The 517,609-nt window shown below is 45.8% G+C and overlaps 9 protein-coding genes, 1 long non-coding RNA gene and 1 pseudogene across 16 annotated transcripts; 5 read left to right on the top strand and 6 right to left on the bottom strand.

Annotated features, from left to right (window-relative positions):
• Positions 1 to 806: 806 nt before the first annotated feature.
• PSMB7 (proteasome 20S subunit beta 7) lies at positions 807 to 65,306 on the bottom strand. Its single transcript, XM_059143013.1, has 8 exons — positions 65,148 to 65,306; positions 64,618 to 64,711; positions 63,706 to 63,803; positions 61,967 to 62,107; positions 53,384 to 53,499; positions 30,288 to 30,346; positions 3,958 to 4,109; positions 807 to 1,091 (listed from the first exon to the last, which is right to left on the bottom strand). The coding sequence occupies exons 1-8, from the start codon at positions 65,207 to 65,209 to the stop codon at positions 980 to 982; spliced, it is 834 nt and encodes a 277-aa protein (XP_058998996.1). The 5' UTR covers positions 65,210 to 65,306; the 3' UTR covers positions 807 to 979.
• Positions 65,307 to 93,532: 28,226 nt separating this feature from the next.
• ADGRD2 (adhesion G protein-coupled receptor D2) lies at positions 93,533 to 114,520 on the top strand. The gene is made up of 25 exons (XM_059142278.1): positions 93,533 to 93,612; positions 95,030 to 95,124; positions 95,503 to 95,566; positions 95,876 to 96,088; positions 96,411 to 97,052; positions 97,466 to 97,564; positions 97,929 to 98,014; positions 98,289 to 98,570; positions 99,917 to 100,028; positions 100,625 to 100,759; positions 101,494 to 101,617; positions 102,034 to 102,139; positions 104,078 to 104,278; positions 105,561 to 105,664; positions 105,858 to 105,960; positions 106,230 to 106,383; positions 106,705 to 106,838; positions 106,929 to 107,044; positions 107,866 to 107,986; positions 111,471 to 111,512; positions 111,636 to 111,689; positions 111,763 to 111,877; positions 112,423 to 112,481; positions 112,754 to 112,784; positions 114,377 to 114,520. The coding sequence occupies exons 2-25, from the start codon at positions 95,089 to 95,091 to the stop codon at positions 114,484 to 114,486; spliced, it is 3,243 nt and encodes a 1,080-aa protein (XP_058998261.1). The 5' UTR covers positions 93,533 to 93,612; positions 95,030 to 95,088; the 3' UTR covers positions 114,487 to 114,520.
• A 2,123-nt stretch (positions 114,521 to 116,643) lies between these two features.
• NR5A1 (nuclear receptor subfamily 5 group A member 1) lies at positions 116,644 to 141,852 on the bottom strand. Its single transcript, XM_059143159.1, has 7 exons — positions 141,677 to 141,852; positions 137,771 to 137,887; positions 137,492 to 137,633; positions 134,789 to 135,414; positions 128,132 to 128,251; positions 126,309 to 126,456; positions 116,644 to 118,392 (listed from the first exon to the last, which is right to left on the bottom strand). Exons 2-7 carry the CDS (start codon positions 137,870 to 137,872, stop codon positions 118,145 to 118,147), a joined length of 1,386 nt encoding a protein of 461 aa, XP_058999142.1. The 5' UTR covers positions 137,873 to 137,887; positions 141,677 to 141,852; the 3' UTR covers positions 116,644 to 118,144.
• Positions 141,853 to 151,887: 10,035 nt separating this feature from the next.
• Positions 151,888 to 378,589, bottom strand: NR6A1 (nuclear receptor subfamily 6 group A member 1). Of its 3 annotated transcripts, none has more exons than XM_059141058.1 (10): positions 378,288 to 378,589; positions 344,166 to 344,207; positions 191,561 to 191,803; positions 181,435 to 181,490; positions 172,887 to 173,041; positions 171,311 to 171,538; positions 169,732 to 169,986; positions 162,386 to 162,507; positions 159,959 to 160,111; positions 151,888 to 157,140 (listed from the first exon to the last, which is right to left on the bottom strand). In XM_059141058.1, exons 1-10 carry the CDS (start codon positions 378,385 to 378,387, stop codon positions 157,052 to 157,054), a joined length of 1,443 nt encoding a protein of 480 aa, XP_058997041.1. In that variant the 5' UTR covers positions 378,388 to 378,589; the 3' UTR covers positions 151,888 to 157,051. The 3 variants fall into 3 exon arrangements, with proteins under 3 accessions (XP_058997041.1, XP_058997042.1, XP_058997043.1); XM_059141059.1 differs by having other exon boundaries at positions 171,311 to 171,535; XM_059141060.1 differs by lacking the exons at positions 344,166 to 344,207; positions 378,288 to 378,589 and adding an exon at positions 221,616 to 221,826.
• Positions 272,772 to 350,937, top strand: LOC131812051 (uncharacterized). 2 transcript variants are annotated; one of them, XR_009346254.1, is made up of 4 exons: positions 272,772 to 273,132; positions 299,222 to 299,345; positions 306,968 to 307,068; positions 350,247 to 350,937. It is a non-coding gene; the product is annotated as an uncharacterized LOC131812051 (long non-coding RNA). The 2 variants fall into 2 exon arrangements; XR_009346253.1 differs by lacking the exon at positions 350,247 to 350,937 and adding an exon at positions 315,618 to 316,392.
• A 5,881-nt stretch (positions 378,590 to 384,470) lies between the features above and the next one.
• Positions 384,471 to 407,614, top strand: OLFML2A (olfactomedin like 2A). Its single transcript, XM_059142047.1, has 8 exons — positions 384,471 to 384,723; positions 392,161 to 392,424; positions 398,021 to 398,128; positions 399,653 to 399,862; positions 401,667 to 401,916; positions 404,096 to 404,326; positions 406,364 to 406,549; positions 406,996 to 407,614. Exons 1-8 carry the CDS (start codon positions 384,601 to 384,603, stop codon positions 407,598 to 407,600), a joined length of 1,977 nt encoding a protein of 658 aa, XP_058998030.1. The 5' UTR covers positions 384,471 to 384,600; the 3' UTR covers positions 407,601 to 407,614.
• Positions 407,615 to 419,708: 12,094 nt separating this feature from the next.
• Positions 419,709 to 419,808, bottom strand: LOC131813382 (U6 spliceosomal RNA; annotated as a pseudogene).
• Positions 419,809 to 442,834: 23,026 nt separating this feature from the next.
• WDR38 (WD repeat domain 38) lies at positions 442,835 to 447,670 on the top strand. 2 transcript variants are annotated; one of them, XM_059143286.1, is made up of 9 exons: positions 442,839 to 443,155; positions 443,686 to 443,806; positions 445,108 to 445,224; positions 445,328 to 445,425; positions 445,735 to 445,815; positions 446,037 to 446,168; positions 446,248 to 446,397; positions 447,148 to 447,195; positions 447,299 to 447,670. In XM_059143286.1, the coding sequence occupies exons 1-9, from the start codon at positions 443,087 to 443,089 to the stop codon at positions 447,371 to 447,373; spliced, it is 891 nt and encodes a 296-aa protein (XP_058999269.1). In that variant the 5' UTR covers positions 442,839 to 443,086; the 3' UTR covers positions 447,374 to 447,670. The 2 variants fall into 2 exon arrangements, with proteins under 2 accessions (XP_058999270.1, XP_058999269.1); XM_059143287.1 differs by lacking the exon at positions 445,735 to 445,815 and having other exon boundaries at positions 442,835 to 443,155.
• Position 447,671: 1 nt separating this feature from the next.
• On the bottom strand, positions 447,672 to 452,066 carry RPL35 (ribosomal protein L35). Its single transcript, XM_059143289.1, has 4 exons — positions 451,911 to 452,066; positions 451,354 to 451,490; positions 449,827 to 449,908; positions 447,672 to 447,851 (listed from the first exon to the last, which is right to left on the bottom strand). The coding sequence occupies exons 1-4, from the start codon at positions 451,911 to 451,913 to the stop codon at positions 447,702 to 447,704; spliced, it is 372 nt and encodes a 123-aa protein (XP_058999272.1). The 5' UTR covers positions 451,914 to 452,066; the 3' UTR covers positions 447,672 to 447,701.
• A 4,948-nt stretch (positions 452,067 to 457,014) lies between these two features.
• On the top strand, positions 457,015 to 464,049 carry ARPC5L (actin related protein 2/3 complex subunit 5 like). The gene is made up of 4 exons (XM_059143288.1): positions 457,015 to 457,314; positions 461,395 to 461,466; positions 462,364 to 462,540; positions 463,503 to 464,049. The coding sequence occupies exons 1-4, from the start codon at positions 457,165 to 457,167 to the stop codon at positions 463,563 to 463,565; spliced, it is 462 nt and encodes a 153-aa protein (XP_058999271.1). The 5' UTR covers positions 457,015 to 457,164; the 3' UTR covers positions 463,566 to 464,049.
• A 1,012-nt stretch (positions 464,050 to 465,061) lies between these two features.
• Positions 465,062 to 513,398, bottom strand: GOLGA1 (golgin A1). 3 transcript variants are annotated; one of them, XM_059143283.1, is made up of 23 exons: positions 513,245 to 513,398; positions 512,385 to 512,434; positions 511,233 to 511,535; positions 505,693 to 505,783; positions 503,672 to 503,746; positions 502,656 to 502,753; positions 501,271 to 501,303; positions 498,530 to 498,658; positions 498,041 to 498,210; positions 497,479 to 497,590; positions 487,773 to 487,898; positions 485,422 to 485,517; positions 482,441 to 482,536; positions 480,827 to 480,976; positions 480,007 to 480,102; positions 474,282 to 474,371; positions 473,184 to 473,286; positions 472,900 to 473,057; positions 472,270 to 472,413; positions 468,964 to 469,023; positions 468,242 to 468,412; positions 467,687 to 467,773; positions 465,062 to 467,205 (listed from the first exon to the last, which is right to left on the bottom strand). In XM_059143283.1, the coding sequence occupies exons 3-23, from the start codon at positions 511,365 to 511,367 to the stop codon at positions 467,125 to 467,127; spliced, it is 2,301 nt and encodes a 766-aa protein (XP_058999266.1). In that variant the 5' UTR covers positions 511,368 to 511,535; positions 512,385 to 512,434; positions 513,245 to 513,398; the 3' UTR covers positions 465,062 to 467,124. The 3 variants fall into 3 exon arrangements, with proteins under 3 accessions (XP_058999266.1, XP_058999267.1, XP_058999268.1); XM_059143284.1 differs by lacking the exon at positions 513,245 to 513,398 and adding an exon at positions 512,770 to 513,203; XM_059143285.1 differs by lacking the exon at positions 480,827 to 480,976.
• Between the last annotated feature and the right edge of the window lie 4,211 nt (positions 513,399 to 517,609).

Below are 517,609 nucleotides of genomic sequence, written 5' to 3'. Positions count from 1 at the left end.
GAGGCTGCCCCACAAATGGGCTCGCTCTGGAAGACCATGGTGCTGGGACTCTCCCATGTACCCCAGCCACGCTCTCTCTGGGGGAGAGTCAAGGCCCGATCTCCTGCCTAGCACTTGCCACTAGAAGTTTTTGATTCCACATAGAGTTTTTTGCACATATTCTGCTTATGGCTCTCAGAGCCTCTACTGTGTCACCCGTGGCAGAATCAGATGCGGATGACTTGCTTTCTGTACACCATGCTCCATTCAACACCATGAGAGCAACTTTGCCCACCAGGACCCTCTGGAGGCATGGAATTTCAACCATTCACCAGGCCCGAGGGCCTGTGAGATGATGGTACCCTAATTATTACAAACAGCAAGCCGCAGAGCATTCCGCTGACTTCTGTGAAAGTGGCTGACGAGCAGTGGACCCAGTTTTATGCAGCTAATGGCAAAGCCAACTGTCCACCTACCTGCTTTTTCTTGGTACTTAGAACTGATGTCTCTACTTTTTTCCTACTTGGCTGCTAATTTAAAAGGCTGTGCTGCCCTCACTCTAAATAAAGCAAAACAAAACAAGAAAACCTGGGACCACCCCGAACAAAGAGAAGTTTGCACAAGGATGGGCAGAAAGGTTCCTGTGACTTCCACGACAGAGGAGGCCTCACCTGCTTTTGGGAGGAGGGTCCTGTTGCTCTTAGACCTGTGTGAACGCAGACGGGCACTGGGGGAGGCAAGCCTATCCTGAAAGTGGGGGGGGGGGGGGGGGGGGGGCAGGTTGATGAGCTTTAGTGACTAAAAAACCACGCAACCTCCAGACCTCAGCCATTCCATCCGGTTTTCATTTTTATTGGGTCTCGTTCAGCAGACACTGCGCCAAATGAAGGTCTTACGGGGGAGCCTCCACTGCCCCTCCCTCTCCCCCCCATAGAGCACAGATCAGCCCATCAGGGTGATTCCTGTGCTGCTCAAAGCCCAGGTTCTCCCTGGACACCATTCAGGAAGTGTCCATTGTTTGAACTGTCTCTTCCAGCACCTCGATTTCCAGGCTGGTGACTTTTTCAGTGAGGACCGCGGTCGTCCCTTTCTCACACCTGTACCGGCCGAACCTGGTGGGAGAGAATCAAAAGCAGAGTCAGGATCCCCTCAAGGAGCCCAACAGAGGCCTGGAGAGAGGGACAAGTACTCAGGCACAGCAGCAGCAGGACTGGACTCAGAGCCTGGCCTCCTGCTTCCCAGCTCTGGAACCCCAGGCGGAGGGGTCCTCCACTGCCCCAAGGCTCACTCTCCCCGGTGCTCAAGGGCTACAAAATAGGGATGCCAGTAGATGTGTGCCCCAAAAGCGCTCAGAGAGAGCACCCGGCACTTAGTGGGCCCTCACATTTCCCTCTCCACCTCACCGTCCTCAAAAGATGCTGGAAAGCACCTGGCCATTTGCCTTTGAGCTTCAACTCCCCCAAAGCACCCTTCAGTATCAGCAGGAAGCGGGCCCTTTTGTTAGGCTGTCATCACCCTTCTCTTGTGTAGAAACAAGGATGACCTAATTGTTACCTTAAACACTAAAAACATGTGGAAGCGAGAACAGTATAAAAATGACCCGCAGGCAGACGCAGACTCTGGACTTGTCCCTCTAGACCACACTCCTGAGCCTCGAGAAGGGTTAGCTGTTCCCTGTGGCAGCGCGGTGGGTCACCACCACATCACGCCCCACGCCTTCTCTCGGGGTGACTCGACAGCGGTTTCTCCGAGCACAGTCAGTCTGTAAGAGCCACATCTGAGCTGCTAATTCTCACATTGGGGCCAGGAATTACAGTATCGTCAAACAGCAGTACAAATCCAACTGTTCCTCTGGTCTTTCCCCAGCTGGGACATTATTTCTGTCAATCTGGCGCGGACTAACAGAAGGCTGCTGGCTATGCCGTGACCACGTGCTCCTTGAAAACCATCCCCTCAGATGGGCACTGGTGCTCAAACTGGGAGCAGGAAGCAGGAAGAAGCGGACGTCAGAGCTCTGCAGAAACCCAGGAGCTCGTGCAGCAGGCGGCTGGCCTCATTTCTGCCTGGACCTCAGGCTCCACCACACTCTCTTCCAAGGATCAGACGGCAGCACCTTTTCGGAGATGTGCCTCGCCCCTCCCCTGCTGGCGTAAAGATGCAGCTCCCCCGAATGGACCCCCGGCAGCCTGTGGTCTTGGAGCAAGAGCCCCTTGTGGCTCCTGTGTGCCTGACTCCTCTGAACCACCATGTCCATGGGAGGCTCCGACACACGAGAGCCTCCTCACCACCCCGGGGCATGGGTGCCTGGCATCGGCAGGCAGGCAGGGCCTCCCCAAGCAGGGCTGCAGCGGGCTGGCAGCAAAGCAGCCAAGAGGAAGTTACAGGGCTGGGTCCACAACTGCCCGGCCGAATCTCTGCCCTAACCCCTGACTGCCCACTCTGCGAAAGGAACTCCGCTATCCCAGGCGGCGCCCACCAGTCAGCCACTGGTAGGAAAGAGGGCGGCGGGATTCCAGAGTGCGGCGCTGCCGTGGGGCCCAGGCCCTGAGCAGCAAGTGGCTCTGTCCAGAGGGCAGGGGGCGCACAGCTGCCACGGGGTGAGCCCCTCCGTACCAGCTCAATGAATCTTTACAACTCACCAAGGGGGTCATTTTGTGTCTGTTCTTGTCGGTTTACTCACACGTTGTGAGTGCCAATGTCCTGAAGAATTAAGATGCGCCACTGCTGAGCACAGGTTCCTTGTCCTACACAAATACTCCTTTCAGAGGCTCAAACATGGCTTCCAGATTCCTCACCCAGGACGCTGTTCTGTCTGGATGGAGCGGAACCATGTCGCCCTGCCTGAACTCTCAGTTCCTGCAGCATCTTGCATATAATGGGGGACCCAAGCCGTCAGGGAGCTTGGCAGAGCCTGCTCCCCCAGCACAGCCCCAGGCCTGGAAGGTGGTTTCCTTTCCAGCTCAAAGGCCAGGTCCTCCACGGGCCATTCACCTAGCTAGCTCCGTCATTTCCAAGACTAGGAGACTGACGGGCCCCAAGTCACCATGCCGGGCAATGACCTCTTCTCAGCCCGAGCCAGAACGCAATTTGCTACTGAGCTACCACAGCCTACTGCGAGCACACGGAGTTCCCACAATGCTGAGCGCGGTGCTGGTTCTCAATGTTCTGCTCTTTCCTTGGAACTACTCCCGACTTGGAATTCGTGTATACACAGTGAGAGTTAAGGCAACGTGCCTGCTACGCTCTGGCCTTGCTACGGGGCTGCCAGGAAGTGGTCAAATCTGTGAAGCCCACAGTGCTCAGGAACCCCATCTTGAGCTGTCAGGACCGCGGAAGAGGTCAGGAACCAGAGGATGGCCAAACAGCTGGACAACAATGCGAGACTGCAGATGAGACCAGTCACGAGGGCTAGAAACCTTCCAGTTCTAGTCAGCAAACCGGCTGGAACCCTGTCCCCCACTCTGAGCCTGGGCCGAGCCGCTGAGATACAGGCCTGCTGTTCTGTCCCCGGGGGGACCGGCTTGGCTCCCTGGGGAGCAGGAGGCACTGAGGAGCTCCCCAGGCTAACTTGCAAGACTCCTAACCCATGGTTTATAACTGTTTACGACTCCTCCGCCACTCTGAGAAAAGCTGTGGGCTGGTTTCCCTGAAAAGTGCTTCTCGTGGAATTTCATACAGGAACTCAGGGGATCCCTTTAAGAACTAGAGAAAGAACAGCAGGTGACTCGAACCTCTCCAGGCAAACCCCCAGGCTAGGACTCTCTACTGGGCCCTGCTCTACCTCTCCCACCAACATTTTACAAGTTAAACCACCCTTCTATACCTGCCAGCTACCCAAATCATAAAGCAAATCTTAAGGACTCAAAGGTCTGTGTGGCAGGCTGGCTCGGGGACACTGGAGTTACTAATCAAGAAAACTCTAAGTGCCATGGAGAGACCACAAGTAGTCGCAGGAGTCGGGGGACACGGGCCACTTACCTGGTCCCCTTCTTGTTGGGCACTGAGTACGGGCGCAGGAAGTCCAGCTTGCTCTTGCTGATAACGCAGAGATCAATGTTACTTCCAGACCCCAAGTCGTTGAAGATGCCCGCTGCAATGGCCTCGCTCACCAGCTTCTTGGCGTCCTCCTCCTGAGCAAGAGAATGGCACCGATCATGGATGGCCACAGTCGCTGTAAGAGCTGCTCCGACATCCACAAAGTGCCCTCAAGAGCAGTGTGCAGAATCCCTGGTGAGGTGGACATTTTCAGTGCCCGTTTTATAGATGAAGGAAAGGTCTCCGAGTACCAGAATGACCTGCCGAAGGTTCCTTGGCTAGTAAGTACAGAAATCAGGTCTTTTGAACCCTTTACACATGCACCTCTTCAAAATGCCACTTCACATCAGATAATCACTGCATGACTGAGGACTCTGGGCTGACAGAGCCATTTATCATCTAAAACAGGGACCAGTAAACTTTTCTTGTAAAGGGCCAGGTACTAAATATTTTGGGTTTTGTAGATATACTGTCTCTGTCATTACTACTCAACTCAGCCACAGTAGCACAAGACAGCCGTAAGACAATGTATAAACAAACGTGTGTGGTTGTGTGCCAAAAAAGCCTCGGAGAGCCAGAGCTGGCCCATGGGTTGCAGTCTGCTAACCCCTGATCAAAAATGTTCCATAACAGTTGGAACCAGCTTTCAGGTAACCTAATGAAGAAGTCACTATCAAGGGGGAAAACTAAAACCAAAACATTATAGTTCTAGCAAAATGGTGGCAAAGCCAAGGGTGGGGCCTCTTGTCCAAGAGAATTTATTGCTTTCTTTCACTTAAAGTGATTCCTTTCTTTGAATCATTCTCTCTTCTACTTCTTTTAGGAGCAAGTCTAAGTCACCAACAGTTACTTGTAAAAAGGCGGATTAACTCATTTCAGATTCAAGAAGGCCTTTCAGATCTCGGGTCCTAGGCTAGGAGGCAGAGCTGCAGAGACGGATGAGGCCGCAAGGTCCCTGCCCTGTGGGGGTTTAGCGTGCAGGGGGCAGGTATCAGCCACAAGTAGCTACAGTGCTGTGTGCTAAGGGCTAATGGATAACTGAGACGGAGCTGTGGAAACACCAGCTGCCTCAGCAAGGCTCCAGGGAGGGCTCTGCAAGACAAGCCATGCACCAGGAATGCACAAAGCAGGCCAGTAACACCGAAGGCTAGTAGTGGAAGCCGCGAGGTGGGGACCTGGGGATCACGCAGTACAAGCTCTGTAGGCAAAAAGGAAAAAGATGAACCATTCTCCCAAGGAAGAGACTCTAACTTGTGCTGCCCCTTCCCCATTCGCCAGCCCTGTAAAGCCCACAAGCATGCAACCTGAACCAAAGAGTTCATCGAAGTGCCGCTCTTTGAGAAACAGGCCTGCCTGCCTCAAAGTCCAGCCTGCATCATCAAAGGGCAGATTTGCTGACTTCCTGTTGTGAGATCTGAGCCTCTCAGGGTTCCTACTCCTCAGCCTGCCCTAAGCCAGGAAGTGGGATTCCAGTGACATGAGCGCCCTCTACAGACTCGGAGAAGGATTGAGAAGGCTCTGCTGGAAGTGGGATCCTCAGCAACCCAGCAGTAGGAGCTCGGGGTTATTCTGATCTTTATCCTACCAGGTTTTTTCACTTCCTGAGGGGCCCCTAATATTGGGCCAGCGGAGCCCATTATTCTCTTGTGCATATACAGCCCCGTGAGAATTCATTCAAACAGGATCCTCCAATCAGGGATTCTCTCCTAGGGCTCCCAAGAGGCCAAAAGCCCATGAAGGGGATACCAAAGAAACCATCTTAGAGATGGCGGCTACCATACAGACAGCAAAACCCAACCGTAATTCAACGAACACGGCCTCGTTCCAAACTGTTTCTCTTAAAAGATTCTGGATTTGCACATGTGTAGGGACACCTTCCTTATTCCCGCGCTCCTCACCTACCCTCTCTCCTCTTCCCTTCTCTTCTCTGTTCCATGATTTTCTCTGCTTTGATATCACTGCTTTTCTCATCTCTGCCATTAGTGCTTTGAGCCAGCCGACTGTACCCAGTGGATGTCACCAACCCTGCCGGCTGCACTCGGGACTGCAGATTTAAATTTCCCAAGTCATTCTATGTTTGGGGATGGGGGAAGACTCCGAGGACACAGAGATAGACACGTGATATCAGGCATGCGCATCTAATGTCTGTCAGTGAAGCTGGGCACACAGATACCAGAATGCGAACAGTGCACAGATCACAGGCGACTCGTCCTCTATTTTGCAAATATTCCACAATGTGAATAGAAGAACTTATAAAAATTAAAAATGTGCAAAAAGCATTATGTATAGCTTGATTTATTCATAAAATTATTATGTGCTGTTATTTAAGTATAAAAGGCTTTTAAAAATTGGGAAAATACACATTTAAATTCCTTTCCTCTCCACCGATTCCTTAAGGAAAAAAAATCTCACAAGTCTCTGGTCTTTTTTCCAGTCCTACCCTCATCTAATATGCACAGGACTAAATATTATGAAATGGAATAAACCTTAATGACCACCTACCATAATATGCCAAGTACCGAGTTAGACATATGAATGATCATAATTTTTACCTCTGTCCTCAACCATCTTCTTAAGATAATACTGTCAGAAAACTACAGCTGAGAGAGTGTATGACTTGCCCAAGGTCACCAAGCTAGTGAACAGTTAAAACAGGTCCATGGGGCTCCATAGCCAGAATGCCACAGCACCCTACCAGCTCACAAGCAACCTGTCTCAGCTGGGGGCTCCTTAGTGAGTTGGGGACAGTGGACAGCAGTTGCCTGATTGAGGGTATGTCACTCCTCAATCACACAGGATCTTCAGAACCCCGGCAAAGTGGATGGTGGTTGTCAAGTAGTCTTTGGGCCAACAGGCAGTTGCTCCAACTGTCATTTCCGTAACAGAGGTGGGGAGCACTACGTTTTCCCAAACTGCCCACAAACACCACTTAAACATTTCTACAATGCAGTACAGCAGAGATCAATATTAGAAACCCATGTCTTGGGGCACTAGGGTGGTTCAGTCTGTTAAGCATCCAACTCGATTTCTGCTCAGGTCATGATATTAAGCCCTGCCTCAGGTCTCGCACTCAGCAGGGAGTCTACCTAAGATGCTCTCTCCCTTTCCCTCTGCTCCACCCCCACTAGCGCATGCGCACTCTCTCAAATAAACAAACCTTTAAAAAAAAACAAAAAAAACCTGTGTCTTATTTCACATGTACCCCACCCCTAGCAAAAATCCTCAAAAGGCAAACAGGGTGAAAATTTACCAAGGCTCTATTGTCTACCCATTACTTACACAGTTAATGTCTTTAACAAATATTTAGAGATACCCACTATGTTCCAGGAAACACTTTGTATGTCACTGTCTTTTACCACCGTATTTCCAGACGCAGAATTCTAGACACATATGCAAATATGCTACTGGGCATATTCATACTGTTTTCTTTATAGTGGAGTTTCACAATTAAACAACTCTTGTCTTTAATATGTTCTACCAAATATTTGAGAAAACCATCAAGAACGAACCACCAACTGAAAGCAAGAGGTGGGGAAAACACCACATTTTTATCTGTCTCTGGCCCACAATAAATGCAGGAAGCACTGTTCCTTCCTTTAGGATTCCTTCTTCCCAGGGAAATCGCACTTCCTTTTCTGGAAGCTGCAGGGTAACCGGAGTTCTGAGCAGCATCTGCCCAGGGACAGCTGCTACCAAGGGGCTCTGACGAGGGCCCTGCAGAGCCTGTGGCCCCAGCTGAGCAGACCCCGGTGCCATGCTGTTGCCCACTGCCAGGCCGGCCGCATCCCCCTACCCCCCTCACCAGCTGTTCACGGATTTACGCTGTGAGTCACAAGGGAACTTGGATTCGGTGTGCACACAGACCAGCAGGACTCATCTTGGCTACCAGAAAAAATGGCCCTCTGGCCCAATGGCTGCTTCCTCTTACTTTGAGACACTCAGCCAAAATATCACTACCTGGTGATTAAAAGTTAATCCGGCAGATGCGGAGGCAGACTGGGTCTGAATCCCATTTGCTACTTACTGCTGTGCAACCTTGGGCAAGTCACTTCACCTCTCCGAATTCACTGTCCTCCCTTATAGTAAGTATAGGGACAATACATTCGGATTTACCAAAGGACTAATGCAAAAATTAGAAATAAGGTATAGAAAGCACCTATTATAGTGTCTGACACATAGCTGTTGCATAATAAAACATAACTTACTTAAGCAAGCAAGCCAGAGGGCTCCTGGAAGCACGGAGACCAAATTTACCTCGAGCAGTGACTGCCCGAACCAAACGCCAGGCCAGGAGAGGAAGGTCCAAACAAACCTGCTGACAGATCTGCACACAGTTCTGTGAAGAAGTTCCTCTAACAATTAATCCAAGCAGAAGGCGCACTCCCTCAAAGTTCAGAGAAAATAAAAGGAGCACTTCCTGCTTTACGGCTACAACGACCAAACTAACTGGGAATATCAGTCCCCCGGGCCGCCCCTGCTTCTTAAATGAGATTACAATAAGAGTGATGTAGTGTAGTACAAGTCAGCTGTGACAAGCAGCACTTTATAGAGCTATCTGTTTGTCTCCATCACCGCATCGCGCAATGTGTCCCCGGACTCCAATGTGCAGCTCCATTTACCGCCACATGACAAATGGGCAGCACTTGTAAAAGGCACAAAGAGGTCCACGTCGGCCATGTAATGGTCACCACAGCTGTACCCGAGTGCTTGAGGGGACAAAACAGACCCCCAAGTTCATTAAACTGACCAGTAATGGATCTTTCAAAAAGTGCCTTAGGAATCGTACAGAAAAGGCTAAAATAAATAACTCAGCATGGAAGGCTAATCTGAAACGGTGTTTGATAAATTATTTATAACACAGGCGATTGTCTGCATTTAATATTGGAGCTACTAGTAGCATCTTTAAAAGATGATTTATGTGTTGTAATGCTATTAAACTTTATATTGGCCCACTGCTAGCTATAAAGTCTGCTGAGATTTAGAGAATGAGTTTTAAACTGTCACTGCAACATCATAGGAGATGGAGACTGTATTAAATCTTTACTTTAAACCTGTTATCTAGAGAGTTGCATTTTGTAGACACTCACAAACTGATAGATTACCTCGGCAGCCACTATGGTGCAGGTCCAAAATAGTACTGCAAAGAAACTTTTCCACATTATTCTTGTCTACAGCTACAATCGAATTTCTCTTCTCACTTAAGTGATTTTTAGATGCGGAATGCCACCAGAGTAAAATGTTGGTGCCCCAGCCAATGGGCACTCTGGACAGTTCAGCATCGAATTAATGCTCTTTAAATAAAGCCTTACGTTCCACCACATTCACTTATGCATTCGGAACAGCATTTTACTTATAGTAGGAGCCGGCGAAACATCAAATATGTGCTGGAAAACCTAACACTATTTTAGAAACAGCTTTGGAATGTGAAAGTAAGTGTGTATGGTGAGTCGTTTAAAACAACTGACTTGTACCTAAAATTTTTTAAAGAAATTAAAAATAATAATAAAATGGGTTATTTGCTGGAAAATATAGCCCATTTCGGTAGCTGAGGGGCTGACATTAAAGGAGCTGAAAACAGAAGAAACAGCCTTTGTCATGAAGGACAGAGCTTCCCTGGCTCTGCTGTCCTCTGGGGCCCTGCAGACGCGGCCCTGTGCCGTGTGTCCCACCATCATGCCGGGAGTCGGGGCCACTGGCTCTCCTCCGTCCGCTCCAGGGAATGAGACATGGGGCAGCATCGCAGCTGGACCCTCTCACAGCTCCCATCAGTTTTTTTAGTCGCTACAAAATCTGCAAGGACCATTTATTTCACAACAGTTTGCTCCTTTACTAAAAACTAAAAATTTTAGGGGCACCTGGGTGGCTCAGTGGGTTAAAGCCTCTGCCTTCGGCTCAGGTCATGATCTCAGGGTCCTGAGATCGAGCCCCGCATCGGGCTCTCTGCTCAGCAGGGAGCCTGCTTCCCCCTCCCTCTCTCTGCCTGCCTCTCTGCCTACTTGTGATCTCTGTCAAATAAATAAAGTTAAAAAAAAAAAAAAAAAACTAAACTAAAAATTTTAGCCAATGAGAACAGCAGCAGTCCAAATTCATCTTGGAAAACCTGCATTGTCTTTAGTTACTTTGATGTAAAATAGTAAAAAAACGGTATTGCTCCGATGAGCTGCAGCAGAGCAGACTAGAAGTCTGGGTGTGACGAAGAGTCTGGGCTCTAACACGAGGACCCAAACTATCGCATCTCCGTTCTGTACCCCAGGCAGCAAGCACAGGGCCTGGCGTGGATGTCAACAAATGAAAACATGAACCACCATCTTCGAATGTATTCCCAGTTCTGCCCAACCGGAAGGTGAAATGAGTTACAAGACGGTAGCATACCGAAGGGGGAGTTCCGAAAGTGCGCCAGCTCCAGCTGGGGACCAGAGACCAAGAGCGCTCCAAGACCGGTAAACACCGCGAGGAAGAGGTTTAAACACAGTGTCCCGTAGTGGCCTGTGGACACGCTGAGGTTCTGCCTATGCTACCGATGCGGCCTGAAGGACTCATTCGTGGCTGATGGTTGAATAAAATTTAAAGAGCTCAAAAAAGTGTTTAAAACAGTCCCCCCACAAGCAGACTGCTTCCTGCACTCTGTAACAGACATGATGTATCCCATGTGTGGCGACATATTTTACAGTGGAAAAGGTTAATTTAGTATTTTTTCAGACAGGGCTGTGTGACAAAAGCAAAGGTGTCTGACTTTTGGTTTTGGCCTGAGCTGTGTGGGCAAACACAGCTGCTCGCGAGAACGCCCCGAACTGTTCGGTGTAACCGAGGCACAGCTGGTGCTGCGTGTGCCCAGAGTGGCGAGTGAGGCAGGGACTGTGTCTTTAAGGTCCAGAGGGCACTGCCACTTCCACACACTGCCCCCCCGACAGCTTCTGGCACCTCGGATGTGGGTGATGGGAGTAAGGAGGGGCAAACGTGCTGTGCGCGCAGGAGCAAGCCGAGGGCTTTTCAGCAGGGATGGGAGAGGGCGTTCACATTCAAGGAACTGCCAGCCACACCACTGCCAAGCCGGCCCGTGCCAGATCACAGATCACAGAAGGATACGAAAGCCTGATCACAACCCAGGGCAGGACAGCAGACCTCTGAAGCTACGGAGCTGCAATGAGCCAGAAACAGCCGCCACAGAAAAAGAAAAGAGCAGCCCAGCTGGGCCACTGACGGACACGGCGCTGAGCTCCAGGAGTCCCAGGCTGCCCGCTGAAGAAGGGGGACCACGCCTCTGTCCAGGGGCTGTTAGGAGGAGTAAGGGGACAGGAATGTCCCTGACACATGGACTTTACAAACAGAATTATGAGCAAATTCTATGGCAGAAGGCAAGAGGCCAGGGTGTGAAGAACAGGGGACACCCAACCAGCTCCGCTGGGTCTGTGCCGACTTAATCCTCCTCACCGCCTGTGAGCCGAGGAAACTGAGGCTCTGGAACGGCTGGCTGCTGCACAGAGGGCGCAGGGCTGGGTCTGAGTGGGACTGGGGGATCAGTGCCGGGGTAGGGCCTTGCCTCACTGAAGCCCACCTTCGTACCCGGCCCCAGGAAAAACTGGTGGTGGGCAAGCGGTCCTGCTGGATGCACCGAATGGAAGGAAAAACACCTAAGCTTCCAGAGGGAAGAGGACCAAGAGAGACAGGAACATATTGCTTTCTGCAAGAAGAAGAAATCAGCGTTCGTAGCGTATGTGTACACGAATATATATTTCCAAGGCTGCAGTGAATCAAATATAATCAGAGAAAAAAACAAGACTAGGTTTAAAGGAAGAGTAAGAAATATGCTCAACTATCCTCCAAATGGAAACCAAGCCGCCCCGGGTGGTAATAAGATCTTCATAATCTCGCTCTCTCCCCAGCGGTCAGTGATAACTCTGCCAATAAATTCCTGGTGATGAAAACAGAGGGGAAATGAAGTGAATGTGTTCCCTGGGTCACTCAGAGACAAACAAGAGCCACACTCACATCTGGAGGACGGACAGCAGCGCAGGGGACAGGGCACATGTGGGAAGGTTACTGTGGGGACTGGGTTACACTGCACAATCCTGCTTCTACAGCCTCACAAGGATTAGAAAGACCTAGAAGGAGATCCATGAAAGTACAGAGCACCTTTGTTTGACGAAGTTTAAAGACCCCCTATGAAGCAAGTTTCACATGATATAAAACCCCTGAAAAAAATGTACAGTTCAGCTGAGTTCAGCAAACCTGTCCTAATGCTCTGCTCCTAACGTGCTCCGCAGACACCACTGAACACTGCGCATAAGGTCCGAACAGACAAAGACCTTGCCCCGAAGAGTGTGGAGTCCAGAAGAGAAACAGGAAGAAAAGCTCACTACAGTGTGGTAAGAGGTCTTAAGAATCAGGCCTGAGGCGCCTGGGTGGCTCAGTGGGTTAAAGCCTCTGCCTTCGGCTCAGGTCATGACCTCAGGGTCCTGGGATTGAGCCGCACATCGGGCTCTCTGCTTAGCAAGGAACCTGCTTCCTCCTCTCTCTCTGCCTGCCTTTCCACCTACTTGTGATCCCTGTCTATCAAATAAATAAATAAATCTTAAAAAAAAAAAAAAAAAAGGGAACCAGGCCTGATGCCGGAACTATAGAGGGGTACAGAGGTCTCACAGGGCGCAGGTGACAAAGACGAGGCTGAATCCTGACATACAAATAAATGGTTGCCAAGCCAAGGGGCAGATGTGATGGAAGAAGGAAAACCGTGGGAAGGAGTAAGGCGTGGCTGAATATCAGAGAACCTCGTGGGCCATACAAGGAACCGGCCCTGCAAGCAAAGCGGTGGTAGGAAGTGGAGAATTTCAAGCTGGCGAATGACGTAGTTAGATTTGTGTTTTATGAACCTGTAACCTGGAGGCAGGAGAGGAAGAAAGGCCAAAGGCAGACAAGAGGAGAGCAAGGGATAGGAATGCTCCCAGTGAGGCGGTGGTGGGCCGGCAGGGGCAGGCAGGAGGACCATCAAGAGGGCTGGGAGACCAGTGAAAGTGAGGGTCAGGCGGGAAAGCAGAAGGGGGCGGCGGGTGCCGCCTGGACGTCCAGCATCGGTCCTGGGCACTGACCCAATTCTCAACAAACTCAGCCATCACAGAAAGGCCTTTTATAACTTCCTGGTGGCTGTTCTTCTGGCAGGTTGATAGGAGACAATGATTAACCTAATTATATATTCTAGACACTGGTAAGCTTCTGTGGTAGGCACTCTAATGGGTGTCACCAAAAAGAGACAAGATAAAGGAAGAGCCAGTGGAAGCTGCTGTTTGGTGGGGTTGGGGGTGGGGGTGGGAACACATCTGCCAACTTGTAAATGCCATTTCACTGGTGGCAAGGGCTCGCAGCCTATGCCTGGCTGGCCTCTGGAATACAGTAGAAAGAGTGTAAGGGGCTGATTAACTATGGGGCAGGAGCCAAAAGAACGTAAGGAAGTTCTGTGGGGAAATTGTGGTCATGAGGGTTTGGCCATTGCAAAGTAAAGTTACGAGAAAGTAGAAATGAACAAACCTAAGTAAAACAGACAAGCAGAGAGCAGATGGGGGGGAGGGGGCGGGGGAGTAAAGATCCTGAGGTGCTACCGAGTCAGACTCTTCTCCATGAGGCCCCTGGCTCATCACCTCATCCTGGGATCCCAGGCACACACACAGCCATCAGATGCCCCCTCAGTTATCGAAGGTTCTTGGGAAGAATGGGGATGCCTCCCAAAGGGGCATAAAGAAACTTCTGGAGCTGATGGATATATTCACAATATGACTGCAGTGGTGGGGCTGGGGGAGGAGGGAGGCAGCAGAGGCAAAGAATGGAAGAGAATGAAGACGCAGGAGAGCCAAGTCCTGTTACTTAGGAATTATGTGACCTCGGTGGGAAAGTCAACATTTTTAAGTCCCAATGTCCTCACCTGCAGAGGAGGCCTGAACCACGTAGCACCGGGGTGGGCTGTGAGGATAAAACGGAGCACTCTCTGCACCGCAGACACCGCCAGCACCGCGCCGGCATGCAGGAAATCCATGCTGGGTGCTAACCTGATCCGATCCTCCCCTTTCTCTCACGTTCACAAACACCGTTACCAAAAGGCTAGCTCCTGCAGAACTACCAACACAAGGGGCAACTGATCATAACTCAGTACTGTTTTATCAAACCCCAATTCAAAGCAAATCAATGATGAGAATAGCCCCTGTACTAAAACTGAAATTCACAATGATGCCATAAAACACATGAACACGCTCCATACGGAATTTACTGCTACGCCAATAAGAACCGTACTAAGTGGCACATTTTCACTTATTATGTTTCATTAGAAATTATATCCTACAATAAGGCAGAAAAAAAATAAGGCAGAAAAAGAACTTACATTACCGCATGCAGGCCCTGTGCCTAGTACATTCTTCCACTTCGTCCACTCACTATTCCAAATAACCCTTTAAGGTAGGGATGACACGTATGTCCATTTTACAAATCCAGGAAACAGAGGCTCAGAGAGGGAAAATGACTAACCCAGGCAACCGTAAAGTCTGAAATTCTGCAGAGTTCTGTCTGACTCACAAGCCCCTGGGTTTTTTGTTTGTTTGTTTGTTTTTCTTTGTTGTTGTTTTTTCACTCAAGACGACAGAACCTCCATACAACTAGTTCCAAAATCACTAACGATGCTTGTAAACTCCTTAGGTGTAACTGACAAACCCAAGCTTGAGTTTGCCTATTTAAAGTAGCTGACCTAGAAAATTCTTCAAAGTTGCAAATACACTGCTTAATAATGCTACTCAATCATTCCATCAATTCGTCATGCTTGTTAACATTAGGTAAAACTAAGAGCGTCCTGATGAATCTCCCTAATACAGAATGTACACTCATCAAACCCCAAACCAACAGCCTATTAATTCACTGCATCAGCCCTACATTTTAAATGTTTCCATTTCCCTACAATCCACGGATAAAACCTCTCAGCAAACAGAATGAGTCAAGTTGTTTCTTGACTACCCTGTATTATCAATAAAAAAAGATTATCATTTAACTGAATTTTCCCATCAGGCCATCTGTTGATTGTAAATCTTAACCAGAACAGACCAAGAACGGCAAGAGCATTTTCATTTTCTTCTGACATTCTGGGGCAAGAAGTAGTCAGAGAATAAGAGAAGAAACTTCTGTTGAGCCTGAGTGCAATTTACTAACAATCCCCTCAAGTACTGACTTAAGCCCACGTCGCGAATGAGGTTTAGGTTTTATAAACCGGGGTTTCAGGGGTTACATCAGAGACAAAAATCAATCTTCGTACCCAGACCTCTTCAAAGCCCCCACATGCACTTTCCTTCATGCCCTGTTTTCGCTGTCACCCCAATTCAATTTATCAGAGTTAAAAGAAACCAATGTATTTGTCAAGGAATCAAAGTTAATGTTCCCTTGGATCTTTTCAATCTCCTGTTATCATCACAGCTCCAAGTTCAGAAAAACTAGACTCCGACATGACGACTGGGTGACAACGATTCCAGGTGTGACTGCGCTCTGGGCACTGGCTGCTGAAGACAGTTTCCAAAATCTGTACGACTGGGTGGAATTTTAAAATATCAACTTAGCACAACTTCATATCATTTTCTTATTTTTGTTCCTGTACCGTTTCAGGGTTAGGGAAGAGTAGTATAAATTACCTCACAGAAACCCACAAGTAACATTATCTGTTAAGGTTAAAACTTTAACTCCCTTCCCGAGGTATGCTGCTGGGGTCTCATTACAGCAGGTAAGCTCACATCCCGCCATGCACACCACACTAAGTACCAGCATCTCCCAATTACACTGCAACGGAAATCTCAAAGGACATTTGAAAAGTCTACACAGCTCCTGCACCCACTGCCGAAACACAACCACCTCTAATGGAACGTGGCAGCTTTCTACACTAAATATTCACACACAGGGACAGGGATGCTAGGCTCGGCCTCATCTCACACTGAAGAGCGGATGCTAATTAAAAGGCCACACCGACTCAGGAAATGACCACCCAGACAACTCTGGACACCCTCCGGAGTTTCGTTTTCCTATTTCCAAATATGTTCAGCTGTCCAAACTTCCAGGGTTCCACAACTGAAAAAACTGGCGCTTCCTCCAGAGCAGGCGCTTCCTCCCCAACGCCCCGCCCCAGCCCTGCCCCTCTGCGCATGATGGGATGCCCCACGGTCTCTCTTTTTCTGCAGCCTCCCTGTCCCACCCCTCCTCAAACGCCAAGACAAAAAATTCAAGCAAGGAGTCACATGCACTTCGAGCCATCCCAAAGTCCCCAGACTCCACCAGTCCCCCTCTGTGTTACCTCTGCGCCCCCCACAGATGCACCCTTCTTGTGCTTTTCACACCGCACTTTCAAGTAGGTGCCCGTAGGCCGGTCCAGCCCACTAAGTTGTAAATGGAGAGACCATGGCTCATAACCTCGCAGAGACCTCGGCACCCAGCCAGAGATCAGTACAACTTGGATGAATGGAGCACAAGGCCGCCCTTCACACCTCTGAATGACCCCCGCCTCACAACAGTTTACAAAAGGCTTTCTCAATGGGGATATAAAAGATGTTCTTCTGGTGATGTAGGTACCAAGAAACTTCTGGTTTCTTCGCCCACGGCCCTTCTGCCTTTGCCAATTTCGATGTTTTTGAGAAAGCACCATTCTTTAAAGCCTTTATAACGGCAGAAGGTATCCAGGCTATGTTCATTCTGACCATATTCATTTGGCGATTTTTGGAACAGTTTTTACTTCAGCTAGCAAAATCTAGACTAGGCTGTGATGCAAAGAGGGAAAAAGAAAAAAAAAACTTGTAATTGTAGTAATGGCTTTGAAATATCTCATCTAAGCCAACTTCACTCTCACGCCTCTTAAAAATTGCTAATCCCTTCAAATATTGGCAGTTCCATTTATTCAGCTCTTCTGATACATCGTATTTGCCGACTTTTCCCCCCTTGAGTTGATACAGATCTATGAAAACTGTGAAACAAAACTTCTCTGCCTATGCAAATTACAGGGGCATTATTAAATTACCATATGTTCTAGATCAGAAGGTAAAAATAGTACAGCAGCCCAGGAAAACTTCCCCAAGCCATGCAAGCTGACAGTTACTGAAATACAGATCAAGTGCTCAAGTCCCCCTTTCTCTTGCAGCAGTGGTCCCATTTAACATTTAAATATGTAATGTAAGTTTAGCATTTTTATTTTATGTTCATTTACAGGTATAACATAAACGTACACAGGCACCACATTTAAGTATTGATCTCCAAGTGTTATTTTACACTTAATTTTTCCAGAGCTATTTCACTTTAAAAAAAGAAGAAACTTTCCTACGATTCTTAATCACGCTTGAGTGTGTATTAGCGAATGTGTAACGTGCGGCTGCTTTGCACACCCACATGCCCACCGCCTCCCCCTTTTCTGATATCACACACCACACAAGTATAATAAACCATGTTAATATTTCATACCACTGTGAAATATGCTGGAGTATCAATTCAACATCTGCTGTCTTTAGGGTCCGGGAGTCCCGCAGAGACACTTCCAATTTGTAATTGAGTTCTATGCTGAATTAATCAGCAGTTTATCTTTTTTACTAAAATAACGTCTTCACCACTAACCCAGATTTACATTAACAATTTATGCCAAATTACCTGCCAAGGCAAAACTTATAAGATTCTAAGCTACCATCCAATAACACTCAGTCCTATATTTCATTTCTTGTATTTCTCTAACCGACACACAAGAAAAGTGGAAATCCATTGTTTAAGAGCTGCCAGCCTCTAACCACAGACGACCTCTTGGATTCCTGACACAGAGACTTACTTCTGACAGTGAAATTCAGGGGAGTTTCCCCTCTTCTCCTGAAAGCCACTGTTCAGTAAGGGGTTAGGAGGCAAAATTTTCATAAAATAATAGTTCCAGGATGGAATGAAATCAGTGAATAATAAAAGAGTGCCTTTTCTTTCTTTTCCCAAGGAGCTGAGGCAGTCCAATCTTGGCCTGGCTTGCTTGAGTAACAGAAAAGGACAACGCACATAAAGGTGACATTTTTAGTGTCTTAAATTATGTCCCTGAGACCCTTAGCCCTTTGACCAATGTGGTAAGAGATGAATAAAGAAGTTCATTTTCTCTGTGATATCATGATGTAGAATAATATATTAACAAAACTTCCTTTTAATTCTACTCATATAGTTGAAAGTCACGAAACACTTATTTCTAGTCAACACCGGAATCTAGCTCTTGCCTCTCTCTAATTAAAGACTTGCAGGTCACAAAGAAGCTACATTTTGCCTGCTGGATCTTTGCCACAGGTGCAGCAAGCAATATACTTTGTGAAATATTTCTCCTATACGGAGTATCTCCCCCTGCCTTTCTCAGTTATAGGAAATATGTAAAGTGAAAACATTTCAAATGGGAACACCTGCTCCAAAGAAATGCATCACAAATAATTACCTATCTACCACAGAGTAAAATAATGCCTCCTTTTCAATGTACTCGGTCCACAGCTGTAGAAGGAATTTCCACCGTCATACAGAACGGCCTCCTGCAATACCACCTCCAGACCACAGCACCAAGCATAGTGTAACGCCTCGCATTCAGCGGGCACCCATAAGTACCTGCTGACTGATTACATACTGACTTTACAAGAAAAGGAAATTCCGTGTGTACACAGCACAGTGTGAAAAAAATTTTGCACAGGAAGATTTCTGGCAGAAAAATCAACAAAGACTTCTCGAAGTCAGTAACCACAGAGCAGCACCTGTAGTACCTTCAGCAGCAGGCCTCAGAGATCTGGCGGTAGAGGACTTCAAACTTCACATAGGGTCACTTCTCTCAGATCTGCTGACTCATGAATTCTAGATGCCTGGCATCCAGAGGAATCCATTCCTAGCTCACTGGAGATTTCGGTAAACTACACCTTTTTTGCTGGGCCTCCTCCTATCTAATCCTCTTTGATTTCTTGAAGCTAAATGGGAAGAATTAAGACTCTTTCTAGAATCTCCTTGGGGCGCCTGGGTGGCTCAGTGGGTTGGGCCGCTGCCTTCGGCTCAGGTCATGATCTCAGAGTGCTGGGATCGAGTCCCGCATCGGGCTCTCTGCTCAGCAGGGAGCCTGCTTCCCTCTCTCTCTCTCCGCCTGCCTCTCTGTCTACTTGTGATTTCTCTCTGTCAAATAAATAAATAAAATCTTTAAAAAAAAAAAAAAAAAAAAAAAAAAAAAAAAAAAAAAAAAAAAAAAAAAAAGAATCTCCTTTGCCCCTTCCCCAAAACACTCCCCACTTTGAACTTCAACTTGTATCAGAGGCAGAATAAAAGGGCAAGGATGGAAACAATAGCCACCCAACACCTATTAACTGAGGATCTGAAGACAGAGAGATACGGAAGACACACAGACTCAGCCAGACGAACAGACATTGAAGTGGCCATTCCTAAGTCAGGCAGATGAAGCAATCCTACAGAATCAGAGGGAGAGAAGCAATTACTTGTGAAATTCTAAACTCTGTATAAAGGGAGCAAAGTCCTGCTCCTGAATTATCAGGAGAAAGACCAAAGAAAACATCCACCTGCCTTATACAACACCACAAAAGGAAAAGATCCAAGGGAATAACCTTAACTCAAGAAGTCCTTTCCTATCTCTCCAAAGTTGGCTCAGTAGAGCTCAAACCCAGGAGAACAAACTTACTTTGTAAACGGGTGACAACTCAAAATATTGAGTCTGGTGAGAAGCTCTAACCATCAACAGTGTCTCCTCACCATCATCTATTCTAGAAGCTGAAAGTGTTTCTCCGAATCACCCATGGAATCATTACACCAATTTCAATATCTGATCATTTCTAAAATTAACTGTTTAACTCCACTGGAAATCACTACTTAAGAATAATCCTACACTGGGCCCCTGGGATTATATTTTTGGGTTCTGACATCTCTTTAAAAAAAAAAAAAAAACTAATGCTGGGGCATATGGGTGGCTCAGTCAGTTAAGTGTCCGACTCTTGATTTCAGCTCAGGTCATGACCTCAGGGTCATGGGTTCAAGCTGGGCACAGAGTCTGTCTGTCCCTCTCCTTCTGCTCCTCCCCTAGCTCATGCTCGCTAGCTCTCTCTCAAATAAAAATATAAATAAAATCTTAATTTAAAAAAAAACTACTGTTTTACATTAAATACAACCAGAGAGAAAATTATTGAAGAAAAGTAATACATTATCTTGATTGAACAATAAAGACGCAACTTACTACATCTAATACACATCAAGCGACCTGGCCACTTTGGAAACCAGACTGAAGGTTCCTTAAAAGGTTAAACACAGAGTTATCATATGACCCAGCAACCCCACTCCAAGGGACTGACAAGAGAAATGACAATGTATGTCCACACAAAAACTCGTACACAAATGTTCACAGCATCATTATGCATAACAACCAGAATGAAAACAATCCAAATGTCCATCAGCTAACAAGCAGGTAGATAGAATGTGGTATGTCCACACAACGGAATATTATTAAACCATAGAAAGGAATGAAGTAACAACACATGCTGTAACATGGATTAAATATTACGAAAATATTTTTATTAAAGGAGCTTTTTGTTAAAAGAGCTAGTCACAAAAAACCCTGTATTGTTATGATTCCTATTACATGAGATGTCCAGAAAAGGCAAGTCTCTGGAGACAAAGGGAGACTAGTTGTTGCCCAGGGCTGGGAAGGCTGAGGGCACGTGGGGATGACTTGCGTGGTTACGGGGTTTCTTTTGAGGGTGATGAAAATGTTCTAAATTTGACTGTGGTGATAGTTGCGCAACTCTGAGAATATACTAAAAACCACTGAACTGTACACTTAGAGTAGCTAAGTTGTACAGATGTAAATTGTATCTCGATGAAGCTACTATATAAAGAAAAGGCATCCAGCATTTTTAGACTAGAGGAATCAAAACATCCTGTGACATGTCACAAGTCAAAAAACTCACATTCTAACAGTATGTTTTCAAAGCCAGAGATCACAATAAGCAAAAACGTCAGCACAGATCCTCAAAACCATTTAATAAGAAAGAATTTTGGCTCTCTATATTTTTTCCCAGACATACGTAAGATCCCTACAGATGTAGCAACCAGACAAACATAACCTTAAGATCTAAAAATTGGGAAAAGTGTGTCAAGTTAAGCTCATTAAGCTGATATCCATTAAAGTGCAACAAGAAAAAGTCTTAAACACCATCAATATCAATACAGACAGAAAAACCATTGTTTATGAGAGCTATCGAAGGTCAGCTTTTTTTTTTTAATTTTGCATTTACTTAAAACTCCGTTTGATGCCAACAGGGTTCAAGTCGCACAGGAAGGTGCTCCGGCTCAACACTGATAGTCCTCCTTGATCTCCACTGTCTGCTGTGTGGGTCCCGCCAGCAACCCTCCCAGCGAGTGGCCACCTTCCTATGGAGTCATTAAACCTCTGAATGTCAGCTGGTGGGATTAGCCAGCAGCTTCCACACCTGAGCCCTCGTGGCAGGGACAGAGGCATTTGGATCAAGATCACTAATGAATACAGAATTCATATGCCGCTTGTCAGGGCTCCTGAGCTCAGAGTCGCACAGATGCAACCTAAATAAGACGGAGGACAGAACAATTGTTGACAAAGATTAAAAAGTTTTGGCAGTTGAGGAAAAAAAGAGCACCTCATTATTCAAATGTGATAGTCTTGCTTATTTTTTTTTATTTTTGTTCAAGTTATTCATGATTTGTCTCAAATGGACAAATGCCATTCACCAATATTTAAGGACTTCTTGGTCTCATTACTAAATCTGAAGAGGTCTATGCCATCTGAACATAAGCTATATAGAGAAAACAGCTCTCTTGTGAATATCTGAAAACTTTGGGGGGGACCAATCAAAAGGTATTTGGGGTGAAGGAGGGTTAAAAGGATGAATTCAGCAGATTCATCTGATGAATTCAAAGAGAAGAAAAAAATATTTTTCACAGCGAAGTGACTTTTTCATATCTCCCAGTATCTCTGTATTTCCTTGTGTCTTTCTATTCCAGGGTCCCTTCCGATCGCTGGGCTCACTGAAGAGGCTTGCGTACCTCCACTGATATTCGTTTGGCTCCCTCGTCAGAGAGAAGAACAGCCCAAGCAGCCCAGACCTCAGCTCATCTGGAGTAAGATGCCTTCCCCACTCTCCGGGCAGACACTCGGAGGCCTAGCAGAGAGGCAGGATGGTAGAGTGATGGATCACACCAGAGGGCTCTAAAGCCAGACCGACCAGGATTCAGTGACTCCATCACTCATAGCTCTGGGTCCTGGGGCAAGGTATCTGACCTCCCTGCAGCCTCCTGTTCTTCTCCACCAAATGGGGCTAACAAAGTTGAGACCCCACACAGTTACTGAAGGGTAAAGGAGAGAATGCCGAGGAAGCTGCTAGAACAGAGTCCACTGCAGTGTACCAGCACGCCACAAGCACTAGCTACCGTGATGACTGTATCTTCAATACCTTCTTCCTCATCCTTGCAAAAAGCCAAATACTTCCATAGCCTCTGGTATGTGTTACACAGGCTTCCTCTACTGTCACTATGACCTCTACATAAGTCTGTCTCAGATTTTAAGCTTTCGGATGGAAAAGAAGGTTCCCATCTGTCCATATTACGCTATCATCTCCAAGCCTGATGCAAGTACGGCTGACTGTACTAGTCGTTGCTATGGGATGTTTGTATCCTGCTACTGAATGATGGAAAAACAGGCGCAGCTACTGTATTTTACAGCCAATTTCGTGCGAGCCACCATCTTAAGGTGTTTCACAGACCACATCGAATCCTGACAGCAACCTTCAAGCATGTCTCGGGATCCCCATCTTCTAGACGAACAGTCTTGGGTCGTGGCTTGCCCAGAGTCATGCTACAAGGACAGTGGAAACAGACTCACAGCCCAATCCTCTAGCTCCTAAACTCCCATTCCCCTTTCCACGTGACTACACCGAACCCACGCTCTATATTTTCCTTTGGGACCAGTCTCTGTGCCAAGCTGAACAAATTCTCCTTTTTAATCAAAATAATGCAGCTCTCTTAACACTACTGTCCATCTCGCAAAGCAGAGATGAATCTACAACTTCGGTGTCTTGCTATTACCAGGCTTAAAACAAAAACAAAAACCCACCACAGTTACTTCGAAGATGTGCTGTCACGACACCACATAGGTATGAACTCTTTCATTATTTAAAGTGGATCTATTGCTGCCCGGAATGACAAATTAATTCTGTTTCTTCGATAGCTAGGTGTTTGGCATCACGTCTGCGAGGTAACCACAAGCCTTTAGGGTGAGAGCTGCTCACATCTTTAGCAATCTATAAGGGCTTCTCTAGAGGCCAGCACTTGCTGCGCGATGAAATATGACTCCATAAATCAGACGGCTGAAGTGGCACTTGTACACGTCACCATCTATCTTCGTGGCTCCTCTCTGAAGGGTAGAGGCTAAGAGCTCATCCCTCAGTATTGTGACCAGAGAAAGGACCATCACAGTTGGCACTGACTAAGCATGTGCTACTTAAAACTGAAGACACACTAAGACTAGGGGGGGAAAAAAAAAGATCCTGCTGGTGTTAGCACGCCTCAGGCAGTGGTAGAAGCTTCAGCAACTCATCTTCAAAAGGCAGAGAGCCAGAGCTCTAGAAACCTGCAAAAATTGGCTAAGCCTGCAGTCTTCATTTCTTTAAGTTGAGCATCTTCAAAGTCTAGAATTCTAACTGTAGGGCACAGCAGCTGCCACTGCAGATCTGATCCTCTCCGCTTTTGGCAGCTCTCAACTTGAGATTCTAGCAAAAGAATTTTTCAAGTTGCTATTATTGCCTGTCATGGATTTATAAATATTGTGCACTATCTGCTGTGGCATGGCTCTCATGGGACGCCAGAGCACGCCAAATGCATAACAGAATGAAAAACAGTTTCTATTCTTCAAATAAATGCTAATTTTTTTTAACTGTGCTCACACGATGTGTTTGGTGACCAACTTCAATAGTACAGAATATGTATCAGAGAGGGGGAAAAAAGCTGATTGTCTTTTCCAGCAGCATTCAGCTGCTACTTTCATTAAGCTTGTTTAATTAGATTCCAGATGCTAATTTGCAAGTCGATACCAGAGGGTGCAGGACAGTTTGCCTTTGAATCGTCTCCCTGTGATGTCAGGGTCCTGCCGCACACCACTACCCTTCAGCGGCCCTCGCGTGCTATTCTGACAATTAGTGCAAAGAGGGGACAGTATTGATCTTGACAGACTAAATATTAATCTTCTACCCGTTTTAATGAATTATAATCGTCAAGAGTTTAAATTTCTCACTGGACCAAACGAAAACATTCCTCCTTACAAAGAAACAGGATGGAAGGCAGACTAACGGAAGTTACCAGCGCGCTCCCTTAATTCCCTTCCTGCCTTAAATTCAAATCTGCTTTTACGTGAGTGATTTTAGCAATTTTCGAGATACCTTCACAAAGCTAACACCATATTCCTGGGTATTTTGGTCAAATTCCTTAAACTTAACTGGAAAATGGACTCAAAAGGCCACAGTGTGGTTATCACTAGTTTCCTGCCTAGCCAGCCTATCGGTAACAACGAGGCAAGTCACTGGCTTAATTCTTATACCAGCTCTAACAATGGGGGCGGGGGGAATCTAGGGGAATGGCTCCATGCAATCCAGCATCACCAAAAACAAACCTCTCATATAATTGACCCCTTGTCATTAGGTCAACTTACACATTTCCAAATCCACTCTTCTGCTAATACATAGCAAACAACCCCCTTTGCTGATAAAAATAAGGCGGGAGATTTAGCAGAAGTAATACAACGTCTTCTACCTTCATTGCTATGACAGCTCAGTATTATCAACAGTGAAGGCGAAGTTATCAAACTGTATCAAAGGAGGGTTAAGCTGGGAACGACTAAGTGAAGCTGCTTCTGACACCTTTTTATCCACTTGCTTAACAAACACCGGTTGAATGCCTCCCGCACAGCAGTCAGCACGCCAGGTGCAAGGAAAGAGAAGGAAGAAGCAGCACAGCTCCTACCCTCGGAGGCCTTCCAGGCTAACCCTTAAGGACAGAAGGACAAAATGAAAGCTCCAAGACCACTGAGGGCAGGGGCAGGGTCACAGCCGGGTGAAGATCTGTGGAGACTGTCAGGACTCCTAAACTCACAGGGTTAGCCGGCAGTTTCTCGGCAACCTTCAGCCAGGGCTTTCACCTGAGGCAAGTCACTGGCTCCGATAACCTGAAACAGCAGAGGCCTGTCTTAACCATTCATGAAGCCCCGCTGGGTTTCCCTGTTCTGCTTTTTGGCCCATGATTTCCCAATGCGCATGCGCCCTTTGCCCATCTTCGGTACTGCCTGTGTACTTAAGCGGGTGTTGGCTCTGCTGACTGCGCCCCAGTGCTGTGGATCACTTAAGAAGTGTAGAGTTATCTTCCTCGGTTATCTCAGAAAAACGCGCAGCACTTTCCAGATCGGAAGAAGAGAAAGTCCCCTCCATTTCCCAGGTGGTTTTTGATGACTCAGAGTTTGCTTTAGGGCAGGGTTATTGTGTCTCAGCTCAGCACATACGGAACATGAGCTAAAGAGCAGAAACGGTGTCATGGCCTCTGCCCTCGAGGCTCTCCCCCATCAAGGGCAAGTGAGGCAGATGTCCCCCAAACAGCCATAAAACAATGAGACACGTGTGTACAATGGACAACAAGAACACAAACAAATGAAGAAGCCACGTTTGCACCGCGGGCTGACGCCAGCAGGGAGGACTCAATGCCGAGCAAGCACACCCAGCGCAGAACAACAGCAAGCTGGCAAGAGGGGCTGTGGGGGACGGAGCGAGACGGAGCCCTAGGTTTCTCCAAGTTTAATACTCATACCCCTGAGCCTGCACACAATGGCTGACACATGAATATATTTTTTATTTATATTAATAGTGTGTACTCACATTCATGTGTCTCAGGGAAAAAAATAACCAGTGCATCAAACCCAGGACTTCACAGATATATACTATATTTAGAAACAAAATTTAACTTAAAGAGGTGAACTAAAGTGGTTGTAGGGAAGAGAAAGTGAACTGACAAAAGAAATGAATTACAAATGCCAAGATCTACTATACAGCTAAGATCCATGCATTTTATTACATATAAATGATATCTCAATTTATTAAAAATAGTGAATTAATTTATTTAAAAATTTCTCAAGAAAAATAATAGTACAGGTGTCACCTGGATAAGGCAGAAAACTTAAATGTGATGTCAAATGACAAGCTCAATGCTATCCTAATCCTGTCAATAGAAATTTGTGAACCACATACATAGTGTTAAATTTTCTAGTAGCTACATTTGAAAAAGTAAGAATAGGGGTGCCTGGGTGGCTCAGTCAGTTAAGCATCTGATTCTTGGTTTCAGCTCAGGTTGTGAAATCAAGCCCCACGTCAGGCTCTGTGCCCAGTGCAGACTCTGCAAGGGATTCTCTCTCTCTCCTCCCCCTCCACTCCTCCTCCAAATCGTGTTCACACATGCTCTCTCTCAGGTGAGTAAGTAGAATCTTAAATAAATAGAAGTGAAATTAAATTTTAATAATTTGTTATTTAAGGGCACCTGGGTGGCTCAGTGGGTTAAGCCTCTGCCTTCAGCTCAGGTCATGATCTCAGGGTCCTGGGATCAAGTCCCGCATCAGACTCTCTGCTTAGCGGGGAGCCTGCTTCCTCCTCTCTCTCTGCCTGCCTCTCTGCCTACTTGCAATCTCTCTGTGTGTGTCAAATAAATAAATAAAATTTTTTAAAAATAATAATAGTAATTTATCTGGTATTTAACCCAATACACCTAAAGTAGTACTGCTTCAATATGCAATGAAAACACACATTAATCAAATATATACATACTTTCTAAAGATCTATTTTAGAAAGAAAGAGCATGCATGTGTGCCCATGATGGGGAGGGGCAGAGGGAAAGGGAGAGGGAATCCCAAGCAGACTCCCCGCTGAGCACAGAGCCCAATGCAGGGCTTGATCTCACAACCCTGAGATCATGACCTGGGCTGAAACCAAGAGTCGGACACTTGACTGACTATGCCATCCAGGTGCCCCAAAGAAATATATTTTTTAAATTTTTTGTACTAAGTCTTTAAAATCCAGTGTGCATTTTCTACTTAAAGCACTCTCAAGTCAGACTAGAAAAAACATTTCAAATGCTCAATAGCTACATGTGGTTGCTGGCTACCATAATGGACTATGAAGCTGAAGAAAATGAAAACACAATAAAGGTTTTTAAGGAGATAGGGACTTTCATCCCACAAATACTGCCGTCTAGGACTAGCACTTCCAAAGCACAGGGCTGTGGGAGGAAGGGACAGAGGGAGGGCAGGAGGAAAGAAAGAAAGAAAGAAAAGCGGGGGGTGGACTCTGAGCTACCTCTAATTGATTTGTTCTAACAATAAAGCCAAGAGTTTGTTTAAGAAGTCTGGACTAAAAATTACTGTTTGGCAAAGAATATGTAATTATGATAGCCTGAAACTGTCCCTTTCTTATGCAATTCTCCGTGAATTGTGCAGCAGCTCCTGTCCTGGCAATCCATGTAAGATCTGAGAGGCAGCAACGCTCTCCTAGTTTGTACGTGAGACACGTCCAGAATCCTTTCTCATACTGGAAGGAAATAAGCAGATTTAGCCATCCAACCCTACAGTCTCAAAAGAGGTGAGAAAGAAAAGTCATAGAGGACCTCTTGTCACAGAAAGACAGAAAGCCTTCCTGGAAAGAAGGAAAATAAAGATGGGAAATCTGAAACCAAGATGTCTCCACAAGTTCTACGCAAATGCGGAGCCAGAAATGACACCCTGACGAATTCTCTTTCACAACAAAGAAGTCATTAAAACATCCTCTCAACTTCCCCAGCCAGACTCAGCCTCCCACGGAAAGCACATCATTTAATCTTCCCCCCAAAAAGCAAGGTGGCCAGTAGTTAGCGGTGTGGTCTTCACAATAAATTCTTTTCGTATCTATCAACGGCCCTGTACATTTTTTAAGTATTATCTCCTGACAGTTGTTACATTATTACGTACCGAAGCAGGTACTACCTTCTTTACAATAAAGCGATTGTGTTCACTGTCAGCCCGCGTCAAGTTTCAACAACTTCCGTGACCAAAACCAGTCACGTGAAATTGTAAAATTAACTAATCAATCTGAAATGGGAATTTGGCCAGGCGATTTCAAGGTCTCACAGCTGATACAGAACATCAAGTGGTTTGAGCGGCATATAAAATTGATCTAAGGACCACATTCTCCAGACTGACGATACCACAAATCTTATTGAAGGGAAGATCACATGTCCCTTTACTTCCTCGAATCACAGCAATATTAAATTCATGGCCTTTGAATCACTTCAAATCCAAACTCTGAATAATGTAAAATTACTTTAGCAGAGCGTTAAGTCACTTTTAATATACCTCATGCTTTCAACTTTTTCTGCAATTCTCATTTGTCTCTAACATATAGAGGTTCCAATCAATTGGAAATAGATAAAGCTCTCAAGAAAATTTGAAAAGATTAATGTGGTTTAAAGGAGGGCTTGACATTACTGAGGTGGTTTTCTTTTTCTTTCTTTCTTTTTTTTTTTTTTCCTGAGGTGATTTTCTAAACAAAAATCATCAGAGTCTTTCTCCCCATACCTTCGTTAGTTCTAATGGATACGTGAAGACTCACGAACTTCTCTCCTTTAGACTGGAGACTGGGAGACTTTTTTTTTTTCTTTTGATTTTTCTTTTTTAGGTGACCTAGTACATCTTATTTTTCCTCTGTACTTAAGAACCCCAAACAGAAAATAATGCTGAGATAAGAATAAATTTTCACACAGAGAAATGAGAACAGAATCCTAATCTCATTTACAGTTGATACTTGGACCTGTTTACTATTCTTAATTGGAGCAAGACACTATTATTTTTACTACAAAACACCCAGCTAAATCCTACCTTTGGTCATAGGTTTTAATTCTGGTAGATGTCCAAGAAAGGAGAGCAATCCAGCCATCAGTGACCAAGTCACTTACGTGTGCTAACCTCACGCACCAAAGGCAGAGAAGCTTCTGGCAGGAAACCCCCGTCCTGGATGGGCAGCATCCACAACCCTACATCCTCTGGCTCTCAGGGCACTTGGCCCAAACCTAAAGGGCAGAGAGACCTTCAGAGTTCCAATGACAGCTGGTGCTCTAAAGACAACGAGCTGGTGGAACAAAATATTTAAATATGCAATCTCCTCCAAAGATGATTAGGCATAAAGCACTGTCAGAAAGTAATTCCCAGAGACATCCTCTGGTATCTGAACAAAACAATACTGCAAAGGCAGAAACAGCAGATGCCTACATATTAAAGAATAGGGTAAACCACTCATAAACAGCCTACTAATTGTTGAAAACAAGTTGCTATGCACCATCACAAAATTAACAGCGATCAAAAAACCAAGAGCAGACAATGAAGGCTGACTTCACAGGACCTCTGTGCCCACGAGCTGGCTGAGCAGCAGAGATAAGCACGGCGGAGGAATAACGTGGTACCATCAAGTACCCAAGCACACTGAACACCCCTTCAAAAGTGACAACGGAAGACTGGTGGGTTTGTTCCTGGAGATCTAGGGGGTGGGGAGGCTGCCCAATGGGGAGGGGACACCCATCACTAAAGCAGACAGGTGGGATGCCATTCAGAAGGTACCACCTCCCCCACCACCAAAGAAGACAGAACAAAGGATCTCTTACAAACAGACTCGCGCCACTAGATCCGTCACCCTCTGAGAACACTCCACTACACATACGAGTCCTGTCCCCCTCTTCTTCCAGATGCAGAACAATCTATAGGAGCTTTTTAAGCTGCTTCCATTTTCAGACCAGGTCTGTGTGTCACGCAAAGACCTAGTTTCTCTATTCTCAGTGAGAAAACAAAAAAAAACCCTCATCATTTCAAGATACCGAGACACAGAGAGCCAAGTGCACAACACAACGTCCACGCTGCAGCAGCATGTGCAGCCAAGAAGATCCCAGACAGCCCAGAGGCCAAAGCGAGAGGCTGACCAGTGCTGGCTCCCCAAGCCTAAGGGAGGGCACAGCAGGGCCACTCTGAAACGAAGCTCTCCCAACCAACCAGTCTTCTCGGCAAACAAGGTGACCTGTGCCAAAGAGCATTCCAGCTAACAACAGTGCTGTACAAGCTCTGGAGAAACCGGCCGTCAACTTGCCAATGTCCGACACACAGCTGGAAAAACCTGTGACAGAGAAGAAAACTGCAGGGACTTACGTACCTCCATATCTGGCCTAAACTTATCTTCAAACACAGCCATTGCTGCCAAGGAGCCAGAACCTGAAAGAAAAAGATGGACCTTTAGTGTTATCCACCCACTCCGGCTTCTCCCTCCAAGTTTACTTCGGGGCAGCAAAAATGGTGCACCAAACCCAGTGTCCCGCCTGAGCACAGTGTCAGTATTGATCCTCTAGGGCCACATCCACCAGGTAAACAACGCTCCTCCAAAACCTGAGGTCATACTTACCACCGTCTCGGGCAAACCTGCAACTGGCCCTACTCTCACCACTGACAGGAGTAATTGTAAATTAGTCACAATAAAATGCTAAAGCAGGAAAATGTGCTTATGGAGAATTGGTATTTTTTTAAAAAGTGGATGCCACATTAACTTCATACATGCTATGCTGTGAGTCTTGTGCTTCACAACTGTGCCTTGGCAGGCTGCTGGGTATAGTGCTAAGTACCAAGCCCGTTAGAAAGAATAGATTGTTTTAATGAGCTGGCCCTGGTAGAGTCACCTTGACACTCGGGGAAGACACTACGGCACCAGCAATGGTAATAAGGACGGCGAGCCGCAGCCACCAGGTTATTCCAGCTTCCACTGTAAAACACTTTATTATGTGGCATTTATTTGGAGCTATTATTTTTAGTTCGTAGTTTGAAGAGTAACAGCTGAGTAGACAAAATGACAGACAAAGAAACAAAAATTTATTATCACAATAGCAAATGGCTGAAAGGTTATGCTGCATAGATATTAACAGAAGGCAGATATCCCCTACAAAAGTAGGATATAAAGGCGTTACAAATAAGTGTGGGCTCCCTTTGAATGGATGTAAAAGGCAGCTCAGCACTATTTGAAAATTTAAACTTGCTTTGTTCAGAAACCAGAGAATCTTTAGAAAACCATCATCTTGTCTTTACAAGGTCCTGCAATATTTCAGGATACTCTACTTTTGGAGAGAGGATAGAGTTGCCCACAATTTTTTACTCCAATTAGAAGATTTTTTTGGCATTTATTACTTTTTAACTTGTTTTGCATAACACTATCTATTTAGCTGGGTCACAGAGAAAACCATATTTTCTATTTAAAATGATTTGTGTACACCGCTTGACCACCTCAATGGTTTTAGCAAAGGAAAAAGGCAGCGATTAAACAGTTTCAAATGAGGTGTCCTGCTGATTTTATCAAGTCTGCTGAATGTATAATGAAAAAGGAGAAGCTGACAGCCACGCTGCATTGAGAAAATACAGACTACCTTCTCTGAACCATTTAAGGAGGTCCAATTATAGATCAAATTTAAAGGGTAGAAACAGCAGATTTACAGACACAAATCAATGAACATGGTAATCCCGACGAATATGACAGATACTCCTGTTATGGAATATTGCTGTGGTTGAGGATCATTACCTTCACAGCACTGGATACATCACATCTAAAGCAGTAGGAAGCGTCAAGTGTAGACCGGTATTACAAGCAATGACTATTCATTTAGGCTTGGGAGCAAAAGGCAGCCCCATTTTCCCCTCTTACCATTTTTTCTCCTTTAAAGAAAAAGGGGGGGAATCTGAAGAGATATTAAAAGCCCTTCAGAAAGAAGCTAGAAATTAAGCAGCTATAAAACCAGGGTGCACCCAAATAAAACCAGCACATAAGCAAGAGCAAATTCACCAAAGCCAAACCTTTGAATTTCGTTAATAAATGTGTCCTTGAAAATCTGAAAACAGAGTCAAAGTCCACCAATATTTTGTGAGTCACACATTTACTCTGAGATTCGGGGATCAAGAGGAAAAAGTAACCCCAGTGGCTGTTCTAAGACACAGGTGAGAACTCATCTTGGACTTAGTAAAAAAACAAGCTGGTTCTGTGAGGAAAACAAAGGACAGCTGTCATGAAGAAACAAGAAAACTGCAAATAAGGAAAGCTCAGGAAAAAACACTTCTAGATACAAATGCTCCCGCAGAGTGCCCAACAGCAGGCTTGCCTTATCCAGTCTCGGTCCCAGAATCTCCCTCTGAAAAGCCAAAGGTAAAAGTACCAGAAGCCTGAAATAAACATTTAAAAAAAGACAGGGGAGGGTGGGTAACCTAAGAGCAAACAACTTTATGGAAAACTGTAATCAATTATTTTAAAAGAAAAAACCAAGCTTAGCATAAAAGACATTCTTCCTTAGAAATTCGGAGCCCTGTTCTTTTCTCTGGGGCCATTCTTTCTTTGGCAGTTCACCATAAATAAGTTAATTTTACTCTTATTTTTCCTGGGCACATATATTTCCTTCTGCTTAGCTTCATCCAGTATTTTAAGGAATGAAAAATACTTTCTTCCCAATATAATAATTCTTCCTTTATCAAAAAAAAAAAACAACCTTTATTTTTCCCTGCTTAGAACAATGCTACAGACAAAATTTCTTTAAGTGGAAATTATATACTAAATCTAAACTCTTGGAACAAAAAGTGTCTGTCCAGTGTGGGGATGCTTCTCACACTGAGACAGATTCTTTTTTTTTTTTAAGAGCTGGAAGGTGCCATCCAGGTAAATGAAGAGAGGACACAGGGGTCTTTATTACATTGTACTTCTGCTTCCCCTTTCCCACCACCCCTCAATACACACACTCCAACCTATCCAGCACGTGCACGATGTTGAGAAGCTTTCTGGAAAGCGGAAGCTTGCTAAACTGCCTGATTCTGCTGTTCCTGAGATCAAAGATAAGCATCCTCCAAATAAACTTGAAAAGAAAGGGAAATTCAACATTAAAAACAATTTCTAAGTCACTTGCAAATTAGCTCCTGCTCCCAGCTTGTTAGGAAAGGAGGACTCTGGCGCCCCCTTCTCAGAAAAATGTGGAAGTGCTAGGAGATGGAGTAGCCTGACTTGTCAACAGGTTTCCAGGAAACCCTGAACGTGTGTCTATTAGAACACTGAAGTCAGAATTTCAAATAGGACTGCAACTGCCCGAAGAGGTAAAAGAACAAGACGCAAATCCTCACATAATTTCAAGGCAAGGCAACTGCGGGAAGGGACGAGGAACTGGCCACTAAAAAGAAAAAAGGAAGGTGAACTCGACGAGACCAGTATTCTTCAGTCATTTCACTCAGGCTTCCTAGGTGTTTTTAAAACCGTCTGCAGTAAACCACCCGGCTAATGCCACACTAGTACAGCAGCCATGACACCTGCAAAATGTTTAGATATTCTATCCCCCTTTTTTCTAAAGATTGTATTTATTTGAGAGAGAAAGAGCATAAGAGAAGGTAGGATCAGAGGGAGAAGCAGACTCCCTGCTGAGCGGGAGGCCCATGATTCTGGGACTCCAGGATCATGACCCGAGCCAAAGGGAGTCGCTTACCGACGGAGCGCCCCCCCACGCCACGCACCCTTATAGCCCACTTTTAAGCCACAGTAATGCCCTGAGACATTCCATGACTTTGGCATTGACTTAAACCAACCTGGCACTTTCGAACCCAAAACCAAGGCAAAAATCATGAAGGAACATTTACCCTGATTCTCTATTCCAAAAATAAAGTCACCTCAGACAGTTGGTCAGAACTCTCTGGTTTTCCATTAAGGAAGAAATGAACAGAAAAGCAGGAGACAGCGTACACTGGCCTCTGCTCCAGACGGCATATGCTTTCCACAAACGCAGGATGGGCTCTGGGAATAAGGGGTGTGAGGCCTGCCCTCAAAAAGCCCAGCTAATGGTAGGGAGGAGAAGGCAGCCAAGGAGGAAGAAAGCAGAGCACTTCGTGGAGCACCCACTCCCTGCCACACATCACATCAGGCCATTTAACCGTCCCACTGCATGATAAAGCTTCTCGTCTAGCGTTACAGGATTCAGAAGCGCAGGGCAAGGAGGCCTGTCTCAGGTGTGACTGAAGACACTCACTCTCTCATGCCACGACACTTCAGGGGAGACATGCATGACCTCCCAGGACCCGGGCTCTGTCTCCCTTGACCCCCCTCCTCACACTTGAAACCCCACCAACGTAAACTTGAGAATAATTTCCTAAATTATACCATTTCAAGCCAACCCCCCCCCTTGGCCCAGGCTATGCCCTCTGCCCCCCCGACAGTCCACAGAACTCCTAGGCGCCCTGCAAACCCCGGCAGAGAGAGTACGTCTTCCCACGAGCCTTCCCTGACCAAGCCCCCGGAGAGGTTAGCTCTCTCCTCTCTGCAACACGCCCACCCTTTCGTATCTGGGTCTCAGGCACACAGTGAGCACTAAACAGAAGCTGCTGAATTAAGCTGGGCTGATTTCAGGACAACTGTCCAAATGAAGGAGCTGGGGAAAACTCTGAGCTGGCCCTGAAGGCGTGATGATAGCAGTAAATGCCTTGATAAAGTGGGCAAGAACATTTATTGCCTAATTTGCCATACTGGGATGAATATAAGACAAACTCAAGCGGGCAGCAAGTTCAATGTTCAAAAGGGGGGGAAAAAAGGCTTTATACCCACAAAACCATGTCATATTGTATGTCCTAGTCTGGTCCAAACCTCTGTGATCCCACAGGAGTAAAATGCCCTCCGAGGGCTCCTGCATTTTACTACCACAACCTCGTCGCATCAGTAGTTTTCATGTAGCTGCTCCTTAGCAACCTCCACCAAGTCTGCCCTTTTTCAGCCCACCCACAGTTGCTGAGTAGCCAGTGTTGCTTCCAGAACAAAGCTCTTTAAAACAGAAAAACGAGGAGCAATCAGTGACCAGCATTTAGAACGAAGACGGTACAGGACACAGTGGCGGCTACCCAGCTATCCACCGGCTCACCTCCCGCACCCGCGGTCCTTCCCTAGCTCACCGCCTACCCACAGCCGCTCCAGACCCCCGAGCCCCGCACCAGCCGGACTGTGCACAGAGACCGAGATGAGGGAAGGACATGCAACTCAGCCCTCTTCCACCCGAGGGCCAGGAACCACCCCGCACGCCCCAACCCACTGCAGCCATCAGCCAGGCACCACCTCAGCCTGGCTGCTCCTGTTCGGGGGCCATTCAAAGAATTCCTCCCACAGCAGATGCCCTGCAGGGTCCCAGAAAGGTCTGCACCCCATCTTTGTCAGGGACTGAGTCACTTCAAGATGACAGTGTGGGTCACCCATGCTGCTGACCTCCAGGAGAAGGGGGTCCGAGGCAAAATTGCCACAAGGGGCCACAGCTCCAACCACTCTTGTAAAATGAAGTATCTGTTCTTATTAGTAGCAGGCCATGGGCTTAGGGTGGGGTAGGGAGAGACCAACTCCTGTAAACCATGTAAAATCTATGCCCCGAAACTCAGAAAGAGATGGACAGCATGCAGGACATTAGTAACTAAAAAGAGTCACAGATATGCCAATCTGGCAACAGAAAAAAGGATACAGCAGTTGACAAAAAGGAAAAAAGGCACCGGCCTGTACACACTTAAAAATGCTGTTCAAGGGCACTAGTAATCAGAGAAATATGAATTTAAATTAAATACCTTTGTTTTTTCTTTTTACGTTAACAAAGATTAAGGAGAATCCTACCCAGGGCTGTAGTGCAGTGAAAAGGAACATCTAACACACTTGTAGAAGCAAAAATGAAGAGAACTTTCCAAACGGGCAGTTTAGAAACATCCATCAGAAAGCATAAAGGTATATATCCCCCCCAGCAATTCCACTGCTAGAGAGTCATTTTAAAGAAATAAATGGGTGAATATGCAAATTATGTATATAAAAAGATCACTGTTTAGATTAACAAAAAAAGAAGAAAAAAGCTAGAGGTAAATGCAAAGATCCAACAATCAGATGACAGGGCAAAAAATTATTATATATACGGTCATTAAACATGACAATACTTTTTTGGCAATGAGAAGATGTCCATGTTAAAATATTCAATAGGGCAAAAACATGTTCAAAAGCAGTATTAACACCTAAGCTTAGAGGATACAGATTCCACAAATCTGGAAAAACCGTAAGTCAAAACAGTACACTTCCATCTGGGTGGTACTATTTGGTTTACTCATACTTTATTTTTCTTCAAAAGACCATGCATTACCTGCAGTATTTTAAAGAATAAATTTGCAGAAAATAAGAATTTGCCACGGTACAGGGATGAAAAATTAAAAAGAAAAAGAAAAAGACTCAAGACCTCACCAGCCGTCACGGTCGTACTGCTAACGACCGCAGCACGCAGCTCGCTCCTGAAATTCATATACAGGGGCCTGAAGGTCAACCCAGGCACGAGTCAACAGTTCCAAGGAACGACCGCAATCACTCATCACAAACAAATATACACACCATGTCTTTCTACCACTGTCCTTAGGAGGGCTTCCTTCGGATGGTCTGAAACATAAAAAGCCTCTTAATAATGAAGTCCTGTGAGCAGATCAGCCCCAAGCCAGATCCCACTTCTCCAGAAGTCTATGCTGTGGCACACGAACTATTAAAGAGACCACAATGAACACAGCACACAGAGCATTTAAGAAATGTCAAAGCCGAGTTCCATGGGCTCTGACTGCTCTTCAGACAGGGCAGGTCCGAGAAGTCCCACCTTACAAAATGGGAGACAGTCTCCGAGGTAAGGAACTTGCCCCATCACATAACCAATGATTAGCAAATCTGAGACTGTGAACCCATATCATCTTGCATTTAAAAAGCATCTGATGGGGCACCTGGATGGCTCAGTGGGTTAAAAGCCTCTGCCTTCAGCTCAGGTCATGATCCCAGGGTCCTGGGATCAAACCCCACATCGGGCTCTCTGCTCAGCAGGGAGCTTTGCTTTCCTCTCTCTCTCTGCCTGCCTCTCTGCCTACTTGAGATCTCTGTCTGTCAAATAAATAAATAAAATCTTTAAAAAAAAAAAATAAAAATAAAAAGCATCTGATGCTCCTTCCATTCCACTGTGTTGCCTCCTAAGTAGCAAAGTCAAATGCTTAAAATCAAGATTACCAAGTGAACATGGAAACAGCTTTATTTTCTTAGCTCCCTACCACAAAAAAAAAGCATGCTTTCTAAATTGCTTTTTCTTCAGATTTCAAGAGAATGATTAGCACGCATCTGGGTATGGTTAATTTGTGTTGTTTTGCTCAGAAATTCAAATGAGATTGGGATTTTAGCTAAATGTTCTAAATGATTTAACAGATGTCATTCACTGCTTAGCAATACCACTCAACTGTCTGTTCTGAGTATTTATCTTAAAATAGTCCCATTCAGAAAATATTTTTAAATAAAAAAGAACACTGAAATTAGTCTCCATTTTCTAAAACCCCTGAAGGTACTTCTGATCTTAGCTTATCGGCACTGGTAGTTCAGTTTGAACTTAACTTTTTCGGAGAGAACAACCCAATTCAGGACAAAATCTGAAATGTATCAAGAAAATTTTACCATCTAAGATACCACTTTGATCTGTTCCATATCCTCAAGAACACCTGCATTAATGTGGCTTGAGGACAGAAGGGTTAAAAAAAAAGAAAGAGAGAGAAAACATGAGTCACGTATTTTTATAGTGTTCACTCAAGTACTAAATCAAAACTTAGCAATTCTAGAATCTATGTTTTTAGACATATACTGAAGAAACGATAAAAGACTAAAATAATTTTCTAAAGCCCACTGCTCTAAGTCAAATTTCTAGAAGGAACTGAAAGCCAGCAGGTAGAAATTTGCTTTTTCTAATAAGGTCCATGCTTACAAACTCCCAAACTGGAAAAGGGGAAAGCATTTATCGGGAGCCTTTCAGGTCCCAGGCCCTAAACTCAAGTGAGGTAGAAATTTCCTCCTTCTACAGACCAGGTAAGGCAGGCTCAGCTGGTGAAGGCCGTACAGTCAGTAGGGAGGGAAGCCAAGATCCAAACCTAGGTCTCGTGGCTCCAGGCTTTAGAAGGGCAACTTCCCACTCATTCCTTCCAACCAACCATCCCAGGAGTCCAGCAGGGAGCAGGCTCCGGGCACGCACTGCTGTGCAGGAGGCAGCACAGTCCGGGGTCACTCTCCAGCCCAGCACTGAGGTGCTCGGATCCCTGCAAGCTGCTCCAGGAGGCACCGCCACCTCAAGAAGAGGGAGACGGCCTCCCAGAAGCCTCGCTCCAGCAACCCGCCCCACCAGCCCTAGCTTCTCCCCCCATGAGAGGGGGAGAGGACAGAACGTGCCTTCCTCACTGGGGGGGCTGGGCAACCTGCAGGACGTGACGCACGGAAAGCAGAATGTCGGGCACAGAGTAAAAGCTCAATAAAGGCTAGCTACTGTAATTACACTAAGACAAAGTCCCCGTCCTCCAGGAGCTGTTTTATATCATCATTCTCAACAAGTTCCAGGCCTGGCGGTTTTAATGGACACAGAGGTCTTCAAAATTTCTTTTCTCAAAGTCACGAAGTTCTGACGGGCAGCAGGAAATGGATTTCTATTGCTTTTCCCTAAATCAATTTAACCAGATCTTTTCAGGAAAAAAGCTGCTCCTTCTGCTAAGGAGCGGGCCGTCAGAGGTACCCGAGGACCTGTTTGCCACTGTGGCCTGCCAAGGTGTAGGATGTAGGCAGCGGTAGGAGAGTACCACGCAGAACACTCTAATCCATCAGTGTCAGCTCTCTCTGACAGAGTGCTTACTCACACTTGCTCATTGTTAGTCAAGTGGCCACCCGACCCGGGTAAAATTTGGTGCTTTCTAGAGACCCATGGATCGGGATCATTTTTCACTCTGTTCCTGTCTAAGAGGACGAATCTCCTGGTATTGGTGCCTGCTCTGGAGACCAACACTGCCAATGTGTGAAGAGCTGATTTATGGGTATAAAGCAAAGCTGCTGCCAGGGGACCACATTCAGCCACTAGAGAGCAGTGGAGCACCTCTCCTCACTCCGGGAAGACTCAGACACCGACTTGAAATGGTTTAATTGTATGCACACATTTTATTATAAGTCCTGGCCAAAAGCTTCAAGGAGAGGCAGGCCAAGCAATCAGACAATCTTGCATGGGTTGCTGAAATCCAGATTTGTCCTTTGTCAGCATAAACAGTTTAATTTGATGTTTTCACTCCTGAGTAAGCACTGAGTATTACATTTAAACCCCTCGTGAGGGGGAAGAATGCTTCCTTTTCATCAGCAAATGTACCTCAATGTCAAAGAGTCTACATTTTATTCCCAATGAATAAAAATAAATTATTCCATTTAATATGCTTAGAAATACATTTTGAAAGCACCCAATAACATTTTTCACTCAAAAACTAATTTTAAAAAATGCAGTTCCTTTTCTAAATTAAGTCAAAAGGAGTTAAATTTTACTCAAATCAAATAATCTAAGAGCACCTGAAGGAAACAGGGATTTTTTTTTTAAGGTTTTATTTATTTATTTGAGAGACAGAGAGAGCACAAGAGGAGGGAGGGGCACCCAGAGAAGGAGAAGCAGACTCCCCACAGGCTCAATCCCACAGCCCTGAGGATCATGATCTGAGCCGAAGTCAGACACCTAACCTCAAATGCCTACTCCACTGAGCCACCCAGGCACCCCAGAGTTTTTCTTATAATTGCAACTGCAATGTCTCATCAACATGACAGGTTATAAAACACTTATTCTTAAGCAAAGACTAACAAAACAGGGAATCCAGGCCTAAAAAGTGGAAGTTTTGTTTTATTAACATATTTTTAAGAAACTCTACAAGGTATGAGGACAGACAACTGTTCTCCTTCCAACAAAGGAGTTACCCAACCCAATGCTTAGGGGATAAGACAGAGGATGAGGATTACCTTAAAATAGGCCTCTCCTGGGGCGCCTGGGTGGCTCAGTGGGTTAAGGCCTCTGCCTTCGGCTCAGGTCATGATCTCAGAGTCCTGGGATGTGGTCCTGCATCGGGCTGTCTGCTCAGCGGGGAGCCTGCTTCCTCCTCTCTCTGTCTCTCTCTGCCTGCCTCTCTGCCTACTTGTGATCTCTATCTTTCAAATAAATAAATAAAAATCTTAAAAAAAAAAAAAAAGGCCTCTCCTTCCTCAGTCTCCCATATCACTAGGCTCTCACACTCAGCACTGTGAGCACAGGGCACACAGTGCTCCCTCCTGCTGCAGGAGCTCAAGGCAGTTGGAAATGACAGGTCTTTCAAAGGCATCCTTTGCTCTGGTTCACATTTCAAAGTAACTTCCCAAACTGCAGTTTATTCCACTTTGCGGACCTTTCTCAGGTTTTCATGCCCCCTCAGAACTCTCAAGGACAAAGAACCACAGAGTTTAATAATTTATAAAACATACCCAGATAAGATAAGATAAATCAGTAAAGATTTATCTTGTCCGTAGACCCGTGTGCAAACGATAAGAAATCCTACGTACTGAACAAAACGTGCAAAGCACAGGTACATCGATGTTCTCATTGAATCCATCTATGGACCAGCTGGTATTATCTTCATTTTACAGGCTGAAAAAAAACTAAGTTCAGACAAGAGAAGGAACCTACCCAGAGTCACAAAGCTAGTCATGGCCGTTATGGCTGACAGCAAATCCCCCACTCTATGAACTCCACAGTGAGAAGTCTTCTGATGCATAAAATGACTTTCCACGTAGTCTGTCTTATAAGCAAGTCAAAATTGAGCACTAGGTTCTTAGAGTACAAAGGCACCTTTCTGTAGCACGGCCAATTCTGGCCCAATTCTAGAACAAGAGCAAGTAAAGATGAATTAGTTAGCCTCCCTCTCCCTGCAGCGGGGTCTAAAGCAAAGAACTTAGAACCGCAAGGAGTGCATTTAACTGTTCTAAAAGGTATGTCTGGCAAGGGCTTTTACCTGGTTGTAGGCTAAGGACTGAACTCAAGTCAGAAAAGATATCATGGTAAATCTCAGAGCAGAAAAAAACAGGAATCTACACTAATTCAATTTTACCCACAAGAGGCATTAAATGTTTTTTTTTACATGGAATCAAAAACAAAGTCACTCTAATCAAAACAGATTAAGAACTGGTGAGGGGTGGCTAAATTACATACCCTGCAACACCATGAGGAATTTTAGAAGTAAATATTTTCTCATTTTCTAACATAATGGCACCATCTATTGGCTTATACCACCTTCACAGCAGCCAGGAAGCAAGACGCATAATCCAACTTTTGTGGATTTTTGGTTTCCAGTTGTTTCATTTCCTGGCATTCCACAGCAGAGTAAATGTTAAAACATAATACCCATGTAAAGCCTCTGCCTTCTGCGCAGGTCATGATCTCAGGGTCCTGGGATCGAGCCCCGCATCCAGCTCTTGCTCAACAGGGAGCCTGCTTCCCTCTCTCTCTCAGCCTACCTCTCTGCCTACTTGTGATCTCTCTTGTCAAATAAATAAATAAATAAAATCTTTAAAAAAAAAAAAAAACAACACAACATAATACCCATGTGTTGCACATTTTAAATCTTCTGAAATGTATCATACTTAATCAAAGCAGGAAAAACTCCAACAGAAGTCTTAGTGTACAAAACTGCACACAGGGCATGTATTAGCACTAAATGATCAAAATATCATGCACTAAACATCTTTACTGTGCTACAAAACAAAGAATTTTTTAATGTATGGTTTCCCATGGGAGAGCTCCTCTAGGCCCCATTCTACAGATGAAATCAGTGCTCAAGGTCAAAAGCTAATAAATGTGGGACTTAGATCTGAACCCAGTTGGACTCCAAAGACCAGCTCTTTTTACTAAACCACACTACCTGGAAAAATAATGTCAAGATCAACTAACACACAGAACAGTACATGTACTTTTTACAGTATGTTTACATACAACATGACACTCCAGTACCCCCAATAACCCTGGGACCTTCCCAAGTTAAAAAAAAAAAAAAAGAAAGAAAGAAAAAAAAATCAGTTTCTTTTTCAAAATGTGGGATTTGAGGTTCAGAAGGGTTAGGTGACCAGCCCTGGTCAAGGAGAACCAAGACTGAGCCAAGGCTCCCATCTTCTTCCAGCATTCTAGGTTATGCCTCTGGACTCCAGGTTACAGAAACCCCACTCTGCATAGTCACTAGCTGTCTGGACAAAGGCCCCACCGGAATAGCGTACCCTCCATTGCACAGCCCCTGTCCCCCAGAAAACAGGCTCTGAGCATCACTGTCATACTGATGGAGACCCCCAGGCTCGTGGAACTCCCGCACACAGTCACGTGGCCCACATTATAAGGAAAAAGGATTTCCAGCAATGCTAGAGCCATGAAGTCCACATGCCCTCTGAGGCGGCTTTTACGTAGGCCTATGAACCACATACAGTGATGAGTTCATAGCTGATTTCAGAGTTGAAAATAAACGTGAAAGAAACATTTGCCATCTTGTAGTGCACTAATTCAATCCAGGGCAGGAAAATTCTCAAAATCAAGTCATGTGGAAATATCAAAATGTCTGCACAAAGGTTGCACTTTAGTGTAAAAATATGGAGAAAATGGCAGGTCTGAATTCCCTACCGATGTTCCAACTTAATTCCAAGATTCTTTTTTTACCCACAAGGTGAGACATCCAGTATATTTACTACTCTGTCCCAAATCTTTTTAATTGCTAGGAGGCTCTATAAACTAGGGCTTAAGAGGTATATTCCAGTAATTAGGAAAATGTACAACCAGTTTATTTGGAGATCAAATTTTACCTGGATGGCCTTGGCAGTGACCCCAAGTCTTCCCTAATGATGCATAACAATGTTTATTCCTTAAGTTGGTATTCCTAAATTGTCCAAGGGCCTCATTTCCAGGAATGTCATGCTTGAAATTTTATTCATATTAATTCTTATGTGAATAAGTGGGCAAAAATAAAAATTTTATATACCTTGCCAATGCTGCTACAAGGAACACTGCCAAACTAATAGCAAAAGATGGTCCCCAAGCTTCTCCTGACACTACTTTAGTTTGCCTAATAAAGAAAAGCTGGCAAGTTAAAAGAATAAGCTAATTAATCTGAGAATTAAAAGAGCCCACATTTTGTCTATAAAACATACAACCAAAGCCCTTTTCCCTTTCTTAATAAAGAAAAATCAAAGAATCCTGCCTGGCTTTCAACAATCACACTGATCAATCACCTGCAGTCTCTTGCAAATTAATCTCTTAAAAAAGAAATGATTAAATAAAATCTAAGGGGCTCTTTCTTCTTTTTTAAGAATGGACCAAATCATATTTGGTCTGGACCACATGCCACACACCAGCAATCACACCAGTAACACAGCGAGGAAAGGAAGTCACAGAAGCCGCAGCTCCCACACTGGCTCACGCGTACCCTGGCTATAGGACCTCCACACACTTCTCTGAGCCTCAATTTCCACATCTGTGAGACAGGGATGCTAGTGCCCACCTCGCAATGTTGCAAAGATTAAATCAGTAAAGCATCTCACGAGAGCTGCTGGCACTGCAGCTAGAAAGCTGCTGGATGAACGCTGCCGTCATTATGGTCAACGCCATGTCCACAAAAAAGGATTTAGGACAGAAGTGTCCAAGGGCCACCCCACAAGGAATCTGATACATTCTTCTCCCAAGTAAATCCTGAGGCAGGCAAGCCCTCAGAGAGGAGGCTCCTGGACCCTGTGTTCAGCGAGCTGTGCCAGCGTGTTAAAGATGCACAAGACAAGACAGGTGTCTTCTATCCAATGTAAATGAAGGGTAGCCTTCAGGCACCTGGCTGGTTGCCAATACAGGCCCATGGGTAGACAAAATTTAGACACCCTTGTCTTACGGGTAATTTGTAGCTTCCAGCTCTTACTGTCAAATCACTCAGAAAAAAAAAAGAGATTAATTACAAAGTTTAGTTATTTCTTGTAATAAAAAACTCATAATTTAACTAAAACATGAGAATTTACATGAAATATTCATTTTCTCACTTAAGATACACTTATGGAAAGCCTCAATCCCACAGTAAATTCTAATACTCCATGGGAACGTTTCATTTAAGAAGGCTTTCTATTCTATCTGTAGCTTTACGTTTGGCTAATCCACTTACCAGAATAACAACAGGTTTGAATTGCACAGGTACACTTATATGTGCATTTTTTTTATAGTGCTATAAATGTATTTTCTCTTCTTTTTTTTTTTTTTTTAAGAATTTTATTTATTTATTTGACAGAGAGAGATCACAAGTAGGCAGAGAGGCAGGCAGAGAGCGAGGAGGAAGCAGGTTCCCTGCAGAGCAGAGAGCCCAATGTGGGACTCGATCCCAGGACCTTGAGATCATGACCTGAGCTGAAGGCAGTGGCTTAACCCACTGAGCCACCAGGCGCCCCGTATTTTCTCTTCTTTATGATTTTCTTAATCATGTTTTCTTCAGTTTACTTTACTGTAAGAACACAGTATATGATACACAGGACACATAAAATATGCATCAACAGAATGTTTATGTTATCAGTAAGGCCTACGGTCACCAGTAGGCTATTAGTACTTGTTTCTGGAGAGTCAAAAGTTCCACGTGAATTTTTCAACTGTGCAGGGGGACAGTACGCCTAACCCACCCCTTGCCCCTGCTATTCAAGGGTCAACTATAATACGAATTAAAACAAAATCCAGGGGCGCCTGGGTGGCTCAGTGGGTTGATCCTCTGCCTTCGGCTCGGGTCATGATCTCAGGGTCCTGGGATCGAGCCCCACATCGGGCGCTCTGCTCGGCAGGGGGCCTGCTTCCTCCTCTCTGCTTCCTCTCTGCCTGTGTCTCTGCCTACTTGTGATCTCTGTCTGTCAAATAAATAAATAAAATCTTTAAAAAAAAAAAAAAAATCCAGGGGCACCTGGGTTGCTCAGTGGGTTAAAGCCTCTGCCTTCAGCTCGGGTCATGATCCCAGGGTCCTGGGATCGAGCCCCGCAACAGGCTCTCTGCTTGGCGAAGAGCCTGCTTCCTCCTCTCTCCCTCTGCCTGCCTCTCTGCCTACTTGTGATCTCTGCCTGTCAAATAAATAAATAAAATCTTTAAAAAAAAAAAAAAAATCCACCAAATAGCAATTGTGGAGTTCTCCCTAAAAAAAAAAAGAAAAGAAAAGAAAAGAAAGGGAAGTGAGGAAAGGAGGAGGAAGGAGGGAAGGCAGGAGGGAAAGAAGGAAGCAGCAACCGGAAGCAGAAGAATGGCCTGGTTAGGAAGAAAGGCAGCCCAGCACAGCCACTGTTCTAGGGAAAGACACATGCAAGCCCTGCTCAGTGGCCCACCAACAGATGAATGGATAAAGCAGCTATGAGATACACACACACACACACACACACACACACACACACGGAATACTATGCAGCCTTCAGAAAACCGAAATCCTGCCATTTGCAATGACATGAATGGAACTAGAGGGTATTAGACTAAGCAAAATAAGTCAATCAGAGAAAGACAATTAATTATATGATCTCTCTGACATGAGGAATTTGAGAGGCAAGGCAGGGATCATGGGGGGGAAGGGAGGGGAAAAAAGGAAACAAAATGGGACTGGGAAGGGAGACAAACCATAAGAGACTCAATTTCAGGGGCGCCTGGGTGGCTCAGTGGGTTGGGCCACTGCCTTCGGCTCAGGTCATGATCCCAGGGTCCTGGGATCGAGTCCCACATCGGGCTCAACAGGGAGCCTGCTTCCCTCTCTCTCTCTCTGCCTGCCTCTCCATCTACTTGTGATTTCTCTCTGTCAAATAAATAAATAAATAAAACCTTCAAAATTAACTAAAATAAAATAAAATAAAAATAAAAAGATTTAAAAGAGACTCAATCTCAGGAAACAAACTGAGGGTTGCTGGGGAATAAGGGGGAGGGACAGGGTGCCTGGGTGATGGACGTTAGGGAGGGTATGTGCTATGGTGGGTGCTATGAATTGTGTAAGACTGATGATTCACAGACCTGTACCCCTGAAGGGTATATAATAGATTATAATAAATAACAGAATAAATAAATAATAGATTATATGTTAATTTTTTTTAGAAGTCAACAGTGGCTAAAAGAAACTTAAAAAATGACAAAGACAGAGCCAGGACAGTATAAAACCTGTATTTTATTTTACATTCTCTGGTAAACCTCTTCACAATGGACTTGGACTGGAAAAAAATCAAAAGATAAAAATCGTGTTGTCTTGGATGGTAAAACTATGTATAATTTTTAAATTTTTCCTTTGAAACTACAAAGCTGTTTCGGTAAATACTGTTTTTAATATGCAGGATAGAAAATCCGCACATAGGCAGTCAAAAATAAGCAAAACAAATAAAGGCCCTTCGGGAATTTGTATAGATATTTTCAGTATTCAGAAGCAAGGCTTAATAGCTTAATGAAGTAACATCTGTAAGATGAGAAAATCAAAGCAGCTGTGTTGCACAGGGGCTCGCTGGAGCAGGAAGAGTTCAGATCCCAGCTTTGCCATTTACAGGCAGAGCAAAAACGAGCAAGTTACCATAAATTTCTCTAAATTCAGGTTTCTCATCAATAAAACAGCAACCACAGCATCCCTTACATAGAATTTTAACTGAAAATAATGTGACAGTACTAGCGGACTCTGGCACAGAGAGGTTCCATAATATGCTTGAAATCTGAAATAATATTTAGCTTTTAAGAAAAAAAAAAAAAAACCCTACCACATACACAATGCTCTGTGCTATTCTCTCACAGCTAACCTGGGGCGCCCCAAATGGAACACGACCTAAAGCAACGCTCTTCCAAAGGTACTGTAAAGGGTTAAATCACCAGAAATAACCAGTAGCTAAGGTTTCTAACACTAAGTTTCAGATACTCTTTGACACAAGCAAGTTAGCAAACCAGAAAATTATTTCACCATCAAATATTCACCAAGTCACACAGGAGTCTGAGAGACTGGAGGTAAAACAGATTCTGTTCTCCGAGATCTCAAATGTTCACATGCGCAGGAGGGACAAGAGCCGGGGCAAGTGGTGTGCAGACAAGGCAGGAATCCCGGAATCATGTTTCACACCTATGCCCCCGAGGGGACCTGCTAACTCAGCCTGGGGCAGTCACGAGGGAATGGCTTCTGGGCTAGACCCCAGCTGTGGGGTGTAGGAGCCTGCCCAGGAGAGGGCGAGAGGTACAAGTGCCTCTGCTGCCACAAAGGCCTAGGGGAGGAACAGGAAACAAAACAGGAAGAGGCCTAGAGCCCAGATGGAAGGGGAGAGGCCCCAGGTGACGGAGTTAACTTGCCCCTGTAGTCGAGGCCCAGGAATGGACTGACACTAAGAAGTCAGGAGGGGATGGACGACAGACACCTGGGATCTGGCCGAACGGCTGGCTCATTTCTGAGTGCTCGCTCTAATGACAGGGGCCATCCTTACTGTCACCGGACCCGGCCAGACGCAATCTCCCTGTCTGCCTCCAGACTCCGCCATGCCAATCCTCCTCCCTCCAGCTAGAAGCTATAAGACCACCCTTTCTTAAAAAGAAAATTTTTTTAAGATTTTATTTATTTGACAGAGAGATGAGACGCAGGCAGAGAGAGAGAGAGAGGAAGCAGGCTCCCTGCCAAGGACAGAGCCCGATGCGGCGCTCGATCCCAGGACCCTGAGACCACAACCTGAGCTGTAGGTAGAGGCTTTTACCCACTGAGCCAGCCGGGCGCCCGAGACCGCCCTTTCTAACAAGCAGACCGCATCCCACCCTTCCCTGGCATGAAAACTTTAGACAAGAACCTCAAGGACAAAATCCAAACTACTGGCGCTATATCACAGGACCTTCTCCAGCCTCGCTTTCGAGTCACACCTCCGCTCCCCGCTCCAGAACGCTTTTGCTTCAGCTGCACCCCTGCCCTGAACACTCCCCCGACCCACTGCACCTGCCTCACCCACCCAGCAAACTCTGGCCCTTCAGTTCCTCAACTACACCAGACCCTGGTGTATACAGGGCCTGATATCCTTTCTTGAGGACAGAATTCCTGGCTAATTCCTAGCTGCCATTCCCGTCTCAGCTTCCGTGTTCCCTCTTCCCATCTTCCCCATCAGACAGCACAAATGCGCAGTGCTGGGAAGGTTGTTAGGAGAAAGGCATTCTCATATTCTCTTGGGAGAAATAAAAGCTAGTACAATCTCTTTGGAGGGTAATCGAGCAACAGGTCTCAAAAAGCAGAATGCAGGGACGCCTTCAGCTCAGGTCATGATCCCAGCATCCTGGTATCGAGTCCCACATCGGGCTCCTTGCTCAGCAGGAAGCCTGCTTCTCCCTCTGCCTCTGCCTGCCACTCTGTCTGCCTGTGCTCACTCTCTCTGACCAAAAAATAAATAAATAAATAAATAAATAAATAAGTAAAAAGCAAAATGCACTATATGGCCCCCTCTTACTTTCTTGGGCTGACCAGTGACAGTGTGTATGGTATGACTTCCTTCCTAGGTCTGGAGAATCTCAACACTCTAGAAGTGAATGACTGAGCTCCACCAATCAGAAGCACTCACCTTCCCCTGTGCGTAAGGAACGCACTGGCAGTGGTGAAAGGGATGACAGGAAGACTGGGTTCCTGAAACTGTCGGGGAGGCTGAGCGTGCAGTGAGCCAGGTCCCAGCACCAGGCCCCAGAAGCCCAGCAGCGAGGCAGCCCCTGCCGTGACCTACTCTGCAGCAGGATTTCTGACACTGCTCTGGGCCCCAAAGCCAGCGCCTGCCCTCCCAGCTATTCTGTTGAGCCACCTACTGTCCTTTACAACACAGCCCTCTTTTCTTAAATCATTCAGGAATTCTACCGCTTTGCAACAGAGAAATCTGAGCAATACATACACATACCCTAATCCTGAAATTCCACTAGGAATTTATCCGAAGTTTGTACTCACCTCCACAAACCAAGACACACTTGTTGCAAAAATTTGATGCCCAAAATATCCACCAATACAATGGGTCAGTAAATCATGATACAGCCATATAATGCATTTCTATGTAACTGTTATTTCAATACAGATCTACATGTGTTGATAAAGAACTTCTTCAGAACAAGTTAACAATAAAGGAAAGGTGTGTACAGAATGACTTCATTTATGTATTTTAAGATTATTTATTTATTTATTTGACAGAGAGATCGCAAGTAGGCAGAGAGGCAGGCAGAGAGGGGGACGCAGGCTCCCCACTGAGCAGAGAGCCTGATGCGGGGCTTGATCCCAGGACCCTGGGATCACCTGAGCCGAAGGCAGAGGCTTAACCCACTGAGCCACCCAGGTGCCCCATTTGTGTATTTTTTTTTAAGACTTTATTTATTTATTCGACAGACAAAGATCACAAGCAGGCAGAGAGACAGGCAAATAGAGAGGGGGAAGCAGGCTCCCCACTGAGCAGAGAGCCCGACGCGGGGCCCATTTGTGTATTTTTTTTTAATATTTTATTTATTTATTTGACAGACAGAGATCACAGAGAAGCAGGCAGAGAGAGAGAGGAGGAAGCAGGCTCCCCGCTGAGCAGAGAGCCCGATGCAGGGCTCGATCCCAGAGGCTTCAACCCACTGAGCCACCCAGGCGCCCCCAACCATTTGTGTATTTTTAATAGGCACAGACTGACAGAACTCTATGAAAGTGTCTCATAAAACATTTTCTAGAAAAAACAAACTCTTACAAGTGGTTACTTTGGAGGAGGGATACGAAACACACCTATTTTTCAAGTAATATTCCCACTTGAATGTTTTGTCATGTTCATAAATTACCTTCACTAGGAAATGTTTTCATGTCGCTCGCTCAGTAAGGACGTCTCCAACGGTCATTACCCTTCCTGCTCCTCTCTCTTACTACTGCTCTTTTCCTCCAGGGCACTTAGCCCTGGAGAGCATTCTTTTAGTGAATGTGCACTTACTTTAATTCGTGTCTCCCACAGGAGGCTGCAAGTTCTGAGGGCAGGTGCTGTGCTGACCCCTGTACTCCCAGCACCCGGCACCGCGCCTAGCCCGTAGTAATGTTAAATAAGGACCTGAGAAATGAACAAAAGTAACTTGTGCTTCTTTTAAGACTCAGTTCATGTGAAGTGAAGCTTTTCCTGAAATCCTTCCATTTCGATGTGCTCCTTTCTCCCCTGGGCCTCCACGGACCTTCGTGCCTACTGCCCTTGTCAGTTTGTCCATCTGGCTCCCTCAGTACAGTGCGAGGGTCCTGGGGATAAGGATCCATGCGTTCCCCTCTCTGTGGAGCCTGCCACAGTGCCTAGGCGCAGAGGCAAGAAAGAGCTGATAAACAAATGAAGAGGTGAACAAACTAAAGCTCACAGTAATTATTTCCCGTGGATTACAGTCTCATGTTATGGGATTATCACCGTGGATTACAGTCTCATGTTATGGGATTATCACCGTGGATTACAGTCTCATGTTATGGGATTATCACCCATGGATTACAGTCTCATGTTATGGGATTATCACCGTGGATTACAGTCTCATGTTATGGGATTATCACCCATGGATTACAGTCTCATGTTATGGGATTATCACCGTGGATTAGTCTCATGTTATGGGATTATCACCCATGGATTATGGGTTTCTCCTCCTTAATCCGGTCTTTTACGATGATAACGAAACCAGACTGCGTGGGGCAATGATTTCTAAACACAAGCATGCTATGAACGCAAGGCTGTGGAACCATCACCCTGGGCTCCCACTACACTGGGATCAGCAAGATCACTGTTGGCCAAGAGAGAGCACAACATGGGGTTGCTTGACGGCTCGCTGTCAATAACTTTTCATAAATTCAGGATTGTGCTCAGAAGGCAAATTACTACAGTTCCAAACCAAAAGAAACCAAATCAATTTTCCCATCTTAAAAATGAACCTGTTTTGAAATAACATTAAATTTCATAAATGTGACTTTATGAAGGTAAAATAAGAGGACATCATGAAGGATTTAGAGGTAGAAGGTAATGATGTCTGCTCTTTACTGCTTACAACTTACTCTCAAATGATTCCACACAAAAAATTAAAATAAGGTATGAGCAAGGGAGAGCAAGAGTGGTAAAATGTTCACTGACAAATACGAGTGAAGAGCATGTATGACTGTTCACTGCACATTTCAGTTACTTTTAAAATGCAAGTGTAAAATTTTTTTGTTTAAAAAATAAAGAAATTGGGATGCCTGGGTGGCTCAGTTGGTTAAGCAGCTGCCTTCGGCTCAGGTCATAATCCCAGCGTCCTGGGATCAAGTCCCACATGGGGCTCCTTGATCAGCAGGGAGCCTGCTTCTCCCACTGCCTCTGCCTGCCATTCTGTCTGCCTGTGCTCATGCTCGCTCTCTCTCTGACAAATAAATAAAATCTTTAAAAATAATAATAATAAAGAAAGAAATTAAGGGCACCTGGGTGACTCAGCGGGTTAAAGGCCCTGCCTTCGGCTCAGGTCATGATCCCAGGTTCCTGGGATCGAGCCCCGCATCGGGCTCTCTGCTCAGCGGGGAGCCTACTTCCTCCTCTCTCTCTCTCTCTGCCTGCCTCTCTGCCTACTTGTGATCTCTGTCTGTCAAATAAATAAATAAAATCTTTTAAAAGAAAAGAAATGAAACCACTGGGCGCCTGGGTGGCTCAGTGGGTTAAGCCGCTGCCTTCGGCTCAGGTCATGATCTCAGGGTCCTGGGATCGAGTCCCACATCGGGCTCTCTGCTCAGCAGGGGGCCTGCTTCCCTTCCTCTCTCTCTGTAATCTCTTCCCTTCCTCTCTCCTACTGTGATCTCTCTCTGTCAAATAAATAAATAAAATCTTAAAAAAAAAAAAAAAAAAGAAATGAAACCACTGAATATATAAAGCTATTTCATCTTTCCCACCATTTAAAGGCATCAATCAGACAGGGAGAAATAAAAACAGTACTCTGATGAAGATAACAAATATATTTGTATAAAGCAGTTTGGAACAATTCTAAAATTACTGTAAGTATCTTCATTTTAAAATAATTACAAAGACTCATCCATATGGTATCTGGGGGTAAATCATTCTCCCCAACAAACAGGGAACATCTGTTGTATAAAAACCTTCAAAGAGGCTAGATGACACAATGGAACAGCAAGGTCTCAAACTGGCAATTTCCAAACTATTCAAGGAAGCAGTTTCCTAGCTCTTCGGAGGGAAGATACCAACACAAAAAATGTAACAGGTAAACAACAGCTGGAAAAATACCAGCATACATGACCTGTTCAAATTTCTGTACCTACACAATTTGACTCAAATTTAACATAAAAGTCAGAATTTGAAAATCTCCATTTTCTCACTTCTTTTTTTGGTGGTCATTAAAAAAAAAAAAAAAAAATCCTTGTGGTCCCTGAGTGGCTCAGACCATTAAGCGTCTGCCTTCGGCTCAGATCAGGATCCCCGGGTCCTGGGACCTGAGTTGCTTGTTGGGCCCCCAGCACAGTGGGGAGCCTGCTTCTCCCCCACCCACTTGCGCATGCTCTAATAAACAAAATCTTGAAAAATAAAATACTCTGTCTAGCACTTAGAGCTAAAGTACCTATGTTTAAAAGCTGATCTGAAAAGAGTAGCTACTATTAGAGGCCAGGCACAGGGCCAGATTCTTTATAAACATTATTTCTAATCATTACAACCTGGCATATGTAGGAAATACTATTGATACCACTTCACAGGTGAGGAAATCAAGCTCAGAGATGAATTAAACGCTTTTGATCATTTGATAGCAAGAGGGGCCCCAGTCACTCTAGCTTTCAAAAAAAAAATACAGTGCGCATCTTAGACATGTTCAAGGCCTCCACTCTAGTTTCCCTCTACTAAAACCTCACCTTGGAGGTTTCTCACACTGAAACCTTGAGACCTACCTTGACCATCCTATTTAACACTATAATCTGCCTTCTACCCCAATGCTCCAAAGTGCCCGTACCCTGCATTAATTTTTCTAACTTTTTGTTTTGAGATAATGGCAAATTCACATACAGATATAAGAAATAAAACATTGAGTGTCTGTATACCCATGACCCAGTTTTCCCCAAAAGTAGTATCTTGCATAAATGTAGCACAGTACCTGCATTACTTTTCTCTCCTAATATTTATTACTTTCTAACATTAACATATTTATATAATAGTTGTTGTTACTGTCTATCTGCACTAAAATACAAACTCCTTGCAGGCAAGAATCTTTAAACTGTGCTCACTGCTCTGTCTCACACACCTACAACAGGGCCTAATCCATAGGAGGAAATCAATAAATATGTGTGGAATGAATCAAAGCGCAATATTACCCTGGCTCCTCTAACAGAAAACAGACCAGCTCTTTCAGAGACTACCGTGGTAAGTAAGAGGATTCTGAAACATCAGGGAAATTTTACACTCACCCATGGTGACATAAGGCAACTTATCAGTTGATCCATGAGGGTAGATGCTGTAGAGGTGAGGTCCAGTAACATCTACTCCCCCCAAAACTAGGGCTGCACCAATGTAACCTTGATACCTGGTGATCAGAGTATGTATAAGAAAAAAAAAATAAGTCTACATTGCATCACTGTAACTTAACCAAAAGCTGTATGAGAAGTCAGACAACAAAAGGCTTTTCTTACACTGCTACAGTTTCATGAAGTGGTTACTCTTTCGATGGGAACAAGATGGGAACCAGAAGGAATATTACGTTGGGACACTGACTATCAGCCCATAAAGACAATCCTTGAGGCCCTCCAACATGCCTATTTCCTCAGTCGAACAGCTCCCTTTAAAAGAGGATTGTCTGGGGGCGCCTGGGTGGCTCAGTGGGTTAAGCCGCTGCCTTCAGCTCAGGTCATGATCTCAGGGTCCTGGGATCGAGCCCCGCATCGGACTCTCTGCTCAGCAGGGAGCCTGCTTCCTCTTCTCTCTCTCTCTCTGCTTGCCTCTCTGCCTGCTTGTGATCTCTCTCTGTCAAATAAATAAATAAAATCTTAAAAAAAAAAAAAAAAGAGGATTGTCTGACACGCCTGGGTGGCTCAGTCGGTTAAACCTCTGCCTTCAGCTCAGGTCATGATTTCAGGGTCCTGGGATTGAGTCCCGCATCGGGCTCTCTGCTCAGCAAGGACCCTGCTTCCCCCTCTCGCTCTCTGCTTGCCTCTCTGCCTACTTGCGATCTCTCTCTCTCTCTCTCTCTCTGTGTCAAATAAATAAATAAATCTTAAAAAGAGGATTGTTCTTGGGGGCCTGGGTGGTACAGTTGGTTAAGTCCAACTCTTGGATTTGGCTCAGGTCATGGTCTCAGTCTCATGAGATCGAACCCCACATCAGGCTCCATGCAGAATCTACCAGAGTCTGCTTCAGAGTCTTTCTCTCACTCAAATAAATAAATAAATTTTTTTTAAAAAGGACCATCCTACGTTAGGTAAGAGAAAACCAACCCAAAGCATTAAATGCCAGCCCCATATCTCAGAGCCGAGCTTGGCTTACTCCAAAATTTATCAGCACCCTTCCCATCACACTGCTCAGTGATCAGCAAATCAGCTACTTTCAAAGTTAACACCAAGGAGATGCTAGACTCAAGCTGTCCAAATCTGCAACCTTACCTCACCACAGCCTCATAGGAAAACGGCTCATATCAAAACACCTCTTTTGAATAAACTGGCACAATTATAATCATAGATCTGAGTTCTTATTGATTAAAAGAAAAAGATTTCATCATGCAGGGAAGTGAATGATGAAATCCCTCCACAACAGCCTGTGAAACCCACCGCTACTGCCTACAGGATGACGCTACGGCTTTTCAGGACCATAAATGGGAACATACTTTCCACCCCACCCTACCTCCACTTAGTTGTGCATGTACTTGTTTTTTGGATCCTTCACTGAGTTCATTTTCTACTTCTACAGACTGCTCTCCCTGTATCCGGTTCTATTTTTTACCATTTGAATTGCTATGCTAAATAAATATGTTGGATTTAAAGTCTTCCACCATGAGCCTTTAGCTCTTTGGGAAGAAAAATTAAACCAACTTGCCTAATGATATAGTAATTAAAACTGATACAAATAAACATAAGAGCCAATCAAAGTCCTAACTGTAGACTGTCTGAGACATAACTACCCATCAGGAAGCACTCTTGGTAACCAGAACAGTCAAGTCCAATTATTTCCTCCATCTCTGACTACCAAACTGCTCTTTCACAAAAAATATTCCAAGGGTGCCTCGCTCGCTCAGTCAGCGGGCATGTAACTCCTGATCTCAGGGTTGTGGTTTTGAGCCCCACACTGGGTACAGAAATTACTTTAAAAAAATAAAATCTTAAAAAAAGAAAGAAACAGGGGCGCCTGGGTGGCTCAGTTGGTTAAAGCCTCTGCCTTCGGCTCAGGTCATGATCCCAGGGTCCTGAGATCAAGCCCCACATTGGCTCTCTGCTCAGCGGGGAGCCTGCTTCCTCCTCTCTCTCTGCCTGCCTCTCTGCCTACTTGGTTTTATTTTTGTTGTTTTTTTGTTTTTTTTTAAAGATTTTATTTATTTATTTGACAGAGAGAGATCACAAGCAGGCAGAGAGAGAGAGAGAAGGATGCAGGCTCCCTGCTGAGTGGAGAGCCTGATGCGGGGCTCGATCCCAGGACCCTGGGATCATGACCCGAGCCGAAGGCAGAGGCTTAACCCACTGAGCCACCCAGGCGCCCCTCTCTGCCTACTTGTGATCTGTCAAATCAATAAATAAAATCTTAAAAAAAAAAAAAGAAACAAAGAACCTTAAGTGAAAAATTAAAAAGCAGGAAAGGATTTTAGAAACAGTCTCAAAAGAAAACAGAGGCCCAGAAGGCAGAAAAGAAACTGGTCCTACGCCATATGCGTTAGTAGCAGGGTCAAGACTAGCTAAGAGGGTTCTGGGATGACGAGTAGGAATCACCAGACCCACCACTCCCACCCCAGTCCAATGCCTGACCCAATATACCAACTGCCTACCAGACAGGCTGCTTAAATAAAGTCAGTAATGATCAGCTAGCTTCCTTTCAAGCTAAAACATAACCTCTGTCTGATGCCTTTAAAAGAATCTAAGATATTTTGGTAAGTTATCATATTCCTTAAAAACCGATCCAGGGGGCACCTGGGTGGCTCAGTGGGTTAAGCCTCTGCCTTCGGCTCGGGTCATGATCTCAGGGTCCTGAGATCGAGTCCCATATTGGGCTCTCTGCTCAGCGGGGAGCCTGCTTCCCCCTCTCTCTCTGCCTGCCTCTCTGCCTACCTATGATCTCTCTCTGTCAAATAAGTAAATAAAAAATCTTAAGAAAAAAAAAAAAAACTGATCCGGAAACTGTACTTCGAGGAATCAAATTCTGAGGATATAATCAAACAAATATACAGAAATGAATGCACAAAGATGTTCACTGCAATACTGTTTATGATGCCAATAAAGCAGAAAAAGAGAACGAGCTAAATAAACTGACATAGCTCTGCTCCGGATCACCCAAAGAGTACGGTATCTTCTCATACACCACTGATGTAGCACAACTCAGTACAACCTTTCTCAAGGATGGGTTTGGCAATATGTATCAAAATGTGCATACCTTCGACTTAGTAATTCCACTTCTAGGAATTTATTTTAGAATACATTTTAGAATTTATTTAGAATATGACTAAGGAATTAGTCATACGAGTTAGTACCTAAAGGTTCTATGTTCCAAGATGGAATACCTTATGATACCTTAACACAAGCAATACTGTTAAAGTTCCAAACTGGTTAAATTATGTACATCTAGAGAATGGAATACTATGATACCACCAGAAATTGATATTGATCAGTGGTTCTTTCAACTTTTCTGGGTCACAGACTCCTTTGAAAAACTGATGAACACTGTGGAACCCTCAGGACTCATAGTAAGTGTACATACAGTTCTACTATGTCAGGAGGGTCACAGGTTTCCAGAACTCCTCTAAAGCTCAAGGCAGAAACTCTGGATGCTGAGCTCTTCTACTAATGGGAACAACATGCACTTACCATTATGTGAACATAGACCATTATGCGAACAGGGTCAGTTACAAAATAACAAACAGGATTCCACTGTTGTAAATACATAAATGCACAAATGTCATAGTATAAAAAGTCTGGAAAAATAGTTCTCAAAGATTTACAACGTATGGTCTAAGTAACAAAACAGGTGACATTTACTTCCTTCTTTTCACATTCCCAAAGTGTTGGAAATTTTCATAATGATCACACATTACCTTCACAATAATTTTTTAAAAGGTGACTTTCATTTTGAAATGCTTCAAATGGAAACTATTCAACACATACTGGTAGATGAAAAGATCAGACTGTACTTTAGGATAGAATGTGCAACTGTGATCCCATTTTTACAGAATAAATTATGTATCAGTAAATGGAAAAAAGCCTGAAAAGCATACAGTACTAGCACCAACTGCTTACGGGTTGTAGGAACTCAGATAATTTTTCTATTTTTTTAGTTTATCCCTATCTTCTAGCTTAGGTTTTACTGAGAACATGTACTAGTAATAAGGAAGGAAGCAAAGAAAGATCCAATGAACGAGTGAACACAAATTAAAAAGACTGGAAGTATACACACCCGACCAAAACATGATTTTCCCTGAACTGTAAAATTTCTATTTTTAATTTGGGCTTTTCAGTATTTTCCAAATTTTTTACAATACATATTACTTTCACAGAACAAAAAACACAATTAATATAATAAATGAAAGAGGCTCTATATACTCAAAGAGTTTCTGGAATACAGAATAAAAGACCACAAGGTTTCTACTAAACTCGACTAGGAGGCTCATGCAGAAGGATCAAAGAGCAGGTACATCTTCTACATCCAGCCATCATACGAATAAAATAAAAATACTGCTTACATAAAGGAAAAGATGTCCACTCTTGTTTATCAAACCCCCTTTTCTTACTGATTCACAGACATGGAAATGGATTATTCGGGGGAAAATGGAACAGTAATAGCAAGAAGAATATACCTTGTTGTCTTTCTCAGCCTCGGAGTTTCATGGGGCTCTAACTGTGCATTAGGCCCTGTACTAAGCATTGCTGTAAGCCTTGCTTCTTTACTCATTTCCTTCTCCAAAGTCAGAGAGTCAGAAACTATTATCCTCATCTTATTGAGGAAGAAACCCAGACAAAGAAAGGTAAGCTGAACTGCCCACGGTCACACAACTCTAAGCACTGTAGATGAGAGCTGAACCAAACTCCTAAAGTGAAATCCTGGGTGCCCGGGTGACTCAGTTGGTTAAGCATCTGCCTTCTGCTCAGGTCATGATCCCAGGGTCCTGGGATCAAGCCCCACACTGGGCTCCCTGCTCAGCGGAAAGTCTGCTTCTTCCACAGCCCCTCACCGTGCTTCTGCTCACTTTCCACTCTCTCTCCCTCTCTCTCAAATAAACATATAAAATCTTCAAAAAAGTGAGAGAAGGAAAAAATAATAAAGTGAAATCCTACACTTTTTTCCCTTACACCACTTGCACATTTTATGTAACTTAACAAAAATGTCAGAAGACACGTAACGAACCACAATCATCCTGGTTAAATTTTTTTTTTAATAAAGATTTTATTTATTGATTTGACGGACAGAGACCACAGGGAGGCAGAGAGGCAGGCAGAGAGAGGAGGAAGCAGGCTCCCCACTGAGGAGAGAGCCGGATATGGGGCTTGATCCCAGGACTCTGGGATCATGACCTGAGCTGAAGGCAGAGGCTTTAACCCACTGAGCCACCCAGGTGCCCCATCCTGGTTAAATTTTTTAAATGTTCCTCTCGAGGAGCCTGGGTGGCTCAGTGGGTTAAGCCTCTGCCTTCACCTCAGGTCATGGCCTCAGAGTCCTGGGATTGAGTCCCACATTGGGCTCTCTGCTCGGCGGGGAGCCTGCTTCGCCCTCCCCCTCAGCCTGCCTCTCTGCCTACTTGTGATTTCTCTCTCTCCCTCTCTCTGTCAAATAAATAAATAAGTCATTTTTTTTAAAAGATTTTATTTATTTATTTGGCAGACAGAGATCAGAAGTAGGCAGAGAGGCAGGCAGAGAGAGAGGAGGAAGCAGGCTCCCTGCTAAGCCAGAGAGCCCAATGTGGGGCTTCGATCCCAGGACCCTGGAATCATGACCTGAGCTGAAGGCAGAGGCTTTAATCCACTGAGCCACCCAGGTGCCCCAAATAAATCATTTTTAAAAAAAATAAAAAAGTGTTCCTCTGAAAACTGTGATAAAATTTAATTTTTATAATGTTAAACTAAAAATAAACACTGAAAAAAGTGAATTTAGAATTCCCAAAACATTCTAAAGAGATTAACAGAAACAGCTGCTAGGTTTAGCTAGATGTTTTAAATGACATTGGAAGAAATCTTGAAAATTTGCTATTTACTTGCAATTTCACAAGTTTAAAAATTGTTTTAAATGTAATGCACCAAACCAACCACCAGAGGGAGCCTTAAATTTAACATCAACCTCACGGATGTCCAGAAATCTTTACAACAGGTGTGCTTTAACAAGTTCTCACTTGCATTGGGAGAATTGGTTTGGTAGGCAATGACTCTCCAGGATCAGGATAACGACCATGCACATAAATAAATGGAAATCATCCGCATAAGGGCTCAGTACAGCCTGAGCACACATTAGGTAGACAGGACTAGCCTTCCTGCCCACAGACTCTTTAAGTCCTGGTCTTCTCAGCTGTAAAACGGGAACTATGCTACGGGCCCTGCTGCACAGCTACACTGTGCCTCAAATCACTTGCTGAGAGCCCAGAGCCATGCTAGACTCATGAATGAAGACCGGCAAGTTCACAGAAAGCCCAGAGCCAGGCAGGAAGGGAAGTCAAAGCAGACAGGGACTGAGAGAGTGGAGCACATGCTGCCCCTTCTAAAGGCAACACCTGCCACCAGCTCCAGAAGACTGCGGCCATCTACTGTCCCACCCTCTTCAAATGAAGCCAGGAAACAATTAATTTTTAAAAATTTTAAAGTCAGATATCCAGATTATTTTTTACTCCAATCTCCCAATTTATATTATTGGACACTATTAAAAAAAACAACAACAAAACAAAACCAAAAAAAAAAAACCCACTATGTAGCCCAAATACAGTTTCTCTACAAGCTGAATATGGCCTGAGTGATGCCAATTTACAATATTGGCTTTCTATTCCTGCTTCCCTCTACACAGGCCAAGATGCAGCTGCTGCTGCTTGGGGCAGAGACAAAGAAAATGATCTGGGGGGCGCCTGGGTGGCTCAGCCGGTTAAGTGGATGCTTGCCGCTCAGGTCATGATCTCAGGGTCCTGGGACCCAGTCCCGCATGGGGCTCCCTGCTCAGCAGGGAGTCTTGCTTGTCCCTCTTCTCCTCGCCCCACTTGTTCTCGCTCTCTCTCTCAAATAAATAAATAAAAATCTTTTTAAAAAAAGACATTGTTTTCGGTAGGTTGCTTAATGAATGATGAGGACCAGAATAAAGGTCTCTGATCAACTACAAAGAAAGACAGGAAAAAAGGCACCGTAATTCTACATTCTACAAATCTACAAAGAAGGAAAAAGAGAGAATCTGTTAAAGGTACTGCAAGTCCCAAAAGGAGAAACTAATATTCTAACCCACAACTGAATGTCCAAGCTATTCCTAGCTCTGGTCTAATACACTGTCCCTCTTCTCTCTCTGAAAAGCAAATGAGAAAACAGACTTAGAATCTGAGAAAGAGAAGACCTACACGAATGTAAAGTGATGATGTGATTAAGGAAGAAAAGGAGACAAAACTAAAAGCACTAGGGCAGTAAGCAGGCGTGAAGACCAGATCAGGTAGACAACCACACCTCTGTAAGGCTCAGCTTCGCTGAAATACTGGAGATGTTAACAACTCCTATCTCAGTGGGGCCTCTCTTATCAAAGGATGAGATGAGATCATCCATAAAGTATTAAGCACAGGGTCTGGCACGAAGAGAAAAAGAAACGTGCATTAATATTACTGCTATTATACCCACTTACAGTGAACTACAAATACAATTTTTCTTTTCACTGTTACTTTGCCCCTAAAAGAGAGAGGAAAAAAACAATTGTTTTTGTCTAAGTGTGTTCATAAGGTTCTGTCTAGTTCTAACTTTCTTACCATAAATAAAAGGGATTTTTTTTAAATCCGGTAATGCCCTATGCTTCCAGAAACGACTGTTAGTCACATGTGATTTATTCATCGGTGATTTATTCATCGGGAGGGGGGGATAGACCCCATAAATTCAAATATATCATCAAAAGCCTTGATATTAAAATGGTAACAACTGATTTCTAGAATAAAATTTCTAGAATAAAACAAAATTTATGAATGCTTTTTCTCTAGCCTCCAGGATCCCCTCAGCTGAAAATCTAAAATATGAGAAAAATATGCTACAGAAATCCCCATCCTGGAACAAACATAGTGATCGAAAGAGATATATGCACCCCAATGTTTAAAGCAGCAACGTCCACAATCGCCAAACTATAGAAAGAGCCCAGATGTCCAATGAAAGATGAATGGATAAAAAAAGGTGTAGTATATATACACAATGAGATATTATTACTCAGTCATCAAAAAAAAAAAAAAAAACCCTTACCATTTGCAACAATGTGGATGGAAATAGAGGGTATTATGGTAAGGGACATAAGTCAATCAAAAAAGACAATTATGATTTCACTCATATGTAGAATTTAAGAAACAATACAGGATCATAGGGGAAGGGAAGGAAAAATAGAATAAGACAAAATCAAAGAGGGAGACAAACCAAGAGACTCTTAACTCTAGGAAACAAAATGCAGACTGCTGGAATCGGGGTGGGAAGGGGCCGGGCCGACTGGGTGATGGGCAGTAAGGGGGCACGTGATGTAATGAGCGCTGCATGTTATATGCAACTGATGAATCACTGTACTCTACCTCTGGAACTAGTAACACACTCTATGATGATTGAATTTAAATAAAATTAAATTAAATTTTAAAAAAAGAAATCCCCATCCTAAAACCTTACCTGAAAAGCATCTGCTTCAGCATCCGATTGGCCGTCACAACCCTGGGAAGGCGGCCAGTGGAGAGGGAGTGGAGCTCCAAATTGGAAGAGATGAGCTGGGTTGTCATGTCTGTGTCTGCAGCTGTCCCAGCACCACAGCAACTAAAAAGTACAATCAGAAACTTAGCTGCAAAGTCAATCAGAGAAAGACAACTATCATATGATCTCCCTGATATGAGGAAGTGGAGACGCAATGTGGGGGGTTTGGGGGTGGGAAAAGAAAAAATGAAAGAAGATGGGATTGGGAGGGAGACAAACCATAAAAGACTCAATCTCAAAAAACAGACTGAGGGTTGCTGGGGGGAGGGGGGATGGGAGAGGGTGGTGGGGATATGGACATTGGGGAGGGTATGTGCTACGATGGGTGCTGTGAAATGTGTAAACCTGGTAATTCACAGACCTGTACCCCTGGTGATAAAAATACATTATATGTTTATCAAAAAATTTAAAAATTAAATAAAAAAAAATTAGGGGAAAAAAAAGAGAAAAAAAAGAAACTTAGCTGCAATTCAATTACCAAAGGGATCAATTAGAAGTAGGGCTTCTTGGATAACTTCCACTAAGTTCAAGTACAAAGAGAGATGTTTTTAAGTATAATCTGCACTGTAACAACCCTGTCTAACCAATCTTAAATAAACATGAAACAGAGAATATGCATCTCGTCCTTTGTAAACATATTTTTCTGTGGCCCAAAAGAACATTTCAAATCATTAGCTTCTGTGCTTCTAACAGAGTCTGCATTTTACTAATCCTAAAAATATATTCAAGTTGTACCAAAGGGCAAGGCATGTTAAAGGCCTTGCAATTTAACATTTACCAAGTATTTACTACCAGGTACCAGTCACGACAAATGCTGAGAATAAAGAAAGTATGACATCATCTTAGCACTTGATTTCAAAAGTTGAGTGGAGGAGACAAAAATAGGCAAAAATTCTAATACCTCATATAATCCGATATAGTAGCATAGGTACAAAACGCTATGAGAAACGGGAGAAGACAGCGATTAATTCTGCTCTTTGGGAAGAGGTCTCACATGAGCTGGATTTGAAAGAAATAAACAAAACCGCATGAACAAAGAGGAAAGGGTAATTCTAAGCAGAGGGACTGGCAAAAACAAAGGTGAAAAATCTAGGAGATGAGGGGAACAGGGACAGTCTGGGTGTAACCGGAACACAGGGTAATGGCAGCTATATAAGCTGAAAAGGTAAATTTCTGTGGCACTACACAAGATCTTAAATATCACGCTACAGAGTTTCCATTTTATTCTGAAAGCAGGGTGGAAATGTGAAAGGTCTCTTGAAATATTTTTAAAGAGGGAAGGGACATATTCAGATCTGTGTTTTACAAAATCCAATATGGCAAAAGGGTAGATAATAAAGAGACCAAAGGCAGAAAGATCATTTAAATGACGACTGCAAGAGGACAGATGAGAATTAAGAATGTGAACTAAGGCTTTAGCGGAGGGAATGGTTTTAAAAGGCAGAAAGCGGGAACCAGAGACCAAGAGAATTAAAGACTAAATCAAAGACAGAACTTGCGGATGACCAGCTTAGGTAACAGACAGATGAAAATACCACTTAAGGGAGATAGAAAACAAAATACAAGTTAAACAACAGGTTGTAGTGAAGAACAAAGTAAATTCAATTTTAACCTTGACATGTTTGAAAATATAAGAGCTATTCAAACTAACTGATACTCACTAAATGTTAGGAGATATGAAGTGTATTTTTGAACAATTCTTGTCCGCAACAACCATCCCTTCAGTTGCCCTTGTATCTGCTCCAAGAACTATGCCATCCTGTTTTTAAAAAAACACACATTTTAAAATAATTCGACATATATAAACCACAACTTTCTAGTTTAGGAAAAACAATGTTGGCCATCCCAGTTTTCCCCAAACCTCCACCCCCTCCCCCGCACTGAAAAGTCCCACCAAAAATATTGTGCTATACTTTCAGAATACAAGAGCTTTGTTAATTAACGTTATCAGCGGAATCCCCAGTAGGTGGTAGGAATGATCATTCCCGTTTTCAAATGAGGCTCACACTGTTTGGTGAATTCCTTACAAACCACAGACCTAATGTGAGAAAACTCTGGATTCAGAAATCCTTTCATTAGAACACCACTTCGTCGATTTCTTTTTAAAAGACATCACTCTTTCTCTTTAACAACAATAACCATGAACTCTTTTCAACCCTTTCAACAATTTAAGGCAAGAGTCATTCTGCCCATTTGATGGTCTGTGAAGTGTGGCTGGGAGAAGGAAACTGACTTGCCCAAAGTTGGAAGCAGCATCAAAGTTTAACTGTTAGACAGACCTGTCTGATCCGAAATCCTATCTTTTCCCAGGATATAACCCTGCCTCCCGAAGTAGTATCTTAAGACAAAAAAAAGTACCAGTTTCCTGTCAAAAACTCTAAAAAGTGAGGAAAGAATATAAACTGTTGATAAGTACACAAAGCCTCCCGACAGATCCTGAAGGATCTTTTCCTGACGTTCTCTGAAACATGAGCCCTTCCTGACACAGCGCGGAGAAGTAAAGGGAACCAAGGGGCCTGCCTGGCTCCTGTAATCAGTTCAGTCACTGCTGCTCCTGGCCTGGGCCGGCTTACCTTATAGACCACCCCCGCGATGGTCGTGCCCGTTTTCCGGGCCGTTGGAAGCTTGTACCCTTTCTTCGCAAAATCGGCTTCCAAGACGGCATTTCTGAAACAAAAGGAGAGAATAAAGCACGGAAGGGCAGGACCACATCGCGCCGCGCTGGCACCAAGAGTGTCTACTAGGGAACTCAGGGAAAGAAAAGCTACTACTCGCTTTCAAGCCCATCCGTTCACTGAATCCCCCCAACATCGGGACGACTGTCGCGTTCTTCGGCGCGCAGATCGTCGGAGAGGGGCTGCATCTCGCCTAAAGAGACAGAGTCTGGCCTGGTGCGCCGGGCAAGGGGAAGGACGGTCTCGGCCCCAAGAGAAACCCACTCTCAGGCCCTCATTCCCCTGAGTCACACGGGCCGCGGGGCACAGGCCGCGGGCCCCGCCGTTCACCCTTCGTTTGGACTTCCCAGATCAGACCTCGGCCGAGCTCCGACTCTGGCACCGCACTCCCACTCCCGCCCGGAACCTGGCCCCGGGCATGGCCGCACCTGCGACAGTTATCAAAAGAGAAACCTCCAACCGGCCGCTCATACACTGACACAGCCGCCATCTTCCCCACAAAGTATTTCCGCCGGAGCGCCGGCAGAAGCAAGCGAAGAGAGAGGAGCACTTCCGGCGCCTGCGGCGACCTGGGCTGGAGGGGCGGGGCAAACTCCGCGCCGGGGCGATTGATCGTAGAGTTGTGGGTTCCTAGAGGAGCCCGCACGTCCTTGGAGTATTTCACCCCAAGTGGCGCGGAGGAGTAACTAACGCCCGGAGCCGGGAAAGGACTGGTCCAAGTTGGTCCTGTGGAAGACAAGACTCCTGAGGACCAGACCAGAACCGTTTCTACTTTTAGACTCCGTGGGGTCTAGGAGACAGACACGCTCAAGTCCAGGCACAGCCCCACCGCCTCCTTGCATTGAGCAAGTTCTCTTAACTCTCAATCTCTTTCCTCTGCTGCCCAACGCAGATAAGAGCTACCTCAAAAGGCAGCTAAGGAGAAGCACGTGAGAAGATGCCCAGCATCATAAGTCATTAGGGAAATGCAGATCAAACCCGCGACGCGATACCAGTGCTCGCCCACTAGGATGGCTATAGTCAAAAAAGAAAATAACAAGAGTTGGTGGTGATGGGGGAACCCGGAACCCTCATACACGCCCGGTGGGAAACCATTTGGCAGTTCACCAGAAAGTTAAACATAGACCCATCAATTTGACTCTAAAGTATATACCCAAGAGAATGAAAAGCATATTTTCACAAAGGCTTGTACATAGATATTCATAGCACCATTATTCAGCATAACCAAATAATGGAAACAACCTAAATGTCCATACTGATGAATGGATAAGCAAAATGTGGTACGTCCACACAACAGAATATTATTTAGCCATAAAAAGAAAGGAAGCATCGATACATGCTGCAACAGTGGTGAACCTTGACAACATTGTGCTAAGTGAAAGAAACTAGGCACAAAAAAACAGAACAAAATAAAACAAAACAAAACCTGAGTTTCTCTGAAATCATACTAGGCAATTCCATAGAGTCAGAAATTAGATTAGTGCTTGCTTGGAAATGGAGGGAGGAAAAAATGGGGAGTGAGCGATGGGCACAAAGTCTCTTTTTGGGGTAATGAATATATTCTGAAATTAGACTGTGGTAATGGTTACATGACATTGTGAATAAACTACTACCCACTGAACTGTACATTTTATTTTTTTTGAACTGTACATTTTTAAATGATGAACATTATGTTAAGTCAATTTTATTTCCATTTGTAAAAGGCTGCTGTGAGAATTGAAAATTGTCCATGGAAACCATGTATCCCAGGCGTATAGCAGCTTTTCAATAAAGAGCTATTAATGTGAATACATTCATTTCATAGCAAGTAAGTGACAGCCTCAGGAATGGTGGAATGAAGTTACATTGGTAACTTGGTGGAAAGAAGAATCTGTCACAACTGTGTGTTCAATAAATATTTGTCAAAAATTAAATATTCTTTCATTATTTTTCTGGGTCTTTTGTGGGGAATTAGGAAACTAAGGCCTCACCTACCTGTTTCTGTTATGCCCCCCAAAAATGGGTCCGTGATTAAAGGAGTGAGACTGATATAAAGCGAAGGTCAAGCAAAGCTTTATTTTGCGCCAAGCATCAAGAATCAAACTGACCAGCCAGGGCCGTGCCTCTTACAGAGAGGGCGACCCTTCTCTGTTTCACAGACTGGCTTTCAAGAGCAAAGGCCATGTGGTCGGGCCTGGCCACGCACAGGTGGCCAATGAGATAGTTACACACAGAGAAAGCTGCACAGTGATGCTAGGTGATAAGTGAATTACAATTTACCCTATAGTAGACATTTGACCTAGCCTATCACACCTTGGTTAGAATTGGCACCCAAAAGGCTCCCAAAGGGTGGGGGCCCATACTCCTTGGTAGCTAGGGAGACAGTATGCAACCCCCCACTGATCTGATCGGATGTCTCCACCTGGCCTGATCCACCCTTGTATCTGGGTTTTGATACCTGGAGCTGGTTTCTGGGACTTGTTTTTAAGTAAATCCCCTGGGGGAAGGGGAGCAGGGACATTTTAAGGGTTAAACAAGAAGGTTATTGTTTAACCTTAATGAAAGCCTCTTGCTAAATAGGTCCTTACAGTTTCCACAGGAATCTGAGCATCTCCTTTGATGAAAGTCAAAAGTAAGAATATCTAAGCTCTGCTCTAGAGATGTCCATTTCCTGATGACAGAGACTCATCTCCATAAGACCTAGACAGGATGGGTCATAGTTTGACATGCCCCAGACACCGGGTCGGTGGGGGGCGGGGGGGTCAGCAAATAATCCGAGGATGAAGGACTTCTAGAACATTCATCAGATTCTCTCACTCTTGCACTGGGCTCAGCCCCAAGGGAATGAAAACAAGGTAGATCAGATCTATTTCCTCTCCTCGTGTTAGGGGCTGAATTGTGCCACCCTAAAATTCTTAGGTTGAAGTCACAACCCCCCTCCATACCTCAGAATGTGACCTTATTTGGAGAAAGGGCCTGTACAGAGATTATTGAGTTAAAATGAGGTTAGAAAGAGGTCATTACTATAGCTCCTAATCCTGTATGGCTGTTGTCCTTTTAAAAAGGGGAAATTTGCCGACAGACAGTCACACAGTGAGAGCTATGTGGATATGAAGGAAGAGATGGGGTGATGCTTCTCCACGCCAAGGAACACCAACAGTTGGCAGCAAACCACCGGACCCACCAGGCGAGAGACCTGGAACAGCCCTTAGAAGGAACAAATCCTGCCAACACCGTGATTTCAGACTTTAGCCTCCAAAGCCGTGCAACGATATATTTCTGTTGTTTGAGCCACTCAGTTTGTGGTACTTCGCACTGAGGGGAGAAGAGAAGCCCCCAGGAAGATTCCCAACCCAGCTAGGGGCTGGGTGGGGGGTGGGACCTCCAGAAGCCTGGAGGCTCAGGATAGAGCCCACGCTCGCTCGTGGAATCCGAAGGCAGAAGGGACAGACATATGAGCGAGGGCTTGACTTTTGGAACAAACAAAACCAAACAAAAAACCCTGGGCCCTCATTGTTTTCTGGAAACAGTGATGTATCTGATCAAGTAGCAGGCAGTGAAGGAAGGGGAGCAGCCTGCAGCCCTGGAGGGTGAGGCCAGGACTCCTGTGTCTTCCCATAGTGTCGAGTGGGAGCGGGAGGAGCCAGGAAAGGAAGTGGAAATGATCTGAGATCCTAGTTCATCCCGGGGCGCTCCTTGTCTTAACTGGATCTCTTGGGCATGGTTTTCATGCCCAGACAATTGAGGAGGTGGCATTGCCTGTCTTAGAGCCTCCGGAGGTGGCCCAGCAGAGGGCGACAGATAGCCTCCAGGCAGCCTGGGCCTGGACCTTGAGAAGCCCAGCCCAAAGCCAGGCAAACTTCGCTCAGCTAGGACTGGGCCTCAGTACCTCCCGCTGTTTGGAGGGCAGCTCCAGGTCCCCAGTACCCAGAGACCCCCTGCTTCAGCCGCCCTGTCCAACATGACTGCTACCCCCAGAACTGCAGCCCAGTCCAGAAAGCCCTCCCTAGGGCCCGGACACAGTCCCACTTTTTCCCTAGCAACGGTTTGCCTCAGGCAAACCCGACAGACCAGTAGAGCCACCACCTCTGCTCTGGATTTGGCTGTGTGATCTCAGGGGAACCACCATGCTCTGTGCCTCAGTTCCCTAATAATGGAATAACAAGCAACCTTCCCTGGGAGCATCCAATCTACTTTATATACCGGAGCTTATGATCATTCTCGGCATCTAGGACTGTGCCAACACAGGGAAAATAGATATCAAAAGACAGACACGCTGCCTGCCCTCCAGGAGCCACCAGTCCCCAAGGAGCAGGCATCATTGCCCCCACTTTACAGATGCAGCAACTGAGGCCCAGAGAGGGAAAGTCAAAAATTCAAGGTCACACAGCTGATAAGTGGCAGTCAAAATTCAAGCCACATGTCTCTCAGTCCCAGACCAGCCACAGTACCACTCTGCCCTTCCCCAGCCCCCATCAATTATGGCCCAGCTGGACCCCAAGTTCCCGTGTTCTCTAGGGCTTTGCCAGAGCAAAAGCAATGTTTCCTCCTCAAGGACTCTCATCCATCCAGCCCAGCTATTTCCCAGCTGATCATGGGCTGGTCTCTTCATCTGTCTGAATCTCAGTTTCCTGAGCTGTAAAATGGGAGAACATTACAGTATGTCCCTTACCTTGTGTGTATTGAGTAAGAACATGGCACTATAAATGTAAGCACTTCATTCATTCATTCATTCATTCATTCATTATTTATTTATTTATTTATTAAGCCCCTCCTCAGTGCCAGGCTCTGGGCCAGATCACAGCCTTAAGGGGTGCTGGTCTGGGAAACACACTGTCAGTTCCCTGCCCTAAGTGCCCTAAGGGACATGTACCAGAGCACAGCCAGGAAAGGGCTCCCAATAGCTTCTCCCTGAGGCAGCAGGATGGGCACCCGGAGGACAGGAGTCAGCACCGAGACCAAGAGACCAGACTGTGCCTTTCCACAGAGAGTTCAGCTGTGCACAGCCCTCTGCATCAGGGAGGGGTTTCCAAGGGCCTGGCAGGCTCCCTCCCCCAACCTGTAGGCCGCTAGGAATCCAGCGACGGAAGGTCTTAAAAGGTTCACCCCTGTCCTCTGTCAGGATACACACACATCTGGGGGTGCCCCCCACAAGAAGACTTGGCCAATTTCCCACTGCAGAGAAAGAAGGCCATGATGCTCCTGGTTGCTAAGGCAACTGAGCCCTTGTTTTTCGTTCTTCATAAATAAGCTATAAATAGACAGGGCAAACCTGGGCACCTTCCTTTGCATGAATTAGAGCAGCTGCTTCAGGCTCCCGGGCTCCTGGCACAGCACCTAGGTGCCGAGCCTCGCCGCCCAGCCACTGAAACACAGCTTTGGTGGGGGAAACAGTGGGGCACATGGCCGTGTCTCAGTGTGGATTCCTACCACCTGTCCCAGACTTCCCTGGGACACTTAGCAGGTTTGGGGACAACGAGATGCACAGAGTCCCAGTTGCTGTAAGCGGGGCCTGGGATGGGTGTTCAACTGCCTGTCCCCAGAAAATGAGATGGGCCCTGAGTTTAGGGCCCCCAGCTGATGGTGAGCAGGAGTGGGGCTTTTTCCTATCTAGGGTTTGTGCAGATCTCTGGGAAATCATGAGAATATCTCCCACTTCCCTAGCATGCTAGAATTTACAAATCCTTTCTCTACCTGGTTTAATCATCACGGTCGACACCCGCTGAGAGCTGTCCACATGCCGGGTGCTGTTAAGCGCCGTACATTCCAGAACCCCATGAATACTCCTAACCACCCCAGTGGTGCTACTAGAATTCTACCTCTCCGGTGTGGAACTGTCAGCTGGGAGACAGCACGTGCCTGGCCCAAGGTCACGCCGCTGGTTAGCAAGAGAAACAGCATTTGAACCCAAGCCTGTCCTGTCCATTTGTTCTTAACCTTGGCCTCTCTTTTCAACGTTTCTGGTCCTTATAATAACCCACGAGGGCAGGAATCACAGATGGGATGCCCCAAGTGGGGAGGAACCAAAAGAGAAACTAAGACTCAGAAGGGCTAGGGACACACAGGGAGGAAGAGTCAAGGCTGAGACTTGGGTCTCTGGAGAGTGGGCTGCAAAAGTGTGATTGTTTTCATTACAGAAGATTCAGGTGGACAGGAGTACCTGGTCAGTGAGGGCGGGTCTCCTAGAGGAGGTGAAGCTGACACCAGATCTTTTAGGAAGGCAACAGAGAGATGAGCTTTCCAGATAAAACGACAGCCTACACAAAGATGTGGAGGACCCGTAGGGCATGCCAGGTCTGTGGAAGAGCAGGTAGGTGGGTATGGCTACAGGGCAGGGTTGGAGAGGAGAGGGTAGTGAGCTGGCTGGGCTCCAATTATGAGGGACTTGTAGGCTGGCTCAGGAGCCTGGGCCTGTCCCGAGGGCACTGGAGAGCCGCAGAAAGCTTGCAAGCAGAGAAGCAGCATGTCCTCTCTTGGGAGAACAGGCTGTCCACTTGACAAAGAGAGTTTGAGCAGAGAGTGTTGCCCAAACAAGGCATCCTGAAGGCTGCCAGACCAGAGCTGATGGATGCTTTCTCCAGCTAAGCCTTGCAGGGTCCACCCCTGAATGTGGACACTGTGTGTCTCCTAGGCACATCCTGTTCTGTGTCTTCTCCATAGTTCTAGACCTTTCTGCAGCTACCCCACTCATTCATTCATACATTTCTTAAACTCCTGTTCTGTGTCTGGCACTGTGCTGGGCACAGGAACGCAAAGACTCTACCCTCAAGGAAAATGAATATAGAAATAAATAAGACAGTTAAAAGACCAGAAGTTTCTGATAGGGGCAGGCAGGACCCGGGAGCCCATTCTGGAGCATTAATCAGAAGGATGATGTGATCACATCATCAACCTGGCAGCTGGTCAGAGGATGGATGGATAGGAAAAAACCAGAAGTAGGAAAGCAGACAGGGAACTACAGCCATAGAGCAGGAAGGAGAGGAAGGTGGCGCAGGAAGGAGAGGAAGGTGGCCCGAACTTGGGTGATGGCAGTGGCCACACCAAGGGAATAGTTTCAGGAGATATTACAGAAGGTTGGATAGACAGGATGTGGTCCGAGGTTGGAAGAGCGGTGGGGCGGGGGGGGGGGTGAAAGGAGGTGTCAATGTTCTCCAGGGCTCTGACTTAGGGGTCAGGATGGATGGTGGCAGAAGGGCCCCTGTGGGTTCCATTGGAACACTCTGCATTGGAAGTCAGAGCTGGGGAGAGGCGCAAGTGTTATTGAGAAGCTCATATAAGTCCCAAGTGTAGATAAGATGCCATAGGAGGGTGGGCAGAAGGAGAGAGGAGCCAAGGACAGAGGACACGGTCAGTAATTCATCAGGCAAGTCAAGACAAGGCAGGTGCAAAGCGGGGTGAGAAAGGTGCAGGCAGGGAGGCAGGTGGGGAACGGGAGAATAAAGTCAGAGCTGCCGAGAGTAAAGTCTGGGGTTGGAGGGGGAGTCCCGAGGACAGTCAAGCAAGAGAAGGACTGAAACAAGTCCATGGGATGGTTCTCACCCACTTTGCTGTTGTTACTACCAAACTGAGCAAAGACATTTTTCCTAATAAGAATACACACTGTTAGGGGCGCCTGGGTGACTCAGTGGGTTAAAGCCTCTGCCTTCAGCATCATGATCCCAGGGTCCTGGGATCGAGCCCCACATCGGGCTCTCTGCTCAGCGGGGAGCCTGCTTCCCCCTCTCTCTCTGCCTGCCTCTCTCTACCTACTTGTGATCTCTGTCTGTCAAATAAATAAATAAAATCTTAAAAAAAAATAAAAGAATACACACTGTTAGTAATGATGTGCTTACATGAGCACTTTCGTAGTTTGCCAGCAAGGGTATAGAGTGGTACAAGCTTTCTGAAAAGCCACTTGCCAAAATGGTTCAGAATCCTGGACTACTTAGTGCCTAGAGTTCACAACGCAGTACTGTGAGCTTCCAAATGGTAACTCCCATGTGTTCCTGGCATACACACACACCTATAAGAAAAAAGGCACAGAAGGAAGCTGTTGGAGGTGACGGATACGTTCATTACCTTGATTGTGGTGATAACATCTTGGTATAGGCATCCTTATGTCCAAACTCCTACAATAGTGTATATTAAATCTACACAATCTTTTTCTGGTGTATCAATCCTATCTCAGTAAAGCTATTGTTTTTTTTTTTTAACATTTATCCCCCAAGTTCCCCTCCTCAGACTCATATCCTCAAACAAAGATTGGTGTGTAAAGATGTCTGGGGTGGCACATTTGATTATACTGAATTTTATAATGTATTATGTGTCGGACATATATTGGATTACACAGATAGATATCATAATGGATTCTGCATATTATAATCTCTAACAATATGATAATGTGAATCTGGAAACTGCTTTAATGTCAACAGAAGAGTGGATGAATATTTTATGACAGAATGTAAGAGGCATTAAGAGTGTGCTTTTCAATGCATGTTTAATGACAGAAGAACGAGAAGCAAGCAGAATGTATGTGGTTCCAACTTTATAATATATATATATATTACATATGTATATGATATATATGTATATATTATATATTTTAAAAGAATCATATTACCAATAGTGATAGTTCCTCCCTAGAATATCAGATCATTCTCATTTTCCTCTTGGTGCCTCCTACAGTATTTTTCAAATTCTCTACATAGACATTATTTTTTCCCAACTTTTTATTTCGAAGTTTTTCAAAACTTTCAGAAGTTGCAAGAGTAACACAACGAACCATTCCCCTTCCCACCCTCCCTCTCTCTGTCTTGCTGTCTCTGTCTCTCTCCGTTCAATCAACTGAAAGTTACACGACTTTACACAAGGTTACATCCCTAAATACTAGAGCATGGATCTCCTCAAAACACGGACATTCTCCTACATTTCACACCACTATTGTAAGGATTTAGTATTGTTATCAAATATTTAGTCCACTTCTGGGGCACCTGGGTGGCTCAGTGGATTAAGCCACTGCCTTCAGCTCGGGTTATGATCTCAGGGCCCTGGGATCGAGCCCCACATCTGCCTCAGCATCCCTGCTGAGCAGAGCCTGCTTCCCCGCTCTCTCTGCCTGACTCTCTGCCTACTTGTGATCTCTCTCTCTGTCAAATAAATAAATAAAATCTTAAAAAAATATATTTAGTCCACTTCTCAAGTGTCCCCATTATAGGGAAAACCATTCTGAGGGCTCTTTAGAACATGGGATTCTTGATCTTGGGGTCATGAGTTCAAGGCCCATGCTGGGCATAGAGATTCCTTTAAAAAAAAATTTTTTTTTTAATTAAAAAGAAACCACTTGTGATCTGTCGGTCAAATAAATAAATAAAGTATTTTTTAAAAAACTTAAAAAAAAAAAGAAGAAGAAGAAACCCATCCATTACGATTTTTGTGATCCAGGAGCCAGTCAAGTTATCACACACTGAATTCAATTGTCCCTCAAATATTTCAGCAGGATTCTCCTAAAAACAAGGGCATTCTCCTACAAAACCACAATACCTAGAAACACCATATGATCCAGTAATTCCATTACTGGGTATTTGCCCAAAGAAAATGAAAACACTAATTCAAAAAGATACATGCATCTCTACATTTACTGCAGCATTATTTACAGTAGCCATGATATGGAAGCAGCCCAAATGTCCAAGAACAGATGAATGGATAAAGAAGATATAATATTATATATATATATATATATATATATATATATATATATATATATTTATTTATTTATCTGTCTCCAATGGCATATTACTCACCCATAAAAAAGAATGAAAGCATGGGGCGCCTGGGTGACTCAGTGGGTTAAGCCTCTGCCTTCAGCTCAGGTCATGATCTCAGGGTCCTGGGATCGAGCCCCACATCAGGCTCTCTGCTCAGCGGAGAGCCTGCTCCCCCCTCCACCCACTGTCTGTCTCTCTGCCTACTTGTGACTTCTCTCTCTGTTAAATAAATAAATAAAATCTTTTTAAAAAAAAATACAGAGAACAAAATGGTGGTTGCCAGAGGGGAGGGGTGTGGGGGGATAGGTTACACAGGTAATGGGGATTAAGAAATACAAATTTACAGATATAAAATAAGTAAGTCTCAGCAATGAAAAGTCCAGCACAGAGAACGGCATCAATAGTATTGTAACAATATCGTATGGTGACAGACGGTGCTACAGTTACCTTGGTGGGCACTGAGTAGTCAATAGGTATTACACCTGAAACTAATATTTGAAACTAAGGACATTGTATGCCAACCACAAAAAAAAAGATAAATGAGTTCCGAGGATGTAATATACAGCCTGGTGATTACAGTTAGCAGTACTGTATTCTATATTTGAAAGCTGCTTAGAGAGTAAATCTTAAAAAGTCTCATCACAAGATAAAAAAGATTTGTAACCACATAAGGAGATGGACGTTAATGAACTGTTAATAATCATTTCTCAATATATGCATATATCAAAGCATTATGTTCTATACCTTAAACTTGGACAATGTTATATGTCAATTACATCTTGATAAAACTGGAAGGAAAAAAACACATTCTTGAGAATATTAGACGTGTTGTTATCGCTCAAGTTAGATTTTGATTTTATGCAATTCCTCCCCAAGTGGAAGTCACGTTGTAGATAAAGGAGCAAGAAATTAAGAAGTTTAGAGACCAGTGGATTAGTCTCAACCCCCACAACAGAGCAGATGGCTTTGGAGAGCTCGGGACGCCAGTCTCATCGGGGACTGGGGATCGGCTGAGAGCCTGCAAATCTAGCTGTGATCTCGCTACGAAGTCAGGGCTCCTTTGAGACTGAGAGCAGGTCCTCTTTTCCTTCTATTTCAGCGTCCAGAACAGCACTAGGCACCCTGTCCAGGGGTAGTAAATAGTTGATGAGTTGAAAGTGAAGCATTCTAATTATTCTCTGGGGAAATGTACATATGCAGATATTTTTGGTATACTTGAAAGTTGCAGAGAATGTGAGCAGCATTCTGACCAGGGGCACATGTTAACTATGAGAGATGACGGGTCTGTTAATTTTCTTGATGTACGTAATCATTCTGTCGTGCATATAATGAAACTGAATGCTGTAGAGGTACCCAATTATACTTGTCAATTATTCCCCAATAAGGTTGGGGAGGAAGAAAAAACAAAACCATAATATCACTGTCACATTCAGAAGATTTAATAAGGTTGCAATACAATTTTCTAATATTTAGTCCACACACTCGAATTTCCCCAATATCACCTTTATGGTTTTTGTGACTTGGATCTGATCCCCACTGAATTGGTCCTTATGACTCTTTAGCCTCCTTTAGTCTGGAACAGTCTCTCATGAAGAGGCTAGGTCAGTCATTCTGAAGGATACTCTTCAGGGTAGACTTGTCTGATGATTCTGGAAGCTTTTCTGGCAAGAGTTCCTCATAAGCAATGTATCCTTTCTCAGGGCCCCAGAGATACAATCTTGTCCTGAGGTTAGTGGTCTTAAGTTCAACCATTTGGGTAAAGGGGTGTCTGTCAGATTTCTCCATTTGTGAAATGATTATTTTCCCTACATAATTAAAATGTCACTTTGGGGGCGCCTGGGTGGCTCAGGGGGTTGGGCTTCTGCCTTCAACTCAGGGCATGATCTCAGCATCCTGGGATAGAGCCCCACATCGGGCTCTCTGCTCAGTGGAGGGCCTGCTTCCCCCCCTCTCTCTGCCTTCCTCTCTGCCTACTTGTGATCTCTGTCTCTCTGTCAAATACATAAATAAAATATTTAAATAAAATAAAATGTCACTTTGGGGCGCCTGGGTGGCTCAGTGGGTTGAGCCACTGCCTTCGGCTCAGGTCATGATCTCGGGGTCCTGGGATCAAGTCCCGCATGGGGCTCTCTGCTCAGCAGGGGGCCTGCTTCCCTTTCTCTCTGCCTGCCTCTCTGCCTGCTTGTGATCTCTCTCTGTCAAATAAATAAATAAAATCTTTAAAAAAAAAAATGTCACTTTGTGGTCATTCTTCCAGCCTGAGGGCATGGCCTATTCCCAGCGATGTTGACACCTGCTGAGACTTTTTGCCCCAATCCCTTATTACAGTGTCCACTGTGAGATGCCACTTTCTGTTTCCATCACTTCCTAACTGACCCTCTTCTTTGTTTTTTCTTAGGATTTATTTATGCATTTTAAAGAAAAAGAGAGAGAGCATGGGGAGGGGCAGAGAGAGAGAGCATCTGAAGCAGACTCCCCACTGAGTACAGAGCCCAACTTGGGGCTCCATCTCAGGGCCCTGAGATCATGAAACTGAGCCGAAACCAAGAGTCGGCTGCTCGACCGACTAAGCCACCCAGGTGACCCCTAGCTGATGCGCTTCTATTAGGAATCTTTCTTCCTTATCTTGGATCGTCTGAGTTTTTTTTAATTCTTTTTTGCTTTCCAACTTCAAGGACATTTTAAATTCTCTGGGTCATGATCCATTCATGTTATTCATCATTTTGATCTTCCACTGCCCCCAATCTGGCCATTGGAGCCCCTTCCAACCAGCTCCCCACAAGTTCGAGTCCCTCTCTGTTTTCCAGCACAGCGGGTTATGTCCGCAGAGTTCTCCCTATGTACATTTAGTCTTGTGGGCCTAGAAACAGCCACTCGCGTCTGGACCCTCGCGGGCCTTGAAGGAGCACAGCGGACAGCAAGTGCAGCAACGGGGGGCAGGTGAGCCCCTGAAGTTCCCTCCCCAGAAGGACCACGAGCCGGTACTTTATTCATGGTCCTACCCCAGGGGGACAGGGCCAGTTGCCTTGAGCTGGCTCCTTAGGAACAGGGTGCCAGCCTGCTTGGGCACCTCATTTCACATTCGGTCTATTTACTGCTGGCACATGGAAGGACATCCATTAGAATACAAAGATGAGGGCGCCTGGGTGGCTCAGTGGGTTAAGCTGCTGCCTTCAGCTCGGGTCATGATCTCAGGGTCCTGGGGTCGAGTCCCGCATCAGGCTCTCTGCTCAGCAGGGAGCCTTCTTCCCTTCCTCTCTCTCTGCCTGCCTCTCTGCTTACTTGTGATCTCTCTCTGTCAAATGAATAAATAAAATCTTTTTAAAAAAAAAAAAAAAGAATACAAAGATGAAGGAACACCTGTGTTCTTGCTCAACCTCACAGAGGAAAAGGCGGGAAGAATGCTCTGATTTTAGGGAGGACAAACATATGTGTGCCTGCAGGAGGTGTGTGTGTGGGCATCCACGTGTGCGCATGCACACTCGTGTGTGCACACATCCCCAGGTTCTCCCCAGCCCTCCACATCCCCCTCTTCTTTATCTTACTTTTTCTCATGTTGAGGTGCAGTGTGCATCCAGTAAAAGAAACAGCTTTCAAGGATATAGCTGGGTGGGTTTTGATAAATGTGGGTACCAGCACCCCAACCAGGCTATGAACATTTCCACCACCCCCAGCAAGCTCCCTCGTGCCACTTCCAGTCAGTGCCTTGGAGAGGCCACCCCTTTCTGAAACCCAAACATTCTAGAACTTCCATAAACGGGATCGTGCAGCGAGTGCAACTCCTTTCTTTCACATGCCAAATAACATGGTGGCAGAAAGTCTGGCAGTCCCACCTTTGCACCCCCAAATATTTCTGAGGCTTTCCTGGGGAGAGAGAAAGAAGCAGGACCCTGCTTTTTCCAAATCCCCACTCCCAGGCTGGTGGCCAGGGAAGGGGTCCCAGGCCAGGCTCATTTCACCACCCAGAAAAAGACATCTTCGGTGGCCCAGAAAAAACGGCCTAGAAATCCCGTCTTCCCAGCCTTGAGGCTTGGACACTCGGATGGCCCCCCAAGGGGCTGACTGGGGGAGATGCCCCGGGGGACTGCGGTCCTGTCCATCTACCAGTAGGAGCAGTGAGCGGCACCAGTGGCCGGCCGGCTTCCCGCATCTCTCCTGTCAATCTGCCCGATGCCCTGGGTTGTTTACTGGAAGCTGGCCTCCCTGCGAGGGTTCAAAGCGCTGGCCCTGGGCACGTCTGCGGCAGGAAGCAGGCCGGGCGGTAATTGGCGGTGCGGCTGCGCTGAGTGGCCAGCCCTGACCCACTATCCTCCTCCAGCGGTCGCTTTTGAGGGGCTCCATGCTGACCTTCCAGGCCTGCAGGGACTTCCTGCTGAATGCCAAGCCGGCACCAGCAACAAATTACTCATTCCCTGAGAAATCTATTAAAAGGTGACAGAAGTTTGGGGGCCAGGTGGCAGGGGGGCCCCCCAGCTCCAGAAACCTAATGTCTTCTGTTCCCAAGGGCCACCAGCCAACTCTTGCTGAACTAACTGAGCTAGAACTCTAAATTTGGGGGCCCAGGGAAAATGAGTCAGGGCCGATGAGAGGCTAGCATCCTGGAGACCCATCTATGGCTTCCTGAAGATGGGGGGAGGAAGCTTCTGAGTCCTCCAGACCTCATTTCCAATCCGCTACTTCCACTGTGTGACCTCCGGCCAGTCACTTGGCTTCTCTGGGTCTCCCACGCCCACAAAGGACATAAGAAGCCCAGCCTGCAGATCGGCAAAAGCGAGTGACTGCCAAGTGCATAACAGATGCTCTGTGAGTGCTGCTGGATCAGAGGCAGACTATGTTCATTGCAGTCTCCAGCCGAGAGAGGCACAAGCACGGTGACCCGCGTGTGTATGCTCACGTCCCGAGGAGGACAGTGGCCAAGCCTCGAGATCGAGGGGAGCAGAGCTGCTGCTGGAGGGCCTGGGGTTGGGGTAGGGCCCTGCAGCCTCCGATTTTCCCTGGGGAGGAGCTCTTACCCTCGCCAGCGCGGCTCTGGCTGGGCACTGAGCCCTGGGTGGACAGGTGAAACTGACGAAGGAATGTGGTAGGCTTAGCAACAGCCCCCAAAGTTGCCACCTGTGAAGGGGTCACTTTGCATGGTACAAGGAACTTTGCTGATGTGATAAAGTTGAGGATCTTGAAACGAGAGGATTATCCTGTATTTTCCAGGTGGGAGCAGGGTAATCACGGGGCCCTTCTAAGAGGGAGGCAGGAGACTGGGAGTTGAGGCCTAATGGGGAAGGAAAGGGAGAGGTATTTACAGTAGACCTGGTGCCATCCAGACCCGGGCCTCAGAGTCCTAGAACTCGGTCCTCTAGTCCTGGCTGGGCAAACACCAATGTACTATCTTCATATGTGTTGAGGCGTTGCTGTACCCACCTGACCTTGTGACTTGGGGGATCGCAAATACCAGCTCATGGCGCGTAGCTCAATCCCATAGTTACTGGATGTCCCACGGTCAGGTGCTCGGGCTCTGCTTGGGTCCAGCAGGTCACAGGAGCAAATTCTCTGCTACAGAATGTCATGGACTTGCTTGTAAGCCTTAGTTAAAATAAATACTTTTTTTTTAAGATTGTTTTTCATTTACCCAAGTGAGAGAGCACATGCATACGAGTTGGGGAGGGGCGGGGTAGAGGGAGAGGGAGAAGGAGGCCTTCCACTGAGCAGGGAGCCCAACTCGGACCCAGACCTAGGACCCCGGGATCATATCTGAGCTGAAGGCAGACACTTAACCAGCTGAGCCACTCGGGCATCCCAAAAGATGCCCAACAGATACATTTGATTCATTTGGCAAACTGCCCATTTCTTTAGTGATGGAATCATCTGTTAATTGGTTTGTGGGAACCTGGATTTGGAGAACTGGGTTTTAGCAAAACTTATTAGTGTGGACTTCAGAGACAACTGGATTCAGCAGACAAAGACAGCCTCAAGAGCTCTTTCCTGGGCACCTGAGTGGCTCAGTCATTAGGTCTGCCTTCGGCTCAGGTCATGATCCCAGGGTGCTGAGATCGGCCCGCATCAGGCTCCCTGCTCAGCTGAAGGTGTGCTTCTCTCTCTCTCTCTTTTTTTTTTTTTTTTTAAGATTTTATTTATTTGACAGAGAGAGAGAGGCAGCGAGAGAGGGAGCACAAGCAGGGGGAGTGGGAGAGGCAGATGCAGTCTTCCCGCCAACAGGGAGCCAGATGCAGCGTTCGATCCTGGGATCACGACCTGAGCTGAAGACAGACACTTAACAACTGAGCCCACTCAGGCATCCTGGAGGCCTGCTTCTGCCCTCTCCTGCTTCCCCGCTTGTGTTCTCTCTCTCGCTGTGTCTCTCTTTGTCAAATAAATAAGTAAAATCTTAAAGAAAAAAAAAAAAAAGAAAAAAGAACTCTTTCCTGCTCCTGGTTTTGCTCTCTTCTTGCTTGGCTTTGCTTTCACTTGACTTTTCCCTAAAGTGTGGAATAGAGATGAAGCTCGGTTCTCCGGGGCTGGCTGCCCCAATCAGAAGAGCATGACTCTCCCAGGAGTCTTCATAGAAGATTCGGGGACCCACCTGGGTCACGTGTCCATTCTACAGTGAATCTCCTTGGCCAGGGACGTGCAATAACACCCTAACTAGATGGACCCCGTTATTTGTCCCCCTACGGGTGGCAGAATTCTAAAGATTCCCCTCTCACCTGATTTCCAGTTAGTTATTCAACTAAGCACTAGCCTAGGTACTACTTGCTACATAATAGTAATTTTATGTGTCAACTTTCTCCCAGGTGTTGGGTAAAACATTATTTGGGGGGGGTTATAAAGGTGTTGTGGGATGAGAATCACATCTAAAGCAGTGGACCGGAGCCTGGGTGGCTCAGGGGGTTAAGCCTCTGCCTTCGGCTCAGGTCATGATCTCAGAGTCCTGGGATCAAGCCCCACATCGGGCTCTCTGCTCAGTGGGGAGCCTGCTTCCCCTTCTCTCTCTGCCTGCCTCTCTGCTTACTTGTGATCTCTCTCTCTCTGTCAAATAAAGAAACAAAATCTTTAAAAAAAAAAATAAAAAAATAAAGCAGTGGACCTTGGGGGCTCACTCATTAAGCATCTGCCTTCAGTTCAGGTCATAATCCCAGGGTCCTGGGATCGAGCCCTACATGCAGCTCCCTGCACAGCAGAGAGCCTGCATGCATCTCCCTCTCCCTCTGCCCTTCCCCTTGCTTGTGTTCCCTCTCTCCATGACTCTCTGCCAAATAAATAAATAAATAAATCTTAAAAAAATAAATAAAGCAGTGGACTTTTTTTTTTTTTTAATTTGTTTGACAGAGAGAGATTACAAGCAGGCAGAGAGGCAGGCAGAAAGAGAGAGGAAGGGAAGCAAGCTCCCTGCTGAGCAGAGAGCCCGATGCGGGAATCAATCCCAGGACCCTGAGATCATGACCTGAGCCAAAGACAGCGGCTTAACCCACTGAGCCACCCAGGCACCCAAGCAGTGGACTTTGAATAAAGCAGATTTCCCTCCACAATGTGGGTGGGCCTCATCAAATCGGGTGAAGGGCTTAATGGAACCCAAGACTGACCTCCTCAAAGCAAGAAGGAATTCTGCCTGCAGACTTCCTTTGGACTTGAATTAAGACATTCCTGGGTCTCCAGCCTGCCAGCCTGCTCTGCAGATCTTGGGACTTACCAAGCCTCTAAAATCCTCTACAAGCCAATTCTTTAAAAAAAAAAAAAAAAGTCCTTTTGTTTCTGTCTTTCCCTCTATATTATACATATACATAACTCTAGTTGGTTCTGTTACCCTGATATGTAAACTCTGCAGATGTAATTAAGGTGATTAATCAGCTGATCTTAAAATAAGGTCCCACTGGATTTTCCAGATGGCCCAGTGTAACCACAGGAGCGCTGAAAGGCGGCAGGGGAAAGCAGAAACAACAGAAAGGAGATGGGACCAAAGAGGAAGGTGCAAGAGGAGGACAAAGAAAGGGAAATTGACAAGACATGGAGCAAAGCCCTGCTTTGCCAAAGGGGCCACATGAGAAGCATAAGGACTATGGCCAGCCACTAGGACAAAGCCCAGCTGCTGTTGACAGCCACCAAGGAAATGGGGTCCTCAGTCCCACAACCAAAGGAACAGAATTTGACCAACATCCTGAATGGGCTTGCAAGGGATTGACCCACAGAACATCCAGAAAAACATGCAGCCTAGCCAACACCTTGATTTTGGCCTTGGGAGACCCAGAGCAGAGGAGGCCTTTGAGCCAACCTTGACCCTTGACCCCCAGAACTGTGAGATCACGGATCCACCCTGTAAGCGGTCATGTTGGTGTAATTCGCTTGGCAGCAATAGAAAACAAATACCGCACAGGGAGAACGGAGCGGGTCAGCCCCTCCCAACACCACGGGGGCTAACCATGGAAGGGGGCTCCCCCAAATCAGGTGCTGTTTCCAGAAGAAGTGGGAAAGGGGCTTGGACCAGGTCAACCGCAGTGCTGAACCTAAAAAAACATTCACTACGGGCTGGCCCCTTGGAACAGCCGGCATCAGGGTCTGACCCGCGCTCAGACAACCGGGTGGCAGGGGCCGGGTCTGCTCCTGGCACTTCTCCAGCTCTGCCCCACCCTTCTCTCCAGTTTCCAGCTTCTTCAATGTTCCCCCCACTACTCAGGTGTCCAGAAAACTCACCGGAGCCTGGCCAGCTCCCTGCGTCAGACAGGAGGCGGTTTCCAGTAAACCCTCAGTGATGGGGGCGGGGCAGTGGCGGGGAATCACTGGAGGGGGACAGGAGCAAGTCCCAGGAGGAACAGCAGGTCCCTGGACGCCTGGCAGAGTGTCACCGTTCGTCTTTGTCACAGCGCCACCTGCTGGGTAATAGAATCCCCATTTCTCAGAAGGAAAAAATAAAGGATCCAGAAAGGTAAATCCTTCCCCAAGGTGAGCACACTCTTCCTGTTACAAGACACAGAAACTCCTCGGTTCAGCCCGACTTGAGAAAAAAAGGAGAGCAGGTGCTGATGCAGGCAGCTGGGAAGGCTGAGGGTGGGGCTGGCGTCTCTGCCTCTCTGCCTCTCAGGATCTTTCTCTCCGGCTTCTGCTCTCTGTTCCTTTCCGTCTCCTGAGTGCCCTCCTCTTAGCTGGGTTTTATTTCCTCCCACTGCAGACAGAAAGGACAGGAAATGTAACCTGTGGCAAAGATGAAAGCCTGGTTTTATCTGGAGGGTAAAATGCTCAGGTGACAAAAACCATTTCTCCCTTGGGACCAGTGATATGTAAATAGAAGTATTCTATGGTCCTTTTGGGAAGGTTGCCTAAGGGAAGGCAAACTGAGTCAGCTGGAAGGAGCACCTCTCTTGCCCTTCCCCACTTTCCTCTCCTTATTGCCTAAAACATGGGTGTAATGGCTGGAGCAATGGTAACCATTTTGGGCCATGACATGAGGCTGGACGTCCATGCCAGCAATATGAGCTCTGGACTGACCACCACCAGACTTCTTTCCCATGATAAACAAACCCTTGCAGGTTTAAACTGCTTTTATTTAGAAATTTTGTTAGATGCAGCTAAACTTAACTCCATGATACCTGGCCACAAGCAAGTTCTGATTTCACACTGTTCCTACTCAGAAACCCCAGTGTCAGGACCCTTGCTCTCTTCACTCCACAGGACATCTAGGGCAGAGCTCTGAATGGCACAGCTGGTGTCACATACACACATGACCAGAGAAATGGCCAAGCCATGGCCCAAAACCGCTGTCGGTATGTTTTGTGTGGTTTGTTGCTTGCTTCTGAGGAGAGGCAACCAGAGTGGGACCACATGAACGGTGGGGGAGGGGGATTCCCCCAAAGTCGTGGAAAGTGATGGGCGCCCACTACAGCTAAACATGCAGGGAGTCCCAGTTTACATGACCCCGGGCTACTCCGTAGTAGTTCAGTCATTAAGACAACTTCCCCATCCGGTTGAGATCATGAAGGAACCCACTGGGGTGAGTGGACCTCTTGCAGTGTGGTCCATCTGGAGTCTACTGTGAGTGGGGTCAGGAGGACAAAGGTGTGGAGAACTCCAAGGTCAACCCCAGGGATCATGTCTCAAGCTAGCCCTGCCAGTTACTCATGGAAGGTGAATGTGAACACTGGAGTCAGACAGAGTTGAGGTCAAAGCTCCCTCCAGCTGTGTGGCCTTGGGTGAGTTGCTTTACCTCTCTGAACCACCATATCAATTCCCTCAGATCTACCTGGCGGCTTATCGTCACTCCCTCCCTGCCAACCCCCCCCACACCAAGGATCCCATCTTCTGCCTCTCACCCCATCTACCCATCCTCCAAAAGGCCTACCTCAGCAGTACCCACACGCCCCACCCCATTATCTGCACATACCCCACCCACCCACTGAGCCCCCAGCCAAGACTGAGCTGACATACTCTCCTGGATGCTAGCACATTCCAATGAGGCCTAAGAAACAGTGAACATTTTCAGATATTCCGAATTACCAAACATGCAAGAACAGACCACCTCTATCCCATCCAGAGCCCCGTCCCTGCACAAGTGACTCCCTCCAGCCATGGCCATGGGGGCCACAGATCAACAGGCCCTGGGATCCTACCCCAGAGCAGGGAGGCAGCAGGACAAAGGCTCCTCGTCCTGGTGGAACCCAGGGACACTCTGCTCCTAACCTAACCACACAGGCTGAACAAAAATGTCTTTCTGGGGGGACGCCTGGCTGGCTCAGTTGGTTGGACGACTGCCTTCGGCTCAGGTCGTGATCCCGGAGTCCCGGGATCGAGTCCCGCATTGGGCTCCCAGCTCCATGGGGAGTCTGCTTCTCCCTCTGACCTTCTCCTCGCTTATGCTCTCTCTCACTGTCTCTCTCTCTCAAATAAATCAATAAAATCTTAAAAAAAAAAAAAGTCTTTCTGGGGAAGCAGGCCTTAGAGACCTAAGCCAGGAAAAAGTAAACCTTAATTTTAAAATTATTTCTATTATTAGCCTCATTTTAATTTTTTTAGTTAATTTACTGTTTATCTAATATGCATTACCATTTAAAAATTTAGAGAAATGAATACACTAAAAATGTAAGTCTCCACTAATTGTAGTGGAAGTCAGCAACGCCTCTTGTGCTCATCCCTTGACAAAAAAAGAAAAAAAAAAAAAGGAGGATAAAAAGAGACAAAAACATGATTCTTCACTTTGTCACCGGGAAGCAGCTGTTTCTGAGTGGCTGTGTTGCTGGCCTGTCCCCACAGCCCACGAGCCACCTCTCATCACGCTGACAACCGTCCACACGGACGCCACTTGAGGGCAGGGATTTGCATCTGCCCCAAGCAGCCGGCACAGGGTCTGGTGGAGAGGAGACGCTCAGTGTGATTGTTGGAAACAAGGGAAGAAGAGCGGGATAGAAGAGGAAGGATGGCAGGCGGGGAGACACCCCAGTTCCTTGTTTAAAACAGGAGGACGAACCAAAAAATCCTGCGGGGCCCCACAGAGAACAAGTCAAGTCTGCCTGGGGGTTTGGCGAAGCAGCCAATGATACTGAGCTGAGTCTTAGGGAATGCCTAGGAACTCTCTAGAACTTGTGGACATCTACCGGGCAAAGAAATAGGAAAGGCAGTTCAGGTGGAAGGCGTGGTGTGCAAAGGCACGAAGCTGGGAGAGAACACAAGTCTGGGCCTTCATGAAGAGCCTGGCACAGCCCCAGAGCGGGCGCTGGAGGAGAGAGAGGGAACAGGAGAGGAGATGATGACATCAGAGAGGAACTTCTGAGCAGGGCCGCGTTGTTACCTCCCCCACCGGATTTCAGGGGAACACCAACTAGATGCTCACCGAGCTTTGGCTGAATTAACCACATGAGCAATTTTTGAACCAGATTAGGAGGAGGGAACCCCCAGTCCAACCACAGGCGGGACAGAAGCCGCGGACCCCATTCCCGGCCTGAGCCCCCAAGCAGCTGCTCCTTCCTTCCATTTACTCTAGTCTGGATGTTTTTCTCGGTGCTTGATGAAGTTAAAATAAGCCCTCTCTGGGGGGAATCGCAGGCGTTCAAATTGGATTGGCACGCAGACGTCGAGCAGTTGGTGGCAGAAGCCTGGGGACCTCGAGAGCAGGTTTTCGCTGGAGGGGACATGAGCTTTATTTCCCTCTTGGTTGCTGACAAGGAAGCAGCTGTCCTTCCCTGATTATTTTTACCTCGAGTCACAGCCGCTGACGCTGAGCCTCCCCAGTGCCCGCCCGCCTGCCAGGACCAGGTGAAGAGCCCAGCGCCCTGGCCCAGCTCTGCCATGAGCCTCGAGCTCCACCTACCGCCACCTTCACACAGGACCAGAAGACAGCCCTCGGTCTCAGGTCCAGACCCTTCCCCTCCAAGGTGGGGGTCCCTGCCCAGAGGAGAGAGAGCCAGAGCAGTCTTGAAGAATATCTGGAACATAAATTAATTATTTAATTAATGAATGAAAAAGAAAAATATTCATAACCAATTCTCCTTCCTAACACAACAGCTCCTTCATTGTTCTTGCATTAGTTTAGACTTTTAGTTTGATAAGACTAAACCCAAATATCACTTTGCTGTTCACTAAGTGCTTCCACATCTGCCATGTCATTCTAACCTTGAAAAGCCCAACAGGTGGGTGTCATTAGCTCCATTTTATTGCTGAGGAAATGGAGGCTCAGAGGTCAAGAGGCTTGACCTGAAATCACAGCTACACAGAGTGGGAGAAATGGGATTCGAAACCCTGTTTGTCTACCTTCAAATCCCGTACGCCATCCAGTGTATTTTCATATCTTTGTCCATGTGCCAGTTGAGAATGGTCCCAGCTGCAACTAACAACAGTGCTTTAAATAAATGGGGTTACTTTCCTTATATAACAAAAGACTGGCAGTAGGTGGTCTCTAAGTTGGAAGGCTGCACAATGATGTTATGGACCCATGGTATGTCAGTCTTGCTGTTCCTATCATTCTTAATAGATTGCCTTTTGACATAACATGTTGTAGCCTCATGGTCACAATATGGCTGCCACAGCTCCAGGCACCTCACCTACGTTCAAGACAGAAGAGATTTTTTTTTCTGAAGATTTTATTTATTTATTTGACAGACAGGGATCACAAGTAGGCAGAGAAGCAGGCAGAAAGAGAGAGGAAGGGAAGCAGGCTCCCCGCTGAGCAGAGAACCCCATGTGGGGCTTGATCTCAGGACCCTGAGATCATGACCTGAGCCGAAGGCAGATGCTTTAACCCACTGAGCCACCCAGGCACCCCAAGACAGAAGAGATTTTTTTTAAAAGAAGAGATTAGGAGGAGAGGGTGGTGAAAACAGTAACAATCCCTGTTATCAGAAAAGCAAAATATATCTGAGTTCTGCCAGAAGACTTTGGTTTACATCTTAGTGGTAACATGACAATCCACAGCTGCAAGGGAAGCTGAGAAAGAGCATTTTGAAAACAGAGGAGAAGGATGCAAATGCTATGTCAGTCACCAACAATATCTGCCGGTCTACACAGAGTTGTACTTAGTTGTAATTATATGATTGCTTTCTTGTTTGTTTGTTTCCTACTTTTCTTACTTCCTACTTTTTTCTTTCTTTTTTTAAAAATTGCGGTATAATTAAGATACAACATACTAGTTTCAGGTGTACAGATAGTGATTAAATATTTGTCTAGATTGCAAAATGATCATCACCATAAGTCTAGTTAACATTCATCACACCATACATACAAGAATTTCTTTTCTTATACTGAGAACTTTTCAGATCTATTCTCTCAGCAACTTTCAAATACACTCTCAATATTATTAGAGCCTCCATGCTGTACTTTACATCCCCATGACCTACTTACTTATTTATTGATGTATGTATTTTTAAGATTTTTTTAAATTTAGTGATAGGGAGAAGGAGCACAAGCAGGGGGAGTGGCAAGCAGAGGGAGAGGAAGAAGCTGAGCAGAGAGCCCGATGTGGGGCTTGATCCCAGGACCCTGAGATCATGACCTGAGCTGAAGGCAGATGCTTAACCAACTCAGCCACCCAAGCACTGGAGAGAAAATCTTAAGCAGACTCTCCACTGAGCACAGAGTCTAACAGCGGGCTTGATTCCAAAACCCTGAGATCACGACCTGAGCCAAAACCAAGAGATAGACACTTAACTAACTGTGCCACGTAGGCACCCCTTTGATGCTCTTAAGATAGTACTCTGTTGCTTTCCAAGAGGATTGTGCCATTCTGCCTGGTGTAACAGTACTTCGATATATCGATTTCATCACAACTGTGTCAGCACAGAGTTTTTCCATTTTAAAATGATACCTTAAAGTTGTTTTTTTGTTTTCACTCCTTTGATTAAAATTGAGGAGGAGTGCTTTTTTCCCCATGTATTTTTCTCTTTGTTTTTCTTCTTTGGTAACGTATTTGTTCATTTCTTTATCCAGTAATCTTTGAGAGTGAGAGAATCATTTTTATAGAAATGGCCAGTATCAATATTATTGATACTGGTATCAACTCTGGGAATATTACAACTCAACTTCTTCATTTGGTCTTACAAATTCCTATAAGTGGGGAATACGATCCAAGTGACAGAGCAGGAGACCTGGGCTCAAGAAACCCATGCAGCTACACATCTTCTGTCCAGCACTTTTTCTTGCACACTGTAGTTATTATTTTTTTTTTTTTAGATTTTTTATTTATTTATTTGACAGACAGAGATCACAAGTAGGCAGAGAGGCAGGCAGAGAGAGAGAGAGGAGGAAGCAGGCTTCCTGCTGAGCAGAGAGCCTGATGTGGGACTCGATCCCAGGACCCTGAGATCATGACCTGAGCCGAAGGCAGCGGCTTAACCCACTGAGCCACCCAGGCGCCCCTGTAGTTATTTTTTAAAATAAAAGCTTACTGAGATGTAATTCACATTCCATGCAACTCACTCATTTAAAGTATACAACTTGGGCACCTGGGTGGCTCTGTCTTCAGCTCAGGTGATGATCCTGGGGTCCTGGGATCAAGCCCTGCATGGGGCTCTCTGCTCAGCAGGGAGCCTGCTTCCCCCGCTCTCTCTGCCTACTTGTGATATCTGTCAAATAAATAAGTAAAATCTTAAAAAAAAAAGTTTAAAAAAATGTTAAAAAAAAATAAAGTATACAACTTAATGGTTTTTAGGACATTCACACAATGGGGCAACCATGACCACAATCAACTTTAGAACACTTCATTGCCCACCCCAAAAGAAACTCTGAATCCCCTAGCATTCACTGTCATGTCAGATCGAGGTAAAAGTTATTTTAAGCTTAGAGAGAAGTGATGGGGAGAGGTTGCTTGAGGAAAGTGAAGGCTTAGGCTGTGCATGGATTTACTATGTGACCACAGGTCACTTTCCCTCTCTAGTTCTTGGTTTCCCCTACAAATAGACATTTACTGAGTTTCCCCTACAAATAGACATTTATTGAGCACCTGCTGTGTGCCAGGTTCCACGCCAGGCATGTCACAGATATGCACTACCATTCTCTCTAAACTGGGGTAAGAAGCTCCGAAGAGAGGAACCAAGACCAAGAGTGGAGATGTAGTCATTTGGGTCCCGATGCTTGTTGGTCACAGAAAGGGGCCCAGAATGAAGCGTGGGGCTGGCCTTGACTCCCAGCTCAAGGCCTCTGCATCAGCTGCCTCTGGCTTCTGGAGCTGCCCTAGTGACAGGTAAGGACATGTGGGGACATGTGAGGACAGGTGGGGACAGGACTAGGAAGAGCTGAGAATGGCTGGAAACAGCTTGGCAAGAAGTAGTGCTTCAGTATCCTGGGGCCATAATCACTGTGGGTGAATATGGCCTGTGGGTGGCAGGTGTGGGGGTCCACTAAGCAGATTCCTCTTCCTCTCAGCCCCCATACCAACCCCCCAGGCACATGCACCCCAATCTTAGAGTCACAAGGTATCTGTCTGGGTATGCCTAGATCTGTTAGATCATTCCTTCAGTCCTTCAACAAACACAAGTACTCACTCTGTCAGGCCCTATCCCTGGCACTGGAGGGGCGGCGGCGCGGGTGGGGGCAGGAGAGACAGGCAGACAATTTCCTAGCATTTACAGGGATCCGGGGTTCCTGAAACAGTTTAATATTGGGGGCAGGGAAGGTATCCTAGAAGGTCTAAGCTGAGACTGAAGGATAGGTAAATATGAGCCACAAAGGACTTGGAGGAGGAGGAGGACTGGTTATTCCTGGACAAAGGAACAGCCTGTGTAAAGGCCCGGGGGTGTGAACTGACAGAGGTTCCCTGGCTACAGGCTGGGCTATGGAGTGTGATGGGGAAGAGTCCCCGTGGGGGAGGATGGCGGGGGTGGGGGTGGGGTGGTGGAGAGACAGATCATGTGAGCCACATGCTGACCCTGGATTTCCTCCTGGAGCACCAGGGAGCCACAGAGAGGTTTTGAGCAGGGGAAGGGCAGGAGCAGATGGAAATTTTACGGCGCTCACTCTGCCTGCTCAGTGGAGGAAGGGCAAGAAGGCAGGCTGGTTCTGGGCACGTCGGTTTCTCAGGAACCAAGGTATGCAGGGGTGGGGTGAGGGGAAGGGGCTCTTCTTTTACCTACAGAGCAGGAGGCCAGTGCCACCAGAGAAAAGTGACCATGGGGTCAGGTTATGGGGCTCCCCCAACCCTGACACTCACACGTCTCGCCTCACAGCCACCCTTTATGTCCCTGAGAAGAGGGGGTGATTCTCTACATTCTCGGTGAGAAGACACAGGGCACAGAGACTGGCCCAGGTCACAAAAAACTTGGCTGATGGCCAAGTTCCAATCTGTTGGGCCTGTGGCAACCCCAAGGTGAAAGTGTCCCAGCTGCCAGCTCCTCTTTCCAAATTCCTACACTTGGACTGTGGACAACTTAGCTGAGGAGACAGGGCAGGGCCATGCCCCGGGATGAGCACACCGCTGGCTGCTCCCATGGCCCCCCGCCCCATCGACAAAGACAATGAGCCCAGGGACCCCAGTGGCTATCACTCACTCACAGCCTCCAGGCCTTATGTAAGGAGACAAGAGGCCTGTCAGAACCATTGCCACAGGCACGATGAATGGCCCTGGGCTGCCGGTCAGACAATACCCAGGCTCTGGGGTAAAAAGATTAGGCTAAAACAGCACCCAAACAGCGTGGGTCCATGGAGGCCCCCACCCCTACTTCCTGCCCCCTGGTACTTAGCCATCTCCAGGAGTGACTCCCAGGAAATGTGACCCCACTGAAGGAAGAGGGTTGGCCCAGAGCCCCTAGGCAGGGACATTACTGAAGCTGGGAATGTCGTAACTCAGGCGACAGGGCAGAGAGATTGGGGCTGGGAATGGGGAAGGCCTGGAGACTTAGAAGGTGTACAAACGAAGCTGGGAGAATTAGAATTACCCAGCCCACCCCACCCACAGAAAGAAAGTGGCAGACCTGGGCTTCGTCTTTTCCTTGCCGCCCCGAGCCCTGTGTTCTCTCTGGGCTCAGTTAGCACGTATGTAAAAATGGCCCCCCCAACACACACCAAGAGTCCCTGTCTTGAATGACAAATGCGGGAGGGCCCAACCGGACCAGGCAGCAAGGGCTCCATTCTGGGTAGGATGCTAGTTGGCCACAAAGACAAGGGACAGCCAAGTCCTGCAGACATTCTGTAGGCCCAGGAACCAGGGAAATGCTCAGGACTCAGCCCCAACGGGGACCTCCCATCCCCCGATTTTATTCTGCAAATTCTCAAACCTGGATAAAGCTAGAAGAGCCCGCTGCACACCAATATATCATCCAGTTTGATTCCCTGCCCTTTTCTTTTAAAAATAAACCATCATATGGGGCCCCTGGGTGGCTAGGTTGGTTCAGTGTCTGCCTGCTTTAGGCTCAGGTCGAGATCCCAGAGTCCCAGGATCAAGTTCAGCAGGGAGCCTCCTTCTCCCTCTGCCTCTGCCCCCGGCCCTTGCTCTCTCATGCTCTTTCTCTCAAATAAACCTTTAAAAAACTAAATAAAAACCATCATAACATGGTAAATTCTGTTCTACATATTTTACTACAACAGAAGAAGTTGTGGGAGAAAAACCCATAAAGCACTGTTTGGCCAGCAGGCTATTACAGTTACAGGTAACTGTAAGCAAAGTTTTGACAAGAATGATAAATGTACTAAATTTCTGGTAGGAGCCACAGGCTTTGTCAAGGTCACTTAAATCACACAGCAGCCCCTCGACGTGTGTACTATTATCCACATGTCACAGATGGGGAAACCGAGGCTCAGAGAAATTGGGTAACGTGCCTGAGTCAATCAAGATGAACTTGGATCGGTCTAACCTCCCTCCCAAGCTGGAAGTCTCCCTACTGAGGCCAGGGGGTGCCTCTGGTCCCAGCTGGGGGCCACTCAGAGCACCACCTCTGCGTCACCCCTCCCTCCCCTTAACCTACCTCAGCTCCTTCCCCCACCACCCACCTAGCCCAGGCTCTGCCCTCAGAGGCCAAAACCCTTTCATTTTAATTCCCCACCACCTCACACACGTGGATTCTCTCCGGCCCACCTCGCTCTCAGCTTCTTTTTTTTTTTTTTTTTGCCCCCCCCCTTTTTTTTCCCCCCGCTCTCACCTTTTGAATGGTTTGGATGAAGACCCAAAGAGCCAGGTTCAAGGCCGAGCTCTGCCACCCACCAGCTGTCTAACTTGGAGAGAGCCCTCAGTCTTTATCTGGAAAATGGGTATGACAGTCCCTCCTCAAAGTGGGGTTAAAGGTAAAAGAGAGGAGGTCCGCAGGGGGCCAGCTCAGGGCCCCGAACGTTCCCTCCTTTCCCACCGTCCAGCCGGAGATGCGGTTGGGAAAGTCCAAGGATCCTTCCACTTCCACAAGTTTATTTGGGATCCAAGCCTCACAGAGCGACCCCTTCTAACCGAGTGCCTTTTCCTGCGTGTTGTGGGGAGAAGCACAGCAGATCCCGTTCAGGAACCGAGGAACTCCCTGGCACACCCCTTCTCCCCGCCGAGGCTCTCGGGCCAGCGGGAGACTGGACAGTCCCGCACGCAGAGGAGGGCGGGGAGTCCCTGACTCCAAGGGGCTGGGGCCGAGGGGCGGGGTCTCCTAGGACCGCCCCCCGCACCGCCCCGCGCCCGGCGGGCTCCCCTGCCCGGTGGAGAGCTAGCACAGAGGTGCAGCCACCAGACCTCGTCTGTCCCCAGAACACTTCGCAGCGACTGAGCCCGGCGTAGGCGCCTGGCCAGACGGAGCAGGTGAGGAGCTCGGCTCTGAATAGGGGAGGGGTCAACGCGGGTGAAGGAGGGGGAGCCCTTGTCCTGGCTCATCAGCCTAGAAGCATTCCCCACTGGGCCCTCACGGAGGAGGGAAGGACATGCAGTGTCGCAGTGTCCGCCGGACTTCGCATCTCCCTCTTGGGTGCCAAAGAGTGTACGGTGAGCGAGGAGGGTGGGGCAAGGAGTTTGGGGTCGGGGGCGCAAATACAGGCAAACGCGAACACGGGAATGAGGCGGTCCCCATTTATTGAGCCCATACTATGTGCCCAGCACATGCTAGGGACCAAGTCTTGGACTCCTACCATCGCCCACCCACTGAAGGCGGGGGTGGAGGCTGGGCACAGGTGCTGTTTAAAAAGGGGGAAAGTGGGGCGCCTCGTCGGCTCCTTTGGTACAGCATGGGTTTAAGCTCCATCTTGGGTGTGGAGCCCACTTAATTTTAATTAATTAACGAATTAATTAATTAATTTTGTAAAAGGAGGAAAGTGACAATAAATTGGTGCTTTTCAGAATCCAGGTGTGAACCCCCGTGTATTCCTGTGCAGGAATGGGTCTGGTTTCCACACTTAGGCACTTTATCTGGAAAGGGGTAAAGGGTATGAATTGTCACTGGGCATGGCTCCGGACATCCAGCTGGCATGAAGCCGACTGGTGGGACACAGTGGACCATTCTTTGTTCTCCAGTATTTTCTGGGACCCACTGGTGCTCGGCCACTGCTGGAGTAGAGACCCAGGAGGATTAAAGCCCCCCAGACTGCTAAGAGTGACCCCCAAGCCACCCACAATTAGGGTATCCTCAGCTCACAGCAGTGTGTGGCCATCAGTGCAGGTGGAGGCCATGACGGCAGGCTGATCTGTAGAAGGTGCCCCTGAGGGAGTGGAAGGCCAGTCCAGGCAAGAGGGACTGCGCACCCCAAAATCTGGAGAAGAGATGCTGCCTGGAAAAATGGGGGCAGCTTGGGGGACAGGGGAAAGGTGACTGCAGGGGAGCTAGGAGGCAGGTGGATAGGGAGACTGGTGAGGCCAGCGAGCTCAGCAGAGGCCTCATGAAGCAGGGCCTTGAATGCCAAGCTGTGAGCCCAAAAGAACACAAGGAAGTCTAACAGGGATCCTGTGCTCGGTTTCCACCTCTCTCTGGCCAGTCAGCTGCTGCTGCCTTCCCTCCCCACACCCAGCCGTTCCCAGCTCACCAGGGCTACAGCGTTCCCAGCTGTGGTCCTAGAAAGGGCTCCTGGAGACCATCCTTTTGTGCAAGCAAATGTCAAGTAGATTCCCATCCTGGGCTCTCCGCCCAGTAAATTCTGGAAGCCAAACCTGGGGGAAGATGACCCTGCAGGAGACAGAGCGGGTAGCAAATCAGGACGCTGAATGTTCATTTGCTTTTTTCCTTCTTCAGTCCACAGTGGCCACATCTGTGACCCTTGCTGTCCCTCCCCTGTCCCTGCTGGATTCCAAATGGCCTTCTGGTGCTACTGCCTAGTCTACCTCCTGGTACGTGAACGTGGGGGCTGGGGGTGAGGCGGCCAAGGGGACTCAAAGCTGCTGACTTCCAAGTGGGCACCTCTGAGGTCACTGTGAAGGTCACACGAGATAAGCCTTTGGCAATAATAAGAGTAAAAGCATCCACTGCTGCTGCACCTTTTACATTCAATCAACAGCTTGTTAATTCCTGGGGGGGGGGGGGGAAGCGAAGCGGGGGCTGGAGGACAAACTCAAAGCAGTGAAACTCCCTGCCCAAGATCCCCTCTGGGTGGGACTGGAACCCAGGTCTGACTCAGAGCTTGGAGCTTCCAACGCATCCTGCAGGAGCATAAAGTAAATAATCAGTAACTGACTGACCCAGCCCCAAACTGTCCACTTCTTTCTCAGATAAGGAGTCTCTCTGGGACCCTCTCCAACTCACCAGCTGAATCAAGGGGCTCCTGGGTCACAGGTTGGTATGAGGGTCCCAGAGGGGTTCCTCCGTCCTCCAGCTCAGCCAGCCTGTGGTCCACCTGGTGCATTGGCGTCTAAGGCAAAGGAAGGGAGGAGATGCCGTTTAGTTCAGCCCCATCATCCCCGGACCCTGGACTGAAAGTTTCAACCATGTCCATCTTATTCTTGGCTCTAAAGAGATGACAGAACAGGCTCAGCAAAGGGACTAGACCCGACAGGTCACAGAGCATTGAGCTGCGAATGACTCCCAGCTCAGTGCACATGGCCCACACCCTGCTCTCCCACACTCTCTCCTCTGACCCTGCAGCTCCAGTGGGTCCCGGGGAGGTTGTGGAGACTGCAGATGGGGTGTGCAAGTTTCCGGGGCAGCACCTGACCTGGTGGCAGGCTCAAGAGGCTTGTGAGCAGAGGTTTGGCCACCTGGCACTCGCGCCCCCTGCTGGGGCCCTGGCTCTACGGCTGCCCAACCCTATCTGGGTGGGCCAAAAAGAGGGCTCTCTTCGGAGAGCCCCGAAAAGGCGTGAGTGTGGGCCCAGGACCTGGGAGGAGGAGGCGGGGGTGCGGGGGTGCAGAGGCTTTGGAGACCTCCAAAGATGGGGCCCACAGTGATAGTCCTCTTGGGTTGAGCTCAGAAGAAGTCCCCGTTGCATCTCCATTTCCCTTGTCCTGGAGTAAAATAGAGGGTTGGCCGCATGGGTATGAGCACAGGAGCCCTCATTTCTTCCTTCCCGAGAGAGGGAGATGCCCCAAAGCCCACAGGGGGCCCTGCAGCTGCGCCAGTGGGTTGCCAGAGGCTGTGCGCCGCTGGGGACACTGAGGGGCCGGCCCGCGTGTCCCCGCAGGCGCGCTCACGTCGGCCGCGCTGGTGTTCGGGGAGCGGACCGCGGACAGGGCGGCGCGGCTGCTGCGGCCCCTGCCCGCGCTGGGGGCGCTGACTGCGTGCGCGCACGTGCAGTGGGACGCCGCCTCGCCCGACCCCGCGGCGCTCTTCTCCCTCGCCGCGCCCGCGCTGCCCAACGCGCTGCAGCTGCGCGCCTTCGCCGAGCCCGGCGGCGCGGTGCACGCGGCGCTCGTGGTGCGCGGCCACCACGCGCCCTTCCTCGCCGCCTTCCGCGCCGACGGCCGCTGGCACCACGTGTGCGCCACGTGGGAGCAGCGCGGCGGGCGCTGGGCGCTGTTTGCCGACGGGCGGCGGCGCGCCGGGGCGCGGGGACTGGGCGCGGGCCACCCGGTGCCAGCGGGCGGCATCCTTGTGCTGGGCCAGGATCAGGATTCCCTGGGCGGCGGCTTCTCGGCGCGCGATGCCTTCAGCGGCAACCTCACCGACTTCCACCTGTGGGCTCGGGCGCTGAGTCCCGCGGAGCTGCGGCGGGCGCGAGCCTGCGCGCCGCCAGTCGGCGGCCTGCTCTTCCGCTGGGACTTGGGCGCTCTGGACGTCTTGCCCTCGCTGCTGCCGCCCCTGCCGGTGCGCCTTCTCTGTCCCGGTACGGCCCGCCCCGCCTTTGGGCGGCTAGGCCCCGCCCACCACCTGCTGGGTCCCGCCCCCTGGTTGCTGGGCCCCGCCCCTGGCTTCCGCAGGCTCCCTTCTAAGCTCGCGACCCAGCCCACGTCTCTCGAACCTGGCCACGCCCAGCTCTGGTCACGCCCTCCCCAAGCCGGTCAGGCAAATACCCAATCCGAGTAGCTTGACTAGGCTCACCCCTTAGCTGCCTTGCCCCACCTTGTGCTGGCTGCAGCACCCTTCACCCAGGTTCCCATATTGCCCCCCTAAGTCAGGGACTGGGCGTTTTGGCCCCCAAAGGTGTACAAGTGTCTTCAAAGCCCGAACAGGCCGGTGAGTCACAGGGGCTCCTGGGGAGCCACGATACGGTCCTGACCCCTGTCCCATCCCTGCCAGTGCCTTCAGAGGAGTGCCCTACATGGAACCCAGGATCCCGTACTGAGGGCTCTTCGCTCTGCCTTCAACCACGGCCCTTCCTCTGCTGCTACCGGACAGGTGATTCCTGGCAGTCCCCAGGGCTCTGCGGAAGGGGAGGCTGGGTATGGACAAGTGTAGGCCGAGGGGGAGTAAGCAGTTAGCACGAACTGGGAATTCAGAATCTTCTCGAAGCTTCAGGGCCTCGTTGGAGTCCAAACTACAGGACGAGGTCGGGGCCAGAAAGACCTGGAGGTGAATCCCAGCTGTGTGTCCCTGGGCAAGTGATTTTGCTATTGTATGACTCAGTTTCCCCATCTAGAACACTGTAAGGCTCCAGACACGTAGCAGTGAACATGCTCTTCCTCCTAGAGCAGCAAATGGTGGATGGGGCACCTCTGGGCTGTGTCGCTCGGGACCCAGCCTGGCCTCCCCTCCTTTGCAGAGACTTACCAGCGGCTGCAGGAAGTCCCGTCATGGCCTGGCCAGGATGTTATCAGCCGAGTCAATGCCTTGGCCAACACCACTGTGGTGAGCCCCCCATCCAGGAAGCTGAAGAATTGGGCACACTCTGGGTCACCTTCCTGCATCTCAGCTTCCTCACCTACAAAGGGGACACCCACCTAACATGTCTTCAGCAATCAAGATTGTTCATATTCCCTATTTTGGAGCCTTTGAGAGCTGGGGGCTTGTGATATGTTTGACATGGGCCACCAAGAAGACCCTAGTGGGGCTCAAGTGTGGCTTGTCCTAGGAGATCCCTCTTAACAGCCAGACCTGCCGCAAGGAGCTCCTCTGCCCACAGCTCCTCCCGGACCCTCTCTCTGAAGTCCATGGACACCTGTCGCCGGCTGAGGCCTGCATCTTCCTGGGTATCCTGGAGAGAGTCCTGGCAAAGGAGGCGGCCCCTCTAGGGCCTGCGGCACTGCTGGCCATCATCCACTTCCTGAAGAGGGTGACAGCCCTCGGGGTTGAGGAGCCAGACCCCTTGACAGGACCCTGGGAGCAGCTTGGCCAGGGCATCGTGTCTGTGGCCAGCTTGGTCCTGGAGGAGCAGCTGGCTGGCACGTGGCTCTCAGTCAGTGAGGTGAGGCAGGCAGGGCTTGGGGTGGGGGCGGTGGGGGAGGCCTGGGCTCCCATTCCGTCCTTGCCTCCAGCTTCTTTTGTAGCCATGGGCCAGTCAGCACCCGTTGCTGAGCTTTATCTCTCCGTCTATCAAAAGAAGTTCCTCTTTATTTTTTTTTTTTAAGATTTTATTTATTTATTTGACAGAGAGAGATCACAAGTAGGCAGAGAGGCAGGCAGAGAGGAGGAAGCAGGCTCCCTGCTGAGCAGAGAGCCCGATGTGGGACTCGATCCCAGGACTCCAAGATCATGACCTGAGCCGAAGGCAGCGGCTTAACCCACTGAGCCACCCAGGCGCCCCAGAAGCTCCTCTTTAAAAAAAAAAAAAAAAATGAGAGAGAGAGAGATTTTTTTTTTTTTTTGAGAGAGAGAGCGAGCCAGAGAGAGAGAAAGCACAAGCAGGGGGAGCAGCAGAGGGAGAGGGAGAAGCAGACTCCCCGCTGAGCAGAGATCCTGATGTAGGGCTCGATCCCAGGACCCTGGGATTGTGACCTGAGCTGAAGGCAGACGCTTAACCCACTTAGCCACCCAGGCACCCCAGAAGTTCCTCTTTTATCTGTTATGAAAGTTGGACTCCCACACACAACCACGCTTGAAGAATAGTTTCTACAGTCGAAAATAAGAGCCACTAATCCATAAGGACCTCCCCCATATCCAAGAGTCTGGCAGCCCCCGCTAAGAGGGAGGACGTCTCTGCTGAGTGTTCAGCCATCTTGTCTTCCAAAGCAGCCCAGACGCTCAGGAGAACAGGACAGCTGCTATCCAGATGGCAAGGGTGTCGGAAACATCCTCGGGCAGACGTGGCTGTAGGCTTGGGAGCAGTCGGCCCAGAGAAGGGAAAGACGAGGGGTCATAGACATCACCGGAAAGTCTCGAGGGCAGGAAGAGCACATGTGGTGCCTCTTGGCCTGAGAGGACAGAACCCGGCCCGAGGCTTGGGGACGGGCTGGAGATGACACAACAGGCGGCCCTAGTTCCAGGGAATGTCTCCCCTGGGGAAGTGAGCTTCGGAGGGTGCCCAGATGGTAAGCGAGCGGCCGGCAGGCACGGAGCCCTGGGAGGCCTTTGCCTGGGCCAGCGCCGATGACCGCTCAGGAGAGGCTCGGAGAGGCCAGAGGAGGCCCATGGGGCCGGGCCTCAGACACCAGCCTGAGGACCCAGGACTCGATCCTGGAGGCCCTGAGCAGCCACCAAGGGTCTGGAGCAGGGCGGCCACTTCACAGATCCCAGGGAACACGTTCACGACCGGTCAAGGCGGGTGGCAGCAGGATGCCGAGCGGGAGGGAGCTGAGGTGTAGCTCCTTCCAGGTGGTCGGCGGCCCCATGGCCTTGGTGGCAAGTGTCCAGCGCCTGGCACCCGTGCTGAGCACCGTGCTGACCTCCGAGCGGCCGGGACTGCGTATCCAGCGCCATGGAGCCGGTGAGCCTGCGAGCCACCCAGCTGGGCCCTCGGAGCTCAGACATCTCTTCTCAGCCTCCGTCACTTCTACTCCGTCTCCTGCATTTGCCCGTGCCGTGCTCTCCCTCAGATGCCCTCTCTCCCTTGACCTCCTAGCAGACTCCTATCTATCCTTCAGAACCTTGCTGGAGCCTCAGCTCCTCCAGGAAGCCTCGTGTGGTGTTAGCTCTCCTGACAGTCATTTCCTCCTTCTGCTGACACCCCATACGCAAACACATCTTTTTGCCTTTGTGGTCGTCACCACAGACCTCCTTCCTCCTGAGGCCCCCTGAGTACCAGGACCGTCTCTGACTCATTTCAGCCTCTCAGGCCAGACCCCAGTACACTCTCAGTGTTTGTGGATTCACAGTTGGAATTTTGGCAAAAACCTGTGTCCTTTGGGAACCCTTTGGTTTCTGGGGTGCATTGATATTCGGATCCTGGTCCCCAGGGACGCCTCTCAGTGATTCCCCTCTTCTGGACTTGAAGGAGAGGGGAAGCTGACCCTGCCGTGGGGGCTGGTTGGGCAGAAAGACCTCCCTCCGGAGGTCCAGCCACCGAGCCCCGTTTGATCCCAGGTCTGGAGGTGCGGAGCCTACACCTGGGGGAAGCCAGCAGAGAGGGCTGTGTGTTCACGATGCCCCGTGGACATCCAGAGGGGCCCGGCCACATCCGTATCCCCGCGGGAGAAGTGGAGCAGCTCCTCAGGAAAGGTGGGTACGGAGGGTGGGGTGGAGAGGGGGTTCCTCTTGGGGTGTGGGTCAGCTCGTGTTGCTAACTTGGCTACTTTGGATAAGTCACCTCACAGTTCAGAGCCCGTTTCCTTGCCTGGAAGACTGTCCTCTTTGTACTTGCCTTGCGGGTGATTATGAGGTTAAAAGCACTTGTGGGGGCGCCTGGGTGGCTCAGTGGGTTAAGCCGCTGCCTTCGGCTCAGGTCATGATCCCAGGGTCCTGGGATCGAGTCCCGCATCGGGCTCTCTGCTCGGCAGGGAGCCTGCTTCCCTCTCTCTCTCTCTGCCTGCCTCTCTGTCTACTTGTAATCTCTGTCTGTCAAATAAACAAATAAAATCTTAAAAAAAAAAAAAAAAAAAGCACTTGTGGCATCATAGATGTTCGCTGAGTCTCCTCCACTGAACCACACGTTGCCTCTTGGAAGCGGGTGGTGGAGGAGGCCCTCAGCTTGCTGCTGCTGCCCGGGGCGGGAGGATCAGGACATGCAGCATAGGGCCTTAGAGCTGCCAGGTTAAGCGCATGAGCCGTGGCTGGTTGGAATTCCGGTTCCACTACTTATTAGCTGTGTGATCTTTGGGAAGGCAGTTAATCTCTATGAGCCCCGGTTTCCCTGTCTGTAAGGTGAGCAGAGCATCTCCCTCGGGGCCAACCCGTGGCACTTGCTCACACAAGTGACACAGGGTGGGGTCTTGCGCCCCCTCCCACTCAGCCAGGCCTCTCCAGAGTCACCGTGATCCACAGCTGGTTCAGCTCCAGTATCTTCCAGCACACCCTAGGGGAGCCCGGCCTAGAGCCCCAGACCCCTGACAGCTCAGAAGAGGCGAGCAAGGCGCAGAGGTGAGTGGGGCCCAGCCAGTAGGCTGCTGAGGGTCTGGATCCCCTCCCCAGGGAGGGCCAGGCCTCCATCCCATGCCAGAGCCCTGATTCTGAGAGGCAAATCTGCCTTTAGCACCCAGAACCAAATTCTCCCCCATCCCCCACACACACAACGCTGGGCGTGCCGCTGGAACCTGGCTCGACCGCTGTCTGGGGTCCAGGCTTCAGTGTCGAGACTCAGGGAGAAGACAGGACTTAATGAATTTCCTAGCAAGTCCCCAAGGCAAAACTGGAACTCGTATGCCCTAATTCCGAGCACAGGACATTTCCTGATGTTTCTTTGGACACAGAGGGTGTCATCTCTGCATCTCCAGGCCACCCACAACCTCTCCTGTGCAGCCAGCTGGTGTCCTTAAAAGCTCCCTTTCTCCCCACAGGTTTCTAAGCACCCGGCTGGGCTCGGCCGTCATCTCCTCTGAGGTATGGGATGAGACCGGGGAGGTCAGCACAGCCGTGACGTTTCACCTGCAGCACCAGGCCCAGGTACTGGGGAGGGGGGGTACTTCTGGGAACTGCTACCCCACTGCACTTATCCTGGTTTGGTGTCCCCCTTCCCCAACATGCATTCATTTGAACCAAGGTCTAAAAATTTACAAGAAAAATACTCATTCCCAAGGCACCCCATTGCCTTCCAGGGACCTGAAGGGAATTGGTTTATTACACACTCACTTTGGGCTGGGGGACTTAAATGAGCAACATCCATGTAATCCTCCAACTGCCCATTCGACATAGCAAAGAGTGAGCTTGGCGGAGGGGCTGTGATGGGCCCCAGCCTGTAAGCGGCAGAGCTGGGATTTCATTATCGGTGTGCATGACTTGAAACATTGGTGGTTCCTGTTGGAGCATCCAGGGACATGTGCAGAGACCTGCATGGCCATGTGCTCCTGAGACCTGGAAAGCCCAAGCGTCCACCAAGGGGTCTGGGCAAAAAGCCATACGCAGCTGCACCCTGGAATCGTCTATCCGCTAGGGTTATACAAGGAACAGGTCTCTTTCTATAAACTGATCTGGAAAGATCACCAAAAAACCTTGCTTCATTTCATCACGTGAAATACACACATTCCTTCCTGCTTTTGCAACGTTAGTTTCAGAGAAATCTAAAGTTGACTTTTACCCACGACCACTAATCCTAGACACGAACACACACATACACACCCCCCACAGTTTATCGTCTTCGGTATGTCATCCCAAGACTGTAAAAATCAATCTCCAGGGCGCCTGGGTGGCTCAGTGGGTTAAGCCGCTGCCTTCGGCTCAGGTCATGATCTCAGGGTCCTGGGATCGAGGCCCGAATCGGGCTCTCTGCTCAGTGGGGAGCCTGCTTCCCTCTCTCTCTCTCTCTGCCTGCCTCTGTCTGCTTGTGATCTCTCTCTGTCAAATAAATAAATAAAATCTCAAAAAAAAAAAATCAATCTCCATACACTGCAGTGTCCATTTTAACTATACAACATGGTGGGTTTTGACCCGCATATACACTCAGGGACCACTGCCCCAAGCAAGGTAAAGACCCTTTCCACATTCCCAACAGGCTTCTTTGTGTCCCCCCGCCAGGCAGGTTTCCCTCCCTTTCACCCCAAGGAATCACCTGATCTGCTTCTTGTGACTGTAGATTCTGTCTTTTCCAGCGTTTCCCATAAATGGAACCAGAGTATATGCTGTGTCCCATCCCCCTGCACCCTCCTGGTCTCCGCTCTCCATATACATCCACACCCCTGCCCCAGGCCCCCCAAATACACTCACACGCCTGCTCTGTCCCTGCTTCCTGCCCTCAGGCCTTCCCGCTGAGACTGGTGCAGCCTGTCTGTGCTTTCTGGAACTTCAGTATCAGGTGAGTTTCAACTTTCCAGCTCTTTAATTAAGGAAATTTGGTGTTAGTTTTTTTTGGTTTTTTTGTTTGTTTGTTTTTGTTTTTTTAAAGCCATCCATTCTGCTTGAGGATGAGGTGTGTTTGGGGTCACCAGTCACCACCTGTCTTGCCTTGGGCCCCTCCCCAACTCCAGAACAAGCTGGAGCAAGAGAAGCTGTGACCCAGAAGACAGTGAGCTCCCCATCATGGGAGATACACGAGCTCACTCTGTGGGGTGCCTAGGGAGAGACCCATCCGTCAAATAGGTGTTAGACTTGATGATATGTCCCAGGCCAGGGCGCTTCAATGTTTGAAGGAGCGGAAGACGGTTCAGAGATGAGTCCCAGCTCCCAGCCCTGGATCCTTGGCTGAACGTCGGTCACTGTCACTTAGTAATTAATGCCATTAATCAGTTGTAATCACTGGTCTTGGCCCCATGGCCCCCTATCATCCCTAAGAGTGTTAAGTCCATTTTACAGATGGGAAACTGAGGCCCCAGGAAGGGCAGAGGCTTGCCCAAAGTCGCAAAGTTGGTTAGAGGCAGAGTGGCGATGGGTCCCAAGCTTTGGAGAGAGGCTGTCCCCTGCTTGCCACCTACCCCCACGTCCCTCCCATTTCAAGAGCCCTTCTGTTCCCTGCCCTTCCCCAGCCCGGACACAGGAGGCTCATGGGCCACCGCTGGCTGCTCTGTGGCCGCCCTGTACGAGGCCTCCACCGCCTGCTTCTGCAACCACAGCACCAACTTTGCGGTCCTGCTGCAGGTGTATGACGTTCAGGTGAGTCCCAGGGAGGTAGGGTTGGGACGGGGGGCGTCGGGGGAGGCGATGTCGGAACCAAGTCTTAAAGGGTGACCAAGAACTGAACAGAAAGGCATCCCCAGCAGAGGGCCAGTCTGAGCAAAGGCAAGGAGACTAGAAATGGCAGGCCGACTCCGACACATTTGAGAACTTCGACGTCTCTGGAGCTGCCTGTGCCGGGCCCAGGAGTGGACAAGATGGAGGGACGAGTGGCAGAAGTCAGAGCCCAGAATGCTCAGGCGCTCAGATGGCGATCCTATGGGTCCTATCTGTCGTGAATGTGTTCAGCAGGTGTTGGCTTTGCCCCAAGGGCGCCCTCTGGTGCCAGGAGTGAGCTGGAGGGGCAGAGAGCCTCAAGGGGTCTGCGGGCAGGGGGCAGGCCCTGCATGGGGGGACAGCGGGCCAATGGAGGACACGGGACTAAAGGAGGAGGAGGTGGTCTGGGACAAAGGCCTGGGCAGCCGGAGGGGTGAGGGAGTCATCTCAGAGGTGGGTGGGGCAGGCCATGGGGCTGAGGGCTTTGGGGTGGGAGAGGTCTCAGCTGGCGACGAAGGGCCCACAGGTGAAGCCGTGGCTGACATGAGGTCAGAAGTAACTGAGACCAAAGCAAGGGACGCCCCCTGGAAAGACCCAGCATTTCCACCCAATCCCGAGAGCAGAGCCGGACCGGTGTGCTCACTAGAGCTGACAAGGGACTCGGAGGGGTCACTTGCTAAGAGACTGAGTGACACAGGGCTCAGGAATGCCAGGGTTCCTCGGCGTGTTGGGGAGCACACTAGAGAAACATGCTACAGACACATTTGTCCTGTAAAAGCAGAGAGTGGCCATGTTTGCGTGTGAGCTCCATGCCTCCTCCCCCCAGTGGGGGGGTTGTGACATGCCATCCTCTCCCTGTGGCTGCCTCAGTCACCTCCCAGCCAGGGCTCTCAGGACCTTTGACATCAGCAAAAGCAGGACGGGTCAGGGCCAGGTTAGGGAGAGCCAGCAGGAGAGGACAGGTGAATGCTCTTGTATTAAGTGCCTCCTGTATGTAAGCCTGAATGCTCTTGTATTAAGTGCCTCCTGTGTGTCAGCCTGGATGCTCTTGTATTAAGTGCCGCCTGTATGTCAGCCTGGCCTTGCCGGGGGCTGCCATTGTCACCCCATCGCAGACAAGGAGGTCTGGGGAGCCTTGCTGGGCTGGGACGGGGCGAGACTCAGTGTGCTCAGGTCGGGGCCGTGATGGGGTTACTGTCCTCCGGGGTCTTCGGCTGGCCCGCAGAGGAGTGCCGAGGAGGAGTCACTGCTGAGGACACTCTCGTTTGTGGGCTGCAGCGTGTCCTTCTGTGCCCTGGCCACCACGTTCTTGCTCTTCCTGGCAGCCGGGTGAGACGAGCTCCCGTTGTGTCCCTCCTTGTCCAAGAAGCCCCTGGTCGGGGGTCTCCCTTAGGGCTGTGGGCCCCCATGAAGCCACCCTCTCTGTCTTCATTAGCTCACCCACAGGGACCCAAGCAGGCAGGGCGGATAGTGGGTGGGGGCTGCTAGTGGTGACCTTGTTGACGGACCCCTGCCTGTCCAGGGTCCCCAAGTCAGAGCGAGCCACGGTCCACAAGAACCTTACCTTCTCCCTGGCCTCCGCCGAGGGCTTCCTCATGGCCAGCGAGTGGGCGAAGACCAATAAGGTGGGCGCCCAGCAGGTGTGCTTGTGAGCTCAGGGGGGACCAGCCGTTTCTGGGTTGCCCCCCACTTCACTAGGCTCCATTTCCTGGGGGGAGCATGGCCCCAAGATGAACAAAACCCCGAATGCTGGAGGTGGGCGGGGGGCGCTGTCCAGAGACCTTCCCCACGGATACATCCTTGTGTTGGTGGTGCCAGACGCGGGCGTGGGATCCAGAGCTGGGCTGCGCCCACAGCTGGCCTTGGTGGGGCTCTGCCACCCTCCCACCCACAGGTGGCCTGTGTGGCCGTCACAGCTGTAATGCACCTCCTCTTTTTGGTGGCATTCTCCTGGATGTTGGTGGAGGGCCTCCTGCTCTGGAGCAAGGTGGTGGTCGTGAGCATGCGCCCGGGCCCCCGGATGGCGCTCTACTACACCACAGGCTGGGGTGATGCCCCCCTGCTCCCCGCTCCTGCTCTGTTCTCAAGTCTGCTTCATGTGTCCTCTCGCTGTCCGACACCCTCCGGTCACCGTCTCCACCTGGGATCCAAAACCCCAACCAGAGCTCCCCGTGCCCACAGTGCACCTGCAGCCACGGACAGCCCTGGGTGGCCGGTCCGGGGCGGGGCGGGGCGGGGCGGGGCGGGGTGGGGAGGTCCTGGGGGCGGGGCCAGATCCTGGGGGCCGGGCCAGGTCCTGGGGGCGGGGCCGGGTCTGGGAGAGTACAGGCTGCGAGGCATGGTCCGAGGGACGCTCATTCTTCTCCTAGGTGTGCCTGTGGCCATTGTGGCCGTCACCCTGGCCCTGTCTTCCCATGACTATGTGGCGGCCGGGCACTGCTGGCTCAACGTGCACACAGACATCATCTGGGCCTTTGTGGGGCCTGTGCTCTTCGTGCTGACTGTGAGCGGGGTGACCTGGGGGCCTAGAGGGGTGGGCAGGTCACGCTGGGGAAGGGGGAGGCCCTCTCACCCGCTGACGCCCGGTCTCCAGGCCAACACGTGCATCCTGGTCCGCGTAGTGATGGTCACTGTGGCCAGCGCCCGCCGCCGTGCCCGCATGCTGAGCCCACGGCCCTGCCTGCAGGAGCAGGTCAGGATCCAGACATGGTGAGGCCCAGAAGTGGGGGAGCACGCAGGAGGCTTACTGGATGGAGGCCTGTGCGAGTCTGTGGTGGCAGGATGTGGTCCTAAGGCCATGTGTGCTCGCGGGGCCAAGACGGGACCTGAGCAGGTGTTGCATGCTCATGTGTGTGAACGAGGGTGAGCCCGTGACCTCGCAAGTCACCTGGGGGGGCAGTAATCAGTCCTAAGTGCTGAGGGGTGGGAGGTGTTTGTAGACACAAGCCGCTGTCCTGGGGGCTCACTGTCTACTGATAGCACAGATGGCCTGGTAGGGACAAGGTAGGGGAGACCCCTCGATCAGGCAGTCCCCAGAAGTTTAGGTTCAGAGTGAGGATTTAGGTCCCTACCCTTGCAAGAACTCTCCTCACTCTCCAGGGCCATGTCCTGCCGAAAGGAGGCTGCCCCTGGCCTTCCTCTCCCCGCCCCGTCCTCTGCCAAGGACAGGACAGCCCCAGCCAATGGGTCCCTGAAAAGCCAGAGGGCCCCAGGGGTCCCTGAGAAGGGAAGATTTTGGACTCCATGCCACCTGGTTCCCCACCCCAGTCCTTAGCCCTCCCTCTGGGCAGCTGCACCCTTCCTCTGAGCCAGGTTTGGGACTGGGACTCCCCAGTGCCAACCACTTCTGGGTCTGAGAAGGGACAGCCAAGTCCCGCTGAAGATCCCAGCTGCACCTAAGTCCTGAGCAGCGGTCCCCGGTCTGCACGGCCGACCCCTCTCCAGGCACCTCCCATGTGCCGCCCTACCAGCAGCCTGCAGGGATTCCCAGGCCAGCCTGGCCTCCCTCAGCCCGGCCTGCTCTCCTGCAGGGCCATGGTGAAGCCAGTGCTGGTCCTGCTGCCCGTCCTGGGCCTGACCTGGCTGGTCGGCGTGCTGGTGCACCTCAGCCCGGCTTGGGCCTACGCCGCCGTGGGCCTCAATTCCTTCCAGGTACTTCTAGGTCCTGGACCTCCTGGGACCAGGGCTCTGACGCATAGTGGAGCTCAGAGGGAGGGCCTGGGTTGTCAGCAGATGGGAAAAGGAGTGTCCTGTCGGTCATGGGAGGCACCAACAGCGACTAGGGGACATTGTCAAGAGGCAAGAAGTTGAGGGCGAGAGTGGGAACCAACCCTCGAATCAAAGAGGCAGCACGTCAGAGAGGATTTTGTGCCCATTTTACAGTTGAGGGAGCTGAGGTCCAGACCCTCAGGGGTGTGGCAGCGGTTCCAGGCCCCAGGCGGGCACTAGAGCCACTTCAGGCCTCAGCAGGAAGCCAATGATGGGGCGCAGGACCCCTGGGATCTCTGCCCTCAGGCTCGGGGTGGGGGGCGCCCGCTGTGGGGCACTGGTGAGGACAGCAGTGAGGAGAGGCTGTGTCAGGAGGACAACACTCAGCTCCCATGGGCCTGTGTCCAGAGTCTCTGAGAGGAGTCAGACTTGGTCCTTGTCCTCAGGGGGGTGGCGGTCCTATGGGGGGACCTAGATATAGACACAGACAGGCCCACCGCAGGGGCCTGAGTGCTGGGAGGGAGGTGGGTCCAGGCTGGGCCTCTCCACCCCTGCCCTTCCCCCCAGCCTCCCTTGCACCCCCGGCCCCTCTTCCTGCTGTCCGCCCTTACGCCGCCCAGGTCCTGTCAGGGCTGAGAAAAGGAGTGGCTCGGGTATGGACAAAGAAAGCTCAGGAAATAAGGTACAAATTCTGTCCAAACCCCATGTGTCCCAGAGGTCCTCCTGGGGACCTTTCTGCCCCTCCTGGGATGAAGGGGCCTGAGGGTATTAACAGCCACTTAGATGCCCAGGTGCTCTGAGGCCCGGGACAGAGCCTCTGTCCTGTATTTGTGTCTGCGAACAGGGCTTACACATGAGAAGACAGACCCCGTGAAGTCATGGCCCAGGCCTCACGGGAGGAAGGAGCAGGGGAGGAAGGAGTGGGGTGGGAGGGGCGGCAGCCAGTGGGGCGGAGCTGGCATCAGGAAGGGTCCGATCCAGTCGTTCATCTATCCTCCTGATATGTGTCAAACGACTAGGAGGTGTCGGCTGTGGACACTGTTCCAGGCAGTAGGGACAGAGAAGGAACAGAGGCTACAAAATGCCGTGTTCTTGCGGAGCCGGCCACGGCCAAGGCCAGGCGTCAAGTGTTGGGTGGAGGCAGGGAGCGAGGAAGGGTGCCGTGAGTAATGACTACCAGCTCCTGGTCCACGTCGCCTTCTCGGCCTGGGCCGTGGGGACGCTCAGCCAGGCATGGGAGTGGAGAGAGGAAAGAAGGGGCCGCTGCTGGGGGAGCATGGAGGCGCCATGCCCAGAGACGGGCCCAGAAAATGAAGAAAAACGAGGCTTCCAGATATTCCCAAAGAAGCGCCGCTCCCAGACACCTGTGTGGGCCTGAGCAGTGGGGGACAGAGGGCAGCGCTACACCCCTTCCTGGACACAGACAAGCCCTTCCTCAAGCCCCACGCCTCCAGAGCATCCTGGCTTCAAACGTGGGCCCTGCCGGGTTAGCCTGTGACCCTGCCTGGGGTGCCCGCACCCCCTTCCGGGGGTGGCCAGGTAGCAGCAGCCCATTGCCAAGGCCACCACGGCAGTGGCCACCTCCCCGCCTTCCTCCTGCCAGTCAGCCACAGACCTTCCTTGCCAAGGTCTCCTGCTGAAAGAGGGAAAAGGCTGCCTTACGGGGTCAGCGGACGCATGACCCGGGCCCACCCTGCCATTCCCGCATAGTCTCCAGGAAGGTTCCCCAGTCAGGCTGAGTCCTCTGGGTCCCTCCCCACGCCTGGCCTTTCCTCTCCTCCTGCCGTCCTCCCTGTCTTCCTCACCCCGCCCACCTCCGGGTGTCCCTCTCACACTGTGGCCGGGCCATCAGCTGGGCAGGACCTGCCCTCAGGACTGCCCTCCTACCCTACAGCAGGCCCAGGGCAGAGGGACTGGGCTCAGCGGGGCCTCATTCCCTCGGTAGGGCTGATGTGTCTTCTTGTGGCTCCCGGGCCAGGTTTCCGGGCACCCTTCAGGAGCACCATGGGCGGGAGAACCTTTGTGGGCTCTGTGCTGGAGAGAGCTTGCTAGTGCCCAGGATCCAAGCACCGGGCCACACGCCCACGGCAGGGCATGGCGGAGGCTGAGAGGCTGAGGGGACATGGGGGCAGGCTGGGGACAGAGGAGCCACTCGTGGGGACACAGAAAGGGTGCTTCCTGGAGGGAGCGATTCTCGGCTGAGACTCAGTGAGACAGAAGAATGTTTTAGGTCAGGGCAATATGGGGGGAGCCAGCAGAGACATGAAGGGGGGGGACACGTGAGCTGGTGAGAAATGGGACAGGAGGGCACATGGGGGCCAGACCGTGCAGGGTCCCCAGAGCTATTGTAAGGAGCTCGGATGTCATCCCAGGGGTGCCAGGGAGCCTCGGAGAATGCTAGGCAGGGAGGTGCTGGCGAGGTTGGGTGGAGTTTGGAAAGCTGCCTTTCTTTGAAAGGCTGCAGAGGGAAGACAGGCTAGCTGGGGGTGCGGAGGGGCGGGAATCTGGGGGGCACCAGGGTCTGTCTTAGGGTGGAGGGTGGTATGAACCCAGTTAGGGGCTAAGAACCAGGGGGAGCAGCCAGGCTCTGAGGCTGAAGCTAGAAGCTGCAAAGAGGGCCCCTGGACCCCAACCTGTGTCCTCCAGTCTGAGCCTCAGGGCAGGGGCTATGGCCTGTCCTGGTAGAATCTGAAGAAGGCCTAGGCTCCAAATTCCACCTGCTGGGTCACACTTTGGCCTAGGACTCATTGTTCTGTCCCCTGTCCCAGGCCCTAGGGTCCTGCTCCATCCAACAGGAAGGATTAACCCACCCCCCACCCTCTCAGCATGGAGCGGTTATGAGGGCAGTCACCCTGTGTGTGACGGTACTTCGTGAGTGGCCAGGCCCTCTTGGGCCTCATGCGTGTGAGCAGGAAGAGCCAGCTACAGCCCAGACACTGCGCTGAGTCCTTCACACACAGCAGAAGCTGAGTCCTGGCTTCTGCTTCCCAGAAGAAGAGACAGAGGGTCAGAGACACACGCAGCTAGAGGCATGAATCAGCATGCATTCACACATCTGCTGTCCCAGGATTGGAGTTAGCCTTGATTTCAGGAACTCCTGCAGCCATGATGAGGCTGTGAGGAAGGGGCAGGTGGGAGTCGGGGAACAAAGAGGGACTGAGGGCAGAGAGGCTATCTGTGGCCAGAGGCTGAAGGTATGGGGTCAGGTAGGGGAGGGCCCCTTCTGGTTCTCTCTGCCATAGAATGTCACAGATGTCCCCTCCCAAGTGCAGGAGGGGGACAGAGTAGGATTTGTGTTCATCCGCCTGTGTCTCTCGGTGTCTCTGGGTATCTCTCAGTGTGTCTCTGTTATGGCCCCGGGGCCAAGCGGTGGAGGGGGCTGGCTCCAAGGCAGTGACACCCATCCACATGCTGGGTCTGTCCGCAGGGGCCGTACATCTTCCTGGTCTATGCCGCCTACAACGGGGAGGTGAGTTGGGGATATGGGTGGTTGGGGGGGGGGGGGTGGAATGGGCAGGGCTAACTTGTAGGACACCTGTGCCTGGGGGTCAGGGCGAGAGGCCTAGGCCTGACCCTGATGCCCAACCCCCAGGTCCGGAGCGCCCTGCAGAGGATGACGGAGAAAAAGGCAACAGAGGCATTCACGGTGGGTGCTGGCAGGTGGGGATCCTGGGGCGGGAGGTCCCACTCCCTGTCAATGCCACACCTCTACCTTTCAGGCCTGCTCCAGCCGCATGGGCCCAGCGTCCCCCCCGAGGTCCCTGGGTCCCTGGGAGATGGCTCAGGACAGCCCTGCAGCCTTGGCTCCAGCCCGAAGTCACTTGGCTCTTAGAGGTAAGGCCACACCAGCACCCAGAGCCTTGGTTTCCCTGGTGCGCAGGTAAAGCTGGGAAGGCGCTGGCGATCCTATTAGCCCATCTGAAAGGCAAAGAGACTGAGGCCCAGGGAATTCAAGCATGGGGCCTGGGGGATGGCTTAGAAGTGGCTTATTTTTTTCCACCACCACCAGGGAACAGGGGCCCCAGCTGCCCTGCCCAGAGGCAGGGCTTGACCAGGGTCACGTTCCTTGGGTCTCTGTCCAAAGGGTGTTTGGGGGGTTCCAAAGCCAGGTGGGTAGATGAGGTTTGGGGCCCTGAGATAGAGCATGGGCTGAATGACTTCAAGGCTAGGCCGGGAGTTTCAGCCCCATCTCCTAGTTTACATGCTGTGTGCCCTTGTGTATGTTACCTTCCCTCTCTGGGTCTTAGTTTCTTCATTAATCTGTGGAGTAAACCTTTGAGTGGATCCTTAGGGTCTTTGATAATGAGGTCCTGTCCAGGGCAGGAGAGCAGAGAGTGAGCTTCCTGTCTCAGTCTCTGAAAAGGGTTTTTCTCCTGTAGGGACCCACAGCCCCAGAATCCCCACAACCTTCTCCTCCATTGCAGAACCTGAGAGGCCGGTGAGGCTGGGACAAGGGTGGCAGGGTGCTAGCGAGTATGTCCCACAGGGTAGAGGAAACCACAGGGACTAGGGGAAGGGGGGCTTCCTCCGGAAATCAGAGGAGCCTCATTCCTCAGTTGCCAGGTGGCAGGGCCCTGGGAGCCACCAGGCAGAACCTGAATGCCAAGGCCACTGGGGGTGGGGGAGTCATTACAAGGTTTCCCAGGGCCCCCAGGGCAAGGGGGAGCAGGAGTGGGGGGCCCCTCCCCTGATGATCTCCTCTGTCCTCAGGCTGTGGAGCTGACAGCATTCAAGGTGTCAGGTACAACTCTCCCCCCCCAAGAGGCTCCCCTTTTCCCCCTCCCCTGCAGCCCCACTGCACCAGGATGGAAGCGATTGGAGAAGCAGCGTACCCGGCTTCCCACGGCTTGCGGGGCCCTTCCTCTTGCTCTGCTCCTTGCTGGTGCCCAAAGTCCCCCATTAGCACACTGGGGGCCTGTCAGGAAAGGGCAGTGCTCTTTGGGAGAGGTGCACTCAGGGGATAGGTTTGGGACCCCTTCCCAGAGCGGGTGCTGCAGGAGGGGCAGGGAGCCGGGAGCCTGCCTTCCTCTGCGCACCTGCTCTGTCTGCCCACCCCCCAGGCCCAGCGCTCTCAGAGCCCCTACCCTGATGCCTCCTGGGCGGAAAGGACTTTCCAAACCTGGTGAGAAGCGAGCACTTCCCTCTCAGGCTCCATTCCCCAACCACAGGGCTGATGGGGGCCTGCAGGCAGTGGGGTGAGGCTGGGGCCCCCTAAGGGAACCCAGAGCCCTCTGGCCACTGTCAGCCTCTCTCAGACTGAGTCCCCCAGTCTTAGAGCACAGCTGGCTGTAGGAGGGCCTGCCAGGCACCGCCGCGCCTCAGGCCGAGGGGTCCTTCCCAGCATGGGCAAGAGGCCTGTTTGTCCGACTCTAACTGGGGCTGGGCTCAGGACTAAAGCGCCGCGTTGGCTGACTCCTTTAAACCTGGGGACCTGGGGGAACTATCCTCCCATTGTGCAGATGGGGAAAGTGAGGCACCGGGGCAGTCACACCGGTGTAAGTGGAGGCACATTCGAAACCCTAGTCAGTGGGACCCCAGGCTCCCGACGGCTTCCTCCCCTGCCTGGTGTCCCCAGTTCCCTGGAGCCTCGACTCCCCTTTCCGCAACGTGGGCAGGAGGCGCCCCCTGCAGGCCGGCGCGCCGTGGGCCTTCCGCGGAGCCGACAGCGCCCCCGCTCCCGCGAGCCCCGGCGCCCCGCCCCCCACCCCGCCCCTCCCCCCACCCCCGCAGGCGAGGCGCGGGTGGGAACGAGAGCGGTAGCGGCGCCTCTGCGCTCAAGTGACAGCGCCTTTGTCTCTGCTGAATGGGTGCGTTGCTAAGGCCGCTCGTAGCAACGAGCCGCTTCCACCTCGGCCCGCGACGGCCCCACCCTCCGGACCCCCAACCTGCGTCGCCCTCCCTCCGGACGCCCTAGCCCCCCTCCCCCTCCGCACCCCGCGACCTTCTCAGGTGGCCCGAGACGAGGAGCGGGGGAGCGAAGGCTGCCAGCCCCGGTCCCTCACTTGGCAGCCACCGCCCTTCCTGAAAGCCTCTGGGCATCAGGTGTTCTTTGAGAGAATCTGAGGGTCCGAGAGAGGGAATGGGGGACACTGCCCAGGGTCCCCCGGGGCCAGAATCCCCCCGAGGGCTTCCCCCCAGCCTCCGTTTCCAGACCCCTCCAGACACCCCCACCATGATCCTCTGCCAGCTCAGCCCCGCCCCCTTCCTCCCAGGTTTCTAGAGAAGAGAGTGTGCAGACTTTACCCCCAGGCTCCTGGGGGGGACCTCTGAAAGGGCCCACTGGGAGCCCCTGCGGGACAGACAGCGGTCTCAGCCTCCCCCTGCTTCCAATAGGACCCCTGCCTAGTGCCGTGCCAACGCAGCTGCACCCCACAGCTCAGGCCCCCCCAACTTTGACCAAGATCGTCCCCGGCACACCCTTCCTGCCTGCCTTGAAGTTCTGACAGCCCCATGGAAGGTGTCGTAATAAACGATACTCCTGTGACCCTTGCCTCCCTGGGGGGTCACCCTGGCCTGGGGAGGGGGACAGGATGCTGACGGGAGGGTGGGACAAGGGAAGGGGCCGCTTTGTCTTCAGGACTCAAGACAGCCCCGGTTTCATCAACAGGGTAGGCGCCGCCAACACTTACACTTACCAGCACCGACTGTGGGCCCGGCTGGTACTGAGCCCCCTCCTGCCTTAGAGCTCTGGGTCCTCCCTCAGCCCCGTGACCACCGTCACTCCTTGGTGTACAGAGGAAGAAACAGAGGCTCAGAGAGGGTCTCCCCAGGAGGTAGCATGGGGGCCAGGGGTGGCAGTCGCCGTGAGAGGGAGTCCCCCAGGCAAGATTGTTCAGAGAAGGCACCGGGGTAGGGGGGAAGGCTCCAGGTGTGACGGGCCATGCTTCGGGGAGACCGCAGCTCATACTCTGGCTACAGGTCCAGGTCCTGCCGCCACTAATTCCGTGGCCAGCGGCAAGATTCTGATTCTTCTGTGAGTCCGGGTCGCTTCTTAGGTAGAGCTGGTTTCCGGCCCAAGGTGAGCAGTGTTAGGGCCTGGCACCAGGTGGTCCCTGAGGTGGAAACCAGGCGAAGGAGGGGCCCAGGGACTGCGTACCCTGTCCTGCTGACCTCCGGCTGGCCCAGATGCTGCCGGAGGATGTGGAGGATGTGGCACAGCCGGGGGCATCAGAGCAGCCTCCCGGATGGAGGTGCACGTGCGTGGAGGCGGGGCAGGGCTACACAAGAAGCCCCGGGACCCAGCCAGGCCCAAGTAGCTCCCCACAGCCTTTTGTGTCGTTTCTACTCTGGGCACCACCTGGGCTGTCTACAGGGACAAAATCTACCCTGGTGGGGGGGGTGGTGCCCATCATGCAGAGACAGGGGTCTGGGTATTTCATTCCAGGGATGGAGGCTGTCGAGACTTCTGAAGCTTAGCTTAGGTCCCCAGACACCTGCCCATGCTGCCCCCAACTTTTGTCTTAGCTGGCAAACCCCTGAACATCCCTCAAAACCCAGTTTGGATGATACCTCCCCCGAGAAGACTTCCTGGCGCCCCAGAGGAAGAATTCCTCCCCTTTGCTGGCTCTTAGTGGTGGGTCACACAGGATCACAAAATGACAGAAAGTGGCCTCGCGTGGGACTGGATGCTCCCCAGAGGCGGGAACCAGAGCATCTGCTTCCCTTCTGAAGATGCCAGGCGGAAAAGGGACACACTTTCTTTGCATGAAAGCCACTGCCAAGCTGTGTGCCTAGGGATACTTCTCCCTAGAGGGGGTGTCTTTTTTCTAATCGGCACAGAGGCCTGAAGTAGACCGTGAGTGGCCCCGGGGTGAACTTGTCAGGTCGGGATGATGAAGGTGGCCGTGATGGCTCTGCCCCTTCTTGGTGTGTGATCTTGGACAGGCCACTTCACCCGCCCCCCACCCCCGGACCTCGGTTTCCTCATCTGTAATCCGGAGCTGCCACCTACCGAAGTGGCTTTGAAGAGCATATGGGACAACAAAATGAGACAAAGCGTGTGAAGTCCTGAAGGCCATCTCAGAAGAGGCAGCTGGTCTCAGAAATCAGCCATGCTCACTGCTGCCTCCTAGCAGTGGGCGAGGCAAGAGAGCCAGGAAGAAGTCCCAGGCCCAGGGCCACCAGAGGGACTGAGAGGAAATGTCCGGTGCTCTGAAGTCAGAGGGACCCAGGTTTGAATCTGTCCCTGCAGATTCCTGACTGAGGGGCACCTGCCTAGTCCCTCTCCTGGATCATAGCCCCTGCCTGACTGGGCCACCGCAGGGACAGAGAGATGAGGGGACGGCACACAGTAGGTGCTCATGAAATGACCGTTCCCTTCTTCCCAAGATGTCGGTTGAGATGCATGGCCGGGCTAGAACTCTGGCCGAGGCCCAGGAAGACCCAAGCCTCTCCCAGGCCTCCTGGGTATGGCAAGATCCCAGGAATGACATGGGGCCCACAGGCTCCCCAACGGTGCCTGGTGTTTTGAACCAAAGCTTATCTGACCGTCACGCCCATGCCAGTCAGAGCACTGCCCTGCCCCAGACCACCGAAACCCACCTTGGAGGCTCTGCTTTGGCCCCAGAATAGAAACGGGCAAAGGGAGCTGGAAACTAATTGCAAAATTTATTCCAGGGCTGCAAGGGCTGGGGAGATTCTTAAGGGCACTTCTCATTCTGGGGCTGTGGGTCTCTGGCCTTGGCAGGGGCACATGTTTCAGTGGGCAGGGGCGGGGACAGAGACAGGGCGGTGGGAGGCAAGGGGGTCATGGATGCCCAGTTACCTCTAACTGGGCAGGCTCAGCACAAGCTGCAATGGCGACGTGGAAGCAGGAAAGACGGCGGACACCCAGCCCGGGGACCAAGGAGAGCCAAGGCCTCCCCTAGCGCCTGGCCCTGGAGAGTGTCCTTCAGGACACAGGGCAGGAGGCGGCCAGGGAGCAGAGACCCAGCTTCAAAGGTTTGCAGCAAGGGATCCAATGGGACGGGGCCAATGCGGAAGGGGCTTATCAGCAGTGTCCCCCGTCTGGAGACCCATACACCCTCCTCAAGTTCACCCGTATTCCCATACACACAGACTCTGAGACCCGACAGGCCATCCTACTGTTCATCGAAGGAGGGGCAAGCAACAGCTCCTCTCCCGACCAAAACAATGGTCCAGCACTACCCATGGGGTCCTTGGCACACAGTGTTTGGAGAGAAACCATAGGCTGTACTTGGGGGGTAATCCTCAAGTCCCCGCCTCGGTCCTCAAATCCGTTCCCTGCCCCGCCCCCCACTACATACCCACCTTTCCAAGAGTATCTAGATTACTACATTAAAAAACGAAACCCCCAAACCCACAAACCTCTTGACTACAGCCTTTGCAGACACATACCAGCCTGGGCTGGCCAACTATGGGTGGGGCTAGAATGTTCTAGCTCCCTGGCGAGAGAGGAATAGAAACTTCTCCTTCGGTGGGAGAGGGACAGAGAGAGCGGACTGCGGAGAAATTCTTTTCAGATAGCATGTCACAGTTCCCCCCTGCACGAGTCAGACGGGGTGGAAGGGCTGGGGAGGCTTGGTCCTAACCCGCCCCCTAGTGTCCTCTAGGCCCCACAGTGCCTGACCAACTTCACCAACTCAGTGACCCCTGACAGAACAGAGGGCTGCCCTCCTGGTCTCTGGGAGGGAGTTCTGGAGACCCTCTCTTCTCCTCCATTTGGTGCCCCCTCAACGTCCCTCTGCTTCTGTTTCCCGGAGAGGAGAAAGGGACAACTTGGGACCCAAGGGACATGGAGGCCCACCAGGGAGTCCCGAGCCTCCTCCCCGGATCTCTGCGTCCAGACTCCAGGACAGACAGGGGAGCAAGGGGAGGGTGAGAGGGTGGTTAGCAGCCGCCTTCTCCGGGGGCGCCCTCCGAGCGGGGGCCACCCTACCTCCACCAGACCCTGTCCCCCCTCACCCACCTTCCCAAACACGGGGCTGCCGAGAGCGCAGGGGCAGGGGCGTGCAGGGTGGGGCTCTTGGGCAGGCAGAAAAAACTCAGTCCCCAGGAGGGCCTTGGGCGGGGGCGGCTGCGGCTGCGGCCCCGCCCACCTGCCCGGCCCCGCCCACCTGCCCGGCCCCGCCCAGCCCAGGCTCAGGTCTGCTTGGCCTGCAGCATCTCGATGAGCAGGTTGTTACGCGGCATCTCGTTGCCCAGGTGCTTGTGGTACAGGTACTCCTTGGCCTGCATGCTCAGCGCCCGCACCTCCACCAGGCACAGCAGCAGCTGCTGGAACTTGTCCCCGCAGTGCGGGTAGTGGCACAGGGTGTAATCGAGCAAGGCGGCGTTGGCCTTCTCCTGAGCGTCCTTCACCAGGCTGTGGTTATTCAGGAACTTCACATCTGCAAAGGGAGGGGCTCCGTCACCATCAGCAGCCCATCGCATCAGCCGCCGTCACTGGCAACGCCAACACCCCCTAGAAGCACCAAAGACATGGGCGCCACTACTGTCAGAGACGCGACCAGGCCTCCCGTGGCCACCACACCGCCACCGCAGCCGTGGAGGAGCACAGCCCCCAGCACCCATCGCCAGTATTGACAGCCCCGCATCCCTCCCAAATGTGACCACCGCCGCCACCATCCCCCCAACCACCACAGCCGTTCCTGTCACCACCACAGCAGCTGTCACCAACACTGCCCTCTCTGCAGTTATCCCAAACATGGCCACTGCCACCGTCACTCCCCCAACCACGATCACCTGCCACCATCATGACGGCCACCATCACCCTCCCACTGGTCAGGATGAACACCTCCATCGTCTCCAAAACCATCTCCACCTCACCAGCTGTCTCCCTGTGCATGTGACAGGTGACAACAGTACCTACTTCACAGGACTGTCGGGAGAATTCAGGGACATGCTCGGTGGGAAGTGCTTGGAGAACAGTGTTGGACACGTAAGAACACGTAGGTGGTGACATACTTGAACACAAGTTATGTCGCCACTGTAACCCCTACTCTCACCCCACCATGATCAACACCAACCCCAGCCCGACAGTCAGAACCATCATGGGGCGCCTGGATGGGGCAGTTGGTTAAGCGTCTCGTCCGACTCTTGATCTCGGCTCAGGTCTTGATCTCAGGGTCATGAGTTCAAGCCCCACATAAGGCTCCACACCACGCATGGAAACTACTTCAAACAAACAGAACAAAAAACCATCCTGTTGCATCATCCACCACCACCACCCACCGTCGCCATCAGTGGACAGGCCCAATTCTAGACAGCGACAAGCACTCCTCTTGTCTACCGATCAAGAGCCTCCAGTACCACAAGGAGATTCTCTCATGGGGCCGTGGGGGGATGTGGATTCTCACGGCAACTGCATTTATGGGGGGGGGGGCACCCCGGGGAGTCCCGCATGGGAGACACAAGCAACAGAGCAGACATAGCACAGAGCATACGGGCAGATCTTTAAAAACATAGAGCTATGTGGGGAAAAAAAACAGAAAAGGAAGGTCCAGAGTTCAATCTACATGGCAAAGCCATCTACATAAATTAAAAATGCTTGCACAGAAGCCTGCACATTATGTAAGAACAGGGACAGACAAGGAATCCAAGTTAAACATGAAGGCGTGGCTGCCTGTGGGAGAGGCAAGGGCTGGCCGCTCTCCGTGGAAGGGTGATCGCTTGTGCCAGGGACAGAGGAGTGTGACCAGTGCCTCCTGCACGCCCAGGAGGGGTGCAGTGAAGACACGAAAAATAAATGTCTTTGGAGAGAGGCGATTGGGGTTCAAGACCCAGTCCCACCAGTTAGGAGCCGTGGCATTGTGCCCTGTCCCCTCCTGGCCTGCAAGGCCTCCTTCCTCTGGGAACGGGGCACGCCCACCTTGCGCAGGTACCTGGGCCCCGGGGGGCACCCAGAGAGGGTCAGTTTGTCACTCAAGTCCTCATCACGGCTTGGTGGGTGTCTCTCAGCTCCTGGGCCGCACCCCCAGCTGGTGCCTCGCCTGGAGACTGAGGTTCAGCAGGAATCTACGGGATCCGTTCCCCAGCCCCAAATCGGGCCCGGCCTGGCCTGTGAGTCGGCCTCCAGGGGTTCAGGCAGTGGTCATCCGTCCATTTCCCTTCTGCCCCCATCCCCATCAGCTCCGTGGCTGCGGGGGAGTCTGGAGCCCAGCATGTGCAGCCCTTGGCCCTTCTAATCCCGCTTAACACCCACTGCGCCAGGAGGGCTCGATGCTCCTGGCAACCCTGATCCCCAGCCGCCCCCGGTACGCCTGCCGAGGCTTGTGTTGTCCAAAGTTGGATTTAGGGAAACCTGAGCTGGGCCTAAGGCGTATGGCAGGATCTGCCCACCGCTGCCCCCCCCAACCCCGCCGTCCTCCACCCCCACCCCTGGCTGCCTCACCTCCCTGCAGTGAGCCAGGGTCACTTTCTCCCTTGCCTCCCCATGATCACCATGAGCCCATAAGGCACCTTGCTGCCAATTAGAAAGAAGTTTCCCCTTGTCCACAGGGACAGTATGGCAAGGGGCTCACAAGCAGGATATCAGCCCCTATTCATCCCCTGTCTAGGGGCCCTTGTGCAGTGAACAACGTGTTCAACTGTGCATTGTAGCCCTGCTCCTTAGCCTGGACTACTCCAGACACACTCAAACGTCATGGGAAGCCCCCACCCTCTCTGAAGCCGGCCTCCTACGCACAAGAGGTGGCTACTGGCCCGTCCCTGTCCCAACCTGTTTTCATCCCACAGAGTCCTGTCTACCTTCACCTCCCACCCCCACCTCTCCTCACGGCTCCCTCCCCCCCCCACCCCTGACCCCTAGCCCAGGCTGGCCAATTCTCCTGATACCGCCTTCTGACCATACGCAATAGGAGGCTGAGGGTCCAGAGAAGGGTAGGGACCAGCTCAAGGCCACACAGCAGTAAGGGGGCCCAGAGGAAACAGCTGGGGGTGGAGGAGGATGGGCTGGGGTGCTGCAGTAGAGGCAGGAGTGGGAGGGGGCTGGGAGGACCAGAGCCTCGGCTTTACCAGGATTTACTGTTCCCCACAGCCCCGCAGCACCGCACCAGCGAGGGACAATGGGGTGGAGCGCAGGGTATGGTGCAGACAGGGACAGCCCCCACTCTTAACAGTTCTCTGGACCTCTCAGCTCTCTGCAGCCTGGAGACCCCCACCGCACCCATGCAGTGGGCTACCAGGCTGGGGAAAGGAAGCCATCACCAGTTAAGCCCCAGTGACCACCCTGCAGTGTAGGCGCACCCAGGTTCCCGGGCACCCGCAGGGTGTCGTGCTCTAGCTCAGTTAATCCCCAAAGACACCCAGGCAGGCAGAAAAGGGCTTCCCCCAGGCGTGGGGTGCGCCTGGGACACCGAGTAGATGCCAGAGTCTGGACGCAAAGCCAGGTCTCCTGGCTCCAAAGGCTGGTAGGTAAGCACAGGCAGTGTCAGGCTTGGACATCAGTTCCTGAGCGATGGGACACGAAAACTTTACATTTTGTCCCATCTAGGAGTCCTGTCCAAGGGCCCGCACCCCTGGGATCCTAGGTTTCCCAGGCTACTGTGGACTCCAGACTCCTCTTCCTCCTCACCCTGGAGGAGACCACTGTCAAGTCGTGTCCCCTCTCCCACCTCCCGGCACCCCCCTCTAAGGGACTGTCGTGAAGATTCTATGGAATAATGGGTGTGACAGCCAACATCCCACTGAACGCCACGCCCTTCTTCCAGTAGACAGGGGGGAGCAGGAGTCGCACAGACCTGGAGGTGCCCCCTTAGTATGTCAGGGGTTCAAATCCCAGCTCTATCACCAACTGGGTGACCTTGGGCAAGGCCCTTCCCCTGAGCTGTTTGTCACCAGCAAAATGGGAACCAGGCCTGATCTGTGTGCCCACCTCTGGGCCCCGGGACACCGCAGGTTGGAGATGGGCCCAGGGGAGAAAAGCCTGCCATGTCCCCCCCACCCCCAGCCTGCTTAGCCCCAGCAGTCCTGGAGATGGGAGGCGGGAGGGGGCTGGGAGATGGCACCACCCCCTCGGAGAGCAGCCTGCTAGCGCTGCGGAGCTGGGGGCCCCCAGGTTCTCAGAAAAGCCCCCTTTTCACGGTTTAATTGAATATTTGAATAATCCTTTCATTCCAGCGAGGCATAAAGAATGTTGTCCCAATAGCGGTGACTCAGGCAGGCGCCCCCGCGCACAATGGCCCCTCGAGTGGGGCTGCTATTCAGGCCGCCTTTTGTTGGCGCGGAGCAGTGGGTAAATTGCAAACGCTTAAGGGAATGCTGTGGCGGCCGCCTCAATGGGAGTCAGGAAATCGAATGTTAGGTCAATCCATTAAGCTTCGATTAAGTCCTCTGCGGAACAATGCCAGCCGGGCCCATCTTCATAAACACCGCGATTGCCAGGAGAGAGGCACTAATTTTAATTAAACCTCCTTACCTGCCTCCACGCCTGCAGGGGGAAGGCTATTTAGACGCCAAATGGCACCCTTCTGCGGAGACAGGCAGGAAGGAGGCGCGAGGGGGCTGCAGGCGATGGGGAGGGGGGGTTGGGGGACAGTCGTCACAAGGGACAGGGCTGCCCAGCCCAGGGAGGCACTGCTCCAAGGGTGAGGTCCAGCACGCCAGGTGGCGGTCTAAGAGCAAGTGGCCATCCCTCTCTGGGCTCCAGGTCTCTTAGGGACTTAACTCCTGGGGCCTGGGATCATGGGAGAGCCACCCCCACCTCCACCTTCCAAACTCTGGGCAGATCTTCCCTCTCGTCTTCCCCAAACTTGTCCACTTCACTCCAGCCCCAGGTCTAGCCTCTTGCAGGGCTCTGGGCTGCCAACTGCCAACTTTCTTCCCTGCAGCAGCTGGAAGGACCTTGCTAAAATGCAAATGTGATCATGTTACTCCAGCTGAAAAGCCTTCCCAAGGGAAGGGTCAAGGTCCTTGGCCTGACATTCAAAGCCTTGCACAGCTCAGTCCCTGCCCGCCTCCCCAGCCTCCTCTGCACCCGTTCCCTGCCCCGCACCACAGCAGACCTCCTGGATTCCCTATCTCTTTGCACACGCCTTTGCGGCTGCTTGCTTTGCTTCACCTAGAACACTCCTACTCATACTGCAAGGCCCAGCTCAGAGGTCCCTCCTCCAAGAAGTCTTCCTTGATATCTTAAGTGTGGGGTGGTTTCTTCTTTTTGGCCCAACCCTGATCACACTGGCCTGCTCAGGCTCCTCCTGGAACCTGGAACTTATCCGCCGATAGCCTCGTAGCTCAGCTGGCCTCCTCTCTTACTGTTCTCCCAGGAGCTCAGGCAGGTGCAGGCACCTGGGCCTCCTCCTCCTCCTCCCCTCCCAGATTCAGCCTCATTACGGATTCTGACCTGCTGGGCTGGGCGTTCCCCTACCCACCTCAGCCAGACCTGCATCCCTGTGATAGGGCACTGTGCCAGACAGCATGCAATGAAGATGGAGACTGACTTGATCATTCATTCACTTCATTCATTCGTTTCTTCCTTTGCTCACTGGTGGTAATGATGGTTAGGAGGAAAATCACCACCAACGCACTTTCCAAGCGCCCAAGCGATGCGGAGCACCTCGGGGGAATTCCCTCATGAAATCCTCCTAGCAGTTAAGGATTATCAGGATGGTCCTCTTACAGATGGGGAAATAGAGGCTCAGAGAGGAGAGTGGCTTGCTCAAGGGCACACAGCCAGAGAGAGAGTTCAGATTTAGAGTCCAGGCGGTCCGTCCCTGGTTCCTATTCCTAAGCACTGTTCCACTGTGCCTCACGTGTGTGAACACACACACACACTCTCTCTCTCTCTCTCTCTCTCTCTTGCTCGCTCGCTCCTGTATCCAGCCCCTCCAGCCTATGCCAGCCAAGCCCTGGAGAGTGTCCCTGTCTCTTAGGCCCCACTCTGGCAAGCAAGAGGAAGACTAGCGAGAAGGAGGGGCCAGCACTCTGGCTTCGGAGTTCGACCACTCACCTGGACCCTGGGAAGAGGGCTGGGCTGGGCTCTGCTAGCCTTATCCCCACCGCCCCCCACCTCCCATACAAGGAGAAGTCCTGGATTTATCACGTGGCTGAGGCCAGAGCTGCACTGGGCCTGGTAGTCCCAGCCCCCGAGGCTTTATTGGGAGAGGGGCAGGGGCTACAGGGGTGTGCCTTGGGCTCTAGGGGTCTAGAAAGCCAAAGTGGGGCAGCAACTCACAGGGAGGCCTGGCCAAGAAGGCTAGTGGCTGGCAGCCCCCCTTCCACCCACCCTACCTCTGGACCTCCCTGGAGGCCTCCTGATTAGTGTCAGGTCAAGAAAGCAGCCCGATGGCACCTGGGTGGCTCAGTGGGTTAAAGCCTCTGCCTTCAGCTCAGGTCATGATCTCGGGTTCCCGGGATCAAGTCCCACATCGGGCTCTCTGCTCAGAGGGGAGCCTGCTTCCCTTCCTCTCTGCCTACTTGGGATCTCTGTCAGATAAATAAATAAAATCTTTAAAAAAAAAAAAAAAAGAAAAAGCAAGTAAGCAAGCAAGCAGCCCGACCGCCACAGACCCCGCACTTCAATTCTATGTGCACTCCACATCCTTCCTGTCTCCAAATCTCCCGTCACTCCCCAATTACATACAGATTCTTTCTACGAAGGGACATGGAAAAAGTCACCAGCCCACGAAAGGGCATAGTTCGCTCATATGTGAAAACAGTGATACAACTGCAAAGGCACAAACACGCACATGCCTCCCAGAGTCTCCACACCCCCAACCACACGCCACCATGCCCGGCAGCTCACAGAGACACGGCTCGGAGACGGGTCTCGCTGGAGGGAAGAGAGGGCTTCCCCCAGCTGAAGACAGCATGGCCCGGGCCCCAGAGGCCCTTCCACGGGCTCCAGGCCACAGCTCCTAATTGGCTGCCCACGATTCTGTCCCCAGCCAGCACCATGGTTGTCCCCTACCAAGCCCTGTCGCCTTGCACGGAAACCCTCCAACTAGAGCAGTAGTTCATCAGTAGGGAGAAGAGAACGGCCCAGGAACCATCATCAACACTCCCTTAATACCCGCCCAACACGCCCGGCTCTCCCCAGTCTCGGGCAGACGCTCCCTTGCCTGACCCGGGCTAGGATGTCAATTACCACAAAGATGACATCTGAATCCTGACGCCGAGGCAGTCATGCCCCTCCATTCTGACCTTCCATCCCACCTACACCTCTGCTAAAAGACTGACCCCTCCGGCAAACTCCTACTCATCTTCTAAGGCCCTGCTCAGATGTCCCTCTTCCAGGAAGCCTTCTCGGCAGAGCCCTTGTTCCCCACTCCGAGTTCCCCATCTCTGTCCCCACCCGGGCAGCACGAGCCGGAGGCCTCTACTGGACTGGGAGCCACCTGAGAGCAAGGACACGCCCGTGTTCACAGCCCTGCTGAACCCGGGGAAGGCACGGATGGCTTGCTAGGGGAAGGAGGCCAGGAGGCCAGACTGAAGAGAGCCCCGAGCAGGGTGGAGGCTGGAGCGGCACTGGCTGGGCAGGTCAGGAGGTGATGAGATGGAGACACCCCCCCACCCCCACACTCCCCCCACCCCCGCCTGACTCAGGGGACCCCCGCCTGATTCAGGGCTGGGGGCTGCTGGGCTGGGCTCACCCTCTGCCACTTCCCTGCTTTACTTTCCTCCTCAGCCCTATCACGGTCCTCCGGGCTGTACATCTCACTGATCATTTCACTCCTGTCCGTAGCTTACTAACTGGATTATGATTATGGTCTCTCCACCGATAGGGCTGGCTTGGTGACAATAGGGACAGGGAGACACCCTGTGTCCCCGGTGCCTTGCAGAGTGCCCATGCTCAGCACATTTATAGAACGAATACAGGAGCGAATGAATGAGTGGGGAGCCCAGAGCCGGAATCTGCCTCCCCCACCCCCCCCCCCTGCCCAGAGCAGGGAACCTGGAGAACAGGGACCCCAGGATGGGAGCCAGGGAACAGAGCCTCCCCAGCTCACACAGGCCTTTTTCTGGAGGCGACCTGGGCACTTCTCTGGTGCTTCCAGCCAGGAATTTACCGAATTCTTCGGAGTCCTTCCCCACAGAGGGCCAATCTTAGACCGGGTCTTGGTCGGCCCTACTTCCAAACAGAGAAACTGAGGCCCAGGGAGGAATCAACCTCCATTTGAAGAGCCGGGCCCGGGGCCAGGTCCCTCAGGCCCTGACTCACCACGGGAGGGGTCCCCGCGCGCCGCGGAAGCCCCCTCGGGGGCGGAGCCTCACGGAGCTGGGCAGGGGGGGCGGGGCCTCCAACCTCGCCCCCTCCCCACCTCAGGCCGCCCTCCCGCCGCCGCCGCAGGTGGGCAGGCGCACTCACCGAGGCTGAAGAGGATGAGGAATTTGAGGCAGACGAACTCCTGGCGGTCGAGCTGCAGCGCGTGCAGCTGCAGGACCAGCTCCTGCGCCCGCAGGACCAGGCTGTGCAGCAGGGACCCCGCCTGGGCGGCCACCGTGCTCAGCTCCACCTGCGCGGGCGGAGGGCAGGGTCAGGGTCGGGGGACCCGGGGCGGCGGGCAAGGGACGCGGCTGGCACGGGAGGGGAGGCCCGGAAGGAGGCTGGGGAGGGTGGCCCCGTCCCTGGAGCTGAGGGGGTGGGGGCCGCTCCCCGCGCCCCAGAGACCCTCCAGCCCCACCGCGCGGCCCCGCCTCCCCAGGGCTCCTCACTGCGGGGCGAGCTGAGGGCCCCACGGCCGCAGAGCCAACCCTGGGGTCCCTCACGCTCGGAGAGCTGCCGCCGACCCCGTGTTTCGTGTGCTGTCCGCGGCAGACACGCGCTGGGTGCGGGGACAGGGTGGGGTCTGGTCCCCCCGGATCCCCGTTGGCCGCGGGACTGCCCGGGCCCCGACGCCTACCCGCGGCCGCTCAGACTCGGGACGTGGTCACAACTCAGCTCTCGTTCACACACACTCCTGGGCACACTTGCAGGGCGGCCTGGCCATTTCAGGAAGTGAACGCACACACATACACACAGGCGGTTGTAGGGTCACCTCACAAGGTAAGGGGACGGACACGCACCGGTGTATGAGTTCCCACACGTGGTGACAGGCAGATCTCAACAACCACAGGCTTAGGTGTGTGGAGATACGGCCTCAAAGACCGCGGCCTGTGAGTTGACACCGGCCAACAAACATGCTCACACCTCAGACTCTCCTGTCCCGCACTCCTGGGGACCTCCAAGCCACACCCTCGCGACCAGCATGCCCTGGCCCTGGAGGCCCAGGGTGAGAATAGAGCACGAGGACGAACACAGGATGGGGAGCGGGGCCTCAGCCTCCAAACCCCACCCCGGAATGCCTGTCAACTGCTCTTCCTCAGGTCTCCCCCTTGGGAGCAATGCTCCCCCCACCAGCCTAGACCCCGGCATCAGCCTCTCTTCTTTCTCTCCCTCCTTCCCTCCATCTCTCCCATACCTCCTCCTGCCCAGGAGGGGCCTTCCTCCTTGAACTCCCCCCGCCCGGGTCCCCAGCATTACTCAAGGGCCTCGACTTCCCTACCCCCCATCTCTCCCCCTCAAATACAACCTAGATGAGCCCTTCCTCACTTATAACTCTGCTGTTGCTCCCTGCTTGATCTCAGGAGGTCCCAGCTCCTATGCTAGGGCCAGTAATTCCCTGCTCAGGGCAGGGTGGGGGTCCCTAACTCCTTCACCCATTCCTCATCCACCCAGGATTTAGGGCCTGCCCCCAGCCCTACCGCTCGCCTCACAGGGCTCCTGGTCCCCCAAACCCACCTACTAGCACCCACATACGGGCAGCCTCTGGTAACTCAGAGGTTCTAACCATCCCCCTGTGTGCCTTTGTCCATGCTGTCCCCTCTGCTGTGACGGGAGTAGGACTGGCCCCCACCACCCTTTACAACCTGACCAACCCCTATGTGTTCTTTCAAGACCCAGGGCCACTTTCACCTCCACCAAGAGCCTCCCTGACCCTCCCCACATCCCTGAGCTGCTTCCTCGGGGCTGGAACCTATCGAGGTCAGGGCCAGGGCTGGTCAGAGGGAGGTGGGGGCATGAACTTGGGGAAAGGGCTGACATTGGGGGTGCCCAGAGCCAGCCCTGGAGAGGCCTAGGACCTCTTCTGGGCTCAGAATTCTGGAAGCATCCTTCAGGGCATGGCACAGGACACAGTAGGGTCTGGTCACCTCCTGCCCGGTGACCAGCAGGATGCTGCCCTCCTTGCCGTGTTGGATCTGGCGGTAGATGTGGTCGAATACCAGCAGCTCGCTCCAGCAGTTCTGCAGCAGCGTCATCTGGTCGGCCACCTGCAGGGAAGAAGCACGTGTGGGGCTAGGGTCCAGCCGGGTTCAGCCGGGGACCTTCCTCCCACCCCTGCCTCTCCCAGCCCACGATGCAGAGGCTCACCTGGACATGTGACCTGGGCGAGCTGCTTCCCCTCTCTGTGCCCGTTTTGCTTATCTGCCTGCTTCATCAAAGGGTAGCAGGGATCAAGCAAAAAAAAAAAAAAAAAAAAAAGCCACTGGAGGTGCTCAGAACTCCGACGGGCCTGGCTGCAGGCCTCAGCTCTGCTCCTACAAGGAGTATGACCTTAAGCAAGTTCTATAGCCTTCTGAGCCTCGAGTCTCTCACCCGTGAAGTGGGCAAAGTACGGCACCCGGTGGGGGGTGTCCTTCCGCCCCAGAGGGTCAAGACATTCTAGCACCGCAAGAGTGGACACTCATGACCATGGTGAGCGGGAATCAGGACTGTGGGATGCCAGAGCCTGAAGGGCCCTCAGGCATCCTCTGGCCAAAACTTCTATTGTTCAGATGACAATCTGCTGCCCAGAGAAGGCGAGGGACTATCCTGGGATCACAAAGAGGTAGAGCAAGACCAGAGCCATGGCTGGCCTTCTCAGTCCACAACCCTCTACAGTGACAGACACCGCGCTCTCCTGGGTGCTCCGAAGTGCCTGGGGCACAGGGGCCCGCAGGTCACCCTGGGGAGACACGCTACAGATGCCAGTCCCTCCCAGCCCCCGCGGCTCGCTCGCCCGCCACCATCTGCCCAGCTGGTACTTCCTGGGCACCTTCCTGGGCCCTGCCCTGTGACGAGAGCCAACTCTAACAGCTACTAGTCTCCGTGCTACGGATCCATGCCCCTAGGAGGCTGGGACAGTCCCTAACCCCAGTCTAAGGAGAGAAGACACTCCAAGGAGTCAAGTAACTTGCCCAAGGTCACACTGCCCCGTCTGGTTCCAGATCCGCGCTCCGAACTGCCTGGGATGGAAGAGGACCCAGGCTGGCCACCCAGGAGTTTGCGGCTCACTCGTTCCCTCCCCCATGAAGCTCCCCTCAATCCCTTCTCCTCCCGCGGTGCCCTCACCGTCCTCTGGCTGTGGCACCTGCCACATCGGAGGACTCCAGTTCACGCCTCAGCCTCCCCCAACACCTGCGGGGTCTGGGAAGGTCTGGGAAGGCAGGGCTGGTGTCCAGCTCATCGCTGGGCTCCCAGAGGAGGGGCCGGTGAGCAGCTGATGAACACGTATGTGCTCCTGAGATAGGCACAGGGAGCAGAGAGGGGCTGCCCCCAACCCTGGGGGGCCAGAGGGATCCAGGCAGCCTCTGGCCTGAGGGGAACTAGCAACACCCAGTGACCAGCTCTCTCTTCTTGGGGATTGAAGCCCCCTCCTCCCCTCGGTGCCCCCCTCCCCCCGGGGGGCAGCCTGGGGCCCATCCTCAGGCCGATGGAGGCAGAGAACAAGTGCACAGCGAACGAACGAGTGAGCAGCTGCTCAGGCTTCCTTCGGGCCTCGCCCGCCCACCTTTCCACGGCCCGCCGTGGCTGAGCACAAGAGGGAGGGCCTGTCTCTGTCCTGCTCTGAGTCACCAGCCCCCTATCTTCCCTTGCTCACCTCGTCTCTGTGTCAAGAACCTGCACACCTCTCCCCTCCCCTCCTAGCAGAAAGTGCTTCCTAGAGCCCAGCTATGGTCAGAGCAAGAAGCGCGGCTGGGGCCCTAGGCTCAGCCGCAAGGAGCCCTGGATTGCAGGCGCCAGGAGAGAGGAAGACCCGGGCAAGGGTGAATCACAGAGACATGTCTCCTATCTCTCCTCAGGAAGTGGCCAATCCCCAGAGACCCACAGGCAGGAGGCCTCCCCACCGGTTTCTGAGGAGGAAGGCAAGGCTCGGGGAGCGCCTGTGGCCGGGCCCACTCTCAGCACGCCGGCCCGGCCTCCTCACCCCTCCTGTCAACATTCTGCCCATGTTACAGATGAGGAAACAGAGGCTTGCCTAAGGTAACCGGAGGCCCCTAATTGGGCCGGGCTGCTGGAGGGCCCCGGGAAGTCCCGAGGTCCGCATGGAAGGAATCAGTGGCCTACCCGGGGCCACCCAGATGGAGGCAGAGAGAGAGAGAGGACGTGCGGGGCTGGGCTCGGCTCACCCCTCACTGCGGCCCTTGGGCCTGGCTTAAAGGACCAGGGGGGTGGTGGGGGTGGAAGAGAGAGAGATAAAGGGGAGAATTAGGAGATAAGCAGGCTGAGCTTCGGGCAGAAAGCAAGAGGGGTCACAGTGACCCGGCTGGCCAAGCCCTGGGAGCAGACTCTGTACCCAGACCTCAGACCCCAGGAGTGGGGACAGCCCTGCCCACGGGGCTGATAGGGGTGGCAGGGCGGCCAGATGCCATATTGGCTGAGCCGCGGCGTCCTGTCCCTCTCTTCGAGTCCCCACTCAGCGCCATATCCTCCTCTGCCCTGATTTTCTGTTCTGAGGAACTGGAAAAACAAATGCTTCCTCTTTTGGTTAGAGAAGACGTGTGAGCCCAGGGGCCTTTGTTGCGAAGGGCTCTGTGGCCCCGTGGCAGGCTCTCCTGCAGATCCTGCCCCCGCTGACGTGCCCATCTACCCCTGGCCAACGGACTCGTCACTTGCTTCTCCTCTAGGTGGACAGATGGACACATACCAAACTCTCAGACACCGCCCACACACAGATGAGCACGCAGACGTGTACACACACGCGCGGGCGCGCGCGCACACACACACCTCTTTTTATTTCAAAGAAAACCAGAAGGCCCTCGCTGCGGGCCCCTCTCCATAGGAAAGCAGGTGGCTAAGAGCCTCACTTAACCAAAGAGGCTGGTTTTCACCTTGCTTCGCTTTCTCCCTAAGCAAAGGTTCCTCCTCTGCCCTCGGACCTCCCTGGCACCCAGGGAACAAGGACATTTGCCGGCGGCCTGACCCTGGGGTCCCTCGCCGGCCTGGCCTGTCTGCTCAGCCTCCCAGCCGCCCACCCCTCCCGCCGGTCTGCCATAAATCCTCCTGGAGCCTTGACGCTTCGCAGCCTGCCCTGGAGAAGGGGTATTTATGGGTGCCGAGCTGACCTCCCTCCCAGCAGGGTTCCCCTCCCCGGAGCCCCCCGGGGTCTGATCTGTCTGGCAGCCGAAGGCCAACGGGCTCCGTAACTCTCCGGTGACTGACATGCCGCAGGCCGGCCGGGGCGCGGTCCCCGCGGAGCGGTCGCCCGGCCCTCGGCCCTCGTTTGTCAGGCCGGGAGTGACAGAGTTACTGCTGTTTAAATGAAACCATCAATCTGAGCCATTCTCTTGCTGATCGGGGGCCTCGCAGTTGGATGTTGAGGGTGAAGTGATGTCAAAATGGGTCATTAGGCCCTCTTGGGGCTCACCTCCCCCTCCCTGACTCCTATGGGCCGTCCTGCCCTTCCTGGGAACCGTCCCCAGAAGCTAACGGCTTGGGCGGACACATGGCCCTCCACGGAGCAGAGCAGCAGGGACGGGTGTTTCTGCCACCTTGCTGCCACACAGTGGCTTTCTAAGCCCAGGGCAAGGTGGCCTGGCCCGAGACTGCTCCCGGGACGTAGTGCCCAGGGGAGCGTGGGTAAAGCCTATGCTTTCGCATTCCTCCCGGCCAGGCCTGAGCACCTCCTGCAAGTGCAGGTTACGGGGGCGGCAGCAGAGGGGACCGGAAGGACGGTAGCCACCACTGCAACCTACCAAACTCTCCTGCGCGCTGGGCCCTGTGCGGGCCCTGTGCGGGACCGCGGACCTGTCCTGGCCACTAAATCCTTGCAACAGCCCTACGAAGCAGAAGTTTTTCAACTTCCCTTATTGTATAGCTGAGGAAACCGCGGGCCGAGGAGTAGTGCCTCGCCCACTGTCACGCCCGGGGTTAGGCAGCAGAGCAGATGGAGCTGGGACTTGAACACGGGCTGCTCTGATCCTGGTCTTTGTTATGAACTCCTCTGCCACGGTCAGCGACCACACACCTCGACTGCGTGCGATGAAGAACTGAGGCAGGGGGACGTCTAAGCTGGGGGAGGGGATGGAGGAGGAGAACCCCGAGGGGGCGTCCAGGCTCCCGGCATCCCTGGCAGCTCAGCAAGGACCCCAGACCCTCCCCTAGGCAGCGAGATGTCATCAGCATCACAGGGGACTGGGTGGCCTCTGGGGAGAACTCAGCCTCCATGATAGGGCCCGTCCCTGTCCCAGGATGTGGGGCCTCTGCCAGCCCTGGCTCCTGGTCCAAGCTCTGCTTCTGACCCTGCCAACCTCTCCGGACACAGAGGACCACCTGAAACTCCCTGACATAGGACACCTTTTCACATTTCTAGGTCTTTCCCTATGCTGTTCTCCCTTCCTGGGATGTCCTTAACCTTCTCAGACTGCTTTCTGGAACGGCAGAGATCAAAGAAAACCCTGATTTCCTTAGATAGAGCCTTTTGCCCTGCTGCTGGGCCCCACTACCCCCCTTCCATCGCTCCCAGAGCCCTGGATGGTGTCTGCATGCCTGTCCGTCTCCTGCAAAAGCCTGGCTGCCTCCTGGGTCCAGTTCATTTCAAGGTGCCCACTGCCCAGCCCCAGTGCCCCACTCTCAGAGCTCGAGAGCTCCCCACTCTGTCTCCTAAGATGTATTCTGCTGGAGGTGGTGGTGGGGGGGGGGTGAATGGTCACCCAAGAGGGAGAACAGGGTCATTCAGCCCCACTCCCCACCTCTGGCTTTGCAAACAGACACCAGCCAGCCTCGCTGGACCAGTAGGAAAGAAGTTCCACGTGGCTGACTATGGGCTGGGCTGGTACTTATCTGCAAGGTTCCTTTACAGAAGATGGTGACCATGGTTCATATTCCTGGGCTCCATTCAGAGATTCTGGGAAGGGGAAGCAGGAAGGTTTGGACCACAGAGAAGCCAGAAGCAGGAAAAAACACTCAGCCAAGCTGGGACAAAAGCCCTTCCCATCCTGCGTGAAAAACCCCAAGAGACTAGGAAGGCGGCCAGAGGAAGTGCCCTGCCCCTGGATCCAGGGTTCTGGAAAGCCAGGAATGCTCTGCTCCTCCTCCCCTCTGCACAGGGGGCTCCTGGGAAGTCTGGAGTGGAAGCTGGCAACCAACCCAAGGGTCCTGAGATCCTCATCCCCAACCAGGGCCTCCAGCCAGGAGGGAAAGGCAGATAGGATTGCTCAAGGTCCCGCCTCTTGTCCCATCCATGAGGTTGGCCTAGAGTGGGGACAAGGGTGAGAAGTCCCACCCTGCGGCAGAGGGAGGGCACATCCCCAGCTCCTCCACTGTGGAAGCAGGAATCGTCACCACCAATTCCAGGCCCCCAGCCCCATGATGCCTCAAGGGCTTACAGGCCCAACCTCCTATTTTATCCCGCCCGTGGCCAGCCCAGGCAGGCAGTGTGCCCCCCGGCCCATCCGGCCACATGCCCCTGGAGGAAGCCCAGGCGTCAGCATTGACAAAGCTGCTCAAGGCTGCGGTGGCCCCAGCAGGGAGGGCAGCGGGCCTTGCTGTTCACACCCAGCCCGGGAACAGCCAGGGAGGCCGGCGGGGGAAAACCGCACACCAAGCAGCCCGGACTAAAGATGGTCTGTGCGCCGGCCAGCGAGAAGGGCCTTGCCTGGGCTTGAGCGGCCTCAGAGGTTGGCGGAGCACCCTGTTTGCAGGGAGCCAGGTCCCCAGAGGGGCAGCTCCCAGGCCTTGGGTCCTTTAAACCACCAGGCAGAGGGACTGGGAACCTCTTCCCTATCTGGCCTCAGTTTTTCCCGCTGCTTTCTTGCTTACTTTCGCCGCAGGTACTTTAATCCACGGGAAGGGAAGACTTGGGCAAGAGGTAGACGGGCTCCTTTGGGAAGATCGGTGACAGGACTCACAAGCCCCACCTAGCCCCCACTGCACACACAGACCCTCGAGACCAGCCATCATGAACAAGAGACGCAGGGACAGCAGGAACTTTCACCTTAGCTGGGAAGGAGCACGTCCACAAGCATTCCACACTCTGAGATACGAAGACCCCCACCTATCATATTTGAGGCTGGCAGGGATTGGCGGCCTCTCCAAACGGGAGGACCGGATCCCTTGTGTCCTCTTCTCGACACTGGGCTGGGGCAGCCAGAGACAGCTTCCAAAGGACGCAGGTAGTCCTTTGGGGGAGCTCGGGGTCTCAGAGGAAGAGAGATGAATGCCTACAGAGACCCTGACCAGAAGAGAATGGAACAGAGACCTAGAGGCCCAGAGAAACAGAGATGCAGAGAGACAGCACATCAGGGAGAGAGGGATAAGAGAAAGAGACAGAGGCAGAGATAAAGCAGCAGAGTCTGTGACAAATAGAGATTCAAGACACAGAGAAAGAAAGAGAGCAGGAGGGGTGAGGGAGAGGGGCTGAAGAGCAGGGAAGGCTGCGATGGGCCAGAGACACTCCTCAGTGTCCCCAGAGAAACCTCCCTGTGCCCAGATGTTGCCTGAAGCCAGTGGGCAGGACAGCTCCATCCAGAGGTTAACTGGGACAGAGGCTCGGGCGCCAGGAGGACACCCCAGACCCAGTGGCCAGCCAGGCGGGAGGAGGGACTCACCTCCAGCTCCTTGAAGACCATGCACCTGCGTGCCCAGTCCACGATGGAGATGAACGTCTGGTCAGCCATCCTGCACAGAAGGCTGAAGGGTGCGGGCTGGTCAGGGCGGCCTTTGGCCGGTTCCTGCAGGCAGCCCACAATGCGGGCCCGCACCTGGTCCTCTTCTGGCTCCAGCTGCAGCAGCTGTAGGATGAGCTCGGGCACACCAGGCCCTCCGGAGAAGGGCTCTGGGTAGCCATAGGGTGGCCCCGGTTGCGGGGGACTGGCATAGGGCTCTGGGTACTCAGACTTGATGGCACGGCCAGGGAAGGTGGGATAGAGGTAGCCGGCCAGTGGCCCGTGGGCACCGGGCATGGCCATGGGCAGTGCTGGAGCCCCAAAGTCGCCCAGTGGCCCAGCAGGTGGACCAGAGGCCAGGCCCTTGGGCTCAGGCGCGTGCAGGCTAGGGGGCAGCATGTAGTCCGGCGGCGGAGGGGGTGGGGGAGGCACCCCCATCGGGGGGCCTGTTTCCAGCTTGAAGCCATTGGCTCGAATCTGTGCCTTCTTCTGCTGCTTCAGGGCACGGTCTCGTTTGTACATGGGCCCAAACTTGTTCCGGCCACCCCGCATTCGGTCAGCACGCACAGCTGCGGGCAGAAGGAGAGCGTTGGTCTCAGCCCCTCCGAGCCACCTACCATAAGGCCACAGTCACAGATCTTTCCCAAACTGCGTCACTTCCCCCGCTCAGTACCTTCCGTGGCTCCCACTGCCCACAGAGGAAGTCCATCTCCTTAGCCTGGCATTCGAGGCCCTGTTTGCCCTCCCGGGTCACCCTTTCCAAGACCCCATGTTCTTTCCCCACCGCGTTCTCTCTCGGCTCCTCTGGCTTGGCACGTGTCCTTCTTCCTCCTCCGCTCCACCCCCCCCATATTCTTTCTGCCTCCAACCCTTGCCTTCTCTCATTCTGCCAAACATCTAGCCCTAGGGTCACCACCTCCAGAAGTGTTCCTGGATTCATCTAGGCACACTCCACTGTCCTTGCCTCAGATGTCCCGCCTCTCGTGCGCTGTCATCCTGCTGAGGGGTATCACGCCATGTGACCCTGGCTGAGAGTTTCTGGGGACTCAGCAATGGGTTCAGGTGCCTAGTACAAGGCCGAGCAGGGAGATGGCGGCAGGAAGCAGGCCCCGGTCAGCCTTCCTCACAGCCTCCCTCCAGTGCCCAGGGTCCAGCTGCTTGCTTCTTGACCGACTGCCCGACTCTGTCGCACCCCTACTGCAAAATGACTCGGGCTTCCCCCAGTGCCTTCAGATATGACGCTGAATTTAGGGCTGGCCAGGGTTCCAGAAGGGACCTCCCTGGCTCACCAGATGTCCCACCGCCTGGCCAAGAATGTGTCACCAGCCGGACCCAACAGGTGCATCTCTGCAGCTGGAGTGTGGCCCCAGGCCTTGCTCAGACAGGACCCCACCCTGAGTTCTTGGAAAAGGGACAGAGTAGGAGGGAGAGGGTGGTGCGCAGGAGGGAAGTGTCTTGGAGGTCCATTCAGCCTATCTTCCTGCCCCAGGGGTGAAGAGCCCGGGCTCTGCTCCCTCTGCTGCATCTGGGCTCTTCTCCCTCTGCTGCATCCGGAGTGTTGCTGCTCCTTGCACACAGCTAGCTCCCCTGGCCCGGAGGACCCAGAGCTGGCGATATTGGGACATTCCCCTCTCATCTGGGAGTCCTTCCTCTAGGTGGCAGGACTTGTGGTCAGTGGCTCCCAGAGCCACTAGGGACCTTCTACATTGTTTGAAAACTTGAGCCAACAGCTGCCTGCTCGGCACACAGCCCGACTGGGGCCAGCAGGGCGGACGCCTAGGACTGTCCACCCTCAGAAAGTTTGAGGTTTTCCTGCTGAAACGTTTTCCCTCCCCTGTGGATGGAGGGGGTGGGAGGGATGGGCCTGGGTCCTCTGGGACCCGTGGTTCCCCTTCCCTCATCCTCTCAGGGTCCTCCCAAGAACACGGTAGAAGGACTTTCACCCACTAAGTGATCGACCTGAGCGAACTTTTGGACGGACAAACATTTGGGTGGGCTGGATGAATGAAGGCTGTAATGATGGACAGATAATAATATAAATAATGATAATAATAATAATAATAATAATAGCAGTTGCTCTATACTAGCCTTTCAATTCCCTCACCCTAACAATTCCCTCACACTGACTCAAGAAGGACCTAACTACTGTTAGGTCCACTTTTCAGATGGGGAATCTGCAGCTCAGAGAGGTTAAGCAAGTTGCCCAGGATCAACCATCCTGTGCGTGGTGGCCCTGGGACTTGAACTCTATCTGGTTAAGGTATTAAACACCCTGGCTCCTGTGGCTGTTGGGTGTCAGTGGGGGTGTCCTAGGTCTCCTTGCAGAGGGAGGAGGTCGGCCGGGCTCTGCCCGGAGCTGCACACCCTCTCAGAGGCTGGAGAGACGGTCCTCTCCCTGGGGTTCCCTTGCGGATGCCTCTGCACCCAAGCCCGCGGAGCCTGCACGCATCCCCTCGCCAGACAGAGCCACTCCTTACGCCTCCGTGCGGAGAGCCGGCCTCACCCCACGTGCAGGGCCCACGGCTGGCCCCAGAAACTTTAAGAAGGTCACGGGTGCCCTCCTCGCACCCCTTCCACCACCCGCACCCCCACCCCCAGCCGGGCTGTCAGAGGTCAGCGGTCCCAGCCGCCGCGCCGCGCGCCCACCTTCCAGGCGCATCCCCACCGTCAGGCACTTCTGGAAGCGGCAGAAGGGACAGCGCTTGCGCTGCGTCTTGTCGATCTTGCAGCTCTGGCTCTCGGTGCACGTGTAGTGCTTGTTGTTCTGCACCGTGCGCTTGAAGAAGCCCTAGGGGAGAGCGGAGTCCGCGCGGGAGGCGAGCAGGGCCCGTGTCCCCCTCCCCGGGCGGGTCCCCGCGTTCCGGCCGCCCGCCCGCGGGGCCCCCGAGCGCCCAGCCCGCCGCCCGCCGCCCGCCGCCCGCTCACCTTGCAGCTCTCGCATGTGAGCAGCCCGTAGTGGTAGCCGGACACCTTGTCCCCGCACACGGGGCACAGCTCATCCAGGTCCTCGTCGTACGAATAGTCCATGCCCGCGGCGTCCGCCTGCAGAGGGAGGAGAGGGTCACCGCGGGCGGGACGCGAGTGGCGGCGCGGCAGACCCGGGGCCGGCGGGGTCGGCGCCCCCACGCCGCTGTCCCCCGTCACCGCGCCCGGGGCGAGGCCGCCCATTCGAGCGCCCCGCGAGCAGCCCGTCCTGGGATGCGGCCGCTGCGGCCCGCGCCTCGGCCCTCACCGGCCCTGTCCCCCTGCTCCTGCTCCTGCTCCTGCTCCCGCTCGGCGCGCCCCCCGCCCCCGCCCGCGGGCTCCCCCGGCGGGGTTTGCGGCGCGCCCGTTCCGGGACCCTCGGTTCGGTGCGCTCGGGTCTGGATTCGTTCGTCTGAGAACAAAACCCCGATTCTGAGAAAACGAGATGGGCTCGGCCGCTGGGGAGACACCGGCGAGCCCGGCCGAAGTGGGGCCTCGAGTGTTCTGCGGATCGGACAGGGACGAAGGAGACAGAGACAGAGTCCGGGGGAGACAGAGAGACGGCCAGAGCGAGAGCGAGAGCCACCGACCGACGCCGCCTAACGGAGCGAGCGCCCTGGGGCGACAGAGACAACGAAAATCCGAGGCTGACAGAGACACACGGATGCCGGGCAGAGAAAACCCGGGGGGAGACGAGACAGAGAGACAAGGAGGAGGAGAACGAGAGAGAGAGAGAGAGAGAGAGAGAGAGAGAGAGAGAGAGAGATATCAGAGACGCCGAGAGGCAGAGGCCCAGGAGAAAACCTGAGAAGGAGACGCGGAGCCAGAGACACAGCGGTAGACGAGAGACAGCCCGAGACACGGAGAGGCGAGAGAAACCCGGGAGGGAGGAAGGCGGAGAGGGGGACAGAGACACCGGGGGAAAACCTGCAGAGACGGAGGCGCCCAGCGAGGGGGCCGGGGCCGGGGAGACGCGCGGGAAGCGACCGGACCCGTGCGCCCGAGCTCCGAGGCGCGGCCCCGCAGGGCCGGACCCCGCCGGGGACTCGCGCCGAGGGAGGCGGAGAACGACGGCGCCCGGGACCGGGAGCCCGAAAGCGCCGAGCCGCCGGGGCGCCCCCCCGGGCAGTGGGAGACAAAGCCCGCGGCAGCGACGGCAACGGGAGGCGCAGCCTGTGCCGCCGAGACCGAGACGTCGGGCGGAGCGCGGGCGCAGCGGAGGCGCCGGCTGTGGAGCCGCAGGCCCGGCGCGAGGCGCGGAAACCTCGGGCGGAGACCCCCGGGGCCCCGGGGAGCCGAGCCCGAGGCGGGGAAGCGACCTCGGGCGGAGAGCCGAAGTCCCAAGGAGGGAAGCGCGCAGAGCCGGGGCCCAGGAAGAGAGAAGGGGCGCGACGGAGGCCGCGGCCCGCCCGGCGCCCACCTGGCGGCTCCTGCGAGCAGCAGCGCCCCGCGTCCCGCCCGCGCGGAGCCCCGCACCTCCTGGCCGCGCCGCCGCCGGCGATGAGCCGCACCCGGGCGCAGCGCCGCCTGCCCGCGATGACGGCCGATCGGGCCGGGGGCGGGGAGGCGGGGGCGCGGGGCCTCGGAGTCCCCCCACCCCCCAGCCTCTCCACCCCCCGCCGCCTCCAGGGCCGCACCAAGGCGCACCTGGGACCCGGGCCCCTCCGCCTCCAATGCGCGCTGCGCTAACCCGCCTCGCCCGGGCCAGGGGCCGGCCCCTCTATATCAGCGCGTGCGGTATCCGGGGGCGGAGGCCCGGCCCGCGCCCTCCCCCGCCACCCAGCCTGGCTAGCGCCTTTACCCTACCCTCTCCGTCCCCCATCCCCAGCCCGGGAGCCTCGGAATCCGGGCAGGTGCTGGGCGCCTGGAAGCCTCCAGCCACCCAGGAGGCGAGCCCCTGTTTGCTAATCCAGCTTAGTCGTGGCAAGGGCCACGCTGGGGGCGCTGGTCGTTTTGCAGCGTGGAAGTGGGTAAGGGCGAACGTGGGGGTACATGGCCAAGGCACGGGTTCAAGGCTAGAAACCGGGTTCGAGCCCTGGCCCTGCCGTATTTCCTCACTGGAGACAAGCAAATTTACACACACACACACACACACACAGAGAGAGAGAGAGAGAGAGACAGTTTGTTTATCTGCGAAGTGGTAATGATGACTGGACTTCCTTAAGAGTGGGCGTGCGGATGAACCGAAGAGGTGCTGACAAAACGCATGCCTTAACACTGTGAAGCGGTCAGTAGTACCCAGCTGGGAGACCTGGGGCCAACCCTTTCTCCAACGGAGACCTCACTTTGCTGGGCCGGAAATGGGAATCCTCCGAGGACTGGCGAGGACCCGAAGCCACCAAGGGCGCGGGAGCTAGGGGAACAGAGGGACCTCTGCCCCCTTTCCGTTCTGAGCCTTTCTCCAGCCTGAGGGAGGAGGAAGGGAGCATCCCCGGGACAAAGGGGTCCCCCGGCTGGGCTACACTGAGCAATTGCTCTGGGTAGGGAAATGCTACCTGATCACTCTCATTTTTCAGAAGAAAAAATTGAGACCAGAGGAAGGGGCCTGCTCTCATCTTGCCCCCCGCCCGCTCCGCGGAGAAGTGTATTGAGATCAGCAAGGCCAAAAAGCCGCGATCTTCAAGCGGCCGGAGGGGGGTGGGGTGACCACAGTTAGGCACCCGCAGCAACGCGCGGATCTGAAGACTCTGGCCCTTGGCCCTGGCCAACTTCGCCTGGGCCCCCGACCGGAGCCTCCCCCGCCCCAGGAGCCTCCCCCGCCACCGGGCCAGGGCTGGAGCTGGCACCTTGGTCCTGCCGGCTGTGGCTGGAGAACCGGGGCTGACCATTCCTCCTATCTTTCACCGGCAGAAGAAAGGACGGAATAGGCAGCCGACTTGCTGTGCAAGCTCTGCCGGGTCACTTTGCTTCTCTGAGCCTCAGTTTCTCCACATGTAAAATGGAAAAGTCCGGCTCTACAGAAGGGGTCCTGCAGTCTCTGTGACATGCCATAGATGAGACTTGGTGAGAACAGAGAGAGCTGAGTCTGAGTTTAGCTGCAGTCGCCCCCCCATGAGACACCGCCCCCCCCCCCCCAAAGAGGAGCATCTGCAGGAGCAGGAGGTGGGGAACTAGTGCCTCTGAACAGCTCTCCTTCCGGGAGGGGCCTCAGAAGAGGGAAATCAGGACGGGCACCACCTCTGTAGGGGAGTGACGGGCATTGAGGGTGAGGGCTGGGGTCTTCTGGACATTGCTGAGGAACTTGGGTAATGTAAGCACAAGTCTGGGCTGGGGACCCAGGCGGTCTGTGGAGCTGGGCCCCTCTCCCTCCACCTCTCTCTACCCTGTTTCTCTCCAGAGGCTACACTGTCCTAGGTTGGGAGCCCTGGGCTTGACCCGGGCTCCACTGCACCCTCGTCCACCTACCCAGGAAAGGAAACCTTGATCTGCACCAGCCACAGAGAAAGACTGACAGAAGGACGTTGGAGACAGACACACAAATCCATACAAATGCACGGAGACAACACAGATATGCAGGCAGGGAGACCCAGAGACCCAAAGACAGGCCCAGAGACCACGGGCGCATTCCCGGACTGCTAGGCTTGGCCAGCACAGCCCTGTGGGCACTCGGCCGCTAGTAGACAGCGGGACACCGCAGAGCCCCATGGGGCCTGTCCCCATAGGCCTAGCTCCTCCCATCAGCTGCCCAGGGAAGAAGAGGGGGAAGCATGATGGGAGGGCAGGTTGGGAGTAATCTCTGGCCCCTTCCCTGCGCAGAGCCGCGGGCACCGGTCACCCAGCCGAGCAGGCAGTGGCTGGCCCAGGCCGCAGGGAGGCACTGGGGAGGGAGGCTGGCCATTAGAGGCCTGGGCCCAGGCCCTCACTTACGGAGCGGAAGGACAGCTCTCACGCCGGATGAGGGTGGACAGTGGGCACCAGGGGTCCGAGGGAAGGCTCCGGCAGCCCAGGTGGGGCAGTGGTGACCGTGGGCACACGGGAACTCCTTCACGCCACGGCGGGCGGCGGGCGGACAGTAGGCTGGCCCTGTCCGTCCGTCAGCCTCCTCCCCGCCCTGGCGGGGAGGGGGGGCACCGGAGGCCCAATTGGTCTCTGCCCCCACGTGACTCTGCAGGCCTCTCTCCTTCTTTGTTGGTGTTTCTCTTCATTTAGGTCGATTTTTTTTCTTCTCCTAAAAGAAAAAAAAAATACCCCTATCTATCTGGGGGCCGCGGTGGGGGTGGAGGCCAAGGCACTCTGGAGGCCTTGGCCAGCTGGCTGTTCCAGGCCGCTGTGGGAGCCCAGAGGCAGGGACCCCATGTAGGCGGTTAGGCAGCCCCGCTTGTTAGTGACTGGGTGGGAGTGGGGCCTGATTTATGGGCGGCTCCCCCACCGGGCCTGCAGCCTGGCCTCTCTCCCCTTGGATGGCTACCTCCCTGGGGCCTGGCCCGCCGGGGTCCGCCGGCCTGGTCCAGACGAGGGAGTGGAGTCAGGTCGGGCTGGAGTGGAGACAGGGGCATGGATGACTTGACCAGGTGGCTCTCCTGCTGTGGCTTGATCTTTTTACTCTTGAAGAAGGGGGTGGAGGGCAAACAGGTGAGCCGGCCGCACACCGCCCGTGCGCCTTCCCTGCTGGCTGCTCTGAATGTCCCATCTGCTGGGGGCTGCTGATACTCCCAGCGGACAGCTGGGGAAGTTGAGGCAGGGCTGAGACTGCCCCAAGGCCAGGTGGTTGCCTAGCATGGTCGCAGGTTGGGCCAAGTGGGTAGCTAGGCCAGGATAGGGCAGGGCAGAGGGCATGGAGTTTTATCTAGAAGGCTGGGCTTTCGCACGCAGCCAGGGACGTCCCACCTCCACGCCCAAATGGGTCCTGAACTGTCCTGGTTGATCGGGGCCCCAGTTGCTCTGTTTTGCACCCCTCTGCCGCGTGATACCCTCGTCTCACATTTCCTGAGTGCACCCTAGATGCCAGCCATGGGTCCAGACACTGGGGAAAAGGGAAGAAAAAGGAAGAACTTTCTGTACCTGGACCATTTACCTCCTAGACATAGGTCCTGGGGGTTGGGGAAGGACACAGAGAGGCCCTGGGGCAATCACTGTTGAGAACCACCACCAGACGCTTTCATTTCAGGAAACGGGCCCATCACACAACATGTCACTTATCTGGCTGGGGAGGGAGGGGTTTTCTGGATAACTGAAGTCAACTGAAGTCACTTAATGCCTTTTTTTCCCTCTCTTTTTTAGATTTTATTCATTTATCTGACACAGAGAGAGAGAGAGAGAGAGATCACAAGCAGGCAGAGAGGCAGGCAGAGAGAGAGGGGGAAGCAGGTTCCCCGCCGAGCAGGGAGCCCGATGTGGGGCTCGATCCCAGGATCCTGAGATCATGACCTGAGCCGAAGGCAGAGGCCCAACCCACTGACCCACCCAGATGCCCCACTTAATGCATTTAAAAAAAAAAAAAGATTTTAGAGAGAGTTTAGCGAGAAAGAGAGAGAGACAGAGAGAGAGAGAGTGAGTGCTGGGGGAGGGGCAGAGGGAGAGAAAGAGAAGCAGGCTCCCTGTTGAGCCTGGAACCCCTTGCCAGGCTCCATCTCAGGACCCTGAGATCATGGTCTGAGCTGAAACCAAGAGCTGGTCACTCAAGTGACTGAGCCACCCAGGTGCCCCCAGCACTTTTTATTATCATGAAAATACCTGCAAGACAAAAATTTTGTTGACAGTCGTAACTAATCAGTTCTACAGATTAAAAGCACAGTAGTCCCCGCTTACCTGTGGTTTTGTTTTCCACTCTTTCTTGTAAAGGTTTTATTTATTTATTTGACAGACAGAGATCACAAGTAGGCAGAGAGGCAGGCGGGGAGGGGGGCAAAGAGAGCCCAATGCGGGGCTTGATCCCAGGACCCTGGGATAATGACCTGAACAGAAGGCAGAGGCTTTAACCCACTGAGCCCCTGTTTTCCACTGTTTCAGTTACCTGGGGTCAACAGGGGTCAAGAAGTCGAGGACCCTCTTCGCGACCTGTTGGTAGAAGGTCAGCCCCTAGTAGCCTCTCGCCACGTCACGGTGCTCCCACCATTCAGCTCACCTCTCTCACGGAGGCCTCGGATCATCTCACAAGAAGAAGGGAGAGCATAGTTCACGGTATTTTGAGAAAAACCACAGGCACATAACTTTTATTACCAGTATATTGTTATAATTGTTCCGCTTTATTATTAGTTATTGTTACTGTGCCTAATTTAGAAATTAAACTTTATCATAGGGATATAGGTATGGGAAAAACCAGAGTGTATATCCGGTTCAGTACTATCCATGGTTTTCGGCTTCTGGTGGGGATCTTGGAATGCATCCTCTGCCAATAAGGGGGACTACATATTCTAATTCTAATTTCTACCTATGACATCACATATAACTTATTTCCCAACATGCATGACCTCACAATTACGTCTTTTTCACCCATTGAAGTTCTTACGAGGTATATTTCTCTTGCCTATGACTGACCCTAACTCATCCTCCCATTTTTTTTTTTTTAAGATTTTATTTATTTATTTGACAGAGATCACAAGTAGGCAGAGAGACAGGCAGAGAGAGAGGAGGAAGCAGGCTCCCTGACGAGCAGAGAGCCCGATGCAGGGCTCGATCCCAGGACCCTGGGACCATGACCTGAGCCAAGGCAGAGGCTTTAACCCACTGAGCCACCCAGGCGCCCCTGATCTTCCCATTTTAATACAATGATTTTGTTTCTGGATTAACACCATTCATTGTCTGGATTTAAGAAACACCCCAGCAAGCACCTTGACATCACTGACATGTCACATCTGCGTAACAACAACGAACAATCCCGGTCTTTCGTGCTTCCTTTGCTGGGAGACTGTGAAATGGGGTTCACTTTAACTGCCTTCGTGAACAGGGCAAACAGGGCCTTTCAACACGGTTGTGCCGTGGGAAGAACTAGATTGGTCTTGTCAGTCTCCTGCTGAGGCTCTGAGCCCTAAGGAGAAACCTGAGGGCTTAGTGGTGGAGACTCGGGTTTAAATCCCAGTTCTGCCGTTTCCTACCTGTGTGACCTGGGACCAGTCATATCTCTCTCTGGACCTCCCATCCTCTCCAAAAAATGGGGACAAAATGAGACAATGCCTGCACCACACTCAGTGGCTGCCTGAGCGTGTTATGTATGCTCAATAAATGTTTTGCAAAACACAAACAACAAGCCCCAGGACCGGCATGTCTGGCCTCAGGGGCCCTTTTGGTGTGGAGTCTGGATTGCACCATCATCCTGAGCTCTGTTTGCCCTTCTGGGGGAGCGTGACTCACCCCAGCCTGGGGAACCCTCAAGGCTCAGGGCTCAGGGCTGATTTATCTCTGGGTCCACAGCAGCCAGCAGAGCCAGCGTCAATGGGCATTTGTTCAATGCCTACTTGTCTCTGCACCAAAGGCCCCACATGCTGCCTGCAGAGGTGGAGTTCTGCTGCCTGTCCCTCCTGTCCTGTTGCCTTCTCTGTAGGCGGTCCGTGCACACTTTCCACTGCCCAGGCTGGGCACTGCTCACCTCTGATCGCCCTCGACACCTCTATGGGCATCCCCTTCCTCTGCGCTGCCCCTCCTCGGCCCTCACCCTTGCTGGGTGAGGCCGGCAGGGAATGTATTGGGGACATAATAATACAGAGGTCCCCAAGCACCGCGTCCCCTACCATTCCGCCCCTGTGGTCCGCCTCCACCATCCTGGAAGGTAGGCAGTATTTTCCCCTCACCTTCCATGAGCAGCATTGGAGAGATGAACAAACTCGGGGTCAGGGAGAACCCAAGTCTTTCCAAAGTCACAGAGCAAGGGTGTGATGGAACTAGGATTTGAATCCAGGCAGTGGGCTTGGAGAGTCCGCGTCCTCCCTCCTCTGCCAAAGCCCCTGGGTGGCCCATTTGTCTTTTCCTTCAAGCTCCAGCCCAGGTGGTCCCAGGCCCTGAGACCCACCCAGAGGGGAAGGAGAAGGGGGTGATCCAGGCTCCCCGCTCCCACCCTCCCCAAGTAAACAAAGCACAGGGTCTCTCTTCTAAGTGGGGACTTTCCCAAAGTGCCAGGCCTATTTCCTGGAGGTGGAACAAGGAACAAACAAACTAGAGACCTAGGAACTGACATGGAGCGGCGAAAGGGGATCAGGCTGGGGTTGGAGCACCGTGGGGAAAGACAAAAAAAAAAAGAACCCACCGAGAAATGAGGCAGAGAATGAGAGAAGAGAGACCCACTGCCAGCGTAACAGACCCAGAAATGGTCAGAGAAAGAGAAAGGGAAAGAGGGAGGAAGGGAGAGAGGGGAGGGGGAGGGGGAGAGAGAGAGAGAGAGAGAGAGAGAGAGAGAGAGCGCGCGGGCGCGGGACAGAGCTAGGAGGGAGAGGGAGAGGCGGAAGGACCGAGAGCAATTTCGAAAGAGGGAAAGTAGAAATGGGGGAGAGGGAGACTGAGGCAGAGAATGAGAAAAGAGAGAGGGGCAGGGTCCGGAGCCGGAGGCAGAGAGGATGTGGACGTGGAGACCCCTCGCAGGGCAGTGGAGGGGGGCGGGGCTCCTGGCAGCCGCAGACGCTGTTTCCGCTGCACCCCTTATCAGCCTGCTGCCAGATGTTCAGATCCGATGCCAATGTCAGAGAAGTCCATAGTGCCAGGTCAAGGCCGTGGCCGGCGGGAGCCTCAGCTGCAGTGTGGGGAGGGGAGCTGAGGGCCGGCAATTGACCTGCTTGCTCTTCTCCCTGTGCCTCCTGCTTCTCGGGACTGGACCACCTGGTGGGGGGTGGGAGACACCAGGCGCCTCCGGGGGCCTCTTCTCCAGGCTGAGAGCAGGGACTTGCAGCGGCAGAGCGGGGCTCCCGGTAGCACGTGGACACATCCATGTGTGCAAGTCCCCACGTGCGTGGAAGCACATGGACACAGGCGCACAGACCCACACGGGTGCACAGGAGTGCACAAAGCTACCAGGGGGCCACGCAGAGGCCAGGGCACAACTGCCCCCACCATGGCACTCCTCTGCTGGAGCCCCTGCTCTGCCTGGTCCCCCTCACCTGAGCCAGGACTGTAGCTGGGGCTGGAGAAGGAAGGCTTGTGGCTGGCAGGGTTCCCAGGGCCCGCCCTGCTCTTCCACAAACGGGACCCTTAAGGGCCAGAGGGACGGACCTGGCACCTTCTAGAATCTGAGGCCTGGTGAAGATCCTCGGGAGGAGAGGCGGGAGCTGGGTGTCTGGCAGGGCTGGGGCTTCAGCCTTGGGCCTGGGCCCCTCCGCCATGCTCCTGGAGCGTGCAGCCGCAGCTGGGGCCCCCTTCCTGGGATAGTTTATCTCCCAGTGCACACGCTTGGCCCTCAAGAGGTGACCCAGCCTTGCTCCCCACATTCCTCTTCAGCCACGCAGCCGGTGGGCCCCCCACAGCCCTGAGACAGGGCCTGTACTTGGGGGGTGGTCGGGAGCAACAGCTCAGAGCCGTCTCACTGACCTCTTGGCCTCCTTTGCAGCTGTCTCTTTGTTTTTCTCTGCTTTTGTCTCTGAGTATCTCTCTAAGGCTGTCTCTGCTGTGATTAATCTGCGTCTATCACTACTTTTGCCTCCGTCTTTCTCTGGCCAGGTCCCAGTTTGCTTCTCTCTGTTTCAGTCTCTTAGTCCGTCTCTCTCTAGGGTCCTTGAGTGGGGCCCGGTCTGAGGATCCCCCCGCTCTGCTCTCTGCCCTAAGGGCCAACTGCAACGTACGAGACGCCAGCTGCGGGCAAGCGGGCAAAGGGCCTGGGCAAGTGGAGGCCCTAGACCTGTAATGGGTGAACTGGGGTGGCCCAAGCGAAGTCCAGACCCCCTGCCACCCACCTGCTGCAAGCCAGCCCAGATAAGGGACATTGATCAGGGCGTGCAGCTGCTGAGCTCCCCCATGTAGAGAAGACTGGGGGGGCGGGGGGTGTAGGAGGAGGAAGCTGAGGCTGGAGGTCTCCTGGCCTAAGGGCCTCCTTCCTGTTTGTTGGGAAGTGAGTGCCTCAGAAAGCTGCTCAGGGGAGAGGAGGGAGGCCATGGTGACTTCCGGGAAGCTGGCCAAGGGCCCGAGGCCACCCTCCCTGTGCCCACATGGGGCCTGTTGGCCCTGGCTTAAAATAGTGCAGTTCCTCTGCTGCTGCAGGGCCCAGCCCAGGCCTCAAAGGGCTGCTGGCTGCTGCTTGTGCGACAGCCAGGGCCTAGGGTGGAGGGGAGTCACCCAACCGTCCAAGCCTCCCTGGGGTGCAGCGGCCGTGCCTTGACACTGTGGGTGGGGAGTTGCAGACAAAGCAAGGGTTCCTGAGTCAGAAACCCTGGATTCAAGTGTCAGCTCCAACAGTGACCAGCTGTGAGACTTCGGGCTGGTCCACTGTGTCTCCATGAGCCTCGGTTTCCACTGTGTAAAATAGGGTAAGTGCTGGGCTTTTGATCTAAACGAGACCACAATCCGTAGATGCCTCAGAACCTTGCCAGGCTCAGAGAGGACACAAAATTGGAATTTCCTTTTGCCTCTCTTGTCGGTTGTGCCCCAAACTCCTCACTCCGAGGAAGGGCCTCCTTGGAGCTCTCTTCCATTCCTACAGTTCTCCTAGGACTAGGTATTGAACAGGGAAGGTCTGTGGAGAGGGAGATTGCAAGGGAGGGCAAGGATGGGGCTGTGGTCTCCATGGTGAGACTTGTTGCCAAGGGAACAAGACTCCAAGAGCCCTGGGTCTGACAGTTGGGCACTTTTGCCACAGGATCTCAGACAGACTGATTACCACCGTGGACCTAAACCCTGGTGGGCAGGCAGAGCCAGAGTGGTAGCTTCTGGCTCTGCTAGGTTTCTGTTATTGGGGTGTGAGGGGCCACGGCTCCTCTCATACAGCTTTCTCTTAGGGATTGACTTAATTAAGCCCTACTTTGAACCAGCCACAGTGAGTCCTCCTTAACTCCTAAGACAAAGGCACGTCATCTCCATTTATCTGACCAGGAAAGTGAGAGGGATCTATCTGGGTCAAGGCCATGCACAGCTGGTAAGGGAGAAGAGCTAGAATTAGACCTCAGATGGTGAGACCCTGTGATGTGCCTCTGTCACACAAGCTGCCTGAGAATGGTCCCTGAGAGCGTCTATGTGGCCACATCCAACCTGATCCCAGCATCCTCCCTAAGCCGTCATATCTGGGGGTTTCTGGCTTCAGACTCTGACCTGGGCCAGAGCTCCGTTTCCTCTTCAGTTATATGGAGATGATCTTATTTACCTCAGAGTGTCGTGTAAGGATGAAGATCTCAGCACAGATCCTAACAGGAGGCACTCAGGAGTGCTTGTTTATGTTCATTCCTGAGGTTACGTACGAGTTATGTAACCTTGGGCAAATTACTTACCCTTTCTGGGCCTCGGTTTTCTTATCTGTAAAATGGGATCTTTTACAGCATCGACTTCATAGGGTGGCGTGGAGGACTCAGTAACGTAATGCATATAGAGCGCTCAGTGCCATGCTTTGCCGACCTCCATATATACTCACTATTCTTCCAGATTATTGCCTGGCACTCAAGGGAATCAAAAGCTCAGCATTAGTTCAGTAGCAATTAATAAATTTAGAGCAGTGTTCTAAATTTTATGCCACAGAACAGTGTCCCAATGGAATTTTAACAGGAAGAAAAAATGTTCCATGCTGGGACACTTTTTTGGTAGGCCCTGGGTGAGACAGAATTAATTTTTTTCAGGCAAGACTTCTCAAAGCCTTTAATATGCCAACAAAGGTTGGGAAGCAGTAAGAGGAAGACAGAGTGAGTGCAGTTATTTCCCAGATTTTTGGTAATGGAACACCTACTTCTTTTTCCATGAAGCCATCTTGTTGGGTTGTCTATGTTGAGAAACCACAGATTTGGTGTCTATAGCATTCTACATATTTTGGGGACAACACTGCTTTTCAGATCAATTTGGTTGGGTCTGTTCACTCACCTCTTACAGAAATTAACCCTTTATTAGTTTAATTGTTTGTTTTGTTAATAGCAAGAAGTTCAACCAAAGGCCATTACAGAGTTTTGTTACAAACTCTAGACATTCGTATTCAGCTCTAGAAAACCAGTCAGGAAGAACAGGGAGGAAGCCTGCTATAACTTTGGTATCAGACAGACCTGGATTCAAAAGAGAATTCTGGGGGCACCTGGGTGGCTCAGTGGGTTAAGGCCTCTGCCTTCGGCTCAGGTCATGATCTCAGGGTCCTGTGATCGAGCCCCCCATCGGGCTCTCTGCTCAGCGGGGAGCCTGCTTCCTCCTTTCTCTCTGCCTGCCTCTCTGCCTACTTGTGATCTCTGTCAAATAAATAAATAAAATCTTAAAAAAAAAAAAAGTGAATTCTGCCACTTACTCATGTGTCACCTCAGGCAAACAGCTTAATTTCTTTGGGCCTCAATTTGCTGATGTGTAAAACGGGGCTGAGACATGAGCCTCATGAAACTGTTACGAGGGTGACAGGAGACAATGCGTGCAAAGCCCCAATCATAGTGCCTGGCATTCACTGGGCGCTCAGCAAATGTATTTCTTCTCCTCCTCACACCTCCGTGTCCTAGCTGTCCCCTCTTGCGAGGCAAGGGAGTCTATTAATTAGTTCTGCAGTGTTTCCTTTGTTCTAAAGCCATCTCTTTCTAACCTCAAGGGCTCTCTGGTCCCTTGTGCCGGAGGAGGCTGAGGTGTGGGACGGCAGCTGGGCTTCCCCTCATTTCACACATGGGGATTTAATAGACTTTGATCAGATTCTCCTCGGCCTTTACGACTGCAAACTGAGAAGTCTCCACCTTTCCTGCCTTCATATAACCCTCAACCCAAACTCTGCTGCTTCTCTGACCTTATGCAGCAGGATTACAGGATGAGTGGGCTTTGAAGTTGGGCAGATCTGGGTTCAAGTCCTAACTCCGACACTTCCTGTGTGACTTTGGACACATCCCTCCATCTCTCGGAGCTTCCATTTTCTCAACTCTGGAAGACCTCATCTATTTCCTGGGTATTTCCTAGGTATTAACTGGCTGGACCATGGTGACAGAATAGGCAGGCCACCACCAGCACACTGCTGTCATGGAGATGTAGCTCTCTTTCCTGTGACTTAGCAGATGGCTTTCCTTCCTAAACTCCTGAACGTGGCGGGGCGCCTGGGTGGCTCAGTGGGTTAAATAAGCCTCTGCCTTTGGCTCAGGTCGTGATCTCAGGGTCCTGGGAGGGAGCCCCACATCAGGCTCTCTGCTCAGCAGGGAGCCTGCTTTTTCTCCCCACCCCGCGTACTTGTGATCTCTGTCAAATAAATAAATAAAATCTTAAAAACAAACAGACTCCTGAACGTGGCATTCCCTTGTTGTGCCTGAGTATTCCATGTCTCTGATTCACGGCCAGGCGATCTCTCTCCCCTCCACCTGGGCTAGCCTCCTCTGCCTAGTGCCTTTCTTCAAAACCCACCTTCAGTGCTCATCTGTGAAGCATTTCCCGAGAACAAGCCACTCCCTCCTCTAGCTCCTTACCACCTCATTTATACCCTTAATTAGAACTACTGCAAAGGTCCGTGTTTGCCTCCCCCACCAGACTAAGTTCCTCTATTTGTGCCACTTTCTTTTTTTTTTTTTTTTTTTTTTTTTTAAAGATTTATTTATTTATTTGACAGAGAGAGATTACAAGTAGGCAGAGAGGCAGGCAGAGAGAGAGAGGAGGAAGCAGGCTCCCTGCTGAGCAGAGAGCCCGATGCGGGACTCGATCCCAGGACCCTGAGATCATGACCTGAGCCGAAGGCAGCGGCTCAACCCACTGAGCCACCCAGGCGCCCCTATTTGTGCCACTTTCTAATTGGGAGTCTTTTCACCTCACTTCAACAAAATAGAGGTAATAATCCTTTAAGTTCAAGGAGGTTCAGGCTTGTGACAAGTCCCCAAACAGTGCCTGGCACACAGGGTAGACAACTTATTATGGGACTGGTTCATCGATTCAAGCAGCTCTGACAGAGAGCCCTCCGCCAGACCCTCAGCAATAGAAACTGAGTGGGTGTCAGCTACAAGTAGGGCCAAGCAGACATCAGCCAGCTCCGTAGGGCAACCCCATGGTCCCTCCATAGAACCCCAGACAAGCTTCACAGACAGATGCCATGTGCAGAAGAATTCACATTTATTGGTTCAAATACAGTACCTAACATTTGCTAAACATGCATTTCACACTAATTGGTCACATTTCCACAGGTAGTCAATTCACAGCAAAGGGCCCATCCCTCGCCAGCTGGCAGGGTGGGAGGTAGCAGAGGGCCTGGGTACCCTGCAGAGCCCACCAACGATCATTTGGTCATGCAGGGTTGATGGAGCCAGGCTGGTGGGCAGCCCTTGGCCGGCCCTTTGGGGACAAGGGCTCAGAGACATCCCATTTACACGATTCCTACATTGGACTGTGGGTAGAAGTGGGCCTAGGATAGGTAGCCCAAGGATATGTTCACTGATGCTTGTGCCACCACAGCCCCTGGAGATGGGGTGGTGAGAGGTGGCGCTCCCTGTGCCCTGGATCACAGGAAAGAAATGATGGCCTCTTCAAAGGGGTGGCTAGTCCGTGGCTGGGCAGGTGGCTGGGCCTCTCCAGACAGGGCCCAGACATCACAATGCAGCCACAAGCCGCTATCGCAAGCCTGGGATGGCGGCACAGACCAAAACACCAACACCCCGGGGCAGGCAGAGTCTCTTTCCCGACAGAAACATGTAAACAGAGCAGGAGCTACGCTATTCTTTTCCCACAGGATTCCTCAGAGAGGAATCGATCAGGAATGTCACTCAAGAGGTAGTTTTATTTTGTTTTCTTTTTCATGGAAATTTGAGTCAACAACATTATTACCTATCATAAGACATTTCAGAGAAAGAAAAAAAAAAAGTCACCAAAGGGCAAAAATGATCCTTTGGCTGGCAGGGCTGGCTCCAGGATTTGGAAGACTAGCCTCCACCAGTAACACAACTTTCTTCTTGGGCTTGGAGCAAGCTCTGGCCTAACTGGGTTTCCCTTTGAGCCTGCAACTGATTCGTGAGCGGGCTGTGCTTCACGGAGGGCTGCAGGCCCAGAAGAGGGAGGCCGAATGGGCACTGGACTGGGCAGGGGGACTGGGCATTTTATGGGCTGGTGGAGGCAGGGCCGTAGTGGCTCCTGTTGCAGGACAGCCAGAATTCTTCAAGTTTCAAGGTGGCCCAGGTCTAGCCAAGAAGGAAGCCCCAGTGTGCGCCTCGACTCCGCATGTTCTCTGGGGCTCCTGCCTCGGAGGAAATGGTCCAGGTCCGGTTCTCAAGCCCAAAAAAGAAGCTGCTGCTTGTGGCAGCCAAGAGAGGGGTTTCTGGGGACCCTGTAATTAAATACACATCCCTGAGCTATGGCCCTAGAAACCCTTGCCTCGAGGCTAATCAGTTTCCAGCACCTGGTGGAATGATTGCCGTTTCTCATCCTGAGACACAGATAAAACATCATTTCACAGACACTGGACATAGATGCTTCGAGCTGAGGAAAAAGGGAGGAATGATCAACTACAAAGGCAGAGGGGAGTGTAGGGAATTCTCATGGATCAAACTGGGGAAAGTGAGAGCAGTGGTATTTTTGTTTTTTGTTTTGTTTTGTTTTGTTTTGTTTAAAAAAAATCAATAAAGAAAAACTTAAAGTTTAATGAAAGAGCTGATCTGAAAGACTGGATTTCTTAAAATAATTGCAAAATTTTTAAACAGCAACAAGAAAAAAGACATAGACCAGGGGCCCAGAGCTAAAGACTTGGAACCACTGCCCAACTTCCTGCCCTGCTGGGAGGCCAGGGTCCCCTTACTCTGGCCAACCGAGGGCATGGCTTCGATGCTGCCCATGCTGGGTTTGTCCATCCGTCTCCATCTGCCCCATTCTCCAGAAAATCAAGAACAAACAAAAGTAGGAAATGGGAAGCAGAAGTAGAGCAAGGCAGCTCACAGAGCTCAGGTTTTTAAGGACCTGGTGACATACTGGCCACAGCAGGTACTCACATCCCTGGAAAGGGGTGGCACGTGAGAGGCAGGTCAGTGTGGGGCGGGTGACTGTCAGCAACGCTATGGAGACCCTTAGATTCCCTCTATCCACCCTCTGGTTCTGGGAAACAAGATAAGGAGGTCTCTGCATGCTGCCTTCTATTCCATGAGGATCGCCCACCTCAGTTACGGGTTAAGCATGGGGCTGGGTGTCCTCTGAGCCAGGTGGAGTGCTTAGAGAAAGGTTCTGGGGAGTTTCTCCAGACTAAGGGCAAGACCACCAAACCTTGTGAAAGACTCCAAAATTGTACAAAGGAGCCAGAGAGCGTAAGTTGTAGGTGAAGTTCCAAAATTCCAAACTTTTGTCTTGGGTCAAGAAAACATTTAAAGGGAAAGGAAAGGAAAAGCCTGTGTGTTTCAATGCAGTGCACGGAGGCAGGACTCTCCATTACCACACAGCTTTCAGGGTTACATTTTTATGGCTGAAAAACTCTCACTCAAAGTGAGTGCTGTTGGTAGCAGGGGATTGAGAAAGGACAGAAGAGAGGGGAATTAGAGACAACATGCACAACTTTTTTCTTCTTCCACTAGCAAAAAGGCTACCTGCTAACCAAATGTTATGGGAAGAAAGGCAAAAAACAAACACACCAAACCTCCCCCTCCAACCTTTCTCTGTGTCCTTCAAACCAAATTCACAAATACATCTAGTGGCTGACCTAATGTCTCCACACTGCTAGCTACACTCCTACCTTCTCCTCATAATACCTGAGTTTGCAATGCAACACATTCACTTTACCCTGTTTAAAAAAAGCCCACGTCATAAAAGGACTGGGTGCAGAAGACATTAAAAGCTGTCCACAGGTCAGGCTCCGGCTTGGAACACACGGCCACTTGGCTCAGAGATTCTGCAGGGCTCTTGGCAATGAATGGGCTCTTTGTTCTGTGGAATCTGCTGCAAACATTTGTAAAAATGGATTTGTACAATGGCAACTTGCAGAACCTTTCCCCCACTCCACAAATTAACAACTTGCTCTATTTAATGCTGCATTATTGGAGACATGTTCTTGTCTTGTCAGAGAGCAATTTCCTCTGATACCCAACACAACCAGTAAAATGCTTAATTTAAGAAAAAAGCAATTTCAAAAAATAATAATTTGACAGATGGAGGTCTAAGCAAAGAAAGATATGGCACACAGGAGCAGTGCTGGAAAAGGGACTCTGATAGGTGTCTCCTCCCCTACCTTAAGAAAAGCAGCTCGGAGTCTGACCTGTAGCCAAAGAATGTGATCTACTTGGTTAAATAAAAAAAATCAGGGAAACAAAAATATCGTGACTTTAGAAATAAACAGATACACAAACATAAATCTTCCCATCAACATGTGAAGAACGTTCTGGTTGGAGGTTTTCCTGAGGAACATGTCTCTTTTTTCTTTCTCAGAGCAGCTGGGGAAACGGCAGTAAGGAGTAATGCTCTGAGTTCTAGATCCGTCAAGGGACAAAGTCATCGCTCTGCTGGTACCCGTAACATGTCACTGGAAAAAAAATATATTATAATCCGACACAGACTACCTGGTGTGCACACGATATGGTGGCCCACTCGGTCAAGTTGCTGGCTGGGTTGGGAAGAGAGCAAACGGCAAAACAAAATGCTACAGGCCCCTCCAGCCCACTCAGGGAGGTCCCCAGTTAAAGCGGGCTGTGCACTGCACTGGCTGTGGGAGATGCCTGGGCACGGGCAGGGACGGTTACAACAGTAAGGCAGAGAATGGAAAAGCACCTGAAAGATTTCTCAGACAGACACGGTGTGGCCACTGGCTAAAGCCAAGAGGGTGAAGAACGAACGTTTCCCAGGACTAGGCAGGGTAGGTAGTGAAGGAATAGGAGGTCCAGGCCGTATCTGCAGAGGGGGGCAGCCAGGCCCTTAGGAACATGAGGTAGTTTCAAGCCCCCTCCTTCCCTTCCAGGTGCTTTGGCTCCAGCCCTCCAGGCCTTGGTCAGCCAGGCCACCAAGAATCTAAGGGGCAGGTGGGCCAACTCTGGTACTTGGGCTTTCTGTTCTAAGGAAACCTGGTCTCATTTTTGGAGAGGTTAGGAGAACTTGGGAGGAGAATGAAGGGGCAAAGCTTCTGTTTAGCTGATGGGTGAATGGTCCCTCCCACTGTATGAAAGACGGCAGGGTTTGGATTCAGTCCTGAGGATGAGACAGGATGGGGTGAGGGGAACAGGGAAAGGAAGATTGTTTATTCTTTTGGCAGTCTGGCCTTTGTCCCACTACCCTTTGAAAAAGAGCAAGGTGAAAGCAGAATAAATCAGTAGTGGGCACCAGGATTCGGAGCATGACATTTTGTTCAGCTGTTTTTTCAAAGGGCCAAGAGGAAGTCAAATGTGCAAGACAGAGTGGCAAGGAGTCTGAGGAAGGTAGACCTTGGTAGACTCAGGTAAAGACACTAGGTAGCTGTGAGCTCCAAGGGAGTAAATTCCCAAGAATTTACTGCCAGGACCACGTGTGGACAAAAAGTTGACAGTAGCAGAAACCAGTAGTGGTGGTTCGGACGGTGGGGCAGGGGCAGCCCACAGCATGGTATGGGAACAGAAACCCTTCTCCCTGAAGAGTTGTTCGGAGGGAGGACATCTTAGATTCGGTCACTGCACTCTACTCCCTCAACTACCATGCTTTCCAAAGAAAAGAGAATGCTAAATCCTCATATCCTGTTTCCAATATTTCACCCATTTTGCTTAATAAATCTCCCAACACCACTTTGCCCCTTTATGGTGTGCTCTTTTACTTTTACCCGGTAATTCTGTGACTAGAAAAAGGCAGTCTGCTCTCGGACAGACTAATGTAGGAGTCTGCTGAGAACATGTGGAAAAAGTAGGGATGGTTACACCCCTCCCTTTCCACTGAGGTAGTCGTCTTTGTCAACATTATGGAAATATTCATCTCAGCCCCATCCCACCCTCTCCCTCAAAATACAAAAGAACTATCTCTAAACAATGACAACACTATAACATTAAACATCTTCACATTCTGTAAACTGCAAGGAAATGCATCGGCTGCATTCACACAAAAGCATGTGCATCATGTTGAAGGCCATACATTCAACTCTGTCGTGAAATAAATATATAGAAAAATGAGGTTAAAAAAACAGACAAACAAACAAAAACTCTTCTTGCTATGGAGGCAACTAGAAACACTGCTCCACAGCCTCCATCTTGGTCTCTCTGGCTCTTTCTTCCGGAGCCTGTTCTGCCCACCCACGGCGCCATGGCTGGCCCGAGGAGGAGCGCTGGGAACAGGTCATTCCTTGCCCACGCTTGTCTTGCAGGAATGCAGCACCACCTTAAAGAGGAGGGGCAGCTGCTCCAGGGGTACATTCACCATCTTTCCTGGTAACAAGGTGGGAAAAGAAGAGTTAGTGATGGCTGCAGTGGAAGAGTGTGTCCGCCTCCTCTTGGGCTGGGGGAGGGAGAATGTTGCCTTTTTGAGGGACTAGAGCAAGAAAGTGACGGGAGTATCACAAAGATGGGAGTACCAGACCAACTGTGCTAACCATCTGATACCCAGACCCATGTCGGTACCCTAGAGTCTAGTCATGGTGCAAGCTATCATCATTGCTACCATCTCCTTACTCCATGCCAGCTGTTTCAATGCATTATCTAATTCTCATAATATTTCCAAGTAATAGATATTACTTGTTATCTCCATTTTATAGATGAGGAATGTTAAACTGAAAGGTGTTCCCTAGGTATTTTCTTCTAAAATACCCTGAGAAACACACCCTATTTTTTTTTTCCTGGTAGAGTCTCTAATTAGCATTCTATTCTTTAGAAGAGTATAAAGGGTTAATAAAAGTACTGGAAAAGAAGGAGGGGGTGGTCACAGGGGCAAATAAATTTCAGAAATTTGGGGCTGAGAAAGGTGTACAAGCTTCTTCACTGGAAAACATCTCAGAGCACTCAGTGTGCTGATATACTTTGTAAATACCGGACGCTGTGATTCTTCTCACTGCCAGTACCTTTTTTTTTTTTTAAAGATTTTATTTATTTATTTGACAGAGAGAAATCACAAGTAGTTGGAGAGGCAGGCAGAGAGAGAGAGAGAGGGAAGCAGGCTCCCTGCTGAGCAGAGAGCCCGATGCGGGCCTCGATCCCAGGACCCTGAGATCATGACCTGAGCCGAAGGCAGCAGCTTAACCCACTGAGCCACCCAGGCGCCCTGCCAGTACCTTTTTTTTTTTTTAAGATTTTATTTATTTATTTGACACAGAGAGAGAGATTACAAGCAGGCAGAGAGGCAAGCAGAGAGAGAGGGGGAAGCAGGCTCCCTGCTGAGCAGAGAGTCCGACGTGGGGCTTGACCCCAGGACTCTGGGATCACACACTACCTGAGCCAAAGGCAGCGGCTTAATCCACTGAGCCACCCAGGCCCCCCTCCCTTGCCAGTACCTTTGAGTCACCTGGGGAGTTTTAAAAAAATATTGATGCCCAGGTCCCACTCCATACCAATTAAATCAGAATCTCTGAAGAACAATCCAAGCACAGATATTCTTAAAACATTTTCCAAGTGATTCAAAATGTTGCCAGAGTTGAGAATCCAGCTCTGTCGGGGAGAGTGGGGTATTAACCACTGACCTCCCTGTATTTCAGAGAGCATCTGATTAACATCTTATTCAGTAAAACATAGATTTGGAAACGCCAAGCCATAAACTATCAAAGCACCCCTAAAATTCAATATTTTAGGTCCAGTTCAGCTCTGTTAGACTCTTTAGGTCCAAAAAGTTGGGAAAAAATTCCTTTGTCAGACTGAAAATTTTTTCCTCCTGAATTTGGCTGAATTTGACAGAACAGTTTTATCTTAGAGGTCACATTTCTGAGTTTTCCCTCAGTATATGCTATTACTATACACAAGAATCTTTACCAGAAGACCTAAATCAACAATAAAAACAAAACCCAGGGGACACCTAGGTGGCTCAGTGGGTTAAAGCCTCTGCCTTCGGCTCAGGTCATGATCCCAGGGTCCTGGGATCGAGCCTGCATTGGGCTCTCTGCTCAGCGGGAAGCCTGCTTCCTCCTCTCTCTCTGCCTGCCTCTCTGCCTGCTTGTGATCTCTGTCTGTCGAATAAAAAAAACAAAAAAAAAACAAAAAAAAAGGAACGCCTGGATGGCTCAGTTGGTTAAGCAGCTGCCTTCAGCTCAGGTCATGATCCCAGTGTCCTGGGATCGAGTCCCACATCGGGCTCCTTGCTTGGCAGGGAGCCTGCTTCTCCCTCTACCTCTGCCTGCCACTCTGTCTGCCTTGTGCTCGCTCCTGCTCCTCTCTCTCTGACAAATAAATAAATAAAATCTTTAAAAAACAAAAAACAAAACAAAACAAACAAACAAACAAAAAAACAAAACCCAGGACTTTATACTGGAGCGGACCTATTTAAATGTCAAGAAGCTCAGAAGGGGGTCAAGATTTCAAAGCAGTAACAACAAAAATTCCTTTGCAAAGGTAGGATTCTTGAGAATGATTTTAAAGATACTGCTTTAAATGAATAATCTCCAAAAATCTGTAAGAAATTCTATGAAATGAAGTTAATTTTAAAAATTGAGATATAAGGGGCGCCTGGGTGGCTCAGTGGGTTATGCCGCTGCCTTCGGCTCAGGTCATGATCTCAGGGTCCTGGGATCGAGTCCCGCATCGGGCTCTCTGCTCAGCGGGGAGCCTGCTTCCTCCTCTCTCTCTCTGCCTGCCTCTCTGTCTACTTGTGATTTCTGTCAAATAAATAAATAAAATCTTAAAAAAAATTGAGATATAATTATTTCACATAGCATAAAATATATCATTTTGATGTCTATATTTTAAAGTATATATGCAGGAAATGAAGTTAATTTGAGAAACTCTGAGCCTATTTCCCCATCCATAGACGGACCATAAATATCACCAACAACCAGCCTTGCAGAGTTGGTTCTGAGATTAAAAAAACATAAGGCTACAAAGCACCATGCACGTGATAGGCACTTGGGAAATGTCAGACTCTCTTCCCTACAAAGAAAACACAAACTTCTCAATAGAATAGAACTTTCTGAGGGCAATGGTAGTAGCTCTTTTATGCAGCTGGTGACAAGCACGGAATGAGCTATCCTGAACACAAAGCCTATGTCATTTCTTTCACAAGGCAAGAGAAGCAAGGAAGGTTTGCACGCCCCGCCCAAAACAGTACCTGCAATATAGCGAATCTCAGGTAAGCACATCATGAGGTCAGGAAAGCGGTTCGGCTGATGGGTATATTTATATTCAGTGAAATCCTGGCATATGTACCAGTACCGCTTGTTCAACTGTTCCAGCTGTGAGGCACTGGTCAGACCCCTGATATCTGTGGAAAAACAAAAACAAAAACAAGAACAAAAACCACACAGGAAAAGGAGGGGTTCTCTACTGTGGAAGAAACATGAGCTCCTTGAATATGTGCATCTTTCGATTAAAAGCTATTCAACATTGTCACAACAGGAGATCTTTTCTCTTTCTATCACAGAGAAACAAAACTCTGGATAAGGGAAGAGAAATCAGATAAAGGAGGAAAAAAAATATGAAGGACAGTCACTAGACCGAGACACTTGAGCGCTGGGCGGCATCTTTCTCAGCTTCCTGCACGGCTCCCAACACAGGGCTCGGCACAGAACACGGACCAGTGGATGCTGAACAACTGATTGAGTAATCTCCCTTTCACAAAATATCTTTTATTTATTTATTTATTTATTTATTTGACAGAGAGAGAGGGAGAGAGAGAGATCACAAGTAGGCAGAGAGGCAGAGAGAGGAAAGCAGGCTCACTGTAGAGCAGAGAGCCCGATGCGGGGCTCGATCCCAGGACCCTGGGATCATGACCCAAGCCGAAGGCAGAGGCTTAACCCACTGAGCCACCCAGGCGCCCCCGTCAAAATATCTTAAACTGGCCCTTTGCTAGAGCCAATAACAAAGTCTGCTGATAGCTGCACCTACTCACACGTGGTCTCCTATGTGCGTCTGCTCATACTATCCGAGCGGTCACTCCACCTTTTCTCTATATAGATCTCTCTCTCTTTCATTTATATATAAATGTATGTGTATATATATAATGTATATGTATGTGTGTATATATAATGTCTATGCACATACCAACTTTTTATACACAGAATATAAATACAACTTATCTATATAATTTATACATAAAATAGGACATAAATATTCTCTATATAAATCTTACCCAGACTTTGAGGCCCAGCTCAGATTTCTCCTCCAAGTAGCTGTTGCTGATCTCCCCCAATATGAGGCTCAAGTAATGTGTCAGGTCCCATTAGAGTGTGTACCTCTTTTTTTTTTTTTAAGATTTAGTTTATTTATTTGACAGAGATCACAGGTAGGCAGAGAGGCAAGCAGAGAGAGGAGGAAGCAGGCTCCCTGCTGAGCAGAGTGCACAATGTAGGGCTCAATCCCAGGACCCTGAGATCATGACCTGAGCGGAAGGCAGAGGCTTTAACCCAATGAGTCACCCAGGCACCCCTAAAGTGTGTACATCTTGAAGCCAGGGACCTGCGATCTATTTTACTTAATGTCTTTCATGGTCAACACAGCGCCTGGTCTAAGGGAGGCACATGGAACAGCAGATAAATGAAGATGAATGAATAGCGAAGCAGCAGCTAGAAGGAGTAAGCCAGAGGAGGGGTTCAGACTCTGGACTAGGAAACTGAATACAGTAACAGAGCAATTCCAATGTCACAGGAAGCAAAACAGCCCTGTTCCACTGTGAGAACAGAGCAGTCATATGTTACTTTGGAAAAAAGAGAGTATGAATTCTCCTTCATGCTTCAGTTATGAGCAGCTACCAAGCACCACTTCGTAGGTGATGCCCCATATAAACCGCAGCCAGCAGTCTTCTAATGAAAAGCCATGCTTGAGGGGTGCTTGGGTGGCTTAGTCGTCAAAGGGCTGCCTTCAGCTCAGGTCCTGATCCCGGGGTCCTGGAATCAAGCCCCGCATCAGACTTCCTGCTTGGTGGGAAGCCTACTTCTCCCTCTCCCACTCTCCCTGCTCGTGTTCCCTCTCTCGCTTTTTCTGTCAAATAAATAAAAAATCTTAAAAAAAAAAAAAAAAAAAAAAAAAAGCAAGCCACGCTTGATCCATGTTGTGGATCCACGTTGTTTCTGTACAACCACCCCCTCCGCCCACTCTGCCCTGAAGAGGCCGTCAGAACCACTGCCAGCCTGTCACACATGTCTTATCTCCAATAGTTTCATCAGTCACCCAGCTCTTCTTCAGCCACTGGTAAACTTGGTACATATTTTAAATGACGCATGTACTGTCCTTGGTGTCTGTGTTTAAATGCATTAAAACTGACTAAACAAAGCAAATCCTCTTCCTTCCTCTATGAGTTATAGAGACTGTGGCATTTAGGTTTGAAAAAAAAAATCCAAAGCATGCCCTGTGCTATAGAGGGGCAGGCTGAGGAAAGCAGAGGCCTTCTAGGACTGGTACCCACGTGGTGCGACAGATTCTGTGTGCCAGTCCTGAGGGTAAAAGGGCGGGAGGTGGTGTGAAACATGAGGGAAAATGCTCTCTGGCAAAATAAATAAATAAACAAAGTCCCCTTTTCTCACCTCCAGCTACTTACCTTGATTTAAGAAGTTAATGGCTTTCATGCAAGCATACTCCTCATTGGAGACCTTCAGCTGATGGAACTTGTGATACAGGTAGATGAGCCGCTCGATCACCTCCATCCCTTCATCACTAAATCTGGGGAACAGACAGAGGTGTGAGTGGGCTTTGATGCCAGTGGGGGTTAAGGAAGGGAAGAAAGAGGTCTCCTACAGCTCCTTAAGGCATCTAAGATAGAAAAGAGTCTGAGCTTGGGGGAAATGGAATCCAGAATCATTATGAAGGACAGGTAGATCCACGGTTTGTCTAGAGGGAAGGCAGCTCAGTCAGCTGCTGTTCCTAAGGTCAGGTGGGGTGAGTTAAATCTAAGTTCACATCCAGCTCCAACATTCAAAAGCTGTAAGGCCTTGGGAAAATCATTTGACCTCTCTAAACTTCGAGATTCTCTTTTGTCAAATAATAATGCTTGCCTGCTTGTGGGTAACAAGGGCCAAAGGCAGTCTGAAATGTAAATGTGGAAAAATACAACACTATCAAGATTCTGTGATAGCTGAGATGTAGCCTCCAGGTTCAACGGCAGCTGCCATGGTGATTCTACCTGAGCCTTTGCCACGGTGAAGAAAAAGCTGATGATTATATTTTTTAGGTTCACTGCTTCCAGCAGGGTTGAGGTTACACACAATGAAAAATTTTACTGGCATCCCTCACTTTAGCTATGGGGAAGGGAAACATTACCTGAGCCTTCACGCCCTACCAGTCTCCGTGCTAGGCACTTATGTGCACTTTCTCATTGAGTTTTCTCAGCTTCATGGGCTCTGTGAGAGGATCATTACCGCTGTACAGATGAGAAACTGAAGTTCAAAGAGCAGAGGGGACTGGTCCACAAGCACACAGCTAGTTGGTGGCAGAGCTAGAACTTGGAACCTAGGCTAACTTCCCAAGCCCTTGGTTCTTCCAATATCAGAGGGCAGCATCACACTGTAGCAGGTAAGACTCTGTGCAGACCATGCTCCTTTCTTTGGATTAGAAGCAAGCTCCTTGGGGAAAGACCAAGTTTTAGAAAAAGGAGCCCCAGGTTAGGGGACTAATACTCTGGGTCACAGTGGGGCACACCTCATATCAGAGGTGGAGATACCACCAAACCAAGCATCAAAAAGGCTTAATGGGGAAGCAAGAGTTTATAATAGCTGGGGTCAGGGTCAGTCTCTGCCCTTCTAGGAGTGGACTAAGGGGAGTTCTAGAGAGGCCTCAGATGCAGCTCAGTCAAGGAGAAAAGACGCCCAGCGCTGGGACTACGTGCTGGGGACATCCTCAGACCTGAGTACTGCGGCCCTATGCTGGGCAAGAAGTCCCTACGTGGGTCCTGAACGCCTGCTCTACTGCCTTCTTTGTTGACTCTGAAGGCTTTGCAAAGGCTTGGCCTCTGGGCAAGCAGCACATCTCCTCTCCCTGGGGGGCAAGCCTGGCTCCTTTCTGGGCCAGAAACGTCTGCACTTCTCAAGCAGCAGAGGGAGCTATAGAAGAGCTACCAGCAATCTAGAGCCTGACCCCTTCGCCTCAAAGCCCCATCAAGACCCACCACAACCCGCGGCTCCTGTCCTCCATCCGCTGATTTGAACAATGAGGGCTGATTCCATTTCTCTCTATGCCTGGCCCAATGGCTTTTACAACGTTATTAATACTTCCCCAAACTGGCTGATAGACAAATTGATACTGAATAACTACTATACTAACCTTATCTATCATTCTATCCTTTGTTGAGTATTTGCTACTTGCCAGTTAACTCTGTTAAATATTCTACACTTATTATTTCACTGGATACTCCCAATAAATCTACAAAATTGGTATTACAGTCCTTTCTGTGCACATGTGGAAACAAAGCTCAGACAGGTTATTTACTGGGTCCCTAGGCCTCTCCTGCATTCTTACATTTTACCTCCCTGACAACCTGGGGGCTAAGTAAGATCACCTGCTTGTTAGGGACGAGGAAACACAAGAAGAGCATCCTGCCTACCCCAAAGCAGCACAGCAAGTAAGTGGCGGTGGGGTGGGGCCAAAGTTTAAACCAAGTTTTCTAACTCCAAGCCTTTCGCCTTCTTAGCACCACACGGTCTGCTCCCTGTCTTGTCCTTAACTGGTAACTGGGAAAGGCTGCCTCATGCCGCCACAGGGGACCTCAGGAGCTCTGGGTTCCTGCAGCGACTCAGTCCCGGGCCCAGCTCAGGCAGGCGTGGGCTCTGCTGCAGGGCCTCCACGGTGCTGAGCCATGCGGGAGGCAGCGGGCCTGGGAGTGAAGAGCACGCGCCATCACAGGGCTCTGATCACTATTTCTGTTCTTGAGAGGGAAAAGGTTTCCACTGTGCAGCCCTCTAGTAGCTGGCCGGAGGGCTGGTGTGGGGAGGAAATACGGCAGGCGTCAAGAAGGAGGCCGGAGGCAGCGCGGCACCGCCAGCATCTGTCTGCGGCCGAGCAGTGTAGCCAACAGAGATAACGCTCCCTGCCTTAATCAGCAACCGCTCGGCCCAAGTGCGGCCTCTGGCACCACAGAACGCGCAGGTGTGTGGTTATCAGCCAGACCCCCGGCCAGCGGCACTGCACTTACGGCCGGCTGAGTCCAGACGTGAGCCGCACAAAGGAGCTCCCAAGTGCCCCGCGAGAGCTTCTGTCCCCAATCTGCCCTTTCTCTTGGGGACAGCACGTACCTTCTTTTCCACATTTCCTAGGACAGGCAACCGTCACGGACCCCTGGCAGTGGTGGGGGGGGCTGGCAGCCAGCCCAGGAGCCCCCACTCAGTCCCCACAGCCCGACTGCAAAGCTTTCCTCCACACCCCGCATCCCGCCCCTTGATAAACAAATCGTTCTCTGTTTCATGGGCCTGCTTTCTCCTGCAGCCGTGCCTCCTCCACATCTGCCCACTCCACAGTTCTAACGCCCCTGTATTCCCTGTCTGCAAATTATCAGCATTTAAAGCCAGAGAGTTGGACAAACACACCCATTCTTCTTCGAGGTTCCCATTACACAAGCACGCTGGGACAAAGAAAACATTCCTGCCAGGATCCCCCAAACCACTGGACCATTCAGTCAGCAATTGAAGCTGACACCGTGTAAGTTATGTCCCATTAAGGGGGCTGAGAGGTCCAGTTGTCTTTTTTTTCATTGAGCTAAGTGCACGTACCCCCAGGAGCAGTCATAGCTTTAAAGGAATTGTCACCTCAGCACCCATGTAAACACTCCGAGACTGAAAGTAAGATTGTTAAGTCTAGGACACACTGCAGAAAGTTGAACTTTTTAGAAGGCTAAATTATTTAGTAGAGGGTACTGGTAAGGATTCTGGGCTTTGGAGCACAATAGATCTAGGGGATAATCTCAACGTCATCTTTTTCTAGGTTTGTAGCCTTCAGTTTTTTCACCTCTCTGAACCTGAGGCTCCTTATCTGTGGAACAAGGGGAACATCAGTGCAGTTGCTTGGGGTGGTGGTGAGGACTAAACAATGTTTGTAAAGCACTTAAGATGGAATCTGGCCCAATGAACAGTCCATACTTGTTAGCTATTATCATTATTAATGGCATCATCATCATCACTCCTGTTATCACAACAAAAAGAAGAGATTGTTTCTTGAACCTTACAGCTAGGGTGTGAGCAGGGAAGCTGGGAGGCAACTGTCCAGAGATCTGAGAGAAACGGAGCTACTGCTCACGAGACAGAAGTGCCCATTAAAGCCCATCTAGTGCAAGGCGTCTTCTCTTGAGAGCGAAGGAGTCTTGATTAGGGCCAGGAGCAGTCACTGGCTGGTGCTACAATCTGCTTTAAATCAAATTTGCCCAGCTCACTGTCTGATAACACCCTGATTAAGGAAAACGGGTACCATAAATTTGATTCAATATTTGAGAAGAGAAAAGGAGGTGGTCATGTATCATCAGGGAAAAGCCTTTTCATGACAGCAGGAACTCACTGGCACTCAGGAGTCGTGAAAAAGTAAAGGCATTTTGGGGGAGTAGGAGTAACGCAGGAGCAGGCAAGGTAGAAAAGAGCTCTGGCCAATTACAGACTCCACACCCTGAGTCTCCAGCAGAGTAAGAAATGCTTTTCTCTGATGTACCTGATTCCAGAGGTTCTCATACTTCCTTTTCCTCTGACCTCCTGGGCTCTCAGGCTCAACAGACTCCAAACCAGACTCAGAGTGGGGCATCTCTTGGCCTGTTCTTCTCAGGCTCCGTTATCTTGGCTCAGAGAATTCGCACTCACCTGCCTGGCAGCATCCCCAACCCCGACTTCTGCCTCCCTGAAGTCCCACTGACTATACCTCCTTGTTATCTCTCAACTCTGTGCAGCCCTCCCTATTCCCACAGTCACGGCTGCCTTGTCCAGGCCATTTTCTCTTCTACCTAGGTTATGGAAAAACCTCCTACCCAACCACCATCCTCTCGTGATGTCCATGCCAGTCCATCTTGAGCTTTACAGCCACAGTGATCTTTTCAAAATGACACCTGACCATGTAACTGCTCCACATAGAAGCATCTTATGACTTAATAGTATTTACATAATATAATCCAAATTCTTTTGGTAGGCATTTAATAATCTTTTCCCCAAAATTTTATTTATTTATTTATTTAAAGATTGATTGATTTATTTATTTGACAGACAGATATCACAAGTAAGCAGAGAGGCAGGCAGAGAGAGAGGAGGATGCAGACTCCCTGCTGAGCAGAGAGCAGGGCTCGATCCCAGGACCCTGGCTGGGATCATGACCTGAGCCGAAGGCAGAGGCTTTAACCCACTGAGGCACCCAGGTGCTCCATAAATCTTTTTTTTTTTTTTAAAGATTTATTTATTTTCTTGAGGGAGAGAGTGCACGTGTGTGTGTGAGCACGGGGCGGGGGAGGAGACAAGCAGACTCTCTGTGGAGTGGGAAACCCAATCCCAGGATCCTGAGACCACGACCTGAGCCAAAATCAAGAGTCAGACACTTAACCAACTGAGCCACCCAGGCTAGCATTTGAACACCTTCATGATGCTTCATGATCTGCTAGGGTCCTAGGTACATGAGCATGGAATCGGAACGAAGGTATTGAAGTTAACTCCTATTTCCCACGGATGGATTCCGTAAGCTTCTTGCACGGAGTACTAAGTCCCGACAATAAATTTATTTCTTATCCTCAGAACGAACACATGTTCTAGAATCAGCATTCCCAACAGAACTTTCTGAGATGATGGAGAGGTCCTGTATCTGCACCGTCTGGTACCGTACTCACGAAGCACGTGTGGCTAGTGAGCATGTGGAATGTGGCGAGTACAAATGAGGACTGAATTTTTAGTGTTATAAAATTTTAATTAACTTAAATTTAAAAAGTGACCCGAGGCTACCAGGTAGTATATTAGACAGTACAGCTCTACATTCTCCTTGGTAAAGAGCCTTCCTAGAAATAAACGTTCCCTCACTAATTTACTAGCCTCTGCCTTGCTCTTGGGACTTAAGGGACTGCACAGAGTAGGATGGGGTGCTTTATGAAGCTCAAAGCCACAAGGAGCCCTGCATGGCCAATGATACCTGCCTACCTGCAGAGGGCCTGGAGAAACCCATCATTCTATAGGAACTAGAGCTCATAGACTGACTTTCTAGACAGCCCCTGGCTGTACTGGTGGATTCCAAGCAAATTCCAGGTGAATAAAAAGGACAGAGTCAACGGGGCAGCTCTGCAAACCCTGGCAATATTAAAGTCTGCTGAATGCAATTCAAACATTCAGTTGGCCCAGAATTAAGGACCAGCAGATAGGAATTTGATGGAAATAATGAATTAGAGGCTCAAAAGAGGGAGTTTGGTCATCTGCAAAATCAGAGAGCTCTGTTTACAGGACAAAGTGTCACATGGGTTCAAAACTCTGTCATTTACAGATTATCCTGAAGCCAGTAAGCATCACTGAAGAGGAAATATTAGAAAACCAGGGCAGAGTGTCAGCACCCAGACTCCTCCCTCCCTCATTGTGCAAAGGGCCCTGACGGTCTTAGAACTTTACTTTCAGCCTCAGCCTAACACTTAGCCTGTCTTTATTCCATGACATTTGGGTGACAAAGGAAAGGCACTCTGGTCCTGCATAGAGAAGTATGGGGGCTAGTACCTCATCTCCTCCACTTTTCATTGATGGGGGTATCTCTTCAGCCCTCTTTATTGGTGTTCTGGAATCTGATGACTTCCATTTTTAAAAACTGTTCAGTAAAGGTTAATTATTGAAATGTCTATATAAATGTGATTTAAGGGGCACCTGGGTGGCTCAGTGGCTTAAAGCCTCTGCCTTCGGCTCAGGTCATGATCTCAGGGTCCTGGGATCGAGCCCCACATCGGGCTCTCTCCTCGGCAGGGAGCCTGCTTCCTCCTCTCTCTCTCTCTGCCTGCTCTCTGCCTGCTTGTGATCTCTGTCAAATAAATAAATAAAATCTTTTTTAAAAAAATAAATAAATAAATGTGATTTAAGCTTTATTTTTTCACATGATAAACTAATAAGCCAGAAAAGTTAAATCAACAGATCACCTGTCCTGATTTTGGGGACTCACTGTGTGCTCTAGGACTTCAAAGTGAGTAAGTAAAAGATCTGTGCTAGACAGGGAGATTAGGATCCTGCCCAGATAGGATGAGAAGTTATGCCAGAAAACAATGAAGAGAGTGGCTCGGTTCCTTAGCCTCACTGCATCTCAGATGCAGTTAGAGCCTAAACTTTGACATTAGGCAGGCATGGGTTCGAATTCAGGCTCTGGGTTCAAATCCAACACATTAAAGGGCAGGTCTCTTTGAACTTCAGTTTTTTAATCCATAAAATAGGCATAACAATGCCTATAATGCTAGAGGCTGTGAGAAAAGAATAAGACAGTAATATCAAATACCAAGCCCAGTGCCTGGCATGTAACAGGTAACACAGTGACTTTTAGATCTTATTCTTGAATTGTAAACTACAGCTCAGAGCCCCTCACTTTACAGATGAAGTTTAGAGTTCAGATTTTTGTTCTCCCCAGATATATTCTCTTACCTGAGTAATCCGGATGTGATAAAAAAAAAAAAAACAACCCAAAATAATAATAATAGTGTAGCGCTCTGCTAAGGCTTGCTGCCCAGTATCATTTATTTTGCACAATTACCTTGTTGCAGAGGTACTGGTATTATCCCATTTTATAAATTCAGAAGGTAGGAATCAGAGACTTGACTATGGTTACAAAGCTAGTCAGAGGCAGAGTAAGGATTCGAAGCCAGGCCCGTTTGTGGCATTAATTCCTATCCTCTGGAGTGTCAGTGAGGGCACTCCGTCCCCACCCTCCAGGATGACAGTGGTTTGGTTGCTTGGGACTTCCTCCCCAACCAACAGCCCTTACCTGTGTAGTTCTTCATCAGAGGGTGAGTACTTGGCAGTGACATCAGCCAGCTCCCCAAAGATCTGTTTGCTATAAACGGTGAGAGAGGACAGCAGGATTAATTCCTGCCAGGTAGAGCTCAGGAGGCATGTGTAATCCTTGATTGAGAGCTCGCAGAAGAAAGGCAGTTTCTTGATCCAGGCAATCTGCCTAAAGAGTAGCTCATCGGCCAGGCGGCAAAGCAGGGCAAACAGCTCTGCCTGAGTCACAGCGTACCTGGGGGGAGGGACAGTGGAAAATCACTTCCAGTGGCCAGCGAGGGAGGATGGGGGCACAGGGAAAGGGTACTCCTAAGAGTAAAAAGGGTCTCCGGCAGTGGGTTCCTTGCCCTTGATCATGGGTCTCCAGCTCCATTCAATTGAGTCTAATGATAAAGGGGCAAGACTGGGGCCAGCAGCAAGCTCAGGGCTTAAGAGGTGGGTTTGGTGAGAAAAGGTTGAAGAAAGGGAAAGGAAGCTTGGAAATCTGTGCAATTACTAGGGAATATGACTTTTAATGTTAACATTTCAACATCCCACTAATGTTCCATGTGTTAGAGAAAATTCCATCGCTCCTGCATTACTTTTGGCTACGAGAGCTCCAGCAGGGCGAATCTGGTGCCCACCCAGCACAGGGGCTGGCACAGAAATGCGCCCAAGGCCATAGGGCTGAAAGAGAAGAGAAAACACGTTTAGCTTTCCCTGCTCTCAGTGCACCCCCTGGTGGAGAGACTTCAGAAACTAAAGTTGCTCAGTCCTTGAAAGCTACCCCTGCATGGAAGGAGCAGGGCATTTCTCATTTCTGCGCTGGATGAGAGAGGGTCCCAGTTTTCTTCTTCTCAAGGCCCCTGGCATGACTCGTCTCCATATCCCCACGCCCAGGTTTATAAAGATTTTGTGTGGCCTTCTTGTAAGCAGATCTTTGAATTTCCTCTTCTGATACTGGAGACTAGCTTGAGAAATCTCAGGATACGTCCTACGAGGTCTGAATTGATAACAAACAGCCTGTGCCTCAGGCCCAAAGAGTAATGGGTGCAGCAACTGACGGGCCTAGAGGCTGAGCGAGCATCGACTCAGGCAGAGCTGACCGGGGAACAAGAGTACTCCTTCCCCCCACTCAGGTCTGTACATGGCACCAGCGCACATGGTACCTTGGCTGGGGATGCAGACAGTCGGCACACAGGTAGTGCCTTGAATGGCTTGTTCAGGAGCCTAGACTTGATGTGTAATTATTCCCAGAATTACAGCTCAACTCTGGCTCTGAGCCAGAGAAGCACTCAGGCCACCTCAGGGCCTGGCTTACCTAGGCCCAAGCAGAAACAAAAGTCCTTTAATCCCAATTCCCTAAGGATTCAGAAACAGCCCCAACTCTGAAAAAAGATGCTCAAGAGAAAAACAAGGGACTGCTGACTTCAAAAATAAATACAGATTTGTCCTCTGAGGCAAGTCACTACTCATTACCCCTGACTCATTTCAGAGCCTATGGGATTAGCAGCCAGGGATGAAGGCGGGTGAGGGGTAGGGGTCATTGTGAAGTTTCAAGGGCTAAACGGGGCACTCACCCATCTTCAATCAACATGGGCGTGCCCAGCGGCTCCAGGTCCTCGGCTGACACCAGCTGGTGAATCAGACTGTATGACTGGGGATCCAGGCTGCGAGCTTGTGGGGGCAGGAGTGGCGAGTGGGAAGAATAGCTAAGAAGGTGCGGTATGTATTGATAGTGTGGAGGCACAGACATCCCCATGTACTGCTCCCTGAACGCCATGAATCCATTTAGTTCCACAGACCTACTGAAGAGAAAAGTCTTATGTCAAGCAGAACCATGGCAGGTCTACTGTCTGCTCGAGGTGGCTAGGGAGTTTTTTGGCCATGCAGTCTGTCTTCCTCAGGGACATAATTAATGATTACATGCATGTCTCCCCCACTAGACAGGGACTCTTTGCAGGAGTGTATATGTGTGACTTATCACTGGACACCCAGGACCTGGCAAAATAGGTACTGAATAAAGAGTGGTTGAATAAATTCTTTGTATAGGTGTCACGTTTAAAGAGATTTTAATGAATACTCACAAACTATGACCCACAAAGGTGGGGGTATGTATATATTTTTTACTGCTAGGAAAACTAAGGCATAGACAGGCTAAAGGCCTTGCCAGGCCATAAAACAAATGCAGCACCTAGCAAGGAATCTGACATGGAATCTGGCAAAGAATGTGGCACGAACTTTCCTAAACATTTAAAGGAAGGAACACCAAATGAATAAAAGTTACAACAGAATAACCAAGAGAGAGGCAGATTCTTATCTTCTTCTCTTTCCTGGGGAAATCTAACCACTCTGTCACCTAAAACAAAAATCCTCACCTAAAATCTAAAATCCTATATGCATTTGCTGTAACAGGGGTTGACAAACTGTAGCCTATGGCCCATTTGGTAAATAAAGTTTAATGGAACACAGCCACAATCATTTATATAGTCTCTAGCTGCTTTTGCTCTGTAATGGTAGGGCTGAGTAGCTGAGACCCAGACTGTGTGGCCCGCAAAGCCTAAAATATTTATTTTCTGGACTTTATAGAAAAAGTTTATCAATCCATTTCCTATAAGAAAGAGTTCTGTAAAAAAGGAAATCTATCCTGGTAGTTGATGGCTACATTTTTTATACGTAGCGACTAACTTAAGATAATATTCTTGAACCAAGAGTCTCCAAATTAGCATTCCATGATAGCAGCAAATTTAATTAGCTTAAAAATTTTCAGTTTCTTAAAACTTACAAAGTGAAAATCTTCACTCTTGCTGAGACAGAGAAATGAGAACTTAATTCAATATTGTCAATGCGGTTTGTTTTATTTCCGTGATCAATGTGAGAGAAGAGCTACATTTAAAATGGTATTCTGCTAGGTAAAGAACGTCTGGGCACAGGCGGCAGCAATATCACTTTATTAGCCTGCAGAAGAGAATGCTAACATTTTTCAAGGTCTTTAACAAAAAGTAGGCTGTGAAATGCTGCTCTGTGTCATCCCGGCCCCTCCCCAAAAGACAGAGCTGGCTGAGACAGACTGGCAGGAATACCTAGCCCAGAGTTTCCCTGTGGGTCTACTCTTTGGGTGGTCCTAGATGATACTGGGTTTGCCTTAAAGCTCACCTGGAGGACAGTGTGGAGCCTGGTGAGGGCTGGTTGCTCTCTGAAGCCCTGTTCCCAGGGGAACTGTGGTCGCTGTCACCATGGTTGCTCCAGTGATTGGCTTCTTCCTCAAATTCCTGCCCAGACATGATCCTTTCGATCTCTTCCTCCGATATCTTTGATAAGGAATTGATACATGTTAGATTGGGTGCTTGGGATAGCCTTTGTTCCTTCTTAAGGACCAAGAATTCATTTAAACGTCATAAGGATTCCCAGAACTCTCTAGAGAGATACCCAGATTCCCTCCCCTCCATCTCCATACTCCAGGGCTTCTCACTCATCTTAGGACAGCTCAGTTGCTTGCTTCCCAGCACCGTGGCTCACTATGGCCTTCCTCTTGTCCGTTTACCCTCCTCTGAAGCCACAAAGCCACCACGTTCTTCAACACTCTTTGAGTCTATTCTTTCCTACCCCTGAAACACTACTCTTCAAGAACAAACTCCTGCATGCCTTTTAAGACCCAGTTCAAATGTCACCTTCTTTGTGAATCCTTCTATACTACCTTAGACAAAATTTTAGGTCCCTCCTCTATCCCCTTCTAATTCTGTGTATTCTGAGATGAACAGAATAGCACAGTAGTTACGAGGATGAATTCTAGAGTCAGACCACCTTTGTTCCAATATAGTTTCTGCTACTTTCTAGTGGTACAAGTCATTAAATTATTTGAACTTGAATTCAAAATCTGAACAAAAATTATCCATGTCATAGAGAAAATAATAGTATCTGTCTCATGGGATTGTTGTGAGGATTAAATTAGTTAATACATCATCACATGGTTAGAAAAGGGCTTAACACATAGCAACCAGTGTGGAAGGTTGACAATGTTATCTTCATCATCACTGCTGTTTTTTTTTTTTTTTTTAAAGATTTTATTTATTTATTTGACAGAGAGAGATCACAAGTAGGCAGAGAGGCAGGAAGAGAGAGAGAGAGAGGAGGAAGCAGGCTCCCCGCTGAGCAGAGAGCCCGATGCGGGACTCGATCCCAGGACCCAGAGATCATGACCTGAGACGAAGGCAGCGGCTCAACCCACTGAGCCACCCAGGCGCCCATCACAGCTGTTTTTTTATAGCACTTATGGCAATGCATCATAAAAATACTCTCTATCAGACCTAAAGCTATAATAAAACCCAGAAGAAAGTACTCAAAGAATGCACATTGGATAAATAAACAAATGTTCACTTATTAAGTACTGTCCATGAAACTTCACAAGGATTTTTCAGGATGAGAAAGACATTCCCAAGCCTAAAGTGTAAGTAAGAAGAAATTTTAGCTTAGACAAGTGAACTGACTTGCCCAAGAGCACAATGTGTGCCTGCATCTCAGGAGGAGTTTAAGGAAGAGGCCAAAGTACCCAAGTATTCAGTCCACGGCTCCTGCTACTATACCGTAAAGGGAGTGAATAAATACATCTTCTATAAAGTGTTTAACTCCGAGTTGAAGCCTAACTGCTAAACTCAGCACGGGATGAGAGTGAATAGGAAGGAAAGAGGGCCAGATAAATTTTTATTTCTTGCTCCTATAGAAAGCCTGGGAGGACCTTTTCTTTCAAGTCCATCTGACTCAAACCTACATAACTCTTTGTTCTAGCAGCCTGTGAGGAAACCTTGAGCTACTGTGATCATCATCAATACAGGAGGCATCTAGAACTGGAAGCCAGCCAGCACACAGGACTTGAGAGGGAAAACATGAAACATTTAACTGGTACAGAAGTTGAGCGATTTGTCTTAAACTTAGATTGTATACTGAATTATGGGTAGTCTTTGTTTTGTCAATAACATGTAACAAAACAAACAAACCTTTTCTTTTAGGGATCTTTAGAACACTGAAATCTCAGATGTTATAAGACATGTAAAGACAAAAGACGCCATCAAACTACAAGACATCTACAGAGACCCTGACTGAAGCAGCCTCAGTAATGGTAGTGAGAGCAGTTCCAGAGCTTGGAGGTCATGCAAGCACTTGAGCTGGGTGAAAAGAAGCGGTCCTAATAAATCAGATTATTCCAGCTGGGAGCCAAAGTTGGACTGCATCTGTTCCTCCCTATGGGTCCCACAGGACGCTGGGCAATCACTGTTAAATTAAGGGGATAGAACATATCAGGAGGGCTTATATCTAGGTTCAGATCTCATCTGTCATTTTCTAACTGGGTGCATACTGCTGGCACATCACTCAAGTTCTCTGAGCCTTAGTTCCCTCCCCTATAAAATGAAGCTAGTGCCACCTACTGAGTAGTTTGGGCTCCCTCTTAGGGTACAGAACTGAATCAGTCAGACTTGAGAGGCTAATCTAAGATAAAGTGATGAAGTGCACAACAGGTACTCAATACATCGTAATTTTATCCCTGATTTTTAATTATAATTAAACATAGTTAAGAACTTGGGAGATTGGGGTGCCTGGGTGGCTCAGTGGGTTAAAGCCTCTGCCTTCGGCTCAGGTCATGATCCCAGGGTCCTGGGATCGAGCCCCGCATCGGGCTTTCTGCTCTACAGGGAGCCTGCTTCCTCCTCTCTCTCTGCCTGCCTCTCTGCCTACCTGTGATCTCTGTCTGTCAAATGAATAAATAAAATCTTAAAAAAAAAAAAAAACAAAACTTGGGAGATCACAGCTCTTTCTTCCTAACACTCCCTAAAAAGTAAGGAAAAAAGGGAAAATTATATGCTCAGTATCAGAAAGTCAAATGCAATGACATATGAAATCAGTTTCTCTGAGCATCAGCTCCCTCCATTCTAGAAAGAGCAGAAAGTCTAGAGACGTAAGCGCCTAAAGATCCCTACCACGGTGGGAGAAGAGTACTCAAAAGACACTGAGTAATGAATGCTGAGAAGATTTTTCATTGAGGAAACACTTAAGAATTCTTTCCAATAGATAAACACTACATCTAAATATAAAAAGAATGACTACAAATAAAGGCTATACATGAAAAGTCTACACGAACATCATACTCAATGAAAAACTAAAAGTTTTTTCTCTAGGATCAGGATCAAGGCAAAAATGCCCATTTTCACCATTTCTCTTTAACACAGTACTAAAGTTCCAGCCATTGCAATTAGATATGTAAAAGAAATAAAAAGCATCTAAATCAGAAAGAAGTAAATTATCTCAGTTCACAGATGACATGATCTTATAAATAGAAAACCAAAAAAACTGTTAGAACAAAAGAATTCAGCAAAGTTTCAGGATACAAAATCAACACCAAAAAATCAGCTGCATTTTTATATAGTAACAGTGGACCTGGAAAGGAAATTAAGAAAACAATCTCAGTTACAATAGTATCAAAAAGAATAAGATACTTAGGAATAATCCTAACTAAAAGGATGAAAAGACTTTAACAGTGCTGAAAAAAATTAAAGGCATACTGGGGTGCCTGGGTGGCTCAGTCATTAAATGTCTGCCTTTGGCTCAGGTCATGATTCTGGGGTCCTGGGATCAAGCCCCATATTGGGCTCCCTGCTTGGCAGGAACCCTTGCTTCTCCATCTCCCACTACCCCTGCTTGTGGTTGCTTGTCTCGTTATGTCTTTCTCTATCAAATAAATAAATAAAATCTTCAAAAAAAAAAGAAAAAAGAAAAAAGAAATTCATAGATTAAAAGACAATTATTGTTAAAATATCCATACTATCCAACGTGATCTACAGATTCAATACGATCCCTATCAATATTCCAACAGCATTTTTGGCAGAGATAGAAAAACAAAATCCCAAAATTCATATGGAAATCCAAAGAACCCCAAATAGCCAAAACAGTCCAGACAAAGAACAAAAAGCTAGAGGTCTTACACTTTCTGGTTTCAAAACATATTAAAAGTTATAGTAACCAAAAGAGCATGGCACTGGCATGAGGACAGGCCTATAGATCAATGGAACAGAATAGAGAGACCCCAAATAAACCCACGTATATATAGTCAAAGCTGCCAAGACTACGTAAGAATAGTGTCTTCAACTAGCAGTACTGGGAAAACTAGATATTCATATACAAAAGAAGGAAATTAGATTCTGGTCTTATACTTCATACAAAAATCAACTCAAAATGGGTTAAAGACTTAAATATAAGACCTGAAACTATCAAAGTCCTAAAGGAAAACATAGAGAAAAAGCTTCTTGACATTGGCCTTAGCAATGATTTCTTCAATATGATATTCAAAGTACAGGCAATAAAAGCAAAAATTGACAAATGGAATTACATCAAACTAAAAAGCTTCTGCAAAGCAAACAATCACAAAGTCAACAGGAACGTACAGAATGAGAGGAAGTATTTGCAAACCATTTATCTGATAAAGGCTAATATCCAAGAGATATCGGGAATTCCAACAACTCAACAGCAAAACCCCCAAATAACCTTATTTAAAAATGCAGCACCTGGGTGACTCAGTGGATTAAGTGTCTGCCTTTGGCTCAGGTCATGATCCCCAGGGTCCTGGGACAGAGCCCTGCATCAGCCTCCCTGCTCAGTGGGTAGCCTGGTTCTTCTGTATCCCTCTGACTGCCACTGCCCCTGCTTGTGGTTTGCCTCTCACTCTCTCTCTCTCTGTCTGCCAAATAAATAAATGTAGGGTGTCTGGGTGTCTCAGTCATTAAGCATCTGCCTTCGGCTCAGATCGTGATCCCAAAGTTCTGGGACCAAGTCCCCCGTCAGGCTCCCTGCTCAGTGGGAAGCTCGCTTCTCCCTCCCCCACTCCCTCCCCATTTGTGTTCCCTCTCTTGCTGTGTTCTCTGTCTGTCAAATAAATAAATAAGATCTTTAAAAATAAATAAATAACATTAAAAAAAATTGAAATGGGCAAAAGGGACACTTGGGGGGTTTAGTCAGTTAAACGTCTGCCTTCGGCTCAGGTCATGATCCCAGTGTCCTGGGACTGAGTCACGCGTCAGGCTCCCTGCTCAGTCAGGAGACTTTCTCCCTCTGCCTGCCGTTCCCCCTGCTTGTGCTCCCTCAACCCCTCTCTCCCTGACACATAAATAAAATCTTTAAAAAAATAAATAAAAACGGGCAAAAGATTTGAATAGACATAAAAAAAATACCTTCTCCAAAGACATGTAAACAGCACAACCAACATGTATATGTACAGATGCTCAATATCACTAATCAGAAAAATGCAAATCAAAACCATAATGAGGTAGTGCCTCACAACTACCCAGAATACCATTGTCAGAAAATAAGAAATACCAGAGAAGATACAGAAAATTGGAACCCTTATGCACTGCTGGGTGGGAATGTAAAATGATAAGGCCACTACGGAAAACAGTATAGAGGTTTCTCAAAAAATTAAAAATAAAACTACCGTATGACCCAGTAATCCCCCCTTCTGAGTATTTACCCAAAAGAACTGAAATCAGGATCTCTAAGAGATATCTGCCGTCCTACATTTACTGCAGTATTATTTATAATGGCGAAGAGATGGAAACAATTTTTTTTTTAAAGATTTTATTTATTTATTTGACAGACAGAGATCACAAATAGGCAGAGAGGCAGGCAGAGAGAGAGGAAGGGAAGCAGGCTCCCTGCTGAGCAGAGAGCCCGATACGGGGCTCGATCCCAAGACCGAGATCATGATCCAAGCCGAAGGCAGAGGCTTTAACCCACTGAGGCACACAGGCGCCCCAGAAACAAATTTTTAAAATATTTTATTTATTTATTTGACAGAGAGAGAGAGAGAGAGAGAGAGAGATATCACAAGTAGGCAGAGAGGCAGGCCTAACCCACTGAACCACCCAGGCGCCCCAGAGATGGAAACAACTTAAATATCTGTTGATGGATTAATGGATAAACAAAACATGTATATAAATACAACAGAATATTTAGCCTTAGAAATCCTAGCATATGCTACAATGTGGATGAAGCTTAAGGATATTATGCTAAGTGAAGGAAGTCACAGAAAAACGAATACTGCATGATTCCACTTACATGAGGTATCAAAAGTAGTCAAACTCTTAGAAAGAGGAAGTAGAATGGTGGCTGCCAGGGACAGGGAGAAGGGCAAATAAGGAGTTGTTGTTCAATGGGTATACAGTTTCGGGGCGCCTGGGTGGCTCAGTGGGTTAAGCCTCTGCCTTCGGGTCAGGTCATGATCTCAGGGTCCTGGGATCGAGCCCCGCATCGGGCTCTCTGTTCAGCGGGGAGTCTGCTTCCCCTCTCTCTCTGCCTGCCTCTGCCTACTTGTGATCTCTGTCTGTCAAATAAATAAATAAAATCTAAAAAAAAAAATGAGTATACAGTTCCAGTCATAAGATGAAAAGGCTGTAGAGATCTACTGTATAAATGTACGTATAGCAAATAATACTGCGCCATATATTTAATTTGTTAAGGAGATAAATTTCATGTTATATGTTTTTTACCACACACACCCAAAAGAACACATATGGGTACAGACCAAAATAAACTAATTTTTATTATAACATGAATAAAAATGTTTATTTATTTATTTATTAAAAATATTTTATTTACTTGACAGATCACAAGTAGGCAGAGAGACAGGCAGAGAGGAGGAAGCAGGCTCCCCAACTGAGCAGAGAACCCAATGTGGGGTTCGATCCCAGGACCGCGGGATCATGACCTGAGCCGAAGGCAGAGGCTTTAACTCACTGAGCCACCCAGGTGCCCCAAAATGTTTGATTTAAAAAAAAAAAAAAAGACATGAATACAGCACATGCCCACAGCCCGACTGAGTGCATATATGTGCTAGGAACTGTCCCATATTTCATTGGCATATGTCTCAAAATACCTACAAATTCCTGTCTTTCTCTCATTCCCTCACATTCAACTGGATAAATCCTATTAATTTTTCCTATTACATCTCTCCTGAATCTATTCTCTCCCCTTCAAACTGTACTACCATTGCCCTACTTAAAACCACTATCTGTATCTCTTAGCTGGACTGCTGTAAAATCTTTGAACTGCTTTTTCCTCTGCTTCCAGTTTCATGGACATTTACCCAGCTCCTCAGAAACCACTTCTATTGCTAGAATGATCTTTCTTTTTTATTTTTATTTATTTGACAGAGATAGAAAAAGAGAGCAAAAGCAGGGGGAGCGGCAGAGGAAGAAGGAGAAGCAGACTCCCAACTGAGCTAGGAGCCCAATGCGAAACTGGATCCCAGGATCCTTGGATCATGACCTGAGCCGAAGGCAGATTGCTTAACTGACTGGGCCACCCAGGTGCCCCTTTCTTTTTTAATTGTAATTTTATAATTTCTTTTTTAAAAGATTTATTTGTTTTAGAGAAAGAGAGCATGTGCATGGGGGCAGAGGGAAAGGGAGAGAGAAAATCTTCCTTCTGAAAAAGGAGCCTGATGTGGGCTTTGATCCCACAACCCTGAGTTCATGACCTGAGCTCATGGGTGAGTCACTCAACCATTGAGCCACCCAGGTGCCTCTAGAATGATTTTTTAAAAATGCAAATCTGACCATGTCTCTCTCTGCTTAAAAGCTTTTAGTAGTTGCCTCTTGGTCTAGAGCAACAATCCCCGAGGCATGGTCCTGCTCACTGGTGTGCTGAGGGATTCACTTGTTGGGTCATGAACAGATCCAATTTTCTACCTTCATGAAGTTCTTCTGCTGGCAAGTGAGAACAAGTTGGTGTAGGCTGGCCCTACAAAGAATTTACCTAAGAAGCTATAATCAAAAGGCCATTCTTTAGAGAACAGATTCCACACTAAAGGAATCTGCCTTCTCTTCTGCCGCTCCACTATATGTGCCCAGTGCTCCAGCCCAACTCCATCAACTTCCTGTGAGTCCTTAAAGATTCATCTTGTGGTCTTTTTACTGTCTGTTCTGTCTAGCAGTAATAGAAGATATTTGGCTCCACAACCCTTCCCAGCATAGCTAATTCCTCCTTTTCCTTCAAGACTCGGTTCAAACTTTACCTCTTCTATGAAGGCTTCCCTAAATGTCTTCAGTTCCCAACCATGTTCCAATTAAAAAACAAAAAACAAACAAACAAAAAAGAAAGTCCCTCCTTTCTGTACTCTTTGGGCATCCTCTGTTACCATTCACTATATTCGGATGTCTAGTCACACATCTGTCTCTCCCACTAGACTGAGTTCACAGTACAAAGGACCTTCACACAGTAAGTACTATTTAAATATCGGTGGGATAGAATGGTTATTATTAATCCTATTCTACAAGTAAGGCAATGAACTTCCCGCTGATGTATCTTTAGAGACATTGAACAGCAAAGTAGTCTTACTTATTTCTGCCAGGCTAAGTTATCAACAACCTTGAGTGACTGACATAAAAAATCCTCTGGATGGTTTAGAATCAGAATTAGATTCATTTCCTGTGAAATCCTTGGGAAGGGTTGAAGGAATCGCAAGAAGAGCTTTCATCATTATGTTGCACATTTAAGATCTTCAAAGCACTTTCATAACCAGGCTCTAAAAACCATTTTACAGTAATGAAAGCAAGATGGCTCCCCCCATCAGGAGATGAGAGGATCAAGGTAAGTAGCTACAGGAACATCGAAAGCACTGGGCTTCCAGAACAGGTCACAAGGACTGAGGCCTAGAACTCACCTGGACGGGCCCAATGCTCTTATTTCGGCCTCCAGGCATGCCATCTTCTCTGATTGCTGGAAGGAAACATAAGTCAAGACAGTCAAAAGCATACCCACAGAAATCTAAGCACAGAAAGAGAACTTACTTGGCCAAAAGCACAAGGTAGTAATTGGTGAAATCAAGATTAAAACAGAGGTCTTTCTGGACCCAAAGTACATACACTTTGCATTATTGTAGGCTACCTCATAAGCAACAGATTCTTCTGGGCCCCCAAGGCAATGGACACATACTGCACACCTGCAAACATTTAAAATGCTCAGCAAAGGTGACGGCGTTATTAATAGTCCTGTGCACAGTTATGAACATCTCACCAGGATGATGCATCTGAAGGCTTCAGTAAATTCAAAGAGAGGAAGAGAAAGAACACTTCCATTTTTATTATATTTTATTTTTTTAAGATTTTATTTATTTATCAGAGAAAGAGGGAGCACAAGCAGGGGGAGCAGCACACAGAGCAAGCAGAGGGAGAAGCAGGCTCCCTGCTTGTGGGACTCGATCCCAGGACCCTGGGATCGTGATCTGAGCTAACAGCAGATGCTCAACCAACTGAGCCACCCAGGCGCTCAGAATATTTCCATTGTTAAAGAAAGTTTTTTGGGGGGCACCTGGGTGGCTCAGTGGGTTAAAGCCTCTGCCTTCGGCTCAAGTCATGATCCTAGGGTCTTGGGATTGAGCCCCGCATCGGGCTCTCTGCTCAGCAGGGAGCCTGCTTCCTCCTCTCTCTCTCTGCCTACCTGTCTATAAATTAAAAAATAAAATCTTTAAAAAAAAAGAGTTTGAGTCTAATTTTTAGGATGAGGAGAACAGATTTTTTAAAAATTAACCAACATTTTGATCTGGCTGGTTTCTCCCTACAAAAGCAGTCAATAAAGGGGTGCCTGGATGGCTCAGTCGCTTGAGCATCAGACTCTTGGTTTTGGCTCAGGTCATGATCTCGGGCCCTGTGTAGGGCTGTGCATTGGGTGTGGAGTTTGCTTGGGATTCTCTCTCTCCCTCTGCCCTATGTCCCCACCCAACGTGTGTGTGTGTGTGTGTGTGTGTGTGTGTGTGCGTGGAGAGTAGCAAGAGATGGAACTTGGAAGTTGAAGAGGCCAACTGGGACCAGATCAGAGATAGCCTTTAATGTCAGGGTAAGAGTATGAACTTCAGCAGAAGCAGCTGAGGGTAAGATGGAATGCAGAGGATGTGGTCAGGTCGGCATTTCTGAAAAATCTTTGTGATGGCTGCTGTGGAGGCTAGCTTGGAGGAGGCAATGTTAACAACAGAAGATAAGCAAACAGCATCATATGACAGTAGCTCTGCTATATATACATATACATATATAACTAATACACCTTCTTCCAAAAAAATTAACATGAAGAATCTAGAAAGTCCTTGGGGGCAGGATTGAGGGTTCTAAGCATAACGCTCAGTTCCCGTGGTAACTGAAAGTCTAAGAGGAAGTTCATTTTCCTTACACATTTCAGAATTAGACAAGCTTGTCTAAATCCCATTTTGGGGGCACCTCTGTGGCTCAGTCTGTGAAGCGTCTGCCTTCAGTTCAGGTCATGATCCCAGGGTCCTGGAATCAAATCCCACACAGGTTCCCTGCTCAGTGGGGAACTTACCCCTAACCCCACTAGTGTGCATTCTCTCACAAAAATAAATACATTAAAAAAATCTTTTAAAAGCAAATAAATCTAGTTTTTGCCTGGTCTGTGTAACTACAGGCAAATTTCTTCACCTCAGTTTCTTGAAGAATAAAATGGGGCTACTGGACCCTATCTTATAGGTTTTACTGGGAATTACATATAAAATAACATAGCTAAATCAACAAGCATAGTGCCTGACACATAAACTAGGAATTCAGTAACTAATCCTTCCCTCTAACCAGCCTCTTTTCTATGTACACAGTAATTAAAAAAACCAAGGTTCTATTCCCAGCTTTGAGGGAGACTTAACGTCTTCATCTGTGAAATGGAGATAACATAGTCTTCTTTACAAGGCTGCTGTGAATTCGGAGTGGGAAACATTCACAGCTTATATTAGAATCAGATGCATACTGGTTTTTGTCTGGAGATCTCTTTCAACCTAACTGCAAGCTCTAAAAATCCTTAAAATTCCCTCTCTGCTGTTGTAGAGTCAATGATAGACTTTAGACACTTCTATACCAATACTGAGTTTTCTATGTCTTTGCCTCAGCTCACAGGTGCAGAATAAAGATCTATCATCAGCAGATCCAACACTGAATACATTTTACTTGATATCTCACTCTCACTGTATTGGAGGTGAGGAAGGAACTTAACAGGTTTTTCTTTTCTTTTTTTTTTTAAGGGCCACAAATCTTAAAGATTTACAACTTACCAATTTTTTGTTCTGATATTTAAAAGCTCATGTTATCTCTCAACCCTCCCACCCCTTGGACTAAGGAAACTCACATATGATGGACATGTACTGTGTTTTAGGTACCATCTTGTATAAAACAAACCCATGAGGGAAGTGTCAGTATAACTCCCATTGAACGAATGAATATAAGGCTCATAAGAATGAACTATTTTGTTTACAGTAACAGAAACTAAACAGCAGAATCAGAGTTGGACTCCAGACTATTAGATTAAGACCAGGCTTCTTTCCACAACTACTTTTCCCCATAGTATGTCTATATATACCACGGCTGCATAAACTCTTAATTACACTACCCTTAAAAAAAAATACACTGATTTTCCAGCCACTGAGGTGGTAAAAAATTCCCTTTGAAAATTAACTTTGATTTTCTTAAAATTTGATTTAAAGAAGAATATAGGGGCACTTGGATGGCTCGGTTGGGTGTCTGCCTTCAACTCAGGTCAGGATCCCTGAGTCCCAGGATCAAGCCCCACATCGAGCTCCCTGCTTGGTGGGGCATCTGCTTCTCCCTCTGCCCCTCCTCTGGCTCGGGCTCACTCTCTTTTGCTCTCTCTCTAATAAATAAAATCTTTAAAAATATATAAAGAAATAAAAAACAGTACTGGTTTAGTCAAAGATGGGAAAATCTGTCAGGATGGCATGAAACTGTCTGAAGTGTGGGAAATAATACAATGTGTCACAACGCCCTTGTCAAAACAAAAACTTGGATCACAGTTTAAAGCTTATAATGTATTCACATATATGGTATCACATTTGATTCCTGGAAGGTCTACATTATTATTATCCTATGTAGTATAGAGATGAAAAAGCCTGAAGCTCAGAGAGGTAAAGGGACTTGTTCAAGACCATTCAGGGAAAAACTGACAGAGTGGGGAATTTTAGCTTAGGTTTATATGTATTTTCTTAACTACTACTTCTGTAGCAGTTTCTGTATCTTAGCTGTTTCTAACTTTTCTTAACTCTGATTCTATATGCTATACTGGTCTAAGAACAAGTTTCTCAACAGGGCTGAAAATCTTTCTGATAGTGAACTGATCTAGAAAAAAACAAAAACAAAAACAAAGGGCTTCTGGGTATAAGATCACAGGATTGGTTTTGCTGTATCTCTTATCCAGGTCTGAGTGGCAGCAGCTATAGCTCTTCTACCTGCTTAAAAGAAGTACAAATACTTTTTCTGCTGTAGAACTCATGTATCTACCATTTCTCACTTAGGCTTAGGCGGCCGAACCAAACCCCAAAATGGAAAGGAGAGTAAGATATAAAACTAACTGTATCAAAGTCCTGCTCAAAATGCATTGGTGACTCCCTTTGGTCTTTGGGGTCAACCCCAGCTCTCTAGCCTATCATTCAAGACACTCCAATGATCTGGTTTTTCTGGGGTTCCCCATCTTCATCTCTGCACACGTTGTTGCCTGTACCAGAAGGTGGGGAAGTCTGGCAACACCACCTTATCCAAGTGAATCACCAAGTGATTCAAGTCAACGTGACCAATAGCAGGGCAAAGCTATACCATGCACTCTTGATAGAATGCACAAAAGGACCCAACACCGTCGTTGTGGCATTCTCGGAAAAATGCATAACTTGAATGTACTGGGAGCAAACTGACAAGACCAAGTTAAGGAATATTCTACTTGTTTTCTTTGAAATTAACAACTATTCAAGACAAAAAAAAAAAAAAAAAGGATGAGGAATCATTTCATATTAAAGGAGATCGAAAAGACATAAAAGCTAAATGTAATGCATGACCCTGGACTGGCTTCTGGATCACAAAAAATACACTGCTATAAGGACACTGAAATAACTGGTGAAATTTGAATAAGGTTTGTTAATTAGATTACAGTTTATGCCATGTTAAAGTTCCTGTTTTTGACAATAGTACTGTGGTTATGTTAGAAAGCAAAGAGGAATGAGGTCTTTAACTTCCTCCCAAACAGTTAAGAAAATACAGATAAACACACACACTTTGCTCTCACCTTCTATTCTCCTCCCTCCTTTTCTCTCTCTCTCTCATGCTTGGAGAGAGCAAGAAGCTTTTTTTTAAAAAGCTCTTAAGGGATGCCTGGCTGGTTCAGTCAGAGGAGCGTACAAGTCTTCATCTTGGGGTTATGACTTCTAGGCCCACACTGAGTGCAGAAATTACTTAAAAATACATACATACATACATACTTATTTAAGCTTGTAAGGAGCATGAACTTCTATGCCTTCAAGATTCTGCTCAAATATTCTCTGCTTGGGACTTCTTGGTGCTCAATTTGAATCCTGGTACAGCAGTCGGGCAATGCTACAGAGTTATTCTCACGATGCCATTCTATAAACGTCAACCCCTTCAAAGAAGTTTTCCTTAACCTTTTTACTTTTTAACGAGTTAACTAGTAAGTTATGAGAGAGTTAGTTTAAATTTTCTCAAATAATTTTTTTCCACATTAATTTCTGCACTGAATAAATTCCCTCGTGAGGTTCAATGTAACTTCCTCTTGCCTCAGATGAAATTAACAGTATTTCCCCCATTCTGCTTCATGCTCTGCCCCCCCCCCCCTACTAGAGTAAATCCACCAAGTCAGAAAGCATCTTACCTAACTTGGTTAACTGGTGAAGGACAGGAGGAACGTGGGACTTGGCATAGCCCTTGAGGGCCACACTCACTAATAATGGGGGGGAACAGAAAAGGAAATAGACAAAGATAGCTCAAGGTACTAAGGGCTATGGCAGAGGGCAAAAGGGGCTATGGAAGTCCAGGAGGGTCAGCTTTCTGGTTGAAGGGTGGTGTCAGAGAAAGCTGATTAGAGGATGTTACAAAGAAAAGCTGAGCCCCCAAAGGAAAGTGTATATAACCAAGTAAAGAGGAGGGGGTAACTCATTCCAGGAAGACGGAACCACATGTGCAAAGCCCCCCAAACATGAAACATCATTGAGTTTTTGGAGAATTAGGATGGATTGTGCATTGCATGGGGGGCAGCAAAGGGAGAAGGGATGAAGCGACTGATGCCAGAGTCAGAGGGGCTTTGAAAAATCATTCTGAGGAGCCAGTATTCACCCTGAAGGCTGCAAGATGGGTGAGCAGTTGGTGTCTGGGGGGTAATGGGGTAGTAGTGAAGATGGACAGATGGAACTCAGCCTCTACTCACCACCCTTATTTAAATTTCCCTCAAAAAAAAAAAATAAATAAATTTCCCTCAATGTCTTGCTAACTAATTTCCTGACTAGTTACATTCCAGATATGAAGATGTATCTCTGTCTGGAGACGAGGGACAAGAGAAGGCTGACTTACACATGTCAGCTGAAAAATTTTTGAACATTTAAAAAAGTTTTGAGGTATGTTTAGACTTACAGAAGAGTTGCAAAAAAAAAAAAAAAGTACAAAGAATTCCTATATACTCTACACCCAGCTTCCCCATCAGTTAACATTTTACATAACCCACAGACTATTCGTCAAAACTAAGAAATTAACTTTAGCATAATAATACTGATCAAAGTATAAACTTAATATTCAGATTTCTCCACTGATGTCCTCTTCTGTTCCAGAATCCAATAATGCATATGGTTGTCATGTCTCCATAGTTTCCTTTAGTCTTTCCTTGTCTTTTGTGACCCTGACATTTTTGAGAATATTCTGCATAATGTCAGTTATTTTAGGGGTACCTGAGTAGCTCAGTTGGTTAAGTGTCTGCCTTAGTCTCAAGTCATGATCCCAGGGTCCGGGGATTGAGCCCCATATGAGGCACCCTAGGGAGCCTACCTCTTCCTCTCACTATCCCTGCTTGTGTGCGTGTGTATGTGCTCTCTATCAAATGTAGTCTTTGAAAAAAAAAAAAAAAAGTGTCAGTTATTTTGAAGAATGTCTTTCAATTTCGGTTTGCCTGTTTCCTCATGAGTAGATTGGGAATGAATCCATCCCTGTGTGTCTATGTGTCCTTACTGTTATCCTATCAGGGGACATATGACAGCAGTGTACATACACTGGTGATATTGACTTTGCTTGCTTGGCTAAAGTGGTATCTGTCAGAATTCTCTACTGAAAGTTATTATTTTTCCCTTTGTAATTACTAAATATTCTGGGGCTATGCAAATAGTTTAAAACTATGCTATCTTATTTTAGCATCCATAAGTCAATCCTGTCTACAGCAATTGTTACTGTTTTTTTTAAATGGTGATTTTCTATTTCCCTTATGCCTTCTATAAACTTATAATTTTTCTATGAGAAAGAACTGTCACTCCTCTATTTATTCAGTTAGTTCTATCAGTATGAACTCATGGATATTTTATTCTTTGGGTTATAAACAAATACATAGTTATTTTGTTGCTCAAGTTTTTCCAACTTTGGCTACTGGAAGTGCTTTTAGGTTGACCTCTCTGACCTTTTGATAATCCTTTAAAAAAAAATACAGCACATTCTAACTTTCTGGCATCAGAAAAACACTCTAGGCTCCTCTTATATTTTCCCTGCCTCAATGCTTAAATCAACCCCTTCTCCAAAGAGTCCTTATTCCTTTTACTGATATTTGGAAACCAAGATCTGGTTTTTCTAAATCTTTTTCCCTAAACTTGAGTACATACTGATGCTTCCAATCGAGCATCAGAGGTTTCAGCTCAGCCTTCCCCTTTCCTGATTTATAACTTTTTTCTCTGATGTGAGAAACCTAACTCTCATCATCAGTATATTCACTTGTTTGTTCAGCTCTAGTATACAAATAAAGTAGTGACAGAATTCCCAACCCATAACCTTGAGAGAAATACATTTACAAACTAGAGAGCTTTGTTTGTATACAGTTTTTTGTCTTCAGCCCTACAGTGTACAGTATATAGTTAAAACACTATTTCCCAAGGACAGATCCTTTCTCCCCCATTCCCTTGAGTGTAGCTATGTGATTCATTGATCACAGTCTACATTCTGTCTTTTCCAGATATACTGGTTGCTTTTAAGCAAATTTATATACGGTAAAATTCACTTCTTTAGTGGTATAATTCTATAGGCTTTGACAAATGCATAAAATTATGCCAAACGCTACAGTTCCATTTGGGACAGTTCCACCAATCCAAAAATATTCCAGTGGCAACTGTAATTTGAATTCTGCTTTCTCAGCACCAACCAGGAGGTGGCAGGATTTCTCTCCGAGAGGCAGCCTTCTCAAGGCACCTAAGCCTCTTGTAATGCATGAAAATGGACACAGAAGGCAGTTAGTTCCCACCCCTCACACTCCACGTGTCATCTTCTCCTGGCTATGGCTACAGGAATTTAAGAAGTTAAGCTTCTTCTTCCCTGAAGTAGGAGAGTTTGGTTAGAAGCCCCAGAATCTCACACTCCAACTGAATAAGGAGGATGAATCATCAGAGAGTAGTCAAGAAGGCACCCCATAAAGGTGCTTTGATAAAATACGGTTAAAACAACAAAGCAAGACGAGAAAATGAGACCAAGACCAAATCAGATGAAAGTGGGTAGATGCCCACAGACCATCTCTTCAGGCATTACCTATTTGGTACTGGTGGGAAAGAGTGGGGAAGGGAGAGGACTTCCACGCAAAGGAAAGAACCTGAGCACTGGCAGGATAATGCAAAGCAGGCTTGAGGCACAGGAAGAAAGTTCCAGACAGAAGAGGAGATTAGAAATATAGGACAAAGCTGTTAAGCTTTTAAATGCTCTATTATAGGTATTTATCATCCAGTGAACACAGGGCATTCCATCATGCAAGTAGCTATGCCATTTGATAGACATGTTGTCCGTGTGGATAGTTAGATACAAGCTCTGCTTGATTAATAAACAAACTACAACTAATAATTATTATCAACATAATCACCACTAACCTATATACTGGTAAGTCATTTTATCCCTCCCAAAACTGCATCTATAAACTGAGGGTAATATTTTTTTAAAGATTTTTAGGGGTGCCTGTGTGGCTCAGTCGTTAAGTGACTGCCTTCGGCTCAGATCATGATCCCCGGATCCTGCGATTGAGCCCCGCATAAGGCTCCCTGCTCAGGGGAAGCCTGCTTCTCCCTCTTCCACTCCCCATGCTTGTGTCCCTCTCTAACTATCCATCAAATAAATAAAGTCTTAAAAAAAAAAAAGGCAACTCTTAAAAAAAAAAGGAAAAAAAGAAAAAGATTTTATTTTTAAGTTATCTCTACACCCAGCTTAGGGCTTGAACTCATGACCCCAAGATCAAGAACTGCAATGTTCTGCCAACTGAGTCAGCCAGGTGCCCCTAAATGGAAGGTTATATTTAATAATAGGTCTGTGCATATTCAATGGCATAATGGATGAAAAGTGTATAAGAGTTTTCTAATATAAATAGTAATCAATAAATATTAGGGTTATAAATAAATTATAAATGACCTAAATTCATCTTAATGCCCTTCTACATCTTTCTTACCTTTCTTCATAATGAGCAAATTTTCAAAAGATCCTTCTTATCCCACATATAGTAAAAAAAAGTCTGAAGAATATCTGATAGTCTGCATTTATTAATGTGACAAATCCAACTTGGATAGTTTGCTAAATCTAACTCCTACCCCTATACACTACTAATATGAACCCCCTAGTACCTTCCTGAGTAGATATACGTTGTCATATTTAATCCTCTAGAAAACTCTGAAAAGGTTAAGTATTACCACACTATTTTAAAGGTAAGATAATTGAGCATTAGAGACATAAAGCAAACTGCCAAAGGTCACAGAGCAGTCTGTCACCAACCTCTGCCTCCATTCTTTCTATAAACTATACTGTACTACTCTCCACTCTCCATGAAAATACTGAGTTTCTGACATTGGCCCTTTTCTCTTCTGTATCCAAGTTCTCTCTAGGTGATTTCTACTCGCTAACAAAATTTTACCATCTGATTGCGAACAGTTCCACAAACATCTACTTCAAGGCAGGACTTTTCACTTCAGTTCCAGTCCTACATACCCAAATTCCTCGATGGACATTGTATGTGTCCTCCTTAGATACTTCAAACAATGCACTGCCAAGGCCAACATTTTGTCCCACCCTGCTTTTTTAGCCTGGTAGGGTTTTTTTTTTGGCTGTTTGTTTGTTTTTTGTTTTTTTCCTGGTGGGGCCATTACTATTATTCCAAATCTGCAACTTCAACTTCTGATGCTGCCCAATACCCAGTATGTTACCAACTCCTATCAGGTAAGCTTCCCCACATCTCCCCATCTGTGCCATGACTTTTCCTGCGCCTCCCTCAGATTCTTCACACCTTTCTTCTGGACTCTTGCTCTCGGAAAGCTTCCCAATAAATCCCAAACTCTTCACCAACCTGGTTGCAGATTTCTGGGCACGCCTAGCCTCTTGAGTATGCCATGACTGTAGCAAGCAGAACGATACCACATTCAGGTGACATACTGCCTTTTTGTTTCTTCATCTAAAATCCCCACTTCCTGTCATTATGCTTTGAAAGAAGAACTAGTGGAGTATATTAATCTGAGTTAGGACTTGGTTGTTAATTGGGGTCTTGCCAATTGGAGCCTGTGAATTCATTCTCACAGAATCTGTAACATCTCACCCAGTCTTTCTCCCCACCTAGTCTGGGAAATCCCTGTAGGCAGAAACTGTGTCAAATGTGTTTTGGGGTTATGAGTACATGGTACAAGACCTGGCATATAGTGCAGGCCTGGGAAATGAAAAACTCCGAGGCTTAATAGCTAACCCTAAAGGTAAAGTGATGGTAACGTGGGGAGTCGAGCCACAAGCACCACTCACCCTTCCGATTCATCCCCATCTGGAGGCACTTGAGCAGGCGGCAATACTGGCACCTGTTCCTCTGCTTCCGAGACATGACACAGTTCTTGTCACGACTGCACCGATATACCCGCTTGTTGCAAATGCTCCGCTTGAAAAATCCCTTGCAGCCTTCACAGGAGATGATTCCATAGTGCAAGCCTGTGGCACGGTCCCCACAAATGAGACAGGTTCGTTGTTCAGCCCGATCATCTGGAACAGAAACTGAACATACTCAAGTTAGAACGCATGGAAATAATGGCTTTAAGCCTGCAGTTCTCAAATAAGCAAACTTGCTCTGGGAGGATCAAGAACATCGCTCTTTTCTGACTAACTGGTAAATAGGGGTCATTTTTAGAGCCTTCGTCCTAGGAAGAGACCCTTCCATCTACCTACAGGTATCACAAACACAGACTTTTTCAGAAAAACAACTCATGGGACGCCTGGGTGGCTCAGTTGGTTAAGCTGCTGCCTTCGTTCGGCTCAGGTCATGATCCCAGGTTCCTAGGCTCAAGTTCCGCATCCGGGTCCTTGCTCAGCAGGGAGCCTGTTTCTGTCAATGCCTCTGCCGCCCCCCACCCCCGCTTGTTCTCTCTCTCTCTGACAAATAAACAAATAAAATATTAAAAAAACAAAAAACCCCCAAAACCCCCTCTCCCTGGGTTTAATCATCAGTTGGACCAGTATCCAGGTCAGAAACTTAGGCGATATCCTTGACTCCTCTATCTCCCTCACTTTCCTCAGGCACAGCCCATCACTTACTTCTACCCTGTAGAAAGGAGATAAGGGTTACTGATAATTAATGTAGGTGCCCAGCAAATGGCATGCACCTAGTAAATGAAATCTGTAATTATTAGCCAGTGAAGAAGTTTTAACCAAGCCCAGCCAGCCAACCAACCAGTCTTCCACCTATTCAACAGATAGGTATTGGACAACTATTCTGTTCCACGCACTGTTGTAAGGCATGGCTACAGCAGTGAATGAAAGTCCCTGGGGATGCTTACGTTCCAGCAGAACATCTACTCTGTGACCAGGCCCTGTGTTCGGTACTGGGTACTCAGAAACAAGTCATCATGGTCCCCACAGTCAAGGAACTTACTGCCTCGTAACAAACAAGTTAGTCAAAGAGGAAATTCAGGCTGGAATACAACTCTCTAACTTCCTCTTCCCTTAAATTTCACTTACTCAGGATCAAGCAATTGCCAAATAACAGACATATGACAAAAAAAAATGCAGATCTGTGATGTCAGATCTCGCCAGCAGATACAAGAAACCTCCAAGAAAAGGTTTTGATCAGAGGCCAAGGCAAGAAACCAGAGATCCGAACCACGTTCCTGAGTAACAGGCAAGATATAATGATTAAGAACACAGCCCTAAGAGTTTGAGAAATCCTTACTTAAACCCCTGTTCTGACACCTACCAGCTGACTGACCTTAGGCAAATTAAGTTACTTCACCTCTCTGAATCTAGTTTCTTTCATCTGTAAAATGGGGATTATAATGGTACCTACATACATAAAGTATGCAGCACAATGCTTGGGCTACAATGGACATTTAATGACAGCCATTATTTTCATTAACATTGTTATCCTAACAGGTCCATGCTTGATGGGATACTAACATTCCTAAAAAGAAAAGCATTTGAAAGCAATGTTACAGGAGGAGCATGGTAGTGTACATAGGAGAGATGCAGAGAAGCAAGGAGACTACCATTTAGGCAATGTTTATTATATGCCAACTTTGAGATGTCTTTATGATCCCTATTTGTAGTAGGTTAGATAATGGCCACCCAAATATATCAGGTCCTAATCCCTGAAACCTGTAAATTTTTTCTTGTAAGGTAAAAGGATCTTTGCAGATGTGATCAAGTTAAGGATCTCGAACTGGGAGATTATTCTGGATTATAAAGGTGGGCCCTACTTGCAATCACACATGTCTTTACAAGAGAAAGACAGAGGAGATTTGATATAAACAGAAGAAGAGAACACACACACGTGCACGCATGCACACATGTACACACACAGGAGAACGTGATGTGAATACAGGCAGAAGGTAGCCAAAGCCAAGGAATGGCTTTCATTACAAGCTGGATGAAGCAAGGAATGAATTCTCCCCTAGAGCTTCTGGAGGAAGTGTGGCTCTGCCCATCTTCCTTTTCACCCAGTGATACTCATGACTTTTGACACTTCCAGTTCCAGAACTGTGGGAGAACAAATTTGTGGTATTTTTTTAACATCAGCACAGGAAACTAATACACAATATCTTTTTCATAAGGGTAAACAGGCATATATTAAGGCCCTTGCCCAAAGTCACACAGCAAATAGCAGGTATGCAAAGAGAAGCAGATACTAGGGAAACAGAGAAAGATACACGTGGAAAGAGGAATCACCTAGGTTCTTGAGGACTCTGTATTTCCTAGTTATAGACCTTTCCAAGCCTTTCTTCTTCTTCTTCTTTTTTTTTTTTTAAGATTTTATTTATTTATTTGACAGACAGAGATCACAAGTAGGCAGAGAGGCAGGCAGAGAGAGAGAGGGAGAAGCAGGCTCCCTGCTGAGCAGAGAGCCCAGTGCAGGGCTTGATCCCAGGACTCTGGGATCATGACCTGAGCCGAAGGCAGAGGCTTAACCCACTGAGCCATCCAGGCACCCCTCTAAGCCTTTCTAAGGCTTGGATGAACTTCCTAAGTATGGGTGAATTGGCATACCATGACAAACTGACTTCCCATGTCTTATAACACAATACCTTCTTTTCTTTTTTCCTTCTGGAGCTAACTTAAATGAGTTTTTGTTATTTGCAACTAAAAGAAATTTGGCTAAAATATAAAAATGGCCCTGGTGTAATAACAATTCTTTTTCCTTTCTTTTTTAAAAATGCAAAGGAAAAATAAATAAACAAACTAAAAAAAAAAAGAAAAGAAAAGAAAAAAGAAATGCAAAGGAAACTCAAGGTAAACATTAGGGCAAAGTTATAATAGAGAATTAAAAAACTAAATCAGGAAAGGCCAAACAGGCAAAAAAAACAAAAACAAAACAAAACAAAACAAAACAAAACAAAAACGGCCCTGGAACAGTACTCTGTGTGGACGGGATTTCCTAGGGGGCTGGGCTTGAGATGCTCAAAGGGCTTAGAAATAGAACAAACATGGAATGTTGTGGAAAAAAATTAGATTAGATACAGAGAATTTAAATTTTCTCATTTAAAATTCAAACCTTCAATATTATATATCCCCTTTCTATACACACACACACAAACACACATGTATTTCACATTCTACAATATATAGGATACATATCATACATATATACACCAGAAGTCTACTAGAATAGAATTAAAAATCAATATCTAGAAGAACCACACAATCCCTTTTTCCCTTTCTTCAGAGCTATGACCTCACTGAATATCGACCATAACTAAGTACCGTGCTATGTGTTGTGTCACATAATTCTCATAATCCCAAAGGTGGATACAACAGCTATCACTCTTTCTGTAATTGAGAAAAAGGAAAGCTCAAAAAAAGTTAAGGAACCTGTCTGTTTAGGAAGTGGCTGACCCTAGTCTGCTGATATCAGAACTGGAGTATAGTAACCTCTTCAGAAAGCATTTGTATGTCGTTCTGTGCAGCATCTGGATCCAGGGCAAAGGGCCCAGTGGACAATAATCAAATATAGAACTCTTAAGAATCTGGGGCGCCTGGATGGCTCAGTGGGTTAAAGCCTCTGCTTTCAGCTTGGGTCATGATCCCGGGGTCCTGGGATCGGGCCCCACATTGGGATCTCTGCTCAGGAGGGAGCCAAATCCCCCTCTCTCTCTGCCTGCCTCTCTGCCTACTTGTGATCTCTGTCGGTCAAATAAACAAATAAAATCTAAAAAAAAAAATAAATAAAATAAAAAAAGAACTCTTAGGAATCTGCTTGTGGGGGCGCCTGGGTGGCTCAGTGGGTCGAAGCCTCTGCCTTCGGCTCAGTTCATGATCTCTAGGTCCTGGGATTGAGCCCCGCATTGGGCTCTCTGCTCAATAGGGAACTTGCTTCCTCCTCTCTCTCTGCCTGCCTCTCTGCCTACTTGTGACCTCTGTCTGTCAAATAAATAAATAAAATCTTAAAAAAAAAAAATCTGCTGTGTCTTATAACATGGCTTCATCTTTTCATGAGCACTTAAAAGGCCACAATGAGATCAGAGATGTGGTGCGACTCTCTCCACTGATGGTCACAGATCGGATTCTCTTTGGGTCCTATGACTGCTTCTCTTCCACAGCTATTCTTACTGCCATTTTCTGTTTCTGTAAAGAGCACTGGTCTACACCACAGACCAGGAACTAATTCAGAAGGAAGTCTCTCAAAGGTACAGGAGAAAGGCCCTCTCCCAATCAACCGTGAAGCCTCTCCAAGAAGCATTTTACAAACTTCCCTCACAACATGTGGGAAAGGATCATAAAAACAGGAGAAGCTATTGCTAACTGACCACTTGGGTACCAGGTTCTGTGACAAGCACTTAACACGTTATTGTGGTGAATCATAAAAAATAAGTACCCTTATTTACCAGAAGAGGAAACTGAAGCTTATGAGGTGATACCACTTCCCAGTGGAAGCTGGGCTGGAACCCGTGAAGTCTGTGAACCTAATCATCACGTTCTGTGGCCAAGTCAAACCAATCTATACTATATGCAGGTAAGTCAGGCCCTTCCCTACTTAGGAAAAAAAGTTTAAAAAGTCAAGCCCTTTGTAAGTGAATAAATTGAAGCAGAATGTCCCAGTGGTGCCCTGCCAGATGTCAGATACGGATTTCTGCATCTCCTATTCTTGTAAAGGACCTGAAGGACACTTAAAGCATATTTGTATTCATTATCTCGCTTGTACCAGGCCAGGGCGAAGATTATTCTTACAGCTACCACAAAGAACACTTAGTACTAATTGTGTCCCATGCAACATTCAAGAACTTCTTACATGGATGACCTTACTTATTCATCACAGTAACTGAGAGTTATCATTATCCCCATATTACAGAAACCTGGAATCTTAGAGTTAAAAAGTACCTTAGAAATTGCCTTGATCAGACCTTTATCCGAGGCATGAAATCCCTCTAGGATATCCCAAAACAAGGGGTTGTCTTGCACTCTATTTACACATCTTTAGTGACTCAGTAAGGTACTTCATTCCATTCATTTCATTTTAGACAGTTTTAAGGATTCAGCTTTTTCTTACACTGAGCTGAAGTCTGTTAACCTGAAGCTTTCCCCACTGGCCTGAGTTATGTGCTCATGGGCAAAAAATAAATGTATAATCCAGGCACCTGGGTGGCTCAGTGGGTTAAAGCCTCTGCCTTCAACTCGAGTCACGATCCCAGGGTCCTGGGATTGAGCCCCACATCAGGGTCTCTGCTCAGCAGGGAGCCTGCTTCCTCCTCTCTCTCTGCCTGCCTCTCTGCCTATTTGTGATCTCTGTCAAATAAGTAAATGAATTAATTTTTTAAAAATGTATAATTCAACCTAGTTCATATACCAATCATTCAGAAATTTAAAGCTAACTGGGGTTCCCAACTGTAAATTTTTTCTTCTATTACATAATGAATCATATAGTATCAAAATTTCTTTAAGTATCCAGAACTGAATGGGGGTTGGGGGGGGTTCTTAATATAATTTAAGATTCCATTAGCTTTGTTTATGTTCCTTCAGCTATCAATACCAGTAAACAAACAATATTTATAATTACTGGTACTATAAAAATGCCACACATTTTATAATGGGCAAACTGAAGCTTAACGAGGTAAAGAACTTTCATCTTGGTTACACAACCAGTCAGCGGTAGAACTGGAATTTGAATTCCATATCTCTTATTTCCACACACTTAATTCATATCTGATTCATAGACATCTAAAGCTTGGAGTATTTATTACATATACTATTAACCCATGAAGTTCTCTCTCTCTCTCTTTTTTTTTTAAAGATTTTTCATCTTTAAAGTAATTTCTACATCCAACATGGGGCTCAAATTTACGACCCTGAGATTAAGAGGCATATGCTTTACCAACTGAGCCAGCCAGGGGCCTCAACCCATGTCTTTTTTTTTTTTTTAAAGGCATTTCTGGGCGCCTGGGTGGCTCAGTGGGTTAAGCCGCTGCCTTCGGCTCAGGTCATGATCTCAGAGTCCTGGGATCGAGTCCCGCGTCGGACTCCCTGCTCAGCAGGGAGCCTGCTTCCTCCTCTCTCTCTGCCTGCCTCTCTGCCTACTTGTGTTCTGTCAAATAGATAAAAATTTTAAAAATCTTTAACAAAAAAAAAAAAAAAAAAAAAAGGCATTTCAAAATTCTTTTTTTTTTTTTAAAGATTTTATTTATTAATTTGACAGAGAGAAATCACAAGTAGATGGAGAGGCAGCCAGAGAGAGAGAGAGAGGGAAGCAGGCTCTCCGCTGAGCAGAGAGCCTGATGCGGGACTCCATCCCAGGACTCTGAGATCATGACCTGAGCCGAAGGCAGCGGCTTAACCCACTGAGCCACCCAGGCGCCCCAACCCATGTCTTTCTTACTCCATTCTCAAGAAGGTAAATGTTGAACCCAAAGGTAGGACTTTGTATTTGTCCTTGATTAATTTTATCTTTATAAAGAATCTTTATAAATTCTGTATGTCTTTATATATCTTTATATATAAACATATTTTAATTTATATATCTTTATATAATAATTTATTTAATAATAAAATATATGATTATATAACACGTTATATATTATATAATAATACAATTTATAAATAAATTATTATAAATAATAATTCATATATTTATATGATAAATTGTGCATGGCCTGCTGAATCTTTAGGGATCTGGTCCACTCATTATTTCTCCCATATCCTTCTTTTCTCCATGTATGGTATTAGATTAATTTCCTTTTTATCCTTAAAACAGTACAGAATGTGGGGACGCCTGGGTGGCTCAGTTGGTTAAGCGGCTGCCTTCAGCTCAGGTCATGATCCCAGTGCCCTGGGATTGAGTCCCACATTGGGCTCCTTGCTCGGCAGGAAACCTGCTTCTCCCTCTGCCTCTGCCGGCCACTGTCTGCCTGTGCTCACTCTCTCTGACAAACAAAAACAAAAACAAAAACAAAAACAAAACACATACAACCTTAAAAAAATACAGAATGTGGCCTTTATTAGAGCCTCTTTTCCAACCTGACTTAACTGTTAACATTCTGGAAATGGATGCTCAGTTAGCTTTGTCTCTTAATTAGAGTATACACTCTAGTCTGGCTGACATTGCTCTATCTTATTCATAAAAATATCATGAATGGGGCGCCTGGGTGGCTCAGTGGGTTAGGCCGCTGCCTTCGGCTCGGGTCATGATCTCGGGGTCCTGGGATCGAGTCCCGCGTCGGGCTCTCTGCTCAGCAGGGAGCCTGCTTCCCTCTCTCTCTCTGCCTGCTTCTCCATCTACTTGTGATTTCTCTCTGTCAAATAAATAAATAAAATCTTTAAAAAAAAAAAATATCATGAATGACTATGTCCTATAACTCACTGAAATCTCAGATTCATACAGCATCTACAGCATTCTGATGAGTGAGACAACACAAAGGAAATGTTCATAACCATTCCTAATTCAGCACTGTTAATCTTTTAATTCCGTGTCATTAATCTGTATTATTCTACCTAAAATACAGCGGAAAGAAAATCAAGCAAATAAGTACTTCAAATTGGAGATTATGGATCACAGTAACTGTAGCGCTCATAAGTCAGTAAGAGACAGAGGAGTTGATGAAGTGAGGACTTGAAAAGTGACAGGTATTTGAAACCGTGAACAAGTAGTTCGCTATCTGCAAAAATAGCAATGGGTAAAAAATACTGTAGGAGAGTGAAGACTTCTTAATTTATCGGAGAAACTGAACGTTTATCTTGATCAGCAGTACCAGAAGGCCTCAGATAGTGAACTTTGAAAATACTATTTCCTACAAACATTAGCCCAGACTTCTTGGAGAAATGTTTGATTCCAGGTTTGAGTGTTGTTGTGCTACCTAAGACCAATAAGGGGGTCATGTCAAAAGGATACTGGAGGGGCGCCTGGGTGGATCAGTGGGTTAAACCCTCTGCCTTCAGCTCAGGTCATGATCCCAGAGTCCTGGGATCGAGCCCCTCATCGGGCTGTCTGCTCAGCGGGGAGCCTGCTTCCTTCTCTCTCTCTGCCTGCCTCTCTGCCTACTTGTGATCTGTTAAATAAAAAAAAAAAAAAAGGATACAGGGAACAACAGTGTGCCTGGGTGGGTGGCTCAGTTGGTTAGTTACCTGCCTTCGGCTGAGGTCATGATCTCAAAGTCCCGAGATCACGCATCTGGGCTCTCTGCCAGCGGGGAGCCTGCTTCCCCTTCTCTCTCTGCCTCTCTGCCTATCTGTGGTATCTCTTTGTCAAATTACAAAATAGGATATAGGAAACAACATAAAAATTCTCCCACTGGCCTAAAATGGAGCAACCTATGCATCAAAAAGAATAATGATAGCAATGGATTAAAACACTTCGAATATAAAAATCAATGCATTCACAATAATATTCAAAAGAAAAATCTCAATACTTATCATGGAGGTTGGTAGGACACCAATTCATTATTCTGAAAATTGATGTATTAAGGGAAAATAATCAAATATTAAAAATAAAAACTACTGGAATCTTTCTCTTGCTCCTGTCCCCAAGAGTAAAAGAAGAGAGGAGGGTAGAAACTAAGACAGTTTTTTAAGAACTTTAAACTTTTAAATTTGAATGAAAAGGCTGATATTAGGTGAATAAATAGATCAGCCTGGCAGTCAAGAAAATGGGGTTGGAGAGGAAGGTCGTGTTTATCTCAGGGTCTATGGCAAGGTAAATCTCAACCCAGGGATGGAAAGGAAAGAGACAACTGTCAGCTCTCTAAGTCTCTTGCACATAGGCAGTAGAACACAGAGACTAAGAACTTGGGCTCCTAGGCTCAAATCTAGGCTGTCAATTGCCAGCTGTGTTACCTTGGAAAGTTTCTTAATCCTTTAGGAGGTACCTCAGTTTCTAGTGTATAAAATGGGGATATAACTGTTGTAAGAATCAAGGATTAACAGATTGCCTACAGCTTATAAAGTCCTGTCTTAAATGGAGCTGAAAAACCTCTCTCCAACTTGGGTTTCTGCTGAGAAGAATCTCATTCCTTTCTAAAACTGCCAATATAGCTCATTAAACTTTAGCAAGACTATCAAGATGAGTTACATGGAAATAACCACAGATATATTATCAGGTTATGTCCTACCCCTCTATATGTAAAACAGTCACTATCTGCCCACAATTTTGTTCCTGTGCAATGTTCTAAAAGGAGCCTGCTGGTTATTCATGATAAATAAATGTAACCATACATAAGCAATATTAGAAAAAACGTAACATGACTGTCATTGCTAGTTTTCCAAACCTTAGGAATAATCTTAAGAAAAAAAAAATTTTTTTTAAAGATTTTATTTATTTATTTGACAGACAGAGATCACAAGTAGGCAGAGAGGTAGGCAGAGAGAGAGAGAGGAGGAAGCAGGTTCTCCACGGAGCAGACAGCCCGATGCGGGGCTCGATCCCAGGACCCTGGGATCATGACCTGAGCTGAAGGCAGAGGCTTTAATCCACTGAGCCACCCAGGCGCCCCTTAAGAAATTTTTTTTAAGATTTTATTTATTTGGGAGAAAGAAAGAGAGAGCATGAGCAGGTGAGGGCAGAGGGAGACGAGGACTCCCTGCTGAGCAGGGAGCCAGACTGGGGGCTTTATCCTGGCACTCCAGGATCATGACCCGAGCTGAAGGCAGATGCTTAACCACCTAGGCTGAGCCACCTAGGTGCCCCAAGAATTTTTTTTTTTAAAAAACCAGTAATTAATCTAGTGGAGGTAACAGGAACTATAATATTAAGTTTCATTTCTTCAAATTTTAACACTCCTGCTGAGATTGATAAGGGAAAATGCAGAGCTCATTTGGGGTCTCTGTGGACACAGATTAATTTTTTGAGGCAGCTATGTCAAATTCAAATGAAATAATGAAAATGATGAATAAAGCAGCTGACATAGTTGGTACAGAAAAACAGATGACAATCTGAGTCAGGTAGAGAGCCCCAGAACATCTCTTCAGAGCACCACTGACAAGCGTCTGCTCAAATAAATGGATGTTCCCATCTCTACATCATTTATCATGAACAGTGAGTAAATGAGAACAAAAACATTCATGAACTAATCTGTTCATCAATCTGAACAGAATTTTACAATAGTTAGGTTCTTGTTTTATAAAAGTAGCAGGACCCCTTAGTTATACCTAACCAAAGTTACATTGCAGGTTAAGTCTCAATCACAGACATTAAAAGTAATATCTGGCACCATGAATGCTACAGAGAAGATGCTCATTTTGTTGAATAAATGAGTGAAAAATGGAAAAGTGTAAAAAGTCTGAAATACATTGGCTTGGTAGTTAAGACACAGTGAGTGTGGATTCCAGCACTGCCACTTCCTACCTCTGTAACTGTGGGCACATGCCTCAAGTCTTGCTATCAACTGAAAAACAGAGATAACCATACCACTCACTTCATGGACTTACTAGAGAATAAATGATAGAGGTTACAATGATAACAACATGTACCCTGGTGCTATGCAACCAGTTCTGTTCTTTATGTATCACATAAAATTCACTCTTTCCTCACAATTCTATGTAGTAAATACTACTATTACCTCTATTTTACAGATGAAAAAAAAAAAACCCGAGACACACACAGAATAAGAAATATGCCCAAAGTCCTCCTAAGCAGGGGAGCCAGGATTCTAAGCACACAATCTTGTATCAGAATCAGAGACCTTTCACACTCAACTATATTGCTGAATATAATGCCTAATATATAATAAACACACAATCCATGTTAGTTGTGCTCCTGTTGTTAAAGATAAATTTTCTGTAAGATTAGAACCTGATAAAACTTTGCAACTTTAGGGACGCCTGGGTGGCTCAGTGGGTTAAGCAGCTGCCTTTGGCTCGGGTCATGATCCCAGATTCCTGGGATCGAGTCCTGCATCACGCTCCTTGCTTGGCAGAGAGCCTGCTTCTCTCTCTACCTCTGCCTGCCTCTCTGCCTTCTTGTGCACTAGCTCTCTCTCAATCTCTGACAAATAAACAAATTTGCAACTTTATGAAACATGTTGGAGTAGTTTGTTTAAAAAAAAAAACATCTTAGGGGCACCTGGGTGGCTCAGTAGGTGAAGTGGCTGCCTTTGGCTCAGGTCATGATCCCAGTGTCCTGGGATCAAGCCCTGTATTGGGCTCCCTGCTCAAAATAGAGTGTGCTTCTCCCTCTACCTCTGCCTGCTGCCCTGCCTGGTTGTGCTCTCTGTCAAATAAACAAATAAAATCTTTTTAAAAAAAATCTTAAATAAAAGCAATAAACAGGGGGCGCCTGGGTGGCTCAGTGGTTTGGGCTGCTGCCTTCGGCTCAGGTCATGATCTCAGGGTCCTGGGATCGAGCCCCGCATCGGGCTCCCTGCTCCTCAGGAAGCCTGCTTCCCTCTCCCTCTCTCTCTCTGCCTGCCTCTCGGCCTACTTGTGATCTCTGTCTGTCAAATAAATAAATAAAATCTTTAAAAAAAAAAAAAAGCAATAAACAGTACTTTTAATTTAAAAAAGTCTTTGATTGTGGCACCTAGATGGCTCATTCATAAATGTCTGCCTTAGGGTCAGGTCATGATCCCAGGGTCCTGGGATGGAGTCCCGCCTCTGGCTCCCTACTCTGCGGGAAGCCTGCTTCTCCCTCTCCCACTCCCTCTGTTTGTGTTCCCTCTCTCGGGGTCTCTCTCTGTCAAATAAATAAATAAAATCTTTAAAAAGAAAAAAAGTCTTTGATAGATTTCAACATTATTATTGTTCAACTCTTAGCAAACTAGGACTAAAAACTTGTCTAGTATAATAAAGGTTATCTAAAGAAACCTATTCCAAATATCATACTTGATGGTGAAATGCTTACAAAAGGTTTTTCTTTTCAGACTGGAAGTGAGACAAGGATGGTCCACTGCCAGCACCTTCATTCCACAGTGGAAGTACTAGGAGGTTCTAGAATGCACAGTGAAATAAGAAATATACATAAACTAACCATATTTCTATACCATCCACAAAGAGATGAAATTTTTAAAAGATGCCACTTAAAACAGTATTAAAAAAATAGGATACAATCCAATAAAGATATGTAAGATCTCTATGGAGAAACTATAAAAAAAATTAATATAAAATATTTCTAACATAAATGAAGAGAGATTTCGGTAAATGGAGAGGAAGACTATGTTCACAGATTGCAAGTTACTACTGTAAAGATTAATAGATAAAATGAAATCCCAACTATGTGTATTCATGAATAACTTGAGCTAACTGTAAAATATACGTGGGAAATGCAAAAGAACAAAAACAGCACAGATATTTAAAAAAAAATACAAGACTTTACCATACATCAATATTCACTTTAAAGCTATGGGAATTAAAATATGTTTTATTGCCTTAGGGTTAGACAAACAGACCAAAGGAACAGAACGAAAACATACCATTCTGTAACATAACTAGGCATATTATGGATATTTAATTTATGACAAAGTGCTCTGCTCACTGCAGAGCACTGAGGAAAAGACAAGTCTTTTCAGTGAACAGTGTTGGGACAATTAGATATCTATAAGAAAAGAAACTTAACTTGACCCTACCTCGCACCATGCAAAATACTTAATCCCAAGTAGACAGAAGACCCAAATACCAAAAGCAAAATAATATACCTCTCAAAAGATAATAAAAAAAAATCTTTATGATCTTGGGTTAGGAAGAGATTTTTTTTTTCAAAGTTTTTTTTTTTTTTTTTTAAATTTGACAGACAGATCACAAGCAGGCAGAGAGCCCGATGTAGGGCTTGATCCCAGGACCCTGAGATCCTGATCTGAGCCAAAGGCAGAGGCTTTAACCCACTGAGCCACCCAGGTGCCCCAAGGAAGAGATTTTTAAAGGAGTACACAAAAAGTACTAATCATAAAGGAAAACTTTTAAAAAAATTAGACTACATTAAAATGTAGAATGTTCAAAGAGTGAAAAGGCAAGCCACAACGTGCAAGAAGATATATGCAATACATATAATTTACAAAGAACTCATATTCAAAATATGTAAAACTCCTATACAACATTAAGAGAAATGCAAAGCAGTAGAAAATTAGGCAAGAAGCTTGAACAAGCATTTCATAGAGGAGACTATCTACCATCATCAGTAAACTTCAGGGGGTGCCTGGGTGTTGTTAAAACACAATGATGTGCAGGTTGCAACAAGGTGAATGGCATGGGCATCTGGGTAACAGGAATAGGGAATGGGTCACAAATGAACTTGAGGTTCTATACCAATGTGGCTGTAAGAAATGTGGTATTACTAAAAGAAGAGGGGAAAATTAAAGCTGTGTGAGGGACAAAATCATCCTCTCTTTAGTTTAAGAGTCAAGCAGAAATATTCCAAAGGCAGTAAGAGGACAGTGATTCAAACTAGGATGGAAATAGGGAGTCAACACATGGAGGAACTGAAGCTCTGACAATAGATTAGAACTCTATGAGACAGAGGGGGAGGTAAGAAGTTAGGGAAGGAAAGTGAGATGACTTGATGATCAAAGAAGATACAGGTGGAATATAAATCCATAATTAAGAGAAAGATAACAAACAAAAGGGTTTTATAAAGAAGAGAGTACTTTCAAATGCAATGCAGGTCAAAAGGTGCGAAGAAGTAGGCTCAAAAGGTCACCACTAATAACATTTTCAGTAAATGATTAGAACAAAAATCATTCTGAGTTAAAAAACAGGTGAGTGGTGGGGCGCCTGTCTGGCTGAGTCAGAAGAGCATGTGACTCTTGATCTCAGGGTTGTAAATTCAAGCCTCACGATGCATGTAGAGATTACATAAAAAATAAAATCTTAAAAAAAAAATGTTGAGTGGTAAAGAAATAAAATAAGCAGCATTTTATTGAGTAGGTATCACTCCATTTAAAAGTAATAGAAAAACACTGCAGGAAGAAGCAACAGCTTTTAAGCAGATGCTTATTTTTTTTAACTAGGGGAGATTCATTTGCATTTAAAGAAGATAAACATAAGAACAAAGCTTTTCTTTAAAGATTAAATTTTTTTTTTATTTTTTAAGACTTTTTTACTTCTTTGACAGAGAGAGCTTGTGCACAGAGAGAGAGAGAACAAACAGGGGGAGATGCAGTGGGAGAGGGAGAAGCCGGCTCCCCACTGAGCAAGGAGCCCAACGTGGGGCTCAATCCCAGGACCCAGGGTGATAACCTCAGGCCAAGGCAGACACTTAAATACCTGAGTCCTCAGATTTTATTTTTAAGTAATCTCTACACTCAACCTGGGGCTCAAACTTACAACCCTGAGATTAAGGGTCACATGCTCCACTGACCGAGCCAGCCAGGTACCAAAAGAACAAAGACTTTTTAAGAGAAGAATGAACTATATATAATTCAGACATATGTTCAAAATAAAAACCTGTATGAAAAGAAAAAAATGTTTAACATTTAAATTTTTCTTATGTATTTTATTTTCATTAAGAGAAAAAGGGGCTCCTGGGTGGCTCAGATGGCCAAGCGTCCGCCTTTGGCTTAGGTCATTCTCTCCAGGTCTTGGGACTGTGACCCATGTTGGGCTCCCTCCTCAGCGGGGAGTCTGCTTCTTCCCCGCATCTTTCAAATGAATAAATAAAAATCTTTTAATACAAGAATTTAAAAAAAAATCTTTAATAAAAGAAAAAAGAAGAAGGAAAAAAAATGAAGGCAAAAAACAAAATTAAAAAGAAAAAGATAAAATTACTTGGCCACGGTCAGAAAAGTAAAGTGACTGGCCCAAGGTCCCAAAGTAAGTGTGGAGCTGTCTCAACCTTACTACTTTTCCAAAGACCTCCCATTAAACCAGATTACCTCCTACAGAGGCAGGGTGCAGGAAGAGGAGGACGATACATATCAAAATTGAGCCCCAGTGTTACTGCTGACTTTTTTCCCCCAAACCAAAGAAACAACAGGAATCACAACAAAATCTATGAGACGAAGAACTAACTAGATGTATTCTTACTATCCTGTGCACGATCACTTAGTACCACCATATAGCAACTAGTTCTACTTTAATTTCTCCAAATATAGAAGAAAGCCTGTTACAAAAATTTCTCTTGCGCTCATCTCTCCTTTCAACCCTACTGTTACACAAATACCTCCCCCACTCCAAGAAGGACATTTTACTCATTCCAAGGGCTCAGGTTACACAAATTACAATTGGAACTGATTTTTATCAAAACCTGCTTTTCAGACTGTGATGAAGGCCAGATATAGGAAACGGAGAGTACAGCTGCTTACTTGGCCAAAATTACACTGACAACTAAGGCAATTTGGAACTTGCCTAGCTAAAAGGTATTTAAAACAAAGGGTATTTAAAACAATTTCAACTGGATTACTGGTTCTAACTCTCCTGATCAGCTGCCCATTCTACTAAGTAATACTGACTCCACTCAGTTTCATAGGTCACCACCATATGAAATGAAGTCCTTGAAATTAGTAATGAGTACTCTCAAAATTTCATCTGAAAGCATGGAATTTACACGGAAAATCATAAGAATTCTCCACTACTACACATACCACTATAAAAATCCATTTCCAGAGGCCAATGTGGATACCTCCAAGCACATTTTCTTTTCTTTATTTTTTTTTTAAATTAACATATAATACATTATTTGCTCCAGGGGGTACAGGTCTGTGAATCATCATCCTACACATTCACAGCACTCACCATAGCACATACCTTCCCCAATGTCCATCACCAGCCACCCTATGCCCCCCACACCCCCCCCCCAGCAACCCTCAGTTTGTTTCCTGAGATTAAGAGTCTCTTATGGTTTGTCTCCCTCCCTGGCCTTAGAGGACATTTCTAAAAAATATTATCAGTTGAATGAAAACAAGTGAGCAATTCCCAAGATTGGTATGGACTGCATGTTCGGGAGTTGTCTTTACAGGTCACTGAATAAAAGATGGGAAAAAGACAAAAGAGGGGCGCCTGGTTGGTGCAGTTAGTGGAGCATACAACTCTTGAACTCGGGGTTGTGAGTTCGAGAACACTGCTGCTTGTAGAGCTAACTTAAACACACACACACACACACACACAAAACAAAGAAAATGTTACCATCATTAACTGCTGATGGTAAAAACAGGCCTGAAAACAGAAATGGTTCACAAATTACAATTAGCTGAAGTCACAGGAAATGAATCCAGGGAAAATGTTACCTCGTCATTCAACAGGTGGGGCCTAGAAAATAAAAATTCAGACCACATCCCCAGTCCTTCCTATCTCTTATACACATGTAGGAATCTTCAAATTAGGAATCAAGTTTCTATTTGAGGTGAAACAGTTTTCATATTCCTGTAAATTCAGGTTTTCCAGAGAGAGATAAGAAACTGCAAATCTGTTGTTTGTCCTATTTGGACTGCTACTGGGAACTCTTAAGGATCCCTTATTTATTTAGGGGGGAAAAAGAGGTGGTTTAACCTGGGGCATCTTCTCTCAAAAAATATAGATATTTCATTAACAGCTAGCCTGGATCCATGCACTAGAGCTCTAGACAAGTACATGTTTTTGAAGCTCGAAGAACAAAGTAGACAATGATTCACTATGTAATAATTACTACTTCTTGCTTCAAATCATCTTGCGACATTTATTCACTGAATAAACATTTGAGAGTTCCTCAGCACTCTTCACATATACCTCACAAGAGTGAAGGAGACAGACATCCATTCCATAATTTCAATACAGAGCAGTCAACACTAAACTAGAAAGAGAAGGTATACTGGGCACAGAGGAGTGGATGGTTCTAGTGCCAGATGAGGAAGCTGAAGAAAAGATTATCTAGAAGAGGTGTCACCTGAACTGGGCGTTAGAGCAGAGGTATGTCAAAGGGAATTTCAGCCAGAGGGAACAGTTAAGGCAAAGAGGCTTGCTGGCTAGAGGTATTTAATCATACTTTAGAGGAGTATAGTTATCTGAGATAAAGGGAGGTGAGGAAGGCCTCAATGAATGGCTCGATGAATGCTGTAACATGCAATTCTGGAGTCAGATTGACTTGGGGGTCTTCTGTAGGGAGGCTGTAGGCATGCATGAGATTGCCAGAAGGCAGTATATCGTTAAGAAGATAGAATCTGTAATAGGTAACTTTTGGGTTGTCTGCTCAGCTCACACCAACCCTCTTTGCTTTTGAGAACAGCCACTGCTGTGCCCTGTAAGGCAGCAGGTTTACACTGCTAGAAAAACAGAATGGAGCAGAAGAGATACTGGCTACTGCTAACTGGACTACAAAAAGACAATGGCCCAAGTTGGTTCAATGAAATTCTCTGTTCCCAAGATTTTGTAATGAGGACACAAGGATTGCTAGCTTCGGATAAGCCCGGAACTGTGAATGTGACTGGTGAGACGGCCTTGTTCCAGAAAAGGAGAGGATGCTCATCTCTGTGGTAGTGGTGGTGGGGAGGGGTGGGGTAATGTGAAGCAGAGGGGCTGTACCTCATGACTTCATAAGGATTGAGAGTGGTTGCTACAGTTCCTGAAGCTTAAATATGTAACTAAAACATACTTGTCTCAATTCAATCTGTTGACACTTCCAACCTGAACATGCCTACTTCCTCCCTTCCACCAAGAGTTTTATAGCCTTTGGAATTTAATACCACTAGTCTCAACAAGTGACTTACATAGTTACATGATTTCTAGTCCCCTTATCATACTGGTCATCTGCCTTTCCCTCTGGACATGTTCCTGCTTGTAAGGATCGTATGAAAATAAATTGTTCAGAATCTACTGTGCTTGGGGTGCCTGGCTGGCTCAGTCGATAGAGCATGCAACTTTTGATTTTAGAGTTGTGAGTTCAAGCCCCATGCTGGGTGTAGAGATCACTTAAAAATAAAATTAAGGGGCCCCTGGGTGGCTCAGTGGGTTAAAGCCTCTGCCTTCAGCTCAGGTCATGATCCCAGGGTCATGGGATCGAGCCCCGCATCAGGCTCCCTGCTTGGCAGGGAGTCTGCTTCTCCCTCTAACCCTCCCCCTTCTCATGCTCGCTCTCTCAAATAAATAAATAAAATCTTTATTTTAAAAAAAAAAAAGGCCCTATATACTCTAAAGTTCAAGGTGCCTATGAAGAAGGATGGTAAAGGCGCCTGGGTGGCTCAGTGGGTTAAAGCCTCTGCCTTTGGCTCAGATCATGATCCCAGGGTCCTGGGATCGAGCCCCACATTGGGCTCACTGCTCCGCGGGGAGACTGCTTTCCCCATTCTCTCTGCCTACCTCTCTGCGTACTTGTGATCTCTGTCTGTCAAATAAATAAATTAAAAAAAAAATCTTTAAAAAAAAAAACAAAAAAAGAAGGACGGTAATTCACCTGAGTGAGATCTAACTCTGTTATGCCTGAGGCCTCCTGGGTTTGCCTATCAGAGTGGTATAGATAGGGTAGCTTCACATATCTGACTTTCTTCAGCAGCGTGACTGCTCCCCTTTATATCGACTAAAAAAATTATTTATTGGGCCTTTGTAATAAATTGTCCTCTAAGTTTTTTGTTTATATATTTTATTTTTACTGTAATTATAAAGCAAAAGCAACCCCAGCTTTGCATTCTAGCTAGTCACTATTTGAATTGTGAGATAATCTCTCTGAGCTTCAATTTCCTTATCTATATTCATCTTACGGAACTGTTGTGAAAATGAAGGGATTAAAATATGTAAAAGACCTGTACAAATGAAGATGTGGATCAAACAATGTAGTTGCATTTTATTATGCTGTGGTTATTATATCTCCACCCAGGGTCCATAGCTCTCTTTTTTAGAAATATCTTCCATGGGACACCTGGCTGGCTCAGTTGATAGAGCATGAGACTCTTGATCTTGAGGGTGCAAATTCGAGCCCTACACTGGGAGTAGAGATTACTTTAAATTAAAATCTTTAAAAAAAGAGCAAGAGATTGGGCGCCTGGGTGGCTCAGTGGGTTGAAGCCTCTGCTTTCGGCTCAGGTCATGATCCCAGGGTCCTGGGATCGAGCCCCACGTCGGGCTCTCTGCTCGACGGGGAGCCTGCTTCCTCCTCTCTCTCTGCCTGCCTCTCTGCCTACTTGTGATCTCTGTCTGTCAAATAAATAAATAAATCTTTAAAAAAAAAAAAAATAAAAAAAAATAAAAAAAGAGCAAGAGATTAAAAAGAAATATCTTCCATGAATTTGAGCTTAATTTACAGGTCCCTATAGATAAACACACACAAAGTACAATTATACCAGAGTTAAGCAAGAGCTGTCAACCTCTCCTTTAGGAAAGTGTGCATACACAAAATTGTCTCTGCCTTTATTCCAAAGAGACTCTAAGGGACTTTCATTATAATATATAGCTTGCAACTGTTAAAATCTTGTACTTCCACTGTCAAACCCTGATTTTGAGACAGATCTGGCTACCCAAGGTTCCACTGATGTGGATATTACTGACTTTGAGAGTTGATGTGTTTGTTATTACGTATTTTGCCACTTGTGACTTCTCTGATTACTTGATCCTGGATTTTGCAGTCATTAAATTTCAGAGTCGCAGAAGATGGAGAAACTGAGGTCCAGAGAATTTAAGTAACTAGCGCATGTTTGCATTACACTATACACTCCACTCTCCACACTCCAGCTGCTTCTGCATTTCATTCAGCTTTTATTTATTTATTTATTTATTTTTAAAAAGGATTTTATTTATTTGACAGAGATCACAAGCAGGCAGAGCGAGAGAGGAGGAAACAGGCTCCCTGCTGAGCAGAGAGCCCGATGTGGGGTCGATCCCAGGACCCTGGGATCATGAACTGAGCTGAAGGCAGAGGTTTTAACCCATTAAGCCACCCAGGCGCCCTTCATGCAGCTTTTAGATGACGTATCTGTCTACAACACTCAATGGCTGCTATTCTGGATCGCATGAATTTGCATTCCAGACTTTCTGTTCTAGTGAACTGATAACTCTTTGCAGAAATTGGGAATACTATGGAATCCTGAGAAAAGTGTTCAAGGCAACTTTCTGAAATTTAAATATCAGAACTGAATATAGATGGGTCCTCAGAATTACTATATAGTTCCACACTGAAATCCTTAAAATATATGTGTAAACTGTATGTGGACCAGCACTTTATCTGTCCTGATCACTGTGGGGCCTATCCATGGAGTTTTACGAAGTGAAAGGACTCAGGAATGTTTGCTGAATGAATGAAAGAAACTGGACAAGCATCTGAACTCTTTGCTTTTTGAAACACTTTTTTTTTTTTTTTTTTAAGATTTTATTTATTTGACAGAGATACAGCAAGAGAGGGAACACAAGCAGGGGGAGTGGGAATGAGAGAAGCAGCCTTCCCACTGACCTGGGAGCCCGATGCGGGGCTCTATCCCAGGACCCTGGGATCGTGACCTGAGCCAAAGGCAGCCGCTTAACAATTGAGCCACCCAGGGGCCCCTTGAAACACTTTCTTTCTTTCTTTCTTTCTTTATTTATTTATTTGAGAGAGAGATAGTGAGAGAGAGCATGAGCAAGGAGAAGGTCAGAGAGAGAAGCAGACTCCCCGTGGAGCTGGAAGCCTGATGTGGGACTCGATCCCGGGACTCCAGGATCATGACCTGAGCCGAAGGCAGTCGTCCAACCAACTGAGCCACCCAGGCGTCCCTGAAACACTTTCTTCCCTTGGCTTTCATAATACCACTCTCCGCATTTTCTTACTTTCTCTCAGACTACTAGTTTCTCAACCACTTTTACTGAATATCTTTGGAACTCCTAGATGTTGGTTGGTGTATCTGCAGGGGATAGTTCTGGGAGATATTTCTATCAAAATTCTCTCTTTAAAGGACTCAGTCTTCCATTATATTGTGATAATTCCCCCCAAGTGTACTTTAACCAAAAACCTCTCTTGAGTTTCAGACTTCAGTATCTTAAAAGGTCTATTTAGCATTCCATTTAGTTTTCTAACAGGCATCTTAAATTTATTGAATGTAATTCTAGATTCTATTCCTACCTCCTATACTCTCGTTAATCTTCCTCATCTTACTAACTGAAACCCATATCCATTAGCTGTTCAAGCCTAAAATCTAGGAGTCACTCCTTAATCCCTTTGTCTTATACTCCATCATCCAAACCATCAGCAAATCCTATCAATTCTCCCTCCAAGACAGATCTCAAAACTCCACTTCATCTCCACTACCACTAGCACTACTTCAAGCTATTACCATCTCTCACCTGAATGACCATTTGGTCTACTACTGGTCTCCCTACTTCTCTTGGTTCTTATAAAGTTAAATATATACTTACCATATGACCCCTTGAGTCTACACTTAGGTAATTCATCACAGAAAAATGAAAACTTAGGGGGCGCCTGGGTTAAGCCTCTGCCTTCAGCTCAGGTCATGAGCTCAGGGTCCTGGGATTGAGCCCACATCAGGCTCTCTGCTCAGCGGAGAGCCTGCTTCCCTCCCCCACTTCTCTCTACCTACTTGTGATCTCCCTGTGTAAAATAAATAAAATTTAAACAAAATCCAGAAAAATGAAAACTTAGGTTCACACTCAAACTTGTACATGACTGTTTATATCAGTTTTATTCATAATCACCCCAAACTAGAAATAACTCAAGCGCCCTTCAAGAGATGAATGGTTGAACTACCTACCATACAATGAAATACTATGCATCAATAAAAAAAGAGAATCAGTTATTGATTGATACAGGTAGCAACTCGGATTAATTACAAAGGCATTTATACTGAGTGAAAGAAGCCAGCTTCAAAAGGTTACATGCTATGTAATTCCACTCATATAACATTGTCAGAAAGATAAAAGTATAGAAACAGAGAACAGACTGACCAGTGGTTGCTAGAGGTAAGGAGTAAGGTGTAAGTAGGAGTAGGGTGAGGTTATGACCATGAAGGGATAGTCGTACGAGGGAATTTCTGGGGGTTAAACTGCTCCATATCTTGACTATAGTGGTAATTCTACAAGTCTTTATTTATAGAACTGCACACCACCCTCAAAAACTCAATTTTACTACATGTTTATTTTACAATAAAATTTAAAATTAAAAACAAAAATAACTTAGTGGGACTTAACCAAAAACATAATACTTTGGTCACTAATCATCAACTATTTGACCTAGATAACTACAATGAATATCTTAGTAAAAAGATACACAACTTGCCCTAGAAAACTAAAAGAAACCTTTTAGTCTTAACTAGTGAAAGAGATATTATTAAAATAATACATTACTAAGGTATTATTAAGACTCTATTTCTCCATTCATTAAAGAAATACAACAGAGCCCATTTCTGTCTGAAACATTCCTACCGGAGCACAGATGGCCCTAGGCAGGGAGTACAACTTCTTAAAACCATTTAACCAAGACCTCTCCCTCTTAAAGGAACTGGCAATTTGCAACAAGGTTAAGTAAGGTTATAGCATATTCTCTGTAAATCCCAGGAGCAGTGGTAAACAGGCTTCCAGCTCTGTGGCAGACCTGTGTTGCCTTCTAGCAAAGTACTACATTAATCTCTTCAACACATTTGCAAGGGGTGGATTGAGAGGAATGTGAAGAGGGGTCTTTTCTGCTCAACAGGGGTAAGGGCATCCATTCACAGACTAAAGCTCTCTCTAGGGATTCCTTTGCATCTAGAACCTTTAGCGGGCCTTACTTATAACTCACAGGATGCCCTGTCAGGTTGTTTTATACTGCTGTGCCTTCGCTCATGCTGCTCTTTTCTTGCTAGGAGACCCTTCCCCACTTAACCCGCCTGGCAAATGTCAACCAATCTCTCATGATGCCTTCCTGGGTGAAGTCTGACAGTCCAAACAGAAATGATCACTCCAACCTCTGCACAACTTCTCCAGGATTGCTATCATTGCTCCTCCAATATTTTATTGCACTTACCTATTTATTTCCCTCTACTAAACTGTATGCTCCATAGAACAGGGGGAGATTCTTACTTTTTCTGCATCCCAATATATACCAAGCACAGAGCATCAGTGAGTATCAGCTGAATGAAGAGTATAGCTTCTCTACTTGCAAATCAAAGTGCACAGTTTGTAAGGACTCTAGATGGCAAACTAGCGGGCCAGCACAGATACCTTACACCAATGCTTAAAAGCTCAGTACTCAGTTCCCCAGGTCCCCCAGTTCTAAGGTCTTGGTGAAAGAGAGACCAATTAGCATGCTTTAAGTAAAACCATATGCTCTAGGAGAGTGGAAAATGTAGTTGCCACATTTTCCTTTGCCTTACCAAAAGGAAAGATTTAATTTAATGGGGCCAGAAAAGACACACGTGCATTATTGGAGAGTCTCATACTATTTGCCAAAAAGTACATTTGTAACTATTTCCACATGTAAAACAATGTTCAGAATAAGTGGTAGAGTCTCTCTACATTCACCATCAGGACCGAAAATCATGAAACTTAAACAAGGAATATAAGCATTCCTTCATACTTTACACACACACACACACACACACACACACACAGTTTCACTAATGTAGCCAAAGGGTTCGGTTTCCCTGAGGCACTGAATCAATACTTTCACCTTCTGTAAAACTAACACTCCTTTACCCTACTCCTCCCTAGACATTCATCATTCTCTTACTTTGGGGTAAAACTAATGGTTGGTAGAGATAAAGAATTAAGGAACTGAATCTACATATGATAAACTATGATCTTTTTTTTTTTTTTTAATTTTTTTATTTTATTTATTTGTCATAGAGAGAGAAGCGAGAGCAAACACAGGCAGACAGAGTGGCAGGCAGAGGCAGAGGGAGAAGCAGGCTCCCCGCCAAGCAAGGAGCCCGATGTGGGACTCGATCCCAGGACGCTGGGATCTTGACCTGAGCCGAAGGCAGCCGCTTAACCAACTGAGCCACCCAGGCGTCCCAAACTATGATCTTTTAAAAAAAGATTTTATTTATTTATTTGACAGAGAGAGCAATCACAAGTAGGCAGAAAGGCGGGCAGAGAGAGAGAGAGAGAAGGAAGCAGGCTCCCTGCTGAGCAGGACTCCATCCCAAGACCCTGAGATCCTGACCTGAGCTGAAGGCAGAGGCTTAACCCACTGAGCCAACCCAGGTGTGTCCAAGCTTTTCTCTTAACACACCTTTTCTTTCCGCACTGACTCATGTTTATGCACTTTGGGATTAAATGGCCACTGGGATGGTGTTTACTTTTTTCTTTTTTTAATATCCAAAACATGCATCTGCTATAGAATGGTTATTTAATGAACTGTAATTGACATTTAATAGATTACCCATAAGTTATCACTCCTTTGAAAAGCAAAGTTAGGATGCCTTAGCCATCACTCTGAGGGAACATGCTAAACCTCACAAATGGAAATTTTTTTGCTAACAGTGAATAGAATGCAAACAGAGTAATGCTGTTTAGAGTATTTCCCCACTTTTGCCAACTGCAATCCAGAGCTCTAATTTTATCATGTTAAGAAAAATATTTGAATATTCTATTTTGGAGCCATAAATTTGGAAGAAAACAAAATTTCAGAAATGTAGAGCAAGCTTAGTTTAAAAAAAAAAAAACAACTAAAGAAATACAGGGCCCAAGTGAAACAAATCCTTCTGCCAGTTTTGAATGACGCTTTTGCAGCCAAATGTTCCTTGTCTCCTCACAATTGTTAATATCTGTTAAGTAACATTAACATTATTACCTCTTTGTGGTTCAAAACTGAGAGCTGCAATTCTAATTCACCTGTTTTCCCAGGGATTTGAATACAGTAAATGCTCAATGAATGTTGGCTAAATAAATTATCATTTTATACACAGAAATCAGAATATTGAGCCACTGATACAAGCTCTTAACCTCCAGAAGGCAGGGACATCAAAGATTGCAAAGTTAAAGAGGGCAGTGATTAGCATGATAACAATATTCCCAACTTTACCACTTCGTGGTAAAGCTTCTGAGAAGGGGCTATTAAACATGACCACGATCACAGTCTTGGCATCTATTTATCTAGCAAACACACAGAAGGAGGTGGCCATCCTGACTATCCTTCCTTTCCTGTTGATTACTTAATCTGTGGGCTCACAGAACTCATCCCCTCTCCTTTTTCTTCTAATCTGCACAACTGTAAAAGACTCTCGTAGGGGAAAGAAAGCCACAAATTTTGCAGAGACACTGTCATTACTAATTATTTTTATTAGCCCAGGAACAGATTATTAGCGCAACAACTAGTTGTAAAGGAGAAGACTCAGCAGCTCATCTCACCAGTTACACATTTTCAAAGCTAAATTTCCAAAGGGCTCATCCCTGAATGTTGTTCACTGAATGAACTAAAACAAAACATTTGAATGCCCAGCTGTGATATTGAGGGGCATGCAGACTTTTCTACTTGGAATATTAAACAGTACCAGCTACAGGCTCACCCAAAAGTCTTCTCCTTCCTAATCTCCCTAAACTTGACATTCTGTAAAACTCATTTCAATGTCAAAGCATGTTAAGCATGTGCTGAGCACTATGACAGAGGTTCTCTGAAATAAATCTTAGAGCAACACTGTGAGATTGGTATTACTATCCCCTGTTGTACATATGAGGAAATTGAGGCTCACAGAAGTGACAGAATCAGGCTGCTCAGATTCTTTCCCCAATACTGGGAATCCTGTAGCAAAGCAATGGTTGCAGCCAAGTTTTTAGGATACAGGTTTTTAGGATACTTGGGCAACAGAGGATGTGTCCTAACCATACAGATCAAGAGGTCTGCTCAGAGGCCATGAAAGTAGCAGCAGGTTTTATTTTTGTTTTTATTTCATTTTAATGGCTAAAAATCCTATAGGAATTCTTACTGGCCCCACTGAGAATCCACAGAGGCCACCAGTCAGTTGACTCCTGACCTTCCATGCTTCTCATCCTAATTGATGCAAGGTCCTTGGATGACAGTGTGAGCATCAAGACCTTGTTAGAGTTAGCAATGACCTTTACATCTATCAGGCTTTTCAAAATACGTAAAACAGCTGTGCATCGGGAATGCCCCCAAATTCTCAACCATGAAATAGGAGTAGACGCATTTTTCCTAATTATGGTGTTTTTACCAACTCTTTGGACATGACTTTTTACATGGCTAAAAAATATTTGAGGAGTGGCTTGTTTTTCAATTGCCTAAGCAAACCACTGAGGCGTGCAGAAAGAAGACTCTAACAAACTGATTTCTCTTGCTTACAAAGAAAGCATAGCTAGTAGCAGGGGAGATAGGGAAAAGAGAACCATCTGAAAAAATTGGGGGGGAAGGGAGAATGTTTGGTTACCATGCTTGTGCCTCTAATATTCTTTTGTTTTCCCACCTCATTGTATTAAGGATGCTAAATCAAACATGATTGCAGTGATGTTTGTGTGTGAAAATGACAAAAGCAATGGGCTAAAATCCCAACCTCATCTTGAACCCTGAAGACTTTTATGGCTTCTCCTTCAGTAGGCCCTCCCCCTTAAAGCACATTAAAGACCACATTGTTCAAAAGGGTCATGGTAGGTTTCATACCCCATTTTAATACAATGTAAATGGTAACTGAACTTCCAAGTTTTGTCAGTAATATCTGTATCTCTCTGGAAAATGCCCATTAAAGCAAAAGAACTCTTGGTTTAAGTATTAATGAAAAATGTAATGTATCACAGAGGCAAAGAAATGGTATCAAGGAGGTACTGAGATGATTAAGTTAGATTTTAATACATCATTTTCCCCAGAAAAGGGGTATCGGTGAGAGATGGGTTAAAAATATCCAGATGATCCCGTTAAGTGTCTACATATTCTCTCAAGCCTCAAAACTGTCCAGGAGACTGTGTCACCTCAACTCAAGAAGCATAAAATAAATTAAGCTTGGGACTCATTTCAACTGCAGGTCTTTCTCCTGCCCACCCCCCACCCCTGCCCTTATTCCATTAGCATGTCTGCAAGTCACAGTATGGACCCCACGTTGGTTTATGCATTCATTCCTGAAAGATTTCAAATGGTGAGAATGATAGTAGAGGCTCTTTCTGATTCCACTTTCCACAGCTGTTACCATCAGTTGTCACCAATACTTTGGGGGTTTAGTGGGAGAGAGGCAGCAATGACTCCATTACTCTTTCCAACAGCAATAAAGAATTTGCATCATAAAAGCACCTACTGAACAACTGCCTTAGTCCTCTGAAAAAGGATACAGTAAAAAAGGAATGTTACAGGTGGGTTTGGGAAAGAAGAATTCAAAACCTGAAAAGCTAGACTGGAGTAAAATTACAACAAACTTGGTAGTGCTTTTAAAATCATAATTTCATTGGTGGAACTGCTCACTTTCCCAAACTCAGGTATCTCTGTTCAACACCCACATATAATATGCATTAAGATGTGACATGACATCATGAGTTAAATGCATTTTAAAATAAACCCTATGATTTTTGTAGATTTCTTGGCTATGAGTCTGGTTTAAATGATTTCAAAATAACCACTAAGAGCATCTGTTTAGTTCAGATGAAGTTTCATGAGCCAATACCAGCTGTTGGGGGAGGGATTTCACACAAGTGTTACTCAAATCCTAACCAAATTTTGTTTTTTTTCATTCCCTGAATGATGTTTCCAACCCCAGTAGGGTAAAGCAAACGTTAGAATTTGAAAAAGAAAGAAGAAAGGAAAAGGAGGGAAAAAGAAAGGAAGAGAAAGAGAAAGAAAGAAAAAGATTACTCAATGCATTGATGCATGTGACTAAGACCAAAATGATCACCCTCTCCAATTCAATACAGTATTAGCATGAGGACAAAAGGCGTTTAAAAATCAATTTGGAGTTATTTCTAGTGGGGACTGCATCATCCTAGCAAGTTGAGGAACGAGAACATTCCCAACATTAAAAGGGCACTCTTTTAAGTATTTTCTCCTTTAAGAGCAATCTGATTTTCACAAGGAATTCATTTGGTGGCATTGTTTTGGTTTTAGGTGTCTGTCCTGCCAGGCAGGGGCCATGCACAAGGGCCGCATCTATCTTGAAGTGTGCACAATGGCCTCTCTTGCGGCTCCCTTTCTGTTATTGATCCTTACAGATGCTCCAAGGCCCTTCCCCCACCTTTCTCCAAATCCCAACCCCCATTCTGAAAGATAGCTTAAGAAATAAGACTTCCTGCCTAGCGACTGGCAGGGCTGAAAGACCAGATTGTATGACTCCACAGATCAGGCCTGCCACAGTGAAAGCTTGAATAGAGTTAACCCTCTGTGAACTAAAACAAAACATTTGTATGCCCAGCTGTGACAAAGGTTAATTTAAATGGACAAGGGCCCGATATCTAAAACCAGGCAACACTTTTTTTACAGTAGCATTTTCACTCAACTCTTTTGTAAGTAGTCTGCTTTTGCTTTTTAAGCTTCCAAAGGTCTTCAGCTGGGATAATTCATTTTGCTATACTAGAATTATATACAGAAGATTCGGTTGAAAATTTTAAAATCCACTTCCTTGTTTTATAAGAGTTCTTGTTTTAGTACCATAATTTATTTTCTGTCATTGAACAGCTAGGGAAAATCCAAGTTTCAATACTTAATTAAATAAGAAGTGAGGGAGAACTTTCCCTTCAAATCTTTTCTTCTTTCAGAACTTGTGGACCATACAGCACTAGGAGATTCAAGCTGGTTGGAAAAATACCCAAATCCTCCAGGGCTATCCCTTCCAAACTTATGCAACCACCGCTCTGGTATCTCTGCCTGCCCTTAAACTCCTATTTTAATGGGTCCAGAGCAAATCTTACTTCTTAAATGACTCCTTTTTGGAAAAGCTAGTATACCCAGAATACAATGAATTTTTGTGTATTTTGGGAGAAGAAGAGGAAGCTGTTCAAAATTTAAAATAACAGGAATTGCATGTAACCAATAATTTCTACAAACATTTCTGTTCCCACTAATAGACACTAAAAACCAATGGGATTGTAATTCTGGCAGATATGGTGCTGGGAGAGAATATATAGGAAGTATTACTATGAAGAATAATGTTGTTTGAGAGAAGACCGGTTCCCTTTCCCTGGATGTGTGCGTCCTCAGAGTGAGAACGAAACTGCAAAGCTGCCTGTGGCAGATGTTAGCCATGCTGCACGGGGCTAGGAAGCTTTCCTAGGACTAGCTATTTATTAGTTAATGTCCTAGAAATTTACTAACTTCCTCAAATTTGAAACTCTTCTGGCTATAGCTCAACAGAGCTTGTCTACAAGAAAGAAAACTTTTGGCAAAGTCTTAGACTCTATATTTTCTAAACACAGCAAACAAATACAAGAAATCTTTAATGCTAAGATTCATCTTCTAGCTGTTTCTTTAACTGTGTATCTGGTCCAGATAATAAAGTTGTGGGGCACTAGGGTTTCCTCATACAAGTAGGAGCTTATCTCTGAATATACAAATCACAATACCAACTAGTTGATATTAAGGAAACACACACGAATCTACCCATTTTAAAAACAACCTACTTAAAAAGAAATTAGCAGTGGCTTAGTCTTATACCCCAAACCGTAAAATATCTAAATTCCCCCAAAGGAAATGAGGCTGCCTTATCAACGGCCCCATGACCCCAATACTATCTATAATTACAGTACTAAATAAGGCTTTCACAGATGGTGAACTGGATTAAGGAATTTAACATATAAACAAATTCTGTCAAGAGGTAAACAGAACAATTTTTTTTATAAAATGTAAACTTTACCTAAGGACTGTGATGTAAAATTAAGCTTAAAATTTTTTCAAGTCACTATAAAACTTACACCCAGTTTGTTTTTTTTCTTTTTTGTGTACTCTTTCTCTTACAATCATCAACCACAACAATCAATTTACTACATCTCTCCCTCACTTTTCTTTCAATCCAAAACATTTTCATGCTTACATGAAAACTTGTTGGCTGAATTCTGCTAAGATACAAAAACGGAGTGAACTGCCTCCCTCCTCCCTCAAGGCTACTATTTGTTCTGAGCGTTCAAAGGAAATTTCTAAACCTCAGATTTGGGCCCAAACTTAAACAGTCAGTTCCTTTACCTTCCCATGTCTCCATTTCATGCTTCTAGGAGTCTGTTGAGAAGTTCTATCGCAGCCATGAAGAAACAGAGATTACGGGACAAGTCCAGCTTGATGACTACCCTTCCGACACTTGGCCAATTTCTCTCTTAGCTGGGACTACAACAGTCATCCTCACAGGTCAGTTTACAAGCCAGTCATGTGATTAGAAAGTTCAGGCGCTAAGGTCACAATGTGTATGGAGTTCGTTTATTACCAAAGGTTATCTAAGTGGAGCTGATAGACTTATTTTCGTTTTTAACAATACTGCCTAGAGTATCTCTCTGAAAAGTACTATGGGAACATGTAACAGGAAATACTCGTCTGGCCTTCCTTAAATTGAGATCCTAAAATAAAAAGGGAGCATTTTAGAAGACTTGATCTTCATCTAATTTAGAAGAGTTCTAATACATGGAGCGTTCCCCCTTTTTTCTTTCAAGAGCTATTGTATACTCTATTTTCCTATATTCTGGATTAGAAAATTTAGAGTTGAAATATTTGACACAAGGAAAAGACAAAGCAAAAACTCCATGTTATGCATGGATGGGGGGGGAGGGTAAGACTGGGATTCCCTGCTTTTTGTCATTATAATAAACAGTGACAAGGCAAATTCTTCTGAGAAAATTAAAACGTGAAGCTCTGAGTTATTGTGCAGGGCTCTCTTTAATTTTGGTCCTTAATTTCCATGCTCTGGTTATATTATACACACTAGTTTGAAAGAATGTAGAGAAAGAAAACTACGTCTGCAAAATCTTTTAGAAAGCATGATGGTTAGAAATATCCCCTGCCCCCAGCCAAAAGCTTAACTCTTTAAGCTACCTGCTTCATTCCCTTAGAACTCCTAAGATCTTAAGCAATCTTGTGCTATGCCTCCTTGCTGGGGAAGCATGCCAGTAATACAGCAGAGTATGTATGCTTATTTATGCTCAAACTCTGCCACAGAGCTGCAGGGGCTGGCAAATCTGAGCCATATGCTAATGAATATGATGTCAAACAGCAGCTATCCATTCAGACAACAGAACACTAATTACAGGGCGAATTCCTCAGAGAAGGTGGTATGACCTAAGGACTGACTGATTTTAGGGATAAACTCTTTTTAACTATGCAAAATGTTTCACACTATGAAATCTCCCTTTCTCCCTAGCCTTGGGAGTAACTTAAGGCCAAGCACATTCTGTAACAGTGTTCCAGAAAAGGAGACCCTTCTTGGGGTGGGAGAGGAATCTGTCACTTGGCACCCATACAAACTGAATGGCAAATATTGCTAGCACAGTTACGAGAGGGCTTTTCCAACTAGTAGAGATCATTAGGATCATCTTACAAAGTAGGACCTAAAGAGAAAGTAACCAATGATTTAGAGGAGAAAAGGCTATGCTTTGTTGCCTAAAAATATATGTTCTGCCACTGCCACCACATATCTCACCACAATACAAATACAGCAGCCAGTTTTCAAACTCCTCTAAGAGATTAACATTTTCTTCACAGTCTCTGTGGAATTAAGTGCAGTTCTTACAATTTTAGTAAAGTGACTATAAAAAGAATGAGGGGGAAAATCTGAACAAAGGGAAGGTCTACCAGCAAAAAGCTATTCAATGGGGAACACTCATTCAAAGGGCAGCTCTCTGCCTCCCTGAAGGACACAGGTATATCTAAAACTCAGTATCTGCATCTAATAGAGTACATGTAGTAAGCATCTTTGCTTTATTGTACCAACTTTTGGAGGAAAGATCAAAGGGGAAGCTATTCGTCCGGCTCCCAGATCAAGACTAAAGCAATGCCCTTGATTTTTAAGGTCAGCCTCTCTCTCTCTCTCTCTCTCTCTCTCTCTTTTTTTTTTTTTTTAATTTATTTATTTGACAGACAGAGATCACAAGTAAGCAGAGAGACAGAAGGAAGCAGGCTCCCCGCCGAGCAGAGAGCCCGATGTGGGGCTCGATCCCAGGACCCTGATATCACGACCCAAGCTGAAGGCAGAGGCTCTAACCCACTGAGCCACCCAGCTGCCCCCTCTCTTTTTAAAATATTTTATTTATTTGAGAGATAGAGAGAGTGCACACCTGAGAGAGCACAAGCAGTGAAGAAGGAGAAGCAGGCTGCCCATCAAGCAGGGAGCCTGATGTGGGGCTCAGTGCCAGGACTCTGGGATTTTGACCTGAGCCAAAGGTAGCCGATTAACCGACTGAGCCACCCAGGTGCCCCTAAGGCTAGGTTTGAGTAATAATCTTTGATACACCCATAAGCCTGGGAACAAATCTTTAACATAGCTTAAGAAGATGGGTAATCTTCATCTTTAGATATAGAGTCATAAAGTTCGCATCCTCAGTCCCACAGGTTTCTTAAAAAGTCCTTTATAGGTTCTATTGGGAGTAGGAGAAAGAGAACATGAACATACATCTCATTTGCCCAGTGAATCCAAAAGACAAACTGTAAATATTAACCAGGGGTCCCAGTAAGATTGTTAAAAACAACTACATACAAGAAAAATAATTTTATTTTTTATTTTTATTTTATTATTTTTAAAAGATTTTATTTATTTATTTATTTGACAGAGATCACAAGTAGGCAGAGAGGCAGAAGGCAGGGCGGCGAGGGGAGGGAGGGAAGCTCCCTGCTGAGCCGAGAGCCCGATGTGGGGCTCGTGTGGCTCCATCCCAGAAGCCTGGGATCATGACCTGAGCTGAAGGCAGAGGCTTTAACCCACTGAGCCACCCAGTACCCCTTACTTTATTTATTTTTTTTTTTAAAAGATTTTATTTATTTATTTGTCAGAGAGAGGGAGAGTGAGAGCGAGCACAGGCAGACAGAGTGGAAGGCAGAGGCAGAGGGAGAAGCAGGCTCCCTGCGGAGCAAGGAGCCCGATGTGGGACTTGATCCCAGGACGCTGGGATCATGACCTGAGCCGAAGGCAGCTGCTTAACCAACTGAGCCACCCAGGCGTCCCCCTTACTTTATTTTTTAAAGATTTTATTTATTTGTCAGAGAAAGAGAGCACCCAAGAGCACAAGCAGAGGGAGTGACAGGCAGAGGGAGAAGCAGACTGCCCCCTGAGCATGGAGCCCAGTGCGGTACTCAATCCCAGGACGCTGGGATCATGACCTGAGCCAAAGGCAGCCACTCAACTGACTGACTTCTCCTAGGCATCCCAAGAAAAATAATTTTAAAGATTAAAAGCATTTCTAGAATTTATGAATGGGAAGGAGAGAAAAGAAAATAAGAAACCAGCAACATTTTTACTTCCTAATACTAACTTTGTAATGTAGAAAAAAGTAGATGAACAAAATTCTACATCTAACCATTTATATTCTGCTTATCTAACAGAATTCAAAAATTGAGTCTGAATTATGGCAGAACCTTAGTGAATCTTGCAAGAGACTGGTTCCACTTTCATTTTATAGATGGGGAAACTGAAGCCCAATGAAAGGAAAAGGCAGGAGCCATAAGAGCAACAATGAAGGAAATATCTAGTCCCTTATTTTTTCCATTATACCACATACCTTGAACAGGAAAAAACAAACAAACAAACAAAAAAACAAAAAAAACCCTCTTCTCAGATGTTACTATTCAACATTATTTCCCATCTGTTTATTATTCAAATGGTAGCTTTCAAAGAAGACTGAAGATTCTGAAGCTAAAGGGAGGTATCAAGATGTAATATGCTTGGTTTTTCAATGTAAGACAAAAGAGAGCCATTCTAACCGCCACCCAATCACTGGAATCAGTTCAGACTTAATTTTAAGAAGTTTCACCAAAAATGTGATGCGAAGTGAAAACCATGTGACCACTATGACGGAGGAGGCCTAGTTAGAAAATCTCTATCCATCTCAGAAAATAAGAAATATTCAGAGAATATTTTAAATTCCTTTTTAGCCTTGCAAACAACAAAAAACAAGAGTCCAAGGTCTCAGTTTCTCATCTGTCAGATCTTTGATACAGACATCCCCTATGGCAAGGGAAAGAGCTGAATTCAACTGAACAGGAATAAGGAAACACAGCCAGGTGAAATCCATACTATCTAGGACTAACAAGCAAACCTCTTGAGTGCAGAAAAAGAACAAGAAGAACAAAGAACATACTTAGATATGATTTCCAGTTTTGCCTTTTATCATGGAGTTGGAGAAGGGAATTCACAGTTCAGGAAACAAGAAACAAACAAACAAACAAACAAACAAAATAACTCAGAGTTGTAAACTAAAAATATTTCAGAAATTGGGATTTTCATTAGTTGAGCGTCTACTATAAGCTAGGCTTATGCTGCCTGAGACAACTGAAATTAGTATTATGTGATCTTAGCCCTAAAGGTGCTCAACATCTGCTGACTTCTCCAGCTTCACTTTCTACCACTCCACACTAACCCACTTATAGTATAAGCATAACTAAACAGATAACTAATTATTGGATGTTATGAGTGGTATAACAGAAGTACATATAAAGTAGTATAACAGAAGGTACCAAGTGTTAAGGAAACACAGAAGAATGCATAATTCATCAGATTGGAGATATAGAGAGGACCTTACATTTGAGCTGAACCTTGTAGTTCTGCAAGTAGACAGGTAGCAAAGGTATTTCAGAACTTGAAGGGAGGAGTAGAACTGGGCAAATCTCAAAAGATTTTTTTTTTATTTAAAAGATTTTATTTATTTATTTGACAGACAGAGATCACAAGTAAACAGAGAAGCAGGCAGAAAGAGAGAGAGGAGGAAGCAGGCTCCCCATGGAGGAGAGAGCCTGATGTGGGGCTCGATCCCAGGACCCTGGGATCATGACCTGACCTGAAGGCAAAGGCTTTAACCCACTGAGCCACCCAGGCGCCCCTCAAAAGATTTTTTAATACTTTTTAGTACCTATGCAATAAAGTCATGAATGAAATCTGTATGCAGAAAAGTAACATGACTATCTTAAGGAAGAAAAGACTACAGGATGTGATTTAAAAATCACCTTATACAACAACCAAATGCAATGTATATAGCTTATTTGGATCCTGATTTGCACAAATCAAGTGTAGAAATATATTTTTGAGACAATCAAGGCAATTTAAATATGGGTAGGACATTTAATTACATCAGTTTCCCAACCACAGATTGATCAGATTCCCAACCACAGACTGAAGAACTGGGAAAGAGGAAGCCCTCCCTCCATATAAAAAAAAAAATTTCCATGGGGTGCCTGGGTGGCTCAGTTAGTTAAGTATCTGCCTTCGGCTCAGGTCATGATCCCAGGGTCCTGGGATTGAGCCCCATGTCGGGTTCCCTGCTCAGCGGGAAGCCTGCTTCTCCTTCTGCCATTCTCCCAGCTTGCGCTCTTTGGTTCTATCTCCCTGTCAAATAAATAAATAAAATCTTTAATAAAAAATAATTCTCCAGTCAAGATTTTGTATGTAAAATTGTAAAGTATCACAATCAAGAACAGATTACAGTATGAATAATCAGTCCCTTCTGAATAAATAGAAAAATAACCAGATATATAGTTCAAACAAACAAAATATATGCAAACAAAAATGTAGTTAACTATTATGTCTCCTGAGAAGTCTGAAAAGGCTGAAAAAGTCATCCCATACACCATGCCTGCCTGTTTATCTTCTTCACAATTAAGACCTAGGCCAGCCCAGAGGGTAATGGAAATAAACACTGTAGCTCTGTATACAGAATAGCTCAAACTGTTATTAAGCCTCATGTGCAAATGAAGTTTAAAAAAAAGAGAGAGAGAGAGAGTTAAGAAGTAAAAACAAGACTTAGGGGCAGGTCAAATGGACAGATAACTTTCTCGTGGTGCTTCTTGAAAGGAAAACCACTTGAAGCCCAGTAGTTTCTGGACAGACTAGTTTCAACCCTGACTTCTCAAATGGTTTCATTTTCTATCCATCCATCTGCCTAACCCAGAGGGGGAAAAAGTCAGATAACACAAGAGGTTTCTGTCAATAAGTAATTAAGTTCTACGTAAGAGAGGAAACTGGGCAAAGGCCTGTAAGGTGCGGGACCACTACTACCATCACTCTGCACCACCAGTAACTGTGGCATAAGCTCACTTAGAGAATAAAGGTCCACACTCCCCACACCCTTTACAATCCAGCCCCTGCTGATCTCTCTGGCTTTATCTATCACCACTCCCTTGCACTCCAGCCATACTGACCCACTTGGAGTGCAAGCATGCTACTATTCCATCTGCCTGGAGTAACTCTTCTTACTACTTCCTTATTGCTTCCACTAATACTCATCTTTCTGGAATCAATTTAAATATCTGCTGCTCTGTGAGGCATTCTAAGACTCCATCCTCTCAACCCCCAAATCAGACAAAGTCAAATCACACCCTTCTTGTTTCCACCTGGATCCCTAAAATACACCACAATACAAATCACTTAGTGTTTTTATTTACAGTTCCATATTCATTATTAATCTGAATATACGCCGCCCCCCCCCCCCCACGCCGCCGCCAAAGAGTACAGCCTTGGTAATCCCAGGGTCCAGCCTTGGGTTTTTAGCAGATTGCAGGCATTATGCTAAAGCAATTAGAAGGCTCTCGGTGCATGTATTGTGTGAGTGGATGGATAGTGTGCAGTTCCTTCATTAAACTTAACCATGTGTTAATACTCTATTTCATTTCCACATTTTCTAACTCCTTACTTCATAGGAGGAATTTTCCCCTGGATGAACTCTACTTCAGATCCCTTTATGTGTCAGGCCCTTTGTTTTCTATGATTTGTAAGCCTACGTGACACTGAATCTTCCAATAAATAAAGGTCCAGCACTGGTTGTATATTTCTAGCCAGGATGTCCTATTTGCGGAGTTCCTATATTAGTGTGGAGTCATATGCTGCTGGTGATCTTTTGATTAACATGTATAACTTGTTAGATTCCAAGCTATATGAAGGCCGAGACTGTGCCCCTTATTCTTGTTCACCCTTATGTTCCCAGTGTGCTCCTAGTACCCAACATAAACTGGTGCTTAATGAATATTTGTTGACTAAAGGAAGGAAGAAAGAAAATAGTTACACTTCAGAGAGCAGGAATATGGAAGAAGAAAAGAAAATGTCAAGAGTACAAATATTCACAAAAAGGATTACACGAGGCCACTCCTGCAAAGCCAAAACCAGTTCACCTAACCTCAATTCCAATTCCAGTAAATCCTACCCATACACACAGTTCTCCTCTAATTGAGGGACTGGGTGTAATAAATCTGAAAACCAACAGGACCGGTTGTAAACCAGCCAAGTGGCAATCCTACCTGCAACCAACCCCGTCTTCCTACTCTACTAGAGATTGAACCTGACTCTAAGGATAGGAACAAGAGAGAAGGCAATAGGGGTTTACTAATCTTGCTCTGGGGTAGAATGTGGCTTCTGACAGCAAAGAGACTGATTTTTATCAAACAAAATATCTGAGTCAACTACACATAGCAACTGAGCCCTATCCTGGGTCCTGGAGTCATGGATTGCTCCCCTGAGCCTTACATCTTGATATCTAGCTGCCTCCTGGGCATCTCCACCTAGAGATCATAATTACGTCAGACATGTCCAGACACAACCTCTCTTTAAAACCTGCTCTTCTTTCTGAGCTCCCTGTTTCAGTGAATGGCCTCAACTCCCAAGCCAAAAGGACTCTTTCCTTGACTCCTTTTCCCCCCTTTGACCTCACCCACATTCAACCTGCCATCATTCCTCTTTTCTATCCCCTCAGAAAGCTGCCAAAACACCCATTCTCTACCCAAAGATGGACAATTTGAGTATCCTTAAAAAAAGTTACAATTAACAGAAGCACAAATGTTTAAATCCAAAATTATTAATAATTCTAAAAAAATTCATTTGCCACTATTGAAAGATGTTAGGGAACCAACAGAGCATTTTGAAAATTTTTACATAAAGGGAAAGAATCATGCCTTTCCTAGGTGAAATATACCACAGGGAAATAAATACCTATGGAAAAATTTCTCTCCATAGAAGCATACCAGAAAATAAGTGAACAAAAAATACGGGAATTAGAATATTACTATGAAATAATGGATCCTAGATCCTACAAACAGCTAAAATAACAAGAGAAAAAGGATGTAATGGATCCTACTAACAGCTAAAATAACAAGAGAAAAAGGCAGTAATACATATTCTGATGTAAGAACTCAATACCCCCATGAGACCGTAGTCTTGCCAAAAAAGTTGAATCTGAAGATGGTCATGCCTCTAGATCTAACTACTGAAATAAAAAAACTACTACAGAGGAACATATTCATCTATAACACAAAGATGCAATTAGCAAAATCTGGGCTGTGGTAAACTCAACAAGACAAATTACTCAATCTCTCAAATTAAACTAGAAGAAAAAAAGATGGAGGAGAAATCTGTAGGTAAAAAATCTTTTAGAGATGGGGTGTCTGGGTGGCTCAGTGGGTTAAGCCTCCAGCTTCGGCTCAGGTCATGATCCCAGGGTCCTGGGATCGAGTCCTGCTCTCTGCTCAGCGGGGAGCCTGCTTCCTTCTCTCTCCCTCTGCCTACCTTTCTGCCTACTTGTGATCTCTCTATCAAATAAATAAATATCTTAAAAAAAAATCTTTTAGAGATATATATTGGAATCTTAATGGATAAAATAATATTATACCTAAGATTTGCTTCAAAATAATATGGAAGGGGAGAAAGTAATGGATGAGACAGAATCAGACACTAGATGGATGACAGCTATTGAGGATGGGAACATGGTTCATTATATTACTTTATGTATTTCTATGTATGTATAAAATCTAATAATATTAAGTAAAATAAGCAAATCTTCCTGAACCCATATATTTATTTTCATCTCCACTGTACTATTCTTGGCCACCATTATCTCTCATCTGGTTTATTTCAAGAGCTTCATTATAGGTTTGTCTTGTTAGTTCCTACTTTTTTCTACATGTCTTTTCTCCATCCCTGTCTCATCATACCCTCCCCCTGACTGCCCCCTACCTCCGAAATCCATTCTCTACTCTGGCTGCTTTCTAAAACTCAAATAAAACCCTGACATTCCCACTTCAAACCTGTCACTGCTTTCAGAATAAAACACCTTCCCAAGCTTATGAGAGTCTTCGTGATCAAGTCCCTCACCAACCTCTCCATTCTCTCTTATTATATTCCCAACGTTCTCAACAAATAGCGTTACTGCTGTTTCCTCAATGTACCTTTGCATGCACTGTTCCTTCTGCCTGGCTAGTTTCATGAATCATTTAATTCTAGGCTAATTCAGACATTACAATCATCAATTCTTCCCTACCCTAATGGTTCTAATCCTATTAATTTTTACAATTTCACCTTTTCGTATGCATGCCTATCCATGGATCTGTGAGTATTACAAGAACAGAAACAAGATTTGATTAATCACTGTATTCCTGGTACCTATCATAGGGACTAGCACAAAATGCATGCTTGATTCACTTTTGATGAAATGCCGTGGGAAAAAAGCCTAGACTTCCAAGAAATCCACAATTCTAAAGAAACAGCTAATTAAAACTAAAAGCAGCCTGAAACTGCATGCTTTGGAGTTAGACAAAGTCAAACACCAGGTACACAACTTGCGCAGGTTTGGTAAATTTCACCAGGGCATCGTCAATTCTCTGAGCTCAGTTTCCATACCCATTAAAGGGGAACAGTGACTCCACAGGGTTACTGATTAAGAAGATTAAGTTCACAGATCAAAGAAACTAAAACTATCTTTAACAACACAACAGATGCTCACATATCACAGAGGATTTAGCAAACTCCAGGAACCATGAGTTTTGTACCTTCACTTTCCCACTGGAAGCCTGTCTAATTCCAAAGGCCTTGGGCATCCTTCCTATCAGTAGGGTCAAACTACCATTGCTTGGCATGTTGAAGAAAGGGGCAATTGCTTCCCTGATACTTTCCTACTACTTGCTGCAGCTCTGTGTACATTCACTCATCTTCCTCTTTGATGAATGCTGAATTATGATCTAGGGCTTTGGAACTCAGAATTTTGCCAAGTTGACCTTTAAACATGATGAATAAAAGGAATAGCTATATGGGATATATACTCCAGCACAAGGGACAATAAATCTTCTATGCTGCACCAGAACATCTTGAAGCTGAAACTAAACTCCCATTCTCTCATGTGAAGGACTACTGTTTAACAGGAAAGCAGAATAGGCAGGCAAATTCTAGGGTTAAATCTGGATTCAAATTTTGGGTCCTGCTTTTACTTGCTTTGTGACTTTAGGTAAATTGCCTAAGTTTGGTCTCAATTTCCTCATCAATAAAATGAGTTAACAGAACCTCTTCCATAAGTCTCTGAGAACTAAAGAGATAATGTTGGGGCACGTGGCTGGCTTAGTCAGTGGAACAAGCCACTGACTCGGGATTGTTAAGCTCGAGCCCCACGTTGCGTGTGGAGATTACTTACAAAAAAAATCTTTAAAGAGATAATGTTATGAAAAATGTTTAACACAATGCTTGCCATACAGTAAATTCTCAGTACACTTATAGTTAATATAATTTAGGACAATATTTCTTATCATAAAGTAACATATATTCAGTAGGGAAGAAACCCCCAAAACGGGTACCTGGCTGGCTCAGTTGGTAGAGCATGAGACTCTTGATCTCGAAGTTATGAGTTTAAGTCCCATGTTGGGCATAGAACTTACTTAAAAAACAAAACCAAACCAAACTAGAAAACAAGAAAATATAAAGGAAAAAAAAAATACTCTGAATCTCACTACCTAGACAGATCCACAAGAAGTATTAGTTACATTTTGGTGTATTTCTGATAACTCTTTTTTTTTTTTTCTGTGTGTACATATAATACTTGAAGATTATTTTATGTACTTTGTCAAGTACTGGGCTTTAGGCAGCAAAGGACAGTCAGTGATTCCTGAGATGGGAACAGAGAGAAAAAGTCCTATGAATGCCCCACCTACCAGCCTTCAGAATTTCCAGGATGGAACACAGGAAGGGAGAGCCCAGGTACAGCCCAACAAATCCCCCCAAGTTGAGGATTCACAGCTGACAGTCTGAAAGGCCAGAGGAGCTGGAGTTAATGGGGCAGAGGGCTGGAGAGGGCTGCAGATACTGTCATCAGTCACATCTGCAGAGGGCTCTCTTGAGCCTGCAGCTGAGGACAAGTCAGCGCTTGTGTGTGAGGAAAGGACGCAAGGTTACGACAAGACCCACCCAGAAGGAGTGGAGGAAATGATCTGGGGGGCTCACACAGGGCCAGGAACAGATCTTGTTCTCACCAGCCAGAGTAGAAAACTTTCAAGATGAGACTATGTGTTTCCTGAAGATGCTGGTTAGTATTCATATATCCCTGACACCTGGCCTTCAGGTAGTCTAAGACTAGCTACTTATCTGTCATTTTTCAATCCATAAAAGTTTCAATCTAAGACAAGTGGTGATGGCTGGTTTGTGGAATGAGAGGTGGATAAAATCAGCAGAGGCCAGAGAGGCAAGTCCAACAGGTTCAGAGAGTAGATCCTAAAAATAAACTTTGCCTCAGGCTCATCTTGACATAGACAAAAGCTACCACTAAAAGCACAAGTCCCCTTTGTAAATTAGCCTAGCACAAAAATGACCGTGAAGATAACAACATCCTCACCCCTCTTCAATGACCTGGGCAGTACACTGAAATTCTCCCTTTTTTGCTTGGATGCTTCTCAAACTTCTACAACTCTGTCCAGAACAGGCCTTCCCATTCACCGTACTTTTTTTTTTTTGCAAGAGACACTCAAATTCATTAAGGCAATCGTTTTGAGCTTATTCCTGGAAAACAGCTCTTCGTAGTCTTACTTGCCCTTTTGGTCCTAATGGTGTAATTATGGATTCAAAGTCTGGTATTGCCTTTTAATGGTGTTTACTCAGTCCTGGAGAAGTTCACTTTTCACACAAATAAGAAACTTGGATTCACTGAACATCTATTTTCAGATCAAGTTAATACAAAATTGGAGAACTCGGATCTTTTATCATGTAACACAGAATTCTCAGATAAATGTAGCATTAAAAAAAACTGCTAAACGTGCAGGCTGAGATGTTGTACTGAATGCAATGCCATTTTAATGATCTCATTAAAAAAGAGAAATTAAACCAAACAAATGGCTAAGATGCTTTTTACAGTAAATGCTTCACTACAAGACTCACAGTGATTTGCAAATTAACACTCAGCAAAATGATACTGACAGGACAGATCTCTGAGAGGGATTCGGGGCAGTTATATAGTTGGAGTTCTGGAGTGGGAGCCAGGTACAGAGAACAGGAGGTAAATCTTGGTCTATTAAAAAAACCATCCACTCCTTCAAAGTTCTAAATTTATGTATTTGGTGAATTCTAGAGCCCAGACACTGGAAAATATAAGTTTCCAGGGTAACTTGATTCCCAAGTCTATAATCCCAAAGCAATCACCACCAAAGGGGCATATTACTTAGTTTTTATTACTTTCTGAATTAAAAATTCACCCTTTTTTCTTTGGCTAAAAAATACGTCAACAGTTCTTGAAACAGGAATTTCATGAGCTATAAAAAGAACTAATCACACACATATACAAATTGAACTGGAAAAGCATTACAAGAAAAAAATCGGAGAATATATATATATTTTTTTATATTGAGGGGAGGGTAAGTCTTTCTAAGCATAACTAAAACCCAGATATCATTAAGGAAAAGATGGTCATATTTGCATTCATATAAAATGCCTAATTTCTAAAAGGCAAATACCCAAATACATATACACATTCATAAACACAAAGAAACCCTACATATCGTAAGGAAAAGACAAGCAAAATCCCCAAGGGGCAAAGAATATGACTAAGCAAAGATGGCCATAATGATTATAGTATTATTCAAATAATAACAAAAAGGTAACTAATAAAAACACAAAGTAGATGAACTATTATACATTATTTCTCATAAAAAATGGCAAAAAAAACTTAAAATGTTGAGACTATTTCGGTGTTGGGAGAAGGTCTAAGAAAATACAAAATTGCTTATACATTGTCAGTGATGATAGCTTGAATACAGCTTACAGTATCTATCAACATTTAAACTGTGAACACATTTTGACCCAAGGATTCCACGTTCAGTACTTTATTTCACAGAAATACACATGTTCACGAAGATATATATATATATGTGTATATATATGGATGATCATATGGATTTACAATTTTTTAAAGGTGGAAGAAAATATTCATCAATATAGGAAAAGGAAAGAAATGGGGAAGTGATTAAGGAGAAAAGAAACCAGACTTTGAGGATCTTACCTGGTCACTTTGCAAGACTCATTCTAGATTTTAGTCAGGCTGTCACCCAGTTAATCATTCAGCCAGTTCCTCCCTCCCCACCGCTATGTGCCTAGAATGAAGTCAGGCAGCAGGCAGGCAATCCATCCCTGATAACCGGCATATGCCTCCCTTGATCACCTCCTCCCCCAACAATTTGGACAGAATCTCTAATACATCATCGCAGGCATTTCTCCTGGTATGAAGATCCTTTAGAAAATGGAATGACGGGGGCACATGGGTGCCCCAGTCGGTTGGGTGCCTGCCTTCAGCAAAGGTCATGATCCCTGGGTCCTGGGATCAATCTCCACACATCAGGCTCCTCACTCAGCAGGGAGCTTGCTTACAGCTCCCTGCTCACCCTGCTCATGCACTCTCTAGTAAGTAAATAAAATCTGAAAACAAAACAAACAGAATGAAATGCAGCAAAGTATATTTCGGGTCAGGGTGTCAGAAGTAGGTAGGTAGCACATGCTAGCACTGATTTTTAGAGAAATTTGTAACAATCTGTTGATTTCGCAGGACCAGACTATCTCAAGGGCAAAACACACTTTTTCTCCCTCTTAAGATGTATTTATTTATTTTAGAGAGAGAGAGAGAGAGAGAGAGAGAGAGCAAGTGAACGCAGGAGGAAGAGGAAGAAAGAAATTAAGGCAGACTCCCCATGGAGCTCAGGGCCTGACGCAGGCCTTGATCTCAAGACCCTGAGATCAGACTTGAGCCAAAACCAAGAGTCAGATGCTCAACTGACTGCACCACCCAGGCACCCCCACAAAATACACTTTCAAGAATGAACTCATTAGTGAGCTACTCCTCCTTGTGTTAAACCCACAGCTGAAAGCCAAGTGATTAATCAAAACCTGCTCAACCGAATAGCTGCTTCTAGGGCCCAGGGCCCCTAGGCTCAGTTTGAGAAAGGGTATGAATAATCTATCCCATCACACCAGGAATGATCCCCAAAACTGAGCTCGAGGCCTGACACAGTATGTACGCAGGGACTGTTTAAGAAACAGGGCTGATCTTGCACTTGTATGACCCTGAGAATGAATACTGTCTTAAATTTTGCATCGTACGTATCTCATTTGCCTCACTCTAGTCCTGTTCCTGTTAAAAATGGAATAACGTACTGGTTAAATAAAAAGGACTAAGAAATATGAGTGAATACTTTTTATTCCCATCCAAATGCTGTATAATGAGATGCTGAGTTTCACAAAATAGAAGTTTTGGTTTTTCAAAAGTTTCCTTTCCCTCCCTAAGGCTTTTTACAAAAAGGAAATTCTTAGACATATCAGATAACCTGTAGGCTGTCACCAGCCCACTGGGCATCATTTGAGGTAGAGACCCACATCACAGAGACAGTCAGGCCATCAAATCGCACAAAATAATGTCTACATTCTATTGGGTCTCCTCTATTATAAAAGACACCATGGGTTTAAAAAAAAAAAAAAAAAGACTGCCTAGGAAATTCCTGATAAAGCTGGGATCTGTGCTTTAGGTACCACTTTACTGTCCCAGAAAAATCAGACCTGGAGGAGGGCCACACATTATAGAGATGTTTGCAGCAGGCCACTCAAATACCAAGTATATGTTTCAGGAGAAAAGACAGCTATATATACATAACAGTACTTAGAAAATGTATGAGCATGCTGTTTTACCAACAATATAAATGATGTGTCCATGAGAATCATCCTAGCTTCGACAGTTAGTTTTGGGGATTGCAGATCAGTCATTATCCTACATGAGAGATAGCTCCCATGGCTATAACGGGTATATTCTTCTTCTCCTTTTTTTTTTTTTAAGATTTTATTTATTTATTGGACAGAAGTCACAGGTAGTCAGAGAGTCAGGCAGAGAGAGAGGAAGGGAAGCAGGCTCCCAACTGAGCAGAGAGCCCGATGTGGGGCTCGATCCCAGGACCCTGGGAACACGACCTGAGCCGAAGGCAGAGGCCTTAACCCACTGAGCCACCCAGGAACCCCTATAACTGGTATATTCTGCATGGTTTTTTTTTTTGTGATAAGTATTTTCACTCCTCTATGTTATCTTTTTTAAAGATTTTATTTATTTATTTGAGACAGAGACAATGCATCAGCATGAGCAGGGGGTAGGGGGCAGTGAGAGAGGTAGACTTCCCACTGAGCAGGGACCCCAACTTGAGAATCCTAGAACCTGAAGATCACGACCTGGTCTGAAGGCAGATGCTTAACCGACTGAGCCACCCAGGTGTCCCTATTTTTTTTTTACATAGCCAATTTTAGCAAAGCTGTAAGCATAAGCCCAAAGGCTGGATATCTAGGTTTTATTCTTTTGTCACTATAGATAATGGTTTTTGTTTTGTTTTGTTTCGTTTTTACTATAGATAATGTTACAGTGAATCTCTACACTTGTATATTTTCTAGTCGCCACTGAATTATTTTCACAGCAAAATCTTAGGATTGGTTCATGAAGTTGGACACTATAGAAAGCTTTAGGACTCTGATTCCACAAAGCCTAGTCAGTTCCCTAAGATCAGACCTTTCAAACTGCTATGGATATCCTGCAGTCCAACAGAAGAGGGCAGCATCCCCCAAACTAACAGGGCCTCAGAATGACGACACCAAACTTGAGGAGTGGAAAGGAAAGAGATGGTCAAAAGACACAACCAAAATCCACACAGTAGTGGCTAGCCAGGGGTCCCAAGATGTGAAAGGTGTGGTAGGCTTAGCTCCTGCAGGATAACAGGATTATCCGCAACTAGCAACATCCGACACTCAACGTCTCTGATTCCTTTATTGGCACCATAATGTCCAACTTCCCTCCCCTTAAAGAGATTTTCTATATAGTGCTACACTGGCCATAGGGACCATGCCAATTTGGCCACAGAGATCCTGCCAGCAACAAAGATGAATGGAGCCTTACCCCTGGGGAGACTGAAAAAGGAATAGTATTGGTCTGTGGGCCTCATTTTGGCAGTTTTTGTTAGAGGAAAGAATGGAAAAGGCAAGCAAACCTATCTATCACAGATGTCCAAGTTCTTGTCTACTGTCTTCTCAGATTCACTTTAAACTGAGCTGGAGGCAAAGCAAGAAAACTGTAGGCAGCAGTGAGGTGAAAGGCAGCCAGCAGGCCATAGTACTTGGGATATCGAACAAAGAAAATGGAAACAGGTGTGCTGAAACATCTCAGTGTTCATTTTAGATCATCAACCGAGTGAGTCATTCTAAATTAACCTGAACTACAGTCTGGACTACTCCAACATTCCAGCTCCTGAGAGCCTACATAGATAAATGGCAATCCTTACCTATCAAAAGACTAGAAACTACCGCTGCCATACCAGCTATTCACCACCGCCCTGCCCTGATGTTAACTTCTCTCTGAAACATTTATATGATTGTAGCCTACATTACGCAGATAGTAATGCAGCACTGATGCGGCTGGAAAAGCAGACTCTCTTATATCCTGCTGGCAAGGCTGAGAGAGTTAAGGGACAGGGGTGTTATTTACCACCTTTTGGAGGGGAAAGGAATTTAATAACACCAAAATCTAAATGTACAATCTCTTTCATTTGGAAATTCTACTTCCGGGATTTGCAAAAGTAATGCCACAAGTAAGCCACATATTGAGATACATCTATAAAACTCTATGAAATTATCTGTAAGACAAGTTAAGTAAAATAAAACAAGGTACAGAATAAAATAAATATATAACGTTGGCTTTTAAAAACTGCATATTTTGGAAAGTCTAAACGATATTACACCAGACTGCCCAAGTTCAAATTTTGACTCTGCCACTTACTAGAAGTGTGACTTTCCAATGAATCCTCTAACTTCAGTTTCCACATCCATAAAATGGGGGGAGGGATACTATCAAATTTAGGTAAGTATATATATGAAATAATTAACTGAAATGAAAACACATGTATACATATCAGAACAGTGCCTGACATGCAGTAAATGTTCAGAACATTCAGAAGATGATGACTCATTATTACTACTAATCATTACTATCATCACCACATCTGGAAGCATAATTAGGAAAGTGACAGGGCGCCTGGATGGCTTAGTTAAGTGTCTGCCTTCGGCTCGGGTCATGATTCCAGGGTCCTAGGATTGAGCCCCACATCAGGCCCCTTGCTCAGCCCGTGTGCTCCCTCTCCCTCTGCCCCTGTGCTCTCTTTCTTGCTCATTCTATCTCTCAAATAAATAAATAAAATCTTAAAAAAATAATTAGGGAGGTGACTAATGCACCAAATTTATACTTCAGTATATAAAGAATTTTCCAAAACAAGCATGTATTGCTTTTATAATTAAAAGATAACCTTTATACTCAAAAAGAAATGAAAACATATGCCCACACAAAGTATACAGGGGCATCTGGGTGGCTCAGTGGGTTCAAGCCTCTGCCTTCGGCTCGGGTCATGATCCCAGAAAAGGCAAATCTACAGAGATAGATTAGGGATCACTTAGAACAGGCGTTGGGAATGGGATTAACAAAAAAGATTTTATTGGGATGATGGAAATGATCTGTAAGTGTGGTAATCATTACATAACTTGGATAGGTTTACTCAACATTATTGAATTGTGTAATTAGAGTGAATTATGTAAGTAAAGTGTAGCTTAATGAAGTCACTAAAAAAAAAGCTGGAAAAAAGATCCCTTGAACCATGCATTATTTCATCTCGTAAAATGCTTTCCTCCTCGGAAAAGGAAATTTCACTTGCATTAAGCCTGTGTGACCCTCACAAACATCATGTGAGGTAAACAAAGTAAGGATCATGCCTTTTGTCTTTTTTTTTTTTTTTTAAAAGATTTATTCATTCATTTGACAGACAGAGATCACAAGTAGGCAGAGAAGCAGGCAGAGAGAGAGGAAGAAGCAGGCTCCCTGCTGAGGAGAGAGCCCGATGCGGGGCTCGATCCCAGAACCCTGGGATCACGACCCGAGCCGAAGGCAGGGGCCCCAACCCACTGAGCCACCCAGGCGCCCCAAGGATCATGCCTTTTGAAGAGAGAGAAAAAAAATGATGCTCAGAAACGTTCTATAACTAGCCTACAGCCACTGCTAGCAAGTAAAGCATTTGAAGCCCGCGTCTAAAACATAAGTAAGTTGATAAATGGCAGTAAAAATATACAAAGACTGCAAGATTCCAGGGATAATCACCATATACTGATACTTATATCTACATATACCTTAATACTGAAGGAAAGAAGTTTTTAAAAATTCTTTAACTTTTTGGGTGCCTGGGTGGCTCAGTGGGTTAAGCCTCTGCCTTCGGCTCAGGTCATGATCTCAGGGTTCTGGGATCGAGTCCTGCATCGGACTCTCTGCTTGGCAGGGAGCCTGCTTCCTCCTCTCTCTCTCTCCCTCTGCTTGTCTCTCTGCCTACTTGTGATCTCTCTCTGTCAAATAAATAAATAAAATCTTTAAAAAATTAAAAAAAATTCTTTAACTTTTTGAACAAATGTGAATGTAAGAAATTTTTCATTAAAGATGCTTTTTTCCCCTTTTACACTCTGGCTAAACATGAGATCATTCACAGAAGCAACAAGAAAGTTTCCGTTCAGTAACTTATAAAATGCTCAGCACATAGGGGGGATTCAATATACACCTCTTAATGTCTATGAAAAGTAACTGTAAATTTTAAAAAGCTGAATATGAACATTATTCTAAATGCATCCCATATTTCCTTTTGTACAAAATGACTTCAGAGAAAGGAGAAGAGATAAAATTCAAACCATAAGCCATATGGAACATTCCTTTTTTTGGTGAGATGGTTAATTTTTGGCAACCGTTTTGCTAAAAGGTATGAAAGGTTGGCTGCTGGCATCAACAATCTCTACAGGCCTTCCTAGCACCAACACTAGGAAGGCAACTCAAAAGCAACGAAAGCCTAGTATGATCAACCAGTATTTTCCCACAGCTTTCTCTTACTGACTGCATGCAGAAACTGCAGTAGGAAAGAACTGTTTCTGTGTGAAAAATTTTGTGTCTGTCACACTAAAGTGGGTTGATAATGTGAGTGGATCTCCCTCACTCCCATTTTAAAGATAGAAAAATAAGTTCTGACAGGCAGTTGTCCTAAGCATTTTCTGTTATCACTGCTGAAAAGATCAGGGCTCTTGAATTGTTAATTAAAACCCTTTGTACTAAATCTTGACAACTGAGGTAATTTTACCTAATCATAGTCTCTGAAAAGGAAGGTCTCAGAGATAAAGGTAAACTAGAAAAGATACAAGATTAGCAAATTAAAATCCTAGACCACTCTAATGCATCTGGGATTTATTCTTGTCTTCACATTAATAGTATATTCTTTATTATCTGGGTACCTAGAGAAGGTGACAGCTATCAGGAAAAAGCCACAAGCCATAAACAAATCTGGTTTTGGAATTTTGAGCAGACCAAGAAAAGTGCTAGAAAATCTAACCAAAGGCAGCAAATGACTCAACTCTGGCTCCTAGGGCCTTCTCGTAGAGATGTAGATCCGAAAAAGCAAGGCACAACCAACAAGTGGGTTCGATTTTTACATGATTTTATACATAGACAAAGATCCCTTGGAAAACTACTCATTAACCCATGGTTGTTGGGATACCTCAGAAGCCTCAAACTGAAATAAAACTAGAGAGTCATAATTAGAGGGCTATGAACTCAGACCAAACAAAGAGCATCTAAAGATCCAGAGATATACTTCCCTCTGCAGTGAGCCAAATAAGAGGTGTGTCTCTGTAGGGGTTAGAAGGATTCTCTGTCCTTCTGTGCAGTCAGGACTCTGCAGAGAGGGTGGCATGACAAAAAAGGGAAAAGAACCGTTAAAATGAAGTTGGTTGAAAAAGGTAAGGAAATAATGGTAGGGTATCAAGACTTGATCTTTGGTCAGTTCTGAGTTGTCCCAAGGTTTCAGGGTGGGAGTAGTGGTAGGGAGTGGTTAGCAATTCAGGCAAGCTAAGAGCTAGGAAGGAAAGGCAATTCTCTTCAGAAGGCCAAGAACAATTATCTATACCCTGTGAGTCCAATTTTTTAGAATTGTAATGCTGTTTTATTTCCCCTTCCTACTGCCTTCTAAGAAAGCCTGGTTTAATCATTCTAGCCCTATATCAGGCTAGGCATACTGTGGGGTCTTCAGGGAAAAACCATTTACGTCTGCTTAGACCAGAGAGTTGAAGAACAAATATCTAACTCCCTACTGATGTCTTTTTTTCCTGCCCTTACGTAAGGGCCCTTACTTTATGCCTGGCACCGATGCTAAATGTTTTGTGTATCATCTCACCAAAATCTCATAAGAATTCTGAAAGTAAGCTTTCTTATCCTCATTTTAGAGATAAAGAAACTGAGGCTCAGGAAGGTTAGGTAAGTTATCAAGTTCTAACAGCTCATTTTATGAGCTAGAGTCAGAAGCTGAGCTAGGTTATGAACCCAAGAATGTCTAAAGTACTAAAACTAAGGCACAAGCTCTTAACATGCCATAGTGCTGGCAGCAACTAACAACAGACCTCAAAGATACGGTGACTTACAGAGAGTCAATCTATTTGTGAAGACTTTCCTCTAGGCACATGAAGTTCTTTTTTTTTTTTTTAATTTTTAAAGATTTTATTTATTTATTTGAAAGATAGCAATCACAAGTAGGCAGAGAGGCAGGTAGAGAGGGAGGGAGGTAAGCAGGCTCCCTGCTGAGCAGAGATGCAGGGCTCTATCCCAGGACCCTGGGATCATGATCTGAGCCGAAGGAAGAGGCTTTAACCCACTGAGCCACTCAGGCGCCCTTCTATTTTTTTTTTCTTGAGGGCTGTGGCAGTTTCCTTGTATGTGGTGGCAGTAGTGGGATCCTAGTCATAGACTGGCTACGCTAGCAAATCAAAGCATCCTGTCCTTAGATGAAACTTTTACTTTCTGCCATTTCATAGGTCGATTTTCTAATACCAAGTTGCATATTGATAATACTACTTCTTTATTTCATTCTCTCTAAATAAATAATACCCTAATTAGGTTCATATTAGGCATCTTTTCTTCCAAAATCCCTGCTGGCATCATGTCCTCGCCTAACCTGGGGATATACAAAGACAGAATGCTGGGATGGGAGTCTACCTACCTAGAAGTATGAGGCTAATTTCCAAAGGCTGCAATCAAGAAAAGTAGGTCCCCTGACACAATAGTTTCTCCAAACAACATGAAACAACTCTTTGAGATATTAAATATTGTTCAGTCAAACCTTGCAATTTGAGCCTTGCCATTGGTTGAGTCTCTACAGTTTGCGCAGTGCCCTGGGTTTTGCTCCAGATCCGTCACATTGCATTAGTGCCCTCCCTCCTCACTGCCTGCAGAAATAACAGCCTTGAACATGGCAGCACAATCCATTTGTCCTGCTCTAATTACTTTTTGACATTACTCTTTTTGCTAATGTCCTTCCTCCCTCCCTGCCCCCGCTTTGTTTCCCTCCCTCCCCTACCCCTTCGTTCTGCCTCAGGGCATCATTAGAGTAATCTGAAAAGAAATCTTTAGGTTCTGCCAACATGTATTTTTTTAACGTTCTATCACAAAATGGTTCCAAGGAGGAGTATGATACTAGTTGTAAGAAGAAAAGCCACAATGCTCTCAAAACCATTTCCAGAATTCTTCAGCTGCTGCAGAGAAAATGGCCAAGGGAGGAATACCTGGGCTTAAAGTTACAGGACCTGGACAAACTGCAGCTCTGCCATTCACTAGCTGTGAGAACTGGATCAAGTCTCCTAATCCATTTCAGTCTTAATACCCTCTTCAAACAAATGGGGTTTTATCTGTACTCTGATAACCTCACAAGAGCTGCTATGAAGTTCACTTGAGGTAATGTATGTGAAAATACTCTGGAAAGAGCTGCAGTCGTATTATTATTAATAGGCACAAAAATGATGACCAATATTGACAAGAATCTCTAACCTTGTATTCTTTGTTAAATCTAGTGTGACAGTTAATTTCATGTGTCAACTGGGTATCCAGATACTTGGTCAACCGTTATTCTGGATATTTCCATGCAGGTGTTTTGGGATGAGATTAACATTTAAATTGGTGGACTTTAAGTAGACTGCCGTTCACACTGTGGGTTGGCATAGTCTAAGCAGACAAGGCCTAAAGAGACCAAAAGACTGGTCTCCCTTGAGCAAGAAAGAATTCTTCAGCAGACTGCCTTTGAACTTGACCTGGAAAATCAGCTCTCTTGGGTTGCCAGCCTGCCAGCCTTTAGAGTGGACCTGCAGCATGGGCTTTCATGTCTCCAACCTACTCCACTTCAAAATCATGTGAGCCATTTCCTTCTAACAAATCTCTATCGACCCACCTACCTACCTACCTACACACACACACACACACACCCCATGCTGGGTCTGTTTCTCTGGAGAATCCTAATAAAAGTAGGATACAGTCTTGTTTAGAATTCACAATAACCACTCTATGCTCTAATAATAAACAGAAATGTCATGCACAAATTAAATCCAGGGTCTATCTCCAGAGATTGTTCTGCTCCAACAGAACAAATCCTGATTTATAAATTATATATGTTCCCAAAGTCCCTTTTAAGTCAGCTGCCTGGAACTTAAAAGGCTTTTCTCAATAATAAAATGGAATGTAAGGAAAAGATTGAGAAGCTATCCTTACAGGAATGATCAATACAGTGACTAATACATTTGTTGTTGACTAAGTTCAAGAAGCAGTATTGCTCTAACTACAAAATGCTTTTAGAAGAAAATACAACATTTATTGTGTACTTCTGTGTGCTAATAATAAACGCTGTACTAGGTGTTTCACATATATTGCTTTATTCAACACTTAATACCTATAAAACAAACACAGTATTTCCCATTTGTACAAATGACAAAACTGAGCTCAAAGATGACATGTTCTGGCATAGATCATACAATAGAATGTGGTAGAGCTGGGGGGTGCCTTGATGGCTCAGTTGGTTAAGCATCTGCCTTTAGCTCAGGTCATGATCCTAAAGTCCCGGGATCAAGCCCTGCATCAGGCTCCGTGGGAGTCTGCTTCTCCCTCTGCCCCTCACCCGACTCATGTTCTCTCTCCCCCTCTGTGTCTATCTCAAATAAATAAATAAAATCTTAAAAAAAGAAAAAAATGTGGTAAAGCTGGGATCAGACACCATCGACCTATCTCAGACTACAGAAGAGACAGTCATATTACATAGTCTCTACCCTTATTTTATTTAATTTTTTAAAAGATTTTATTTATTTATTTGACAGTGAGAGACATAGCAAGAGAGGGAACACAAGCAGGGAGAGTAGGAGATGGGAAATCAGCCTTCCCACTGAGCAGGGAGCCCCATGCAGGGCTTGATCCCAGGACCCTGGGACCACAAGCTGAGCTGAGGGCAGATGCTTAACGACTGAGCCACCTAGGCGCCCCTCTACCCTTATTTAAAAAAAAAAAAAAAAAAAGGTAGAGATGATGTACCTCTTTCCCTTCCTCCATTCACGTGGAATGTGGAATGGCATAAAGCTCAAAAGGTAGAAAACAAGCAGCAGTGGGCTATTGCAGCCTTTGGAAACCCATAGGCTGAGAGGTTTTCAGCTGAGTGTCAAAGCGAGCAGTTCCATAACGACTGCATGTAAAGAGTGACATCTTCACAAACAGGGAAAGGTTCTTTTTATCCTTTTTTTAAAAAGGTTTTTTATTTATTTGACAGAGAGAGAGAGAGTGACCATGAGTGGACGAGCAGCAGGCAGAGGGAGAGGGAGAAGCAGACTCCTCACTGAGTAGGGAGCCCAATGCGGGACTCAATCCTGGAGCTGAAGGCAGACTCTTAACGACTGAGCCACCCAGGTGACCTCCTTTTTTTTTTTTTTTTTTTTCTAAAGTAAGCTCTATGCTCAATGTGGGTCTTGAGTTCACAATCCCAAAATCAAGAGTCACATGCAGTACTGACTGAGCCAGTAAGGCAGCTCAAGAAGGGTTTTTGTTTTGGTTTTGGTGAATGCTATGAATTGTTTAAGACTGATGATTCACAGGCCTGTACCCCTGAAACAAATAACACATTATATGTTAATTAAAAAATAAAAATAAATAAAAATTAAAAGCAAGAGAAAGTACAGTGGTCTTAATAAATTAAATGTAGATGGGGGAAAGACGGTATTGGGGGGAACCCTGTTTGGCCTTTGTTTCTACTCTTTACAGGTTAGCGCATCCTCTGTGTGTAGACTACCTCAAGTGCAAGTGACAAGTCAAGCCAAAGCTAGGCCAGAGAGCCTTTGTTTCATGCATTGCTTCTCTTTATCCACCTTAGATGGTCTTTCTGGATCCATCCTTAATCTACATTCTTCCTACCACAAATGCATACACTTAAAAGGGGAAACTAATTCTGTATTTTGAACTGTTGTACAGCGCCCACCAAGGACAGGAACCTGCAGAATGATAATGAGCAAGGAAACAAGAATTGTTTGCTACTGGGCCGAGTAAGCTCAATTTTGACTACATTAAAATAGGTCAAGTAGAAACTAGCTCCATTGGAAGGTATTTTCCTGTAACAAAGTATGACTGCTGGTTATTTAAATGTAATTATTGCTGGAATTACATCACTGGTAAAGTTTCAAAACATACTCCTTCATCTTGATCATTAAAAAATCCACATAAACATGATTTCAAAATCACTCTGTAAGAAGATATCATTACCCCATTTTATCACAATGAAAAAATCAACACTCAGAAGGGAGTCAAATGCCCAAGTAGACAGAACTAGGACCTGACTCCAAGTTTTGAGTATTTTTTCCCTTTCTCAAGGACACTTCCCAAAGCTATCAAGGCTTATTAGGCCTCTCACTTCCTTGAGATGTACTACTATTTCTAACTTCCTTCATTTCCTGGGAGAATAGAATGGTTTCTTCCTGTTGTCTTAACACATCATTCCGTGTATAGTGTTAAATAAACATGACTGTATTTATAGCTTCTTAGACATTTCAATGTAAGTCATTGCCCGCCAAGCTCTAAATCATTAGCATGATTTTTCTAGATAAAGTAGTCACTCGCACACAAGAAGGATTAACTTCCAGTGATACTGGTGTTTTCACCAGTATCCAGTGATACTGATGTTTAACATCAGTGATTCTGACGTTTTCCCTCCAAATTGTAGGGCATCTCATTAATCATTTGTTAAATTGTAAACACTTCATGAACTAAACGCAAGAGGTTTTTCCAGATAATTTTTTTTAAAGATATTATTCATTTATTTGGCAGACAGATCACAAGTAGGCAGAGAGGCAGGCAGAGAGAGAGAGGAGGAAGCAGGCTCCCTGCTGAGCAGAGAGCCCGATGCGGGACTTGATCCCAGGACCCTGAGATCATGACCTGAGCCGAAGGCAGAGGCTTAACCCACTGAGCCACCCAGGCGCCCTCCAGATAAATTTTTGAAATGCTAAAGTAGTAAACCATGTTTTCTCAATTTTTTCACTCACATAATTAAGAGATAAAGTAACAAAACCTGCAAAATGACAGTTCTAAATCAACATGAATATGAGCACAGAGCTATCTGTGAATTCTATCTTATAATATAGCACCTACATAAAACCCCCAATGTTACATTTTGAATTATTACACCTTTCTGAATGTAGCCATTCTAGTTCTGCCAATCAGCCTCTTCTTAAAACTAGTAGAGACTGCCTACTAGGGAAAGAGCATGGATTCTGAGATCAAACAGACCTGGGTTCTAATTCTTGCTCTACTATTTCATACTTCTGACCCTTGGGCAAGTTACTCAATTGCTTAAAGTCTCAGTTTTCTCATACAAAATAGGGATACAATCCCTTACCTTCTATGATAATTGGAAAGTAAATGAACATATCAGGCAAGCACACAGCTCCTGGGATACAGATGTGTTCAATAAATGGCAGTAGGCGCTTCATGAATGCTCGTTATGAATTGTTTTTAAAGCCCTATAAAGAATATGTCTAGTGACACTTTTGGCTTAGATCATGATCCCAGGATCAAGTCCCACATAGGCTCCTTGCTCAGCAGGGAGCCTGCTTCTCCCTCTGCCTGATGTTCCCCCTGCTTGTGTTCTCTGACAAATAAATAAGTAAAATCTTAAAAAAAAAAAAAAAAAAAAAGTGTCTATTGTTCTTTCTATGACCCAGAGAGAAGAAAATGAAAATTTGTTATATGATCTAAAGTAGCAAAAACTTGGGGCACCTGAGTGGCTCAGCTGGTTAGGCATCCAACCCTTGATCTTGGCTTAGATCTTGATCTCAGGGTCATGAGTTCAAGCCTTGCACTGGCGCATGGCATGGAGCCAAATAAATAAATTAACAAATGGGCAAAAGCTTTTTTCCACTTCTAATATTTCTACATTTTAGCATTTATTTCTCCTGAATTAATTAGAATATAGTCACAACTGGAAGTTGACTTTAACATGAAATACCTGGATGGAGGAATCTATATTAGTTTATCAAACTCAAAAAAAAAAAAAAAAAAAAGTTTAATCTATGTACTAAATAGTCTCCAAATTGCTCCAAAGAACAACCATTTCCCCCACAGCTTGCATTTCTACAGCACAGCTTTAAAAAAAAAAAAGAAACCACCCTGTAATCCCATAGATTATGTCTAAAAATAAGATGATGGGCCAGCTGTCAGACGCACACATTGTAAGGAAAATGGGGCCAAGAATCTCTCCCCAGCGATCACTGTGAGTCTACTGGCACTTGCTCCTATAAAGATGAAAAACTGAAATCTGTTCACTGCCAGGAGCTACTGCTTTCTTTTTGGACTAGGACAAGGCTTGGAATTCTGAAGATTGGTGAGGGCTGTTGAAATCTCCCAAATTTGCAAAGTGCTACTTTTAATAGGCTTATAACAGAAGTGTCATGAATGATCTGGAATTACTACTTCAACACAAGCCCATTTTTTTAAGATTTGCTTTTTTGTGAACTCTTCCTTCCACAGTTATTTAAGACTTTTTTTTTTTTTTTTAAATTTATTTGACAGAGATCACAAGTAGGCAGAGAGGCAGGCAGAGAGAGAGGAAGGGAAGCAGGCTCCCTGCTGAGCAGAGAGCCCGATGTGGGGCTCAATCTCAGGACCCTGGAATCATGACCTGAGCCAAAGGCAGAGGCTTTAACCCACTGAGCCACCCAGGCGCCCCTTCCACAGTTATTTAATCTTAAAAACAAGGCAATGTGATCCAGACTAGGTTCTAGATAACCTTAGGCACAGTATGCCTCTCCAGGGCCTCAGTTTTCTCATCTGCATAATGAGAAAGTAATAGGAGATATCCATATAAGGCTATTTTTCAGACATGATGCTATAGGATTTTTCTGAGCCTCAAAGTTTCCAGACATGTTGAACACAAGACAGAAGCACACCCCTCTCCAGCTAAGCTATGTTTTGAGCTGCTTCAGTCTCTATTTCATAAGCAATCTTTCCATCTAACCAAGGATTCAGCAACCCTAAAAAAAGTAAATAGAAGAAATTCCAATATCTTTTCTACTGACTGTTAAAGAAGCAAAGGGGCAATTACTATGAATAAGGGTGGGAAATGTTCTGGTGAGAAGAGAGGGAAGTGAAATCTGCCTGAAAAAACTGGACAGGGGTCAAGGTATTACAGCTTGCATGCTATGTAGGCTACAAACGCATTCATTCAAATACTTAAGGAGTTAAGTACCTACTATTGTGCAACTGGTACTTTTCTAGATGTGAGGGACAGAATGATGAGCTAATGAAAGATACACTCCTGTTTCCTTTTTTTCTTTTTTTTTTTTTAAAAAAGATTTTATTTATGCATCTGAGACAGAATGCATGAGCATGGGGATAGGGGCAGAGAGAGAGGGAGAAGCAGACTCCCCACTGAGCCAGGAGCCCGACGTGGGGCTCAATCCCAGGACCCCAGGATCATGACCTAAGCCGAAGGCAGACACTTGACCGACTGAGCCACCCAGGCGCCCCAACAGATACACTCTTGACAAGACTCTCAGCAGCATTTCCTCATGGCAGGTACAGATCCTGCCCAGGTCAATTCCAAACCCTGACCCTCAAAATCCAAGTAGAAAGAATGTAAAAAATTTCAGCCTCACATCTGGTATACTGAACACACGCTGACTAAACCTGAAGAAATACCTAGCTTACTTCAAAAGTTGGCAGTTTCAAAGAAAAATCACATACTGAATTTGAGTGAGGAGCTGTTGAGTGAGATACTGGAAATCAAAATACCGTGTCAGCCATTTTTAGCACTTCTTATTTCTTGTGGTTTTTGTTTTGTTTTTAGGAATACTACATCATTAGTATTCCTAAAAACTGACAAAGTGGCAAATGTAAAAGAAAGTAAGTCTCGTGTCAGGGGTGTCTACTTTGCACTGTGGCTCAGAACCTGAGGGATTTCCTTATAAATCCCTCCAGGTTTGGCCACTTAACAGTGTCACTGTGAGGGCAATTAATTTGGTATGGGATGCTTTTCCTTCAAGATTATAAGCTTGTTCTTTCATAAACCTCAGACACACTATACATTGTTGAGACAATCCAAGGACTTAATGAGTGTGAAGATTCAATTATTCATTCAAGAAGTATTTATTGGGTGCCTTTAATCCTCATGATAGGAACTCAGAGCAAACAAAACTGGCCTAGTCTCTGCTCTTACAGGGTAGTAGAAGGGACAAACATTAAGCAATTATGTAAAAAAATATTTAATGCTTATTGTGATAAGTGTGATAAGTGCAAGAGATTATGTGTAACAATGAAGAGACTTAACTTGGCCTGGGAAGGGTAGGAAAATATTAAAACAATGGATTATGAGGGTGGGCAAAGGCCAAACTATCCACAGAAAAGTCAAACACAGGCTTTCTTTCTAAAAAATGTAGTGTTCTGTAAGCTTCGTAAGTCTCAGACACGTCTTTCCTCAGTGCTCACAGCACCATATACAACTCAGCATTACTAAGCTAATTTTACTGCACTATGACAACTAGTTTTATGAATCTGTCTTCCCTACTGGATTGCAAATTTCTCCAGAATCAATACCTTATCTAACCTATTTCAGTGCCTCCAGTACCTAGTATTGAGCTAGACGTGGAGAAGGCCCTCAGAAAACAGTTGTTGAGGGGCGCCTGGGTGGCTCAGTGGGTTAAAGCCTCTGCCTTCGGCTCGGGTCATGATACCAGGGTCCTGGGATCGAGCCCCACATCAGGCTCTCCGCTCCTTGGGAAGCCTGCTTTCTCCTCTCTCTCTCTCTGCCTGCTTCTCTGCCTACTTGTGATCTCTATCAAATAAATAAATAAAATCTTAAAAAAAAAATAGTTGTTGTTATCATTATAATTACTGCTCTTCAATACACAAATTATGTGACTCTGTTCCTATTCATTGAGCTCTCTCTCCCACCACTTGGTAGAGAAACATCAGTGAGTCCTAAGAACAGATCACCTACCACTTATCCCAACACATGCCATTGCTCTCAGCTCCTTTCTAGTGGTGATTTTTGCTGTTTACTTGGTTGATTCAGAGCTGTCTTTTCCACTGTGCCATGATGACTTCCAATGCAAGACTATCAGCCAAGAATAGCAATGCCTTAAAAGGTAGTGATATGAAGATCACAAGGTAGGGAAGGGGTAGGGTGGGGAGAATCAGGACACAGCTGTAGTGTTCTGTAAGCTAAAACATAGACTCAATGTGTCAAAGAAAATTAAATCAGAGGCTGAATGTAATTCCTGGTCTCCTGAATAAACATAAGCAGGGCCCCCAGTACTGTCACTGCCCACACTGAGGCCATGCTAGGTCCTCAATGACATCCAGTCCTATGCCCCAGGATCATCCTAAATCGGGGAAGCAAGGTCACTGATCCCCCAGGCCAAATTCTACAAAGCTCCAATTGCCCCAGACAGAAAAAAGAGGATGCCAACTGCTAAATCCATTTTGATAGCTAGAGGAGGATTAAAGAAACTGCACACATGGTGATGTCCAAATCTGAGCAATGAGATTAACCTCTGTGTGCACCGCCTATACCTCAGTTTTAAAACAAAGAAAACCACCATCACATTTTTCACATCTAGAACTCAAATTGAAAGGGAAGTCCCAAGAGGAATATAATAATGAACTCTGCTACCTCCGAATTAGGGAAATACTAAGTTAAGGTCACTGTCCTCCAGAAACTGTGGGGAAAACAGACCAGGAAATGATCTACAGTGCCACAAGAAATGCACAAACAAGATGCTGATGGGAATTCACAAGCAGGAGTGATGAATCTGTAGGAGTGAGGAGACATCCAGTAGAAACTTTACAATCAGAAGTGGCACTGAGCTGAGTTTTGAAGGAGGAGGCTTCTACTAGGCAGAGAAGGGGGAGGGAGTGGAAAGTGCATTCTAGGCAAAAGCAGTAGCATGTACAAATACACAGCAGCATACAAGCATTGGCTGTTCCGAAAACATGAGTAATATTGTGTAGTTAGAGTTTAAGACACATAATAGTGAAGTGGCAGGAGAAGAAATTACAAGAGGCTGAGGAAGGCCAGACCAGGAAAGGTCTTATATACCAGGCTAAACAGTTAAACTTCTTTGTGGAATTAATAACATACATTTATTAGTCTTACAGCTATTTATTTTATTATATACCTACACTGTACTAGGCATGGTGTCTTACATACTTCACTGCATTTCATGTGCAAAACTCTCCCATATGAGTATTTTTCTCCCAATTATACATAGATGAAGGTTCAAGAGAAGTTAACTTTCTCAAATCAGATGTTTGGATTCAAAGACTATAAAAAATCTCACCAAAAAAAGGATTCCAAATCTAGGTCTCCTGACTTCAAATAACCTAGGGCTCTTCCCATAAACTACAGGTTATAATGTAAGTTTCAGAACACTCTCACTTGGCTCTAGAGCAAACCAAGTGAGCGGTATAAAAATGTTCAAGGAGCCCTTGAAATCATGGACATCAAACTGAATACATTCATCTACTCTTTCTTAACAGTCTCTAAAACACACAGATAACTGAGAAACCTAAGATCAATTTTTCCCCAGTGGTCCTTGTCTGAAGGTTTTCTCTCTCCTGTCATTACTTCACAAGTTGTTGACATCAACAGCTTTCAGGAGGCAAGGTAGCCAGACTTCCAAAAACAGAGACAGGATCAGAATGAGACTGTGGCTTAGATACCACCAAATGTGACACCTGGCCATGAAAATTCAGTAATGAGGAAACAAGGCTTTGTGGAAACATGTCAGTCTCTGAAGCTTATTAGCTGGTTGACTTTGGTCATGTTACTGAAACTTTCCAAGCTCCCTTATATTTATAATGTATTAATAAACACTACCTTTTAGGATAGCTACAAACATTACACAGAAGAACATACAGGAAGAGCTTGACACTTAGAGCATGAAAGGTATCCAAACCTGTCTTTCCTACTTGTTTACACACTTAGCTAGCATTCCGACTACCTAAGTCACTGGGTATTTGTGAGGTCAAATGAGGTGATGGCTATGAAAGCCCTTATTCAAGTAACTGACATTTAACTAAGTTTAAAACAATGTTCTGGCCACAAGAATGAATATTTTATAATCCTACTCTTCAAGGAGCTAACCTTCAGATAAGGGAATTCCAAGTATACAAATGAGTGTATCACTGGTAAGAAATACTAAATGCTAGAAGAGTGGGAATAATAAGCTAACATAATTTAGCACTGACCACGGGCCAGACCTGGTCTAGGTACTTTATCTATATATATTATCTCATTTAATACTGAAATGAGCCCGATGGAAAAGTTTTATTATAGATGTAGAAAGTGAAGCACAGGGATGCCTGGGTGGCTCAGTTGGTTAAGCAGCTGCCTTCGGCTCAGGTCATGATCCCAGCGTCCTGGGATCGAGTCCCACATCGGGCTCCTTGCTCCGCAGGGAGCCTGCTTCTCCCTCTGACTCTGCCTTCCACTCTGTCTGCCTGTGCTTGCTCTCTCTCTCTCTCTCTCTCTTACAAATAAATAAATAAAATCTTTAAAAAAAAAAAAAAAAAAAAGGAAAGTGAAGCACATGTTGCCCAGGTAGTTTAAGTTTACACAACTAGTAAATGGTAGATCCAGGATTTAAATGCAAGAATTGTGACTCCAGAGCACATATTATTAGAGATACAGAGGTGTGAATTAAAGAAATAGTGAAATAATATAGTAACTATAATGCGGTCTATAATGGACTAACATTCATTGCCCAGTCAACATTGTGCCAGGCCCTGCATTTAGCTCTTTACATGCAAGCTGTCACTGGATTCCACAAACCTGTGAGCTAGATACCATCATGATTTTACAGGTGAAGCAACAGACTTAATGCAGTTAGGGTCTTCACACTTAGCCCTCTCCGTGTGTAAAGCAATTACCTGATGTTTTTTATTCACGCACATGATACATATATATAGTATATTAAGTAAAAACAGGATCACTTCATTTTGTAATCCCTACATTGTCAGAGGGGCCCTCAATTACCCTCTTCCGCCACTAAAAAGAACCTTTTAAATTTCAAAAGCAAGGTTATAGACCATAAAAATATAAAGAAGCTAATATTAGAAAATAAAGCATGTCTTAGAAACTAAAAAGAAGGGAATTGTTGAAAATAAAGTTCAGGGACTGACTACACGCCCTGGCCTTGAATACCAGGCTGGAGAACCGAAGCTACGCTCGATGTGCAATGGAAGACTATGAGCAGAGAGGCAGCATAGTTAGAGACTTATGCTGTGCTTAAGACAGACTTAAATGGAGAGACAAGAGGGAAGAGGATCAGGTAGGGGCCCATTATCATGGTTCAGGTAAAAGTTAAGGGCCTGATTTATGAGCAGGCTGCCTATCATTAACTACGAGCTCAGACTGAGTGAGACAGACCTAAGTTTGGACTTGGTTCCATCACTTACTTGCTGCGTAACTCTGACTAAATTACTTAAACAGTGTGAGCCTCAGTCTTCTTATCTCTAAGTGGGGATAATAAAACCCATGTAAACAGCTATTGTGGGAATGAAAGATGTGAAACAATTAACACGATTCAGGTTTCTCAACTTCTACACTAATGACCTTTTAGGCCAAATAATTCCTTTCTATAGGGGAGCTGCTCTGCATATTATAGGAATCTTTAGTAGCATCGTCTCTAACTATCCCCTCTTCCCAGGCTGTGACAATCAAAAATGTCTCCAGGCACTGCCAAGTAGAGAGCAATTTGTCATAGTTCTGACATATAAAGACATAAGTAAATATAAGCTTTTAAAAATGGTTGCAGGGGAGGAAGGGAGGAAAAAGTGGTCACTTAATGATGAAAGCATAAATATAAAAGACAAAGACTCAGATGGCCAAGTTGGCTGCTTGAGTGGATACTAGAGACCACAAAAAAAAGGGAAGTAGCAGAGGGGACCACAGCTTTAACTGTATGTGACTTATGTCACCAAAAGAAATAGGAGAACATGCAGGCTTGAGGAATAAGACAAGCATGCAAATGAAAATATCTGAAAGGCATTATGAATTCTGACCCAGGAGCACCTGGGTGTCTCAGTGTGTTAAGCATCCACTCTTGATTTTGGCTTAGGTCATGACCTCAGGGTCGTAAGATCAAGGCCTGCATCAGGCTCTACACTGAGCATGGACCCTGCTCCAAGATTCTTTCTTCCTCTTCCTCTTCCCCCAATTCTCCCACCCTGCACAGGCACACACGTGTGCACGTGCTCTCTCTTTCTCTCAAAAGAAAAAAAAAAAAAAGTTCTGGCCTGTAGTCAGGGAGAAGGGTCAGTGCAGGTCTATGTATCAAATATCAAAATCACTATGTTTCCTGAACATTTAATGGTTTCACTTTTATCCAATAGTCCCAAAGTGAGTACTAGTCACACATATTGATAAATAAACTTAAAGGACATGTTTGACAATGAATATGTGTTACCTTGAGGATCAGAAAAAAAGACATCCTATTTTCAGAAAGAATTATACTGTAATCAGAAAAAAATATAAAGCAAATAAGACAAAAACTCATTATAGATTTGTGCATTTGTATAGATCTGACTCTCTTTTAGCTTTCCATCCTTTTACTGGACAACTGAAAAGTAAGTATGTACCAATAATCTTTTTTTTTTTAAGATTTTATTTATTTATTTCACAGAGAGAGACACAGCCAGAGATGGAACACAAGCAGGGAGAGTAGGGAGGGTGGAAGCAGGCTTCCCACTGAGTAGGGAGACCGATGCAGGGCTTGATCCCAGGGCCCTGGGATCAGGGCCTGAGCTGAAGGCAGACGCTTAACAACTGAACCATCTAGGTGCCCCTGTACCAATAAACTTTAAGATTAAACCAATTTCCGAACTTTATTATATATGTACCACATATTTAAAGACATTGGTGAAAGAAAAGGAAGCTGAATCCAAACTGCTATGTGTTCAAATTCCAGCTGCATGATACTTTAGGAGGATCCAGATCTGACCCTACAGTCTCCAGGTCCCCACTAGTTCCCGTGACAGTTCTTGCAGCCTTTGCCAAGCCACCTGAGCAAACAAGACTACATCCTGGCTCCTCACCTGCTATGGAGTCTATATCAAGGCCTCTCAAAGCACTAGCCAAAGCAGACAGGCACTGGGATTGATCTGAGGCATCTATATACAATAACTGCACTTTGGATTTCCTAAGAATATTCTGTTCTGTGGTCTCCATGAACCAATATTTTCTACATTCCAATATTCAGGAATTCATAATATATCTCTCAAAATAAAAAGTCCATGTGATATCATGATCTATTTGTCAAAACCCACAGAATGTAAAACATCAAGAGTGAATTCCAATATAGACTACAAATTTTCGGGGGTGCCTGGGTGGCTCAGTTGGTTAAGCATCTGCCTTTGGCTCAGGTCATGATCCCAGTGTCCTGAGATAGAGCCCCACATGGGGTTCTCTGCTCCTTGGGGAGCCTGTTTCTCCCTCTGTTTCTCCCCCTGCTTGTGTTCACTCTCTCTCCCCCAAAATAAATAAATAAAATCTTTTGAAAAACCCTATGAATTTTGGGTGATAATACTGTGTCAATGTAGTTTCATTGACTGTAACAAATGTACTACATCATATGGAATATTAATAGGACGAGGCTGCATAGTATGTGTGAAAGAGGATTTATGGGAATTCACTGTATTTCTACTCAATTTTGTTATAAACCAAAAACCCTATAATTGCTCTCAAAAAAGTATATTTAAAAATTAAAAAAAAAATCCTTATGTGAGATCTGTTGTTACAATTTGGGATTCAGATAATGTGATTCTTGTAGATGTGCAGCAGCCTATGCCAGAGAGAAGAGTTATGCTAAGGGCCAGGAACTCCAGGGACAAGGTCTGAGAAAAACAACAAAGCCTTCAACTATCTGGATGGTCATGAGGAAAATAAAATGTTCCAAACAAAGATTCTGCAGAAATCCAAACAGTGAGCTTTCTCCCTATAGTTGAAGACTCCCATTTTGTAAATGTATATAACCAAATTTCCAAAGACGGAAACAAAACCCAATGTCTTATCAGGAAGCTCTCTAAATTGACAATTTTTGGGTAGAGTTGAAAGTGAAAAGAGATGATACCCAATTTCTATTAAAAACCAGTTTCCAGTATAGCCATATAAGGAGTTTAGAAGTTGCCACCCTGTCCTAACAACAAGAAAAAGCTGAACAAAATGAAAAATCAACAACTCTTCTCAGATTTGATAGAGAAGTGAGATCACATGGCAAACAACTGTCCCCCAAATTGGAGAGACAGATACAGATACAGATAACAGAGAATCACAACTTACCAAAGCAGAAACTCATGAGCATAAAACTTCACGGGAACCAGTGAAGTAAGAAAACCTCAACTATAATTGAGGAATTGTCTGCTGGAGACTAAGTATGGACAGCTCTGAGAGTTAAAAACTCCACGGGGGCTCAGTAACAGAAGGGTCCCATACTTTTCATGAGTCTTACCTCCAAGAGCTCTACTAGGACATCACAGTAGATGTCAGAGAAAAATTCCCATTGCTTCTAGTAGAGAGAGGAGAAGAGGAACCATTTTTAAATGTATCTGAGCATTCAGAATAAATTATTTCACCAGAGGGGCGCCTGGGTGGCTCAGTGGGTTGAGCCGCTGCCTTCGGCTCGGGTCATGATCTCGGGGTCCTGGGATCGAGTCCCGCGTCGGGCTCTCTGCTCAGCGGGGAGCCTGCTTCCTTCTCTCTCTGCCTGCCTCTCAGTGTACTTGTAATTTCTCTCTGTCAAATAAATAAATAAAATCTTTAAAAAAAAAAAAAATTATTTCACCAGAGCCTAACCTGCTGAAGTTTCATCAGAGCCTAATCTACCTGATAAATGGAAATATATAACAACTCCAGACCAACAATTCTTTCTCACCTAAGAGGTTTAAAAAAAAAAAAAAGTGAGAAGCACTGGTATTCAAATTCCAGTCCATGGGAAGAAGCTCGCCAAGACTCAAACCTAATCAAAGGACTACAGAATGCTTTCCCTTGGGGCTCCTGTGTGGCTCAGTGGGTTAAAGCCTCTGCCTTCAGCTCAGGTCATGATCCCAAGGTCCTGGGATCCAGCCCCGCATTGGGCTCTCTGCTCAGCGGGGAGCCTGCTTCCCTTCTTCTCTCTCTACTTGTGTCTACTAGTACTGTCTGTCCAATGGATAAATAAAATCTTAAAAAAAAAAAAAAAAAAAGAATGCTTTCTCTTCTCCTAAATCTTACCACTACGTTATTAAAATTTTACTATAGTTCTTTTTCCCAATACATCGTATCTGATTTTCAACAACAAAAAATCACAAGGCAAACTAACAGGCAAAAAACAGTTTGATAAAGCAGAACCAGGGTGCATCTGGATGGTTCAGTTGGTTAAACATTTGCCTTCAGCTAAGGTTAGGATCCCAGGGTCCTGGGATTGAGCCCTGTGTTGGAAATTTCTGCTCAGCAGGGACCTGCTCCTCTCTCTTTCCTCTGTTCCTCCACCTGCTCCTGCTTTCTCTCTCTCTCTCTCTCTCTCAAATAAATAAATAAATAAATAAATAAAATCTTTAAAAAGGGAGGGGGGCAGAATGAGTATCAGAATCAGATATTGCAGGAATGTTGGAATTACCAGACCAGGAGCTTTAAAAAAACTATGATTAATATGCTAAGGACTTTAATGGAAAATGTAGACAACATGAAAGGCAGGTGGATAATGTAAGCAGAGAGATGGAAATTCTACTAAAGAATAAAAATTAAATGCTAGAGATAAAAAATACTGTAATGGAAATGAAGATGGCTTTGATGGGCTCATAGACTGAGAATGGCTACAGAAAGATCTCTGAGATTGAAGATATATAGTAGAAACTTCCAAAGCTGAAAAACAAAGAGAAAAAAGACTGAAGCAAACAAACAAAAAGAAGAAAATATTCAACCAAAAAAAGGTTTAAATGTATAGGAAATACTAGAAGGAAAAGAGAGAAACAGAATACTTAAAGCAGTAATTAATTTCCAGAAATTTCCACAAATTAATGTCAGATACCAAACTATAGATCCAAGAAGCTCAGAGAACACCAAGCAGGATAAATTAAAAAAAAAGAAAAAAAAAAACAAAAACACCTAGGCATATCATATTCAAACTTAAGAAAATTAAAGGTAAAGATAAAATCGGATGCCTGGGTGGCTCAGTCAGTTAAGTGTCTGCCTTCAGCTTAGGTTGTGATCCCAGGGACCTGAGATCTAGCCTTGTGTCAGGCTCCCTGCTCAGCGGGGAGCCTGCTTTTTCCTCTCTCTATGCCTGATGCTCCCCCTGCTTGTGCTCTCTCTCTCTAATATATAAAATTAAAGAAAAAAAAAAAGAAAGAAAAATTCTTCAGAGATAATGAAAACAATACAGGTCAGAAACTCAGATCTATGTAATGAAAGGAAGAACACTGAACTCAAAACCCTGAGATCAAGACCTGAGCTGAGATCAAGATTCAGATATCTAACTGACGAGCCACCCAGGCACCCCTATTTTTCTTATTCTTAAATGTTCTAAAGATACCAGTTTGATCAAAGCAGTAATAGCAATAATGTATTCTATTCTGTACATTTATGTATTACTGTAATGAATTACAACAATGATATAAGGGATGAGAGTGAGGAATTAGGAATATTTTGTTATAAGGTATGTGCACTACCTGTGAAACAGTACAGTGTTACTTGAAACTTGGATTTGTGTTACAGTGTGATTTAGTGTTATTTGACTTGGGTTAGTTGCAAATGTATATTGCAAACTCTAGGGCAACCCCCCTCAAAAAGAAAAGTAAAAAAGAAATATAATTGCTATGCTAAGAAAGGAGAGAAAACAGAATCAAATGAAATGTTCAATTAAAACTAAAAAGGTAGAAAATGTGTGGAAGAAAAAAACAGGAACAAAGAGCAAGGAAAACAGACAGAAAACAGTAACAAATAGGTAGATATTAATCCAACTATCTTAATTACCACCTTAAACATCAACGTCTAAATATACTAATTAATAGGGTGCCTGCTGGCTCAGTAAGGTAAGCATCCAACTCTTAATTTCAGCTCAGGTCATGATCTCAGGGTTGTGAGGCCAAGCCCTATACATCAGGCTCCATCCACACTGGTCGTGGAGCCTGCTTAAAATTCTCTCTTTCCCTCTCCCTCTGCCCCCCCCCTCAAAAAAATACACTAATTAAAAGACAAAAATTGTCAGAGTGGATCCAGAAACAAGATCCAACAATATGCAGGCCAGAAGAAACCCATATACAGATTAAAAGAAAAGGGATGAACAAAGATACAGCATAGTAACACCAATCAGAAGAAAACAGGAGTAGCTATATTAATTTTAGACAAAGCAGATTTCAGAGCAAGGAGCATTATCTGGGATGAAGGGAAATATTATATAATGATAAAGGGGTCAATACTCTAAGATGACATAACAATTCTTATTAGATATGTACCTAACAATAGTGTCGAAATACGTAAGGCAAAAACTGAAAAAACTGCAATGAGAAATAGGTTAAGCCACTATTATAGTGATTTTAACATCTCTCTATCAGAAATGGACAAATCCAGGGACACCTGGGTGGTTCAGTTGGTTGAGCATCTGCCTCTGGCTTGGGTCACGATCTCGGGGTTCTGAGATCGAGCCCTGCATCGGGCTCCTTGCTCAGTGGAGAGTCTGCTTCTCCCTCTATCTGCTCATTTTCTCTCTCTGTCTGTCTCTATCAAATAAATAAATAAAATCTTGGGGAAAAAAAAGGAAATGGACATATCAAAAAGCTATAAAATCAGTAAGGACAGTTGATTTCAACTGCACTATAAATCAACTGGGTATGACTGACATCTATAGACTACTTCATTCAACAACAGCAGATTATACTCTTCCCAAGCTTATATGGAACATTCACCAAGAGAGACCACATTCTGGGCCACAAAACAAACCTCAACAAATTTAAAAGAACAGAAATCATCATTCAATATCTGTTCTCAGATCACAATGGAATTAAAACAGAAATCAGTTAGCTAGCTGGGAGATGCCCTTAAACTTGGGAGATAAAACAACACAATTCTAAATAATACATGAGTCAAAGAAGAAAATTCAAGAAAAATTTTAAAATATTCAGAAACTACAACTTATCAAAATTTGTATACTGCATTAAAAACAATGCTATAGGGAAATTTACAGCACTGAATTGATATATTAAAAAGAAAGAAAGAAAGAAAGAAAGAAAGAAAGAAAGAAAGAAAGAAAGAAAGAAAGATAGATAGATAGATAGATTTGGGGCTCCTGGGTGGCTCAGTGGGTTTAGCCTCTGCCTTCAGCTTGGGTCATGATCTCATGGTCCTAGGATCGAGCCTCCCATCAGGCTCTCAGCTCGGCTCCTTGCCTGCCTCTCTGCCTACTTGTGAGCTCTCTTTCTGTGCCAAATAAATAAAATCTTAAAAAAGAAAAGAAAAAAAGAGAAAGAAAAAGAAAGATTTAATAGAAAGTATCTAAGCTTCCAGGTTAGGAAACTAGAAAAAGGAAAGCAAATTAAATCCAAAACAAGCAAGAAGAGAGATACTAAAAATCAGAAAAATAATCAATGAAATAGAAAACAAGAAATGAATAAGGAAAATAAACAAAACCAAAAGTAAGTTCTTTGGGAAGATAAAATCAATAAACCTCCATCTAGGCCAATTAGGAAAAAAAGAGAGAAGACTCAAATTACTAATAGCAGAAATGAAAGAGGGTAAAATACCAATACAGATCTCATGGACATTAGAAAGATAATAAAGAAATACTATGAACAATTCTATGCCCACAAATTTGATAGCCTAGATGAAATAGACTACTTCCCTTGAAGACATAATCTGCCAAAACTAACACAAGAAGCAACAGATAATCTGAATAGGCCTTTATCTATTATAGAAATTGAATCAGTATTTAATAACCTCCCGTTCCAGGGACGCCTGGGTGGCTCAGTTGGTTGGGCAGCTGCCTTTGGCTCAGGTCATGATCCCAGCGTCCTGGGATCAAGTCCCACATCAGGCTCCTTGCTCGGCAGGAGCTCTGTCTCTGCCTGCCACTCTGTCTGCCTGTGCTCGCTCTTTCTCTCTCTCTCTGACAAATAAATAAAATCTTTAAAAATAAATAAGTAAATAACCTCCCGCTCTAAAAAAGCACCAAGCCCTTATGGGTTCACTTAAGGAAGAACTTATTCTCTATAATCTTTTCCAGAATATACAAAATTTAGAAGCAGAGAGAATAGTTCTTAACTCATTACATGAGGTCAGTATTATGCCAATAACAAAAACAGACCAAGACCTTATAAGAAAATTCCAAACCAATACTTCTCATTGATACAGATGCAAAACTCCTTAACAAAGTATTAGTAACTGGAATCCAACAATGTAAAGAATTATACATCACAACCAAGTGGGGTTTATTCCAGGCATATAAGGCTGGTTTAACGTTTAAAAATCAATTAACATAATCTATCCTATCAACAGGCTAAAGAAGAAAAATCACCTGAATATATCAATCAATGCAGAAAAAGCAAGACAAAATCCAAAACCCATTCCTACTAAAGCTTCTCAACAAATGAGGAATTGTGGGGGAACTTCCTTAATTTGATAAAGAAAATCTACAGCTAACACCATACTTAAAGATAAGAGAATCAAAGCTTTCCTGCTAGGATCAGGAAACATGCAAGGTTCCTGCACTACCATTCAACATTGTACTAGAAGTCCCAGCTAATGTAATTAAGACTAGAAAAGGAAATAAAAGGTATACAGATTGGAAAAGAAAAAATAAAACAGCCTTTGTTCACAGATGCATGACAGTCTATGTAGAAAATCTGAAAAAAACCCATACATAAAACCCAAAACTCCTGGAACTAATAAGCAGGGATAGCAAGGTTTCGGGATTCAAGGTTAAGGGTGTGCCTGGGTGGCTCAGTTGGTTAAGCGGCTGCCTTTGGCTCAAGTAATGATCCCAGGGCCTGAGAACATGCTCCACATCAGGCTCCTTGCCCAGCAGGGAGCCTGCTTCTCCCCTGCCTACCGCTTCCCCTTGCTTGTGCTTGCACTTTCCTTCTCTCTGTCTCTCTGTCAAATAAATCTTAAGAAAAAAAAGGACACAAGGTTAATAAACAGGACAATTGCTTTTCTGTATACCAGGATTGAACAAGTAGTATTTGAAATTAAAAATATATTACCATTTATATTAGCATGCTCCCCAAATGAAATACTTAGGTATTAGATCTAACAAAATATGTACAAGATCTGTATGAAGAAAATTATAAAATTCTAATGAAAAATATCAAAGAAGTACTACATAAACAGGGATATATTCAATGTTCATGGATAAGAGAAGTCAATGTTGTACAGACACCAGTTCTTCCCACCTTGATTCATAGATTCAACATAATCCCAACCAAAACCCCAGCAAGGGGTGCCAGGGTGGCTCAGTCAACTGAGTGTATGATTCTTGGTTTTGGCTCAGATCATGATCTCATGAGACTCTGCTTAGCAGGGAACGTGCTTGGGGATTCTCTCCCTCTGCCCCTCCTTCTACTCTCTCTCTCTCTTAAATAGGTAAAGAAATCTTAAAAACAAAACAAAACAAAAACAACAGGGACCCCTGGGTGGCTCAGTCAGTAAAGCATTTGCCTTTGGTTCAGGTCATGACCCTGGGGTTCTGGTATTGAACCCTGCATCCGGCTCCTTGCACAGCAGAAAGTCTGCTTCTCCCTCACCCTCTGCTGCTCTCCTTGTTTATACTTGCTCTCTCTCTGTCAAATAAGTAAAATCTTAAAAAACAAAACAAAACAAACAAAAACACAGCAAGTAATTTTGTGGGTATTGAGAAACCCAGGATAGCCAATACTACCAATACTGAAGGAGATGAACAAAGTCAGAAGACTAGCACTATCTGATTTCAGTAATTTCTGCAAAAATCCAGTAATGAAGACAGTGTGATGTTAGGAAAAGAACAATTAGATCAATGGAATAGAAGAGACAGCCCAGACATGGACCAACATAAATACAGTCAACTGATCTATGACAAAAGAGCAAATGCAACACAATGGAACAAAAAACAGTCTTTTAAACAAATGGTGCCAGAACAACTGAATATTCACATGAAAAATAAAAAATGAATCTACACAAAGCACCTTACACCTTTCACAAAAGTTAAGCCTAAATGAAGCATAGGCCTAAATAGCAAAAACAAAACTACGAAACTCCTAGAAGATAACACAGAAAAAACCCTAAATGACCTTTGTATGACAATGACCAAAGGCATGATTCATCAAAGAAATCACAGATAAGCTAGACTTCATTAAAAATAAAAACTTCTGGTCTGCTAGAGACAATTTAAGAGAATGAGAAGACCAGCCATAGAAGAGAAGGAAATACCTGCACAAAACACATCTGATGAAAGATTGTTAACTGAGATAATAAAGAAACTCTTAAAACTCAGCAATAAGGGGCGCCTGGGTGGCTCAGTGGGTTAAAGCCTCTGCCTTTGGCTCCGGTCATGATCCCAGGGTTCTAGGATCAAGCCCCGCATCGGGCTCTCTGCTCGGCAGGGAGCCTGCTTCCCCCTCTCTCTCTGCCTGCCTCTCTGCCTGCTTGTGATCTCTGTCCGTCAAATAAATAAATAAAATCTCTTTAAAAAAAAAAACAGCAATAAAAAAATGAACAACCTAATTTAAAAATAGGCAAAAGAGGGGCACCTGGGTGGCTCAGTGGGTTAAAGCCTCTGCCTTCAGCTTGGGTCATGGTCCCAGGGTCCTGGGATCAAGCCCCGCATCGGGCTCTCTCCTCAGCAGAGAGCCTGCTTGCTCCTCTCTCTGTGCCTGCTTCTCTGCCTACTTGTGATCTCTGTCAAATAAATAAATAAAATCTTAAAAAAAAAAACAGGCAAAAGACTTGAACAGATACCTCACCACAGAAGATACACAGATGGCAAGGTAAGCAAAAGAAAAGAAGCTTAACACTGTATGTCATTACAGAATTGGGAATTAAAACAACAATGAAATATCACTATATACCTCTTATCCAAAACACTGGCAATACCAAATGCTGATGAGGATATGGAACAATAAATACTCCCCCACTCCTTATTGGTCAGAATGCAAACTGGTATAGTCACTTGTTTATAGCAGCAATGTCCATAAAAGCTAAACACACCACACACACACACACACAGAAAAAGAGAGAGAGAGAGAGAGAGAGAGATATGGAATACTATGCAGCCATCAAAAAAACTTGCCATTTTCAATAATGTGGATGCTAGGGGTATTATGATAAGTGAAATAAGTCAATCAGAGAAAGGCAATTATCATATGATGTCCCTGATAAGAGGAATCTGAGAGGCAGGACAGGGGTTCGTGGAGGGAAGAGAGTGAAAAACGAAACAAGATGGGACCAGGGAGGGAGACAAACCATAAGAGACTCTTAATCTCGGGAAACAAACTGAGCGATGCTGGAGGGGAGGGCAGTGGGAAGGCTAGGGTGGCAGGGTGACAGACACTGGGGAGGATATGTGCTATGGTGAGTGCTATGAATTGTATAAGACTGATGATTCACAGACCTGTACCCCTGAAACAAGTAATACATTATATGTTCATTTTGTAAAAAAGACTATTTGAGAGAGAAAGAGAGAACAAGAGTGGGCATGGAGGCGGGGGTGGGAGTAGAAGGGCAGGGAGAAGCAGACTCCCTGATAAGCGGGGCTGGATTCCAGGACTTTGGGATCATGACCTGAGCCAAAGGCAGACACTTAACTGACTGAGTCACCCAGGTACCCCTGGTATAGACACTTTTGAACATTTTGGCAATTTCAAAAAAAAAAAAAAACTAAACATATTTATACTGTAAATTCAGCAATTATACTCCTTGGTACTAACCCAAATGAACGGAAAATTCACACTGACACAAAAACTTGCACATAGATGTTTACAGCAGCTTTATTCTTAATTGCCAAAACTTGGAATCAATCAAGATGTCTTTTAGTAGGTGAATGGATAAGCTGGTCTAGACAGACAATGGAATATTACTCATTGCTAAAAATAAATAAGCTATCAAGTCTTAAAAAGACAAGGGAAAAACTTAAAATGCCTATCAGTAAGTTAAAGAAGCCATCCAAAAAAGGTCACATACTTACTATAGGATTTCAACTGTATGACAGCTGGAGAAGGCAACACTATGAAGTCAGTAAAAATACGAGTACTTGCCAGTTGTTAGGAGGGACTAAGGAAATGAACAGGAGAACACAGCATTTTTAAGGCAGTGAAACAATTTTGTACAACACTGCAAAGGTAACACACATCATTATACATTTGTCACAATCCACACAATGCACAACATCTAAGAGTGAACCCTAAAGTAAACTATGGATTTTGGGTGATAATGATATGTCAGTATAGGTTCATCAGTTATAACAACTGCACCAGTGTGGTGCCTGACATGGACAGTGGGGGAGGTTCTGCATGTTGGGGACAGGGGGTATATGAGAACTCTCCATACTTTACAGTCAATTTTGAAATGAACCTAAAGCTGCCTTTAAAAAAATAAAATGTATTAATTAAAATATGTATGAAATAAAAATACCATTTTCCTAAGTTTTCAAGTGTTAATAGGTATTGCCTTTAGAACGTAGAGAAAAATGAGAGGTTACAATTTTTATAAAGAAAAAACTATATATTCAGAAAGTTTAAGTTAAAAGAGGCTCCCTAAGAATTGCCTAATTAATCTCTGCCATCTTACTCAATGGGCACTTGTGATTTTATTTTATTTTTATTTTTTTTATTTTTATTTTTTTTAAAGATTTTATTTATTTACTTGACAGAGAGAGATCACAAGTAGACCGAAAGGCAGGCAGAGAGAGAGAGAGGGAAGCAGGCTCCCCGCTGAGCAGAGAGCCCGATGCGGGCCTCGATCCCAGGACCCTGAGATCATGACCCGAAGGCAGTGGCTTAACCCACTGAGCCACCCAGGCGCCCTTTTTTTTTTAAAGATTTTATTTATTTACTTGACAGAGAGAGATCACAAGTAGACCGAAAGGCAGGCAGAGAGAGAGAGAGGGAGCACTTGTGATTTTAATGGGAATGGTGAACATGTAAACTTTTAGAAAGTGTGTTAATTTTGGTGTCACATATATCCTGGACAAGATCTTTATGTAAAAAGTTAACAGAGCTGCTTAGAGAGGCCTGGTAGAAGCTACTACAAATAGATAATCGGACCAAAGTGGTCTCAATGGGCCTGTGTCCATCCATGTTATTATAATTAGTACCATCAGAAGATTCTGATGGCCTGAATTTTTTTAGAGGGGGGAGCAGCCAAGGGAGAGTGAGAGAGGGAATCTTAAGCAGGCTCCACGCCCAGCAGGGAGCCCAAGGCCGGGCTTGATCTCATGTTGGATCTCATGTCCATGAAATTATGACCTAAGCTGAAATCAAAAGTTGGGCGTTTAACTGACTGAGCCAAAGATGCCCCTTGATGGCATGAATTTTAAGTGATAAAGTCAACATAACCCAACTCTGAAAAGGTCTGTCCTAAGGGATATAATCACCACCAACACTCACTGAACCCCATAATGCTCTTGAGAGTAAATGGAAGTGCTTCAGTGAAGACAGTAAACAGGTAATAAAAAGAGAGGCCTTTGGATGCTTGGGTGGCTCAGACCGGTAAGTGTCTGCCTTCAGCAGACGTCATGATCCCAGGACCCTGGGATTGAGTCCCACATCAGGCTCCCTGCTCAGTGGAGGGTCTGCTTCTCTTTCCTCCTCTGCCTGCTGCTCCCCCTGCTCTCTGTCAAATAAATAAAAATAATCTTAAAAAAAAAAAAGAGAGAGAGATAGAGAGTGCACGCTTTGGAGCCACACAAACAAAACAACCCATAAAAAATCTGTGCTACTGGTTCTGTCTTTTGAATCCTGAAAAACTTACTTAACTTCTCCATACTTCAGTCTCCTCATTTATATAAAAGAGAAAATGGGGGGTGCCTGGGTGGCTCAGTGGGTTAAGCATATGCCTTCAGCTCAGGTCACAATCCTTGGTCCTGGGATCAAGCCCCAAATCAGGTTCCTTGCTAAGCAGGAGTTCTCTTATCTCTCTGCCCTTGCCCTGGCTTGTGTGCACTCGCTCTCCCTCTCTCAAATAAATAAACAAATAAAATCTTAAAAAAAAAAAAAAAGAGGAAATGGCAATACCAATTTAATAAGAATATTGTAAAAATTCAATGTAACAGTTTTGCAAAGCAGCTACCATAGGGTCTAGCCCATGGCAGTTCTTGTCTCTTTTTGTTTAATCTACATTGCCATCTTTACCCTCCATGTGATCCGTGGGAAGACAAAATGGACGAGGATAATGTTATCTTCTGTATTTTTCAGAGTATTTGAGAATTTGAAAAAATAATGTGGGCCAAATACTAGCAATTAACCTTATTAGAATCAGAATATCAGAATACAACCTTATTTAAAAATACTGAGAAAGTTCCTTTTTACTGGTCAATTTCAGATTCTTTATTTTCTTCATAGCATGCTTTTCTGTTTTACTTCCTTTTATTTTGCTAACTAATTTTCTGTTTCTCACTAGAATATAAATTCCGTAAGAATCTTTTCTGGGGGCGCCTGGGTGACTCAGTTGGCTAAGTGCCTGCCTTCAGTCAGGCCATGATCCCAGGGTCCTGGGATAGAGCCAACCGCTTCAGGGCTCCTGCTTAGTGGGAGTCTGCTTCTCCCTCTGCTGAACTCCTTCTGCTTGTGCCCTATCTCTGGCTTTCTCTCCCTCTTAATAAATAAATAAAATCTTAAAAAAAAAAAAATCTTTTGTTTCTTTCTTTTTTTTGAACATCAGATGGTTCCTATAAGGGAAATTCACCATATTTTTTTTTCAAGATTTTATTTATTTATTTAATAGAGACACAGCGAGAAAGGGAACACAAGTAGGAGGAGCAGGGATCCTGATGTGGGGCTCAATCCCATGACCGTGAGATCATGACCTGAGCCAAAGGCAGAGGCCTGACGACTGAGCCATCCAGGCATCCCTCTTTTTGTTCTTGATCTCTTCTTAACCTAGATTTCACTCACTCACTTATATATATATACACATATATATGCACCATAAGCATATGGTATACCTATATACATGTTTATGGGTGTGTATCTGCCAAATGAAAAATAAAGAACACTGATGCATTCATTCCAGTATATTTCATTTACCTGCACTTTCAAAATAATATGAGAAAGAATCTTCATACGAGGAATATCTGTGAACCGAGTTCTACAAGCAGTTGCTCAGCTAAAAATCTATAAAAGGTCCAAGTTACTAACGTGCCAAGCTTTCCTCTGAGTATCTACTCATGAACAATATCTATCATAGGGCTATAGCTCCTGGTGCCCAGTGAAAGAATACTTGACTTGGAATCAATGCTTAGGCTAAAACCCACTGACCATCACCTATGAAGACTATTAAATTGGGGCGCCTGGGTGGCTCAGTGGGTTGAGCCTCTGCTTTCGGCTCAGGTCATGATCTCAGGGTCCTGGGATCAAGCCCTGCATCGGGCTCTCTGCTCAGCAGGGAGCCTTCCTCCCCCTCTCTCTCTGCCTGCCTCTCTGCCTACCTGTGATCTTTCTCTCTGTCAAATAAATAAATAAAATCTTAAAAAAAAAAAAAGACTATTAAATTTGCCTCTAGCATAATGGATCTGGAGCTGAAAGAGATAAGGGTTCAAGTTCCCATTTTATCTTCTACATGCTGTGAGGTCTTAAGCAATTTCCCTGATCTGTTAAATGAAGGTAACGGTACTTATGCTGTAGGGTTATTTTGAAAATTGGATAAGCTTATGTATATAAAATATCTGTCACAGTGTCTGGTACATAATAAAACCCAGTAAAAGTTATTATTATTATTCATTCCTTTTTTCCCCCAACTAATATTAATGTCTACTTTGTTAACAGGTCCTGAGTCTACACAGGGACACAGACACAATTCAAGAGGAAGTAGCTACAGTCCCTGCCCATGAAGAGCTGAGAGTGTAATACGAAAGATAAACCCATAAACAAAAAGTATAAAAGAATTACTAGGAGTATAGTCTGTATTATCTCATCCAGGCAGGCTGAAACGAATCTGTCCTTCTCTAGCAAACTTGATTTCTTAGGGCCTGATTGGTCTCTAGAATTGATAAGTATATCAAAACCCTCCCAATTTATAAAACAGAATAGCTTCTAAGATGGGTCAGAGCAACTCTGAAAAGAAGCCCTCGTAACACTGTAAGAGGAATGGTCGAGAATGACTGCCTTAACAGCCAGAAAGTAGAAGCAACTAGTGTTCACTGACAGATGAAAGGATAAATAAAATGTGGTATATATAGAATGGAATATTATTCAGCCCTTAAAAGGAATGAAATTCTGACGCATGCTACAACATGGATGAGCACAGTGGACATTACGCAAAGTGAAGTAAGGCAGTCATAAAAAGACAAGCACTGTATAACTCTGTTTATATGAGATATTTTGAGTAGTCAAATTCATAGAGACAGAAAGTAGAAATGTGGTTGCCAGGAGCTAGGGGGATGGAAGAATAGGAGGTTAGTGTTATATACAGAGCTACAATTGGAGAAAAAGATGAGAAAGTTCTGGTGACGGATGGTGGTGATGATTGCACAACAATGTGAATGACCTTAACTATAAAGTTAAAAAACTGTACAGTTACAAGAACTGTACAGCTACAGAACTGTAAAGTTAAAAATGGTTAAAATGTAAGTGTTATGTATATTTTACCACAATTTAAAAAAGAATGATTGTCCTATGACTTATAGAAAGAGTGAGAACATGCATCCCTTGTTCTCTGACTTTGGTGATTCTTTTTTTTTTTTTTTAATAGTTTGCATTTTAAAGATTTTATTTATTTATTTGTTTGTTTGTTTATTAAATCACAAGCAGCCAGAGGCAGGCAGAGAGAGGAGGAAGCAGACTCCCTGCTGAGCAGAGAGCCCGATGCGGGACTCGACCCCAGGACCCTGAGATCATGACCTTAGCCAAAGGCAGTGGCTTAACCCACTGAGCCACCCAGGTGCCCCAACTTTGGTGATTCTTATATCTGGTAGCCTATTAAGCCAGCTTTTCCCAGATTAAGACATGAGAAGAATATAGGGTCGACCTCCAACATAGGACCCTGTAAATGTAGTCAACACCTAAGAAACCACAAGTGCACAAATATCCAAACCCAGAATTTATAGCAAAATAGACAGTTGTTATACAGTGACTACAGGTTTATTTATACAAGTGTAAGAAATGAAAAATAGGGATGCCTGGGTGGCTCAGTCAGTTAAGCGGCTGCCTTTGGCTCGGGTCATGATCCCAATGTCCTGGGATCGAGTCCCATATCGGGTCCTTGCTCTGCAGGAAGCCTGCTGCTTCCTCTGCCTCTGCCTGCCACTCTGCCTGCCTGTGCGTGTGTGCTCTCTCTCTCTTGTCAAATAAATAAAAATTAAAAAAAAATCTTAAGAAATAAAAAATAAATCAAAGTATTATCTGTCGAAAAGCCAGTTAAGGATTATATAAATTAATCCCTAAAGAGATAAGTCCCCAGAAAAAAAAAATGAGTGGCCCATGTGGAGTGGATTTCACATATCAGTGTCAAGGCCGCATAACACACCTTTATAACCTGAAATTTTAAAAATCATGTTAATTTGCATTAAACAAAGCAATTTTTATATACTAAACAAAAATGTCACAATTGACAGTACTATACAATGAACTGGTTTTCTAGTGGTCCAGAAAGATGGGAAATAAATCCCAAGAACCCTTTTTCAGACAGACTGGAGAGGGTAGACTCTGGTTGTCTGGCATGATTAAAGGCTATGTCATAGCTTACTAGGGTCTACACTTGGGAAGCTTCCCCCAACAGTCTCCTATATGACTAAGGACTGGAATAAGAGTGACAGCTTCACAAAGGGGATAATAAGAGATAAAGCTTTTTCCTAGTATGTTAAAAGACTCCAGAAGCCAAAACTTAACTTCTCTGCTATCTATCCATCTAATTTTCATGAAGAGCAATTTATATCATCTAGTAAGTCAAATGTACCTTTATTTTTACCCTACCGAACCCTAAAATAAAGGCCAGGGTGTGGTGTGGACATAAGCCTTGGTTAGGATCACAACAATCCTCACTCCAAATAATCGGTTTAAGTTTGGGCCAAGTTCATCAACAATATGAGGACAGGGTTCAGGCAAAGTCGGCTGCCTTCTTGCATTTTAGAAAGACTAGCATTTCTCCTGACCCTAGTACATAGGTGTAAGCAACCTCTGGGTGGGTAATGCCACCAAACAAAAGCAACACCTTCAAAGTCTCTCTCAGTGACTAGAGGCAGCCAGACACTCAAACTGCCAGTCCTGAATTACGGCCTCTGAATGGTGAGGGCTTCACATTTCACTGATCAGGGCACAGCCCAATCAGAAGACAAACCCCTACACTGCCAGGGACCAGCAAATCCGCTTTCTTCCAGAGTGCACATGACTGAATGTGCTTCTGTCCATCATCTGGGTCATATATAGTTCAATGCGAGCTGAGCAGACAGGGCTGCAAGGAAATCTGGCGCGGTTCAATACCTCGTCTAGCCTGGGTTCCAGTATCTAATTTTTTTTTTAACTGACAAACTCATTTCTCTACCGGGACAGGATGCTCTGCTGGCTGGAAGTTCCATTTCTACAGCAAGAATCCTATCTGGAAACACAGAAGTTGTCCTCTAGCCACAGCAGCTCGAACTTTTTTGATTGTTGTTGCTGCTTTCTCCCATCACCCCCACCCCCTTTTGACAAAGATCCAACTGTAAAAAGTCTTACGTAACAGTTCAGGACTACTTCGGTTCTTTTACTGGGTAAGCACTTTCAATTTTTTTTTTTAAACTAAAAACCATTTTAACATTGAATCTGTTGAGAAGCTTAACTAAAATCTTATAAGTAATTTGTGTAGTGAAATACTGTCAGTGGATTTTTTTAGTCTCATTTCTGCACGTGCTCCTTTGTTCTCAGAACAGAAGCTTTTTATACACACCCCATAACGCAGCTGGAGAGAGTTATGAAGTCAGTTATTATAAGGAACACAAAGGTTGTTTTGCATTCTTTGCCTTTAGATAATTAATTTTGTATTTGTTTTCTTAAAGCAGAGTGGTTAAAAAAGGGAGAGATTCACAAAAGAATAAACTGTTGGAGAAAAAAGTTTGAAGTTCTTACCACCTTTTCTATCTGTAGTTTTGTGTGGCCAAACACTTGTGCTGCCTGGGGCGGTGGGGGTAGTGGCAAGCGTAGACAGAGAGGAACTAAGCCAGACATGGACAAAGGCATGAGCCAAAACCAGACAGTCCTGGCCGTTCGATAGGCCAGCAGTGGGTGAGACAGGTCAGCCAGCTGCAGGGGCGGGAGGGGCGGGGGGAAGGGGCATGGATGTGTGAGGTGCTCATGCGTGCGATCGTGACTAGATTCTGAAACTGCCAGCCATTTTCCCAGCTATGCTTTGTGCAGTCTAAAGGAATGCATCTCCTCGGAAGCAGTCTTGCCAGAGCCCAGTGATAGCGAGGAGTGTGATAAATACCACAACATATGGAATCAGAAAATACCGGGATCTGGGGTGGGCAAGAGGGAATGCAGAGGGTGTGGAAATTTTTTAGTGATCTGGAATGTGTTGAGTGACAGGAAGTGCCCCAAGCTTCCCCCCCGCAACTCTTCTCAGTCGCGCCTGCTTTTGTCTAACTCTTGTAATCTACACACTACTGCTTACAAAGCTGTCTGAGTTTAAGACAAAAAGAAACATAAAAGGCTCTCCTTTCCACAGTACCTGCAATATGGAAGGAGTGTAAAAAAGCATGGCCCTTCTGGCCTATGGACATTTTTTCAGGTATACAAGGCAAAGATAAAATAATAATTTCCCAAGGATAAATGAGAATTGTGACTTGGGTCTGGTTTCCAAATCTGATTTAAAAAAATTCTGATTCTGCTATACTTACAAATGCTTAAGTTGGTTCTTAATTTGAATAAGGCTTGTTTGTTTGGTTAACATACTGCCTTTGAAGTTGTTTCTATTTTCTTTGTATTAATTTGGAGTTTGGGGGGAAATGCAAGTAAGTAGAATGCACACACAAAAAAAGGATCTTTCCCTTCATTGGTTAAAAAGCATTTTTAAGGGTTGGTTTCTTGGAAAAAGCAGCTCGCTCTTTCTCATTTTTGTATGTATGCTATAAAGAGAACTTTATGCCATAATAAATGCGAGGTAGAAAACTTTTGACAGAAAATAATACAGTGTTTCCAGGTGAAAAACAACTTAGCATTATCCCAAACTTCCACATTATCAACAGAAACACTAAAACTCAGTAGAAAAGTAGCCAAATAACTGAATGGTTAACTCTACTTTGGGAGGATAAAATGGAAAATTAAGTATGAATAGAATGATACTTGGGAATGTTTCTACCTCCTACCATAAAGGATGTTAGTGGTCAGCCTAGGAGTTAATCTTTCCTAGTGTGGCTCTGAGCCTTCATGCCGAGCAGACATTATTCACATGACGATTCGAAAAGTCCATTCATATATCTCACTACCTGGATTTGAATAGAAACCAGACAGCAATTCTTTAGTTCCAGCCACCATTCGCCCCACTGGACAATAGCGATTTGTTAGCACAGAGTCACAGGCTGTGGGACACAAAGCTTGGAGCTGCAGAAAGATGGGGGATTCAGAGAACAGGAAATTACAGGCCCGATGCACTCCTGGCAGCTCTAAGAATACAAAAAAAAAAAAAAAAAAAGGCAACACAGAGATGCCATGTTTAAGAACTACTTCTAGCTTTTTAAATCACCTCCAATGTCATAAAAGCTCTATTGTTGGAGTACATAAAGTCACGAGTCCCATGTGCTCTCTTTTCTCCCTATAGGGAACTTCAGTCAATGCCCTGGCACAGTCAGAAAAATCAAAAGCATCCAGAGTTGATTAGTTGTAAGCTTTGATAGAAAGAATATTTTACAAATAAAATGCCAGAGGAAAAAATATGCTTAGTAACACATAATAAAATCAGTATCTTTTACAAATTATTTCATAAGACCAACCAAAATAAAAACCAAATGTACTAAGACTATAGGGAAACAAATTTTTCTTCAAAGTATCATATAAAATCTATTATTTAATTCAACCAGAAGTTTCTTCAGATGATATGTATCAATTTAAAAACGAATCTTATATAGTACATTTCTGAGTTGAGTTGTATTTTCCAAAACAAAGAGCTAAAAACAAAGCCCTAAGGATTTATTTTGGCATATTAGAAAGGAAAACTACATTTTCTTTTGTTGGTTATCAAATTATTGTAGTTCTATGACTAAATTTAGAAACTGCCTCTACTTCCCTCTCTTTACACCTAAAAAATAAAATTAATGGATATTCTAAGTGAAGGGGAGATGTAATTCTCCAATCTCAGTCAATGAGCACAGGCTCCCATCCAGGTCCTCATGTTGCAACCTGAGTACCAACAGGCCAGAATGGTGTCCATTTCAACAGGAGGAGACCCTACACAAGGAAGTTATAAATGGTTTTGTTCTTCAGCCTTTCTTCTGTGATCCATTAGCAGACATTAAACCTAAATGATATCATACCTAAAATATTCATCAAATGAGATCATGAATGATCAAAAAGTGCTTTGGAAACACGAACTGCTCTACTCTGGTCCCATGGCCTGCTAAATTTAATGCTGCTGGAAAACAAATCAGCAACTTTTAAACTACCAATTACTGGATCTCTTCAAATTCTATCATTACCCACCAAACACAAGCATTAGTTATAACCTCAAGCTGTGCTGCTGTCCAATACAGTAGCCACCAGCTATATGGGCTATTTTTATTTGAATTTAAATTAATCAAAATTAAATAAAATATTCATTTCTTCAGTCATGCTAGCCGCATTTCAAACTCAATGGCCCCATGTAATTAGCAGCTATCATACTGGACAGCATAGATATAAGATATTTCTATCAGAAAGTACTACAGGGGGTGCCTGGGTGATTCAGTCAGTTGAGCATCTGCGTCGGCTCAGGCCGTGATCCCAGATCCTGGGACTGAGTCCTACATCAGGCTCCCTGCTTAGTAGGGAGTCTGCTTCTGCCTCTGCCCCTCCCCTCCACTCATGCTCTCTCTCTCTCTCTCAAATAAATCATATCTTAAAAAAAAAACAAAAACAAAAACAAAAGTACTACTAGACAGATTAGACTATGCTCAATCCAGAACACCTATCTTCAACTACACATCCAGCTGCACATGAAAAAAATTAATCTCTAAGTAAAAAATATAATGACAAGTATGACAAGGCAGCTAGCACCATGATACTTGAGACACGCGTCAAAAAGCATTTTGATACTAAAGGTTTCTTTTTTCCTTGCTCCATAATAAAAAGGTTATGAAGAAAATATTAAGGCAGTAGTGGCAGGCAGGTAAGAGTGGCCAGAGTAAGTAAAATGTTCCAGAATGGTACTTAGTATCAAAAAGTTCTTCCCAGGAGCACCTGAGTGGCTCAGTCAGGGTTAAGGATTCAACCCGTTTTTTATCAACTCAGGTCTTGATCTCAGGTTAGTGAGTTCAAGGCCCTCACAGGACATCATGGAACCTATTTAAAAATAAAAAATAAAATTAAGAAAAAAGAATGTTCCTTCTAAACATATGAAGCCAATAATTCTATGGTCTCCTTCACATAACTGTCATGGATAATATAGAACAGCAAAGAACAAGGGGCTAGAAATCAGTCAGACCTGGGTTTGATTACTAATACCCACCCTACCATCTACTGAGTATCAGGCAAATTAATCCACCTCCCTGAGATTTAGTATCCTTATCTACAAAATGAAGAAAGAGCCAACCTGCACAAGGAATGGAAGGAATCACAATAAAATATTTATTAAAGCATCCAGAGTAAGGTGCCAGGCATGTAGTGGGAATTTTTAAAAGGGTAGTTATTATTTATTAATATATTTTCCCCCTAGATCTTTATAATGTGACTCCTTGTAGAAGACAAATATTATTTGACACACAAAGCAAGCTGTCATAAACAGGTATCCTAAAATACTAACATGGCCATTCAGTAAACGAACTGGGAAAAAAATGGAATAAAATTTGTATGCTAGACAGCTTTCCCCAGCCAATATGTGACCTGTGCTCTATGAAGCCTGGCTTTTTTACTAGAATAATCTCAAGTCATACTTAGCTCAAATAACCTGCAAGGTCCCTGTGTGTTCAGACTCTTAGTATTTATGGATGTGGGCTTAAGTTTTATATAGAAGGACAGTGTTCTATAGCTAAAAAGTAAACTCTACCAAGGGAGGCATACAGTGTTGGGTGAATATTTTAAAAAAATGGCTTCCGAATGGGGAACCTGATACCTGTTCAAGAAAATGGAAAAGATTATTATATATATTTTTTAAGATTTTATTTGTCAGAGAGAGAAAGACCACAAGCAGTAGGAGTGGCAAACAGAGGGAAAGGAAGAGGGAGAAGTAGGCTCTCTGCCAAATAAAGAGCCTGATGCGGGACTCAATCCCATGACCCTGGGATCATGACCTGAGCCAAAGGCAGATGCTTAACTGACCGGGCCACCCAGGTGCCCCAGAAAAGGTTATTTTAGAAATGCAATTCTCCTTTGCTGAGATGACTGAACCACAGAGAAAAACTGCAGATAAAAATCTCTCATTCAAGTATTGGACTGAGGCTTTTTTCAAGGAAAATTTAAGTAACTCAGATTATAATAATAGTAATAATGAACTGGTAAAACATCCATTGCTTTATTGCCTTTAATTATTGTGAACTTGGTATTGGTCAAGACCAGTTGCAATGAGTGGTACCTCCCCAAGGCTTTAGTGGTTTAAAAAAAAAAACAAAAAACTTCCAAGTGATTTCTTCATGACCACGTCTTAATTTCCAAATCTACCATTAAATAAACTGGACATGATAAACATGGATATGAGGTTCTTACTTTTTTTTAAAGATTTTTATTTATTGATTTGACAGAGAGAGATAGCAAGAGAGAGAGGGAACACAAGCAGGGGGAGTGGGAGAAGGAGAAGCAGGCTTCCCGCTGAGCAGGGTACCCAATGCAGGGCTCAATCCCAGGACCCATCCCATGACCTGAGCCAAAGGCAGTCGCTTAATGACTGAGCCACCCAGGCACCCAAAGTTCTTAAATTTTGATATCATTTTCAACCCATTCTACGTCTGCTAGGTGTAAGAACAATGGGTCTTAATGTCAAGTGAACATGGGCTGGAATCCTGGCTCTGCTAATTATTTACTATTTAAGGCTATTTACAGCACAGGCCATTCTCTGTTTAAATTTTAATTAAAACAAACCTGAAGATGAAGGCTGTCAACACTGCACAAAGAGTTTTAGGTCTTAGAAACATAAATATTAGGGGCACCTGTGTGTGCAGTCGGTTAAGCGTCCAACCCTTGGTTTCGGCTCAGTTCCTGATCTCAGGGTCATGAGACTGAGGCCTGCATTGGCCCTGAGCTCCGTCCACAGTCTGCTTAAGACTCTCTCTCCCTCTATCTCTGTCACTCCCTGACTCTTCTCTATTCTCTAAAATAAATAAATAAATCGGGACACCTGGGTGACTCAGTGGGTTAAGCATCTGCCCTGGGCTCAGGTCATGATCCCAGAGTCCTGGGATCAAGTCCGCACTGGCTCCTTGCTCAGCAGGGAGTCTGCTTCTCCCTCTTCTCCCTTTGCCTGCTGCTCCCCCTTGCTTGTGCTCTCTTTGAAAAATAAATAAATAAAATCTTTAAAAATAAATAAATCTGGGGCGTCTGTGTGGCTCTGTGGGTTAGACCGCTCTGCCTTCAGCTCAGGTCATGATCTCAGGGTTCTGGGACTGAGTCCTGCATTGGGCTCTCTGCTCAGCGGGGAGCCTGCTTCCTCCCCTCTCTCTGCCTGCCTCTCTGCCTACTTGTGATGTCTCTCTCTGTGTGTCAAATAAAAATATTTATAAATAAATAAATAAATAAATAAATAAATCTTTTAAAATAGAAACATAAATATTAAATAACTGGACTGAATAGAGGATAATTACCTGAAAAGTGAGGTAGAACCTCAGATTTTATTATAAAATGTAATTTAATACTTATAATGTTATTACATATATAAGAATAATTTCCTTAAATTAAGAAATAATATTTCTTTTTGGAATAAGATTTCCACTGATTATTCTTGGTGATTAAAACAAAAATATTGAAGTCCTAAAGTACTGCCCCCACAGACTTCCTGGGTGACTCAGTAGTCAAGCGTCTGCCTTCATCTTAGGTCCTGGGATTAAGCCCCATGTTGGGCTCCCTGCTTGGTAGGGAGCCTGCTTCTCCCTCTCCCACTCCCCCTGCTTGTGTTTCCTCCCTCGCTGTCTCTCTCTCTCTCTGTCAAATAAATAAATAAATAATGTTTAATAAAATATGTCCCCAATCAAGAAAACAGCCTCCTGCAGGTAAGGGAAAGAAAATTTATTACTTTTATTTTATTTATTTTTTGTTTTATTTATTTCACAGAGAGAGAGAGAGAGACAGCAAGAGAGGGAACACAAGCAGGGGGAGTGGGAGAGGGAGGAGCAGGCTTCTTCCCACTGAGCAGGCAGCTGGAACCATGACCTGAGCTGAAGACAGACACTTAACGACTGAGCCACCCAGGTGCCCCGAAAATTCATTACTTTTAAAAACAAAGCCATAGAAGGAATTCCTGGGTAAAATGTTTTCCTATCACATCTATAGATTTATTTTGAAGTTGAAAATAATCCAGTAGAACTAGAAATAGTAGGGGTTTCTTAATGCCAGATAACTGAAAATGTTGACATGCCACAAAACCTTTCAGAGTACAGAAAGTAGTAGATTTAAAAAAAGAAGAAGAAGAAGGTGAAGAACTATAAGGGAGATAGTGTGGTGTAGTCAGACATCGAAAAGGTAGATTTGTCTCCAAGAAACAGGCTGGATTAGACAGAGGACATCAAGTTTCAGCTTGGCTGCTACCTAGCGATAACTAGTCATTTCTGAGTCCTTGTTACCAGTAGTGGTCCCAAAAAACCCATTCATACTAGAGGCTAAAGGGTAGACAGCACTTAGAGGTGAGAAATTTGGATTGGCCGAGTGTATTCAAATTCAGTCTCTGCAAAGCCTAGTTACCATCAAAGGTTTGAGTGGACTGCTTAATCAGGTAGATTAGACAGACAGACAAGAAAGACAGTTAAATAAAGAAAGATAAAATAGATTAGACTGCAAGGATTTTCACAGATGCTATTAGCATACATAAAGAAATCACAAAAGATAACCAAAGGAAAGGCTCCTCAGCAGGCAGGTGTTTCTGATTTCTTACTAAATGCTGATCAAGTAGAGCCTTCTTTTTTTGTCATTCATTCAATAAATTTGAAGTTCCCAATATGTATAATACACAGACCTAGGTTGAATGATGAACAAAATAGATATATCAGCTGCCCTCATGAGGCTGACAAAGCTCATGGCCAGAGCTCCATCATTTAAAAAATGGTAGAGATCTGAGAAACTCAGAATGAACCTAGTGATTTGGGGAAGTGCCTGGCCATCTGCTGAAGCTGAACTAACACAGTCCATAAAAATACGGAAGAATGTACTCTCAGCTGTGTTTGATTCAAGCAAAGAGATACACTAAACTACAAGATCTTAATGGCTTTTAAACCACTAAGGAAATGAAATACCTTCAAACACATAGGCTGGTCTCAAATGACCAATACTCAGATCTGTGGTAAACCACTATCTCATGCAAAAACTCAGTCTCCTTTTGATGAATAAGAACAAGATAATTTCTGCAGGGGAGACTATAAAGCGGTCTAGGCATGGAATGACATTCCTGGAATCACGATACACTGGAGCATTAAATGTGATACATTCTGCCGTCACCCTTTCCTAATATTATGTATACAGCACTCAGCATTCCTTTAATGGCACATGCTATCACCATCATGATTACACAGCTAGTGTACTCAGAGTACTCAAACCATGAGTCAGCTAATTCTTAGCAACCAAGAATATTTGAGACATGCACAATAAGTGCAAAGAGAAAGAAATGCTAGAGTCACAACAAGGCTTCTGTAACGATTCATCTTAAAAACTAGAACCACTTATGCTTATAAGATGTCTAAATATTAAACTTTCTTCCAATTGGAATTTAGTCTTTGCTGTCATAGAACTATTAAAAAAAATTGCTGTTACCAGTGAAATAAAGTATATTCATGTACCACAACGGCACATTGTTATTTCCACAAAACCCGAGGTTCCTAATGTCCCAATCAAGAAATTCCCATTGTAGTTTCTTGACATTTACAGAACCTGAGTTTCTACCTAGATTTTTTTCACTGGTAAAGATTCAGTATCATTCATCTTTTGCTTTTTCTTTGTTCACTGGTTATCAAAGTTAAGTGGAAAAGAGATCTAGCATATGTACTCAGAAGAAATTACACAATTACATCAAAAAAGAAGATCCCAATCTGATCATTTGTTATTATCACCTAGATTTTGGTGTAAGTACCTCCATTTGGCTAATAGCATTATATTGTGTCAGCCTTACTTCTCTATATAATTCTGTGTTACTGGAACAGAACAATTTCTTTTGCTTGGCCACTTAAGAGAAGCTTCTAGGCATACAGCTCATTCATTCAAAGGGTATATGTTGAGTGCTTAGCATATACAGCTCCTGTTCTAGGAACTAGATATACAATAGGAAACAAGACAAAGGTCCCACATTTGGGCACTGCAGTCACAAAGACTTGAATCCAGTCTCAGCTTGAGCACTCCCTGGCTGTGTGGCACTAGACAAATTTGTCTCTCTGAACCACAGGTGCCTCCTCTACAGGGAAAAAAGGTAAAGAAATATAACTTCACACAGCTGTTGTGAAAATTATATAATGTTTGTCAGTGTCTGATACAGTGCCCAGAACACCACAGATGCTTGACAAGTAGTAGCTATAGTTTTATAAACACCTATTACTATTATCCATCCTGCTTTCATATTCATCTATGATAATAACTCTAGTTTTTTAAAATAACAAGTTTCAAAGGCTTACGCGTATCTAAAATATGTGTTCCAGGTGTTAACAGCTGGACAAAATAAGCCATTTATAGATGAAATGCTACTTCTGCTTATTAAAGAGCTCCTAGCTCCATACAGTAAATACAGCATAGCAAGAACATAAAAGAAAAATACTCTGAAGCTGGCATATCAGTAGTAAAATGGAGGGTCACCCTCACACCAATTTCAAAGGGTAGGACACTTTATCACTAGTAGTAATAACTACTTCACCCAATTCAATCAGAAATTGTACAGAAGAAACATATTTAAAAGATTCAGAATATCAAATCTACCATAGCTATCAAAAAATGCAAAGAAAGCCTGTTTTTCCTTTAAAAATGATTACAAAAGGTCTCATAAAGAAAATTCTCTTCAGGCAAATTCCTAGCTGACTGCAGTTATATCTTATAAAATAACTTATTTTTCAACTTACCTTACTGGAGATAGACTGGGGAACAAAAAAAAGTTATTCACAATCCAAAAACTGTTATTCACAATCTATCTAAAGAAAACCACTGTCAACATTTAGTAAATTCTCTCTAGTCTTATTTTATAGTTAATATATTAGTGATTTAAAAAAAAATACTGGCAGTTTTTCTGTCATTATACATGTAATACATGACCTATATAGAAAATCTACATAATAAAGAAAAAGATAAAGAAAGCTTGTCATCTACAATTCCACCGACATATCTTGATATAGTTAATTGACAATGGAATCAATTTTCTATAGTATTATATTCTAATTCGTTCACATGTAAGTATTTTTAAAAAGTCATTAAAATGGGGGCACCTGGGTGGCTCAGTCGGTTAAGTGTCTGCCTTCAGCTCAGGTCAAATAACCAGGGTCCTGGAATGGAGCCCCACACCGGGCTCCCTGCTCAGTAGGGGAGTCTGCTTCTCCTTCCTCTGCCCCTACTCATGTGCTTGTGCTCTCTCTCTCACTCATTCTCTCTCTCAGATAAAACCTTAAAAAAAAAAAAAATGAAGAAACATATGCATCCAATAAACTTTATTTTACTTTGTTTTTTTAAAGAGTTTATTTATTTATTTGAGAGAGAGAGAACAAGAGAAAGCATAACCAGGGCAGGGGAGAGGGAGAGGCTGGCTCCCCACTGAGCAGGGAGCTGGATGCGGGGCTCAATACCAGGACCCTGGTATTCTCTATGGTATAAATAATACTATAGCAAACATATTTATACAAAAATCATTCCTGACCTTTTTTTTTATGGTCTGACCAATCTATACTCCTACCAACAGGGACTGATAGCACTTGTCTCACCCTAAGCTTACAAACACTGAAAATGTGCTATAATTAGCTGTCACCCAAATAAAATAAAGTTTTTGTTTGTTCAATAATGAGAAAAGATTTGGGGTTTTAAGATTTATTTTGTTGGTTATTTATTTTGAGAGTGAGAGCACGCATGCAGAAGTGGCAGGGAGGGGCACAGGGAGAGAGACTGGAGAAGAGAGAATCTCCGGGGAGCCCAACACAGGGCTTGATCTCAAGATCCTGAGATCATGGCCCGAGCTAAAGTTAGACACTTAACAGACTGAACTACCCACATGCCCCAGGAGAAGAGAGTTTTAAAGGAAAATTTAAAGGAAAATTCAAATAGCGGAAGAAAGTAGAAGACTCTCCATAGTAAAATAAAACAGACATCCATAAACATGCTGAGCGGTTGACAGAAATCCTGAAAACCTTGCAACAGGACACAGAGAAGTTTAACATCAGTTCCAAAAGCCCCAGAAACAAAAACAATCTATTCAAAATAAAACAAAAATAATCTCATGGATGTGTTTCATTACTTGAAAACAATACCATGAATCAAGAATCAGTTCCACCTTTGGGATAAAAATGAAATGGACAAATGTGCTGATAAATTAAGATGCACAAAACCATTATTATCACACTGAAATTATTTTCAAATTTTAGGAGCAAAGATATAAATACGGATATGTATTTTTGATTTCCCAAATGTAATAGAAAATTCTGTAAATTCTTACCAAGAAGATAACCAAGAATATAATTTATTCAGAAAATCTCTATGGAAGGACAACTTTGTTTCAGATACGGTACGTGTAAGAAATCCAAAGTTGTTAAGAAAAAAAAGCTTGCCTTTAGAATCCTTCACAATGTGGCCCTCTAACATTATGTAATATTTGCCCTGCCTAATTGTTGAAATACCACCTTTCTTAGGTGGAAAAGGAAAAGGAAACCCTTTCAGGACACTATACTAAGTGATCAACTTAAAAATCAAAATTCCTGGAGAGGGAAAAAAAAAAACACACCTGAAGTCATATAATCCAACTGAATAGATTCTACTCACATGGCTTCACACCAGCACACAGTAATGTTTACCCAAGTACCTATGGTCAAGAGGAATTCAAATATTGACAGGAAGAAAAATGCCTTCTACTTTGCATAAAATAACTAATAAAACTATTATCATTTTTCATTTCTTTGTAATTTCTCCTGTAAATCCTGAATTTGAGTATTACAAGAGAGATTTCTCCTTAACAGAAAATAATGTCCCCAGTTTCCTGCAGATGTTTGTACCACACAGGAGTGAAATTGTCACAGTAACTTCATTCTCCAGAAATAAAAGCTGATCAGCTCAATGTGAAAAGTCAGACTTCTGAGAAAGCTCTGTGTCTGCTAAAAGACTTTGATACTTGCATATACCTAAAATGCTGCAGAAATACACCCTCTCCCAAATAACAGCAAGTAACATTTATCAAGGGGCTACCATTTATCAAACCTTATGCAATACCTTTTTTTTTTTTTTTAAGATTTTATTTATTTATTTGACAGACAGAAATCACAAGCAGGCAGAGGCAGGCAGAGAGAGGAGGAAGCAGGCTCCCTGCTGAGCAGAGAGTCCGATGTGGGGCTTGATCCCAGGACTCTGGGATCATGACCTGAGCTGAAGGCAGAGGCTTAACCCACTGAGCCACCCAGGTGTCCCTATGCAATACTTTTATAAACATGTCATTTCACAATAGAAACCACCAAAAAAAACCCCGATACTGTTATTAGCTTCTATTTTTTACTTATTTTTAAATAAATTTTATTTATTTGACAGACAGAGATCACAAGTAGGCAGAGAGGCAGGCAGAGAGAGGGGGAAGTAGGCTCCCTGCTGAGCAGAAAGCCCAAAGTGGGGCTCAATCCCAGGACCGTGAGATCACCACCCAAGCCTAAGGCAGAGGCCCCAACCCACTGAGCCACCAGGTGCCCCTGTTATTAGCCTCTATTTTATTGATGAAGATACTGAACTTGGAAAGAAATTATCTGTCCACTGTTAAAAGTGCTAGGAAACAACAGAGTCCAGATTTGAACACAGATGAATGGCACTTAGGAACCTGCTCATTCCACTACTGCAGTTTGATTTTCTATGGTTTGGTGGGACTTTCTTATCTTTTAATTTTTTCCTGTCAAAGACTAGATAAAATTTTTTCTGCTCCTGACTTTGAAAAGAACTAGCTTCCAAAATGACAAGAACATGGGGCAGTACAACGCAATTTCATATACAATGAAAACAGATTTCTGGGATGTTAGCAAGTATATCCAGTCTAAATTATGCATGGAACTTCTAAAAATAGCTAAATATCATTATTTATTAGGCTTAATTATTTAATTAGAAAAATTATTTAACTAGAAAGAGTAGAAAAACTATATGATTTCTTTAAAAAATTTACTAAAGTATGAACAATTTAGTCTAATTTGGAGAAATACAGTATTTGCTAAGACACTACAGTCTCCACTGCACCAATGCTCTATGCCAATATTTTAATGCTGTTTGTAAGAATTTATAATATCTTAAAAGAATCCATCTTTAGATTATCATATATGAATGCAAAAAAGCCCTTTATAAATGGTAAAGCAAAATTATCATTAATATTAAAGCATTCATTCTGCTTTACAAGTTTCTAGGGACGCCTGGGTGGCTCAGTGGGTTAAGCGTCCGCCTTTAGGTTCAGGTCATGATCCTGGGGTCCTGGGATCCAGCCCAGAGGCCAGTTCCCTGCTCAGTGGGGAGCCCACTTCCCCCTCCCCCCTCCTTGTGCTCATTCTCTCTCAAACTCTCAAAAAAACAAACTAAAACAGTTTTTAAAATTTGTGGCTACCTTTTGATAACATGACTAGGATATACCAGATAAGACCTTTATTTTTGGGCAGACAGCAAAATGTGGAGGAAAAAAGCACAGACAGTAAGATAACAAGGGTTTAATCAAATTAAGAAATTTCTAACTAAAATTCTCTCGGTGTCAGTTGCCTTAGCTATTAAAAGGGAAAATAATAAGTTCCCCATACAGCCAAATGAAAGCCGTAAATGACAAAGTCCCTAGTGCCCAACACAAAGTAGTATTCAATTATTGTTAGTTCTCTTCCCTTTAGGGAGTTTTTGTTTTTGTTTTTTCTTTGTAAGGGTCAGACAGATGTCCAAGTTTGCTGGTGAATAAGGCCTACACAGGAACAAGACTGCATTGCACAAAACTTATGATTAGAAATCACTTGGCTTCTTAGTAGATTTGGCATTAGGCTTTTGTTACTCCTTCAGTCACACGCTTTTTTTAAATCAATCATTCAGTAACAATACAATTTATTCATTCAAAGAATCACTGAGAACCTACGTAGCAGCAAACTAAGCACAGAAATGCCTTAAACCTCAAAAGCAGCTCACAGTCTAGTAGCAGACACAAACCTTAAACAGACAACATGGTGCTCTAAGTGTATGATAAAGGAAAGCCCAGGATTATGGAAGTCCCAAGTAAAAGCTCTTAACCTGGTAAGGGGAAGACAACTTGGAGGAGAAACATCTGAGATGAGTCTTGAAAGATAAACAGAATTTGTAGAAAAGAACAAGATAAGGAGCTTTTCAGGCATAAGGAATAACATGAGCAGAGCACTGCCAGGAGAGACCAAATCATATATTCAAGAAACCATATATGCAATGCGACTACAGCTCAGGGGGAATAAAGAAGGCTCATAAGGCAGGAAGGGGTTTCCTTTGTCAAGCTCAAGCTGTGATACTCATTCCAGATGTTTCAGTAATTCACTAAACTTGTGAAAAGTGGGTGACTTCAGTCCCATTTGAGAGTCTAATGTGGGAGTTCCTCCTCAATCTAAATAGCTTAAAAAAAAAAAAAAAAAAGATCGTACAACATACTTTGTTTTATGATGGGTATGTGAACTCCAAACACTAGCTACTTTCCATCCAGCAGTCAGGAAACACTGCTTGAGGGACACCTGGGTGGCTCAGTCCGTGAAGCCTCTGCCTTCGGCTCAGGTCATGATCCCAGGGTCCTGGGATCCAGCCCCCCATCCGGCTCCCTGCTTGACAGGGAGCCTGCTTCTCCCTCTATTCCCCACTGTGCTCTCTGTCGCTATCTGTCTCTCTCTAATAACTAAAATTCTTAAAAAAAAAAAAGAAAGAAAGAAAGAAAGAAAGAAAAGAAGAAGAAATGAAAGAAAACACTGCTTGAGAAACAAAAGAAGTTATATGAACTGGGTAATTACTGAAATATGTGTAGCTACTCAAGATGTACAAACTTCTCTCAGAATTTTACCTTGTTGATTCACAGCTTAAATGCATAGCAGGCCCTCAATAAATAAATAAATTACAGTGTGAATGAGTGAGAGAGAGAGAGAGAGAAGCCTTTAATGTATTCTTTATTAAAGTGCCAAGTGAAACGAAGACTTTAAAATAAGGAAAATTCCCTATCATTTTTTCCCCCTTCATGTGAATTTGGTCAACGTATTTCTTAAGTTTCTTTTGTTTTCAGATCAGACTATTTTTAGTTGAGAAAAGCTCTAAAAATGGAAAGTCTGTATTTTATTGTCAAATTATTACATTCTGACATTAAGTCTCTAAGTTAGTTCCATGCAGGGGCAGCTGACAAGCATAGTAAGCTTCAGTCAAAGTCATGATTCATTCATGATTCTCCATTGACAAATACTGGCTGAGAAGATAAAACAGCATGATCAAGGAAAAAACTTAGAATGTATGAACCAGAGAGTATATCTAGTTTGGGAGCCATGAGGAAATGATGTGGCTTAGGAAATAGTTTATTAGGGCCTAACAGTGAAAACCATGTCAGGTTAAAGCATTTAAATTTTATCAAAAGATAGTCAGGGCATCAAGTTCTCAAGTCAGATTTGCATTTAGCCACTGGGTGGAAGACAAATTAGAGGTGGGCAAGACTAGAGGCAAGGGGGCCATTTGGACCGTTGCAGTCAGATGAAAAGACGATGGTTTTGACCACCGTGGTGGCAATAAAGAGGTCACTTGCTGGAACATGTATGAACTTTGAGGACATTATACAAACTGAAATAAGCCAGTCACAAAAAGACAATTCCTGTATGATTCCATTTATATGGGTTATCTGAAAGTAGTCAAATTCATGGCAACAGAAAGGGGAATAGCGGTGACCAAGGGCTGGGAGAAGGGAAAATGGGGAGCTGTTTAATAGGTGTAGGGTTCCCATTTTCCGAGATGAGAAAGTTCTGAAGAGCCGTGGTTCAACATTATAAATATATTTCACATAATGAACTATACATTTTAAAAGGGTTAAGATGATAAATTTCAGGTGTTTTTTTACCACAATTTTTTTTAAAAAAATGCAAAGAGAGGGCTAATCTTTTTTTTGTTTATTGCATTTGGTTTGGTTTAACATTTACTCTCTTCAACCTCTGAGTAATGTCTCTTGCTATTTTACCAAGTTGAAAAATAAACATGGCTAAATGGAATCTAATTTGTGGGGCACCAAAGTTCAGCATGGCACCAAATATCATACCTTATTACTTGTCACGCTACTTAACATTTCCTCCATCAATGTCGTGGATTTCTTTTTTTTTTAAAGTTTGATTAAAATTTTTTTTTCAAGGATTTTGTTTATTTATCAGAGAGAGAGAGCACAAGCAGGGAGAGCAGCAGGCAGAGAGAGGGAGAAACAGACTCCCTGCTGAGCAAGGAACCCGATGTGGGACTCCAATCCAGGACTCTGGGAATATGACCTGAGCCGCTGAACTGACTGAGCCATGCAGGCTTTCCTTGATTAAAATATTACTGAAAAATCACTTAAAATGGGGGCACCTGGGTGGCTCAGTGGGTTAAGCCGCTGCCTTCGGCTCAGGTCATGATCTCAGGGTCCTGGGATCGAGTCCTGCATCGGGCTCTCTGCTCAGCAGGGAACCTGCTTCCCTTCCTCTCTGCCTGCCTGCCTCTCTGCATGCTTGTGATCTCTGTCAAATAAATAAATAAAATCTTTAAAAAAAATCACCTAAAATGTAAAAGGTAGTGCACAGTATAAAAAGTGAAACCTTGGGTGCCTGGGTGGCTCAGTGGGTTAAGCCGCTGCCTTCGGCTCAGGTCATGATCTCAGGGTCCTGGGATCGAGGCCCGCATCGGGCTCTCTGCTCAGCAGGGAGCCTGCTTCCCTCTCTCTCTCTCTCTGCCTGCCTCTCCATCTACTTGTGATTTCTCTCTGTCAAGTATATAAATAAAATCTTTAAAAAAAAAAAAAGAGTGAAACCTCACAATTCTACTCCTGGCCAAAAGTACTACTGGTTTGATATGACTCCCTCCAGATCTTTACCGTAAATACACGGGAAAAAAAGTCATTCTTTAAGGCCACTCTTAAGTGACTAATCCAAAGCCATTAACTAGAGATGGTATTTTAACCCAAGTCCTTGACCCTGATGCTTCCCCTCAAACTATTTAACCAAACTATTGCCTAGCTTTTAAAAATAATAAACTTGTTTATTCAAGTACAAACATACAATAAAACACAATTTATCTCCAATGTATATATAGCTCAATGAATTTTTTTTAAAAGTGAACACATTTGTGGAATCAACAACTCCCAAGTCAGGATTAGAACATCAGTACTTCAGAAACTTCCTCTACGCCTCCTCCCAGTCATTATATTCTATCATTAAAAGTAAACACCCTTCGACTTCTATCACCACAAATTAGTTCTGCTTGTTTTTTAACTCAATATAAAGGTAATCCTACATTATGTAATCTTTTGTGTCTGGCTTCTTTTGTTCAACATACTGTCTAGGACATTCATCAATGCTGCTGCATTTTGTAATAGTTTGCTGGTATCACTTCCATATGGTATTCCATTTTATGGGTTATACCACAATTTATTGATCCACTCTACTGTGGAAAGATACCTGTTTCCAGTTGGGGACTCCTACAAATAATGCCGCTAGAACATTCTTATACATGTCTTTCAGTTCATAGTTTACCCATTTTTGTTGAGTATGTGCCCAGAAATAAAACTGCCTATGTTCAAGTTCCATAGATATTACTCAAGAGCTTTCAAATGTTTCTCTCAATTTATACTCCACTTCGGCTGACAGAGATTGAGTAGTTGGGTTGTTCCCACCAACACTTCAAGTCGTCAATTTCTTTGCTATTTTAATTTTAGCCATTGAGGTAGGTATGCATTACTACCTCATTTTTTTTAATTTTCATTTTTCTGATATCTAATGATGTTGATTACCTCATGTCAGAGTGACAGATCTATATTTGGGAGTTAGACTTATCTTAGTGACCAACTAGTTTGACAGAAAGAAGAGATAATCTAGAATGACAGAAAAAAAGACAATTAGGGAAAGAGAGAAAGGACAGAAAACATAGTTCTAAACCATTTAGGTTTGACTTTGCTAATGGGAGGGAGGGAGTGAGATATGAGACCATAAAGGTTCCACATAAAAAAATAATTTAAAATAAACAAAAATGTTCAATACCAACCATATCTTAGGGGGTAAAGAAAATAGATTTACAATCCCAAGGAGGCAAGATAAAGATAAACTACTGTATTTTGGAAACAGAACCTCACAGATGCTTAAGATCACCCCACTATAACTTTCGGAAATCCCTATGAAGATAGAAAGAAATCTCTAGAGTGATGAGCCCCAGCAAATGGAATTAAAGAAAAAGTCAAAGCCTTAAATAAAAGACCAAGTTCACCAAATGCCACGATATCATGAAGATTCAGTTACAGAAGAATCTTGTCTTCAGACAAGAAGGCCATCTCTGACACCTTTATGAGAACATGAAGTAGTAAGAAAGGCAAGGGTCATGATTAATCAACACAATATATGAGGATTAAGGATGAGGAACAAGAGTTGGCTCTGTCTTCCGGGACTCACCTCACAGTACTTCCTCTCACCAAATATTACCGGATAGTTAAAAGCTTGGGGTCTGGAGTGAGGCAAACCTACGGTCAGATCTAAACTCTGTCCTCCTCAGCTATCTGACTCCAAGCAAGTGACTTTCTCTATCTTTGAGAATAACAGTAAGGGTTTACAGAGCTACTGTGAACAATTACTGAGATAACACAAGTAAACTACTTAGTACAATGCCTGACCCATACAAAGTGCTCCACAAATGTTAGCTGTAAAATGGGACCAGTTCACATAACCGTAAATTGAAAAGAAATAAAATGACATATGGAATGCCTAGATACACAGGAGGAACTCGAATGCTAGAAAATTGATGCCCCTTACTTTTAGGGAATTCTTTATCATTCAATGTCAAATTGAGTATGAAGCTGAAAGCGCACTCATTAAGAACACAATGGGTCTGGAACTCCTGAGTTCAAATCCTGACTCTGCTGTTTATTAATTGTATGATCTTGGGCAAGTTATTTACCTCACTATGCCTACCTGTTTTCTTTCTTTCTTTTTTAAGCTCAGGGCTTAAACTCATGACTGTGAGATTGAGACCTGAGCTGAGATCAAGAGTCAGATGCTTAAGTAACAGAGCCACCTAGGTATGCCCTGCCTTCCTGTTTTCATCTGTAAAATGGGAAAAATAATAAGTACCTATCTTATCGGGTTGTCATGAGGATTAGACAATGCTTCTTTTAAGTACTTTACAGATAAAGCCCTAAAACCAAAACCTGGAACATAAGCACTATGTGAGTATTAGCTTTTCTTATTTTAATAGTACATGTTTTATCTGAGACTGTTTTCCACCAAGGAAATGAGAGAACTAGTTTGTATGAAAGCAATTTAATATTCTTTTTATGGTTAAGAGAAGCCAAATGGAAATACTCATATACTCATCCTCAAAAATTGAGGGAGGAGTGGTTGAAAGAAAAACAAGTTAAAACACAGGAACTATATCATAACTAAATAAACGTGAACTCATCTATTCAGAAAGTTATGACCAAAAAAATGTGCTATCTGGTTCTGCCCTAATTATGCAAAAATTCAGATGAAGGAAGCCTACTTTCCACAGAAAGAAGGGAATCACTTTTCCTAGTCTTACTTGCATATAACCAACATATCTAGGACTGATGCAACTGCTTATTACTTTTATATAAAGCAAACATCACTTAGAACAGAATAACTAATTCTGTAAGACTTCTTAGGAAAGTCTTCCTGCATTATACTAGCATTTTCTTTCCACACTCAGAAATCTTCATCCCTGAATAAGTCAGAAGAGGTATTTAAAGAGGCAAAAATGCAAGCAAGTAAGCGTACTTTAGAATTGGAAAGGAAATCCCATGTTTGTTCTTAGAAGGTCAGGAAGTCAATCCTGTGCATTGGTTTCTGTAGCTAACTTACGAACTGAACGAAATACTAAAACGTATCAACAACAAATAAAATGGGTGAATTGTAATTTATCTGTTTAAGAGTCTATGCCTCCCAAGGCTATGGGTCTCTTGAAAAAAGATCTTATTCATAACCAGTCTCTAGTACACAGCCTGGTACACATGGAAGGTGTTCAATAAATGGTGACTGGATATAGTCAGTGAGCACCTCCCTCCTTGGGCAAGGTACTATGTTAGGTGCCAGAGAGCCCATAATGGTTCACTTATATTGATGCCAAATGTTTTAGACTATTTAAAAATTAAACAAGGCCAGATTTGGTTAAGAAGCTGCAGCTGCAGTTGCACCTGCTCTCATCCCAGCCTTATTCCCACAGCAAGGCTAGACTCTTCTGCATGCTGCTGGAGCAAATCAAGTATTTCTCTCAAATGATGGAGAGTCACTTCACATGCAGCTCTGATATGGTGTTCTTTCTGCGCAGCAAAGGATGCAAACTCCACATTCTCTGGTCATAAAAATATGATGGTTAGCAAAAGCAGGTGCTGAGTAAGCTTGGTACACTTACAAATGAAGTCTTGCCATCTAGAATTCTGAATTGAGGATGCCAGACTGAAGAACATCTGGATCTGCTCCTCTGGCTTTGAGTTTTCTCTAAGAGAGGCCAGGAAAAAGTATACGGTTGCCAATATGTGTATGGGTAATTGCATACTCAAATACTTTACCTTGGATAAGAGTCCAAGACTTGGCAAATGGATGGAATGTAGCACATGGGTCTTCCTGAATACAGAACCATGCAAGAGAAGGGTTTTCTTGCAAAACAGAAACTAGGCAAGGTGTGAATTGCCCCTCTGTGTCACATTTTGGAAGAATCTACCCAGGAGAATACCCAGTTAGTCCTCCCTGACTAACTCCCAGGAGGGAGGAATGCTCAGGAGTGCATGAGAGGCAAAAGAGCACCATTACCTCAGAAAGCACTGAGTTTATCAAACAATAACTCCTTATTTCCCTACCCCCGAAGAGATAAATATATGTGACTATAACTCGGTACACACCAAAAAAAAAAAATACTGAGCTGCGGACTCTGGCAGACAGACGGTGTTGATACTGAACAGTGTGAGTTTTGGCAGCTGCATTATGTACTCTTTCAAATTCTTACATCATTACTCCCGTAAGGGCCCTGTACCAACTTGGCATGGGTTCTAATGTGGTTTGGAGAGAGAATTTCTTGCCTTTTTAAAAAAGATGACCTACAAATAGCCTTCTTTCATACAATAAGAAAATGAAAATATTTCTTTTTACTCCAGATTTTGTTTTAAAGGACAATGCCATGTTGCTAAGTTATTAAGAAAGTGTCAGAAATAATTCTGAAATTTTAAAGACCATGCAATATAAGCTCTAGAAAGACTTCTAAACAGTACATGAATGTCTCCTAAGATAGTGATGATCTATTTGTGGCAATAAAGAGTCAGTTACAAAAAATGATAATTACCTTCATCTTTATACTGACATTGGCAGCTTAAGTACCATTTAGAGGCCAAGTATAGGGGGCCCTCCTTACTTCATCCATGAGAACCCAGATTCTCTGGGTCCTCAAATGCAAAAGGAAATAGTAACATCTTCCTACAAGACAGTTCTCACAATATCAAGTACATGGAAAATCTTCAATAAGTATTAGGCTTATGAAAGACAAAGCCTTTAAAACTGGTGTTTAATTAGAACTACCATATACCTAAAAGAGCTAAGTGGGCTGGCTTTTCTCCAGTCAGATTCAAGAATGAAATAAAATTATATATAAGCTGGTTTCAATATCAAGATTGAATTTGTTCTCTTTAAACAAGTGATATCAGTAATACAAGACTTCATTCTCTATACTTCTCCAGTAATATCCAAGAAAAAGACAAAATTCCAAACCTGAAAAATGACAGAGTAAGGAAAAAAAAAGAAGAAGAAAACTTAGCGTTCATAAATTGATTTAATTTGACATGTTCAGAGTGACAGGGTTTTTTTCATTTTTATCATAAAATACTTTGAAATTTTCATGAAAACAGTAAATGTTTTATTTAAAAACACTAAAATGAAACATCACTCATGCACAATCATGATCAAGATTTTGCCACATTTGCTTCAGATATGACAACTATTTTATTTTTCGAGGTAAATTTACATATGGTAAGGTAAACAAATCTTAAGTTTAAGTATGATGAATTTTTACATATACATATATAACACATAATCATCAATCAGAACAAATTAGGGAATATTTATAGCAAGATTCTCTCATGTGACCTTCCCCCCCCTACCCCCACCAAAGTGTCTATTATTCTGAACTCAGCATTAGTTTGTTAGGTTTTCCTTTTATCACTAATAATCAGATTAATAACCTTTACTCTTCTGTTTTCCTAGACTACAAGCGTCTATTCTGATTATACACCCCGTTAGAAAGAAGTTTATATAAGACTTTTAATATCAGTAGTAATAGTAAAAACAGGCCAAACACCTAAAAACCATAGTAAAAAAGAAGTCCACATATTTAGAATGCATGTATGCCCACTCTCCCCAACTTTCTGAAAGGAGAAAAAGGGTGAAAATAGTAACATAGAAGAGACCAAAGGGAAAAATGGAATTCATTTGATTAAAATAAATTCAATTTGATTAAAATAAATCTTTAAAAAAGATACACTAGTTTTTTTAAAAAATAAGAAGATTATAACCAGTATACACATCTAAACCATATTTAAGATAATATTCAATGAAAATGTAAACCCTTAATATGTTAATTTTTATTGCCTGTCAGTGTCTAAATAAATCCCACTCCAAATACATTTTCTTTAAAGTTTACAAACACTTTAAGGCCATGCTCCCATGCCCAGAAGCTGACAGCCTTCCTAAAGGAGCCAGACTTCTACACAATCTTAGCCCCAGTACACATCACAATTTGAAAAGTACCCTAATCAGCAGCTTTTTCATGGAGTCAAGTGCCTTCAGTAACTGTAGAATTCAGTATTTGAATCAAACAACACAACCTACTTGATCTGATATATTTGACACTATGTACCACTGTTCAATTAATATGTTCATGTGACTGGACAACATATGACTAAATTATTTTTGTACATGAAAAACAGTGGAGTGGAAAAGAGTATCTGGGTATAGTGACAAATGCAATAACCACTACCTTATCAGAAGGGCTGTTGGGAGCATTAATTAAGATAACACAAAGAGGGGCGCCTGGGTGGCTCAGTGGGTTAAGCCGCTGCCTTCGGCTCGGGTCATGATCTCAGGGTCCTGGGATCGAGTCCCACATCGGGCTCTCTGCTCAGCGGGGAGCCTGCATCCTCCTCTCTCTCTCTGCCTGCCTCTCTGCCTACTTGTGATCTCTCTCTGTCAAATAAATAAATAAAATCTTTAAAAAAAAAAAAGATAACACAAAGAAAGGGTGTTACTTTTCTCACCTCCTCAGCAGTTCTGAGAAAGCAGAACTCAGACCTACATGGACTAAGCTGTGATTTAACAGAAATGCCCTCTCCTCAACCTCCATATCCTGGAGCAGCACAAATATTCTAATAGCCAAAACTTTCACAAAGGCATTTGTGAACCAAGTATCTCTGAAAGAGTTAAGAAATGAACCTTGGGGTAAATTCCTTTCATGAGTTTGCTTTCACATAACCTAGTTAAGACACCTTAACAGAAACAAAACTTTGAGAAGGTGGTAAGGAGGCCCCAAAGGAAAGAGCTCCAGTCCTAAGAACTTCCTAGAAACAAAAGATACGCTGGGGGCATATCAGGAAGAAAAATGCACGTGGCTTACCAAGAAATGATCCCCACTCTCCCTCCTCTACCCAAATCTCAAGTTTCCACTCAAGATGCTAGCTAAGCATTTATGGTTAGTCCCTTTTACAGAAGTTACTCTTCAAATAATCTTTTTACAGAGACTATACAAAAATAAAGCAATTATCATAACTGGCTGCTTCTGATCATTGTTTATTTTGAAGACAGTAATAATCACCTGCCAGTTACTGACTTTATTGTGACGGACATCTTACAGAAGATGCTTTGATCTCCAAATTGATTTATAAGCTGCAAACTGTTAAAAGGAGGACTGAGCTAGACTTTTACAACTTTCTTCCATATGCTTTGATCTAAAAAATAAATGTATCAACTCAACTGCCCCCCATTCTCTTATTGTAGAGCCATCTCAAAGGAGTCAAAGAGAGTACAACTTAACACTAATAATATCAACAAAAATGTTCACATTTTTCATTGATTTTCTAACTTAGGTGTTGAAAATAAGACATTTGACACCTCCCCAACAGATACAAAATGCAGTTTCTAGAACAGATAGATTATAGGGTTATTATTCACATCTCAAAAGGAAATACTGTATTTATTTAAAATCAACATATTCAAATGACTTCATTTATACACTATTTACATAAACAATGAACAAAGCAAAGGACATGCACTTACAGTTTAATATAAACATTTATCAAGTGCCTGATATAATGTATATCTAAATAAAATGGGTTTGTTTTCACTGAGTTTATATCAGAGTAGAAAAGATAAGCCTTGCACACAATTCTACAAATCTAAAATAAGGTACACCATGAGACGTGCTATAGAACCAAGGAGGAAAGAAGAGTTGGGGAGAAATTTAGGAAAGTGTTAAGAAGAATATGGGATTGGGAAAATAATTAATTCTACCCCATCCCACCCATATTGTTTTCACCCCTCTAAGAACTTAGGCATTTACTGAAAAGTTTGGCACCAGACAGACAAAGGCTCTGGGACCTTGAGCAAATCTATGTCCTATTAGAGTCTCATTCCTCATCAACGAAGTGAATATAATACCAAATAGCTGGCAGGACTGTTGAGAAAATTAAATGTGAATGATTTCTATATTTATGTAAATAAATTTATATAAACTATCTGCATATATACGTATCTGTATACAAATATATCTATATATTTTATCTACTTATATATCTTGAATATAGACACTTAAATTATATACTTACATATATGATTTATACTTATATTAAATATATATATTTATACATACATACATGTGTTTATATATATACAAATCACAATGCCTGACCCTGAAAGGATGCTCAGGAGGTGGTCATTATTACAAACGTCTACTAAATGCTGAATCTTATGCCAGGCCACTTGTGCCTCTGCATCTGGACGCTGTGTGGTATGTTGTTTAACTGCTTTTATATTCCCAAGATCATAAAAGAGCAAATGCCATGTGATTTACTTCTTATACATCCACAAGGAGAAAAAAAAATACGTAGTAACAATATTGAACAATCAGTAACAGAGGATTCAGCAAGACTCGGAAAATACATGGTATATATGAGAACAGAGAAAACTGAGTTCATAAGGTATAGAAGAAAAAAGTTGATAAGTACAATATTTAGGCAATCTGCATTGACTGATCAATCTTCACTGAGGTTCCACTATAGGCAAGCCCCTTAATACTATGCTAAATGCCAAGGGGATGCCAGAACAATACCCCAGGGGTTGTCTTTCCTATAACCCACTGCAGCCCTATGAGTCTTCATGCTGAAGGAATTAGAGAAGTTTCAACCATTCCCATAGAGTTTTATTTTTATTAGAGAGGGAAGAGACAGATATGGCGGGGCGGGGGAGGGCGTGTGGTAAAGCAAGGGAGAGAGGGAAAAAGAGAATCTTAAGCAGGTTTCATGCCCAGCACTGAGTCCAGCTCAGGGCTCAATCTCATAATCGTGAGATCATGTCCTGAGCTGAAATAAAGAGTTGGACACTTAACTGAATGAGCCACCCAGGTGCCCCCATCTAAAGTTTTTTAACATTTGGACTCCGTATCACTGGTTCTCAGAGAGTGATCTACAGATGACTTCAAAACCTTTTCAGAGAGTTTGCATGGCCAAAACTATTTTTGTACTGATTATAAGGCGTGATTTGCCTTTTTTTACTATGTTGACATTTACAAGGATGGTGCAAAACCAGTGTTGGGTTAAATTGCTTAGCTTTACCACTAATCAAAGCAATGCCACAAAACGTATGGGCAGTCATTGTGTTTACCGCCACCACACACTGCGGGGGGGAAGCCATTTTAACTTAAGAACATCCGTGACAAATTCCATCCGATGAAATCGTCTTCATGGAGTGCTTGCTTGATGGATTTCATTTCCATTTCCATTTTTTTTCCATTTTTATTTTTAGCAAATGCTTAGCATTCTTTCCAGAAAATACCAACTATTCCTTTTTTTTTTTTAAAAGATGTATGTATTTCTTTATTTGACAGAGAGAGAGAAAACAGAAGCAGGCAGAGCAGTAGGCAGAGGGAGAAGCAGGCTCTCCCCTGAGCAAGGAGCAGAATACAGGACTTGATCCCCAGGATCATGACCGTAACCAACTGAGCCTCCCAGGTACCCCCCACCTATATACTTTTCTTAAAGATCCAATGAAAAGATCTAATTTATGTTTGAACGGTAACAGTATTACTAATTACTTCAGTCTATATAACAAGGAAAAAAGACTGTGTTCCTTATTTCAAATTGTAAATGAATGTATGAGGATTTGGAATAATTGTTAATAATGAATTCTGGAATACTGAAAAAAATTAAATTAAATTTTAAGAAATGCTCATGGTAAACGTAAAAAGGAGAAAAGAAAGAATGTCCTTGACGAAGCAGTAAGATTTACTGATTTTAAATCTCAATGCCTGACTATGCAACTTTTTAATATTTTGTGTGACAAAATGGAAAACACACTTAAAGCATTTCTCAACACTGACTGTCTCAAGGAAATGCACTTTAAGCTATTGTTTGAGTTGTAAGGTAAACTAGCTTATTTTTTCATGGGCTATCATTTTACTTGAAAGAACAACAGAAATTATGGTTATTCAGATGTGGATGTTTGACAGTTATTATCTTGAAAATGAACAAAGTGGGCATGTCTTTTCAAGGAAAACAACTGGCAGTATTTGTTGCCAATGATAAAATTTAAGACTTTAAATAAAAACTGGAATTTTGGAAAATTTGTATCTGCTACTGTATGCCTCACAGCTTCCCAGGAGAATAGTGGTAATACTAAGAAAACTGATTTACTGGATTTTATATGATGAAATATGTCCATATTTAGAAATTCTATATAACTTGTTAAACCAGTATTTTCCAAATAACCAAAACATGCTGTTTCAAAATCATTCATGGGTCAAAGACCCATGTAAACTGTAAGACAGACTAGGGGATTTTTAATGAAATAGAGAATGAAAAGTTCATTGATATGGTTTCAGATTCCATAGTGCAACTAACCTTTAAGAGACTACCAACTATTGGGGCACCTGGGTGGTTCACTGGGTTAAAGCCTCTGCCTTCAACTCAGGTCATGATCCCAGGACGAGCCCCAAGTCGGGCTCTCTGCTCAGTGGGGAGCCTGCTTCCCCTCCTCTCTCTCTGCCTGCCTCTCTGCCTACTTGTGGTCTCTGTCAAATAAATAAATAAATCTTAAAAAAAAAAAAAAAGAGAGAGAGAGAGAGACTACCAACTACTGAGATCTGATACACATGAAAGAAAAAAATACACAATTATCCAAACTATTAAAATCCATTTTCCATATATATCTGAGTATAGAGGCCATATTTTCTTCATATACTTCAGCCAAAACATATTGAAACAGACAGAATGTAGATGCAGATATACACAGCTATGAAAATTCAGTTGCCTTTTTTTTTTTTTTAAAGATTTTATTTATTTATTTAACAAAGAGAGGAACAGGGCACAAGCAAGGGGAGTGGCGGGCAGAAGGAGAATAAGAAGCAGGTTCCCAGCTAAGCAGGGAGCCCAATGCAGGGCTCGATCCCAGGACCCTGGGATCACGACCTGAGCCAAAGGTAGATGCTTAACCGACTGAGCCACCCAGGCACCCTGAAAATTCAGTTGTCTTTCACAAAGCCAGACATTGAAGAGACCTACAAAAATACAAAATAATGTCACTCTTCTCACTAAGATTTGTTTGTTTTTTTGGGGGGTGGGGGGAATCTAGAGATATTTTTATAGTTACTCTTACTTTAAAATGTTACTTATGTTGCTATGCAGTAAGTTAATCATTTCTATTTTAAATGAATTAATAAACATTTTTAAATTTCTCAACTTTACTTTTTTTTTTTTTTAAGATTTTATTCATTTATTTGACAGAGAGAGATCACAAGTAGGCAAAGAAGCAGGCAGAGAGAGAGGGGGAAGCAGGCTCCCCGCTGAGCAGAGAGCCAGATGCGGGCCTCGATCCCAGGACCCTGGGATCATGACCTGAGCTGAAGGCAAAGGCTTATTAACCCACTGAGTTACCCAGGCACCCATCAACTTTAACTTCTCATACAGTGAAAGGTGATAGGTATAACCCACATAAGCAAAAGCTCTTGAGAACCTCAATCATCTTTATGAATGTCAATTTTTTGTGCATGACAAGAGATCTCAGAGATCCTGATTTTGTTTTAGTTGGTTTAATTTTTTTTATGAAAAAATCTGGAAATTGAAGTTACATACAGCATAGTCAAGACTTGCATCTGGATCTCCTGATTTCAATTTTACATTTATTCTACACCATGATTCCTATATTCACTAAGATAATGGTTTAGAAAACCCTCATTGCATTCTTCTCAGTAGGCAAGAAGTTAGACCAAATAATTACAATATTAACAATAACTGAAATTTGAACATTATGGGTCATGCATTTTTATACTTCTAATTTCATTCAGGTCTCACAACAACCCAGTAGTATAGGTACAGTTATTTACTTACCTACATTTTGCAGGTGAGAAACAGAGGTTAAACCACTTGCCAAAAATCACATAGCTACTACATGGCAAAGCTGGGATTTGAAAACAACACTTCTAACAAAGATATATCAGCAAAAAAGCTTTCTCCTAACTGCCCATCAAAACACTTGTGTGGTCATCAGCAGTGGCATTAATGGAAATAAAGGACCCAAAACTCTGGCCCAATACCATCAGATAGAGACAGAACAAAACACTAGCCTGGAGTATGGCCAGACAAACTTAGTTCTACACAGAGAATGGCAAGAAAACAAGCAAACAGGGAAATGTGATAGATATAACCAGGCTGCCTCTCTTCCTTACCCATCCAGCATCTCTACCATTATCCATTAAAAAGAAGTGACAGGAGTCAAGGGTGAAGTATTTGTCACTGACATACAGCTGGGGCAGTGAAAACTCTTGGCAGGTGTTCTCTAAGCTATAACTCCTCTTCTATGCAAACAACCCCCCAAGCTGAGTCCTCCTGGCTTTATCACACTGAGCCTTGACAAGAGCCATCATTAGTGTCCAAACTCCACTTTTTCCAGGCTGATGACATGTGTCAGGCCTTGATTCCTGGAGCCATTCCTGCCTGCCAACTCAGGAAAGGCTTCTGTAATGCCTTTGGCTTTTTTGAAATACCTCAAGTCACAAGACAGCAGCTGACACCAACTCCCTCCAGAGGATGGACACTTGGCCAGGAGCCCAAGCTGAAGTGGATTTGGAGGTTCTTGATCTTTACTGAAATCATTCCTACCTTCTCACTGGCAATTAAAATAAATTCCTCCCCTGAGAGCAGCCAGAGGTTCTGCAAGCCTCTTCCATCCAGTGGTAGTCACCTTTGATTAGAGTAAAGTGTTAAAGTGTAGCAGCAGCTGATAAATGTCAGAGCCTAAAGGGCCTTCACAGACTTTTGATCACTCACAGCTATTCCTCATTTCATACCATGGACAGTTTTTATGCCAACACCACTCAGCATCTCTTACTTAGTCAAATACTTCAGGTCAGGATGCTAAATTCAAGTCAATGGTCCATTTGCACTAGTTCTGGGTGTATCCCTAAGGCTAAGATGTTTGACCCGCCAGACAGATAGACTTGAAGTACTTTTCAGATGGCCAACAGGACATTAGGAAACTTCTGCAAAAAACATGCTTTTTCACAATGGAGCGGTAGTGTCATATAAGTAAACAGACGTGCACATGCACATGCACAGTCAAGAATTTTAATTCTGACCCACTATCTGACTTCGGGTCTTCATTTCCTCAGGGTGCCTGGGTAGCCCAGGCAGTTAGGCCTCTGCCTTCAGCTCAGGTCATGATCCCAGGGTTCAGCATCAGGCTCCTTGCTTAGCAGGAACATGCTTTTCCCTCTGCCTCTGCTGCTACTCCCCCTGTTTGTGTGCGGGTGTTCTCTCTCTCCCTGTCAAATAAATAAATAGAATCTTAAAAAAAAAAAAAAAATTTACCTAGGGGCACCTGAGTGGCTCAGTTGGTTAAGTATCTGACTCTTGATAACAGCTCAGGTCTTGATCCTAGGATTCTGAGTTCAAGATTTGAGTGGAGCCCACATACATAATGCAAAAATAATAAAAAGCATTTCCCCTAAATGTTTTAAATAGTAAGTTACTTATAGGATGAATGTCTAGTTACCTATAACTTACAATGTCTTAACACAACATTATAATCTACAGGAGACAAAAATAAACTTCATAACAGACATCAAGTTTTTAAAGCATATAAAGTATCATATGATTACATTTAACTAAAATAGGTCAGAGGAAGAAATACATATGTTATTCTTAGATCGTCAGGGTTTCATCACTGTACAAAAGGAAAGATTTGAGTCTTTTGATCACTGTTTTTGCTTATTTCATTAACTGTTTATTGCAAAAACACATGCTGGTTGGCTCTCATGGACTTTTAAAATCTCTGCCAACACTTTTCACATACTGCAATAAAATCCAAGGTTCTTTCTACCTCATTCCTTAATACCCATGAATATTAACTACCGCATGATTTTGATCCCTATTTCTTTTATGACTTTATATTTCCAACTCACTTAATGTACTTACTCAATCAGGTCAGCTGAACAACAGTCCTTAGTATAGAGATACTTAGAAGAATTGTTCACTGATTATAGATACCCTGTGAATTAACTTACTATGGAAAAGTGAAGTATTGCTTATGGGTTTGTAAAATAATCTGAAGTAGTAATATCTTAAACACATTAAGCCACTGTAACTAGGAGATGGAAAATCCTGGTGGCCCTTAGAATATTTGGATAGGGTTTTTTTTTTTTTTTTTCTAAGAGATTTTACGTATTTATTTGGCAGACAGAGATCACAAGTAGGCAGAGAGGCAGGCAGAGAGAGAGAGGAGGAACCAGGCTCCCCGCCGAGCAGAGAGCCCGATGTTGGGCTCGATCCCAGTACCCTGGGATCATGACCTGAGCCGAAGGCAGAGGCTTTAACACACTGAGCCACCCAGGCGCCCCTATTTGGATAGGTTTTGAAAAGAAATGTCCCATTTGAAAAGAAATACCGTCTTTTGGCACTAGGTCAATTTGCCATTTCAGTGAGTTGGCCTGCCCACCCCCTGGTCTTCCCAATTCATAAAATATCTGAAATAACCTGATATAAAGTTGCCATGTCAAGAAGTAAAATGTTCCAAGCTACAAAGTTTAAATTTCTCTTTCTACTTCTCAATTGTCTGGTAAAACCTCAGTAGGCTAAATATAAGAATGTCCAATAATTCCATATACAACTACAATCTTCAGCATACTCTTTTCCCCCCTTCCCTAATACTCAAGTAAACACTCTGGATCTAGCAGGCTTTGTAAGCACTGTCTTGAAACAACACATTCTCTGACCCTTACTTAAGGGCAGAATTAGTACTCATAGTGCTGGGATCAGCTCCAAACCAAATGGTTGCTGTGGAAGTGGGAGAGAAACTGTTGCAAAGTCAGTTAAATTCATTCAAATATTTGTGTAACTTCTCATCTGGCAACTTCTGTATAAGTGCAGATTTACTAATTAAAGGTTGTTGATGAAGCCTAGTAACTACTTTTTCCAGGGATCATCACTGTCCAGTTTCCACTGTCTAGTTGTTGTTGTTGTTTTTTAAGATTTTATTTACTTATTTGACAGACAGAAATTACAAGTAGGCAGAGAGGCAGGCACAGAGAGAAGGGGAGGCAGGCTCCCTGCTGAGCAAAGAGCCTGATGTGGGGCTTGATCCCAGGACCCTCGGATCATGACCTGAGCCGAAGGCAGAGGCTTTAACCCGCTGAGCCACCCAGGTGCCCCATTGTCTGGTTGCATTGCACAGATTACAGCATAGGGAACAATGTGACTAGATAATGGTGACAGGCTGCAACAGCAGCAACATTACACCAGTGACAAGATGAGATGGTGATCTTGGTCTACAGCTCTGTTTGGAATGTCTGAACCTAACATTCAGAGGGAGGCTATGGATGCGCTCTTAAATTCCATAACTGAAACTGCTTTCAAAATTTTGTGTTTATGTGCAGATTAGGGAGAGAATCTATAGCCTTCTACAAAGTTTCTAATTATATTATCTAATTGTTAATCCTCACAAGCAGTATGAGGGAGGTACTACTATACTATTATTCTTATTTTAACAGATTGAGGATTTTGAAGTTCAAGAGATAAAAACTTTTCCTAAGGTCACAAAGAAAGTGGTAGAGAATTAATTTCAAAAAGCCTTTGAAACACACATATACATACATACATATGCAATGTAATAGTTATCTGGAAGTTACTTTAACTATAAAATAAGGGTTTTACGTTAGTGTAAATGAACCAACACCAGAATATGGGTAAAATATGCAATTTAATTTCATAATACATAAGTACATTATAAATGATTTTAAGAAATTAAATCATTTTGAAACATATAGAAATTCATATAAATTTTAACATGTGTTGTGCTGTTTTACACACTTGACATTTAGTTCTCACAACAGGTTTTTTTAAAAAGATTTATTTATTTATTTGTCAGAGAGGAAGAGAGAGCACAAGCAGGAGGAGCAGCAGGCAGAGGGAGATGCAGACTTCTTGCTGAGCAAGGAGCCCATTGTTGAACCTGATCCCATGACCCTGGGATCATGACCTGAGCCAAAGGCAGATGCTTAACCAACTGAGCCACCCACACGTCCCTCACAATAGTTCTATGAGGTAGACACTATCGTTATCTCCATTTTATAGGTAAGGAAACAGAAAAACAGAGAAGTTTTTTTCTCTTGCACAAGGTCACATAGCTAGTAAGTTGCAAAGTCAAAATTCTAGCTCCAAATCTGTATTCTTTATTGTTACAATATTACTTCTCTGAACACTTAATATATGAAAAATTTAAACTATGGCCACTCAAAGGGAAAAAAAAGAGAACAAATAAGAATCCAATTTGGAAAAGTCTATCATGATAAGGTATTTCATATACTCTATTTTAGCACATATGAACCCAGAGCAATGAAAAAAAGAAATCTAGAAATTATATTAACATGCTACTTTCACATGCACAACCTCATTTAATTTTCACAGCTTTGTGCAAAGGGCAAGTGCTATTTGTCCCCCATCTTAAAGATGAGTTAACGGATGCTGAGAGGTTAATGTCATCACTCATCATTACCTGAACTTTCCCTTCTCTAGGACTTTCTATGCAGAGCTTTCCCTCTACTGGAGTATCTTTCCTTCTCTGTCTAGAAAAATTCAACTATACGTTTGAGTCCCAAGTCAGATGTGACCCTCAGATATATCTTTCCTGGGACTTTTGGGCAGAATTAACCCTTTTCTCTACTCTCCCTTAACATGATTTGTACCTTCCCACCAGCATAGCAGTCATTCTCTTTGTCATCTACTGTGTCTATGTGTAGATCCCTGGGCAGACACTGTGCTCCATAATGGCAAGGATTATATGTAAGAGAAAGGATCCTAGGATTTCACTGATGAATTAGCAAAAGGATAAAGCAGAACACTAGCAGTCAGGCTAAAAGAAATATGGGTTCATGATGCCACGCTGTTGTCATCTTTATAACATAAGAATCTGTCCTCAAGGTTAGTAGCATTACCCCCAAATACCCCAAATATATGCTCCCTGCATAATGCTTGGGAAGTGTCTGGACAGAAGCCACCTGAGATAGTGACTCCTCTTCTCTTCTATGCTACTAATCTCTCAAATATATTGCTTTATTAAGTTTATGATTCTTGTTTCTTTCAAGTATATCAAGAGGCCTCAAGAAGACTATGAAAACAATTACATGTCCAAGTTGGAGCAATGTGGGTTTCAATATTTCGTAGTACCTTTGGAAAAGGAAAAGAGGTAAGTGAAACAGTAAAGGATGGCATGGTAAATTTTGACAAACTCAAAACCAACCTAAATCAAGAATGAAATAAACCAACTTATTAAATTTGTAGTTTCTACAATTCTTGTTTAATTTAACCCTAATGTTTTTAACCTTAGACTTTATCCTGGCGTTAAATATATAAACCCCTTAGCAAACTCATTAAAAATACCAGTGTGTCCTTCTAACTTGCCTGATGATAAAAACTTAAAGGCGTGAGGATGATGGTAGCCTTCCCTGCCATGAAAATTAATTATTTCCAACACAATGGGAAATACCCCTATGCCATTTTGGAAACCTACCTTTCACTCTGCTCTAGTTTTTCAAATCTATAAAAAGCATTCTTATTAGAATGCCATGAATTTAAGCAATGGTATTTTGTAAAATATCTCATGGCTTGGAGCAGCAGAAGTCAGTATTCTTTTAAAGTCTGAACATCTGTCCAAACGGTTTAAGGCATTCACATCTCTTTCTACTATGAGACCAAGGGAAGACTGTTTAAACACATTAAAGAGTTTTTAAACGACTACACAGTAACAGTTGCTTGATTTTTTTGTTGTCGTTGTATACAATTCACTGTCATAACACTGAGAATTCAACAAAGCTGGCTAAATGGAGTGTTTTGACAGAGGGTGAAATAATTAAATTGATGTAGATGTTCAACAGTTTACATTCAAACCAAATTCTCAGTGATTTTTTTTTAATGTGTACCATTTGGCTCCTTTAAAAATGAATTTGAGAAGAGTCAACCTTTACTATTTAAACCCAATCCCTGATTAAAGATTAACCTTAATTCAGCCAGCAGTTCTCTAAGCCTTGCTTCTGAGCACTCTTCCATCTCTCCAGTAATAAAACCCTACATTCTGAAACCCTCTATCCCTACCCATAGAATTATTTCATTTTCTAGCTTTTTAATCAAGGATATTCAGGAGTCAATGAAAAATAACCAGTATGTCTATAATGTACCAATACTCTTCATGCCAAAGCAAAAAGACACCTGACATTTTAGTTGCTGTGATCTTACAGAGGAGAAATGCAAGCTTTCTCTTAGGTGATAGGGGTTTTTGTTTCTGTTTTTTCAAAATGGAAAATAACGTGTAGACTACCATTGAACCTCTGTGGCAACTCACTGATCTAGGATCTCAGCTAGAGAGATCACCAATTGTGAAGGTAAATTTTTTTCATCTTCCTCTATGAAAAATTTTGCCTACAGACCCACCTGCTATTTATACAGGCAAACAAGGAGAAAATGTTTACTAGTTTGATATAGTTCTCACTGCAGATGCTACTTCTGATACAGAAGAGTTAAATTTTGTGGTGGACAGGAAAAGAGGTGATATGCTCAGGGAGCTGAGCATTGATAAAGTCCAGTATTCAAGTTCTGGCTTACAACAGTGACTCCTGGCTATGTAACTGTGCAAATCACTTAATCTCTCAGTTTTTTTCATGAGGTACAAGTGGGTTGTTTTGAGTTTGATGAAATAAAAATATACAAATTCCAGCACATAACAGAGTCCATAATATATATTAACTTCTTTCTTACCCATGCCCTTTAATAATCAATCTACTGTAAAATGAAGCACCTGACATTTTCAGAATTAAAAAAATAATACTGTTCAAAGCCATTTTCTCAACCACCCATTGGAGTCTGCTTGTATAAGTAACTGCAGTCTCACAAGTCCATTAAGTTCATGAGCTCTCTGCTATACACAAACTGATTTCATAGTCTAAATATTCTCAACCTGAAACCTGGAAAAGAACATGAGAGCCTCTATCAGCAGTGGTTTCACTGCTCATTGGCTCTTGGAACATGGGTACAGGCTGAAGAAGGGCTGCCAGGGCCAGAAACCAGCCTTCAGAGGACTCCAAGGAACATTCAACGCTGTCGGTGAGTTTGGGATTTGAAAAAACCACCGACCGTTGACTGTACCTTGGGGTCCTTACAGACAACACTACATTTCCTGAAGCAAAGGAGCAGGCTGTACCTTCACATGTCACATAAGATCACCAGAACCAGTCCTGCTGCCTGTCCCTAAAAGAGGTCCAGTGAACTTTGTAAGAGCTCCCCCTATTTCTATTGCCCATTGTTCCTTGCTTTGTGTTGTTTTTCACAAACAAGTGTTTCACTTCAACAAGATAAGGAGAACTCCACTATAATACTGAATGTGCTTAAAAATGTCTCCTAGAAATATGTCACTCTAGTGAAAAACAGGATGGAGCAAGGAGACATTAAAAACATATATTTCAGTTTTGAGTGAAACCCGATTATTTTACACCCATTTCTCCCCCATCCCCTCAAAACTTTAATTAGGAGCAAGAGAAGGATTTAATAAGCAAACATAGCATACAACTGTCTAATGCCTGTACAACTCTTATCATATTCTACCTCCAACTACAGTTAATATGGTTAAGTTTTCACAGCCCTGTTAGAATATGAGATGTTTGAAATCAACTATTGCCTCACTACTTCTGGGCACACATATGCTTACTTAAAAGTTTGTTAAATGTTAAGTAAAATGTCAGGTCCGAAGTCAGATATCTGGGAAAAATCTTGGTTCAACTCCCTAACTAGCTATGTGATCATAGGCAAGTATCTGAGTTTCTGTTTTCTCATGTATAAAATGGTAGATAATAAGAACACTTACCTCATGGAGTTTTGAGATTCAAGGAGATAATATATAAAGTGCTTTGTACCATTCCAAGCACACAGCAAACAATATATGGAAACTGCTATTATTATTTAAGCCAAAACATAACCTGTGCTAATTTACCTTGAAAAGTGCTCATATTTCTCAGCCCAAAACAGAGAGGAAGAGCCAGGACCCTCGACTCTTGTTTGTATCTATCAGGTATGCAGGCACCTATCTATCTGTATGGTCACAGAGCTACCTGTTAGCTTCTCCACGAGCTCCTTCCATTCCCTGAACCAGTTTCTCAACTTGAAGAAATCTCCCAGCTCTAGTATCTAGTGTTACCTATAATTAGGTGGGCCCTCAATCATCGGTTACTAAGAGAGATACCGGACCTAGGCCTCAAAGAACCAGTGTGGAAAAGAAGAGCCGGGAATTCAGGAGGGCCGAGGCAACGCCACCAAATGGAAACGCTGATGGCTGCACTCAACATTCATTGCTGTCGGTGGGTTTGAGTCTGAATCAACTCACTGATCAATGAATGCAAACTGCGGACCAAACAACCTAAGGAAAGCAAAAAAGCAGAGTCACCTGAGTGCATCAGCTACCGTGCTGGATGGAAGCTGCCGCTGTCTCCAGTACACCAGCTAAAGTCTCTCTTGCTCTCTTTGCTTCTAATACTAAATAAGTACTCTAAATGCCTAGTGCTTTACTTTTTCTTATTTTTAAAAAATGTTCTAGGGGTGCCTGGGTGTCTCTGTGGGTGAAGCCTCTGCCTTAGGCTCAGGTCATGATCTCAGGATCATGGATCGGGCTGTCTGCTCTGTGGGGTGCCTGCTTCCCCCTCTCTCTCTGCCTGCCTCTCTGCCTACTTGCGATTCTCTCTCTCTCTCTGTGTCAAATAAATAAAATCTTTTTAGAAAAATAACTGTAAAAATGTTCTAGAGTTAAAGAAATATATTTTTCAATGTTTTACTAACATATAATGTTTTATTAGCCCCAGGGGTACAGGTCTGTGAATCACCAGGTTTACACACTTCACAGCACTCACCATAGCACATACCCTCCCCAATGTCCATAACAAAACAAGAAATGATATTTTATAGAAAGAACTGTATATCTTGACACGACACGTATTTAAAAAACCAATGCTTTTGTAATTTTTAAAATTAAAAAAAACAAACATACTCATTATTTAAAATTTAAATATTGAAATAAAGTAAAAATTGAGTATCCCTTTCTTCATCATCTTCCATTTCCTCAATGGAAATCACCTATAAATATAATAAATAGTGGGGTGCCTGGGTGGCTCAGTCATTAAGCGTCTGCCTTCAGCTCAGGTCATAATCCCAGGGTCCTGGGATGGAGTCCCACACTGGGCTCTCTGCTCAGCAGGAAGCCTGATTCTCCCTCTCCCACTCACCCTGCTTGTGCTGCCTTTCTCTCGCTTTGTCTCTGTCAAATAAATAAATAAATAAATAAAATATTTAAAAATATATACGATAAATGGCAAGTTTAATAACTTGTTATAATCAAAAAACTTATCTATATTATCTGATATTATTAAAATAATAAATATCATAAACTATACACTTATTTTATGTCCTTAGAGACCTTTATCCATGCACATACAAATGGATACATATCTATAATTTTGTGGGGCTTTTGAGAGGTGGCTTAAGCAAAAATAAGCTCATTTTATATTTACAGCTGTATAATCTGCTTTTTCACTTGACTATACTAGACAACTACTATAGACAGTCTTCTGCAACAATCTTGCTATATTGTACTAGTTCTTTCAAATGACTATATAGTATGCCTTAGTATGAAGGCCCTGGTTATTATTGTGACCAAAATTTTGAGGCTCATTCATTCTAACCTTTGCAAACCATGTCTCTCAAACAAGAAAAGAACCTAAGTGAAATGGGAAATGAACATCATTCATCTAAACAAAATGTAAAATGTAGTACCAATTCTCTGACTTCTGTAACATAAGATAAGATGAGCCACTTTCATGATAATGACAGGAAAACAAACCTTGGTCACCAATAATTTAATCATACACTTAAATCTGAGATAGAGAAAAACAGACTCTCATAGCAAAAGTCAAATTAAATAAAGCAGTATGAAAAGAATCTTATCTAAAGTTACCTTCCAGGAGGCCTGGGTAGCTCAGTCCATTGAGACACTGCCTTCGGGGGCACCTGGGTGGCTCAGTGGGTTAAGCCTCTGCCTTCAGCTCAGTTCATGATCCCAGAATCCTGGGATCAAGTCCTGCATCGGGCTCCTTGTCCAGCAGGGAGCCTGCTTCTCTGCCTGCTTCTCTCTCTGCCTTTGCCTGCCACTCTGCCTGCTTGTGCTTTCTCTCTGACAAATAAATAAATAAAATCTTAAAAAATAAAATAAATAAAGTTAGCTTCCAAACCCAGGGACAGGAAGGAAGTTGAAGTGCAGGTATAGTGATACAAGAAAGAAAAAGAGAAATCAAAGTCAAGAGAAAAATGAAGAAAATGACAAGAATTCAGGAAAAATAGAGGGTTCGGGCCAGTGTTTCCCAATCTGGTTATATATCAGAATCATCTAGACTAGTTGCTCTGAAAAATGCAGATTCCTGAGATCTACCCTAGACCAGATGTAGGGTCCTAGAATCTGTATTCTATTATACCAAACATTCTAGGCATTATTTTTCAACCACCAATTACTTCCAAATTTTCTGAAAACATTAGAAAAGAATATCCAATACATTCTTTGAAAAATGTACACCTGAACAAGCATGCCACCTATTTATTTACAGAGAATCAATAATCTTTAAATATGCCAATAAAAAAAAATTCATTTCAGCCACCAAAATCCTATGCTATTTCTCTTGGATAAAACTAAATGCTACATGGGCGCCTGGGTGGCTCAGTTAGTTGAGCATCTGCCTTCAGCTTGGCTCATGATCACTGGGTCCTGGGATTGAGCCCCCAGACTGACAGTCTTACAGAGAACAATTTTGGAGTGATAGTCACAGAAGAAAACAGAAAGGTCGTGGTGAAGAGCTTGAGCTACGTAAGGGTAAAAATTCAAGTTATAGGATTTATCAACTATGTAAACCTAGAAAAGTTACTTACCTTTAAATCTGTTTCTTCGGTAAAAAGGAGATATGATAATAGTATTTGCTTCACAAAGCTACTTCTGAACTAAGAATATGAAATTATCATATGGTTTTACTCATATGTGGAACATAAGCAATAGCAGGGCCATAGGGGAAGGGAGGGAAACCTGAAGGGGGAGAAATCAGAGGAGACGAACTGGGGAAATAAACTGAGGGTTTCAGAGGGGACGGAGTGGGGTGAGGAGGTAACAGGACGATAGGTATTAAGGAGGGCATGTGTTGTGATGTGCACTGGGTGTTATACATAACCAATGAATCACTGAACACTATATCAAATATGAATGATGTACTATACACATAATTTAAAAACACGATAAAAAAAGAATACATGTAAATTATTTCACACAGAGCTTGACACAACAAAATACTAAAATGTGCATACTCGCACAAGCAGACACTGACAGGAAATTCAAACAGATTGGAAGCAAAAATGTTAACCACTGAAATCTTAAGTTATAGAATTAAAGGTGATTTTTATGTTTATTATTTATAATTCATCTATGCCTTCCATGTGTTTAGCAATAAGCATCAACTATTTCAACAATTAGAAAAATAGTTTTTAAATGTTTTTTTTTTTTTAAGATTTTATTTATTTATTTGACAGAGAAAAATCACAAGTAGACGGAGAGGCAGGCAGAGAGAGAGAGAGAGAGAGAGGGAAGCAGGCTCCCTGCTGAGCAGAGAGCCCGATGCAGGACTCGATCCCAAGACCCTGAGATCATGACCTGAGTCAAAGGCAGCGGCCCAACCCACTGAGCCACCCAGGCGCCCCTAAATGTCTTTTTTTTTTTAAGCAAAGATTTCTTTTAGATGAGAGATCTACCTATGTTTGGCTGAAAAGCAGACTGAAGAATCCACAGTGGGAAAGGAAGAAAAGATGGACTATTTTTATCAAGAAAGAGAACCTGTAGAAAGCAAAGCTACAAGGACCGTAGAAAGTGACAGGTTCCAGGTCCATATGGATGTGGTCACTTTGGAAGGCAGACACATCAGCCTCAGAGCATGAAAACGATAAAGGAAATTCCAGCCTACTTCTGTCCTCTCGGGCTGTTTCTTTCTCAACAGGATCCAATTGGACCTTGTGATCCTGTACCTTGGCAAGGAACCTGGCATGGAGTAGATGCTCAGTAAATGTCTGTCAAATGAATTTTCTTTGATTTCTGGCACAGTTATATTTATAACTTAGGAAGTGGTCTGCTCCTTGAACCAAACACTGGATAGCTTCAAACCATCGGTGCCATGAATTATAGTTCTAACCCAGGTATATAATTTTAATAACTACCAGATATCAGGTTTGTCCTTGATTACTATACTTGCTATAGAACTCCTGAACTTACACTTTAGTCTAACTTCCCTCCTTTTCTTCAGACTAAATCTACTGAAAACATATGCAATCAGTCAAAATTACATGCCCCTTCTGCTCCTCTTCCCAGTAAACAGCTGAGGCAAAACACAGAGTATAAAAGAAGTGATTTAGAATATGGAGTCAGAAAACTTGAATTTAAGTCTAACTCTGCCAAAGCTGTATCCTCTTGGACAAAGGAGTCACCCTGTAAACCTTCCTTCTCTGTAAAATGGGGACCAAAGATACCTCTCCTATCTCACAGGATTGTTGTGAGGCCTCAGCAAAAAAGCCAACCAAACAAACAAACAAACAAAAACCAGTGAAAAGCACAGGTCGAAGCAATACAGCCTAACGCATCCTTGCACATGATGGTACCACTCCACTGGCTCTTCTCTTTCAGCAGACAATATACCCTCATTTCTCAAACTCTCACCTACTCGTCAACCCGCAGGACCTATTTGCAAGATGTCTAGCTAGGACTAATCTATCTATAACCTGGGGCTCAAAGTAAGCATTTTTCTCTAAATAAGTATCATCTGCCTAGACAGTCCATCAGAGCCACACACCGAACAGATGAGTCAGTTCTCCCCAACAAAGAGAAAGTTTTCCGACACACTTTAGTGAGGCAGGGCATAAGGTAAGGCTTTGGGAGCAGGGAGGGTCTAGGCCTCCAAGTGAAAGAGTAATATGAGATATCACAAACTAATAGGACATCACCTGACATACCTAAAACCACTTCATCAAAAAAACCCCATAAAACAGTTTTATCCAAAAGTCTCCAACCAATCTTAGGTAATTTTTTAGTTTTACAGCTTTATTTAGGCATTGTAAATGTACAACTCAATGACTTTTAGTTACTCATTTAGAGCTGTGAATTATCGCTGCAATCCAATTTTAGAATATTTTCATCACTCCAAAACTCCTCTTGAGCCCATTTACAATCTTCACTCCTACCTGTAGACCCAACCACTGATCTGTATTCTGTCTCTGTAAATTTGCCTTTTTTATTTTTTTAAAAGATTTTATTTATTTTTTTTTAACAGGCAGAGATCACAAGTAGGCAGAGAGGCAGGCAGAGGTGGGGGGAAGCAGGCTCCCCGCCGAGCAGAGAGCCCAATGCCAGGCTCGATCCCAGAACCCTGGGATCACAACCTGAGCCGAAGGCAGAGGCCTTAACGAACTGAGCCACCCAGGCGCCTCTAAATTTGCCTTTTTTAGATATTTCACATAAACGGAATCATATAATATGTAGTCTTTTGAGTTTGACTTCCTTCATTTATAATGTTTTTGAAATTTATTCATCCTGTAGCATGTGTTAGTAGTTCATTATTGTTTACTGTTGTTGAATAGCATTCCATTATATGGATATTTCACATTTTGTTTATCCTTTACCAGCTGATGGACATTTGGATTGCTTCCAGATTTTGGCCATCATAAATAATGCTGCTATAAACATTCATATACAAGTCTTTGTGTAGACATATATTTACATTTCTCCTGGGTAGATACCTTGGAGTGAAACTGTTGCATCATATGGTAAGTTTCTATTTAACTTTTTGTTTTGTTTTTAAGAAAAGGATTTGCGGAGGGGCAAAGTGAAAGGGAGACAGAAACTTAAGCAGGCTCCACACCAACTGTGGTACACAATGTAGGGCTCAATCTCACAGCCTGAGATCATGACCTGAGCCAAAATCAAGAGTCGGATACTTAAGAAACTGGGCCACCCAGGCACCCCATTTGCAACTTTTTATTAAATTTCCAAACTGACTTCTGAAGTGACTATACCATTTTACATTCTTATGGCAACGCACAAGGTTTCCAGTTGCCATACATCCTTACCAATACATTTTTATAGTCTTTTTGACTACAGCCACTTCAGAGGCTGTACAGTAGAAATTCACTGTGATTTTAATTTGCATTTCCCTAATAACTTGGGATGTTGAACACCATTTTATGTGACAAAATGTCTGTTCAAGTCTTTTGTCTCATGTTTTTTCTTTTATTTGTGATAAAATATACATAACAACAAAGTCTACCATTTTATACATTTTTAGTGTGCAATTCAGTGGCATTAAATTCAGAAGACTCTGCAACCACCAACACTATCCATTTCCAGAATATTTTCAGAATTTTGTATTTTTTTTATTATATTTTTAAGATTTTATTTATTTATTTGGGCGGGGGTGGGGGACAAGGAGGGGGAGCAGCAGTCAAAGGGAGAGGGAGAATAAGGCTGAGGGAGAAAAAGGCTGAGCAGGAGTCCCATGCAGGGCTCAATCCCAGGACCCTGGGATCCTGACCTGACCCGAAGGCAGATGTTTAACCGACTGAGCCACCCAGGTGCCCCTATTTTCAGAATTTTAAAAAAGAAAAACAAAAGCTCTCTATCCATTAAACAGTAACTGTCCATTCCACACTTCCCCTGAACAACCTATTCTTCAACCATTTCCCCTATTTTACTGTCTCTATAAACTTGCCTATTCTAGTTATCACATGTAAGTGGAATCATGACAAAAAATAATTTTTATTTAAAAAAAATTTTTTTAACTAGCTTGTCTTCTGAGTTGTAAGAGTTCTTTATATGTTTTGGATACTCCTTTATCAGATAAGCAAATCTTTCTGTAGCTTTTCATTTTTTTTAATGATGTCTTTTAAAATGCAAGTTTTACATTTTAATGAAGCCAACTTACCAAATTTTTCTTTTATAGCTTGTGCCATTGGTGTCATGTCTAGGAAGTTATTGCCTAACCCAAGGTCACAAAGATACCATTTCGTAGTTTCAGACTGAGGTGTATGATCCACTTTCAATTAATTTTTGTGTCTAGTATAAATTAAGAGACTGAGTTTTGGGGTGGGTTTTTGTCTTTTTTTGTTTTTGCATGCAAAAAAAAAAAAAAAAACAAAACCCCGATTTCCCAACATTATCTGTTGGAAAAAATTACTCTTTCCCCCACTGAACTGTTTTGGCACCTGTGTCAAAAATCAACTATATATTTCTGAACTCTCAGTCCAGTTCTAGTACCTGTCATTACACCAATCTATCACCCTCTTGATTATTATAGTGGATTTTTAAAACCATGTAATAAGTCCTTCCAATGTTGTGCTTTCTCAAAATTGTATTGGCTCTTCTACTTTAGGTCCTTTGCATTTCCACATAAATTACAGGATTAAATTTCTTCAAAGAAGTCAGCTGGGATTTTTCTTTTTAGAGAGATTACATTGAATCCATACATCAAATTGGGGATAACTATCATTTTAACAACATTTGGACTCATAATCCATGAAGACAGAACGTCTCTCCATTTATTTAGGTATTTTAAACTTCTCTCAACAATATTTTATAGTTTTTAGTGTAAATCTTGTTAATTCTTCTGTTTAATTTATTCCTAAGTATGAAGCCAATCATGAATGGAATTCTCTTACTTTCATTTCTGGATTGTTACTAGTATATAAAAATTTTTTAATTTTTTTGTGTAGTTGGTATCCTGTGACCTTGCTTAAACTCAGATCTGTTTTGGTTTCTTTTTTGTGAATTACTGGGGTAATTTAGATGCCTTCCCACCCCCACCCCACTGCACTAGGTAGAACACTCCAGTGAAGAAGTGCTAAGAGTAGACTTAAGAGACATCCTTACCCACTTTGTTCCCAGTCTTAGGAGAAGAGGATTCATATTTCACCATTAAACATTACATTAGTGTTAGGATTTTCATAGATGCCTTTATCAAGGTGAGACATTGCCCACTCTTCCTGGTTTGTTGCAACATTTTATCATTTACATCAAATGTTTTTTCTGTATCTACTGAGCTGATCATGTGGGGTTTTTTAAAACCTTTTAATATGATTTACTACAAGACAGCAAACTATGACTTGTGCACTAGCTATTTTTGTAAAGTTGCAACAAAACAGGCATATCCACTTATTTACATATAGTCTATCACTGTTTTGCAGTACAACAGCAGAGCTGAGTAGTTTAAACAGAAATTGTAATGGTCCAAAAGTCTAAAATATTTACCAACTGGTCTTTTTTTTTCTTAAGATTTTATTTATATATTTGAAAGAGAGACACAGAAAGAGAGCGAACACAAACAGAAGGAGTGGGAAAGGGAGAAGCAGGCTTCCCGCTGAGCAGGGAGCCCGACACCAGACTCAATCCCAGGGCCCTGGGATCACGACCTGAGCCACCCACGCACCCACCAACTAGCCTCTTAAAAGAACATGGTATATTGGTTTACACATATTAATCCAAACTTGCATGCCTGGGATAACGCCCAATTGATCATGATCTATAATCTGTTTTTCTGTGTTGTTAAATTTGGTTTGCTAATATTTTATTAAAGATTACTGTGACTAGAGGCGCCTGGGTGGCTCAGTGGGTTAAAGCCTCTGCCTTCGGCAACCAGGGAGCCTGCTTCCCTTCCTCTCTCTCTGCCTGCCTCTGCCTACTTGTGATCTCTGTCTGTCAAACAAAATAAATAAAATCTTTAAAAAAAAAAAAAAAAAAAAGAGGGGCGCCTGGGTGGCTCAGTGGGTTAAAGCCTCTGCCTTCAGCTCAGGTCCTGATCTCAGGAGGGAGCCTGCCTCTCCCTCTCTCTCTGCCTGCCTCGCTGCCTACTTGTGATTTCTGTCTATCAAATAAATAAATTTTTTTAAAAAAAAGGTTACTGGGTCTCTGTTCATAAAGGATACTGGTCTGCAATTTTCTTAATGTATCTTTGTCTGGCTTTGTTATCAGGGTAATAGCGTCCTCACAGAATGAGTTGGATAGTGTCTTTCCTCCTCTACTTTCTGAAAGAGTTTGTGAAGAATTAGTTTTCGTGCTTCTCTAAATGTTTGACAGAAGTCACCAATGAAGCCACTTGGCCTGGGCTTCTCTTTAAGATTTTTAATTACTGATTTGTTTTCTTTGTTCTAACACAGAAAACATTTAATTGTTAATCCATCAGAGGTCCACAGCTTCATGGATACCCCTTCACCAGGCAAAAAGACAACTTTTTTATGCAGACTGTTTAGATAAGACTCTTGGGGTTTATAAATCCCAGCCCTTTCTGTCTTAATTAGCACAAACTGACAGAGATGATCAAGCAGCACTTCAATGATATTTTAACATCAGATGTGTTTGGTAATCATACAATAACTCTCCATGGAATCACATTTAGTTTTGTTTAATAGAAACTAATTTATTAATATTTGATAGGCCAATATCTGGGCAAAAAACTAATGGATGTCAAAGAGAAATGCCCATTTGTCAATGAGAGAATATCTTTGTGCACAAGAAAAATGGTGAATTAAAGCTATCTAAAACTTCACATTCAACCTAATTTACTGTATAAATAGCATCAATAAATACTTGTGTTAATGAGGAAAAAAAACAAACTGGGCCTGGGCTTTTCTTTGCAGTAAGACTTTTAATTACTGATTCAATTATTTAATTGTTATAGGTCTATTCATATATTCCATTTCCTCTTGAGTTGGTTTTAATAATTCATGCCTTCAGCATTTGTGTCTAGGAATCTGACCACGACACGTAAGTTGCCCAATTTGTTCAAAGAAAGTTGTTCATGGTTTTCTCTTACAATCCTTTTAATTTCTTTTGAGTGACCTCCCTGCTAAACTCAATTAGTTCTATTTGTTTCTGATTTGTTATAAATATGAGATTTTATCATTTATGTAAAAAGACAGTTTTAATCTTTATTTACAAAAATAGCTGTCCATATGTCAGTTTGCTGACCTCTGTAGCATGCCATGTTAATAAAATAAAGATTTTTTTAAAATCCCAAAATGATTATCCTGCTTTGGGTTTGGTTTCTTATCTAATCTTGTTTTGTTTTGTTTTGTTTAAGACTTATTTATTTGAGGGACGCCTGGGTGGCTCAGTCATTAAGCATCTGCCTTTGGCTAAGGTCAGGATACCAGGGTCCTGAGATTGAACCCCACATCGGGCTCCTTGCTCAGCAGGGAGCCTGCTTCTCCGACTTGACTCCCCCATGTTCCCTCTGTCTATCAAATAAATAAATATTTTCTTTAAAAAAAACAAACCACACATTTATTTGAGAGCGAGGGGAGAAGCAGAAGGAAATGGATAGAGAAACTTAAGCAGACTCCACAGATTCCACCACCCCAAGATCAAGAACATCTTTTATCTAGTTTCTTAAAATGGAAGCCTAGATTAACGCTTGAGACCTTTCTTCCTTCCTAGTATAAACTTAAAAACTATAAATTTTCCTCTAAGTACTGTTTTAGCTGTATTCCATGAAATATGCTATGTTTTCATCTTCATTTAGTCCTAAATATATTTAAATTTCCCTTTGGATCTCTTCTTTGACCTGTGGGTTATTTTTAAGTATGCTATTTAATTTCAAAATTTTGGAGATATCCTCTATTTCTTTCTGTTCTGGATCTCTAGTTCTGTTGTGGTCATAAAACAAACCTTTTAAGATTTCCATCTTTTAAAAATAATTGAGACTTCTTTTATGACCCAGAATATTCTCAGAGACTGTTCTATGTGCCCTTGAAAAAAATGTATATTCTGCACAGAGTATTCAATAAATATGAGCTGGTTGCCAGTGTTAAGTCTTCTATATCCTTGCTAATTTTCCATCTAGTTCTTCTATCAACTATTGAGAGTGAAGCATTAAAATCTGTAACTATTATTAAGATTTTTTATTTCTCCTAATTCCTGTCAATTTTTGTTTTATATATTCTGGTGCTGTTGTTAGGTATATTTTTATAATTGTTATATTTTCCTCATCTTGATCCTTTCATTCTTATGAAATGTCCCTGTCTCTAGTAATATTTCTTAAAGTACATTTTTTCTATTATTAATACAGTCACTCCAGCTTTATTAAGATTTTATTTATTTATTTGACAGACAGAGATTACAAGTAGGCAGAGATGCAGGCAGAGAGAGAGGAGGAATCAGGCTCCCTGCTGAGCAGAGAGCCCGATGCGGGGCTTGATCCCAGGACCCTGAGATCATGACCTGAGCTGAAGGCAGAGGCTTAACCCACTGAGCCACCCAGGCGCCCCAACTCCAGCTCTTCTATGGTTACTGTTTGTATGATCTATTTTTTAGGATCTTTTTACTTTCAACATATTTGTGTCTTTAAATCTTAAGTATATCTCTTACTGACAACAAAGAGTTGCATCTTGCCTTTTTATGCAGGTTGAAAATCCCTACACCTTTTGAACAGGCAGTTAGTCCATTTACATTTGATACAATTATTGACATGGTTGCATTTATGTATGCCATTTTGCTGTTTTTGCTTCATGTCTTTGTCTTTAATCTCTAACCTCTATTTCTCCATTACTATCTTTTTCTGTGCAAAATATTTCTGGTATATATACCATTTTAATCCCTCTGTTGACTTTATCGCAATTATTTTTTGTTATACTCTTTGTGTTTGCTCTAGGCATCACAAGATACATCTTTTACTTATCATAATCTAACTTAACTCCAGGAAATACAGAAACTTGCTCCAATATATCTCCTATTCCATCTCTCTCTCTTTCTTTAGATTTTATTTGACAGAAAGAAAGAGAGAGTGTGAGAGACCTCAAGAAGGGGGAACTGCGGGGGAGAGGGAGAAGGCTCCCCACTGAGCAGGGAGCCCAACAAGGGGCTTGATCCCAGAACCCTGGATCATGACCTGACGGAAGGCAGCTGCTTAACTGACTGAGCCACCCAGCACCACTCCTATCTCTTTTCTGTTTTTATTACCATATATGTGTTAGAATCTCAATAATACAGTATTATCATTATTGTTTTAGACATTCTTGTCATTTCAAAAATTAAAAGAATAAAGATAATCCTATTAAAATATTAAGATAAAAATACAGTTGTGTTTACCTATATACTTACCATTTCCAAGGTTCTTCATTTCTTCTTAGGGATTTGAGTAACCATCTGTTGTCACTTCCTTTCAGTCTTAAGGACTTCCTTTAATATTTTAAGACAGGTCTGCTTTCAACAAATCCTCTGCCTTTTTTATGTGGGAATGTCTTTATTTTGCTTTCATTTTTGAAGAAGAGTTTTGCTAGATAAAGAAATCCTGGTTACTGGGCTTTTTTCTTTCCACATGTTAACTATGACATCCCACTGCCTTCAGACCTCCTTGCTTCTGATGAGAAGTCACCTGTAAATCCTATTGTTATTCCCTTGTATGTGATGCATCATTTTGTTCTTGCTGTTTTCAAGATTTTCCTTCTTTGTCTTACAGCAGTTTGATTCTGCTAATGTGTTTATCATGCTTGAGTTCATCATGTTTCTTGGATCTGCAGATGAATTTAGCCACTATTTTTTCTAATATTTTCTGCTCCTCTCACACTCCTTTCCTTTTATATATGTATATTCTTAGGTATACATTTGATGTTGTCCCACAGATCTCGGAGGCTCTATTCATTTTTCAGGCTCTTTTCTGTTCTTTGTAATAATTTTTATTGACCTACCTACAAGTCTACCAATTCTTTCTTCTGCCATCTTAAATGTGCTATTGAGTCCAGCCTAGTTAATTTTTCATTTCAGTTATTATAATTTTCAAATCAAGCACTTTCATTTTGTTTTCTCTTAAAATTTCTCTTTGAGATTCTTTATTCATTGAGTCATTGTCATCATAATTTACTTTAACCCTTCAGTCAAGATTCCCTTTATTTAACTGAAATATCTCTAATAGGGACTTTGAAGTCTTTCTGTGCCAGATTCAACATTTGGGATCACTAGAGGACAGTTCCTACTCATTGATTTTTTTTTCCTGAGTATGGATTACACTTCAGTTTTTTGCACATCTTTTAACTTTCTTGTTCAATACTGAGCATATAAGGTAAGGTACTACTCACAACCCCAGATTCTGAGTTTTTCTCAACTAAGGTTTTGTGACGGTGGTGGATTTTGTTTTTGTTTTTACTAACTTTCAGGAATAAGTTTGTGAAATCTGTCTCTCCTACAATGTGTGGTCCTTCAGGATTTTTTCCCTTGTTTTTATTTTAGGCCTGGCTTCTAACCGTCACCCCTCTATCTGCATAATTTACTTATTGGTTCAGAGGTAGTGCTCACCTTAGCCCTTATATTCCCTGCTGATCGATCTGTAGTTGGTACAGGGAGCATACTCTCACTTCAGGCCTTCAAGTCTACTATAATTTTTACCTTCTGCTGGGCCTTCTCACACATCCTTTGCACTGGCCAAAAATGTGTAGATGGCTTGGGCTTGCAATGGTTTCTACTGCACATGAAGCCTCCAGGCAATAGGATATCATCAAACTCCTTGTAGTTGCCTCACCTTCCAGAGCTCTCTGTTAAAGCCCTCTCTAGCCTGCTGTTCCACTGTTTGCCCCAAATAGGACTATAACCTTAGGCTAGTAGAGTTGTTTGGCTCTCCTTATTTCACTTGCCACCAGATCACAACTTCTAACTGATAATATTCCAAATGAAGTGAGTCCCCTCCCACAAGAGTAATAAAACTGCTGGTTTTCATAGCCTACCCCACTCTAGTTGAACTACTAAACTATCAGGGCTGGAAAAAAGGGGAGCAATCCTGGGCAAGATCACAAACTTGTGTTTGATACAAAATTCAGTGGTTTTCATGAATAAATACTTCTTAACTTATTATAAGCCTGTAATTGTTTCTGACAGTTTTTTTCCAGCTCTATAGCTGATTTGGGGGGGCAGGATTTATTGGCCTACTTGCACTCTCCTGCCAGAAATGAATCTCGTCCTCAGACATGTTTTTATAAATCTCTTAAGCAATAAAATCCTAACTGTGGTAAAGCCAAACAGTCTGAAATCAAATCTGTTTTCCTGGAATTAGACCCAAGTGCCATAATACCTAAACTGCTCAAATACAACTCAATTCAAAAATATACGTAAGAGAAAAAATTTCCCTGGGGAAGCCAGAGAAATAAAGGTATTCTAGAATACTGGAATTGTTTTTAATTCCAGAAGGCAGTAATACAAAAATTTGAGTATCAGGTTGTTATTTTCAGTTTCCACCTCCCAAAAGCCCTAACTACTAGAGTCACTAGTACTCTGTACATGTATATATAATCTGAACAGCCCTAAATCCAATCAAGGCTAGGATAAGACTACACAGACAACCTCAGATCTTGTCACCAGGTAGGTACTCAAATAGGTCCTAAACAAAGAAGGATACTGAGTGCTGGCCCTGGCCACTGTAATTAAGCCCATAGCATGACTGGGTGTATCTATCTCATGGGTTCCTTGCTTAGCTTGGGCTTAACTCTTGGCCCTCTGGTCATTACCATCCCAAGACCAAAAAGTCCTGAGTCTTAATACTTGTACTCCTACCCAGCAACTGGTTAGTTCAAAATTATTCTACTTGCCAAATTTGGGGCATCACCTAATACCTGGATTCTCACTTCATTTGCCAGCTCTCCTTGCCCTTTCACCCCAGGGCTGACAAATAATTCCAAATCAACCCTCCCCCTGAATTTGCCCTACCTATACACTGTCCCTCAATGCCAGGCTTAATGGTGAATTTCCACAACCTCCATCCGGCCCACTACCTGACTAAAGTTATGTCAGACAATCTATTTTATTCATATTCTCCTTAAAATGTATCTGTACCTTCTACTAAATAGTCAAGGGGCTACAGCCCCTGACAAGACAAATGGACACCTAACCCAAGCTGGGCTTATCCTCTTTTCTGAGCATTTAAAATTTGAACACAAATGCTTCAGTTAGCCTGTGCTGAGCACGGACGCTGGAAAGACATGAAAAGGCAGAGCAGAGGCAGCCATTTTCCATCATGGATACAGAAGCAAAGAATATTAGTTTGAAGGAGAAAAGAAATAGGAGGCAGAGGTACCAGAAAAGCAGAAATAAGATTTCATATGAATGGAATGGAATAGTTTCGCAGAGATGCGAAAGAAATTCTGGTCTTAACCCTTCCTGAAATTCAAAAGAATGCTCTGTCCTTTAGCCTCAAGAGAAACCCTGTACTTTCCACAAATGTCCCCATTTTAACCTGGCTTAAAGGGCAGGGGAGGGCAGGGGAAGGGAGGGAATGGTATTCTGTTCCTTGCAACTGAACTACTCCAGTTAACACCGCTGGTTTCTCCCTTGCTCCCAGTCTGTATTTCCCAGAAATCCACATCACTCATACTCTGGTTAGACCAGTTACTTCTCCACCATATAGCTCCTTCTGTTCACCCTGTGTTTTTTTGGCTATACCAAGATTTTTACAAACCCCTAAGATTAGATCTTATTCTCTTAAGATCTGGAGTTTTCTTTGGCTATGATGGACAGACAATGAGAGGTAGTATGATCTTCACTTTTAACCTCAGCTTCTTACCTGGAAACCACCATCTTCTTCATAAGGTTGTGACAGGAATTACATAAGGTGAGAATAAAGTCCTTGTCACATCATCCGTCGCCCCACTAAAGGTAGTTTCTTTCAGTATTACATAGATTAAACTTGTTCAACCTGAACATTAGGTAAAAATTATTTCACTAATACTTAAGATCTGAAGGGCACTAAGTATATTAAGAAGATTAATCAATAGTAATTCCTGTTGGGAAGTATTATTTTCACATGATAGCACTTTAACTTGTGAACAGCCATACCAACTCCCCAATCAACATCTATTTCTCCCAAATTTGTTTCTAGTCCCATTGTATTTCTTAAGTTTTGGAAACGACCCTGTTATCTTGCACCTGCATTTGTGGGATCATTTCTAGTAATTTACCAATATTGCTTAGCAGATGTGTTTACTTACTGATATTTTTACCAGTTTGTTTAAAAAAAAAAAAAGAGGATAAAACTTACTGGCCACAAATCACATTTATTTAACTTACGTGAAGACACTAATATATATTTAGTGAATTATAGTCAAGGGCCAAAATTATCATTGCTATTAGGAAAGGATATAAGGCATTTTAATCTGAAGTTTTTGTCTAACAAAATCTCTAACAGAAAAAGAGAAAGGAACAGAGACTAAATGTCACAATTAAGGTTAATTGGATAAAAATTCCATTTAGGGTTTGGCTTTTACTGCCTCTTATAGTTATGTTGACAGCTTCCTGGACAACTGAGGTGCTAAGTAATCCAGACGCCAAACAAAATCAACAAAAGTCCCAGCACAAAAATCATTACGTAAAGGATTTTATTTCCTTCTCAATTATACAGATCTACTCCATTCAACAATAAAGAAAAACAATTCCTAGAAGAATCATTTGGTTTTAGACTCACACAACAAATAATAATTGTCAACAGGACTGAACACAAAATGAGGAATAATTCTATTGGCAGTATTAGAGCTATTATTATAAACATCTGTGCATACACAATGACCACATACATACATACACACAATGATAAGATTTTACTTTCAATCTCAGAAGAACACTCTTATACTATTTCACACCTAGCTCCAAAGGCCCATTGCGCTGAGCCTCCTTCTACCTTTTCCTACCTTCTCCTCTTCCCTCCCAATCTTTTAGCCCCAGGATTCTCAAGATGGGAACTTAAAGATCCTCTTGATGAATTAATCCAACATTCAATCACCATATGAGTGGCTGATGTTCAATTCATTTCTACTTATGAATAAAGGTTATTACAAGTAACTTGTTAACTGTTAATAAAATTCTGTTTACGAACGAAAAGTAAGAAGAGACTCTAGTCTTTCCACTTTTTTAGTGTTCCACCAAAAAGACCGGCTGCTACAAAATGGGTGGCAATGTTGCAAAAACCTTACAACTAATAAACATATACAGTCAGTTGGAAATCCTGCAGTTCTTAGAAGAATTCCATTATCACTATCGAAAAATTAGTGGTAGTTTTCAATTGCTGCTATTCTTGCTTTTTAATCTTCAGTTATAGCTCATTCAGCAATGTCATTTTCAAAGGTTTATTTACTTAAGAGAGAGAGCACATATGTGCATGCACAGGAGGGGCAGAGGGAGAGAATCTCAAGCCGACTCCCCTAGGCACAGACCCTGACTCATGACCCATGAGACCACAACCTGAGCCAAAACCAAGAGTATAGGTGCTCAAGTGACTGAACAACCCAGGAGCCCCTAGCAACGTCATTTTCCAATCATTTAAATATATGTTGTGTACAACAGGATGGCAGTGCATCAATAGTATCCTTATTTTAAGTTTTCCCATGATTAGTCTTTGGTGTGTACATGTCATGTTTCAACAGAAGTCCTACCTCAATTGCTAAAGCACGTTTATCATCCTTGCCCTAAAATGTATTTGTATATAATAGCCCATTTCCAATAGAAAACAGGAACACGCAGTTAAGTAGGTAATGGGGTTCTGCCTAAATTGACTAAGGTCAAAAAAGCGGGTATCACTGCTATAACCAAGCAAGCTGCTCTAGGATGCCAGGTCACATTACTTCCAGCCTAGCAGTTCTTCAACTTTTTCTCTAAACTACATCAAGGAGCATTAGAAACTCACCCCATATATTCTGAGCCACATATATTGTGCCCATGATTTCTTGGAATCTCATATGCCCTTAATGGACTTTCTTCCTTCATCATTACCTTAATTCCTTGTCCAGGATAATCTCTGTTCTCCCAATTTCCACTTTTATAAGAAAACCCCACACCTTAGACTATAACATTCATAAAAAGTCCTTTTTTGATGCCCAAGGAAAGGAGTCCCAAACTCAGAGGACAGCATGGAGCTGTTAATGCCTCTTCCTGCATTTTCCTGGAAGAGATTTTCAACTCCGGGATATATGCACACATCCTTCTTGTCCCCACTCCCCAGACTTTGATCTCTTTGCATTAATGGTTTGCTCTATCACCTTACACCTCTGAACTCCCAATATTCAACTGGATAGCCACTGACTAAGCCAAGATTTTGAAGTCTGAGAGAAAAGGGAGGCAGCAAAACAGATTCTGACATATTTTAATTAGAGTTTCCAGGCATGCTTTTACAATGAGCTAAAGGTTCATTCCTTCTCTCAGATTCTGAGGTTTAGCAGTACTACTTTTCACAAAATCTTGGTTTTCTATTCTGTTTAATTATGAATTTTACAAGCATGTTCTATTTTTCAGGACAATTGCTTGTTCTTGGCTCTTCAGTTAGGGCCTGTTGCCACCTTGTGGACTATGTGGGAATAAATGCCAATGCACTACCACAGGTTCTCATCTCTGTGCTTCCAGAAGAAGACCACTAGATGGTGACTTCAAATTTGAAGAGACTTTCCAAACCAATAGAGAAAACCAGATAGTTGGTTTATGACTACACAAAAAAATAGATTCACGCAAATAAAATATAAATCAGTATGTCCAAAATAATGAGTTAAATAAATGAATAAATATCTTTTGGAGGTACTATGGCCTAAGGTTAACAACCTCTTAACCCAGGCTCTGACTTAGCAAACTAGGAATACAAGTGAACTTGCTCATACTGATAAAGGGCATCTACAAAAAAAATGCATAGCTTCCTGATTTCAAAACTTACTACAAAGCTACTGGAACCAAAACAGTGTGGTACTGGCATAAAAAAAAAGACAGACAGACAAATGGAATGAGATACAGAGCCCTGAAATAAACGCTCACATATATATGGCCAATGATTTTCAACAAGGTTTTCCAAACCATTCAATGGTGGAAGTGACAATCCTTTCAATAAACAGTGAAGGCAAAATTGAATATCCACATACAAAAGAATGAATCTTGACTTTACACCATACACTCAAAAATTACCTCAAAATAGATCAAAGACCTAAATGCACGACCTAAAAGTATAAAATTTTTATAAGAAAACACAGGGAAAAGCTTAATGATGTTGAATTTGGCAATGACACCAAAAGGCACAGGCAACAAAAGAAAAAAGAAGTTAAGCTGTACTACATCAAAATTTAAAATCTCTCTCTATAAAAGAACCCAACAACAAAGTGAAATGCAATCCATGGAATGGAAGAAATTATTTGCAAATCATATATCTAATAAAGGGCTAATATCCAGAATAGATAAAGACCGCTTACAACAAATAAGGGGTGTCTGAGTGGTTCAGTCAGTTAAGCATCTGACTCACTTTCAGCTCAGGTCATGATCTCAGGGTTGTGAGACCAAGCCCCAGCTTGGGCTCTGCACTGGGTGATGGAGCCTGTTTAAGAGTCACTCTCCTTCTCCCTCTGCTCCTCCCTCCACCCCACAAACAAAACAAAACACTCTTACAACTCAAAAGAACAACAAAACTTGTTTAAAAATGAACAAAATATTTTAAATAGACTTTTCTCCAAAGAAGTTATATAATGGGGGCGCCTGGGTGGCTCAGTGGGTGAAGAAGCCTCTGCCTTCGGCTCGGGTCATGGTCTCAGGGTCCTGGGATCAAGCACCACACTGGGCTCTCTGCTCAGCGCGGAGCCTGCTTCTCCCTCTCTCTCTGTCTCTCTGCCTACTTGTGATCTCTGTCAAATAAAGTGAAAAAAAAAAAATCTTAAAAAAAAAAAAAGAAGTTATACAAATGGCCAATAAGCACATGAAAAGACGTTCAACAGCATTACTCATTAGGGAAATGCAAATCAAAACCACCGTGAGGTATCACCTCACACCCATTGGGATGGCTACTATCAAAAACACAGAAAGTAAGTATTAGTGAGGATGCAGAAAAATTAGAACTGTTGTGCACTGCTAGTGAGAATGTCAAATGATACAGCCACTGTAAAAAACAGTATGATGGCTCTTCAGAAAATTAAAAATAGAATTACCATATGCTCCAGCAACTCCAGTGCATATACATCAAAAAATTGAAAATAAGGACTTGAAAAAATACTGCACATTCATATTTGCAGCTTTATTCACAAAAGCCAAAAGGTGTAAGTGGCCCATGTGTCCATCAACAGATGAAGAGATAAACAAAATGGTGTGTGCACACACAATGGACTATTATTCAACCTTAAAAAGAAAGGAAATTCTGACACATGCTACAACATAGATGAACCTCAAAAACATTATGCTAAAGAAAAGAAACCACACGTGGGAGCACGTGGATAGCTCAGTCAATAGGTTAAGTGTCTGCCTTCAGCTCAGGGTCCTGGGCTTGAGCCCTGAGTTGGGCTCCCTGCTCATCAGAGAATCCGGGCTTCCCCCTGCTCATGCTCCCTTGCTCGTTCACTCTCTCACTCTCAAATAAGTAAATAAAATCTTTAAAAAAAAATTTTTTTTAAGAAAGAAAAGAAGAAGAAGCCACACACAGCAGAGCAAATACTATGATTCTGCTTATATAAAATACCTAGAAGAGTCAAATTCACAAAAGACAGAAAGTAGAATGGTGGTTGTCAGAGGCTAGGGGAAATGAGCAACTATTCTTAATGGGTACAGTTTCAGTGTTAAACAATGAGAGTTCTGTGGATAGACGGTGGTGATGGCTACACAATAATATGGACATACCTAATGGCACTAAACTATACATTAAAAAAATTTTAAGATGGTAAATGTTATGTGTATTTTATCACAACTTTTAAACACAAAAGAAAAAGAATCAAAAATACCTTATGGCTAACAACATATTTGATAGTGAAATACTAAACACCTTCCCCCTAAATTCAAAAACAATAATGTCATTCTCACCACTTTTATCTGCTATTAGACTAGAAATCTTAGTCAATGCAATAAGGTAATAAAAATAAACAAAACTCATAAACATCAAAAAGGAAGAAGTAGACTTGTTTTTATTCAAAGATATACACACAAAAAGTCCCAAGGAATTTATTTTTAAAAGTTACTAGAACTAGGAAACAAACTTAACAATGTTATGTGATACAAATTTGATACACAAAAATCAACTGCTTTTCTATACTAGCAACAAACAATGGGAAAACAACGTTTTAAAATAATACCATTTACTATAGCATTAAAAAAAATTATTTTGGATAAGTTTAAAGAAAGATATACTAGATCTCAACACTAATCTTTCAAAAACTTGATGAGAAAAAAACATGTTCTAATGTGAAAAGATACACTAAATTCATAGAAGTCTCAGTTCTAAAATGACAACTCTCTCCAAATTGATAGGATCAATACAATCCAATCAAAATCTTGGGAGGCTTCTTTGTTTAAAAAAAAAAAATTAACAAACTGATTCTAAAATCTATAGGGAAATGAAAAACAAAACACAACACCCTGGAATAGCCAAAATAATCTGAACAACTTTAAAGGGAAAATGGAGTGGGAACACTAACACTGCCTGATTTCCAGACTGATTATAAAGCTATGGTATTCAAGACACTGCAGAGAATACAATCTATAAATAGACTCATACATATAAATATCAAATTATTTTTCAGCAAGTGTATCAAAAATTCAATGAGGAAAATCTTTACAACAAATGGCACTAAAACAAATGACTATTCATAAAGAAAGACTTGGATTTCTATCTCCAACCATATGAAAATTTTAATTTGAGATGGGTTAAAGACATAAATGTAAAAACTAAAAAAAGTTTCTAGTAGAAAACACAGAACACCACCTTTGCAACCTCAGGTTACACCAAGATTTCTTAAAACACAGAAAGTATTAACCATAAAAGAAAAAAGTGAATAAATTAGACTTCCTAGAAATGTAAAACTTCTGCTAATCAAAAAAAAATATTCATAAAGTAGAACAGAAAGCCACAGATTGGGAGAAAATATTCAAACCACATAGTTGATGAAGGACTTGTATCCTAATTTAAAAAAAAAAAAAAAAAAAAACCCACAACTCAATAATAGGACAGAAAACATGATTTTAATAGTCAAAAGACTTTGAAAAGACACTTTTTTTTTTTTTAAGATTTGACAGAGGGAGAGAGAGCATATAAGCAGGAAGAGGGGCAGAGGGAGAGAGAGAAGCAGACTCCCTGCTAAGCAGGGAGCCTGACTCTGCCAATCCCAGGACTCAGAGACCATGACCTAGGCCAAAGGCAGATGTTTAACCAACTAAACCACCCAGGCAGGCCTGAATAGACACATCTAAAAGGTGATATATGAATGGTGAATAAGAGCATGAAAAGGTGATCTACATAATTAGTCATTAGGGAAAAGCAAATCAACAGGGCATCTGGGTGGCTCAGTCAGTTAACCATCTAACTCTTGGTTTTGACTCAGGTCATGATCTTATGGATCATGAGATCAAGCCCACATCAGGCTCTGCACTCAGCAAGGAGTCGACGTGGAAGATTCTCTCCCTCTGCCCCTCCTAAACTCGTGCTTTCTCTCTCAAATAAATAAATCTTTAAAAAAAAAAAAAATCTATTACATGCCCACTAGAATGACTAAAATTTAAAAGTTAACAACACCAAACGCTTGTAAAGATGTGGAAAAACTAGAACTCCTACACTACTGGAACTGTACAATATATTAACAATTTGGGAAACTGGCAATTTCATAAAGCTTAACATACATCTACGATATGACCTAACAATTCCTAGATATATGTCTAATAGAAATAAAAAGGTACAGCCACAAAAAATCTTGTACAAGAGTTTTCACAGCTGTTTTATTTATAACAGCCAAAAACCACAAACAGCCCAAGTTATCACCAGGTGCTATAGAGAAACTGTGATATAGTCAATGGACTATGACTTAGCAATAAAAAAATAAATAAGCTACTAAAACCTGGAACAACATGGGTAAATCTCAAACGTTATGATGTAAAACACCAGAGACAAAAGAGCACCTGTTGTATGATTACATTTATATGACATTTTAAAACAGGCAAAACCAATCATGACAGAGATCAGAGGTTAATGCTTCTTGGGGTAGACCAGTACAATAGACTAAGAAAAAAGCATAAGGCAATTTTCTGAAGGAATGACAATGTTCTGCATCTTGACAGAACATGGGTTACAAGGTCGCATGCATTTGTAAAAAGTGCTTGAACCATATACTGTGCATTTCACTACACTTAAATCATACCACTATTTTAAAAAGATAAAAAATACAATGTTTCTGTAATCATACAAGCTTCAGCTCTGCCAGTTACCAGCTGTGTGGCTTTGGCCAAGTGTTAAACTGTCAGTTTCTTCATCTGTAAAATGGAGGGAACAAGAGTTGAAAACATCGTAAGAATTGCGAGAATAAAAGAGATAATGTTTAAAAACCATTAGCATACAGTAAATGCTCACTGAATAATCCAAAAAGTTAGAAAACCTCTGTCATGTATTTCAGCAAAGAAACATACAGGACTGGCTAGAGTAGCTAGATGCTGAAGAATTCACATATATATTACCTCACTTATTTTTTTAAAACAACCCATAACAGGGATTATTACTGTTGTATGGACAAAGGAACTGGTCACTCAGCAAAGATGTGGCAAAAGCCAAGATGCAAACTCTCACTCATGTTTTTTCTACTGCTCCATGTTATCTTCCATTAAGGTCATTTCTAGCAGTGTAACCCTGCAACTGCCAGGATAACGCAATCAAATGAGAAGCAATTAAGGATCCCTTTATTCTCGATAGTATGGTATATCAAACCTAATTCTGAAAAGCAGGCCAATTTTAAGAGCTTGATTAGCTGCAAGTAGAAGCCTGCAAACACTGCTCTAGGCTTTTATCCTGTCTCTGGCTTCAAGATGATTCCTGCTACGTGAGGATACTGATACCATTAGAGCGATTTCAAGATAAGAGAATTCTGAATGTAAAAATCTGTGATCTAAGGTGGGAAACTAGAATGTGAGTAGCTTAATTTGTAGAACAGCCTTAGAAATTTGGCAACTGAAATGAGAACTAAAGATTTTTTTTTTTAGTATCTCTCTTTTGGGGCACACCTGGGTGGTTTTGTGGGTTAAGCCTCTGCCTTCGGCTCAGGTCATGATCTCAGGGTCCTGGGATTGAGCTCCCACACTGGGCTCTTTGCTCAGCAGAGAGCCTGCTTCCCTCGCTCTGTGCCTGCCTCTCTGCCTTCTTGTGATCTCTCTCTGCCAAATAAAAAAATAACATCTTTTTAATTAATATATCTAGGGCGCCTGGGTGGCTCAGTTGGTTAAGCAACTGCCTTCGACTCAGGTCATAATCCTGGAGTCCCAGGATCGAGTCCCACATTGGGCTCCTTGCTTGGCGGGGAGTCTGCTTCTCCTGCTGACCTCTCTACTCTCATGCTCTCTCTCTCAAATAAATAAATAAAATCTTTAAAAAAAAATTAATATATCTATCTCTTTGAGGTGCCTGGGTGGCACAGTCAGTTAAGCATTCAACTCTTGGTTTCGGGTCAGGTCCTGATCTCAGGATCATTAGATCCAGCCCTGCCCTGGGCTCCATGCTCAGCTCAGCTCAGAATCTGCTTAACTTTTTCCCCCTCCCTCTGCTCCTCTACCATATGCTCCCTTGCTCTCAACCTAAAATAAATAAATAAATCCTTAAGAAAATAACACAGAATAAAGTAAAATAAAATAAAATACATATCTTTCAAGTGGCCTGGTGGCTCAGTGGATTAAGCATTCAACTCCTGATTTTAGCTCAGGTTACGATTTCAGGGTCGTGAGAGCGAGCCCCATGTCAGACTCCACACTGGGTCATGGAGCCTGCTTAAGATTCTCTCTCCCTCTCCCTCTGTCCCACTCTCCCCACACATGCATTCTCTCTCTCAAAAAATAAAATGCATACTTTACTCCTAATACAAGAGCTTTGTTAAAAATTAAAATAATGAAAGTTGCCCTGTGATCCGATTTGGCCAAAGATACTATACTGTTAACAGTTCGGTGTATCCTTCTTCCAGACTAAAATCTGCCTTCTCCTTAGCAATTCTATAGTAGTCCTCCATTGCAAGGATAATCACAATCTATTGTAATTGCTGAAACGAATATATTTTGACCATATATTCTGCATACCTGTCATTTCTTATAGAATAAAGACTGAGATGTGAATTGCTACATCTGTAGTCTTTAATTTTTAAATTTTAAACCACTAAATCTGTAAAAAAAAATAAACCTGCACATTTTCAGCTTTGACAGATATTAGATTATACTCATAATAATTCCCATTTTCCCACACCTTCATCTGCACTGATAAATTTCATTCTCTAGCGTAGAAGCTATAGACTCAAATGCCTACAGAAGACACAGGAGACGTAACTGGATGAAGGAGGCCATCTGGGTCTGTGACAAACCTCAGAGCGCATGCTCACATCAAGAGGGCAGCCACTATTCTATTCCAGTCAACAGATGTCATGTAAAAATCTAGTCCCAATTTATTAAGAAGGCCAAAACTCCAAATTTTTATGAAGATCTTACAGGTTTTTTGTTTTAAAGGTTTGCTTATTTATTTACTTGACAGAGAGAGAGAGAGAGTGTGCTCGCCAGCGTGCTCACCAAGTAGGCAGAGAGGGGCAATCAGAGCAGAGAATCTAATGTGAGGCTTTTTCCCAGGACCCTGAGATCATGACTTGAGCCAAAGGCAGAGGCTTAAAGACACTGAGCCACCCAGGCACCCCGAAAATCTTACAGGTTTTTAATGGTGACAACTAAAATGTTTTATTTAAATACTCAAACAAAATACATCCATAGGCCAGACTACATTTAGCACATGGAATTTTACGTTGAGATGAAAAAGATGTAACCTTGAATTTTCACTTTTTAAAAAGATTATGATTTATTTACTTATTTATTTATTTAACAGAAAGGGAGAGCATGCACACAAGTAGGAGGAGCAGCAGGCAGAGGGAAATGGAAAAGCAGGCTCCCCAACTGAGCAGGGAGCCTGACTCAGGGCTGGGATCCTGGGATCCTGGGATCATGACCTGAGCTGAAGGCAGACACTGCCTGAGCCACCCAGGCACTCCATGTATTTTCACTTTGAATCTTATTATTCATGCAGTTTGTTTTGCTATGCTTACGAACAGAGGATGTTTTTATTTAATTTTGGTTTATAGTGAGTGTTAGCACCCTTCAGAAGAAGATGCTTATCTTTATTTTTTCCCCAGATTCACATCTACAACAAATATTAGACCAAAAAAAAAGAAAAAAGAAAAAAATCTGTACCTTCAGGTTTTGAGGCTAAAAAGTGTGGTCTTAGTTAATTAAAGTGTGGCCAGAAAGGGTACATGAAGACTCTTGGGACTGAGTTGCTATATTCTCCCCAGCATACTTAGAGCACAAGATTTTTAGAGAACATAATTCATAAAACTACATATAACTTTTTTTTTAAACTACATATAACTCTTGAAGATGGCTTCAATAATGTGGTGTTTCCCTCTACTACCTGATACATTTGCTTAACAGCAAACTTTCTGATGAGATATTAAAAAAGGAGAAGAATTCTCATACATCTCCTTTATTATCATACTTGGAATTTAAACCACTTTCAGCTTTTTTTTAATGAAATAAAGCACAGGTTTGCAGAAATCTTTCCCTCGTCAGGAAATGTTACTGCAAACACTGCCTCTATAGAAAGAACACTGCAGCAAGCAACCTATCTAGCTTTGGTTTGTGCTCATTCCTTCTTAGTCATCCATTACAAATCTCCAGACCCAGATGTCCCAGCATTCCCTGCACCTACCAGAGATAATGGCAGAGATCCATGACTATCCAAGGGCCCAACAACAGCCTTTGAATACAACTATCTTTTCATCAATTGTAAACAAGTCCTAAACTCTTGGCTCCACAGGGAGTCCCTACCAAGTCGGTATAAACTCTGTAACAGGGGCAGAGGTCAAGGGGATGAGCGCTCAGAGCCTAAGCTCTGAATCTCATCCCATCACTACCCTGTTCAAAAGAATCCTTATCAGAAGAGAACGCCCCAGCAAAAGGCCACATTCAGGAGACCTGATCTAGCAGATTCAGCTTCAGTTTTGGAAGTAAGCTTTTGGAACAGTAATGAATGTGAAATACCTAATGTGCCCAGGAAGATGGCCCCAGAAACAGGGTTCTGAAGGGAAGGGAACATAAAGGGAAAAACAAGGGAGATTTGTGAATCTACATTTGTTTTGGGGAAGAACCGTTCTGAAAAGTAGTGGAATAACCCTGAACCTGAGCCACAGAAGAAATCTCTTTGGGAAACTATTCCACAGAGTGAATTATTTTGTTTGTGTCCAAAATCATTCTAATACATGCAAAAGAGCCCAAAAAACACTTAGAAAATAGTATATTCTTCTGTATGCAAAAAAAAAAAAAAAACAACCATTATGTATGTTATAAATCATACTGCTTTAGGCTCTTCCATTAGCATTTGAGACTTGTCACAGTCAAGAGAACCAGGGCCAGGACAGAAGAGGAGTTAAATGAAATAAGTCAATCAGAGAAAAACAAATATATTATTTCACTCATGTGGAATTTAAACAAAACAGAGGAGCATAGGGGAAGGGAGAGAAAAATAAAACAAGATGAAATCAGAGAGAGAGACAAACCATTTAACCATAGGATAACAAACTGAGGGTTGCTGGAGAAGAGAGGATGGGGGAATGGGGTAATTGGGTGACGGATATTAAGGAGAGCATTTGATGTAATGAGCACTGGGTGTTATATGCAACCAATGAATCACTAAACTCTACCTCAGAAACTAATGATACACTGTTAATTAACTGATTTTATTTTTAATTTGACACAGAGAGAGAGATCACAAGTAGGCAGAGAGGCAGGCAGAGAGAGAGGAGGAAAAGCAGGCTCCCCACTAAGCAGAGAGCCCAGTGCGGGCTCCATCCCAGGACCCTGGAATCATGACCTGAGCCAAAGGCAGAAGCTCAACCCACTGAGCCACCCAGGAGTCCCTAATTAATTGATTTCAATAATATAAATTTTTAAAAAACAGCTCTCAAGGGTTGCCTGGGTGGCTCAATGGGTGAACCATCTGCCTTCTGCTCCGGTCACAATCTCCGGGTCCTGGGATGGAGTTCCCTATTAGGCTCCCTGCTCAGCAGGAAGCCTGCTTCTTCCTCTCCCACTCCCTCTGCTGGTGTTCTCTCTCTGTGTCTCCCTCTGTCAAATAAATAAATGAAATCTTAAAACACACACACACAGGGGCGCCTGGGTGGCTCAGTGGATTAAGCCGCTGCCTTTGGCTCAGGTCATGATCTCAGTGTCCTGGGATCGAGCCCCGCATCGGGCTCTTTGCTCAGCGGGAGCCTGCTTCTCTCTCTCTGCCTGACTCTCCGCCTACTTGTGATCTCTCTCTCTGTCAAAGAAATAAATAAAATCTTTAAAAACACACACACACACACACACACACACAAAACAGCTCTCAAATCTCAGATACTCCTCCACTATACACTTCGGAATGAGTCTTTTAACCTCTCCAGGCCTCAATATTCTCATCAGTAAGATCAGGATAGCATCTTTTTTTTAAAACACATTTTATGAGTGTTTACATGTGAAACATTTAGTGTGCAATAATTATTATTGTTATTGTTATTGTTATTATTACATAGTAGTAGTAGTAGTAAAAGGCACTTAACAAGTTTCATATCTGTTTTCCTGACTAAACCAGGGCATGAACTGTGTTATAGCTTGGCACAGCTTGGCACACACATCAAAGAGAAAAAGAGAAGTGGGGAGAGAAGAAAACAACAATGGACTAGGTATTACAAAGTCAAACTTAAAATTAAGATAATTTTATAGGATATAATCCTCATTCCTACTGAATATATGCAAAATGCCTGGAACATAAAGAATACCCAGTAAATGTTAATTTTCTTTCCTTCCTTGATCTCTAACACCCAGCCTTAAATTCACTCTCTGCAGACCACACTTGGGCTTATATGAAGTGTCTTCTGAGATCAAAAATGGTGACAAATAGTTTGACTACTAGGAATGAACCCATTAAGACACGGTACAGAATATCTGAATTTGGACAGAAACTAGAAGACTCTAGCTGAGAAGTATATTATTCTTTTGCAGTCTGAAGAATCCACAAAAAGTCTCAAGGGGCAACTGGGCGGCTCTCCCCCTGCTAGTTTATGTGTGTGCATGCTCTCTGTCAAATAAATAAGATCTAAAAAAAAACAACACACACATACACAATAAAGATTTTATTTATTCATTTAACAGATAGAGAGCACAAGCGGGGGGTTGGGGGGAAGAGGAGTAGAGGGAGAGGGAGAAACGGACCCCCGGCTGAGCAGGGAGCCCGATGTGGGGCTCCATCTGAGGATGCAGGGATCATGACCTGAGCCAAAGGCAGATCCTTAGCTGACTGAGCCACCCAGGTGCTCCCCTCATGTTGCTTTTTAAATGCCCATTTATCGGGATGCCTGGGTGGCTCAGTTGGTTAAGCAACTGCCTTCAGCTCGGGTCATGATCCCAGCGTCCTGGGATCGAGTCCCACATCGGGCTCCTTGCTTGGCGGGGAGCCTGCTTCTCCCTCTGCCTCTGCCTGCCACTCTGTCTGCCTGTGCTCATTCTCGCTCCTCTCTCTACGACAAATAAATAAATAAAATCTAAAAAAAAAAAAAAAGCCCATTTATCTACATCTAGATCCTTGATCAGTAGTGGGAAATAAATAAATACACACACACACACAATTAAAAATCCAACCATTAGTGGGTGGAGATATATATATATATATATATTATATATATATATATATATCTTCGTTAAGTCTGAGTCAGCAAGAATCCCAAGTATGCAGTGTTTTTAAACACTAATGGTTGGGTTTTTAATTGTATAAATTTTTTCCCCAACATACGCATGGTACTGATTAAAGAGTACATAATATGAGTATGTGTTTTAAATAAGGAGAGGGTTAACTTCTTTAGTTTCCTATTAGGTTAAATAAATGGGCTGGCAGATGGTCACTTGGGAGGTTACCTGCTGCTGGCTGGGGTGGGGGGGTGGGCCAGAACAGCCTAACAGTCAACCAGATGGTAAAAAACAGTCTTGGCCAAAGTACTCAGCAATATATGAGATCTGCTCTTCTGAGGGAATATTCACTTGAAGCAGTAACTTACACCTGCTAACATCTGGAATGATTATCTTTGTGTCATTAAGAAACACAGGCTAGTTTAATTGAATAAAGTGCAGTTACAACAGTCCATTAATACAGAAAGACCAAGAATTTCAACATTATGTTGCATAGACGAGAATAGCATACACTTAACAGTGTTTATCATTTGGCAAGCATGGTTTTAAATGTAAATATAAATATATGTGTGTGTATATTACTTCATTTAATCCTCACAACAGCCCTGTAAAGTATAAATAAATTTTTATTGTCCCCATTTTACAGATGAAAACACTGAGGCCCAGAGAGGTTAAATAACTTAGCCAACATTATAAACCTAGTAAATACTGAAGCCAAACAGAATCCAAACAATCTTGAGCTAGTGGCCATGCTCTTAATTAAGAGTTTTGGTTTATATGCTAATGGTTCATTTGAAATGCAGACAAAAAATTTACACAAAAAAACATGTTACTGTGGTATTATAGAATGTAGAAAAACCTGTAAACCTAAATGCCCAACAACAGAAGAATGGTTAAATAAATATGGTGGTAAAGTTGTTCCCTTACAAACAATTATCCTTCCATTCATTAAAAATATTTATGAAAAATGTTTCATGACTTAGACCAACGCTCACAATGTAATGATACAGGAGAGGGGAGAGACAGGATACACAGTTGTACATATATTATGATTCCAAATTACGTAAAAAACAAACTCAGACATAAGGTGGAAGGATATAATCTCAAATAAGAAACAATGGTTATTTCTGGGTGGTGGGATTGGGGTGTTTATATTTTTCTCTTAGTGTTTTCCACATGAACGTGCATTATCCTACTACTATCAGTTTAAACAAAGACAACATTTTTTCTTTTAATCAAGCTACACCAAGATCTTCAAGAAGCTGGTAAAAATAGCTAAAAAGCTTCTAATCTAACTTCAAGTAGCTACTTTCCTTGGGATAATACCCTCTGCACATCAAACAACATAGCACATACAAAAAAAAATGCTCACTTTCAACTCTGGAAACTGAATTAAAATATGAGCATTTCCAATTTTGATCAATAATTATTTACAAGGAACGAAATGGATTTAACTATTTAGAGGGCAAAAACTAAGGAAGGACTTTGCTAAAACAGATAATAAGAAACAAAAGTTTGACTGAGGAGAAAGAACAGCTGTTGCTAATCCAACTATTTACCCTTTGACCCTCTATCTGCCCAATAACTGAGCAGTATCAATTGTTTTCCTGTATTATGTGCTGTTTACAATCCCTGAGAGGCATGAAAGGAATTAATAATTTAGCCTAGAAAGCTGACAGCCTTTATTGGGGAGCCCCTTGTCTGTGGGACAGAAATCAGAGCAAGTAGCTGTCCTAAAGTCATAGGTCCCTTTACTGTTCCTGTTTTATAGCCTAATTGGCCCCCAAACATAAATCAATTATTTCTCCTGTTTTAACCAACAATGACTTCTATTCTCTAACTTCCCTTGTATCAAGTCAGTCCTTGTTCTCTTGAGTTTTACAACTACATGGTAAACACGATGGTTGAGGAAAAAACTCAGGGAGCAAGGCGGACTGGGTTATTTGGAAACAGAAGCACAGAAAGGTTATGCTGTTTTGAACTTTTCTTGACCTTTGACTGCCCTTGTCCCTAGCTTATGCTAATGGGCAGGGTACAGAGATGCTTCTTGTAGAAATGAACTTAGCCTGAACCTGTGCCATAACATTGGACTCCAGGAAGCCCAGGAATCATAAGAAGGCAGCCAGAGTGTGAACAGCTGTCCATATTCTAAACATGGCTACCCATCTGCTCTATCACAGAAAAGGTTGGGGGGAAAGAGCCATCTGAATAGGACAAAGTCAGATATTTTTCCTCATCTATGTTCCAACACATCCTACCTGTTGTCCCAAACTTGCTATCTACAACCACTGCCAACCACAAGGGGAAATCAGCAACAATGGTATTTCCTGTTCCAAAATAAGCAAGCATGAGCAGGCTTTCCCTACCAAAAATTTGAGGGATAGCAGAGACATTGGGGCCTCTAAATTCTAAAGAAGTATTGGAGAGAAATTCCTATTGTTCTCAATCTAAGATGGGAAAGTCGTGAGACATTAACACAGAAAATGTTATTTCTTCCCAGTTAGAAGCCATGAAATCTGCAGTATCAACATTCATAACCAACTTAAGACAACCCATACAGTCCATAACAGTCTTGAGGTCTCCTATCACTTGTTATGACTGCGCATGTTTCTTTGAACCCCAAGATGTATGAGACAGAGATGATAAATTTTTACTTCTGCCCATTTGTTACTGTAATAGTACTACAGTGATACTGTAAAAGAGAGAGGAATAAAACACTATTAACTTCACAAAGATAATATGGGATTAGTGAGAATATTGCCTACATAAGCTAAGCACAGTTTTGAAAAGAAAAGTGATTTTTTTTTTTTAGGTGACTCCTAGTCTAACTCATATTCAAAATTATGACTCAGTATTCATTCTTATGGAATGGACAGGTGTGTAAATCACCACATCTGGCTAGAGATTCAATCACAAATGTTCAATGAGTTACGCCCAGAAGGAAGCATAATTTGGCCCAGAAGTCAAACTTGGCCCAGAAGGAAGCATAATTCAATAATAATCTTAATGAGGGCCTTTCCTAGAAAATGGGCAGGAGCTATTTTCAATTGCTATTAAGTGCAGAAAAGGTGAATAAGTTTGAGTAATATGTACTAAATTAGAGGCTCAAAAAATGCCTTTTCAAGTAATTCCAGACAAGTAAATACTTTCCAATAAAATTAATACACAAGGACAGGACCCAGACTTATCTGTTTGTGTTCTGATACTAGAACTAAGCCTGGAGCAGCAAGAGCACGCAATGTCTAACAAAGTTCTCAATTATCTGGCTCATTTTTTGTGTAGCTCTATCTGAAAGATTTCAGAGCATCTCATGTCCTTCCTAATGTTAAAAAAATCCAAGGAAGGACCATGACTCAAGAATTTACCTTTTTCCTCCTCCTAAATGAAGGCAATTCATAAGAGAAGGACAATGAGAAAATATGTTCACTCAGATACTGGCAGCTATACTACCTATAAAGCTGACTCTGAACTTTACTTCTAGAAAGACAATTCTATTTTCCTGCTGTTTGATAAGCACTGTAGGACATATTTTGTCTTGAAATTACTAAGCATTAGTTGAACAGACATGAATTTTTATATTGTTAAGGTATACGGGAAAAATATATGAAAAGGTCCACACCCTCAGAGAGCCGATTTTAGCTAGGATGGTGAGAAGGTAAACTTCACCGCTGACATCAACATCAGATTGGTGAAAATTAGCCAGTCTCATGACCCTAAAAAGTACTAGAACTAGAAAAAATAACTCTAGATCATCTCATGAATTCTCAAATCTGAATTATCATTCAACCTTTTGGCATTAAAGCAAAACAAGGTCTTTATACATTGGATATTCCCATGCGCTATTTCTAATAGCTATAACCATATCTCAGAATGATGTATGCCACATTTTGAGAGCAATTGGAAACACTAATGGTTATCTACGATCAAGAAAGACACCTGAAAAGCATCATTAAATTAGACCTCAAAACAGTCACCCTCGTAACCATAAACTCAACCTTGATGTAGATAAAGGTGCTTTAGAAATTAAACAGTGATACAAAGGTTATTGAGTATGAACACCTACACCAAGCATAATCCCTCTTTTAAAAAATCCTCCTCTCCAACCCGTTATTTCAGAAAATAAATATTACGTCAAAGTCAGTTAATACTTTAGAGAAGTGGTTATGAATATATGGTTGTATGTGTGCATAAATGAAAACACAATTTTTCTTGTTGGTTTCAACAACAAAAAGGAGATTAATATTAAATAGAAATTTTTTGCAAACCAATTTTCTACTAAATTACTACATTTCTGACCAATGAATAATATGAGAAGAAAAGGGAAGCATAACAAGATAGAATGTCCTCCCCATAATTATAAACCAAAGTAAAGTAAGATCTGAGTCAATATGGCCACCAATGACACCCTCAAGTTAAATATTTAAAAGGACACACACACACATCTTGTTCTTACTCACAAACACTGGGGAACATTCAGAACTTACTAGTGCCTGGGTCAAGCTCTGGCAATTCATCCTGACAAAAACCTAAAGAGAAAACAATAGGGAAAAAAAGATTATAATTCATGAATTACTCTAAGGTCACTCAAAAATTCAGACCGAGAAGTCAAATTTGGATTTGAATCCTACCTCTACTATATTTATATACTATATATCCCTCCCTGAGCCTCCATTTCCTCATCATTGTATTAAAAAATGGAAAGAGTAACTGCACTTACTGCAGGTAGTGATGAGGCCTGAGTAAGCATGCCAATATTAGTTGGAATAAAAATTCACAGAAAGATTACAATCATTAAGTATCTGACATGTTCTATGCAACATTAACCATTATTTTCCAAAAGAAAGCAAAATATACAAAATATGAACTTATGAAAAATATCAAACAGGGTAATTTACTTAAAATTTTCACAAATGCTATTTACCTACATATTCAACTGGATGCAATTTTCCATTAATAAGAATGCAGTTCGGGTTGGAATAAATACCTTTCAAAGCCCATTGTGGACCCAAAACGTCTGAGCTACATCTGTCTGACTGGTGTGTAGCTATTTCACTGCGGAGAAAAATCAAGCATAATGAAGAGCAAATATACTGTAGGTCTACATGTAGCTGATCCAACTTTCTCCAGCTTACTTTCGCCGCATCCTTAGCTTAAATATTTCCTCAGAAAAGCTTCTTTTGCCCTTGTACTCTTGTCTATACACAAGGTCAAAGCACCCTAAAATTACCTACCACCCTCTGTACATCAACAAGAAATTACTTGTTCAATGTCTAACTCCACTATGAGACTATTCTACAGAAGAAGGGACCTGTCCTGTCTTGTTCACAACTATATCCAAATCACCTCACAAGCCTAGCATAAAGCTGTTCAATAAACATCAACTATAACATCTCCACGGTCAATTCAAGAATAACGGCGCAGGGGCACCTGGGTGGCTGTCCCACCTGGCTATCCACCAAGTGTCCAACTCTTGATCTCAGTTCAGCTCTTGATCTCAGAGTTGACAAGCCCCTCATTGGCCTCCACCCTTACTATGGAGACTATGTTTAAAAAAAAAACAAAAGGAGCAAAACTAGGACTAGAGGAATATGAGAGCATTTTCCTTTTTTTCTTCTTCTTTCTTTTTCCTTTTCCTACCCCCTATGAAAACATTTTCTGTCATCATATCTAGGCCATCATAAACCAGACCAGCCACTGCGAATCATGTGGAAAAGAGGTATTCAAACAGTAGGGACACTATTTAAGCACCACAACTTTTAAAGTCCTCTGCAGTCTTGACTGTTTGGATTCACCAAACAGGCCACATCTCTTCTTGCCTACCTGTGCTTCCTCCTCCTCCTCTTCCCAGTAAAGAACTATTCATCCTTCAAGATCCAGATTAAATATCAACCACCACTGTGAAACATGGAAAACAGGAGAGGCCCATCCTGCATTCACCAAAGGATAAATGAACAATTTTTTAAAAGATATTTATTTATTCATCTGCGAAAGAGAGAGCCCAAGCACGTGCACGCAGACAGAGGGGTAGCAGTGGGAGGGGAGCAAGGAGAGAGGGACAAGCAGCCTTCCATGCTGAACATGGAACCCAGCATTGGGCTTGAACCCAGGACCAGGAGATCATGACCTGAGCCAAAAACCATGAATCAGACACCCAACCGACTGAGCCACCCAGGTACCCCCGGAACAATTTCAAAAACTGCCTCCTCCACATGATACTGAACTCTTCAAGGTTAGGAACCATGCTCCACCATTTGCAGAGCTGCTTCTATGCTCAGAACAGTTGCCAATACAGCATGGAAGGTGATCAACTGCAGGATGAACAAAACAGGAAACACAACCCTACCTCTACCTCTACAGCACAGTCACAGAATTAGAAGATCTAAGTCTAGCATGAAAACTGTGTGGAAGGTCTGAGTAAGGTAATTGGACCTGAAATGGTAGAATTTGGAAGCTATTAAAAGTGGCTAAGATCCCTGAGAAGGCTCACCTCAAAGCAACTTCAAAGTCTTTTTACATACATGAAGGTGATGGCAATCAAAAAAGTTGTAGAGAGATGCAAGGCAGTAAGGAAATAACTCAGCATTACAAATGAGTTCAATACAGGACATCCTGCCAGAAGTGAAACTGAAAGTATATACTTAATACAAACTGACTTGAAAACAGGAGAAAAGCCTGAGAAGGCAAGGTAGTATAATGGGAAAATTAGGTCTTTCCTAAATTCTTTTGGTTTAGTGATAGGACTTTAGGCAAGACACTCCTTATTCTGACCCTCAAGAGCTATATTAGAAGTCTATACCCTAAAGAGCTGTATTAGAAGTCTCAAAAAAGGACAAAACTTAATGCATTTTCTGAAAACAAACAATATTCTGAACTCATTAACTAGATCAAACACAAATAGAGGGTCAAAACCAACAAAGAAAATACTAACAAAAATCATTAAAGCACACATCTATTGTTTTTATCTGTCCAGCAATCACTCCCCCCTTCTTCTATTAATGGCATCCTGATTTTACTTTGGAGACTTAGCTCTTTGACACGTTCAGTCCGTATGACCCAAGGAGAATTGCCCCTAACCCTGCTATAAATTGGGATTAACAACAGGACCTACTTTATAAGTCTGTTAAAAGAAATAAATGAAATGATTCATGTATAAGTTTGAATAGGAGCACCTGGGTAGCTCAGTCAGTTGGGAATGTGCCTTTGGCTCAAGTCATGATCCTGGGGTCCCTGGATGGAGCCCCACATTGGGTTCTGCACTGGTGGGGAGTCTGCTTGAGGATTCTCTGCCCCTCTCCTTCTACTGCTACCCCGCTTGTGCAAATGCGCATAAGGGCACACTCTTTCTCTGCCCCTCCCCCCACAATGAATCAACAACATCTTTTAAAAATAAAACAAACGGGGCACCAGAGTAGCTCAGTGGGTTAAGCCTCTGTCTTCGGCGCAGGTCATGATCCCAGGGTCCTGGGATGGAGCCCTGCATCGGGCTCTCTGCTCGATAGGGAGCCTGCGTCCCCATTCTCTCTCTGCCTGCCTCTCTGCCTACTTGTGATCTCTGTTAATTAAATATATGTGTGTGTATATATATATATATATATATATATATATATATACATATACACACACACACACACATGTGTGTGTGTGTGTGTATAAAAGATAAAACAAATAAAAATAAATAAATAAAGGCTTTTCACATTACTTGACAAAGTCAGACTCAACATATGTCAGCTACTACTAAGCAATCCCTAGGGTCCATCCAATCCATGGCTGTGTCTGTGGTAGCAAAGAGCAGTTTGTAGCATAACTACTGACTGACCCATTCATGACTTCATCCTCAAAGCCTTGGGATGGAATCCTAATGTCACTTTAGTTACTTACTGTGATCTTGAACCTTTTTAATATTTTGAGCTTGCAAACTCAATGCCTGATGCAGCAATCCCAGATACATGCTACCGGCTGAGGAAAGGAGGAATGTTTATATTTGTCCTAAAACAAATTCCTCCAATGCGGGCAAGGATTATGAATGTCAGTAACTGTATCTACATTCCCTCCACCCAGCCCTGAGACCATCAGCTAATAATGCTGTCTCTGGTTTTACAGATCATCACTAGTGCAGGAGGCCTGAGAAGATACGTAAAACAATGTTAATCCTACCTCCTGACAGCAAGTCAATGGAATGAATGGCTGGATCTGTCTATACCATTCTCAGTCTTGCCCAAATTCTCAATAACCAGATCTAGCTGGAAAAATGATTCTTAGCTAGAAGAATCCAAATCACTCGTGGAAGTAACCCCAAATATATATTCAATGCATTCAACACAACAGCAAAAGATATCAGTTTTCAATAAAAAAGAGACTCTCCTAAGTCACATAAATACATGGACATATCCCCAAAACCATCTGCCTCACAAAATATAACACATTAAACAAATTAGGAAATGTTCTGAGAAATCAAAGGCTTTTGGCTACAGACTTAAATTGTTTTAAAAAGGGACAAGAAACGCAGATCCGTTCCAAAGATGATATATATCACCAAGTCACTGTACGCATACCAATCTAAATTTTAGCACAAAGCTTATACAGACTTACCACAGGTCTGAGTTAGAGTTGGATTTGCTGCTATTTTTAATTTACTACCCTAGGGCTATTTCCTGAAATGGGGATAAAAATAATACCCCTGTTCAACAATCATGAGATCTGGTGAATATACATAACTTACCCACTTTGTGGCAAGTAATCCTCAATAAATGGGTCTGGGGCGCCTGGGTGGCTCAGTGGATTAAAGCCTCTGCCTTCGGCTCAAGTCATGATTCCAGAGTGCTGGGATCAAGCCCCACATCAGGCTCTCAGCTCAGCGGGGAGCCTGCTTCCTCCTCTCTGCCTCACTGTCTACTTGTGATCTCTGCCTGACAAATAAATAAATAAATAAATGATCTTCAAAAATAAATAAATAAATGGGTCTGAATCTAGGAATTTTCTTTAATACAGAGGAAGATACAGCTGCAAGCTTTTCTCCAACAGGCATTTGTTGAAAAAGAAAAACAGTGACTCCTCAATCTGACTGGCTACATAGACGAAAAGTTACTGAATTTTTTTTTAAGACTTTATTTATTTATTTGACAAAGAGAGACAGTGGGAGCAGGAACACAGGCATGGTGAATGGGAGAGAAAGAAGCAGGCTTCCCGCTGAGCAAGGAACCCGCTGTGGGGCTCAATCCCATCATGGGATCATAACCTTAGTAACTGAGCATCCCAGTAGCCCCTGATCTTTTTCTTTTTTTTTTCTTTTTAAGATTTTATTTATTTATTTGACACAGAGAGAGAGATCACAAGTAGGCAGAGAGGCAGAGGATGGGGGAAGCAGGCTCCCTGCTGAGCAGAGAGCCTGACATGGGGCTCGATCCCAGGACCCTGAGATCATGACCTGAACCGAAGGCAGAAGCTTAACCTACTGAGCCACCCATGCGTCCCTGATTTTTTTCTTCAGTTACCATTTGGAGGACAGTACCATGTATTTACCACAGTAGGATCCTAAATAAACTATGAGTATCCATTTTTATCCAAATGTGAACAAATAAAAGCTATGAGTGATGCTGGTAAAAAATTTAAGCATGAAATAGTAGTCAATTTTACTCTCTAATGTGTCTTTTACAAAATCAAGTTAAATATTACTCTAGGAATGTTTTGATTTAGTAGGACTGTATGCCAGTCACTCAATTCTGAAACTGCCACAGCACATAAGCAAAATTAAGGGGAGGCTCTTAAAAGGCAAAATTCTACAATTCTAATCAAACATTGCACCTTTCCCCCAAAACAGAAAACATGTATATGCTTCATGATCTGTCTACAACTTCAACTTTTATCTCTTGCTTCTCATTCCACCCAACTGTGTACATTCCGTCCACACCGTACTACACTGTAGCTCCCTAAATTCAACATCCTCTTTACCTTTAATCTCCATTCCTTTGCACACAGTTTTCTCCACCCTGAGCCTTCTCTTACCATTCTGACATCAGGGCTCAAGTCAGGTCTCTAATCCTTTCCCTTCCTTCTCCAGTACCCACTCAAGCCCACGTTAGGCACTAGAGACACAATGACTGAATCTATGAGCTTTTCAGGGACCTTTGAAGACTAGGCGGGGAAAACTGGCTTCAAAATTCAAGAAACAAACAAACCAAACCTGCAAATATTACATTAAATGTTTTAATTAAGAGATCTGATTTTTTTTTCATTCAATCAACTGTAATTCAACTTCTACACATTGTTTAAAATGTGAGATATGGGGGCACCTGGGGGGGCTCGGTAAATTAAGCATCTGCCTTTGGCTCAGGTGATGATCTGAGTCCTGGGATTGCGCCTGGGCTCCCTGTTCTGTGGGAAGCCTACTTCTCCCTCTGCCCCTTCCCCAGCTCATGCTTGCTTGCTCCCTCTCTCTCTCAAATAAGTAAATAAAAATTTTTTAAATGTATGATATAAAGTGAAACAGAACTTCCAGAAGGAAGTCAGGGGTCTAAAGGGTTCTGATATTGTTCTGGTTAATTAGTGTCCCTCCTCTGTGCTTCCAGATTCCTGTGCTTCCAGCACCACATCATGATGGGCCACTGACCATGAATTCAGCGTCTAGAGAAACTGTTCTCCGCACTCCCCACCAAAAAGCAACAATTTTTACCCAGGATTTGTACTGACATGTAACAGTCATTCACTGGCCCTTTCTGAACTAACCAGCTCTGGTCATCTGTATCCATTTCCCACCTGCCTTGTCTTCTTCTGATCATGATAAGTCCTCAATGAAACTTTTGTCCTTCTTTCAGTCAGATCTGGTCTCAGCCCTAGTTATATTCTAGCCCCAAAGTTGAGACATATCCCAGATCCCAAGAAAGGCTACTCAGTAAATACTGAGGAACTGCTTCTTTCTCCAAAAATCAATAGTAATAAAATACAATGCTACAACAATGAATTTCTTACCATAATATCAAATTCTGAGAGAACACAACAGTTTCACTATTCTCTGACTTTAATGTCTAGAATAGCAATGTCCAATAGAAGTTGCTACAATAATGAGAATGTTCGGGATGCCTGGGTGACTTAGTTGGTTAAGCATCTGCCTCCGGCTCAGGTCCTGATCCTAGGGTCCTGGGATCGAGTCCGGAATCGGGCTCCTTTCTCAGAGGGAAGCCTGCTTCTCCCACTGCCTTCCACTCCCCTGCTTGTGCTCTCACTCTCTCTCTCTGACAAGCAAATAAAATTTAAAAAAAAAAAAAAGAAAGAAAAAGAAAATGTTCTCTACCTTTATTTTCAAATGCAGCAGCCACTAGCTATATGTGACCAAGCACTTGGAAAGTGACAAGCGGGACTGAGGAACCAAATTTTAAACTTTTTTTCATTTTAATTAATCAAAGTAGTTACATAAGGCCAGTCCCTATTAAGATGAACAATGAACAATGACTAAAAAGATAGCACCCCTCCTTTTAAACTTGTTATGCCACCTTTTGGATTCTGTTACAGCTTTAAAGAAACCAAAATACAGAAATGCTTAGGTTAGTGTTACTTACTACCCAATTTATAAATATATATATTATCCAAAAAATAATTCCATCAGCCTGCAAATACACTTATTTCTTCACATGTCATAAAGTATATGCCCACACTGTAGCTGACAGATGGGAGAGAGATGGACAAGATGCAACTAGGAAGGAGTACAGAGAATTTTTATATCAGAATAGATCTGAGTTCTATACCATCACTTCCTAATTATGATCGCTCAGGAACTGGCCTCACCTCTCTGAGTCAATTTCCTCATCTATCAATTGTTGTAAGGATTCAATGAGATAACACACTTAGGTCAGTGCAAAGTGCTTAGTAGCTGTGATTAGTATTAGTAAGAGAGCAGAAACAGCAACCATGGGGCTAGAGGCATGTGGAAGGAATAAGCATTCACCAGACAAACGGGGCTATTTGAGAAACATACGCAAAGGAAGCTGGAGGTACATGGCATGAACAGAGAGCAGAAACAGAATGTTACCTGGTAACCTGATCTAAATGAAGCCCCAGCCAGGACCATATCACAAAGGATTTTAACTGCCATACATGAGTTTTTAGTTTTCTTTTCTTTTTTTTTAATTTATTTGACAGACAAAGATCACAAGTAGGCAGAGAGGCAGGCAGAGAGAGAGGAAGGAAAGCAGGCTCCTCTGTGGAGCAGGGAGCCCGATGCGGGGCTCTATCCCAGGATCCTGGGATCATGACCTGAGCCAAAAGCAGAGGCTTTAACCCACTGAGCCACCCAGGCCCCCCGAGTTTTTAGTTTTCATTTTACAGGCAATAGAGTCACTGAGGAAAGAAAATGTATGTATATACTAGGAAGTTTGTCAATGCCAGCCCAACTCTTGACTACTTCAATACAGTGGTTCTAAAATTTCAACAAAAAAATAAAAAAATAAAATGTCCTCTCTCTCTGTCAAATAAAATCTTTAAAAAAAAAGAAAAAAAAGAGCTCTGTGGAGGTAGCTAGGAACTCTTCCCATTTTTTTCAAGGCTCTTGCCCAACTTCTTCTAGGCTCCTTTTGGTACAATGAATGGCTTGGATAGAGGCTAAGAAGAAATGTGTGTGCTCGGTACAGAGGGCGAGAGGACGTCCAGAGGGCGAGGGGACGGAGATAAACAAACAAAAGCTAGTCAGACCATGGCCCACCCTACAACCAGGTCTGCAGCCTGTAAGCTATCCCAGACCTAAAATACTTTTCTTTGAATTGGCTGTACCTAAATTCACATCTGCCTCTTTCCTTTCTACCCAGTGAGAGGAGTGACACTTGGGCCATTAGCTTTTGTTTCTCATAGACAACCTGATAAACCATACTTCAGAAATAACAGAAAATGCTTTTGAATGCAGGGACATAGCACCACAAGTCCACACAGCAGAAGCTAGCTGGCTGGCAGATCTTCAAGCCGTATCTCCTTTTCTCCACCTACAAATATCAAGGTCACATTTTAAAAACCACAACAAAAACAATGCCCTTTTCCCAATGTCATTTTAATGTGAAATCTTAGGGGCAAAAAAGAGTAGGGGGAAGGGAAGCCAAGGATTCCCAATTGTATTAATCTGTTGTATCCACGTATTTGCTCAGCTTAAATGTCACTTACAAGTAGTGTCTACATTTCTATGGAAACATTAGTAACTTCCATCTAATCAACCTGCATCACCTTACATGCAGTTTTTCAGGCTTCTAGCTTTGTAGTTACAGCCTTGAAATCAGACCAAAGGCAGAAAATCTAGGCCAAGTTATGACATTTCAATTTTATGGCATTCTAAAAAAATAACAATACACTCAGCTTCAAGGCTGTGGCCACAGAATCAGAAGGTGAAAGTAGTTTAGGACGGCAATTTGATTTGAGAAGTCAGAGGTCACCAGTGTTTCTATGGAAATATAGTAGAGGCATTTCTCAGAAAACTGCATGTACTGATGAACCTCTGACATTTTTCTTTTACAATTGCTGGTTCTCTAAAGTAACAGAAAGGATTACTGATAACTCTTCATTCCACCTAGAAGTTAAAGAAATTTTATAATGCTTAATATAAGAAAATCTGTGAAATAATCTGTCAGTTGCCATTTATTGAATCTTTATTATATACCAGGCAATGGCTTGGTGCTTTATATCAATTCTTACTGAAAGTAGTTAGTATTATGTCCACCTTATAGATTTAAAAAAATTATCATACTCTATTACTCTTTATGGGAAGAGTGACAAAAGTCAAAACAGAAGAACTTATATTTAGAGCAGTATCTCTAACAAAAGAAAACCAAACCAAACAAAAAAATGTATCTCTAACAAAAGAAAACAAAAGTGCCTATCTTTGCACTTCCGTGCTTTGCAACAGCCAAACAGATGGGAATCAGACATTATTTCAAAGAATAAACCCTGACAGACGCGCCGGGGTGGTTCAGTTGGTTAAGCATCTGCCTTCCGCTCAGGTCATGATCCCGGGGTCCTGGGATCGAGCCCAGCGTCAGGCTCCCTGCACAGCAGAGAGCCTGCTTCTTCCCTCTGTCTGTAGCTTTGCCTACTTGTGTTCTATTTCTCTGTCAAATAAATTAAATCTTTTAAAAAAAAGAAAAAAAGAACAAGCCCTGACATACCCAAAACAGCAGGGCCTTAGAGTCCAAGAAGAAATCCATATCTCAGAAGGATCCACTTAGAAACTTCCTCTTGAATAATCCAAGATGTCCACATCAGAAGCAGCTAGAGTAACTTTACCAACCAGCTGCAACCCAAAGTATTAAACTTTAAATGAATGAATAAAATAATTAGGAAAGAACCTCTTTCGAAAAATTTTACGTTGCTCCCAGCAAGAGTATGGAGAGTGACAGAGATTTTTTGTTCATTTCAAAGACTAACTGAAAAAGAGTCTTACAGACCAATGAGTTGGTCTGAACGTGGTCAGAAAACATTTGAGGTCATCTTAGAAAGTTCCCCATGCCATCCTCAACAGATGGTTTGATGGAACAGAAGTCAGCTCTGTTCATGAAATCCGTTAGTAAGAAGCAGATGCAACCAAGACGTGTCCCACAAGCAGCAGAATGTACTTTTTCCTTATCCTCTTTGAAAACCTCCATATAAAACAGAACAAAATGGATGCATGAAGGGCCTTGAAGAGTTTGTCGCTCTGGATTAATCACAGAAATATATCCTAAGAAAAGGGCCAGAAATAAACAGTAGAAAATAGAAAGTCACTTTAAAAATCCAACCACACAGGACACCTGGGTGGCTCAGTCGGTTAAGCATCTGCCGTGGGCTCAGGTCACGATCTCAGCGTCCTGGGATCAAGTCCCATGTTGGGCTCCCTCTTCAGCAGGGAATCTGCTTCTCCCTCTCTCTCTGCCCTATCCTGCCTGCTTGCATGCGTACCCTCTCTGACAAATAAATAAAATCTTGCAAAAAAATACAACCACAGGAAAATGACTAAATTATGGTATACCTACACAATGAGGGTATTTTGTGAGCATTTTAAATGTTTATCAAGGGATACCTAGGTGGCTTAGCCAGGGAAGCATCGGCCTTTGATGAGCTCAGGTCATGATCCCAGGGTCCTGGGATCAAATCCTGCATTAGACTCCTTGCTCTGTGGGAAGTATACTTCTCCCTCTGCCTGCTGCTCTCTTTCTCTCTCTGACAAATAAATAAATAAAATCTTAAAAATAAATAAATAAATAAATAAATGTTTAGCAAGATTTTGTAAAGGGCAAATGTCACTTTAAAAAAAGATGTAGGGGGGCGCATGGGTGGGTCAGTGGGTTAAAGGCTCCGCCTTCCACTCAGGTCATCAGCGGGGAGCCTGCTTCCTCCTCTCTCTCTGCCTGCTTCACTGTGACCTCTGTTTGTCAAATAAATAAATAAAATCTTTAAAAAAATTAAAAAAGATGTAGGGGAGCCTGGATGGCTCAGTGGGTTAAGCCTCTGCCTTCGGCTCAGGTCAGGATCTCAGGGTCCTGGGATCAAGCCCCAAAGGGCTCTCTGCTCAGCAGGGAGCCTGCTTCTCCCTCTCTTCCTACTTGTGATCTGTCAAATAAATGAATAAAAATCCTTTTAATAATTAATTAATTAAATGATTTAAAAAAGATGTGAAACTGTATTCTCAGAATGAGCTCAGCTATTCTGACATATACACAGATGTAGAAGCACATTTTAGTCTATTTTATCCCAGTGATTATCTGTAAGTGTGGGAATTATGGCTGATTTTTTTCCTCTTCATTCTACTTTTCTGTTGAAAATAAGTTGTTTTTGGGTGCCTGGGTGGCTCAGTGGGTTAAGCATCTGCCTTTGGCCCAGATCATGATCTCAGGGTCTTGGGATCGAGTCCCGCTCTCTCTCTGCCTGCCTCTGCCTACTTGTGATCTCTCTCTGTCAAATAAATAAACAAAATCTTTAAAAAAAAAAAAAAAAGTTGTTTTTATAAACAGAAAAATCTATATTTTAAAAAATCCTGAAAACAAAATAATTTGCTTAATTCTCTAAAATTGACGAATTAAAGGGAAAAAATCTACCAGACATTCTCTAAGTGAGTTTTATTTTTTGAGATTTTATTTAATTATTCAAGAGATAGTGCATGGGACAGAGACAGAGCAGGAGGAGCAGAGGGAGAGGCGGGGAAGCAGACTCCCCGCTGGGTTGGGAGTCCGATGATGCAAGACTCAATCCCAGGACCCCCGCCCCCCAGGGTCCCCCAATCATGACCTGAGCCAAAGGCAGATGCTTAACCCACTGAGACACCCAGGTACCCCTCTCTAAATGACTTCTAAATTACTTTTTATTAGAAACACAATTCTGGGCACTAATCTTTCTGACATACTAGTTAGTCATTAATGTCTAAAGCTCAGTACCATCTCTCTTCGCACAGCTTCAAAAATCCATTGTGTAACAGAAAAGAGATAAAACATCTTTAACCTTTCACCCTAGGATCTTTCAAACCTGAAGCAAATCTAGTTAATCATATGGATGAAATAAGCCCAAAAGAAATTTAAAACCCATTCAAACTTGAAGTCAAAAGAGCAACAACCAACATATGTTTATAGCACTACATAAATACAAAGGCTACTTCACAAATAGGATAGTAGGTGGAAAACTCCTGCTACTTCTTTTTTTTTTTTTTTAAGATTTTATTTATTTATCAGAGGTCGGGGGGAGAGAGCGAGCACAGGCAGACAGAATGGCAGGCAGAGGCAGAGGGAGAAGCAGGCTCCCTGCTGAGCAAGGAGCCCGATGTGGGACTTGATCCCAGGACGCTGGGATCATGACCTGAGCCGACCAACTAAGCCACCCAGGCATCCCCCCTGCTGCTTCTTAGATCTAAACTTTCCTACATCCTAAAATTAAATGCAACAAATACTTAGCAATTTCAATGTATAGGGCACTGTGCTAGATTACACAAGGGATATAAAAACAAATGAAGCTGGCTACCCCTAGATTCTTACAATTTTAAAAAGAAAAATAGAAAACTGTCTGGATACAGGGAATTACGAAGAAATGTCCTGATGGAGAAACTAGCACCAGCAGCCAAACAGTACTTATCTCTTCCTAGGGGGAACTGGAAAACACTTTGATGGCAAGTGGTACTTTGAATCAGGCTAGTCAGGAAGGATAGGGAGAATGTAAACAGACAGATTGTCAAGACTATTCAGTAAGCCATGTCTATCTTTTAGATGTCCTTACTCACTCTGCTGGCAAATACTTCCCCCAGAGGTAGTCATATCCTAACAGATGAAGATCATAAAGGTCCTGTCTGAGACATGTCCTTCCCTGAATGAAGTCAAGAGGGCAAGAAAGGCCTCTCTCAACACACACATTAACCTTTCATCCTGGGCTGAATGGTCTCATCCACACACATTTTCACCTGTACTTCCCAACTGATGACACCCAAACTTTCAATTTCCGATGAGACTATTCTCCTAAAACACAAATCCACTTATCCAAATGCCTACTGTCAATATCTACCAGGATACCCATAAGCTCCATCAAATTCAACTTGTTGAATTGAACATTATTATTTTCTCTTTGAAACCTGCCTTTTCTCTGTTCCACTCCTATACCAAGTTCCAGATAACACCAGCTCTCATCCCCTAGGCCAAAAATCCCTAAAGACTCCTCCCACCCTGCCACTTTACCATTCTCTTTCCCTATGTCCCCATTCCAATTAAGCTAATGAATGACCAAAGCATTTTCATTCTCTCTCAAATCTCTACAGACCTAGCTCAGACCTTTTCAACACACTAGAATCTCAAGACTATTGTAACTATTCTTTCCGCTACTTTTCTTTTCTCACTTGCTAGAACTTAGATTTTCTAATCCACATAAAATTCATCTTTTAGCTCTCCATTTTCAACTCTTTAGCATGACATTCACAGCCTTAAGTTATAGGAATAAATCCAAAATTTGGAAAGCTACTTTTTGCTACCTTTATTTCCCTGACACATTCTGAATCTTGAAAAGGGTAATACATACATTCCTATTTCCAAACTCTAACTCTTTATACAGATTTTAAAAATGTCTATACCAACTTTGATGTTAAAGTAATTTCTTAATATTTAGACAGTAATAAAGTGAGGCACAAGGAAGGCAAGACACCTAGCATCAACCCTTCTCTGGTATTACTCCCTCTGTACTCCATTTTCTCTTCAGTAAAAGGAGAGGTCAGGCCAGTCTCTTAATATTCCTATCAGCTTTCAAGTCTGGGTTTACAAAAGTTGGCAGTTGTTGGGGCACCTGGGTGGCTCAGGCATGAAGCGGCTACCTTTGAATCAGGTCACGATCCCAGGCTCCTGGGATAGGCCCCACATCGGGCTCCCTGCTTGGCGGGAAGCCTGATTCTCCACTCCCCCTGCTTGTGTTCCCTCTCTTGCCGTGTCTCCCTCTATCAAATAAATGGATAAAATCTTAAAAAAAAAAAAAAAAAAGTTGGCAGTTTTATGTTTTAGGGTGCATAAATCGTATGTTAACACTTGAGGGGTTGCCAAGATCCTTGAATTTTATTTTAAACTAGAAGGAACCTTATAAACCATCTCTAATCTGCAAAAATGACAATGTTACTTCCCTTGTAAGACGGCTACATATAATTAGGACCAAGAGAGCACACAATGTACTTCAGATTAGGAAAAAATAAAACTCTTAACTACAAAATTTTCAGAGAATGACCATGGTCACAAACTAAGTACTAATTTGACCAACTTTACAAATGAATACACAATTCAGCTAAGAAATCAGTTTGAGACAAAAAGTTTTCTTTTTAACAGAGAGAACACAAATATTTCAATGTAAACTCTTAGACAAAAGATAAATCAAGTTTTTGTTAAAGTGGCAAAATTCTAAATGACAGCACAGTTGAGCTTAATAATAAAATTTCAAACTCTTTGATATGAAGTTTCCATTACTTAATATACCCAAGCACAACAACATATCCTACCCTGGGCTAAGATCTGGGTTAAAACCCTAGATTAAAAATGTCAGAGAGCAGTGAATCATATATTCTTGTTTATGCAAAGTATTAGAAAAATTTCATTAAGATATCCATTGAACCAAGTTTGACCTGCCATATACTACACCAGCCTGGTCCCTAGGATTAGACACCTATTAGGAATAGGCTTCACATGACAACTTATCAAGAATCCAAAGTAAAGGGGCACCTGGGTGGCTCAGTGGGTTAAGCCTCTGCCTTCAGCTCAGGTCATGATCTCAGGGTCCTAGGATCGAGCCCCACATTGGGCTCTCTGCTCAGCAGGGAGCCTGCTTCCCCTCTCTCTCTGCCTGCTGTTCTGCCTACTTGTGATCTCTCTCTGTCAAATAAATAAATAAAATCTTTTTTTAAAAAAAGAGACTGAGATGTAAGCAAAGAGAAAGCTGTTAAGAAACAACCCCAACGGAGTACCTACTAAAGTCCAAGTACTGTGTAGTAACTGTCACTTTTTACATATACTCCCTAATTTCTACAAACATACCTGTAAGGTGGCTCCAAGTCAATTCACCAAATGGCCAAATCTCCCAACAGCCAAATCTCTAAATTTACCAAAAACTTGTTTTAACTATTTATACAGTTTATAATAATTCATATGAATGAGACAATTTAATTAGCTTTTAAATAGTTCTGCCAAATTAAGATCCACAGCATAGCAGCATTTTCAATAATGTTAATTTCTCTACCCCAGCTCTCTGCTGCTGTGGTTGCAAAGAACTAGGGGAAAGAGGGGGACCTCTGCTGGTGGAAAGATACATCCTGGGCCTGGAATGCAGATGATGGGGGAGAAAAGGGTATAGGAAAAAGGGAGAATAAGGAAAAAATGATAAGATAGCAATTAAGGAGAAGGAGAGTGACAACAAATTCTGTAAGTTCTACAATTAAGATTCAGCAAATTGATTTTTATTCAATTACATATTGGGTAAACTGGACATTGGCAAACTAGTTTCAGTGACTTGGATTTTGGTGAGCTAGCTTGCCTTTCTATGAAGCAGATGATCTTAACCTTACTTGCAGAAAAGGAAATTGAGAAATGTTAAATAACTCTGCTAAAGTAATACAGCCATACTGTAGGTTCTTCACACACTACATCATTTCACTCACCGGTAACCTGGTGTGCAGTGATTCTAACATTCTTTCACCACCACTACCCTCCCTCCAAAAACCCCACAAAAGTAGATTAGGGGCACGTAAGGTGGCTCAGTCAGTTAAATGTCTGCATTCGGCTTAAGTCACCATCTTGGAGTCCCAGTATGGAGAGCCAGGCATCAAGCTCCCTGCTCAGCAGGGAGTCTGCCTCTCGACTCTGACCCTCACCCCAATCTCTTGCTCTCTCTCAAATAAATAAATAAAAAATAAAAATTAAAAAAAAAGTAGGAGTGCCTTGGTGGTTCAGTCCTTAAGTGTCTGCCTTTGGCTCAGGTCATGATCCCAGGGTCCTGCCTGGGATCAATCCCCCCAAGAGGCTGCCTGCTCAGCAGGAAGCCTGCTTCTCCCTCTTCCATTCCCCCTGTGTTCCCTCTCGCTGTGTGTCTCTCTCTCAAATAAATAAAAATAAAATCTAAAAAAAAAAAAAGAAAGTAGATTAGACAGGATTTAAAGACAGATCTAACTCTGAAGCCCATGCTCTAACACACCTACTCATCACTGTATCACAATTACAGTTCACTGAAATCAGTTATAATTGTCTATGTGGTTTGTCTACCATACTACAATACTTACTCTACCCTTTTTTCTGCAAAAATTTCTATCTGCTATTTAACAGCTGAGTGGTAGTGTTGTCAGGCTAAGTTGGAATAATTTCAGACAAAAGTCAGAAGATCTTATTATTTATTTAGCCTAGACAACTTTATTTCTCATATGATTTAGATCAAATTTTAAATAACTGCAATTGCTTGAGAATCCCCATTACTATCTTTAAGGATCCCAGAATGGCAATGTCTACTGTACAGTACAACCTTTAAATTAGGTTGGTACATCTGTCTCCTCCTTTCTCTCTCTCTCTCTCTCACACACACACACGCAAAGAAGTACACAATTTTATAATTAATTATTTTGATCAAACTGTAGGCTAGTCTCATTAAATAAACGTAAAAACCAAAATAATCCTAAAATCTATTTAAGACAATAGTGCTTACTCAAACTATTTGCCTTATGACTGGACCCTTCAGGGATTTATCACATTTATGATGCTAGAAGACATGTCTTATCTCACCAATTGACATAAAACTTCACTTAACAGTGAAAGTGGCAAGTTTCCTGCTATCAAGATAGTAGTTCAAGGCTCTCTAAACAACTAAGAATGTATTCTTTTTTTTTTTTTAAGATTTTATTTATTTATTTGACAGAAATCACAAGTAGGCAGAGAGGCAGGCAGAGAGAGAGGGGTAAGCAGGCTCCCCGCTGAGCAGAGAGCCCGACGCAGGGGTCAATCCCAAGACTCTGGGACCACGACCTGAGCCAAAGGCAGAGGCTTCAACCCACTGAGCTACCCAGGGGCCCCCTAAGAATGTATTCTGCCCTTTTTGGTAATCAGAACAATTCTCTATTCATAAATATTATGATTATGGTATGGCATATTATATAAAGCATTAAAAAAATTTTTTTTTTTACTTTTACACTGTGTCAGTATAATCAAACTTTTACTAGCAAAGTTCCCACTCCTGCAAAATGTTTTAAGAACCCATTACAGGGGGGCACCTGGGTGGCTTATCCATTAAGCATCTTCTTCAGCTCTGATCATGATCCCAGCATCCTGGGATGGAGCCTGCATAGGGCTCCCTGCTAGGTGGAAGGCCTGCTTCTCCCTCTCCCGCTTCCACTTTCCCCTGCTTGTATTCCCTCTCTTGCTGTCTCTCTCTTTGCCAAATAAATAAATAAATATCTTTGGGGGGGCGGGAATAGAATCAATTACAGGAGTGCCTGGGTGGCTCAGTTGGTAAGGCGTCTGACATTGGCTCAGGTAGTGATCCCAGGGTTGTTCTGGGATGGAGCCCCAATATCTGGCTCCCCGATCAGCAGGGAATCTGCTTGTCCGCCCCCCCCGCCCCGTCCTCCCCCCATTCATGTTCTAACCTCTAAAATAAACAAATAAAATCTTTAAAAAAAAAAAAAAAAAGAACCAAATACACTGCTACTTTCATTTATTTATTTATTTATTTATTTAAGATTTTATTTATTTATTTCACAGAGAGAGATCACAGGTAGGTAGAGAGGCTGGTGCAGAGAGAGAGAGAGGGAAGCAGGCTCCCCGCCGAGCAGAGAGCCCCATGCGGGCGGGACTCGATCCCAGGACCCTGAGATCATGACCTGAGCCGAAGGCAGCGGTTTAACCCACTGAGCCACCCAGGCGCCCCACACTGCTACTTTTAAATACCATTAAACATTTGTTCTGATTTCCCATTGGGTTCAAACATCTCTTTGATGTTAAAATTGGTGGGGGGAGGGGGGACAGATCTTGTAACAAACCAAAAACTGACAGTTTGAAAACTGCCACCCTATCTTAAACCTACTCAAGTACATATTTTATTTATTTATTTTTTAATTTTTATTTTTTTTTAAAGATTTTATTTATTTATTTGACAGAGAGAAATCACAAGTAGATGGAGAGGCAGGCAGAGAGAGAGAGAGAGAGAAGCAGGCTCCCTGCTGAGCAGAGAGCCCGATGCGGGACTCGATCCCAGGACCCTGAGATCATGACCTGAGCCGAAGGCAGCGGCTTAACCCACTGAGCCACCCAGGCGCCCCTCAAGTACATATTTTAAATGCTCAATGAAAAGATGACAAACTTAATTTTTTTTTCTTTTAGTCCATTCCAGGCCTCTCTTCTGCACTTTAATAGTGCCTCTTATTATTTCTGATCTTCAATGTGCACCACTCAAGGCTACCTTTAATGTTTTTAGCAAACAGAATACGATTCTTCCTAATCTCTTTTGAAATCAACAAAAGCTATAAATTTAACTCAATACAGCTTTTTGTAGTTCAGTTGGATTCAAGGTCATCCCAAGCCTTTTAATTACTAACCAGGACTTGAGGAGGTTTGCAATTGGTATAGTTAAGGGAAAGAGCAGCTGGCTTATTCACTTTCTTATTAAAGAGCATTATAAAAACTGTGTCTTGGCAAATTGAAAGTTCTTTGACCACCAGTGGTGAGAACAAAGAAGCAGAGCAAATGATCTTCAAACATTTGTGTTTACCCTCAATCAACATAATTTTACAAATTACTAGAAGACTCTTTAATTTCAGCAAACACAATTTATGCTTTAATTCAAAATTTGTAGATAGCCAGCCTCCAAAAAGGTTACTATTTCCATGCTGAAACAAGCCCTCTTAAAAACTGCCAATGCCTTTCAAATTAGCACAAAATTTACTTAGGTCTTTTTCACCATCAAAACCTATTGCAGGATCAGGAATAAAAGCCACTAAGGAACCCAGGAGGATTATGCTGATTTCTAAAGGAATGTAAGTTTAACTTTTTTTTCCATGTATTTAATTTCTAATTAAATTCAGTTGTAAGTTTCCGAATCTATTCAAGACTTTGAGGAAGGTGATATAGTCGTACTGGAATAGAAAGTTGGCACACATACCCCCTAATCCATCCTTCAGAGATTTTTAGAGCCAACCAGAGAAGGCTCTGAAAGTGTCTTTGCAACCCATTCCCTAATAATCCATAAGAGAAAGAAGGCAGCCTCAGAAGGGTCCCTAAACACTCCTCTAATGAAGCTGGAGATACCGGGATGGGGGTGGAAAGAAATGTGCGTGTAAGAACTGATGCCAGAAATCTATGATTCAGGGGACAAAAGGCATTGGGAATGACTTTATCCTTCTAAAAAATGAGAACAGAACAGCCTATCACAGTGTCTCAGTTCTATCTTGTGCACCAGGCATTTAAAAAAAATAATAATAAAGGTACTGTTAATAGACCTAGATGTCAGGGTACAAGATACCTTGGTGGGGGGGACCTTAAATTAAACCGGTTGCTTAAGAAGATACAATGAGGGAGATACATACTTCTAAAAATCTATCCCTTCAAAATAAGCCAACTTAAAAGAAAGCACAAAATGGTTTGAGCACTATTGTTATAAAGTGAGAAATGTCGAACAATTAAAAACAGTAGGCTGTGATATGCTATTAACAGCTTTAATTCTTGTTGAATGAAAGTTTATGAGAAAAAAGCTTTAAACAAGAAGTATAAAACATAATGGCATATACCATATGATTACAACAATAAGCTAAAAACTAGGATTTGAAGAAAGTCTAGAAAAAAAATAAGAAAATGTTAATGAAAGTTACTTGGAGGCAAGATTAATATATGTAATTTTCCCTCATTTTCTGTATTTTCTACAATGATCACGCATTTTGAATTTTAAAAATATTAGATTCCTAGAAAGCTCACATCTAAGTATCTACGGGCTATAGACAATTCAAGCACACAGTTCAGGGATCACGCCACTTAAAATCTAAATGTAAGATACAGCTAAATCCCTCCTCCTTTATTTATATGCAAGCACTTCCAACTGTGTTCCCCAGGATGTGTCCCTTAAATGCTCTAAAGTTACTTTCCAAATGAAGTACTGGAAACACTGGGTTTTCTCCAGCCAGGAGGCCCATCTATGCTCCTTAAACTAGCACTGGAGAATAAATCTACCGTATTTCACAGACTTTGTATTACCGTATGTGCTCAGTAATTGTTTATTAATGGAACACACTGTATGAAAAGCAAACTCACACTGCAACATTTTGAAAAGACTCAAAACAAACAAGAAATTTTATCTTCAAATGTTAAATGCATTTCTTCATCACAGTAGTACTTTCGGTTAGCTCCGGATTCTGGCCAGCCCAACTACCTTTCAGATTTGATCTGTCAGTAAGAGAGTATTTTTATGTGTGTAGGAAAGCAATTGTAATTTCCCACATTAGGTGATTGATTAAGTTCTCTCCTCTAAAAGGCTGATTGGCTTCCTGGTGCCAGTAAAATGATTGATGAATATTTCAACTGCTGCTCCCTTGCTTACTGCCCCCCCCCATTTTCCCCTCCCCCAAGCACTGCTGCCCCTTTCCTGCTGGGTTCCCTTTTTACAGACCTACAGCATTTAAGGAGGCTTTGCAATTTTCCTTAATGAATCCAAGTTCTCAAATGCAGGGCATTTAATCTTAAAAGGACAGGAATCTCATCAATGTTGAATTAGTTTTGCAGATAAAAATCCATTTACAAGGAATGAGAGAAAAACTGAAATTAACTATAGGTTTGACTCAATGAATGAAATTGTACTTAAAAAAGAGAAAGTGTAGCATGGAGGGGTTATAAATGGGAAGAAAAGTGATCATTTTAAAAAGAAAAATAAACTACATCTAATTTCAAGTTTACATTACCAATTGTAGCATTAGAACTTTAATTGTAAACATCTGTATAAAAGTGCACAGAGAGAATGGAATTTGCATGTAAATTATGTGATCCTACAGACTTTAAAGCAGCCAGGTGTTCTAAATTCGAAACAGGTAAACAGAGTATGTACAGTAAATACAAACGTTCTTTGAGGGATGACTGAACAGTATCTGAAATCAAAATCCTCCCAGATAATCTGTGCTGTATCATAGCTATTTGCTTTAGGCAGGGCTTTCCTAAATTGCAACTTCCTGTTTTACCCAATTCGTTCCATCATAAAGCTGGAAAATCCCTGAAGGATTATCTAATTTAGCTCTTTCATTTTACAGGTGACATATAGATATGACTTTGTAACAAGTTAGAATCAGAATCCAGGCAAAACCCAGGCAACAACTAGCTCCTCGGCATCCTACCTCCCCAGATAGTGTGGTTGGTTGGCCTCTTCTCTCCAGTCCTTTCCTACGCAGACCATACTGCTACCATAATTAACCCACACTGCCACATTTTTCTCACTCATTTTCTGTATTTTATAAGCTTTTACAAGTGATTCTTATACTTCCATTTGCAAAGAGTTACATCAACCTTCTTGGATTGGTTCCCTTCTTCTCCATATAGCCAGCTTTTGTGTGGCAAAAGTAAAAAAGGTACAAGAGACAAAGCCATTGTTTCAGAGAGCCTGATGCGGGCCTCCCTAGGACCCTGAGAACATGACCCAAGCCGGAAGACAGAGGCTTAACCCACTGAGCCACCCAGGCGCCCAAAGCCATCGTTTCCTAAACTGAATTCCCCAATGCAGTCAAACAGCCAGGAGTTGATTGGCCTTCTCATCTTTATCTGGTTTATCTAGTCATTTTAGTTATAAGGAGAGCCACATTCCCAAACAGAAACTACATTCTGGTTTGAGGGCCCTTGGTCAAACCTTGGATTTACCTTTTAACACACTGCTTGACATAGATATTGGCCCCAATTTTCCCAAGTGACTAAGAAGTACATCATTCTCTTCCCATATGTTTTGGAGACTTTCTCTGACTACCAGCAAAGGACTCAGATTCAAAGGTCTCTGATAAAATCAAGACTCAGATCCCTGACCTAACTGTTCTTTCATTCATTTATTCATTCAACATTCATAAAACACCAATTCCTTGTGCTCAGTGTTGAGGACACTGATACAAGATATGTTACCTGTGCCTTGAGTAGCTCAAAACCCCTTCTTTCCTTAACACTCTTTAGGGCCACCAAGGATTATCCCTTACTCCACAAAATAGTTTTCTGGTTGGCTTGTTAAAGCCAACATGAGAGAAAGAAAAAAGTGACTTGGAATTCTAAAAGTGAATCCTGTGACTATAGGAAGCTGAGTTCTGGGCCTCTTCAACAACTATAACTAGCCTGGATTCACAAGGATCTGCTTTGGGACAGACATTTTGCTTGGCACTTCACAGACCTTGTCACTAATCCTTAATAGCCTGGAGGTGGGGAAGAATTAAATCTAGGAAACAATTTTTCACAATGTTACTAACTACAAAATTTGGGGCTTAACCTATGGACTTTAGTTTTCGCACTTGCAAAATGAAGAGGATAACAGAGCACCTAATTCATAGAGTTATGAGGATAAACTGAGTTAATATATGTAAGGTGCTTAGAATATTATATAAATATTAGGGCACCTGGGTGGTTCAGTTGGTTAAGCGACTGCCTTTGGCTCGGGGTCGAGATACTGGAGTCTCAGGATCGAGTCCCACATTGGGCTCCCTGCTCAGCAGGGAGTCTGCTTCTCCCTCTGACCCCTCCCCTCTCATACTCTCATTTTCTCTCTCAAATAAATAAATAAAATCTCTAAAAAAGACTACTATATAAATGTTAACTGCTAGAATTACTAAATGAGAACACCAAAGTTCAGAGAAGTCAAGTGGCAAAGTCACGTAGCTGTGATCTTTGTTCTGCCACACTCCAGAGTCCATGCTCTTTTCCTCTCACACCATCTAACCAAAATCCTTTCTCCTGACAAAAACTACTGCTACTTCCAAAAAACAAAGCCCTCTAAATAGATATCAGTGGGGGGTTCCCCCAGGTGGTTTATTATCCTGCTAAAAAGGGATTTTGAAGGAAGAAGGATTGTAAGGCTAGAGAGGAAGTCTCCTGACAGGTTAGATTTCAAGAGTAAAGCAATATGGAAGAAAAAATAATCTGCCTCGGTTATTAATTTTAGTAATTAAAACAATTCAAATCAATTGATGAAGCATGAATTTAAGAATTTCATGTGAAACTTGAAATTAAGTATTAAAGTGAAAAAGGAAACACTTGTATTTTACGACTAAGCTGCAACCCTGAGGGAATAATACAAAAATGCTTTAAAAGGTTCATTACATGAAACTCCAAGAACAAGATAATTACAGAGCTCTCAAGGAAGGAAGTCCAAACATCTCACTGATCTTTCATCACCCACCAAGCTTCATCTTAAGTTCTGATCCAGTAACTCCTTATTGTTATTCACATTGTCATGTGACATTTCTTCTCCTAGCAAGCTCACTACAGAATGTGTTCTATCTAGCAACTACCCTTAGGAGTAAATCCCTAACTCTTTAACAACATAGTAATTGACTTACACTAAAACGTTACTCACACTAGGAAAGGGTTTTCTTAGACCAGAAGAGGAGATACTTCTTCTATACAGGCTTTATTACCACTTCCCTCAGTGAAAATCACGTTAAAAGGCAAACCAATCTACAAAATGACATTGCCAAAATCACAACTTTAAAAGAGTCAATGAAAGCTGAACTTGTCTGAAAGCAAACAAGCAAGCTATTCTTGGAAGTTTTAAAAAGCAAGACAGGATCTTTTAAAATCCCACATAAATATTCTACTTTTACAGGAATGACTCATTAAGTATTTGTGTGTCACAGATTTATTTCCACAATTAAAAACCTCCCCTTAGTGAGGAAACAGGTTCTGTTGGAAAATTTCTACCACCAGATAATTAAGAGTTAAGCAACAGGTTTCATGTAACAGGTAACAAAAGCCTTATCAGAGAACTCAGTGAGGATGAACTATGATACACTTCATTTAGTCTCAAGCAAAGAAAACTTAAAATATGAACTCTTTCATTTTTTTCCCCTCTCTGCAGTCCCTTTACAGAGGGGGGAAAAAAAGGCAATGAAAGGACAACCCAAAGAACAAAGTACTAACAATAGTATCTTGTGAGGTCACCATTTTCTTACACCTTAGGTTCATTCATTTATAACAGAGTTCTCACATAGTTTTGGTCTGAGGGATCAGAACCCCTTTTACATTCTTCAAAATAACTGAGGACTTCCATGAGCTAATGTTTATGTGGGTAAAAACTATCGATCATTTATCATGCTAGAAAACTTGAGAAATTTTAAGACTACTCATTTAAAAGTAACAAACCCATCACATTAAATAACATTTTTATGAAAAATAACTATTTTACAACAAAAAAACTGGTGAGAAGAATGGCATTGTTTTGTATTTTTGGTAATCTCTTTAACATCTGGCTTAATTCTGGCAGCTAGATTCTTCTATATGCATTTTATCACAATGTGATAAAATGTTTTGGTTGAAGTATAGGCAGAAAATATCGCCTGAGATTTATGATTGGAAAAGGAAGAAGTATTTGCTTACTAAAATAGTGGGCACCTGAGTGGCTCACTAGGTTAAATCCTCTGCTTTCGGCTCAGGTCACGGCCTGCATTGGGCTCTCGGCTCAGTGGGGAGCCTGCTTCCTCCTCTCTCTGCCTGCCTCTCTGCCTACATGTGATCTCTATCAAATAAATAAATTAAAAAAAAAAATTTGTTAAAAAAAATAAAATAATTGTAGATATTTTTCTTTGATAATCCACCAAAACTCAGTTAAATGTTTTAGAAGTAATTTTTTTTTTTTAAGATTTTATTTATTTGTCAGACAGAGATCACAAGTAGGCAGAGAGGCAGGCAGAGAGAGGGGAGGGGAAGCAGGCTCCCTGCTGAGCAGAGAGCCTGATGAAGGGCTCTCGAACCCAAGACCCTGGGATCATGACCTGAGCTGAAAGCAGAGGCTTTAACCCACTGAGACACCCAGGAGCCCCTTAGAAGTAGTTTCTTAAAGGTTAGTTCAGTATGAGGGGTGCCTGGGTGGCACAGTCGGCTAAGAATCAACTCTTGGTTTTGGCTCAGATTGTGATCTTAGGATCATCATCTGCTCTACGTGGAGGCTGCTTAGACATTCTCTCCCGGGGCGCATGGGAGAGTGTTAAGTGTCTCAGCTGTTAAGTGTCTGCCTTGGGCTCAGATCATGATCCCAGGGTCCTGGGATCAAACCCTGCATCAGGCTCCCTGCTCTGCGGGAAGCCTGCTTCTCCCTCTCCCACTCCCCCTGCTTGTGGTCCCTCTCTCACTGTCTCTCTGTCAAATAAATAAAATCTTTAAAAAAAAATTTTTTTAAAGGCACTCTCTCCCTCTCCCTCTGCCCATTCCTTACCCCTATCCCCATATTCTCGCTAAAGTAAATCTTCTAAAAAAAAAAAAAAGTTAGTTCAGTGTGAAATATAAAACTGTATCAATGAACTTTGTGTATTCTGTCACTTAAAATCCACTGGTCTATCGACCTTTGAACATGATTCTGTACACACCAGTGACCTGTAAAATATTCCTTCACTGAAATATGATATTCAAAATATTAGCACATTTCATTATATATAATATCAATATAAAACCAAATTTGTTAATAGTGATACTTTTCTTCTTCAGAAAAGGCCTTAAGGGGCACCTGGGTGGCTCAGTGGGTTAAAGCCTCTGCCTTCAGCTCAGGTCATGATCCCAGGGTCCTGGGACTGAGCCTCACATGGGGCTCTCTGCTCAGCACAGAGCCTGCTCCCCCAGACTCGCCTGCCCCTCTGCCTGATCTCTGTCTCTCAAATAAATAAATAAAATCTTAAAAAAAAAAAAAAAAAAAGAGAGAGAAAAGAAAAGGCCTTAAATACTGGGTAGCTGTCAAACTCAAAGTGGTAGGCATAAGTTTTCCAAAATTCCAATTGCCATCTGAAAGGTCAAATTTTACTCACCAGCAACAAATACTGTCAGTTTTCCTTGATGTAACAAGTTCACTGTTCGTTTTCCAAAAGAATGGACTGCCAAATACGTAAGTCCAAATAAACCATAGTTTGTCAACTGCTCTTTCAATTAAAACAGTGTTCCACTAAAAAAAGCAGCTACTGGTTCAGCTTACAACGTAACTGCACAAGCACTTTTCCTTAAAACAAGTACTCCGGGGACACCTGGGTGGCTCAGTTGGTTAAGCCGCTGCCTTCGGCTCAGGTTATGATCCCAAGGTCCTGGAATCGAGTCCTGAATGGGGCTCCTTGCTCGGCAGGGAGCCTCCTTCTCTCGCTGCCTCTGCCTGCCCCTCTGCCTGCTTGTGTGTACTCTCTCTCTCTATCTCTGGCAAATAAATAAAATCTTTGGAAAAAAAAAAAAAAAAAACCAAGTACTCTCTTTTGGTACGCAGTCGAAATTCTTTGTGTGTACTTGCCTACTTGCCATTTCCTCAATGGAATATCAAAAACATGTGTACTGAAGGGTCAAGATTTAATAACATTAATCATTTTTACCCCTTCATCAAAGTCAGACTTAGGTGAAATGCTTTTAAAAAAATGCAACTGCATGGGGCACCTGCGTTTATCAGACGGCTAATCGTCTGCCTTCGGCTTGGGTCCTGATCCTGGGATGGAGCCCCTTATCAGGCTCCCTTCTCAGTGGGGAGCCTGTGTCTCTCCCTCTCTCTCCATCACTCCCCCCGCTTGTGCTCTCTCGCTCCCTCTGTCAAATAAATAATAAAATCTTTAAAAAATAAAAAAACACAAGTGCATGGAGGTGACAATACAATGACTACTCGTACAGTGTATTTGTGCCTTGATTTCGTCTAAGGTGCAAACAGTTTTCAACCACCATTGTTTTTGCAACATCAGTACAAATGTCAACAAGGTGAAAAAGGCAAATAATGCCAATATTACAATAAAAGTAGCTCTGACCTCAAGAACCTCTTGAAAGAGTCTCAGGGACTCTCCCAGAAGTGCTTGAAACACCTTTGAGAACCACTGGTTTAGATAATATAGATAACGAAGTTAAGGACTCAATGAATGGGAAGAAATTACATCTAAAACAATCCAGTAACCAACGATCAACAAATGATGAATGATAGAAAATAATACAATCCAACTGAGTACTGTCATTACTCTTTTATAAATTTTAAAAGGCAAGAGATGAGGAAGCAGGATAAAAAATGTGTAAGACTTCATAAAAGTGTCGTGTCTTTTTTTTTCTGAGAAAAACTAAATTGAATTAAGTTAGAGTTAACTGTGATACAAAGAACATTGCATTTGATCTCTAAGACGTTAACAAAAATGGGTAACGAGACTTAATTTTTAATGCTTCCAAAATGACACAGCTTCAAGATTGAAATAAATGCATGAGTTACATAAAATTAATTATTTTAATGAAAACTAAATATAGGATAAGGCAGTTCCCTTCAATGAAATCAGCCTGTCCTTCATTTTGGCACAGATTTGTTAATGAAATGCTTCCCAAGTCTTAAACTATGATTATACCTCTGTTTCCTTTGGATTCAAAGGGAATATCACAGTAGTTTTAAAAATTTGGTTAATCAATTATGTCCTTTTCAAGCGGTGTTTTAAAGGAGAAAATTAACAACACAGGAATCTTGATGCTATAGTGACTAACTAGAAGAGCAAGCAGAACCCACTCATAGACCTCTGAAATGCTCTTATAGACAGATCTAGAATTCCATGATACTATGAAATGTATTAGGTTACATATAAAAGCTGAGAAGGCTAGTTATCTCTCCCACATAAGGAATTTAGTTGTGCACTTCTCTCAAAATTATGATTCTGGAGTACTTTTTAAATGAATTGTGAATTGTTTCCAATGCAAATAGTTGTTCAAGCAAATATCTAGGGTTAATATATCTTTTGCTAATACCATAGTCACAGTTCCAATGTGTTTGTTACTCAAACAATGCCCTCTATCATTATTATTAACAACTTGTTCTTATAATTTCCCCCTTCAACAAAGTCACTATTCTGGTTCCAACCACCCACAGAGTGTATCTTCAAATCAAATGCTCGGATTTGTTTCTGGAATACATTACATGTTGCTGCCTAGGGAATTGGGTTTTGGAAACATTACACTTGCCAGCTGACTTATCAACAGTGCTCACAGAATTGACACCAACTTAAAAGCAAGAATCCCTCCAGAAAATAGAAAAATATGCTACTACTGCCATCTGTGGTTTATGCTTGAATAGCTTCTCTAATATAAACAACTGAAGGGTGTACAGTTTGCAATTAGGATCCAAAGACCTCATTATTTGAATATATTTTAAGTTAACTCTTAATGTAATAAACTATAGAGTTTATTTGGTATGACATAAGAATTTTTGATTCTTTATTTGAACTTATAATAGTGATAGAGAAACCACAAACTACCTTGTATGAAAATTTTTCCGCTGTATAAAGGCTCATTTTCCCCAATACCCATTCATTCCTAAAGAAACTCAAATGCTTAAATGTCTCCTGTGAATTTCTAATTAGAAGAATTTCTTTTGAAATAGTGACTGTCAGTATTAAAACAACCCCAAAATTCTTAAAGAAATGTATTTTTAAGGAATTTTCTACTGAGACATGAGAATTTGCTCCATCCAAGACAAATTTTGAAGGTCCAATTATCCCCATTTTTTCAAAAACAAAAATTCAAAAATGCAAGTGAAGCCTCAAAGTAGGCTAACTTCAGAACATATTTTCTCTCAGTTTGCATTCTCAAATGACAACCACTGTAGCTTAGGGATCAAAAGATTTGGTGTAGCTGGGGGTGGGGAAAAAAGTAATTCAGCTCCCCAGCAGCCAGCTGAGGAAATCCTGGTTAGCTCCCCAACTAAATCACTGTTAATTAGAATTACCGGGTTACCTAGTGAAGTCTTATTTAAATAATCATAACTAGCAAAAAACTGTTTTCTTGAGAAGGTGTTCTACACAGACAGCTATTTAATAGTAGGTAATAAGGGAAGGACAAAATAAAGTCGGAAATATCTTATTCTTTCAAACAAAGTTCTCTTTTACAGTTAGTTCTAAACCACACTGAAAAGCAAGCAATAAGACATCTCACAATGGTCTCCTCCTAATTTTCATTATCTGTAGTCTGACAGCCTTATCTTTTTCGCAAAGACAAGCCATGTTGGAAAACAAGCAATAAATACTGGGCTTGATTGTAGTACTACTGTACATATCAAAGTTACACCCAGAGGGGTTTTTTTGTTTTTTGGAGAGTTTGGGTTTTTTTTTTTTTTCTTTTTAGGCTAAGCTAAGAGGAATCTGCAACTTTGGCTCTAACACGACTCAGCACCGAAAATCAATTACCTGCTCAGGACTTCTTGCCGACTTTCAATAATTCTGGTATTTCTGAACTCTAGTTATCAACCAAAAGCATCCGTAAACCCTTAAGAAATTACCTGAGCCAGGGAAAAAGCTGACCTTAAAAATGCCAGTTTGAATCAAAAAAAGAATACAAAAGTTTGAAACAAAAAACACTCTCTTACAATGTCTTGGTTTTGGAAATACTTTCAAAGCACTGCAAAGAAGTAAGTATTTGCATGGGATTCAGTAGCTACTTCTGTTAAAATTGTTTCAAGCACAATTTGGTTTTTGTGCAGGAACGCAAATTTTATCTTTTGATTCAGAACTTTAATTTTTTTGACTGTGACTCATTTTCACATATAAGGTGATTGGTTCACACAAAATAAGGTATTTTTATTGTCCTACTTTAAAAGATAAAAAAAAAAGAATAGATATGACCAAGAATATAGAATTTACTCTTAAAAGGCATCCTCTTGAATTTAGCCTTCAACCTATATGGAAACAAATACTTAAACAGAAAGTGTCCTTTAACTTGGCTAGAACACAAAGGTAAATATAAGAACTAAAAATTATGACAAAACCCCGAAGAGATCTAAGTGAGCTTGTTGAAAACTAAGTTTCCTGGCTTTTGAAATTCTGAAGCCAGAGGTTGTGATCTGAACAAAATTCACCAACGGACCAACTTATTCAACACAAACCAATAAATATCTATCTAGTTATAAAAAGTTTAAGTGATGGTGTCTTAATTACAAGATGAAACACACTAACACAGCCCCAGGCCCCCAAACATACAAACATTCATTAGCAATTTAAGGCAACTTGCACAACAAACACAAGTGGCATAAAAAACTTCTTTATCAATATCATACTAGCAGTTGGCATTTCTAAACCCTATTCTCCCCTAACCTAAAATTAGGTATTTTAATCTAAGGCTTGATTTTTACCTTTGCCCCACAGGAAAAGGGGGAAAAAAAGAATAACCAAGAAGTTATGAATAAAATACGGAAAGGCAAGATTTGGCCATAGTTTAGCAAATCTACCAGGTTTTCTTTTCCCCGCTTAGCTCTCCCTCCTCCTCCCCATCTAACTTCCTTTCACATGCCAATGCACACACACCACACACCTTTTTCCTATGTAATTCAGAATAATTTATAGATTATGAAGGATTTCATGATCTTTTCATTACAAGAAACAGAAATGCTAACAAAGATTTTGATGGTAAACCTGATATCAGAAATGTGGTCATCTCACACCTCAGCTGCTCAAAAATCAGCAGTGAACCTGTTTATTCTTTGTAGCCTTTCAGTGTTCTTTGGAGGTCAAAGAACTTACTAAAAAATTCCTGTGTGCCCTTCGTATAAAACAGAACCACAGCATGTTTTTGTTTTTGTTTTTTTAAATGAAAGTAGAAAACTCTGAGGTGACTCAGAATTAACTTTTAAAGTCACAGAACTAAATGTTAAACTGTCATGGAAAATATCTGATATTTTTCAGATATTTTCAGATTTGCATGACACGCTCATAGAAGGAAAAAGGCGTCAAATTATTAGCGAATTTCTCCTCATTTCCTCCAAAGTATAGTTACACAAAACATGCTTTTAATTACTGGTAATGACTTATAACCTTCCTTTTACTTAAAATATCGAAAAGACTACTTCATTCTATTAAAAATACAACAAACCTAATAGTCAGCATATACTTCCTCAAATCCTCCTCCTTTGAAACCCCAAAAAGAGAGCAGTCTTCTATTATGACTAAATGAGTTCGTGTTATGAAAACCTAGAGCAACAACTGAAAATACCTAGCGCAACCAGTACATGAAATTCCTGAAAGGGTGATGGTGCATCAAAAGGCTAGCAACTGTTCTGATAGAATAATAAAAAACATCTAAAAGACTGTAAATTCAGCATTAATGGCATTTCCGGCAGGAAAACATTTCTAAAATTCCACCTCCAGTTTATTTCTTCATGACACAAACCGAAAGACCTCCTATCTAGATAGCTAACCACTGCAAATATTTCATGCAAAATGGAAATCAGTCATTAGGTTAAAAAGCCAGGAGAATTTATTTACTCTGCTTAGAACTTAAGCAGTTTCACTTACTTTTGGAGGAAAATATTAATAAGTATAAAAGCGGGGAAAAAAAGTCCCCACCATTTCAAAGGTAAACTTTTTTTTTCTATTCTGTTAATTCTATTGTAAGCATGCTAAATTACAATAGATAATGAACATAAATTGTAAAACACTACAAAATACTCATTATTACACTGAAAAATAAAACATCCCACAACAGTCTAATGTTTCATGTATTTTCTTTTAAGCCCTATCAAACTGCCCAAAGTCCCACTGTGTTTTCAAGAAAAAGGAAATATTTGTAGCACTAAAATGGACTCATGTAAAATATTAAAGCCAGCCTGGTCTAAATGGAATGTTCAATAACATTCTTTTAAATGGTTCTGACCAATTGAGGAAATGAGACTATGAATGGGAAATTTGATTAAGAGTTAAAATTACCATTGAGTTCTTTAAAATGTACTAATGAATAATTAATAGCAAATGCAGTTCCTAGGCTTCCCTTACAACATTCTCAAGTAGAACTGAAAGTAATGTCTGCACTAAAATCGATCATCTACATATTAGGCACAGGTGGGTACAGGAAGTAAACACACGTAGAAAGACATTATGAAAATATATGCCCTTAATATGGGCTATAAGATAGATGTAAATTGGGTAAAAAAAAAAAAATCAGCATCATAAATTTTAGATCAGGATTTACAACGTTCATACATCAATATCAAAAGAAATCTCTGTTTAAAAAGCTTAAAAAGTCAAAAGTCTTAAAGAAATCCTTTGTTCCTATGATACTGTCTTCTACCCTCGATGGATTCCAGCCTCCTCCTTTGTGACACGGGATTTTATTGATCTCAAACATGTTCACATTCAGAAATTATTCTCCAAAGACATCCCGGGGGACTGTCAGCCACCCAGATACCACACATCACATACATCTTAAAAAAGGACAAGAGCTTTTAAAACATACCACTATTTGGTCAGCAACATCAAGTGAAATTAACCAGGCTCTCTGCTAAACCAACTTTTCCCTTAACTGGTAAAAATACCAGATCTACTGAATTGGCAGTAAATGTCTGATGAGTTTATAAGTACACGAAGGCGCAGATTAACCCCCAAATCTCTCTCCTTCCGTAGCTCCTCATTCATTCCACAATTGAGCGCCTAAATGACCTATTTTCAGGTTACTTTCTTCACACCTGCCCGGTCACTGTCCTGATTGAGAAACTTCTTACTGAAGCAATTAATTTTTAGTGCCTCCTAACTGTCCCGGGTGTTTGCATTCAATTTGAAATCTGTTACTTGTTAGACACTGTTCGGTCCTAGATCTTTCAGAGAATTGCGAGTTTATGGCGCAGAGAGGGGAGGAGGCGCTGATCTCTGAGAGCCTGCCCTTTATTCGGAAATGAGGAGATGTGAAAGGTGGAAGGCAGGGCAAATAAATAAATAAATCGGGTTTGCAGCCGGAGCGTTTGCCCGCCTGTACGAGCACCCTTTGTAATGCAGGCCTCCCGGGGCTATCGCCTGCGCTAATTGCTCCAGGGCGCTTTCCAAGTTCAAAAGTTCACCTTTTACGACCTCACAAAAGCTCCTTACACGTTACCAATAAAAACATTCCGCGGCAAACACCGAGGGGGGAAAATATCAAACAGATACAAATAAAACACCCCGCAGAGGAAGGGAGTTGGGGGCGGGGGGGGGGGTGGAGAAGGCAAGTCGTCCCGGAGGAACCCGAGGACTTGGCCCGGACGTGGGGGCAGGGGGAGAGCCGGAGGAAGGGCCGGGCCAGGTGAGGAATTCTCAGCGCCCGGGTCCCGGACCGCGAAAGGAAAGGGGAGAACTGAGCATGGGAAGGCGCGGACCCAGACGGGCCGCTGGAGGGAGGGAAGAGGCAGGTGTCCCGAGCCCCCGGTCGGGCCAGGGAGCTGAGCCTGCAGAGAAGGGGGCTGAGTACGGCGGAGGCAGGAGCAGAGGAATGGGGTGTGGAGCAGGCACCGAAAGATCCGAAAAGGAAGCGCTGAGCCGGGAGCTAACGAACTGGGGGTCGGGGCAGAGGTGGAGGCTCGCGGTGCATACGGGGGTGGCAGGGGAAGCGCGGGACTGCAGAGTAGGAAAGCGGCTCCAGAAAGGTGAGGGCAGAGAACGACTAGAACGAGGGTGTGGCGTTCGCGGAGGGAGGGGGCACCCGCGTGGGAAGGAGCCGAGGGGACGGGGGGAGGGGAGAGGAGGGCGCTGAAGGGACCCTCCGAGGGGAGAAAGGGGAAGCTCTGAGCACAGGGGACCCGAGGGGGAGGGAAACCCCCACTGACGGGACGCGAGGTGGGGGAGCCGCCGAGGGTCCAAGCTGAAGGGACCCAGGGGATGGGGAGGGCTCAGCGCTGAGGGGACCTGGGGGGAGGGAGGAGGATTCGCGCACAGGGGACGGGGGGAGGGGAGGCCTGTGAAGAAGGGACAGGGGGGAGGGGGAAACGAAGGTCCGGGTTGAAGGAACCGGGCAGGGGGAGGGTCCGCACTGAGGGGAACCGGGAAGGAGGGGGAGGGTCCACACTCAGGAGCACGGGGGAGGTGAGGGAGGGTCCGCAACTAAGGGGACCGGGGTGAAGGTCCACGCTGAGGGGACCCAGAGCCGCTGCGGCTTTCCAGAGAGTCGGCTGAGAGGAAAAGAACCCCGGGGGCAAGGGACAGGCGATCGCTTCTTCCTGGGCCCGAGTTCCGCACGCCCCTCACCCACCGTTGCGCGGCGGCGGAGGGAGCGCGGCGGGCGGCTCTAGGAACCCCGCCGAGCCCCCGCCGCCTCCCCCTCCGCTAGGCGGCCGTTCGTCCCGCTCCATGCGGTGGTGCTCAGGGCCCGCGCTCGGTTCGCTGCTCCGCCATGACCGGCGCCCTCGTCCTCGTCGTCGTCGTTCGCCGGGGGGAGGGGGCTGTCAGGGGCCGGCGGAATCCCGGCCGCGGCGCTCTCTGGGCCCCGAGCCGCCCGGCTCCGCGCCCCTCCGCGCCGCGCCCCCTCAGCACTGGCCAGCTCCCTCCCCCGACGTCACGCGCCGCTGCCACGCACAGGCCCGACGGGCACTCTGGGAATTGAAGTCCGCCGGGCGAGGCCGGCCACGCGGGACCCCACTAATTGAAGGGGTGGGAGGAAGGATAAGCAGACCTGAGAAGTGATGGCTAAGGCCTGTCAGTGTCACCAACCGAGATAAGAACTTCTGATAAAAAATTTAACAAAGATTACTTCAGGACCTTCTCTTTATTTGATTTTTCCAAGATCAAAGTACCCTGCGACTCCCCGTATCCCCCCTCATAGACAATGAGTCTTTCCTAGGGGCGGATCGGGAAGGAGCTGGTTGAGCACGTGCAATGAAGCCCAGCCCTGTGGGCGGGGACTAGAGGGGGCGGAGCTTTGAGGTATTCACGAGGGACTTCCTCCGCGGCTTCTGGACAAATTGGACCAGAGATTAAAGGGCCGGAGTTTAACTCCAGGTGACTACGTTCGTATGCAAATGGAATCTATAAAACTCTCCTTTCCGGGGTACTCTTAAAAGCCTTTTACCTCCGGGTGGGCGGGAAAGACAACGGTTTCTCTTCCTCCTCTTTCATTTTCCCCCTCCTCTTTCATTTTCCCCCTGCCCAACAGAATGGAAAATAAAGCTCCAGGCCATTGATGCCATTAAAGAAACTCTCAGGCTCCTGACTCCTGGTGTCTTGAAGCCCCCCGCATGAGAAACTCTTTACCCAGCCTTGTTCGCCTTCCCTTCTCCTTGGTTATCTTATCTGTAAAATGGGGTGAGAATAGGGACGAAGTCCAATCGAAAGATCGCAAACCCCACCCTATCCCCCCCCCCCGCCCCGCCGCCTCAGTTTCCCAGAGAAAAATGCGGCTTTTGCGGTCTCCCCTGCTCCCAACCGAGCCTAACTTCTGCAGCCACCAGGTGGCGCGCGGCCACCAGCCTCTGGGCCTGCCGTGGCATCAGCCTTGGGCGACACTCCCAGGGAAGGACTTGCTGCCACCCCAGGTCTAACTAAGCTCTACCTGACCTGCTTGAAGACAAGGAACAAGAACTCTTGCTTTGCCCGCCTCTCCCCTGCCGGGTCATGCCACAGCTTCCTCATGGCTGCCCCTTCCTCACCACCCCTGAATCCCACCCTACCAAACCAATGGCTCGTCTCTCATTCCCTGCTTATCCTGGCATTCACACCCCTGCCTGGGCTGAGCCCTGCCCACAGTTCCCATCACACCCCCTTTCTCCCCTGCTACACAGGACGTTTTGCAACGCTTCCTTGCACTTTGAAGGTGTTACCTTCATTGGTTAACCTGTATTGTATCTTTAATCAGGAAAGTGCTGACCACTTTTCTGAGAGATTTACATGAACGCTATGTTGTCTAAACCTTGCACCTGCTCTATAAGGTAACTCCTATATTGTCTCTATGATACACTGATGAAGTGACCCAGCAGTAACGGGAATTCCAAACCTAGTGCATCAGACATCAGAGCCTGAACCTTGGCTCCTTCAAGCTGGAGCTCTGGCTGGCTTCATCCAACCCACTCCCAAACTCCTATTCATTTTTAAGATCCTGTTCAAATATATCCTTAGGGACATGTTTTTAAATACTTCCCACAAGGGGACATCTAGATCCACTCTGTGTTCTCTTATAGCTCTGTTGAGCTAATTGCTTCCCTACTAGCATTCCTCAGCCCTGAGGGGGGAAAAAAAGCCTTTAGTGTGGTGTGAGTGGGAAGGGGGCAGAGACATGGATCCTCTGGGTCACACTCTTAGTCCTGGGTTCTAAAATACGTTGGGACATTTGGCTTTCCTAGGCCTTCCAGAACTTCCCTTTCTTTTTCTGTCTCTCTCTCTCTCTCTCTTTTTTTAAGTTGCTTTTTGAGTTTTGTTTTTTGGGGGGGTTTTTTGAAAGATTTTATTTATTTATTTTTGACAGACAGAGATCACAAGTAGGCAGAGAGGCAGGCAGGGGGTGGTGGGGGGAAGCAGAGAGCCCTATGCGGGCCGGATCCCAGGAACCCGAGACCATGACCCAAGCCAAAGGCAGAGGTTCCAACCCACTGAGCCACCCAGGTGCCCCTGGTTTTTGTTTTTTTGACAGAGCACAAGCAAGGAGAAGAGCAGGCAAAAGGAGAGGGAGAAGCAGCCTCCCCACAGAGCAGGAAGCCCAATCTGGGGCTCAATCCCGGGACCCTGGGATCACAACTGTAGCCAAAGGCAGATGCCTAACTGACTGAGCCACCCAGGCACCCTCAGAACTTCCCTTTTTATCTCAGTCCTCTGGAGGTAATGAGTTCCCTTTCCCTGGACATCCAATCAGAGGTTAAGTGGCACTGCAGAAACCTGAAGGCCTGGGGTTTCAGTGGTGGACATATTCTAAGTTAACCCTCAAAGATGGGGCCAAAAAGTTCACCAAAAACTCAGCCCTTCGAAGCAACTTCTCCTCCTCCTTCAGACTCCAGCTTTGTTGCCACTTTCTCCTAAAAGCTTTTCTAGATCTGACTAGTCAAATCCCTTTCTTCACTCCTTCATCATTATAACCCCAGCTGCTGAGCACAGAGCCTGAACATAATAGACACTCAATAAATAATTACTAAGTGGATGAAAGGATGAATAAAACAGATCAGACTTTTCTACTTAATAACTGTGACCTTGGGTGTGTTACTTCTGAGCCTCAAAGTCCTGGTTTATAAGGCAAGGGAGAGAAAATAATAGTCGCTTCTTCACGCGATTGTTATGAGAATTAACATGATGCATGCAAAGCAGATAATATAAGGCCTGGCCTAATAAATGGGACCTGTTATGTTAAAGAGGATCCTAATTCCCATTCACCCCTTCTCTGAAAATGCCCCTTGGGAAAAGTCAACTACGTTGAGACTGAGAAAGGTGAGGGAAATGACAATGTGCTGAGACCTCAGCCACTGTCCTAAACATAGAGAGTCCTATAAGGTAGGCAGCTACCATGTGGCCGGCACCTATGATGAAATCTTTTCCCTGCAGTGTTCCCTACCCCACCCCCCCACAATCCTGAGAAGTCAGTACTTTACCTCAATTTATGAATGAGGAAACAGGCTCGGAAGGACAGATGGAAAAGATTCCCATCATGTGCAGAAGTCCTAACAGAAGAGCTGGGAAGGAAAGTATGTAAGGATATGGAGAGATCTTCAGGGGAGTTGTCCTGAGGCCAGAGGCAGACAGAGGAACAGGACAAAACAGGGAGACAGTTAAGAACAAAGCAGGTTTAGGGACACCTGGGTGGCTCAGTGGGTTAAAGCCTCTGCCTTCAGCTCAGGTCATGATCCCAGGGTCCTGGGATCGAGCCCCGCATCGGGCTCTCTGCTCCTCAGGGAGCCTGCTTCCTCCTCTCTCCTGCCTGCCTCTCTGCCTACTTGTGATCTCTGTCTGTCAAATAAATAAATAAAATCTTTTTAAAAAGAAAGAAAGAATGGGCGCCTGGGTGGCTCAGTGGGTTAAGCCGCTGCCTTCAGCTCAGGTCATGATCTCAGGGTCCTGGGATCGAGTCCCGCATCGGGCTCTCTGCTCGTCAGGGAGCCTGCTTCCTCCTCTCTCTCTCTCTGCCTGCCTCTCTGCCTACTTGTGATCTCTCTCTGTCAAATAAATAAATAAAATCTTTAAAAAATAAAAAAATAAAAAGAAAGAAAGAAAGAACAAAGCAGGTTTTAAAAAAAGAAGAAAAGAACAAAGCAGGTTTGAGCCCCATCATGGGTGGTGTAGTCAGACACTAATCAGATCAAATAACCATACAAACCCACAAGTGCACATAAGTTCTACAACTGACAACACACCTAGGAGTTCCTGGTGCTGCGGGAATGTGTGACAGGGTTCATTTCGGTTGGGGGTGATGATCAGGGAGGCTTTCTGGGATAAGGAACATTGAAATAAGACGGAAAGAATGAGTAGGAGTAAGTGAGATTGAGCAGAGAGACAGTTTCAGGAGGAAGGAACAGCATATGCAAAGGTCCCACGGCCAAGGGGGAACTGAGAGAATCCATTGTAACTGGAGCCTGCTGAGGGAAAGAGGGGCAGGAGAGAATGGTGAAAAGAAGGAAAGCAGAGACCGTGGGGCTCTCTTATGGAGCAGCCAGCAGAGGGCAGAGTTTGGGGCGACAGTGGACTTGTTCTTCCAAAGCTAACCAGAGAGCCAGAACCAGGCTAGGAAAGAGAACCCCTGTGCTTTCAGTACATTTAGTCTATTATTTGAATAGCTAAGACGTGCATTACAAAATTCCCAGATGCAAAAAAAGTATTCAACGAAAAGTAAACCTTTCTCCTTACTCTGATTCCCCAAAACTGATTTCCCTCCTGAGCAATAACCACCATACTGGTTTATAGTGTGTCCATTCACAAATAGTCTGTGCACATAAGACCACACACCAGGGGTACCTGGGTGGCTAAGTCGGTTAAACTTCTGCCTTTGGCTCTGGTCAGGATCCCAGAATCCTGGGATCGAACCCCCATATCAGTAGGGGGTCTGCTTTTCCCTCTTCCCCACCCCCTGTCTCAAATAAATAAAATATTTTAAAACAAAACAAAACACAAAAAGCAGCATATTCATGTTTTATACTAATCCAGCCCTGGTTTTGACACATCCCCTGATCTCTAGTCATGAAAGAAGCTAATCTGTACTGAATACTGGCCACACGTGACTTGTCACAGTTCAGAGTCCAAGAGCACCAGACCTTGTATTAATCCGGTAGTTCCAAATTATAAATCCTCTGGAGGACTTATTAAAACAGATTGCCGGGCCCCATCCCTAAAGTTTTTGCTTCCCGAGATCTGGGTTAGGGCCTGAGAACTTGCATTTCTAAGTTCCCAGGTGATGCTGAGGCTGCTGGTCCTGGGGCCACGCTGCCAGACCGCTCAGCTAGCTGCTCGTGGGCAAGGTCTGTGCACTGTTGATTTATGTCTCTCCCACAAGGGAAGGCATAAAGGATGCAAGGAAACACACATACCAGCTAGAAAGTTTCATGGAGTGATAAATTCTATGAAGAAAAGGTGCAGGGGAGGGGATATGCACGAGGGGGAAGTTCTTGAGAGTAGCGGTAAGGAAGGGCATTTACTAGGCACTCCATAAATACTTGTTGAATGGGGAAAAAAAAATAATAAGATAATTCGGGGAATCAGAAAGAAACCCAGAGAGGAGAGGGTTTAAGAAGGAGGCATGATCCAGAGCCGTCGATTCTGGGAGGGTAAAGAGGTGCCGCCTTGGGTGCGGTACAGGAGCTCCGGGGGCCCTCCACGAGCCACCTCCCAAGTGAGATCGAAGAGCCCCGGAGCGAGGGGAGGGGCTGGGAACCTGAGGAGTGACGACAGGAGGCGGCTCCATTTGAAAAGTTTTGCAGCCTAGGAACCGGAGAAATGGAGCTCTCCCTGCCGAGGATGGGGTGGAGAAAGGGTGTTTAAACGCCAGGAGCTCCTGAAGTTGAGTTGGGGATCCACGGGCGGGATTTTGGAGGGAAGAGGAAAGAAACAAGCGGCGGCGTGGGGGTGGGGGGAGTGCTGAGCCGTGAAAAAGGCAGAGCTGGGGGGGTCTGAGTGTTGGGAGAGCTCTAAGTCTCGCCTGCCTTGGAAACACGACTCATCTGAACTTTACAACCACTCCAAAAGGAAAGCACTATTTCTCCCATTTTACAGATGAGGAAGCTGAGGCTCAAAGAGGTGAAGGGACACACCTAAGGTCTCCCATCTCACAGAGCAGGACCTCCGCCCGCGGGGGGACCCCGCGCTCCGCTTATTGGCCGCGCTGCTCCTAGGGACTCGGGAACAAGACCCTTTTTTGTGTCCTCGCAGGGATGCCCTTCGGAGAGCCGCCCAATGGCGAAGAGGCCCCGCAGAGGCCCGGGCGGGGCGGGTTGCCCCCTCCACCCTAGCTCCGCCCCTGGCGGCGCGGGAGGGGGCGCGGGGCGGGGGGGCGCGCCGCGCGGGCTTTGCTGGCTGCGCACCGAGCTAGCAGTGTGGACCGCGCTTCCCAGCGTCCGCACGCGGCTGTCGGTGCCCACCGTGCCCACCGTGCCCATCCCGCCATGGCCGCGGCCGCCCTCCTGTCCCGGCCCCGGCCCGGGCCACTGCCCCTGCTCCTGCTGCCGCCGCTGCTGCTCCTGCTGCTACTGCCGCCGCGCGCGAGCCGGGTGCGCGCTGACAGCAAGGTACCGCGCAGCCCTCTGACCCGGGCTCAGCTCCGCGGGGAGCCGGGCGCGAGGGGGCGCTGTGGCCGGGGTGCGGGCCAAGGAGGGTGTCCGGGCCGGGAGCAGAGGACCAGGTAGAGGGTAGACCCGACAGGCTCAGCACGGAAGCCACTCGGGCCACGACCCAGGGAGAGGAGCGCGTGGGGCAAGAAGTGCTGGAGATGGTAGGGGTACTTGGGACCTGGGGGTCTCAGGAAAGGGCTCTGGGACCTAATCCAGTTCGGGGAGATAAGCCCTGAAAACCAGGGCCAGGAAGAGGGGAGCCCGAGAGTTTGGAGTGGGCACAGACAAGAGATGCAGTCCCCAGCCTAGGGAAGGGATTCCCAGGAACGCTGGGCAGGGGCAGCCTGGAAATCCGGCTCAAAGTTTCCATGGGAGACTGTCAGGCAGACTCCTGCGTAACTGCTTCCCAGGGACTCCCTGGGACTCCCAGGTTTGCACCAGAGCCTGAGACAATGCTTTCCGGTCATGCTGGGGACCCAGAGTCCCTACGCAATGAGCCTAGTGGGCTAGTCACTTGCCTGGCCTCTAGTAGTCCTGCCGGGAATCTGTTGCACCTTCTGGAAGACACCGTGCTTCCAGAAGGGACCTGAAGTCTTCTCAGTTGTGGCTAAAAGGATCTGCTGTGGTGTCAAGCAGACCTGAGTTCAAATCCTCCCTCCACCTCTGGGCTGGGTGATCTTGGGCCTTTCACCGCTCCCAGTTTCTGTTTCCTCACTTTTTAATATGAGAATAATAATAGCTCCCACTTCCTGCATCTGGTGATCATGCCTGTAAAATGTTTAGCACCACACCTGGTGCCCGATAAATCATGCTGTGATTACAGAATCTTACTAAGGGAACACTTGAGGGTGTTCTGGGAAATGACCCCGTAAGGACAAGGATGGAACCAGGAATGAATGAGGAGCAGGAAGGGGGTGGGACCCTGTTCTTGGTGCAGAGCAAAGGAGTGACTTTTCCTGATGTCGCTGCAGCCTCTTTCCTGGGTAGAAGGTGAGGCTGCACTGTCCAGAGGCCAGGCAAAGGGTAGAAGCCACTAGCTACATGGTAAGTATGAGCACTGGGGACCAGCAGACCCTCATCTAAAGATCCAGCTCTGGGTATGAAAACAAGGGAGCTGCAGTCTTGACCATGTGTTCCAAGGACAAGAAGGGAATCAGTATCAGTCGTACTTTACAGGTGGGAAACTAGGGTGTAGAGAGAGGTGGCTAGCTTGTGAATCAAAAAACCCGGGTTCTGGCCCTTTGTTGTTCTTTGGTTGTGCGACCCTGGGCAAGTAAGTCGCGGCCTGCCTCTGGGCTTCAGCTTCCCCATCTGAAAAACAATGTCTGCCCACTTCCTTTCCATGCAGGACCTTCTTGGATTCCCTGACCTGGCTCAGGTAGGGGACCAGCAAGCAAAAAAAAAACAAAAAAAACAAAACCCGCACGTAACCTAATCAGTGCTTTGCCCCTCCCATCCCTCTGGCTGGGAAGAGTATTTGGTCCTGGGCATCCTCCGAGTGCATGTAGGGCTTGTGGGGGAAGGGCTCGCACTCAAAACAAAGCAAAGACAAAGAAAACCTAACACCCTGTTTATGTAGTGAGTCAGCCAAACACTTGCTAGGTTGTGCGTGCTTGCGTGTGTGTGTGTGTGTGTGTGTGTGTGTGTGTGTGTATGTGTGTGTGTGTGTGTGTGTGTGTGTGTGTGTGTGTGTTAGTTGTCCCAGGGCAAGCTGGGGCTGGTGGGGTAGGGAGGGAGGCGCACCCTAGAGCCTGGAGGACGAAGCAGCTGGGGGACACAGCACAGGCCTCCTTCAGAACCTCCCAGCCCACACCACTTCAGCCAGCTGGGAAAAATAAAAATCAAGTGATGGGTGAATTTACTCCGCATTCCTCAGCACAGCCGGTCTCCTGCTGGCTCTACAGGGAGGGCTGTTTTCATAATCACCCTCTCCCTCCCCCATAACCATCCTTCCTCTCCAAGCCTGTCCGATTTGGGGGGGCGGAGAACTTGGGGGAGGGAGAGAGCCCTTCAAGGGCCAACCTGGGACTTGAAATCTATCTATCTAGGGCCCTGAAGGGTTAAGTTGGCTCTCTCCTTAGGCTTCCTGCTCCTAGGAGGTCCAGTCCCCCCTCCTGCCCCATACTTTCAGGGGTACAGGGGCAGCTCAACCCCAGTACTCACCAGAGAACTCTGTGGTCTCAGGCAGCTCCTCACTCGGTGTGTTTTAATTTTATGTTTATAGCAAGGTCTCTCCTAAACAGGACTTGGAGTTTTCATCTAGGGAAGTACTTTGTCCCGGCATGGGAGTCGGAGAGGGTTCACAGCTTCCCTGGCATCTCTGAGGGGCTGCCCAGCTCGGAGTTTGGGATGGACAGATAGGGAATCACATGAAACCCAGGCGTGGCAGCACAGACCTCTGGGAACCTGCTTTCTGCTATATGGCCTTGGAATGCAGCTGAGAATTCCCCATGGCTACCTCAGTTTCCCCATCTGTGAAAGGTGCCTCACTTCCTCCATGCATCCAGATGTGGGAAGGGGATCTTGGGTCATCCCTGTCACTGACCAGGGCCACAAGGGCAGAGGGAAGGCCAAGGCTTGTGGGAACTGGGCCAGGGGAGCAGGAGGGTCTGAAGCCAGGCAGCAGGCGGCAGCGTCGCAGGCTCGATCAGATGTTCTAGGCCAGGCTGGTCCCGGGGGCTTAGGTGTTGCTGCGCCTCCACTCTGGGAGTTTCCGCCTGTGGGTGTAATTGAAAACAGGCTCAGGGAAGACAGAGAATACAAGTGATAGAGTCCTTCTGTACACAAAGTCCTTCTGTACATGGGGCTAGGCCAGGCCCCACAGGGTCTCTCTACAGGGAAATTCTTGCCCCAACAGTCCCGTTGACCGGGGCACCTAGAACAAAGTACTGAGAAAAATCCTGTGTGCCAAGTCCCATGCCCAGCCCTTAAATCCAGAATCTTACACAACGCTGCTGCTGGTCGCTGCACCTCCTCCATCTGACACGCTTGAACAGTGAAGGTCAAAACAGTCAGATAGAGGAGTCTGCAGCATCCTGGGGTTCCAGGATGCTCAGCTTTCAGTGGGCATCCAAATGGCCTGGGGAACCTGAGAGCCTGAGTTATGAAGTGTGGACTAAGGCCAGGGCGTCTGCATTTTTTGAAGTGCATTCCAGGTAATTCCCAGGCACATCCCCCTGTTGAGAACTCGGCAGAGATACAGAGAGCCATGGAGGTTTGTGGAGTGAGAGAGTCACCGATCATCAAAGAGGAACTTTTGGAAGGTTAAGCCAGCAGGGAGGAGGGTACTATGTCCTTAGAAGCAGTTAATGGGGTTCAAACTCGGCCTGTGGTCGTGGAATGGGGAGTCGGAGAGAGAGGTGGGGGCTGTTCAGGATAAAGAATTGGAAGAATATGACTGATGGCTTGTCCGGAGTAAAACAGAGGCTCAGAGGCCTCGGGTGGGTGGCGGGTAGGTAGACATCAGTTGAGAAAAGAAGCCGGTCCAGCTTTGGGTGGCTCCAGATTGGGGCCATCCAGGGAGGTGTCGAGCTGGCAGTGGGCTCTGGGGGAGGTCTTTGCCTGCAGGAGGACATGGAAATGGGCTCTCAGGGGGCGCTCAGGGGGCTCTCAGGCCATGAGAGAAGAGGGAAGACTCCACCTCAAGGTGACACAATTTGGATCTGCTCGTTTCTAGAACATTTCACAGCTTGAGCCCCCCCTCTTCCCACTGTGGCCAGATTTATCCATCTCTCTTAAGAAAAATCTCAAGTATGACCTCTTGCCATCTCATTGTAGGACTTCCTTGCAAGGACGTTCTTAAGCACGAGCCATCCACATTTTGGGGGTCTTTGGCAGCAGCGTGTGCTGTAGAGAGAGGTGGGGCGCGGGGGTTGGGAGGCTGAGGCAGGGACTTCCCTGCTTCCCAGTAGCTCCAGCCCTCGGGCCCAGGGCAGGATGGACCGGCCCCAGCAGATAGAGCCCCAGGCTCTCTACTGCCCCCCCCCGTGACCCACCCCCCAGGCCCCATTTTTGTCACAGTTCGGTTGCTATTGGAGGAGACCTCCGCTGGTGACAGGGATGGTCACGGGAGGAACAGCAAGTAAACCAAATTTTTGGAGTCAGGCTCTTCATAGTGACCCTGAGCGAGCCTCTAGTCTTCCCTGACGCTCCGATTTCTCCCCTTTAAGGTGGGATTGTGAGGAGAGGAGAGAGGTAGAAAATGGCTTGCGGACGTGCGGGAGGGTTTTGGCGGCTACCTGGGCAGCAAGTACCACAGAAAGAGCGCTGACCCTGTGCCAGGTTTGGTGTCGGCTGCTCTGCGTGATGGACTCATTTCAGCCTCAGGACAGGCTCACGAGGCAAAGACATATCCTCCCCATCTTGCAAGGGTGGGTGCAGAGACTCAGAGGGGCCGAGGCCGCGCAGGGAAATGGAGGACCTGGGGCTCGAGTCTGGGCATGGTCCGTCCCCCCGCCGCCATGGTGCTTGGCTGCCTCCAGTCCAGCACCACGAGGTCCAGCAATCACGGAGGAAGGGCCTTGCCTAGGCTCCTGGCAGCTGGGGCTGGGAGCCGAGGCCCTCTGCCGACTCCTGGCCAGTGTCAGGGCTTTGGCCGCCCCCCTCAGGACGTCGCACCTCATCTGAGGAGAGAAGGAATGTTGCAGTCTGATGTGGAGGCTGCAGGCCCCGGGGCGGGTGGATGCCAGGGTAACGGGTGGGTCCAGGCTGGCCTGGCCACACAGAACACAACCACATCTGCCTACTGGGGGGTGGGTGGGGGTGACTGGGAGTCCGCAGCAGAGCTGGGAAGGGGGCCCCGGAGACTTGACGAGAAGGCAAGCTCAAGGCATTGCCCGAGATCTAAGGAACATGGGGGACCATCACCTGGCTGTCAGCGTTCGCAGGGGAAGGAGGATTGCCCGGAGGAGTTGCCCAGAGTGTACTCAGCTCAGGGGCTCAGGGGCTCAAACAGGTGTCTGACAGCTCAGAACAGCTCAGGGGCTCAAAGAGGTGTCTGACAGCTCAGAACAGAAATGGAATACTGGGGCGCCTGGGTGGCTCAGTGGGTTAAAGCCTCTGCCTTTGGCTCAGGTCATGATCTCAGGGTCCTGGGATCGAGCCCCGCATCGGGCTCTCTGCTCAGCTCAGAGAGGAAGGGAGCCTGCTTCCCTTCCTCTCTCTATGCCTGCCTCTCTGCCTACTTGTGATCTCTGTCTGTCAAATAAATAAAATCTTAGAAAAAGAAAGAAAGAAAGAAAGGGAATACCTATGGCCCTTCCCCAGAGGGCTCTGGGCCACTTGTGGGTGCTGGGATTGGCAGAAAGCCCAAAGGAGCCACAAACTCACCTGAGCCACAAACTCACCTATTCAGAGAGAACTGAATAGCCATGAGGCCTGGGGGGTCTGTTGCTTGAGCCACAAAGAGCTGTGTCCCAAGAGCCTGGAGCCCAGAGTGGCCTGTAGGCTGGCTGAGCCAGCCCAGAGAGTGGCAGGAAAAGGTTGAGTTGCCCACCATCTCACAGCTGCTAACTCGGATGGTAATAGGTATAATAAACTTCAGATGGTAATAGGTATAATAAAGAAAACAAAGCCACTAGATAAGGGGACAAAGAGTAAGGACAGGCGGGTAGTCTGGAAAGTCTTCTCAGAGGAGGTGATGGGTAAGTAACATGAGGGAATGGGCCAATGGAGTATCAGGGGGTAAGGGTTTCAGGACGAGGGTCCCAAAGCTGCAAAGGTCCTGTGGCTAGAGTGGAGGGACCCAAAGGAAGGAAAGGGCACCAAGACAAGGGGTTGTGGAGAGGCTATCAGCTCTCATAGGCCTTCTTTCCCAGTGTCGTGCAACCATCAACACTACTTAGTTCCAGAACATTGTCATCACTCCACAAGGAAACCCCTGTGCCCGTTAAACGGTCACTCCCCATTTTCCCCCTCCCAAGTCCTGGCAGCCATTAATCTGCCTTCTGTCTGTGGGTCCGCCTCCTCTGGATGCCAATAAATGGAATCATCCAACAGGTGGCCTTTTATGGCTGGCTTCTGTTGCTTGGCATCAGGTGGTCAAGGTTCATCCCTGTTGTAGCAGGTGTCTGTACTTTTTATGGCTCAGTAATATTCCATCGTATGGAGAGACCAGCTTTCCTTTCTCCATCAGCTGATAGACATTTGGACTGGTTCCACCTTGTGACTATTGTGAATCACGCTGCTATGAATATCTGTATAGGAGTTTTTGTTTCAACACCTGTCTTCAGTTCTTTGGAGAATAATTCTGCCTAGCAGTAGAATTATTAGGTCCTACCATAATTGGTAATTCTATGGGTTTTTTAAGATTTTTTTTTAAAGATTTTATTTATTTACTTGAGAGAGAGACAGTGAGAGAGAGCATGAACGAGGAGAAGGTCAGAGAGAGAAGCAGACTCCCCATGGAGCTGGGAGTCCGATGCGGGACTCGATCCCAGGACTCCAGGATCATGACCTGAGCCGAAGGCAGTCGTCCAACCAACTGAGCCACCCAGGCGTCCCTTTTTAAAGATTTTTTGAAAAGATTTTATTTCTCAGGGGGGAGACAAGCCATAAGAGACTCTTAATCTCACAAAACAAACTGAGGGCTGTTGGGGGGTAAGGGGTGGGGATAGGGTGGTTGGGTTATGGGCATTGGGGAGGGTATGTGCTATGGTGAGTGCTGTGAAGTGTGTAAGCCTGATGATTCACAGACCTGTACCCCTGGGGCTAATAATACATTATATGTTAATAAAAATAATAAAAAACCAAAGATTTTATTTCTTTAGTTGATAGGGAGAGAGAGCATGAGTGGGGGGAGCGGTGCAGAGGGAGAGGGAGAAGCAGACTCCCCACTGAGCAGGAAGCTGGATGTGGAACTCGATCCCAGGACCCCGGGATCATGACCTGAGTTGAGAGCAGACATGTAACTGACTGAGCCACCCAGGTGCCCCCAAGATTTTTTTTTTTTTTAAGTAAGCCCTATGCCCAATGTGGAGCTTGAACTCATAATCCTGAGATGAAGAGTCGGATCCTCTTATCATCTGAGCCAGCCAGGTATCTCTGAAATATTTTTTTAAAAGTCCCTACACCCAATAGTGGGACTCAAACTCACAACCCCAAGATCAAGAGTTGCACACTCTGATTGAGCCAGCCAGGCCACCCCAATTCTGCACTTAACATACTGAGGAACAGCCAAACTATTTTCAAGGCAACTATTCATATTTTCAGGTATTCTTACCTTAAGGCTACTGGGCTCTGTTTCCTCCAAAGGGCTACTAGCTCCTCTGCTACCTGCAACCCTGCCCACAAAGGCGGGGTGGGGGGGCACGGGTTCTGCTGCCTGTCCCCACTGGCCCCTCCTCTCCTCCTCTCCAGCAAGCACTGGCCTTCAGCTCACCTGAGCCCCTCTTGTAGGTGTTTGGTGACATGGACCAGGTGCGTATGACCTCAGAGGGCTCCGACTGCCGCTGCAAGTGCATCATGAGGCCGCTGAGCAAGGACGCGTGCCGCCGAGTGCGCAGCGGGCAGGCGCGGGTGGAGGACTACTATACGGTGGAGACGGTGAGCTCGGGGACCGACTGCCGCTGCTCCTGCACGGCGCCGCCCTCCTCGCTCAACCCCTGCGAGAACGAGTGGAAGATGGAGAAGCTCAAGAAGCAGGCCCCGGAGCTCCTCAAGGTAGGCTTTCTGGGGGAGGGGAGGAAGGGAACACCTCCCGGAGGAGATCCTAGCACGGGCTGGTGCCAGGCTGTCCTTCCAGTGGAAAATCCACACCCTGGGGAGGCGCTGTCATTATCCCATTTCGCAGGTGGGGAAACAGAGGCTCCTGCGGGGAAGCCACATCTTGCTCGGACTATTCGCCAGTAAATGGTGGAGGCGGCGTTCTTCCGCTAGCTCACCATGCTCTAGCGGATCTGCAAAATACAGGTTTCTGTTCAGAGAGCACCTACCACCAGCCAGGCAGGCACTAGTTCTGGGGATATAGGAGGAAACCAGACAAAGTCCATGCCTTCCTGTGTGGGAGACAGAAAAGAAGCAAACACAGAATATTTTATCATCCAGTTTAGTGTTCTGTATTTTACCCAAACCTGTTCATCTGTCAGCACCCCAATACAGTATTTTAAATTATTGTTTTTAATGTAATAAGAACATGTCCCCTGTGCAAGCCCCACCTGCATGCCAGATGTTGTGCAAAGCTCTTTTTACGCATGTTTTCCTCTAAATTCTCAAACCATTCTGGGACATGTGGGATCACTGTGCTCGTTTCATAGGCAAGAAAACTGAGGTCTAGAGAAGTTAGGTAACTGGCCCAAACTCTCACCTAATGGCACGTAGCCTTGGATCTATGCCATACTTTCAAGTGAATTTTATGCTTACCTTCCCCCGCCAGCCACCAGCATGGGCAGATCAGAAAGAAGCACCACCTCTGGGGAGCACAGCTCCCCATGCAGGCCATCTGCAGGGCCATCTGCAGGGCCCATGCTTGAATAGACACATGTAGCCTATGTCACTGTTCCCACAGCGAGCCAGGCACTTTCACACCATTCATAACACGCCCAGCTCAGTGCTTGGTGGGTCTGGGATTTGAACCACATCCTGCTGTATCCAAAGCATGTGTTCTAAACCACTTTTCTCCTGTCTTTCTTTCTGTAATGGACTAGATAGTTTTGGTGTCTTTTGAGAGTACCTTCTTCTTTTATAATTTCTTCTAAACATATGAGCATCTGCTTTGCCTTTTTTGGTATCAAGAACTGTGAAATTGACTGAGATGTTACCCTACTTGTAAGCTAACAACTTGGCAGCCAATTTCATGGATGCTGGCAGAAGACACAAGCCTCCCTGGGTCAGAGACAAAGGACTTTATTACTCACAGCAGCCAGAGAATCTACATTTTCTTGAGCTAATTCTCCCAGCTCCAGTTCCCATGGGGTGACTCAGTGAAGACCTGCACACACACTGGGGTATTTTCCAGGAGCAGAGCCCCAAGCTTAGAGAATCCCAATTTTTTTTACAATGGGCACTGAGCATGCCTTCCCTACTCTCGAGGGAAACGCTCTCTCTGTGTTCTGAGGCTGTTGCCTATACAAAAGATGTCCTAGAACAAAAATGCTCAGTGCCTCTGTATGCAAGACATGTGAAAAATTGTCTTCAACATTTGGCTAAAAATGTTTCCTTTCTTTTTTTTTTCCTTTTTTTTTTTTTTTAAGATTTTTAAAAATTTATTCGACAGAGAGAGAGCACAAGCAGGCAGAGCAGCAAGCAGAGGGAAAGGGCGATGCAGGGCCCTATCCCTGGCCCTGGGATCATGACCCGAGGCCAAAGGCAGATGCTTAACCAACTGGGCCACCCAGGCACCCCTAAAAATGTCTTCTTTAAATGTAACGTCTGACGTTACATTTAAAGAAGACATTTTTATTTTTGTAAAACTAACTGGATACCAAAGCTCTTAAAGTTGGTGTAGGGTTGAATTTTAGGCCAAGTTCCCTCTTAACTTGTCAGAACCTGGACTCCACTGTCTCTCTGGGGCCTCGCTAGGGCCCTGCAAACTCCAGGCGCTGAGGCCATAGATCAATCTTGAGCTGTAGGAACAAATCCAACTTCTGCTCAAGTCCACCTCTCAATAACTAAATTGTAAGCATACTTTACACAGGGATATGCAAACTCTTTTCATAAATTCTGGCTAATTTCATCCTTACTACAATCCTTTGGCAAGGGAACTTCAGCTTTACTTGTGGAGGAATCTGAGGCCCAGAGAGGGCTTGTGACTTGCCTAAGATCTCACAACAAGAAACTGGTAGCATTGGGATTTGAGCTCAGGAATTCTCTGCTGTGTCCCCTTGCCCATGGAAGGGGTCCCTAGGCAGCTCTTAGCCTGGAGCCCATTGTTCCTTGGGTCTTTTCAATGCACAGAAGCCATGGTGATATTCATTCAGCCTTATAGGACTGGAGTGGGGTAGTGGAGGGATTGACTCATCAGGTGGTGGTATAGGAGGAAGAGAAGATATGACTGGGGCAGGTACCCGAGAACCCCAAAAGGAGAAGGGGGCAGAGGCAATATGAGACAGGGCTGAGGCCCCTCCCACTAGATTTGGCTCCTCCTCCCTCAGCAGGAGGCCGTCTATGGGAAGCCCTCCAGGAGAGAAGGTTAAGGGAAGCCCATGGAGGAGGGGGCACACACAGCCATGCTACACCTTTCCCTTGTTTCTACCCCAGTCCTTTCCCTCAAGCTAAGAACTCCAGCTTTGGAGTGATTTGGTCTTGATAACATGACTGTGAGTAGAATGGAGAAGATTCTAGATTCCCCTTCTTGGGGAGGTTGGTGGCACGTGCATGCTTTTCACCTCTTTACTCCTTTTCCTTCTGGACATGAACTAGACATGGCCCCATCCTTGAGGAATCTCCGATCTCTTGGGGACACAGTTCCTAACTCCGAAGATTGGTCACTGATGCTGGGCCAAGGGATGTCTCAGGGACTGTGGGAACCCAGAGGAGGAGATAATATTAGAGCGGGGCTTTGAGGGATGAGTAGGAGTCCCTCAGGCAGAGAAGAAAGGAGGACATTATTGGTGAGAGTAAGGGGAGTGGATGTGGCCCAGGATGGCTCCCTCCCCTCTCTCTGCTCCAGCCCTACTAGTTGCTTGCCAATTCCTCTAATATAGGGCTTCTCGAACTATCTGTGGTGAAAGACTAATTTTTTATAAATAAGAACCAGTACTTTGGGAAAATGCCATAAAAATGAATTATTAGAAAAACGAGGCAAAAGCAGACATGCAAAATACAAGTCCACTGTTTTACTGTTAGAGTCAACACATAAAAATTTCTCTGTCGGGCGCCTGGGTGGCTCAGTCATTTAAGCGTCTGCCTTCAGCTCAGGTCATGATCCGGGGGTCTTGGGATGGATCCCTGAGTAGGGCTGCCCGCTCAGTGGGGAGTCTGCTTCTCCCTCTCCCTGTCTTCCCTGCTCATGCTCTCTCTCTCTCTCTTAAATAAATAAATAAATAAATAAAATCTTTTTTTAAAAAAGTCTCTGTCAAAGCATCTGAAAAAGTCTAAAAAGTCTAAAAGTCTACTTTCACTTTTTGCAATTATTTTTATCACAGATGAGTAACCTGTAGCTTGGAGCGGTGCTGGTCTGCGGCCCGCACTTTGAGTAGCGTGGCCCAAACACACCATGTCTCTTCTCACCTGCAGCTCTTTGCATAAACTATTCCCTTGGCCTGCAATGCTCTTCTCCTGCCATCTTTGCCTAATCTGTGTTGTTACTGCAGAGCTCTGCTCCAACATAACTCCCTGCTGGCATAGTTTACTAATCCGCATCTGCTCCTCAACAAAGTCATGATCTGGGTACCTCTCGGCTACTCTCTGTTCTTTCACAGCCAGCGAAGGACCCTGAAGGCTTCTGTCTGTCTTACTCCTCACTATCCGTAGTGCCCAGCCCAGAGGCAACATTTGCTGAGGTCAAAGAGGGTGCAGGGGCAGACCATGGGGGGCTCGAATGCCAGGCTTAGGAAGTGCAGGGTCACGCACGAGCAATGGGGAGCCATGACAAGTTATCTAGCAAAGGAGAGACCCAGAGTCAAGTCAAACCTGTGCTTTGGAAAGCTGGTTTTGGTGGCCACGAAGGGAGCAGAGTGAAGCCGGGAGGATCCGCTCTAGCCCCCATGATTGTTGATAGCCATGAAGCCCTTGCTGTGTCCCCACTCTGTGCTGAGCTGTCCACACTACTGCTCCTTACCACAGCCCTACGCACTCGTTTCACCGAGAAGGAAGCTGAAGCACATAGGAGTCTACGTGCATGGTTTTCCTACTGGGCTCCCCAGAGCCTGCGGGGTACAGAGTAAGTCTTCAGAGTCCGAGCAAGGTTCCAGGGGAGCAGACAAGACTCAAGGTTCCTGCTTCCCTGAGACTTCTCCACTCCCTTTTTCCATTTTAGAGATTAATGTCTACTCCAAGAAAGGCTCTCTGGCTTAAAACAGCTTGAACACCCCTGGGAGAGTGGGAGTCAAACTGTTTTGGAAACAGCTGGCCTGGGGCCAGACAGGAGCGCTGGGCTGCTCAAACCCCAGGCCATGCTGGCGGGGGTGGGGGTGGGTGGCGCATGCTAGAGGGTAGGAGGAACTGCCCTTCTCAAGAAGCCAGGGTAAGCTGATTTCCCAGCCAGCCCCTTGTGCCATGGTTTCCTTGACCCTCCTGGCATCTTGGCCATCTGGAGAGAAGGTCCCATTCTCATGAACCATGATGAGAATGGAAAGGGGGGGGCAGCTGCAGGGTGGTGGCTGGGGGCTGGGCCAGGAGGACACAGCATCTGCCACCCATCTATTTGTTATGCAAGCTCCTCCCCTTCTCCTGGCTTCAGCTTCCCCATCTGAACACAGGAAGGAACACAGTAAAGCATGATAGGAAAGAGGTTTCTGTTTATACAATCTGGGTTCTGCAGCCGGCCCCATCTAACAACTGGGTGCTTTTGGACAAGTCACTTCACCTAAGCTGCAATTTCCCATTCTACAAGATGAAGATAAAATATGTCCAGACGAGCCAGCCTGGCTGTCTCAGTGGGTAGAGCACGCAACTCTTGGTCTCGTGAGGTTGTGAGTTCGAGCCCCACGTTAGGCATAGGGATTACTCTAAAAGAAATAGTTGTTTCGGTCCCTAGGTGCCGACTCTGAGGCAAGTGATTCGTGTTCCAGGGATTTATTATGAAAATGTTCCTAAGAGAAGCTGGTACAAATAGGGTGGGGTCTCAGGCCAGGCATCAGCCTTAGCCCCAGGGGGAGCTGGAGTGTGAATGACAGCTCAACTGTCCCCACTGGGGTTAGGGAGCTGGGTCTCTGGATGCCCACCCCTGTCAGACATTGCCGGAGGACTGCCCCAGCAGGATGTACTCTCCCAGGTAGTCTGGGGACACAGCATCTCCCTGAAGAGAGTCACAGATGCAGGCTGTTAAGAAGGAGGAACATGGAAGCCAGGTATGGGATCAGGTATGGATCCCAGGGCATCCAGACTGATCTCCTCCAGTGTCCACTACACACCTCGTGGAGTTGTCTTGAGGACACAGTAAAACAGCTCATTACAGCCCCTCACACAGCGCCTGCCACATCCTAAGTGCTCAAAAGATGGCATCTGTGGCTTTTCCCATGACGATTATCACCAAGCTGGGTCTAGTGGGTGCTGAGGGCCCACATAGGCCATTGCAAGTGGTGGGGCTCCTTTTGCAGCCTTTGTGCCTGATTCCTGGTCTCTGCCCTTGCCCTGACGCTCACCCTCTCCCGGGCAGCTCCAGTCCATGGTGGACCTCCTGGAGGGCACCTTGTACAGCATGGACCTGATGAAAGTGCACGCCTATGTCCACAAGGTGGCCTCCCAGATGAACACGCTGGAAGAGGTAAGGGCAGAGCTCTCCCCAGGAGCCAGGGCAGGTCAGCATGGGGCGGGGGAGGGCGCGGTTCGGAGGTGGGCGGGGGACAGGGGCTGTGTCAGAAGGGGCCCTGGCCATTCTGCCTTAACCTGCTGGCTGTTGAAAACTGGACTTCAGCAAGGTAGCTGGGAGAAGGAGAGGCAGGCCTCCAGGTCTAGACTTTGGAAAAGAGATCTGACTGGGGCTCACAGGCCTACAGGAGGCTGGAAGGCTGGCTGGTGAAACTGAGGCACCAGCTGATTGTCTGAAAGAGATGTGGAGGGGGCTGGCAGGAACTTGCCAAGCCCTCAGTTCACCAAGACCAGGACTCACACATGGCACAACTCCAAGGCCACTGGTCACATAGAATGCCACATAAAAGCACAGGACTGGCCAAGCCCACTGGGGCAGGGCTTAAGAGAGCATGGCTGGCCCAGGGCCCACCTGCATTGGAAGCAGAGATGCTGAGCATCTCCTGGTCAGTACAAATGAACTAGAGGTCTAGGCAGGTGGCCAGGACTGGCCCCTGAGGACAGCGACAGAGTTGGGCCATCATGGGGGTCCAGGCTGCAGGTTCAGGGTTTGCTGGCACGCATCTTTGCTGGCACAGCCGGGCCTCCGCCTGTTTCCTGCATCCGGCCCCTGCTGGGCTGCTGGGAGCCTGGGGACGCGCAGCTGCCAGGAGCGGGTGTGGGGGCTTCCTTTCCCAGCTTCCTTTCCAGAGGGAGGGGGCACCTGGGCATCCTGTGCCCCAGGGTGGGAGATTAACCCCTTACTCTCCCCAAATTTGGGGGTCACAGTGGCTTTAATTATCCAGAAAGTGTTTGGTGTGTGTGTCCTAGGGGATAGGCCCTTGCCAGCACAGGAGTAGGGTACCAGTTGCTGGATTTCCACGGTGCTCCAGTATTTTCTGTGCACCTAGGAGATGCTAGGCTCTCCTGTCGCTAGCTCTGCAATTAGCCCCCTTTGGCCCGTCCTCCTGTAATCTTAGGAAATGTTAACTCACTTCATGTAACCATGAGCCAGACGATCTGGAGAGTATGTCTGCTGCGGCTGGAACAAATCAGAAGTGATTTCCGTAGCCACAGAGAAATGATTTTTTAATTATCTTCTGTTTTGTATTATCTGTGCTTTGCTTCTGTTCACTAAGAGATAACTCAAAAAAAAAAAAATTTTTTTTTTTTTTTTTTTTTGCTTATTGCTAAGTCTGGGTGGAGATGGAGAAAACAGCCTCGCCCAGGAGGGACCGGCTCCCTCTGCCCAAAGGAAAAACCTCACTCATTCACTTACTAAATAAGATTTTAATAATTACGTGGTCTCTCGGCAGCACGTGGTCTCTCAGCAGCACGTGGCCACAGGTGCCACCACCCTGCCCCTATCCCCTTGGGCCCCGCTCAAGAGACTGGGCCGCCAAGCGTGATGCCAGAAGCTGGGGTGTCCCCTCCAGGGTGGTGGGGGGCGGTGGCGGCTGTTAGAGGGGGCTAGAAAGACCCTGGAGTCCTGCCCCCGCAGAGCGTCAAGGTGAACCTGAGCCGGGAGAACGAGGTAGTCAAGGAGAGCATGCGTCACCTCAGCGAGCAGCTGAGCCGCTACGAGAATCACTCTGCCATCATGATGGGCATCAAGAAGGAACTGTCCAGCCTGGGCCTCCAGCTGCTGCAGAAGGACGCAGCCCCAGTCTCGGCTGCTGACCCCGCCCCTGGCCCTGCTAGCAAGGCTCAGGTGAGGCCGTGGCCCTGGTGATGGGGCCAGAAGGTGGGTGGGCTTGGGAACATGGCGTGCCAGGACCTCCGTCCCAACGGCCAGCTGGATGGAGGTTCGGGGTTCCAGGACGGGGCTGAGAGCACAGCTGGAGAGTCCCTGGCAGGGTGGGGGGCGGGGCTGCGGGCAGTACAGCGAGCACTGTTGCTGAGAGGAAGGCATCTGGTGGCCTTCTGGTCCCCATTCCCAAACCAGCGGAGACAAAGGCATAGAGATGACCCTCCCTGCCTGGCCCTGGGCAACAAGGCTGGCTGCTGCAAGACCACTTCTAGCCTCCCCTAGTGTGGCTGGGTCAGGCCTGCTCAGGGTCGGGGGGCAATGTCTTGGGGACCCTGCAGACTGATACCACTTCACCAACCCAGTCTGGGATGCAGAATTCCTGCAGCAGACACCCAGACATTCCATATTCAAGCTCAGCACAGAGTGGGCAGGCACACGAGGCGGTGTCACCCAAGATCTATAAAACACCTTTATACATATTTGAAAAAGGCCCTCCTCCAGGCAGACAGTTGGTGAAAAGGCTGTCCCTCTGGGCAAATGAAGAGAAGCCCCCTGTAGGTGGGCAACTTGTCCAGTGGCTCCTTCCTATGATAGCTACACGTGAGGGGGTACAGACTCGATTTCAGTGCCATCCGTGCCCTGTAGGCCAGTCACCCTCGTGCAGGACACAGCTGCTCTGTTCCCCACAGCAGCCTCGTGTTTTAGAGTGGAGACTCCCAGCAGCCTCTAAATCTGACTTCTAAAGTCGAAACCTGACTTCCTCACAGACATGATCACATAGCCACCTGCAAGAAGGGGCAATCATGGCCTGTTGGACAGATAAGGAAGCGTAGGGTGAGGGCCCGTGGGGAGGTGGGGGGCTGTGCCGGGACTGGAACCCGTGGCTGTGTGACTGGCAAGGCCGCGCTCTTCCTCTCCACCTCCCGGCCTCCCTGTGCTGACATTGTGCTGATGGGGCCAACTGTGTCTGCGGCCAGGACCGCCTCGCTGCTGATAAAGCATGGAGGAAACCTGGTGCCTTGGCCCAGGGCAGGCTTCCTGCTCATTCCCGTGTCAAGTCCACGGGCGAGAATGAATGCTGTTCGGGCCATCGCACGGAAGGTCTAGAGACTGTACTTGCTGTATCTGCCGGAGATTCTGCCTAACTGTGGGCGATGTCACAGGGCCTTTGTTCTTGTGCCAAGCCAGCATTAGAAGCATGTAAGAGGAAGTGAGAATAAAATTTACAATGTTAGAAACTTCATGCGCTTAGGGAAATGGCCTTGGTGACCAACCATCCAAGTTGGCCTGGGACTAAAGGGTTTCCCAGGATGCAGGACTTTCAGTGCTGAAACTGGGAAAGTTCCAGGCACATAGAGATGGCTTGGTCACCCTGCCTTGGAGCCTGAAAACCTTGTCCCAGCCCACAAAGACCCATGAACAAGAGAGATAGGGATGGGAAGCTGATCTGGTGAGCAGCTCCCTCCTTTGAGAATTACCCATTATAATCTACCCCCTGGGGACGAGTACACAGTGGTTTGGAAATGGAACAGGAACCTAACCTATCAGGTTGGGCTTCTTTCAGCCAAGGAACTGGAGAGCTGACTGGGGAAACTGAGGCATACCCCAGTCATGGACGTAGCCACTATGGAAGGAAAGCACCTGAGACCTAAGGCCTAAAGCATCATGACCACTTCCAGCCCCCCCCACCGACAGACTGAGCCTCCATGACCTCCTGAACACCCTTTCCCCTCCCCCAAGTCTGAGATCTTCCCTTCTCGCTCAGGACACAGCCGGAGGGAAAGGGAAAGAAAACAGCAAATACGGCAACATTCAGAAGACCCTGGCAGACAGGGGCCTCACAAAACCTCCTAAGGAGAAGCTGCTGAAGGTGGAGAAGCTGAGGAAGGAGGGCGGCAAGGGCAGATTCCCCCAGCCCACAGCCAAGCCCCGGACCCTGGCCCAGCAGCAGGCTGTGATTCGAGGCATCACCTACTATAAGGCGGGCAGGAAGGAGGCAACCGAGGTCGTGGCCGGTGAGTTGGAGGAGAACTGGCCCTTGGGGGTGTGGGGGCCTGTTGCTGGGTGGCTGCACCCCAAGCAGGGGACCCGGTGTCTTCTCTACAAACTGCCCCAGATTTCAGGTCTGCTGGTTACCTATTGGTGTCTGTCGCTCAACCACACAATGCGACGGTACCCCTTGTGGGGTTGTTGGGGAGTTCATGATTCTATCAACGCAAAGGGCCACGAGGTTCTTCTCCGGTATTTTCAGCGGTCTCTGCCCTCACTGGACTTTTCCTTCTTCATTTAGAGATTTGGCCGAAGGTCCACTATGTACGTGCTGTATCTCCCAGAGATTCCGCCTAACACAGACTTCACAGTCCAGTAGGAAAAAAGACCCATGAGCAGGCAGCAGCCACAGGTGGGGTGGGACTCTCCAGGGGCTGGAGCCAGGCCAGGTTCTGGGACATGTTCTGGAGCCTTCGGAGCACCTCTCATTTCCACAGAGGCCTTGGCAGGGATGCCTCCCACTTCCTATTTCTCCAAAGAGGAGCCCACAGACTCCTGTATTTTTTCTGTATTTTTTCATGGGGGATCACAGTGAAGGGCAACCAAGTAATTAACCAAAAAAAACCCACAAGAGACAAAACTCCCAAGAGCACCCAAATTTCTGGGCCATCCCCACTGGTGTGGCTCCTGATTTTTCCTCTGGGACCCTCCCCAGATGCCTGCTCTCGTCTCGTGTCCCAGAGAGGTGACCCAAACCTGCTCACCCACCCTGGGTCCGGTTGACCACCTCCTTCCATGAAGCCCTCTGCCCACCCCATGTCCAAGGGGCCAGGAGGTGGAAATGTGAGGGACCTGACTCCTTCAAGAGCCCCCCCTAAATTCTTGGCCTCTCAAGGCTCAGGGGCCTCTTTCCAGATCCCCCGGTGGCAGCTGCTGGCTCTGAGTCCTGCCAGCTCCGCCTGCCCACAGTACAGAGCCTCTGAACCCTGGCTGGGCACTGCCCAAGAACAGCTGCAAACAGCTGGCTCTGCCAGCGAGGCCCGTGGGAACCAGGCCCTGGCCCTGGCCAGCTGCCAAAGCCAGGCCCCTCCAGAGGGTGTGCCCCATTCCCAAGAAACCCCAGGGGCTGCCGCACCATGGGACCGGTTAAACCCTATGCAAAGAGCAAGGCTGGCAGGGAGAGAAAATGAGGGAAGTCAGGTAATTGTCCCAGCGTCAAGGGACCTCAGCCCCGGGGTCCTCACCATCCCCTTTCCTTTGTCCCTGGCATCACAGTTTTCTGTGTACTTTCACACACACTGTTGGACTTGATCCAGGTGAGGAAACAAACAGAGAGGTGAAGAGACGGGCTCCAGGTTTCACAGCGAGTTGCTGGGACTGGAACCCAGGCCAGCAGACTGCCAAACCTGCCTGAGAGCCCTCCCCAGCTCTGTGCCCTGCAGTGGGGCATTGAATCTTCCTGTCGTCTTACCTAGACCCCATCCAGCCCAGCCCAGACAAGTGGGTAGGTCAGAGATGGCCCTCAACGGGTCCCGCGGGAGCTGAAAAAGTCATCCTTTCAGCAAAGGCCTTGGCCAGGGAGGGGGGGTTGGTCCAGAAACCCTGGCGATCAGAGGTAGGAGGTGAGTGAGGGGACAGAGAGATGGAGACCTGAGGGCCAGAGGTGATGGGGGGCTGACTGCATCTGTCCCTCCCTGCTTGAAGAGGCAAATGCTGTGCGAGAGGACCGATAGGCTGGGTTCCAGAGGAGAGGACCAGGAGAAAGTCTGTAAAACGGGAGCAAGGGTCTCTCCCTCCTAGAGTTGAATCTGGGGTGTGAAAGAATCGGGACAAAGTATCTGACACTTAGGAGGGAAGGGGGCTCATGTTTGGCACCTCATGCTTGCCAGGACCTGTGCAAATGTTGTATACCTTTTCCTCTAATCATAGCAAGAGCCTAACATGGTGGGCCTTACGACTGCCGTTTCATAGAAGAGGAGGCTGAGGCCCACCGAGGCAGGGGACTTGGCTGAGGTCACTCAGCTGGGGGGCTTGGAGCCAATCTGTTGACCACCAAGCCTCCCCATCACCCTCTTTTTGAGGCCTTTCCCTCCTCAGGGCCTCCCCCATTCTCTCCGCCATGGCCCCAGACCTGGGAGCCAGGTGGGCCCAAGGAGGACCCTGGGTGGCAGCACAGGACGTGAGCACAGAGTCCTCTCTCCACAGACAACGCCCTCAAGAGTGCTTCCTGGCTGGAAGAGCTGCCGTCCAGGGCGGAGGGGAGGCCGCCGGAGCCCAACTCCGCAGAGCGTGATGAGGCTGAGCCCAGGGCCTCAGAGGGAGCAGACCTGGCCTCTGGCACTCTCAGTTCCGACCCTGCTACCACCCCTACCCCAACTCCCACCATCCGGCCCCAGCCCACCGAGCCACCTTCACACGCAGATGTCCCGAGCCAAGGTGAGTAAGCGTCACGGGGTCCGCAGACTACAGCCCATGCGCCAGACCCAGACTGCAGCCTGGTTTTGTCTGGCCCTTGAGCTAAGAACAGTTTTACATTTTGGAAGGGTTGCAAGAAAAGAATACGGGTCTGGGAAGCTTAAAATCTTCACTGTCTGATCCTTTGTAAAAAGTGTGAGGATGGGGGGGCGCCTGGGTGGCTCAGTCAGTTAAGCAACTGCCTTCGGCTCCGGTCATGATCCTGGAGCCCCCAGATCAAGCCCCGCATCAGGCTCCCGTCTCGGTAGGGCATCTCCTTCTTCTTCCCCTGCTCGCTCTGTCTCTCTCGCTTGCTCTCTCTCTCTCTCTCTCTCTCTCTCAAATAAATAAATAAAATCTTTAAAAAACGAAAGAAAGTTTGAGGACATTAATAGTCAAGCAGGTAGTATTTTTTTCAAAGATTTTATTTATTTATTTGACACAGAGAGAAACACAGCGAGAGAGGGAACACAATCAGGGGGAGTGGGAGAGGGAGAAGCAGGTTTCCCACAGAGCAGGGAGCCTGACATGGGACTCGATCCCAGGACCCTGCGATCATGACGCTTAAAGACTGAGCCATCCAGGTGCCCCCAACAGGTAGTATTTTAAACAAATCCTTCCTAACACGTCAGCTAGAATCCCATCATCAAATCCGGCAACTATTTTCACTTCTTTATCTTTTTATGTCTATGTTTGTAGCTTTGGCGTGTGTCTTTCAGTAGAAATCTTTCCCATTAAATCATCAAGCCCAGGGGCGCCTGGGTGGTTCAGTGGGTTAAAGCCTCTGCCTTCAGCTCAGGTCATGATCTCAGGGTCTTGGGATCAAGCCCCACATTGGGCTCTCTACTCAGCAGGGAGCCTGCCTCCCTTTCTCTCTCTCTGCCTGCTTCTCTGCCTACTTGTGATCTCTGTCTATCAAATAAATAAATAAGATCTTTAAAAAAATAATCATCTGGGACGCCTGGGTGGCTCAGTGGGCTGAGGCCTCTGCCTTCGGCTCAGGTCATGATCCCAGGGTCCTGGGATCCAGCCCCACATCTGGCTCTCTGCTCAGCAGGGAGCCTGCTTCCTCCCCTCTCTCTGCCTACCTCTCTGCCTACTTGTGATCTCTGTCTGTCAAAGAAATAAATAAAATCTTTAAAAAAAAAAATTATCAAGCTCGTCTTTCAGGAGGGCATCTTGCTACCTCCAGGTGTTGTTAAACCCATTCCCCACTTGGATCTGAGTGCATTCAGCTTCCAGGAAGCTTTCCTAAAGGGTCTGTCAGTGGTATGGACAGTAGCTGCCGCTTACCTGCCTCTCACCCCCAGCCCATTTCCAATGTCAGAAAACTGGAAATAATCTGAAGGCCTAACACCAAGGGGACTGGGGCACAGCTGTCTGGTGGCCTGGTAGAGCCTTGAAATCACATCATTAAAAGCCATTTAATGATGTGAGAAATTGCTCAGTGGAGGGAAAAAACAGGATACATAAAACTGTATATTCAGAAGAATCATGATTTTTTTTAAAGTACATCTGCATGACTGCATATGCAAAGGAAAAAAAGAAACAGAAGGAAACAAAACATGTTTAAAATTTTCTTTGGATAATGACATTTTTCATTATTTTTCTTTTCCTCATTCTCCTTTGCTGAATGTTCTGTTTTCTACATTGATCAGACATTGCTTTGATCATAAGGAAAGTGGGGAAAAGGCTGCAAATATGGGGCGCTTGGGTGGCTCACTCAGTTAAGTGTCTGCCTTTGGCTCAGGTCATGGTCTAGGGGTCCTGGGATCAAATCCTATATCAGGCTCCCTGCTCAGTGGGGAGCCTGCTTCTCCCTTTCTCTCTGCCCCTCTCCCTTCCTTGTGCTCTCTCTCAAGCAAATGAATAAAATCTTTAAAAAAAAAAAAAAAAAAGGTTGCAAACAAAATATCGGGAGGGGTTTAAAGTAAGACCCAGATGATGTTCCCAGGACTTGCTCTGGCTCCAGGGCCTTTGGGGCCGAGGACCTCATGCTGCACCCCTCACTCCCCACAGGCAGAGAGTTGAGCTGTGAGGGCACCCTGCGGGCTGTGGACCCCCCCGTGAGGCACAACAGCTACGGGCGCCACGAGGGAGCCTGGATGAAGGACCCCGCTGCGAAAGATGACAGGATCTATGTCACCAACTACTACTACGGGAACAGTTTGGTGGAGTTCCGCAACCTGGAAAACTTCAAGCAAGGTTGGAGAGCCGGGCATGGGACGAGGGCCGGGGGTGGGCGGCCTGAGAAGGGTCTCCCTTGGAGACTGCGCCCTCTTGTGCCTGTGCTTTCCCGTGGTCCAGACTCCCAGCCTGGCCTGCTGAAGCAGATCGGATGGGGAATGGCAGTCCAGACAAAAAGCCCGAGCAAAGGCCCTGAGACAAAGCCTAGGGGCTGTCTAAATCCTCGCTGTGCCATTCCATAACCCGGTGACCTTGAATCCTCTGATCCTGTTTCCTCCTTGGCAAAGGGGGATGCTAACAGTACCTGCCAACTCTTAGGGGGTGGGGGTTGGACCCGCAGGTGGTAAGATGATCAGCCCAGCTCCGAGCCCAGAGGCTGATCTGTATCCCCTGCTTGCTGGGGTACTCGGGACCCTGGGAGGCCCGGCCCTGCCCCGGTGTGAGCAGCTGCCTTGCACACACAGGCCGCTGGAGTAACGTGTACAAGCTGCCCTACAACTGGATCGGCACGGGCCACGTGGTGTACCAGGGCGCCTTCTACTACAACCGCGCCTTCACCAAGAACATCATCAAGTACGACCTGCGGCAACGCTTCGTGGCCTCCTGGGCGCTACTGCCCGACGTGGTCTACGAGGACACGACGCCCTGGAAGTGGCGCGGCCACTCAGACATCGACTTCGCCGTGGACGAGAGCGGCCTGTGGGTCATCTACCCCGCCGCGGATGACCACGACGAGGCCCAGTCCGAGGTGATCGTGCTGAGCCGCCTGGACCCTGGCGACCTGTCCACGCACCGGGAGACCACGTGGAGGACGCGGCTGCGGCGGAACTCCTACGGGAACTGCTTCCTGGTCTGCGGCATCCTGTACGCCGTGGACACCTACAACCGGAAGGAAGGCCAGGTGGCCTACGCCTTCGACACGCATACGGGCACCGATGCCCAGCCGCAGCTGCCCTTCCTCAACGAGCACGCCTTCACCACCCAGATCGACTACAACCCCAAGGAGCGCGTGCTGTACGCCTGGGACAACGGCCACCAGCTCACCTACACCCTCCACTTCGTGGTCTGAGCCGGGACACGTGCTCACAGGAGAGGCGTGGCCATGGTTGTGGGCCTGGCCGTGGCTCCCCCACAGCAGCTCCTGCAGGGGGTTCCACCAGCAAATATTTATCTCGGTCCAGGCCCAGCGCAGGTGCTGGGCACGTGGGGCAGCCAGGATAAAGCTTCCTTGGCACCCGGTGGATTAATAATCCCTTCTCCATGCAGACCACTATGCCAAGAGCTTCACATGCACAAACCCATTCATTCCTCCCAGTAGCACCCTCAGAGGTAGGGATAATTAAGCCCGTTTCACAGATGAGGACACTGAGGCACAGAGACCATGTCCCTTGCCTAAATAGCCTCAGCTTGGATCAGGCAGGCCAAACCCTCCCAACAGTCCTTTGTTACAGAGAAGGAGACCTGACCATGTTTCCCTACACCTCCGGGCCTCTCCCTGCCCCTCTAGTTTCTCTTGTTCTCTCAATTCTGTCTCCCTTCCCCGGGACCATTCAAAAGCAGAGGCCTCAGGGACCTCCGCATGAGTGTTGTTGGAGGCCCCCAAGCGTGTACCACCCCACGCCCCCGTTCTGGGTGAATTGCTGGTGGCCCTGGGCTTTAGGTCCCTTGGCTAATGTCCCTGCTCCTTGCCTTTGGCCACCCCCCACCCCACCTCACCCTCTGTCCAACCACATTCCAAACCTCCATGGTCACCCAGCCACCGAGCAGAAACCGCACCCCGAGGAAAAATACCGGCCCCTGTTCCAAGTTCCCCTCCCTCTGCATTCATGTTTATTTTCTCGTATTCCTCCTCAGTGCTGTCATTTGTTTCTGCAGCAGCAGCTGAGAAGGCCGCAGGCAGCTGCCTGCCAGCCCCGACTCTACCAGGGTGGGAGGCTGGGCCAGGCCCCGGGGCTCCCTCTCCACGCTGAGTGCTGGCTTTGGCCACATACCCGGGCCACACGACCTCTCCTCAGCAACTCCCAGAGCCCTGGGGCTTGGGGTCCATGTTGGCCTTTCCTTCTGGACCTTGGAACCCACAACCTATATGTACTCAGGGATACCTCCAGGTCTGCCATGAGCAAGACCCTAGACCCAGGGCTGGGGTGGTGCCAGGACAGAACAGAACAGATTGCCTCTTCCTTGTCAGTCCCCACCCAGTCATTTGGTGGAATGGCCCGGCAGGGTTTGTTTTGTTTTGTTTTGGTTTGCGGAATCGGGGGGATTGCTGGGGAGACTGAGATCTGAACAGTTGGGTCCAGGGGAGGCATTGGACCTTACGGTTGCACAGAAGTCCTAGAGGGTGGATGCTGGGAAGGAAGAAGAAGCCGGAGTATGGACTGGGGTTTTCCAGGGTTCAGAGTTACTGGTGCCAGGACCACCCTGAGCCCAGGCCTTGGGGCTGAGGATGCACAGGCGGGCTGTCTCTGCTGGCACTGCTGGTGGCTCCCCGAGCCTCAGACCCAGACAGCCCACTGGACATAGACCTTCAAGCCAACTCCCTGTTTCCCCAAAGGAGAAAGAAGCCCAGAGAGGTTTAGAGAGTAGCTTGGCGCCACACTGGGCAACAGGACACAACTGATCTTCCAGAAGGGCTTTGTGTATTTCCTTTATTCTTCCGGCTTAGAGGCCACTCTGCCTGGGAAGGCCATAGACCCCCGAGCACCCAGTCCAGCCTTTGAGATATTGACTGCTGATCCCTACACCACCCGCTGAGCCTGCTCCCCCTCATTCTGTGCCCATGCCAGCTCCTGCGTATCTGTATATTTGAACGCTCAGCTGCCATGTTAGAAAATTTAGCCGCACACCCAAGAGTAATAGGGAAAAGCATTTTGTGCAGAAGACATTTCTTTCAGGCATCATCAGGTGATGTTTTGTTTAAGCTGTAACTCACTCCTGAAATAAAGGGGAGTGGTGATAGGGAGCCAAGCAAGGCCTGACTCATAGTGGTGGACACATCCAGCCTCCCCCACCCAACGCCAGTGGCCTCCACTAAACAGTTCCTTCAGGGGGCTGCGTTTCCCTTGGCCCTGGGTGTGGGTTTTACAAGACTGTGTCTTTCATGATATCACAGCCTAACCATGCGAGCAGTGTTCAGACTCCTCTTGCTCATTAGTCTAGAAAAAGGGAAAGTTAGAAAGGACAGGATTTGGGAAAACGAAAGGACAAGCAAGATCGTTTTCAGGGGAAGGCGATGCTGCCTGCAGCCTCCAAACCTTCCCAAAGCCCCTTCTGTTTTCAGGCCTGAGTGGGGGGGGGGGGTGTTTATGGTAGACGGAATTATTTTCCTCACTTTATAGATAGTTGAACTGGAAGCCAGACATGGGTCATTTGTCATGAAAGCAGTTAAGTGGGGAGCCGAGTCTCAAAACCAGGTCATCTAACCATCACCACTGACTGAGTGTTGGGTAGGCCAAGCCTGCCAGGTGCGTATTCTTGCATCATTGCAACAGGGAAGGTCTATACTCGGAATGCGCCCATTTTATAGATGAAGAAACTGAGATGAAGGGACTTACCCAAGGTCACACAGCAACTTAGTCTGTGGCAGATCGGGTTTCAGGGCTCGTCCGTCCATGTTGTTTGCCAACTGCATGGCACTCCAGGGGCAGCTCAGGAAGTGTAACCAGGCCACAAACTGCATCCACAAAGGACACCCAAGAAGGAGATTGGGGTCAGCTTGTAAAGAACCTTGAATGCCAAGCTAAGGACTGCCTCCAATCACATTTGGAACAAAGTCAAGTGTAAGTTAACAGAAAATAATTCTAAGACAATTGGAATTGATTTCATTGTTGATGGGAGCCAGGGACAGGTTTTTGTCATGGACTTCATTGCATTTGGCCACAGGTACTTCAAGTAAGAAAGGACCTGGACTGGGGAGGGCCAGTTTTCTTTCTGACCTTTGATGTGAAGGCAAAGGAAACTGTCTCTGGTGTTCTGAACACATGAAGGGGCTTCGATTGCCACCTTACCCCCTAGAGATTTCTAGCTCTTGACATTTAATTTGCTTTGTCTGTGGAGGAGAGAAGGGGGCTTTGCCTTGGGAGCAGCCCAAGGTTTTCCTGGGAATCATTTGAATGTTCCTGAAAACCTTTATGCTCCAAAGCATCATCTTCTCCTTGACGGCATTGGAAACCACTCTGGTGACAGGAGCACACAGCACCGGACAGCTGTCAGGGAGTAGGAGGTAGGGAGGCCTGGGTTGGGAATCTGGCTCTGCCTCTTTCATGCTGCATGCTTGAGCAGGGTAGGGACTGACAGAGGGGACAGATGTCAACTCCATTTTGTGGCTGAAGACCTGCAGCTTAGGGAGGACTGAGGGTAGCTGAGGACCCAAGCAGCACCCTCCTAGAGCCAGAAGGCGCCTAGCACACGTTCTCACTGGTGCACCTAGGAACCCCCAAGGTTGGCATTACTTTCCCCCCTGACAGGTTATGAACCTCAAGTTCAGAGAGGTTAAGCAACCTGCTCAGGGTCCTGAATCTAGCAAGTAGTAGAGTCAAGATTTGAACCAGGTCTGTTTCTATACCAAAGCCCCAAACTCACTGTTAGGAATCTTGTAACGAGTCGTGTTTTCTCTTTTGCTTTGGCCGCTGAGAACCTCAAAGTCAAATTTGAGATTACTTTTAATAATTGTACTGAGTCACCACCTGGACTCTGACTTCATTCTAGCTTTCTGCTTTAACTTTTACCCTGATCTGTTTATTTTTACTCTATTGTATTTTATCTATGTTTGTAAGTTGCCACAATACCTTTTTTTGCAACAAGGTGGCATATACCTAAATAAATACATGATCAAAAACTCCATTTGAAAGTCTTGACTAAACGCCATGGTCTGCTTCCTCATCATAACACAGACATCTAATAACAAAAAGAATTGCTTTCCTGGGGAAAAGAGTATCAAGGAACTGGGGACGTGAGCCTTGAGCATCTTAGTCTCACGTTTCCCAAACTTGTCCCTCCTGTACAGACCTTCCTTGTGACTTCTGCCATTCCCCTTGAACATCTTCAGTATGGTTTACTATTTCTCTTTCAGATGATTTCATTCTTTTTCTTTTTTTTTTTTTAAAGGTTTTATTTATTTATTTGGCAGACAGAGATCACAAGTAGGCAGAGAAGCAGGCAGAGAGAGGAGGAGGCAGGGTCCCTGCTGAGCAGAGAGCCCCATGTGGGGCTCGATCCCAGGACCCTGGGATCATGACCTGAGCTGAAGGCAGAGGCTTTAACCCACTGTGCCACCCAGGCGCCCCTGGATGATTTCATTCTTTTTACTAAAATAATTGTATTTCAAAGGGAATCTTAAAATGCTGTCAGCAAAAACAAAAATGAGTTTTTAAAGGAGGAAAATTACAATAGTAAAAAAAAAGTTCTTTAAAAAAAAAAAAAAAAGTTAGTGGCCACCGTGCAAGGTGGCTGGGGCGGGACACTGAAAGCAAGCAGCACTACGGCCTTCTTGTGGTTACTGTGCCTTTGATCTCTGACCTTGATGTGATCAGAGGGATGAGACAGGAGGGAATGGCTTCTCCCTCCTGTGATTCAAGGTGATTCAAGGGCCTTTCACCTGGCTTAGATAACTCTAAGGAGCTCTCAAACCACTGCTGGTGATACGGATTTCGACAAAATTTCCCAAACACAAACACATACACATTCAGCTAGGCCTCCGCTCCCCAGCCTTGGCAGAGCTGGGCCCTGTCCCTGTGGCCCCTGGCAAGAACAAGGGTCCTACTTCGCCCAGGCCAACTAGCCAGAAGCACAATGCTAACAGCGGTTCATGGGCCCTGTCCCTCTCACAGTGCAGACCCCGCTGAGGCTGACTCAGGCAGGCCAAACATGGCTGGGCTTTGGGTAGTCTCTAACATGGCCTCTCCACTCAGGCCATTGGCCAACCCTAGCCCAGCCTCTTCCCCACCGCCCCATTTTCTCCAGCCTCTGTGTCACCTGTTCCCTCTGGCTGCTACACTGGTACCTGCACCTGAGCATGGCTGCCTCCTTCTGGCCATTCATGTCTCAGCTGAAATCCCACCTGCCCAGGGAAGCGGTCCCTCAAGGCTGGGTCTGAAGTTGGCCCCAGTCACACTGAGTAAGGGACAGGTGAGGCCAGGTAGGGAAAGATAAGTAGGAGGCAGCATTCGTAGGGTCACAGAAATCCTAGTGCAGAGAAATGATATAGACAAGATATTAACCAGAGAGAAGGGAACATAACAAATCCACTTATTTTCATAATATTTACAAATCCGCTTGCTTGTCTTCAACATTTATAGACAAGATATATACCAAGGTCCCTGGTGAGTTTTCTGTAAAAGACTGTGTCCATAAAAGCCCTCAGTGGCAATCCATTTGGGACCTCTCTCACTCTAAAGAGCTCCTTTTCTTTCCTTATTGTTCTCACCTTCACTTAATAGACTTTCACTTCACTTCGCCCTTTTGTCCGCGAGATTCATTCTTGGTCTCCATGAGACAAGAACCTGCCCCACCGTGGTCTTTTGTCTCTTCCTTGTGGGCACCTACATTCGTGTACTTGAGCTCCATGAAAGCAAAGCTGTTCCCACCATGTCACCAGCACCCAGGAGACTCCCAGCAAATGGCTACAAATGACTAAGGGTCAGAAGTTTGGGCAAGTTCATACGGGGTCTGCTGAACAAGCCACCCTTGGCTCCAAATATGTGACCACAGGAGGGGCCCCGCTTCTTTCATTAATTTGTGCAGCATAAGTCAGGTTCCAAACAGAAATCTCTGGAATGCTATCTCAGATTGTTAAGGCTGGAAAGCAGATTGGATATTCCCAGAGGCTCCCTCCATCCTGCAGGTGGGTGTAACTGGGAAAACCCATCTTCGGGGGAAGACACCCACCTAAACACTGTTCTGCTCCACAGCTGGGCGCTTACACAGCAAGGAGAGCTGTAGCTTCACGGTGCTGGACATGACAGGCACTCGGCTCTGTGTCCCGATTTAGCGTTCAGGACAGCTTGGTGGCCAGCAGAGGCCGGAAGCTGTAGAGTTCAGTGGGCTGGGGGGCTGGAGGGACTCATCTCTGACCCTCACCCGCGTGGCTGACAGCAGCCTCTGCCGGGGGGTGGGGGGGGTGGGGAGCAGCAGTAAGGCTACGGAGCAATTTTGTAAGCCCTAAGCGTGACGTCCAGGAAGTGGCGGCTACTGTTGCCCTTGTGGCCAGTGACTGCCCTGCTCCGAGGGACTGCCAGTTCTCCATGGCCTGTGCTGCGGGCTCTCCACCGTGTGCTGGCCCCTGGGCACCGAGCTGAGCAGGCCTCCTCCCTGCCCTTGAGAGCTTGCTGGGAGGCGGGGAGCCAGACGCAACACCACCCACGTGGGGCACTTGGGGCTCCTCCAGCGGAGATTCCCGAGGGGCTCCACGTGCTTTGCTAGGGAGCCCCGGAGGAACCAAGCCCAACTTGCCTCTGCATGGAAGCAGAGCCTCCCCTGGCCCCCCTACTGATGTCGTCCTCAAAGAGGACCACTCTCTCTCTGCCCTGTCGACTTTCTTCCCTGGTTTCAAGCCCTAAAAGCTCCCCTTGGCGCGTGTGGAAAGGAAGAAATAAAACTACCTAATTATCCCTAGGCACTGAACATCTGAGTGTGTGCCCTGCGCGGCGGGGGCGGTGCTCCATCTTCGCAGCCAGTCCTTGGATCCTTCCAGTCACCCCCCACACGGTAAGTACTATCGCTGTCCACGTTTCACAAGTGAGGAAACTGAGCCGCCCACCGCGACCTCATGAGTTCAAGGTCACACGGCTGGTGGAGTCCTCACACTCTCAAAATGCACATCAACCTCAGCTCGTTCCAGAGCCGCTGGGGAGTATAAAGGGTGCCGATGGCCAGGCAGCCCCACTGGCTGATGCACCATAGGCTCTGATGGAGGACTGGGATTGAGTGTTTTAAAAGCTCCCCGGAAGATTGTGCTGTGCATTCAGGGCTGAGGCCCCTGCCCCTGCCCCTCCCGCCGCTCAGAAAGAGCACCCGGAGCACAATGGGGCGGATCTGTCCGATGCCAGGTTGCGCCCAGATTAGCATCCTCTGCCCCCGCTGCCGCTGGAGAGGGAACAGAGAGAGCAGGCCTCAGCCTGGCATGTCAGCCACTTCTCCCCTGTGGGGCGGCTGCGGCTGGGGGTGGGGTTCCTAGGGCTCAGAGCACAAAGGCTCCCTCTGCCCCCAGGCAGTGCCCAGACGCTGCCCTGCCTACCCAGCCCGCTCTGAACTCTGCCCACGTCTGGGGCCAGCCCCTTGACCCCCCACATTCCAGCAGGGACCCCGCGAGGCAGGAACAGACAGGGCTTTCAGGGTGCATGCCGGCCAGGGGGGACGAATTATTAACGAGAATTATCTGCCATGAGCACAGGGTGCCATTTCACGTGCCAAAGGTTGGCTGGCCCCGCCCCAGCCCTGGCTGCTTGGCTCTGGGGCCCTCATTCCAACTCTGCGAGGACAGAAACTTTATTCTCTTCCACAGCCAGAGGCCTCCGCCCCTCACCATCTGTGCAGCCCCCCCCCCCTTGGCGAGCCCCCCCACACACACACCCAGGGGCCAGAGCTTTCCTTCTCCAAGACTCAGCACAGAGCGGATTACATAAGGGTGATTTGAAAGTCAACTTTCCCAGGTCTTTTTAAGCCAAGGACTTTTATCGACAAGCCAAGTCGTTGCTGTCAAGATGTTGCCAAGATGCCAGAGTCACTGTTGCCCCAACCTGTTCTGGCTTTTCGGCACAGGGCCCTGACAGATGCAAACAGCCGCTGCAGCCAGGACAAGCTTCCTCTGGAAGGAGCCAGGCCGTTTGGAGCCAGACAGCCCTTGGTGTGAATCCCGCCTCTGCCACCTACCTCCTGTGGAACTTGAGGGCTCTGTTGGAAGTTTCTTACCTCAGTTTCCTGATCTGTAAAATGGGGGTGATGACCTTGACCTTCCAGGAATGCTGTGGGGTTGAAATGAGATAGTGGATGTGAAAAACTCCTAAGTGGGAGCATGGAGGGCATACAGCAAGGCAAGGCACAGTTTCGGTCAGGGACCTCAAAGGCTGACTTAGGGCATCATCTTGGTCCTACTCCCAGAACCTCAGGTTGGGGCAGACCCAGAGTGACAATTGTCAGCAAATGTGTAAGCATATTCTCAAAACTTTTGATGACTTTTCCTTGCCTTATATGACAGAGCCCAGAGGGCACATTCCTTTCATCCATCGTGCCTACTCGGATTGATTGGTACTGTCTACGGAAGCTGCCCAGTGTAAGGAGGAACACTGAGAGATTAGTGATGTCTGCCACGAGAATAAAAAGTCAGGCCAATGTTACATATGCTACATTTTACCATTCCTATTACAGAGCAAGGTCTAAAAATACTTCTCGCTTGAGTTTTTGTCTAGATGTGTGCAGCAGCCTCCACTCAGGTCTGCTGGCTTCTTGGTTCTTCCCATCCTCCGATCCTCAACTTCTGCTGCTGGAGGGAATTTTCTAAAACGAAAATCGGATCATTTCATCCCATTACCTATCACTGACCCCTGGCTCCTCCCCTTGCTTGGAGGAACAAACCACACTACAGGGTTGACAATCCAGGCCCCCACTGGCCTTCCCTGTCTCTTCCTTGGCCACTCATTTCCAGACTCCCCCCACCTATAGCCCCATTGATCTGAGCATCTTCAAGAGCAGAATTGTGAAGATTCAAGGCAGCTTGGAAAGTCCGACCGAAAACCCTGATGTGGAGTTGTAGACTCCAATGAAGATCAGAGGGGCAGCCAGAAACCTCCTCAGCATTTGCCACTAGTATGTTTGACAAATGAGAGGGGGCTGGTAAACTTCCAAGGACCCCTTCGGTGTGGTTTACCAAGGCTGTCATCCGGCTCACCCTGAACCACACTGACCTGAAGGGATTAGTACTGAGTTGCCCCACGGAGGGGAATGTACCCTACTCTCTCTCCTGATTGCCCATTCCAAGACAGCTCCCTCATCAGAAGACACAGGATGGAGGCTTTCAGGCACTGCTGGGTCCAAAGCTCTCTTGCCTAGGGTCCAGACAGGCATAAGGGTTCCTGCCCCACCAGAGGCCAGTAGGGTTCCTTTCCAAACCCCCTCAGTCCTAACTCTTGCTAGTCCCCTGAAGGCAATCAGATAATTCAGTCTTTCAATTTCACAAACTTTACACAGAGCCCCTGCTCCAGGGAGGCTCAGGGATGAGCATGAATTGCTGAAGAGGCCTGAATGAGTGTCTTGAGGGAAAATACCTTCTTTAAAGAAAAGAACCGAAACAGACTTTTTTGTTTCTTATTTTCTATTTAACTTTTACTTTGGAATAATGTCAAGGTTCTAAATCACAAGAGTAGCACAAAGGATTCCCGCATACCCTTTCCCCAGATTCGCTGATTACTCGCATTTGTGAATTTGTTTCACCATTCTCTCTCTCTAGGTAGATCCTTTTTCTGAACCATTTGAGGGTAACTGGCAGAGTCGATGTCCCCTTTGCCCTAAATACTTCAGTGTGTATTTCCTGAGAAGAGAGATACGCATATACCCACAGGACAATTAGCAAAATCGGGACATTTAGCACTGACATAACATTCTATCTAATCTACAGGTCTCACGCAAATTTAGCTAACCATCCCAGTGATGCCCTTCAGAGCAGTTTTTCTCCCAGTTCAGAAACCCATCCAGAATTATATATCACATTTAATTTTCATGTCTCCTTAGTCTCCCCCAACTTGGGAACAATCCCTCCTCCTTTCTGTCTTTCATGATGTTGCCATTTTGAGAAGTGCCGGTCATTTACTCTGTAGGATATTCCTCAATTTTCATTTGTCAGGTATTTCTTCATGATGAGATCAGGCTGTGCGTTTCGGGCAGAGCAGAAAAGATTATTGTCTATTGTGCATTCTATTAAGAAATACTTGTTGGGGTGACTGGCTGGCTCAGTTGGTAAACTCTTGATCTTAATTAATAAATCTCTAATTAATAAATATTTAATTTAATTAATAAAATCTTTTAAAAAAGAAAATCTTTAAAATTTTTTTAAATTATTTTTTAACACTTTTTTTTTAAAGGTTTTATTTATTTATTTGACAGACAGAGATCACAGGTAGGCAGAGAGGCAGGCAGAGAGGCAGGCAGAGAAAGAGGAGGAAGCAGGCTCCCTACTGAGCAGGGAGCCCGATGCGGGATTTGATCCCAGGACCTGGGATCATGACGTGAGCTAAAGGCAGAAGCTTTAACCCACTGAGCCACCCAGGCGCCCCTAAAAAAAAAAAATTCTTAATGTCAAGTTGTCCCGTTACAGGTGATGGTTATTTTGGTCACTTGGTTAAGACGTGTCTACCAGTTTTACCTACTGTACAATTACTATTTTCTCTTTGTAATTCACAAATAATTTCTAGGGGAGTACTTTGAGATTATACAGATATTTTATTCCTTTTTTTTGAAGATTTTGTTTATTTATTTTGAGATAGAGTGAGCGAGAGAGAAAGCGAGCGAGAAAGCACGTGAACAGGGTCAGAGGGAGAGGGAGAAGCAGACTCTCCACTGAGTAGGAATTCAATCTCAGGACCCTGGAATCATCACGAGAGCCGAAGGCATATGCTTAACAGGCTGAGCCACTTAGGCGCCCCAGATATTTTGTTCCTCATCAAACTTTCATTCTCTATGTTTAGATCTTGACAATTCTTTTTTTTTTTTTTTTTAATAGATTTTATTTATTTATTTAACAGAGATCACAAGCAGGCAGAGAGGCAGGTAGAGAGAGAGAGAGGGAAGCAGGCTCCCCACCGAGGAGAGAGCCCGACATGGGACTTGATCTCAGGACCCTGAGATCATGACCTGAGCCAAAGACAGTGGCTTAACCCACTGAGCCACCCAGGCGCCCCAGATCTTGACAATTCTTATCTATATTAATTATTACTCTGATGATTACAAAATTGTGGCTCAAAATTTCTGTTGTTATTAGCAGTCTACTGTAAAGAAGAGCTTACAGTAGTTGTACATGTATGCTTGTTTAGATGACGGGCCATGAATACTTATCTGAGCCAGTGGGTTATAATTCATTACTATCATTATTTACTTGATAACCAAACTGTCCCAGATTTGTTTGGGATGAAAGCTCATTCAAGCTGGCTGGTATGGCGTTTTGCTGATCTCTCTTATTCATTGAGTGCTAGCTTACTTTTAAGGGCAAAAGAATGCTCCCGACTCATCTTCTACTCTCTCTGGCCTGGCCCAGAAATCACCCCTTTCTCCACAGAGCTCTGGTTCCCTTGGTAGAGGATGGTATTTAGAAGCTAGGAGATGGAAGCCTAGGTGGCTCAGTGGGTTAAGCGGCTGCCTTCAGCTCAGGTCACGGTCCTGGAGTCCCGGGATCAAGTCCTGTATTGGGCTCCCTACTCAATGGGGAATCTGCTTCTCCCTCTGACCCTCCCTTCTCTTGTGCTCTCTCTCTCTCATTCTCTCGCTCTCTCTCAAATATAAAAAAAGAAAATTGTTTAAAAAAAGAAGAAGAAGCTAGGAGCTAGGCACTGGGTGGGCTTATTATTTCTAGGTCCTCTCAGTGGACAGAACTAGGAAGTTCATGCGTACCTAAATAGAAATCCAGGAGTTCATCCTGTTACCTCCTAGTCCAGCCCAGTATCCCAACATTCTTCACGGCCTTCCCCATGGCATATCTGAGTGTCTATTTCAGTGAGAAACCTGGTTCTCAATATCCTCAATGTAGTTAATCTTTTACTCAATCCTCCAGTACACAGAGAATAGTTTTAGAATTGCTAATCCATGCCACTGTGAAAAACAAGCCTTTTAGATAGCATTTTCTTTTTTTTTTTTTTTTTTTTTTAAAGATTTTATTTATTTATTTGACAGAGAGAGATCACAAGCAGGCAGAGAGGCAGGCAGAGAGAGAGGAGGAAGCAGGCTCCCTGCTGAGCAGAGAGCCTGATGCGGGGCTCGATCCCAGGACTCTGAGATCACGACCTGAGCCGAAGGCAGCGGCCCACCCACTGAGCCACCCAGGCGCCACCTAGATAGCATTTTCAATATTTGTTTGTAATTCTTTAATTTTTTTTTTTTTTTAAAGTAAGCTCTACACCCAGTGTGGGGCTTGAACTCATGACCTGAGATCAAGAACCACATGTTCTACTGACTAAGCCAGCCAGGTGCCCCTTTAATCTTTTTTTTTTTTTTCCACAAATTTGCATATCATCCTTGCTCAGAGGCCATGCTCATCTTCTCTGTATATGTGCTGTCAAAGCAAGAACATAATTCTTTTTATCTTCAGACTGAGAATATATATCAAAGTTCTGTATTCAGTGGGAGAAGATATTTGCAAACCACATATCAGATAAAAGGCTAGTATCCTAAAATCTATAAAGAACTTATCAAACTCAACACCCAAAGAACAAATAATCCAATCAAGAAATGGGCAGAGGAGGGGCGCCTGGGTGGCTCAGTGGGTTAAAGCCTCTGCCTTCGGCTCAGGTCGTGATCCCAGGGTCCTGGGATCAAGCCCCACATCGGGCTCTCTGCTCAGTGGGGAGCCTGCTTCCTCTCTCCCTACCTGCCTCTCTGCCTACCTGTGATCTCTGTCAAATAAATAAAATCTTAAAAAAAAAAAAAAAAAGAAATGGGCAGAGGACATGAACAGACATTTCTGCAGAGAAGACATCCAGATGGCCAACAGACACATGAAAAAATGCTCCATATCACTCAGCTTCAGTAAAATATAAATCAAAATCACAATGAGATACCACCTCACACTGGTCAGAATGGCTAAAATGAGCAAGTCAAAAATGACAGATGCTGGCAAGGATGCGGAGAAAGGGGAACCCTCCTATACTATGAGTGGGAATGCAAGCTGGTGCAGCCACTCTGGAAAACAGCATGGAGGTTCCTCAAAAAGTTGAAAATAGAGCTACCCTATGACCCAGCAATTGCACTACTGGGTATTTACCCTAAAGATACAAATGTGATCTGAAGGGGCACGTGCACCAGAATGTTTATAGCAGCAATGTCCACAATAGCCAAACTATATAAAGAACCTAGATGTCCATCAATAGATGAGTGGATAAAGAAGAGGTGGTGTATTTATACAATGAAATACTATGCAGCCATCAGAAGAAATGAAATCCTCACATTTGCAATGATGTGGATGGAACTAGAGGATATGCTGGGTGAAGTAAGTCAAGCAGAGAAAGATGATTATCACATGATCTCCTTGATATGAGGAATTTGAGAGGCAAAGTAGGGGGTTTGGGGGGGTAGGGAAGATAAAAATGAAACAAGAGGGGATCGGGAGGGCGACAAACCATAAGAGAGAGACTTAATCTCAAAAAACAAACTGAGGGTTGCGGTGGGGAGGGGGATATGGAGAGGGTGGTTGGGTTATGGACATTGGGGAGGGTATGTGCTAGGGTGAGTGCTATGAAGTGTGTAAGCCTGACGATTCACAAACCTGTAACCCTGGGGCAAATAATACATTAGATGTTAATTTAAAAAAAAAAAAAAGCTTTTCCCTGAGGCCCCAAATTTATAGTTGGTGTACCACATGGCTCCAGACTACCAGTAAGGGTGGTTATATAATAGACTTTCTCAGAGGCAGAGAAAGTCAGGTCAGGCATTAGAAAGTGCTACAACTTATGAATGATCTTAGAGTATTTATAATATTGATAGGAAGGAAGAACTTAGGAGGCCATCTGCCAAGAACTAACTTGCCAGCCTCAGTTTCTAATGAGAAAAGCTAGACGTACCATTTATATTAGTATCGAAGTATAAGTACAGCACTGGGCCAATAGTAATTATATTTAAAAGAGGTGATTTATCACATATATGTAAATAGCTTAGTTTAGTTGTTATATAAGACTTTGTCATGTCAGCAAGTCACAAAAAAATCTGTCCTGTGTACTGAAAAAAAAAGTTTTGTATTCAAAAGTTACCTGGATTGGTTCTTTTTTCCCTTCAGTGTGGTTTGTTATTCATTTGAAATATAATTCAATAATTTATAAAATTATGAACACAGAGTGATTTCATTGGAGATTACTTCTTTCCGAGGCTTGTTTTAGTTCCCTTATCAATAACACATAACTAAACTTTCTTTTTTTGCTTTTTCACCTATCTTCTTGCTGCTTTTTGTTTTAATAAAGGAAATTAACTAATTTACATGCAAAGTGAAAGCTAATATGTCTGGTCTTTTTTCTGATACTTTGTTTTTGTTTTTTATTTGTTTACATCTTTTTTTTTTAAAGATTTTATTTATTTATTTGACAGACAGAGATCACAAGTAGGCAGAGAGGCAGGCAGAGAGAGGAGGGAAGCAGGCTCCCCACCGAGCAGAAAACCCAACACGAGGCTCGATCCCAGGACTCTGAGATCATGACCTGAGCCAAAGGCAGAGGCTTAACCTCCTGAGTCACTCAGGCACCCCTGTTTACATCTTTAATATGTCTTTTTTTTTTTTTTTTTTTTTTTAAGTAGGCTCCATGCCCAACATAGGGCTTGAACTCACAACTCTGAAATCAAGAGTTGGAAGCTCTACTGATTGGACCAACCATCTCCCCCACCTTCAATAGGAATGGGAGAGAATCAGCCCCTTTCATCTGCCAGTGTCCAGCATGTGGTCTGGAACATAATAAAGCTCAGTAAGCATTTGTGGAATGTTCACTAAAAGCTCAGCAAGTAGCTTTCCCTTGTACCTGGATAGATAGACATGGAGTCTTTGACCTCATTGAGATGATAGCAATGACTGTATCAGTAGTTGCTGAATAATGATGCAGAAAGTCTAAGCAGAGGGACTGAATGTTGCAATCACCGAACAGACTATACTTGTTACTTCTGAACACTGACTAGGAACCAGGCATGGAGCTATATTATGTTATTTGTTCCTCACAATAATCCTATTTCACAGATGAGGAAACAGGGTTTAGAGAAGTAATTTGTCTTCACAACTAGGAAGCAGTAGAGGTAGGATCTGAATCCAGACCTGATGTCAAAAATCTACCTTTTACCCATCACATGTCCCTGCGTCTACATATTCAGAGACAAACACATACACGGGCAATCCCAGGAACTCTGAAGCTGTTGTTTACAAGATCAAAGTTTCCTTAACTGGACCCAACTGCCAGCCAGATGGCCAGAATGGGGCTAATCCCACATGGTCATGCCCATGAAGGGATAGGAAATGCTCCTTTAATGGCTTCGAAATGTACCACCCTACAATGTCCTGCCCATCAAAGGTAACTCAGATTTGTAAGGTTTGGCCAAAGTATGAGGAAACCAACATTCTTGGGTTCTGCTGGTGGGAGTGTAAATAACAGGCAACATTGATAAGACCTTATTACAGGCCAGGCCCTTTACACCGGAGTTTCTCAACTCAGTACTATTGACATTTGGGATAGGATCACTCTTTGTTGCTGGAGGGGCATGTTTAGCTGCCTCTCTGGGCTCTTCCATTCAGATGTTAGTGCTACCACACCCTGGCTGGACAACCGAAAACATCTCCAGACATTGCCGAGTGTCTGCAGAGGGGTAAAGTCACCCCCAGCTGAGAACCGCCATTTACATGTATCAGACTAATGTAATTCTAACAACAATCCTGTGAAATTGGTACTTTCATTATCCCCATTCTATAGATAAGGCAGCTGAGTCATCCATAGGTTAAGGCCCTATCTTTCAGGAACAGTAGAAAACAGATTAAAACCCAGGCAGTTAGAGTCCAGAAGCCACAATGATTCACTGTAGTGGGCACCCTTTCTGATCTGACATTTCCCTAGAACAATCTGAGACAATATAAAAAGAAATAAACATGCATGCCATTTGGCCCAGTCTAGAACTTTAAGGAAATGTACACACAGGATGCTCAGCTGAGCGTTTACTCTCACGAAAAGCTGGAAGGGCAGTAAAGACCCATCCAGGGGGGGTAATTCTTTCCTTTCCTTGTGGGCCTGAATGCTTAAGCACTGAACACAAACCAAAATTATTATTATTATTAAAATATTTTATTTATTTATTTTAGCAATGGGGGAGGGGCAAAAGGAGAGAGAGAGAGGCAGAGTCTCTGCTGATTGCGGAGCCCGATGTGGGGCTTCATCCCAAGACTCTGAAGTCATGACCTGAGCCGAAACCAAGAGTCAGACATGTAACCAACTGAGCCACCCCAGCACCCCAAAATTGTTTTTTAACCTTATAAATTATTCTACAGACATTAAAAAGGGTTATGCAATACTGAGACAGATAAAGGTCCTCCGTATTTTACTGAATAATAATTTAAGAAAAGAGTAGAAAACCCCATGTAGACTATGGTTTTATTTAGAGAAAAAAAAATTTGTACGTAAAGCAAGGGGGAAAAGTACTGTTTGTACCTAGAGGTGATTTGCAGCAGCCCTTTCATTTGTTGAGAATATTACCTGATGGGATGCTTGGTGTGAGAGAAGGGCCAGTCACAAAGGCCACATACAGTATGATTCCATTTATGTGAAATGTCAGAATGGGCAGATCATGGAGGCAGAAAGCTTGGCGATTGCCAGGGGCTGCGGAGTGGGGCCGGGGGAGTGGCGGCTGATGCACGTGGGGATTTTTTAATGAGGTGGTGAAAATGTTCTGGAATAAAATAGTGATGATGGTCCCATAGCCTCGTAAATATACTAAAACTCACGGAATTGTACGCTTTTAAAGTGTGGATATTATAGTATCTGAACAATGTTTCAGAAAAGCAAATTCTGACAGAAATGCAAAGAGAAACTGACAGATCCAAAGCAATGATTAGGGAGCCATTGATATGATGGAGTCTGGCTGCCCAGGAGGCCTTGGGACTCCTGGAGGGATATTTCCAACAGAGCATGGGAAGGGCAGCTACGGTTTATTGAATGTCAAAGAGTACCCGGACAAGATGGGGACATCCAGGGCTGACACAGGGCTTCCATGCACACAGATGGGTACTCATTTCTGCCCCATTGCTCTCTATGTTCAAGCCCCAAGAGGCTCTTGAATTAGAGGTTATTCCCTTCAATGGGCTTTGGTGGAGCCAAAGGGACAGTTTGGGGGTCCACCAGCCCCTACTCCTACCCCTAATAAGCCCACAGGCCAGGTAAAAACAACAACAACAACAACAACAAACTGTGCAATTACTGCAGGACAAGCCCTTCAGTCCCCACTTCCAACTTGACCGACTTCACCAAAACCCAACTCAAAATCACACAAACAACAAGGGGCCTTCTTTTCCTTGCATAATGAGAAATTCTGAGTAAGGCAGTACAGAATTGTTTATCCAAAAGCTAGAGGACATCGCTGAGGACTCAGATTCTTGCTTTTTTTGGCTCAACCACCATCAGATGTTGGTCGCATCCTCAGGGGCGCAAGATGGCTGCAGCAGTTCCAGATATCACATACTCACCATCAGTGTCCAGAGGCAAAAAAGGGTTTGGCTGGTTCTTCCCAGAAGCCCTCCTACAGACCCTTTTCCCTCCTCAGAGTCAGAGCTGGACCACATGCCCTCTCCTGCCCCCAACCACTGGCAAACAGATGAGGACCCCTGTGATCTGCTTAGACTCATCAAGATAACCTGAGGAAAGCAGTAAGCTAATGGCTGGAGGGGTACACACCAGAACAAAATCTGGTTTTTATTGCAATGGAAGAAGGGGAACTGGCTGCCAGCTGTGGCCCCACTGGAATTCCTCCTCCAGAGGCTTGCCCTCTATGACATGCTCTTTCCCAATTTCTCCAGGTAAATATCTTTTCTATACTCACATCAATCTGTCATCTCCTCTAGGAAGCCCTCCCTGTCCTCACTGGCTAGGTCAAAGAACCAGCATCTTCTTCACATCTCTGGCCACAGTTGCAACTAAATAATCACATATGTCATTCTCTAATGAAAGTCGGTCCCCAGAAGCAGACCTACCCTTTATTCCGAGGACACAGTCAGAACCTGACACACAGTAGGTACTCGATAAACAGTTATTGGTTAGACAAATGCATCAGTATGTTACAAGAAGCAGATTTAAGTTCTGGAACATGATATTAAGAGCTTTCTCTGGGTGGTGAGATTTTTTTTTTATTAAAGCAGAGTGCTCACATCTTAGGCGTAGCTCAATGACTATATAAATGTGTAAGCAGCTGGGGGAGTGACATGGAGTAATTTTATTTTCCTCTCTGTCCTTTCATGGGAGGTTTAAATCTTTTTCAAATTTACAAGGGGCTGAGTCATTTCTACAAAAACAAACCTTTATTATTATTATTATTTTAAACAAAGAAAATGTCATTTTCAACTATTGGGGATGTGGAAGGAACCCATGGGGTGCTAAGAATTTCTTCCTTCGTTTTGTTTTCTCTTCCTCCGCAATCCCGCAGCAGGGGCACCCTCCTAGAGTTTTAGATAACCTCCTCCTTCCTCCAGGGGGTAAGTTGGAGTGTGTTACAAAGGCCCAAAAGGCTGTGCTGGGGTCAGGATTAAAATGAGGCAAAAGGTAAATTTTCATGAGAAAAAAGGTATAGGTGTCTGTGTCTTACTTTTCTTTTTCTCCCAAAGCAGGAATTTGGGGGATTTGAAATATTTGGCTCTCTTTTTTTTTTTTTAAGTTTTTATCTTATTATTGGACACAGAGAGAGACAAACAAGGGGAAGGAGGCAGAAGGAGAAGGAGAAGTAGGCTTCCCACTGAGCAGGGAGCCTGACATGGGGCTTGATCCCAGAAACCCGGAATCCCGACCCGAGCCAAAGGCAGATGCCCAACCAACTGAGCCACCCACGTGCCTCATGTTTGGCTCTTTAAATAAAGAATGGGAATTTACTCTTAAAGATGTGCCCATCTGAATCATTTGTATATGATGAAATGTTCATTGGTTCATTTGTTCAGTCACTCATTCATTCACTGGGGTCCGCCTGTAGGTGTGGGGAACACAGAAATGGATCAGATCCCGTGCCTGACCCCAGAGAGACAGACAGCCACGACGACTATCACTTCAGAGTGTGACTGGTGCACACATCTGATGTGGGTTTTGAAGCAGAGAAAGTGCAGAAAGGCATTTCAGGCAGAGAGAACAGCTGAGCCAAAGCACGGAGGCTAAGACAGCATAGCACGCTGAGTGCGACGGTCAAGGGCATGGATGCACAGCCGAAAGGCCTGGGTTTGCGTCTTGCCTTAACCCACCTCTTAGCTGTACCATCTTGAGCAAGCTTTTCACTCTGTGCCTCAGTTTTTTCATCTATTAAATAGAGCTAATGACAGTGCCTACCCCATAGGGTTCATGAGGACTAACTCAGATAAATCACCAAAGAGCTTATGCCTTTTTTTTTTTTTAAGATTTTATTGGGGGTGGGGCACCTGGGTGGCTCAATAGTTAAGTCTCTGCGTTCAGCTCAGATCACGATCCCAGGGTCCTGGGATTGAGCCCTGCATCGAATTCCCTGCTCCATGAGCCTGCTTCTTCCTCTTCCTCTTCCTCTGCCTGGTGCTCCCCCCTGCTTCTCTCTCTCTCTCTCTGTCAAATAAATAAATAAAATCTAAAAAAAAAAGAAAAAAAGGATTTTATTTGGGTGCCTGGGTGGCTCGGTTGGTTGGATGTCTGCCTTTGGCCTGGGTCGTGATCTTGGAGCCCTGAGATCGAGTCTCATGTCGAGCTCCCTGATTCGAAGGGAGTCTTTCTCTCTGCTTGCTTCCCCCCCTGCTTGTGTTTTCTCTCTCTCTGTGTCAAATAAATAAATAAAACCTTAAAAAATATATTAAAAAATATTTTATTTATTGGGGTGCCTGGGTGGCTCAGTCATTAAGCATCTGCCTTCGGCTCAGGTCATGATCCCGGCGTCCTGGGATTGAACCCCACATTTGGTTCCCTGCTCAGTGGGGACCCTGCTTCCTCCAATCCCCTTGCTTGTGTTCCCTCTTTCACTGTTTCTCTGTCACATAGATAAATAAAATCTATTTTAATACATCCCCAGAGGCGCATGGGCGGCACAGTCGGTTAAGCATCTGCCTTTGGCTCACGCTGTGGTCCCAGGTCCTGTCTCGGGGTCCTGGGATCGAGCCCCATGTTAGGCTCCTGGCTCGACAGGGAATCTGCTTCTCCTTCTGCCCCCTCTCGGACTTTGCTCACTCTCTCTCAAAAAAAATTTTAAAAATAAAGAGGCAATTAAGGTAAAATGAGGTCACTGGAATGTACCCTGATCCAGTTTGACTCTTATCCCCATAAGAAGAGAGAAGGACAAGACAAGCGCGCAGGACTGACCACATGAGGGCACAGGGAGAAGCCGGCCGCCTACATGCCAAGGAGAGAAGCTTCAGAAGGAATCCATGCTACGGCACCTTCCTCTGCAACTTGCCGTCTCCAGAACTGTGAGAAAGTCAACTTCTCTTGTTCAGTCTGTGGCACTCCCCCATGACTGCTCGACTCATCCAGAGTCCAGGGGTGCAGTGGAGGGACTTGGGGTTGACTAGATGTGGGAGCTACGGGACAGAGAGAGGACAACCGTGGATTCCGGCTGATGTAAGTGGAAGGAGGTGCGGTCGCCGAGATGGGACAGGGGTGAGGGCAAAGAGAGCGAATTCTGTTTCAGGCTGGTGAAGTGTGCCAGGGGAGGAGATGCCTCCACGCCCTCCCATCTCTGCGTCCTGGCCTCTGAGTGTCCTGGCGCCAGGCCTACAACGGCTCTACCAGCCACGCTGTGGTGACAGATGCTGTCCCACCCAGCCCCAGTGCAGCCTGGGTGGGGTGCAGCCAGCCGGGCCTTGCCGCAACGTGCAGAAGTGGAAGGAAGGGTGGACCGGCTGCGGCACAGGCCTCAGAGATAGGGCCAAGGGCGCCCATCCTTCTAGGAAAACAGTCTGGTCCCCAGGATACGGCTCGTATGTCTTATGTCACCTTGGCTATGTCACCTTGCAGCTGGCCCAGTCCAAGTCACAATTTTCTTGGGCATAGTGACTGGGCTTTCACCACTATGAAGGGTAATAGTGCCCGCTCCCCGGCTGTCATGGCCAGGGCTCATAGGGGTGCGGTGCCTTGTCCGGCTGCTTGCGCGTGTCTGTGGGCCCCTGGAGTCTGTGCTCTTCAGAGCTCTGATGGCCGGCTCGGTTCCAGGCTTCCCTCAAAGTGGACTTGGGCCATCTGCCCCAGACGTCCAGTGACTTCTAGAGGTGTCATCTCTGAACATGTATTCCTAGATTCCTAGATTTTATGGTTAAATCTGTTTTGTTTTGTTTTGAAGGAGTTTCAAGGCTCATCTGCTATAAATATTTAATGTGAGAACTTGGAAGCCTTTGGAGGCCGGAACTGTAATTACCGCAAAGTGCTCGGGTGGCATAAATCCCTGCCAATTCCTGGGCCATCTGGGGAGCCCAGGCCCTGCCCCAGTGTAGCCCTTGGGGATTCCCCCCCACCCCCTCAGGGGTCCTGGCCAAAGCCACTTCCCATGGACTAGGTCCGAGCTCAGCCCGCCCGGGAAGCTGGCTGGCTTCCCGGCTGTGGTTTTTGTCCTGATGTGCTGGGAGCTGTCCCACGGTCTAAGGCCTGGCTTTGGCTAATGCCTCTCCTCCCAGCAGAGGGCTAGGGGAGACATGGGGCTTGCATCCAGTGAGGTCCTGGGTTCAGATCCCACATCTACCTCCTAGAGGTCCACAGGACCTGAGTGTGGGCTCAGGAGCCAGATTCTGGATTAGAACCCAGATTCAACCACTTCTCAGCTACATGGCCTTGGGCATCTCATTGTTTCCTCTTCTCACATAGGAAAGTAGAAGAGTACTGATCTTTGGGTACAGTAAGTACAGGCTAAGGGAAGGCATTAAATGACCCAATATGTATAAAGTGCTTGGAACAGTGTCTGACACAGACTAAAGGCCCAGTGAATGTGGGATACTACAGTTATTGTGCCTTTGAGGAGTGTCCCTTCAGCTCCCTGAGCCTCAGTTTCTCCATGAAAATGGGAGTGATAGGGGACCCTACCTCAGAGCACTGATCAGCTGATTAGATGAGATGATACAAGGAAAACAGTTAGCACAGTACCTGGCAACTAGTGAATGTTCAGCAAGTTACTAGCCATTATTTTCATCATCCCAAACCCTTCCGGCAAGCTCACCCTCCAGAAAAACCGTCTAAGAGGTTAAAGGATGGAATTAGTGCGAAGAGAAGCAAAGCTCCACATCAAACCATTTCTAGAGTAAGGCTGCTGGCCACCCTGAAGCCCTGTAAGCCCCTTGGTGAGCAACACATGTCGGGCAAGGGACGGGGAACATGAAGGGTCCGCGAAGCAGCATGTCCTGAAGGCGAGGCTGGCAGCTGACGATCGGAAGCGGCTGGGAGGATGTCAGCTGTGGGGCTGGGGGACTGGGCTGGGGGGAGGCAGAATGCCAAGGCCAAGGGTGGGGCGGGGAGGGGCCGGGAATCTGAGCCAACGGGTGGGACCAGGGGCACCATTCCAATCTGGCTGGGAGCTCAGGCAAGTTCCTGCCCCTCTGAGCGGCACTTTGCTCATCTGTTAAGTGGGGCCAATGATGCATCCGATGACTCAAAGAACACATGTGCACACCCTGCCAGGTGCGCGGTAGGTGCTCAGTCACAGGGCTGTTGCTGTGACCTGGAGGCCTAGACCAGTGTCGGGGAGAAACTGGGGACAAAGCCTCCTGTACGTGGGACGGAGCACAGAGAGAGGGCAGGACTGCTGACCCTGGCTTTAGAGCATCTTGGCTTTCCTCCTCAGCATCTTCTGCAGACTGTGCAGACCCGGGCAGTCTCCCCGGCATCCTAAATGTGGAAGCAGATTTCCCAACCTAAGAATGGGGCTGGTGATGCCAGTGGGCATTGGAGAGGGACCCTGTGGGTGAGGCTGCCCTCCCAGGGACTGTCTGTAGCCCGTCCCCATGCTCTGCAAACTGCTTCTTCCTGAGACTCACTCTGGGCCTTTCTTCCAACCAGGAGGCACCAGGATCATCATACATTCCTCCCCAGGCTCCAGACTTCAGGTCTGCAGTGCTGGGAGTTCAGACCCACTCTGCTCCGAGCACTGGGACTCTGATCACCAGCTGCGAGGTGATAAAATGCCTACACGATGAGAGGAAGTGAGGTGAATGACAGAGGTATTGTGACCGGCGTTAGGCTACTACTAACTGGCGATAGGTCAGTGGGAGAATCAGCTGCTCCCAGACCACAGCTGACCACAGGTAACTGAAACTGTGGGAAGCAAAACCTCAGGTAAGGGATCTACTGCATAACAAATCTAGGACCCTGCGGCCCACACTCGCAGAAGGCACAGCCAGCGTGACAGGTGACAGGGACAGTGCGACATTTGCAAAAAGTGACCACATGCTGGGATTGAAATCATTCTGAGCCTGGTGTGACCACATGCATTAGAAATAAAAAGACCCCCTGGGGACCTGGGGGAGGGGAGCTGCCGAGGCACCCCATCAGTCTTGGTCGTGAGAACAACGGGATGTGTGGCCATCCTGCCTCATTGTTCCTGGGGTGTTTTTCAAAACCAGCATTTACTTAGCATCCCCTGTGTGCCAGGTCTGTGCTCTCTCTTGTGACTTCTCACCAGGAAGTGGCAGGTGTCATTATCATCCCCACTCTGTAGAGGACTAGGTTGAGGGTTGGAGAGTTCAAATGACTTGCCCAAAGCAAGTATAAAGCAGCCCAGGGCTGTAAGACTCCATGATTTTAATTACCTGTGGAGCTGGTACCCCCCCACACACTGATACCCCCATTTTTCAGATGAGGAAATAGAGGCTACGGCACAAAACCCATAAATGGTAGATTGGAACTGGGGATCCGAACCCAGGTCTAAAGATGGGTATTAAGTCTTTACAGGGTGGGAAACTGAGGCGGAGGGCTGCTGGGACTTGCTTGGGAACGCACAGCTGGGGGTGGCAGGAGGCTGAGATTCAGGCCTGAGCTTCTAGAAAGGGAAACAAGTCTTAGAGGAAATGACCACAAATGCCTCCCACCCGGTCCCAGACAGGAAGGGAAGGACAATGCCCCAGACAGACTGAAGGAGAGGGCTTCTCACCCCCTGGGCCCCAGACCCGGGGGGGCCCCAAGGCGGACAGGCATCCATTATCTCGTGAGGTCTCAGGGTTGGGGCAGCTGAGCAAACAGCAGTCCCCTGGCAACGACACAAATTGGCCATTGAGGAAGATCAGGGCCTGGGGGAGGGGTGGGGCTGTTGCGACCAGTCCCCAAGTGGAGGAGGGAGGGGCTGCCTGCAGGGCATCCCAGCCCCCAACCCTCTGTTTGTGGGTGAGAAAACTAAGACACTGCCCTGGGATCCCAGAGCTAGTCAGTTCCATTCCCATCACTCTGGAGTCGGGTGGAAGGCTGGGTGTTGCCCTGTGGGGGCCAGAGTGAGGTTCCAGGCATGAGGAGATGAGCCCAGGAAGCCACAAGTTGCTTCTAGTTCATCCCCGAGCCCAACTCCAGGTGCCTCAGAGCAGCCCAAGCCTGAGGAACTCAAGGTCCCATAGCAAGCAGAGGCTGTGGTTCTCTCCTTGCCCTGCTCCTCTGCTCCTGCTTTCTGGCAGCAGCTCTGCTTCCCGCCCTACCCTTCTCTCCCATCCCCCCAGACCAGCTGCGTCCTTGGAGGGTGCACGAGGCTGGTCAGATTGCCACATGGCACGCGGGTGCCAGGTGTGGCTGAGACAGCTGGGAGGGCAGGTGGGCAGAGGGGGGCGTGGCTGCTGGAGGCACCAGCCAGGATGGAACCCACAGCAGCCGCGCCACACCTGCTCGGGGCTGCCCAAGGGGGCCCAGGCTTCCATGGCCGCCAGTCCCCAGGGTCTGTATCCTGAGTCTGCCACTGAAACTGGCTGGTGACCCTGGTTTGGAGTCTGTTCCTCTGCCAGGCCCTCAATATCCCCATCCGCAAAAGTACTGGCCTGGTGTGAAAATGTGGTGTGGTTGCGCTGTGCGTGGCACCACGCCTCCCGGCACCGTGATGGTTGGGTTATTAGGATTATTATTGCCTCCTGGTGGCCTGAGAAGAAAAGGGCAGGAAGCCAGAGACCCTCTGCACAAAGGCCTGGGGGTTCCTTGACCCCTGGAGTTCAGTTCTTCCTCCAAGTTGGGCCACCCCTTGACCCTGCTGTATACCATTCCCCTTTCCCCATTGCTCACCCCACATGTGTGGCAGCACAGCCCATAAATGGTGTGAAATTAGAGTCATTCTGGCTGGAGCCGGGCCAGCGGCCCAGAATTCCACACCTGGGTCTCCTCTTCCCAACCTTTCATTGACCCCGTCAAGGAATTCCAAGGTTGTTCTCCTCTTCCTTTTCCTCTTCTTCCTCTTCTCCTCCCTTCTTTCTTCTTCCTCTTTCTCTTCTTCTTCTTCTTCTTTTTATTTTTTAAAGTAGGCTGGATGCCCAGTGTAGAGCCCAATGCACAGGGCTTGAACTCACAACTTTGAGATCAAGAGCCGGAAGCTTAACTGACGGAGCCACCCATGCACTCCCCACTCCCCAGGTTCCTTCTTGCACCCACTGGGTTCCATGACATCTACTCTGAGAACCACTGCCCAGGAGATGTGAACCAACCCCCTTATCCTGGCATTTAAGGCCTCCATTTCCTGCAACTCTTTTCAGCTTCTTACTCTTGCTTCCCATATTTGACCCTCCAGGTGGCCCCCAGCCCATCGCTGCCTCCCAGATCTTTTTCTCTCTGTTTTGCATCTGACAGCTACCTCCTTACCTCCAGGAGCCTAGAAGCCCATAGTCTCCTCGGGGCTCTCCAGCTGACCTCTCTGACTGCCCCGAGGGGGCCCAGTCCTCCTCCCTGAGTCTCTCAGGCCCTGCAGAGCTCAAGCGGCAGGTGCATAGGGCTTGAGGGAGGGGCAGGATTTGGCAAGAGCAGGAGAGAGGGATCTAAGTGGGAGAAGGCTATGGGGGTAGAGGACAGAAACAAAGAAAAAATGAAAAAAAAGTGGGGGAAGGAAGCAGAGAGGAGGGCCGATGTGGGCCGGTGTGGGGTCTGGCAGCATGACCATCCCATCTCTTTCGGCCCCACTTTGCCCTGAAGCCAAGCCCGTCACCCCCAATTCCAGTGGGATTCCAGGAGCTCCATTCAGGGCCCAAGGTGGATCAGCAGCCCAGGGACCAAGGGACAGACAGGGAGACCACCCATCCTGGGTCTCTGGTCCCTCAGTCTTCTGGGTCAAGTGTCAGGACAGAGCTACTCCAGATCCCAGCTGGGGCCACACTGGGAGGACTCAGTGAAGTAGGACAGGGTTTAGCCCAACTCCATGAGCAGAGCTGTGGCCATGCTTGTCTTTCCGATGCTGCTGGGTCAGCCAGGCTACGTGCCACTGGTTTCATCTCTCAGGGCTCTGCTCCCAGATGATCTGCCCTCCTCGGTAATTCCTAGGGTAGGGTCAAGTTCCCCCAAAACACTAGGAAGTGAGGGTAGGGCCACCAGATGCCAACTTTGGTTCTCTGCCTTCACAGATGCCCCAGAGCCAGTCCTCACCCTTCTCAACTGTTCTCCCCCAGAACCAGGATGGACACAGGGAGCCCAAGGGCTGGACACCAGCTTCATCTGGGATCTCTCTACATAGAATCCAGGGGAGGCTGAACCCAGCGAGGCTAGAATGGTCATTCAGGGGACTTGGGCAAGTGTTGCAGGACCTGATCATTTATTTGGCTCCAAGCAAACAAGTAATGCATATGTTTTCTCAGGGGATTCATGCAAGCATCTGGCGGTTCACTACGTACTGGCCACCTGCTTTATGCTCTGCCCATGCTGGATTCCTCCAGAGGTCCCCAAAGCTGGCCCCGGCACCATGGAGAGAGCAGTGGGGGTCAGGGGAACCATCCACGGGGCCTCTGAGTTCGGACACTTTGGGCTTGAGTTCTGGCTCTCTTTCCTTGTTGTGCTGCGGCTAAAGCCTAGGGCGAACTGAATCTCAGTTTCCCCATCTGTGAAATGGGTGTGAAGTTTCCTGCGAGGTAGGATCTCGTGAGAAAAATCACAGGGAATAAGGGATATGAAAGGAAAACCAACACTGTACTGATCGGAGTGACACAGAATATATATAATGTAGCCCAGCTCATTTATTCCTGCGTCTCAACACTCAGAAAGCATTTTCAAGACCTCCTCTGGGCCTGGGCTGAGCACAGCGAAGAATGACGGACTTGCAGTCAGGGTGGCATGGCAAGACGGACAGTTTAGGACTCAGGCCTGGTCTCCATTCTGGCTCTACCGCCCACCAGTCGCACTGGTTTGGGGAACTTACCTCCCAACTCAGACCCTAGTCTCCTCATCTGCAAAAAATAAGATTGTACTAAGTTGTCCTTATCAACTGAGACTGGCAGGCCTTTGAGTGCTCTGAGTTTCACTCCCTCTCCTGCCCTGATTATTGTTGGCCTGGAGTTAATTTCTTCTGGAAGCATCTAGAAAGCAGTGGGTGGGGCTTGACCCCAGGCTGCAAGCTGGAAGACAGATGGAGCCACTGAGGCCTGAAGGGGCACAAGTTCTTGGTAACCACTGGAAGGGAGCAGCCATTTCCTGACCACTTATTAGGCCCAAGGCCCCAGGCCAGGTTCTGTCTCATTTAACGAGGCAGCCCCTCCTTTCTCAGAGCCCCTTGGACCAAGTGTCACTGTTTCCACTTTACAGAGAGAAAACAGGGTTCAAAGGGGAAGTCACTAGAAATATGCCCACCCCCACAACTGTTCACAGCTGCCTCCTTTAAGGAGTCAGGCTGGAGGTATGGGGGAGTGAATGGACACTTGCATCTTTTATTTTTTTAGTATATATATATATATATACACACACATATATATATGTATTTATTTGCAGAATATAATTTAAGACATTCTTAAGATGCAGGCACAGGCCTCACCTGAAGAAAAACAACAGCCACAACCCCGGGAACTTGGGAAAACGGGTGACTGTCCCCCTGTTGTGTCCCGGATGTTTTAAGCGTTTTAAAAAGTCAATAAATACCATAAAAGTCCTCTCGGGCTAGGCTGAGGTCCTGTCTCCACAAGTTGGATGAGCGCACAGAGGCCCTGCCCAGACGCCCGCCCCTGCCCCCCTCATTCCATCCGAATCTGGGCCTGGCTCGAGGAGTGTGTCCATGACCTTCGTGGTGCTCATCCCAGGGCCTCAGAGATTTCTCCTTCTCTGTAAAAGTTACTGGAACGTGGGATTGGCCCAAGAAGCCTGTGGTTAAGTGTCCCTGAACCTGAGAGCTTGGAACGGAGGCCCAGGGCCACGGCCCATGGTTGGGAGAGTGGGTGGTGGTCAAGCCCCCTGAGCTTCTCCGGTTCCCTCTGGCATCTGGGTCACTCTGCTACCCAAACAGAAAAACGGTCTTAGAAAAACACAGGCTAAAAATATGATAAGATAAATAAATACAACCGAGTTTCTAGGTCTAGCAAATTGTATGTCAAGAGAGCCAGAACAGAAGGTGTAACTCTGACGCCAAAAGGAACTGCCAGAGGCCAGGAACCAGGAGGGAAGAAAGCCACTGCATTCCCACTTTTCCAGAAAGGGTGAGTCCAGCAATCAGGGAATATTAGCCCAACACTGATTGCCAAACAGTTCTGGACAGATTATCCAGCAGTGATCTGAGAGTCCTCAGAAAAGGACGCGGTGACTAGAAATGCCAAGGAGGGTCACTGGGAATGAAATCACTATGCTCTTCCCTCTCTCCTTTACCAACAGGGCAACTGTGCCCTTCCAGATAATTCCTGTCCTCCCAGGGTTCCCTAAGACATGGGGGATTATCTTCTTACCCTCCGGACTACACTAGAAACCCGCGTACTTGTGATAGAATACTTCAATAACACAGCTCACCATCACAGAGCACTTAACAATGTGCCAGACGCTGTTCCAAGCACTTTGCATGTATTAAAACTCAATGCTCAAAACAAGTGTAGGAGGTGGGTATTAATCATTATCCTAATTGTAGACACGAAGAAAAGGAAGCACAGAACAGCAGCACAGAACTTCCCGAGGTCACAAAGGATGGACTCTGGGGCCAGATCTGAACGCACTTGTGGGCCTTCTGATCCCACTGTGCACAGCAGGTATTAAGCCCTGACATCCCTGATTGATTAGCAGAGGAGGGTGGGACTGGGAATAAAAGCCCTGATCATACCAGGAGTGCCAATCAATGTGCCCCGCCCCACCGTGCACGTGATCCATGCTGGGCCAATCATATGCTGCCCAAGGATCCTGTGAGCTTTGAGGCGCACTGGCTTAACCGCCCTGCTTCCTGTCCTTCCCATCATTGATTCCCCCCAGCCCCTTCCCATATGGTCTCTTTGGGCCATGGATACTTTCTGTTCTTTGCAACCAGAGAGCCAGGCTTGAGGTAGGAGCTCATTGCTCTCCTCCCTACCCAGATCCGCTCCTAAGGGAGTGGGCGCTCCTTCACCGCACAGTTAGTTCATGATTCTTGAGCATGGATGGGTGCGGATGGGTGCAAAAACAAAACAAAACAAAAAACCAAAGCAGAATCCGTGGAAATCTCCAGTGGTAGGCCACAGGGCTCTGTCTGTAGCATTTCCCATTGATCATCATTTTCACAGTTTGAATTTGGAACACGGAAGACCTGCTCATAAAATTCACAGCTGCCACAGTGGCGGAATCAACCTTTTGTGCAACAGAAGCCAGACTTAAGAATGCTTTCAGGACTAGATGGCTGGCTCAGATCCAAGAGAATGACACCTAATCAACATAACATAACATTTTGCGTGTTCCCGATAAATCCATTGTGCAAGTGCCATATAGGGAAGGGAGAGTTGGCTGGACAGTGCTTCGTGGGAAAAAGCCCTCCCTGCAAATTCATTGAGTCACCAGAATAATGCAGCTGTTGCAAAGATAAATGCCTCCAGCAATGCAGGCTGCATTGTTAGAGATTGTCTAGAAAACTGGAAATGACAGGGCCTTTCAACTTGGCACTTGTTGGCCCATACACAGAGAGCATGTTTCCAGGTCTGGTCCCCATACTTTAGTAGGAGTGACAATAACAATGGCAGTGCAGTCCAGTAAAGGTGGCTCCGGTGTTGCTCCCACCTGGAGAGCTAGGACCTCTGTGTGCAAGTAACTGCAGGGGAAGTCTGGAGAAGCCCCAAAGATACAATCGTAGGGGACCAGCTGTAAAGACCACAGAAATGCTTTAGCCGAAGCCGTTTGGGAGGCAAGTCAATAGAAAACAAAACAATACACAACAACAACAACAAAACCACACTGGAGCTGACTCGGCAAAAACAGGACTTTGAGGGGCGCCTGAGTGGCTCAGTGGGTTAAGCCTCTGTCTTTGGCTCAGGTCATGATCTCAGGGTCCTGGAATCCAGTCCTACATTGGGTTCTTTGCTCAGCAGGGAGCCTGCTTCCCACTTTCTCTCTGCCTGCCTCTCTGCCTACTTGTGATCTCTCTCTCTCTGTCAAATAAATAAAATCTTAAAACAAAAACAAAAACAGGACTTTGAGGAAATTGGAGCAGTTTAGGCGGGCAGCCTCGGGAACCAGTGCTGGGAGCTGGAAAGCTGGCAGGAACCAGCGCAGTCTGACTTTCCACCTTTGCTCTGCGGGCTTTCGATACAAAACAGCCTTCTCTGTTTCCTGGGGCACTGTGGGAAAGCGCACCCCAACCCTGGCATTGCATGATGCCCTAAACTGCTCAGGACCATGGGTGGTGGAGACAAGGGATGGAGGACGGGGTGAGGAAGCCAGAAGCCGGCAGGAGGGGTGGACAGGGGCCAGAAAGGTAGGGCAGAGTATTAGAGACCAACTCAACAAACACCTGAATGCCCATGGCCCAGCTCTGAGCCAGAATTACCCCCAGGAGCAAGGACTGTTCCGGGTCCCCTGTGTCCCCTCCCTTCTTCTCCTCATAGTTAACCACTCTGGTGATTTGGAAGTTTGGCATTCCCTGCTTTACTTAGTTTCAGTACTGTGGATGTATGCCTGAGTAAAGGAGGGTTGCCTTCGGCATGTCTTAATTTTCATAAGATGGGACCTTGTCTAGAGCACCCTCTGCTACGTTGTTATTTGCTGAGCTGACGCTGATGGTTTGTGAGACATTTGTACATCAATATCAGAGCTATGTGTCGTTCATGTCCCTGGCAGGGTAGCTGTCATGGTTTGGCTATACAATCATCTATTTCTACAGTTTTTGACTATTTGGATTGTTTGTAGCCTCTCAGAGCTAGCTGGCTGTGTCCCTGCACTGGAATTGCAGGGATGTGTGCTGGGCCTAGCTCCGACTCTGTTGGACAGTATGAAGCAGATTCTGACTCACCCAAGACTTTCCAACAGTGGGAGTTTCCTGGGGGCATCTGGGTGGTTCAGTCATTGAGTGTCTGCCTTCAGCTCAGGTCATGATCCCAGGGTACTGGGATCAGGCCCCACATCAGGCTCCTTGCTCTGCGGGAAGCCTGCTTCTCCCTCTCCCACTCCCCCTGCTTGTGTTCCCTCTCTTGCTGTCTCTCTCTCTGTCGGATAAATAAATAAAATCTTAAAAAAAAAAAATAGTGGGGGACATCTGGGTGGTTCAGTGGGTTGAGCCACTGCCTTTGGCTCAGGTCATGATCTCAGGGTCCTAGGATCAAGCCCTGCATTGGGGCCTCTGCTCGGCAGGGAGCCTGCTTCCCGCTCTCTTTTCTGCCTGCCTCTCTGCCTAATTGTGATCTGTCAAATAAATAAATAAAATCTTTTAAAAAGATAAAAAATAAATAGTGGGAGTTTCCTGTGATGGGATAGGCTATCGTGAGGGGTAGTGAAGTCCCATTCATAGAGGAGTGGGCTATGTGTTGGGGGCAGACGGGGGCTTACACCCCAACTTCCCCAAGCTATATTGAAAGAGTGTCTGGTGCATGGAATGAGCCACGGCCTTGGGGGTGATCGACATAGATCAGAATCTAAACTTTACTACTTTTTTTTCCTAAGATTTTATTTATTTATTTGAGAATGAGTGAGAGAGAGAAAGAATGAGCAGGGAGAGGGAGAAGGAGAAGCGAATTCCCAGTGGAGCAGGGGAGTCCGATGCGGGGCTCGAGCCCAGGACCTTGAGGTCATGATCTGAGCTGAAGGCAGATATTTAACCAACTGAGCCACCCAGGCACCCCAGGTTTACCACTTTCTGGCTGTGTGACCTTGAGCAAGTAATTTCACTCTCTGAATTTCCAGTTTCATCTTTCAAGTGGCTGTGTACTCATGGCAGTTTGAGAGGGAACCGAGGGGCGTGGGAAGGCAGGTATTTTGAGAAAAAGAAGAAAGGCAAGGCTGGTCCCGGGACCATGGGTCACCTTCAAGACTCAAAGTGAGGGGCGCCTGGGTGGCTCAGCCATTAAGTGTCTGTCTTCAGCTCAGGTCATGATGCCAGGGACCTGGGATTGAGCCCCACATCGGGCTCCCTGCTCTGCAGGAAGCCTGATTCTCCCTCTCCCACTTCCCATGCTTGTGTCCCCTCTCTTGCTGTGTCTCTCTCTGTCAAATACATAAATAAAACCCTTTTTAAAAATGATAATTTAAAAAAAGAGTCAAAGTGAGAGTAGAAAAGTCCAGCAAAACCTGGACAATCTGGGCTGGGGAGAGAATGTGGCAGTCTCCCTGAGAAGGAAGAGAAAGTCTAGAGGTGGCAAAAGGCATCCTTGAGGACCCTTATGGAGAGGTTAGAATCAGACTCTCCCAATCCCAGGGGCAGAACCTGGGCCAGTGAAATACTTCTGCTGCCATGGTGACCATGATCCACCACTCAGGCCCTCCCTTCCCCCACCACGGACCAAACCCTCTGCCCAAGACCCTCAGCCTCCACTGGGCATGGAGTTGGACTGTCCTTGGGCACCAGGTTCTTTCTACGTTGTGAGGTATGCCCCGCTGCAGGCCGCTTGGGTGAGCCTGGCAAAGGACATTCAGAGCGTCACGTTTAGATTTTAGGCTTGTGGCTGTCGCAAGCTCTCCCACTTCTCTGAGGGCTTACTGCTTGCCAGGAGCCCTTCTGGCACCATCTCACCGATTCCTTAGAAGACAGACACTGTGACGGTGCTCATTTTACAGTTGAGGAAACAGGGCCCTGAGTGATCAGGTGACTTGCCTGGTATGCAGAGCTAGAGTGGCAGAACTCGAGTTTAACCCAGACCGGTGGCTCTAATGCCCCATCTCTGGGGCAGAAGCTCTGACTTAGTCTGGGGGATGGGCAAGGGAAGGCGCCCTGGAAAAGTGATATTTGAGCCAGAGCCCAAGCATGAGGCCAAGAGGATGGGGAGCCCTGTGTACACAGGCCCAGGTTGGGAGTAAAGCTGGAGGGATGGGGAAAAGGGCCCTTGAGCGGAGTTTGGGGAGCAAAGTGGGGGTGGGAGAGCAGCGGACAGGGACAGGATGCGGCCGGAGAGGTGGATATGCTTTGGCTCCTGAGGCCCCTGGAATTCATGGTGGGTAGTCTCAGCCAAAACTCCGCTGTCAAGCAAAAAGATTTTAATCCTGGGGGCTGGCTCAGTCAGTAGAGCATGTGACTCTTGATCTTCGGGTCGTGAATAGTTCAGGCACCAAGGTGGGCCTAGGGCTTACTTTAAAAAAAGAATGGGTGGGGGGGCCCGGGTGGCTCAGTGAGTTAAAGGTCTGCCTTCAGCTCAGATCATGACCCCAGGACCCTGGGACTGACCCTCACAACTTCCCCCACCCTCCCTTTGCCCCCCCTCCCTGCTTGTGCTCTCCTCCTGCTCTCTCGGTCAAATAAATACAATCTTTTTTTTTTTTTTTTTTTTTTTTAAGAGAGAGAACATGAGTAGGGGGAGAGGCAGGCAGTGAGACAGGGAGAGAATCTTAAAACAGGCCCCATGCCCAGCATGGAGCTGGACATGAGGCCTCTTACGACCCTGAGATCATGACCTGAGCCAAAAAAAGAGTCAGATGGTTAGCTGACTGAGCCACTCAGGCGCCCCCCCCCCCCCAAATATTTTAACCCAAGCTCCAGCTCTACCAGCTGAGTAGTCCCTGGGCTGGTGGCCAAGGTCTGTTCCCAGGGCTCTGGGAGTGATGGGCTGGACTAGGTTAGGTGGTTTTGGGCCCTCCAGGTAGAGCAGGAGCAGCCAGTTGGCTGGGGAAATGCTCCAGAGGGGGCATGGACTCGGAGGCGGGGTTGCCTGCGCAGAGGGAGGGGAGAGGGCCCAGGGGCCAGACAACTCTGGGGAGCTGCGTATGCACGCATGTCTGGGGATGAGGTAGTGGCCTTACAGGCCCAACTCAGTGACCTGGGCCCTTTTGGAGTTAGGATGCGGGTGGTGCCGCCTCAAAGCCACCATTGTCGTCCCTTCTCCCGCCTGACTGTCTGGGACCTAAAATAGAGCAAGAGCACAGTGGATCTCGTGAGAAGAGTCTGGCAAAGAGGTCGGGGGGTGGGTGTGTGTGGAGGGGTGTGAGTCATGGCTGGGAATCCTTGAATTTGAAGCTCCCAAAGCCCAGCTCCCCCACCTCCCGGCCTCCAGAGAGCCTGGAATCCACGGGATAGTGGCGGGGAGGATATCTCTGTCCCATCCCTGGCCCATTGGAGGGACTGGGCCCAGCTCTGCCATAGAGGTGCTGGATGACTGGGCCACATATGCCCCTTCAGGGCCTCAGTTTCCCAGATGTACCAGGAGTTAGGGATCTTGGCATCTGCTTGAAGCTCCTGGAATTCATGGCAGATGGTCCTACAGGCCCACAAAGTCAGACAGACATGGGCTAAGTCCTAGTTCCTTTCCTATTGCCTGAGTGGCCTTGGGCAAGTCCCCCCCACCTTGTGGAGCTTCCATTCCCTCATCTGTAAAATGAACATTGAAACCAAACCCCATTCTTGTCTGATATCAGCTTCAACTATCCAGCAAGGAACTCGACAGCTCCTGGAGCCTCCTCACCATTTCCACATCCTCGGATGCCACATTTTGTGCTGCCAGGATGTTAGCAAGTGACCCCACTTTCTCATGCCCTGTGCTTTACCCACACTACCTCTGACCCCCCCAACATTCGGCAGGGCAGAGCTGGGTATCTGTTCCAGCCCCCTCCATGGGAGCTGTTCAGCCTCAGTACTGGACACTCCAAGAGGAAAGAGGTCCTGGCACCAGGGTGGGCTCTCCTGGGCACCTACCACACGTGCCAGGCCTTGCCCTTGGCTCAAGCCTGCAGTCCCTGGGGGACGGGGATGTACAACCCCATTGCGCACATGGGGAAACCGGCTCCTCTCAAAGGGGTCTGGGAGCCCTGGGCGAATGACTCGCCTCTGTGTGCGGGTTCAGGCGCACGCGGTGTTTGGGGCTGGCATGCCCTCTAGCGGCCGCCGTGCGCGTCGTCTGGCCCCGCGATCCGAGCTGCCCAAGGTCCGGCCGGCGGTGGTGGCCGGCGTGGAAGTCCCTAATCCGGGCCGCCCGGAGGTTCTGTCCGCTGCGCCCCACCTCCCAGTAGCTGAGAGCCGTCTCTCCCAACCTGCCCTTTTGGCTTCCCAGAGACTCTGAGGCGGCTGCGCACCCCGCCCTGATTGCCATGGAGACCGCTTGTACACAACTTCTCCCATCCCCTCTACCTTGTCCCAAGTGAGGGCTGCAGGCCGGACCAGCGCCTGCCTGGGAGACAGCCCACCGGGCCCGGCGGCCTGGGGCCCATGAACAGCGGGGCCCCAGGGCCGCTGGCCGTGGAGAGAGTGAAATTCTTTGGCCGGCACCGTGGGGAGGTGAGGTCCAGTAGGGCTCTGCTGACTCTCGGCTCCTGTCTTTGGGTTTAGAGGGTTCCTGATTCTGCCTTGGGTTCTCTGGCCCCCAGCTCCAGATTCTAAGCTCTGGTTCTTGAGGGCTCAAACGCTTGACCGACTCCAGTGTTCTTTTGACTTTGGCTTTAAAGTGAATCCATGGTTTAGAGTAGGTCTTCAACTCCTAGGTCTAGGCTCCATCTCTAGAATGGGCTCTTGGTTCTGGGGTGTTAGGCTCTACTCCTAGAAAAGGCTCCAGCCTCTACCTTCAATGAGGGCTCTGAGCTGCGGGCTCAGGTTTTACAGAATTCTAGAGAGGGCTCCAAGTTCTTGCCTCGGATTGCAAGAGTGGTTCTGGCATTCTGGGCTGTGGTTGTAGAGGGAAGCCTGAAGTCCAAGCTCCCACCTGGGGTTCCTGGGGCAGTGTTTGGGGCTGTTCCTGGAGTCTAAGGTCAGGGTAAACTGACAGGTGTTTCTTGCCCCAGGCTGGAGCTACTTCTGTGCTCTCCTTCCAGGTCAACTCCTCCGCCTTCTCTCCGGATGGCCAGAGGCTGCTGACAGCATCTGAGGATGGCTGTGTGTATGGCTGGGAGACCCACAGCGGGCAGCTGCTATGGAGGCTGAGTGGCCACACAGGTGGGGCTCCTCAGGCTGGATGTGGACACGAAGGCCTGTGGTTCTGTCTGGCATTCTGTAGAGCCTATCACAGTGACCTCTGACATCTGACCTGGGCATCCAGACAAGACAGTCTGGGCAGGGCTGGAGCAGTAGAGAAAGGACACAGGACATGCTCCCTGGGAACTTTGATGCCAACAGACCTGGACTCAGATCCTACTACTGCTTTTGTTTTTAATTTTTTTTTTTAAGATTTTATTTATTTATTTGACAGAGATCACAAGTAGACAGAGAGGCAGGCAGAGAGAGAGAGAGAGGGAAGCAGGCTCCCTGCTGAGACTCGATCCCAGGACCCTGAGATCATGACCTGAGCCGAAGGCAGCGGCTTAACCCACTGAGCCACCCTGGCGCCCTGTTTTTAATTTTTTAATCTCTACACCCAACATGGGGCTGGAACACATGACCCTGAGATCAAGAGTCACATGCTCTACTGATTGAGCCAGCCAGGTGTCCCAACTCTACTATTGTTCTAAAAATTGTTTAAAAATATACATATTTACTGTCTTCACCATTCTTAAATGCACAGTTCAGTAGTGTTAAGTACGTTCGTTATGTAACTGGTCTCCAGAACTCTTTATCTTGCAAACTGTAAACTTTATACCCATTAAACTCCCCATTCCTCCTTTGTTTTAGACCCTGGCAACCACCATGCTTTCTCAATGAATTTACTCTAGGTACCTTGTATAAGTGGAATCATACAGTATTTCTCTTTGTGACTTGCTTACTTCACTTGGCATAATGTCCTTCAAGGTTTCATCTATGTTAAACTACTTTTTTGACTGTGATCATAAGTTGTGTCACTTGAGTCTCCATTTTCTTCTCTTTAGAGATAGTTGCTACCCTATGGGATGAGATAATTCAAGCGAAGTGCCTAGCACCCAGTAAGGACCCAGTAGATATAACTACTGTAATTATTATTGAGACAAGAAAAAAATCTGGTGATTACAGGGCAGACTGCCTAATGCTAATAATATAGGAAGTCCAGTGCTAGAACTCTGAACCCAGGGTGGGCTCTCAAAAAGTTACTGGGAAGTGTCTGCATTTGCTTTTGGTATTGATTTTACAAATGTGCAAATTAGGGTTGGGGTGTTCCTGGTGAAGCCATGGAAGCTTGGCTTGCCAGATAGCTGAAGGGTGAGAGGGTTAGAAGGGAGTGAGAAGGCAAGCAGGTGACAAGGCTGGGAGAAATTAGCAGGGGCTGGCCAGCAAGGGCTGGAAGTGGAGGACAGCACCCTGTTCCCTGACCATGGCTGCTTACCCAGGTCCCGTGAAGTTCTGCCGCTTCTCCCCTGATGGCCGCCTTTTTGCCACTACCTCTTGTGACTGTACCATCCGCCTGTGGGATGCAGCAGAAGCTAAGTGTCTGCATGTCCTAAAGGGTAAGCGGGATGGGACAGGAGCCAAGCAGCGAGGCCTGGGTTCCTTTTTAGATCTTGCTGTGTCCTGTTCCACCATGACCGCTCTCCAACTTCGTATCTGCAGGTCACCAGCGGAGTGTGGAGACGGTCAGCTTCAGCCCTGACTCAAAGCAGCTGGCATCAGGTGGCTGGGACAAGCGGGTGATGCTCTGGGAAGTGCAGGTGTGTGGAAGGGTGGCCAGAGCAGGACCTGGGACCAGGAGGAGACACACCCCACCCCCAACAGTGGCCCCAGAAAGGTTGTTCCATCTGCCCTACTGCCCATGCCCACAGCTGGCAATCCATCTCCCCATGAGGTTGACCTGGCCTGGCCTATCCTCTCCTGTCAAGGCTCAGGTAGTCTCCCCAGACCCTGTGTCATCACCTTACCCATGCAGCTCGCAAGGAGGGCCTGATCTGACCTATCTGAGGCCTAGAATCTGGTACAAGACTTCTGGGCTGTCCTCCAAAGCTCAGGGCTCTCTCCTGCAGTCTGGCCAGATGCTGCGCCACTTGGGAGGGCACCAAGACGCCATCCAGAGCAGTGACTTCGCACCCAGCTCAGACTTCCTGGTGAGCCACACCACCTCTGCCTGAGCCCACCTCAAGGAACCTGGAACCCATACCCACTTTCCCACCTGGGGCTGAGCTGTGGTTAGAATTCCAGACCTTGAGTGACTGCTCTTCTGAGCCCGTTTCCTCATCTGTAAGATGCTTTCTCGGAGTCTGGCTAGCTAGGAACCACAATGGCGGGCACGGGTTAGCTGGTTCATGCTCACAGCAGATGTCTGCAGGCCACTGGCTCCTGGGACTCCACTATTTGCATCTGGGACCTGCGGATGGAGATCCCGGTGATATTCCCCCACGAGCTGGAGGGCCACAGTGGTAACATCAGCTGCCTGTGCTACTCGGCATCCGGCCTCCTGGTGAGCTGGGTTTCCCTTGGTTCTGGGCTGGTCCCCTGCTGGCTCCAGACCCATGGGCTTAGAGCTGTCTGCTGTCCAGGCTTCTGGCTCCTGGGATAAGACTATCCACATCTGGAAGCCCTCTACCAGAAGCCTGCTTGTTCAGCTCAAGGGCCATGTTACCTGGGTGAAGAGCATAGCTTTCTCCCCGGATGAGTCACAGCTGGCCAGTGCTGGCTACTCCCGCACGGTAAGCCCAGCCCACCTGGCCCACCCTCCTGGCAAACTCCTATGCCAACACCTTCCGTTAGCAAAACCCTCAGCACTTTAGAAATGTCCATATCCTATTTGCCCTAAATGGGAGGGTTCCACAGGCAGAACCCAGCTGCCAACCTCCTCTGTACCTATTGCCTGGCACCAAGGTCTGTGCTGGCCCAAATGCTAGTGGCAATGACTTTTTCTTTTTTAGAGATTTTGAGAGTGCCCTAAGGGAGAAGCAGATTGCCCACACTGAGAAGGCCAATGCAGGGCCTGATCCCGGGATCATGACCTGAGCCAAGGGCAGTTGCTTAACACACTAAGCCACCCTGGTGCCTGTCCCCTTTGAGAGTGTGTATGGGAGTAGGGAGGGGCGGAAGCTAAGGGAGAGACAGAGTATCTTAAGCAGACTCCCTGCTCTCAGCCCAATGCAGAGCTCAAACTCATGACTGAGATCATGACCTGAGCCAAAACCAAGAATCAAAGGCTTGACCAACTGTACCACTCAGCTGCCCCTGGCACTGACATTTTTAAGACTCATCACAGCTTCAGAGAAAAGAAAACCGCATTGCCCTGAATTTTTACATCAGAAATTATGCTGAGCATGTTAAATACACCTCGGAGAACAAAACCCATGCCAAAAAGGTTAAGAGGTTGGCTCGGACTCACCCCAAAGTGATTTCAAGGACGTCAGACTTACAGGGTGAGGTCTCCCCACCCTTCTGCTTGTTTTTATTTCCAGGTCAAAGTCTGGGACTGCAACACAGGAAAATGCATTGAGACCCTGAAGGTAAGGCCTGTGGGCATAGCACCCAAAGGTGCAGTAAAAGGCCTGCCAGGGGAGGCTGGGGGCAGGCAGGACATGTACCCTGAAAGTGAAATGCTTTCTGCAGGGAGTCCTGGATGTGGCCCATGCTTGTGCCTTCACCCCAGATGGGAAACTCTTAGTGTCTGGAGCTGCTGACTAAGCAAGACGCCGAGCGCACTGCTCTAGTAAATCATGCAGAGCCTCTGGGATGGAACATCACCACAGATGGCTCTCAGATCTCAAGCCTGCCTCTCCCTGCTGGGGCACGCGCAACCTGGCGGAATGAACTCATGAAAGGACCGTGAGCGCACTTCCACACCACAGCCCCCAAACCAACCACAACGGAGCCCCCACCAGATCCCCGCGGCCAGGACTGTCACGGCCCCACACCGGGGCACAGCAGCCCACCTCTCCCGCATGGTTACTCAAAACGCCCGCAAACACAAAAGCAACACCAGCCAGTTTGTCTGTTTTATTGGCGCCAGTGCTCAGGCTTTGACCGCGTATTTCCGCAGCGGGTATAGCCGCTCCTTCCGCTGTTGCTTCTTGGTCTTCAGGTTCTCCTCGTGCTTGTTCAGCCGCCGGCGCATGGCACGCGTCTTCTTGGGCCGCAGATCCAGGGGCTTGTACTTCTTACCCTGGGTGACCGGAGAGCAGGGGGGAGTCTGAGCACCAGGGTTTAGGAGCTACTGTGGCAGCAAAGGAAGCCCCCTAAGGCTGGAACTGAGCTGCTGGGGGGCATGGGGAGGATGCCGGAAGTGACTGAGGGAGGCCACTGGGGTGCGGAGGTTACTCTGTAGACCTGAGTGTGAGGAGGTGTGGTACACCCAGCGCAGCAGGGGACTGAGACCCTGTAGGGGGAACTGCCCTAGTGTGAATCAGACCTGGTCCCTGCTCAAGGAGCTCCCAGCCCAGTGGGAAAGACTGAACAGCTAAAGGGGGGGCCCACCACTGGGGAGGAGGAAAGAGATTAAGGTTTCAGCTAATGACAAGCAACAGCCTGGAAATCAAGCAACTTGGTGAATACCACTTCCAAGGGAGGAGAAAACAGCGTGCACAAAAGCTCCAAGGGATGGCAGCTCAGGTGCTTTCTGGAAACTGCCAATAGCTCAGAGAGGGAGGCACAGGACAGGGGTGACAGCCTCAGCGCAGAGAGCTGCAGAAACCAGCTGCACAGATGAGGGTAAGCTCTGAAGTGGAGGTTTAGAGGCTAAGTCTTTGTCCACCCATATCCCCATTATCGGCAGCACAGGCAAGGGCCTCATCCATTTCAGACTGAGCCCTCCGAACTCTGCTGTCCACCAGACCAGGCACTAGCCACACCTACGGTCTACATTACAAACCCAGGTCTTCAGCCACCACAGCCGTGTGTCGCCAGAGGTTACTGTACCGGACGGTGCAGACACAGAGCATTTCAAGCACCGCAGAAAGTCTATGGGACAGAACTACCAGAGGGCAGAGGCCTCATCTTTATGGCCCTGAGTGCTGCCTGGCAGGGGCTGCACTCACTGGAAGAAGACAATTTTTCCTGACGACCACCTCTGTGGTGCCCACAGAGCCTGATCAGAGTTTCAAGCCCAATTCTCAGAAAGACGCTCCCACAAATATATACACATCCAGGGATGACGGCACTCCCCCAGCCCCCGCCCAACAGTACATGCTAGAGTCCCCCAGGCAGCTAACCTAGGCCCAACACGGTGGCTTTTTTTGACAAGTGAAAGCCTCCAGCTAGTCAAACACTAACTGGGATTTTGACATGAAGCCATTTTGCAGATGTACTCAATGCCCCTAAATCAACCGACTTTAAGAGGGACTATCCTGGGTGATTTAGCAGGCTTGTTTGGATCAGCTCAAAGGCCTTTAATGCAGGGCAGAGGTTCTCCCCCCAAGAAATCCCACCTGAGAAGAGCAGCTTCAACCTGTGTCGTCTTAGTCCTGGCCTGCCATGAACTTCCCTTCCTGACAGCCAGGCCTACTGATTCGGGGCTTATTAGCTAGCCCCCAAAATCACAAAGGCCAATTCTTTGTAATAAATCAGATGCGTGTATTCACACATATGAAGTCTCTCACTGGTTCTGCTTCACTACTTAAGCCTTGGTAACACCAGTATTATGGACAAGATCAGAAAATGGTCATAAAAATCTCCCAGAAGCACTCAATCCACCCCTCCCTAAGACATGGTTTGTAACACTGACCCAATCACTCCATTAACTATAGGTGACTCTGGGCAATTTAACCTCTCTACACCTTGAGGTCCCATCTGAAAAATGAGAGTATCAGGTGCTTGAAAGTGACTGAGACAGTGATGGTAAAACAATTTGAAACATTTAAAGGCAATCCTCACAGACTGCCCAAACCCACTCAGCTGGTGAGGATGAATTCCAAACCCAAGGCTCCAGCCAGACTCTTACCACACTGTTGATATCCTGAAAACTGCAGCCCTGAGGATACGCAGTCTGCGAGCCATGCCAGTGGCAAGACGCTGGTTAAGAAGCAAAAAAGCCCATTCCCATGCACCCCAGCAGAATCTCTTTATACTACCCTTCTGGCCAAGGGAGGGCTGAAACTTTGCTGCCTGCAGCTAAGCATCTAACTCCCCCAGCCCAGACTCACCTTGTAAAATTTCCTGAGGTTCTCTTTCTGCGTCTGGTTGATGACTGTGAGAACACGGGCGATGGATTTGCGAACAACTCGGCTGCAAAACACAGAGACATCAGTGAAGGTGGTGGAGACATAGAACGCTGCTGCCCCCCACCCCCCTTTCCAAGGCATCTTATTCAGGACCTGACCATATGTCCTAAGGCAGGGGGATTCCCCACCAGCTCATCCATTATCACCCAGGAGGTACCTAACCCTGTGTTTTGGGGGTTAAGGCCCCAAGACTCTAGGAGGTGGGCATCTTACAAGTAGGGACAAGTAGGACAGGAAAGGGTTCTGAGAATGTATGAAGTATTCATTGAGAAGTGGAGGGTAGATCAAGAAAGATCTTCCACCCCAGGCCACACAGACTCAAAGCTATGAAGACCTAACCGGTGCCAACCTGAATAAGCTAAGGGAAATCCTGCCACAAACTGTGTGACCAGACTCAGGAGTCATAGGAGGAGCCACTTGGGAGGGAAAAACAAGACGTTTGACATTGTAGAAACGCGATGAGGGGAAAGGAGGAACACAGGAACAGGCTGGCAGTCATGCTGAACTGGGGGCTTGGTGGGGGATGAGGGAGGGCCACTGGGTTACACAGCTGGTAAACACAGTCCGCATTCAGCACGCAACCTGTGTGTTCCCCAACTCATCCAACCCCCTCCCAGCACCACAGATCGGTTGTTGGGGGCCCATTTTATAGAAGATGAACACAAAACAGAACAAAACAAAAACTGGGTGGTGAGGCAGCACATGTTAGGTAGGATGTGGCAAAAGAAAATGTGTGCTCAGTTCAGCAGTTTCCAAACCCACATCCCTTTCATAAGCCCTGATTTTTTTTTTTTTTTTTTAGGATTTTATTTCTTTACTGACAGAGATCACAAGTAGGCAAAGAAGCAAGCGGGGGGTGGGGTGGGTGGTGTTGGGTGGGGAGAGGAGGCTCCCTGCTGAGCAGAGAGCCCCATGCGGGGCTTGATTCCAGGACCCTGGGATCATGACCTGAGGGGAAGGCAGACTTTAAGCCACTGAGCCACCCAGGAGTCCCACAAGCCCTGACTCTTGATCCATGTAAATCAGTAAGTTAACTACAACTCAAGGGAGGGGTGGGCACAACGCAGCCACCTACCAAGTGAGGAGGAAAAAAATCAAGTGCTGGTGGAAAGTGATTAAAAAAGGGTCCAGGCAGATTTTTCCAGGCAGCCTGAAAAAGGGTCTGGAGGGACAATCTGTTCCTTCGCCCGTCACAGAGAAGCTGAGCTACCTTCCAGGCAGAAGGGCCAAATGGTCCACGGCAGACAAGAGGTCCATCAGACAGCGGTGTCCCACGCGGCTGGGTGCAAGGGGAGCCTAGGGAGGCTGGTAGGACCGGCATGACATTCCTACCCACGCGTCCGTTCAACCATCACCTAATCGGACGCTGTCTCTGGACAGCCTCGAAAACCCACACATGCTTCGGGCGAACGGGTGTGCCCCACACCCAGAGAACCGGCCTTCACTCACATCTTGGAGAGCTTGGAAGCCGCGCCGCCTGTCACTTTGGCGACGCGCAGCTGGGACAGCTCCACCTTCAGGTCTTCCAGCTGTTTAAGCAGCTCCTCCTTCTTCTTGCCGCGAAGGTCTCGAGCCTTAATCTTGGCCTGAAAGCAAGTACAGGTGTGGATCAAACACCACCCAATAGGGCCGCCTCCCCCTCCTCAGCGGCCACCCTCCCTGGCCCGACAAACCCAGGAGGGCGCGCCAGGGCCAGCTTCCCTCGCCGAGGCCGTGCCTTGGGCTGGGTGACCGACGCCCCGGAGGGCCCGCCTTCACCCAGGTCTGCAGCGAGGCTGAGCCGCTACCCCCATTCCGCAGACTGGAAGACGGAGGCGCCGGGAGCGCGGCGGGCCCAACTCAGCAAGGGGAGAGGGCGGGAGACCGGCTGTGGCGGCATGAGGCCACTCCGCACGGCGCCTTACAAGCCCGGCTGGCAGATGGGACCCCAGTGCTCACCTCGAGCTTCCCACCCCAGGACCCGAGCCCCACAGCGTGCGGATGGCACCCGATTCCACCTCCCTCACCATTTCTGCACGATCTGCCGCAGCCGCCGCCGCCGGAAAGAGGCCGAGGGAAAGAGGAAGGGGCGGGGCTGACCTCCACGACTACTGCCGGGTGGCTGCGGACGCGGCCAATGGCCCCGCAGCGAGGGAACCCTAGCTCCGCCCCCAACGCCTCCACACGCCTCGCCTCCGGGAGCGCCTGGGTACAGCCGGTTTAGCCCCGCCCGGAGGAGCGCCGCGTCTGCGATTCCCCTGGTCGGCCTCGTCTCCTGAGCAGAGCGCTTGGGGAAACCGAGGCCCGGGTGACCGGCTGCTTACTGGAGATGGCACAGTGAGGACTCGAATTCCTCCTTTTAGTCCTTTACTCGTTCATTCATTCATTCGGTAGACCTTGCAGGATGCGCAGTCTGTTGCTCTGAGCTGGGCGCCAGTACCCGAGGGGTGGAGGGGGTGAGGGTTGAGGGTTTTCAAAGATGAATTAACATGGCTTCTACCTTGGAAGAATTTTTAAAATCCGAAGTGGGCGGGGAGAGGCAGGATCAGACAGCTGTACCTCCAACTCCATAAACCGTTCTAGTGGAGGCAGCTTGTGGCAGGGGAAAGAGCATTCAGAGCCGTTGTTTTAGTGAAACCGTTCCAGTTTCAAATTTTTGCTCTGCTGCCTAGTGCTTGCTCGCGGAGACTCTTGGCAAATCCCTTCCCCTTTCTGAGTCTCAGTTTTCTCACCTGTGAAACGGGTATTTTTGAGGATTAGGACCACGTAAAACTGAGCACAAGATCTAATGTATAACAGTCACTCAAAAGATCATTGGTATTAATGCACCCAGTGGAAGGAACACTTGAGTTCATAATGTACCCAGCGGAATGAACGCTGAAAGTTAAAGGGAAATTCACAAAGCAGGGAAGATGTTCAGGCTTTCTGACTGAGCAGTTTCATTGTTGCCTCAACCAGCAAGCACGAATCTCTCTAGTGTCACTTCATTGCTGTACACAAAGATGCACCAACACCTCTTAGAGCTTAGTGAAAGCCAGGTTGCCCCCTTGTTGCTGTCAAGTTCCAGTAAGCCTTCCATTCCCTTATGGGGCTCTATAAATGGGACTTAGCCCATCGGACTAAATCGGGATACTACTTCCCTTTCGTCCCATACTTTTTCTTTTGTTGTCCTTTATTTGTTTATTCTTAGTAATTTCTTCATCTTTCATGGCGCTCAAACTCTCGACCCTGAGATCAAGAGTAGTGCTCTTCCAACTGAGCTGGCCAAGTGCCCCAGGTCCTAAGCTTTCCGGGCAATCCTCTCTTTAGCCCCAAATATCCTGAGTTAAATGTTTATGTGTCTGTCTCCACAGCCAGCCTGGAAGTTCCCTGGTAGATCCATGGCTGACATCTGATTTATTTATCTAGTTTCCAGGCCCAACACATGGATGCTTGTTGGATGAATGAATTAATGAGCCTTGCTACAGACCATGGTGAGGCAGGCTTCCAAGAAGTGGATGGGTATGGGGAGAGAGGGCAGACAGAGGGCAATCCTGGCATGGATTAGTCTTAAAAAGAAGTTGAATGGTGCAGAGACTTTGCTGTCATACTTTCCAAATGTTTATAGTTCTTTTAGAGCTAATGACTGTGCACATCTTTCTGAACTTGGAAGTTATCGGTGGCTCCTGTTTTCTCTCACAATGCCATAGCCAGCACACCAGTAAATTCTGCAACCTCTACTTTCAAAATAACATATTCCCGCCACTCTTAATGCCAATTGCCTGGCCTAAGCTATCATTCATTGCCTGTCACCTAGACTGATGATGTCACCTTTTATTTATTTTTTTTAAAGATTTTATTTGTCAGAGAGAGAGAGCCCAGAAGCAGGGGGAGCAGATGGCAGAGGGAGAATCAGGCTCCCCGCTGAGCCTGATGTGGGACTCGATCCCAGGACCCTGGCATCATGACCCAAGCAGAAGGCAGCTGCTTAACCAACTTAGCCACCCAAGCATTCCTGGTGTTACCTTTTATTTTTATTTTTTTTATTTTTTTAAAGATTTTATTTATTTATTTGGCAGACAGAGATCACAAGTAGGCAGAGAAACAGGCAGAGACAGAGGAGGAAGCAGGCTCCCCGCGGAGCAGAGAGCCCGATGCGGGGCTCGATCCCCAAACCCCGGGATCATGACCTGAGCCAAGACAGAAGCTTTAACCCGTTGAGCCACCCAGGCGCCCCCTGGTGTTACCTTTTAAACTGTCTCTCTACTATTGGCTTATATTCTCATATATTCTCAAGACAGCTGTTAAAGGGACCCTCTTCAAACTTAAGTCAGCTCATGTCACTGCCTGGAATTTCCAGTGTTGTCCCATGAGGTAGACCACATCCTTTCCTCAGCCTACAAAACCTTACAGCACCCTCTTTATACCCACTTCCATCTCATCTCTTTTCACTCTTGCACTCCAGGATGACCTTTCTGTCTCGTGAATATACCAGGTCAGCCCAATCTCTGGGCTTTTGCTTGGCTCTCTCCTTCACTTCTTTCAGGTCCCTGATCACTGTCACCTCCTCAGGGAACTCTCTCTCTCTTTTAAGATTTTATTATTTATTTGACAGACAAAGATCACAAGCAGGCAGAGAGGCAGGCAGAGAGAGGGGGAAACGGGCTCTCCGCTGAGCAGAGAGCCTGACACGGGGCTCAAACCCAGGACCCTGAGATTATGACCTGAGCTGAAGGAAGAGGCTTAACCCACTGAGCCACCCAGGTACCCCTCAGAGACCTCTCTGACCATTTTATCTAATGTACTGCCAGGCACTGTGTGATTTTATTACCCTCAGCATGCAGTCATCCCTGACAAAGACATTTAAAATTCTGCCTCCATGGCTGGGAGATCCACAGTCATAAGTAGGGTCATTATTGCTTTCACTAGAACAGGCTATATCCTTAGTTGTAAAATGGGTATTTCTGGTTTATTTATTTTTTAAAAGATTTTATTTATTTATTCATTTGATAGATAGCACAAGTAGGCAGAGCGGTGAGCGGAGGGAGAGGGAGAAGCAGGCTCTCTGCCGAGCAGGGAGCCCGGTGCAGGGTTGGATCCCAACCTTAGCCAAAGGCAGCCAGCCGGTTAATTGACTGAGCCACGCTGGCGTGCCAACATTTCTGGTTTAAAGTTCCTTCTGACCAGGAAGTTCTGGGGATTATCAATTTCTGCTGTCTTGTAGCCTGCCTGAGTCATAAAGATTTCTTTCAAGAAATGGAGCTGAGGGGTGCCTGGGTGGCTCAGTGGGTTAAAGCCCCTGCCTTCAGCTCAGGTCATGGTCCCAGGGTCCTGGGATCGAGCCCCACATCGGGCTCTCTGCTCCACAGGGAGCCTGCTTCCTCCTATCTCTCTTCCTGCCTCTCTGCCTACTTGTGATCTCTGTCTGTCAAATAAATAAATAAATAATTAAAAAAAAAAAAAAAAAAAAAAAAAAGAAATGGAGCTGAAAGGCAGGTGGGCTTTGTTTCTAGGACCCCTGAGACTTTTACTCAGCGCCTACTTCCTAGCTAAGAGTCTGTATCTTTAGCCCCCAAGATTAGGTAGCATCATAATCTGGCAATATTTTTTTATCTGTAGACACAATTCAGTGGAAAGTATTGGGGACAATAAAAACGAGTCATATTTCAGTAACTATTGGCCTTTATTAAACGCCAAAGTACAATTAGGGGCACCTGGCTGGCTCTGTCAGTAGACCAAGTGACTCGATCCTGGGGCTGTAAATTCCAGCCCCACGCTGGAGGTAGAGATTACTTAAAAACAAAATCTTAAAAAAAAAAAAAGAAGTACAACTATATGAAAAAAAGACCCAATTTAATCTAAGGTTAAGGCCTATTAACAATCCCTGGAGCTGGGGCGCCTGGGTGGCTCAGTGGGTTAAAGCCTCTGCCTTCAGCTCAGGTCATGATCCCGGGGTCCTGGGATCCAGCCCCGCATCAGGCTCTCTGCTCAGCGGGGAGCCTAATTCCTCCTCTCTCTCTCTCTCTCTCTGCCTGTCTCTCTGCCTACTTGTGATCTCCATCTGTCAAATAAATAAACTCACTCTTTTTTTTTTTTTAAAGATTTTATTTATTTATTTGACAGAAATCACAAGTAAGCAGAGAGGCAGGCAGAGAGAGGAGGAAGCAGGCTCCCTGCTGAGCAGAGAGCCCGATGCGGGACTCGATCCCAGGACCCTGAGATCATGACCTGGGCCGAAGGCAGCGGCTTAACCCACTGAGCCACCCAGGCGCCCAAATAAACTCACTCTTAAAAAAAAAAAAAAGATTCCCTCGAGCAACTCTCCAGGCACTCAATCCTGGCACAGAGTCGTCCTTCACTCTGCCCTTAGTCCCCTCGTTCTCATCTTTCCCCGTCTCATGCTCTGGGGATTTGGCTTCCCACCAGGATATGCCTCTCCAGCCAGGACTGACTTCTTAACCCCCAGGACCTTGCCCTTTCCGTTAGGTCGGTGATCACAGGGTCATCTTCCTCTCCCCGACCCCCGACCCGCCAGGTCCAGGTGACCACTACATTCGCGGGTCCAAAACCCAATATTTTGTGTTGTCAGCACTTTGGATACACTCTAAACGTCTTTAAAGTTTCCCAGTCCGTTAACAACAAAGTCACTGTGTACAAGGCAGAGGCAACTTCCTCCGAGGTCTGTGGTGGCGTTCAAGTTTCCTAAAATCCGAGAATTAGGGTCCCTCACCCCGTCACTCCTGGAGCTGTAAGAACTACTCAGGCTTCAGCTCGAAGATTATTTTCTCAAAGAAGTCTGCCCATCACTCGACAAGCAGAGCCGGGAGCCTTCTCCTGGGGGCCCGTGCACCCTCCATCTGGGCAATGATGACCCACCGGGTCCGCGGCTGTGTCCGCGCAGGTCCCTTCCAGTACCGGGAGCTCCTCGGATTCAGGAGGGAAGCCGAGCGCAGTTATGATGTCCACGATGCTCGGTCTGCGCGGGGACAGAGTGCCCGCTCCTCAGACCGCAAGAATGAGGCTCCCCAAAGACGAGGGTCCGACTCCGCGCCGTCTGGTCGATTATCCCGCGGATTCTCCAGCGCTTCCAGCCACTCCCCCAGGCCCCGCCCCTCCCTCCCACCGGCCCTTCCGGTTCCGGCGTAGCCCGGAAGTGGGCGGGCGGCGGCGTCTGCGCGCGGAGGAGGTGGAGGAGGCGCTGGGCGGCCGCTTCCCGCCCCCGAGCCTGAGCCGGTGCCGAGCTGGGTAGAGCCGAGGTCGGACCCGGAGCGGAGCCGGCTGAGCGGGCGCCGAGTCCCCGCCATGGCCCGGAACACGCTGTCCTCGCGCTTCCGTCGGGTGGACATCGACGAGTTTGACGAGAACAAATTCGTGGACGAGCAGGAGGAGGCGGCGGCGGCGGCGGGCGAGCCAGGCCCGGACCCTAGCGAGGTGGACGGCCTTCTGCGGCAATATCCTTACCCAGCGCGGCGGCCCGGGCGCCCCTCAGGCCGGTCTCCGTACTCCTCTCACCCCCGGGCCCCTGAGGTCCGTCTCCCAAGTCCCTTCCCATCCGGTCTCCCTCGGGCCAGGTTCCCTTACTGCGGGTATGCCCCCCTTTCCTCTCACCTGGTCTTCCCACTCCTCTTGTCCCGGGCTCCCCTTGTCCCGGGCTCCGGCCCACGGATCCTCCCTCAGCGCGGCACCTAGCCCGGGTTGGACCCGCCGGCTCACCAGCCCCAGAAGCACGCCCGACACCCTGGCAGCCCCGCAGGCTCCTCACTCTACCGCGAGGCCTGCCCTCTTTTCTCCCCCCCTGTCTCCTTATCCCCGCAGACTGTGCGTTTGGCTCCCCTTCACTCCATCCCCCCTTTCAGGAAATGGGGCCATTCTCGAGCTAGATGGGCGGGAGGGGCCGAGGTGAGCCCCGCTGAGTAATTCAGCGGCCTAGAAGGCTCCCGGGCACAGTCCTCTTGGGCCGGCTTGCAGCAGCACATGAAGGTCGGTGGGTGGATGGCTGAGGGGTAGAAAGGAACCAAGGGGGAGCGAAGGCTGGAGCCTTAGTCCAGCCGTGAGGTGAGAGATTGTGCACCTCCCACCCCACAAGGAGTCTTACTGCCACTCTTTTTCACCTGTTCTCGGTTTCCTGTGAACACCCTGGGCAGTGGAGCTTGATGGTCTCAGCCACGTTCAAGAAGTCACTTTTGGCTCCCTCCCTGAAATAGCCTTCTTGTGCGGGAAGCCGGGAAGAACTAGTAGTTGAGAGCTAAGACAATCCAGACAGCACCAAGTGAAATGTAAAAGTAGAACCTCATGACTGGAAATGACTATTCTTGTGGCCGCATAAGGCAGGCATTTAGAAAACAGGATTAAAAATAGAGGTGGTTGTCACAGCCTGCTTGGTCCCTTAGCAGTTTGAGCACAGGAAACTAACTTATTCTCACAGGAAGGATTTTTCTCTATTCAAATGGTGTTACAGGAAGTGCCTGCCCCTCCCCCGCACTTGCCAGGGCAGGGTGGGATGCTGATGCTGTATATAAATCAGGTTCTGGGTGTTTAATCAGTTGACTCACCTTGGGAAGGCAGGCCCGAGGACTACCTTAGGGAGGAGTCCTGCGGGGTTCCTCCAGTGTGCCTTTGAAACAAAAACCAGATTTTGTTTGAACAGGAATGTGCTTTCAAAGGTGGGGATTCAACCCCTGTATTTCCTGCCCCATCAGGACTACCCTGCTTACCCCATTGATGAAATGGGGTCGCGAGAAGGACCCTCGCGAGGGAAGATTGATTCTGCAGCCTGGTGCAGGACGTGGCTTATGGGCAAGCAGTACCAAAAAGGCTCCAGGGTTGGGTCTATGGCCAGGACCATCCCCAGATGGGGAGAACAGAGTCTGGTTATCTGCTGTCTTGGTCCTGGTGCTACAGATACTTGTTGAAGATCATCTCTTGGTACACCCCCTGACTAATGACAGGTTCCTTGAGGCTAATTGGAGGCTGAGGTTTAGCACATTGAGTTGGTGGCCGTTTCTCCACTAGTGATAGTGTCAGAAACCTTGTTACCATAGACTGTCTACCTCGGGATTGGTGAAAGGGAGGTTAGCAAGGAGAACTGAAATCCTGGCACGTGTGGAGCCCAGGGAGGGAGTAGGAAGGAACTGGTATTTTCCGAGTCCCTACCATGTGCCAGGAATTGGACTTCTATTAGATCACCGAACTTAAACTATAGAGTAGGCTGCTAGGAGCTTAGAACAGAGGCCAGAGGATTAGGGATAGAGATTGATTAATTGGAGTGGGGGAGGGTAGGGAGGAGGAGGCCTGTCTTATATCGTATAGGGAATTGAGTCATGGTAGGAAATCACTCCGATGAACTAGAACATGGGCCATGTATCCATGCAGATCTAACTCTGTTGTGCTATAGTTGCATGACCTTATACCCTGTCTGAACCTCAGCATCCTCTCCTGTGAACAGGAGGGGAACAAGGCTGCCCTTACAGGTTCCGTGGGAGCATCACAACAACCTTGCAGAGGCTTCACAGTGCTGGGCACACAGCAAGTATCCTGGACTATAGTTTGGGTCTTTGGGTAGAACAGTAGGGGATTTGGTAGAGAATTTAGCTTTGGAGTTGGGCACACTTGGATTTGAACGCCAGCTGGACAGCTTACCTTTTTGACATTGGGGAAGTCATTTTCCTTCTCTGAGCCTCAGATTCATTGCCTTTCAAATGAGAATAATGATTCTTGTCCCGGAGTGTTGGTAGCAGTATTGAGATGACATGTGCAAGCACCTGGCACAGGAGCTGAGACCTTGTAGGGAGTTTAAATATCCATTCCTTTTCTTCCTCACTGAAGAACCTTCTGGTCTCAGGAACGGATGTGTCCAAAGAAGTGGTTTTGAATAATTTTGCACACTCTCTCCTCCCCCTGAAGGAATCTGGCACTGTTTGGAGACATTTTGATTGTCCCGACCTGGGGCACGCTGCTGGGATCTAGTGGGCAGAGGCCAGGGTTGCTGCTAAATACAGTGCAGTGAGCATACAGGACAGACTTCACACCGGCCATGTGGTCCGAAATGTGAAAAGCGCTGTGGTTGAGAAACCCTGACCTAGAGATGAGGGGCAGCAGTCCCCAGTCTCCACAGGATGTTCTGTAAGCTGAACCTGGGGCCCAGCCTGACACGTGCTGTGCACTCCCTGCTCCCCGGTTCTCCCCAAGCTGCTAAAGGGCCTGTATCCATCAACACCTATGGCGAATGCTTGGTGGACTGGCACTACCGAGGTAACTAAAGCAGTGACTTTTTGCCCCCGTGGACTAGGGACCCCCCATCCATCCCTCAAAGATTCTGTTTGCCAGCCACGCTGGTTCGCGGGGAGAGCCGGCCTCCGTTTCCTACTAAGCCGCTGAGACTGTATTGCTCTGGGACGCCACATCCGAAAACAGTGCCAAGATAGAAGTTATCAGTGGCTGATACCAGACTGGCCCTTGCCTGGCCGAGGAGAGGGAGTTCCAAAGCCAGCAGCGACGGGGTGGGCTGCCTCTCCATTGTAGAAGGTGGATCGGCCCGGAAGGGTTGGGGAGCTCAGCGGGTGTGGCCCTTGGGTGGTGTGGGCCCAGCACAGTCAGGATGGAGCCCACACAAGGGAGGAAGGGAGGGGGCTTTGCTCCGGAGGCTCTGTTCACACGTAGGTATCGCTGCACAACCAGGAGTAGAGACCTGATTGGGCAGAAGCCATTCCCTTGTTCTATTTTTGAAGCTTTTTGGCTGAAGCCAGTGTTTCAGATGAGGAAATGAAAGTTGGCTGATGTAATTCAGTTTAAAATAGGTGTCACCTTTGGGGACCTAACCCAGATTGTCATTTTCTTGTCAGTGCTTTGCATTCAGACCTCAGCAAAGAATGTGTCAGGATTGCAACTAAGGTTGAGGGAAGTGGGGCAGATTGACTCGTATTTTGGGGAAAAACTTTTAGATTAATAAATCTCCCTTCTAGTAGTAGTTGGGACGTCACAGACCCGGGCGGGTCTTGAAAGATAGCAATTTTAGGACATCTTAATTTCTTTAGCAGTGGCGTTGATAAAACTTTGGATTAAGCGTTAGGAGATCTCCATTTGTGCCTTCGTCCTTCCCTTTTGAGAACGGACAGGTGGGCGGGCCAGCCTTGCATCAGCGTGGTGAGGAGCCCCAGGGCAGACCCGGTGCCCAGGACCGAGCAGGTGCCAGTGGGCTCAGTCAGCCTCTATCGCGGGTCACCCGGAGAGGGCACTTGCTTTGCTCCTGCCTTCTAGGGTGGGAGGGAAGGAGTGTCCAAATGCGTTTTGGGGGCGGCAGAAGGAGCAGCCTTGCACAGTAGAGGGGCCCTCTGCTCTTGGTGTGGCTCTGGGGAGCTACAGGCCGCTCTCTCACTGGGCTCTGGCCACACCTGACATCCGCAGTGGGGCGCAGGGGAGGGGGCATGTGGATGTTGTTTGAGTCCTCTCTCTCAAGCTGTTTTTGAAATGAGTTTGTGAACAAAGGTGTGGGCATGCTTGAGCCGGACCGTCCTTAACCGGTGGTGATGCACAGGGGACATGCTTCGGGCCTTCCACGCCGCCTTGCGGAACTCTCCCGTCAACACCAAGAATCAGGCCGTGAAGGTAAAGCAGGTGCGGCTGTGGCTTTGCCGGGTGCCGCCGGGCCTGGGCCGTGACCGTGACAGTCTGTGTCACAGCTGAGTGAGGGCTCCGTGGGGCTCCACACAGGCGTCTGTTGTGCGTCCGCCTCAGCGAGGCTCTCCTGAGGGAGTGAGTTGGCACTGGGCAGCGCTTCCATGGCAGCCTCCTGGCACTCCTGCCATCAGGCCTGTCTGCATTTAGAGTAAAAGCTCCCCAAAGAAACAGTCTCGCCTCCCCAGGGCTTCCTGGGGCGAGAAGTCGACCCAGCCCTTGCTGCTTAGCAAAACTATAAATTAGCTTGCCCCGTGGGACTTAGCAGTGGTTTGGCTTTCAAGGTTATCGAATAGGCTTTACTTGCGTAAGGATATTTAGTGCTTTTAGGATTTCCTGCCTTTTCAAATGTTGAGAAGATAGGATCCTGCTTTATCACATCACACCAGTTTAGAAGCTGTCAAAAGTTTGCTCCAGGGAAAGGGTCTCTCTGAAGCGGGGGTTTTGCTGTCTTGTGATAGCGTCTTGACGTAAGCCATGGCTGCACCTCTCAGGTGAGGGGAAACGGCCCGTCTCTCACTGGGGTGCAGCTCTTCTGGGACCTGTGAAGAAAACCGATCTCCACGGTTGGGATCTTGGGGAGCCTGAGCCTTGCAGGTGTCCTCAGGAGCAGGGACGCTTCTCTCCCGTAGACCACCTACTCTCCCCGAAAGACGTGGAATAACTTAGCGGCCGCTCACATCGTAACCGTCCCAGATAAACGAGAAAGGGGACAGTGTTTCTAAGAGTTCTGACCGCTCGGTTTGGCATTTCTGTGCCTGTCTGGGAGGGCGTGGGTGTGCCTGGGCTTGGGCTCCGGCCGTCACTCCCTTTCTCTCTGCTTCACAGGAGCGAGCCCAGGGCGTGGTGCTGAAAGTGCTCACGAACTTTAAGAGCAGTGAAATTGAGCAGGCCGTCCAGTCTCTGGACAGAAATGGCATTGACTTGCTAATGAAGTACATTTATAAAGGCTTTGAGAAGCCCACAGAAAACAGCAGCGCAGTGTTACTCCAGTGGCATGAAAAGGTACGTGAGCACACTGCCCGCACAGTGGCCTGTGCCCGCCTGGCCCCTGCCCCAGGGTTTGACGTCAGGAGGACAGAGGTTCCGGGACCAACACGGAACAGTGTGCTAGGCATTGGAGAGTAAGGGGCTACACCTTAAACAACCTAGGACATCTGGTCGCTTCTCCAGTGGCAGCACCTGGTAGGGGTTCCCTGGTTCTGGGAGTTCCAGTTGCTTTAGCTGCTGATTTGTGCCAGGCATGTCCTGGGGACAGGGGACATGGCAGGGGGAGACAGACAGGGAGTCCCAGGTGGGAGGGAGGCAGCTTCTTTGTGGTGGTGGGCGGCGGGGGGCAGGTCACAGGGATGGAATGCAGGCTGAGCCCTCCAGCGGACTCTCAGGGCTTCCTGCTCTGGCCTCGGCCTCACCAGGTCGGAGGGGGCAGTGGCAGAAACCTGGATGTTCACTGAATAGGGCTTTGAGCCACCGGAAGCACGAAGAGCTGTGCCTGTCCTCTGCTCAGGTCCTTACGAGAAGAAGGCATTTCAGCCAGCCAGCTTCCCCCTTGCGGAGCTACGGGCAGCCTGCTCGTCATTATCGCAGGCCAGGCTACTACTGACACCAGGCCCTTCCCCAGAGGCTCTGTTGAGTTCGGGGGGGCTCAGCCGCTTGGGCAGCCTCGGTGCTGGGCTGCAGTGGCCTTTGGTCGTGCTGCTGGGCATGCTCTGCCTGCTTGGCCAGAAGGTGAACAGGGCTTGGGGAGGGGTGGTGGCTGTGCGACTTAGGGACTGAGCAAGCCGGGTGCCTGTTGTGGAGGCCAGGCACTTTGGTCCCTTTAAGGCAACTTGGTGCTGAGCCCTGTTGGCATTTCTAAGGAGGGCTCGGGGAGGCAGCTGTGATGGGTGCCATGTCCCCCAGCAAGCCGGGCTCCCCCTGGGTCAGCCACGTCTCACTTGATTCCTTTCCTTTTCCTGCCCCCACAGGCGTTAGCAGTAGGAGGACTAGGCTCCATTATAAGAGTTCTTACAGCAAGAAAGACTGTTTAAAAAAATAAAAGGACTCATGTTACCTTGAGAAGAATTTTGGATGCACAGGCTGACGAAGAAGGGATTGCCAGTGGACCATCTTCTTAGGAACTTCCAACTAAAGTATTTCAGGACATGCATCCGCTAAAGTGTATTTTATTTTCAAGGTGGAGGGAGAACTCGTCTGTTTCCTAAATCCTTTGCAGGATCTGATAGTCTATGCCTTTGTCCACGAGTAACATACAACTGACGTAACTGTCTACCAGAGCGGCTGGCCGGCGTTGGTCGGGTATACCTGTGTGCTCTGCCTGTTTCACGTGGGGGAGGGACCATCGAGGCAGGTACAGATCCAAGGGCTGTGGTCAAAGGGAGAGCTTGTGTTTTTGAAGTAGTAAAACTTCGAGGGTTTGTACAGACGCCCCGTCTTCCCAGAGAAGACGGGCTCTCTTGGATTCATTGTAAAGTGCCTGCTGCATCAATAAAGCTCTTGGCTTATTAGTATGTACTTTGCGGTGTGTTTCATGTATGTAAAGTGAGTACGGAATGGGATGGTAATGAATGAGAAACTGATGTGGGGTGGGCGTGCCCCGCAGAGCCGGTCCGGGGAGTGAGCGTGGCCTCCGGCCCTCTTGCCGCCGCAGTACCTCTGGCCTGGGCTCCGTGCTGCGGGCTGCTGTGGGGACAGAGTTTGGCGGACAACTATTTATTGGATTTACTCCTTTGATTTGTATGTAATTTTGAAGCTTATTTAATAAAGTACTAAACATTCAATTGATCTAGGCTTTTAAAGTCTTTAGTTTGTGTGACTACATGTGGAGTCTTTTGGGCGCGTGCCCCACAAGGGCCTGGTCACCATCTCCTGACGCTGGCTGGGGCTCTGTGGCAGGAACACCCTTACTGAGATGCTGACAAAAATTTTTTAAAAGGATTAAAAGCCAGAAATGTACCATCAGCCTATAGATACAAAAGGAACATTTGGTTCCCATAACCACTAACAGCCAGCTGCTCTGAAGAGCAGGATGTGTTTGTAACCTTCTAAGCACATGGAACCGCAGTCTGCGTTCCGTTAAGGGACCCCACTGATGTGGTTCTCGGAGAAAAGACATTGACCAAAGTGACACAATCCTTCCAATTCCTCTGCAGAACCTCCACTACCTCCATTCCTGGGAGGTAGGACTAGGCTGCTGCCTTCATTAAATCACATATATTTACCTAAATGCGGGGTGAGAGTGCTTTCTGAAAGACCAATGTTCTAGAGCCATCTCCCCTCGCTCCCCTTTCTGTACTTCCAGCAACAGCCAGATGCAAGCGAGCACTTGGGAGCGTAGGGGAAAGGACACGGAGCTTCTACGCTCTCCGAGCTCGCTGCTCTCCCCACACCTGTTCACCAAACTGGAAGGTCTGTTCCATAGTCCAGGAAATTTGCCTCAGAGCATTAAAAAGGAGACACAAAGGACTAAAATTTCCTTAGTCAAATACTGATACACCAGACCCAAGCAAAACCCACTGAAGCTGCATCTCGATTAAAGAGCTTTAATCAAAAAGTGACACCACAAATGAATTTTCTACAGCAGTCTTAGATAGTACAAGTCCTATTTACAACATGGAGAGTGATCCAACTCCAATGCTCATATAAAGAGCTATACACACTGTATCACAGAACGTTTTATACAAGTAAAAGTGCATTGAATCACTTGGAATATTTACTCCACTCTTCCTCTTAAAGCTGAAGGAGATTCGACATGCAGGAGGAAAGCCTACTCAGAATGAAGCCTCCCTTAGCCAGTCCAGGCCGAGTGAAAGCTGCGGGGGGCCTGTGGGCAGGGAGGCCACAGTGGAGTCAACAGGGGACCCCCTGCGCTGTCGCTGTCTCGGAGCCGCTGGGAAGCCCTGAGCCACCCAACGTGGGGAGACTCCTGGAACAGCTGGAGAAGCCACCTCTTACCACAATTACAGAACAGAAGCAATTCCTATCTTGTGTCCCCACCAGATAAAAGGAAAACTAATATTCTAAACAAAGGAGAGCCATGTGCAGGGAGGAGCCACGGGAGGAGGTAGGTGACTGGAGACCAGGAGGGCGGCAGCCAGCCGAGCAGAGAGGACGGTGATGCTGCCCTTGCTGGGTACTTCCGGGTCTGCGGACCTGTAGTACATTTACTCGGCAAATCCCTGTTTTCCCGTGAGATTATATTTTACGTATTTTAACCCTATGCATTTTTGAGAAACGTAACTTTACATCATTGGCTAACTGAAAATAAATTTAGGAGCTTCACTGGTTCATTTAACCAGTGAAACTTGGGTCAAACGTAATCAATTAGCAGTCTCCTGGGAGTCCGTACTGTGTATTCTCCAGTGCAAGCACGTTCCCCTTTCCTTAGTAAGAGAACAAGTTTTCAGGGTCCCTGCCAGAGCCACTGGCCTGCTGTCACGCACTATGGCCAGTGGGGGGCTGTCTGGAGGCCGGAATGTAGTGTTGGCTTAAATATGCAGGGATAGGGGCAGGGGTTGGGGGGAGAGGGGGTGGCTCCACATACAAGGCGATGTTTTGGTCGAGGATGGAGCAGACAGTCCTTAACCACAGCAAACGGGATTAGCATTTGCTCAGTCTTACAACACGGAGTTAAAAGCAAAGCAAACGAAATACCACCACTGCTTCAGAGGGAAGCAGAGACCACAGAATGCTAGTGAAATTAAAAAAGGGAGAGGCGTCCCAATCCTAGAAATAGTTTCCTCTTGATGCTCTGATTTGCCTTCAAGAACACCAGTTAAATGGATTTTATGATACAGAGACATGTTTATAATAGCGAAGAACTTTAGCTATAAAAAATAGTTTAAAATGGTTTACCAGCAACCTATCCAAGACAAGTACATTCATTAAAAAGGCAATTGAGTGTATTTGGTACTAAGGATCTTTTTTATAGATTTGCTAGTTCTCCTCAGTAAGGTGAGATACTGTCAGAGTTGCATATGCAGGAGTCCACCCTGGCCCCAGAGTACCTTAGAGATGTGCACGCCTAAAGCTCTGGGTGGTTTGGGAAACAAGGTGAAATAATGTTTTCTTGAGAGGAAGGGTTAAAAAGCCTCTTCTAGCTCATCCAACCCCAAACATGCTAACCGGGAAAGCCCAGTCCAGCGAGCTGCTGTGTGTGGCAGAAGCAGGCGGGGCAGGCCCGCGACCACCACTCCGCCGGGCCGCCTTCACGCCCGGAGCCATCTCCGCGGGCTGGACCGGGCCTCCTCCCTGCCCGAGGCGGCCGCCGCAGCTTCAAGCGTGAACGCGGACACTCTGGCGGGCCCCGGCGCAGACGGGCGGCGGCCAGAGCTGGGATGCGAGCAGCGCTGGGGAGATGTGGGGTGCGCCAGGACCCTCCGGCTCACGAGCGCACGGACACTGGGTCCGCCAGCTCCGAGGCTCGGGTCCGTCTGCCGGGAAGGCGGCCTTAAGTCTTGTAAACAATGTTTTGACGCTTGTACAAAATACTGCAGTTACAGTGATTAAAAACCCACCCGAACTGGTGTGTCAGTGTTCTTTTCACAGAAAAAGTGTCACCGCGTGGCGCTCGCCTGTCGGTACCTCCATCTAGGACCAGGGTATCCGAGGGTTAGAGATGGAGGGCCGGATGCTGCCCTTGGGGGCTGGCTTGGACCCAAACCACGACATCTGTGTTTGAAACAGAAGGGGCTCGAGGTGAGCACCGGGGTGAGGGGCAGAGGAAGCCCGAAGGCCGCCCTGTGGCACCCCCACGCCCCGCGGGAGCTCGCGGTGAAGACGCTGCTTGCACTGACTGGTCTGCGGGGCCCCAAGCCTGTTCTGAGGACGCCAGGGGAGCCGGAGAACATGGACTTGACCAGAACCAGGTGATGGAACCGGAGGTAATTCTGCCTTGAAATGTATTTTTGTTCTATCCCTTTGGCATGTACCTTCTGAATATTGTATTTTTTTTTTTAAAGTCTGGATGCCAGGCCAGACCTGGGGCTGTGGACGTCAGACGTGTCAGTGACAGTGTCCGGGACAGCCCCAGGCCCGCTGGCGGGGCACGGTGGGGCCGTGCGTGCAGGAATCAAGCGCATGTCGGGGGAGCTCGCGGCCGCCCCCAGCACCGGGCTGTAACTCAGTTTTCTACGAGCCCGCGGAGACCTACCTTATACTCCAGGGTTTCTTTGAGCATGTTCTCTTCCTCTTGTGAGAAGTTCAGCAACACTGACACAGCTTTTATAAGGTGAAAAGCCTGGAACAAAGAAAGTTTTGCTGCCGTGGGCCCTGGTAGGGGCAGAGTGAGGCGGTCGGGGGCCCAAAATGGCAGCGCTTCCCAGGTCCACTCCCGCCAGCTTCGCTTAGGGCCACGTTGGGCTTTCCCCGGTCTGACCACAATGACCCGTTCTTCCCTCCATCTTTACCTCCAGGAGCCGGCGCGATCCCCAGGACATCCCTGCAGCCGCGGCCCTGCTCTTCAGCAGGTGCAGGAATGTGGGGCCGCTTCAGCTCCCGGGACTCAGCACCCAACCCTCCTCAGCCCCCCGGTGCGCGCTGCAGTCAGCGGGTCACGGCCAGCCAGGGAAAGCACGAGGCATCCACACTGGCGGCCAAATCGGAATGTGGGAGAGGAAGAAAGAAACGGACTTGGGGGAGGCCACGCGAGGCTCAGACCAATGAGCCGGGTACTCCGTTACCCCACAGGCGACTCAGAAGCCTCTACCTCAGATTCCCGACAGGACATGAATTTCAGAACCACGTGCTTCAGGTATTCAAAGTTGATCTCGCGGGCATCGGTCAGGTCTGCGCTGTTCGTGACAGAAGGAGCCATGTTCGGCATCTCAGGGCCAGGCTTGTCCCGGACTTCAAAGAGCTCGTTGTCGGGTCTGATTTTCTGAAAACCCAAAGGAAAGATGCTACACTGAACCCCCGAGTCAGGTGTGAAACCCCCCTGGGAGATCCCCAGGGCCCACATGGTGACCACGGGCTGTTCCTTTACCAGGTCCAGCGCAGGGCAGCATGACAGGGCCCCCCATAGGCAGGGAGTGCCTTCTGGGCCCGAGGAAGGCTCGGCCCCTCCAGCTGGGGTGGCCGCTGATGAAGGAGAGGTCATCAGGGGACGTTCAGACATTTCCTTTACCCGGGTCAGGACACCTCTGGGGCAGGGAGCACCCCACAAGGGGCAGAGGCGCTGCTCCTCTAAGTCTGGGCCTGGCACCGTCCAGTCCACACGCGGCGCACGATCACGTCACCGACTTCTCAAGAGCACCAACGGGCTCGGGCAAGGACACCAAGTGCCCACAGTCCCACAGCTACTTGGCAGAAGCCTGTTCAAGCTAGCAGGGCCATTGTCCCACCAGCCAACGTCTGGCTTTCCAGAAGCCTCTTGACATCAGTGGGGATGGGTGGGCTTCAACAGGCACGAGGTAGAAGAGGGGCACTTACCAGTTCCTTCTGGAGCGTCTTTCTGAGTTCCAGCATCCTCTGCTGCATCTGCTTTATGGTCTGAGACAAAGCCCCGCCCCCACAAGACACCACTTGTTAAATGCACATGTCGCCATTCTTAAAGTGCAAAGGACAACAGAACAGCCAGCTGCTGCCTGGGGGCCTCATGTATCTGTTCTAAGACCCTGCCCTGTCTACCAGGAGGCTTGCGTTGTCACACCTACAGGCCTGGGGCTCCTCCCCGGCTGTTCTGCATGCACATGCTCACCGTGCCCCACAAAGGCCACTGTCATACCCCCTCTGTGGAGCACTCAGGCTGCCCTAGCCTCCTCACAGGGCCTCAGCCCACCGGATGGTTTCTGGGGCCTGCCTCTGGAGGGAGTGCAGTTGGAAACCCCTCTGGACAGAACATTTTGTTCTTTTTCTTTTTAATAAGATTATTAATTAATTTATTTGACAGAGATCACAAGTAGGCAGAGAGGCAGGCAGAGAGAGGGGAGAAGCAGGCTTCCCACTGAGCAGAGAGCCCCATGCGGGGCTCGATCCCAGGACTCTGGGAACATGACCTGAGCTGAAGGCAGAGGCCTAACCCATTGGGCTACCCAGGCGCCCCAGAACATTTTGTTCTTCAGAATTATAATTCTGTGCCATGATCCTGTATCACTGCTCTCCTGAAATACCATAATTTTTATGCTTATTTTTAACAGTGTAACAGATCATAGTTTTTTTGTCCTTATCTGTTCTTTAAATTTTCTTTTTAGTGAATTTAGTTAGTGTCGAGCCTTAAGTGTAATTTGTTACACACTCCACTGATCACTAGGCTAACCTCTGTTTTCCCAACGAAAGCACTTACTGTATGATCAGCAATACAAGAAAAAAATGTTAACCCAAGTCTCACAACTGTAACATCAACATTAGTTTTTCCTGTGGATTTCTAGTCTATGTCACCAATCTTGGGGTGAGTAGCTAGAATTTCGTTTCTGTTTTTTAAAAAATTTACTTATTTTTGATAGAGAGAGGGAAGAGAGAATCAGTGAGTTGGGGGGAGGGGGAGAGGGAGCAGCAAACACCCTGGGATCATGACATGGGCCCCAGGCAGATGCTTAACTGACTGAGCCACTCAGGCACCCCAGTAGCTAGAATTTTGAATAGTGCTTTTCATTTATCAGTTTTCACACCTTTCCACAGTTTTCCTTTTTTTTTTTTTTTTTTGGCAAGTTCTATGCCCAATGTAGGGCCTGAACTCATGACCCTGAGATCAACAGTCACATGGTCCACCAACAAAACCTGCCAGGTGTCCCTTCAATTTTAACTTTAAATGTGATAGTAACTCTAGGGGATGCCCTAGGCTGAGCCTCCACTTTATTTTTTGGTTTTTTTTTTTAAGATTTTATTTATTTATGAGCCCAATGTGGGACTTGATTGCATGACCTGAGCCGAAGGCAGTCACTTAACCAACTGAGCCACCGAGGTGCCCTGAGCCTCCAATTTTAAAGCGATGGTCAGCTCTGCTTTCTCCAGAGGTATGTCCACAGTCTCTGCACAGAGTGAGACGGCTCTGTGAGAGGCTCAGCTTCTGTCAAGCACATTAAATGGCCTCTAAACACCCTATTTTATAAATGGTAATGTGCTGTTTCAGTCTGTATTCTCTTGGCTAACCAAGAGCCTGGGCACTCGTTTGAAAGTACATTTGCTATTTTATATTACCTGACTTTTTAGGCTTTTGGCTCATGGACTAATTCAACTAACAAATACCGACTGAGTCCCTACTATTAGTGGCAGACAGCTAACTGGAGGCGGGGAAAAAACAATAAGGAAAATGAGAAAAATGTCTGCTCTCAGGACGGATAAGTGCCAATAACCAGTATTTAGTACATCAGAAGGTATTAAGAAGCATGGAGAGAAAGAGCGAGGTAAGGGGACAGGAGGTTCTTCTGGTGGTGAGGGCTGCCAAGGGCAGCGGGGAAGATGCCTTGACAAAATAACACCATGAAGGAAGTAAGGGAATTGCAGGAAAAATCTTCCAGACAGAAGGCTCAGAAAGTGCAAAGGCCCTGAGGCAGAAGGGTGCTTAATATTCACAGAAAGACAAGGCCAGTATGGCTAAGAAGGAGTGCTGGGGACGGCAGAGGGGGTGCAGTAAAAGGAGTACTAAGGGGTCAAACCGCACAGGGCTTTGTGGGCCACTGCAAAGACAAGGCTTTCATAGGAAGTCATCAGAGGGATGGATTTGTGGGGTGACAGGGAAACCAGTTAGAAGCCCAACACCAGCCTGGAGGGGAGCGACCATGGTAACCTGACCTTGGGTGGCAGCAGTGGAGGGTATGGGGAGCAGCTCAGTTTGGGTGTAGTTTGAAAGAAGAGCCCAAGGACTGGCTAAGAGTGTGGCTGTTGCTCGTGGAGGAGACACAAGGGTTGAGAACGACACCACGAGTTTTACTTTTCATGCTTACTGAGCTAAAGGGTGGCAGCACGGTGAGTCTGAAGTTTGGCTTTGGGTGATTGAATTTTCAGATGTTTTTAGACACTGCTGCAGAGGTACAGCAACGATCTAGGGTCCCTGGGAGCACCTGGGCTTGCGGGAAGGGTGCGAAGCCTGCAGCGCGCAGCAAGGGACTGACTGCCAGGAGAGAGGGGGTCGGAGCGCTGGGCCCGGGGGCACATCATGCTGTTGGTTTGCTTTTCCGTATTCGATATTTCATACTAAGATTAAACGTGTGCGTGCAAGAGAGAGGGAGAGGGAATGAGCACTTTCTCCCCACCATCACACACTGAGGCTGAGCAATGAGCAGTGAGCACACGTGACTTCCCGGAGCCCTTGGCAAGCAGGATGGAACAAGACCCCGCGCTCGCAGGGCGGAGAGTCATGACATTTATTAAACCTCCGCCAACAGCAGAAACGCACAGGACAGCCTACGGCCACTTTCCTTTTATCCCCAACACCCCTCCCCCCCGGTAAAACCACTTGAAGTCAGGCCTCACTGGGTCATTCCACAGCCGTGGAAAGGAAGTGGGAGGGAAGGGATCTGGTCCAGTAGGACCCACTGGTGACAGGAGAGGTGGCTGCGAACATCTGAAGTCACTACTGCTCGAGCTCTGACCCTGTACATGACCTCTAGTCGGGGAGGTGTGAAAGGAAGGCAGCGCAGGAGGAAACCCAGGCAGGCCTTCTGCTGAAGAGGGGAGATCTCCCCCGAGACGCGCCCGGGGCATCCGCAAACTCTCTAGAAAGGGACTGGCCAGTTTTCCGCACAAATACAAGGACAGTGCTGGGAGATGAACAGCTGAGCCAGAGAGCGCCCTCACCTTATTTTTCTCCAGAAGTTGCTGCTCCAAGTCCTGTTTTTCCTTCTGTAGCTGCCCTAGGTCCATGACCTCCACCTCGCCGTTTGGGATTCCCTCTGCTGCTGGAAGCTGGTACACGGGGCCCCCCGTGGCCCTTGAGGTTACCTAGACAGCAAGTTGAGAGCCAGGACAAGGTAATGGTCAAGTTAAGCTGAAGGTCCATGGGAAAGTTCCAGAGGTGTGGACTGATGAGCTCGAACAGGCAGCTGGCCAGGAACCACACCTGAACCTTGGCGATCCGGTCCAGTGCCTCCCAGAGGGACAATCAGCTTTCGCCGCACGAGCGTGCTCTAACACCTGAGCCCTGACACGTGCTGCCTCATCTGATGGGCTCCTCGACACCCGAGAGCTCTCAGTCAGTTAAGCACCTCCGCTTTAAAGACAGGAAGCTAGAACACAGGGCAGTGACCTGCCCCACAGCCCGGAACTAGTGAGCACCAGCTGTGCCTTCCTGGAATTCCAACCCCTGCAAACCCCGCAACCCGACATCTTCCCGCTTCTTCGTGGCCAACTACAGCGGTCAGCCACGTGTCCTGCCGCAGCGCACACTGTGGCCACCACGCCCGGCCCGCGGCTCCGGTGGGGACTTACGTGTGGCTCGGGCCCCGACAGTGCCAAGCCCTGGTCCGGGCTGGGCAGCCTCAGCACGTCGTCTGCTGCAGCAGCCTCAGCCTCCTCCGCCCTCAGGCTCTGCAGGGCCTCCAGTTCACTCTGCAGCTGGTGCATCTGCGACAGGGCAGAGTCGTGACCTAGGCCGGGGATTGGGGGGGCACCGTCAGCCAGGTGACTCCACGCCGCTTCCTGCCTAGGCCACTTCCGGGCAGGGGCACCGGGTGGGAGCAGGTCAGAAGGCTCGACAGGGGAAAACTCCTCACCTTTCTTCAGCTGGAAAATCTCCTGCTCTTTCTGGAGAATCACCTCGGTTTTTTCCTGCAGAGTCTGCTCCTTCTCCTCTACGACAGCTGTGAGGTCAGCAGCCTTGGACAGAAAGACCAACATGACGTGGTTGGCAGCAGTCCCCATTTCCCCCAGAAGGAATCTCTACTTTTCCCCTACCCATGGAAGGGGCCCCGTGAGTCCACAGCAGTCCCTGCAGTCCACAGCCTGGAACACCTGCCAGCTCAGTTCTGCTGGTCTGGGCATACTCCGGGCCGCTGCCCACCTGGCCTACGCTGGGCTTCCCGGACATGTGGCTGTTCTGCCTGGCCTTCTGGGTCCTGCCTGCCTGCCACATGCCCGGCATTTGATACACGTGACCCTGTCACACAGGTTTGTTAAACCCTCTGAAAGGTGTAATTATCCTAAAGCCTTTCCAGAGGCAAGTAAGACTCACATTTGTTAAGGACTTACTGAAGGCTTAGGGCCCATTAACTACCAGGTCTGGGACCTGACACTGAGTCTGTCTGAAAGGGAAGGCGTTTCCCAGCCTTCCCCCTGACAGCTCAGCTGTATTATACGGTCTTGGGGGCCTGCGGCCAGTGATGGCCCCCTCACAGAATTAAGAGTCCAATAACGGGGAACCTGGGTGTCTCAGTCCATTAAGCAGGTGCCTTCAGTTTGCGTCATAATCCCAGGGTCCTGGGATCGAGCCCCGCATTGGGCTCCCTGCTCAGCAGGGAGTCTGCTTCTCCCTCTCCCTCGGCCTCTGCCTGCTGCTCTGCCTACTTGTACTCTCTGTCAAATAAATAAAATCTTAAAAAAAATTAGAGCACAATAGGTACCCAGATATGACTTTTCGCCAGGTAAGCTTAAGAACAATAAATGACCATCAAAAATCAAAAAAGGCCTATCCTGTGGGGTGAAGCTTTCTTTATGACACCTTTCTCCTACCTTTCTAGAGACCTCAGGGGAATCACTCAGTGGATGGCATTCCTGAGACCTAGGTCCAGCCCCTAGGGAGGCTGGTCCTACTGAGGCTGGCACACCCCACCCCAGGCTCACCCTCCCGTGTCCCCCGCGTCCGGAGGGGCTACCTGCTGCTGGAGCTCCTCCCTCTGCTTCCGCACCTCGTCCAGGGCTTGAGCCATGGCCACACTCACAATTTCTCTTTGGCTCCATTCTTCCTGCGATACAGAAAACAGATAGGAGATTGCATCTCAAAACTCATTTCACAGTTTTTAGCTGCGCGCTACCTGAAGCCCATCAAGAATATGGTCTCACAGGGCCAGATTAACGTTCGTCCTGCTCCTCCAGGCGCCCGGGCTGCCCTCTCCCCGCAATGCCTGCTGTAGCCCTCCAGGAACTGTCCTGCTGGGCAACCCACCAGCCTCTCGGCAGATGGGCACACTGCAGGGGCTTGGTTATCCCCTAGGTCAACCATCAGTGCCTGGGCCGAGGTTAGGGGACTGAGAACCTGAAGAGAAGAACTGGTCTAATGAAATCAACACAGGACAAGAAGAAAGACTCCTAAGCCCAACTGAACAGACTAGAGCAACCCAATTACGGGAAAAATAAGAAGCAATTACTGAACTGTAATAGGACAAAATGCCACAAACTCATCAAAATTATCTATTTTATAGAACAGAAAAAGGCTCTGCGAGGTTCATGTGCCTGCGGTCCCACAGCTAGCGGGACAGCAGGGTTGCAAGCCAGCACCTGCCTGAGCTCAGTCTCCGCCGCCCAAAATATCTCCTACGTGGACCCGGGCTGCCTCCTCAGCCTTCCCCGGAGCACAGGAACGATCTCCGGACAAACAGAGCAGTCCTCTTTCCTGCGACAGAAGCCGGGCTCACTGCTCAGTCCCCAGACTTCTCAGGTGCCTTTGTTCTGGTCAGAGAAGTTTGTTTTTCAGGTCAACCCAGGATCACCGCATTTCTGGGGGGAAGAGCCTCATCGCTGTTCCTCCCCGTTTCCACCCCGCAGTTCCAGGTGGTGCTGGTGGGGCTGCCAGTACCGAGACGCCCATCTTGTGGCTACCGAGATAAGCACGTGGTTCGGACCTGGCCAATCACAGTACTGCAGCCCCTGGCCAAATTGACCTGTCCAAGGGGTGGCTCTGTCACCTCAGAGGGACCAAAGTTCCTTGTTATATCAGATGCCTTTTTTATAAGGTGAAGCCTGAGGGGAGAAGCCCTCTTTCCGGAGCTGGCATGTTACCAGCTTGGAGCTGCTGTGGTGATGTCCACTCAATTTGTCGGCCTCAGCGGGCATCGTGGAGAAGCAAGGCCAACAGCTTGGGTAACTGACGGGGTAGGAAACAGCACGACACAGGGAGAAAAGAGACCTGAGGCCCCGCACCCCCTGGTTCCTGTCGGACAGGTCTTTCTGGTTCTGTGAGCTACTTATCTCCCCTACTGACACTTCCCTTTCCACTGATGCCGGTACAAGTACAAGTTGGTTCATGGAAGGAGAGGCCAGCCTCCTGGCCAGGGGCGTTCTGGCTCCAACCATGGAGTTGTCAGAACTGACCTTCCGTTGAGTCCATCTCTAGTAAAGACGAGAACAACGGGCGCCTGAATTCAAGCGGAGGGACCCTGCCCCACCCCCAGACAACACCCCTCCTCATCAGGGGTGGCTCTGTTGCCGCAGGAGATGCAGCTTTGAAAGCCTGGCCCTGTGGGGGCAGAGGGCAGAAGCCTTTTCTGGGGAGAGTGAGCGGGGAGCTCTGGCCGCCGTGTGTGAGAGGGCCAGCAGGCCGACTGAGCGAAGGCCAGGAAAGCAGCTGAGGGCAGGAACTGGACTCCAAGCCCCTCCCTGCCAGGCACGGCCCGGGACCCGGGCACTCCTCCTCGGGGCACACTGGGCCCGCAGGCTAATCCTTTTGAAGGCAAGGGGGAACAGGTTCGGTTTTAAAACAAAAAAAGAAACTAGACTCCCTCAAGAACCAGCCAGTGAGGGGCCAGCTAGCACACAGAACGGAGTCCACATGGCTGTGACATCCACACTGCAGCCACAGAGCCACACCCGGTCTAGGACTGTGGTACTCAGGCCCCGGGCACCGCTCAGCGAGGCGCCTGTCACCGGGCTCCCTGCCTCCAGCAGCTCTCTGCACCTGGGAATGCCTTCCCTGAGGGAATTCTAAATATGTATGCACCTAAAAATAGTGCTTCCGAACACCTGAAGCAGAGATCGGCAGAATGAAAGAGAAAAAGAGACAAATCCGTGATCATCGCTGGAAGAATCCGCACGCCACTCTTACTAACTGATGGAGCAGGAAGACAAAAAAGAAAAATCAGAAAACACAGAGACTTGGACAATACTTTCACCCAACGTGATCTAAGGGGCACTTAGAGAATGCTTTCTCCTCCCGGCCGCAGGGCGCTGAAGTATTTCCCCAGACAGACTACAGGCTGGGTCATAAAACAAGCCTCAGTAAATATCAAAGAACTGAAATCAGTGTGTGTTATCTGACTATAATGGTATTAAACTATTGAGAACATTCCCCAAGCGTGCAAAAATGAACCACACTTCCTAACAACCTGTGTGTGCGTGCTCCCCCTTTTATATTCTGCTTTGCCCTGCTATGCCCGGGACTCAGCAAACCCCATTTCTGCTCATCGAGCTGGTTCCATAGGAGTCTCCGCCAACAGGAGGAGCTCGAGGGAGCCTGGAAGGCACCAGGACAGAGCAAAAGACGTGCTTCCCCTGTCAGCTTCGGTTTCTGTGAGTAAGGCTGCTTCATGGGGGCAGCAGCAATTTTGTCCTGAGGCAGCAGGTTTTTCCCAAGAGTGGGGCTGACTACATTCTCTGCCTTGTTCCTCCAACACACACCCGGCACCCAACGAACAGCGTCCCTCGCTCAGAGGTCTGTGTGTCAGATCTGCAGGGCTCTTTGTCTTAATTGCTAATAATTCCACCTTTTTGGGGGAAGATTTTATTTATTTATTTGACATCGATCACAAGCAGGCAGAGAGGCAGGCAGAGAGAGAGGGGGAAGCAGGCTCCCCGCTGAGCACAGGCCTGATGCAGGGCCCGATCCCAGGATTCTGAGACTGTGACCTAAGCTGAAGGCAGAGGCTTAACCCACTGAGCCACCCAGGCACCCCATAATTCCACCTTCTTTGCTTTGTTCCCTAAGTTGTAGCCATTCTTGCAGTGGCTACCTTTGCGATAGCTTGTAACTGTTTCTGTGAAAACCTTACATGAGAACATAAATTCTCAAATAACCAATATGGTTCCTTCCCGACTGGACCATGATGGACACACGGCAGGACAGATTTTCTGTTTCTTCTTGTGTACATTAGTTGTAATGATCATTGCTCCTCATTCTTTCTTACTGCCTTACATCTTATCTGTGTCTATCTAGAATCTTCCTTCACCTGAACGATGCTCTCTAGCACTTCCTTCCATTCACCCTACTTGGATTTGTAAGAATCCTCACACCTGTGCCTGTGACTTGACAGCTTTCAGCAGTTTAGAAACTTCTTAGCTATTATCACTTCAGTAACTGCTTTGGTCTCAGAGCGCATGGGGGTTCAGTCAGTTAAGCGTCCAACTCTTGGCTTCCACTCAGGTCATGATCTCAGGGTTGTGAGATCAGGCCCAGCCTCAGGCTCTGTGCTCAGCACTAAGTCCACTTGGGATTCTCTCTCCCTCTGCCGCTATCCCTGCTCTCTTTTTCTCTAAAATAAATAAATACAGATGCCTGGGTGGCTCAGTCGGTTAAGTATCTGCCTTCACTCAGGTAATGATCCCAGGTTCCTGGGATCGAGTCCCACAATGGTCTCCCAGCTTGGCAGGGAGTCTGCTTCTCCCCCTCCCTCTGCCTCTCCCCTCAGCTCGTGCCAGCTTTCTCTAAAATAAATACAAATCTTCTTTAAATCTTTTAAAATACTAAATAAAATCTTAAAAAAAAAAAAAAAAAAAACTGCTTCAGTCTCACCTGTGCATTCCCCTCTGAGCTCCTGCTGACCAGGTTCAGGCGCCCCCCAGGATCCAGTCTTTCATCCTGCCTTTTCTGTGTTTCCCTCTGTCCTTCCTTCCACTTCACTAATTCTCTCGAGTTCTAATTGGCTCTTAAACATAATTTTTTAAAACGTATTGTTTTTAAAAATAACTTTCCTGAAATAAAACTAACACCACCCTGCACAATGTGGTGAGTTCAGGTGAAGCCATCACCACTATAAGAACAGTGAAAATATTCATTACCTCCGAAAGCTTCCGTGTGCCCTTTTGGAGTCTACCAGGTTCTTTGTTCCAGCTCTACATTCTCTGGCTCTCACGTTCTAATTGTTTCCCTTTAAACACTACTGTCTTTTAGAATCATTTCCGAATCTCTGCTGACATTTTCAATTTTGTCCTTTATGCCCTTAAACCTAGTAAGTGATTTGATATCTGAGCCTCCTAACAGGTCTTCCTCCTTCTTGCATCCTTTCCAGAACATTTTTCTACAAAGAGCCAGAGTAATTGTTTTAACACAAAACATCTCCCTCAACCCTCTTAGGCCCCGTCCCTCTTCAGGAGCTTTGTATCGTCGCTCAATAAACTGTGCTGCTCACCAGAACCAAACAGAGCAAAATGCTGCACGAAACTTCTTCCAGCACTTTTTTGCTTAACCCTTGCAACTACTTCCCTGCCTGCCTGCTCTCATCTTGCTCTTCCCCAGCCAACTGACCGGCAGCCACACTGACCTTTGTGCTGTTCTTGGAACAAACGAAGCTTTTTTCTGCCTCAGAGATTTTCTATTTGCTGTTTCTTCGGTCTGGACTATTCCCTTCCCAAACGTGCACACCACATGACTCAGGGCTTGTGCTCAAATACCACTGTCGCCCTCCCTAACCCCCTGTTTACAAGAGCCCCCTCCCCCCTACTCTGTCCCTCACTCTGCTTACTCTCCGCAACATCCAGGACCACTGCTTGGCTGCTGTCTCCAGTTACAGGCTCCACACGGGTAAAATTCTGTCTGTTTTGCTCCTGTACCAGCACCTAGAGTGGTTACTACCTGTACTCCAATGTCTGCTGAAGGAATACAAGGAAACAGCTCGGACCCCAAGGCACAGGCTTCCCATAGTTCGGTGCCTCTGCCCGAGCAGCTGCCTCACGCAGTCGAGACTGTTCTGAACGCGGACTTCATGCAGACCCGCAGCGGGGGATGTTCTGAGAAGGCCTCTGCCAAAAGTCCCACAAGATCCCTGGGTCATGACCGAGTTGGGCAAGCACTGCGATGATCCATCACCTAAGGGCTCCTTTGAAGCCTGGAGGCCTCTACGGAAGCGGCAGAAACTCCCTTTCCTTTGCATCCAGTTATGACCAGGCAGAGACATGGGTGACGTATGATGAAAGCGCCAAGTTCTCCAGCAGACTGTCCCTTCATCTCTACACATGGCCTCCGACAGAAACGGGTAAGGTCCTTAGGACCACTTGAGCCCGTGCTTCCCTGGTCCCACGAGAAAGCTCAATGACACTGGTGCTGACGGCATGACTTTCAGGCCATGTGGACGGTGACCCAGAAGGGGAGCGGGTTGAGTGAAGTCAGACCAGCATCGCTTCAAACTAACCGTGGAACTTGGACAAATAACTTCTCCTCAGAGCCTCAAATGACATTAAGTACAAAATGAGCCTAATTCTTCCTACCATCCTGGGTCACTGAGAGGAATTAATGAGGTGACAATTTGCAGCAAATGTCTTAAGAGAACTGTTGAACAAATGCTAGTTCACGCCCTCTCCACTTGGGAGTACAGAACGTTCCCTGGGCTGCCCCGAACACACACGTAAAAGACAGGCCACTGCCTTGACACACTGGCGCCACCAGATAAATACCTTTAGCTTTTTCAGCTCAAGCTGGTGGTGTTGTAAAGAACGCTCACATTCACTCTTACTTTCTTTGAGGGCTGCGTTTTCTTGCTCCAGCTGTCTCTGCAAATTGAGAAAAGCATGTGTGAGAAGAAAAGGCTTTACCCTATTTCCGCAGGGCACCGTCCTACAGACACGGAGCCTTTTTTTTTTTTTTTTAAATTTATTTATTTGATAGACAGAGATCACAAGTAGGCAGAGAGGCAGGCAGAGAGAGAGGAAGGGAAGCAGGCTCCCTGCTGAGCAGAGAGCCCGATGTGGGGCTCCATCCCAGGACCCCAGGATCATGACCTGAGCCGAAGGCAGAGGCTTTAACCCACTGAGCCACCCAGGCGCCCTGACACAGAGCGTTTTAAAAATGTACCCCACCCTGCATGTCACTGCAGGGTCAGGAGGAACCGGCTGACAGAGGCCTCGCAGGAAGAAACATGGCACCTGACCTGGAAGATGGGGAGCGGGGAGGGACCAGAGAGAGGGCGAGACCACGCCAGAGGAATCAGAACACTGCAGAGACACAGCGGGAAGAAGCTGAAGGGGCTGCTCAGGAAAAGCCAACAAGTCCCTGCGCCGCCCCGAAGCAAAGCAAAGCCATCTGTTTGGGGTTTGAGAAAAAGCAGCCTTTTTACAGCCAATCTCATGAGCAGGTGCCTTGCTGCAAAGATGAAAATGGCTCCAAAAAGTGGTTCCCTCGTTCAGCAGGGGCTGGTCTTCTCCCGTCAATGCCCTGGCTGCCCAGCATGCAGGAAGCCGGCGCTCCCAGCCGGGCCTGACCTTCCTCCCCACTCACCACCGCTTGCTCCGCGGCCCTCTGCTCAGCCGCCTGAGCTCTCTCCAGGGCGGCGAGCTGGGCCTCCAGCGTGCGGACGCGCTCCATGCCCTGCTGCTCCCGAGCCAGCACCTGCTGCTGCGCCAGGCTGCTCTCCCTGTTTGCGTTGGCCTATGGGGGGGTGGAAGACAGGGACCCATGAGGATGACGAGGAACCCCTTCTCTCCCTCAGTGATCCGAAGAAACAACTCTCCTTCCTGACCTCTGGTCTGGGTGCTGCTGAGGTCCCCACCTGCAGCTCTGCCCACTGCCCCTGGCCTGTTCAGAAGCTGACATCTGGGACTGGTCTCGGGGCTAGGGGGACACCTTAGGGCACCAGCCAGTCCGAAGTCACAGCCCCTCTTCACCCTACTTGGTGCTCACTGTGATGGCTGAGGCCTTTCCTGGGGAGGCAGTGTAGATCTTCTCCAATTTGTGATGGGGCTGGGGCTCGATAAGCCCATTGTTAAGTTGAAAACATGAAGTCAAAACACGCATCACAGCTTAGCCTAGCCTACGTCAAATGCTCAGAACAGGGGCGCCCGGCTGGCTCAGTCACTCACTGCATGTGGCTCGATCTTGGGTTCTGAGTCTGAGCCCCACACTGGGTTCAGAGATTATTTAAACATAAAATCTTAAAAAAAATTTTTTTTTTAATTTCTCAGAACACTTACATTAGCCTACAGCTGGGCAAAGCTTATTTTATCCTGAAGTGTTGAACAGCTCATGTAATTTAGTGAATGCTGCTCTCACAGTGAAAAACAGAACGGCTGTACAGGTACAGAACTGGTTGTTTACCCCGAGATCGTGTGGCCGCCTGGGAGAAGGGCTCCCTGCCACTGGCAGGCACTGAGGGAGAGTACTGGACTGCCCATCGTTAGCCCAGGAGAAGCTTAAACTTCAAAATTTACGTACAGTTTCTACTGAAGCCAAACTGATTTTGCATCTCATAAAGTCGAAAAATCACAGAGCTGAACCATCATAAATTAGGGACCATCTGTACAATACAGCGATGGTGAACAAGGGCTTTGACCTAAGAAAGTGAGGGTTTTGCCATTTACTAGCTGGGACACCACCACGACACTGGGTTCTTGATCCAGTTTTTCCGAACCAGCATCCTCTAGAGCACGAGGCCAACTGCACGCAGCCCTCAGGTCTGCAGCAAGGACTGCGTGAAACACGGGCAGGATACTCAGCACAGCGGCTGGATGGCAAACATGCAGTAAATACTGTTTCTAGCTCTCTAGCTTCTAAGCCAACACCCCACGTAGGGCTGCGACAACTGGCCAAGCCCTTGCCATGTTCTCCCCAGAGCCGGGACCTGTTCTCCGCAGCCCTGGCTGCGAGCCGCCCCTCTAACAGCTCCAGACCGAGGCTGGACCCTCCGGCCAGCCGTCAGAGGGGAATCAGGCTCCAACTCCTGGGGTAACCGGGCTCCGCCAGCAGGTCCTGACTCGCCCCATGCGCAATGCCCACCTGCTTACATCCAGCGCCACGACCATATGGAAGGTCGGGTCCAGATACCTCGGCAGAGCAAGTTGGGGCAGCAGCGGCACAGGCGAAAAGCGCAAGCCCTGGGGGCGCAGAACCACTTACTAGCTCCTGAATCCGAGCCTCCTGGGCCGCCGCGACATCCTCGCTGTGCTTCAGCTTCTCCTCCGATGCCAGCAAGCTCTGCTCGAGCTCCTTCACCTGAGGGGGAAGAGGAGCCTTCTTTCATTCAAAAGAAGTTGAAGCGAGGTAACAAATGGCTTTAAAAAATCAAATCCATTTACATCGTAAAACGGGTACATTATAGAAAAGTTTTAAGTTAGAAAAAAGACACCGATACATCTACCATTCTGCAATGCCAGCAGTCTAACATCTTTTCCTCTGGTGCATTTTTGTAACTTTTTTTTTAAACAACTCTGTACACGACTCTAGGAAAACTATGCATTTTTCCTCCTCACTCAAGGTTCCTTCTGCATTCCCACGTGTTCTTCAGAACTTAGATAGTTTATCTCAAGGACACCTAACGATCCACTGAACCACGGCCGCCAGTGCTGGCTCCACGGCGGTCCCCGCTTGTGTATCTGAGACAACACATTAGTGAACGTCCTCACCCAACATTCGGTGACCTGGTTTGAGCCACTTCCTTAGGACACATTCCCGCAAGTGGGATGATCGCTCGTGGCATAAACTTTCACTCATTCCACAGACATCAGCCTGTCTGACTTGGCACTGGGCCGTGTGGCTGTCCCGCAGACAGGACCATACCCGGTCCACTCCGCTGGATGTGGCTCTCCAACGGGGCATTCTGATCGGGTTTGAGCCATCTTTGCCCATCTCCCTGGTAAAGTCCTCTTGTTTGTTGAATAAGGTCTTGAGCAAGTTTATTATTAAAACATAAACACAAGGGAGGTTGCAGCTTTGTCAAGGGGAAGTAGGTACTTAATGAGGGAAGGATACATTCAGGTCTCATGGTTCCTCATAAACATGCACATGGAAGACTGAGCTGAAGCAACCCTTGGAGAATGCTGTATTTCCACAGAGGAGGACGGTAAATGTTACTCATCCAGGATCACGAATTTTATTAGTGGTAGAGCCAGAACTGAAGCCTAGTTTTTTAAAGTCATGGGTTCAGAAAGCAGCTACCCAAGTCTCAACTTGGAGGAAGCACTCAAGAAAGATTCAGATCCTCCAGAGATTAAGCACAGAGTTATAATATGACTTGGCAATTCCACTCCTTGGTATAAACCCAAGAGAAATGAAAGTAGAAGCTCACACAAAAATCTTGTTCATAGCAATACACTAATGTTTATTATTCACAGTAGCCAGAGGGTGGAAATAACCCCCAAAACCATTGACAAATGATGGGTTTGAGGGCACCTGGGTGGCTCAGTAGGTTAAGTGTCTGCCTTCAGCTCAGGTCATGATCTCAGGGTCTGGGATCCAGCCCCACATCTGGCTCTCTGCTCAGCAGGGAGCTTGCTTCCCCCTCTCTCTCTGCCTGCCTCTCTGCCTACTTGTGATCTCTGTCTGTCAAGTAAATAAACAAAATCTTTTAAAAAAATGACAAATGAAGGGATAAACAAAACATGGTACATATGAAGGAATGAAAGCTTTTTAAAAAAAAAACTTATTCAGTCCTGGGGCACCTGACTGGCTCAGTGGTACAGCATATGACTCATGATCTCGGGGTCATGAGTTTGAGCCCCATGTGTGGTGTGGCATTTAATTAAATTTTTAAAAAGGGCTTATTCAGCCTTAAAAAGGAATGAAATTCAGACACATGCTACAACATGAATGAACCTTGAAAACATACGTCAAGTGAAATCAGCCAGACACAAAAGGCCACATTCTGCATGATTCCGCTAATATGAGATTACTAGAGTAGTCAGATTTATAGGGATAGAAAGTTGAATGATGGTTGCCCACGCTGGGGGTGGGAGAGAGTGGTAAGTCAGTATTTAATGGGGACAGAATTTCAGTTTGAGGAGATGAATAATTTCTGGAGATAATGGCCGTGATGGTTACACAACAGTGTGAATGTGCTTCATGCCACTGAGCTGTACCCTAGAAATGGCTGAAATGGTAACTTTTATGTCCTGTTTATTTCATTACAATAAAAAGAGAGATATTCAGAAACAGAACTGAATTCTAATAAAACAAAGCAAACTGTATGAGAAATACAGAGCTTCAGGCGTAGTTATCAGAAGGTAAGATTTTAAAAATGAGCTAAGTATTTACTCTGGTCGGAGTGTTTGCGTGCCCCCATATTCATGTGGAAATCCTAAGGCCGGAAGTGACGATGTGACGGTAACAGGAGGTGGGGCCTCTGGAGGCGCTTAGGTCACGAGGGTCGAGTCCACATGCTGGGGTCAGGCCCTTATGAAAGAGGCCCCACAGAGACCCCTTACCTCTTCCACCACTTCACCCTCACCCACTGGCAAACAAACAAACAAATGGCTGGACGAGGCAGCCATGCAGATGCAGAACCCCGCATGCGCTCTGGGGGAGTAGAGCATGGGGCAGCCCCTGCAGGAATGCTCTTGCCCTACTTAGTCATATTAGGTCATATGCATTCTCTGTCCTGGAGGTGACAGGGACAAGGCTGCTGGGTGCAGTGTAGCCTGTGGGGAGAGGGGGCGGCGGCTGCGGCAAGCTGGATGTCCGGCATCTGGTAGGTAGCCACCAAGTAGAGCAGCGAGCACAATGACGTGGACACGGACCCAGCGGAGTGGGTGAAGGGGACCGTGTGCGTAGCACTGCAGCGCTTACATAACTCGCACATGTGCACACACAGCAAGGCCGCCCACTTTAAGGTAACCCCCCACAGAGGGATCCGTATCAACTCCATCAGAATGGGTTCCAGTGGGAGGGAAGGGACCGAGGAGAGAAGGGAAGAAGCAAGAGAACAGTGCTATGTGCAACCACGGTGCCGATGAGGCAAGAATGAAGGTAACACAGGCCTGCGGAAATTAAGAGCCAAAACAGTCCCTTCCAAAGAAAACCTCTGAGCTCAGCGGATTCTCCCCCAGTGATGTCCAACCAAGCTACCACCCAGACACAGAAATCCCTGCAAGTGAGGTCAGTACCCGAGTCTCCAAGACGTCAATGGCCTTGGCCTGGCTGCTTCTGGCTGCCAGGAGCTGCTGTCTGGTATCCTCCAAATTCTGCTCAGCAACAGTTTTCTGTAAGTTGAAAGAAGAGTAAATGAAAACAGTCATTTTTCCACTGAATGCTTGTTGATGTCTACTGTAGATTGTGGTTTGTTCGAGGCACAGGGGACACAAAGGCATTAAAAACAACAGCTGAGATAAAAATTCACATATCATGAAGTACACATAGATAAATTTGACATACTTCTTTGACCTTGAGCCTGAGGCAAAGACTAACAAAAAAATTAAGAGAGTGCAATTAGTGCCTGTGAAAATGCCTAGAGCAGGCTACGCACTGCCTCAGGAAAGTGGGCAGCTTTCTAATTCACAGGTGGCCTGGGGAGGGAGGAGACGGAGTACGCAGGCAGAGTCATGATCAGTGGATTCGTGAAACAGCCTGGGACACTCTGGGAGCTACAACTTGCAAAAAGCTACAGCAATGGTGAATTCAAGTCAAGAAATAAGACTAGAGGGACGCCTGGGTGGCTCAGTTGGTTGGACGACTGCCTTCGGCTCAGGTCATGATCCCGGAGTCCCGGGATCGAGTCCCGCATCGGGCTCCCACCTCCATGGGGAGTCTGCTTCTTCCTCTGACCTTCTCGCTCATGCTCTCTCTCTCACTGTCTCTCTCTCAAATGAATAAATAAAATCTTTAAAAAAAAAAAAAAAAAAAAGAAATAAGACTAGAAAGTCAGGCAAAGGGGCAGATCATGGGAACCTTTTTATGCTGCAGAAAAGAGTCTGAATTCGGTAGGCAATATTTTTTAAAGTGCGGTTGTCCACATACTGGTGTTAGATTACCTTGGTGAGGGAGGTAGGTGGTTGCTAACCTTGAGGTCTAACATCCGGCCTACTGAAAACGGGATTCCTGGCAGCAGGAATAGACTCTACACAAAGTGCCCAGGTACCTCCTGTGCACACTAAGCTTTGTAGTAATGACGATGGCCCAACACTAAGGACCATGATATTAAGAGCTGAAATACACAGAGACCCTACTATGTTTTAGAGTTACATTCCACACACTTCACATATTGTAACTCCTTGAATCCTAACAATTCTATTGCTTGGTACAATTATCCACCCTATTTCAGAGGAGAAAACACAGATTCAGTTACTCTAAGTCCACAATTAGTAAGTAGAAGATACGAGATACAAACCTAGTTAGTCTGATTCTAGAAATCAATGTACACCCCAAACCCAAGCTAGACACACTATAGGCTGCAGGGGAGCTGCGGAAGAAGGTTAAGGGAGCGAGGCGGCCAGGAAGAGCAGCTCGGCAGTGGGCGCGGTGGGCTCAGAAGACTGTCTCGGGGGTGAGGGAGGAGACTGCGGCTGCCGTAGGCCAGTCTGGAGACCCTACTCTGGACTAGCCAAGAGTTGCTGGAAGCCCTGAAGTACGACACTGGCAGTGGAGATGGAGATGTTTAGCTGAAAGCAAGAGAGTGAGGATCTAATCTAGGCCCAAGGCCTCGGCTTTGTCACCTTTGTCACGGTGAGGTCAGTCACTTGGATACAAAGAGAAGGAGGAACAGAATATGGGCAGAGAGGGGCGCCTGGGTGGCTCAGTGGGTTAAAGCCTCTGCTTTCGACTCAGGTCATGATCCCGGGATCCTGGGATCGAGCCCCGCATTGGGCTCTCTGCTCGAAGAAAAGAGGAGGAGCCTGCTTCCTCCTCTCTCTCTCTCTGCCTGCCTCTCTGCCTACCTGTGGTCTCTGTCAAATAAATAAATAAAATCTTAAAAAAAAAAAAAAAAAAAAAAAAAAAGAATATGGGCAGAGAATGGGCTCAGGCATGATGAGAAAGCAAGTTCACCTACACCACTGGGGAAAAGGCCAGTCTGCTCAACAGCCTCGCTCAGGAAAGGGGGGTCTCCTCACTGCCGAAGGCGACTCTTGCTCACGCCACAGGCAGGCAGTGACGACTGGCCGGCAGCCACTGGAAACCGCGTGTGGAAGAAAATGGGGAGCTAAGATAAGACAGCACGAGTGGCATAAATCACCAGGTGGGTGATGCCACTCATTCCTGAGCATCTCTGAATGAAGCTCTCCTTTTGCTGAGGAAAATGTGGAACACACAGGTGACAGGTGGCTGTTTTTGCTGTAAACAGGATAGTCAGAAGTTGGAGGGAGTGCTCATCTCTCCCAGCTGCTTGTGAACCTTCTGGCTCTGTGGCTCTAGGACTGTAGGAACCTCCAGGATTCCCACCCCCTCCCCAGCAGTGGCTGTCCCAGGAGAGCGGCTGTCCCAAGGGAGCGGCTGTCCCAAGGGAGTGGCTGCCCCAAGTTACCTCTTTCAGCAGTTCTTGCACGTGTTCTTCTCCTGATAAGTTCTGCTCTAGTCTCTTCTCCAAGGACGAGACCTTCTCCTGCAAATGGGTGATGAGTATTTCCTTCTCTTGAGTCTCAGCAGTGGCCTACAAGTGAAGCAGAGATTATATTACACTATAACCCCTTTCTCCCTCCCACTCCCTGTCTCCTCTTGGACCATCACGTTTCCCTGAAATTCTGTTCTCAACTGCCTCTCAGACGAATACACAGCTATGAAATCTTCCTTGAAAAGGGACACAGAAGATGCCAGACCAGAGCCCAGCACCACCCTGGCATCCGTTCAGACCTAGTGCAGCAAGAAGCAATCACTCATTCAACTAAGCAACTAACAATGTGGGAAAGAACAAGGCTATGACCTCAGTGGAATGCAGCCAAGACCCTGAGAAGATGCTCCTCTTCTTTAAGACAACCCGTTTGTACTGTCGTGATCTACTTCCTCTACTCTCACTAAGCACACATTTAATTCTACTAATGCATCCAACAGGACCTACATCTACCCAGATGCCAAACGTGGCAGAGGTAATCCCACTCAAGAAGGTCCCCACAAGCCCTACAAATGATCAACAGAACAATGTTCCTGGAAACGTGCGGCTGGGTGAAGCAGTAATGATGCCAGCGCTGGTGACTGTAGGGCTAAGGGAGAACTTCGAAACCACAGGATCACATTCACGCTGCCTCCCAGCACAGGAATCAGAGCAGAGCCACTGCACACCTCACACCTGGGTCCCAAACAAACAGCCATCTACTTGATCTCAGGCTCTCTCAGGCAATGATGGTGCCTGATGATCTCGGGCAATGATGGCGGCTTGGGACTTGGTTCCTCTGTTACCAATCTTTCAATGCTGCTTAATGTCAAAACAGAGGATTCAGGAAACTTTGATTACACAAGTTCTTAGATCCCCAGTGGTCCCTGCATCCACTGACGATGCCCAAAAAAAAGTTGTATAGGGGATGCCTGGGTGACTTAGTTGCTTAAGTGTCTGCCTTCAGCTTGGGTCATGATCCCGGGGTCCTGGGATTGAGCACCACATTGGGCTGCCTGCTCAGCAAAGAGTCTGCTTGTCCCTCTCCCGCTGCCCCTCCCATTGGCTCATGCTCTCTCAGGAAAAAAAAAAAAAGTCTAAAATAAAAAAAGTTCTGGGGCGCCTGGGTGGCTCAGTGGGTTAAAGCCTCTGCCTTCGGCTCAGGTCATGATCCCAGGATCCTGGGATCAAGCCCCGCATCGGGCTCTCTGCTCAGCGGGGAGCCTGCTTCCCTTCCTCTCTCTCTGCCTGTATCTCTGTCTACTTGTAATCTCTGTCAAATAAATAAATAAAACCTTAAAAAAATACAAAAATAAAATTTAAAAAGTTTCTATAGCATCAACATCTTACTGTGAAGACCTGTACCTCCTCACAGGCACTCTGCTTCCTCACTTTATGATTCTGTTGATGTATCTTGAGCTACAGACCTTTATGTTCAGCTTGGAAGCCAGCCAATCTCTTCTCAGAATAAAATGTTGCAACTTGGGCTTAGGGTTTTAGGATGAAGCACTTAATATTCTAAATTTTCACAGGGGGGCACATGGGTGGCTCAGTGGGTCAGGCATCAGACTTCAGCTCAGGTCGGTCATGATCTCAGAGTCCTGGGTCTGAGATCTGGACCCAGGATCTGCATCAGGCTCCTCACTCCCTGCTGTCCCCCTTGCTCTGCCCCTCCCCCACTCGTGCGCGCATGCCCTCTCTCTCAATAAAGTCTTTAAACAAATAATTCTCACATGGGTGAGAGTATGGGCAGTAGTGGATTCCAGAGATTGAACTCTGTAGATTCAAGTTTCCATAATTCAGTAAACTTTTATCAAGTCTATACTGTGTGTAGTCTTCTGAGGATACAACCAGACAAAGTTCTGGACACGGAAGCAAGGGTGCTGCTGGTAAAGACACACAGACACACAAAGAGTTATGAAACAATACAGTCTCGCTGCAACACAGGGACAGACAAGGTGCTCTCTCAGAGTCAGGAGGGATTAACTGCGGAAATCGGCTCAGACCTCCCTGGTAAATCCAGGGAGAAGGCGGGTGGGGCAGAATGAGCATTCTGGGTAAAGCGCAGCACATGCAAAGAGGTGAGGGCCAAGTTCAGCGCGACTAGGAAACAAGGAGGAGAGGTAAAGACAACTCCAAATCTGTAACTTAGCTGCCTGGTGAAACAATACCTCGACACCAAACAGAGACGACAGGGAGAGAGAGTTTGATAGGAAGGAAAACACGTTTGGCCATGACGGCCAGTCATGGTGGGTCTCTCACTAACAACGGAATCTCCTAATGTGGAGCAGGATACGGCGGCAGCAGCAGCCAGAGTGTGCATGAGGAAGCACTGCCCATACACCCTGGTCCTTAAGACAGCCCTTCACTGTGTCCATTTATAAGGACATTGAAGCTTAGGAACTAGCCCAAAGGCACAGGCCAGTGATAAATTAAAGATTCAAATTCAGGTCTTGTGGAGCCAAAGCCTGTACTCCTTCTACTACACATCTATGGGAACTTGAGAGGTACAGGTGACTCTACAGTGAAAACCAAAGTTTTGGTGTTAGGCAAAGTTAGGGACAGGAAAAGAATCAGTCACCAATTTCCATTTAGTCTTCTTGTACACCATATCCCATATGAAACCACCCTCTCCACTCTGGGTGCTTTACTTCAGGCCCCCAACACTTTATATGCCACATTATCCTTAATGGTGAGAAACTCAAAGCTTTTCCATTAAGATCACGTACAAGGCAAGGATGTCCCCTCTCATCAATCCTTTCCAATACTGTATTAGAAATCCTTGCTAATGTAATAAGACAAGAAAAGGAAATACAGGTACATAGACTGGGAAAAAAAACCTAAAATTGTCTTTGTTAGTAGATGACATGATCATCTATCTAGAAAAATCCAAAGAAGTTGGCAGAAAACTTCCGAAATAACAAGTGGTTACATAAAGGTTGCAGGATACAAGGTTGTTATACAAAAGCCAACTGCGTTCCTATGTACCAATAATAAACAAGTGGAATATGAGATTAAAAAACACAATTACCATTTACATCAGCACCTCCTAAAATGAAATACTTAGGTATAATCTAACGAAATAGGTGGAAGATCTATGTGAGGGACACTACAAAACGCTGATGAATAAAAAAAACCCAAAAATATAAACTAAATAAATAGATAGTCCATGTTCACAGATAGAATGACTCAATATTGTTAAGCTATCAGTTCTTCCCAACTTGATCTGTAGATTCAATGTAATCCCAATCAAAACCCCAGCAAGTTACCTTATGGATACCAACAAAATGATTTTAAAGTTTCTATGGAGATGCAAAAGACCCACAAAAATCAATACAATATTGAGGGGAAAGAACAAAGTTGGAGGACTGAGGCTACCTGACGTCAAGACTTATATGAAATTGGTCATCAAGACAGGAATGTATGGGTGAAAGACATACAGATCAGTGGAACAGAAGAGAGAGCCCAGAAAGAGACCCCCACAAATATATTTGGTTGATATTTGACAAAGAAGCAAAGGCAGTACAATGAAGCAAAGACAGCTCCTCAACAAATGGGGCTGGAACAAATGGCATCCACAGGAAGAAAATGAATCTAGACGTAGTGACCTTATATTCTTCATAAAAATTAACTCAAAATTGTCACAGAACGTAAAACTCAAAACTATAAAACTCCTAGAAGATAATATAAGGAGAAAACCTAGATGACCATGGGTATAGTAATCATTTGTTAACTATACCACTGAAAAATAAACAAACAAACAAACAAACCACCAAAGGCATGATGCACAAAGGAAATTACTGATAAGCTAGACTTCATCGAAATTAGAAACTTCTGCTCTGCTAAAGACAATGTCAAGAGAATAAGAAGTCAAGCCACAGAGTAGGAGAAAATATTTGCAAAAAACTTACCTGGTAAAAACTGCTATCCAAAATATAAAAGAAACTCTTACAATTCAACAATAAGAAAACACAAACAACCCAACAGAACAAGGCAAAGAATAAAAAAGATGTAAGAATCTGAAACAAACAAAACCATCATTATTCACAGATGACTGCTACTTAAGAAACTCAAAAAATCTGTAGACTAGTTATTAAGCTTGTAAGAGTTAATAAATTGCAAAAATAATCAATACACTGGGGCACCTGGGTGGCTCAGTGGGCTAAAGCCTCTACCTTCCGCTCGGGTCATGATCCCAGCGTCCTGGGATCGAGCCCCGAATCAGGCTCTCTGCTTGGCAGGGAGCCTGCTTCCTCCTCTCTCTCTCTGCCTGCCTCTCTGCCTACTTGTAATCTCTGCCTGTCAAATAAATACATAAAATCTTAAAAAAAAAAATCAATACATAAAAAGAATAGTACCTCAATATGCCAGCAACAAACACAGAAAGTAATTTTTATTTTTTTTTAAAGATTTTATTTATTTATTTGAGAGAGCGAGCGAGCATGAGAGGAGAGAGTTCAGCAGGAGAAGCAGACTCCCTGCTGAGTAGGGAGCCTGATGTGGAACTAGATCCCGGGACTCCAGGATCATGACCTGAGCCAAAGGCTCAACCAACTGAACCTTCCAGGGCCCCCAAAAAGTAATTTTTAGAATGATACAATTTGCAACTGGTATAAAAAAATAAAGTACCTAAGAATAAATTAAACAGTAAATAACAAACTTTAATGAAGAAAATCACAGAATCTTATATGCATTAAAAAAAAAAACACATCAGGGGCGCCTGAGTGGCTCAGTGGGTTAAGCCTCTGCCTTCAGCTCAGGTCATGATCTCAGGGTCCAGGGATCGAGCCCTGCATTGGTCTCTCTGCTCAGCGGGGAGTCTGCTTCCTCCTCTCTCTCTGACTGCCTCTCTGCCTACTTGTGATCTCTCTCTGTCAAATAAATAAAATAAAATCTTTAAAACAAACAAACAAAAAAAACATATGTTCTTGGATAAAGAAAATTCACATCATAAAGTAATCACTGCTCTCCAAATGGATCTACAGATTCAATGCCATCCAATCAATATCCCCCCCCAAATTTTTGAGGAATCTGACAAGCTGTTCTGTGAAAGAACAAGGGGCCAAGAATATTCAAAATACTTATAAAAAAGAATTAGTTGAGGAGATTTATCTTATCAGACACTAGGCCTTGTCCTAATAGTAAGGCGATATATAGTATCATGCAAATACCACAGTGGCGTATGGCCCAAAGCCCAATAGTTCCATGTACATCTGGAAGCCCGAACCTGACAAAGCTGACATTGCAGACTGGTGAGAAAAGAACAGATTTTTCAGTAAATGGTTATCATAATTTTTTTTTTTTAAAGATAAAGATCTTCTCAAACCAAAATCATAGCTTAGGTGTATTAAAGACTTGACTGTAAAAAGCAAAACTATAAAATTTCCTATATAACAATATAGGAAAATAGCATTATGATCCTGGGTTAGAAAAGATTTCTTTAAAAACCAAGAGTGGGGGGTGCCTGGGTGGCTCAGTGGGTTAAGCCACTGCCTTCGGCTCAGGTCATGATCTTAGGGTCCTGGGATCCAGCCCCGCATCAGGCTCTCTGCTCAGCAGGGAGCCTGCTTCCTCCTCTCTCTCTGCTGCCTCTCTGCCTGCTTACGATCTCTCTCTGTCAAATAAATAAAAAAAAACAAAACAAAAACAAAAACCCAAGAGTGGGGGCACCTGGCTGGCTCAGCCAGTAGAGCACGTGACTCTTGATCTGGGGGGTCATAGAGTTCAAGCCCCATGATGGGTGTAGAGATTACTTAAAAAAACACATAAATGAAATGGAAATCCCACTGAACAGGGGAATAATTTTTTTTAACAGTAAATAAAAATAAAAAAGCTAAAGTGTGAACTTAAAGGAAAATAATAAATTGAACTATACTAAAATTAAGAGTGTATTTTTTAAAAAATTTTATTTATTTGACAGAGAGAGGGAAATCACAAGTAGGCAGAGAGGCAGGCAGAGAGAGTGGGGAGGAAGCAGGCTCCCTGCGGAGCAGAGAGCCCGATGTGGGACTCGATCCCAGCACCCTGGGATCATGACCTGAGCCGAAGGCAGAGGCTTTAACCCACTGAGCCACCCAGGCACCCAAGAGTGTATTTTCATCAGAACAGATCATAAAGGGTGTGAGAACAAGACAAAAACTGGGAGAAGACATTTGCGACCCATATAACTAACAAAGGAGAATAGCAGCCAGGATATATATAATGAACTCCTATAATCAAGGAGAAAAAGAAAACGCAGAACAGGCAAAAGAATTGAATGAGTACTTCACAGAAGAACAATAATGACCAATAAGCATGAAAAGATAGTGTTATCTCATAGTAATCTGGGAAAAGCAAATTAAAATCAAGTTTAGAGGGGCACCTGGGGGTGGCTCAGTGGGTTAAAGCCTCTGCCTTTGGCTCAGGTCATGATCCCAGGTTCCTGGGATGGAGCCCTACATCGGGCTCTCTGCTCAGTAGGAAGCCTGCTTCCCCCTCTCTCTGCCTGCTTCTCTGTCTACTTGTGACCTCTGTCTGTCAAATAAATATACAAAAAAAATCCCACAAAATCTTTAAAAAAAAATTTTAAAAATCACGTTGAGATATTTCATACACTCTAGACTGGCAAAAAATTAATGTCTGATAATACACCATGGTAGTAAGAAAACAACAAGTCAAGCAATCCCTTATAGGCGGCTGTGGGACTGTGTGAATTAATATAGATACTATAGAAAAAAAACTAAGCATTATCCAGAAAAGTTGAAAAAGTACAAAAGTTTTTTTTAAATTAAAAAATTTTTTTTAAAATTTTTATTTATTTGTTAGAAAGAGAGAGAGACAGGGAGATACAGAGCGCAAGCACAGGCAGACAGAGTGGCAGGCTAGAGGCAGAGGGAGAAGCAGGCTCCCTGCCGAGCAAGGAGCCCAATGTGGGACTCGATCCCAGGATGCTGGGATCATGACCTGAGCCAAAGGCAGCCGCTTAACCAACTGAGCCACCCAGGTGTCCCAGTACAAAACTTTTTTCAAAGATTTTCAAAATTTTTAAAAAGGTTTATTTATTTATTTATTTGACACACAGAGAGAGAGAGAGAGAGAGAGAGAGAAAGAAAGCACGCGCTTGAGAGAGTACACAAGCTGGGGGCGGGGGTGAAGGCAGGCATATGAGAGAGAGGGAGAAACAGGCTCCCTGCCGAGCAGAGAGCCTGATGTGGGGCCTGATCCCAGGACTCTGGGATCATGATCTAAGCCAAAGGCAGACACCCAACCAACTGAGCCACCCAGGCGCCTCTAAAAGATTTTATTTTTAAGTAATCTCCACACCCAGGTGCCCGGGTGGCCCAGTTGGTTAAACGACTGCCTTTAGCTCAGGTCATGATCCCGGGATCCTGGGACTGAGTCCCACATCGGGCTCCTAGTTCCAAGGGGAGTCTGCTTCTCCCTGTGACCTTCTCCCCTCTCATGCTCTCTCTCACTTTCCCTTTCTCTCTCAAATAAATAAAATCTTTAAACAAAACAAAACAAGTAATCTCTACACCCAATGTGGGGCTTGAACTCACAATCCCAAAATCAAGAGTCTCACATTTTACTGACTGAACCAGCCAGACACCCCCAAGCTTTCCACATCTTAAATGTACTCTAGAGTAACTTGCACAGGTAGATGAAAGTTCGCAGTAGCCTTGTTGGTAATAGTAAAAGACCAGAAACACCGCAATGTTGATGGTCAATGGAACGGATACATTTTGGTAACCTCATACTACATGGTTGAAGAAAGAACAAATCACAGCTGCATGACCCATATGCACGTTTTTTAGGAATACAATGTTGGGCACCAAAATCAAGTTTTAAGAATACCTACAGCATAATTTATGTAATTTTTAACAAGCATGGGAGACAACAGAAGATACATACAGTTTAGGGATAAAATAATAGTAAAATTATAAAGCAAAAACTAAAAAGGGAACAGAACAGTTTCTAGATTGTTTACAAAAGAAAAAGCAATGTGATGGAACAGTGAATGGCACATGGGCAAGCTCAGAGGGAAGCATATTATTCTTTTTAACCTGTGGGTTAGCTACATAGGAGCTCACTGCCTTGTTACACTTGCTACCTGAAATAAATGTTCCATCTATTCAATAACCATAAGGACAACAAAAAAACTGACTCAAAACTCACGATCTTCGTGAAAAAACTGTCTTTCCTCTGGCACTCGTAGCCCAGTGACTGACACCATCAGCTGCTCATTTGATCAATCATCACCGAAACTTCTTTTTCTCTTGTTCTTCTCCTACATCCATTATATTAGCCAGTGGGTCAGTCTCCTCACGACTTCATCCGTCTGTCTACTCCCCCATTATCTTCATCACCACTCCTGTCAAAGCCACTATCTCATGCTTGGACAGGTACAAGAGCTTCCTACCTGGAAACCCATTCAGTGGTTGCCTCCCCAACCAACCCGTTCTTCTCTCACTCAGTGTGTCCTCTCCTCCGGTTCCCTGAATGGGCTCTTCCTACTGCCTCAGGGTTTCTGGGCTTATGGTTCAAACTGCTCACTGTTCTTGCTTCAAATTCTCTCCCACTGCCCCTCCCCAGCTCAAATGTTACTTCCTCACGGGAAGTATTGTCCGACTCCAAGGCTCGATATGATCTGATGCTGTTAAAGGATCCCACATCACCCTGTAGTTTTCCTTCACGGCACACATCATGGTTTGCAAGGGGTGTACAGACTTCTCCTCACACAAATCTTCCTCTACTATAATGATGCTCTAAGTCTCTGCTGCACTTGGGACTAGCAGTTCTCAAGGGATGAGGGTAGGGTTGGTCATAGCACCCCCCAGGGGGTGTTTTTTCATATGATGGAAGGGCGTGACTGCCAATGCCTGAAGGTGCTACCAGCACTAAGATCGCAGAGGCCAGGAAAGCTGAGTGTCCTGCAATGCGCGGGACAATCATACGGTACAACTGTTCTATTCAAAATGACAGGAAGAAACATACCACTGAGGAACACTAGTCTACAGTCAATAACAATATTTTTTATTCTTTATAGTCTCAAGACAGCACATACCTATAATAGGAAGGAAGTAAATGTATGTTGGCCAAATGAACAAATGAATTATAAGGATTACCTTTTTTTTTTTTTGAAGATTTTATTTATTTACTTGCCAGACAGAGACACAGGGAGAGAGGGAACATAAGGATGGGGAGAGGAAGAGGGAGCAGGCTTCCCGCCAAGCAGGGAGCCCATCTCGGGGCTTGATGTCAGGACCCTGGGATCATGACCTGAGCTGAAGGCAGACGCTTAACGACTGAGCCACTCGGGCACCCCAAGGATTATCATTTGGAACAAACTGGATTAGGCCACATCAACCGTGAATGCTACATTTTCTTATGCTCAAGGCCCACCATGTAGTACTTAAAGACAAATGTGAGCAGATCAAATGGCACGCTTTGAGACTTCCTACCAGGACAACACTGACCTCTTCTGTTCAGCTGTGTGACCACCCATGAGAAGGCAGCCTGGCTAGACTGGGAACTAGGGTCACTTAGGCTGCAGGAGAAAGAGAAGTTTCAGCAGCCACCCTGAGACAGAAATTTCTGACAGATTTAGTTTCTACCCCATTCATGAATCCTGGCAACCTGGATCCACTCCTAGTACTCCACTCACCTTCTGCAAATCCATGGAAAGCTGCTGAATGAATGCTTGGAGCTCTTGTTCCTTTTGCTCCAGGGCTGAGATCTTATTTTCCACACCTGTGTTTGAAGCTGTCACATGATCTCTTCATTGAAAGAAAGCAGGCAATAAACACATTTGAAAATCTCATCTAAGAGACATTCTTCTACAGGAAAAATACAGATGGTTCTTTACATGTCAGGGCTGCAAATGCTAGTCATTGGAAGATTATCAATGGAGAAGACCCCGTGGCTCTTTCTGAAGTAGAAGCCCGGAGAAAAAATCCCACCCAGGTTTAAGCAAAAAATCGCTGTCTCCTTTTGGTTACTCAATAGCTTAGAAACAAAAACATATCTGGATCACTTGGCAGGCTTGGAAGCTGAACCTAAGCAGGTGAGGGGAAGGAGGGTCTCAAGCCCTGGGCAGGTAAGGACAGTCTAGAAGCCTTTGCCAGAACTGAGATCAGAAAGTGTTGCAAAGAGCAGTGGGGAGAGGCAGGCAAGCTGTAGCCAGAGCTAACACCGCTTCCCACGGGCCCCACAGACCAAGCAAGAACCTCTGCTCTTCCAGCGCTGAGCAGTGTCTCTGCAATTCTTCTAGCTTCTGGCTCAAGTCTGATGACATCTGACTGGAGGTCATCAACTCCTCCCGGGTGTGACTAAGTTCTCTGGTTCGAGCCTCCAACTCTTGCTCCATTTTCCCCAGACTTTCTTCTTTTTTTAAAAGCTGATAAAAAGATACAAAGTTTCACTGGGCCATTACTAAGAAATACTACTGAGACTTATTTTTAAAAACATGGACCAACAAGTCAAACTTTCCTAACAATTTTGTGGGCTTATAAGGGGCCCAGTAGTAAGAAAGAAAAAGAAAAGGAAGCACATTTCAAACAGAACTTCCCCACTTTGCTAAATTGAAAAATAAACACATATGATTAATATCAAAGACTACTAGGGTATGTTCATCAGCAAGTAGAGAGTGATAACTAGTAAAATCAGAGCAATTCATCATCTATACAGCACGTAGCTATGAAAATAAAAATGCGTACCATGTGCTTTACTTTACTTAGTTCCTGTTGCTGGAACCCCTCTAATTCATCCATTTCATCCCTCCTTTGGAAAAGATTCAAACTCTGGTTCTTCATTTCCTGTAACTGAGCTGTCAGAAACCTTTTCTCCTATTTGGAGGAAGAAGACATCATCTCAGGCAACGAAGACACCACAAATCCTTATTATGTATGCAGAATGCTTTTTAATAAAATCTACAGAAAGTTTTTATTTTTATTCAGCAGAATTGTTATTTCTTTTAAAGATTTTATTTTTAAGTAATCTCCCCGCAACATGGGGCTCAAACTCACGACCCTGAGATCACAGACTGCTAGCTCCACAGACTGAGCCGGCCAGGTGCCCCCAGCAGATTACTTAATAAAGAAAAATCTTTCAGGCGCCCGGGTGGCTCAGTGGGTTAAAGCCTCTGCCTTCAGCTCAGGTCATGATTCCAGGGTCCTGGGATCAAGCTCTCTGCTCAGCAGGGAGCCTGCTTCCCTTCCTCTCTCTCTGCCTGCCTCTCTGTCTACTTGTCATCTCTGTCAAATAAATAAAGTCTTTAAAAAAAAAAAAATCTTTCAAAAACTCTCTTGTCAGCAGACAATAGTAGATAACAGGAAGCTTTATGGTGATATGACCAATACAGCATTATCTAACTCTCTTTAAGTTAAAAATACATGTGTTTTAAATGATCCAGCTGTGAATAAGGGGAGTAAAAGCAACAACTGCTTGACATTAAAAGTTCTTAAGTTTGATTAGAAATCGCAGATCCTCATTTTCCCGGTCTGTTCTCAGTAGCATACTGAACTGGATAAGCAACGTGAGTAACTGGAGTAAAACTGAGTACCCTGAAAAAATGAGATGCATTTAAGTAATGTCAGTTCGCAATTTCAGTTAGGAAGTCAACAAAAATTAGACATGACTGGTGTCAGCAGGTTACAATTTACTAAATGACAGCTTCCCAAGATAGACTCTTTTCAGGACAAACCCTGCTGCTACAGTTTCTAATTCCTGATTGAAAAGAAATCTAAACAGTCTAAAAATAACAGTTCCAAAAATGACAGTGGCTTCAAAGACCTACATAGATGTCTCACTGCTCTTCTGGGTCTAAAATATTTCCCAGTCCCTTTTTGGGCAGGGAAGAGGGGGTGGGGATCGCCTTAGTGCACTGTCAGTGGTTTTACTTAGTTCAGTCCTGCATGTTTCCTTAACAATTTTAAAAGACAAAAAACAGTTCAATGAGAATTTCAACTACTATAATCTTACGAGTTTCTTTTAAGAAAAGAAAACTTTAACCTAACCAATACCTCCATATTTAAGAAGACCATCATTAACACCATGTTCAGATTTTTTTTAAGCACAAGTTTCTTTGGGAGATAGCTTTTGTCTATAATTCTTTCCTTACAAAAATATGTTCAAGCATTCTTTGATAAATTGATAACTAGATTTCTAGAACACACAAAGAGAACTGATTTAACTTGGAGTTTTATTCCAAGAATACAACAACAATAAAACTCATCTGCTTAATAAAATGAACAATATAAATACACGTGTGTGTGTGTGTATGTGGTGTTTGTATATATATTTAGAAATGAGGTTTTTTTATTCATTTAAAAAAAAGATTTTATTTATTTATTCATGAGAGGCAGACGGAGAAGCAGGCTCCCTGGGGGGCCCAGTGTGGGACTCAATCACAGGACTCTGAGATACTGACCTGAGCCGGAGGCAGACACTTAACTGACTGAGGAACCCAGGTGGCCAAACAGTAAATTTTTTATTTTGCAACTGAATTTATCAATCTAAGAAATAATTTTTTACCCCAAAGAGTAATTTAGGAGTATTTGATGAAAACAAAAAATGAATTAGGTAGCAGCATATAATTTGGGCTGAGGGAGCAGACTTTTAAATTAAAATGTTTTTCTAACTATAGGCCTGAAATTTCATCTTCCTGTTCATGTCTGGGAGCCAGGAATACATTACATTAACACCTACACAGTGTTACACAAGCTATGGTGCTAGAGTAATCAATTTTCCTCGTCCGTGTTTAGCCAAGAAATGCTCTTATCTGCTCAATGCTGAGCCTTGAAAAATGCCCTCCTTCCCCACTGCCTCCTCAAAAAGTATTCCTAACATTACCACAGTGCCAATTAGGGCCCCAGCAGGAAACAGATGGCAGTCTCAAATTGGGTATTTTGAGAAGAGTTTAATAAAGGGACTTTTGAAAGCTGTGGGTGAGTAAGAAAGCACAAAGCTAATGTGCTCGTAACAGTTGGGCAGGAAGGGACAAAGGGAATGTAGAGGTTACAAGAGACCCAGGAATATCCAACTAAAGCTGTGACCTTTGGCCATGGGATACAAATAACCTGAAGGGACCCCACATGGAGAAGGCTGGAGGAATAAATCCCGGCCACCCACAATTCCTTTGGAGTTCCCCCACTGGCAGAACCCAGTTGGAAACCAGAGGGCAATGGAGCCTGGCTGCCGCAGTTTCCATCAGCCTCCAGGGACACGGAGAAAGGTAAGATAAGGGAGGAGAGGACAGTGGGAGGGGCAAACCAAAGACATCCAGCATGCCCTCAAGCAAGGGCAGCCATGAGCTTTTCAAGTCAGTGTCAACTCAACCAGCACCCCAAGTCTAAGAGGTGGTAGAGTGATCTGTACACTGGGTACCGGAAAAGCCATTTTCCAAGTCCTGAGGAGAGGCCAACATTCATACTGAGATAAAAATAAAAGATGAACTAACCTTTTCAAGCTGATCCATTTTTTCTGACCATTCCTAAAATAAAACAACAAAAAGGTACAGTTTCCAGGAAAGAGTATCAGTAACATAAGGTTTTCAGAAAACAAAACAACCTAACTCCCCTGCAAAGCAAGCAAGCAACCAATCAAAACAGCAAATAAAAAACCCCATAAAGTTGGCTTAGTATTAAGAGAACCAAGAGTCCTAAAAGGAGAAGAAAATGAATTTTATAGAAACTTCTAGAACACACATATAAACCTGCAGATTTTTACGAAGCAGAGCACCCAACAAAGTTGTAGTGTGGTGTTCTGATGCAGCTTTTCACTTTATTCCTGAGTGTTTTTCCATGAATACTATTATTATCTCTTGGGAGTGGGTAGCTGGGGCAGCTGAGTTGGTAACTATAATTGATATTTAGAAACTAATTTAATGAAGGTAAAAGGGACCACCCTCGCCAGCCCCTGATAATTATTTTCCTTCTTATCTTGATTTTACCAATATGCTTTATGCCATCTGGTATATGATTCCCCTTATTCACAAATCACAGGAGGAAAAATAACCATCGGTACAAAAAGCCATATTCCAAGTGCCTACAATCAAAATTCACCAATTTTAGATGATATCATCATTTATGTACATTTACACCATAGTTATCTAATAGGTATTGGTGAATAATGTCTTTTTCTGGCTAGCAAATGTCCTAATACTCCCTTTAAAATACTCACTTTAAAACCAACCAACTCACCAACTATAGATGAATTATATATATATTCTTAAGTGAAACATAATAAATTGATCCTGTCTTAATAAATCAAGATTACTAGTATAATATCTTGATGTTTTTCTTAAATTTAAAATGCCATCGAAAGAAATATTTACTTCATAATTACTGTAATAGGTGGTAATAGTACTATTTTCCTTTCTTACTGTTATTCATTCAACATCTATCAATGGATGGTTCTAGTGAGATTACAGGAGTTCTTTTGTCTAACTCACTGGGGTTAAAGACACTAGGAAACAGACCGTAAGAACTATGTACATCATAGAAGCTGGGCTTGAGAGCATTCTCTACTCTAAGAGGCAAATGTTGGGGGTTTAGGGGTCTAGGCCTTAACACAGGTTTTTAGAGGACAGAGACCATTTCCCTTCTTTTGGGATATGCCACCAGATAGAACACATCATTTCCCTTCTCCCTGTCACAAAGTTACACAGAATGACAGAATGATATTCTCTATTCTGGATGCATCTCACGATTACAAATGTAAATTACAGAGCATTCCTTTTCTCCTAGGCTGCAGATATTTTCTACCAGGTTTATGTCATGATTTTTGAAATCACGTCACTAAGTGAAATCTTTCCACCAATCTTGGGCGTCACATATAAAATACCTGGTCCTTTCTGGCTAATGCCAAAGCCAGTCCTTCTGCCATTTTGGCTCTGTTGGCTTGGAATGTCTCATTCTGCTCTTGAAATTTCCGCATGGAAGCTGTTAACAAAGAGGCTCTATTTGAGATATGGCAATATTTCAGAAACGGCATGACAAACAGCCCATGTGATTATTTTACAACTGTAACCTAACAAAAAAGATCAAGGTCAAGTAAGTGGATAATGAGACTGGGAAAAACCTGATCCGTCTCAACATTATCCCAGAATCTTTTGGGCTTAGCATTAGAGCATAGCTGTTTTTTTGCTTTCTCTTGTTCTATTTTGGTAATAAGCAAGTATATACATTTAGGAAGATGCCAAAAGGTAACTTTTTCAACAGTACAATGATAGTAGGTAGGTTGCTAGAAGAGGCTAACGCTGTTGCTAAGTGATGGTTACTAGCATACTTTATCAGAATTAAAAATAAAATTCAAAACTATGCAAAACAAAAAACCTTTCTTTCACTTCGTTTTCCTTTAAAATTTTTTAAGTATATGTCAACAGAAAACTTCTTTAGCATCTTTCTTGGATTGAATCCAAAGGAGAATATATGAATTAGGACAGACCAAATAAAATGTATGTTCTATTGCTGGAGAAGTGATGACAGCCAAAAATTTCCCCCCATTCTGAATACAGCAGCATGAAGCTACGGCTAGAACAAGGCTCCTAATCTAGGCTTAAGGGCCAGGCACATGATTTTACTAACATCAAAGGGCAGCCAATAAACTGGAAAACCGGATGAAGACAAGCTAGTACACATAATGACCTTCTCCTAAGAAGCATGCCCGTAACACAACATCAACAGAATTGTATGCTTATAAATATCAGACAAATGTTTTACCACTCTGATTAAGAAGTACACTTAAAAAGATTTGAACTATGATGGATAAACTTAGCCAATACACTATGGTTTCATTAAAAAAAACCAAAAAACTAAACCCTGAAAAGATTGAAAAAAAGCAGGAAAAAAAATACGTACAATCCTGGTGTTTTTCTAATGCAATTTCAAGCTTCTCTTTTATCTTCTGCAAGTTTCGGACCTGTTCAGCATAGTCTTGGGTGAGGAGGGTGACGCACATACCAGGAATGGACAAACATCAGGAAAGGAAGTTAATTAAACAAAAAAATGAGTGAAAGTGATGATGATTTTCTCAACCCGAAAACCATTGCTGTTAAGGAAAGCTAGGCAGACAGCCTCCCATTAACAATGAACAACACAAGCAAACAGGTATAGTACAAACCATCCACGGTGTAAATGGTGAATACAAACAGGCAGGTCTGTTTAGCCTGGATAGAGAGCAAGAAGTGGGCCTGGTCTGATCATCAGAAACGCCCTGCTCGTTAATTTCAAACCTCCGTTTTCACTTCCCCTTCCAGTATTAGCGATAGGACAGGGCGAAAGGAACTCACTGAACAGCTCACAGTTCATACAGCTGTGTTAACAGTGGTTGGGACAATAGCAAACACCTTACCACAGGATGGTCTTTACCTTCAAAGTACTTTATTTTCTAGAAAAGTCAGCTTCCTTTCTATATGGGAACTGAGCTTCCTATGCCAAATTAAAGGTGAAAGTCAGAATTAATTATCTGGGTGGCCAAAGATAGTATGATGCAGTGGAAAAGTAGGCAGGCTTGGGCCAAATCCCAGCTGTCAGTCTGTAGCTGAGAGACCATAAGCAAATTATTGATCCCAAATATTAGTTTCATTACTTAGCAAATGATGGTATTAATTACAATGGCCTCAAACGCACTTAGTAAACTGCTTTCTGTGTCCTAATTAGATAACAAATTAGGTGTTTTCCTATGCCAGAAGCAGCGGACACGCTTCAGTAAGAGGTTCAGGAAGAGGTACCTACTGCTGCTGTTTTTCATATGAAACCTGGAGGAAGATACCTAGGACACAACTGGGCTTTCTAAGTATCCTTTCTCTGCCCTCTCCCTTCCCTAATTTTAGTCAAGCCCAAATAATTCTTCCGTCTCTATGTCAGGGAAGGCATGTAGCTTTCTCCCCAACATTAAACAAAAGTAAAGTTATTTCACCTCTGTTCCTGATGTTAGTTACAAGTAGGTATAATTGGATTTAACAACTGAATTTAAAGAAGACTATAGTTAAGAGTACGGACTCTAGCAAGCAAATGTGGGTTTGGATCCGAGCTCCACCACTTACTGCTTCGGTGACCTTAACCTCGCTAAGCCTAGTAAGGCTACAGTGAGGATAAAAGGAGATAGCGCACCAACCGGGAGCTGGGAGCTAGACTACGGACCTTTGATAACCTCACAAACACAAGTATTTGTATACAATTTGGAGAGTTTTGTAGTCTACTGCTTTCACTCCAATAAAATGTGCCTAAGGCCAAGGGACAAAAAGAAACACAGAAGCCATTGACCACTTCACAGGATGAAACTTTCAAAATGTATCCGCTGGCAGAAACCAAAATAAGAAACTCACAACTCTATCACAAACATGCCCTGCTCAGGCAAGGATATAATGGAAGTTGTGTGAATTGTAAACTGCACACAAAAGACATAATGAGAGTTACAGCTTCTATACAGGTGTTGAGTATCACTGGAAAGTGGTCTAAAGACCCAGGACACTTACACAAGTGATATGCAGCTGTAGCAAGTGGCAACGTAGCCACTCTAGTGCTGAAGAATCCATCTGTTGGCCATTCCCTGTAAGTACTATCCCCTACCCTGACAGCTATGCTAACAGGTGGAAGATCGTCAAATGTCATCTACGTATACTTTTAATACCTTTTATATCCATGGCTAGAAACCTCAGGAGCAGAAAAACCCAACTTATTCTTTTTGAGTTTACAGTCTTCAGTACACTAACAAAAGGAGGGAACCAAAAGGGCACAAATTGCTCCATTTTGACTAAGAAATACGTCAATATATAGCACTATCACCATAAGGTGACACTATATCGTTATTTGACATAGACAGAGGGTCAGCCAAGGAGAGTGTTCTTTGCTTGCTTTTTATGAAGTCTTAGACATACCAGAAAGTCTGGCTTCAAGTTTCCGGATCTGTTCATTCCTTCTCAAGAGCTGGGATGAAAGATCTTCTCTGGAGCTGCTTCCATCGGAAGCCTGTGGAAATACAGACAAGAGGCCACATTCATACATGGGTTTTCAGCAATGTGAGACGACCCCAATACTGGATGGGAAAGCAACAACTCTTGTTTCAGCTTTCAGTATACTTTAAATGTGATCACTGAAGAGCTTCTTAACATACCTAGGTCCTAGCTTCTCTACCTGTGAAATAGGAGCAACACTATCCCCTTCTACAACGTGGAAAAGGTAGGAGATGCTAAACGGACTGTGTGTGTGTGTGTGTGTGTATACACACAGTATTAGAATAAATAATGGCGGGGCGCCTGGGTGGCTCAGTGGGTTAAGCCACTGCCTTCGGCTCAGGTCATGATCTCAGGGTCTTGGGATCGAGTCCCATATCGGGCTCTCTGCTCAGCAGGGAGCCTGCTTCCTCCTCTCTCTCTGCCTGTCTCTCTGCCTGCTTGTGATCTCTGTCTGTCAAATAAATAAATAAAATCTTTAAAAAAAAAAAAAAAAGAATAAATAATGGCAAACAAATCCATTATGGTCATATCACACCAAGTACATGATACAAAGAATATATTTTCAGTAATAAGAAAATCAGCCTCGGGACGCCTGGGTGGCTCAGTTGGTTGGGCGGCTGCCTTCAGCTCAGGTCATGGTCCCGGCATCCTGGGATCGAGTCCCACATCGGGCTCCTTGAGCCTGCTTCTCTCTCTGTCTCTGCCTGCCACTCTGTCTGCCTGTGCTCGCTCTCGCTCTCTCTCTCTGACAAATAAATAAATAAAATCTTTAAAAAAAAAAAAAAAAAAAAGAAAGAAAATCAGCCTCAGTGGCTCAGTCCGTTAAGCTGCTGCCTTCAGCTCAGGTTGTCATCCCAGGGCCCGGGGATCGAGTCCCACATCGGGCTCCTTGCTTGGTGGGGAGCCTCCTCCTTCCTCTACCTCTGCCTGCCGCTCCCCTGCTTGTGCTCTAACAAGTAAATAAATAAAATCTTAAAAAAGAAAAAAGAAAATCATTTTATTTTTCCAAAGGTAAAGTCCTGGCAGAAAAGGTCAGAAGGTTCTTTAACGAGGGGTCAAAGGCTGGTGAAGAACTGATCACTGACATTGATAAAGTTTCCGTCTAAATGCATCAAAGACTTTACCAGATAATACGGATTCATTTTAAGTTTTCCTTAATAAAATGGATATCTCTCAAAAAAAAAACATGGGTTCAATAATCAACATATTAATTAAACATCAATTTTCCTCAACAATCTACTTTATTTTAAAAAAAATTTTTAAAGATTTTCTTTGAGAGAGGTAGTGAGTGAGTGAGTGAGTGAGCACAAGCAGAGGGAGTGGCAGAGGGAGAGGGAGAAGCGGACTCCCTGCTGAGCAGGAAGCCTTGGGCTTGGCCTTGGGCTCAATCCCAAGACCTTGAGATCATCCCCTGAGCTGAAGGCAGATGCTTAACTGAGCCACCCAGATGTCCCCACAACAATCTATTTTAAAATGTCTGGATACTACTATTACTTTGGGCACTGCTTACTATTGCTAACAAGTAACTTATTTATCTTTTTTTTGGATTATAAAATTTTTAAAAATACAGAAGAGTAGGGAGAATGGTTTAATTAACGTTCTCCATCTACTTTAATAATTGCTGATGTTTTCCCCTATTTGCTTTATTATTTTACTGAAGTACTATAAATAACAGATACGACATTTTGCCTTAAATACTTTGATAAACATTTCCCAAATATGAGGTCATTTTCCTTTATAACCACAATACCATTATCACACCTAAAAAATTTTTATCCAATATCTAGTCTTTAGTCATGTTTCCCCATCTAATACCCAAAGTATCTTTAAAGGTGGTTGAAAATTCACTTTATTTTTTATTTTTTTAAAGATTTTATTTACTTGTCAGAGACACAGCAAGAGGGGGAACACAAGCAGGGGGAGTGGGAGAGAGAGAGGCAGGCTTCCCACTGAGCAGACAGCCCAACGTGGGGCTTGATCCTTGATCCCAGGACCCGGGGATAATGTCCCCAGCCAAAGGCAGATGCTTAATCACTGAGTCATCCAGGTCCCCCCAAAATTCACTTTAAATATTCACTTATGTATCTAGACACTTGTCCAGTCCAACATTTATTTAGACTTGGTTTAGTTTATACATAAGAGGCAGTCTCTGGAGGTGGAGGACCTGGGTTAAAGTTCCATCCTCACCACTTAGAAAATAAGAACTTGGGCCCATTAGTCACCTTCTCTGTGCACTGATTTCATCATAAGTAAACTATGACAACAAACATGATCAATCTCACACAGCTGTGATGAGGACTAAATAAATCAACACTTGTCAACTCCCTAAAACACAGAATAGCACATAATTAGTTTCAATACTTATCTATATTAGAAGTTATGATTATTACTGTTAGTAAGACATCTGCTTCTCAGCTGTGCTAAGCACTGGGAACAGTGGTGAAACAGAGTCCCCAACCTAAAACAGCAGGAGAAGCAGCTACTATTATGAAATGCCTGTTAAAGAGCCAGGCACTATGCAAAATGTTTTATTTATTAGGCAGAAGAGGTAACATTGCAGGCCTGCAATCACGATTCTTAGCAAGGTCTGTCTGTAAGGCCAGCCCTGGGGCTTAACTATGAGAACTTAGACTTTAAAGGGTTCCCACTATTATTGATAAGAAAGGTTCACGGTATCTAATCTGTTTGTGTACAAAAATATGGTTTATGCTGAACACCTGTTTTCCTTCCAGGGGTCTGGAATTTTGGTAAATGCTTGGCAGACGGTGCCTATGTGAAGAGCCCCAATAAAATCCCTGGGCACTGAGTCTCCAAGGAGCTTCCCTGGAAGACAACATTTTACATGTGCTGTCACAATTTTTTCTGGCGGAATTAAGCATGTCCTATGTAACTCCAGGGGGAGAGGACTTTTAGAAGCTTGCACCTGGTTTTCTCCAGGCTTTGCCTCATGCATCTTTTCCTCTTGCTGATTATGCTTTGTATTCTTTCACTATAATAAGTGACAGCAGTAAGTAAAACCACGCTGAGTCCTCTTAAATAATCGAACCTCAGGATGAACATTGGGGACCTGAGACCCATGCTTTAATAAGACAAGTATAGTTCCTATTTTACAGATGTGGGAACTAAGGCATAGGAAAGGAACTTGCCCCAAGTCATACAGTAACAATGAAGTTAGGAATCGAATCTAGGTCTGACTCCTTAACCTGACCTGAGTTCCCAACTACTACTCTCTACTGCCTTTCATACGCCTCCCAGTTTAGTGAGACAGACAAGCAAACCACCAACAATGCAGTGTAAACAGGTGCTATTACAGAGGTCAGGAGGAGATAAGGGACCAAACTTGGCCAGGAGGGGTAAGGAGTAGAGGGGATGACAAGGGCAGGTCAGGTCAAGGGGGCTTCCTGAAAGTAACATGTAAGTGGGGTCTTGAAGGAAGCTCAAAGTCTGTTAGAAGAACTCAGGAGCAAAAGGAAGAGATGAGACATTTCAGAGACAGGAGACAAGTGCAAAAAGCTGTGGGCATGAAGGAATATAACACATTCCAGAAATGCAATAGGTTCAGCGTGGATGGAGCACAGGGTCTAGCAAAGTAGAGTGAGATGAGGTTGGACAGGGAAGCTGTGCCAAGGCCATGAGAGTTTACCACTGTACTATGTATGAATTTGAACTTCATCTTGAAGGTGATAGGGAAACCACTGAGGAGTTTCAGGCATTAAAGAGACATGAATACATCTGCTTTGGGGAGTTATTAGAGGCAAGGAGCCGAGAGACTACAACAGTTGTCCAAAAACAAAAGACAGCTTGAAATAAAATGGAAGTAAATGAACTCCTGGCAATGGAGTAAAGAGAGCAAGTCTGAGACATTTAGAAGATGGAAAACCAAAATACTTGTTGACTGGACACCAAAAAAATGGAGGGAAGAATCTAAAATGCTTCTGAAATTTCTTGCTGGTGACTTGGGGGAATGGAGATACCCATTTGAAGATGGAGTTAAATAATTCAGTGTTGTTCATTTTAGAATTTGAGACACTAGAGGAAGAGCATTTGGTTGGAGAAATATATGCAGTGGGATATACAGGTTTGGAGATAGGGCGTGAAGATCAGAATGTAGAGACGGTAAGTTCAAGTAGATTACTTCAGCAGTCTCAATGGAAAATACTTTGAATTCAGGCCAGTTTCTATATCTGGAATACTTTCAAGATGACAGACTTCATTTAGCATGTCATCATGAAGGCAAAGCAGGTATTTCTGCCACAGAACTCAGCATTGAAACTATATCCTTCAGCCTGGGGATCAAATGTGCATTACATTTCCCGTTAAATATAGCAGCCAATGATATCAGGTAATCTTATTGTTCCATCCCAATAACCTAAGAGCTTCTGCCATGTAATTTGACCCAGGACAGGTAGCAGAAGAAAGGAGGAAGAAGACTCATCTGACCCTGGAAACAACTCAATTGTCTATCATCAGGAAAAGACAGAGATAAATTGTGGCCTTGTCAAATGCTGGAATCTTACACAGCAGTAAAAGTAAATGAATCACAGCTTCATGGAACACAGATGCATTCTAGAAACATGGTGAATTAAAAAAAAAAAGTTCAAGAATACTATGGAATACCATTTTTATAAAGTTCACAAATAAGCAACACTAAACAACAAATTGTTTATAAATATATACATATCTGGGAGGCTATTTTAAAAATCAAGAGAATGATAAACACAAAATTTAGGATGGGGTTATCTGGAGGGCAGGGAGGAAGAAAGTGAACTGGGAAGGAGCATACAAGTGCCTTCAACAGTATCCACAATGTTTTAATTCTTTGGATAGGTGACCCATTAACAAGCATTCATTTTATTTTTATGCTTTATACTTAACAGTTACATTACATACATTCTTTTACATACACCAAATATTGTAATTTTTTTAAAAAAGATAACTGACTTTGAGAGGATCCTGTCATATGCCAAAGACACACTTTTAATCCTAAGGCATGAGATCTACCTAACACAACAGCATCTTCATTGTTCTTAAATCTTTCCAAACACAAAGGTCCTTTACAAATAAGGGACATAGTGCAGGGGTGTCTTCTTCTCATCAACTTTCCTAGTAAAATAGAGTACTCTAATTCCACACCATAACTCACAGACCATGTTAGGCAACAATAACTTAAAGTATATTTGTCTGCAGAGATAATAAGCCAAGGCTTTTTGGAGAAACGAAATATAAAAGAAAATGCATAAAGTATAAAAAGAGTGTAACAGGACAATGTAGAGAATATGAAAAGGGACTCTGAAATAACAGGAAAAAACAGAAAAGCACCTTACAGTAGGAAGAATCAGATATAAACCCCAACTAATCTTTCAATTTTAAAAGAAAATACTTATGGGAAAGTCTCTTTGAAATACTATTTTAAAAATATATCAAGAGTGTACCAAATATTAAAAATTAGAAAAGATACTTACAAAGTCATCTCCCGAGTCAGCTCCCATAGAGGCAACGGATTCCTTGCTCACTGACCGTGGTATCCTAGTAGCGCCCCCTGGCCTCTGAGCCACAGCTGTCTCTTCTGCAATTTTCTTCTTCAGTTTTGCAAACATTTTTGCTGTGTGGTTATCCTGCACGGGTGACCAGCTAGTGAACCACCCCAGTATTCTAGTCCTTTGGCCAGCAAGCAGGACTTCAGAGACTGGTGCCTAGAAAGTTCCAGTCATCCAAGAAAACTGTATTCCCACTTCAGTGTGGGCCAAGGGCTTACAGAACAGTATCTATAAATCAGACGAAAGAGAGCTAAGTTAAACACAGGAGAGATTTCAGAACTGAGTTGCTTTTTAAGCTTCAGGTTTCAAAATTAAGTTTCATAATTTTACGTGGACATTTAACAGGACACACTGCTAAACATTTAAAAAGCACTCAGGTGTTTCACGTGCATAAACAGATAAGGAAATCCAGGCTTGAGGAGATGAGGTAATCTGCCAAAGAGTGTGTCCTTAAGTGGCAGGGCTGGTATTTGAACCCAGGACTCTGACTCACAAGTCCTTACTCTTTCTTTATTATGCCACGTTGGCTGTGGCATATAACACATATAGTAAAACTGCCCAGGGTACATGTTAATGTCACATAATGGTTGGAAATTCTCTCCCCAATATTAACTACAGTTTACTTTTTTTTTTTTTTAAGATGAAGACAAAATATGTACTCAGTATGGGGATAAAGGTATAACATTCCAATGTTCGAGGATGGTTTGCCATCAGCTCTTGACGAGAAAAAGCTGACAACCTAGAAAAAACAGGCAAGCCAGACATCTATCCTCTATAAGCATCAGATACCCTTAAACATTTCCTAGAAATTCTGTATGGTTCTCTTTAAGAGTGATTAAAATGACCTGAACTCAGTTTTGTCTTCAGAATGTTTTACATGATAATCAACATGAGATTCAACCTTCTTTTCCTCCCAGTGTTGTATGAAACACCAATATTCTGGTTCCAACCTTAACTTTCCATGTTCTGTGGAGGACACCTAGGTTCTGCTCTGAGATCTACGAAAGACTTCTTACCACTTCAGATTATCCATGTAAATCTGTACAATTCTCCAATGTCTGTAAACCACCTACTCACCTGGCTTATCTACCAGATTTAAAACAGCTTGGAGGTCAAAGCATTCTGTCCTGCATGAAAACAAAGATAAAATGCACTGGGTATTTCCTTTCAAGTGTAAGGCCAAAATGTTTGGGGGAAATGGAAGAGGATAAAGGGAGAATTAACCAGAAGACAGAGGAAAGAATCTATCACTGCCACAGTCCTCAGTGGGACACCTTCTCCTTTGCGTTTGTGATCTACCTGGAGCTTCACTAACAGGCACAAAGAGCAGGATCTCTCATTGGTGCCTAAATTTACTTCACCTTGGGAGACTCGAGCAAAAACAACTTGAATGAGATTCCGGTTTCCTAGGGCCAGTATTTATTTCTCAGTTGATTCTGACAGTCGCACATTGTTTGTTTACCTGGCGAGATCCGGGCAGTCTAGTCACAGAGCCTTGACTCGCACTAAGAACGTCGCCGAGAAAAAGAATGGCTAAACTGGGTAAAAAACAACAGCCTAACGCCCAGGGAGAGGCAGGTACCTGCCACGCCAGTCTGGATCCCACTCAACTCACGCTCCTTCTAGAACCGCCCGCGTTTGGACTGTCAAGGAAGAGAGAGGGACTCAACGTCTCTCCCATCTGACAGCAAGGAAACTGAGACCCAGAAAGGAGGAATGACTTGTCCAAGGTCGCTGGTGGCGGGGGGGATCCTGACACCCTAGGCTCCAGACTCCACGGCCGGGCAGCCCCTCTGCCCCCACCCCCGCCCTTTCAGCATCCCGGTACCGCCCCCCGCCTTGGGTCTTGGGCAACCCCGTCCGGGCCGCTCTGGGGCAGACCGAGGCCACCGGGAGAAAGAGGGGCCTCCTGGCATCTCCGGCCCCCGCCCGCGCACCTGCCGCTCTCTGGGCAGCGGGCAGAGCCCCGCCTCCGGGACCTCTCGTGAACACCGGCCCGCGTCACCAGCCCCCACGACCGGCCGGCGAGCAGAGCAGCGACCCGGAACCGCACCTCCACCAGCGCGCCGGAAGTGGCTGCGCGCGGGGCGGGCCTGCCACGCGCATGCGCCCGCGCGCGGTCTCAGCGGTCGACGGCGACATCCGGGCTGCGGTTGGGCCGAAACCGCTGGAGGGCGCGGGCGCGAGTCTGGGTGCTCCCTAAGGCCGGCCCGCCACGTCACCCAGCGGCCCGACCCGTGGATGGTGACAGGGTGGCCATAAGCCTTTATTGTTCTTTTTTTTTTCTTTCTAAGGGGGCGGTGCGGAGCGGGGAAGTGGGAGGAGCCTTGTGGCGGAAGGGAAAAGCACCCAGTTGGTGCCGCGGGGCCAGCGCGTGTTGTGGGGCTTTGAATCCTAAGGCCACTGCTGCGCGGAACTGAGAGGGAGTTTCCGTTCCGCTCCCCGCATCCCAATCCCACTGCGCCCTGCCCAACCGCCTGGCCACGGCATAGCAGGTGATCACTGCGAGTCCGTGCCTCCCTCCTCACACAGAAGCCTGTGGCTTTGGAAAGTACAACTAGGTCTTCGCGCTTTGTGACTAGTTTTTTTAAACTCTTGTGCCTATGACCAACTGCAGGTTATACGTTTTATATCTATGTAATACATAATGTACCACATAATGTACCATTGAAAGCAAAGTTTCCAGAATCATACTCATATCATACACTCCGATATACTGCATTTCAAAATAAGAAGCTGATAGCAGCCCACCACATTCATCTCATTATCTACTCATGGTCCTCCAACTTTTGACAGTTGAACAAACTCGAGAGGTAACTGCCCCGTTCAAAGTTATACTGCAAATTAGCCTGCGTCGGGTGTCTGGACTCCTCGATGCCAAACAAGTCAGACATTCCACATTGAAATCGCACATTTGAAAACCCCCAAACGACCAGAGGGTCAGCAGCTTCCATCCCCGCCAAACAATCCTCCCTCCGCGTGTGAACTTTTGACCACTTCGAGCAAGGCAGGGAAAAACCAAGACCAGGACTCAGAAGAAACTTACCAACCAGAAGAATAAGCATAGAAGCTACGACCCCAAGACAGTCCTAAGTGTCTGAGGTATGTTCTGAAAGAAGCAAACCCTAACAGTTTAGCACGTATGTTGTCAACAATTCTGAAGAAGTGCCAGAAACCTTAAGCAAATAATGTTTATTTTTATATTGATGATACACTTAATATACACGTGGATTCAAGATACAAAATTCATTTACAAGAGTTCACACCTGATGAATGTAGTCACATTCCTAGAGAACATTTATCAATGCAAAAATGTTTTCAATACACGGACAACAAAAATCAAATGTTCTGTAATCTTGTTATTCAATAAACATCAAAACAACGTTTAACTTTCCATCCTCTACCATTTAAGTGCCCTTAAGGTGGCAGGCACCATAACAGAAGAAAACATTGGAAAGAAGGGCCTACAGAATCCACCTGTGGAATCACAGTGTTTACTCTGAAATTCATTTAGTGAAGTAGTTAGTGAAAGGCTTGCTATCCTTTATGACAAATCACATATCATACAAGAGTCAAAAGTGATGAACTCAAGAAAATAAAACGTCTCAATAACTTCTGAGTTTCTAAAATCTATGAAGTATTAACTGTAACAGACAAAGCAGAAAAAGGCTGAAAAAGAACACAACAGGAAAACATCCTTAAGAGTATGTATGGCTTAAGCAATTCAGAAACACAACGAGTAAGACTTTCACAATACCACAAATGTTGAAGTCAAATGATATTGACAAAATAATTTTCCCCTTAGTTATTGGTAGTAAATAGCCCCTTTAAAATTTATTCTACTGATAACACATATAAAACTAATGAATTCAAATGGTTTGCTGTCTCACAGAGCTGAGTTGACAGATTTTGATCTAAAATATTAACCCACAATACCCCAAATTTAGTACAAATGAGCAACAAGACAAAGTTTCAAGGATTACAGTGATTTGTGAATAGCTAGATAGGCAACCAAATAGCTTCATTATTTGCACACAGATTAGCAGCACTTGGATAAGAACTGTTACATGAAAATTATTGTGCTTCAATCTCTTGAGGAGAGCTAATAAATATAACTCTATAATCCCTATAGTGTTACAATTCTATAACATTTCAGTTACAGACGAGCACAACTTTTAAAAAGTATTTCACACCACTACAAAATCAAGTAATTGTATTCTCCAAATGTAATTTCTGCTATGATTGAAACAAGTGCATTTATGTCTAATATCCATAATATAGACAATAGGTTCACCATTATTTTCAGGGAGAAAGATCAAACTTATTTTAAGTCCTATGTGATTAGCTTTAGTGATGATGTGAATAAAGAAAAAGGATATTCAACCTTACAATGGAAATTCCCCAGAGAATATAATAATGTGGCCTGAAATGACAATAATCTTTAGAGCAAAGTAAGAAATGATTTATAACTGCTTCCTCTGATTCAAATTACTATTGGTACTGGTGCTACACAATGAAGATAACCTATTTGGATAATTTCCTTCACTTATAAGCTCTACTGTGAAAATGTTAGGACATTGTATCTGCCTTTCCTATTATCTAAGTTCTATCCACCTCAACTGGAAGAAGTCTCTAAAATGTAAGACTCAATTGATTGTTGAACAGCAAGGTTTATTAAAAAGAAACAAATCATTGTAGAACTAGTCATATGGTCTATGTGGCAAAAGGAATGTATCCAGATAACTATAAAAAGTATGAACATGAAGTCCTACAATATTTTACTGACCATTAAAAGTTATTTTTAATAAGATAGCCAAGAGCTAAAAAAAAAAAAACCAACAAAACAAAACCAAACCCCTCATTCTTCAGGAAATAATAAAAATTTTTATTATCCTCTAACATTCTAAGCAATTGTTTTCCTGCAGATTTTTAGTACATCACAACACACAATTTAGGAAAAAATCATAACATGCAAAGGAGGGAAGGAATAAAAATTTTTAAAATGCAGTGGTTATTTTTCTATAGTTTGTAAGTATTTACTTGGGATTATCATATATTATCATTTCACAATTTATAATGGTTTATCATACTGATTTGATGTTTGAGAAAACTTAGGGGTCCAATTTTAATGTTCACAAATCCTAATTTTCATCACAGACAACTGGATATTCACAATAGCTTAAAAAGAGAAAATAATACTAGTGATATAAAAATTTAAGTAGTGCTTACTGCAGACCTATTGGAAAGCTAGCTATAATTCCCTATCTCATTCTGAATATAATAGAATCACTCTATTAACTTTCATTCCGTAAGCCTATCATTAAGTGTAGAACTCTGAACCCTGAAATTACCAATGTCTTAATAAACAATACTACACCTAAAAAGATGATTGTCTTAGGATATAGACTGGAAATGTTCACCAAAATAGGAAAATATTCTTAATAAGTAGTATGTTTTATGACCAAATTCAGGCTTAAGTGAATCTGGATTGCAGAATTAACAAAATGTACTTCTTACTATTAAAAAATTGAATCTAGGGGCGCCTGGGTGGCTCAGTGGGTTAAGCCTCTGCCTTTGGCTCTGGTCATGGTCTCAGGTCCTGGGATGGAGGCCTGCATCAGGCTCTCTGCCCGGGGAGAGCCTGCTTCCCCCCTCCCACCACACCTGCCTCTTTGCCTACTTGTGATCTCTGTCAAATAAATAAATAAAATCTTTAAAAAAAAAACAAAAACAAAAAACTGAATCTACTGTTCAAATGTTTTTAAAAAATCACACTGCTTAAAAAAAAAATCACACTGCTTAGAGTAGTTTGATAAGAAATAACGTTAAAGAAAACATGAAAGAAATTAACAAAAAATATTTTTTAAATTAAAAAATGGTGCTTCCGTGATTAGTATTATACAGAAATGAAATTCTCAAAAGTTACACCAAACTAATAAGTGAAAAATACCAATTTTAGCTTAAGAAAACATTTCATATTTACAATCTTCCAAAGGAAATGTTTCTATGGCACCAACAAGTCAGTTACACTTAATTTAATACATTTATCTTTACCCAATTTAAGGGTATGTCCCCCTACATTAACCTGACACCCTTCCCTTCAATAGGTGATTGAGTCCATTCACACATCAATTATTTTTCCTTAAACACAAGGCATGCTTAATAAGTTTCTGTTCAAAAACTCAGTGAAGCTGGAACACAGTGTAATACCATGTTCTGAAATTTTAGTTTGAGGAAGATGAATTGCCTTATTTATTTATTTATTTATTTACTGTAAGGTAAAGGGGTCACAGTGTTCAGAA

This window comes from Mustela lutreola, chromosome 12, assembly GCF_030435805.1.
Source record: "Mustela lutreola isolate mMusLut2 chromosome 12, mMusLut2.pri, whole genome shotgun sequence".
NCBI classification, from domain to species: domain Eukaryota; kingdom Metazoa; phylum Chordata; class Mammalia; order Carnivora; family Mustelidae; genus Mustela; species Mustela lutreola.
The sequence above is the reverse complement of the archived record's forward strand: the minus strand, read 5'-3'. Positions and strand labels throughout refer to the sequence as shown.

What these genes read in the sequence shown, in the direction of transcription:
- GOLGA1 (XM_059143283.1), bottom strand. Translation starts at nt 511,367, where the DNA reads ATGTTTGCAAAACTGAAGAAGAAAATTGCAGAAGAGACAGCTGTGGCT. An exon ending in CTGACTCGGGAGATGACTTT is followed by an intron (nt 505,784 to 511,232) that starts GTAAGTATCTTT and finishes GTATTTCCACAG; the next exon opens with GCTTCCGATGGAAGCAGCTC. An exon ending in AAATGGATCAGCTTGAAAAG is followed by an intron (nt 498,659 to 501,270) that starts GTTAGTTCATCT and finishes TCCTCCAAATAG; the next exon opens with GAGAAAAGGTTTCTGACAGC.
- ARPC5L (XM_059143288.1), top strand. Translation starts at nt 457,165, where the DNA reads ATGGCCCGGAACACGCTGTCCTCGCGCTTCCGTCGGGTGGACATCGAC. An exon ending in CCAAGAATCAGGCCGTGAAG is followed by an intron (nt 461,467 to 462,363) that starts GTAAAGCAGGTG and finishes TCTGCTTCACAG; the next exon opens with GAGCGAGCCCAGGGCGTGGT. An exon ending in TACTCCAGTGGCATGAAAAG is followed by an intron (nt 462,541 to 463,502) that starts GTACGTGAGCAC and finishes CTGCCCCCACAG; the next exon opens with GCGTTAGCAGTAGGAGGACT.
- PSMB7 (XM_059143013.1), bottom strand. Translation starts at nt 65,209, where the DNA reads ATGGCGGCTGTGTCAGTGTATGAGCGGCCGGTTGGAGGTTTCTCTTTT. An exon ending in TCGCGGGGGTGGTCTATAAG is followed by an intron (nt 63,804 to 64,617) that starts GTAAGCCGGCCC and finishes TTTTAAAAACAG; the next exon opens with GATGGCATAGTTCTTGGAGC. An exon ending in CTGAAGCAGATGCTTTTCAG is followed by an intron (nt 53,500 to 61,966) that starts GTAAGGTTTTAG and finishes TCTGATCACCAG; the next exon opens with GTATCAAGGTTACATTGGTG.
- NR5A1 (XM_059143159.1), bottom strand. Translation starts at nt 137,872, where the DNA reads ATGGACTATTCGTACGACGAGGACCTGGATGAGCTGTGCCCCGTGTGC. An exon ending in TGGTCTTCAAGGAGCTGGAG is followed by an intron (nt 128,252 to 134,788) that starts GTGAGTCCCTCC and finishes TCTTCCCTGCAG; the next exon opens with GTGGCCGACCAGATGACGCT. An exon ending in TGCTGGTCACCGGGCAGGAG is followed by an intron (nt 126,457 to 128,131) that starts GTGACCAGACCC and finishes CCGCCCGCGCAG; the next exon opens with GTGGAGCTGAGCACGGTGGC.
- NR6A1 (XM_059141058.1), bottom strand. Translation starts at nt 378,387, where the DNA reads ATGGAGCGGGACGAACGGCCGCCTAGCGGAGGGGGAGGCGGCGGGGGC. An exon ending in GATGGGGATGAATCGGAAGG is followed by an intron (nt 181,491 to 191,560) that starts GTGAGTGGTGCT and finishes GTTTCCTTCCAG; the next exon opens with CAATCAGAGAAGATGGCATG. An exon ending in TGAGATTCGCTATATTGCAG is followed by an intron (nt 157,141 to 159,958) that starts GTACTGTTTTGG and finishes CCTTGTTACCAG; the next exon opens with GAAAGATGGTGAATGTACCC.
- OLFML2A (XM_059142047.1), top strand. Translation starts at nt 384,601, where the DNA reads ATGGCCGCGGCCGCCCTCCTGTCCCGGCCCCGGCCCGGGCCACTGCCC. An exon ending in GGCAACCGAGGTCGTGGCCG is followed by an intron (nt 401,917 to 404,095) that starts GTGAGTTGGAGG and finishes CTCTCTCCACAG; the next exon opens with ACAACGCCCTCAAGAGTGCT. An exon ending in CGCAGATGTCCCGAGCCAAG is followed by an intron (nt 404,327 to 406,363) that starts GTGAGTAAGCGT and finishes CACTCCCCACAG; the next exon opens with GCAGAGAGTTGAGCTGTGAG.
- WDR38 (XM_059143286.1), top strand. Translation starts at nt 443,087, where the DNA reads ATGAACAGCGGGGCCCCAGGGCCGCTGGCCGTGGAGAGAGTGAAATTC. An exon ending in CACCCAGCTCAGACTTCCTG is followed by an intron (nt 445,816 to 446,036) that starts GTGAGCCACACC and finishes AGATGTCTGCAG; the next exon opens with GCCACTGGCTCCTGGGACTC. An exon ending in AATGCATTGAGACCCTGAAG is followed by an intron (nt 447,196 to 447,298) that starts GTAAGGCCTGTG and finishes TGCTTTCTGCAG; the next exon opens with GGAGTCCTGGATGTGGCCCA.
- RPL35 (XM_059143289.1), bottom strand. An exon ending in GCTTCCAAGCTCTCCAAGAT is followed by an intron (nt 449,909 to 451,353) that starts GTGAGTGAAGGC and finishes TGTGTTTTGCAG; the next exon opens with CCGAGTTGTTCGCAAATCCA. An exon ending in ACCTCAGGAAATTTTACAAG is followed by an intron (nt 447,852 to 449,826) that starts GTGAGTCTGGGC and finishes CCGGTCACCCAG; the next exon opens with GGTAAGAAGTACAAGCCCCT.
- ADGRD2 (XM_059142278.1), top strand. Translation starts at nt 95,089, where the DNA reads ATGGCCTTCTGGTGCTACTGCCTAGTCTACCTCCTG. An exon ending in CCTTGGCCAACACCACTGTG is followed by an intron (nt 98,015 to 98,288) that starts GTGAGCCCCCCA and finishes CTCTGCCCACAG; the next exon opens with CTCCTCCCGGACCCTCTCTC. An exon ending in TGGGCCTCAATTCCTTCCAG is followed by an intron (nt 107,987 to 111,470) that starts GTACTTCTAGGT and finishes GTCTGTCCGCAG; the next exon opens with GGGCCGTACATCTTCCTGGT.